At 37.0% G+C, this 576,716-nt stretch overlaps 1 protein-coding gene and 1 pseudogene across 1 annotated transcript; both read right to left on the bottom strand.

Moving 5' to 3' along the window:
* Window positions 1-119,723: 119,723 nt before the first annotated feature.
* On the bottom strand, window positions 119,724-533,120 carry CF2H8orf34 (chromosome F2 C8orf34 homolog). Its single transcript, XM_043601164.1, is given in 15 exon segments — window positions 119,724-120,393; window positions 145,920-146,013; window positions 157,978-158,025; window positions 204,299-204,375; window positions 211,340-211,425; window positions 253,064-253,199; window positions 358,083-358,249; window positions 375,189-375,361; window positions 407,345-407,373; window positions 430,072-430,200; window positions 432,924-433,055; window positions 446,850-446,997; window positions 532,606-532,680; window positions 532,682-532,798; window positions 532,800-533,120. Coding segments are annotated over 15 exon segments (1,629 nt in total). The 5' UTR covers window positions 532,935-533,120; the 3' UTR covers window positions 119,724-120,310.
* A 19,668-nt stretch (window positions 533,121-552,788) lies between these two features.
* LOC122495968 lies at window positions 552,789-554,217 on the bottom strand (annotated as a pseudogene).
* Window positions 554,218-576,716: the final 22,499 nt, after the last annotated feature.

Genomic DNA, 576,716 nt, shown 5'->3' with positions numbered 1-576,716 from the left:
ATTTTGCCTCACTTTAAGGACGCTTAGCATAAATGGTACATGTCACTCTTTCTTCCATTCCACTGTCCAGCACTGAGGCAAACGGTCATGATGAGCTACAAGGGAAGCTTGGGGATTTAGCCTTCAGTGTGGGCAGGTATGTGCCTCCTAAAAATGGGGGGCAGGGGTTCTATTACTAAAGGAAAGGGGAAAATGGGTAATTAGAAGACAAGTAGTATGTGGCAGGCCAACGTAGGAATCATATAATAAATTGCATAAGGCATGGAGAGCCGCTGGGTAGGATTTAGGTAGGAGAAACACGATCAGATATGCTCTTTCAAAATGCCAAGGTGCAAAGGATAGATTAGAGAACCAAGTGGAACAAACAAACTGGTTGAGAGGCCACTGTGATAACCCAGATAAGAAATGATACAACGGCGGAGTGTATAGAAGATGGGTTTCCAAAATAATCAGAGGACAGAGAGAGCTAAAAGGACCTGATGACTGATTGTCAGAAGGTGAGGAAGAGAGAGGGAGATGACAATTTTTAGAGAATATGGTAGTATCCAATAAGACGGGAAATAATTCAGAAGTAGACTCTAAGAGTATGTATAATGCATCTTGAATGTTCAGAAGTAGTCTTTACACAGAGATCATGGTTGCTTGCTCTTGTGTGTTGATATGAATTTAGATGCTTTTTCAGGGGGACTGTAAATTTGCTCAACTCAGTAGACCAAATCTGTAATTTTGTCTATGTTTGCAAACTGGCATAAATTTAATTGACCAGACCTTTCCAAATATAGGAAAACAGAAAACACTAACAAAGCTGTCAGTAAAGCTTTCCTGTGTGCCATTTAATTCATACATATTTTGTGTTAAATTCTCTTACTCAATTTTCCCAACTTGAATGAGGTAAAACCAACTAGAAAGAGAGAGCTAGGATTTGAACCTGGATTTGTCCAGTGCTTTAGAACACTCCATCCCTGAGCTTACATAATGCTTCTGGGATCACTGTATTTCTGAAATGGAGAGAAAATAAAGAATACACTAATAATCTTTGAAAATGTGAAAAAAAAAGTATTACATCCTGGAAGGAAAACAGGAAAGGAAAATGAGACGTTAATAATATATTCCTCTCTGTTATTCCTCTATTGAAGAAATGATGTTTAATGTTTTACAATTTAGTGTATTGTTTTCATATGCTAAATGACATCATCGTAGAAAGACAATTGGAAAACTGGAAACCAAAGACGAGAAGTGGAAAAGTCAATCCTCCTGACACCAGCACACAGCACCCTAGTGGCCAGTGATGTCTCCATCCTTCAACGCTCACTTTTTGTGAGTCCATCATGACATTATTGCTGTGGACCGAATGTGGCCCCCACCCAGCACTACCAAAATTCACATGCTGAAGCACTAATAATTCCCAATATGACAATGTTTGGAAGTGGAACCTTTGAGTTTGTATGGTCATGGGAGTGGAGGTCCCTGATGGGACTGGTGGTCTTATAAGGGGAAGGAGCGTTCAGATCCCCCTCTCTCTTCCTCTGTGCTGTGTGTGGAAATAATGTGAAGACTGGTCATCTACAAACCAAGAGGCTCCTCATCAAAACCCAGATATTCAAGCACCTTGATCTTGTACTTCTCAGCCCCCAGAATTGTGAGAAAGCAATGTCACTTAAGCCACCCGATATATGGGAACTTGTTATAGCAGCCAAGCTGAATAACACAATAATACAAGTGAAAGTCCTTAGATGTGTTCTTAATAATTGAAAAGACATGTTCACAAAGAAAATTAAGTACATGGAAGGAATCCCAATGATGTAAATTTTCTTTATGTTTACCCTGAACCCACCCTTCAAGCCATATCCTGTCTATCTCAGGTTGGTAGCAGTAAGTCCTTCCCCACTAGTGTACTGCCATATTTTGTTTTTCTTCTCCTCTAAAGTCCTGCCTGTCTTTCTACCACTTTACTTTGCCTAAGAGTCCTGTTTGCTTCTCCTTTCTTTCACTTCTTCCTCAGGCTATCAGTTAACTGATTCCAACCAGCTTTTGCTTGAGGGAACTGGTAGGGGAGTAGAAGTTACGAGGGGGAGGAGAAAGAGGGGGGTTGTGGCTTCAGTTCATAGGAAGATGGAATGAAGAAATGCTGACCTTCCAGTTCCCTCCTCAGAATGAACCACAGCAAATCTGTCTCTGGCTGACATTGATCGTCTGGGCTGCATCTGTCTCTTTTCACCCTTTAGCTAGAGATGAATTCTCTTATCCTGGGTTAGTGACCCAGAATGGTTAGGTGGTGGTGGGAGAGACATCTCCAAACTCCCACACTAACTGGTGTAGAAATATCAGTCAGTAAATGTGCTCCAAAGAGAAAATGTTCTTTCCCTGTTTTGTGAGAGAAACCAGCCAGGAAATATGATTTTAGCAGAGGTGTTTCCTTCCAGAAGGAACACTTGAGCGGTTAATATATATATATATATATATATATATATATATATATATATATATATATGAGTGTCTGTCCAGTTAGCACTGGGATGAAGTGGCACCAACTAATTTTCCTTATAATCTGAAAGAATGCTGATTATGGCCTCCACAACTGTGGAGAAATTATCATCAGAGGCATATTTTCTAATTATTGATGTGCTATAGTCAATTCCATCCTATACTCAAAATACTCTTACATTCAAAATCTTTTCTGAGCCTTCTTGCCTATACTGCAGTGTTCTCAATCTTGTCCTGAGCTCTCTGAACACTATGCAATTCTAGAACTTATATCAACAAACTAGATTACTTGAGCTAAATGATAGAACCATTTCTAACCACCATTTTTGAGATTAAAAAAATATTTTCCTTTAGGGTCACCTGGGTGGTTCAGTCAGTTGAGAGTCCAGCTCTTGATTTCGGCTCAGGCCATGATCTCAAGGTTCCTGATACTGAGCCCTACCTCAGGCTTTGCACTGGCAGCACAGAGCCCACTTGGGATTCTCTTTCTCCACTCTCTCTGCCCCTCCCCGCTGCTCTCTTTCTCTCTCTCTCTCAAAATAAATAAATAAATAAATAAATATTAAATTTTTTTTCCTTTAAGTGGATTTTTCTGTTTAGTTTTCAATACTGCACTCGTATCTGGAAATATCTAGCTGGTATCTACAAATCAATAATAATAAAACAACTAACTTTTATGGAATACTTACTCTCAGTACTTCTCAGGCATTATGCTAATCAATTGATAAATAGATTCTCATTTAGCTTCACAATAACCCTAAGAGTTGAGTAATATTTTCCCAATTTTACAGCTAAATAAATTGAGCCTTAAAAAGTTTAAGATACATATTTGAGATAATATAGCTGTTGACCATCTGGCCCAGAGTCTAGCTCTAAGTACTGTATCTTACTATTTCCTTGTTGTCTAATTAAGTGAGTGCCAAGTTATGTGATACTGACCCTATGAACTGGTACATCACTTGCATATTATACACAGCATTTAAATTAGCAAATGCTTCTTTAAGTTCTGAAATACTTAGAAATGCAGTCATATTCCTATGGTTATTCCTTGGTCTTTTAAAATGTCTATTTTTTTTCAACCAAGAAGCAGAAAGGCTCATCATATACTCCCCACACAAAGGATCTTGCAACATGCTGTCTAAGAAATACTTAAAATTATGACCATGAGTTACAAAGAGTAGCTCTGAGATAGATCAATGTGCTTTTGACAAGAGAATTTGAGTCTTTGAATAACTAAATGATGGCAAGATCAGCACCAGAAGTTGATCAGAGGAAGAGAGGTTCTACTGTGGTTTTGGAGACCATCCAAACATATCAGATGTAAGTCATATTTCTATTTAGAGTCCCTTTAATGTGTTTTTGTTCTTTTCTTCTAAACATGGAAAAAGGGTACCATCATAAAATTCCTCTGTGACTCTGAAATAGGATGATAAGTCATTATCAGTTGTTCATTATGGGTATACATGAATGAACTTACTCCTGGATATTTTTTTATTTTTAAAGAAGAATGAACCCTCAGCTACAGAAATATCATCTCTATGGACATTAAAAAGTAAAGGTTGAGTAGATTTTCCATAAAATATGCTAATGTGTGGTGGTGCAAAATTACTTTCAGACATATACTTCTCTAAGTCTCTTTGGCAAGCATAGGAAGACTAAAGATACAAAAATAGGACATCAAAGTGTATCAGAACCCTGAAAAAACCTTTTCTTATAAAGATGGTGAAATACTTTGAGACCCAAACTTTGTGACAGTACTCCTCTTTATCCTATCTCATGAAGTTTTTCATAAAACAGACCTTGCCACTCTCTTGTATGTGGGTTTTCCTAGAGCCTTCATAGAAACACACATGTGGGAGAATTTAGCACTAACTGATCCTATTGTGGTCATATGGATCATTAAACTGACCAACACTGATAGGATTTACAGGAAGAGTTGTTTCTTTTACACAAAGTAATGAAATTTACCAAGAACCATTGCTTGAACCAAGGGACCATCCCTCAGCTTTCTTTATTGTATATACAGATATGTGCCCATTCACAGGTTTTTATTTATTTTTATTTTATTTTATCTTATTTTATTTTTGAGAGAGAGAGAGAGAGAGAGAGAGAGCACACAAGTGAGTGAGGGGCAGAGAGAGAGAGAGAGAGAGAGAAGTGGAGCTCACCCAAAGTAGGGCTCGAGCTCACCTGCTGTGGGACTAGAACTCATGAACACAGAGATCATGACTTGAGCTGAAGTCAGATGCTTAACGACTGAGCCACTCAGGCGCCCTCACAGCTTTTCAATACGTAACATTAAATATCAAAGTTCACAAAATTCCGCCATACGTTATAGAGTTTAAAGAAAAAAAATAATATGCATTTTGGAATAGAAGTGCATTTTTTTAAATATGAAATTTATTGTCAAACTGGTTTCCATACAACACCCAGTGCTCATCCCAACAGGTGCCCTCCTCAATACCCATCACCCACCCTCCCCTCTCTCCCACCCCCCCATCAACCCTCAGTTTGTTATCAGTTTTTAAGAGTCTCTTATGGTTTGCCTCCCTCCCTCTCTAATTTTTTTTCCTTCCCTCCCCCATGGTCTTCTGTTAAGTTTCTCAGGGTTCACATAAGATTGAAAAGAAGTGCATTTTGTGAACTTACTAGGATAATACAGAATGAAAAAAGTCTCTCACTGACACCGCGTAGAGAACAAAAAACGATGTAAACATTCATTATTTTGATAAACAGTTTTTCACCAGAGATTTATTGCTGATCATGTGATATGGGGAAAACTCAGAATTGGAAACCAGGGGTTTCGGTTTTAAAACCAAGTCTGACACACAATTCACTTCTGAGTGCCTCAGTTTCTTCATCTATAAAATAAGAATCACATTTTATAATCTCTAAGTACCTCCTTGGGCTCTATAATTCTGTAGTATACCAAGACATCAACACTTGCTTAGCTCCTTTCTCTAGGATATAACTACTAACTGTGTTATATTCCTCAGATATACTTTATGTATAGCAACAATCTATCTGCCAATATTACTTACTAATTCCTGATTTCTCTTATTTTTTTCTAAAATTATATATATATATATATATATATATATATTTTTTTTTTTTTTTTTTTTTAATTTTAGACAGGGGTGCCTGGGTGGCTCAGTCAGTTGGGCGTCCGACTTGAGCTCCAATCATGATCTCACAGTCTGTGAGTTCAAGCCCCACATCGGGCTCTGAGTTGACAGCTTAGAGCCTGGAGCCTGCTTCAGATTCTGTGTCTCCCTCTCTCTCTGACCCTCCCCTGCTCATGCTTTGTCTCTCTCTGTCTCAAAAATAAATAAAAACATTAAAAAAATTAAAAATAAATAAAAATTAAAAAAATTTTGGACAAAATATTAAATATGTAAGCAACCTTTGGGGGAAAATTTAAACACACTAATTAGTAAAAATAGTCTACATAAATTAAGATATAGCAAATTTCATAGCAAATCTGCCATTAACAGCAAAGACACATTATTCTAATGTTAAACATTCAAGAACAAGAAAATCCCCAATGTTATTTCTTAGCAATTTTGTATATATATATATATATATATATATATATATATATATATATATGGATTTTATATATATATATATATATATGGATTTTCATATATATATATATGGTAAAGAGTTTCAAAGGGACCTGGATACCTTCATCAGCTGTTTCTTATCTTATGCTCTTCAGCATCTATGGGCTCAAATTCTCAGCTACATTATTAGATAATATTTTTAATTTATTGCTCAGTAAACGTGTCCTTCGGCTATATCATGGGTCTCAGTGGTATGCAAGGATCGTGTAAACTTGATGGCAAGGAGGAGATAGATATCTACATACACAGTTGAGAGTCAATAAATGTTTACTGACCTTAAATAAATTTTGGCTGGCTTAAGCTTTCCTCTCTTGAAAATATATTTAAAGTGCAGGAATTAAATGATGCCAATCCCATTTGCTACTAGAATTTAGCCCTATAAAGCCCTACTGGTGCCTGAGATTATTTTGAAGGCTGAAAGCAAAATCATACATTGGAAAAAATTTTTTTTGAAAACATAAGGCTTAAAAAAAGCTGGTTAAATATTTAACAGGTAAAACTCACATGGAAGCTCATAGAAAAATAGAAAATAGAGGTGTAAAGAGAGGAATAAAGAATAGGGGTATAAACAATTAACTAGAAAACTCTTTTTTCACAGAGGACAATTTAAATTTTTAACGGAATAAAATTTTTCTTAAGCTACATGGAAAGATACAATATACACACATTTATACACATACACATACAATACATACACATACACACACATACAAACATGCATAAGTGGTGGGGGATGAGTGTAAGTTCTTAAGTATTTTTCCTGGTTGATCAATGTTAGTGATTTAAACAAATGAACTTGTATTAGGGGGGGTTGAAGGGTTGTGTGTGTGTGTGTGTGACTTTTTTTACACATCCTTTTAAAAAATATATTACATTTTTAACCCAGTTATTTCATCTGTTTACTGTGAATTTTCTAAATTCTTAACTGTTAATATTTTAATGTATGTTTCAGAACATTTCAAACTAAAATAGTAATTTACTGGTAGTTTAAATCTATTTTGCTCATGAGTTGGATCACTAGAATCTCTTAATGGCATTTTAAGTCTGAAGTGTTGTGTTACATCATTATCCTACTAGATTTACAATAGCCCATGAAGTCATTATTATAGCATCTCATAATTTTCTTCTTTCTCTCTTGTCTTATATACAATTAGCTCTACTTTCCAATTATGAATCTACTTATAAGTATATAACCGTTATATTGAATTGCAGTATTTAAGTCACATAACTCATATAATCACAAATCATAAATCACAAAATCACAGTGTCAGTTTAATTACAAAACCAAGATACATAATTTGTAATTATAGGTGAGTACTATAAAATATATACCATAGTCTTAAAGGACAACATCAGAGTTCTCTTTTTTTGGTATTCCTAAAATAATTATAATTGCTTTTGATTAATAAGAAGCAATTCCATATTTCTTTTTTTACATTTTTTAATTTTTGAGAGACAGAGTGTGAGTGGGGGAGGGGCAGAGAGAGAGGGAGACACAGAATCCGAAGCAGCCTCCAGGCTCTGAGCTGCCAGCACAGAGCCTAAAGCGAGGCTTGAACCCACGAACCGTGAGATCATGACCTGAGCTGAAGTCGGACGCTTAACCGACTGAGCCACCCAGGCGTCCCAGAGGGTCTCCATATTTCTTATTTTAAATATTCAAGTGGAATAAAACTATGCAGTTGGAAAAGGCATATAAAAATATTTTTGTCCTATCATGAAATTAAAAAAAAAAACTAGAGAAATGAATGAATGATTTCAGATGATCCATTAATATTTGAGTATAAATAAATCACCCCCAAATTCAAAGGTCGAGAGGTGACCTAAAATCAACAGTATCCTGAATAACTTAGAATCTTTAATTAAAATAAAACATTATTAACTTTATTGACAGGCCATGATGGGCATTAAGAAGACTACCTGAATTTGAAATATAGAACCTGAATACACCATCGAGTTGGGAAATCTGTTAGTTAATCCAGAAAAAAGGCACTGTAGAAGGCCCATAGGATGTAGAAGGAGAGGGAATGTGATTCCAAGACATAGCTTGGCCTCTTACTGATACTTATGTTGAGTATGTTTCATTTCAGAGCTAACCAAGTAATGAACTCTTTCCCTTTGAAACAGTTTCTGCATGTGGATTCTGGAGCACTATATGCTTCTACCACATTGGCCAATCCTCTTCTCAAAAGCTTAATTTGAAATGTCCCAAGCCTTTTCTCTGAGCCTCCATTTATATTTTCCCTGGCTGATATCATGTGATCAAAGGGCTTTGACATCACCCATCAGCAGATGAATCTCAGATTTGTATCTCCAGTTCTAACCTCTCTTTTTAATCCAGAATCATATAGTCAACTGTTGTCTTGGAATGGCCACACGAATATATAATTGGCATCTTTAATACCACTGTTGAAATAAAAGTCTTGACTTTCCACCCCAACCTGATCCATTGATGTATATAGCACAATCGACCCAGGTGTGTAAACCACAAGCCTATAGCTCATCCTTCATTCCTTCCTTTCCCTCATTTTTTTACAAGTTACTTTGTCAGCAAGTTCTATCAGTTCAATGTCAAACTCTGTCTTAAATCCACTTACCCATGCTGTTTCTGATCTCACCTCCTTGTCAAAACCACCATCATCCCCTTTTAGGAGTGCTATGATAGCCTTCTCACTGGACTGCCGATTCCTGAACTTGACCTTGTGTAAATCATTCACTGCACACCAGCACTCTGCTGGTTATGTTAATAACTTCCTGCTATGTTTGTAATAAAAAAGCAAGTTCATTGATATGGCTTATTGGCCCTACATAAATTGCCCCCACCTACTTTTCCAACCTCATCTCTTCCCACTCTTTTTCTGCATTTTACTTTGTCACACTGACCTGTTTGTTTCAAGCCCATGCCATCCTTGGAGGCTTGCCCTGACTCTTCCCATGGCTGGTTAATTCTTAGTCTCTGGATCTCTGCTCCAATGTCACCACTGTGGAAAACTTTCATGAATACTCTATCTGAAGTATTTATCTGGATTTATCTAGTTTTCTCTAGTCTATTGTATCATCTTCCTGTTTCCTTCATAAAATTTGTTATAATCTGTAAGGATCTTATACTTTGATTTTTTATCTGTTCATTGTATTTCTCCTCTCCAGAATGTAAGTTCTTTGAGGGCAGTAACCTGATTTATATGGCCAACTTTTGCACCCTACCAAGAATTTCCTGGAATCTACTAATGTATAAATATTTACATAGCCATTACAACCTTAATTTATTCATCGACTAAGAGGAAGGACTGCCTACCTCCTGGTGTTCTTAGGAAAGTTAAATAAGATAATGTAGGTATTATCATAGGATCTGAAATATGACAGATACTCCAGGAACATTATTTTTAGAATGAATAAAAACTCCAACAAAAAGTAGCCATTATCCACACCAACCAAAAATCAAATCTATAGATCCAAGTGTTGTTCCATAATGGTATAGATCACAATTTGGCAAATTATAGGTAAGAAAGATTTTACATTTTTAAATGGTTGGAAAAAATAATTTTTCATTCCACATTAAAATTATATGAAATTTAAGTTTTAATGCTCATAAGTTTTTTGTGGAACATAGACATGTTTACATAGATGTGTTTTATTTACACATTGTCTATGCTGCTTTCTTGCTATAACAGGAGAGCTGAGGAGTTGTGACAGAGACCTCATGGTCAAGGTGAGGTTGTCATGTGAGAATGGATTATATCAGCATGTACCTATTTCTCTATAATGTACATTACTTTATCTTCATTTTGTTAATATAGAAATTGAACTTAACAAATCAAATCTGAGTTTTACTCTGATTCTAGTGCCCACTCTGTCTCTCTCTGTCATTTAATTCGATTTTTACAATAACCATATGATATAACATTATTAAAAGGTCACACAGCTCATAAAACACAGAGCCAGAATTCAACTTCTGATCTCTCTGACTCTAAAGGCCCTTCTCCTTTATTATACTATTACTGACTTTTCCATGATTGCCTATAATATATGTGCTATCCAATTTATTTTTCCAATTCATAGACACGGATACAGGTTTCCTACAAGCTGATTGTTAACACTTCTGACATTCTTGGCTATTTAACTCCATACACTATGAAAATTATTAAAGATCTTGAGATTGTATAGAGAAGCCAATAATTGTGGGTTATGCATCTGATAAATACATGGAAAACCCGAAAAATCTTCCTTAGAGCACAACCCAGTGAACCCATGACTCAGGATGCCCAGCCTGCATGAAGAAGCTTGATCATGTACATTTTTCACGGGTTCAAAAGGTAAGTGCCACCTGTGTCTACTACTTGGACAGCATGACTCCTCCCAAAGGGGTATGGAAAAAAAGTAGCAAAGAATGGCTTTTAAAATATCTGTTTATGTATTGGAAGCTAAGGAATGTGAATACTTAACCGTTGCTCTCCCTCTTCTTGCCCATTTTAAATCCTCCCAGAGAAGCTTTTCTGGCCTCCCCTCCCCACTTGCCCATATAGGGCTGGTGCCTCATATGTTTCTAAGGCACATGCACATGCATATGGCCTACCATAGCATATTGTGTAGATGAGGTTTTTGTACATCTATTTCCCCTCCTCAGTTCCTTGAAGGCTAATCTATCATGCATCTCTAATTTGTACATATAGAACAATGCCTGATATTTAATGCTTCCTAAATGTATTTTTGTTCCTTCGGTGTAAACTACCTCAGTAGTGACCCAAAGTAATGTTTTGTTCAACATTAAAATATGTCTTGCAACTTTATCAGGCTACAGATGAACACTCAGAGCAAACTGAAACAGACTGACTGCAAGTGGAAATGAGCTGAACAATGCTGTAGGGGCACGCACTGAAAGCCAACTTCGAATGGTGCTAGATAGAAGTTATGGGCTAAATTGTGTCCTCTCCGAAAAGATATGTTGAAGTCCTGCCTGCCCTGGGACTTCAGAATGTGACCTCATTTGGAAATCAGGTCATTGTAGATGTAATTAGTTAAAATGAGGTTGTAATGGAGTAGGGTGGGCCCCTAATGCAATGTGACCTGTGCCCTTATCAGAAGACAGCCACATGAAGATGGAGACACAGGTGCAGAATGGCCTGTGACAACAGGGGCGGAGACGGGAGTTCCATAGCTGAAAGCAAAAATCACAGAAAGCTAGGAAGAGGCGAGATTCTCCCACGTGTTTCAGAGAGAGAATGTATCAGTTGACACTTTGATTTCTGGGCTCTGTAACCATGAGACAATAAATTTCTGTTGTCTTAAGCCACCCAGCTTGTCGTACTTTGTTATGGCAGCCCTAAGAAATGAACACAGTAGGAATGGGTAACCAGGAAAACAAAAGAAAGTTGGAAAACAAAATCAGTCTGTCGTGCAGCTTATGTTGAAAAATAATATCGCTAGTAAAATGATTGTCATTGTCGGAGAACTTCCTATGATCAGACGGTTTACACAGATTATACCATTCAATTCTCACAGCAGTTCCGTAAGACTGATCGTACCACCCGTGTGCAGGTAAATTTTCACCCCTGACTCTAGGGATGTGGGGTGGGGAGGCATCCCTGATTTGAGCATTGCTGATTTCTATGATGTAACTGTTCCCACCACAGTCCGTTGAGAGCTGCCATAGTGACATCACCCAACTCACAAAATTCCTGAAAATGTAACCCTCACCCTCAAGATTCAGTGTGAACTGGCTCCATCACATCCCTGGATGTTGTGAACCCTATTTAATTGACGAATGTACTAAGTTTGGCATGATCAAACCGTTTGCCCAAGAGTGTCAGGGCGTTCAAGGTGTTAGCCCCCTGTGCCACTAGACATAGCTGACAGCACAGATAGGCTCTGTTAAATCACAGACTCAGCCCAAGACTGTGACACTCAGAACATGTGCTGGGGCCTTGCATGGTTTCATTCTCAGCAGCATTATTTTCATCACAACTACAGTCATAGGATCATGGGTACACTCAGTAAAGTATGCTTTGCTTTTCCATATAACAGGGCCAAAAAACTCCAAATAACTCATTTAGAAAAGAAATAGAGATCTATTGCTGAAAAAGAGCAACATACTACACTTGACAGGTCTGGCAAAGTCTGAGAAAATCAGTTTCAGTGCTTCTGGCAAGACTTCAGCTCTGTCCCAATTTTTTGATTTTGTCTTCACAAGCTTTCTAGGGCTGGCAGCACTTTTCCTCACATAACCCCAGCACTACTCCATACTCCATACCCCATACTCCAAACCCCATACTCCATATTCCATACCCCATACTCCATATTCCATACCCCATACTCCATACTCAGACATCACCTGAGAGCACCAGTCTTACAGGGGTGTGATTACATCCTCTGCAACCTCTCATCTCTGGTTTCTGCCACACACCTGGCCTTGGACAGTTGCAGTTTTGTGGAATGATTTGGGCTGGATGGTGAATTTAGTTAGCATAATCTCCATTATCTATGATCTATATTTATTAATCTACTACTATTAATCTCCATTATCCATAATGTCCATTATCTACCCTGAACAAATATTTACTTGAAAATGGTAATCCATCTTTAATCCATCTTTAAGAAAAGTCCCAAGATCCCCTGCCATCCAGTTGCAGTCCCTAAAGAACTGCTTTCAACTTGCATAGAATCTGTGGAACAATCATCGGTCCTTGATTTGGCATTAAGCCTGTATCTTAGGGAATAAAACATTCCGGTATGTGATAAAATTGGACCCTCTACTGGATACTGATACTGGCTAGTTTAAAACTTTTATTACTACAGCATCAAATCAATCAACTTATTCTAATTTAATGAGGGGTGTTTGGAAAAAAAAAACAAACCAGAAAAGTATTTTTTCAGAGACCACTATTTATTTTCTTAGTAGAAAGTCCAGTGCACGGATTTGATGTGTATTTCTTACATCTATTAGAATCTATGAACCATCTATTACTACAGTTCATTTCTAAATTTAATGAGAAAGAGAATATAAGCATCTACAGGACCAGCGTATATGTTGTTACACGTGGTTAGTTTTCCAGTCCAGGCATGATTATCAGAAAACCTAAAGGAAATCCTCTAGGAAATATTGGGAGAATAATGGATTCACAACCTCTACATTTTAATGGACAGCCAAATATACCCTTGGCCTCAAAATACAAATTTCCAACTTCTTCTGATAGAGAATAAGATTTCTGAGATGTCAATGACAATTAGAGGGGGAAAGGAACCTTAACTCTATGACTATCAGAAGAAGGTTAAGCAGGGTTCACAGGTTGATTCTAGTTTGTACAGAAAGATCAAATGACAAAGTCCCTAACCACATTAAGTAAGAAGGAAAACACAATAATGCGATTTGTCCTTTGTTGTAATCACTCTCTTACGCATCAAGCACATGCACGGGGACCCTTGCAGATCATTGGTGCCAGGTTACACCAGCTGAACCTGCAGAGGATGCCCTTTGCTCCAAGAAGGTATTGTGTCTCTCACAGAAGTACTAGATTGCTCACCTCAGCCAATTTGTGTCTTTCCGAGCATTCTGTAATTAAACACACACTTTTGTTAGTTTTCCCCTCTAATCTCTTCCTTGAATTGTGTCTGTTTCATTCATTTTTGCAGAACTACTCTCTACAGAGCTATACATGTTTAAAATTTTTAAAATGTTTATTTATTTTTGAGAGAGATAGAGAGACAGAGTGTGAGTGGGGTAGGGTAGAGAGAGAGGGAGACACAGAATCTGACGCAGGCTCCAGGCTCTGAGCTGTCAGCACAGAGCCCGATGCGGGGCTCAAACTCATGGGCCCCAAGATCATGACCTGAGCCAAAGTCCGACGCTTAACTGACTGAGCCCCCCAGGCGTCCCTATACATCTATAAATAAATGAAGAATCGAAGCTTTCCAATATCAACAATCTAGATGAGAATGTTACTTTTACCCATTGTGAGGATAATTGTCATATTTCTTCCAAAATGCTGGTAGCTACTCTTTATTAAGCCAATAATTATGCTTCATCTTGTTTTATTCTCACAACTAACTTATACGACAGACGTACTCTTTCCCCTTGTTTTAAGACTAAGCTAAAGTTTATATTTGTAGAAATCTCTGCATGAGTTATTTCACAATTAACAACCAGCTTTGGGCATCATTTATATGAGTCAACTCTGGATTCAAGTCAGGGCTCTGTCCCTCCCTGACATCTGACCCTGGACAAGTTAACTCTCTCGCATACCTCATCTCTTTCACCTCTAGTGTATGGAAAGTAAATACCAATCTCCTCAGTATTTTAGTCACTGAAAGAAATGTATTCAAACACAAGATTGCGCCTGGCACTGGCCAAAAAATAGAGTCAATGCATGGAATTATTCTCTATTTAATATGTGCATTTTTTTCACTTAAAATCAATTTCCCATTTTTCCTTAGTTTTACCTCTGATTACTTAGCAGGGAGGTGATTTTTTACACATCAATGCTTTGTGTGCTGCTGGAGGAACTGAACACTGTATCTGTGAAAAGCCATGAAAAATTCAACTCAACACCCTGAAAAGGAGAATCAGGGAGGCATGTTCACTTTGAGTGCCTTAGAGAGGAATTCACCCAATTTTTCCTCATTCTTGAAGTTGGGGTGGGGCATCTGAGACAATTCAACTCTCTTCATCTTCAGAACTAAGCAGTTTCAGTGTATATAGTTAGAGAACTAAAACAGATAGCTATCAGAGAGTATCGCCATATCAAATAGCAAGATGCCCATGATCATAAAGAAAGAACAATCAACCTTTGTCCAAGAGGCACAGGTTGCCACCACGGATTATGCTGGCTCGAAAGGTTCATGGTTTCAGAGAGATTAGTTCATTATGTAGGTCCTTGTTCCTGTAAAAGCACCTGGTAAAGTATAGCATTTTTAAAAATGTTATGAAATACTTGAGGATTGGCTTCTTTGTGTATTAATGAGTAGTCTGATTTGCCCGGAAAAAGTATCTCTTTGCTCTGAGGAAGTACGTCCTGGGTCAGGCTTGACTTTTGGCTTAAACCCAACCACTCTGAAAAAAAAAAAAACCCAGCAAATTTTATTCTTGCACAAAACCAGATGTCTCTGGGCGAAAGAGTGTTGTGAGAAGACAGAAGAGGAAGGGCAGTTTGGGAAAGAGGTGGCATCTTACTTGGCTGCTCTAAGCACAACAGATGGCCAGGGTTCCACGGCCTGCATTCTTTTGAGATCTCCTTCCCAGACATCCCATGACCTACATTTTTTCTTCTTATGTTGATGTCATCTTAACCAGAAGCCAGATCTCGATTTGCTCTATAAAATGTATCCGGCTTGAGCTCTCCTTGCCAGGAACCACAGTTTCCATTTCGTTTTGAATTCGGTGGATCTCTTATTGTATTTTCTTTTCCAGGATTATCTCAATTTGACAAATCATGGATTCTCATTTGAAGTTTTGACCAAAAAGAGAGCATTTGAACAGTACAGTTCAGCTGTCTACAAAGTTATGATCAATCCACTTTAAAGCCAGCCAGCAATTTACATGCTTTTAAAATCATGTTTAGCCTGGGACCATATGGAAAGAGCTATGTGTGTGTATGGGAATATTCTATCTTCTGCCTTTGTTTAAGGTACTTTCAATGCTTACTGCAAACTCATATTTGGGAAAATAAACAGTATTGATGCTGTCTTTGACACGGTACTTCCTCTCACATTAAAAATGTCTTTTAAAGGATACTATTAGGGGTGCCAGGGTGGCTCAGGCAGTTAAGCATCCGACTTCAGCTCAGGTCATAATCTGATGGTTCCTGGGATCGAGTCCTGCACAGGCTGTGTGCTGACAGCTCAGAGCCTGGAGCCTGCTTCAGATTCTGTGTCTCCCTCTCTCTCTGTCCTTCTTCTGCTTGCACTCTGTCTGTCTCTCAAAAATAAAATAAACAGTAAAAAAAATTTTAAAGGACACTATTAAATGAAACTAGGTTTATGGTCATTTGGCATTTCCAGAAAGGTTATGATAGCTTGTGAGGTTCCCTTGGCATTCCTAATCAACTACTCTTAATTACCTTTATCAGTTAAGGAGATCATTTATAAGAATATCTGGTGTAGATGAGCCATAGCTCATCCAATGTTCATTTTTAGTAGTCAAATAAACATCTATATAGACATTGCCCCTTGATCAGATATGTTGTTTCTGTGACTTTCAGCCATCAAACTAATGACTTTTCTTTTGTAGCTTTACAGAAGGAAAAATGGAGGCAGGGTCATCTCTTGGTAATTGACAGAACTTTGGTGTTTGTAGCACCAGCCATAAGTTGTTTTGGAGTGCCCTCACTGAAGTCAGGTCTTGTAATTTTTTGAAACTTTATCAACAGGGGATGGAGGGGTGAAAGTTGGAAGAGGGGTTAAAATTTGCTTTCCCTAAAAAAGACTGTTCATTTGTTTTGAGAAAGTTATTCAACCCAGCAGGTTAAATATTCAAATAAAGATTTTTTTAAAGCATCTTTTTAAAAAAAAATTAATGTTTTTTTGAGAGAGAGAGCAAGTGTGAGCAAGTGGGGTAATGGGGGAAGAGGAGAGGAGAGAGAGAATCCCAAGCAGGTGCTGTGCCATCAGCCTAGAGCCTGATGGGAGGTTTGATCTCCTGAACCTCGAGATCATGACCTGAGCCGAAACCAAGAGTTGGACACTTAAGTGATTGAGCCACTCTAATGCCCCTTAAAGCACTTTTATTATGGAGGACAGAGGATCACCATTGACCTGAATGCAGATGTTTTAAAATGAGATGTTTACTGTTCTCTTTGGTAATGAAAATTATTCAAAACCACACTCAGATATCACCTCACGCCAGTCAGAGTGGCCAAAATGAACAAATCAAGAGACTATAGATGCTGGCGAGGATGTGGAGAAACAGGAACCCTCTTGCACTGTTGGTGAGAATGCAAATTGGTGCAGCCACTCTGGAAAACAGTGTGGAGGTTCCTCAGAAAATTAAAAATAGACCTACCCTATGACCCAGCAATAGCACCGCTAGGAATTTACCCAAGGGATACAGGAGTGCTGATGCATAGGGGCACTTGTACCCCAATGTTCACAGCAGCACTCTCAACAATAGCCAAATTATGGAAAGAGCCTAAATGTCCATCAACTGATGAATGGATAAAGAAATTGTGGTTTATATACACAATGGAGTACTACGTGGCAATGAGAAAGAATGAAATATGGCCCTTTGTAGCAACATGGATGGAACTGGAGGAGTGTTAGGCTAAGTGAAATAAGCCATACAGAGAAAGACAGATACCATATGGTTTCACTCTTATGTGGATCCTGAGAAACTTAACAGAAACCCATGGAGGAGGGGAAGGAAAAAAAAAAGAGGTTAGAGTGGGAGAGAGCCAAAGCATAAGAGACTCTTAAAAACTGAGAACAAACTGAGGGTTGATGGGGGGTGGGAGGGAGGGGAGGGTGGGTGATGAGTATTGAGGAGGGCACCTTTTGGGATGAGCAATGGGTGTTGTATGGAAACCAATTTGACAATAAATTTCATATATTGAAAAAAAAAGAAAATCATTGTATGTAGCTGTAGAGGGAAACATTTCCCTGAGGTAAGATTTTGCATTGTAGCATGCAGGGGTAGAGAGGAGAGGGTGGAAATAAGAAAAGTCTCCTGAGTATAAATTTATGGATCACAAATAAGATGGCAATCTATGGATTTATACCACCTGGGAGCTTATAAAACACCTCCACACCTGGGTCCTACCTATGGAGGTTGTGAATTTTTGGGTCTGAATGAGCATGTGCATCTAAAAGTCTAGATGCTAAAGGACCAGGGAAATGAGAGCCTAAGAAAGCACAGTTGGAACAAAAGAACTGTAGTCAAGAGCTTCCTACATGAATTGCCAATGCATCTACGAGAATGGCCCATCGAGTGAGAGCCAGCACCCTAAATTTAAACTAACCCCTCCCTCACACATCCCCACAAACCCCAAAACAACAGCAGCCACATGGAATAGAGAGCATGGAGCCAGGAAGAATGAGGATGCCAACCACTGACCGTCCACTCCCCTCACTCATTGCAACTTTTCAAGCATACAGTGACCATGAACTGGGGAAGGAAGCTAACTCACCATCAGATAAAACCTGAAATGCAATCTTAGGAGGAGACTTTAATCACTGACATGAGACTGTTCTTGCAACTGAAAAGAACCAGGAAAGCCAAGGAACTGCCTGAAATTTTATCTATGGAAAAGTGTGATCACTAGGAAGTAGACCTTATACCAGAATTACTTACTCATTCCTTTTTCCTTTGAATACAGAGGGAGGATGTTTGTCCTCAGTTTGGTATGCAACAAGACTTCCTTAAGAACTAACTAGACATCAGTGGAATGATGTTATTGTCTCACCAAAGCAAGTAAAACATAACCATATCAAGGCCTGTTGTATGGCTGCATCAAAATCAGTGTATTATTGGATAAAACGTTAAGGAAATTCCCTTGTGAGAAAATAGAGACACCAGAAGTACTGGGAAAGTATTGATGGAAGCCATGATAAAAAACAGATACCAAAGGTCAGGGGAAAAAATAGGTAACCAGCTAAATAAACCAATGTGATGGTTTTGTCAAAGACAAAATTCTAGGGCACTTGACTGCCTCAGTTGAAAAAGTATGTGACTCTTGATCTTGGGTTGTGAGCTCGAGCCCCGTATTGGGTGTACAGATTACTAAAAATGAATGAATGAATGAATGAATGAATGAACGAACAAACAAACAAACAAATGGGGCACCCGGATGGCTAAGTCAGTTAAGCGTCTGACTCTTGATTTTGGCTCAGGTCATGATCTCACAGTTTGTGGAACTGAGCCCTACATTGGGCTCTGTGCTGACACCACAGAGCCTGCTTGGGATTCTCTCTCTCCCTCTCTCTCTCTTTCTCTCTCTGCTCCTTCGCCAACTCATGCTTATGATTGCTCTCTAAATAAACATTTAAAAAAACTAAAAGTAAATAAATAAATATATAAACTTTAAAAAAAGACAAAATGCTCTGTTCTTTCTTTCTTGTTCAGGGGATTCTGGCTGGGTGTGTGTGTGTTGGGGACAGGGGTAGGAGGGAGGTCAGGATTATTTTCCCATACACGTATGTATTTAGTTTAGAGCTATCATTTTATTTTAAAAAAATATTTGACTACTATATTTTATAATTTTCAAATACAGAGAAGTTCATTTCCAGTTTTTGTTTTTAAGACAAATTTATTGCATTTTATTTGAAGCATGGAAAATCTAATATAATTTTTCCCTTCTAGCATTTTCAATTTAGGGTAGTTTATTTTTATTTTCATTTCAGTACCCGATGTGGCTACTCAGAAGGTCTTTGGAATGTCTACAATGAGGGAAAAAAAGAACCTTTGTAAAGTGAGGGGGAATCAATAGTAATGACATAGACAATTTCAAATGCTGGGTTAATTTTTTTAAGGTTGATTTACAATCAAAGGCTGAAATCTGGAAAAGCACAGGAAATTATAGTCATCACATCACTCAAACATTTTCCATGCCATGAGGCCTAGATGACACGGGTGCAGAAATGGCAGATATAATAGTTCCAGAAAATAGAGCAGAGTGTTTTTCTTGTCCAAGACTGTACACCTCTCCCAGTCCTTTGTAATGACACAGTGAACCTTAATTTCAGGGGTTCAAGGAGTGCAGGGAAGCACCTGAAGGATGCAGTGATAGCCTTGGAACAAGGAAATTAAATGGCAGAAGACAGTTTGGTTAAACATCACCCCCTCCCACCCCTCACCCTAAAGACAAATATATGTTTCAAAAACCTTTTTGTGTTGTGGAATTTCAAGTATTTCCTCCTAATCCCCAAGGCATCCACATTATTATTACTGTATTAACATTATTTACATTCACAATTATTTTGGGGGGGGCCTCCTTGAAGCTCCAGGTGATTTTGTAACTTTAAATTGGCCAAAGCTAGTAATCCCAAATGCCAACATAAAGACATGATAGCTTGCTGTTCCCAGTTCCTGAGGGAATATGTATGCATAGACCATTTAAATTTTCATTACTCTTGAAGTTTGGAAGGACTATGGAAAATTGCAAGGATCTTTCTATCCTTTATCATTCTGGTTCTAGCAATATTTATAGGCCACGTGTTGCAGTTCTGATCAACGTTGAGATTATGTATAGAAACCTACTTTCACTTTCATAGTCTCAGGGAACTGCCAGAGTCCCGGAGCCAATAATTCTCTACTTTGTGGTGAGACAAGGTAGTGTTCTTACCTCTTCCCACCAGCTGGCTGACAGAGATGCTTGAGGGGGTGGGAAGGGCAGCAGGCAGCAGTCAGGGAATCTGGGGGTCAGGTCCTTTCCAAGTGGGGACTGTCAGACCCCCTCACAGGCTCCAACTCTCCCACTGTTATTTTTATGAGGAGTAAAAATGACCAGATTGGTAAATATCCATTCTATTTTGCAGTGATTCTGATGGCAGTCAGGACAACCCAGATATTCCTAGGATGTGCGATCTCCTCCACTCCCCCAGCCTCATGTTCAACCTCATCTCATAAAATTTCTTGTGATTAGGCAACTCTAATTTTCCTTACCTGCTGTGCCTACTCAGGGCTGTCAAGGATAACATTTTACCGACATTTTAATCTACTCAGGGAAGTGCTCGCAAAGGAAGTAATGACAAGCGTGGTGGAGACTTGGGAACAAATATGTTCTCTACATCGGCCTGGTCAAATTTCTAATCACAGGATTAAATAAATAGTCCTGTGACTATTTCTAGAACCATTCAGAGGTGTTTGGGAATAAGAAGTACGATGAATCAACAATCCCCAAAACCAAAAATGACAACAGAATGTTTTTGCTGGCCTTCTTTCCTGTAGGTCTGCTCCTTTCCCTTGTCAAGGCTGGACCCATATCCCTGGGTAGTCATTTTACGAATACGTGACATGAATCCAAAGGGGAGCTGGGTTGAAATGCCAATGACGCAACACAGCAAATTTACTGTCCTCACTCCCAGCACAGCACCAACGGATGGATATCTCCTTTCTGATAATTTAGCTCTAATGTCTCCATATATATATATATATATATATAGGATAAGCTTATTACAGATACACAGAAGTCTAAGACATACTCAGAGAATTAGAAGCTATATTGGAATCTATTATTATTATCTACTAAGTTCTCAAATCTTGATTTTTAAAAAATTAAATGAAGAAACTCATTTGACTAAGACACTAGGCTAATATAACATTTATTGCTTGCATGTCCTAAGATTTCTCTGGGAACATAGAGTCAAAACTTATTTTGAAAAGCTAGTTTGCATTGCTAACTGGCAGGGTTTTTTTCTTTGTTATATGTTTTTTTCAAATGCTACCAGCAATAAAAATGCATCATGAATGATCTAAAAGAACACTCAAGAAAATTTCAGATTTCTAGAAAGAAACAGGTTTCCAAAACCAAATCAAATGTATGCTTAAGATCTTTTTTGTATTAGGGTTCTAAAATTTGCTGTACATATTGTTCCCAAATATCTTTGATGATTTCCAATCGGCAGTTACATTTTTGTTTCTTCTGTTTTCTATTTGTGAAAAATGTGGCAAGAAGAGATAAAACCAAGAGGAAGAAATTTCAAATGCAGCAGACAATCTGTATGGGAGATCTTTGGGATAGAACTTAGCTTTAAACTGTTAATAAGTGCTGTGCCACCCAGATCAAACGATGTTTAACAGTATAGGCATCTCTGTTATTCGGAAATTTTTGCTCTTGGAAACCTAAGAAAAAAAGCTTTTTATTCGTGGCACTGAGCATTTCAACAGGAAACGGGAGTTCAGCCACTAGAAAAGCGCTTTTTTTTCCCCTGACACAAGTTTTGCCATTGTGCCTTGATTGACAGCCATCCCACTGTCTATAAACAATCTACCGGTTGCCCCAAATCACCATTCGGCTCCCCGTCCAACATTTAAACATTGAGTGGTTTTGCGCTCAATAAAATTCCTTTTCATTTCGCCCTAGGTTGCCATGTCTCTTCAAACAGAGACGGAAAACCATGGCCTGTGTCAGACAGATTTTAATTTTCAATCCTCATCCATTCGGGGAAACTAGACACGGCAAACAGACTCTACCCCAAAACCTAGCAACCTGGAGTTTAACCAGCCAATGCATCTGAGTCCCGGGGATGGGGGCCTGGACCTGTTCACACATGAATAAAGAAGATTAAGATTTTCTTTCAAAGACATGAGGCCTTTTTGACAGCCAGTGTCAACAGCGCTGTCTGCCTTCAATGTGAGCCAGTCTTCCAGCACAGATTCCCACAGGGAGGTCCTGGTGATTAGCATGCACCACGCCGCTGCTCCATGTCAGTATTTAATTGAAGAATAAGGGTGTAAAGTTTTGCAAACTCTTACTTATCCGCAAAGAAAGGGTAACTTACAGGAATTGTTGAAAGAAAATACCAGTGAACATGAACACCCACGGGGAGCATTTAGAAAGTGAAGAACAGAGCAGGGAAATGAAGAACAGCAGTGATTTCTATTATCTAATGGCAGAGACGTTAACAAAAGCTCTGTAGTCAAAATCCATGTTTTGAAGTCACAAAAATCAGCTCTACTACAGAAAAAGAAGGCACAACTCCTCTTTCAGATAGGGTTATAAATCCGTACTAAATAACAGACAGTTCTGAAAACATTTGACAGATACTCTGCCCCTTAATAAACAGCTCAGGGGGAAAATCCTTATCAAATGATATTACTGCAATTTTATTTATGTATTATTAATATGAAATTTATTGTCAGATTGGTTTCCATACAACACCCAGTGCTCATCCCAACAGGTGCACTGCCATTTTAAATAGGACTTCTTTGCACATCGCACTTGGTAATGTTAAAGGAAGTACACTATGGCTTTATTAAACAGTGAATTTCATATCACGTCACATATCCTTCATCAGAGCTAAAACGGTAAAGAAAGTCATGTCTACAAGTGTCAATGTCACCAATTTAATTATCCTACTTCAATGACAAGTTCAAATACTTGAACATGTTAAAATATAGCCCACTCCTGCTTTGAAATTATATACTCCTATCAATTTACCTGTCTGAATTATCTGGGGATGAGTTAGAATAGCTGAGTTATACCTGTTTACAAGAACATCACTGTTTTTGAATATGTGACAAATGTTTATGCAATTTGACATCAACTGTTTATTCTCCAAGGCTGGATAAGAACATAAAGCCAAAAATGTACCACCCACATATACAGATGTTGTGTTTCCTCACCACTGGTACGTGCAGGTTGACTTGCTTTTCCAGTGGTGGTGAAGAAAGGTCCACACTGACCTATCACTTTCTTTCATTTATTAAATATTTATTTATTAAGCACTTGCTGTTTACTAGGCATCCAGGTAGGAACTGAGAAGAGAGGCTGTGGTGTCCTCGAGCCAGCTCCTATAGATGTGTGAGATCCAGTTGTGCACGTCTCTTCCCAATTCGTCACGCTGGTCACTTGAAATTAGCCTGAGTGAGTGTATTGACACCACCACAATCAGCAACACTATAAATCAGGGCTTGTTTGTTTAGAGTCAGTTGTTAAACATTTGCTAGCATATCACTGGCTGGAGGGGTAAGTAAAATTGACAGGATTTCTGCCTTCCTAGATCCTCCAGCCAAGGGTCCGCTAGTTACCCTTGCAAACCGTGTGCCCAGCAATATTGGTGCACTTGTGGTAATAGAGCAGGGGGATACTACAAAGGGATTGAGACTGAAGTTTTATTTACCGGGATTTCAGCAGAGCTGGTACAAAATAAGAATGTCTGCAAGCTAGGATCAGGATTAGACAAGATGGCAGGAACTGGGGGCGCAAATCAAGGCTTGGCCTCTTCGGGGCCATGGGGAGGCCTAAGCTATAATAAATTCTCAATTTATGAGACAACCATGGAGAGAATGAAAATACACCAGGTCTGAACCATCAAAGATACGGCGGCTTTCAAACTATAGTCTATACCTGCATTAGGTCAATGCTGTCTCATCGTCTCCAGCGCATACTCGGCTGCCAATGAACTGCCTCCTAGCCATTTCCCGATGGCAAGGGGTGCTCTAGTGCAGTATCAAACTCTGATGTCTACTAGAATCACCTGGAGACCTTGTTAAACTGCAGACGGCGGGCTCTCAGCCCCAGAGGCCCCTGATTCAGTAGGTCTGGGATGGGGCCAGGAAATAATTTGTGTTCCTAACATGCTGTTAGGTGATGATAATGCCACCGGTGAGGGGATGGCATTCTGAGGACTACTGCCTCACTGCTTTAGAATTGAATCAAACATCTCATTGCCACCTGTTTCAGAAGAGCAGTGACCCATGCTCTACTTTGTGGGCATGAACTGCCTGTCAGTATTGCAAGGGGCTCATTAATGGATGTAAAAATCTTCCTCAGTGACACGGCAGCAAAAGAAACAGTTAATTGTCACACATTACTATCTTCTATCTTCCACACCATTTGGTCTTCATGGGGAGATGCTATTTGAAGGATATCTGCAGAATTCTTTGAACTTGACATCTCAGAAATTTCCTAGAACAAATAAACATGTGCTATATAAAATATATAAATTCATACAAAAAAAACTTTATTACAGAAGTAGTGACCACAAAAGCAATCTTGTGCAAGTACATCAGTGATTATTGTCTGGAGGAAGGAGACCACATATGAATTCAACCAATCAGACCTCACCAATGCTCCCTGTCCAGTCAGCCTTCCAGACCTTTATTTTAACATCAACCATGAGAGCACAGTCATTGCAACATAGGTCATTTTAAAAGTATGTTGAAGACTAATGAAAAATATTCTAAATATTTATTTCACGTCCAGGAAAGAGCAATTTCAAAAGATTATGTGAAAGGACACACAGGCCAACCTCTGTTAATGTGCTTTTATAGCCTTCCCCTATGTCACTCCTCACTGTATTGTAGCCAATTCAGCTCAGTGGTCCCAGAACTGGATTTTAGTCAAGTATGACCCCATTTATAGGAAGAGCAAGTGACTATCATGTTGTTTCATTCGAGTGGTCATCACTATGGCTCCGTTAGCAAATTAGAAGCCTAATCAATACACCAATACTGCCTATCAGTCCACCATTATAGCTGATTCTCTTGGACCTTTAGGATCTGTTCACCGTCAGAAGTAGTCTCCACCTTCAGATGTGAATGCCCTTGAAGAGGCCCTTGGAACGCTAACATAATCTGCCTCACAAAACTAGCACTATCGATTTGTGCCAAAGAGGCAGCCATCATTAACCCAATTTTCTTCCAGAAGTAAGTATACTTTTACTAAAATCACTAAAAATCACATATGATATTTGAATGAACTGACTTTTATTTGGTGATATTAAGAAAATCTCTGACTATAGCATGGATGTTATGGAAAATTCAGCAACTAGGCTGAAGGCAAAAGAGGAAAGAGAACACTGTGAACTAGAAATAAACAAAGGCAGAGAAAGATAAATGGGATTACATGGATCAACAGTGACAGCATCAAAGAACTTCCTCTTAAATTATACTGTGCACAGTATTGATGCAGAATCTTTATAAATATCTGGGTAACAGATGCTGCCTGAAAAATATTTAGAGTTCTGTTCATTTTAGTGCATCTAGTATCGGCATAAAATACATGATAAAATATTTTATAGCTTCAGTTTTACTGTGATTCATTTTAATTTAGGTTAGCTTGAGAAAATTAAAACAAGCAGTTATTTATGTCATGAACGTGTATAGGATTTCATGAATGAAATTTTAATTGATAACATGTTTTTCGTCTAATTCATATCATTTCATATGTTTCACAAATAAAAGTCAACTTATATTCTAATTTACTGAAATAAATGTGTCTAGACACTGAAAGATTATAGGGAAACACACAGAGATAAGTATAACACATACACAAACACTCAAATTGATTCTGTTCTCAGATTTCAGCTATTTATAGGAATTCATTTTCAGACTGAAGAGCAGGATCCAGCAGCAGTCAGGGATTTGTCATTTTAAAACATAATTTCTACCACAAATAAAAGTACTTTTTACTCATCTCCATAATTTGTTCAAGTGAATTCAAACCAACTTAGAGCCCTATATGTATTATTTCCACAATTCACATAATTTTGTAAAGCGTTTTTCCTTGAATGTGGTTCATATGATCAGCGTCTTGCTTATGGTTGGTGGAGAAGTCATGGCAATCAGAAGCAATGAAGGTATTTTGGTCTCCCTTGAAAGTGAGGCTTATGTGACTGAACAAACAAGTTCCCACTTTGGCGATTTTCCTTTCTCCAGACGGATCTTGGTTCTTTCCATGCAGTCTCAGAGTTTGAACCTGTCTCATCTACACCAGGGGGAGGTAAAAGTAGGGACGTACTGAAGCGGGTGCTTACTGGCTTCAGAGAGCTGGTGCCTCAGCCCTCAGGAATTTTGCAAGCTAGTTCTTAAGCACAGCCATGACAAAGATGAAATATAAAAGCTTATAACTATTGAAAATTTGCTGAGGATAGTTCAGTGTTCTTACCACACAGAATAAAATAACAATAAGAAACAGTTAAAAAGTAAGAAGGAGGGAGGAAATTTTGGGAGGAGATGGATGGGTTTATGGTATAGATTTTGGTGATAGTTTCGTGGATGTATATTTATCTCCAAATGCATCAACTTGTTGTCCACTAATTATGTACATCTTTTTGCATATCAAAAAATCCTTATAAGTAAGTATATTCTATACCAAAAACAAAGGTATTAGACATACAAAATTCATCACTTTCTAATTATTTTCAAACATCTTCTGGGTGCCTGGGTGACTCAGTCAGTTAAGCATCAGCTCAGGTCACGATCTCACGGGTGTGGAGTCCAGCCCCACATCAGGCTCTGCACTGAATGTGGAGCCTACTTGAGTTTCTCTCTCTCTCTCTCTCTCTCTCTCTCTCTCTGTGCCCCTCTCCTGCTCATTTCCTCTCTCTCTTTCTCTCTCTCTCAAAATAAATAAACTTTAAAAATTGTATCCCTTCTTAAAAAAAAAACTCCTATTTCCTATTTGTTAGGTTCTAGAGTATCATGTCAGCTCTTGAAGCTGCAATAAGACTATTTTTATCCAAGTTCAATGATCACAGTGATTTCTTTTCCATTCAGCATTTATTCCTTTTCCATCTGAGTTTGTAAGGGGTACCATCCCTTATCCTTCATCACATAATACATATTTAAGAATATTTTTCTTAGCTTTAAATGAGTTAGTTGGAGGAACAAGAAGAAAGCCAGGGATTCCATTTGCAAGAATGGAAGCGGACCCTTTCCTTCTATTCCAAGTCCCAACAGGAGAGTCTGCATTTGGGTTTTTGAGAACTTGAAATGGGTCATGTGTAGGCAGTCAGGACACTCGGTCCACCTTGTCTTATAGCCCTAAAGGGTTAATTTCATCACTATAGGGAGGTGGAAAACTCAGAGCTATAACTTTCAGGAATTCTCAAAACCTGAGCATTGCAGACCAAGTGCCCCTTTGTTTCATCATCCATCTGTTGAAGTATATTTTCATTCCATCTGCACACTCACATACACAACACTGCAAGTTGTGTTCATCTTCATTTGCAATTAGCTTAATGCATTTTGTGTCCTATATTTACACTGGGTAAGGAATGGTATCAGTCTCTCAAAACTGAAGCTCATTGCAAAAAATTATATCATTCTGGAAAAATGTGATAATTCTTCAAACACTTTTAGATGTAATTCTACAATCAGATCTAATAGGCAAACTTGTAGATTCAACTTTAGATTGCATCTCTTCCCAACCAAGTCTCAACTTCAAAAAGCCAAGCAGATTGCCTTGTACACTTGTGCATTTGTTATCACCACCCTGCCAACCTCACATTTACTTCCTGAGCCCCAACAAGACCCCTCAGAGAAGCATTATATATTTGTAAATATCCTGGAGCTTTGAAACTCCCAAGTGCTTCTACCATTTGACCCGAAACTTCCTCTCTTCTCGGATTCCTGTCTCTCAACACAACACAAACAAACCTTTGCTTAAATTAGCCCATGTGTGAATGTTTAGGGTCATTTGTCTCAGATCCACAAAGGCTCCAAATCTCTTGGCTAAATTTTGATGTATCTTACCCAAATGCCAGTAGCCTGAACTCTTAACTGTAGCAGTCCCTGGGCTCAGTATCAAAGGCCCTATAGGTTCTGTGTTTAGGTGTTTGCATTCCATTCGTTTCTGTTTTTGGAACATAGCAGAAGTATAGGAGTAACACTTTAGTTGGATGTGGGCCCTAAAATAGCTGTTACTTTGCGGCACTTATAAGAATCTGAAGCTGTTCATCATCCAGTCAACATTTACAGAGTTGATCATATTGTTTGATCATATTGCATTTACCTGGCATTACTCCTTGGTATTCAGATTCATTTTGACCAGATAAACCTTGATATCATTTACTATTAAGTCATAGATAGTAAAAAAAAATTAAAACTATTGTTATTGAGGATTTTGAATTGAAAAAAAAGACAGCATGTCATATTAGATGCAGTCATTCCTCAATTTCTCAGTTTTTATTGCCTTTGGAAAAAAACAACACTTAGATAAAAATACAATATTTTGAAATTTTTGTCATTTTCATTGGCATTGAGGAAGACATTGTCATTCTCACAACTGATTCAGTGATTTGTCAGAAATGAGGAAGCCTTAATTACATTCTTTACAACTTCACCTGCCTACACATAGCATAGAATTCATTGCATTTAAAAATTAAAAGCTCTAACTTTTGCCTCCTTTCACATTTCAGCAATGTGTTCATTGCATTATTCAGATAAATAACCAACATTACATTCATTCAACAAATACAACCAGGACCAACATGTGACAGATGTTGGGAAATATATCAAGTAGAATCAGAAGCGACACATAAAATATATATTCATTGCACCTATTTAAATATTTCAAAGAGATCTCTCTAATCTATATGGTGTCATTAGAAAACTACACAGGGGCGCCTGGGTGGCTCAGTCGGTTAAGCAGCCGACTTCGGCTCAGGTCATGATCTCACGGTCCGTGAGTTCGAGCCCCACGTCGGGCTCTGTGCTGACAGCTTAGAGCCTGGAGCCTGTTTCAGATTCTGTGTCTCCCTCTCTCTGACCCTCCCCCGTTCATGCTCTGTCTCTCTCTGTCTCAAAAATAAATAAATGTTAAAAAAAAATTTAGAAAACTACACAAATGGTATTCTGAAACTTTGGTGAACTTGAAGTATAAGTTAAAATCTTGACAATGTTGACAAATAATTTTCTTCATGTTTCTTAGGAAAATGACATTTGAAATGGACTTAAAATGGTCTAAAGGTAGAAATCTAAGGAAGAGGGAGGCAGTTGAGAGATTCAAAATAAGGAAACATAGTGCTATGTAATGTCTAGAGACAACTATTGAGTTGGAGATTTTGACTATCCAGCAGTCATCATGGCCCCTCAGGTCACTCTATAGGGGCCTGAAAGTCTCGACTCTACTGGCTTTGTTACAGGGCCTCTTTAGGAACTCAGAGAATCATACTGGCTCCTTAAAGATCATGAGCTTTACCCACCTACCTGAACCTTACCAACCTCTAATGGTAGAAGTCATTAAAAAATCTTCCACTACCCACACTCACTCACTTCCAGAGCTGGCCTGGTCTGTGAGAATCTTCTAAGAATCTTCATGCTCAGTTCCTTCTTAAACTAACACAAGAGAAAATATCCTGGGCATCCAGAGTAGATACCCCAGAGTGTAATTAAAAATTAGTATCATCAAATCATATGAATAAGCAGTTTTAAAGTATTATATGTCAAGCCCATATCTTGTAAATGCCAGATATTGATATAGTAATTACAAATGAATTATATCTATTTCATAGGGCCAGGATAAACTAAAATTTTTGTTGAAGAATCTCCAATCTATACACTGAAAACTATAGAAACCTTATGAAAGAAATTGAAGAAGACACAAAAAAATGGAAAAAGATTCAATGCTCCTGGATAGGAAGAACAAATATTGTTAAAATGTCTAAACTACCCAAAGCAATCTACATATTCAATGCAATCCCTATCAAAATAACACCAGCATTCTTCACAGAGCTAGAATAAATAATCCTAAAATTTGTATGAAACCAGAAAAGACCCCAAAGAGCCAAAGCAATCTTGAAAAAGAAAACCAAAGCAGGAGGCATCACAATCCCAGACTTCAAGCTATACTACAAAGCTGTAATCATCAAGACAGTATGGTACTGGCACAAGAACAGACACTCAGATCAATGGAAAAGAATAGCGAACCCAGAAATGGACCCAGAAACTTATGGCCAACTAATCTTTGACATAGCAGGAAAGAATACCCAATGGAATAAAGACAGTCTCTTCAGCAAGTGGTGCTGGGAAAACTGGACAGCGACATGCAGAAGAATGAACCTGGACCACTTTCTTACACCATACACAAAAATAAACTCAAAATGGATGGAAGACCTCAATGTAAGACAGGAAGCCATCGAAATCCTCGAGGAGAAAGCAGGAAAAAACCTCTTTGATCTTGCCCGCAACAACTTCTTACTCAACACATCTCCAGAGGCAAGGGAAACAAAAGCAAAAATGAACTACTGGGACCTCATCAAAATAAAAAGCTTCTGCACAGCAAAGGAAATAATCAGCAAAACTAAGAGGCAACCTACAGAATGAGAGAAGATATTTGCAAATGACATATCAGATAAAGGGTTAGTATCCAGAATCTATAAAGAACTGATCAAACTCAACATCAAAAAACAAATAACCCAGTGAAGAAATGGGCAAAAAACATGAATAGACACTTCTCCAAAGAAGCCATCCAGATGGCCAACTGACACATGAAAAAATGCTCAACATCACTCATCATCTGGGAAATACAAATCAAAACCACAATGAGATACCACTTTGCACCTGTCGGAATGGCTAACATTAACGACTCAGGCAACAACAGATGTTGGTGAGGATGCAGAGAAGAGGATGCATTGCTGGTGGGAATTCAAGCTGGTGCAGCCACTCTGGAAAACAGTATGGAGGTTCCTCAAAAAACTAAAAATAGAACTACCCTATGACCCAGCAATTGCACTACTACGCATTTATGCAAGGGATACAGGTGTGTTGTTTCGAAGAGACACATGCACCCCCATGTTTATAGCAGCACTATCAACAATAGCCAAAGTATGGGAAGAGCCCAAATGTCCATCGATGGATGAGTGGATAAACAAAATGTGGTGTGTATACACACACACACACACACACACACACACACACATACACACACACAATGGAGTATTACTCGGCAATCAAACAGAATGAAATCTTGACACTTGCAACTATGTGGATGGAACTGAAGGGTATTATGCTAAGTGAAATTAGTCAGAGAAAGACAAAAATCATATGACTTCATTCATATAAGGACTTTAAGAGACCAAACAGATGAACATAAGGGAACGGAAACAAAAATAATATAAAAACAGGGGGGGGGACAAAACAGAAGAGACTCATGGAGAACAAACTGAGGGTTACTGGAGGGGTTGTGGGAGGGGGAATGGGCTAAATGGGTAAGGGGCACTAAGGAATCTACTCCTGAAATCATTGTTGCACTATATGCTAACTGATTTGGATGTAAATTTTAAAAAATTAAAAATAAAATTAAAATAAAATAAAAGAGAAGAAAAGAAGACAAACATTTAAATACAAATACCCATGAATAATAATAATAATAATAATAATAATAATAATAGAACCTTTTATAGACAAGTGCATAAACATTAGGGAGAAAAATGAGAGTACTTCAGCAACACAAAAAATCCAATGCCAATGACATACTTCTGAAATTATTCAATATTTTTCAATTCAAAATAGCCTATTTTACAATAGCAAATATATGGAAACAACCTATCTCTCCACTGACAGATGAGAGGACAAAGAAGATATGAGTGGACAAATGGAATATTATTATTCAGCCACAAGAAAGAGAGAAATCTTCCACTGAGGCAACATGAGTGAACCTGGAGGGCATTAAGTTAGGCAAAATAAGTGAGACAGAAAAAGATAAATACTGTATGATCTCACTTGTATATGGAATCTTAAAGTGTTTTCAAAAGTCACACTCATAGAAACAGGATAGAATGGTGGTGACTAGGGGCTGGGAGGTGGGGGAAATGGAGAGATGTTGGTCAAAAGGCGCAAACCTTCAGTTATAAGATGAGTAAATTCTACAGATCTAATGAACAGCATGGTGACTATAGTTAATAATACTGTATTGTATAATTGAAATTTGCTGAGAGATTAGATCTTAAGCATTCTCACCACACAAAAAAAGAAAAGAAAAGAAAAGAAAAGATAAAAAAGGTAATTATGTGAGGTGATAGATGTGTTAATTAACCTGATTGTGGTAATCATTTCACAATGTTTCAGACCATCATGTTGTATGCTTTAAATATATGCAATTTTATTTGTCATTTATACTTCATAAAGCTGGGGAGAAAAAAAGGAAAAAAAAGAAAAACATTGCCATGTGTAGTTTTTACGAAAGATGACTTATGATGTATAATCAAAAATAGCCTAGTCTGTTTCAGACAATTGGGACAATTTTCAATTCCCATCTTCTAAGGCACTAAAATTATGAGCATTATATTCCAGTTGTAAAAATGTTAATGTGTTGTTAATTCTTTATTAGTAACGCAAATCCACTATTAACCTTGAAACTTCTTTTGCAATTTGTAAAAAGGACATCATTAATACAAGGACTCAAACATTTCATGATTTAAGCTGTAAGTATTCTTATGTTTCTGGTAAAACAAAATACTCAAAGTCACTCTCTGTTAGTTGATGTATATCTGTGACTGCTTCACACCTCATTTGACAGAAATATTATGAGGTCTGAGTTGGTATTTGTGGACAACTCTGTATATTTTTCTCATGGCAAAGAGCCAAGAATAATTTTACATGTCTACCACTTTTTATGTAGAGCTGTCTTTGAAATACACTTGCCAAAATTACCTCGATGGAGGTCTAATCTTAAATGACTGCCAGTGAACAGATACTTAGACAAAATGTAAGGGAGGTGGAGAGACCAAGAAAAACAGGAAAACAAAAGTAATTGCACTTTAACAAAATGTTAGGTCCCAAACCAGTAAATGGTATATTAATCAAATATGAAAGTACAAGACAAAGCCAGCAGGAAAATAGACAGGTCAACTTTGATAAGAAAGGATTTGCAAATAAGGCATTTCACGGGTTCACCAGAAAGATTTCATGGGTTTTTTTTCAACTGTTTATTAAAATAAAATACAGATACAGAAAACCTTCATGGGATTTCTAAAAAGACGGTATCCAGATATCAGTCTCAACAAGAATGACTTTCCCTCCCTTCAAGTGGAGTCTTGCCTAGAGCTCCTGATATAGGCAGACCTTGGTAAGTCATCTTCATGAAACTCCTTAGATTCTTTGATCTAGTAATTGAGCTTGACCAACTGACCTGAAACATCTCTGATCCTCTTCCCTCTATTTTCATTTGCTTAGTGCTTCTAACTTGAGTGAGCCTCTCATGATTAGCCTGTTCTGAATATCAAGCTAAGAGAATGGTCGTTACTCTCTGGTATTTAAGTACACAGTAAATAATAGGATAGAATTTTACTAACAACAATGAAGGAGAATAATTCATGTTTTAATTAAGACTCATGAAGTGATTGCTTCACTCTCAGTTTGACTCAGGAACTCAAGTTTTCTCAAGTGAGATTTGGTTGTTTGGATTCTAGCTGAATCTTCTAAATGTGCTTCTTTTATAGCTAATCTAACATAACCAGATCACATGTTCTCCCAAGATCCCAAATAGAATGATTTCTTCTTTTTCATTTTCAAAGGGTGAACCACATCATAAATTTTTTTTCCAGAAGGTTTTCCCTCATAAATGAAAGATTACTTATTTAGATATTCTCGCTTTGTATAAAATATACATTACTTATTAATCCTGGCAATTTTTCCTCCTACTTCTCTACCTCCCTAGTTCCTTATCCTCAGGTTATTTTTCTGCCTGCCCTTTAGATGTTGTTGTTTTAAAGGAATGTATTCTTTGCTTCTCAGTTGGCCTCTCTGTAGGTGATCTTAGCCTTGCACATAGCTTTAAATAACACCTACTTACTTATGACTTTCTAATGTTTACATCGAGCCAAGATTTCTAACCACAGTGTAAGGGCCATATATCCAACTGCCTACTGGCTATCTCCACATAGATGTCTTGCTGTATCTCAAAATTGATATGTGCTAAGATAAATTTACTATCTCCTCCAGACCTGTTTCTATATACCTATCTCAAAGAATGTGTTTTTTCAAGCCATTATAATCTCACATCCGGGTATTGTAATAGTCACTATTGCATACCATGCCTCTGATCTCATGCTTCTTTATCTGTAATCCATATTCCACGTGGCTCCTATTTATTCATTCAAGAAATACTAAGAGATTATGAACTATCTGTTGGGTATCATTTTAGGCATTGAGGACCTCAGTGAACAGTGACAACAAAATGCTCCTGCTCTAATGGAATGTATATTTTAAGATAAGACAATAAGGGGTGAGTGGGTGGCTTAGTTAGGAGTCCAACTTAGGTTCAGGTCCTGATCTCACAGTTCATGAGTTTGAGCCCCATGTCAGGCTCTGTGCTCACTGCTTGGAGCCTGGAGCCTGCTTTGGATTCTGTGTCTCCTTTTCTCTGCCCCTCCCCCACTCATGCTCTGTCTCTCTCTGTCCCTCAAAAACGAATAAACATTTAATTTTTTTTAAAAGATAAGACAATAAAAGAAATCTATAATATGTCAAGTTGTGATAAATGATGTGAAAAAATAAAGAGGGATACTTAAGCATTTCTTCTGCTTATCAAAATCCTTCAATGACTCTCCATTGCCTTCCAAATAAAATCAAAATTCTTTTCCTTGGCACACAATGCTAGCAGACCTAGTTGGCTTTTTCTCTGGGTGGATAGATTCAGCCTTACAAATAAATTCTGTCATTATTCTGGTTTCAGTGCCTGGGAACTTTTCCTGCTTGTAACTTTCTAAAAGATATATTTCCATATTCCACGTCTTTTCTTTGCCTTCCCTTCCTTAAGAAGCCTTCCTTGTGAAACTTTTTCAACCCAAGCAGAATTAGGTATTCAATGGTCCAAAGCTCCTTTTATACTTAAAAATTTATATTACATCTATCTCTTCACTAGACATTCATTTATCTGAGGGTAGAAACAATTTTCTTTCCATTTATAGCATCTAGCACAGAACATTGCACATAATATGCTTTCACTGAAGAACTAAGGGATTTTTTAATAAAGCATCGATCATAAGTTAAAAAAATCAAGCATCTTAGTTTTGTTGTTTCAAAGAGTTTTTACTCTACTTGCAAGCTAACAAGGTAGTCCTGCCAGTTCCAGGATGCTGGAAAAAGGCATGAGAGTCCTGAGACAAATACAAAAGACAGTTTATGGCTCACAGTAATTGCACTATCCAGAGTATCAACAATTTGTATTGTTTCCTTGAGTCCCAATTCCACAGAATGATGCTAAAAGGACCAGGTGATGCCTGTGCATGTAAAGGGTCATATTACAGGAAGGGAGCCCTGAGCTTAGGGAAACCAAATCTTTTATAATGGACAGTAAGCTTGTCGGAACTTTGCCCTTAAGGAAGACTTTTATTTATTAAACAGTAGACAAACTTGCCCTTTGCTCAGTCTTCCAAGGTTCTTTGCTGTATAAACTTCCTTGAAAATATAGCTGAGAACAAAGGCAGTTGTGTGCTGTTCATCAGAGTGGTTGTAAGAAGTATAGAAATGTGAAAGACTCATGGAGAATTGTCTCCTAATAATAGTAAATAACTTCTCTTGTTGATATGGTTGTTGTTTATTTAAATGTTGCTATTTAATGTAGGTTGACAAGGATACTGATGTATATAAAAGGGCATCAGAAGAGAATTTCCTACATCATCCTTATTTGTCTTCTTTTTAAATTAGAACAAATTCTGCCCTATTCAAAGCAAAGAATCTCATTAGAGCAATACAAAATCTTTTAGGATTATTTTCTGAAGCACCTATTCCCACTCTTGCTAAGTGATTTAAGTTACCAAACATAAGAGAACACTAATACAGATAATAAATCACTATACATGTATTGGCCAATAATCAGGACCTCTCAACAGTATGTAGGGCAGACATGTTGATAAATATTTTAAGTCTTAAGCTACAACAATCATATAATTTTATTAAGCATTATAAAGTTGTAATAGAAATTCCAATTCATGTTTCAGAATTGATTCTATCTGTTAAAATTACATAGCAATCTGTGTCTCAAATTTATATACAATGTCCTCCTGGTTTTCAATGCTCATTTACACATCATGCTTCCAATATATTTATAGAAATATTATTCTTATTAAATTAAAATTGTCACCTAATTTTTACTGCATTATTTAATAAATTCAAAACAACCTTTTTGAATAAGAACATATTGGCTTTTATGTTTCACTATACAAAGATGAGTTACATTTTAAGAAGCATTTTAGAAATCAGGTCATAAAAAAGAAATTGCTTTTTATAAGCTCTTAAACTAAGCATTTAGTTTCAGAGGTAAGAGTAGGATATGCATAGTTAGTAATGTCAAATTGGGACTAAGTCTCAGAAAGGTACTAGAAGTTATAAAGTTATTAGAATTATTAAATGTTGAATAAGATGACAAAGAAGGCATATTTTTAATCAGCAGATTCAATGAGTTCAATACATTGCAAGATCTATCATTAAAATAATAAAGCAGGAGGTGCCTGGGTAGCTCATTTGTTTATATGTTCAATTCTTGATTTTGGCTCAGGTCATTAGCTCATGGTTCATGAGATCAGGCCCCATGTGGGGTTCTGCACTGATAGCACAGAGCCAATGACCTTGAAATAAACTAATCTCTCAATTTCTGAATGTAAAGTGGTTAAGTATTTGGGGAAAAATCACAACCACCTGAAATCTGATCTAAACAATAAAATTAATGGTAGAAGATACATGTAAAAGTAAGAGGTATCATACACATCACAGTCACCGCGATTAAGATTAGGTGAACTTGAGATAATTTAAAATGTTCCAGAATCCGTTTACAATAAAATATGGATTTTGGCAAAGCCTAACTCTATAGGTAATTTTTTTTAATTTTTTTTAACGTTTATTTATTTTTGAGACAGAGAGAGACAGAGCATGAACGGGGGAGGGTCAGAGAGAGGGAGACACAGAATCGGAAACAGGCTCCAGGCTCTGAGCTGTCAGTACACAGCCCGACACGGGGCTCGAACTCACGGACTGTGAGATCATGACCTGAGCCGAAGTTGGCCGCTTAACCGACTGAGCCACCCAGGTGCCCCTATAGGTAATTTTTAAAAATAACTTTCAATCTTTTCCAAGTTTGATCATGAAATCCATTTGAATGTATAAAGAGTTATCTCTATTCTGCAACAAAGTTTCAGTTTGAGTTTTTTCATTTTGTTTTTGCAAATTACTGGAAAAGAAAACTTCATGGAAAATATAGAAAATAATTATACCATGTAAATTAACTAAGTCTCTCCAATATAAACCTTAGGTGATAAACAGTGAAGTACATATCATCTGGGTTTACACGTTGGACACTAAAATATAAAGTTTATGTTTTCTCCAGTAGCATCTGGACATGAGTCAGTTTTCTTCATTGGGTTTACAACCAAACAGAAATCTTATAGTGTGACAGTAAATAGCCTTGACTGTCTGTCATTAGGGTAATTCACCTAATCAACATTCATTCCCAGGTCATGTGGTACTTGAAAGTGCTCATTGAAATTTGAATTAGGACACGTATTAGGATCCCAGAGAATCAGTGGCATGATGTTAGAATGCATTACCTCAGTAATATCGCAATGCATCAAAAATATCACATACAGACTTTCTGAAAACGACTCCATAGAGAAGCAGTATGTTCTGAGTTCTCCAGCTGATTGTTAATCAACAGAGATTCTGTGTTAACCATCTTTTGTCTTTCTGTTTTCTTCCTATTGATCCCATGATTCTTGTAATTAATACATTTTCTTTTAGCTAAGATATTTTGATTCTTATACTTAAGACATTTAAAAAGTATTCGCAATATTTAAAACACTTACTCCAGCTTTATTTGGAATAATATGAAATTAGAAACCACAAAAATGTCCATCAGTAGGAGAATGACTGAGTAAATCAGGGAAAAATAGTACAATGATATACTAAATAGTTATCTCAATAGGTAACTTGAGATGTATGGACTAAAAGTGTACATGATATGCTCTATTAAAAAAACTTAAAAATCAATGTGTTTAATATGCCCTTTCCTCTTTTTAAAAGTTACACAGCTATGAGTCATGTGTATGCATAAACACAGAGAAAAAAATACTAGTTTGAAGAAGACAAAGGGACTTTTACTTCAGAGTCTACATAAATTTAAAAAAAAATTTTGTAATGTTTATTTATTTTTGAGAGAGACAGAGACAGAATGCAAGTGGGTTAGAGGCAGAGAGAGAGGAAGACACAGAATCCAAAGCAAGCTCCAGGCTCCGAGCCGTCAGCATAGAGCTCGATGCAGGGCTCGAACCCACAAGCTGGGAGATCATGACCTGAGCTGAAGTCAAATGCTCAACTGACTGAGCCACCCAGGCACCTCAGAGTCTACATAAATTTTTAAGTCTATGAGTGATTTATACTTTCTATTATGTTTATTTTTCTCTATTTTTCAAATGAAACATACTACTATTAATTCAGGGGGCATATGCAAATAACTTTGCCAACTACTGTAAAACCAAAAATCTGTTGGGGAGTTTAAAATCTCAGCCTTAGGACTCCTTTGACTCCCAAATCAAAAGAAATTTGTGTTTCCTATTCAGTTTCTAGTCCAATATAGGGGGCCTTGTGATTTTAAAAATTCTACTATAAAAACAGTGAATTACCCTGCCATCCTATATCACTAAATGATGTCCTGTTTATTCCTGACTAGAGCTCTGGTTTTTCTTTTTCTGTTTGTTTATTGATGTATTGATTTATTGATTTATTAGAAAGGAAAAAGGAGAGAGAATGTGAGGAGGAGTGTGTGAGCAGGGCAAAAGGGAGGGGCCAAGGGAGAGATAAAGAGAGAGAGAAATCTTAAGCAGGCTCCATGCTTAATGTGGAGTCCCATGCAGGGCTCCATCCCATGACCCTGGGATCATGACCTGAGTCAAAATCAAGAGGCAGCCACTCAACCGACTGAGCCATATAGGTGCCCCTAGATGTCTGATTTTTTTCTTTTAATTATTTGAGGGTATGTTCTTTCTCTTCAATGTCTGAAGGATTTTCGTTTTTTTTTTTTTTTTTAAGTACTTCCTACATTAAAGCAACTGAGGTAAATTAGTCCATCCTATCTTGATGCTAGGGAACTATTGTGAAAAGGTATGGAAGAAATGACTTCAGATTTCTTTTTAATACTGACCCATTAACAAAATAAAATATGTTCTTTACATTTTACTTTGCTAGCAATGCTGACAGATGGATGTTGCAACATGTATTTGTCATGTACTTTGGAGATAATCACATACTTTCAAGTACAGCTTTCTCCAGTAAAGAAAATGTTTCAGAAAATTAAGCCTTCTTATATTTATTTTCATATCTCTATTGAGGAACTACTGTGTTCTTAACATCCAAATTCTGTTTTATAGACTACTTTCTATGCATAAAAGTGGCACCAAAAAAAGTATTCTAACAATTGGGGTGAAAAATATGGTAGCTTTAGTTAGTGTCAAAATATCCATACCTCAAAACCTTGCCTCTAGTAACCATGTTTTACAGCATGGTGCAAGTATGTGGCTGTGAAGCAATAATTTCCTATAGGTTGTGTTCAATGATCCATAATAGGGATATGATATGTGATATTTAATAAACAGATACAACTGATAAGAGTATAATTGTTATGTTAATTATAATTTTGTTTAGTTTCAAGGATCAAGACCTGGCTGCAGGTCACCACTCCTAACATAATGAGAATAATTTATATTCTATAAGGGTTATCTGTGCAGAGCAAAATGTTCTAGAGCCTTCTCATGCCTACTGAAATATGTGCCTTGTACTTATTTCAGAAAATTTTATGAAAATATTATTTAGAGCAAGACCAATATCTTTGAAAATCACTTTCTTTTCTTCAAATAGAAATCAAAATAGTTCTTGATGACAAGAAGACCACACAGAAATGGTATATACCAGAGGGGACTTCTCAAATCATAACAGTGTTTGTTTTACCAATAAATAGATTAGTTGAAGAAACTGAAGTAAGTCACTGCGGGTAAAACTGATTGTCTAAGTTGTGATCAATTCAGTCTCCAACAAATCATTCCCTGAATATTATTTATAATACTGTTTAAGTCCTCTGTGCTGTTCATTATATATTTCTGGCTCTCTGTTTTGGGGCATGTGATAAAACTGTGCTTCTCGATCTTCTTTGAAGTTAGACTTGGCCAAGTAACTTGCTTTGGCCAATGAAATCTAAGCAGATGTTTTAAAGGCCAGGCTGAGATTTGCCTCAAACCTTTTTTACTGTCAAGTGGAATTGCTTCAGGATGAAGCTTTTGTCATCCTATGTCTAAGTAACCACAATGGGTCCAACTCCCTGCTAGTCCATATTAGATGGGTAATGTGCATGAGAAAGAAACTTCTGACATGATAAAATTTGAGGTGGTGTTTTTAATCACCAAAGCATAATCTAGACTGTCCTGACTGGATGGACCAAATAAAACACCTTCCTTTCAATTCTAACACCCATCTCTCTATTTCTAATTTCTTTTCATGAACAACATCTGCCTAGGTCACATCCAAGAAGACAGTATCCTTTGTGAATCTGTGTGTTTAAAACAACACTGGGATACAGCCAACTCTAATTTTATTCTTAAGTAGGATGAGGATGATAGATGGCAAAACATATATAAAAATTGCTCACTAGATGACATATTGTATCCCGAAGAAAACAGACACCACATACTTTCATTTTATACTCTCCTAAAATACAAACACGTGCTATCATCCCATCTCTTTCTATTTACGTTCATGAATACATTCCTGGCAAAATTACAAAATACAACTTTCATATTTCTTAAAAAATCTACCTCTGGGAAAAACACATAAAAACCAGAAAGAACAAAATCTAGATTTTGAAAATGCCATTTCCATCTTTAATATTTGCAAAGCAGTTACCAGCTTCTCTTAGACTTAAGACCGTTAGAGTCTAATGTTGAATCAACTGCTGAAGCATTTTGCTGTCAGCTTCAAGAAGGTAATAAAGCATTGAGGAAGAACACCCAGCTCAGCCGCAGTCAGCTCTGTGTTGGTTAATGTTTTTGAGACCAAAGAGAAAGTTTATATGGAGCCAGAAAACCTTTATGATAGCCTGCATTACCTTACCATTTCCCTTTTACTGAATGATTTCCCAACTGCTGTGGAGTAAAATTCAGTTTTGGACCTTTCAGATCCTTTCTGTGTTTCATGTAAGAAAATGTTTATTGTCCATAAGCCAGTTTTCAAAATGTAATTAATCTCAATACAAAATATACACTTTGATCCTAATTATTGCATCTTCACTTAATGAGTCACAAAATCCTCTACAATGCACAGTAGATGCTTTTGAAAATAAAAGGAACAGTATTTTCTCAAAACGGTGTTTATGCTTCCATGAGTCTTCCTTGTTTTTCTTCAGACATCATGAACCCTGATCAGTCACATAGGGTCTAGAAGGCACATTTCGATCTACTAATGAATGTTTGGGAACAGTTCTGGCATGGAATGAAAATGTTTTCTTAACTGTATTTAAAATTGTTCCTGTACAACGTGGGCTAGCCTACCTGTAGTTTGTAACTTTGGATTTGTTAATGTGCAAGTTAATAAGGAATATGTTCTTTTGCAGGCTGATTTATAAGAACTAGGTAGAAGAATGCAATAGAAAAATCTAAAACAGATTAAAGAGTTTAAATTATGAATACCAGACAAAGCTTCTCTCAAGTTTTATGTTTAATATAATTCCTCATATGGGGGTGCCTGGGTGGCTCAGTCAGTTAAGTGTCCGACTTTGGCTCAGGTCGTGATCTTGAAGTTCGCTTGTTGGAGCCCCACTTCGGGCTCTGTGCTGACAGCCTGCTTTAGATTCTGTGTCTCCTTCTCTCTCTGCCCCTCCCTCACTTGTGCTCTGTCTCTGTCTCTCAAAAATAAATAAATGTAAAAAAAGAATAAAAAAATATAATTCCTCATATGTTAGGAGAGTAAAAGCCAATTAATTTGATTTAGTAAAAAAATGAGGAGAGGTATAGAGATGTCTTTGACAACTTGGAAACTCTTTTGTCCATACCCTGCTCTTTAACTACATGGGATACTAGGATGTAGGAAACTCATTTTAGGAATCTAAAAAGCAATATGGAATTTAAATAGTGAAGTCATTATTAACAGTTAATAGATTTAATTACTTAATAAGTTTATATCAGACATACATTTCTAACCACATGATAATAATGTAATTGTGATGACAGCTTCAACAGTAAGTTCATATTCCACCATAAATTTTCATTGAAAATATAATCAAAAGGAAAATGACTTAGATCAAGGCAATCATCACTTCCCCAATAGTCTCTAGAGAAATAAAGAATAACTTTACAAACAAAATCTTGTGTCAATTTTAAAAACAATTATAGGAATACTAAGGCTGGTCATATTTAAAAAAAACCCACAGGATTGTACTTCTAAGCTTTCACCCCCCAGTTATGTACATTTCTACGGAGGCAATATCCTAGTTTCTTCCAGTCTAGGGATTGAACCTGTGACAAAGTCCATATTTTCCAAAGCCTCCAAATACCGCTGCTAATTTAGGACATAGCCTTCAAATGTGAACATTCCCTACTCTGAAACTTTAGCCATAGACTCTATAAATGATACTCCCTTACTTTTTCTATTATTCCTATAACTCCCATCAGGTTATATGTCAAAACTGAAACACTGTCATAAAAAGTTCTCTTTCTCTTTCCTTTCTCTTTCTCTTTCTTCTTTCTTTCTTTCTTTCTTTCTTTTCTTTCTTCTTTCTTTCTTTCTTTCTTTTCTTTCTTTCTTCTTTCTTTCTTTTCTTTCTTTCTTTCTTTCTTTCTTTCTTTCTTTCTTTCTTTCTTTCTTTCTTTCATTCTTTCTTTCGTCTTCCTTTTTTAGTGGATTCCAGGCTGGCAAATTTCTTCGTACTAATACAGTTTTTTTCTTAACTGGAGCAGGATCTACATTAAACATAGAATAACACACCCTGCCTTCTCTCCCATAAACACTGTCTTGCAATCTCCACTAACACAGAGTTGAACTGAATTTCAATGGACCTTGGCTAGTTAAAACCAAATAAAAGATAGTGAAAGGATCATTTGATGATGGGTATGACAAAACAATAGCCTGATATTTGAAAATGGATATAGTTTGTTTTACTGAATTAAGACAACTAAGTAAAGCAACATGTCAAGGAATCAGTAATGGATATTAAAATAAGTTGCATTCTTTATTGTTGAACATTATCCAAAGTATAGCCCCCATCTCTCATTTCCTTCCCTTCTTCACATCTTCCTTGATAGCTCCTCTGTCATAATGAGTCAAAAAAAATGTAAATCCGAGGAGGAAAAAAAATTCTTTCTCTGCTTAAGCTTTATTAAGACTTTATTTATAATCCTTGGTCTTCTCTAGTCTTTATTCAAGATTCTTCAGCAATTGATGTGCAGGTAATTTGCATGTAGCACTTCAGTAACATTGACAGATGACAAGTAGTCCTTGGTACCCAATAAGAAGGGAAAAACCTCATTCATCTTATTAAGTTCCTGGATTTACGGTGTGTATTTACAGAAAACCCAGGGTAAGGACAATGTTCCTTGGACTTAGTTTCTGTGAAAACAGTCTACTGAGAAAACAATGACAACCTTAAACTTTGAAATAACTTTTACAGGTAGAAGTAAATCACTCACTTTTTCTTTATAACATTATATTCCTTGTAGGGTCAATGGTTTGCTTATTCTTAACAGTATGAAAAAATAGGTATGTTAGTGGAGATTTGCCTTTCACATACCTTTAAAAATTGTAGTATCTTTATTAAGGTATAATTTATGCAACATAAAATTCACCAATTGTAAGTATAAAAGTTGAAGATTCTTATTAAACTTATATAAATGTGCAGCCACCCCCATAATACAATTTTAGAACATTTCCACCACCCAAAAGTTTCTTTCACTCCCATTTGCTATCAATCTTGCTCCTATTACCAGCTTCAGGCAACTGCTGACCTCCTTTACGTCTCCATGAATCTACCTTTTCTAGAAATTTCATATAAACAAAAACATACACTGTGTTTTCCTTTGTGTCTGGCTTCTTTCACTTAGTATGTTTTTGAGGTTCATCCATGTTGCTGTGTGTAAAAGGAATCCATTCCTCTTTACTAGTAAATAAAATTCCATTGCATGAATATATCACACTTTATATATTCATTCACTAGTTGATAAACATCAAGATTGGTTTCAGATTGGGGTTACTGCAAATAATGCTGCTAGGAAAATCCATATACATAACTCAGGTAGATAACTAGAACAGGAATTGCTGAGTCATATGGTACGTACATGTTTAACTATTCAGAAATTGCCAAAGTGTTTTCCAAAGTAGTTATACCATTTTGTATTCCCACTAGAAGGAATGTATTCTAGATTCTATGTTCCTAGATGCTCCTAGATTCTTTACATTATCACCAACAGTTGGTATTTTCAATGTTAAGGATTATAGCCACTCTACTTGGTGTAAAAAGTGGCACCTTAGTTTTAATTTGCATTTCCCTAGTGACTAATGATATTAAGCATTTTCTCAGATGGTTATTATTAGTCTTTCCTATATATTCTTTGGACTAAGAATATACGAATAGACATTAACATATTTTGATCGATTTTTAATTATCTTCTTATTGAATTGTAAAAGTTCCTCTGCATATAGTCCTTTATCAGACATATGACTTATAAATATCTTAGCCAAGTGTATGTCTTATCTTTTCATTTTCCTAATTATGTCTTTTGAAAGATGAAGTTTTTCATTTAGATGCAATCTAATTTATCCATTTTTTTGTTTTATGAAATTTGCTTTGGGGGACATAACTGAGACATCTTTGGCAAATCTAAGGTTACCATATTTTCTCATTTTTAGTTTTATATTTTAGCTCTTATATTTAGATTTATAATACATTTGGAATTAATATTTGTATATAGTGTGAGGTATGCATCTAAATGATTTTTTCTTTCCTTTTTTTTGCATATGAGTATTCAATTGTCTTAGCACTATTTCTTGAAAAAAACTATTCTTTTGCCATTGGATTGTCTTTGCACCCTTGCCAAAAAAAATCAATAAATTTAAGGGCTTATTTCTGGCTTCTCTATTGCTACATACTTTTAATTAGAATTTTTCCAAAGCATTTGTAATAGATAGAACAGACACAGAAACATAGTGAATTGATATTCAGTGCCTACTTATAGACAGTTCTCAAATTACCATTTTATCACTGTTCATACCATTTTTTTTTCTCTTAGGATGCCACTTTTTTTCTTTCTTATCTACCAACTTTATTTAATCCCATTTCTCCATCTTTGGAAAACATGACAATGTATTAAGAAGTAGTGAACCGGAAAATAAGTTTTGGAAAAGGTAAAGATACAAGCCAGAAAAGTCAAGAAACTTTAGACATCAAGAGCCCAGGTAGTCTGCCCCCCATGACAGAGGTCATTGCCACAGAGTCCTTGCCCTTATTAGCAAGTTCTCATAGCAAGGATCATTTTCATATGATCCATTTGCATATTCTTAAATGACAAATAATATCAACATGGGACCTGTGGCTTTTCTATCAGCAGGAACACAAATAAGATTTTGGTTCTCAATTTATTACTTTTATACCCATATTCTTCATTGTTTCCTTACAGTATTGTTTCAAAGAGGTATTACCTTCATTGTGTTTCACCTGTGGCCATAGCAAAACACAGTATCCCATAAAATCCCAAGAAGATTTATTTTTTTAAAAAACTGAGCCCTGTAGGGCCGCCTGGGTGGGTCAGTCAGTTAAGCGTCTGACTTCAGCTCAGGTCATGATCTTGCAGTTTGTGAGTTCAAGCCCAGCGTCAGGCTCTGCACTGACAGCTCGGACCCTGGAGCCTGCATCGAATTCTCTCTCTCTCTCTCTCTCTCTCTCTCTCTCTTTGCCCCTCCCTGCTCATGTTCTGTCTCTCTTGCTCTCAAAAATAAATAAAACATAAAAAAAACCCAAAAACAAAAACAAAAACAAGATTGACCCCTGGAATAAACAGCATTAGTCTTTCCTTGCTAAAACACCAGGGTTGCCTTTAAAATAAGTCAGTTTGCTCTTGTAACTTATGAACTAATATGCCTTATAAATATGCCTTGTTAACTGATTAATGAAATACTTATAATTTCCAATTGTAAATTAAACTGAGGTAGAGAAATAGATAAACTAATCTATTTGAAATGTACTTCTTATTGCATTAAAAAAGGCCTTGATCTGGGCTTGGATATTAATAAAATTTCAGGGAATTTGGGGAGATTTTCTTCCCTAAGCACTGATTCATACTCTCAATTAGCCTTTATGACTTGTTCTCCCCCCTACCCTCAACATATTCACTCAAAACTGATTTTTTTTTTACTCTTTTTTTTTTTACAATGATGTAATCAGCAGGTGATCACTTCAGGAAGAAAACCAATGTCTTTATTCAGGTTCTTTTCGTTTTTCTCAGGCTGTTAACAATGGCTAATTGTGATCATATATGGCTTATCAAATCACTATGGATGTTAGTTGGATTTCATCAATGCTGCTCCTTGTTACACCTATTTTCTTTCTTTTTTTTTTCTTGTTCACATTTTAAAAACAATTTTCATTAAGAATTTTAGTACCTATCCATCTTTATTAATTTTAAGATCGAGTTTAAGTTTTTGCTTCTGGTAATTTAAAATTACTACATAAAAATACTTACCTTAGTCTGTGTTGTTGTTGCTTACGTTTTTATATTTACAACCTCATTTTGGAAGATTTAAAAATGTATCTTTGGAAATTATTTACTCCTGTGATTTTGTATGTTTTATGTAGGCTAAGCTGAACATTTACTTATATTAAAGTAGTGTCAGGAAATTGGCAGTGTTTGGTCAAATTATGGGTGCTCATAGTAAAGCAGCAGTTACAGAGAGCAAAGGAAGGCTGGAGAATACAAATGAACTCACTTAACCAAATCTTGACACTTTTCAAACAGATAAAATGCCCACAGCATTTACAGTATTTCCAGTTGCAAAAAAAAAAAAGATCTTAATGAATTCCTGATGTCTTTTTTTTTCTTATTTTTAGTCCACAAACCAGATGGAGCAGTTGAATTGAGGGTCATAAATAATTTTCCAGAGAATGAAGATGCATGAAGCTTGATATCAGGATATTCTGAAGTCAATAGGTTAGAGCCAAATAACAAGCACAAAGGAGACATTGGCCAGAGCTAGAGTGTCTGAAAAATTGGTTCTATGAACCCTTACTTGAAAGCATGCTAAACTGGTCATGCCCTGCCCTTGGTACTGGAGCTAGGATGATGCAACTTACAAACAGAATCTTACAGAGGTCTTATTTTGCCACAATAGCTTCCAGAACATTCTATAGTACAGCACAAATGTTCCCGGATTCTCTGCGAAGCTTTATTTCCCCTTCAAAATTTACAACACCAAACAACATCTGGATTATATTTCAGTCTGAGCAATGGGCAGAGGGGAACCCAGACCCCATTGAGAGTAAGGATAACTGTTTCTGGCTGGCCTGGGAAATCAAAGGGAGACTCTCGATTTTAAGTAGAACTCTTCAGGGTCCTTTGGAAAAGCAACATGAAGGACATTATCATATTTGTTTTATCCAGCATTGTATGTCCTGTGTCTAGCCTAGAGCCTATCCTATAGAATGTATGTAAGACATGTTTTTGAACAAAAGATTGAGCAGACTGACTAGATTCCTTCTCCATTCAAAGCAACCTTCCTCCTTTGTGCAACACATAGTATACTGAGTGCATAAAAATGGAAAACTTTGTGATGTGTTGGTGATAACGAGAAGAGGGTGGCATTCCTGTCATTACAGGGTTACCAAGGTGGGTGGAAGTTTGAGCTATGTTACCATTCAAGTGATATCCAAATTCTCAAAATGAACTTAGAATCCTTCAAAACAATCTTACAGGTTCGACAGATCCCTCTGAAGCAGGGACAAATCCTAAATATAGCTGTATGGACGTACAAGATAATTGGGTCCCTCCTTCTTATTAGGAACAGTCTGACTGGAAGTTAAGGACTGTCCAGCCAAAAAAAAAAAAAAGTTTTGATACAGATGCAGTCTCACAGACATCCTGAGATTTACCCTAGATAGCTGGGAACCAGACAAGCATTCTCAATTTTCCTATGATTACTACACATTTTTCTTTGGCAAATCTTAGAATAATGTCACAATTGAGCAAAAGCAGCACAGTGAGAATGCTGGTTTATGTTTCCAACACTTCAGACCTAATACTCACAAAGAACAAAGTCTGTATTCCACAAAGAAAAAGTGACTGTTCTATTAAACTACATTGATATATAATATAGAGTAACTAGAAACAGAAACATTTAACGAGATTTTTATATTCCAAATCTACTTGGGACTGCAGATAATCCTCTTCAAGTTAGCTGTCAAATTAACTTTTTATATTTTATATAAGAAAGATCGTTAAGAGATAATTGGGATCTTGCCTAGAATCCATGGCTGATAAAAGTAGACTTGGACATGATATCTGGTGAAAATGGAAAATATTTAGAAATGCCAAGACTAAAAGGATGACTACATAATCAATTATTTTATTATAATGTGCAATAGCCTAATAGAAGGAAGTATTAATAACTATTAACAAAGTTCTGTGTTAAATAAATATCACACTTTTTATTTCTAATATATTAATTCAGGTATTGTTTGTAGTTTGACAAATCACTATAATAAAATGGGATACAGATTATTATGTGACATTTTATTACAACTCAATAAAGACTATGGGGTTTAATTTCATTGCTGAGTTGACTTTGGGTGCCATTTTGATCACTCGTGACTATGGGGTTTGGAGTACATGAACAACTAAGGGGTCTATAAGTCACCTACTGGGATTCCAAATGAAGCAACAGATGCAGAATAATTTAGGCACTAATGCTGTCCTGCCCACTTAAGTCCCCCATAGGTGATGTAGGCTGAAATTTAGGAAGCTCACATAAGATTAAGATATTTAAATATCAAGAAAGAAATGTAGCAGAATATATTACTTGATCAGAGAGTAGATACCAAAGAATAAGAACTAGGCAAGACCACGTTGGATGTTGGTATTCCATCTAGCCCAAAAGTAGTTATAGAAGAAGGCTTTCTGAGAAGAGGTGTTCCATACACCTCGTCTATGACATCACAAAAATACCTGCCCTAGCTTCAAAGAGGGTGTGTTTTTAGCCTGCTCAGTAGAATGGAGTGTCTAGAGAGACTCTATTGTGTATGAGGTTGCCTATGTTCTTCCTTACTTGCCTATCTGCTCCATTGGCTTGGGGGCAACATTCTAAGGCACTATTTCCCTGGTTACAGCATCTCTTCTCATCCAGCAGGTATAGCGCACATGAACCACCATTAGTTTTTGTTGTTGTCGTTGTTGTTTTCCCATAACAAAATCAGAAAAGTTGAGGAAGTTAGAGTCAGGTAGTCAGCTTATAAATTCAAACCAAATGCATTAACAAGTAGGAAAACTGTATTAATGTCAGGCAAATTTGCAATGCAGGTCAAGTAGTCAGTGTGAAAGTGTTGCATTATTTTCCAGGCACTTCATTGAAAGTATGGTGAGACAGTAAAGCATAGTGGGAAGGACATGAAACTTAGGATCAGACAGACTTGGATTCAAATTCTAGATCCACTGGTTACGTGACCTTGAATAAGTTACCTGGTCATTCTGAGCTTCCAGTTTTTTTTATTTAGAAAAAAAAATCAGAATACAAAATAAAAATTAAAATATAGTAAGATTTCATAGCATTTTTGTGAAGGTTGAATCAATAAGTATATGTACGTGGAATATCATAAGCCCTTATTTTTAAAGTGCAACTATTATTATATTTAATTTTTGTGGAAATTATCATTTTTCCAAGTTTATAGTTAGCCTTACATATTTTTGAAGTATGCCTTATTTTAAATGACAAAACGTCAGATAGTATTATGAAAAATACACATATATACATATATTTTTATACATTATATATATGCAAAAATGAATGATACTTTATTATAGAAATATATGCTATTTTTGAAATGACATCAGAATAAGTGAAGCATTCTAGTGACACCATGAAAAAAAAACTATTCCAAGCATGTTATTTGCAAAAACAACCAGTCATTTAAATTATCTATGATCTCTGATACTTTTGAAAGTTTTCAGTGGTAAATTGTAAGATCATTCTGAGTAGATACATGTAGTATCTGAAAGTGGAAACTCCATCCCAACAAGGTGTGTGCTTCTTGGAATAATATCCTTTGAAATTGTTTCATAGAATGAACTTTTAAAATTATTTTGAAAAAAAAAAAAAGGAAGGAAGCCTATTTAATTTATGGACATATTTTCATATATATTAAGCTTTTCTACCTACAGTGTACTTAAACAGTGAGTCCATAGTGGCATTTACAGAGACATTAATTAAACTCATTCTTACTTTTTTGATGCAATGAACTTCATGCAACATTGTGAATTTTCTGTTTTGTTTTAGCTTGCAAAAAGTTTACAATTAAATTTTATACGTAGTGCGATAGTTTTCTTTAGGTAATTTTTTCTATTAGTGGAAAGAAGATAAAATTAATTAAGCATTGTTCTTTATATATGAATTAAAGCTTATTATATTTCCAAGTTTAATATAAAGTGCTTCAAGTAATTTTTGAATAGCAAAGTGTGTGTATCAATAAATATGTGCATGCTATATCAGGCTATGTAAGTGAAGCAAAAGTTATTCACTGACCTATCAGTGGATACATACTGCATTTGTTTCTTCTAGTAGTGGTGATACTATCCAGCTGGAACATCTAAAATATTTAGCCCTCTTTCCTGACATAGTTGCCAAATAATTTGCCTGAGTTATAGGACAATTTGAGACCACACCACAAAAAGTAGGAATCATAAGGTCTATGAGTGATCAAACTTTGAACACAGAATCTGCTATTGACTGAGCTCAACAAATCAATGGAATGGGGCTCTGTGAAGTGTTTGACAACAATAAGGAGAGTATTTGTATTTTGTGCTAGTGAATATAGGATTTGGATAAATCATTTTCTCCAAATAAAACAAAACTGGCCTGGATAACATAGTTCATAGACATTTACAAAGTTCTTATAAAATGTCTCAGCCTGGAGTTTGAAGAACTAGAAGAATTTTCACAGATTTTTTTTTAAGTTACAGAGCAGTTAAAACCTGATACTTCTAAGTCCTTAAGAAATCATATGAAAGAAGAATTATGAGTAAAATCATTCAGTAGGCCATCTTATCCTTTGATGATTTATATTTATTTTAGACATGAGAACATGATTGTCTATTAAATATATTATGGAGAATGCCATTGTCCTTCAAGAAAAACTGGAGCCTGAATTACTGCATTTATCCTTGATGCCCAGAGAACTACTATTCAGAACAGGATCCAAAAAGAGAAAATTAGAAGAGCTGAATAGCTTTGTGGAAAAAACTAAGAGGCATAGTTATGTGCACAATAAAAGTGGGAGAAATTGCTATCAAGAACTCCAAATGAGGGTATATTTCTATGAAAGAACAACATCTCCTTGTATACAGCCAGGTTTCATCAGCAGCTGCCATTAGCTAACTTTACCTAGACATTTATATAATAGACACCCACATCCAAGTGCTCATCTTTTCTCAGTTATTGGAAGGTAAAATCAAATGAGCAAACTACCGAATGTGCTAAGTTTCCACAGGAATAAAGCTTACATCACACAAGCTTGTTGAAAGAGAAAAGAACTCCCCAAGTTATGTCATTAGGAATTTAATTTATACACTGTAACATTCATCACTGGAAGCTCTTTTTCTAGTTTCATTTATGTTTTTCCACTCTGCCAAACTCAACCCAAAAATTTTTGCACACACTATGTTTTCAAAGAAAAACAAATAGTGTAAGTAAACCAGACATACACTGCTGCCACTAACAGTTAAAATTTATAGTATTTGTAGACAGATCACAAACTGAAATCTTACGATATTTCCCCTCTTTGTATTCTAGGAAACATTTTTTTTTAATTTTTTTCAACGTTTTTATTTATTTTTGGGACAGAGAGAGACAGAGCATGAATGGGAGAGGAGCAGAGAGAGAGGGAGACACAGAATTGGAAACAGGCTCCAGGCTCTGAGCCATCAGCCCAGAGCCTGACGCGGGGCTCGAACTCACGGACCACAAGATCGTGACCTGGCTGAAGTCAGACGCTTAACCGACTGCGCCACCTAGGCGCCCCTCTAGGAAACATTTTTTAACACTATTTACAGAAATTACAATAATTTGAAACGCTACACATAGATCTTCATTTGTACTCATAGTCCATACGTATCTTTTTCTTTGTAATGCTTCACACACTTTCAGAAAGCAAGGCAAGCCATTCAATACCGCTAAATCTAGTCTAATGCTCAAAATTGTATTGCAAGCCAAATTATGGAAAGAGCCTAAATGTCCATCAACTGATGAATGGATAAAGAAGACATGGTTCATACATACAATGGAATACTACTTGGCAATGAGAAAGAATGAAATCATGCTATTTGCAGCAATGTGGATGGAACTGGAAGGTATTATGCTGAGTGAAATAAGTCAGGCAGAGAAGGACAAATATCATATGTTTTCACTCATATGTGGATCTTGAGAAACTTAACAGAAGACCATGGGGGAAGGGAAGGGGAAAAATAGTTACAAACAGAGAGGGAGGGGGGCAAACCATAAAAGACTCTTAAATACAGAGAACAAACTGAGGGTTGATGACGGGGAGGGGAAAATGGGTGATGGGCATTGAGGAGGGCACTTTTGGGGATGAGCACTGGGTGTTGTAGGTAAGCGATGAACCACAGGAATCTACCCCCAACACCAAGAGCACACTGTATACACTGTGTGTTAGCCAATTTGACAATAAACTATATTTTTAAGAAATTTATTGTGGAACATGAGAAAATCCTAGAGACTAGAACTGAGGGGTCATGTGCAATGCTGCTCTGAATCCTTCAGAATGATCCACAGCAAATGCCTCTAACACTACAGTAGAAGATATTTATGTGTTGTGTACAAGTCACCTTGCTCTCTACCTTGGAGGCTTTCTAATGAAAACACATTAACCCTAAAGACAATCAGTAAAGTAAGCTGTTTGAATTTTTAAGTTGTGAATTCACATCAGGCTAGCTAGGCTAAATGATGCCTTCCTTCACAGAGGCTATTAGTAAGCATAGAACTCTTATTAAATTCTAAAACTATTACTTTGAGAAAAGAATGACAACCTACACTACATCTACAAATTTGTTTTTTTTTTTCCTATTGTTGAACATGTCATTTGACTGGTAACTAATGTAGGTAACGTTTTATAAAAGAAATATTACTCCACTGCTTTCTCTCTTATTTGCACTGATTTTTTCTTGATATGGTTTATGCTAGTAAAAGTAAGGTTTCTCTAATTTTCTTGATTTGTTAAGAAAATAGGCAAGAGAAATGGCTACAACTCTGGCTATTTTTTCTATTAGGGTTTATAAGAAAAAAGTTCTTTTTTATTTTATTTTACACATTTAATTTTATTTTTTTTGTTTAAATCCAAGTTAGTCAACATACAGTATAATAATGATTTCAGGAATAGAATTAATTATTCATCACTTACATATAACACCCAGTGCTCATCCCAACTGAAAAAAGTTATTTAATAAGTGAATAGAGGCAGGTATGATATGATAAGTAATGGACAACTTTCTTTTATTGACTGATTGATTTTATTTTTGACCAAAGACAAGTATTACACAGGAAATATTTTGGATTTGAAGACTGGGGAATGGTTTTGGATACCTTGTTACCAAAAGGGAAATGGCTGTTTATAAGTGATCCCATTTTATTCCCATTCAAGCAGTATCTTTAATGCAGAAATTAAATGTGTTTATGCTCTCTGTCTTTGAGGCACTTACGAATGACGGCAGCGTGGGTATCTCCTTTCAGAAGATAAAATATCAGAAGCACTTTCATGTAGCAGATCATTTTGGAACCAGGCAATTGTAAGTCACCTTCAGATTTCAATGGAAATAAATATCTGACTTTGAAACAGTCTTCTTTTTTCCTTGAGATAGAAGTAAATATAGAAGTACTTTACCTGTTGCCAATCAGCTGAAAGTATCTTAACGTGGGTTTACTTCAAAAATCTTTTCATGAGCTAAAAGATTAGCTAAAAGGTTCTCTGGATAGTCTCCAGCTATTTGAAATAGCATAACCAGTTTTTAACACAACTTTGAAATAGTCCTTTTAAGACAAATTCTATACGCAAGCACATGCTTTTCCAGCTTGATTCTTGGATGTTGAAAACACAACTATCATTAGAGATCTTTAAAAATTCCTGTGATTATGATGGTAGAAAGTTTTGTAGTCTACCGGACATCTCACTTCTTCCCACTCCTATTCTTCTCAAGCTCTTGAATAATGAGATGGCTGGATTGCATCAAATGATGTCAGATTTTATTCTTTTTCTTATAAGGCTATTTGTTCACTACTTTTCATCTTAATTTGCCTTATTGATAAGTTTATTATTAGGTTTCTGACATTCAATGAACATTTGTCAAGCTGTAATTAAGCTCCCAGTAGTGTGGTCATCATCCAGAACACAGAGCGTATTAGCTCCAAATGAGTATTTTCTGAGCATAAGATGTATTTGAGCTACTAACGTTTTTGTCTTCCAGTTCTGATCTCTGAATTCCTTATGGAACGTGTCAGCAGCAGCTAGCTAGCCCCTTTCACCATTCCCTTACCATATGTTTTCTGTTTGGGGGAAAAATGTAGATTAAGTTCTCAAATTGATCCATTGGACACAGCACCATATGATTGTTGGCTGGCTGATTTTGCAGACCTGTGCTGCTTCTCTCTCAATTTCTACATTTTGGTCATTTCGATCTGCTACAGATTCAAAGGGTCAAATTTAGCCCCAGTTACTGCAGTGGCACTTAACCCAGGTGCTCAGCATTTGTAACTTGGGGACACTGGAAGTCCATGTAGAGGATCAGGAAGTTTTATGAACTCAAATTCATGGAGGCAACAAACCATCATACTGTTAGCAATGGTCTGTTGTTGTTGTTGTTGTTATTATTATTATTGCCATCATTGTTGTTATTAATACACTGTTGCAGATCTTTTGAAATACACTTAAGAATTATTTGACCTCACATTACCTCTTGTTACTTAATATGTTAATAAAAAGCCCATAGATTACCATATCGCAAATGTGCTTTTTATGGTTCTGATAATTGCATTTCAGTGTAATTTGTTTTATTCTGTAGTCCTAGGTATTTTATATGGGGAATTTAGCAACTTTTTCTGAGAAGACACTTGTGGGTTTCACCAGCTGGCCAAAGCGTTCCACGGCATAGAAGGGTAAAACCACCTGAGTTAGAAGGTCATTTAACAGAAAATATTGGAGACAGATTCATGAGGATTTCTCTTTGCTGTCAAGAAAAATAGTGTTGACAAATGTACATCAAAAGCCTACCAGCCCGATATTTTCTTCATGTACAGAAGACTGAAATTACAAAGTTATACCCACAAAATTCCAAACTTAAATGAAACATAAGTGACCAAAAGCCTGAAAACCAAGGAGATTGGAGTATAGTACCTCCCTTTATCTGTGGGGGATCCATTCTAAGACCTCTAGTGGACATCTGAAACCACAGGTAGTACTAAACCCTACACACACACACACACACACACACACACACACACACTATATACACTATATATATACACTATATACATATATATATACACACACACACTATATACACTATATATATATACTATAGTGTAGTGTGTATATATATATATATATAGTATATGTATATAGTGTATATAGTGTGTGTATATATACATATACACTATGTTTTTGCTATACATACATACCTCTGAGAAAATTTAACATAAATAATGCACAGTAAGAAGAGATTAAAACAATAGCTAATAATAAAATAGAACAATTATAACAATACATTATAATAAAAGTGACATGAATTTGGTCTCTGTCTCTCCCAAAATATCTTACTGTACTATCTTCGCTGTTCCTGTGATGATGTGAGGTGACAACATGCCTACGTGAAGAGGTGAAGTGAGGTGAATGACACAGGCATTATGATGCAGCGTTAGGCTGCTACTGACATGACAAAGTGTTGGAAAGAGGCTCATCTGCTTTCAGACCATGGTTGACCACAGGTACCAGAAACCACAGATAAGGGGGGAATGCTGTATTGAAGAAAGTTTGCTGAAATGATGAACTATGAGTTCTTTCCTGGAGAAAGACAGAAGTGGAGAAACGAGAAGGCTAAAGGATTTGGAAGAAATGAGGACTTTGCATTTATTGTTGAAAAAATGTTTATTTTGGGTGGTGCCTGGGAGGCTCAGTTGGTTGAGCATCCGACTTCTGCTCAGGTTATGCTCTCACGGTTCGTGAGTTCAAGCTCTGTGTGGGGCTCTGTGCTGACAGTTCAGAGCCTGGAAATTGTTTCAGATTCTGTGTCTCCCTCTCTCTCTGACCCTCCCTCTCTTTCTCTCTCTCAAATAAATAAATACTTTTTTAAATGTTTATTTATTTGAGAGAGAGAGAGAAAGAGCATGTGTGCATGAGTGGGGAAGGGGCAGAGAGAGAGAGGGGTACAGAGGATCCCAAGCAGGCTCTGTACTGACGGCACAGAGCCCAACGTGGGGCTCAAACTCACAAACCATGAGATCATGACCGGAGCCCAAGTGAGATCATTATCTGAGCCAAAGCCAGATGCTTGGCCGACTGAACCACCCAAGCACCCCATCAGATGAAGATCTCGATATCCTCATAGAAATAGTCACAGGGTAGGTAAGCCAAGAAGCTCTACGGAAGGTTTTGCTGTGGAGGAGTTACAGATCCAGATGTGACTGGGACTGTTCGGCTAAAGTGGTGAAGTGAAGGGGACAAAGATCTAGGGTCATGCATGAGTCATCCATGTGGAGAATGAGTCACACAAGGTGACCAAAGTGTTGGAGTGGAGGTAAATGTCCTCAGACATGGGAAAAGGGGAGAGGGAGTATAGCCCAATGGCATGGACTTCAAAGGGATAGTTTTTAAAAGACAATAGGGTAATAAAAATTTTATTTTCCAGGAAACATTCTGATATGAAAATTCACTGCACATCGGGAAGGATCAAAGAGGCATAGAGAAGCATAGTGGGTGGTTTTTAAAGGCCCTGGAAAGGTCAGCTGAGGGGATCCTTTCTTTTAAGTATGGCTACCTGGGCTCAGAAAGGGAGGAAAAGAGAGAAAACAGTGTGAGCTCCACCTTCCAGAGAATCCTTACATAAAAGGCCACGAGTGATCCTGTGGTTTCTGAAGAAAAAAATACGTCTCACATTTTCAAAATCTAGATTTTCTGAGATACAACAGGGGATAACAGAATGGCAAGAATATTGAAGAGAATATTATCATAAATGTCCTGAAACTTTCAAATGTCATGTGTCATGAGTCAAAATTATTTACAAATGTCATGAACAGTTCTAACAAATCCACAAATTTCCCATTAAGTATTTTCTTTCATAAGAGATCAGCTTCACACTATGTCTATTTGTGCAAAGTATTCTATAATTTACTTTCTTTAGTTGGAGGCGCAATCAGTTTTGGCAGCACTTTTTATAACTAACCAGGGAACACTTACAACTTGGAGACAAATATGTTATAGGTCTGGGAGACCTGTTTTGCCTAAAGGAAAGAGGGCGAAAAAAATACCTTCTAGTGGCCCCCAAGCCTCTAGTAGAGTTTGGTCCCTGTCTTCCTAGCCTAGGAAGAAGAGCTAAATGTTGGCAACTTTCACTCAGCTCTCAGAAACATTTTAACAGTCTTAATACTCACTGGGCACCTACGAATGCCCTTATATTTATGTTTATAGTTTAAATGCTTGTATTTCTTGCATATCATTGCAATCATAAGATCATTAACAGAACCATATCTTATAATTTTTTTGTAATCTGCATCAACCTCTTACCGAGTGCTAAAAACATAGAACTCATTAAACCACCGACTGATTAAAACTTACAAAGTTGCAGGTTAGAAAAGCAAGGCTCATGCTTGCTTTGTATGGCCAGGACCTGCACCTCTTGGCTTACATTGGAGCTCCTGTTCTCTGGTAAGGGGCTGCCTATCAAAGCTATCCAAATGCACATAGGCACCCCATTATTCCCAGCAAGGTTTTCCATTGCCTAATTAATTCAAGCCTACTCTTTCAAGATCGCCCAGTGAGTAGCCCTATTGAATCTGAATGACTCAAGAAGCTGGCTCTCTCAGCAAGTAGTTTTATGAACTGAGTGTGAACTAGAAGCAGTGATAAAATATTACCTGTCCTTATTGCTCTATTTATACAAAAGCCGTTATTTTGAAATGGGCGGTTCCTGTCTAAATACCATTCACATAGACCAGGTTTTAAATCAGGCAGATTTGTCCAAGAGGCCAGACATGTTAGATGGGAGAAGGGCAGTGAAATGATGAGACAGAAACTGGTACTAAAATACGCACAGACTCCCCCCTGTCCCATCCCCACACTGAGGGTTAAGGGTTGATTCTTTTCAAAATGTTCAATTGTTGTGATGCTTGGTATGAATTGAAATCTTTTTTTTTTTAATGTTTATCTATTTTTTGAGAGAGAGAGAGAGACAGAGACAGAGCACAAGCAGGGGAAGGGTAGAGAGAGAGGGAGACACAGAATCTGAAGCAGGCTCCAGGCTCTGAGCTGCCAGCACAGAGCCTGACGTGGGGCTCAAACCCGCAAACTGCAAGATCATGACCTGAGCTGAAGTCTAGCACTTAACCGACTGAGCCACCCAAGCACCCTGAATTGAATTCTTGAAAGGCAAATTGATGTTTCCTCATATGACGACGATGCCAACAAGGCTTCTGTTAGCTCACGATCTATATCTGGATCATCTCCAGATTCAGAGCCAAACACCCTGCCGGGTGAATGCTATATACTTATTGATCCAATCCTCCAGATAAGTTTCAAAAGACTTCTTCTCTGAGATGATATTAATATCTTTTTTCTCTTACTCTCCCCTTTATGATATATTGGCAATTTGTCTTCTTGTCTCAAACAGAAAAATCATAAGTACTTGGAAAATTACCTGTCTTTCCTGGTGGCTTTATTATGTCTCTCACTGTTAATCAGATATAGTAAACCCGAGACTACAACCATTTACAGATCTTGAACAGTCTGAAGCCCCTCAGGAGTAGGCTCTCATGTAGAAAGTAAATCAGTTAAAAAAAAAAGGTAGAATAAGTAACCCAGACCTATAGAATTTAGCTTCATATAAAGACATTTGAGAAGTAAGGAAAAACCTGTCTTAAATCTGGAAGTTGAGAAGCACTTTTGAAAACTCAAAACCAAATCCATTTCAATCTTACTGCCTGTTGAACAAGGCCTTTTTCATCTGAAATCCCACTCAGTCACCGACCTTGCATGTTATGATTGTTTTCCCCTCTTGTCCTACTTTTAGATCATTAAAAAAAATGTAATGTTTATTTATATTTTAGAGACAGAGAGAGAGAGAGAGAGAGAGAGAGAGAGAGAGAGTGTGTGTGTGTGTGTGTGTGTGTGTGTGCAGGAGAGGGGCAGAGAGAGGAGGAGACGTGGAATCTGAAACAAGCTCCAGGCTCTGAGCTGTCAGCACAGCGCCTGGCTCAGGGCTCAAACCCGTGAGCCATGAGGTCATGACCTGAGCTGAAGTTGGATGCTTAACCAACTGAGCCATGCAGGCACCCCCTAGGTCATTTTTAAATAAACTTCATTGAAGTATAATTTACATGCAATAAATGACATCCAATTAAAATGTATAATTCGGGGGGCGCCTGACTGGCTCAGTTGGTTAACCATCCAACTCTTGATTGCAGCTCAAGTCATGATCCTAGGGTCATAGGATTGAGCCCCACATCGGGGTTCCAATGTAAGCTCCATGCTGAATGTGGAGCCTGCTTAAGATTCTCTTTTTTCCTTGGGGCGCCTGGGTGGCTCACTTGGTTAAGCGTCCGACTTTGGCTCACATCATGATCTTGCGGTTCGTAAGTTTGAGCCCCCCATCAGGCTCTGTGCTGGCAGCTCAGAGCCTGGAGCCTGCTTCAGATTCTGTGTCTCCCTCTCTCTCTCTCTACCCCTCCCCTGCTCATGCTCTGTCTCTCTCTCTCAAAAATGAATAAACTTAAAAAAACATTAAAGAAAAAAGATTCTCTTTCTCCTCCCTCTGGCTCTCCCCAGCTCATGCTCTCTCTCTCTCTAAAATAAAATTTAAAAATAATAAATAAAAGCCAACTTTAAAAATTTTTAATAAAATGTATAATTCAAAGAGCTTTGGCACATACATATACTGCAATAAAAATACAAAATATTTATATCCATTATCCAAAAAGTTTTCTCATGTCCCTTGACCAGCCATCCCTTTTGCAGCCTCTGGATGTGGGCAACCACTGATTTGTTTTTTGTCACTTTGGTTTATATTTTCAGTTTTTCATGTTAATGGAACTGTGCAATGTGTACATTTCTGTGCCTGTCTTCTTTCATTCAACTTAAAGTTTTAGGTTCACCTAATTTTGTATCTGTCCATACTTTTTTTCTTTTCTTTTTTTTTTTTATGGCTGAGTAGTATTCTATTGTGTGGATATAGTGCTTTTGTTTATTCATTCACTTGCTGATGAACTTATGAGTCATGTCTAGGTTTTGACTTTTGGAAATAAAGATTTGTGTTGACATGTTTATTTTTCTTGGTTAACTACCTGTAAGTGAGATTGCTGGTTCATGGGGTGAATAGATGTTTTTCTTTTGAAAATCTGCCAAAGATTCCCAAAGTGGCCATATAATGTTATATTCCCACTATCAATGTGTGATTTCATCTGCTCCCAATCTTCATTATCACTTGGTGTATTCTTAGTCTTTTTCATTTTGGACATTCCAATGAGTGTGAAGTGACATTTCATGTGGGTATTATATGTGTTTCCCCAATGACTACATATTGAGCATTTTCATGTGCTTATATTAATGTATCTATTTTTGAGAAGTATTAAAATCTTTTGCTGATCTTTTTATTGGGTTGTTAGTCTCATTATGACTAGGTTGTAAGAGTTCTTTCTATATTCTGCTATCAGTCCTTTTTCAGAATGTATATTGTGAATATTATCTCCCATTCTGTAGCTTGCTTTTTTACTTATGAGTAATGTATTTCAAAGATCAATTTTTTTATTTTAATATTCTAATTTATCTATTTTGTGTTGGTTTTTATGATTCATGCTTCTTACATACTCCTTCTTTAAGCATTCATGCTGTCTCAGCATTTTTGGCTCTCTCAAAGGGCACAAGGATTTTCTCCTATGTGTATGTAATTTTTTCCAGGTCTTGTTAGAAGTAACCCCTTCTCTAGAGTGATCTTGTTTTGGCCATCTAATATCTCATTTATCCAATTCATGGATTTTTGTATTTGGTTATTCCAGGGAAGCCTCAATTTCCAAGGGTAATAAATGATCCATAGGGGAATACTACACAGAAAAATTAGATCTTTGGTGTAAAGCTTCCTTCTTTCCTTCCTCCCTGCCTCCCTCTTTCTTTCTTCCTTTCTTCCTTTCTTCCTTTTTTCTTCCTTCCTTCCTTCCTTCCTTCCTTCCTTCCTTCCTTTCTTTCTGTCTTCTTTTTTTGAGGAGGTTGGGGGCAGTAACTCTAGAAGCAGTTAAGATTCATCCACAGAATTTAAACTCAGAAGAGCCTTAGAGATCTTCTAATCCAATTGCTCCCTTTTGTAACATAGGAGAACTGAAGCTTCTAAAATGTTAAGTAATTTTTCCACTAACACATGATTAATTCTTTGTTCTCTCTACACATTTTATCTTCCTTCTCTGAGGCATAATCTGAACTCTTGGAATTCTAAAGTAACAGTCTTGTTTCAACTAATCTTGATAAAAATCACTGAGAATCTGCCATAGTTTAAATTCCAATTTCAAATATACCTCAGGAGAGCTATCTGAAATTTCCTATATGAATGAAGAATTTGGCTACCTGCCCCCATCCAGGTAGTTTCTTTCTAAATGATAGGATGTCAGAAAAACTCCACTTATCAAAATATTCCCTAAGCACTCAACTGGATTAGTTATCTATTGTTGCATAACAAATTACTCTGAAATTTAGCAGCAACATGTATCTATTATCTCACAATGTGTTAGGTCAGGAATCCAGGCATGGCTTAGCCGAGTCCTTTGCTCTAAGGTCCCTCACAAGGCTGCAGCCTGGGCGTTAGACAGGTCTGTAGTTGATCTCAAGGGTGGATGGGGGAAAGATCAGCTTCCAAGTTCACTCATGAGGTGTTGGTTGGATTCAGTTCTTTGTAGGATGTTTAACTGAGGGTTTCAGTTCTTCACTGACTGTTGCTAAGTGGTCCTTTCCATCAGGATAAGCACCCAAGCTTAGTCAGAGAGAAAAAGCCACAATCTTTTATAAATTAACTCAGTAGGTCCAACCCATACTCAAGGGCAGATTACACGATGGTGAGAATACCAGAGGCAGGGATCACTGGGTGCTATTTTAGAAGTCTGCCTACTATACCTACATATAACAATACCTATATTTCCCACATCAGAGATTCATTTTCTTAGGTAAGTCCTAACTTTCAAAAATTGGCACTTCAAAATTGGCATTATCCAAAATGATTCAACTGTGGGAATGATAACATCTTACATGGATTTGTTATGTAATTAGTAATTTGGGAAGTAGATCCTGGTACATAGGGCAATATAGATCTTGGATTACCAAGAAGGGAATAGAAAGTTAAGTATTAACCAGCAGGAAAATTCAAAGATCCAAGCAACCCCGTAGACTCAAGAAAAGAGAAGCACAAAATGGGGTGGTGGGATAGCCATTATCTGGGAACCCTTATCTAGATACAGCATCAGCCTTAAGAGATTTTCTTTCACTTAAACACACACACACACACACACACACACACACAAATGTATTGAATTTCTTCCATTAAGTACAATCTGTAGAATGACCACATCATTGACTGAAATTGGCAGCTACCATACCTGCCCTCAAAATTTCCACTCAGGAGAGACGTTTTAATAGAATTCTAACCAGGGCTTATTCTAGTCTATGTGGAGCCCCTTTTTTTTTTTTTTTTTAATTTTTTTTTCAACGTTTATTTATTTTTGGGACAGAGAGAGACAGAGCATGAACGCGGGAGGGGCAGAGAGAGAGGGAGACACAGAATCAGAAACAGGCTCCAGGCTCTGAGCCATCAGCCCAGAGCCCGACGCGGGGCTCGAACTCACGGACCGCGAGATCGTGACCTGGCTGAAGTCGGACGCTTAACCGACTGCGCCACCCAGGCGCCCCTATGTGGAGCCCCTTTGATGAGAAATAAATACAACTCTTTTGGGAAAACGATGATTCTGAGCACATGGCTGGGAGATCAGAGGGCACATTTGGAGAAGAAATAGTTACCTTTTTCTCTGATAGATGCAGTCTTCTGTGCCAATATAAGGTGCGAGGTGTAGACAGGAGAGGATGGAGTACAATTTCAGCTGGACTTGGCTCCTCAATTGAGAACCTTTGTGCAGTGCACATACTCTACAATCAGCTTCAGCAGCCTGAATTTCTAATAAGAGTAAATTCACATTTTCTTTTTCCTTTGTAGTTAAAAGCTGAATATGGATTTAGAAGACTTGAGTTTAGTTTCAGTTTTGCTACATACTTATATAGTCTGCTAAGGCACATATCTCCTGAGGTTTCAGTCTTCTATTTTCAGATGAAAGTCAATGTGACATATGAGAGTCTGCATGACATAATCTTTGTGGTAATTAAATGAAATTGTATTTAGACATTCTGTCAGCTGTGAGTCTTATGTGGCAAAGTCATTTTGATTATCTCTTGAATAGGACAGTGGGATCTGGGTCTAGTGCCATGTTTTCCCTATTCACTCCAGAAGCAAGGGGCTGCAGTCCAGTTGGCCCACAGACTAAAACTGTGGGCTAGGAGGTCTTCAAACCTGTGTGTGTCCGTCATTCCTGGCCACAGTCCACACAGATGCTCATTATCATAAACTCACTGGTAGGCATAAGTGTCCATTTCTTCCATGTATCAGAAAAGCTCATGTTTTAGAAAAAGAACTAACAAAGAAACAAAAGGATTGCAAATGTAAGTTATAGCATTTTGAAAATCACAGATATTTGATCTCTGTATAAAAATCTACAAATCCTCAAAAACAACTACAAAAATAAAATTGCTTTTTAAAATATCTTAAGCCCCCCCTCCTCCAGAGCTGAGGGGCTTTGAGAGTATTAAGTGACAAGACTCCTTCCTGGTTTAGTTTTCCCACACAAATAAGTCCACACCCTCAGTTATCTTAGTTATTTCCTTTTAAACACCCCCAATCTTATCAATATCTTTATGGTTAAAAAAAAAAAGAGGGTGCGGAGGCAAGTTATCACAATAATTCAACACATGAAAAGGAAACCAGACAGAAAGAAAGACTAAAAAAGAAAAAATAGAGTTTAGATAAAGATTAGATTAAATACTTAAGTACTGACAAAGTTGGCCTTGTCTCTGAGCCTCAAAAATTTATATGCTGGATCTTAGTGGGAGAGGGAAGAGGGCACAAGGATTGCACTTGTTGCCAGAACATCAGCCATGAGGAGGCAAGCTGAGGCAGGACAGCCTCTAGGCTGCCCCCCCCCCCATTCCCACAGGCCTGGATTGGACCCAGCACAGGACCTTCTTGAGAGTTTCTGTAAATAGGCCAGCCAGTCCCTGGGGACACTGATCTCCCTTCCTACCCCCCAAAAAAGATGGTGAGAAAATCCATTTCAACCTACTGCAGCACCAACAAGATTGGAATTAAAAAAAAAAATTCTCAGGGAACATAAAATAAGAAGCCCATAAAAGCTTGTCGATATTTCTGTCCTGTCCCTGAGTGTATCTAAGGACAGTTCTTCTGGGGCGCCTGGGTGGCGCAGTCGGTTAAGCGTCCGACTTCAGCCAGGTCATGATCTCGCGGTCCGTGAGTTCGAGCCCCGCGTCGGGCTCTGGGCTGATGGCTCGGAGCCTGGAGCCTGTTTCCCATTCTGTGTCTCCCTCTCTCTCTGCCCCTCCCCCGTTCATGCTCTGTCTCTCTCTGTCCCAAAAATAAATAAATGTTGAAAAAAAAAAATTAAGGACAGTTCTTTTACTCTCAAGGTTTCTCAGACTCCAGCTACAGAAACACTGACTTAAGGAAGAATGGATTCCATGAAAACGGCTTTCAATTGTGAATTATCATAGTCAGTATTTGCAACTTATATGTTCTTGGATTTTCAGAATACATCTGCAGACTCCCAAGCTTGAATATTAACACTGAATATTAAAATGGAAAAAGTGCAGTTCAGTTATGGCTGGCGTTGTATCTCAAAACAAATACTTATTGGATCTATGATATTTATCAAGTTATTTAAATATTCTGAACTTAGTGGGGTTAATATAGGGATTGGCACTTTAATACAGGGATTGGCTAAATATGTTTTTCCATTTTGTTAAGTGAATTTTTATATTCACAAATGATTTCATATTCTATCTTGCTCTATAATCTAGGCAAGTCATTGGCTGTTTTCAGTTTATAAGATATTTATTCCTTTGTTCCTTTCTCTTAAGTTGTCTTCCTGCTTTTTGTTTTGTGATTAAAAATTAGATTTCAGGAAAACATACTCATATTTCTCTTTTAAGAAAGACTAGGTGTTATCAACTTCTAGATCTTAAAAAATCTTTATCTCAGTGATTGATTTCCAGATACTGTCATAGGTAGAAATCACCTAGGTGGCACCTCTTCCGGACAAACAAAACTGTTAGATAAAATATAACACAAAAATAATTTTCAATATACAGTCAAGATCGAAAGAAGGAGGGGCACCTGAGTGGCTCAGAAGGTTAAGCATCAGACTTAATTTCACCTCAGATGATGATCTCATGGTTAGTAAATTTGAGCACTGTGTCAGGCTCTGCGCTGACAGCACGGAGCCTGCTTGGGATTCTCTTTCTCTTTCTCTCTGTTCCTCCCCTGTTCCCTCTCTCTCTCTCTCTCTCTCTCTCTCTCTCGAAATAAATACACTTTAAGAAAAAAAGAAGGAAAGAAAAATCTCTTTATTACAGAAATGAAGAGTGAATGCAAACCAAAAGCTACAGTTGCAGAGAAAGTAGATCTGGGTTAAGGCCTTTGAGGCTAGAGTTTTAGGATCTGATTGAAATTTTAAGGGAAACCACTAAAAGGACAGAAGTAGAATGGATATTCTACAAACTCATGGGGTGGGTGAAGTAATAAAGAAAATCAGCTTAACCTAATAGAGAAAGGGAAAAGAGGAAAAACAAAAAAGAAAAGCAGCAGCAAAGGAAATAAATGTGAAAAGAAGATGCACACACACACAAACAAAATTTGTGGCACTAAGTGCAAATATACCAATAGTCATAATTTCTTTTACTGTAAAATATTCTATTGGATATATTTTTGTAATTTATTTAACTAGTCTTATACTCATGGACTTCTTGAATGACTCTAACGTTTTTAAACACAGGTAATATCTTTGTATAGGGGTGTGTGTGTGTGTGTGTGTGTGTGTGTGTATAATTACCTACATATATTTATGTGTAATTATGTATAATTTCAGGCATTTTCTTCTAAACCTATAGGCTAGATTCATAGACGCAGAATTATGTTGTATTTTTTTGTATAGTTTCTGTCAAATCAATTTACCTTGCACTAGAAAAAAAAAATGTCTGTTTCTTTACACAAACCATGGTCATTTACCATAAAAAAAAAACCTGTTTGCCAATCTAATGAATGACAATGGTTTATTAACTATTAAGTTTATATGTCTCCAAATTTGCGTTTTAGAGTCATTTGTGTTTTCTGCTCCTGCATTTCCCTCACTACAGTCAATTTGAAACCTCACTGCCAGAGCCAACCGAGGTAAACCTAAGTCCACGTGACACTGGGCTTCAGCAAACCTCCCACTGAGTATCTCCTTCACTGAGCGGAAAGCCACCTCCCTGAGGTGACTCCCAGAGCCCTCCTCCATTCTGCGCGTGCGCACTTCCGCTTCCGGCCTCAGCGCGCTGGCTGCTCCTTCCCTTGCCTTCCCCCTCCCCCCCCCCCCCAGTCCCCCCACCCGCTCTAGCCTTGTCTTCGAAGCTTGCCAGGAGAGCTTTAATAAGTTTGTTTTGGCTGTCCTGCTTCTCCCAGCTATCTCCCTGGCTAATTCTCACCCGCTGCACATGTTGACTCAAATTTTACTTCTTCAATGAAAGTCACCCTAAATAACCTGTAATACTGAAGTTCTCCCTCCGGCATTAATGCCTCGCAATCCCCACTCCCTACCCAGCTGTTTTGTTTTGTTTTGTTTTTCCTTGTATTCATTGTACGGTAAATTATATAATATTCACAATATCCTGCCATTTAGTAAGTGTATATAATTTGTTACTTACTATGCAGCAAAGTTTGCATCCTCATCTCATTACCTTCTCTTGCTCTTTGTCATTTTTCTCCACTCAGTTGTTAGTTTTTAAAGGAACATTTTTATAAACAAAAAGAGGTCATTTTGGGGACACTTGGGTGGCTCGGTCAGTTAAGCGTCTGACTAGATTTGGGCTAGGGTCATGGTCTCACCGTTGGGGAGACTGAGCCCCACGTTGGGCTTTGTGCTGACAGCGTGAAGCCTGCTTGGTGTTCTCTCTCCTCTGCCCTTCCCCTGCTCATGCGCATGCTCTCTTACTCTCTTCTCTCTCAAAATAAATAAACATTTTTTTTTTTAAAGCAGTCATTTTAGTTTTATGTGTAGCAGATATTTTTCCTGACTTGGTCATTTGTATTCTGATTTTTCATGTTAGGACAAAATTTATTGATCTTATGCCTCTGTTTTTTGAGTCATAAGGGAAGAGGTCTTCCCACTCTGTATAAAATATATAAATATATATATACACATATATACATATATATTTATACAAACTCAAATATATACAAAGAACTGCAAAGTCACTTTGTAGGATTTAAAATACAAATATACATACACGATGCCTTTCATCTCATTGATATGGCATTACTTTTACAGATCAATTTAGAAAAAAACTTTGCTTCCTAGTAATTTTGGTTCTTCTTGTTTGCAAACAGGGCACTGTATATCCCTTTCTATATTTAATCTTCTTTGTATAAATTGAATGCATTTAAAAGGTTTGGGGAAGCTTAAATTTATTTCAATATTCCTTATTTGTTTTCAAGCTTACTCCCAGGCACTTTATACATTGACTTGCTATTAAGGATAAGATTTATCTTGCATTATCTTTTCTACTATACATTATTTATAAATAAGAAAGCTACTGATTTATATGTTAATTTCATACTCAAACTTTATTGAATTCTCTGATTTGAATAATGTTTCAGATATGTAGTTTTGAAGATATCATGCTGCATTATTTGCAAACAATGGTAGTTCTTGTCTCCTCCTTTCCAGTTTTTCCTCTTTTCTTTCTCATGAACTATATCAGATACTATTTCCAAAATAATGTTACACCGTAGTGGTGATAGTGAAATTCTTTTTTTTTTTTAACGTTTTTATTTATTTTTGAGACAGGGAGAGACAGAGCATGAACGGGGGAGAGTCAGAGAGAGGGAGACACAGAATCTGAAACAGGCTCCAGGCTCTGAGCTGTCAGCACAGAGCCGACGCGGGGCTCGAACTCACGGACCGCGAGATTGTGACCTGAGCCGAAGTCGGCCGCTTAACCGACTGAGCCACAAAGGCGCCCCGCAATTCTTGTCTATTCTTCATTACCATGGAAAGACTTCCAGTATCTTTGGGTTGAGACAAAGTGTACATTTTATTAAAGTACTTTGTCTCTATTCCTGTTTTTCTTTGAGGTTTTTTTAATGTTTATTTATTTATTGTGAGAGAAAGAGAGTGAACAGAGGAGGAGGAGAGGGAGAGGGAGAGGGAGAGAATCTCAAGCAGCTTCCATGCACCAGCACAGAGCCTGACTCAGGGCTCCATCCTGCAGCTGTGAGATCATGACCTGAGCTGAAACCAAGAGTTGGACGCTTAGCTGACTAAGCCAACCAAGTTCCCCAAGATGTTTTTTCCAAATAAAGTATAAATACAAAAATGGGAAAAAATGCCTTTTCAACATCTTTGGAGATGATCATATTAATAGATTTCCTAATATTGAGCTATGGTAAAAATGTTTATATAAACCTCTCTTGGACAGGCGCTATTATTCTTGCTAATATTTCAGATTATTAAGTTAATATCCATAAATGTTTTCCATGTAGTACCTTTTTGAGTTTTATGGTTAACATTATACTGGTTTCATAAAAAGGACTGAGAACTGTCCTTGTCCATCTTCTGCCTCAGTTTAAATAACTGTTTCTCTTTTATTATTTAAAGGTTTTACATAGTCCTCTTAGCAAACTATGATGCTGATGCCTTAGAGATGAGTAAGACTTTTTTGCAAACATTATTTCCTCTGGAAAACTTGTCTTGTGTCAGTTTTAATTTGTTACATTTTCTTAGAAAAATATGTTTTATCATGGTTTTCAAGTTTATTTTCCTAGAGTTAGGCAAAGATTTCATCCATAATTCTGTAAATTCTTCTGTATCTATGGCTGTTTTCTATTCTTACATTTATTTTTATACTTGTTCCCTTTTTTCTTGATTAAACTGGCTAATAACCTTGCCATTATATGGATACTTATTTTGCAAAGAATTGACCCTTCATTGTATTAGTCCTACCATTTTTCTGTTTTCTTATTCTTTAATGTCTTCTTTATACTCACTGGTTGTTATTTTTCATGTTTCAAACCACTTTAATTAAATGCTTGATCTATTAGTTTTTAATTTTTTTTTATTTATTAATGTGATTATGTAAGACTTTTCCCTACAGAGCACACATAGTTCGACTTGCTTTCATAATGGCTTTTTTTCTATATATTTGAAATTTCAATTTTGTTTATATTTTTGATATGAGCTATTTAATTGACAGGGTTTTGTTTTTCTACATTTTAATTAATATGAGACCATCAGCCAATTGAAGTATAATCAGAGAATGTTATCTATGTCATAAGTTGTTCCAATTTCCTCAGATCTCTTGTGACCTAATATTTGGTCAATGTGTATTAATAGTTGATGAAAATAAGGTACATTCTCGATTTTAGATTATAGAATTATACATATGCATATAAAATTTATTGTGTTACTTAGGTCTTCTCTATTACCTTCATTTGGCTTATAAAACAAGAAGCAAAATTATTCTGCCCTTAATATCTTAATGTGGTCAGTCTAAATCTTGACAGATTATGTCCATTAGTATCATAAGATGTGCTTTTATTTGTCCTGTCTGATATTTTCACTCTGAATTCTACTAGCCTAGTATTGAAATTGTGGCCACTGCTGTTTTTTTTCTTCATTTCCTAAAATGTTTTTTTCATCTTTTTTACTTTCCACTCTTTTATGTTGCTTTGTTTTAGATGTGTCCTTTATTTATGCTTTTGTGAGTTTGTATGATGACCCTATAATTTGGGAGAGTTGTTTTCTGTTTTTAGAACACTTAGCACTTTCTTCTGTAACTGTAACTGAATATAATATATTTAATATTTTATTTATTTGGATAGTATCAACTGACTCTCCACTAAGAGGTCACAAGAAATTAACATATCCTACCTACTTCCTCTCAGTTCTTTTTTTTCTTTTTTCTCACTGCTACCAATACAATAGTTGATGCTATTTTCTTGGTTCTTTTAGTATTTAGCTTTACAACATTAAGAAGACACACTTTAGTTACCTGATTTGCCAGCTTTTAAATTAATGGATTGATTCCTGGGTATAAAGTGAGGAATCAACTTTATTTATACCACCCCCAACCCTCCACAAACTTCTTTAATTTTGTCTATGTTGTGTGTATGTGTGTTTCCATTCTCTTGGTTTTAGGAGTAGTCTTTAAGAGATATTCAAATGGTAGAACTGTCTATATATCACATCCTCAAAGGTAGAAATCCAAAAAGAATTTTATATCTCTCTAAAAGCAAATACATTTTAGAAGGTGAGGATATATTCCCATAGTCATTTAAGAGTTAACCAAGGATTTTAAGAAGGAATTTAAACAGAATGATGCCTGTACAACACATAAGAGAATTAAGTTGAATGGTATAAGAGTAGTATAAGATAATTCAATTCTTATCGAATATTTTCAGTGCGTAAATTTAAATTGTGTCATGAAAGTAGTTATCATGTATATAATAATGTTGCATGAAAATATTGCAAGCCAAAGATAATATTTGTGAAGTGGAATAAGAATGGTTTGTTTTAGCTTCACCTGCGTAGTGCCTTATGTAAACACATTTCTGTTTGCTCACTAGAAAGAATTAGTTGAATACACATTCTCTGGACAGTTTGACATACAGTCAAGAGGTACAGTCTGTACTACTTGTCTAACTATGCAAACTTTTCAATTTGAGTTAAGTAGAAGAGGCAGTTTCTAATGGGTTTGTCTTTTGCATGAGAACCTCTTTATGTCTCATATAACCCCAGGAGAAAATACCACTGGGGTTACTTGGATTGGAATTAGGACCACCAGAATTGGATGTGAGTTGTATTTGCTGTGTCAGGGAAAACGAAATGTCTACTAGGTGACTGTGGCTATCACAGAAGGAGTTCAGAGTCAGTTGCTTATGAGGTCCCATATGGCCAGTCCCCAGAAGAGCTTTAAATGCACTTAATCAGTTCAGCCTACTTCTTGGATCCCCCCGGATTACCTAAGGTTCATAGGCAAGGGTTATTGTCCACTGTCTAAGTGTTCTCATCACAAGGGTATCTTAACTTAATTGGTCTATTATTCATTCATACATGTATAACCATAAATAATATTTCCAACTGACTTTATCATGTAGTAGGCATGCCATATCCCACTGGCTCTCTAACACTGCCCCAAAAGAATCCTAGATGTTTCATTGTGTAGCTCAACATGTTCATAACCAGAGAGATAGACATAGTTGTGATAATCTGCTCAGCAAGTCGTGAGCTTCAACTACCTTGCTTGAAATGTTATAAATACCAATAACAATCAACAAATCACCATCCTAAGAAAACCAGTCTCCTTCCAGCATGCTGTCGCTGGACTCGGTGCTTTCAATGCAGAGATGGTTTTCAATCAATATATCCATTGTGTTAGAGTTCCTGCAGGCTGGCTCTCAGCCAAGGCTAAGCCCGAGACATTAGTCTTATGTCCCCTCAGTGAATTCAGCCTTTCTTATGGGATGCAGGTATTTCATCACTTCCTGTCCACACAATACCACTGTGAGCCCTGGGAAGCATTACCGCATTTCTGTTTTTATTTGTCACTCACTCCCCTGACTGGTTTGTTTTTAGAGGTTTAACTGGGCCTTTAGCCTAAAGGCTGTTTCCTTTACATGTGTTATACAAAAGCATGTAGGAATTTTGCCAAGAGGCATTATAATGAATGTTGAAAATGGGAAGGGTTTTAGGGTCAGATGGACATGCTGTATGTGGGATCTGGCTCTACCACTCACTTACTGAACAACCTAGGAAAGTTTACTTAACTCCTCAAAATCTTATTTTTACATCTGTAAGTGTACATACCATACTCCAAATTAAATAATTATTTTGAAAATTAGAAACAAAGCCATCCATCTAGTAGGTTTTTTTAAAAAAAATAAATAGCTCTTTTGTTTATGAGTATACATGCATTTAAAGCAAAAGAGTCACCAAAAATAGTTGTGACTTGTTGTCTGTACTATTAAGGAAAAAAAAAAAAAGAAAAGGAAAGGAAAAATAGTGATTATGAGAAGGGAATAAGATATTCCTGGAATTTTTAGTTGTAACATTTAAGTTAATATATTTCATATGAAAAAATTTTCACAAATTTTGGATTACAGATGACTCAACCCAACCATGACCTTCAAGTGTGAAGACTGCACTGAGTGTCATGAGAAATTCAAGATGTACTGGAAGGATCCTGCCCTCAACGACCATATGTTCCAATGTTGTGAGAGGACAGCATAAGGACATTATACAATGAAGACATTATAAACACAACATCATGAAAACTACCTGAGAGGAATTGAGAGTGCTTTACAGTTTTTATTTTTTATTTTTATTTTTTAAATTTAAATGTTTTTATTTATTTTTGAGAAAGAGAGACACACAGAATCTGGAGCAGGCTCCAGGCTCTGAGCTGTCAACACAGAGCCCCATGTGGGGTTTGAACACACAGAGTGCAAGATCATGACCTGAGCCACAATCAGATACTTAACCAACTGAGCCACCCAGGCACCCCAATAGTGCTTTGCAATTTAATCCATATCTGGTTGGAGGAAAAAATTAAGAACATCAGAAAGGAGGAGATTTTTGAATTGGATCTAGCAAGATGGGTAGCAAACCTCCATTCAGGGATAAAGAAAAAGAATTCTATGAGCATTTTATTCTATTTAAATAAAAATAAAATGTTGACATTATACTATGTGCCAGACATTCTAATAAATAGTTTTAATCATTTAATCCTTAAAGTGTTCCTGTGGAGTAAACATTATATCCGTTTAATAAAATAGAGAACCAAGGCCTAGAGAAGGTAAGTTACTTAAAGTCAGACAACTAGTAAATAAATTTAGTCTTTCTTGTTGAATCATGGTCTGTCTGATTTTAAAGTCACTCTAGTAACATCGCACTAGGTGGACTGCAAGTAGGTACGGTGCGTCTGTAGAAATGAGGTAGTAGTTCATTTTCAAGTTAAGGCTGGAACTGTGTGGTAAAGTCAGGGATAAGAAAGCTTTGATTGAAAAAACTAGGATTGGGGCGCCTGGGTGGCGCAGTCGGTTAAGCGTCCGACTTCAGCCAGGTCACGATCTTGCGGTCTGTGAGTTCGAGCCCCGCATCGGGCTCTGGGCTGATGGCTCGGAGCCTGGAGCCTGTTTCCCATTCTGTGTCTCCCTCTCTCTCTGCCCCTCCCCCGTTCATGCTCTGTCTCTCTCTGTCCCAAAAATAAATTAAAAAACGTTGAAAAAAAAATTAAAAAAAAAAAAGAAAAAACTAGGATTTATCTTTAAAATGAAGAAAACCCTTAGAAATATAGTAAAACAGTTGCAAATTTGCCTTGAATATTAATCTGTGGTGTTTGGATTAGGGACAGTGATATAATTAAAGATAATTATTTTGGAAGCTATTATAGTAGTCTAAGCAAGGAATAATAGAGGAAGTAACTTGAAAATAATACACATTATCTAAGAATTACTGGATTATTTTTAAAAAACTATCAGGTAATTCGGAAACTAATTGAGTATTGTTTCACAAAATGAGGATAACGTCAAAGGTTGCTGTTGTATAATAAAGAATTTGATTGGCATTTATTCCTTTTCCTGGAAAGGAAACTCTAAATCCTTAGAATTTTCCAAGTAATAGGAGTATCTTTGTGATTTGTGAGCTTCTGGGATCACACTTGAATTTATGCCAAGAGATGAGATGATTCAGCATTTGAGCTAGTCACCAGAAAGATCAACCACATAAACAGAGTTGAGACTGGAGAGTGAGTTCAGTCACAGCCAATGATTCAATCAATCATGCCTACATAATGAAATCCCAATAAAAACCCTGGATGCTGAAGATCAGTGGAGCTTCCTGGCTGGTGAACACATTGCAGGAAAGTGTCACGAACTGATTCCACAAGACAGCACAGAGACCGCATTCAGAACCCTCCTAGACCTTGCCCTTTGAGTCTTCATTTGGCTGGTCCTGATTTATATAATTTATAATAAAAGTGTAAGCATAGTGCTTTCCTGAGTTTTCTGAATCTTTCTAGCAAATTATTGAACCTGGGGGGGGGGGGTTGCAGTTGGAAAGAAGTGTATGAAACCTGGGGACCTTTAAAATGTAGCTGGTGTTTGAAGTGAGGATACTCTTATTGGATATCATGCCATTTAGCCTGTAGAGTCTGACATAGGTTATATCAGGTAGGTAGTATTAGAATTGTACTTCAGTATACCAGTTGGTGACAGAGTGTTGCTCAGAAATCTTACGTCTAATCGGGAAGAAGACAATGATAAAGACAATACCGAAAATATGGAAATCATCTGGAATTACACTCTAAGATATTGAAGATATTTAAAAGATTTCTAGAAACAGAAAGCTAAAACTTATTATTAGTATTGGTTTTCTAGGAATTGCTTCAAAAAAAAATAACATAGACTGGGCGGCTTAAACAACAGGAATTTATTTTCTCATAGTCCTGGAGAAAAGAAGTGTTAAGATCAGGGTATCAGCGCTCTCTTAGTCTGTTCAGGCTGCTATAACTAAATACCATAGACTAGGTGACTTATAAATGATAGAAATTTGTTTCTCACAGTTCTGGTGAATTGAAGTCCAAGAACTTGGTGTCAGCATAGTTGGGTTCTGAGAAACATTCTATTCTGGGTTGCAGAATGTTGACTTTTTGCTTTGTCCTCACATGGTGGAAGGAGCAAACAAGTTCTCTGGGATCTCTCTAAGTTTATTTATTTATTTTGAGAGAGAGAGAGCACACAAGTTGGGGATGGGGAGAGAGAGAGAGAATCCCAGGCAGGCTTCCACACTGTCAGTGCAGAGCCCAATGTGGGGCTCAAACTCACAAATCATGAGATCGTGACCTGAGCCAAAGTTGGATGCCCAACCTACTGAGCCACTCAGGTGCCCTTGGAGTCTATTTTAAGGGCAATAATCAAATTCATGAGAACTTTGTTTTCATGACCAAATTTCCTCCCCAAAGCCCTACCTCCTAATATCACTGCCTTGGGGTTGGGATTTTAATTTATGCATTTGGAAGCTGGGTTGGGGGCACATTCAGAGCATAGCATTGGCTTCTTCTGAGGGGTGTTTTTCCTTGTCTTGCACATGGCCACCTCCTTATTGCATCCTTACATGACTTTTTTTCTGTACCATGCATCCTGGTGTTTTTTCCTAGATTTACAAAAACTAGTCCGATTGGATTAGAGACCTAACCTAACAGGGTCATTTTAACTTAACCACCCTTTTAAAGATCTTATCTCTAAATATGATTATACTCTCAGGTTCTGGGAGTCAGGACTTCAACGTTGGAGTGAGGGGAAAATAAGACACAATTCAGTCCATAACACTGAGGTTTTAGGAATCACCGAAATATAAGGTATCAGTTGAAAACATAAAATTGGAAGAAATTGCTAAGAGAATAAATATAAAAGAACATAGGTAAAGGCTAATACTTGGGAATCCCATGTAATAAATTACACAAACCCAGAAATTAGAAATCTAAGAATACTTGAAGATCAAAGGGGCAAGAATGATGATAAAATGCTGTACTATTAGAATGCCACAAATTGCGTGGTTGGTTGGTTACTAAACTAATAAGAACATATTACTGTGCCTACCACAACAATTAAGTATTGAGGAGAGATGCTAACTTAGAAGACGGCCTCCCGAAAAGTAGTTAAGAATGGATATAAGGAATAATGTATACAGAAGAACAGAGAATGAAGGATCATAAGAATATATGTTTCATGAGGCCTTTTATTAAAAATGGCCTCTGATCCAAACTTGGAGTGTGAGCTAATTGCCTGAGTATCTCTGGTATCCTATGCATCTGAAATAAATAAACAAACAAACAAACAAACAAACACCTTCTTCACCTTCCTCCAAAGAGGGGGAAAAAATCTCTCATTGATTTTGCTTGAACTCATCAGCATTTGGGAGAGAAGGGGAAATAGAAATAAAATTTCCAATTGGCTGATCATTTATGCATATAAATAAAAGTACTACTGACTCTTATATTTCAGTTATAAAAGTTTAGTAAATAATATAGAAAGGAAAGATCTTTTCATTGGCTCCTTAGGTATTAAAGGGCACTGAGGAGTGAATAGTCTCTATCTAATTCTGTATTCTATCACTGAATGTATTCCCTGACATGAGCATAGCAATTCAAATCAGAACTCAATAAGTGATATGACAGATTCAAACTCAATTAAGAAAAATGCATGATTTAATAAGCTCTAAAGCTATAGATCTTGCTAAAAGAATATAGTATGCTTTATATATTTTTAATATAATCTATTGTCAAATTGGCTTACATATAACACCCAGTGTTCATCCCAACAAGTGCCGTCCTCAATGCCCATCACCCATTTTCCCCTCTCCCCCACCACCCCTCATCCACCCTCAGTTTGTTCTCTGTATTTAAGAGTCTCTTGTGGCTTGCCTCCCTCCCTCCATCTTTGTAACTATTTTTTCCCCTTTCCCTTCCCCCATGGTCTTTTGTTAAGTTTCTCAAGATTCACATATGAGTGAAAACATATGATATCTGTCCTTCTCTGACTGACTTATTTCACTCAGCACAATACCTTCCAGTTCCATCCACATTGCTGCAAATGGCATGATTTCATTCTTTCTCATTGCCAAGTAGTATTCCACTGTATATATAAACCATATCTTCTTTATCCATTCATCAGTTTATGAACATTTAGGCTATTTCCATAATTTGGCTATTGTTGAAAGCACTGCTATAAACAATAGAGTACATGTGCCCCTATGCATTAGCACTCCTGTATCCCATCAAATGCTCTAAAATGGTGTTTCTTTTGTGGACATTTTCTCCAAGCAAAACTACTGCATTTATCTTACCCTTGAACTGTTTCTAGTCAGCTCCACAGATACCATCAAGGTTAATTCAGAAAGGGAAAATGATGCCACAGTGCCACGCTCAGGATGATGTTTAGTATATACATGTTTGTTCTATTTTAATCAAAGGAAATAAAAAGTAACCCCATATTATAAAGTTAACAGTATAGAATTATTTTCCAACAAAAAGGAATGAATCTTGTCGATTCCACTATACCAAAAGACCTAGCATTTCTTTTTGAAAATCAGGAGAACAATGAACTAAACCTTGTGGTTACTATGGAGTTGTGTTGGTTTAGACTATTCCTGGCATGTCGCACATTCACCTTTCTACACAAGAATACCATGTGGAGGCACTAATAGTGAACAGAGCCTGTATTCTAAGTTCCCTGGGAGACTAGGCTCTTGTTTTCTTCTTTGACAGATAATATAATTTCTACAACAGTGTCCATAGGACCCCTAATATGTTTCTTACAAAACTGAGACATCTTTAGAAGGCAAATGTCCCTTCTCACTGAGGCATTTGATTCCTTTCCAAAAGCTGTCACTGTATCTTTTTATGACATTCATATTCTGCATATATCATGTTTATCCATGTACTTGAATCCTATCTAGTCATTTGGTCTTAAGCAATTGTGGAGGAATTGAGTGAGGACAGGACTGTTGAAAAATATCTCTGCTCTAAAGAACATTGTTGTCATGACTATTGTAGCGCAATGTTTTTAAAGTTAGACAGAAGCTACTGTTTTGTTTTTGTTGAACTGTTTTTCTTAGATGAAGAGAGAAAACTGAGGATGAGGGGTTCAAAATATGGCTCATTTTACAAAACTGGCAAAACACAATGTTTAAAGCAGTTTTTAAAAGAATGGGTGTGAAAATACCATTAAGCCACTAAAATCACATGTGCTGTATTGTATTTGTCTATACATATGCGTATTTTTCTGGTAAAGTTCCACACTTAGAACAGATTCTCAAAAGAAATCTGTACTTTCAAAAATGTGGCAAAAAGCCGAGTTGCTGACTTTTCTTGTTTCAAGGCACATTGCAAAGCACAAAAACAGTGTATTTATGCTTTGTATTTATCTAACATTTATTGAGTACTTACCATGACACCCCTCTCATCAGGAAACTGCAATTTAGTGCAACAGTTTGTAATTATAATACTAAGGTTATATGCACCTTAAAGGATAATGTATTTTAAGAGATAAAAAATGCATGGTTGTCAAAAAACGTTAAATGAACACATTTTATTAAATTCATTAATGGGGGAATCAGTAAGATGTTACAATCAGTTCAGAGCAGAATTTTCAAAAATACACAAATACAGGCAACAAAGAATGCTAAAACCTATAAATCAGTGCAAACTGGTTTATCCATAGGACAATAGTCAACTGCATTCCACTAGGACCCAATTTCTTTGCATTTCCCAAAAGAATCATTTACAGGGGCGCCTGGGTGGCTCAGTTTGTTAGGTGGCCGACTCTTGATTTCAGCTCAGGTCATGATCTCATGGTTTGTGAGTTCGAGTCCCACATCAGGCTCCACACTGATGGTGCAGAGCCTGTTTGGGATTCTTTCTCTCTCTCTTTCTCTCTCTCTTCTACCCCTCCCACACACTCTCTCTCTAAAAATAAATAAACTTAAAAAAAATTTAAAAAAGAATCATTTACATTATGATCAGTCTTAAATAGTTCAGAGACAGTGCAAAGCACAGCTAACCTAGAAAGGTACACTCTAAGGGATACCAGTGATCATCCCCCTCCCCCATTTCAGGTCTGTCTTGGTTTTTCCTGACATGAATTTGCAGAAAAAATCATGATGAAGTTTTTTTTTTTTCCTGTAAGATAAAAAGTAAGCAAGATTTGATTCAGGGAATTATAAAAAGTTCCCATGGAAGTGATACATGAAATGAATGTTGAAGAACGAAAGTGAGTCAGCTAGGAAGAGGTAGGTGAAGGACATGTAAAGCACGTTTCCCAACATCTAGGGCGCTAACGCTGTGCAAGGGTTTGTTTGACATCTGCACAGCAGTGTAGAGCTGTGGGATGGCAATGACAATGTAATTTAGAGTCTTGTCTGGAACAACTCTGAGGTCCTGGTGAAGGGATTGGAGTTTTTATGATTTTCTGAAGTATTTCTCATAGTAGAGGAAGTACATTCAATGCTTCAGGGAGTCTCAGTGTGTATCCTGTGTTTTTCAATGAAAAAATTGAGTTAATCTAGACTCATGTGTTTTATCTTAAAATTTTATGTTATCTTTTTTTAATTTGAAAACTTGAGATGACATTTACTATGTCTGAGGCACAAGAGGTAGACAATATCCTGATTCTGCATTTTGGCTGAACTGACATTCCAGGAAGGCCTCTCAGGCTTTAAGTCACAGACTCTCTGGCTTTTGTTTCTGGAGAACCAAAAGCTTTTCCTTTTGAGATGAGCAACAGGCATTGGCAACAGGTTGCTGAGTGTTTCTTAGGAAGTAACATGGCTAGTTTGTTTTATTTTTTGTTCTGTTCTGTTTCTTTTTTTGCTTGAAGGAAGTTACTGGCAATTCCATGAAAGAGAACTTGGAACAGCACTGAGAGGAAGCAGGCTGTGCAGCCCAGAAGATGGGTGGGAGGGCAAGGACTCAGGGGGTGGCAGTTCAAGTGAAGAGGGAAAAGCTCTTTTTTTTTTTGGTAAGAGAGAATGGGCAGATATAGATAGATAGATAGATAGATAGATAGATAGATAGATAAAGATAGATATTTTGCTAGTGTAACCAGAGGTGGCTATTGAACAACAAGAGCTGGTGAATGGTTCATAGACATACTCATCTGAGAACCAAATCCTAGGTTTCTTGGATTATCATAGATCTTTCCTTCTGACCTACTTAGGCAGATCTGTAAAACATCAGGCCAGCTTTAGAATTTGGGTTTTTTTTCAGTGTTTATTTTTGAGAGAGAGTGCGAGTGGGAGAGGGGCAGAGAGAGAGGAGAGCAGAGGATCTAAAGCATGCTGGGCTCTGCATTAACAGCAGCAAGCCCGATGTGGAGCTCAAACCCACGAACATGAGATCATGACCTGAGCTGAAGTCAGATGCTCAACCAACTGAGCCACCCAGATGGCCCAGAATTTGTTTTCTTTTTACTTGAGATTCACATCAGCTTTGCCCTTGAACCGGTAGCAGATTGGTCGCCTTTCTAAGACATTAAGGGATGTAAGATGAACATCTTTGCATGATCGAAAGGCATAATCTGATCCCTGTGCATCTGTGAATAAATCTTCCATGATTAAGTTCTAGTAAGAAAACAACATTTCCATTTTCCTACTGGGATAAAAGAAAGTTCATTGTAATATTAATATTATTGTTGAAGGGGTTAATGGGAGTGTGCAAAGCCAAGCAATATTTAAATCTACCTGACTGAAAAAGAAGTCTCTAATCTGGCATTATAGCAAATAGATCTCATAAAAAATTTCTTTTAATTCCCTACATAACTGACCTTTTAGAAATGCAACATAGGACCTTTCAGAGATAAGCTATATATAATTACAAACAAAGCTGTGTGTGTGTATATATATAATATATATATATTATATATATACACATGTACATATTAAATATATATATATATATATATATATATATATATATATATATTTCATTGGATGACAGCAGGTAGAACCCAAGAGAAGAGATTCTTTGATGAATTAATTGTCCTAAGTACCAGAAACACACACACACACACACACACACACACACACACACACCCTATGTTTCTAGAACGAGAGGTACAGATCTGGCTTTAGGAGCGCTAGGACACAAATCCCATTCTTCGTGTATTCCAGGAGGCTGGTCTGGTTTAAAGGGTATCTGAGGGAAATTACCATAATTTCTTTAATACCATCTGGTCCTGAACTTTCCCACAAGTCTGGTCATGGAGGCATTTCCCAAGGAGTTCTGCTTTGGGTATTTATATCCATCTGACTTCTAGGAAAAAGCCAAGAAATTGACAGAGAAACAAAGAATACCCTAAAGACACTTAGAGATGAACCAGATTGTAATGTTGCACATTTCTTATGACAACGTAATATATTAGAACAGAGTGGGTTTGCTTGGATAAGAATCAGAAATTTGGAAAAACAATGGCTCTGTTAGCATATGCAGGCTTCACCCTTCCATGGAGCCTGTTTTTCTTAGCACACAGTGGATTTAAAGTTATGGCCTGAGTGGATATTCCCAGCTCGGTTGATTTCTCATGAGCACATATATTCACATGCCCCAGACAAGATCATTTCCAGTTTTCAGCACTTGTAGTTCTGGGAAGGGAGAGCTAAATTATGTGAGAGCACTCCCAGTGGGGGGTGAACATAGAGATAGTTGTTCTAGAAGCAATAAAGCAAGGGCAATAAAGGGAATTGAAGGTTAGGCAAGTCTGAGGCCTCAGACATTGTGTTCAATTAATTATAACAGAAGGGCCTTAGCACTGAATCTAGCTGAAATCTTCAGTATATAGTGGCTGCATTAGGCTCATCAGAGAAAACAAGTTTCTGGGGCTACCTATGAAGATAAACTCTATAAGAAGCTCTTATTTTTGTATAAAATATGAACACTTCAAGAAAACATCAGTAAGTGTATTCTGGACACTGGAAATAGGAAACTGAGGACAGATATCCTTCTCTCCCAAGGCTCTCAGTCTTTTCACAGATACTCATGGATTGACAACAGAAACAAAACTAGAGAATATCTATACCTGTAACTACTAAGGCTCTTCAGGGAGAAGAAAGGCAAAAGAATATCCAGGAGCGATAAGATATTTCAAATAAAAGCTTATGCGACTCTGTTTCAAGCTGCTAATGTTTTCTCTACCAAGTTTTATCAGGTTTTTCAAATTGCCACTTACCCTTACTAAGAAACTCTTATTTTGACTATTTGGTTTCCATGATTTATGCATACTGATTTATAACATTAAGGTGGCTGTAAAAGCAGAGGCTACTGGATTCCCTTTACTAGTTCAACTTCCAAACCAATGCAGGAACCATTTCTAACTTCCTAGTATCAGTCTCCCCACCTGCAAAATGGGTTTAATAGTACATTCACCTAAATCGATATATTTTTAAAAGAATAAGTATCAAAAAGGTAAACATATATTAGCCACAAAGAAGAGTAGTTACTGATAAGCTGTCAGTAAATGTCAACAATTATTATTGCTGTCCAGGCTATCTTGGTTTCCTAAACACTCTGGGATCTTTCCCCGATTCTTTACTCCTGTCTATGGTGTGAAGCACTGTTACCAAGGAAGTGAGTAACAGCCATTGCCTATGCTTCTCATATGGGAAGGCCGAAGTAGCAATAATTCCCAGCATGGCCATTGAGGCTCTTTTCTCCTTCTTCCTCATCAGGTCTGGTGGGAGGCAAATTGCTGAGTAATGGGCATGCTCTGTGTATTGGAACTTTTACTTGGGTGGGAAGTTCCAGGTCTGTACGGGGGGGGGGGGGGGGGGGGGCTGGGTGTGAACACGTGCATTTCTGTACTCAGTAGGCTGGGTCTCTTGTAAAGTTGACTTTGAGGCTCCAGCTGTTCATGCTCTTGTCAGATCTCTCAAATCACACAGAACCTGGGAGCAGGAAGCAATCAGAGGAAGAACCATTCAAAGAACGGTTTAAGAACCATTCAGCCCCTTCAAAAATCTCAGTGTTGTCAATAGCGTGTGTAGCACCACTAATAGTATAAGTGAGTGAGGAATAAAAGCTCTCTTATTTGCCATTACTTATTATATGTGAGCCAAACCAGTTTTTGGTCCCATTAAGAAGCTTCCACTAGCTACCCTGTGCCCTAGTTCAGGCTAGGCATGGCTGTCTGACTTGAAGACAAGTGGACATTGCTCAAGGTCCAGCAGAAGCCACGACACGTGTGTGCGCATGTGCACATGTGTCAGGAAGAGTAGGAAGAAAATATTAGAAATCGATTTCAGGAGAATGGAAGCAAGCTTTAGCTTAGATCAGAATTACTAGAGGGCTTGTTAAAACAAAATCACTGGGTTCCAACCTCAGAACTCCTGACGCTATTGGTCTAGGGTGGGAACTCAGTGTGAATGTCTGACAAGTTTTCTGTCTCTGTTGGTCTGGGATCACACTTTGAGAGTCACTATGTCAGAACTATTTACAATAATTTGTGAATGTGCAGTAAAAATATGTGTGATCTTCTGTCTATAATTGTATGGTTAATCAAATGGAAAGTTTAGAATTGGAAAATACAATAACCAAAATTAAAAATTCAGTGAATGGGCTGGAAAGCAGGATAGACACAGCAAAGGAAAGAATCTGTGAACTGGAAAATGGAAATTAGCCAATCTGAACAACCAGAGAAAAATAGAAAGAAAAATTATTGAACAGTGCCTCCAGGACCTACAGTACTATAACAAAAGATTTAATAGTCATGTCATTTGTGTCCCAGAAAGACAGAAGAAAGTGGGCAGGGCTGAAAAAATGGTCAAAAAATATTGGTTGAAAACTCACTTTTTTTGTTGTTTGATACATTTTGAGCTGTTATTAAGTCCATCAGCACTTAGCATTATGTCCTCTTGATGAATTGACCGCTTTGTCATTACGAAATGTCCCTCTTTATCACTAGTCATTTTATTCTCTTTAGAAGCAACTTTGTTTGATATTAATATAACCACACCAGCATTTTTGAAATTAATGTCATAGATATATCTTTTTCCAACTTTTGCCTTTAACCTATTTACATTTTAAATGCTCCCTTTATAAGGAGCATATAGTTGGAACATGATTTTTGTCCAATTGGCTGTCTAGTACTTTTAAGTTAATTCTTTATTTGTTCCATTTTCTCCTTTTTGTTTATTTTCTTCTACTGACTTTTTTAAGAAACTGATTCCATTTTCTCTCCTTTGTTGGTTTATTAGTTGTATGTCCTTATGTGATTTTAGTGGATCCTTTTGGGTGTGTAGGATACATCTTTAGCTTACTACAGTGTATATTCAAGTGGTATTTTTATCAAGTGGCCTTAGATGTGTAATATAAGAACCTTACAACTCTCTACGTTCTTCCTCTTCTCATGTAATTTGTGCTATCAATTGCTTTTACTTTCATTTTATTGAATTTTTTTACATTTTTAAATGTTTATTTATCAGTGAGAGAGAACAAGAGACAGAGTGCAAGTGGGGGAGGAGCAGAGAGAGAGGGAGACACAGAATCCAAAGCAGTCTCCAGGCTCTGAGTTGTCAGCACAGAGCCCAATGCGGGGCTCAAACTCACGAACCACGAGATCATGACCTGAGCCAAAGTCAGATGCTCAACTGACTGAGCCACCCAGGTACCCCTACTTTTAAATAGACCTTATTTTTTTTTTAGAACCGTTTTAGATTTATAGAAAAATTCGGAGTCCGGACAGTGCCCATATAGTCACATACAATCTCCCCTATTATTAACATCTTACATTGTTATTATACATGTGTTCTAATTAAATGTACCAATATTGATTGATACATTATTATTAACTAAGTCCATAGTTTATTTGTATTTCCTTAGTTTTTAACTAATCAACTTTTTTTTGTTCCGAGATCCTAGCCAGGATTCCATATTACATTTAGTTGTCTTGTCTCTTGGCTTCTCTTGGCTGTGGGCCATTTCTCAGGTTTTCCTTGTTTTTAGTGACTTTCATGGCTTCAAGGAGTACTGATCAGGTGTTTTGTAGGATGCCCCACGTTGTGATTTGTCTAATGTTTTCCTGATAAGACTGGGATCAGAGGTTACTGGGTGGAAGACCACAGAGGTAAAGTGGCATTTTCATTGCATCATATCAAGTGTTCATCCTACCAACATGATTTATGTCTATGGTGTTGGCCTTTATCACCTGGCTGAGGTAGTAGTTGCCAGGTTTATTTACTATAAAGTTACTCTATTTCCCTCCTTTTCCATACTATAAACATTGGGTGGAAGTCACTATGTGCAGCCCAAACCTGAGTGGGGAACCAAATCCTGAGGCTAGAGTAGCTACATAAATTATTTGGAATTCTTTTCATAGGAGGTTTGTCTCTTCTCTCTGATTTATCATTTTATTCAGTTATTTATTTGCATTCGTATGGACTCATGGATATTTATTTTCTACTTTGGGTTACAATCCAACATAGAAATGGTCTGGGATTCTCTGGAATTTTCTCTTTCCAATTTCTGTCCATCTTCTTCTCTGTGAATTCAAGCTTCCTCAAACTTCCTAGACTCCCAGCTCTGTCTCCTCAGCTCAGAGAAATGAACACATTCTGCCTTCATTCTCTCTCCCTCATTGTGTCACTGTCTGGACACTGGAAACATTCTCCAGGTAGTAAACTGGAACAACTGTTTGTTTGTTTCCTGACTCTAACTGAGCATTATCTTTTATTGCCTGATGTCTAACACATTAAGCCCTATTATGTCCTATACTTTGTCCACTGTTTTATTTTTTTTAGTTTGGAGGGTTAATCTGGTCCCTGTTATCCCACACTGGCTAGAAGTGGAAGTCCTATTACTCATTTTTGAATGAGAAAGTTCTATTTCTACTATTTGTATAATAGGAATAATTTACAGAGTAGCAGAAGTAATCTGGGATTGTTGTCAGTTTAAATGAGATGCGTTATCTCAAACATAATCCTATGTCTTGGGAGCTCATTTGTCCTGAAGTGAACAGATCATCTAGGCAGGTTGATATAGCTCAAAATTAAACATCCTGTTTATCTTTTGTTAGCTTATTGAATTTATTTTACTGATGCTCTATTGACTCTGATCAGAAGCTAGTATTTTCTATTTATTTCTAACTTTACTGCATACCCAGACTCCTCCCATATAGGAGCCCAGATTTTAAGGAAACCTGCATCTCACAGAGATGTTTATTACTTCAGTCCACCCATACTCCCTTAGGATTCTCACTTATTTTTAGAGAATTTTATACCTCATTCAAAATGTGAAGATATTCATTTATTTTGGCTTTCAGCAACCTTCCTCAATTCATCTGAATTTCAGAATGTTTGGCAGATATTCTGCATAGAATGTGGTTTAGGGAAATAGACTTTTTCCATCCTCACTGCAAACAGAATTTTCTTTTTCTTTCTTTTCTCTCTTTTCTCTCCTTCCTTCCTCCCTTCCTCCCTCCCTCCTTCCCTCCCTCCCTTCCTTTCTTCCTTCCTTCCTTCCTTCCTTCCTTCCTTCCTTCCTTCCTTCCTTCCTTCCTTCCTTCCTTCTGTTCTTTTGGGTTGGTTTCAACAAGGGTCATAGATTTCACAAGTACATTACCATCATTCCCTGAGAGCCCTACCTTTATTAATGAAGCTGTAAGTCTTTCTTTCACCTAAGTCTAAAAGCTCAGCCACCTTTCTAACTATGGGGAGCAAAAGCAAAGGCTGAGTTAGTCATTTAGCTGTCAATTAGTTTTCAACAATCTCCCTTACATTGATCTCTTTTCACCACCACTAAAACACTCGTCTAGGCTTTTATCATTGCAGGCTTGACTACTGAAATTTTCCTTTTATGTATTATTTTAAACTCTCCATCTTTGAAAGGAAGGTTCTTATTGATTTGCAATATGAGATACAGGCACAAGGTTTTGCTTAGATGTCACCCTTTTAGGAAGACCTGCCCTGACCACCAAATTGCCATTTACTTTCCCCTGACACTACCCAATATCCCTTATCTTGCTCTTACTTTTCTCTCCCTTTTTTCTTTTTCCCCCTGAGAATTTATGAGACAGCACTCTAATATATATTAGAAGCATATAACAAAATTAGGTACTATAAACTCTGTACTATATAACCTCTGATATGTGACATTGCTTCCTTTTTTGTTACAATCATTGTCTGTCCCTCTCTCTTTGTTAGAAGGTAAGCTCATAGGAGCAGGAAATCTTTGTTTTGTATTGCTGTTTTGTTCACCTAGAACAGAGTGTGACATTTAGTAGGTTTTATTACATGTTTGTTGAATTAAGAAGAAAAACTACTAAAACACAGGTAAGCAGTGTGTTGGAGTAAGAGAAACAAATAAGCTGGAAAAAAGAATTGCTGTGTTTGCTGAGTTTCTTGGCAGAACTGCAGGAATGTGATGAGTTAGAAAGGTCACTTTTGAAGTAGATTAAAAATGGTTTTTGTCTAGCACCAAACTTTAAAGGAATGATTACAACAATCTTATATCTTGTCTCTCTGCTCTATAAAATTCATCTTTCTCATTCCTATAGGATCATACTTATTGAAATGTTACTTTATTACCATGGTCTCCTGTCCAAAAACTTAAGATGCATTCACATTTGCTACAGGATAAAGTGTTAACTTCTTAGTGGCATTCGAAGTCATTTTAAACCTGACTCCGAGTTATTCTCTGTCCTTTTCACCCTATAACTTTCTAAATATTAAACTCTAATATTATCTATTTACTGGTCAAAATGTCAATTACAAAACTTTGTAAGAGTATTCTACATCCCTTCTCCCTCTCTTTTATTTACATAGTTCCTGTTGTCTTTGTCAACTCAGGGATTGGGTTCCTTAAACAACAGACATCTATTTTCTCACAGTTCTGGAGGCTGGAAAGTTCAAGGTTAAGGCTCTGACAGGGTTCAGTTTCTGGTAAAAACTCTCTGACTTGCAGGCAGCTGCCTTCTCATTATGTCGGGGAGAGAGAGAGAGAGACAGAGAGAGAGAAAGAGAGAGAAGGAGAGAGATAGTATCTTTTCCTCTTTTATAAGAGGAACAGTTCTAATGGATTAGGGCCCCACGCTAGGGCTTTTACATATGAATTATGGAAGAACATAGTTCAGTCCCATAGCACCTGTGTATCCATTCTGGGTTGTCTTTGACTTATCAATGTCTTTCTCTTTCTATAGGCTGCCAAATTATTCCCCAAAACAGTTTACATATAAGTCATTGATTTTTTTTTGGTCTTCCTTTGAGCTCCTATGACAACTGTCAGGGGCATTTATTTGTAAATTAATCACGCCTACTGCCTGACATTGCTAGTGTTTTGATATTATTTATCTCCTTAACCTTTTAAATGTTTATATCATTCCTTTGTAACTAAATTGTAAGGTCCTTGATTTCAGGGACTGTGGCATAGATCTTCATATTTTATAAGCACCTAGCATGCATTTAGCACACATATACCAATTTCATTTGTTTCATAGCTATTAATAATTTTTAAAGCACTTGGATGTATAATAACTAATTTGAATCTCATTATATTGTAGGTAATTTGATTGACATTTGATTGATAGCCTCATTAGTTGATAGGTCATAATCCTATTTTAAAGATGAAATGAAAACTCAGAGAACCCATGTAACTTATCCAAAATAACACAGGTTAGCAAAAGCACTAGGGCTGAGCTCTAGTTTGATTCTTTATTCAGATCTTTTTACAACCATGGTTACTAAACTATGTTCAGTAGCACAAGTTTCTTTAGCTGTTGCTCAAATAATCTAACCACAAAAATAAGGACATCGACCCACCCAAGGTAGACTGATCTTTTTTTTTTTTTACTCTTTATTTATTTATTTATTTATTTTTTAATTTTTTTTAACGTTTATTTATTTTTGAGACAGAGAGAGACAGAGCATGAATGGGGGAGTGTCAGAGAGAGAGAGGGAGACACAGAATCTGAAACAGGCTCCAGGTTCTGAGCTGTCAGCACAGAGCCCGACGCGGGGCTCGAACTCACAGACCGTGAGATCATGACCTGAGCCGAAGTCAGACGCTTAACTGACCGAGCCACCCAGGCGCCCCTTTATTTATTTTTTTTGACCGAGAGCATGTGAGCAGGGAAGGAGCAGAGTGAGAGAGACACAGAACGTGAAGCAGGCTACAGGCTCTGAGCTGTCAGCACAGAGCCTGACGTGGGGCTTGAACTCACAAACCGTGGGTCGAGCTCACAAACCGTTAGATCATGACCTGAGCTGAAGTCAGACGCCCAACCGACGGAGGCCCACCCAGGTGCCCCTAGACTGATCTTTAATAAAGAGTAGTTGAACCATGGTGTGGCAGAAGCCATGCTCGCGTGCCTTTATATAATACCACTGAGTTATCACTTAATACAATGCTAGTATTTGAAAGGCTCGTGTAGACTCAGAGCCACTCTAAGAGCTCAGGTGCTTACCCCAGAGCTGAGAACTCAAGGCCTCCTCTCTCCTCAGATAAATGATCATTCATCATCTCAGAGGTCTGCATAACTATACTTCTCAGACACAGAACCTGACCCTGAATTGATTGTGCAGTATCCTTCTCATGTCATTGACTGTGACAACGGGCATCAGGCCAGGAAGAAGCAGGAGCAAGAGCCTCCTGCCAGACTTCCCAGGGGAGAGAGGCTGTGAGTGCTCAGAACATCATCAGGCCAGAACTGCTCAATGAGCAGCACCCACTGACTCTGAACTGCCTCGAATTCGTCTCCTCCAGTGTCGATCATTTGGAAAAAGGATGCCAGACTCATGGCAAAAATTGTCATCTTTATTCTTGGCCCAGTATTTGGCTTAAAAGAGCACTTTATACAAATAAATATACACAAGAGACAACACCTTCTTAGAAAGAGACAGAAAGACTTTGACTTCAGAGAAAACTGGCTCTGAATCCCAGCTCTGGTCTGTCCATGTAAACCTTGGGGACTTAATTTCTCTGGGTTCAGTTTCATTTCTAAAATGCAGATAATCTTTGCCTTACACGGTTGAAAGAGGGTTAGAGATAACGTACATTAAGAGACTGGAATATTGCCTAGTAGCATGGTTACTTGAAGATAAACAGGCTGTGAAATTCTTTCTCCCACTGTGAGTGGCCTCAGAGAGTAATGAGAAAGGTTGTAGTCTCATGGCTAATAAAACTGAAATATTAGGTTAGTTACCATCCCCCCTGTCCTCAGGACCAGGGAGCACATCAGAAGTCAGACCCAGTTTAACTTCAAGTGGTCAACTTTCATTTCCCCAAATTGGAAACCTTTCCTTAGCTTTTTAATAGTCACACACACACACACACACACACACACACACACACACAAAAACAGAGACTCAAATCTTGATTCTCCTTCAAGTTTCCATAAGCTACATGTATTAACCCAGAAAACACAGTGTGGGTATATATGACATCATAGACAATGAATATATAGGTTGCATGAAGTCATCATGCCTCCCCCCTCCTAGCCCTAGGTCTTTCCCCAATCTGCCCACAAGAAGGCCAAGGAACCTAACATCTCCAAGCATCTGCTATCGAGACCAAGCCAGGCCTGATGTGTGATTGGTGTTTTGGGAGCCAGTTCATAGCACTTGGTAAGGGTCTATTATTAACGTCTCTTCCCTACTGCACGGTCAGTGATGACACAGTAAAGCTAGGAATCAGGTGTAGGTAGGGTACACGGTGTGGAGGACATACACTACAAACCTGGGCCCTTTGTTATGGGAGATCAGGTTGGGAAATGTTTCCTAATACACCACCGAGTACGACCTTAGCACCTCTTCATCCCCTGCACTTACACCAGCCTAAGGGTCTTTAACAAACGCAGGATCACACATGCAGACCGGTTACGAATGAACTCTGATATCTGCCAGAGTGGAAAGAATTAACAGAATACTTCACAACTTATAAAGCTCTCTCTTTTGGACTACTGGAAGTGTATTTACTTAATGGCTCTGAGAAAAAGAAAAGTTAACTCAAAAAAGTCAATGTCGCTGACAGATGAGTGAAATAATAAACACAAACCTTGCAGTGGTTTATACTGAGGAGGCCCACACATCACTCCAAACCTCTTTGGTCTGGCTATCAGGCTGGAAATCTCACAAACTCAAACTGGCAATGGATATTTCCAGTGTTTCTTGGGTTTGGCTCAGGGAGAGACACCACAAGCTTGGTTCACTTTCTTCTGCGGTATTGCCTAACTTCCGATTCCATAAGAACCATGAAGTCAAAGGATCAGACAAACAAAACAAAGTGCATGAAAAAGAAAACAGGAAGGGAATTTGATGAATGACTTTAACCCTCAGCAAGGATCTGGTTTGATTTTCATGGCAAGTGTTCTCATGTAGTTTAGGCCAACTTAAGTTCCCTCCGTTCATTTTCATCCCCTCACATTCTACTTGGCAAGATTTCAGTGCAGAGATACAGAGTTGATGCCATAAATATGTTGCCTTGGCTTCTGTCAGCTCAGATGAGGAACACTGGCAGGCAATAGTGAACCTGCTTTTGGAACCAATCAACTTGGCAGATGAAGACCTTCAACTTGTAGTGAAAGCAAGTTTGGTGTGTTTCCCATACATCTGTGATCAGAACATACAAGACATTTTTTTCTCCCTGAAGATTATCTGCTCTGTTGAAAATGCAACTTAAAAAATAATCAAAGGGCAAATCTATTAGCTCATCCTGCTTTTGCCATAGATGTTCATCTCATAGCAGGTTACGTACAACAGAACAGAATAGCAGGAGTAACTCAGAGAGTCACTCCGTCTTCCCAGTTAAAAGTTCTTTCTAATGTACCATTAACTTCCACCTGGAAACAAAAACTCCTAAGCATTTTACCACAATTTTCAAGAAAAAAAAATGAGGTGTGACTGGATGGAGGCAGCCAGAAATGTCAGGGAATGAGGTACCAAGTTGGGAGATGGGCCAGGATTGACCATAATCTCTTTCTTTGGAAGCATCAAAGTTCAAAGATGCCTGGCTGTGGCTCCACATGGGAAATCCTTTGCTTTCATTGCACGCAGAGTTGGGCCTCCTGGCCTCCAGAGTGGTACCTACCATACCTTTCAGCCACAGCCTGCCTTTGAATACCTGTACAACTTCGGCCTGCCTTGAATTGTACACGTATTCAAAGTCTGACAGAAACTCTGAAATAAAAAGATGGAGAGGACCAAGAATTCTCTCTTTAAAGACCAGAGAACAATCACCAATCTTTACTTTGAATTCCATGCTATTCAGCCTCATCAAAGGGAAAAATCATGTATAGGGTCTTCCAGGAGGGGACGGGAAAACCGAGGTCACATCTCGGTGCGTCGTACAGCTGAACACTTGCTCTTTGTAGCCAAGGCAATGTACTCACACACTACTGAAGAGAAAGCAGAGTGTAATGGTCACATCCTTGGCTACGCACATCAGACGACTGGGGTTCAGATCGGGGCTCCACCACGTCTTGGCATGGGCGTTAAGCCTTTGAGCGTTAAGTCTCAGTCTCCTCATCCATCAAATGAGGAAGATAATAACTGACTGATTTGCCCTGAGGAAATAAGTGAGTTGGTGCATGTGAAGGACTCCGTACGATGTTTGTCTCACAGTAAGTAATAAATGTGGGTAGCTATTCTTTTTCCTAAACATATCAAATGAAGCTGCTCCTAATATATTTTTGAAACAAAATGCCTCCAGGCCACAATGTTTCCAATCAGTGGAGGCCCAGGTTTCAGGATGCCAGGCTAGATTCAACTGTTTACGGACATTGCAGCAGCTTACTCACAATCCCAACCTGTTTCTTTTCTTGGTGCTCCCAAGAAAAGCTGGCTCATCCCGTCAACAAACAGCAGTAGCCCTTGTAGCTCTGGCTCTTTGGTTTAATTCTATTTGTTTTTAATTAACACCCGGACTATTAATATTACTATTAATACCCTTTTATTTGTTCTTGTCATTAGCCCTTCCAACATGAGAAAACCTATTGCCTGAAACCTAGCTGCTAGATTTTTAAGGTGATAAAATGTGGTACCCACTCTTCTGGGGGAGTGGGTAGAAACTCCTGATTGCTCCCTCAAGAAACAGCCAACCTTAGGAAATGAGTTAGACACCGTCATTAGTGAAGTTTCTTAAAACCATGGCTGATACCTCCTGCTCATCTCTACGTAACTCCAGGCGAAGCACAACGTGCTGTACCCTGTATATACAACAGGAACGTATCCCGTATAAATAGCAGTATGACATAACTCTGAGGCTGTTTTCCAGAATTGTCAAGTCAACAGTCTCTCCGTTACTCAGCTTCGTGAAATTATAATAAGCTCTGGAAAGCTTCCGCCCTCATCCCGGTGGCGCACAGCGCAAAGTCTTGGCTTTTGGAGACTTGAGGTTTATAGGCCCACCCCAAACCTACAGCGTCATCCCAGATAAGTTAACTCGGATCTCCCTTCATCTCGCTTGTCTCATCTATAAAATAGGGATAATCATAGTACTACATCTCAGGGCTGCTGCGAAGATTAGATAATACTCAGACTGCTTAGGGAAGACGGTGATATGTGAGAAGCCCCCAGTACATATTACTAACAAAAAATAATATTTTTATAAGTTTATTTCTATTTTTTCAAGTTTATTTTTATTTATTTTGAGAGAGAGACAGAGAGCAAGTTGGGGAGGGGCAGAGAGAGGGAGACAGAATCCGAAACAGGCTTCGCGCTGCCGGCACGGAGCCCATTGGAGAATGGGAGATCATGGCCTGAGCCAAAGTCAAGAGTCAGATGCTTAACTGACTGAGCCACCCAGGCGCCCCTATAAAAGATTATTTTTAAATGTGTAACTACAAATCTGTTTCACGAAGATAGTATAGGTACGCTTAATTTTTGCTTAAATAACAATGGAGACTTCAACTCTCTAAAAAGCAACATCATTATTAACAGTACTTCGGGTTGTGGTGTTTCTCAGCCTTGGCTGCATGTTAAGAATCATCTGAGGAGAGCTGCAAACGCTCATGTTTGGGCTTCACCCCTAGATATTCTGATTAATTGTTCTGGGATTGGATCGGGCCCCAAGTATTTAAAAAGCTCTCTGCATGCAATCAGTAGGCACAGTTCATTTTGAGAACAATTTGGGTTAGAAGCACGAAAAGTACAAGTTGGTCCATACCGAGTTAAGTGGGACCTACATGCTCCAGTCCGACGTTGTTTTGTTGTCCAGCTGCTATGGGTGACAAAGGGAGCCACAGTCAACTAGGTTATGCTGAAAGGCATGGCACTAAAACTGAATTCCAGTTTTGTTTTGTTTGTTTTAAATGTTTATTTATTTTTGAGACAGAGAGAGACAGAGCATGAACAGGGGAGGAGCAGAGAGAGAGAGGGAGACACAGAATCCGAAGTAGGCTCCAGGCTCTGAGCTGTCAGCACAGAGTCCGACGCGGGGCTCGAACTCACAGACGGTGAGATCGTGACCTCAGCCGAAGTCAGACGCTTGACTGAGCAACCCAGGCGCCCCTGAATTCCAGTTTTTTGACATAAGATGTGTTAAATCGATCACATCTATTTGCTAGACTCTCAGAGATTGCTGAAGACTCAGGTTCCCATAGCTGACACCTACATTTCTCCAGTCATTTCTTGAAGATAAATATCAGTAATAGCACTACTATTAAAAAAGAGTAGAGGGAAGAGCCAAGATGGCGGAACAGCATGGAAGTTTTTTGTGTCTCGTGTGCATGAAATACAGCCAGACCGACACTAAACCATCCTACACACTTAGAAAACTGATTGGAAGATTAACACAACAATCTGCACAACCTGAACCACAAAATTCAGCAAATACGTGGCGCAGAGAGGTGAAATTGGGGAGAGAGAAGCCAGAGGCGGGCAGGGAGCCACTTTTGCAGGCAGAGAGAGGACAGACACTGGGAGAATACGGGAAAAGCACCCCTCCCAAAAAGCAGCTGGAGACAAAGTGGAAAATTGGAAACAGCCGCAGGGACTAAACTAAAAAGGGAGAAAGGAGAAAGGAGAGGGCTTAAATTCCATTAAGACTGTAAACAAGAGAGCGCAAAGGCTGCAACATACCTGGCGGTGCTCTGGTGCGAAGGGCGAATCCCCAGGAACAGAGTGGGGTCGGGAGATTCTCAGGCCACACGGGTTCTACTGCTGGAAGGACATTTGGTGGAGACTGTTGAACCCACCTGGTCCCAGCAGACCCCAGAGAACTCCCACATTCGCTGGTGCTGGAACAAGGTCGTCGAGGGTGAAGCCTGGTGCCAGATGTGTGTTGTGATTTTCCATAATCCCTGAGATGCTGCTGCTACACTATCTCGCGAACTTTTTCTGGGGCGGGCTGGCACCTGGCCACAGTCTCAGGGCACCAGCAGCAGCAGGGTTCAGCCAGCGTTCCTGGGTGCAGCCGACATTCGGCCGTTGCTCATTCAGCCAGTGCTCGGTGAGACCCTCCCGCAGAGGGGCGGAAGGGGTCAAAGCCACAGTCCTTCAGAAGTAAGGGGCCGGGGAAAACAGCCGGTCTGAGACAGAACTCGGGAGAGAGGCACTGCCTGGGGCCTGCTCACACACAGTGAAGACGCGGGGAGTGGACAAAAGCTGAAGACACAGGACCAGTGCGCGATTGCTGATCAGGGAGAACAGACAGGTAGCTGGGTGGTGCCATTTTACCGCTCCCGCGCATGCGCTTACGCACCTACCAGCGCCGGAACAATGCACCCCAGTAGGCTAGTAGCGCCATCTAGTGGAGAGCGGAGCTGTTACACTGAGCCCTGCCCACCTGGGCCAACTTTGCTCTCAAGAACACAAGTCTCACCGCCGGCCTAGTTTATGGACTATAAAGTGCTACATAGAGCTTCTAGGGGAAAACAAAGTAATTTCAGTCCTACTTCAATGTGTTAGCAGGTTCATCTATTCAATTTTCTTTCTTTTTTTTCTTTTTCTCTTTTACGCTTTTCTTTTTCTTGAATATAGAAAGAAAAAATTCATTTTTATTTTCAATTTTTATTAAAAATATTTTTCCCTAATTTTTTTACTATATTTTTTATTTTTGTGTAAATTTTTTCAAATGTTATCTTACGTCCATCATTTTATTTTAGTCTACTTCAGTGTATTCACCTTTTCAAATTTTCAAATGATTTCCTTTTTTTTCTTTTTCTTCTTTCTCTTTTTCATTTCTTTTCTTTTTCTTGAATGCAGAAAGAGAAAAACTTCATTTTTACTTTCAATTTCTATGAAAAATATTTTTCTTTAACTTTTTTTACTATTTTTTTGCTTTTATGTAAATTCTTTCAAATTCCATTTCACTTCCATCATTTATTTTAGTCTACTACAGCGTATTCACTTTTTCAAATTTTCAAATGATTTCTTTTATTTTCTTTTTTCTTTTTCATTTGTTTCTTTTTCTTGAATACAGAAAGACAAAATTTTGTTTTTATTTTTAATTTTTATTAAAAATATTTTTCTTTAATTTTTTTCTACTATATTCTTTACTTTTGTGTAATTTTTTTCAAATCCTACTTTACTCCCATCATCCCATTTTAGTCTACTTCAGTGTATCATTTTTTCAAATTCGCTAATGAATTCCTTTTTTCCCCCTTTTTTTTCTCTAATCTGTCAAACCACTTTCAACACCCAGACCAAAACACACCTAGGATCCAGCATCATGTATATTTTGTGTGTGTGTGGTTTTAATTTTTTGATTTTAATATTTTTTAATTTTAATTTTTTAATTTTAATTTTTCTACCTCATTAATTCCTTTTCTCCCTTCAAAATAACAAAACGAAGGAATTCACCCCAAAAGGAAGAGCATGAAGAAACGACAGGCAGGGACTTAACTGACACAGATAAAAGCAAGATGTCTGAACCAGAATTTAGAATCACGTTAATAAGAATACTAGCTGGAGTCAAAAAAAAGATTAGAATCCCTTTCTGCAGATATAAAAGAAAAAGATAGAATGAAATTAAAAATGTTGTAACTGAGCTGCAATCACCTATAGATGCAGCGACAGCAAAGATGGATGAGGCAGAACAGAGAATCAGCGATATAGAAGACAAACTTATAGAGAATAATAAAGCAGAAAAAAAGAGGGAAATTAAGGCAAAAGAGCACAATTTAGAATTAGAGAAATCAGTGACTCATTAAAAAGGAACAGCATCAGAATCACAGGGGTCCCAGAAGAGGAAGAGAGAGAAATAGGGGTAGAAGGGTTACGTGAGCAAATCATAGCGAAAAACTTTCCTAACCTGGGGAAAGACACTGACATCAAAATCCAGGAAGCACAGAGGACTCCCGTTAGATTCAACAAAAACTGACCATCAACAAGGCATATCATAGTCAAATTCACAAAATACTCAGGCAAGGAGAGAATTGGGGAAGCAGCAAAGGAAAAAAAGTCCCTAACCTACAAGGGAAGATAGATCACGTTTGCAGCAGACCTATCTACAGAAATTTGGCAGCCCATAAAGGAGTGGCAGGATATATTCAATGTGCTGAATCAGAAAAATATGCAGACAAGAATTCTTTATCCAGCAAGGCTTTCATTCAAAATAGAAGGAGAGATAAAAAGTCTCCCAGACAAACAAAAATTAAAGGAGTTTGTGACCACTATACCAGCCCTGCAAGAAATTTTAAGGGGAACTTTGTGAGGGGAGAAAAGATGAAAAAAAAAATATATATATATCAAAAGCAACAAAAGATTAGAAAGGACCACAGAACACCACCAGAAACTCCAACTCTACAAGCATCATAATGGCAATAAATTCATATCTTTCAGTACTCAGTCTAAACGTCAATGGACTCAATGCTCCAATCAAAAGACCTAGGGTAAAAGAATGGATAAGAAAACAAGATCCATCTATATTGTGTTTACAAGAGACCCACTTTAGACCTAAAGACACCTTCAGATTGAAAATAAGGCGATAGAGAACCATCTATCATGGTAATGGTCAACAAAAGAAAGCCAGAGTAGCTATACTTATATCAGACAATTTAGACTTTATTTTTTTTAACATTGTTTATTTACTATATTTATTTTTATTTTTTTTATATATATATGAAATTTATTGACAAATTGGTTTCCTTACAACACCCAGTGCTCATCCCAAAAGGTGCCCTCCTCAATACCCATCACCCACCCTCTCCTCCCTCCCACCCCCCATCAACCCTCAGTTTGTTCTCAGTTTTTAACAGTCTCTTATGCTTTGGCTCTCTCCTATTCTAACCTCTTTTTTTTTTTTCCTTCCCCTCCCCCATGGGTTCCTGTTAAGTTTCTCAGGATCCACATAAGAGTGAAACCATATGGTATCTGTCTTTCTCTGTATGGCTTATTTCACTTAGCATCACACTTTCCAGTTCCATCCACGTTCCTACAAAAAGCCATATTTCATTTTTTCTCATTGCCACGTAATATTCCATTGTGTATATAAACCACAATTTCTTTATCCATTCATCAGTTGATGGACATTTAGGCTCTTTCCATAATTTGGCTATTGTTGAGAGTGCTGCTATGAACACTGGGGTACAAGTGGCCCTATGCATCAGTACTCCTGTATCCCTTGGATAAATTCCTAGCAGTGCTACTGCTGGGTCATAGGGTAGGTCTATTTTTAATTTTCTGAGGAACCTCCACACTGCTTTCCAGAGCGGCTGCACCAATTTGCATTCCCACCAACAGTGCAAGAGGGTTCCCGTTTCTCCACATCCTCTCCAGCATCTAGAGTCTCCTGATTTGTTCATTTTGGCCACTCTGACTGGCGTGAGGTGATACCTGAGTGTGGTTTTGATTTGTATTTCCCTGATAAGAAGCGACGCTGAACATCTTTTCATGTGCCTGTTGGCCATCCGGATGTCTTCTTTAGAGAAGTGTCTATTCATGTTTTCTGCCCATTTCTTCACTGGGTTATTTGTTTTTCGGGTGTGGAGTTTGGTGAGCTCTTTATAGATTTTGGATACTAGCCCTTTGTCCGATATGTCATTTGCAAATATCTTTTCCCATTCCGTTGGTTGCCTTTTAGTTTTGTTGGTTGTTTCCTTTGCTATGCAGAAGCTTTTTATCTTCATAAGGTCCCAGTAATTCACTTTTGCTTTTAATTCCCTTGCCTTTGGGGATGTGTCGAGTAAGAGATTGCTACGGCTGAGGTCAGAGAGGTCTTTTCCTGCTTTCTCCTCTAAGGTTTTGATGGTTTCCTGTCTCACATTTAAGTCTTTTATCCATTTTGAGTTTATTTTTGTGAATGGTGTGAGAAAGTGGTCTAGTTTCAACCTTCTGCATGTTGCTGTCCAGTTCTCCCAGCACCATTTGTTAAAGAGGCTGTCTTTTTTCCATTGGATGTTCTTTCCTGCTTTGTCAAAGATGAGTTGGCCATACGTATGTGGGTCTAGTTCTGGGGTTTCTATTCTATTCCATTGGTCTGTGTGTCTGTTTTTGTGCCAATACCATGCTGTCTTGATGATGACAGCTTTGTAGTAGAGGCTAAAGTCTGGGATTGTGATGCCTCCTGCTTTGGTCTTCTTCTTCAAAATTCCTTTGGCTATTCGGGGCCTTTTGTGGTTCCATATGAATTTTAGGATTGCTTGTTCTAGTTTCGAGAAGAATGCTGGTGCAATTTTGATTGGGATTGCATTGAATGTGTAGATAGCTTTGGGTAGTATTGACATTTTGACAATATTTATTTTTCCAATCCATGAGCAGGGAATGTCTTTCCATTTCTTTAAATCTTCTTCAATTTCCTTCATAAGCTTTCTATAGTTTTCAGCATACAGATCCTTTACATCTTTGGTTAGATTTATTCCTAGGTATTTCATGCTTCTTGGTGCAATTGTGAATGGGATCAGTTTCTTTATTTGTCTTTCTGTTGCTTCATTGTTAGTGTATAAGAATGCAACTGATTTCTGTACATTGATTTTGTATCCTGCAACTTTGCTGAATTCATGTATCAGTTCTAGCAGACTTTTGGTGGAGTCTATCAGATTTTCCATGTATAATATCATGTCATCTGCAAAAAGCGAAAACTTGACTTCATCTTTGCCAATTTTGATGCCTTTGGTTTCCTTTTGTTGTCTGATTGCTGATGCTAGAACTTCCAGCACTATGTTAAACAACAGCGGAGAGAGTGGGCATCCCTGTCGTGTTCCTGATCTCAGGGAAAAAGCTCTCAGTTTTTCCCCGTTGAGGATGATGTTAGCTGTGGGCTTTTCATAAATGGCTTTTATGATCTTTAAGTATGTTCCTTCTATCCCAACTTTCTCAAGGGTTTTTATTAAGAAAGGGTGCTGGATTTTGTCGAAGGCCTTTTCTGCATCGATTGACAGGATCATATGGTTCTTCTCTTTTTTTTGTTAATGTGATGTATCATGTTGATTGATTTGTGAATGTTGAACCAGCCCTGCATCCCAGGAATGAATCCCACTTGATCATGGTGAATAATTCTTTTTATATGCTGTTGAATTCGATTTGCTAGTATCTTATTGAGAATTTTTGCATCCATATTCATCAGGGATATTGGCCTGTAGTTCTCTTTTTTTACTGGGTCTCTGTCTGGTTTAGGAATCAAAGTAATACTGGCTTCATAGAATGAGTCTGGAAGTTTTCCTTCCCTTTGTATTTCTTGGAATAGCTTGAGAAGGATAGGTATTATCTCTGCTTTAAACGTCTGGTAGAACTCCCCTGGGAAGCCATCTGGTCCTGGACTCTTATTTGTTGGGAGATTTTTGATAACCGATTCAATTTCTTCGCTGGTTATGGGTCTGTTCAAGCTTTCTATTTCCTCCTGATTGAGTTTTGGAAGAGTGTGGGTATTCAGGAATTTGTCCATTTCTTCCAGTTGTCCAATTTGTTGGCATATAACTTTTCATAGTATTCCCTGATAATTGTTTGTATCTCTGAGGGATTGGTTGTAATAATTCCATTTTCATTCATGATTTTATCTATTTAGGTCATCTCCCTTTTCTTTTTGAGAAGCCTGGCTAGAGGTTTGTCAATTTTGTTTATTTTTTCAAAAAACCAACTCTTGGTTTCGTTGATCTGCTCTACAGTTTTTTTAGATTCTATATTGTTTATTTCTGCTCTGATCTTTATTATCTCTCTTCTTCTGCTGGGTTTAGGCTGCCTTTGCTGTTCTGCTTCTATTGCCTTTAGGTGTGCTGTTAGATTTTGTATTTGGGATTTTTCTTGTTTCTTGAGATAGGCCTGGATTGCAATGTATTTTCCTCTCAGGACTGCCTTCGCTGCATCCCAAAGTGTTTGGATTGTTGTATTTTCATTTTCATTTGTTTCCATATATTTTTTAATTTCTTCTCTAATTGCCTGGTTGACCCACTCATTCGTTAGTAGGGTGTTCTTTAACCTCCATGCTTTTGGAGGTTTTCCAGACTTTTTTCTGTGGTTGATTTCAAGCTTCATAGCATTGTGGTCTGAAAGTATGCATGGTATAATTTCAATTCTGGTAAACTTATGAAGGGCTGTTTTGTGACCCAGTATATGATCTATCTTGGAGAATGTTCCATGTGCACTCGAGAAGAAAGTATATTCTGTTGCTTTGGGATGCAGAGTTCTAAATATATCTGTCAAGTCCATCTGATCCAATGTCTCATTCAGGGCCCTTGTTTCTTTATTGACCGTGTGTCTAGATGATCTATCTATTTCTGTAAGTGGGGTGTTAAAGTCCCCTGCAATTACTACATTCTTTTTTTTTTTTTTTTTTTTTAATTTTTTTTTCAATGTTTATTTATTTTTGGGACAGAGAGAGACAGAGCATGAACGGGGGAGGGGCAGAGAGAGAGGGAGACACAGAATCGGAAACAGGCTCCAGGCTCTGAGCCATCAGCCCAGAGCCCGACGCGGGGCTCGAACTCACGGACCGCGAGATCGTGACCTGGCTGCAGTCGGACGCTTAACCGACTGCGCCACCCAGGCGCCCCAACCACATTCTTATCAATAAGGTTGCTTATGTTTATGAGTAATTGTTTTATATATTTGGGGGCTCCGGTGTTCGGCGCATAGACATTTATAATTGTTAGCTCTTCCTGATGGATAGACCCTGTAACTATTATATAATGTCCTTCTTCATCTCTTGTTACAGCCTTTAAAGTCTAGTTTGTCTGATATAAGTATGGCTACTCCAGCTTTCTTTTGACTTCCAGTAGCATGATAAATAGTTCTCCATCCCCTCACTTTCAATCTGAAGGTGTCCTCAGGTCTAAAATGAGTCTCTTGTACACAGCAAATAGATGGGTCTTGTTTTTTTTATCCATTCTGATACCCTATGTCTTTTGGTTGGCGCATTTAGTCCATTTACGTTCAGGGTTATTATAGAAAGATACAGGTTTAGAGTCATTGTGATGTCTGTAGATTTCATGCTTGTAGCGATGTCTCTGGTACTTTGTCTCACAGGATCCCACTTAGGATCTCTTGTAGTGCTGGTTTAGTGGTGACGAATTCCTTCAGTTTTTGTTTGTTTGGGAAGACCTTTATCTCTCCTTCTATTCTAAATGACAGACTTGCTGGATAAAGGATTCTCAGCTGCATATTTTTTCTGTCTAGCACCCTGAAAATCCCGTGCCAATTCTTTCTGGCCTGCCAAGTTTCAAAAGAGAGATCAGTCACGAGTCTTATAGGTCTCCCTTTATATGTGAGGGCACGTTTACCCCTTGCTGCTTTCAGAATTTTCTCTTTATCCTTGTATTTTGCCAGTTTCACTATGATATGTCGTGCAGAAGATCGATTCAAGTTACGTCTGAAGGGAGTTCTCTGTGCCTCTTGGATTTCAATGCTTTTTTCCTTCCCCAGTTCAGCTATTATTTCTTCAAGTACCCCTTCAGCACCTTTCCCTCTCTCTTCCTCCTCTGGGATACCAATTATGCGTATATTATTTCTTTTTAGTGTATCACTTAGTTCTCTAATTTTCCCCTCATACTCCTGGATTTTTTTATCTCTCTTTTTCTCAGCTTCCTCTTTTTCCATAACTTTATCTTCTAGTTCACCTATTCTCTCCTCTGCCTCTTCCATCCGAGCCGTGGTGGTTTCCATTTTGTTTTGCATTTCATTTAAAGCGTTTTTCAGCTCCTCGTGACTGTTCCTTAGTCCCTTGATCTCTGTAGCAAGAGATTCTCTGCTGTCCTGTATACTGTTTTCAAGCCCAGTGATTAATTTTATGACTATTATTCTAAATTCACTTTCTGTTATATTATTTAAATCCTTTTTGATCAGCTCATTAGCTGTTGTTATTTCCTGGAGATTCTTCTGAGGGGAATTCTTCCGCTTGGTCATTTTGGATAGTCCCTGGCATGGTGAGGACCTGCAGGGCACTTCCCCTGTGCTGTGGTGTATAACTGGAGTTGGTGGGCGGGGCCGCAGTCAGACCTGATGTCTGCCCCCAGCCCACCGCTGGGGCCACAGTCAGACTGGTGTGTGCCTTCTCTTCCCCTCTCCTAGGGGCGGGATTCACTGTGGGGTGGCGTGGCCCGTCTGGGCTACTTGCACCCTGCCAGGCTTGTGATGCTGGGGATCTGGCGTATTAGCTGGGGTGGGTAGGCAAGGTGCACGGCGGCAGGGGGGGCAGGCTTAGCTCGCTTCTCCTTAGGTGATCCACTTCAGGAGGGGCCCTGTGGCAGTGGGAGGGAGTCAGATCCGCTGCCGGAGGTTTGGATCCGCAGAAGCACAGAGTTGGGTGTTTGCGCGGAGCGAGCCGTTTCCCTGGCAGGAACCGGTTCCCTTTGGGATTTTGGCTGGGGGATGGGCGGGGGAGATGGCGCTCATGAGCGCCTTTGTTCCCCACCAAACTGAGCTCTGTCGTCCGGGGGCTCAGCAGCTCTCCCTCCCTTTGTCTTCCAGCCTTCCCGCTTTCCGAGCAGAGCTGTTCACTTATGACCTCCCAGACGCTAAGTCGCGCTTGCTGTCGGAACACAGTCCGTCAGGCCCCTCCGCTTTTGCAAGCCAGACTCAGGGACTCTGCTTGGCCGGCGAGCCGCCCCTCCGCCCCGGCTCCCTCCCGCCAGTCCGTGGAGCGCGCACCGCCTCGCTGCCCTTCCTACCCTCTTCTGTGGTCCTCTCGTCTGCGCTTGGGTCTGGCGACTCTGTTCTGCTAATCCTCTGGCGGTTTTCTGGGTTATTTAGGCAGGTGTAGGTGGAATCTAAGTGATCAGCAGGACGCGCGGTGAGCCCAGCGTCCTCCTACACCGCCATCTTCCCTCGAGCCCGACAATTTAGACTTTAAAATAAAAACTGGGGGCGCCTGGGTGGCGCAGTCGGTTAAGTGTCCGACTTCAGCCAGGTCACGATCTCGCTGTTCGGGAGTTTGAGCCCCGCGTCAGGCTCTGGGCTGATGGCTCATAGCCTGGAGCCTGTTTCCGATTCTGTGTCTCCCTCTCTCTCTGCTCCTCCCCCGTTCATGCTCTGTCTCTCTCTGTCCCAAAAATAAATAAAGGTTGAAAAAAAAATAAACAAAAATAAACTGTATCAAGAGATGCAGATGGGCATTATATCATAATCAAGAGGTCTATAGACCAAGAAGACCTAACAATTGTAAACATTTATGCACCATGTGGAAATACCCAAATATATAAATCCATTAATCACAAACATAAAGAAACTCATCAATAGTAATACCATAATAGTAGGAAACTTCAACACCCCACTCACAGCAATGGAGAGATCATCTAATCAAAAAATCAACAAGGAAACGATGGCTTTGAATGACACACTGGACCAGATAGACTTAAAAGATATATTAAGAACATTTTATCCTGAAGCAGCAGAATATACCTTCTTATTCAGTGCACATGGAACGTTCTCCAGAATAGACCATATACTGGGACACAAATCAGTTCTAAGTAAGTACAAAAAATATTGAGATCATACCATGCATATTTTTAGACCACAACATTATGAAACTTGAAATCAACCACAAGAAAAAATTTGGAAAGGTGGCAAATACTTGGAGACTGAAGAACATCCTACTAAGGAGTGAATGGGCTAACCAAGCAGTTAAAGAGGAAATTAAAAAGTATATGGAAGTCAATGAAAATGATGACACCACAACCAAAAACCTCTGGGATGCAGAAAAGCTGGTTATAAGAGGAAAGTATATAGCAATCCAGGCTTTCCCAAAGAAGGAAGAAAGATCTCAGATACACAACCTAACCTTATGCCTTAAGGAGCTGGAAAAAGAACAGCAAATAAAACCCAAAACCAGCAGAAGAGAGGAAATAATAAAGATTAGAGCAGAAATTAATGCTATTGAAATCAAAAAAACAGTAGAACAGATCAATGAAACCAGAAGCTGGTTCTTTGAAAGAATTAACAAAATTGATAAACCAGTTTGATCAAAAAGAAAAAGGGAAGGACCCAAATAAATAAAATCAAGAATGGAAGAAGAGAGATCACAACCAACATAGGAGAAATAAAAACAATTATAAGAGAATATTATGAGTAATTATATGCCGATAAAATTGGCAATCTGAAAGAAATGGACAAATTCCTAGAAACATATACACTAACTACCAAAACTGAAACAGGAAGAAATAGAAAATTTGAACAGACCCATAACCAGTAAGGAAATCGAATTAGTAATCAAAATTCTCCCAAAAAACAAGAGTCCAGGGCCAGATGGCTTTCCAGGGGAATTCTACCAAACACTTAAGGAAGAGTTAACACCTATTTTCTTGAAGGTGTTCCAAAAAATAGAAATGGAAGGAAAACTTCCAAACTCTTTCTATTAAGCCAGCATTACCTTGATTCCAAAACCAGACAGAGACCCCACTGAAAGGAGAACTATAGACCAATTTCCCTGATGAACATGCATGCAAAAATCCTCAACAAGATATTAGCCAACCCAATCCAACAATACATTAAAAAAATTATTCACCACAACCAAGTGGGATTTACACCTGGGATGCAGGGCTGCTTCAATATCCACAAAACAATCAATGTGATTCATCACATCAATAAAAGAAAGGACAAGAACCATATGATCCTCTCAACAGATTCAGAGAAAGCATTTGACAAAATACAGCATCCTTCCTTGATAAAAACACTCAAGAAAGTAGGGATAGAAGGAGCATACCTCCAGATCATAAAAGCCATATATGAATGACCCAACGCTAATATCATCCTCAATGGGGAAAAACCGAGAGGTCAGGAACAGGACAGGGATGTCCACTCTCACTATTTAACATGGTATTGGAAGTCTTAGCCTCTGCAGTCAACACGAAGAAATAAAAGGCATCCAAATCAGCCAGGAGGAGCTCAAACTTCCACTCTTCGCAGATGACGTGATACTCTATATGGAAAACCCAAAAGATTCCACCAAAAAACTTCTAGAATTGATTCATGAGTTCAACAAAGTTGCAGCATATAAAATTAACGCACAGAAATCAGTTGCATTCCTATACACCAACAATGATGCAACAGAAAGAGAAATCAAGGAATCGATCCCATTTACAGTTGCACAAAAACCATAAAATACCTAGGAATAACTCTAACCAAAGAGGTTAAAAATCTATACACTGAAAACTATAGAAACCTTATGAAATAGATTGAAGAAGACACAAAAAATGGAAAAAGAGTCCATGCTCCTGGATAGGAAGAACAAATATTGTTAAAATGTCGATACTACCCAAAGCATTCTACATATTCAATGCAATTCCTATCAAAATAACACCAGCATTCTTCACAGAGCTAGAATAAATAATACTAAAATTTGTATGAAACAAGAAAAGACCCCAAAGAGCCAAAGCAATCTTGAAAAAGAAAACCAAAGCAGGAGGCATCACAATCCCAGACTTCAAGCTATACTACAAAGCTGTAATCATCAAGACAGTATGGTACTGGCACAAGAACAGACACTCAGATCAATGGAAAAGAATAGCGAACCCAGAAATAGACCCTGAAACTTATGGCCAACTAATCTTTGACATAGCAGGAAAGAATACCCAATGTAATAAAGGCAATCTCTTCAGCAAGTGGTGCTGGGAAAACTGGACAGCAACATGCAGAAGAATGAACCTGGACCACTTTCTTACACCATACACAAAAATAAACTCAAAATGGATGGAAGACCTCAATGCAAGACAGGAAGCCATCGAAATCCTCGAGGAGAAAGCAGGAAAAAACCTCTTTGATCTTGGCCCCAGCAATTTCTTAACACATCTCGGGAGGCAAGGGAAGCAAAAGCAAAAATGAACTATTGGGACCTCATCAAAATAAAAAGCTTCTGCACAGTGAAGGAAACAATCAGCAAAACTAAAAGGCAACCTACAGAATGGGAGAAGATATTTGCAAACAACATATCAGATAAAGGGTTAGTATCCAAAGTCTATAAAGAACTGATCAAGCTCAAAACCCAAAAAACAAATAATCCAGTGAAGAAATGGGCAAAAAACATGAATAGACACTTCTCCAAAGAAGCCATCCAGATGGCCAACCGACACATAAAAAAATGCTCAACATCACTCATCCTCAGGGAAATACAAATCAAAACCACAATGAGATACCACCTTACACCTGTCAGAATGGCTAACATTAACAACTCAGGCAACAACAGATGTTGGAAAGGATGCAGAGAAAGAGGATCTCTTTTGCATTGTTGGTGGGAATGCAAGCTGGTGCAGCCCCTCTGGAAAACAGTATGGTGGTTCCTCAAAAAACTAAAAATAGAACTACCCTACGACCCAGCAATTGCACTACCAGGCATTTATCCACACGATCCAGGTGTGCTGTTTTGAAGGGACACATGCACCTCCATGTTTATAGCAGCACTATGAACAATAGCCAAAGTATGGAAAGAGCCCAAATGTCCATCAATGGATGAGTGGATAAAGGAAATGTGGTATATATATATATATATATATATATATATATATATATAATGGAATATTACTTGGCAATCAAAAAGAATGAAATCTTGCCATTTGCAACTACATGGATGGAACTGGAGGGTATTATGCTAAGTGAAATTAGTCAGAGAAAGACAAAAATCATATGACTTCACTCATAGGAGGACTTTGAGAGACAAGACAGACGAACATCAGGGAAGGGAAACAAAAATAATATAAAAGCAGGGAGAGGGACAAAACAGAAGAGACTCATAAATATGGAGAACAAACTGAGGGTTGCTGGAGGGGGTGAAGGAGGAGGGATGGGCTAAATGGGTAAGGGGCACTAAGAAATCTACTCCTGAAATCATTGTTGCACTATATGCCAAATAATTTGGATGTAAATTAAAAAAAAATTAAAAATAAAACAAGTTATAAAAAAAACAGTAATTACAATCACTATTTACTACTTTATCTGTTAAGGACTGAAAATTTGTGTCCCCCAGCCCTGAAATTCATATGCTGAAGCTTTATCCTCTGTCGTGATAGTATTTGGAGGTGCGGCATCTGAGAGGCAATTAGGTTTTCATGAGGTCATGAGGGTTGGGCCCACATGATGGGCTTAGTGCCTTGACAAAATGAGGAAGAGACACCAGAAGTCTTTCCCTCTTCTGCAGGACTTAGTAAAAATGTGGTCTTCTGCACACCAGGCAAAAACTCTCCCCAGGGCCAGATCATGCTGGCACCCCAATCTTGAATTCACAGTCTCATCTAAGTGTGGCTATTACTATTTTGTAGATAAATAACCCTCCTGGCAAAGTGACGAATAGCACTGGACGAAGGCACACCAGGGCTGCGCTTCTGTGTCCACACTGCTGGCAAGAGAAGAGGTGTGAGCCTCAACTCCTGTAAGCCTCTTTGAACTGTGGCGAGGACTGAATGAGAAAATGCATACCGGGTATAGCAGAAGGCCCTGTGAGGTATCGCAACCATAACGGCAACATTATTATTGTGCTGACCCTCAGAGAGGTTAGTTATGTTACCCAATTTACACAGCTTCTGAGGAATGTAGGGGGATTTTCAGATACATCCTTAACAACAAACCACATGGTCTTATTACTATAATACACTATCCTTGCCTTCCTCCTTCAACAGATGTCTGTTTGGCACATAACAGTTCTTTTAATATGAAGGCTATGTCTAAATCTGGCTATCATTGGCAAAGATCCCTGCTGTAAACTTAATTCTCCAAGGACTTTTATTACTGTCAGGAACAAAAGATTTTTGCAAGGCATCTGATTCTGTTTTGGGAACAAAATAAACCAAAGATAAAAAGTAGGGTGTTAAAAACGTATCAGTAATACACATGAAATTATACAATCAGTTCCACAAAACCTGGTCTATGGCTTGGATCTGCCTATGGAAATGTAATATCCCCTTGACTGTACTTGATAAACTTTATAGCTTTAGGAAGCCAACTCCCTTATTTGACATCTGAAACATGATTCTATCTCGAAGTTCTAGAGTCATTTAAATCTAAAATCCCAGAAAGATTTATGAAATATAATCCTAAATGAAATTATATGACTGTCTTGCATATATGTTTATGTATACGTGAGGCAAATCCTGTAATACCATAAACAAAAAAGAAAAAGTCAAGGTAAGACTTATTTTAGATGGACATTTTAATTTATTTTATGAATGCACCTAGTTGCAATCTCCTTTTCTCAAAGTATAACTGGTAGTTTCTTTAAAAGGATAATGATAATGATTAGTTATACTTACTCTAAGCTCAGGAATTCCTACAAAGCCTAAGTGAACATGACCTTGTACTGCAAATTTTGGAGCCATCATCCTCTGCAAGTAGAGAATTGATCTAATATTACCAAAATGAGCCTTACGATTCTGTAGTAGTAACAAATGAACTCCTAACCTCAGGAGCTTATTTTTAGACACTGCCACCTCAATCCACCTCAGTTTATAACATGCAAGGTCACTGCAGCAAAAGAAAAGAGAGTGTGGAGAAGTCACACCTCTGCTAACTGCTCCAGACCAGAAGCTACAATCACTTACACTGATGGCCCATTGGTCAGAATTGATCACGTAACCCTCCCTAGCTATAGGGGGCTGGGAAATCTTCCCAGATGTCCAGGAAGATAAGGAGAACTACAGAGGTTGAGCAATACAGACCTCAGGAAAGATATTTCACAGGAAATTCAAACAATAAGTGTATAAAAGATGCTAAAACCTTGGTTCATAAGACATAAACATATTTGTTTTCCACAATGAAATATAAATGTCCACAGTTCAATTTGAGCCACTGACAATATGAGGTTGATTATGCTCTAAGGAATATTTCCTTATATTCTCATATATCATGTATCTTTATTCTTATATATCACGTATCTTTGTCTAAAAAGTTTTGCAAAATACAGTAATAAAACTTCTACAAACACAACAGTTTCCCCTTTTACTCAGAATCCAGGTGGTAAACCCTGGGCTGGTCACTCAGGCCAATGCTTGTTGCAAGTTTACAAAGGGGCCTTCAGTCACAGCTATAATGCACGCTGCTGGAAAATGCAAGTGTATCAGATTAGTTGCAAGTTCTTTCAAAGCCTCCATTTTTAAGCTATAGGTTGGCCATTTCCCCTGAGAAGACATGTACACTGTATAACCACAAAGCCATTCACTCCCCTTGCTATAAGCTGGGCAGTTTCTGAGAGAAAATTGCTGTGTGACTACTGTATTTTTTCAGATAGTGGATCATTTTACCACTGGTCTTATGCATGTAGCACTTGGGGATTTTCAGGCAAATTTTAGATGCTTATAATGCTGAAGGGAGTTGCCAAATCATGGCTTCTGCTCACATCCAACGTCACTTACGTTGGCTTCACAGAGATGGGTTCTATAAACATCAAAGACTTGAAAGAGACAAGAAATTACCATGGACATTTTTTTAAAAATCCAAAAAAATAGAAAAAACAGTGGTAAGAGAGCCAAATGCAAGTCGAAAAACCAACAAATATTTATAGTATGGGCAAGCCACAATTTGCAGCAGGGGAGTGCTCTGTCCCTAGGACTCAGGAAAGATGTTCCCTCAAAGGAGTGATGTTTAAGACTCTGAGTTCAGCAGTTGGCGGTGGTTATTATGTGTGATTAGTTTGAAGGAAAAAAAGGGAAGGTAAAAATGTTGCAGCTGGACTAATTCTTAAGCTTTTCCTAAAGACTTTAGCTGTCTCTTGATCCCTATTGACCAAGAAAATAAATTTTCAAAGTAGGTGCCTCTATACACTGACTGAAGAGACCTCAAATTGGTAATGCCTTAATTTTTCTTCCTAAATAGGGGAAACTCTATGTTCCTTACATACACACATGCGCACACACACACACACACACACACAGAGCTGTTTTTCCATCTATCCACCCACAGGAAGTTTCTACAGCCTCATTAAACTAGACTACTAAAGGTTGTTCAACAAATGAGCCCAGGCTTGTCTCACTCCTGAAATCCAGCTGTGCTTACAGGAACCAGGGACCTTGAAGTGCATTGATTTTGACCTTTTACTTCCTAGAAACATTGTGTGGGCCACCCACTCTGTCCAGTGTACATAAAATCTTTGCTTTTGAAATCAGTTTTCCAGTCCATTAAGTGCTGGTGTGTTCCTGGGGCTCCGTTCTCTTTTGACTGCACCCATTCTCATTGCGGGATGCCATCTACTGCCTTGATTTCTGTTGTGTGCTGTTGAATCATTTTTATGTTGATGGTGCTCAACGTCTCAGATGTGTCCCAGTCTTTTTAAATTCTACATGCCCCCAGATGAACTCAACATCTTCTCCTCATTCCAAACATAGTTCATTACCAGGTGTTTAGGCCAGAAACCTGACCGTTGTCTGAAACACTTCCCACTCATCTTTAATTATTACCCATCTAGGTTCCTCTTCTATCCATGCACTTCCTTCCTGTCTCATGTTGACCACTGCCAACAGTGTCCTAACCATTCTCCTGGCCGCCAGCCTTGTTCCTTTATGATCCATTTTCCACAGTGAAGTGAAACACCACCTTTCTCAAATGCAAATCTTAGTATTTACCTGCTCAAAACTCTTCCATGTGTCTCACTGCCCTCTGAATGTAAGATATCTTATAATACTCTTTATAGTTTGACTACATGTGGTATGGCTGTTGCTTACTTCTCATCTGCATTACAGACAATACTGTGCATCCCCTCTATTCCAGCCATGCTCAATTGTTCATTTCACTGGATACACCTTGTTATTCCTTGTCTCTGGATCTTTACACATGCTGTTGTCTCAAAATAGTCTTCAACCCCTTTCTCCATTGCTATCCCTAATTCCTTTCCACCTTCCCCAATTTCACCTGAATGACCCCCCCTATTCCTTTAGATTGCAGGTTAACCAAAGCTCAAGAATGCAAGGACACTGTCCCACTACTGCTGAGTCCTCAGAGTCTAATCTGGTATTACAGAGTGGGTGTTTGACAATTAAGCATTGTTGAGTAAGTGTTAGATGAATCTGGGTGGAAGGTTTGACATTCTCAAAAGCCTGTGGAAATGTCCCCTTTTCCTAAAGGAGGTAGAAAAATTACCAGTTCATGTGGTATATCTCTTCTCTTATCATACTCTGCCTCTTATCATACTCTGTACTGACATCACATGAGGATGTACTGCCTGTCTCATCCCTGGAGGCTCCACTCAAGGCAAACATTTTCCTGGCCTTCCAAAAGTTAAAGGAAGAATAACTCATTGCTTAAGGAAGTATATCTTAGGGAATGTATAGTGCATCTGAGGTCAGACGAAAGATTTAAATCTAAGTGGGGAAAGCTACCATGAAAACAGCATGAAAATCATGGTTATCCATTCTCTTGTAATTGGCAACCCCTTGCTTTGGTTTTATCCCTTATCTTTCTCAACAGTTCTTTCTTGTCTCCTTCCTGCAGTCTCTTTGGCCTTGCCCCTTAACTTAGGTGTTCTTAGGTGCTTCTTTAGAGGCATCCATAGGTTCTCCTCAGGCAATGTGACCCATTTTTATAGTTTTTGTAAACCCATATATTCACATGAATGACAAGTTTGTATCTTTAGCCCTGTACTTGGCCTCATTGTGTTCTGGGCATTTGAGATCAAATAGGCAAGTACACTTCAACATATCTACACTGTAGTTATCATCTTCAAGAGCTGATTTCCCCTGTTCTTCCTTTCATTGTTTTATAGCCGCCCCTAGACCCAAGCCATGAGCCTGGGGGGCATTCTTGGCAATACTTTATTGTCCTCATCTATGTGCAATAATTCCATAAGAGCTGACAATTCTAGCCCTCAAATAAGTTTTGATTCTATCTGTTCCCTCGATTCCAGAGTATACCAACTATAGTTAGATTGTGAATCTTTTTTGCCTTAATAAATCTAAATAAGACTTTATTTTTATTTTTAACTCCTACAACAACTTCCTAACTGGTTTCCCCATTTCTAGGTTTTCTCATTTCCTGTGGCTACTATTTCTGCAGTTTTACTGGCTGCCAGAGCAAGCTATCCTAACATCAATGTGATAGTGTCATTCTACTCTCTACCGCTGAAAATTTTTAGTAGCTCTCTTTAGCAATGGCTCTCATCCTTGGATATTCCTCAGAATCAAATAAAAAGCTTTTCAGTAAGTACTGGGGTCTACCTCAAACCAACTGAATCTTAATCCCAGAGAGTAGGGTTTAAGTATCTGTATCTGTGATTCTGATGAGCCACCAGACTTGAAGACCACTGGATAGAACATGTGATTTTTCCTAGCCCCATATATACCCACTTCTCTGCCCCATCAACTGCCACATCATCTCATATTCTACATGTTCTAATAATAAATACATTTGTTATCCCCATGCACACTCTGCCCACTCAGAGTTCTATACTAGGTTTATTCTGTTGCTCCCACTAAAACCCTCTTATTTGTTTTTGTTTCTCAGTTGACTTGATCTCATCTTTAAGGAACCAGCTGAGGCATTACCTCTTCCATGGAATCTTCTTTGACTTTCTGCTCACCCCACCACTGATCCTCATCCAAGACCAGATCTCAGATGGGTTCCCAACTGTTCTTTGGTGCTCCCATAGTATCCTAGCTTGTAAATGTCTTCATCATTGTGCATTACCACATTTTATTTAAATTAACTGTTCATATGCATATTTCCCCCACTAGATTATGATATCTTTGAGAATAAGGGTCTGGCTTCCATGTCCAGAGGGCAGAGATTATCAATCAGGGACACCTGGAGGTGGTGGCATGAGTTAGGGCTGAAAGCTATCTGTCTATAGTAGTGACGTTAAAGTGGGGGTTGTGACGAGCATTTCTAGAAGCGCTTTTTGTATGGGGTTTTCAAGCCCTAAAAATTGCAATAACTCTGGAGCTGTGTTAAGAAACACAAATAAAGCAAAAGAGAAAGAAAGAAAGAAAGAAAGAAAAACACAAATAAAGTAAAATGAATAAGGGGAATCAAAGTGAGTGCCAAGAGATTCAGAGTTCATGTGTGAAATTTAAAACAGGAGATAGAAAAGCAACCTGGAGAAATCTCCTGATATGGGCTCTAGCTGTTTACTGGCCTTGGCCTCTGTCCTTGTCCTCCAAAAGTGGTTATAGGAGTTGACAAAGCAAACTCTAGCCTGGCTCCTCTGAGCTCTTTTCTTGACCAGACCTCAACGTTGGCCTATAAATACTGCAGACTCTGAGTACAAATGATTTCCTCCACTCCAACCCACTCCCACATTAGAAGACATGAACAAACTTAGTTTCTAACAGTCAAGGCAGCATCTCCATGATGATGGCCCCAGCCCCGTCAAGTTCCTTCCTGGGAAAGTACAAGACTGCCAAAAGCAGCCAACTTTTTTTTCCAGCCAACACTTGAAGATAGAGCCCCTGTCTCCCAGTCTCAGTGGAAGGACAAAAGTCAAACTTCAATAAGCACAGTTAGCAAACCCAAATGAGTTTCGCATGGGTTAACTCCCCTGTCTGCTTTTTATAAATTTCCATTTCCCCGACTCTTCTCAAGCTCTGGCAATTCGCAGCCTTACTTTCCCTCTCTTCCTTTGAACATGCAGTCACCTCTGCACAAATCAAAGATGAGTTCAGTTCAGAGTTCTTATCTGCTGCAATAGTTTACCATGGATTAAAATCTATCCGCTTACTACTTTAGTTAGTGCCCAGGTTTGTAGGTCTTTGGTAGCATTTTTAGCAATATACATTCCGATATCCTGGCTGATCTGATTCCTGAGGCTGATGTGGCACTTAGGAGAGTGACTGTCTCCAGGAAAATGTTAGGGGACAAGAGGCGGACAAAAGCTGAGCAAGTGAAGGCTGGAGGCAAATTGGCTCGGATGAGGGCATCAGGGATGACATATATTAAAGAAAGACTATCCCTAATAGAGAAAATATTTCGATCCTCAGTTAAATATTTTTGAAGATATTCTTTATCACAAGGATTTTTAAATAGAGGAATGTTCTGTTCTCATAAACTTACTCTCTTGCCTACTTTCTTTTCTGCGCAAAAATGTACTGTGTTTTAAGCCTTTAATTTGTTTCTACCTATAAAAACCGGTAACGTTTGTGAAAATTAGTCTTGAGTCTCTATGCACATGAAAATGTTAATGTAAGAAAACTTATTATATTAGTTGATTTAGGAATGTAACTCCATTCATACAATCAGAACTTCTTTGTTTATTCTTTAGCCATGTTCTTGCCTTTAACATTGTTTCTTTCACAGTAATACAGGCAATTTTATAATTTAACCATATGCCTTTAAAGGTTCAGAAACATAAGATAAGGTATTTGTTCAGACAAATAAGATAAAACAGACAATAGAGATACTCAATAGATTTACTTAGATCCATTCACTTAGCTTCAGTGCAGAATATATTCCAGAAGCGAGCATACATCAAATGCAAAATGGATAACCTTAATTGGGTTCAATAATTGGATAAATGGTCCAACAATTTTCATTGCATATGATCTGGGGCATGCATTTCATTCCTTATTGATCTGCTTTATTAAATTAACATATCAGTTATTTGTTTGATAGGAACAGGGAAGATAATCATAGGAAGGAGCAGTGGTAGAGGATATGCTTCTTGCTGCTGCACAAAACACACATGGCAGGTGATGATACCAAACAGCTAACTCCCAGAGAGACCTAAATGGCACATCTTGGCACATGTGGATAAGTATAATGTTTATTAATCTAAAAAATGAGAAAATATTATAAAAATATAAGAAGTAGAAAACCCTACACAAGTTAAAATACAGAAAAATTTTAAGCAAAGTTATTTGAATCAGGCAATATTTAATGTATCAAATAGTAATCTTAATAACTGGGTATAAAGTAATCTAAACCCAGGACACTAACCATGTCAAAAGGCAGCAGACATCCTGACCACCCCAGAATCCTTTGCCAGGGTTAGTGTTCTCTGATTACACCTTTAGGCACCCCCTGGTTACAAGAGTACTTGTTTATTATTGATATTATAAAAATAACCATTCTCTAAGTGATTACACATAGTAAATAAAATTAGAACTATACATAAGGATTTGAATAATTGCAATTTCTTTAAGGACCACCTGGAACTTCTGCCTGCTTCACAGACCTGTAGGGGAGAAACAAAACAAAGGATAATGTGCTTAATATTACTTCTACAGTGCAGCATAAAAAGAAAGTTAGGGACTTTAATGCTTTCCTATACCCTGTGTGAACTTTTACCATGGCACTGACCTTAGGTCCTACCTTTATCAACTGGATTTTGCTGCCAGGATGTCAATTTCTGGAATCTGTATAAACCTTTTTTGTATATATAATTAGAAGTAGATATTCTACAGATATCTTGGACGGTTAAAATAGAATGGTTGCTCTCTAAATATGGCCAATGAGAAATACTTGTGAGGTGTGTACACATTTACTATCTTGAAAGGAATTATGAAAGCTGAATTTAGAAGGCTAGAGAGGCATAAGATAGATTAGGCTGCACAAGTCCTTTCTTCAGCACTGGAACTATGTGCCCATATTTCTTTACTGAAAATAATTCCTTTATTTTTTTCCCCCAGGAGACTATGATAGGAGGGCAAGGGAAATATCCATGCTCCTAGAATACTTGATAATACCTGTTTCTTCTGCTTCATACCTGAGCTATATTTAATATTTCTGATTCACTCACCAGACCATAAATACTTTGAAAGAAAAATATGAATCTCCAACTTACTTACAGGACTTGAAAGTATACTTTGCACATGGTGTTTGCTCAGTAAGTATTTGTTTGATGGTAAAGAGGGAGAGGAGAAAGGAAGAAAGAGAGGAAAGAAGGGAGTCCAGTTATTTTTGCACATACTTTTCCCTTTCTGGAATGCCTTACTTATTCCAACCAACCCCAGCTAACTCCTTTATCTAACTAACTCCTACTCCTTTAGGACTTAGCCTTAAAAACCACTTTTCTCAGTCCCCTTCAACCACTAGTCAAGGTAGAATTCTCCTGCTGCGTGCACTGATCTCACCCTAATGCCTATATAACGATAATCAGGAGTCTTTTATGTAAACAATGTTCAGTGTGTGATTTCGTCACATGATAGTGACATGTCATTCTCTGGCGTAGTTCCTGTTTCATTGGAGCTCTTTATTAAATATGAATCGGATGAATGATTTACTTATTCAGATCTCTTGGGTAGAAGGGCCGTATACCTGCAAGTCATACAAAGAACACGTAAAGGACTAACGAAGAGAACAACATGGTTTTTGTGTTCCTACAATGGTAGAATTATTATGTGGAAGAGAGATAAAATTTTTTTTAATTTTTTTTTTAACATTTATTTATTTTTGAGACAGAGAGAGACAGAGCATGAAGCGGGGAGACACAGAATCTGAGACAGGCTCCAGGCTCCGAGCTGTCAGCACAGAGCCCGATGTGGGGCTTGAACTCACGGACTGCGAGATCATGACCTGAGCCGAAGTCGGACGCTTAACCGACTGAGCCACCCAGGCGCCCCGAGAGATAAAATTTTTGTCTGTTTTACAGAAAGAACCAGAAATAAGGCAACTACAAGGATCCAGATTTGGGAGCAACAGAAAGTAATTTCATTTAAAGTAGGTTTTGAACATTTTGTACAACTTAAGCATTACTGTTTGCCTACCTGTCTGCTTTTGTCACCATACTGTATGTGACATCCCCATGACTTATTTACTTCATGATCGGAAGTTTGTGCTCTTTGACCACCTTCACCTATTTGCCCAATCCCTGACTCTGGCAACCACCAATCTGTTTTCTGTACCTATGAGCTTAGTGTTTGTTGTTGCAGTTGTTTAGATTCCGCATATAAGTGAGATAATATGGTATTTGTTTTTCTCTGTCTGACTTATTCCAATTAGTAAAACACCCTCAAGTTCCATCTATGTTGTTGCAATTAGCAAAATTTCATTCTTTATGGCTGAATAATATTCCATTGTATATGTGTACCACATTTTCTTTATCCATTCATCTGTCGACGGACACTTAGGTTTTTTCCATATCTTGTCTGTTGTAAATAATACCACTGAACATGGGGATACAGATATCTTTTCAAGACATTTTTGTTTGTAACCATCCAGACAGTATTCTGCAGATGTAAATATATGATCGTGTATGCGTCTATCCATTGTATATAACAAAAAGTGAATTATATTTAATATACTGTTTTGTAACTCATTTTTCATGTAACAGTATTATAAAATGTTTCCACAACAGAATATATATAGATATAGATAGATGGATCCAGTTACTATCAGTATAAATATATGTATTTATCCAATGAATATATATCTCAACCTTCATAAGATGTACAGTATTCCATTATATAGATTGCTATACTTTTTAAATAAATCATCTTTTATTGGTCGTTGGGCTGTCCACATTTTTCTACATGTTTTCCATGTTTTAATATAAAACATTTTTTGTTTTATTATAAAACATGCGCAATGAACATAATATTTTGCTAACTACACAGCGATGCATTGCAGAAATTATCTCTTTAGATGATTTCTCAATATTAGGTTGATGAGCAATTAGACCAGAATAAAATTGAATGAACAGCCACAGGAGGTAGAATATTTCCTATTATTCAAGATGTTCAAGTGAAGATTGCATGGTCATTTCACAGGGGCCTTCTGGAGAAGAGATCAGCATTAAATTGGGAGAGAAGCAGATGGTTCTTTCTAAATTTGATATTCTGTGATTCTGTTATTGCTAAGGACAAACTCAACCTTTCGCTTCTCTCTGTGACATACATGGGAGATGAAACTGCAAATTCTTCATCTTACATATCCAGTTCATACAGTAACCTCATGCCCATGGATGTAAAATTGTTCTGAGATTCTGTATCTCCAAGATATATTTAATGGTGTCACAAAGTTCATGATCTTCACAGCGGGGGAACATGTTTTCATCTCAAATATATCTGAAGTGGATTTTCCTGCCAAGGAGGAAGGATTCAATTCACTTCAGCATAGGAGAATACAGACTTCATGAGAAGCCTGAGATCCATAGAATATCACAAAAAGAAAAAGGAAACATTATGCAGAGTAGGAGGGAAGCCTCTTTCTCATGATAGGCCATGAGAACTGTACATTAAACAAATCCAAACTTTGAGCAGTTGAAGATAGCACCGATAATTACCTGACATTGGTATTAAGTGCCCTGAGCAAACATACCAGAGTAGACCAGTGTAGGACAAGAGGAGCATGGGACACAAAGGAGAAGATCAGCAGAACCTGCACAGTGAAAGAAAAAGAGAGAATATGCTGGACCAGGAAAAAAAATCTATTAAACACAATCTCCTAGCAGTTTAAACAATTTCTAGTGCAGGGTAATCAAAATTAATATCAAAAAAACTACACTTACAGTATATAGTGAGCTGCAATTACATATAAGTTAACTTGCTTCATGGTATGTATATTCTTATTCCATACACTGGTCATTTTCAATTTAAACTTCTGCTGATTTTGAAATAAATTCTAGGGCAAGATGCCCTCCAGCCTCCAGATAGTGTTGTGAATATACATGTGGACTTCAAGAAGATCTCACATAAATCACATTCATTTCTTAAGGCCAGCATGGGTTAGGCAGGAAAGCATTGCTATTCCGGTTGCTATCCTCACACAACTTAGTCAGGATTGGGTATATATACATCACAGAGTTGTTACGCGATCACATTTGCAATTTAACATCATCGTCATCACAAAATTATTATGAAATGTATAAAAGTAGTGCATATAAATACATATGCACTCTATTCATAATGCCTGGCACATAACATCACATGCTGAATGTAATTCCTCTGAATGCATCCCTGAGGGAAAAGAGCAGTGGCTTGTGGAACAAAGGCAAAGAGTATTCTAGTTTAAAAGAGTGGGGAAATAGAATGGAGGATAAAAGCAGATGAAATAAAGGGATTAAGGGACATGAGCAATTCACATTTCCTGAAGAGAAAGGAAATAGATTAAGTCCAAGTTTTCTAAAGCAGATCTTGGAATGCTCGCCCTGCGTGGTGTTGTTATGAATGATCCACAAAAAATGGTTCTTTGGTTAAGGAATTTGGGACAGAAACATACCATATCTGCTTTTTGGAGGATCGAAATTTGTACACCAGCATATCAAAGGCTCTTAGAAGTCCTACATAACTTGATATTTATCAGTTGATAATAGATTTTCATATAATTCATTTTTTAAGACATCTGTAGAGATCCATTGGTAACTTCTGTTCCAACTGGAGTGAAAGACTCATATCAGTACAGTTGCTGTTTCACATAATTCAGCAGCAAAATTGAAAAAGCATGGGTTTTGTACTCAGACACACCTGAGTTCCAATTCTGGTTTCACCCTTATGTATATACATGACTTTGAGCAAGTTAGCTCAGGATCCCCCATGGAGGATGGTTATAAGGGAAACACCTTTGCAAGAGTCATTAAGCAGTAGGCATTTCGTAGTTTTGCGGTATTCAAATTCAGATAAGTAGGAACTACAGAAAAATTTGGATCCAAAGTGGTGATTATATGTGGAAAATGGATGCTGAATAAAGCTGGAGAACTTGATAAACTTTTAGAAATCTTACACATGGAAGGGTTTTGAATAAAATAATGATGCATTTAATGATCTCTCTTAGTGGTTCTCAAATTTTAAGTGTATCAGAATCATCTGAAGGACTTTTTAAAACACAGGTTGCTGGGCTTTGCTATCAGTTTCTGACTTAGTTGTTGTGGGTTGCATTTCTTGTAATTTCCAAAGAGACGCGGATGCTAACATTGATGCTGCTGGTTTGTAGACCGCACTTTGTGTATCACTGTTCTGTATGGCATGGACTTTTGGGTGAAGGATGAAGCCAGATGTAGTTGCATATAGTTGAAGAGAAGGAGTAGCAAAGTGTCTAAGTACGAAAATAAAATTGAAGTGTAGGTTTAGTAGGAAATAGATAATCTTAAGGGTAGAAGGTTTGGGACAGAGAATACATTACAGTAGTCTAAGATTTTAGAGTTGGATGCTATTTCACATTAGACAAGAAAAAAAATACATTGCCTTAGAAGATCGCTACATTTGAGAGGGCCAAAGAATTATAATAGTAAGACAGTGGATAAGTCTCCCAAGTAGGAGTTAAGTTTTCTTAATGATAAGATTGGGGCAGAGAGAAAAGCAATGACTCAAATGTAAGCACCCCACATGAAAGAACAGGTGTGATTGGTAGGATTACAGTGACAAGGAAAGAAACAGGACAGCTAGACAAATAGCATGTGCCTATAAAGGAGGGGAAATTCAGGTAGAATGGTAATGCTACCTCATGGTGCTTAACACAGGGCAACTGAAAGAAAGAGAGTTTCCCCTGGGAAAGGCTATAAGGGAAGCTGTGTCTTCCAGGAAACATTTTGAATAAGGCCAATAAATAAATAAATATAAATAAGGAGGGGCATGAAGAGTGTTCTTTGGATAGCACTGCCAGACAATCAGTTTGCAAATAAAATTCCAGTTCCATAGGGCACAGTGGAAAAATCTGGGAAATACATCCACAGTGCTTAAGAAAACAAATACATGAGGAGATTTTATTTTGATAAGGGGCAGGGGGGCAAGGCAAAGTGGCCAAGGATAACAGAAATGAAAGACAGAATTAACTGATCTCAAGTTTCTGAACTGAACTTTTTGCATGACCCTTACTCTTATATGGCAACTGACTTAGGTATCCAGCCTTACACTGCTTCCCTCTGTGAAACAGCACAGCTTATCCAGAGGATGGCCCATTACTCCCCATACCTACGGGGAGGTAAGAAATGAAGCTCCTTTGGTGGGGGCAGAAAAAGCAAGCAAAAGAGTAGCCATAAAGTCGAGAAATAAAGATAATATTTTGTTTACAGCATAGAACCTGCCTATTTTCTTCTTAAATGCCACAGGCACAGGTTAATTCGGTGAAAAACAGCCACACAAATCACCTCAGGCAGTGATCCCACATGACACATAGGGACTGATGTAAATATTGCATTAATGCTCTGTGTTCATTGCAACTCTGATTGAATTATCATTACTGCTGAGGAACAACACTCTGAACATATGGAATGTCATCGAACACATCATGTGTTGTTGTGTAGACTGATAAACCACTTATTATTTGTCTATGTTGCTAGACATTGTGGTCTCCCTGAATAATCAGAAGATAGAGATTTAGGCTTAGTTACTCCTCAAGGGATCTTCAAGGATCACTTAACCAAGATGAACTAAATTTCTTCATTCCTTCATTCCTCCAATTCATTCAGTAACTATTTCTTAAGTAAATCAACAGTGAATATACAAATATTTTTTTAAATAAATACGTGCTGAATAATTACAATATAAAATAGGAACATTAAGAAGAAATTTTCCCTAATAGGTTAGTTTTGGAGATTAAATACGTGGAAGCAATTTATAAATTATAAAGCCTGGCATAACTAGTAGAAACTTGCTGAATTTTTTTTAAATGTTAACAAATGGATAATTCCTTGTGTCCTAATACGAAGGAGAAAGTCACATATAACATATGTTTAAGAATATAAAGAAAAGCTATGTTTTTGGTCTGAAGAATGTTTAATTATACTGCAGTTGATATATAGTTTTGGGATATTTAGTCAACATTTCAAAACAACTCATTCTGAAGAAATTTGGCAGCATGCTTTGAACAGTTGTTCTATTTTTAATATCGAACTATGAGATTTAAACACGCTTAATGTAGTTACTAAACGTTATTTATTTTATTCTGTCAAAATTTTAATTTTTATGTTTATCACGTATGCCTCCCTTAATTTTCTGGATGACTTTGCCTGTGGATAACAATTTGGAACACAGCGTAAATTTAACTAAATCAAGGTTGAAGTTTATATTAAAAGCAGATTTTCTGGCCAAATGTATTACTGCTTGTTTCTTTATATGTCACTTTTTCTTATTTTCAAGCTTTATAGCACTTTATGATACAAACTCTTTCTGTGTTCGGTGAAATAATTCCTCTCTTGATACTCTCTATGCACACATTCCCCCTCCCTCCTTTTTTTAGCTTATAGAGATGGAATGACGTTTTGGAGTAGAACATATGGCCTTGGATTGAGCTAGACTGTAAATTGCACTTATTAATTATGTATCCTTGGGACAGGATACACTTAACAGATCTGAGTTTGTAAAAGCAGAGGAATATCACCTACATATTAAGTTGTCACAAGGATTAAAGGAGATGCTACGTAGCCCCTACCAGCAAAAATGTCATAAGTGTCAGTCCTCTTTCATTTTCTCTTCTTTTGAAGATGCATGTGTTTCTATATAAGCCTAAAATGTCAATTACTCATAATAGGCTTTAAGGAGAAATGGAATAATAGAATTCTAATGACTCAAATAGACTTTGTAGTTCTATTTTATGTTAGCCTAATGTGACAATTTTCCTAATTCATTATTAAATTATATATCTATTAGAATATATGTTAACTTTCTCAGTGAAAAGATTTATTTTGCCACATTCTTGAAGTTCCATGCGTAGAACTCCACTTTTTTTCATATACCATCTTTATTATGCCTACACAAGTAGTTTCTTCACCCACAATGCCTATCTTCAGGCTACAATTTCCTGTCAGATCCTTATAACAAATATTCCACTACCTTTTAGGAGACTATGCTGGTCAACTTTTAGTCTAGCTCACACAGTGGAAATATAGCATCTTCTGGAGGAGATAGTTTGTTCCTTGATTTTTTTCCCCTTCAGTTTGAGGTAAATAAGCACTTAAGTTTGAAGTAGGAGGAAAAAGGAGAGGGAAATAATAAGGTAGGCTGGGATCAATGATGCAGGTGCCCCAATTAGTAGATATGAAATGAACTCTTCCAGCCTGGGAGAATACATAAGAAAGCACATTGCATAAGATGATCATACCACCCATGAACCCACCTAAGGGAGAGGTCACGCTTTTGGCCCCAAAATGGGAATATAAGATCCTTCTCTCCTCTGCTAGTTCCAAGGCATACTAGAGGCAGCAAGCTAAATGCAAAAACCATAGAATAATCAAGAAAAATAAGACAAATGAACTGTGGCTTCCTAAGTGAAAAGATAAATTATTTTTGGTTAGTAAGAAAAAGGCAAAGATTGTTTGGCAGAGAAACTTGAGGGAAAGCATTCTGTACTATTCCCATGTAGTTAATATACCTCTGATAGTTAAAGTCTGAGAACTGGGCAACTGTAGATGCATCTGAGTGTGAGCCCTTTTCTGCAGTATACTAGCCTGGGAACCACAGGGAAGAAGGAGGACCTTAGAGTTTTCTGACTCCTAGGTTTTTTTTTTTCCTCATTCCATCATAATGTCTAGAAAAAAAATTAGCCTCCCACTGAGAAAATTAAATGACACATGCATATGCTCACAATAGTCAGTCATAGTGAGAACCTAGCAAGTGTCTGGGAACAAATTCCACACAGGAGTAAAAACACAATGTCATTAATAATAACATAAGCAAAGGTAAATAGAAACCTAATAAGAAGCAAGAAGAAATCCTGGTGGGATAGAAGATAAATCATCATTTTTTGCATAAATAGAAACCATTTTATATGATGTATGCTTAGCCTAAAAGTAAAACCTTAGAACTTACTAATATTTAGCAAGCATATACTATGTATCTGGCACTATGTTTGGCACAAATTAAAGTAATGAAAAAGAAATGTTTTCTTAGTCTTATGGAAACTAAAGGAAATTATCTGAAAATGTGCTGATTTTGCCCACATTTACTGAAATATATCAGAGTAAGAAATTTAATATCCAGGATTGGTTGTGTAAAATTTTCAGATAAAGCAGCTACTAGAAACATTTATAACAGCTGGGTGAAATATTTTTAAAGCCTCTGCGAAGGCATCAGGGAGCTAGCAAAATAATATGGTATTAAACGGTCAATATCCAGAAGAATAAGGAAATAAATAGAAATGAGCATGGAATTTGGGGACACAATTCCTCTAAAGGTAGCTACCAGTTGCAGAAGAAATTCCTGAGAGGCTGGCAACTTGCAAAAGGTTCATAGGCAGACAGGACAAAAATTGGAGCCCGAGGCTTACTGAGGAAGGCGACTCAGTTTAATTCCCTAGGTTTGGGGTTGCTACTCTGAAGGGTCACACTATAAGAGTAAGGGCAAATAGAAATAAACCAGCCATCTCAATGAAGAAAACCCACTTAAAATCTTCTCGATTTTGTAATATATGTGTTAAATAGCAGATTTGATAGCATTAATGACAGAGATAATAAACTTGAGCATAGATCAGAATACAATATCCCTGGTGATACACAGAAACAAATGGATGGAAAACAGAGGTGGGGCACATTTTACATACAGTTAGAGTATCTAACACATGTTAACAGGTGGGCGTGGCAATTTTAAAACATACACCCCGCCCAAATTCTTTCGTATTTTTCCCAACTTGCTAGAACCATGTCCACTAACCTTGAATCTATAATCTGTGACTGCAGGGGCACCTAGGTGACTCAGTCAGTTAAGTGTCTGACTCTTGATTGCAGCTCAGGTCATGATCTCACGGTTCGTGAGATGGAGCCCCACATCAAGCTCTACTGACAGTATGGAGCCTGCTTGGATTCTCTGCTTCCTTCTCTCTCTTCCCTGCCTACTCATGCTCTCTCTCTCTCGCTCTCTCTCTCTCTCTCAAAAATAAAATAAACATTAAAAAAAATCTCTGACTGTATATGCAACAAAATGGCAGAAGTAGTGCTGTGAGTTCCCAGGCTCAGGCCTTAAGGAATGGAAAAATTCCACTTCCTGTCTTATGGGATACTCACTCTTCTAAGGCAGCTACAATAATGTGAGAAAGCCTAAACATGCCATGGAGAGATGCATGATGAAAGTTTTATATGCAGAGAAATCAAGGTCCTTGACCTTCAGTCCTGAATGACTTCTCGGGCAACAGTGACCATAAACATCTAAGCATGTGAGTTACCCATCTTGTAAATGTATCCTCCACCCCTGCTTAAATCACTCCAGCTGATGCTGCATGGAAAAGATATAAGCCTTTCTTACTAAACCCTGACCAAATTGCCCATGAATGAATTAAATAAATGATTGTTATTTTAAGATACTAATGTTTTGGGTGATTATTTTATGCAGCAACAGCTGACTAGAAAAGAAGCCAAAGACTTGACAGAAAAAGAATATGGAAAATCCAAAGATGCCAAAGGTATGAAAGCTACAGATTTAGAAGCATTCTTATCACTCATGTTTAACACAAAGAACCCAAGGTATATCAGAGAATAGTCACATCTAGGTTACTCAAGGTAAAGCTGCAAAAATAATAGACAAAATGAAAATTTTAAAAACACTTGAAGAAGTAACAATAAGCAATAAACTGATGGAAGGATATTTTCAAAGTGCTGAAATAAAAAAAAGCTGCCTTGATTTTTACACCCAGTGAAAATACCCATCAAAAATAAAGAAGAAATAAAGAAATTTAAGACAAAGATAATTCATCCCAAGAATCACAAATCAAAATTAATATTAATTGGTACTCTTTAGGTCAAAGAAATGTGACTCAAGATTCAACCAACAGGGACTTCCAGGAAAGATGGCAGCGTATGAGGATCCTAGGTTCACCTCTACCAGGGATACACCTGGATAACACCCACATCATGTGAATAACCCAGAAAATGCCCCAAAGACTGGTAGAACAGACTGTCCACCACTAAGTATAGAGAATAGGCCATATTGAAGAAGGTAGAAAGGGCAGCGATATAGTCGGGGGCCAAACAGACCCTTGGGACTCTTTGGGGGTGGGAGGGGCACAGTGGGTGCAGATTGGAAAGAGGAACAGACTCCATACCAGGCATCCCAGGCACAGGGGACCCACACTGGGAAGACAAATCCCCACAACATGTGGCTTTGAAAACCAAAGGGGCTTGCTCTCTCAAGTTATTACAATCAGTGAGGCTTAACAGCTGAAATTTAAAAATCAGTAGGCATGGGTCTGGGAGAGACAGAGAACAATTGGAAACTTAGCCCCCACCCTTAGAAAGACAGCATAACAAACAGCCCCACTGAGAATAGGCATAGAAACAGCAGTTTAAAAAACACCTGAGGTATACAGGAAGATTTTTGTTCTTGTTGTTGTTGTTGTTGTTTACTAATCTCAGAGCCTGTGCTAAAAGGGTGGGGATCTTTGAAAGATTTCTCCTATAACAACAGAGCTGACAGGTGTCACTTCCCTCCCCTAATCCCCAGCCTAGAAATACAGACACTTGTCAGAACCAGCACAATACAAATATTCTCCACGTAACTGGCTAACAGCTCACCCTGCCCACACCCTCTCCTTTGGACCATGTCTGCCAACACCACACAGAACTGACTCCTACCCCAGGAAGAGGAAAAGTAAACCACACATACCAGTTCAGCTGCAACCCCAGAGGTGGGCTGGGGTCTGACTGCAGGCCCCACCCACCAGCAAAAGCTTATCAAGGGCCAACATAGGGAGAGCATCCTGCAGTTTGGTGATACCACAGCTCTGGCAACATTGGGTCTGACCCAACTCAAGCCCAAGGCGGCCCAGACTGGTTCACTAACCCCACAGGACCAACCACTGACCACAGCAGGCAAAGCAAACCACTGCAGATGACTGGATTGAAGGAAAAAGCGGCCAGGCAAAACAACAGAAGAGTTCCCTGAAGCACCAGGTCCTGGTGAACAGGGGCCACTGCACTGCAGGGCACTACAGGACCTCTTCTTCAATAGGCCACTACTTTTAAGAGCAGGAGACATAGCTGCCTTTCCTAACATACAGAGAATTTCCTAACTTTCTTAGCAGATACAGAGAATTAGACAAAATGCGGATAGAGGCTATGTCCCAAATAAAAGAACAGGACAAAATCACAGCAAGAGAGTAAAGGAAACAGAGATCATTAATATGCCTGATACAGAATTTAAAGTAATAGTCATAAAATACTTACTGGACTTGGGAAAGGAGTGGGGAAAAGAGTGGAGCACCTCAGTGAGACGCTTAAAAAGAGAGAAAACATAAAAAAGTACGAATGAGAGAAAAGAGTTCAATAACTGAAATTAAAAATACACTAGAGGGAATAAATAATAGACTAGAGGAAGCATAAGAACGAATTAAATGGCTAAAAAAGCAAGATTCATCTATACGCTGCCTACAAGAGACTCATTTCAGACCTAAAGACACATGCAGATTGAGAGAAAGGAATGAAAAAACATTTATCGTGCAAATGGAAGCGAAAAGAAAGCTGGGGTAGCAATACTTATGTCAGACAAAATAGAGTTTAAAACAAAGACTGTAACAGGAGACAAAGAAGGATACTACAGAATCATAAAGGGGACAATGTAACAAGAAGATGTTGCTATTGTAAATATTTAGGTACCTCAACACGAAAGCACCCTAATATGTAAAGCAGGTAATAACAAACATAAAGGAAGACATTGAGAGTAATACAATAATAGTAAGAGATTTTAACATCACACTTACATCAATGGAGAGATAACCCAAACAGAAAGTCAACAAGGAAACAATGGCTTAAATGACACATTCAGCCAGATGGATCTAACAGATATATTCAGAACATCCCATCCTAAAACAATGGAATACACATTCTTTTCAAATGCACATGAAACATACCCCAGAATAGATCACATGCTAGGCCACAAAACAAGTTTCAAGAAGTTCAAAGTGATTACAATCAAACCATGCATCTTTTCTGATCACAACTCTATAAAACTAAAAGTCAACCACAAGAAAAAATCTGGAAAGAACACAAATATATGGAGGTTAATTAACATACTACTAAACAATGAATGAGCGAACCAGGAAATCAAAGATGAAATTGAGAAATATGTGGAGACAAATGAAAATACAACAGTTAAAAATCTTCGGGATGCAGCAAAAACCATTCCAAGAAAGTTTATAGCAATACAGGCCTACATCAAGAAACAAGAAAAATCTTAAATAAACAACCTAACCGTACACCTAAAGGAGCCGGAAAAAAAGAAGAAGAAGAAGCAGCACGAACAAAACCCAAAAGCAGTAAAAGGAAGGAAATAACAAAGATTAGAGCAGAAATTTTTTGAAAAGTGGAAAGTAAGAAAACAAAAGATTAGAGCAATGAAATCAGAAGCTGGCTCTTTGAAAAGATCAATATTGATAAACCTTTAGTCACACGCATGAAAAAAGAGAGGGGGAGAGAGAGAAAGAGAGAGAGACAGAGACAGAGACAGAGAGAGGAATTAAAATCAAGTGAAAAAGGAGAAAAAACCATTGACATCACAGAAATACAAATGATTATAAGAGAACATTATGAAAAATTATATGCCAATAAATTGGACAACCTAAAAGATATAAATTCCTAGAAACATATAACCTCCCAAGACTAAATCAGGAAGAAAAAGAAAATTTCAACAGATCTATTACCAGCAAGGAAATTGAATCAGCAATCAAAAAATTCCTGCATCCCAGGAACAAATCCCACTTGATCATGGTGAATATTTCTTTTAATGTATTGTTGGATTCAACTTGCTAGTATCTTATTGAGAATTTTTTCACCCATGTTCATCAGGGAAAATGGTCCGTAATTCTCCTTTTTAGTGGAGTCTTTGGTTTTGGAATCAAGGTAATGCTGACCTCATATTATGAGTTAGGAAGTTTTCCTTCCATTTCTAGTTTTTGAACAGCTTCAAAAGAATAAGTATTAACTCTTCTTTAAATGTTTGGTAGAATAACCCTGGGAAGCCCTCTGGCCTGGACTCTTGTTTAATTCTAATCGGAAGAACTAATATTGCTAAAATGTCTATACAAAATGATACACAGATTCAAAGCAATCTCTGTAAAAATTCCAATGGCATTTTCCACAGAAATAGAAAACAATTCTAAAATTCTTTTTTTTTTTTTTAAATTTTTTTTTCAACATTTTTATTTATTTTTGGGACAGAGAGAGACAGAGCATGAACGGGGGAGGGGCAGAGAGAGAGGGAGACACAGAATCGGAAACAGGCTCCAGGCTCCGAGCCATCAGCCCAGAGCCTGACGCGGGGCTCGAACTCACGGACCGTGAGATCGTGACCTGGCTGAAGTCGGACACTTAACCGACTGCGCCACCCAGGCGCCCCAACAATTCTAAAATTCTTATGGAACCACAAAAGATTCTTAATAGCCAAGGCAATCTTGAGAAAGAATAGAGTTGGAGGCATCACACTTCCTGATTTTAAATTATATTACAAAGTTATAGTAATCAATTATATGGTACTGGCATAAAAATAGACACATGGACCAGTAGAATAGAATAGGGAGTCCAAAGATAAACCCAAGCATATACGGTCAACTAATCTTTAACAAGAGTGCTAACAACACACAACGGGAAAAGTATAGTCTCTTCAATAAATGGTTTTGGGAAAACTGTATCCACATACAAAAGAATGGAATTGAATCCTTAACTTACAATGTACATAAAAATCAATTCAAATGTTTTAAAGACTTAAATATGAGACTGGTAGCTGTAGAAAACTTAGAAGAAAACAGAGAGAAACTCCTTGACATTGGTCTTAGCAATAATTTTTTAAATATGACAAAAGCCCAGGCAACAGAAGCAAAAATAAGTAAGTGGAACTGCATCCAACTAGGAAGCTTCTGCAGAGCAAAGGAAACAACAAAATAAAAAGATAACCTACAGATTGGGGACAACATTTGCAAAACATATTGTTGATAAGGAGTTTAATACAAAAAATACATAAATAATGCATGTTTTGAGACTTCAGGTAAGAGTTCACTCTAAAAGTAATTATGTTTTACATAGCCAGCAAAGAAATTGGATCAGTAATCAAAAACCTCACAACAAAAAAGAGTCGAGGGCCAGACTGTTTCCCAGGGGTATTCTACCAAACATTTAAAGAAGAGTTAATACTTATTCTTTTGAAGCTGTTCAAAAACTAGAAATGGAAGGAAAACTTCCAAACTTATTCTATGAGGCCAGCATTACCTTGATTCCAAAACCAGACAAAGATGCCACTAAAAAAGGAGAATTACAGACCATTTTCCCTAAGGAACATGGGTGCAAAAATTCTCAATAAGATACCAGCAAGTTGAATCCAACAATTCATTAAAAGTATTATTCACCATTATCAAGTGGGATTTATTCCTGGATGCAGGGCTGGTTCAATATCCACAAATCAATCAATGTGACATATCATGTTAAGAAAAGAAAATATAAGAATCACATGATCCTCTCAATAGATGCTGAAATAACATTTGAAAAATACAGCATCCTTCCTTGATAAAAACTCTCAAAAAAATAGGGATACTTTCTTGGAACTTACCTCAACATCATAAAGGCCACATATAAAAGACCAATAGCTAACATCATCCTCAATGGGGAAAAACTGAGAGCTTTCTCCCTAAGGTCAGGAACATGACAAAGATGTCCACTCACTCCGCTGTTGTTCAATATAGTACGGGAAGTGCTAGCCTCAGGAATCAGACAACAAAAAGCAATAAAAGGCATGCAAATTGACAAGGAGGAAGTCGAGCTTGTACTCTTCACAGATGAGATGATACTTTACATGGAAAACCGGAAAGACTCCATCCAAAAACTGTTAGAACTTATATGTGAATTCAGCAAAGTCATAAGATGTAAAATCAATGTACAGAAATCAGTTGTATTTCACCAATAGTGAAGCAGCAGAACAAGAAATCAAAGAATTGATCCCATTTATAACTGTACCAAAAGCCATACGATACCTAGGAACAAACAAAAGAGATGAAACATCTGTATACTGAAAACTATAGAAAGCTTATGAAAGAAATTGAAGAAGACACAAAGAAATGGAGAAACACTTCATGCGTGTGGATTGGAAGAACAAATATTGTGAAAATGTCTACACTACCCAAAGCAATCTACACATTCAATGCAATCTCTATCAAAGTAACACCAGCATTCTTCACAGAGCTAGAACAAATAATCCTAAAGTTTGTATGGAACCAGAAAAGACCCCAAATAGCCAAAGCAATCCTTAAAAAGAACATTAAAGCTGGAAGCATCACTATTCTGGACTTCAAGCTCTATTACAAAGCTGTAATCATCAAGACAGTATGGTACTGACACAAAAACAGACACATAGATCAATGGAACAGAATGGAGAATTCAGAAAAGGACCCTCAAACGTATGGCCAACTAATCTTCAACAAAGCAGGAAATATTATCCAATGGATAGCCAATGGATATCAGGAAATGTTGTTGGGAAAAGTGGACAGCAACATGCAGAAGAATGAAGCTGGACCACTTTCTTACACAACACACAAAAATAAATTTGAGATGGTTGAAAGACCTAAATGTAAGACAGGAAACCACCAAAATCCTAGAGGAGAAAACAGGCAGCAACCTCTTTGACCTCAGCCACGGCAACTTCTTATTAGACATGTGTCTGGAGGTGAGGGAAACAAAAATAAAAATGAACTACTGGAACCTCATCAAGATAAAAATTCTTGACGGCAAAGAAAACAATCAACAGAACTAAAAGGCAACCAATGGAATGGGAGAAGATATCTGCAAATAACATATTGAATAAAGGGTTAGTATCCAAAATCTATAAAGAACTTGTCAAACTCAACACCCAAAAAACAAATAATAGAGTGAAGAAATGGGCAAAAGGCATGAACAGATACTTTTTGAAAGAAGACATCTAGATGGCTAACAGATACATGAAAAGATGTTCAACATCACTCGTCATCAGGGAAATACAAATCAAAACCACAGTGAGATACCACCTCACACCTGTCAAAATGGCTAAAATAATAACTCAGGCAACAGCAGATGTTGGTGAGAATGCAGAGAAAAGGAACATTTTTGCACTGCTGGTGGGAATGCAAACTTATGCAGCCACTCTGGAAAACATTGTGGAGATTTTTCAAAAAATTAAAAATAGACCTACCCTCCAATCAGCAATCACACTACTAGGTATTCATCCAAAGGATACAAAAATGCTGAATAAAAGGGGCACATGCATCCCAATGTTTACAACAGTACTATCGGCAATACCCAAATTATGGAAAGAGCCCACATATCTATCCACTGATGAGTGGATAAAGATGTGGTATATGTATATATATATATATATATATATATATATATACACACACACACATATATGTATATATACACACACATATACATATATATGTATATCACATATATACATATATGTATATATACACACACATATATGTAATATATATATATGATGGAATATTACTCAGTGATCAAAAAGAATGAAATCTTGCAATCCGCAACAATGTGGATAGAACTAGAGTATATTATGCTAAGCAAGATAAGTCAGAGAAAGACAAATATCATATAATTTCATTCATATGTGGAATGTAAAAAACAAAACGGAGTGAACATAGGGGAAGGGAAGAAAAAATAAAATAAGATAAAAACTGAGGAGCACCTGAATGGCTCAATCAGTTAGGCATCTGACTTCAGCTCAGGTCATGCTGTCACAGCTCGTGAGTTAGAGCCCTGCATCAGGCTCTGGGCTGACAGCTCAGAGCCTGGAGCCTGCTTCAGAATCTGTGTCTCCCTCTCTCTCTGCCCCTCCACTGCTCATGGTCTGTCTCTTTCTCTCAAAATAAAATAAATATTTTTTTAAAAAATTTAAAGAGATAAAAACAGAGAGAGGAGAACAATTAAGAGACTCTTAAATACAGAGAACAAACTGAGGGTTGCTGGAAGGGAAGTGGGTGGAGGGATGGGCTAAATGGGTGATGGGCATTAAGGAGGGCATTTGTGATGAGACCTGGGTGTAGTATGTAAAATTAAAAAATAACGTTTGTTTTAAAGAATTAAAATTATAAACTTGGGCTATGTATATTTACTGATATTTAATTGATAGATTAACAACACTCAAAACAAAGTTTTAAAATGCACTTCAACAATGATTTCTTTTTCCTTCAATAAGTTGTGCTGTAGTGTATTTCCTGTTTACCATCTCTGCCTAGTAAAGAAGATAACTTTTTTAAAAGCTATTATTTATTTATTTATTTATTTATTTATTTATTCTGCCTACTAGAGACTTATTTTATTTTATTTTATTTTATTTTTATTTTAGGTTTTTATTTAAATTCCAGTTAGTTAACATACAGTGTCATATTAGTTTCAACAGAATTTTGTGATTCATAATTTATATATCATACCCAGTGCTCATCACAAGTGCCCTCCTTATTACCCATCACCCATTTAATCCATCTCTCCCCACCCCCCAGCAATCCTCAGTTTGCTCTCCATAGTTAAGAGTCTGTTTTATAGTTTGCCTCTCTCTTTTTTCCCATATATTCATCTATTTTGTTTCTTAAATTCTATTCACATATGAATGAAATCATATGGCATGTCTTTTTCTGACTGATTTATTTCACTTAGCCTAATACACTCTAGCTCCATCCATGTCATTGAAATGTCAAGATTTCATTCTTTTAGAGGGCTGAGTAATACTCCATTTTGTGTGTGTGTGTGTGTGTGTGTGTGTGTACCACAACTTTATCAGTTTTTTTAAAATGGCATGTCTTGGGGAGATGATGATCTCTAGTTAAAATAGCACTAGTGCACAGACAGTTTAAAAACCACTTTTCTTGGGGCACCTGGGTGTCTCAATTGGCTAAGCATCTGATTCCTGATACCAATGTGGGGTGTGATCTCATGAAGCATGAGATCATGACCTGAGCCGATATCAAGGGTCTGATGGTTAACCAACTGAGCCACCCAGGTGCCCCAAGAAAACTAGTCTGTGATGTCAGTGCAGAACCTTCTTGGGATTCTCTCTATCCCTCTCTCTCTCCCTCTCCCCTGCTTGCACACACATGCAGTCTCTTTCTCAAAAAGTAAATAAACATTATAAAATTTTAAAAGAAAAAAATCTCATTTTCTTCTCAAGTTAAGAAATATGTAAAGGGTTAAACACTTGGGCCTCCTTTGTGTTAGTGTTATCCAAAGTTAGGAATATGAATGTTTTTATCAGGGCTCCCTCCTATGTAAAGATTTCTCTGCTGTTTATTTTACCAATTCACATTTCTTATGCTTATAATTTGCACCCACTATGTTATTTTCATGACTTAACTTTTCTAGATTTATTTCTCCCTGATCCCCTGTGTCTAGTGTCTTCCCCTAAAAGTATGAATTGACAGTTCACCAAACATAACCAATGCTCTTCCTATCTTTGTGTCCTCACCCATGCTGTTCTTCTTGCTCATATGACATTCTTGTCCATCTTGTACTTCAAAATCTTACGTATCTCTTAGTTCAAACACTGTTTCTTCATGTTCCTACTGCTAACTCCATGCGATATACCCCTCCTTCGGCTTCCTTAACATTCTACTTATCTCTTAAATAGTATACCTTATGCTATTATGCACTTCTGTTTAACTTACTAGAGAAAAGAGATCATAACCTTTTTCTTGTTTTTTTTTTTTGTATCTCCCATGCAATAGAACCCAACACAGCAGTTTCTCATTATATGTGTGCGTTTTAAGATATGTAAATATGATTCTAAGGACATTCTAAGGAGGTAAGCTGGTCTATGGAGCATATGTAACATTGGAGAATCTTAACTATAAAAATCCTGGTTTGGGACAAAAATGCCAAGGTCCGTTTAATTTGTGAAGGTGAGGCAGGTCAATGTTGCAAAACAAGCCAGGAGAAATTACGGAACAGTTTGCCTGATATAAACATGCTGAAGTTCTTGCAGTTACTGAAAATGTACAGAACAAAATTCATTAAGAACAAATAGGTTTTACTTGCAACAAGCCAATACATTCTTCTCATTTGTGAAAGATACATCCCATCTAATGGAAGACTACCTATAAGCTAAATCCATCAAGGTTAAAGAATGAACTAGATTCCCCTTCATTTCGTTTTCTTTATTATATTTTGTAGTTTCAGGCTATATCTAGAGCAACTATAAGAATATTCCAAGACAAACAAAAAGTATTTAGTAAGAGGATTAAAAACATATGCTACTCATTTATAACTTTGATTTTTTTAAATAACCTAAAATTGGACCATGTATCTCCTACTTTCAGTTTTAAAGAATTCAACTTCATATAATACTCTAATCCAAAGAATTTTGTATCACAAAAGATCAGTTCTGTTGTTTAAATACAGTCTTCTCTGATACTTGTTATGGAATGTTCTGACTACTATTATTGCATATGACAAGGAAATTTCAATAAATAAAGCAGGTAAGCTTTGTATCTATTCTGAAGCATGTAACCTTATATGTTGTAGAACACATTTTTCCATTACACTTAATAATAGTTTACTCGGTGAGATTAAATTTTATGTTATTAACTATTACCCATTACATTTTTTTCTAGGAGCTTAGAAATCAATTGAAACGTTCATAATATCAGGGTTTTACCACAGACATGGGAAACATTTGAAAGTAAGAATGGCACATGAATAATTCAGGGACACGTGTCCTCTAGAAATTGCAAAAACTTATTTATAATCAAACTAATTCTCTAACAGTATTATAATGGAAAATTACAATTTGACATTAGACTATTTTGCATGTAACAGATAATTCACAGTAATTATTAACTTACTATTATATTTGTTGGTTAAAGATCAATCCTTAAATATTTATAATAACAGGTACCAAACATGCAAATGCCTAATTTATAGAATTTATTGCCTCGTATGAGTTCGGATGCCCTGACTTTTTTAAGAAAAGCTTTAGAATTTTCTGAACACTCATAGAAGATTGAATGTGAAAAGTGAGATTAAAAGTCATCAAGATTTCTTTTGGTCTTCAAAAAGAACCTAATACAGTTTGTCAGATGTTTTTGTCTGTTTTACTTTAAGAGCTCATCTTTCTAGTTATTCTTGAGCTATTTTTATGTATTACTGTTACTATTACTATCTTTTATTCTTGGTTGTTTCCAAAGCATGTGGGTCTTTTCTCTACAAAGACATGTGTTGTGTAGGATAGCCTAGTTGACCTTTAAATAAGAACAAAATACTGAAGTCCTGTCTTGTTTATCTCCTGAGGTATATATTCCTAGTCCTTATTTCTATGTCATAACCCTAATATTTAAAATTTGAGTTCCAAGGGTCATGAAGTCCTAACACCCATCTGACTTAATTGGCTTTTAACTCATTTTGGTCTTTGTGTTATCTATATACCACTGCCCCCTAACACACCCCTTTCTACTCTTTCAGTTGAGAGGATGTTAGTACCTTCTCTTGGGCCTGGTGAGATAATCAGCTGTGGTACAATAACACCACTGACTCAAGCATTGCTCAAATATAAATCTTAGGAGGCTACCTGGAAAGAAATAACCTGAGGTTAGATTAAGGAGAATAAAGGCCACACCACATCCTCAGTGGACAATAGAATCCTGTAGCTCCACTTACTTCCCCAAGCACTTTGGCTCTCAAGAGTCCCAGCAGAAACTGTGTCACCCCCTGGTAAGGGGGATTAAGGGAAGTCATGAGTAAAGGATGAAGCAATAAGAGTAAACATCACTGGGTCCAAACAAGAACATTTGATTATACTCCTGGCCTCTGCTACTGACATGACACGAACAAGCCTACGATCTCTGAGAGAACCAACTTCCTCACTAAATTAAGAGAACTGAGATTGAGAGGATTAGATTAGATTAGATTAGCACTTGCTAAAATCCCAGAACATCTGGTCTTCCAGCAGTTAATAGGCATTCTGGAAATTATAAGCATTCTGAAAATAGGAATTAATATACATTTGGCAAGGGCACCTGGGTAGTTCAGTTGGTTGAGAGTCAGACTCTTGGTTTTAGCTCAGGTCTTGACCTCATGGTACCTGGATTCAAGCCCCCTGTGGGGCTCTCTGCTGATGGCTTGGGGCCTGCTTGGGATCTCTCACCCTGTCTCTCTGCTTCTCCCCCCTCCACACATTCTCTATAAACAAACAAACAAACAAACAAACAGACTTTAAGAAGAAAAGGCATTCTGCAAAAAGAGCTCAAGTAAATATGCAAAAAACTTTGGACTGTACACAAACAGATCTTGCTGCAAGACCACGCAGCGACATTTAAAAAAAAACAAAACTGCATAGCATTTCTTCAAGTCAACAATGGACAATACTTTCTCTCATTTTAAGCCAGGATGCTGATTATATTTGATCTGTTCATTTAAAAGTGAAGAGCTGTTTTGTTCCTCTTGAAAAGTTTTTCTGTCAGCGGTAGAACAGGTTCTTACACCTGAGAGTTTCTGAAATATAATGATACGTATAAATTCCCAAAACTTATTTTACTACAAAACTGTTTTTAATAGCTTATCATGATATTGGAACTTAAAGAAGCAGACATCTTGTACCATAGTTCATTATGAAAATGCACCATTCTTCGAACAAAGAGAAAACTATGTTGATGAAATTGGAAAAACGGGAGAGGAGAAGCACTTCTGGAATGTGGTGTAGGGATCTCCAAAAATCTCCCCTTCTAAAAAGCAATGAGAACACTAGCAAAAATCACCAAAATCAACTTTTCACAACTCTAGAAAGTAACCAAAGGCTTGCAATAATCCATAGAACATTAAAAAAATTTTTTTTAATGTTTATTTATTTTTGAAGGAGAGAGAGACAGAGTGTGGGGGGGGGGGGCAGAGAGAGAGAGAGAGAGAGAGAGAGAGAATCTGAAGCAGGCTCCAGGCTCCGAGCTGTGAGCACAGAACTCACAAACTAACTGCAAGATCATGACCTGAGCTGAAGTCAGACGCTCAACTGACTGAGCCACCCAGGTGTCCCTCCATAGAACATTTTTAAAAGAAAAGCAGCTGAATCTCAATAAGAACAGAGAGCTGTGCATAAGAACAGTGATGGGAGTTATGAAAAAAGAAGGCTATGATCTACTAGAGGGGGCAGAACGGGTTTGGAGCTCCTCCCAAATGTCCCATATCTAGAGAATTGCCATTATTTGACCTATATAGAAGCTGTCTGCAAAATCCTCATTTGAGTGTTTTTCTTTATTTGCCCTGGATTAGAGTTCACGCAGTGAGAAAGGCAGTCCCTATGACATTTGTCACGAACAATTAAGGGCAATAGTTTTACACAGCAGCTGCCTGAGGCAGTGATACCAGTTGGGGCAACCAAGGAGTTTACAAAATAAAAATAAAATAATAATAATAATAATAATAAATCTAGTGGATGAGACGCCCGTAACAAGCTTTCAAAAGCTCTGACATATTCCTGAGGATCTAGAAGACAACATGCATGTGTAGTACCATGCACCTGTCCAGGAAAAAAAAAAACCTGATAAAGCTCTGTCTCTCACCTCTGCTTAACCTAGAAGCTCTACGTAAGCAAAGTTGTGAAGTGCTACAGTGTCCATAGCCTGCCTCAGTACCCTGTATTAGCTGACTACTAAGCTGAGTAGAAACTTAAGTAATTGTATACAAAAAAATATATAGACTCTGTAAGATTAGTTCAGAAAAGCCACTAAATAAAAAGTAATAAGGACAATAACAACAAGGAAAAACAGCAGTAACAAACCCTGTCGGGGGAGGGTCTAACTTCCAGAGTAAGAACTTCCACATTATATTATATTAAGTATCCAGTTTGCAACAAACCAAAAAATTAGTGAGATGCTTTATAAATCATCATATCATACATGCCAATAAACATGAAACTGTGGCCCCTAAATAGGAAATAAAAGCAGTCCTGAGAAACTCCCTGCAGAAGCCCAGATGATGGACTTACTCAGGAAAGACTTAACTACTATACATATATTTGAAGGACTAAAATAAATCATGTTAAATAAAGGAAATTATGAGAATAAATTCTCACCAACTAAAGACTATTAATATAAAGGAAACAAATAGAAATTCTGGATTTAAAATGAAAACAAAAATCACTCCAGGGGCTCAGCAGTTGATTTGAGCTTGCATAAGAAAGAATCAAAGAACTTATGATAGGTCAATTGAGATCCAGTCTGAGGAACAGAAAAAAAAAAAAAAAAGAAGAAAAATGAACAGTTCCATCAAGTGTACCAAAATACATATAATCAGAGTCCCCAAAGGAGCAATGAGAAAAAACAGTCCCAAAAAATATTTGAAGAAATAATGGTTGAAACCTTCCCACATCTGATGAAAATACTAATCTACATATCCAAGAAACTCCAGTAAGATAAAGTCAAAGATATCCACACTAACATATCACTCTATCAAAAGAGAAAGGCCACGGAAGAATCTTGAAAGCAGAGAGAAACAACACAGCATATACAAAGGATCGTCAATTTTGCTGGAGAGCTCATCTTAAGCAGGAGTCCATGTTTAAAACTTTGAGAGTTGTAAATGCCCCAGTTCTTGCATTTATACATGAGAAGATATGAATTTTAATAATGCTGCCCATTTTTTATTATATCTTTGGGTTCCTAACACTATACATAATTTAAATTTGGACCGAACCACCGACGTACAGACCTGAGATCTTGATTTCTGATGAACACATTTACATTTTTCATCCAAAGCCTAGAACAGATAGACAACTTTTTCCTGTTTTGCACAGTTGGAGAGTACAGGTATTTTGTTTCTGTTTCATACCTGTGGCAGTTCCCCCAGGTGTCAGGCTTTATTTATACAGGCCCCTCATACCAGCTTCCCTGCCTTAGGCAGACCCAGTGCCAAATCACCAGTTGTTACAGCTATTAAGACCTCAGACTCCAGGGTCTAAAACCTGAATCCATATCTTAGGTCTCAACAAGTCACACTTGCATTAGCACCTCTAACTCTGACTCTCATTTCTTTATTTTGGACATCTCTACTATTTCATTTGTTTGTTTGTTTCTTTTTCTTAGCTTGTGTGTTTGTTTTACCTTAGTTTTTCAGGTTTTAAAAGTTCACAGCATAATTAGAAGGTACTGGCTGTGTTGGCGATAGCTATTTTATGACTTTATGTCCATGTAGATAATGAATCTACCGACTGGATGGCCTGTACCTCAATTTCACTCCACATTTGTTCCATCAAATTTCAGCCTTCTTTCTCCATTCTCACATTTTACATCCAAACTTAACTTACAGATGGGAAAAGTAGCCTAGAGACACAAGGTCTAAAATCTAACAACACTATGGAAACAATTCACAACCCTCTGATTCATTGGACTTTTCATCCAGTAGTTCCCAATCTTTAGAATAATCAAGGTCTGCCTGAGGGGTTTATTAAAAATGCAGAATTCAGGGGCGCCTGGGTGGCGCAGTCGGTTAAGCGTCCGACTTCAGCCAGGTCACGATCTCGCGGTCCGTGAGTTCGAGCCCCGCGTCAGGCTCTGGGCTGATGGCTCAGAGCCTGGAGCCTGTTTCCGATTCTGTGTCTCCCTCTCTCTCTGCCCCTCCCCCGTTCATGCTCTGTCTCTCTCTGTCCCAAAAATAAATAAACGTTGAAAAAAAAATGTTTAAAAAAAATTCAGAATTCAGGGTCCCATGCAGAGATTCTGATTCAGTATGTCTGAAGTGAAGCCCAGTAATATGAACACCAAACAGTATCCCAGTAGATTCAAATATCTGTGACATGAGTTATTAAATTTTTTTTAATGTTTATTTTTGAGAGAGAGAGAGAGAAAGAGAGAGAGAGAGAGAGAAAGCACGAGCCAGGGAGGGGCAGGGAGAGAGAGGGAGACACAGAATCTGAAGCAGGCTCCAGGCTCCGAGCTGTCAGCACAGAGCCTGACGCGGGGCTTCAACTCATGAACCACAAGATCATGACCTGAGCCAAAGTCAGACGCTCAACCGACTGAGCCACCCAGGAGCCCCTGTGACATGAGTTATTTAGTGACTTCACCCTATAATCTGAGAGATTAAAAACAAACAGACTTCTAACATGAGGTTTTTTAAATTGTGATTTATACCTTAAAAAAAAAAGCAGAATAAAAAAATCTAATTAAGGTTTCTGTTTATCTTATTTACAATAGAAGTTTTTAAAGCTTCCCATTTAATTATTCAAGACATCTTTTCCTAAAAGGTGTTCTTTTATAAAACTTATTTGAGCTGTCTTATTTTTAAATGATGCAATAGGAAATATGCACTGCTACAAAGATCCTGACATTATTTGGAAACTTTCTGCCATGATAATTTTGTCTCAGGAGAAATGAGAAAATGCTATAAAATTACCTAGGTATAATTTATAGAAAGCTGAGTCAAGAAACAGGTGTTACTTTTGGAATGATGAATCTTGTCCTTTTCCTCACTCATAAATTTCTAATATACGAGCCTCTAGACTCTAAATCAGATATTGGGTTCATATGTATTTATGTCATTAATTCTCTTTCACTGAGGAAATCAAGAGGTAGATACATTACCTTGCCAGCTCTTTCACAAACCAAACGCGTTGAGTACAAGTACCAGTGGAGATGCTAGTGCCTCAGTGGCTTCATCTCACACTTGTCGCTTCATTTCACACTTGTCCCCGCACCTGAATGTTGGATGCTGCTCTTGAAAAGTATTTGCATCTCTGTGCTCGGAGCTTGGCTACAATGCTAGCTAGCATTCCACTTCCAGATGGCTCTTATTACTACCTAATTACTTTTAAACCCTGATTTTATTTCAAACAATTTACCATTGTCAAGGGTCACCTCCAAGTACAACATTGCTGAAATCAAATATTTTTGGTGCTAGGTCTATGGTTAGGAGAGTTCAGGAATGGCTTTTTTAAGAGTGATTGATAGACCATATGGCAAAAGCCATGGCTAAACTATAAATCCAATATTAAAATTTAAAAAGCTATAAATAATGTTTATTGCAAGTATTCAGTCACAATTATTATTTATTTTATTTGTTAAAATTTCCAACTGTCTTGATAAATGAATTAGAAAGTATCAAAGAAATATATTCACTCATTCATTCATCCTTCTGATAGTTATTGAGTTCTTATTATGTACCTCAATGTGGTAAAGAAAATAGATTCCTTCTCTCAAAGACTTCGCATCCAAGTGGAAGAGGAAATTATTGCAACTTACCAAAATCATGTGAAACTATATGCAGAAAGTCAATATGATTAGATGACAAGAGTTAAAGACAATTTGGGGGATTTTTATCTCCTTTGCATTATTAAGCTATTTTTTAGACTTAATATTGATTGGAGATACATGGATTTAAGGACAAAAAATAAGTCTAAATTTGCACATGGATTAAATAGACTCTTTTGATCAGCTGTGTTCTTTTAGGTTTCAGCTCATTGTAAGCTATCGCCCGCTCATAAAATTAACACACTGTGATCCTGCAAGGATGTTGTTCACCTTGACTTCCTCACTTCAGGCACCTGTGTATTGACTCTAACAACAGTCAGAGCAAAATTATATATACTGTCTTTATACAACACACATTACCATGAAGGCCTTTTTTTTAAGCACAAAACTTATTAAGGCCTCAAGAAGATAATGGTGAAAATGATCACCAAAGTGATCCAAAGTGTAGAATGAGAGTCTATGTACATTTGAGTGAGTGGAGAGTAGACAGGGAGTATAACTGGGTTTGCATTTGTTTGCATAAAAGTTTGGGGCCACTGTTAATGCTTTCCTACATGGGTGTATTCTCCTCTTTGCATCTCATGCTGCTTTTATCCTAGATCATTTCACTTAGGATCCGTTGCATTGACGATCTTTAAAATAGTCTCTTTATTTTTATATTAGGTTCAAGTACAGCCCACTTTCTGAGTCTCATCAGTTGTTTGTCTGAAGTAGGTGTACAGATTCCAATAGAATCTGTAAAATGTCACTGTGTTATTCACTGTGTTTCTGAACGTGCCAGCTGAGTGACACTTCTGTATGCCTGTTCTCACCTGAGCACTCTGCTCTTAATCCCTCTCCTGGATGTGTTTCCTCTGGCCACATAAGCTTACAGCTACAGAAGTGGGATAAGAATTTTTTTTAAGGCCTTTTAACCCAGAAGAGTAATTTGCTAGATCCCCCTGGGTACAAGATTGTAATGTTAGCCATGTAACATATTGGTCTTTCTGGTAGCTATGGCATAGGGGAATTGTTAATGAATCACTTCATACCAATTATCATGAGAGCTACGTTATCAATTACAATTTTTATTCCACCCTGCAGGCTATCGTTGATTTAAAAAAGTAACTTTGGATATGTTATTATTTTTTAAGTGATGTTATTTCCATATAGTCCAGACTCCAACCTCTCATCTGGATTGCTGAGCCCATATATCTGACAATGTCAGTAAACCCCTGGAAAGCACACACTGAGTCATGCCAAAGTGTAGTAATCCATTTTTTGTTATGATTATAACCTAGTGATTTAAATCAAGAGTTATATATTCTATATGCTTTAAATATTGTGATACTATTATTTGTTTTGCAAACTTAGCAATGGTTTCTCTGTCCATGCACTTATTCATTTAACCAATAACGATAATCTCACATATAATAATGATGAGATGATCCCAACACACTTCAAAATTGTTTGATAATCACAAGTTATCACTGCTATAATTCCACAATATTCATAGAAGATTGACATTGCAAAACAGACATTCTGTGTTGGTCTTCAGGAAAAACAGTTCACTTCCTTTGAGGTGTTACATACTCTTCCTTGCAGGGTCAGCTTGTAGGACTCTGCACCACAATGAAAACATCACAGAATCAACATTTAACCTGAAGTAGAGCTCATCTTTACATGGTCTCCCTAAACAAGCCTGCATTTTTTGCAGACGTGTAATGTTATGAACAGGAAATGCCTGCCTTGTGGATTTCCTTTAGCTGAAGACAATTTGTCAGTAAACAGCCACGTCTACTCACGTTTATCTTGTTCTGCTTCTACTCCTTCACTTTCTGTGTCACTTGGCAAGATCCACGGCTGATGAACTACTTGCAATTGCTTTAAAGATTCGTCCTGCCAAAGACAAATTTCATTCTGGATTAAACTCTAGATGCATATCATGAATACCAACATGGGTGAACATTTTAGTCTTATGAATTATATGTCCAAAAAAAGAAAAAGAGAGAGAGAGAGAGAAAGAGAGAGAGAGAGAGAAGAATTTCCTCACAACAGAGAAGAGTCCTAAGTTTAAATTCATTTTCATGTCAAAGACATGCCATTAACTCTGAACTAATTTTTTTTATATTCCCCTTTTAATAAGATTTAATGTCTTAATAAGAAGAAATATCTAGACTCTGTTCCTTCCTGAATTAATATTTTTATGGAGATCTTGGCAATCATGCCTAGGAATATAACAATGAAATATTCAATATAAAATTGCACAAAATGTGCCTGTTTGCCATCAAAGTTTCAAACTCCTTTTAATGAGAATAAAGATTAGTAGGATTTAGAGAACATTCTCAACTTTACCTTTCAGTGCTACTTATTTCACTGTCTTCTTCCTCTTCTTACTTCCTTATTTTTGTCACTATATTTCCCATAATTCCTTCTTGCTCTATGCTTTCTTTCATTGCCCTCAACAAGACCCTCATCATCTCCCATCCTGACTGCAGTAATCACCATCTATGAGTTTTCTAGGGTCAAGTTTCATACTCTTCCTAATTCTCCCTACCAGTTTCCTGCCAGAGTGGGCTTTTTAAGATGTCATATGAGGTACTCGTTACCTTTCCGTAGTCCTACAGTGGTTTCCCAATTCCCAGGATAAAATCTAAACTCAAAAGCTCCTCGTGATCCATCCTGGTCCACCCTGATGTACCACCACTTTCATCTCCAGCTCACCTCAGTTAACCCTTGCACTTCAGATAGACTTAACAGGTAGCTCCTCAATTTTGTCACTGTCTGATATGCCAAGAGGTTTCACTTCCTGCCTAGAATACACTACATTTATTTATCTGTTTCAGACATTGACACTTCTCCCAGGGCTCAGATGTCCTCTCTACTGAAAGTCTTCCTCAGGGAAGACAGAACTACTCCTGTATTTTGCCGTGTGGCTATTGTGCCAACATAATAATTACTGTATAGTAATTGTCCTTTCATATCCCCCTCCCTCAAAAATAATCTGGAAGGTCCCTAAGGACATGGATAACTTTGGTCACCTTTCAGTTTCAAATTTATTGAGCCATGAATTAAGAAAATCTTTTCAAACATATTTTGAAATTTTAAGACAAAATCAATATGACCTGTCGATTTACTCTCTTGATGACTCAAATTCATCCATCATCTCTCCCCTCTTTTAGTAATGTTTTTCTGTAACTTGAGGTATTTTGTTTATTTTGTTCAGACAAATACTATTAAGATAAAAATAAGGGCCCACAACTCCTGAAAGTGGATATTGCTATATATTAAATTTCCACCTTGCTTACAACAACTCCTGTGTGAAAGAAACATCATATCTGCCCTCCCTTGATTATGGCAGTTAACTCTAGAGATGTTGAGTCCCAATCTAGAGTTTCAAAAAGTCACAATTTTTCTAGAGTTTGGGAGGGGGGCAGGGGTTTGAATAGGTGAATCAGAGGAGATATTTTAAAGAAGTGAAACTATTCTGATATTATAATGATAAATACAAGACACTAGCATTTGTCAAAACCTATAGAACTTCACACAATAGAGTAAAACTTAGGGTATACAAATGAAAAAAAAATATTGTGGAGTTATTTCTACAGAGTGTATTGCAAGCCCTGGGAGAGGGAATGGGGTAATTGTTGAAACATCAGCAATGTTCTGGTCTCAAGGCTGTCGAATGCAATAGCACTATGAGAACAGAGCCCCATGATCTCCCAGGAGCCAATCAGAGACCAGACCATTGTAACTGCCTAGCCGTCATTGAAACTGCACATCTTCCCTACATGCTTTCCCATAAACACCAGATGTGTACTTGGTCTATGTCTGGAGGCTCTTTGTGTTTTCCTCCCATGCATTGACACTCTTGATGTTTATACCTGGCGAACATGAAATAAAGACTATGTACAGTTTGCTGCTGCTGTTATTTCGCTGACAGAGGCACCTTGCACGCCCGCTTAGTCTGTCTGAGAACTTTCTTCAGTGCACGGCTACAAAAAATCAATTAGGAGGTTGGAAGATCTCAAGATGGAAAGAAAAACACTAATAAAGCATCTAGATGCATTACAGATGTATGAAATGTAACTGAAGGGGGTGATGGAATAAGGTGCTAACCTAAATAACTTTGAAAATGAATGGAGTCTGTAAAACCAAAACCAAAAAGAACTGTTCACAAATACTGTATACTAACTGATAAAGTTGTTTTCCATGTACATATAGGTTAACAAATCTGAAGCTACATATATTCTGGAATTGGACAATGAAGCAAATGGATAACAGATGCAGGGAGCCAAATTTCTCACTGTTGAAGTGGGAGTTTATAGAAAGCAAGGCTAGACTGATCCATGTATAATGTATTATTAGAGTTGGAGACGTCAGCATAAACTCATGTTGAGCTCACTACATATACAGAAGGCCAAATATCGAAATATTTATGAATATTGATATATACATGGGTTACTACAGACACATATATCTCCCTACTCTGGCAGCTGAGAGGGCTTAGAAGCGATGACATCCCAATAGCAAAGAACACAGCTACCACCCATATCTTGGTTCCTAATACCATTCTCTAATGAAAGAACCAGAATTCTTGAAGAAATGACTGATTCTAGGACTGAGGCAGGAAAGATACAAGATAAGCCTGAAGCATCTTGTGGTGCCAGAAAGCAAGAAAGTGTTCACACATGTACGCACGCACACACACACACACACACACACACACACAATAATGGGAATATATCAAAGGGATAAAGGAGCCAAGTGAAAAATCTATTAATGGCAGAAGCTAGGACAACTTATACCACAAAATAAATAAGATAGCATTGGGTTATTATGCAATATAAAATAAATATCTGTGAATCCATTCTGACAAAAATAAATGTTTGACTAAATAAATTAATAGGTAAGAATAGATAAATATGCCATGCAAGAGGATTTCAAATAATCTATATGGATACTCTGCTCTTAAGGAGGTGGAGAATAACTTCCTAATCTGTAAGCGCATGCTATGGGTAGTGACTTTCTACCAGAGCGCAATATGGGAAGGAGGGCCAAAAGACTAACTTTACAGTGGAGAAACCTGACCAACACTATCTAAAGACAAGTGATTAAGGTGAATATCAATAGCAATAATTCATAGTATGTATATAACCTTGATAGGAGGTGATGAAATGGAATTTGACCTCTATGGTTTTCCTTCTCAAACACATCATCTCAGTGTAACCATGAGAAAAATATCACACAAATCTCAACTGAGAAACAATCAACAAAATATATGACCAGTACTCTTTAAAACTCTTACCATCATCAAACACAAGGAAAGTCTGAGAAATTGTCACAACCAAGAAAAGCCTAAAGATACCACTACTAAATGTAATATGATATCTTAGATGGGATCTTGGAATAGAAAAAAGACATTTGACAAAAACTGAGGGTATTTGAGTAAAGTATGGATTTAGTTACTAATAATGTATCAGTATTGGTTTTAATTGTGACAAATACATTAATATAAGGTATTAATGACAATTAAAACTGGGTGAGAGGTACATAGGAACCCTCTGAACTACCTTGTCAACAATTCTGTGAACCTAAAACTGCTCTAAAATAAAAAGGTTTATTTAAAAATTAAAATAAGCAAAATAACATTTTTAAGTGATTTTCAATCTTAAAATAAAAGCACCTTTTTTTTTTTTTAGTACCAACAACTTGAAAATAGTCTGTTAATCAGATTAAAACTTAAATTCCAGACAGTAGGTCCTAAGAGTTGTCATCAGAAGGAGAATATTTTTTTTCTTTTTATTGCATCTATATGAGATGCTGGATGTTAACTCAACCTATTGCGGTCATCATTTCATAATATATATAAATCAAGCCATCATGTGGTATGCCTTAAACTTAAACAGGATGTATGTCAATTACTTCTCAATAAAATTGGAAAAAATAAAAACAAAACTTATATTGTTATAATATAAGAGATGGGCTTTGCACTGAAAAGTCCTTGCCTCAGGGTTGAGAGTCACAGTCTTTTACCATAGTCAATTTAGAACATGTCACTTCTCTTCTTTGGATGGAATGGAGTAGATGAAAATACTAGATAAGATGACCTCTATTATTTCACAAGTGGTAAATTGCTGGGTCTAGATTCTTTAGACAGCCAGCAGATTGTGAGAGGCACTAGATGAACTACTGTAAGGAAAGCTGGCAAAGAAAAAAATAAAGATAGTTAATCCTGAAATATACACTTTAGGTGTAAATTAGTGTTTATTTTTGGAATTTAACTTATTTTTTGTTCAATTTTCTCAATTATTGGATCTGGTTTTGCAGGGCCATACCTTAAGAAACAGCATAAATGCAAAAAAAAAAAAAAAAAGTCTTGGATTTAAAACTCCATAACAGTATACAGGACAGCAGAAATATAATTTCAGAAATTTTTGTGTAATAGAGAGGGAACTCACATCCCTGCAAATTACCAAAAATAGAACACACAATCTCTGATGTTTAAGAAAGAACTATGAAAAGTACCCTTTTGGCTTCGTAAGGTAAAATCAAAATGGCTAAATCTTACTCATTTAAAACATAAAATTTTAAAGTGACCATGAAAAAATATTTTTAGTTAAAAAAGCATTTTGGTTATTTACCTTTTGGTCCCAAATACTAAAACCTGCTTTCATAAGAAAAGACATAGCTAATAAGTCAATTGTGTTACTTTTTCCCATAATAGTTCAGAATATTAAGCAATCCTACTGATTGGTTTCCAGATTTAATGGCTTTACTCCTGCAAAGATAATAAACATTCAGTTATCCTTTGTTTATTGCAAATTATATAAAGTAAAAATGGAACATTAGCTCAGTAAAACATGTAGTTTGGGAAGAACTCTAAAATGGTAAGTTTTTGGAATCGTAGAGATAGTACAAACATTACTATTAATAGATCATTTAAATGTTTTACTTTGGTTTTCCCTAAAATAGGGTTTAATAATATTAATGCACCTGTTTGCTTTATCCATGTCAACAGGAAATACTATGTATGTTCAAACTAAAACCCATCAGACTTTTTGAGGGGGACAAGAAGCTGAAATCTTGAACATTTCTAAAAACAGGAGCTGATATGTTCTGTGCCAACTTGTTCAACAATTTTTCTAGAGGAATATTAAACTATGTCTCAACCATAGTACAAACTGTTTCATACACCCAAGAGCAAGTTCTGGGGTTGCTTTGAGAAGAAATGCCATTCATCCTTTTTCTAAAACACTTTCACCGTAAGTATGTAAACACCCAGGGACTAGGAGTGCTGAGGAATGGTGATATGCATCACATGGAAACCGGCTGCCAGCCGTATGTCAGCATATCATTGTATCTGCCAACAGAGGAAGTGCTTTATAAACTTCAGCAGTAGTATTATTCCACATGGATAGCCTATTTTTGGATTCTCTAAATGCAATCAATCAGTGATTTATGTCATCTGTGGCCATGGAAGTTCAGTATGTTTAGAGAAAAAAAAAATGCTCTTTTGCTTAAACTTTCCCCATTGGATACTCCAATCCTGAGACAACTGAATATCCCTCTTCCTTTGGATAAATATGAAAACAATGCACAAAACATCAGCTTCTATCTTCCAAAAAGGATTAATCGCTTTCATTTTTACTTCTATAACCATAGGATCCACATAAAATAAAAATCCCGGAAGCATGTTGCATGTAAAGTGAAACAAAATTACCCTCCTCTTCAGGTACATTTAATAGACTGCTCTCTCTGACGCAGAATTAATTCTACACTTCCATTGAAACAAATTTCTCCATTTATAACTTACATACGTCAATTAATACAAGCATACCTCATTTTATTGTGCTTCCCAGATACTGTGTTTTTCACAAATGGAAGGTTTGTGGTAAGCCTGTGTGCAACAAGTCTATCAGTGCCGTTTCCCCAACAGCATTTGCTCACTTTATGTCTGTCACATTTTGCTAATTCTCTCAATATTTCAAACTTTTTCATTAATATTTTATTTGTTATGGAGATCTGTGATCAGTGACTATGACTTGCTGAAAGCTCAAGTAATGGTTAGCATTTTTGAGCAATAAAATGTTTTTAAATTAAAGTGTATACTTTTAAAAGATATAATCATATTGCACATTTTATAGACAATACAGCGTAAACAAAATTTTTATATGCACTGTGGAAGCAAAAAATTCATTGACCAGCTTTATTGCAATATTTGCTTTACTGTAGTGGTCTGGACCTGAACGCACAATATCACCAAGGTATGGCAGTAAAGTTTGAAAGTACCTTTCTTTTCGTATTTGTTAATGAAATGTCTTGTATTCTCAGACTGAGATCCATGATTTTTTAGTAAATTATATTTTTACAGCCCATTTCTTTTGGGAATTGTAAAAGGTCAATTAAAACCTAAAAAGAGGGAAGTAATAAGTTTAGGAAGCTATAAGTTTGAACTCATAGAATTTGGGAAAAGAAAACAGAAAAAAGCAATGATGAAGTTAGAAAAATACGGTGTATTGTGGAAAACATTACAAAATAGATGCAAGGTGCTAAAATAAATTTATGTGACAAACTTGCTATACTACACTGTGCACTGGGACCGCGCTCCATTTTATGTCCTAATTCATGCCATTTGGTGACATTTCTCTGCAAGGAAATTATGGGATAAAATTGTAAGGTTTTGAAATGGAGGAGAGATTACTGAGTACAGACAATGGAAAATAAATCATTTTTTCCTAGCATGTCCTTCTAGTTCCTGATTCTGTGGAGGTTCTGAGTCTTTCATGGACTTTTCATAGACATTGTTTATAGAAATTGCCAGTACTGCAAATGATTCTAGCCCATACATTGTACCCATTTGAACGTGATTGGTTGGTACCCTACAGATATTGGTCAGTTTTCCCAGTTTTTCCATCTCTTTATAACTTCAGCATTTCCTATTTGACTGTATATCTAAGGGTTTAACTATCCTTTGAACTGGTTATAACACTTTACTGGTCCCCTTACTAATTAATGAGTTGAGTAAGTCTTTGATATGTGTTCATTTTATACCTGTATGAAAACCAGGATTAAGACTTTAAAAAAAAAAACAAAAAACATTGTAGCAACGTGGATGGCACTGGAGAGTGTGATGCTAAGTGAAATAAGCCATACAGAGAAAGACAGATACCATATGTTTTCACTCTTATGTGGATCCTGAGAAACTTGACAGAAACCCATGGAGGAGGGGGAAGGAAAAAAAAAAGAGGCTAGAGAGGGAGGGAGCCAAAGTATAAGAGACTCTTAAAAACTGAGAACAAACTGAGGGTTGAAGGGGGGTGGGAGGGAGGGGAGGGTGGGCGATGGGTATTGAGGAGGGCACCTTTTGGGATGAGCACTGGGTGTTGTATGGAAACCAATTTGGCAATAAATTTCATATATTGAAAAAAAATTAAAAAAATAAAAAACAAAAACAAGTTATCCTTTAACAAAATGTATCAGTTCTAAATGAATGTCAAAGACAAAATAGGGTTTCCTTGAAAAAAATTGTTTCCTCCTTTCTTAAGTGAATGAAACTATGTCACAAGCAATAATACTGGTTTTTGAAAAGTGAATCCCTGTGCATGATAAAAAATAAATTGTATCTTATCTATGACAGGATAATGGCATGCACTTTCCATAGAAGTGTAGTTGGAACTTCATGACAGTCACCATCACGCAATAGTACAACTCAGAGAACAAGACGGGCCAAAATAGGCATGAGAAGTGATTTTAAGATACTGTGTTGCATAGAATCGGCCTCCTTTCCGGTTCAGATCGTAGAGCTGGCAAAACCAACCTCCACAGATTTGGAAAAGGGCCTGCCTGCTCTACATGCTTTTTTTCCTGTCTGACACCCTTAGCAATTGCCAATCTGCCATTTGACACCTTGAGTTAGTTCACACTCCTGTGTGTGTTGCCTCCGGCCTTCACCAGCTAGCTTCCTGCAGACGTGAGGAGCTGTTCTAAATTGCTCTTTACAAAGTTTCAAAAAATCATTAACTTCAGTCTTTAGTTCTTTATAGCTTCTCACCCATTTAGGTTGACAATACTTTTCTGAAGCATATACATTTAAATTAATAAATCTCTCATGATTAGGGGATTTGTAAGGAGTGCACTATGCTACTTTCCAATTATTCATATGGGAAATGTGATGTTTTATTTTTATTTATTTGTTTGTTTGTTTGTTTATTTATTTAAATATATGAAATTTATTGCCAAATTGGTTTCCATACAACACCCAGTGCTCATCCCAAAAGGTGCCCTCCTCAATACCCATCGCCCACCCTCCCCTCCTTCCCACCCCCCATCAACCCTCAGTTTGTTCTCAGTTTTTAAGAGTCTCTTATGCTTTGGCTCTCTCCCACTCTAACCTCTTTTTTTTTTTTTTTTCCTTCCCCTCCCCCATGGGATTCTGTTAAGTTTCTCAGGATCCACATAAGAGTGAACACATAGGGGGAATGTGATGTTTTAAACACATTAGCTTTTCTGTAAAAAGTGTGACAATCAAGCTTTGGAAGCAGTTGATTTTGATAAGTTGTTTCAAATTCTATACATTTTTTGAATAACTGTTAGTATTATTTCAAAACTGAAATTTCTGTGACTTGAAATTCTTATTCCTACCTGAGTTACCAAGTGTTTTACAAGTGAAGAACACATAATTTCTTTAAAAATTTTGACCATAAGAATGATTTTGAAGATTAGGAAAAGTAGACTATTTAAAAATATCTCATTTTATATTTGCTCAAAAATACAAATCCTATTCTGGAAAAATAATATATTAAACAACAAAAAATGTTGAATGGAAATTCCATTTTAATTTTGCTTGTAGAAGAGACCGTATTGTCTCTTTAGTTCGATTTAGGTCTAAACAATATTGACTTAGTGTCATGTGGTTATAATTTTGTCTAATTATAAGACTAAATTGAAAAAAAGCAGACTTTGATCTGCAAAAAGTTGTCCAAACTTTAAAAAGAAATGTTAGATATATTTAAAAATGTAAACACTGTGGTTTATTCAAGTTTTAGTGTATATACTACATAAAAGCAAATGTTTGCTAGCCCAGTTTTAAGTTCAATGCTTCTAACATTTATAAAAATTGTTCCTTATCGTTTGTGACTCTACTAAGAAGCAGAAAGAGAACAAACGTGAAAAAAGAGTAGACGTGAGAGAAAAAAATTATCATTTTATGGCTCACATTCTCAACATACTCTCCATGGAGAAGAATTTGAGTATATATTTCCTAGAGACCAAATGAATTAATATCTGCAAAAAGAAACAAACTAGTAATAAGTTAAGAGCTCGCTAATTAAGATCATACTTAGATGGGGCACCTGGGTGGCTCAGTTGGTTGAGCGTCCGACTTTGGCTCAGGTCACGATCTCACGGTTCGTGAGTTCCAGCCCCGCTCTGTGCTGACAGTTCGGGGCCTAGAGCCTGCTTCAGATTCTGTGTCTCCCTCTCTCTCTGCTCCTCCCCTGCTCACACTCTGTCTCTCTCTCAAAAATAAATGAAAGATTAAAAAAAATTTTTTTTAAAGATCACACTTAGAGTTTTATTGTAAAGAATGATCACATGTTGGTTTAAAAAAGAGCTTAAATCTAAATATAAAACAATATTAGATGAAACCACTATGTCAGAGCACCTGGTGACAAGTTGGTTGAATGTCCAACTCTTGATTTCAGCTCAGGTGATGATCCCAGGGTCTTAGGATTGAACCCCACATTGGATTCTGCGCTGAGCATGTAGCCTGCTTGGGATTCTCTCTCTCTTCCTCTGTCCCTCTCCTCTGCTTGCACTCTTTCTCTCTCCCTCTCTCTCTCCCTCTCTAAAAATAAAAACAAACAAAAAAACAAAACAAAAACAAAACACAAAAAAGCTATGTGATACTGAGCTCCTAAAAAATGCTTATGGGCATACACATACTTATAAATTCAAACTGAGAATCGGTAATGAATCTCATAAGCTGGGGAGATTTTATAGCCCTAGTCAACCAAAAATATTGTTCTTGAGAGTAAATGAATAAACAAAACTCATAAATGTATTAATAAAATTTTCCTCTTTACCCGTATTATACAAAATTGAAGGGTTTGCATGATGTATGTAGTTACTCTCTAGAAATAACATGGAAAGAACACTTTAGGGCAGTGTTTCTCAAACTCTAGGGTGCTTCAAATCACATGAGGATCTTGTTAGAATACATATTTTGATTCTTTGGATCTGGTGTGATTTTGCATATCTTACAAGCCCCCAGGTGTTGTCTGTGTTGCTAGTCAGAGGACCACACCGAGAAGCAATGCCCTGCCAGAACCTCCAACAAAATGGCACAAATCCTCAACCCTGTTATCACATTAAGCATTTATAATCGTGTAGAACATGTATGCTTAGATTGCACATAAGGATCTTTTTCTCGGATGAGAACTGCACAAATTAAAGTTCCATCATCTTGTATGAGGCCCATTTCCTGTACTGGCACCTCAATTTTCTTCTTCCTCCAACAGCGCTAGACTGGTGCAGGACACATTACAAAGGGTATCAGGCACCCCTCTTGTAGAGGTGGCCCACCATCCCAGGCCCACCAAGTAGGCCACCACCAAGTAGGGAATGCTGAGCCAAGAGCTTTAGCAACCACAGAATCCTAAAGAGAAATTCTACTTGGGTACACACCGAAAACAGTGTCTGCCTCTCTTCGGCAATATTAATGGTTTTAATGTATTCTAGTCAATCTCTGCATCAAATTCATTAAACTGAAATTTAAAGTTGGTACTCTAACTCTCCGATTTTTTGCAGCATATATTTTGATTTTTCTAACCTGAACCCAGACAACCAACCTGGTCTTCTCCTTTCGTTATCTCTTCTCCAGGTGCCTTTGGCAAAACTTCAATCAGCTCCAAGCTTGTAAACCAGAGATGTTAGGGACTTAAAGGGGTGCTATATACTCTCATTTTCCTCTCCGAGTGGTATTTGGAAGCAAGTGTGAGTTTAAGTATGGGTACACTGTTCTGAGGAAGTTTTGAGTGGCACATTCAGTAGGCCACTCAAACTGGATCTTAAATGGATGCATGCGCGCAAGAATAAAATATTTAGAGATAAAGATATTCTATCTTTCTGAGGAGCAATATTCAAACCAAATATTTGGTACTTCTTTGACATCATCACCAGATTATTTCCCAGTCCCCTTCACCTACAACAGATTCAGATATCTAATTTAGTGACCACTGTGGTTTGGCTTCAGATCAAGTCTTGTGGATTCTATCCACGGGTTTATCAGCAAGTTCCCAAATACCATTTGTAGACAGTCCAAAGACATGTCCTGTGACACAGAGCATGCTTGGATATCTCCAAACTAAATCCAGACATCTAAATGGTTTTCCAACAAAAATCTACCATATATCTTATCTGTCAAGACAGCACTTTGCTTAATGGCTTGTACAAGTAATGTCCTTGATGAACATTTATCACAGGAATGAACACCAATTTGGTACAGATTATTCTTTTCATAAGAGCAATGATCATGTCTTATTATTTTGTGCACGTGTTTCTCATTTTTTAGGATATCAACAAATGTTTGTGAGTGAAAATATATGATAGCCCTAGGCCTGTGCAGTTGTACACATCATTTTCAGGATGACTAAATTATTATAAGGTATCCCTCTATCAACAAGGAAAAAAACAACATTTTGATGAAATATTATTTATCATCCTGTTTTGTTGGGCATGACCAGTGTGACTGGGTATACCCCAGAGTGGAAACTGTAGAGCAGATCGAGAAAACCCAAGCGAAATTCGTCCTATATGATAGACTGATTTCAGACTATGTTACAAGGCTAACTTAAAACTCACTTCTTCCAGGTAGTTTTTCAGTGACTGTCCTCCACTGGAGGCTTCTCCCTAGAGGCAAAGAGGAATAGAAGTTGAAAAAGTCAGGGGAAGGAGAAAGAAAGAACGATAGAAGATGAATCATGAAGAATATTGAAACCTGGGAATAACACCAAATCCTTACTATGCTCCCACCATGCTGATTGGGGTTGTCAGTCTGGTGACTTTCTCCTTGGAAGGAGATCATTTTTTCAAGGCAACAATATTTCTTTTAAGTGGATTTTAAGTCACATAAATGAATAACCACCTGGAATAGCTAACTAAAACTTAGGACAGAATGCTAAATGAGATCCGTAAAATTTTGTTATTAATTTTATAAATATGTTAGTTTAAGAAAAAGGTCACCAATTCTGTATTCTATAAATCTGTATGAAGATCTAACACATGGACTTCAAAATATTTTATGGAGAGAGTATAGCTCATTAACCTGTCTTTTCCCAGTGTTTATATGCAGCCTTTCTTTCTCACCTTGCTTGTACATTATTAGTAAATTTTCCATTATTTGTGCTTTTCACGAGACCTTTATCAGGCACTCGTAATCACTGAGATTTAAATCATAGAAATTTAACATCAAATTAAACATACATCCCAAATCCATCTAAACATTGGTGGTCAAAATTGTCAAACAACTCATTAGTTTGGATAAGTTATATTTTTTATACTACATGGCCAGAGACATTTGGAAATAAATCCTGAGACATCATGAAATGATAAATTCTAGGAGAACATGTGTGTTTAAAGGATAACTAAATACGTGTGAATAAAGCCTACATTTGTTCCTAACTTTTGGAGGACATTCTTTTTAACACTTCAAAGATTCTCCATATATTATCTCATTTAATTGGTTTTCCACTACAACCGGAGGGCAAGACATCCTCCGCGAATCTGATGAATAAAGAAACTAAAGCCTGAGGGGCTCAAGGAAATGCTTAAGTTCAAGTGGCTAGGTATGGGCAAAGCCCTGCTGGGACCAGATTCAACTCTGACATTCCTTTCCCTCACTGAAATGAAAAGTTTAAAACATAAAACATTAAATGTACCTTATTTTTTAAAACTTGTGATGTATACTCCAAAGCACTTTGACCGAGTTAAAAAAAAAAAAAAAGAATGCTCATTTCAAAACAAAAATTAAGCTAGAGCGAGTTAAAAAAAATGCTCATTTCAAAACAAAAGTTAAGCTAGAAATAAAGTATTGGTTTCCTTAAGCGCTTAGAAATCACAGATGTATAATATTTTCCCCCCCAAATCATGGTTTCCACTAGTGAAAAATTAGTATGCTGTAGTTTAACTGTTTCCAAATGCTTCCAAGCTTGTGGGATTTTCAACGGATATGACAGCCAAAGAGATAGGACAGTTATATTTACTTAAGCTAAAATATAAACTATTAGGAAAAATCAAATCCATATAAAACCCCCAAACTGTGAGGAATTTAACTCAAAGCATATGGAGGAGGCTGGAAATTTTCTTCAGATAAGCTGCTTTTTCTAGTTGGATTTGCTATACTATCTCCCTTTATTTGGATAATTCGTGGAGAGGGAATACAGCGGGATCTTCCAATTTGGCTCTTCCTTGTGACAGAACTAGTCCTTTGTGTACTAGTAATCCCTTCCCCGTCACCTGGGTTGCCCGGGGTAAGAAGATAGCGAGGCAAACTGCAGTTGGTAAAGATCTGCTTTCTGGAGGGGCCAGCGTTGGAGACCTGCCTGGCCGGCCTCTGAACATCTGAGGGCTAACAGTGAGGCGCTCCAGGGCCGCCCCCGGGCACTCGCTGAAGAGGCTATTTGTTTCCTTGGAGCTAGACTGCAATGGTTTTCCCAATTCATCTGGACACTTGCAGTCTTATGCTAAGACCTGCTAATGACTGAGGGTTTTCTTGATGGTCAGATGTAACCAAAGCACTGTGTAGGCTACAGGGCTTTCTTGAACAGGCTTGCTTCTTCCCACAGTGTCAGGTCCTTTTCAATACCTATACCATAGAAGAGGAGAAACCCACACAACATCATTCGTTTCAAAGGCCACACAGACTGGAGTTTGGCTGTAGCTACCGTTCATAAATCACTGACATTGGTGGCACTGATGAATGAGGAGCATGAAGTAAAAAGACCACCGGAGGAAAATACAGAGGAAACAAACACTGCATAGAGCATTACAAATTTGGCATAGGGCCGAATGCACAAAACAAAGAACAAAATGTCAGGATCTCTGATCTTAGGGTCAGAATAGATGGCACCAATCAAGAGGCTTGATTCAATATGTCAGTCTCGGGTTCCCCATTTCTAACCTGGGACTGTTGAAATGCTGACCTTTCCTCCTTCCCCCCGCTGGGGGCGCTAATGAAATAAAATCCCTTTTAAAAGCAGAAAGCTGTCAATTTCCGTCATCCTTTTCTAAATTTAAAAGAACTGGCATTTTAAATATCAAGTCTCTCTAACAATATAATATTTTGATAATCACCCGGAAGTAAATAAAAATTACCCAAATGCAAAATCGCTTGAAAGAGAAGAAAAGGGATACAAGGCACACAGCGGGGTGTGGAGGAGGGAAAGAGCAGAATACGTGGAAACTATGCCAGACGGAAAGAAAAGAAAAGAAAAGAAAAGAAAAGAAAAGAAAAGAAAAGAGAAGAAAAGAGAAGAGAAGGGAAGGGAAGGGAAGGGAAGGGAAGAAAGAAAATGTATTTCCTGAAATGTAGTTTCACTTATCATGAATCTTTTTTTTTTTTTAATTTTTTTTTTCAACGTTTATTTATTTTTGGGACAGAGAGAGACAGAGCATGAACGGGGGAAGGGCAGAGAGAGAAGGAGACACAGAATCGGAAACAGGCTCCAGGCTCTGAGCCATCAGCCCAGAGCCCGACGCGGGGCTCGAACTCACGGACCGCAAGATCGTGACCTGGTTGAAGTCGGACGCTTAACCGACTGCGCCACCCAGGCGCCCCTATCATGAATCTTAATATAACCACACTTGAGATGAAAAATGTTTTAAATGTGAATTATAAAATATGTTATAAACTCAGAGAAAGAGAAAATAAAGACTGACATGATTACAGTTTACCATTTGGCATGGGATTATGACTATTAGAGATGAAGGCTCTTGTTGCTCCTTTAGTTGTTTTCCAGCTAAGGAAATATTCTCAGTGAGAGGGAATATACTAGAGACAGAGCTAGGACTAGGCCCACACTCTCCTGAATTCAATACCATCTCTCACTATACCAGGCTTCTCTTATTTAAGTGTTTATTTATTTTGAGAGAGAGAGAGAGAGCGTGCATGCAAACGGTTGGGGGTGGGGGGGGGTGGGGAGGAGGAGCTGTCAGCACAGAGCCCGATGTGGGGCTTGAACTCACAAAATGTGAGACCATGACCTGACCCAAAATCAAGAGTCAGACAGTCATCCGACTGAGCCACCCAGGCACTCCATGCTTGTCTTATTTAAATCAGTATTTGCTATTCATCTCTTACAAATCCTTATGTAAAATGCATATAGACTTGTATTTTTCCATAGAATATACTTATTCACAAATCTTTTACGTCTAAGGCCTCTGGTATGAATTTCTTCCAAAGAAAGTTTCATGAGACCCCTACTTCCACCAGAATGCTCTTTCTTCCCACCTTCCAACTGAAATTAAACAATAATCCTAACATAGACAGCACCCTCTTAAGAAGAACGCATAGAAGAATGCGAGCTTGATAGGAATGGCCAAGGCATATCTGCACCTAAGGGACTAATAAAACTTCACCCATTATTTATTCCACAAGTATTTATTAAGCCCTTATCGCATGCCACATACTGTGCTAGGTGTGGGGACAAAGAGGTGAACAGTCCCTAACATAAAAGAACTACTGTAGTAAGAAAAAATCCTACTATAAAAAGTTTACCTTGAGAAAACAGTTATGAGAATATAAAACAAATGTTACTCGACATCGGCAAGCCCACGGTGCTACAGTAAAAAAAAATACGGGGAAAGGGCTCCTAGTGTTCCATTTATTCAACAAGCATGTATTGACAACTCTCATGTGCTAGAAGCTGTTAGAGCCACTGTACACATGTGATCGAAAAGACAAAGTAGAGGAATTAAAACTTGAGGAAATTATTTTTAATCTTAGTCTTAAAGACTTAATTAGCCAGATGAAGGGGCTGAATAACGAGAAGAGCTCATACGAAGCAGAAGGAAAATTTTGTGCAAGACCCCAGACACAATATAGCAAATATATGAAACCACAAATATTTCAATGAAGAGCACCAATTATACTATGCACATAAATGTGTACTGTATTTTTAGATATAGAGACATTAACATCATGCATCATTTCCTAATTCTATACTATAATTTCCTGTAATATAGCTGTTGACATGATGGTTATATGTTGTGTTTTCTAACTGCATTATTATACAGCATTGCCAACTTTGTGGCAGATGTTATAGAAATTGAAGTTCAGCTTTCCAAACTCTAGCAAACTCTATAGGCAGCAATTACCACTGATGTCCAAGAGGATAGGCAGTGATCTATTTTCAATTAGTAAAAAGCTGGGTGCAGTAGTTTGTAACTCAGAACTTTTGGAAAGCTCAAAAGTCTTTCAAATCATCGATGTTGTCAATAAATGGTTACACTTGTTTGCAGACCATGCATATTAACAAGTGCTGTTTCTAATTGGCCTCAATGTCTTTTCATATTAAGTTAAAATTTTTCTGAAAACTTATCCACGATCTTGGGAATAAATGTTGCAATAATGCAGAAGTACAGACACCTCTCTTTTCTGAAAATAGCACATTTATCCTTACTGCCTTAGCATTTCTAAGAGCTAAAAAACAGTGACATTTTGAAATAAGATGTTATGATTCACTCTGCCTTCAAGTTCCCCTGAAGCAGCTTATGTTTGTACTAGGAACCAGCAATCTAAGGCATGATCAGAAGCCAAATTTGTACCCTCACAAAGGACAAATAACATTCAATCCCTAAGCACATAACTGACGGTTAAATTAAAATGAAAACGATTTACATGTTTCTTCCAATTTTTTCATGTTAAGCTAAATAAGTCCTTTATGGTAATGCCCTTGCCTTAGAGCCTCACCTTAAAAGAATGAAAAAGGGCAGCAGCAATTATGGGATTAATAATTGTCACTAATAGTGTTAAATTTCAAATTACTTAAGGCATTTTAGCGTTCCTTCTTATTTTCTGAAAAGTAACTTTTGCTGTTGCAAAAAAAAAATGTTTTTTTTCCTTTAATCCCACGTAAAACAAAAAAGGAGGGCAGTGTAAAGCTAATAATGAGAGGCTTCCTGTTTGGGAGAGTGCTAACTTTTATCCGTGGATATTGGAGAAGAGACAGAATGAAAGGGTGGGGCTATATGGATGCTAGTGTTAATGATATTTAATTACGTTGACTTATAGAATAGATAGAGACACATGTTATTGGTCAATTGATTTTTAGAAAACTCCATTTGACCTTGAACTATTCATTGTACTATTTATGTGTGTCTTTTCTGATGTGTTGACTGATTTCCCATATCAATAATTAATAGTTTCACTATGATCATTGCAGAAAGTAGTAGTCATTTATTCCTCTAAAATGGTTTAATGTGCCAAAACAGCAAACTATCAGCCCTAAGATCCTGGAGAGTCAACTTTTCTTCTGAAGCAGAGTTTCTTCATACATAAAGTATGGACAACAGAACCACATGGTTGTGTTTCATATGAGATGGTGAATGTGTAAGAGTATGGAAAATTTCCACTGTAAAGTGCAATATTATTATTTTGTAAATGCCTGTATCACCGCTGATCCCACACCTATTGGTTTTCCTGCTTCCTACCCTGGCCCCACTACTCAAATTTCTATGTGCTCCTTTGACACTATGATATCTTTATCAAAACACCTGTCACATTCTACTATAATCCTGGTTACTTGCTCAATCTTTCCTCTTTAACTCTAAGTTGCTGGATGGCAAAATTTATTTTTATTAATTTTTGCCTCCCATGTCCTGGTAAAAGTCCTGGCAAAATGTTTAGAGAATGAATGAATAACCAGACAAACAATCAATTTGCAGATTTTACATAGCTCTGGATCCTATACAAGTCAAAATTTATAAATAGTGGGATAAAAGAACTCAGTCACTTTTATTTATTCAAAAAAATTTTTTTAATGTTTACATATTTTTGAGAGAGAGAGACAAAGGGAGTGCAAGCCAGGGAGGGGAAGAGAAAGAGAGAGACAGAGGATCTGAAGTGGACTCTGTACTGACAGCAGAGAGCCCGATATGGGGCTCGAACTCAGGGACTGTGAGATAATGACCTGAGCTGAATTTGGACACTTAACCGACTGAGCCACGCAGGAGCCTGGCCCTTAAGTCACTTTTAAAATCAGTGAATTATTGAATTTTTAAAATCAGTGAATTATTATTCAATGCTTGTGCAACAAACCCACTGAAGAAGTTGCTGATCATAGGATTTGTTAGTAGTTACTGAATAAAATTTCCACCTTGAAATATGAAAAATATGTATTAGTAAGTATATTTTAATCATTTCTTGGCAATCTACTGCTATGAACAATTATTTTCATAATAATGAAAAATGGAAATGTTCCAAATTGGCCTTTTATTTCTATTTATTATTTATTTTTTTAATTAATTTTATTTTGTTTATTTATTTTTGAGAGAGACCAAGACAGCATGAGCAGGGGAGGGACAGACAGAGAGAGGGAGACAGAGAACCCCAAGCAGGCCCCATGGTGTCAGCACAGAGCCCGACTCAGGGCTCAAACTCACAAAACTGTGAGATCATGACCTGAGACGTAACCAAGAGTTGGACGCTTAACAGGCTGAGCCACCTACGTGCCCCCAAAATTGGCCTTTTAAAAAATATGAAGAGATACAGAATTAAAGAAAGAGAAGTTTTTTAAAAACTTTGAGAGGTAAAGACTAAAATAGAAGGGGCACAAGATGAAGCAAGCACAAAAGGCAACACCTTAAGAGAACCGGAAGGTTAAAAAAAAAAAAAAGAGGCAAAAACAATTTTCAAGGGAAATTTTTTTAATCAAAAAGAAATTAATAAAGGAATTTTTTTAAGTATTTTAGGGAAAGTGATATATGTTGAAGATAAGTAGAAGGGGAAACAAAGTTGACCCTTGAACACTGCAGGGGTTAACGGTTATAACCCAGTTTCATGCCAGTTGAAAATCCATGTATAACTTTTGACTCACCCGTAACTTAACTACTAAGAGCCTACTGTTGACCAGAACCCTTGCCAGGAACATAAATAGTCAATTAACACACATTTTACATATGATATGTATTATATGCTGTATTCTTACAATAAAGTAAGCTAGAGAAAAGAAAACGTTATTAAGAAAGTGGAAAGGAAGAGGGGCACCTGGGTGGCGCAGTCGGTTAAGCGTCCGACTTCAGCCAGGTCACGATCTCGCGGTCCGTGAGTTCGAGCCCCGCGTCGGGCTCTGGGCTGATGGCTCAGAGCCTGGAGCCTGTTTCCGATTCTGTGTCTCCCTCTCTCTCTGCCCCTCCCCCGTTCATGCTCTGTCTCTCTCTGTCCCAAAAATAAATAAACGTTGAAAAAAAAAAAAAAGAAAGTGGAAAGGAAGAGAAAAACATTTACAGTACTGTACTGTGCTTATGGGAAAAAAAAAAGCCCTATATAACTGGCCCTACACAGTTCAAACCTATGTTGTGCAAAGGTCAACAGTATATGGATAATAGAAGACTGTAAAGAAGAAAACAAAAGCAAGGGAAGAGAATAGATACAAAAAATTATAATTCCAGGAAACCTCCCTGAAATAATAATAATACATTCCATATTGCACTGTATGCCTGACAATAATTAGCCAGAAAGACTGACGACCACAAGACCAATTCTAGCAAATTTATTGTATTTTAAAGAAAAAGAAAAAAAAATACTTTGGGCATTTAGAAAAACAGCTCACATGACTTATAAGGGGAAAATACTTAGATTATCATTAGATTTTAACAGCAGCAATTTATGCCAGTAGAAAATGAATTAATATATTTAAGATACTGAAAGAAAGAAAACGTGAGCCCAGTTAACTAGTGGAGAATGACCTTCAAAAACCCAAAGTGCTTACATGTAAGAACAGATGGTGGGTATTGACTACAGAGTCACCTGTCCTGAGGCCACACGGCAGTTTGAAAGGGGAGTATATACATAGGGTACATACTCTGACAATGTGGATTTTGTGCAACTATTAAAAAATTGGGAGAGAATAGAGAAAGCAAATGCAATTTTTTTTTTTAGTTTTCAGTATTTATATTGGTAGATGCATTGGCATTTTTATCTTGAGACTCTGCGTATAATGTTTTAAAACTAATAAGTGATTATGGAATATTTTAATTCTAATATTGCTTTTCTCAATGAAGATCAAAATTGTGGGTATAGGAAAAAGCAGACAAAGATATAACCATAAAAAATTAAACTAAAGACTTGGTATTCAATACGGGCACCTGGGTGGCTCAGTTGGTTGAGTGACTGATTCTTGATTTTGGCTCAGGTTGTAATCCCAGGGCCATGGGACCCAGACCATGCTGAGTGTGGAGCCTGCTTAGGATTCTCTCTCTCTCCCTTTGCCCCTCTCCCCTGCTCTCACTCTCTCTCTCTATCTGACATTAAAAAAAAAATTTGAAAATGAGTCTTGGTATTTTCTAATCTGAATTGAATGTGTCAGTATGAACTGTCCACTCAAAGGGGCTAGAAAAAATGACCAACCCAGTAGCAATGATTATCTCTAGTGTCCAGACTGTGGTCTTGAAATACCATTTCTCACTAAAAGGAACTAGGGCCTTTTAAAAAAACACTGGCCTATTCCATATTTGGGGCAGGCTGTGTAAAACACAAGTTTGGAATATCTTGTGCTACCCAATAGCAAGGAAGCTACCAGAGACTACCAGGGGCATAACAAAGTGACTCAAAAATAAAATTGAAGCTCTCACAGCCCAAAGATGGGACAATGTGAGATCTAGCAGTGAAAATAACTTCCATAGGTTGAAACATATCAAATAAGTTTAAAGAAAGAATTGGTTCTCTTCTGAAGATAGTAGGGAAAGTATTCATTATCTTGAAAACTAGTAAAGAAGGAAGAGAAATCAAGCAGGCATCCTGCCTTTCTTATGGGAACTGTATTACTGGCTAATCAAATGGTAAGTGAAGGAAAGGGTCTCTTAACAAAAGTACTCTAACAAACAAACACAAAATAATTCATAAAATCAAAATATCACCACTTTGCAACTATCAATGAATCAACAGAGTTTGGCATTAAGCCTCAATGGCTGCTAAGATGGTAACATGAGAAACAACCAAATATTACATGTCCCCTCTAGTTTTGCCAAAGAGGAGCTTTACCCAGTTTCTGGATAATTTGCAGGAACTGAAGGACTGAAGGACTGAAGAAGACTGAAGAATATGTTGAATTATACCAGGAATATGAAGTTAACAAAATTCAGAATGCAGAAAACTACACATCAAATGGCAGGGTTCTTCAACAGATAAACTGTAAGAAAATGCAAGAAATGGCAGAGGAACCTGTAGATTAAAAGAGACTGATTTTTTAAAAGTTGGCAAAGTTGACAACATGTCGACAGAGGCATATTTGAACGATAACTCTACTTTCAAAATGGAAGGATGATTATAAGTTAGAAGAGCTGTTACTTGTGGGGAGGGGCAGAGGTTGTGACTGGGACAGGGCACACTGGAGGGACTTCTCGGTTATCTAGCAAAATTCTATTTCTTGACCTGGGTAGTGTTGTCACCATAAATAAGTCATTAAGCCATATATTTGACTTGGGTGATTTTCTTTTTTTTTTTTTTAATGTTTATTTTTATATTTATTTTCAAAGAGAGACAGAGTGTGTGTGCATGCACAAGCAGGGGAGGAGCAGAGAAAGAATCCCAAGCAGGATTCATGCTGTCATTGTGATGCCCGATTGGGGGGCTCGATCTCACAAACCAGGAGATCATGACCTGAGCTGAAATCAAAAGACCCAGGTGCTTAGCTTACTGAGCCACCCAGGCACCCCTGATTTGGGTGATTTTCTGTATTTGTATTCTATTTTGTAACAAAAAAATATATTTCAAAGTAAACAAATAGCCATTTCTAATATTAAACTATATAGTTACAGGCATAATTGTAAGGTACAAAGGCAGCTCTTAAAAATGAGTGTGAAGTATTACAAGGCTCTATTTACTATTGGCTACATCTCCATGGTCACATATCTAATCTCTCATTGATCCAAATCTTTTGGTGTATGTAACAAAGTAATTATTGGTTATATATCTAGAAAAGTAGTTAAAGAACACTCTTATTGTTCTGATTCGATCTTAAACTAATCTAATTATAGCACTGACCTCATAAAAATCAGTTGGCAATTTTGATTTTTACCATTTGAAATAATTAAACCTTTACATTTTCTTCCATTAAGCTTTTAAAAAAATCAATAGATGTCACTTTGGAATCTGTAAAGTACTTGTATAAATTCTCTAAGGTCAGTGAAATATGAATGTCAGTCTCATAATTTAAACCAAACATACAATGTATTCTTTTAAAATTAAATTAACTCGTGTCTTTGCAAAATGGCTAAATGGCTAAGGTGACCAACTTCCTGAACTGTGACTCAGATGGGAGCATGCAGGAAAGCTGATACCCAATGGTCATGAAATACCAAGACTTTTATGTCTCTTCTGTTCTCAGCCCATGTTTCCTTAATTTAAAAAAATGATTGATTTTTTAGATAAGTAACAATACTAGACATGTCTCTACATTGAATGAAACATATTTCTCTAACAGATCATGGACACAAATAATTTAGTGCTTCTTTTAACATATATCTCTGATTTTTAACTTCAACAACAAAAAAGACCAGTTTCACATTTCAGACACCCTTGCATTATTTAATAGACATTAAAGGGCTATAGACTAGTTTAAACTTAATAAGAAAAATTGTTTTTCATTGACTTGTAAATGTAAATAAATATAGGCAGTCCAGGGCAGAAGTCCTGCATTAAAAGTGTATTTTTAAGCTTTAAAATATTTACTTAAAAAAAATATTTACTTAAAGGGGGTTGATCTTTTATTTATTTTTAAAAATTTTTTAATGTTTTTCATTTTTTTTTGAGAGATAGAGAGACAGAGCATGGGCGGAGGAGCAAAGAGCAAGGGAGACACAGAATCCTAAGCAGGCTTCAGGCTCTGAGCTGTCAGCACAGGGCCTGATGCGGGACTCGAACTCATGAACCGTGAGATCATAACCTGAGCTGAAGTCAGATGCTTAACCGTCTGAGCCACACAGGTGCCCTTGATCTTTTGTTTAATTGGTTCCTTAAGTGGTCCAAAAAGAATGCTAGCTGTAGAATTAAGTTTCAAGCGAAATAAACAAAATGTATGAAGTAGCATTATCTAGCCTGTCACAAACTTGGCAGCTGATATCATAAACAGTGCCACTAGGAGAGTTCGGACTTGGCTGAGGGAAATATTTTGAAGCATAATCAATTTTCCAAGAAGAAGAGGTGACCTCCAAATAAATAAGAAAAGTGACTTGGGAAGATAAATATGGTGTTTATCCAAGTATCATAATTACTAACTCTGAAGTTTTGAAAAGACAATTGTCCATTACTATGTCTGAACTCACCACCTGTGTTTATGTACAGTTATTTCTTCTGCTTAATATGACTTGGTCACTGGACTAAGACTTGGCTTTGATTCGATGTATTGTCAGAAAGTGGGAAACATGATGTCCTAGAGAGGCAAGAGTACAGGCTTTAGAGTCCAGCAGCTATGGGCTCATACCCCAGTTCTGTCACATATGCACATGTGCGTTGGGCAAATTATATGACTTCCCTGGGTCTTGGTTTCTCCTTCAGTCAATGGTGATAACACCATGAGCACCTCATGGGCCATTATAATGATTACATGAAACAATGTCCGCAAAGCAGAGAAGACAAGTATGAAAGCCTGGCTGTCATCATTATTTATCAGGATAATAAGTACTAGTACTAGTATTAGGAGGCTTTCAGGGGATGAAAGACAGAGAAAGCCAGCTTCACACTATGTAAGGTAGGAGAATTAGAGATATGCTTAATTCTTTAAGAATGTAGCTGGAAGGGGGACCTGATGCAGGGAAATTAGATGCTCCTTTTTCATTTATCCAGTCTTATTTGGGTGTCACTTTCATTACAAGGATCTTGCACCTTCAGTGACAGGTAGTTATTGAATGGCTTCCCACACAAATCAGATTTCAGCAGTGCATTCAACGTGGACGGATGGCAAGGGAAAGGGGACTTTTAAGAGGCTGGACATAAGAACTAGAAAGAAGCAAATGACGCAAGTCAAGAGAAATTATTGAGAAAGGGAAGTAAGAATGCATCCTTAACAGGACTTTATTCCTGACCATCTCTCCTTCTTCAATTCAAGACCCTCCCCAACACTCAAGTCATACTGAGTAACCTCCAGTTCCTCCTACAGTCAGTGTCTCTGTCTCTTTGTCTCCCTGTCCCTCTGTCTGTCCCTCCTTCCCTCCTCAGGCCATTCCTTTGTGCATTCCATGCCCTCTTCCTGATTTCACCTAGTAAGATTCTACTCTTAAGTCTAAGTTCAGTGCCCCCTTGTTCCAAGAGGACTTCCCAACATTTGTGTTGCCCTCCTCATGTGTTCCCATGACTCTCTATACAATTAGAGAATTTGCTACACCAGTTGCTTTGGCCTGACATAGTCTCCACTACATTGTCAGCTCCCTAAACACCTCTTACTCTTTTTAAGTTTATTTATTTATTTGGGGGGGGGGCAGAAAGAAAGGGGGAGAGAGAGAGAATCTCAAACAGACATTGTCAATAGGAGCCCGATATGGGGCTCGATCCCACAAACCGTGAGATCATGATCAAGAGTCAGATGCTTAACCAACTGAGCCACCCAGGCATACCTCCCTGGACACATCTTTAACATTTGCAGGACCTGAGGTGAGCGGTCAGAGGTCCACATTGTCAACAAGCTATTATATAAAATAAACTCTGACTTTCAAACAGACCTGGCAGGTCAGCTTCAAATTCAGAATTCTAATATTCTTTCAAGTTCTGCACCGTAATTTGGCAGAAAGGGAGAGGAGGAAGGCAGTGCTGACCCCAGAGCCATACTCTTGCCTCTCTTTTTGCCCCACCCATGTTGTACCCCAAGGGGTTTTGTGAGCATATGTGTGGATATCCCTGCCTACATCTTGAGGCTCATTTCATCCTCCCAAAGGGCGATTGCTTGCCCACACCTCAGGTCTGGAACTGAGCTCTTGGGAAGGGATGGACAAAAGAAGAAGGCCATGAAAGTTCAGGAAGCAGGCTTCAAATCATTTGGGAAGGAGATTTTAAGATGCTGTACCTCGTACATGGTCAGGCTCCAGGTAGGTATATCCCCTTGACTGAGGCATTCTTCATCCCATGCAGAGGGGCACAGCCTGGGGCTGGACTAAGAATACCAATGAAGCTCTCTGCCAGTAGACATTTCTGTCCCTTACTAGCTACAGCACTTAATGCAGGGCTTGGCATCTAAGAGTCAATCCAAAATATTTATTGAATGAACGAGGATTATTATAAAAGGCACAATTTTTTAACTTAAGGTGACAAACAATCAAAAGATAGTTAGAAGGTGTGGTTAGAAATCTAGGAAGACACAGACTTTATCTCTGAATATTTCAGAAATAACAGAATCACGGAGATTCTAGTACCAAGAGGTAGGGAGACAGGTCATGTTTTAGATCTATGTAGGATCCACAGAAAATATAGTTCAAATAGGAACTAGAGAAAGATATTTTAAAAATTGACTATTTTTCTGAATTGGAAAATGGCCTTAAAACATAGATGAACAAAAATAACCCAAAGATAGAATATAAAAATAACAATGAGTGAGATCCAATGAAAGTACCTACCAAAAAGAGACCTTCAGTCTTACCAGCTCAAATGGTCTATCTGCGTAAAGATCAAAGGCACAGTTCTCTCTAGGAGAGGCAGAGTGCTTTGCACTGTGATTATCAGGAAGGTGGATAAAACTTAAAATGGAAACAAAGTGAAAAAGGATGTGGAAGGACCTGTTTACAGAACGTATCTTTGCAATCAGATTCTGCTAACTACAGGGTGTACCACACCTCTTCAGCCTAGTCTCACATTTCTATAAACTACGAAGTGATACCAGAGTTTATGTGGATCACCCAACACCCAACAATGCCGCAAACCACAATTTAAATGCTTGATTAAATCTAAGACAGGGCACAGAATGTGGAGCTCATGATGATGCTCCAAGTCTCTTTGATGCAGTACTGTTTTTCCTTTGTGGTCTAAAACCCTTGCCCCTTTGGGGAGTAGAGCTCCAAGATGTTCTATAAGAAGAAATTTCTATGTTAATTCTTAGCCTAAAAAGTAAATTTAATGTGCCTTACAGAACAAAGCTTACTTTGGGGCCCTGAAAAGGGCCAAACCACATCATAGAGAGTAAGAAGATATCTTCCATTCTCATGAAGGTATGCCCATCTTTAGAACCAAGTTCAAAGCAAACATCTTTTGAAGTCTTACTGAACATGACTGAACATTGAGGTTTATTACAATGTTTTTGCATGTGTTTGCATTTTGTGAAAACAGCTAGGATCAGAAGCAGAGAAGCCAAAAAGATTTCCTGCCAGGTCTGGGAATCTAAAAGCCAGAAATTTCGAGAGAAAAAATAATTCTTATAATATGTGTAGCCTAATTTTACATACGCTCCACATTAATTGAGATGAACACCTGAAATCCTGGATACTTTTTGACAGTGAACTTCAGAGCCAAACTATTTAGCCCTGTCTCAAACCCATGGCAATACTGCAGGTTAGAAGTTAAATGTAACTCATCTTATGGTCACTACCACTTAGTTAAACATATCAATTTAATAAAGCCAAGTCAAGAGAAGGCTGCCTCAGTATTTTTAAAGATCACAAGTCTCTTGGGAAACAGTTCTCTTTACTCCTGCAGAATGCCCTTTGAAGCCCAGAGACACAACAAATCAAGCTAATCAAAGTACTTGCCACACAGAGTTTTGCATTAGCATGTTGGGAGACTTTAATCGCTCACTTGGCTGACCACCTCAGGGCTGACCACCACACACAATTGTGCAGCATAATGCCCCAGCCAAGGAGGCGATGGAGACACAGGTTGGCCACTTTTGTGGAGGAGAAAAGTTTCAATGGCAAGTGAGATAAAACGATACACAACACAAATTTTCAAATTTCTCAAGAAGCTTAAACTAACCTGATGAAACTAATTGTAAAGTATTCTATGTTATTTAAAAAATCACATATAGAATTATAAAAACAGAGCCAGGTAGCAGTTCATATTAAAAAAAAACAAAAGAGGGAGCTTTCAAGTAACGACAACATCGGTGTGTATAGCAGTGCAGTGGAAACTACCGAAAAGCTATTTCAATACCAGGCATGGTTAGTAAAAGCACAATAAATTCCATCAGATTGTTAATAGTTGAACTTTACATTCCTGACCAGCTTAGAGTATTGTGCTCACGTGTAGTGAGATGACTCAAGGGGAGAAAAGTCCGAGAAGAGTGTTACATAAGGGATGACTGAAGAAGTTGTTCACTTTCATCATAAGGACAGAAGAAAGAGTGATGAGATGTTTAAAGATGAAGATTTAAAAGATGGAGAGGAAATCAGAGTTCTTTATTGTTTCAGAGAGCAAAATTAGGGCATATAGATGAAAGTTTCATGGGGACAGATTTTTCTCTCAAAGTGATGAGGTGTTACTGTAGAGCAGTAATAAAATATGGGTGGGAGCAGGAAGCTTCAGGAAAGACTGTTCCCTGAAATCTTGGGAGCAAGATCAGGCAGTGACCTATAGTAGAGGTTCTTTGTTGAGGAAGAAGTTGCCTTATATTCTTACATTGAGTTTGCATTATACTTCCTTCTCTTAAGAAACTTGATCTCTTCCTAAAGTTCCCAAGTTGGGTATCTCAACTGAGGCATAGGGATAGTAAGGGGATAGAATCAGACTGGCTTTCTTCCCCACAATTATAACCCTGTTGCATTTAACTCAGGACAATGAGCTGGAAAAACCTTCAATAGTTAGCCTTGCTTTTGACTGTGTTATCTGAATAAAGGTAAGGAAAATGGCCTTTATCTAGTAGCTACTATAGACCAAGCACATTTAGCTCTGTGCTCAATCCTTACAATATTCCTGTGAAATAATTACCTCTATTTGACAAATAATGAAACTGAGACTAAGAAAATTCCAAAGTAGAGCTGGGTTTTGAATCTTATGTTTTTGAAGTCTTGATCTTTCTAGAAGAGAATGAAATCAACCATTTCATTTGTCAAACTGAATGCTTAAACTGTGAGGTTGATTTAAGCCCCTACCTGGACTCCTAATCCAGTTCTCTATCAATTATGTTATCCTATGGTTTTCTACTTGTTGGTTTTGATATTCTAGAGTCAACCCAACAAATTATTTACACTAAACCTGAACATAAATTATTATTGTGGATAACAAACTCATTCAAGTATATGTAAAGTAACTTAAAGAAGAAAACTTAATGTGAATCATCAAAGCTTATGTTAGGTCCTGATAAGAACTTAATAAATAATGCTGCAAAAACTCCAGGTCCAGATAAATTATTTCGTTTCTGCCAGGAGAAAGAAGTATGGGTAAGTGTATCCTCAAGGCATTCAGGATATAAATGCATTATTCAATACTCCTGGGAAGCCAAGCCTCCAAATCAATAGAAAGAATCGTAGCTTTAGAGACAAGATTGGGTCTGAATCTTTTTGTGTATGTGTATCATTCATTAGGCATGTGGCCTTTGGGTCAAATCACTTAGAGTCCCTAAGTCTCTCTTTAGTTGTGAAGAGAGAATAGAAAGAGTAAGAATGCTTTCAGTTGAAAGATTAGGGGTAATATCCATAACATATGGTGCTAGGCACTCAATAAATCCTTCCCACTTTGATTATGACCCAGCACTCCAACATCATGGCCTTCACTCTACCCACCTTCCTTTCCCCCATCTAATTCTCCAGCTGTGCTGAACTGCATGTGGGCTTTAGATAGATTTTTCTCTCCCTCTGTGGTAGTGAAGCTCCCCAGTAACTCAGCTCACCAACCCAAAGTCCGCCTTCTCTTGGAAGCTGTCTTTGATCACTCTTCACCCTGCAGTCTCCATTAAATGCCGCCCCCTCCCATGTATGCTCTGTGTATATATGTCAGAGTATTTCTCTGCTCTCACAAAGTCTGTTCATTCAACTGCCCTTCCCATCACACTGTAAGTTCTTTAATGCCAAGAAGTGTATCTTTCATTTCTAGATTCCCAGTACTTCAGAGAATGCTTTACAATAGAAGATGGTCCATAAATGTTTCCTGAAAGAATGGATGCAGTAAGCCCAGAAGGTCAGGATAGCATTTTATTTCAGGGCTAGACTAAATCATTTTCTAAGAATAGCTTTATTGGTCAATCTTCTTAAAATCTTATTTAAGAATTCAGACGACTTAGAACAAATGTGCATTTACATACATTTTTATTCATTTGGGCTGCTATAACAAAATACCATAAACTGGGTAGCTTATAAACAACAACTATTTATTTCTCATAGTTCTGGAGGCTGGAAGTCCAAGATCAGGGTGCCAGCATGGCCAGGTGAGGCCCTTCTTTTGGGTTGCAGACTTCTAATTATATCTTTGCATGGTGGAATGAGCAAGGGAGCTCTCTTGGGGTCTTTTATAAGAGTATTAAACCACTCCTGGGTTTAAACCCAGTCATCTCCCAAAAGTACCACCTCCTGAAGTCCTCACCTCTCCTAATGTTATCACTTTGGGTTTTAGGATTTTAATACATGAATTTTAGAAGGACACAAACACTCACACCATAGCAACAAGGTAACTTGAAAGGCATTCAGAAAAATCAAAGATACATTTCTCTACATTTTCCACGATAGTCAAATAAAAATACCACTTACTTCTACATGTATATGTAAAGGGTGAAGTATTCTCTTATAAATTTAGTAGATGTTAACTTTAGGCTGATAATTAAATGTTTTTTCCTCCCCAGGCAAAACTGATGTGTAATGGATAAAATGGGTAAAAAATGTGAGTTTGGTTATACATATGCAAAAACTTGGTTAGAATGGTTTAAAGAAATATACACTGTGCACACGTGCACATGTGTGTACATATGTACATCTAGATAGAAATTTTTAAATATTTATTTCTTCAAAAGCTCTGGCCCTCTTCTTGGAAATGCAAATAGTTAAAGCTAAAATAATTAAATTTTATTTTTATCATTATTGTCATAGCTGTGCCAAGGTCATAGCTGTGCCAATGTTGCTAAGAATAGTTACAGGAAAAGTAAATCTAAGCTTGATAGCCTTTACTGCTGAGTTTAGAGCAACTTCCAACCTTTGAGGAAAGTTATGACCATTTGGCAAGGAAGCCTATCTATTAAATACAATCCACCATTTAATTGGGTGAGCCTATAAGAACAGTACAAGAAAATAAGTCTAAGGATAATTTGCATCCTCTACATTATCTTTGCTGGGGTTGAAAAGAAGTGTAGCTCTGAAAGGCCCCCGGTTCCCACGCAGACAGCAAGCCGCCAAACCCCTTATAACTCTTCCTGCCTGAATTTGGAATAAAGTTAACAGACCTGCAAAGTTCAATTAAACATAGATAGTTCTTAATAATGATGCTATACTCCCTGATTTCTCAGAACTAACGTAAATATGTTCATATATCACTAGTTTTAGGAGAGGATATTCCAGCCTGACAATCCCAGCCAAGTCAACTGCTGGCCCTCTAAGAAGTGTGGCTTGAATTCAGCTTCATAAAGGAGTCATCCTGTGTTATTGTCTTGACTCTAATTTAGCTTGAGAATCTGCTGTTGTGATACAAAGGGTAGGCCTACCCAAAACCACTGAGCTAACAGAAAAACAAATACATCCACATGGGGGAGGGGGGGAAGCAAGCCAGTTTTATTGTTTGTATAAAAAAGAGAGAATTTTGGGGTGCCTGGGTGGCTCAGTCAATTAAGCATCCAACTTTGGCTCAGGTCATGAGCTCATGGTTTGTGAGTTCCAGCCCCGTGTTGGGCTCTGTGCTGAAAGCTCAGAGCCTGGAGCCTGTTTTGGATTCTGTGTCTCCCCTCTCTCTGTCCCTCCCCTGCTCATGCTCCGTCTCTCAATAATAAATAGATGTTAAAAAATATATAAAGAAAAAGAGAGAGAGAATTTAGGGGTGCGTGGGTGACTCAGTGAGTTAAGTGTCCAATTCTTGTTTTCGGCTCAGGTCATGACCTCATGGTTTGTGAGATCGAGGCCCGCATCAGGCTCTTTGCAGTCAGAGTGGAGCCTGCTTGGGATTCTCTCTCTCTTTCTCTCTGCTCCTTCTCTGTTCTCTCTCTCCCAAAAATAAATAAACTTTAAAAAAAAAAAAGAGAGAGAGAGAGAGGGAATTTAAAAAGAAAAACAAAAATCAAAACAAGTCACCTTATCTCTGTGACTCTCCCTCCTGCCATCACAGCACACATCCCAGGTTGGCCAAAATGCACAGCATTTCATAATCCCTGCAAAGGGGAGCCCCTTCCAGGAAGCCCCTGGAAGACAAAGGCTGGGCCTCAGCACCATTGTGTTCTCTGGGCCATCAGAATGGTTGGCACCCAGTAGACATACTGTGCATATCTGCTGACCAATCAAATGGTACCCTGTTGGACTATTTCAACCCAAGAACCCACAATAATGTGAAGCAACTATGAACAAGTTCAAAAGCTACCATTTTTAGCACTTTACATATAAATGATCTCAGTTCACCCTTCCTGCAATTGTATAAAGTTGCTTTTATGAGTGAAAATACTGAGTTCAGAGAGACCACATTGCTTGTTCTGTATCTTAGAGCTAAAAACTACTAACACCAGATTTGACCTTGGGTTTATAGAACTCCTGAGTCCATGTTCCATCCAATGTGCATTGTCTTTACTTCTCAGAACATATATAAGATTTAGCATGGCCTAGGTTTAAATTTTGGAAAAACTCTACATAGACTCAGCATAATGTTCAATGCAGGTGATATTTTTATTTTCAATCTTGCAAACTTCTTAAAGTGAGCTGGGTAATAAGCATCTGAGTCTCACTGCCTCCAGAGGCTAATAGTAGATAATGTGCAGGGACACAGACATTACAAACTTTCCTATGAACAGTATAGGGTTTAACTTTCACTTTAGAAGATGGGTTAAAGGATCTCAGTTGTAATAAAAATGCAAATGATAATAATAATAATAATAATAATAATAATAATGTTTTGTCTTCAATCAATTGCACAGCAATACTTTAAAATAAAATCAAGTTCATTTCTACTCTGACAATCACATTTTGACTATAAATGCAAGTGTGCCGATGAGATGCCTTTTTTGTTATGGAGGAGGAATTATTTCAGTTCACGAATAGTATACTTGGTACGCATCTGATCACCCTGTGTGTAAATCATTTATTAAGCCTCCTGTCAACTGTTTTAAACTAAATAAGAGTTCTCTTTCATCTATAGGAAGAAATATCCATATGTGAAAACTCCAGATTTTCACAGAGAAATGAACTAGTCCTATTCAGAATCATATCAATCAACACCATTTAAGTTATCCAAGATTTTGATCAGGATATTTATTTACATAGACTTTTGGGAGTGTGGTGTAGATTCACTTCCATGCTAGTCCTGCTTAGATTAACATTCCTTACTATCCTTCCAATTAACACGTTACTCAACATAAAAAATGAACAAAACCCCAAAAGTATAGGATCCTTGACTAAAATGTCATTTAAATTTTCCTACTTTTTAAAAGTTCTTTTCCATTAAGCATAGATAACTTCTCTTTATCCTTAAGGACTCACTTTAGAACCAAAATAGTCCTCCCACCCATACCCAACGCCTCAGCACTACACACTTCTACTTGGCATAATGCCCGGGATTCTTGCTTAGCAAATATTTAGGTACTTTGATATGAATATTGATATGAAAAATCAATTTTATATGGATGATAATGAATGAATGAGTTAGGGTCCATTATAATTTCTTGAGAAAAAAACTAACTGCATTTTCTACATTTATCATGAATAATAAGCCAGAAATTTACTAGAATTACACTTTTTCTTAAGTTTACTTATTTTGAGAGAGAGAGAGAGAGAACAAGTGGGGGAGGGGCAGAGAGAGAGAGGGAGAGAGAGAATCTCAAGCAGGCTATGTGCTGTCAGCAGAAATCAAAGGCCTGACATGAAACCAAGTGAGCCACCCAGGCGCCCCTAGAATTACACTTTTCAAGATAGAATAAATTGGCTCCTAATTGAATTAATTCTGTCAAGTGGTCTACAGCATCCAAGTATTTCTATCTCTCGTAGGCCATGAAGGTAGGGAGAATAAAGTCCCTCAGCCTGCCTCATTCCTTCAAGCGAGCACACACTCTGTGTCAGGGTATTGTACTTGATGCAGGGGACTTTGGAGGGTTTAATGGAAAGGGCAAGGCTGCCGATTGATCTCACATGCACTGTCTACACTGGGGGCACTCTTAGTTTTAAGCCACAAATGCACTTAATGCATGCAGTTACTTCTAACAAAGTTAGGTACATACTTCCTTGTGGGTACCCAGCTGGCTTGGGCAATAGTGGGTGGTTGGACACCTAGAGGGAGGCAGCTGTCTATCTACCAGAAGTAAGTGTACCAGCTATGGAACCATGCAGACCCGTGTCAAAGCCTGCTCTGCTATTCCCCAGTTTTGTAATCTTGAGAGATTATTGAGCCTCTTGACAGCAATTTCTACAGCTGTGAAACTGGTATAACAATGCTTATTGAATATGAAGATTTTTATAAGATAGTACCCGTGAAAATATAGCAGTCACTAGCAAATAACACATTTTCAATATAAAGGTAACTCTTAATCTGATGCCAAATTATTATTCTATTACTGTTATTACTGACACTGCCATTATGCCTGTTTCTTTGGTCAGAGTTCATAGGGAGTTACAGAAGATTCAATAGTTTTAGTGTCAGAAAAACTCTCAACAGGAGACCTCACGAATCTGGGATACAACTTCTCCTTGACAGTGAAATTATGGCAGTGTTTCCAGAGTTGGACTTGGGCTCAATTTTGAAGCTAGTGACCCTGAATGATCCTGTTATCTTCTAGAAATATCTCTTTTGCCTGCCTGGTAAGAAATCTTTGCTGCAAGTTGGGAGGAAGACATTCAAAATGATGTGAATATTTATAATGACATAACTAACACACATTATTTCATCAGAATAAGCAACCCCAACACGCATTCCACTTGTGCTGTAGAATTTTTAGTTTTTGTAGGTTCAGGAGTTTCCTGAAGGGTAAGTATTTCCAAAAAGTTTCTGAATACAGAAAAATATGTTAATGTACTATTTTTACTAGGTAAAGGTTAAGTAACCATTAAAAACAAGTTTTGATGTGCCTATCCTCTGACTAGCCGAATTACATAGACATATGTAGTGTAGTCGCTCTGAGAAATCTGCCTTACCTTGGCTTTTAACAGTAGACATTTTATGTAAACATTTCTAAGTGTACTTTTTACTATGATTGCTAGACTATGACGTTCATATCCCCTTAAAAGTTTCAAAGGTAGAGCCTATTAGAGTTGTCTTTGCATTTCTGTTTTCTTAAAAATCCCAGAAGTTCTCTATGCAAATAGTACAGCTTTGGTTAACTCAGACATTAATTCACTGTGACCAGAAAGAGCCTTAGGTATTCTTTTCCAGGCTCTAGAGTTATTCAAGTTCCAGGGTAAATTGGATAGGTTAAGTTTACTTAATGTCTTCTTTGGCCTCAAGGTTCCAACCTTCACCTGCTGTTTAACATTCCTTTCCAGATTCTTAAAAGCCCTGTTTACATCGAAAGGGAATTTCACGCCCTAACACAAAGTAATCATGAAAGAACATACTTGTCAGCTTAACTCCCAGTAGCAGGTTTTGGCTTCTTTTCCCCACTTTGAACTAAGGTAGCAATTTAACAGAGCTTTAGAAAAAATTTAAAAGTAACACTTTCAGGATATACCTTCTGGATATACTTTTCCATTTCTAAGGTCAACAGTAAGCATTATTAGTTTATAGTATGATTTATTAGTTTGGTTTTTCCCATAGTATGTAACACTATATCTTTTAATCCATTTGGTTAATGAAATCACTCTTGGCATTTTTTAAGTGATTTTTTTTTTTTAGTTAATATACACACAGAATTGTTTGAAAGAACACGGTAACCAAATGCTAGATAGCCACAGAAATGGGAACTTGCACAGAATGAGGGAGGCTCATTCTCAGAGCCTCCTGCTCCTGACTAGAGCATGACCTGACCCCTCCAGCAGCCACAGAAAGAGTTTGGTATCACTGACTATGGCTCTGTTCCTTGCTAGGAAAAGAACATACACCAGGAAATGTCATGTAGAGGCCACGTGTGACATATCAAAGTTATTAGTTAATTTCAATAATATGAGGTGTGTTATTCACACATCAGAATCCTATTTGCCATATTACAAAGCATATTCCTAAAAAAATATTTTTGAAAGTATAACTTGTAGGACAAGGCCTCTTGAGTCATATATAAACTACACCCTCAAATTACAAAAGGAGGGTCATATAAAATGTCCTTGAGGATCCTGGTTTTCTATCTTCTTTATGTCTTTACTTTGCAGAGACAGAAAGAGATACTGTGTCAACTAGTAGAACAAATGCTCAAAAATGATTTTTGTGGTACAAAGATCAAGTTCAAATCTCCCTTAAAATCTTATCTAACTCTTCCAACCAAGAGAAAGTTCTCTTGTTTCTAAACTGACATTGTGTATACAGTCTGTATCATATAATTTACTTAATGGTTTTCATCTTGGTGCATTTAGAAAATTTTCCTAAGAGAACCAGACTATCTAGTCTAAACTATTAGACTAGGTCTAAGACGATTTCACTTTCCACTTTTCTTCTACAAGGCTTTATGCAATGAGTATGGTGGAAGGGGTCATATTAAAAACTTAGTAAATAAATCCCAGTTGATTAACAAAGCAGGATACATGCTCTAATAGTGCATTAAATTTTATATTTAGTGTTCACAAACACATCTATATGATCCAAGGGCACTCATTTCTTTTTACAAAACAGTAATAATTTGGTCTGAGAGAACATGTTTTCAATATTCCAGTGCTATAACCATAAAATATGCTATTTGTCATTTTCTTTTAAGTATTGCTTCAAGAACAAAATAATGTGCAGCAGTACAGAACTTCACAAGATACTATCATTTTAAAACATCAAGATTCTCTGGTGGATTGGTAGGAAATTGGATCCATACTATTCTCAAAAAGAACTACCTACAAATTTATGGGGACTTTCCTGATATTCAAAAAAACAAAACCACTATGATTTAAGAGCTAACTAAAGAGAAATGCTGGTCTAAACATACCACATAATGTTAAAATTAAGAAATATTTTCTAACTCAACCACTCTGCCTTTGATCCATAGAGTATGGCATCGCACTGCTATCTTATGTAAGAATGGGAGAAAATTTCCCCACTTTTGAATTTGGAAATCCTAATCACCACTGTATACACAACTCTGTGGAAGTCTCTATAAGGGTATAAGTTCCTGGGAGGCATGCTCTGGAGCCCCTACTGTGTAGTCACAATAAAGTTTGCCAGTGATACCCAAAAGAAGTGACCTGTCAGTTTTTAGGGCATCCTTCTGTACATTTCTCACCTGGATTCTCTTCGTGTGTGTGTGGGGGGGGGGGGTGTGTGTGTGTGTGTTCTCAAGCTTGCTTTACTTATTTATTTACTTACTTACTTACCTATGTATATTTATACAAGTAGAATTAACATACAGTGTTATATTACATTCAGATGTTTAAATTAGTGATTCAACAATTCTATACATTACTCATTGTCCATCCGGTAACTGTACTCTTAATCTCCTTTATCTGTTTCACCCATCCTCCCACCCACTTCCCTGACACACACCCCCAACCATGTTTGTTCTCTACATTCAAGAGGCTGTTTTTTATTTGTCTCTTTTTTAAATTGTTCATTTGTTTTGTTTCTTAAATTCCATATTATGAGTAAAATCACATGATATATGTCTTTTTCTGACTGACTTATTTCACTCATCTGTATTTTGGTGGCTCAGTCGGTTGAGCGTCCAACTTTGGCTCAGGTCATGATCTCGCAGTTTGGGAGTTGGAGCCCCGCGATGGGCTCTGTGCTGACAGCTCTGAGCCTGGAGCCTGCTTCAGATTCTGCATCTCCCTCTCTCTCTGCCCCTTTCTGCTCATGCTCTGTCTCTCTCTGTCTCTCAAAAATGAATAAACGTTAAAAAAAATGAACAACTAGTTTTCTAGGGGAAAAATTAAGGCTCTTGTTATGCAGCACTTCCTGGTTTCTGTGATGTAAATACTCCCTCAGCACTGAGGTCAGGTTACCAATGAGATGTCATTGAACAGAGTCTGGAAAGGACAGCACTACCAGCTCCAGGAAGCCACTGCGAGCCAGCTCCGGCATGCTGCTCAAAGTGCAGCAGCTTCTAACAACCTGGTCAAAGGAAGAGTACATCCTAGGTGATGAGGAATGAACTTAGAGTTATAAGCCTTGCCAGAGAAATCCTTAGAAAGGTTTCAAGGAGGGATCCTTTCATAGAATTCAAAGGGAGGGAAATTGAGTTTAAGGGGACATCAACACAAACCATCTGTGGGAGGTCCGAAGGATCAATTTTTGATCACTCTAAATAATAAAGAGTTCTCCAACAGGTTTAACAGAGAGATATGTTTTTCATCCTGAGTTTAGTTTCCTTTAACCTGGAAAAGTTGAGGTAAGATTGGAACATCTTGTTTGATGTCCGCAACATCAATGTTTGAGAATAGAATTGCTGTTAGGATCCTCTATACGCACTGAGCCTATGAAGCTGGGACTGCAATTAAACTAAAACGTACACATTAGGAAGCTTAGCCTCTTCACCTTGTGATTTGAAGGAAGTTCATGGCATTGTGGGCATATATCTAAATTTATACAAGAGATTTTGACAAAATTTATAATTATATTTATAATACAATTTATTTTTTAATTCAAAGATATTAAATATTTTTAAGATTTCAATCCAATATAGGTTTTACTAATAATTTCAGGAAGCAATATCATAATAAAATAACTCATATAACTCTTCTAATTGTTATATTTTATCTATTTAAGCTATAGTGTAACCAAATATTTCTCAAAATAATTTCATATTTTTCTAGTAACTATTGGTTAAATCTTTATGTCAAATAAATCCTAACTCACTGTCTAGGAGGCTGATTGTGATTCAAGCCTCTAACCCCTCAGTACAATGTGGAGTGTGAGACTTTTAACTTTCCATTGAGATCCTGTACACAACTTCACATAACTTACTTTTTCTACTAAGGCCAAGTATTAAGCCTGTTAGCCTTTGTGATGTTTTCAAGCACAAGGGTAAGCTGGTCCACTTGGTCCTCAAAGTGATCTAAAAATAATTATTCTTTCCTGAACTGTGTTGCTGTCCCGGCAGTCAACTCTAATCCCTCAGTCCAATATTAGGACGTGGTTCTGCTTGAAATGCCATGTAATTGAAGTTATAAGCTCTGTGTTCTTCTTGGAAGTAAGCCAGAATATTTGAAATCAGCTCATAGTAAGAATATATTGAGTTAGGAACTGTCATGTTACAATGTGGGATAAATTATGGTCATTGTTCCAGTTTGCCCAGGAGTCCACTAGCATAAAATACAATGTGAATTTCCTAAAACACTGAGGTTTCCAATTTAGAGTCCCTTTTCAGGTCTTCTGCCTTCTTCAATAACAACGCTTTGTTTTACTATTCTTTTGTGCATGATGCCTTCCAGCTAGTACATGCTCAAACAATTTTGAAAGAACAAAATATAGTATAAAATACAAAGTCGTTAGAGTAAAAGAGAATGTCTCTTTCACACATCCAGCATTTACTAACTCGGTAACTATGGATATGTTAACCCCTTGGAACTTCTATTTCCTAAACTTGAAAATTAGGAATAATTCCTGCTTATTTGGAATATTATGATAATTAGAGATAATGTCTGTAAAGCCCTGAGACCAATGTACGGATATAGTAAACACTGAATAAGCGAGTGATGATGACAATGACAATGATTAATTGATCGTAAGAAAGAACAATCTTTCTTTGAAAGTTAGCTTTCTGACTCTCCAGAGCAATGTACCAAAGCAAATCAATTTATTCATGTGCATTTAAAAATTTTCAGTCTGTGGGGCATACAAAGATTTAATCCTTTTTACTGTGGTAAAATATGCATAATATATATTATTTTACCGATTTTAAAGTGTATGAATCAGTGAAATTAAGCACATTCACAGTGCTATCCAACCATCCCCACTATGTAATTACAGAATTACAAAAAGTTACAAAAGTAAACCCCAAACCCATTAAGCAATGATTCCCCTTTCTCCTCTCCTCTCAGTCCCTGAGAACCCCTTATCTGCTTTCTATCTCTATGAATTTGTCTATCCTGGATATTTCATACAAATGGAACAATATGTAAACTTTTGTGTCCATCTTCTTTCACTTAGTGTAATATTTGCAATGTTCTCCCACATTGTAGCATATATCAGAACTTCACTTTTTATGGATTAATTATATTCTCTTGTGTAGATGTATGATATTTTGTTTATCTATTCATTAGTTGATAGAGATGGGGTTGTTTTTTTTTTTTTCTATTTATTTTATCTATACTTTTTTGCTATTGTGAAACTGTCATAAGGGTTTTTCTCTGAACACCTGTTTTCAGTTTTGGGGGTCTATGCCTATGAGTGGAATTGCTAGGCCATATCGTAATTCTATGCTTCACACCTTTCATTTTGTGCCCTTAAAAAGTTGCAAAGGCAAAATTTTAGAAGTTAAATATAAACTTACCACACAAAGGAGCAATTCTACTCGTGTGAATCTCCCACAAGAAGTGTAAACATATTCACAAAAAGATTTGCATGTGACTTTTCATAGCAGCATATTAATAATAGTCCAATATTGGAAACTCACTTCAAATGTCCATCAACTCATGAAAGGATAATCAAAATATGGTGTATCTAGCAATGGAATACTACGATTCATCAGTGAAAAAGAATGAATTTACTGATCATATTACAACATAGATGAATCTCAAAAACATTATGTTAACTGAAGGAGGCCAGACCACATACTGTATATTTCCATTTATATGAAATGTCCATTTATATGAAATGTCCAGAATTCCATTTATATGAAATGTCCAGAAATGTATATTTCCATTTATATGAAATGTCCAAATCATCTCTGGAGACAGAAAGTTGATTGATTACTGGTTGCTGGGACTGGGAGTGGATATGGAGAGTAAGTGTAAATGGAGCATGAGTTATCTCACTGGGATGATGATAATGTCTTAAAACCAAATTATGATGATGATTATACAACTCATGATATTTAATAAAAAATTATTGACTTGTATCTTTGAAATGGTTGAATTTTTATGATACATAAATTATATCTCCTAAAGTAAAAACAGTGCATACAGGAAAGTGCAAGGTAAAAAACATGCTATTCCTTCTTGCTATTCATTGCTATTCTGGGTTTACAAATTCATCATCATACTGAAAGATTACAAAGATGCCAATTGGTGCCCTTGTCATTTCTATAATGTTCTCCATTCTAATTTAACCAAATCAAGTAGCCATCAGGGCTACTTTCCAAAATAAATAAAAATATTCCAAAATAAATAAAACAAGCTCAGGGGTATCCAGAGATCTCTACTGCCCTCAACCTAGTATTCAGGACCCACAATCCACCAATATTTTTACTACTCAAAATAACAATAATAATAATCTGCTACAACATTACAGGCTTCTGTGGCCCTTTGAAAAAGACTGCCTATTCTAAACTTCAAGATTTCTTCATGTCTTTCTCATCTACTGGGTTTTACCCCTTCTCACAATGCATAGGAACCTTCCCAACTTTTAAGACTTCCCTCAAGTTTTATTCCATTCAAGAGTTCCGTATTATGCTTTTAAGCCTACTTTAGTGTTCTGTAGTAATAATTGTCTTACTCCTTAATTTGTACCCTTAAACAGAGATGTTATTGGACTATAGAAAGCTCGGGAACCAGATCACCTGGTTTGAATTATCATGGGACAATTTATACGTTGTGTCCTTGAGCAAGTCTAATTAATCTTTAATTAATTTACTCATTAATGAAACGGAGATAATTTGTAACTAACGTGTGACAAAAATTGTATGTTGTGTGTGAGAACACTGAGCATAGCAACTGGAACATTGAAAGAAATCAATAAAAGTCCGTTCTTACTGCAATTTTTATTATTTTCTACATAAAATTTTAGCCTGATTTCTAGTGAATGAATGCCTTAATGCATATGACTAGCTGATACATTTAAGAATATAAATTATATCCAACATGTCTGTGTGTTCTCTATCGCACTAGGCACAATGAGTAGGCAACTATTTATTGTTTGAATTACTGATTGACCGACTAATTGGTTTAAAAACCCGAAGGACAGCATTTCTGTATTTATGCTGGGCATTATGGAACTTTTGGGGTTTTGTTTTTTTTCTAGCTCTACCTGAATGACTATCCTCTTGAGTTTTTCTGCACTCAGATACAACAGTCAGAGAACAACTGCAACACAAAGCTACACATTGCATCACATCATTAGTAAACAGAATAATAACCAATTTTTATTCTCTGAGGGCCAAAGTGGAATCATTCACTCATTCATTCATTCCTCTGTCTGCATAATTATACCTTTGGATAAAGAGAAATAAGACCACTTTCTAACCTCAGAAGGTTAGAATATAATAGACTGAGATAAATAGGTTAATAAAACTCCTTAAAGAATTAGAGCACATGAGATTGAGATGGACACAGGAAAGCAGTGGCAAATGGCACTCCAGAAATAAACAAGGGGAGTCAAGAAACAATTTCAGAAGGCTTAACACTAATAGAAGATAGGGGTTTCTTGGTGATTCAAGAAGTGAAAAAGAGGCGGGGTGCCTGCGTGGCTCAGTCGGTTAGGTGCCCGACTTCAGCTTAGGTCATAATCTCACAGCTCCTGGGTTTAAACCCCTTGCCAGTTCTGTGCTGACAGCTCAGAGCCTGGAGCTGATTAGGATTCTGTGTCTCCCTCTCTCTGCTCCTCCCCCGCTTGTGCGTGTATGTGCTCGCTCTCTCTCTCTCACTCTCTCTCAAAAATAAATAAACATTAAATTTTTTTTTTAAATAAAAGAAGTGAGAAACAGGCTTTCCATGAAGCGAAAATACAGAATATATTGAAACCTGAAGCTAACATCTATGTTTCCAAGGATAGGACACAAGGTGGACAGACAGCTGGGCCAGGTTATTGAGAATCATGTATACCAAACCAACAACTAGTTTGAATGTTACCCTACCAGAAACAGTACCATGATCAGATTTTTATTTCAGAAAAAGCTCCCTGATTTTCAGTAGATAGATTGATGGAGTAAAAGACTGAAGACATAAAGATAATTTTTCAAAAGAGCCCGGCAGAGAGATAGTGAGGATTCTGGATTAAGGCCAAACAAGTTTGTTTTAAGGATTTCAGCTTTCATGTTTTAAGATTGAAATTTCAATTGGCCCTCAGGTGAATAGGTTCCATGTTGTTGTTTTTCTTCTTTTTGTGATAGTGGTGGTGTTTGGCTTGGTTTGGTTTGATTTGGTATATATGACTCTGAATCGTAGGGACAGATCCAGAAGACAGAACTAGATTTAGAGCCAACAGAAGTCATGGGTGCGAATGACATTACTTGGAGAGAATATGCAAGATGAGAGACAAGAGACAAGAAGGTGTACTGGTAAACACCAAACTTTTGGGGGCAGACGGAGGAATGAACCTAGCAAAGAGGACTGAGATAGATAGTCAGAAGAGAATAGTATCTCGGCAAACAAAAGGAATAGGAACTTTAAGAACAAAAAAGTTGTAGTCAACTCTACCAATTGCCATAAAGAGACCAAATAAAATGAAGATTAATCTATTGAGAAATTAGCTGGAAGCTATTGAAGACCAGAATGTAAAAAAATCTTGAGGATAGCATGTTGGATAGATTGGTTATGATAAATATCAAAGTCCTTAATGAGGAATATGAGCAGCAAACTGACATTGTATCAGACATTACAAACCTCAGAGGCAGAATTGTTATTTAGAGTTGAAAATGAATGGTTTTAGTAACTTGTAATGAAAAACCAGGATAAACATAATAGTGCCTCTTATAACTAACTGGTATAACAAAATAATGGGTATTTGCATAAAAGCATGAATAATGAAGAAATGCCTGGGAAAGTATAGATTTTCCTTGACTTACAATGGCGTTATATCCCAATAAATCTATTGTAACTTGAAAATATCCTAAATTGAAAATGCATCTAATACATCTAACCTACCAAACATCATAGCTTAGCTTAGCCTACCTTAAATGTGCTCAGAACACTTATTTTAGCCTACAATTGGGCAAAATAATCTAACACAAATCTTATTTTACAGTAAAGCATTGAATATCTCATGAAATTTATTGAATTTTGTGTTGAAGGTGAAAAACAGAATGGTTGTACAGGTACAGAATGGTTTCAAGTGCACCGGTGGCTTACCCTCGTGATTCCATGGCTGACTGGGAGCCACCGCTGCTATACCATACCGTATCGTGTCATACACTGCTAGTCCAGGAAAAGATCAAAAATCAAAATATGAAGTACAGTTTCTACTGAATGCATAATACTCTTGCACCACGGTAAGGTCAAAAACAAAACAACAAAAAGACGTTAGTTGAACCATCGTGAGTAGGGGATCGTCTATATCATGTTTCCACTAAGGACAGAAAGTGGAAGCGCCAATAGGTAAAGAGGTTGAAGACATTGGGCATTTATTTTTCTACAAGATAAGAGCTCAAAAATAAGACAGTTTTATTTTTAAAAAAAAATTTTTTTTAACGTTTATTTATTTTTGAGACAGAGAGAGACAGAGCATGAACAGGGGAGGGGCAGAGAGAGAGGGAGACACAGAACCCAAAGCAGGTTCCAGGCTCTGAGCCATCAGTTCAGAGCCCAACGCGGGGCTCAAACTCACAGACCGCGAGATCGTGACCTGAGCTGAAGTCGGACGCTTAACCGACTGAGCCACCCAGGCGCCCCCCTCCCAAAAAATAAGACAATTTTAAGGGCATTCTGCTTAGGGAGCACTTTCCAAGCCTGTTTTAGAAGAAAGGACATGTCTTGAAGGTACTGGGGCCTCCTGGTCTCTAATGCCACCCTGAGCACAACTCCATTACTTAAAGTTATGCTGACATAATAACCATGATGATAGTAATGATATCCCATCACATTCAAACATCTGATTAGGACGCACTGTTACCTACTTAGACAAAAGGAGAAATTTCAAAAGAGAGCAAAGGCCACGAAATGGAAATTATTCAGACCCACATCATCCTACAACCCTCAGCCTAAGCAACATGCTCTGGCAAATTAGAGGGTACGCAAGACAGAAAACCTGCAGCTTCACATGCGTTTAAAGGAGTTATGCTGTTATGTCCTAGCACACTATTATATTCTATTTAGGACATCAGATCTTTGGAAAAAGTGGCTAATAAATAAAAGAACACCCAAATATTCACAGAGTGGTTTTCCTTCCCTTAATTCAATCCAACAACCATTAATTAAGCATCTCCTCCTCTCGGCACTGTGCTAGGTGCTGAATATTTTTAGATAAATATGAATCATTATAATAGAAATTTTACTTTCTACTTATTATATTCTTGGTAAAAATATCATAATGTTGATAATCTCAGAATCCATACCATGAAAATCTCTGAACTAATTTGGTGGGTGATTTTGCAAGCTACACTGCCATCTATTTGCTCAAATTCTAAAAGGCATTCAGGATAAGCCAAACAAAATTCTAGTTTTATGGGATTTGGGGCAATTATTCTGTCTGAGCTTCTTTTCACATCTTTAAAATGGGGATAACAACACTGCGTACTTCCAAGATTGCTGGAATAATATAAAAGCATTTTATAAACATATAAATGTTAGTTACTGATTTTTGAAATCCAGCTACAGAGATGTGTAAAGACAAAGTTTGCCTTGTTGCAGTCTGTTTTACGGCTGTGTGAAAACACATCAAAAGTCAACTATTTATTTGACATTTGCACATCATGGCTGAGCAAAGACTAAAAAACCACAGATAAAATGAATATGTTATGCTTGACTCTCCAATATATAAAAGAGGATTTAGTAAGTTTCTTTGCTTTCCTTTTATGTCAACAGCTGTATGGAAAAGTCACTAGTCTAAGAAATGGAGAACATCAGTATTCTGTTGTCCAGCAGGAAACCCATCAACAGTGGAATAAGGAGGTTTTCCTAAATGCTACAGAGCTGTTCTTGACTCTAAGGTCACGAACTAACCACTCTGAAGAAAAAGCCCCCATGGACAAAATTTGAATAAATAAGCAGTATCACAAAAAGAAGGTAAAGTGGAAATTTGGTGCTTTAAAAATTTGGATCAGGAGTAAGATAGTTAAAATTTAATGTCATTAAAAACAAAACTGATAAGATTGATGAGGGTCAGTCTCTAAGTATAAAACACTTCCTCATGAATTTCTGACCATTTTCATTTGTTCATGACTTACTGCATTTATGTGGTCTTATTTCTTTTCCTTCCCTCAAATTGAGGATTAATTCAAAGATGCAGTCAAATAATTAACTCTATGAGGACTGAATTCATCAGGCATACTTGTAAATAATGCAAAGAATAAGAAATCATAACTGCCCATGTCCCATTTTATCAGTCTTAAAAAAGTTTATGATCCTTCTGCTTAATGTAATTCAATGTGTTTCATTGTTACTTGACCAAACCTAACATGATTTTTCCAGGACTTTAAAAGCATTCAAAATCTCTAATATGAATTTCCTTGTGAGGAAAAAGCTTTTATAATTCTCTCAACCCTTGAGCCCTCAAAAGTGTTTAACAAAAAAGACAAAACATTCACGTGATGTAAAAGGAAAGCTCGATGTTAATGTTAGTGCTCTACAAGAAAATAAATACTCAAGTTTCCGAATAATCTAAACAGTAATTTTCAAAGTTTGTTTATAGCAGGACAAGTCACATTTTCAAAACAAATGTTACACCAAAGTTTTATGTATAAAACAGATAATCCTGGAACTGCTCTCACTAGAGAGGAGACCGGACCAGAATGGTCCTCTCCTAAGCACTAATGCCTGCTCCTTGGCCTCCAAAAACAAGTGGAAAGAAATGACTTGAATTCCAGCAGTGCCACAGTCACCCACTTTTGGGTCCTGTCTCAGTCCGTTTGACCTACCTTAATAAAATATCATAGATTAGGTGGCTTATAAACAGAAATTTACTTCTCATAGTTCTGGAGACTGGTAAGTCCAAGATCAAGGTACCTGCAGATTCTGTGTGTTGTTTGGTGAGAGACCATGTCCTGGCTCCCAGATGGCTGTCTTCTTGTTGTGTCCTCATAGGTCAGAATGGGCAAGAGAACGCTCTGGGGTCTTTTCCACAAGGGCACTAATCCCATTCATGAAGTCTCCACTCTTATGACCTAATACCTCCCAAAGGCTCCACCTCCAATTATCATCACACTGGGGATTAGAGGAATAGGTTTCCACATATAAATTTTGAGAGGATACTAACATTTAGTCTATAGGAGGTTCCAATCGTACTTCCATCGTTAGTGGTAATTATTTACCTTCAATAAGACAGTGTCTCCATCTAAAAATGGAGATAAACTTACCTCCCAGAGTGGTTATACAATTCTAACACTTTTTTTTTTTTTTTTTTGAGAAAGAAGAGAGAAAGCAGGGGAGGGGCAGAGGTAGATGGAGAGATTCTTAAGCAGGCTCCACACCCAGCATGGAGCTTTCTTTACACAGGGCTCAATCTCACAACAGTGAAATCATGACTTGAGCCTAAATCAAGAGTTGGACACTTAACCCGTTGAGTCATCCAGGCACCCCTATACAATTTTAAGTAAGCTAATGTAAATAAAGCTGAAGCATTTCACATGGATATTGCCAGAGTCCCTGCTCTCAAGGGAAATACAGTCTAAGAGAGTTGCTAGCCTTTTTCAACCAGTTTCCCTTCTACATAACAGTCAATATCTATAGCAGCGAGTCTCAAGTGGAAAGACCTGGCCTCCTCGAGGGTTTGTAGTCCACTGCCTGCCAGAGGAGAATTCTTGGGATGGACTTTCATGTGGACAAATACATTCACACCGAGTAGTGCAGAGATGTTAAGATGGTGAGTGTGACTTCCCTGACCCAGGATCGATGCAGACAGCGGAATCTAGAATGGTTGCCAGCTTCCTAGATTAGACTGGGAGAAACAGTGGTGGCAATCTGTAGCAAGAAATCTCTACCAAGGACAAGGGTGGTTGGTCAAAAGAAAGAAATGAAAAGAGAAGAGATTTGGAGGTAGAAGATATGTGGAGCATGGAAAAGACTGCAAGCAAAATTGGAGTCAGGAAGAGTTCATGCATCCTATGATCCACCAGAAATGCAATCTAGTGAGGCAGATCCACCAAAGCATTATGGATTTCCCCCAAGTTGATCTCAAGTGGTGGAACCACAGGAAAGAGACAAATGGAAAGGAATGGGGTCCCTGGCAGAGATAAATGACTTGTATGTCTAAGATCTGAAGTACTGTCCACTCTCATTTTATTGTCCTTGGCCTGCAGTTCCTCCAGACTGGGATATTTTGTCCCTTCTTGAAGAGTAGACTCTACATGGATATTTCTCAACTTTTGTGGTTTCCAAGTAAAGATGCCTGCTAATTCTTGATTATGTTTTCTTGACGTCATTTAAAGTTTGTCTCCTTAGGCAATAAACCCTTTATATTTCTTCTTTGATTAAGCAATCTTTCTAGAAATTTCCTGTTATGACATGTGTGCTGTATTACTATTGAAATGCAAATACTTTCTTGATAAATATTAAAAGCCATAAAGCTTAAAAAGAAAATGACAATTTCTAGAAATTCAGATTTAAATAAAATAAATACAGGCATCTGACTCATGATGCTTAAGAAATACAAATACCTTTTTATAGTTGTGACATCACAGAGAGATATTTATTTGCGAATTACTCAGCTTCCCTTTTTCCCAAAAAAACTTGTGTTATTTCCAAATCAAAATGTCCCAATATCCTGAACAAAATAACTGGATGTTAAGATATCAATTTTGTCTCTAATTTATAAGATTTTCATAAACATTATTTAAGCTTTTTTCAGAAACAGCAAAAATCATTGGTGAAATGCTTTTTATATAAGCAAACTAAGTATTCTGCAGAAACCGACTGGTAGGTTCCTATATTCTGGCAAAGGATACACCAAACTTCTCTCAAAAGATCAAAACCCTAAATCTGTACTTTTTAAAAGCACAAAAGGCATGCTTCAGAGCTGTGATAAAGAGTAGCTAGTTATTATATGATGGTTAAATTCTTTGATTTTGGAAAAGAAGAATGAAGGTGAGGGGATTATCTATTTGATATTAAAACATGTAGGGGCACCTGGGTGGCGCAGTCGGTTAAGCATCTGACTTCAACCAGGTCACGATCTCGCGGTCCGTGAGTTCGAGCCCCGCGTCAGGCTCTGGGCTGATGGCTCGGAGCCTGGAGCCTGCTTCGGATTCTGTGTCTCCCTCTCTCTCTGCCCCTCCCCCGTTCATGCTCTGTCTCTCTCTGTCCCAAAAATAAATAAAAATGTTGAAAAAAAAATTTAAAACATGTAAAGCTACAAAAACTAACACAAAAATAGTATGCAAGTCAACGGAGGCGACTCTCCCCGGCCCAGGTGGTAGAATAGTTGTGAGCAGACCCTGATTTGGGGCAAATAAAATCCTGGCTTGCTGGGTTACAAACTGAGAAACCCAAGGCAAATTATCACATCTGAAATTTTAGTCTCCTCATCTGTCAGCTGGGAAATAATTAAGACTTATTGGCAAAGAATGAGGAATAATATTTATAAAGTACCTGGCAAGAATTAAAATTAAATAAATACTAGTTGTGATATTATTATACCTAGTGAATTAAGTGAAAAGAAAAAATTCACACTAATTAGAAAGGGATGGTTCTCAAAAGCAAATGACACTAGCAAATGTTGTCTGAGACTATATTTAGATCCATGCTTCACAGCAACCACCAAAATGAACTCAAAATTGATAAAAAGAATTTCAGGGGAAATGTAAATAACTTTTAGGTAAATATTTATCTAATATTGACATGGTGAGCTATGTCTAAAAAGAATGAAAGAAATAAGAAAAAGTATAGCTTCAGTATAATTTAAAGAACTATCATGAAAACATTAAAAGGCAAAAAAATTTACTGAAAATATTTACCACAAATATAAGGTGGAACAAGTCATTATTTTTAATGTCTAATAAATACTAATAAGTCAACGGGAAAACAAACACCCCAAAAGAAGTATAGTCAATGGCAAAGAAAAATAATTCATAAAAAATAGAAATCACATGTGTCTAACATATACGTAAAAATTATCCATTAGTAATCAAAGAAATTTACTAGTAAACAAAGAAATCTAACTTTAAGGACCAAAGATGTTCCATTTTACATTTATCAGTATGATAAATAGATTTTGTGAATTTTTTGTTTATTCATGAGCATACTTAATTCTATTAAGGGTTTTGGAGATTTCTGGCTAAAATGGCATATGGACTTTTTCTGGTTATGCATCAAGAACCTGAAATAGTTCATACTCTTTTAAGAATCTAGCCTCAGTTAGGGGCGCCTGGGTGGCTCAGTCAGTTAAGCATCTGACTTCAGCTCATGATCTCATGGTTTGTGGGTTCGAACCTCATGTCGGGCTCTGTGCTGACAGCTTGCTCAGAGCCTGGAGTCTCGTTTGGATTCTGTGTCTCCTTCTCTCTCTGCCTCTCCCCTGCTTGCACTCTGTCTTACTCTGTCTCTCAAAAATAAATAAATATTTTTTAAAAAATTTTAAAAGAATCTAGCCTGAAGAAAACCCTGAGACACTGACGATTTTGTGCATGGTTGGTCTCCAAAGCATTATGTCCAAGCCCAAAATCTCAGAAGTGACCCAAAGCAGTGTTTTCAGTCCTTTTCACATCAAACCAAACATAGAAAATAATACTTGTACAACACACAGTGGAGTCTGGAATAGTCTGTTTGCAGCTGAATGGGCCTCAAAACAGTTACCAGGGGGCCTGGAATGCCTAGATCCCTACATATCTATCACTAGTTTGTGAACATCATCAATCTGGGACAAACTAGTTCGGCATAATCAGACTAAAAATCTAACATTAAATCAAATATAACATCTCTGTGTTATGGTCTGACACTAAAATTAAAGTCTTAAACTTTAAAAAGATACAGATATTGATCTAACTGATACCAAAACAGGTAAGAATAGGGGCAACTGGGTAGGTCGGTTGGTTAGACATCCAACTTCAGCTCAAGTCATGATTTCACAGTTTGAGCCCCGCATGGGGGTCTGTGCAGACAGCTCAGAGCCTGGAGCCTGCTTCAGATTCTGTCTCCCTCTCTCTGCCTCCTCCCCTCTCTCTCTCAAAAATAAATAAACATTTAAAAAAAATTTTTAACAGGTAAGCATACAGTAATATACAGGTATTAAAATTAGGTTTACAAAGAATTTTATGTGAGACTATTTTCATTATGTTATGTAAAGAAGAATGTAATGTTGCTTGTTGACTACAGTCCTATTATGATAGGACATGTTTACCCATATACATGCTTAAAAAATCCTGAAAAACTAAAACATAACAATTCATCATTATATGTCATGATTTTGGATTTTAAGTTATATTTTTAGTGGGTTTTCCAGAATTTATACAATAAATAGTATTATATTTTTGTAATAAAAATAAACAAGTTTGAAATAAAGAAAACTGTAACAGAGATGCCAGAAAGTTAAAGCAAATTGTAGCTGAAAAATATTTTGCACATTGAATGCTGAGATTGATGTTCATATTTTATTAACATTTGGAAATCTCTTTAAAAATCTGTGATGCTTGGAAAAGAAGAAAAAGAGTTCACTGTATTAAAAAGGGATGGTCATTCAGTATGACCCAACAGTCAAGATCCTTTCAAACGTAATGCCTAAAATAAATTTTTTTCCTAATGCTCTTTTAATACACATCATGTTAGGTCAACATAATAGCAAAATATATAGTATTTTTTCAGTTTGAATCAGCACATTCCTGACACTCAAACTTTATATGTGACCACTTCTTATAATTTGAAAAAAAAAAAAAAGAAAAGAAAAAAGAAAAAAAATGACCTTGGTAAGATCACTGTGGTTCAGAGGGAAAGGAAGCCCACAGATGTTTAAGCTTTTGTAGGAAGCAGTTTGCATCCAATCATTTTTATGCAGTCTATGTAGTTTTCTTAGCTGAAGAAGAAGATGATATGTAAATGAAAACCTTTTTGGGGGATCTTCCTGTTTTTTTTTTTATCTCCACTAAGTGACTTAATATTAACTTAATATGTTTCACACAAAAATAGGCCATTTCAACACACACCCTGCACATTTCCTAATCAGAGTATATATAGGGTTTTTACCTCACTACACAAACGTAATCCATATTGCTTTTTTTCCTTTTCAGTCTATTTACACCCCAATAAAATGAAATTTTCAGTAGTTGGCAATCATTTTAATAAATAATTAGCACTAGTTATCTAACTTGAGAATAAAAATAATATGCCCTTAATGTCTCTGGATTTTGATTTAAGTATGGTAAATTTCTAAACTGTATCATCTTTTCCCTGTATATATGTTGTCTCAGCATTGTAGAATGTTCTACCCTTTGCCCACTGATTTATAATGTCAGCCGTCTCATTTAGCAAATTCTATATTGCTATGAGCCTTTTGGGCTGTCTGTGTGTTAGTTCCATTGGTCCCCTTGTCTATTCCTGAACCAGTAGTTAATTCTGGTGTTGCAGGTCAACTCTCATCACTCTTTTCTGTCCATACAGTCTTTGGTATTTGGGCCTTGTTTTTCCTCTATGAATTTTAGAATGAATCTATCAAGGTTTATGAAAATTAAGCTGAGATTTTGAAGTTGCATTAAATGTAAAAATCTAAGAAAATTGCTATTTTTTTATAGTATCTTCTCACTCAACATTTTATATATATTTAGGTCATTTTTATATCTTTTAGTGAAGTTTTATCATTTTTTTCTATGTAGATATTATATTTAGAGTTATTTATAGCTACTTTATAAATTACTCTCACCCTAAAAAAAGAATTAGCAATAAAGTCAAAATACTGAAAATGCCAAAATGTATTTTCTCTTTTGCCCATCATATTTATAAGAATTAGTGGACTCATCAAGGGTTGGGACCTCAGAATATTAACAGCATGCCTATGATTTGCTTAGAAATCAATTGTTCTTTCTCTACATCAGTGCATATTAGGTCATTCTTCCTTCCAACTATCTCAAAAACAAAATTAAGCAATTAAAACAATCAATGTTTTAACAATTATTATGTCATACTTTATCATCTTAGGCCATTTTTTCCCCAATGCCAATGTAACATTTAGAAGTTACATTTTAAAAATTCATAGAAGTTTTTTAAAAAAATAATATTTGCATAGGTTTAGGCAAATATTTCCATCTTCAATGTGTTAGAAATCAACAGACCTGAAATGTCAAAAGGAAAAAATCTCACTAGATTCCAAAATGTAGTCAGATAACTTTCCTACTATAGTACTTAATTTTAAGCAGTATTTTTGGTGTCCTAGATCTGTGGATGATACAGACCAAACAAAATTCCCCAGGCTAGAAGAAAAAAGAAATGGTCAAAATCCTACAGAGTTGAGCAAAACGCGTACTAATTGCTGTTACTTAGCAGACAATTCGTTGCTACAATTAGCTGCCAGCAATTTGTCCACAGTATCTTTCAAGAGACGAAATCCACCCTAATTTATTAGTTCTATCTGGAGAGATGATACTGACATCCATTTCTTCTCTTTATTACTTTGCAAGAGTACAGTTGAAATTTGCTTAGTCTTAATTCCATAAATGCTACTTGGTGTCTATTTTTTCTCCACACATAATAAGAGAAAAAATTGCAACATGCTCATTAGCCAGTTCATTCAACATTGTTTCCATTGACCAGCTGTTTAAATCAGTGTACACAGAATTATAAACCTTCCGAAATATGTGTAACAGTATTTATTTATCATGAAATTATACTTGGGTATGAAAAAGAATTTGGAAGATGTTTACTGGAAACATTTAAATAGTCGAGTTGAGAAAAAAATGAAAAGACAAAATTTTCCTGAGGGGCGGGTCACATGCAGGGAAGAATATTAGTCAGAAACAAGATAGAAAGTAGGAGTATCAAAATTCATAAAGAAATTGTCTAGCGGTCCCCTAAATATTCTTACCTGTGGTTTATACTGGAAAGCTACTGGTACAATTCTTGTTAAGTCTACATGATAATCTTATAATTTTATATCTTTTAAATGTCTATGTCTTTTTTTGGCATGCCTTATGAGAGAAGAAATAAAGATCTGGCAAGAAGAAATGGGATAAAAGGAATGAATCTCCATGGGGACACACACTATTTGGCTTGAAAACAGTGTGTTGGTTTCTAGAGCAGAGAAATAAAAGGTGTTTGTGCAACCTATATATTGCAAAAAGTCATAAGATTTTAGCAGATTGCAAAATTTCCTTTCATTCTCAGCAATCAGTGCTCCGTGTAGGTAGTGGAATTCTTCTTTTAACGTAATTCCCAAGGGCACCCAGGATTTATTGAAAGAAGATTCCATGGTACTAATTAACAATCAGACAGGGACTAGAAATGCTGGTAGAACTCTGCCTACCTATGCACTTCATTGGCTGAATAAAGTGTTGTTGACCACAACTAATTCACCTAATTTTTTTTCCAGTAAAAAGAAATTCATTTAGAACAATGTTCTTCTTATCAAAATTCTTTTCCGAATTTGTACATCAGTTGTCTGTGTTACCAGAAGTCTGCATGTGTTTATCTTCATGCCTTCCAATTATAGTTGTTATCAAAAGAGAATCATATTTACATCTAACCCAAACTTACTCTTTTTAAACTTCATATTCACAAGATATAGGGAAAATGTGGTATGTGTTGGGTATTTCAACTTCAGACAATCAAGTCTACACCTTACTACTTGTGAGTGTAAGTAGAAAGAATCAATGAAGAGAAAGAGACAGACACCATCCACTTGTCGCTACATCACTAAACAAAAATTTTTATTTACTAACCAACAAAGCACAATATTAGTCAAGATCAAAAGTAATCAAAGTTTGCCTCTAATCCAGATGATTCCAGAATCACCTGTGTCACTTTTGAATCAAGTTTGTCATAAGAATGTTTTCTGAAACGTGTTATTATTTTGCCTTTCCCTTTCCTTCCAGGTCCCCTGCTAAAATTAAGATCCCGCTTCTTATCATGCTGCAATGGTTTCTCAGACGCCTACGGTAAGTAAGGACCCAAGCAAAACTAGTCTTTTATGTTCTAAACTTACTGATCCTTTCCACTCATAAAAATCTACTTGTCATGGGATCGCCTGGGTGGCTTGGTCGGTTAAGCGACCCACTCTTGATTTCGACTCAGATCATGATCTCACAGTTTCGTGAGTTCGAGCCCCATATCAAAGCTCCATGCTCTCAGCTTGGCATTCTGGTTGTCCCTCTCTCCGCCCCTCTCCTGCTCACACTTTCTCTGTCTCTCTCAAAATAAATAAATAAACTAAAAAATATAAATATCATAAAAAATCTACCTGTCATAATCCGGTACCTCAAACTTCTACTTTTTTTTTTTTAATTTTTTTTTTCAACGTTTATTTATTTTTGGGACAGAGAGAGACAGAGCATGAACGGGGGAGGGGCAGAGAGAGAGGGAGACACAGAATCGGAAACAGGCTCCAGGCTCTGAGCCATCAGCCCAGAGCCTGACGCGGGGCTCGAACTCACGGACCACAAGATCGTGACCTGGCTGAAGTCGGATGCTTAATCGACTGCGCCACCCAGGCGCCCCTCAAACTTCTACTTCTAGATAGTATAAACTATACTTCTAGATAGTATAAACTATCTACTTAATCTAATGAATAATTCTACCTTTGATATTGGTGGCTGATAATGGCCTAATTTTCATCTTTTCTATATTTATATGTGCTATTTAATAGTGACCCTAGAGCCTTAGTAACTGTACGGACGTGACAAGTTCCGTGAGAGTTTGAGGCACTGGGAAATAGGAGTCTCAGTTCTGTCTTCTCTGTGTGACATGGGACAAATCACCAGATCTTTTGGAAGCTCGGTATACTCACCTGAAACTTAGAGTACTACTGATTTCACTGAAGGGTTGTCAATCCTACATACATAAGGACTTGCAAAATTCAGAGACGATTGATATTAAGTATGTAAAAATGCTTAACAAAAAATATTGTAGAAATATGTGGTAGCATTATTATTACTACTATCATTGTAGTTAAACATAACTCATCAATAGATAAAGCACTTCACAAGGAAAATGTACTAAAAATAGAACTTTTAGTACCTCCTGAAAACTTTCCCTACAGGAGTCCTTTCTAAAATTTTTCTTCTACTTTAGGAAATGATGTCTACTTACATAAAATCTTACGGGAATCTGCTCATGATGGGCTAATCGGTATTGACTAATGAATAAGTTAAAGAAGAGATTTACAAAGAAAAAAAAAGTAAGATGTTGAATGTTAAATGCCTTTTTAAATTATCTTTTCATCTTCTCATTAGACTCATATATGTGTTTCATACTTTCAAAACAAAATAGAATTTTTAAGATTGAGAAAGATATAGAAATTGTGAAATTAAAAAATCATTGATATTAAATCTTTATGGATCATTGATCTAAAAAAAATGTCTGTACTCTATTTGTGACCTAAAGGCCATAATCAGAATCTGCAGCTTGGTATTTTCTTCCTAAGAGTCTCTTTTTGCTGGTTCATTTTTAATAAATAGATTTATCTGACACATCTAGCTTTAAACTTCATAACATGTACATATGCTAAGAGACATTTCAGAATGCAGAAGGAGGAGGAGGAAAGGGAAATTTCAAAAAAATGACCTGTTTATTTGGGGGAGGATAAAAATGTAAATCCAAATGTTGCCTTTACCTCATTCAAATATTCACAAAATATTTTAAACACAAGTTAAGCCACTGGGGAAAACAGTTTTCAAGAGTCTTTTACCTACTTATTAATATCCAATGCCCAACATGGAAAGTTAGCAAATAAGACAGCATGTGTTGAAACTACTCTAGATGGATTTCAACATTTGTGGCATGTTTATATTTTTACAGGATGTGACTCAAAATTTGCTTTGAAGTATTTTGCATTTCTTACGGTAATAACGAAAAAAGTTTAGCTTCCTTCCAATTCTCCATTAATATTTAGATAAAGCCACAATTTTCTCTTTGATTTACCAAAAATACAATCTTAAAAAATATTACTTAGGGATTTTGCTTCTAAAGTATCATCTGAATTTTTCTGTAATCCATGTTTTCTTCATAATAAAAGCAGCTGTCAAGTAGAAATTATGTTCAGGGTCCCGATATAAATTTATACATGTATTATTTATATTCGGCATACTTCTCAAAAGAATTAGTTATTTTGACATTAAATAGAATCATAGAATCTTTAAGAATCCAAAGTCTAATAACTGATAAGTGAAAACAAGCTAAATTGGCTTAGAACAAATCTTTGCATTAGGAAAGCACTTTGTGAGCACTGTGAAAAGAAAGCGAAAATCTCTCAGGGTCAGTTTGAAATCACTTGGGTAATAACCCCTTTGGGTTATTAGGCATTAGTAGGCAAGCAAAATACTATGGGACAGGATCTATCTTGATTTTAGAAAGTGATTAGGAAAAGAGTCTAGTGGCATTCTTTTACATATGAGGGAGATACCTGGACTTTGGCAAAATTCACAGATGATTAAAAACTGTTTGCAAACAGTAATGAATGAAACATTGTCACCACCTGAATGGTGACATGCCTTTGTCATCATGAGATTATCCAAATACTCTGAATTTTATAAATGCCAGAAAGTTCCTTTTTAAAAAGTTAATAAAACCCCAGATTATAATCCAAAAATAATATTTGTATCAACTACGTCCCCAGTGATACTTTCTGATGTGGGAACACTATTCGGAACCCTGGGTTTGGTTGTGGCAGAACCAACACTTTACAGTGGAGCTTGGCAAACAGGAATATGCTCAGAGAAAGTATCAGAGGTACTGAAATCTTTGAAAACTACAGTGTAAGAATTTGTTGAAAGAACAGATTGTGTTTTGGCTGAAAAAAAAAGTCTCAGATGAGAGATGCTACCAGCTTTTAATATCTGGAGATCAGTTAAGAGGAAGGAGAGAGGCCTCAGAAGAAACCAATCTTAAGACTCAGATCTCAGACTTTTGCCTCCGGAGCTGTGAGAAAGAAATTTCTGTTGTTTAAGCCTCCCAAGTCTGTGGTGCTTTGTTACAGCTGCCCTAACAGGCTAATAAGGAGAATATTGTAGTGTATAAACCCAGTTTAAATATTAAATTTAAGATGATGCAAGACTTTGATAGCAACTTAAAGTCTTTCCTGAACTTTATATTTGGAATTTACATGCAGATTTTATGTTTTCTGTGTTTATTCTTTTAACACTAAATTTGATTGAAAATCTTAAACCTAATGGTTTTCTCCCAATCTACTCTATTGAAGAGACACAGTGTAGCAAAAACTATCACAAAGACTTCACACCAATAATAGTAAGCTTATGTTATATGTAAACATTCAGGATATGCAGAACATTTGATTTTTATCAAGATGTGTATAGTTAAACATAATGAAGGTTAGCATGGCAGCTCATAATCTTTTAGAATATTCACGTGCACAAACCAGCAGTTAATAAGCAGAACTTAGTTTTTCCTAACTTATTCAAATCTTTTTCCCCAATTGCTGAAAGAGCTAAGTCCAGCCTCACTTGTATACCTGTAATCGAGCTGACCACCTACTGATACAAGCACTCAGCATGACTATGTGGGATATACCAGATGCACATCTGAAGATACTTCTCAATTTAAAGAATATTATTTTCTATTCCTTTTAGATGTTCCTATTGGTAATATACATTAGTTTTAGGAATTTTAAAAAAAGGAAGTAAATGAGTGTACTTACAGGTCCTGTCAATTTAGACGCTTTCTCAAATTCTTCCCCCTCTTCCATTAGTGCTTCTTCAGTCCCTGGTAAAGAATCTATTTTTTACAAAAAGAATGAATATATTATTGTCACATATTGCTTACTAACACTGTGATACATGAACCTATTATGAGAAGGATATTAAAATGACTGAATTGGTTATTGAAAAATTGTAGTGTCTGTGAGCTAGAATAAAGTGTAGAATGTTATTTATTTAGCTTAAAGACAACATACGAAAAATGTTCCGTATTTCTAATTTAGAATGGCACAATGAAATCAAAAATGTATAACAGCTACAGTTATGTTAGAGCGAGCTTTCTTTTGGTGGATGATTCAGCTCATTGTTGGAACTTTTATTTAATGTCCATTTTCTGTCTTATAATTTTATATTTGTTTGTTTTATCTACCAACTATCTTTTCTCCCCTTATTTTTGGCTATATTTAAGCCAAAATATATCGGTGCTATACTTAAGCACAGATTTGCGTTCTCCTTATTAAATGGGATGGCAAATTATGAAAAGTTTGGAGAAAGGCACATACTATTAAATGGTGGTGGGTTTTCCATTTTAAGTATCAAGCGAGAAGTTGTAATTACTTAGCCTGACTCGCCTTGAGGAGTGAGTATTGGCTTTCAAATACACGAATAAAATGATGGCAAGCCTTCCCATATATCTGCTGAGTTAAGTTAATGATAACAAGGAATTCTAAGGGTTATAAATAATTCTGCAATAAGGATAGATATGTGGAGCATTAGAAAGACTTTGTGTTTTAATAACCTTCTATTCAAATTTTAAAAATCAGTTAAGAGGAGGGTATTTTAAATCACTGGAAACTTTTAAAACTGATTTCTTATATTTATTAATATTTGAAAGAGCCATGATTCCCTAAAGACTTTCCTTTAGATTCACATACATATGCAGGCAGATTTTGTCTTCTGCATAAAATGTGCACTCTGGGAAAAAAATCAGAGCATTAAATCCTTCAAACCCTTAACGGTCACCTAAGACCAGGGAGACCATGGAAAGCTTAGCACAAATCCATAATCATAGCTTTTGAACCATGGAGCTCTGTCTCCAATAATTCAGAGTTTTAGGTTCAAGAAGAAAAATTACTAAATCCCAATGCACATAGTTTATCTAGATGTAAACGTAGATTTCATTTTAGAACACATAATTCTTTCCAACATAAAACTAACTTTGGGAGAATGACATATTTTCTCCAGTTGTAGATGAATTTTAAAATGTTATCTACTGCCCTTCCAAACAGAACAATGACATAAAAAGGAAGCAAATTTTTGTTGATAAAATCAACATAGGTGATGAGAATTACACCAAGTTAAAAAATATTAATTCATTTATGATGAGTACTTGAACCTCTATCTACTAAAACCCAGTTGTAAGGGTGACAGTAGGTAGATTATTTAAATTATAATGTATAAATTAGCATAATTTAAGTCCTGCAAAGATGAATTATATTCTACACAAGTGTGAGAGCAAATAATAGTGTAATTTTGGTATTCACTCACTAATTTTTGTTTCACTTTTGTGTTGAAATTATTATGTAAGTAGAATATTGACTTAGTAAATAATATTAAAATGTTCTATTCAATATTACAAAGCAAATTATTTCATATACAGAAAAAGAAAACCAACCCTCTTGAGAATTTGTTGATTTTTAAATTTAGAAGTACCACACTATAAGTGAGTTCTCAAGTTCTTCTCAGTGAGTTAATTTTAAAGAGTATTGTCATTCTGTTTGATTTTTGATGCATGTATGTACTAATCAATTCATTCATCCACTTATTTGTGTATTTGTATATTCATTTAAATTCAATAAATACCTCTGTGCCAGGTATTCAACTTCATGCTTTCAAAACAAGTTGAGCAAGATAATTTTCTATGACTATCTCTCTCAGAATATATTTGAATACCTTTACAGTATTAATTTTTTAAAGAGAAATTAGTATTTATAAAGGGAAGGTAGTGGTAGCTTTCTTTGGTTTTACATTCTGTTCTATTCTTGTTTTGGTTGAATTCTTCCTGGTTATTGGTGCCATATCCAGTGAGATCTACAATATAGAGAGGTCCATTCAACTTAGTGCAGAGGAACAATTATGAAGTGCTACCACAATATTTGCAAATTTATATATCTGACCATATTAAACAGTATTGAGTTGAAAGGACCCTTGTAAATAGTCCAAATCCAGTGCCAAAATATCAGTCTAATATACCAGTAGGGACAATAGACATCATGAAAATAAAATCTTAGCATTTAATGCATGGAGGAGCACACTCTATTTTTTAAGTGTCTGAGCTCACTGCTTATTAGCAATAATTGGTGGGTACATATGTGCAAGCTTTTTTGCTCTGTCTGCTCCAGAACAACTTCTGTATAAAAGTATACTTACTTACTTACTTACTTACTAATAAAGTATAAATGATTTTCAAAATACAAACAATGAACTTTGAGCTTTTTTCAATCACATGGAGGGGAAAATGAGTTTCTCAATATTAGAGAGTTTGTCTTGTCTTTTCATTTTAGAGAAGAAGAAGCCAAAGCATAGGAAGATAAAGTAATTTTTTTCAAAATCTAAGAGTATCTGGCAGCACTCAGAATAGAAGCTTAGCCAGTGTGGTTGACTGGGCATGCAGGCAGGAACCTCGAAATCTGTAGAGTTTATCACAATGTTTAGGTATGTCCAACTTCTTCCTCTCATTATTTTTACTCTTCCTGTTTTATGTCACAACAGGTTTTTTATGCAGAAAGTTATACCTACACATAAAAATATGTATGTTTACTGACCCAAGCTCAATTTGGATGTACAGTTCACATAAAAATCACATCAGCACATTTGGATAATGCCAAAAATATTTAATAACTGAATCTAATGATCTAACTTAATTGGAAAAGAGTGTACTAAATCAGAAACTTATATTTTGTCATTTGCTGATTAGGTCTACGAATATTTGAATGTGAAAAATTCAGGGTGTAAGAAATTCAAGAAAGGAACTTAATGAATATTTTTCCTCCAGTGGATGCAAATAGGTATAATCAACCACATATTAGTGATGATGCATCGTTAAATTTTCCAAAAAAAATTAAATCCCTACAATACTCAGTTATTATGCAAATGTGATTGTGGAAGGATATATATCTCCTTGGTGGATTAGTGGATTTCAGTGGTTTTGATAAAATTAAAAAGCCAGTAATTAAGTAATATCTGTTTTGTGTCTAGTTTTATATCAGGCATAATGGGGAACACAAGAGGACCTCAAGAAGCATATAATCCAATCGAGTGAGAAGAAAACACAGGAAGTAATTAAAAAACTATTAAGGAAAAAGGAAACAAACAAACAAACAAACAACATTGGTGGGGGCTAGTCACCAGGGAGACTTGACATGATCTTAGAACATAGGATCTGAATAGGCAGAGGGAAGGAGAAAGAACTTACTATGAATCAGGAAAGAATGGCTTATGTAAAGGTACACATGCAAGACTACCAGTGAGAAGAAGCCAGACACTCCAAAAGCTACAGTGTCACCAAATGGCCAGCCTGGGTCCTCCATGTTCCTAGTACCACCACATTGTTCAACTTTCACTGTCAGTGTTAAAGGTCTATCATGGTAGTGTGTAATCTCATCAGTACTGCAAGAGATTTAGATATATAGAAACTATTATCATTTCCTGTATTGTGCTACCTTCACATTGGTTTATGTTCCACAATACTTTGTTTTTTGTGTTTTTTTTTAATTTTTTTAATGTTTATTTATTTTTGAGACAGAGAGAGACAGAGCATGAACGGGGGAGGGTCAGAGAGAGAGACACACACAGAATCTGAAACAGGCTCCAGGCTCTGAGCTGTCAGCACAGAGCCTGATGTGGGGCTCAAACCCATGCACCGTGAGATCACGACCTGAGCTGAGGTCAGATGCTCAACCAACTGAGCCACCCAGGTGCCCCTGTTTTTTTTGTTTTTTAATGTTTAATGTTGTTAATATTTGACATGTAAAAAAGTATATACAGTTGACCTTTGAACAACATGAGTTTCAACTGTATGGGTCCCCTTGCACAGGATTTCTTTCAATAAATACAGTGCGGTACCATAAATGTATTTTTCTTATGATTTTCTTAACATTTTCTTTTCTCTAGCTTACTTTACTATAAGAATATAGTATATAATACATACAACGTATAAAATATGTGTTAACTGTTTATATTATCAGTAAGACTTCTGATCAGCAGCAGTCTATTAGCAATTAAGTTTTTAGGGACTCAAAAGTTATATTCAGATTTTTGCCTGTTCAGGGGATCAGCACCCCAAATCCCCACATTGTTCAAGGGCCAATTGTATACAATATATATGTAGATTAAATATATATATATATATATATATATATGTATATATATGTATATATATGTGTGTGTGTATATATATACAGTATATTTAGGTTACAAAGCACAGTGATAAACACCTCAAACCCACCTCCTAACTTAAGAATTAGAACATTTCCAGCAACCTACATATACCTGTGAGCACCTTCCTTATCCTATCTCCTTGTTTCCCTTATCCCTTGAGGACATCCATCATCTTGAGTCTTTAATTCCCTTCTTTAAATATAGTTTTATCACTTATATATATTTTCCTAAAGAAGATATTATTTAGATTTGCTAGTTTTGAGCTTTACAAAAATGGCATTCTATGACTTACTTTTGTTCAATCAATATTATGCTTTTAAGACTTGTTCAATTGTGAGCTGTGACTTCCCCATACTGAATTGGAAGACCCACTGTCATTTTCAGATCAGTTGCTTTAAATTAGATATGGTGAGAGTATTTACATCATCGAAAACATCAATCTCTACAAATCAGGGCTTTCTTTCCAAAGAAAGCTGTGTTAACATTACCAGCACACTTCTGATTTCATTCATCCTATGTGTGTACTTGAAACGCAGTTTCCTATAATGCAATAAGTCCACAGTGTATCCATTTTCCTGTCCATCAGCATATCAACAAAGTTTGTTCACATTTTATGGTACAGGAGACTTGTTTCCCAAGGATATTCACCCAGAAGTAGAGTTTCTGAGCTTTAGAGTATATGAATATTCAAGATTTTAAAATAATGGAAAACTGTTTCCAAAATTGTTTATACCCCACCTATAGTGTATGAGTTTCCTTTGATCTCTGTCTTCACCAGCACTTGCCTTTGCCAGATTTCCTAATTAACATCAAGCCAAAGATTGTAAAACAGCATCCTTCTATGGTCTTAATTTGCCTTTCCTTGATTACTAAAGTAGTCAAGCATTTTTCATGTGCTCATTGGCAATTTGTGTTTCCCCTTCTGTGAAATATCTATTTGTATCTGTTGCTTATTTTTCTATTGGTTTGTTGATCTTTATTAAATTGTACATTGTTTATGTATTCTAAATATTAATCTTTAATCAGTGACAAAATGTTGTAAGTGTATTTTGCTATTTTATGGCTTATCAATTTACTTATTTCTGACATCTCTTGATGAACAGGAGTTCTTAACACTCTGTAGTTGAATTAAAATACTGTTTTTAATGTTAAGGGATTTTTTCCCACCTTATTCTTTTTTTTTTAATATGAAATTTATTGCCAAATTGGTTTCCATACAACACCCAGTGCTCATCCCAACAGGTGCCTTCCTCAGTACCCAGCACCCACCCTCCCATCCCTCCCACTCCCCATCAATCCTCAGTTTGTTCTCAGTTTTTAAGAGTCTCTTATGCTTTGGCTCCTTCCCTCTCTAACCTTTTTTTTTTCCTTCCCCTCCCCCATGGTCTTCTGTTAAGTTTCTCAGGATCCACATAAGAGTGAAAACATATGGTATCTGTCTTTCTCTGTATGACTTATTTCACTTAGCATCACACTCTTCAGTTCCATCCACGTTGCTACAAAGGGCCATATTTCATTCTTTCTCATTGCCATGTAGTACTCCATTGTGTATATAAACCACAACTTCTTTATCCATTCACCAGTTGATGGACATTTAGGCTCTTTCCATAATCTGGCTATTGTTGAAAGTGCTGCTATAAACATTGGGGTACAAGTGCCCCTATGCATCAGCACTCCTGTATCCCGTGTTTTCCCATCTTCTTTAATATGTCCTTCTCTATCCAAATGTAAGGAAAATATTTTTCTATAGTTTCTTTTCTAACTAGCCCAACTGGATTTAACAACTGCATCTAGTTAGAATACTGAATAAGGATGCAGTGATTTATCTTAGACGTCATTGTCGTGGCATTACATCTACTTATTTACTTATTCAGGCAACATTTTGAAGTGCCCTGACATGATCTTAATATCCTGTGTGAAGGAGTTTGAATTTTGTCCCATAGAAAATAGAATGAAATAAGCATCTTCATATTTAGAAAGCTAATGAACTAAAAAGAGATAAGATAGTACACGGAGTGCCTATTTACAGGTTTGTTACCCTTGGCAGAGGAAGAGGACGAAAACACAGACTAGGCAGTGTCAGGGGAAATGAGGAGGAGGCTGGCTTGGAGGGGGAATTCTGAGGTAACACTGACATGATTCGAGGCCAACTTAATATAGGGCTGAGACAGAGGGAGGAAAACCAAGTATGATGTTGACATTCTGGCGGGCAAGGCTGAAGGGTTCAATGATGTGAAAATGAGAATAAGCAATGTACATTACAAAAGCAAGCTGAAATTAGGGACAAAATTTGGCGAGTAGCCAACATATAGTTGACCTGTTTGTACCTAAAACAGGCACAGACATTAAGAGGCTGCTCCTCAGGATCCACACATCCTGCTTCCTTTCTCCTTTGCCCTTAACCTCCTGACGCATACAGCCTGAGGGAATGGTGGACATGTGAATGGCCATTACCATGATTTGGTGTGGGGTGAGATCTTTGGTTTTAGCTTCTTTCTGTCTTTCTTTCTTTCTTTCTTTCTTTCTTTCTTTCTTTCTTTCTTTCTTTCTAATCTTCAAGTGCCACTAAAGTTACAGTAAATATTGTTGGATTTAAAACTTACCCAAAGAATCTGGGACTATTTCATCTGGAGAAAGAAGTACTTGTGACGTCTCTTCTGTCCTTTCTGCCAGGTTATCTCCTTGAAGCCTAAATAATTAAAAATGGTCATTGAAACCTCAAATAGTGTTGAATTGTGAAATGTGAACTATATACTACGAGGACATCGCTTCTAAACTTAAAATCAGACTTGCTTCCTCACAAGGGAATTAAAGTTTTACTAAAGCATTTGTCATATAGTGTTTTTGCTTTTCTAACCTTTAAGGATAAGTCTTTCATCATCTTTTCTCCTATGTTCATGGCAAGATTAGTGTAGGCAGAATCTGCTTTTTTTCTCAGCCTCACTGGAGGAAGGTTTGTAAGCAAATGTTTCCACTGAAACTACAACGGGGAAGTGAGTGGAAGAAGAGCAAGAGTCCCACACAGAGTACTCTCCTGGCTTCTGGGTCCAGGGGCAGAAGAGGGTTTCTACATAGTGGCTTATCAAACACAGTCCTCCACATTAACCAAACTTGAGCTTAAAGGCCTGCACATCAAGGTAAGTCTCAACACTGGCAGTGAAGATTCCTAATATGTATGACTGCCCGGGGTTCTCCAAGACGCTGGGTCTTCAGGAAGGGAAGACCCATGGATACTTTCAGGGCAATATATTTCTGAGCTTCTGTATGCACCTTGCTATAGTGAGACTAGCAATACCTAAGTCAAACAGTCTGGATTTATATTATACTATGAAACCACTCTATCAGAAGAGTGGTTATCCATCATTGTTGGAACTCTGTCCTAAGAATAAGGTCTGCTAATGTTGGAGGACAATATATCAAATAATCCAGAGATTGGAAGTTTCTATCAGTGCCTTACTTTTTTATTGCATTGAGCTACAGGCAAGTGCCCTCACGGGAGACTATTAATAAAGGCATAACAAATAGCATTACTATTTTTAAAAATACAAACTTAAGTACAATTCACACCTGCACCATGCTCAAAAGTTCAACTTTTCAACTATTTTACATCTTTGCTTTTATATACCACAGTGGAATCACAAAATAATTTGCATTTTACTTTTGCAATTTAAAGCATATATGTATGACTCTTTATCTTTTGTGTAATTATAAATATTATAAATTATATTTTCATTTTTATTCAGTATTAAATTTTGTACATTTTTGTATATAGTACACATTAATACTCACATATTACCTTTTATACACAAAACCATATTTACTGTATTACATAAGCTAATTAAAGAATTATCAAGGGTAATTTCCTGAGAGTCATAACACTTTTTGATCAAATATATGTGAATTTATATTTTTTGATTGACTTGACTTTGAATGAAGGTTTTAAATTTTACTTTGAAAGAGCAGCATCACTTTTAAATGAATGATTTAACTACATGTCAATTCTGCCCAATTATTTCTTCTTATTTTGTTTATTTCCAATATTAGAGTAAATACTAATCTACAATATCAAATATTCTTTTCTGCATTTTCTTTATCTAGCACCATTTCATCAAAGTTTCAAAGAGAGAAAGTATGTAGAAACAAGTGACATGAAAGGTATAAGTAAAATTTATCATTCAAAATTGGCAATGAACGTCAACACATCTAGGTATCTCGATTTCGGTATCTCAAAAAACCTAAATGGAAAATAAACATCCAACAAAGGCAGAAAGAAGCAAAACATAAAAACTAAGTTGTAATTTTTTTTTGCTTATTGAAAGCTTCCATAAAAATATTTAGTATTTATTAACATACTCCGTAATAAGCCTAATGTTGTAGAGATGTAAATAAATTACAAATGACCCTGATTTCACAGACTTCAATTTAGCTGAGTCGAAAAGATAAATGGCCATGCAAACAACCCAACAAACTGGGTGGCCTTGGAGCTGGCTCATCTTTGTCCAAACACTGCCCTCCAGATACCTTAAGAGGTGGATTTACCGTGATTTGGCAGCAATTGCATTGTGGAATGCTTCACAGCCCTGCTATCCTTGAGCGCTCTGCCAATGTTTCCCGAGCTGTAATCCACACAGCACTACTTCTGTAAGAGGTTAATAGGCACTATGCAAACAAGGGTTATGTGGGCAAGTCCGGGAAATACAGTCTTAATAAAAGTTCAATCTGTTTTTTCTTTACACTACAAGAGTTTTACTTAGACTCCCAAGTCTTTTCTCTGCTTTCTAAAACCTTTTCCATATGAAACACTCTTCTGCATTCTCAGTCCCTAAACAAAATGCTTCCTGCTCCTTCTTGTCATCATCAAAACCCTTTTGTCTTCTCAGAACATTACATCCCTTTTTTCCTCTAGGACCATGACAGCGCCTCCTCTCCAAAGGAGGCTGCCTAATCCCTTGACCTCAGATAACACAGAATTTGAAATATTAACCTTCCTTCTTTCTCCCTGTAAAGACTTTGCTCAGACTCAAACTTTTCTTCTTCAACTCAAGTTACTATTATCTTGAATGCTTTTCATGTTCTTGTGTGTCTACCCACTAATTTCAAATCCCCTATTTCAAATCTGGAGATCTTTCCTTCTACTTCACCTTCCCTAGCCCAAGGACAGACAACCCCAAAATGGTCCGTATCAGCAATATTTAAATCCAATGTTCTGTTTTCTAACGACAAACTCGCCTCTTTTAGGCTCTTTTACAAACTTGCTATCCTTCACACTTTCTCTTCAATCAAATACAGGTCTCCAGTTTCTATTTTCTCTGAGGTATCTGGCCTCTCCTGACTCCAGTTCTGCGCTACGCAGCTGGGACTTGTGGTCCTCGGTTCCCATGAACCTACATCCTCCTGTCATTACTGACCAACCAGACCCTAATTTTGTATTAATCCATCATTTTCCTACACATGTGCACCTGGGGCAATGCTGGAGAAAATCGGACACTCTAAAATTGGTGAGTTATAAGCCAATGGTCCCCAACTTTCAACTTGGCCTTCCATTCCTTTCAAAATCTTTACAAAACTATAACCTCTTTTTTAAGTCACCTAGAAAAACTGTATGTTAAGGAATAAAGATCTGCTACTCTCCCTCACACAGCACCTACAGAATTACCTTCACCCCAACCAGTATTTACCACTTTGCCAATTCACAAAGGGTGAGGGGCTCTCTCTCTTGTGTAAGGCTTAGACCATCCACTTAGACTGGTGATTTGAATCCCATCAACTCATCTCTCTCTTGGACCTTAATTTATTTTATCCACTACAATTGATTCTGTTCATCTCCACTGTTCATTTCCCACAGCATAGAAGCAAGCTCATTTGTCTTTCAGCCTTAAAAAACAAACAAACACAAAACAAAATCCCTCCCATAGTTATCCCAAACATTTAACAGCTGCTTTTTCTTGGTCATCCTTCTTTGAGCCAACCTCCCTAAATATTCTTCATTCAGCGTCTTTGCTTCCACTGTTTTCATTCATCCCTCAACTTATTTTAATTTGGTTTGTGTCTCTACCATTCTGAAATGAAATGACTCTCTAACCTTCTAATTGTCATATAAAACAGGAGCTTTTCACACCTTGTTTTTATTTAACTTTCAACTGTACTTTGTATGAACACTCTTTTCCCACTCTTTTTTACACCACCTCCCTGAATCAGCTCGTCTACTCATGGTTTTAGCCACAGAGAGATCGCTATTTTTTCAAATCTTTATCTAGAATCCTCAGCTCAAATTTTTGTAAGGACATTTTACTTGGATGCACCATGAGCATCTCAAAGGCAACATATCCAAAAGCAAACTAATTTTCATCATCACCCTGTTTTGCATCCCACGTGGCTAATCAGTTGCAGTGTTGCTAATTACACCTCCTAAGGAGATGTCCTGAATCCATCGCTTCTTTATACATTACTATAATATTGTTGCTTATTTTGATTTCCCTAGATTATTATATCATGTCCTCACAGATAGTCATACTTAGAAACTGGCCCTCCAAAAATACATTTTCCATATGGCTACCAGCATACTCAAAACAAATCCAACCATATTACTCTAATGATTTAAGTATTTTAGTGCAAGAGATCTTAACATTAGTATTTTTAGAGGGTTTGTGGGCAGGTTTTATGAGAATCACAATAATTCACGAGAAATGGAATGAAAAGTTTTTGGCAGATGTTCTCTTTTTGGACGGGGGACAATAACTTCAACCAGATTTTCAAAAGAATCCTTGGCTCAAAAAAGTTTAAGAACTACCATTTTTACTGGATTTTCATCACCTGCAAGATGAGTTATGGCTTCCTTATCAAGTCATTTGAGTTTCTCTATCACACAACTCCTACCTATCTCTGCAAATTCTTCTTTTGTTTTATACTCCATAAACACCACTGCTTTTACTTTTTTGCAGATGTTTTTATTAAGTCTCTGTGTTATTATATAATTATCTCTGATGTGACTTACTGTCCCCCATTTTACTTTTGGCTTAATCCTACTTTTTCATTCTAGATTCTTATCTTTTCAGAAGCTTTTCTTCCAGAAGTCTTAGCACCTATGCACATCTTTACCATGGCTTTTTCTTTACTATATCTTAATTGTCTGTTCAGATGTCTGTTTGTCAATAAATTCCAAGTCTTACAGGCAGGAATTTTATTTCCCTGTCCCTAAAACCTAGCTTAGGTTGAACTTGATACATTGTAAGCTCTAAAAGATATTTCTTAACTAGTGATTAGTTCACCTTGGAGATAATGACAGGAAGATAGAGCTCACCCTATATATATGAGGAATTTTCTACAGAATATGATAATAGAGTTATATTTTCTTGAAAAGAGGTAAAAATATCCTGTGTATATTTAGGGTTAAGCAGCTCCTAGCCTAGTTAACCCTAATGCAGAGCATGAGACAGAGGCTTATGTGCAAGTGTTTGTATGATCTGGGCGGCAGGACTGAAGGACATGGGAGTAAAACACAAAAGGAGAGAAAGCCAATATAAGGATGGGTTATTGAGCCAGCCCCTGTATAGGCAGCTTCTGCATAATCCCACAAGAATTCTGAGGATTCTTATGAAATGTGTCCATTTGAAGTATGAAAGGGTAAAGAATTTATCCATAGGTTCCTGGTCAAGGGTGGTCTATGAGCTTTGATAACCCTGAACTTTTAAACTGCACATAACTTGGTTGTGAGTGATCCTCACTGGCCATCCCAAGGCAGGAAATAAGACATAAAAGATACTAGCGAAAATGAGATGCTGAGGGTTACACCTGCACAAAGCTGGCTGCCACAATTAGAAACATGTGCAGATACAGTTGCTAATAAGAGGTATTTGAAATGGCATACAAGTGGGGCAGATAACGACAGTAAATGTGTTTGGGTTTAAGATAAATCAACCAGATTTAATTTTATATTGACCACTGAGACCTGACTGAAGGAAAGGCTATTATAAATATAAGTAAACTCTTTCTCCAAGTTTGTGAGTCAACAATCAGCTTCCATTGAGTCAGTCTTAGCAGTGAACTAAGCCATGAAAAAGCGTCCTCAGAGACTGTTGTAATGCCTATCACAGAGCCTATCATGGTACCACATGTATATGATCAATAGATATTTGTTAAGTATATGTTATCAAAAAGTTCCTGGGTCTTGGGGCGCCTGGGTGGCGCAGTCGGTTAAGCTCCGACTTCAGCCAGGTCACGATCTCGCGGTCCAGGAGTTCGAGCCCCGCGTCAGGCTCTGGACTGATGGCTCAGAGCCTGGAGCCTGCTTCCGATTCTGTGTCTCCCTCTCTCTCTGCCCCTCCCCCGTTCATGCTGTGTCTCTCTGTCTCAAAAATAAATAAACGTTAAAAAAAAATTTTTTTTTAAAAAGTTCCTGGGTCTTATAAGGTAGGCTTAAGAACAATGTACCAGTCAATAGAAAGAAGATTGAAGCTCATTCAGGAGATTGGTAGGTACAGTACTGGTTCAAATTTTGCCTGTTTGGGGATGTTTTGAGATTTGGCTGATCCCAATGTCTAATTCTATAAGAAGAAGCGAGGAAACCAAAAATGGGGCCAAGTAGCAGTCCAGTCCCAGTCCAAAATGGTCAGTAGAAACACACTCCTCCCAGCCATTTCCATTCAGATGAGGAAGTTTTGAACAGTGTAAGCAGTGGGAGAAGAGAGATGATTAGTGCCACTTCTTTTTTATACTTAAAAAAATCCAAAACACTCAAAAAGGAGACATATTTTCCTCTCCTTTAAATCTCTGGTATTGTCAATCCGATTGAACTATGTGATGTGAGGAGAGAAGATTCAAATAAGTGAATTCTTACTTTTTCATTTTTTTTTAAAAAAAATTTTTTTTTCAACGTTTATTTATTTTTGGGACAGAGAGAGACAGAGCATGAACGGGGGAGGGACAGAGAGAGAGGGAGACACAGAATTGGAAGCAGGCTCCAGGCTCTGAGCCATCAGCCCAGAGCCTGACGCGGGGCTCGAACTCACGGACCGCAAGATCGTGACCTGGCTGAAGTCGGACGCTTAACCGACTGCGCCACCCAGGCGCCCCTCTTACTTTTTCATTTTGGCCTTGAAGACATTCAAATTCATGAGCACTCATCCTTCTGTTTTTATTTTATCATGCAACATATTATGCATTTTAATCTTTCCTGAATACTTTCTGGGAGAAAGCAGTATCTAACTAGAATGGACACTTATTAAATGTTTCTTTGAACCAAATTGAATACACTATGGTATGCATGATATTAAGTGCCAAGCTAACAGTTCTGGCCTGTATATATAGTTCAGAGGAAATGATAAAAAAAAAAATCAGGATTAACTGAAGAAACATTAACGGAATAGGTGGTACTTGAACTGAGCTTTGAAAAAGCAAAAGTTTGATTAGGTAAAGAGAGAGGGAGAGAGAGAGAGAGAGAGAGAGAGAGAGAGAGAAATGTTCCAGATAAAGAGCAGCGAGATAATAGACTATATTTACTTTGGAAAAAGAAGGGCCTTTCAGGGATGGGAAGGAAGGTAATAAAGTAAATAATGACAGAGAGAGAACACCAAGTATAAAAACAACTGACTGATTGCTTCAGTGAGAGAAGTATTTTGAGAGCAACAAACAGCACATCTAGGTTATAAAATGGATTCATATGAGATCTTGCACACCAAACAGGAGAAATTAGACAACATAGTAGGAAACCTTTGAAAGTTTTGATTATATGCCTAATATGACCAAAGCTGCACTGACAAAATAATATTCATCTTTGGACTGGTGAAATCTAAAAGACCATTTGGGAAATGTTTGCAATAATCCCAAAGCAGAAGATCAACAGCATGAAGTAAGGAGGGTCTATGAGAGTGCCAGGTACTGGGGTGGGGGGGCGGTGAAGCAGCAAACATGGCCAACCAAATTCCCATCCTCAGGAAGCTTTCATTCTACTGACTAAAGATGATGGATAAACAAGTGAAATACACAGAATCAAATGTTGGTAAGAAATCTGGTTCAAAATGGGGGATGTAAAAGTAAAGCCAGAAAAGAAAAAAAAAAAAAAGTAAAGCCAGGAAGGCATGTAGAGAAGGTCTGGAGAAAGAGTACTATACAATTTTATATTGTGTGTCAAGGAAAGGAAAGGCCTCACTTGTGAGTAATATTTGACCCAAAATTTGAAGAGGTCAGGGAGTAAGCAAATAGATGTCTGGGAAAGAGCATCACAGGGAGAGGAAATAGTACACACAAATGTCCTGAGGCCAAGGACTGAAGCAGAGTGAAGGAGGAGGGGATTAGGAGGATATGTTGACAGAGGGGAATAGCTGGAGCTGGATGGAGTAGGACTTTCTACTGTGTCATCTAGAACGTTGATGCTGAAATATCTAGTCCTCTTCCATGATGAAAATGAAAGCCAGTGGGAATCAGAGTGATGTGATCAGACGTACACTTTGAGAAGGATGTGCTCGGTTGAGCATAGACTGTAGGGGAGAAGCATGAAAGCAGAGAAATTCTTGAGGAGCCTATTCCACCAATTTTGTTGAGAGTTGAGCTTCCCCAAGGGCGGCAATAGTGGAGATGGTAAGAAGTGGACTGATTGTGGATAAATTCTATAGCTGGAGCCAATGGAGTACATGATAAATTAGAGGGGTGTGTGTGTGTGTGTGTGTGTGTGTGTGTGTGTGTGTCAGAGAGAGAAAGCAAGAGAGAAAGAGTGAGGGAAAGAGAGAGAAGTATAAACAATGTCATTTTTCTGTCCTCAGCAACTGAAATCATCATGTCACCATTTGCTGAGTTAAGGAAAACTGAGGGGAAAGCAAACTTGGTGGGGATTAAGTGGAATTTCATCGGGGACATGGTAAGTTTAAAATGCATTTTAGACACGGAGATAGAGGTGTAGAGAGGTGGCTGGATATCCATGTGGAGATGCTGAAAAGACTGGATGGAGCTGTGGAGTGAGGCTTGCCCTTTCTGGATTCTAAAACCTCTACAGAGAACTTCAGACTATGATATACTGCTAGTTAGGGCAGCTGTTTTGAAGAATAAGATATTCAGTTTCACTAGAAAATAAATAACATATCATAATAAATGTCAATTGGAGCAAGTGAACCACAATAAACAGTTTTAGTTTTAAAAACTTTTGAACCATTTTCTTTAAACGGCTAGAAATTAACTTATCTTCCCCTTCCAAAGTCTGCTTTTAATTCACAAAGCCTCTTTCATAATATCAGTCATTGAGTTATTTCTAAGTCTCCTTGTGAGTGTTAATACTCCGTTTTAGGATACCAGTATGTTTCTCCAGGATTATTTTTTGAGAAAAATTCTAACAACTTATTGTCACTCACTCAATTTTGAAGTCTTAAAAAAGCCAAAATTGTCATCAACACCAAAAATTTATTGGAGAGCTTCAAAGACAAAGCTCTCCACTGAGCCCTGAGCCCGCAATCTGGCATAAGACCTGCATGGTATTTGCATGATCTAAATCCTTTGCAAGCAAGCTTTCCTGAAGTCAGAGATCAGGCCTGAGACTGCTGACACTATGGGGACACTATGGCGTATCCATTTATATTTGTGCCCCTTCGAAATAGCTATGTAATTTAAATGGCATTTATCTGAATTCACTAAACACTTATTTTAATTCTTTTCCTATCCTAGAGTGGCTGCTCTATGGAACTTTCCTGCCCTCACTCAGCCCCAGTTCTGGGAATAATTCAGGAAATTATCTGGACGTTCTTCCTCCCACACTCCTTTCCAAACCCACTGACACCACCTCGGCCTCTCCCTCCCCTGGCCATTCTCGTTTGACCCTCTGGTGAATGTCTGCTCACTTTGACTCTGGCCCTTTCATGTCATCTCTCAGATTCCTTAGCAGCATTCTCTGTACCCTCAACACAGATCCACCTTCCAGAGCCTCCAGCAAATCCTACTTCCAGCACCGCGATTTCCCTTCTTATTTTAGCATATTCATTTTAAAAATCTTCCTTCCAGCATTCATCTATTGCTGTTGAGGTCACCTGAAGATAAGTAACAATGCATCAAGATGAAGCAACTTTGTCCTAAGAGCAGAATGGAATAGAATAACCTCCTCCTTCACCAGAGGGCTTTCCTTGAATATTGGTTTTTAAATTCTCTCCCTCTTTCGCAAGTGTGTCTGATCATGAACCTCTGAAATATAGTGATTGATGGTAACACAGAGATAAAAAGCCACTCTCTTTCCTGCTAAATTTTCCTTTTAACTTCCTATCTCCTGAGAGTGAGATATGGGCCTACAAACTCTCTAATGAAAATCATCTTTCTCTCCTGCAGGGCCCCTTGCAGACATATAGCTGCCATAGGTGGCCTCTTATCTGGGCTGCTAATTACTCTCCTGGCAGAGGCTTAAGAATTTTAAAGCTAAATCTAAGGAAAGCACACACGGAAAAAGATGTTTTGTTTTCAATCTCTTCTGCTTTATCTCAGCTCAAAGGTAAAACTGTCAACACAAAGTAAGGTAGAGAAGATCAGGCATGGAGCAGGACTGATTCTTAGCACGCTTTAGGACCAAGGCAGATATGACCAGAACGTGGGCCACTGACTCACATACCTTGGCCAGATGATTACGTGCACAAAGGACGACACTTGGGGCATTCCAACCTTCCTGAATCTGAGGTGGCCATGAGAAAGGATTAAGATCAAATTGCCAGACTGCGTGGAGCTAAAGAAACTTCAAGAGAAAGCAGCCAAACACAGAATGCCTGAGCTAGAGGCAGCCCTGGGCATTGAAATCCTCAAGCTTCCTCCAGCAAAGCATCATGTACATTTTTAACCTGATTTCATGTCGATAATCTGGCAAAATGGAGGTATCCTTTCAGCGTCTGCCATCATTCTTAGAGAGGACCCTTTTAAAAATCTATCTAAATAGAAATAGGTGCTTACTTGACATTGTAGACCAGTGGTTCTCAATTTTTAGTATACATTAGAATCCCTTAGAGGACATAAAACACTGATTGCTGGGATCCACCCATAGAGTTTCTGCTTCAGAAGGTCTGGCATATAGCCCAAGGATTTGCATTTCTACTAAATTCCCAGGTAATGCTGATACTCATGGCCAGGGAAGTGCCTCTGTAGTGCCTCCTTTTTTCACAGCTGTGCAAGGAGATGGATTTTTCCCATCCATTCTCATGGCAGTCATAGAATGTTGCCATGACTAGAACACCAAAAATAGAGAGAGATCTTCCAGAGGATGTTAGTATTTTCTTTCTGTAAATTGCTAAGTATTGACTTTTTTAGCTGACCTCTAAATTTTATTCCCAAGTATGTATGATTCCATCTCAATGGGTTAAAAATCTGAGTCAGATTCCTCTTGAGCTCAGGATGCTGTGTACTTAGCCTAACTCAAGAGAATTGCCAGGTCAGCAGGCATCTGGCTCAGGAGCAGCTGTAAGAGGTCTTTTTAAAGTGCTGATTTCTAACAGGTTGAAAAATGGGATTGTGTGGGGAGCCAAAACACCCTTTTGGAAAACTGCCAAAACTTTTGTTCCTTCCTTAGCCATTCCTTCCTTTAATCAGGGACCCCTTACGGTACTAAAACAGAAGCCTGCCTCACATATGTACCTGATAGAAGACCACCCTTCTTTCCCAGATCCCCTGGAAGCATCTGTGAGATTGCTGAGTCCTTCTCTATGTAGCCATTCTCTCTCCCATTCTCTGGTAGTTAAAAACAAACTCAACACTGTCAGACTTTTTCATGCTATAGCACTGGGAGAGATAATGTGTCTTGCTGCCTTAGTCAGATGGCTTATGTTCCTTTCTTTGCTTTTCCCGTTACACAAAATTTGGAATAATTGGAATTCAGTTGCAGTAACGAGCAGAATTATGAGGTATACTGAAATTCCCAAATCATGAGTGGTATTACTTTATATCAGAGAGAGGTCATGTTTTAGTAGGGCTCTCTCTGCTGATGGCAACTGAGAAAACATTGCCAGTGATGTGCACTATCACAACGTGAGAAATTGCTAGTAGTCATGGAACCAGCATTAAGGAATCAACCACGGGCTGCCTCATAGCAATCCTTCTTGATAATGTTGTACATTTTGGGGAGGAGTAAATAAAGGAAGTCCTAGCAAACCCTACCAAGTTCCATCTACTTAGGAGGGTTGGTGGAAAGAGGACAGGGAAAATCTGAGAAGATTCACTTGGAAATCTGAAACCACTGTGTGTTGAGGTTATAGCCTAAGAAAGGTGAGCTTAGAGAACTTCTACATCAAACAGAAAGGCTGTACCAACTGGGGATTTTATGATCTGACTTCCCCATAAAGGTAACTCTCCATGTTCCAATAAAGGACAGGAGAATACAAGACATTTAAACATACAAACACGGTTCCCCTTTCCTCCATGCTTTAGTGTAGCACTGATGTACCCACAACAGGCAATAAACAATCGCTAATTGAGTCAGTCTTACTTCACCACTGTCTCCAAGTTTGAGATCTTTTCTATGTTTTAAGCCTGTTGTGGGACAGAAAGCTTGGCTTAAGTTTGTTTTTAGCATAACCCTGTGAAATAAATATAACCTTCGATAATAAATGTTTTTCAAATGACTCAATATTAAGCTGCCATATTTATTAGTATTTGGGCAGCATAATAAAATTTTCTGACAAGCAAGTTGGTGATCTGGCAAACAAGATCCATTTAGAAAATGTTAAGTATGTGGCGTCCTTGAAGAGATTAGAACAGAAAAGATAAAGGCATTCTTTTATTAACAATCTTTTTAAAATTCTTAGGAAGGAACAACACTGAATACAAATGTCTGCATAATTGGAAAAGCCAATAAGGCATAAATATACTAGGAAAATTCATCTTCTGGCATAATACTCTACAAGAAGAAATACATTCAGTGACTTACTAGGGAATATAAATACTGTTTTGCAAAATATAACTATCTTAGTCTAGAATTTATTTTTTCCAATGTGCATATCGATTGATCTCTTGCAATGATCACTGAATTTGTTTATAGTGCATTGATATCAAAATTATTGGCTTTTCTTTTGGAGAATTTCATGCTCTGGTTTGAGCACCAATGTTTGTAATTGAAAATAAATACATACTCTAAAAATTTTGATTTTTATTCTGAAATGTCATCAGAAAATTCAGAATTTAATGACAGTATTCTTTGTTTTAACAGTAATAATATCTCTAGTCTGATTTGATTCTAAAATATTTATTTTATATTAGTAAGGCTAATTAACTGTTCAGTGATTATGGAACTAATTAATAAAATACACTAATAGAGATAAAATTAATATAATTATACATTTGATATGACTTATGCAGGCCATTCAGGAATTGTGACCCAATTATAAAGATAATTAGCATAACAAATAATTGAAAGTAATTGCAATTTCAATTTTACTACAAAGTGTCTAGAGAGGTCCAGAATGTCAAGCAAGTGAATAAATAAGAATCTTTCAGATATAGATAATGATATGAAATATAATTTTTCACTTTTGTTCCTATTTCTTACGTAAGATACCCCATCTTTTGTCAATATGGAAACAAAAATGAGGAAAAAAATAGGAAGAGTCATTTAAATCAATCTTCCCATATTATGACAACAAAATAAAGTCCAACAGTGCTATTGCTATTTGAAAATTATGTCTAATTCCGGGGTGCCTGGGTGGCTCAGTCAGTTAAGCGGCCGACTTCGGCTCAGGTCATGATCTTCGGTCTGTGAGTTTGAGCCCCACGTCGGGCTCTGTGCTGACAGCTCGGAGCCTGGAGCCTGTTTCGGATTCTGTATCTCCCTCTCTCTGACCCTCCCCTGTTCATGCACTGTCTCTCCCTGTCTCAAAAATAAATAAAAACGTTAAAAAAAAAAAGAAAGAAAATTATGTCTAATTCCAAAATAGGACCAACAACTTTGCTTTAAAACTAGGAGGCAGCACTATATACTAGCAAGAATTGGGTCTTTCAAGTGTGAGCAGGATTAAAATCATTAAAAAGTGTATTTAAGCAAGACTATATGTTAGAATGCCTTCAAAATTTACCATTTTCACATTATGCTTGGTATTCGTGGTTGTATATATATGCATTACATATAAAAACTAAGGAATTACATAAATAAAGCTGAGGAACTCATGGTTTTCTATCACAGCAATTTCTATAATCATTTCATCCAGAGAGGCAGCATTTAGACAAGAATCCTTTCTCAACCAATCATCATGTATCAAATCACTGGAATAACATGTTTTTATCATGTGTCATTCTGTCAAACACCTTGTTTTAATGTTCCGAAAGGAAAAAATGTCCAATGCACTTATGACCTATTCTTATTTTCCTAAGATTTTTTTAAGGCATCTGCTTTTCTTACATAATTAATTTGGTGATGAAACAGTTGCTATCCTATGTCCAAAAGTATAGCCCTTAGGAAATACCCAGTAAAATAAAACAAACAAACAAAACTTTAGTTAGGGGCACTTAAAAAAACAGGCTTATAAAAATTGGAATTTCAGGGCCATCTACTTAGGAAATGAGTAGATGTTTGGGGATATTGCTTGTATTGAGGGAGATTATTCATTTCAACAACAAAATAGCATCTTGTACATCGCAACATTCCTCCACTCTTGTGGTTGCCTCTTCCCAATTTGTACCTCCTTCCTAAATGAATGTTAAAAGTCATCGACAGCAGCGTGGGAGCTGTAACACGTCCAGTATGCAAGTCGCTGGGAATTAACTTGCTCAATGACGCTCAGCAAGTAAGTAGCAAAACTGGGACACTGGTAGACTCTGAGGTTCAAGACCTTAACTACACACTGTTCTTGTTTTCACAGGCTCAACTAATAAGATGAAACATTATTTCATTGAATCAATTATCAAATCATAGCAACTCAATCTGAAAATAAGGGTTCATGAGCTCATCACCACCTCCTAATACCATCACCTGGAGGGGTAGGATTCAACATATGAATTTTGAGGAGACACAAACATTCAACTAGAGCATCTAAATATTCTTTTGACAAGCTAATATTTATGCGAAGAAACTTAAATAGAATTTGAACTTTAAATAAACTCACTAACAGCTGGAAAGAAGGCCCCTGATATGAAGCACTGTTATAACTAGAATCAAGATACCCATAAAATTCATGATGCTTGTAGGGTCTTCATTCTACAAGAGCAACTAAATAATTTTATCTTAAAACATAGCTAGAAAACAGATGTCTAAATAACTGACATCTCAGTTTGAAGTTATTACCACATTGGTTCTACATTTCTAATATAACATCTAAGTCACAAAGCTCATAACCTACAAAAACAGGGTAAGTATTTCATCTGAATAACATGGGCAAAAATTTATGTCTGCTCTATTTGTACTTTTGTAACCTGACAAGCAGGTTTTCAATTTCTTATAAAGAACATTCCTGAATCCACCCCCTTAGCCTTTTATCCCCAAAATGGACCTAGGTAGTACAATAAATTATTTGAAAAATATGCCTAATTCCAAAATTGGACCAACAGTTTGATTGCTTTAAAACTAGGAGGCAGCACTATATAGTAGCAAGAATTGGGGCTTTCAAGTCTCAGCAAGGTTAAAATTCCACCTGTCCTACTTACTAGCCTTTTGACCTCAAGCAGTTGACTGAGTCCCTTTGAACTTCTGCAAAACAAGGCTAAAAAGCATGCACTTGGAGGAGGTGTTTGTGGGGATCAGAAATCTTTCCGAATGCCTCAAGTGGCGGATGGTACACAGCTGGTACTTCGTATCAACCATAGCTTCAAAATGCTATTGGAGCAAGGGATACCTTGCTGTGGAAGCAATTTCCAAATCCATGCTTCAATGTACATATTTGTTTTAATATTACATATGAGGCCATTGAATTGATCAATTTGGCTGAATTCATTCACAGGGAACTTAGACTGCATTGATCATCTGTTCTAGCACTTTACAGACAAAGGAGGTTTGAGTCTTAGCTATTTGGTAAATGTCAATTCTGATTCTGAACTGCTACATCCTTTATGTGTCCCTCCCCACCTTTTTTCCTGACCATTGCGCTTGGAGAATTTAACAGGCTATTGAATTTAATCTGAACTCTTTATGCCTCTGAACTCTTCATGTTAACTGCAATGAAAGTGATAGTGAGGAGCTCTGGCTGTGGAAAATAAAATAAAGGATAGAGTGGAAAGTTTGGGATAACAATAGAGTCACACATTAAATATATGTGTATTCATTCATGGACTCTCTCACCACTTCCATTATTAGAGATCATTTTCATCCAGAAAAGTGTTTACTATATCACTTATATAGTACCTTAGTTTCAAAAGGCTATAATAATAAAACGACTGGTACAAATTACTGAATTTTTGAGATTTACTAAAATAAGATATTTGATAAGTATACAATTATTTACATAAATGATCATATTCTCATTTTAACTGTTGTATTTCAATAGCATACACAGTTAATGCGATATAGTAAATAATAATACATAACAAGAGTAATTACTCTAAATTGTTATCACTTATTTTGCTGAATTCAACATTAACACTGTTTTCCTTTTATCATATGAATTTTTAATATTCTTTTTTTTTTTAAAAACAGGCTATAATGCTTCCTTTTTTTCTAAAATTCTTCCAGAAAGGTAAACAAAATTGGATAAGCATTTTAAAGAAATAAACTTGATTTGCACATTTAGTGTTTCTTATTACTATTGGTTATACATTAAAGGCTAACTATTCCGCTAATTTAAAAATCATTCTCAGAAATCACATATAATGCCACAGACTAAAGTTGGCCAATCAGACAGAATCAGTTCCACCTGTTCAAGTCTAAACTTAGACAACAGTAGAAAGATGTAATGACGATTCATGACTTTGGAGAAAGGAGAATGGCAAGGTATCTAAATGGTTATCTCTTACTTAGAACAATATGCTCCTCTATAGAGCATATGAATATTTTTTACAACTTGAATTTTTTTGCAATGCCAATACCTACCCAAACTGGCCCCTAAATCCTAGTTATGTCTATCAAAAATTGTCTTTCTGCGATGTGGAGTCATTTTACAGAGAACGTATTTAGGCCCTCTCCAATTTTCTTCCTCTTCTTGACTGGTAATCTTGTGTTTTATTTTTGCCATGAAGCAGACATATCCCAGGCCAACAGTGACACACATTGATTCTCAGAAGAAAACCCCATCACGCTCTATTTTTATGAGCTCATTGAACATTTCAAAATAAACAAATATTTGGTTGGTCCCACGGAACTTCATTCAGATGGTGAAAGAAACAGGAAGTAGAAACAAATGAAATAAAGCAGATGAAAGAAACAGAGAAATAAACAAACTCCCCCTCCTTTGGATGTTACACATGATGCTTACTGTTTTTATGGGGATTTTTTTAGTTTGCTTTAAAAAGTCAATTTAGGGGCACCTGGGTGGCTCTGTCGGTTAGGCGTCCGACTTCGGCTCAGGTCATGATCTCACGGTCTGTGAGTTCGAGCCCCGCGTCAGGCTCTGTGCTGACATCTTGGAGCCTGGAGCCTGTTTCAGATTCTGTGTCTCCCTCTTTCTCTGACCCTCCCCTGTTCATGCTCTGTCTCTCCCTGTCTCAAAAATAAATAAACGTCAAAAAATTTTAAAAAATTAAAAATAAATAAAATAAATAAATAAAAAGTCAATTTAAAGACATTAGCCAACCTTTATTTTTTATTTTTTTCTCAATATATGAAATTTATTGTCAAATTGGTTTCCATACAACACCCAGTGCTCATCCCAAAAGGTGCCCTCCTCAATACCCATCACCCACCCTCCCCTCCCTCCCACCCCCCATCAACCCTCAGTTTGTTCTCAGTTTTTAAGAGTCTCTTATGCTTTGGCTCTCTCCCACTCTAACCTCTTTTTTTTTTTTCCTTCCCCTCCCCCATGGGATTCTGTTAAGTTTCTCAAGATCCACATAAGAGTGAAACCATATGGTATCTGTCTTTCTCTGTATGATTAGCCAACCTTTAAAACAGTCCTGAAGGTAAGCAGAGTGGCACTCCATGTCTGCCCCTGCTATCTGCAAGTAACACGGACTATGGCTACACTCAGCCACTTGCAGGCTTGTACAAATGTCTCTGTGCACTTCTAATGCTTATTGATTAGTTTCATAATTTGAATGTGAAAAGTTTCCCCAAAGCTGGGTATGGAAAAATAATATCCATAACATCTTTTTTTATGGTTGTAGAACGACCATCTATTTTTTTCTTGTAATAGTTCAAAAAACTATGTATAGATTCTGATTTTGCACTACAATAAAAACTTAAAAGCTGTTGGGAGATACATTTTCTTTCTGAAGCTGAAACCTCTTTCCAGATTGATCAAATATGTCATTTTGATCTCTACCCATGTTTTAAATTTGTATATGTCACAGTGTTTTGCTTCTTTGTTTCTCTTTCTGTTTAGTATCAAGAGGAGCAAAGCAAAACAGCCTTAGAGCCCCTTAGAGCACTGGAGTCCTAGTGCTAAGTCTACCTAACATAACTGGGCCACTGAACCTAGTCAGGAGATTATGAAAGACAAGACAGAAGAGACGCCTGCTGACTAGGGAGAACAGCAGTGTACTGTCTATACAGAAGCTTCACCGTCATGAATGGTGCCAAGGCAGTCAGATCATACCGTCTATCTGGGAGGCATGATTGCTCAGTGAATGGAGGTAGGCAGGCTATCAAGCTCATGTTACTTGTCCTCAACAATGAAAAGCATCTTTCTCAATTCTTTGGGGAGGCAGAAACCCATCCCAGTGTTGGGAAAAGGGGACCTAAATGGACAACGTCCTGAGATGATAATTCACCTTGAAGTAAAGCTCCATCACTCCAACTAGTGGTTTGCGTCTCTTCCTGGGAACTCTAAAAGACCTTGCGGATCCACGAAGGCTCCCACCTGGTCGGACTGGAGGAACTGGCTCGGCAAGCGATAGATGTACGAGTTCAAGCTCGTTCAGAGCTCTAATCAGAGCTGAGGAAGATGTCTACAGTACTGCCTCAGTCCATTCAGGCTGTTATAATAAACTACCACCAACTCATGGCTTACAAACAACAGAAACGTACTTCTCACAGTTCTGAAGGCTCTGCCTACCAGGTCATCCTATTGCCCGCAGACCTTCCACTAGAGAGTTATTTAGCATCTGTTTCTATTTCAAGCAATCAAGCACTCACACTTGCTGGGAGTCAGACCTTCTCATTTTTCTACCGCTCCAGTTGTTCCAACTGTCCTTAAGTTGAAGCAAAGCCTGTGTGTCCTTTAGTTTATTGCCAGTACTGCTTTTTTGGAGGGACAAAAATAAGTATATTTTTTCTTCCATGGGACTGCCCTTCAAATATGCATAGCTCCATTTACTCTTTTCCAATATAAACTCCCTAAATCCACCTATTTTCTTGAACCATTGAACCGAGGAAAATTTTACATTTCTCCTGTGTTGGATAACTTGGTATTTAGATCTAAAGGCAGTTTTTAGTGGAGGTTTAAAATTTTTTTTTAAAATAAAATCATGCATTTTTGAGACTAAATATAGTAGTTTTGTACTGACGTGGAAAAAATGGGTGTCTTTTATATAAATTTATACTATAAAATAAAGGTATATAAGGGCCTTCTTTGATTATCTAATATCAAGATTATTATTTTCTAGAATTTCTGAACTTTCCATTATTTCTAAATTATTAGGTAGCTCCTACCTAAAATTTCTGCTTTGCATTGTTAAATGTTTCATAAGGGCATTTCGTTTTCTCTTCTGGTTTTATTTTGCTGAATTAAAGCTGTTAGAAAGGGATTTGATTTCGTGTCTTTATGAAGCCTCTTTCAAAGTGTGCTTGTTGATCAGTTGTGATAGAGTAATTCAGGTTCCTTTATCCTAAGCGGAAACATTTACCCTGGACAGCGTTCTTTTCAGTCACCTATTTATCCCCTAGTAATTAGAATATTGGCTTATTTTTAAGCACCTATTCACATATTAGGATAATTGGCTAAAATATTAGTATAAATGTTTTTCATTAATAATAAAAATAGATTAGGGATGCCTGGTGGCCCAGTCAGTTAAGCGACTGACTCTTGGTTTTGGCCCAGGTTTGTGAGTTCAAGCCCTGCATCAGGCTCCGTGCTGGTGGTGCAAAGCCTGTTTAAGATTTTCTCTCCTCATCTCCCCCACTCATGCTCTCTCTCTCTCTCTCTCTCTCAAAATAAATAAATAAACTTAAAAAAAAAACTTTAAAAAAAGGAAAACAACTTATTTAAAATAATTAAAATTAAAAAATGACTTAAAGTGGGTCCAGAACAATGAACAGTATTAGGCCAGTTTTGAATCATAGTCATTGAAGTATTTATCACATTTGGCTCATGAGACCGCATCCTAGATGAAGTCTTATTTTTTTCTTTAGTTAGTACTATGGTTCCTTGAACAAGGTAGGCATTCAAAAAATGTTGATTAAGTTTAGCCAAGTTGCTACAAAAACAGCTGCTCCCGGACCTGACTCAGCAGGAAAACCTGGTACAGAAGAGAAAACAATTCTATAACCACTGAGATAATAACTTAACTGTTGACATTAATCGTCTGTTTAATGAGTCTTTCCTAAAATTAAGGATTTGAAAATTAAGGCAGGGGATATCTAATTTGGGCAACTTTGGTTCTTACCTAATTTGATTCATTTTATTTTATTTTATTTTATTTATTTATTTTTATTTTTTTATGTTTTATTTTTGAGAGAGAGAGAGAAGGAGGAAAAACGAGAGGGAGGGGAGGAGCAGAGAGGGAAACACAGAATCTGAAGCAGGCTCTAGGTTCTGAGCTCTCAGCCCAACACAGGGCTCAAACTCACAAACTGTGAGATCATGACCTGCGCCAAAGTCACATGCCTAACCAGACTGAGCCACCCAGGCACCCCTCATTTGATTCATTTTAAAAAGAGAAAGTAAAAAATATTTCCACAAAGTTTTTTTTTTTTTTAATTTTACTTTTAAGGCATAAAATCATTTGGTAAACATTAAGAAATACACATATTTTGATGGAACAAAGAGATTATAAGATTTTTAGTTTGTTATTTTATTATATACATGCTACTTAATAAGCTAATAAAACAAATAAGGAAGACAAAATTCACTTGATTTATTTGCAAGGAAAATTAATCATATTTTGGCTCTAAGAGGCTTCTTAGATCTTGTGATAACTATCACTATGAGTTTTGTGAGATCTGTCCTTTCACAGTAAAAATTATTCTTTTTTACATGCAAAAATAAATCTTTAAACAAATGATCAGCAAATTAACATAAATGATAGTGGTATAGCAACCCCTACCACAAATAATAGATGTATTTTATTTTATTTTCTTCATTAAAATTTTATTAAAGCTTAGTGGGTTCTTGTTTTTGTTGTTGTTGTTGTTGTTGTTGTTGTTGTTTTAACAGGTAAAAGTTCACAGCTCAATTTAGGGGAAGGTAGAGATATTTCTCATAAACTCTTGTCCCCACAAGTGTGCAGCCTCCCCGTGATCAACATCCCCCACAAAAGTGATACATTTACTAAAACTGATGAGCCAACACTGACACATCATACTCACCCAGAGTCCATAGTTTACAATAGGGTTCACTCTTGGTGTTGCCCATGAGTATGGGCAATATATGTATAATGACATGTATCCATTATTATGGTATCATACAAAAACTTTGCACTGAGTTAATATCCTCTGTGGTTTGCCTATTCATTCCTTCCAATCCACCTCGCCCATGGCAACCACTGATCTTTTCATTGTCTCCATAGTTTTGTCTTTTCCATAATGTCATACAGTTGGAATCATACAGCGTTTAGTCTTTCAGAATGTCTCCTTTCACTTTGCAATAGGCATTTAAGTTTTGTCCATGCTTTTGACAGCATGATAGCTCATTTCTTTTTTAACACTAAATCATATTCCATTGTCTAGTTGTACCACAGTTTATCTATCCATTCACCTACTAAAGAACATCTTGGTTGCTTCCAAATTTTGGCAATTATGAAAAAAGCTCTTATAAACATCCATTCACAAGTTTATGTGTGAACATAAATTTTCAACTCATCTGGGGAAATACTAAGGCACACAATTGCTGGATTATATGGTAAGACTGTTTACTTATGTAAGAAGTCACCAAACTATCTTCCAAAGTCGCCACACGATGCTGCATTCCCACCATCAATGAATGAGAGTTCCTGTTGCTCCAAATCCTTGTCAGCATTTGGTGTTCAGTGTTCCAGATTTTGGCCCTTTTTAATAGGTAGGTAATTGTATATTGCTGTTTTAATTTGCATTTCCCTAATAACATCTGCTCTGGAGTATTTTTCTTTCTTTTTTTTTAAGTTTATTTATTTTGAGAGAGAGAGAGAGCACACGCAAGTGTGAGTGGAGGAGGAGCAGAGAGAGGGAGAGAGAATTCCAAATAGCACAGAACCTAATGCAGGACTTGTTCTCACGACTGTGAGATCATGACCTGAGCTGAAATCAAGAGTTGGATGCTTAAAAAAAAAAAAAAAAAAAAAAAGAGTTGGATGTTTAACCGACTGAGCCACCCAGGCACCCCTGGAGCATTTTTCATATGCTTATTTGCCACCGGTGTGTCTTCTTTAGTGAAATGTCTGTTAAAGTCTTTGGCCCATTTTTAATACAGTTATTTGTGTTCTTATTGTTGAGATTTAATAGTTCTTTGTGTATTTTGGATAGTAGTTCTTTATTGGATATGCCTTAGCAAGTATTTGCTCTGGCTTGTCTTCTCTGTGGCTTGCCTTTTCTGTCTCTTGGCATTGTCTTCCATGGAGCAGAAGTTTTTAATTTGAATGAAGTCCCGTTTATCAGTTATTTCTTTCATGGACGGTATTTTTGTGTTGTACCTAAAAAGGCATCATTTTACCCAAGGTCATCTAGGTTTTCTTCCTTGTTATCTTCTAGGAGTTTTATGGTTTTGCACCTTACATTCAGCTCTATGATTCATTTTGAGTTAATTTTTGTGATGGGTTTAAGGTCTGTGTCTAAACTTGTTTTCTGCAGGTTGATGTCCAGTTGTTCCAATACCATTTGTGGAAAATCATTTTGCTCCATTTTATCACCTTTACTCCTTTGTCAAAGATCAGTTAACTATAGTCATATGGGTCTACTTTTGGGTTCTCCATTCTGCTCCATTGATCTCTTTGTGCTTTCACCAATGCCACACTATCGTGATTAATTTAGACTTATGGTTAAGCCTTGAGGTAGATTACTGTCAGTCCTCCAACTTTATATTTCTTTCTCAATATTGTGTTGGCCACTCTGTATCTTTTGCCTCTCCATGTAAACTTTAGAATCAGTTTGTAGAAATCCACAAAGAACCTGCTGGGATTTTGACTGAGACTACAATTGAATCTACAGATTAAGTTGGGAAGAACTGACATCTTGATAATATTGAGCCTCCCCATTCATGAACATGGAATACCTCTCCATTTAGTTAGTTCTTTAATTTCATTCATCAGAGTTTTGCAGTTCTCCTGATATAGATCTTATACATATTTTGTTAGATTTATACCTAAGTATTTCATTTTGGGGGGTGAAGATGTAAATAATATTATGTATTTAATTTCCATTTTCACTTGTTTATCACTATTATTTAGGAAAGCAATTGACATTCGTATACCAATCTGTATCCTGCAACCTTGCTATAATTGCTTATTTGTTCCAGGAGATTTTCTCAGTTGTTTCATATATTTTACATAGATGATCATGTCACTATGAACAGACAGTCTTATTTCTTCCTTCCCAATTGGTATACCTTTTATTTCCTTTCCTTATTACATTAGCTAGAACTTGAAGCACAGTGTTAAAAAGGACTGATGATAGAGAACATGTTTGCCTTGTACCCAATCTTGGTGGAAAAGCTTTGAGTTTCTCAGATTAAGTGTGACTTTAGCTGTAAGTTTTGTTTTTGTAGATATTCTTTCTCAAGTTGAGGAATTTCACCTCTATTTCTAGTTTACTGAGAGTTTTTATCATGAATGGGTGTTGGATTTTATCAAATGCTTTTCTTCATCCCTTGATTTGGTCATGAGATTTTTCATTTTTAGTCTGTTGATGTGATTAATTGTGTTGATTGATTTTTGAAGGTTGAACCCAGCTTTACACATCCAGGACAGATCTTACCTGGTCATGGTTTATAATTTTTTTGATACATTGTTGTATTCAACTTGTTAATATGTTTTGAGGACTTTTGCATATATATTCATGAGAAATATTGGTCTGTAGTTCTCTTTTTTAATAATATTTTTTGCCTGATTTTGTTATTAGGGTAAGTCAGACCTCATAGAATGAGATCTCTGTTTCTATCCTCTGAAAGAAATTGGTGGAGAAATTGATTAGAGAATTGGTGGCATTTCTTCCTTAAATATTTGGTAGAATTCACCAGTGATACTATCTCAGTCTGGTGCTGTTTTGGAGGCTTATTAATTATTGATTCCATTTCTTTAATAAATAAAGGCCTTTTCATATTATCTATTTCTTCTATCTTGAGTTTTGGTAAATTTCATCTTTCAAGGAATTGGTCCATTTTATCTAGGTTACCAAATTTATGGTCATAGAGTTGTCATAGTATTCTTTTATTATCTTTTTAATGTCTACAGATCTGTAATTATTCCCTTCTTTTATTTCTGAGTTAGTAATAATTTGTGTCCTCTCTCCTTTTTCTTAGTTAGCCTGGATAGAGGTTTATTTTATTTTTATCATGGAAAGATGATAAATAATAAAGATAAAAAGTGGCATTTTCTTATTCCAAATTAAAAAAAAAAATAACGTTTATTTATTATTGAGAGACAGAGCATGGGCATGGGAGGGGGAGAGAAAGGAGGAGACACAGAATCTGAAGCAGGCTCCAGGCTCTGAGATGTTAGCACAGAGCCCGATGTGGGGCTCAATACTCACAAACCACAAGATCATGATCCGAGCTGAAGTTGGACGTTTAACCAAAATGAGCCACCCAGGGCCCGCTTCTTATTCCAAATTTAAGCCACTTCACTTTATTTGTTTGTTTTTTAATTAATTTATTTATTTTGAGAGAGAGAGAACATGAGCAGGGGAGGGGCAGAGAGAGAGAGAGGGAGAGAGAATCTCAAGCAGGCTCTGTGCTGTCAGCACAAACAGTGAGATCATGACCTAAGCTGAAATCAAGAGTTATATTCTCAACCAACTGACCACCTAAGTGCCCCTAAGCTATTTTAAAAAGCAAAAATCATGTTAAAGCCAAGAAAAACAGTAATCAGCTTATTTTTTCTAAATTTGTTTCTATTTGTAGGCAAGTGAAAATATAATTTGGGATAAACCTTCTCAAGGAGAACAAATTTTTTATTTCAAAACTGTATGAGTCAAATGCAATCTGTGTCTATTTGTGATGATTTTCTGGTCACCTCATGAGAGGCAGATTCAGGGTCTTTTGAATCCTGCTACCACCACAAAGTCTAACATAGTGAATCTGAAGTCCAAATTTTCTTTTTCATGTACACATCCCTGACTAAATAATTACAGTGAAGTTACTTGGTTGGAAGCATTTCAAACTTATTGATTACTCTTAGTATGCCTTCATTCTAGCTTAAACGTCAGTGTGTGTTTAGATTGTACACGCCAAGGGGACTAGGACCACAGCAGCGAAGTAACACTGATCAACTCACTCTTACTGAATATTTATCATGCTAAGGAGAAAGTGACAGAATAACTTCATATAGAAAATTTGGTTCACCGCAATAGGCACAGGCCACACAGCCACATCTTTCCCTCCCTTCCCAGCCTCCCCCTACACCTACCTACCTCTCCCCATTGTTGGCAGCAAAGGAAGAAAGAGTCCTTACTCTGGAGCAAGACTTCTTGCTGCAACTTACATGCTGTGTATCATTGGGTAAATTACCTAACCTTTCTGATATTGTCAGGATTGAGTGAGTTAAAGCATATAGTGTTTAGAAAAAAAATACCTCATAAGGAACCTGACTGATAAAAATGAACAGTTATTCTTAATTTTAATAAGTAATATAGCTTATGCACTATTTTATTCAACCATTCAATAATTATATGTATTCTGAGCACTATTCTTGGTGCTGGAACTAGAGCAGTGAACAAAACAGCCAAGATTCCTGGCCTCATGCAGCTGGTCTTCTAGCAGGGGAAAACAGAGGAAGCATGCAGTGAAAGAAATAAGTGTGAAACTTGGAGGAAAAAAATCAGGTAAGGAGAGTGAGAGTGATGGATTTGGGATCAGGAAAGGCCACTCTCATTTGGAAATGAAGGAGTAGACCATGCAAGGTCTGAGGAAACCCACATCTATCAGGGGAAATAGCAAGTGTCCCAGAGCAAGACTGAAATGCACTTCACCTGTTAGAGGAAAAGCCAGAAGGCCAGTGTGATTGCTGGTCAGGAGCAAGGGAAAAATGGCATAAATGATCTAAGAGAGAAAGGTGGAAAAGGCTGGCACTGTATTCACAGGTAAGAAGGATTCAATGCTTCTGGCAAATGTAGGAAGGAAGCCTTAGCTGCAACACATATCAGCCAGCTGCCTCTCTGCAACACTAAAGGAGAGCTGCGGCTGGATGGAGGTGAGGCAGCTGTGCAGAAAAGAATGTGGCTCTCTTTCCTACCCACTTCTCCAAGAGCCAGAGAATTCTGAGTAGAGAGTCAGGTAATTATCTCATGAATTCCTTTCAGGGAAGGTAATAAAATGGGGTGATTGGACCCAAAGGACAATCCTCCCACTCGCCATAATAGGTACTTTACTAAAATATCCAGATAATTGGACATACTCACTGCTGCACATTGCCTGCCTCCACAATTGGAAGTTGCCTTTCTTATTTCCATCTGTATTTTAAATCAAAATGGACTTACTAAGACATACCATAAATACCTCTATATTAACTCACTTGAAGGAGTGGACTGTTCCACACAAATGTGAATTTCATCTCGGCAATGATTTTTCTTCCAACCCTATGACATTACTAAATTGAACCCACATTTTCCTGGCTGAAGCTATGGTAGAGAATTAGCTTTTACAGCATAGCCTGTTCCTTGAGTATCATATTAGATTATGTTTTTATAAATCTAAATTCTAGGTATTCTCTCCATTATAAACATATTAAGATAGTCTAGGATCTCCATGAGAAAGATTCTTACTTTGCATGGTTTAAAATGTGAATTGTAGCCCATCATGTAACACTTTTATGGTTAATGGGCATTGTGAATTATATTAAAATAGGAATCTCCCAGTGCAGCAGCTACTCTGCCATCAGCACATCCTCCTGTGAATGCAACAGGACATGACACGCTATGTTTTCCATGGTGCTTTCTCTGAGTATGGACTGGGGCACACTAATGCATGCAAGCTACAGGAGGAAGGAAGGGGCATCTGGTTAATCTTGTTACAAACGAATGACAAATTATTAAAAAACGGTAATGCAATACTTTTCATTTTCTTGCACAAAAAGTCTAAGTCACTAAATTTAGAAGTCTGGGCAAGGTGCTCATAAGGCTACCGAAACCTATATACCCTCATTTTGTACAAAATGGCTCTAGATCCCTTGATTCCAGAAGATTATACTAGGGATCACTAAAGTTGAGGCACTGGTGTCAAAATGGTATAGAATAAGAACTCTGCTCTTCAAGGGTAGACACAATACCAAATGGTGCTTGGTGGTAATCCATCAGATTCCCTCTCTAGGAATCTGTAGGTAAGATTTAGTGAAAGGCATGATCCTAAAGGTTTCTTATCTCAGGCTGCTATAACAAAATACCATAGGCTGGGTGCCAGGTAAGGGTGGCATTAGATTTGGTTCTTGGTAAGGGCTCCCCTCCTGGTTTGCAGCTGACCACCATTTCATTGAGTTCTCAAATGACTTCTTCTTTGTGTGCATTTGGAGACAGAGCTCTCCTGTTCCTTCTTCTTCCTATAAAGGCATTAATCCCATCATGAGGGTACCACTTCATGACCTCATTTAAACCTAATTACCTCTTAAACATCGTTGGAGGTTTAAAACTTCAACACATGCATTTTACAGGAGTAACAAATATTTATTCTATAACAGTAGAAATAGAGAGGCACAAGGAGACCATAAGCAGATGCCAGGAGGCATTAAAATCCAGGAGGAAGCAGACTGCAAAAGTTGAAATCAATTACTTATTAACAGAGTACCTTGACATAGAAGCAGATTTGGAGAAGTCCAGAGAGAATGGTGTCCTGTTTGGGCTGTTGTTGGGCTACTAGTGAAGCTGATGTATCCAAAATAGTCATGAGCAATATTCCAAATGTCAGTGAGACCAAACTATTCTGTTATTTCTTCCCAAACATCCTTATCTTAAACATCCTTATCTTAAACCCTCATTAGCTAAAGTAAATCCCACGAAAGTTTCTGATTCTTATAACATGAAGGTCTATGACTAGCACAATTAAAAAATATTTTTAATTACATACGTGGTCATATTAAAGATGCTCTGATTTGCTTCCCTCCTATCCCTATAAGTATTTTCTCCACGAAAATCTTAGTTTTAATTCTCAGCATATTTGTCCAATGACCCCATTCACCTACTTCCGTGAATGTTTGTGTGTATGGATAGGGAAGTATTTAATCGATGAGATAACTTCAAGTGAAGATGATAGAGTAAATTTACATAAAAATCTGCTGTCTGCACACACACACACACATACACTGGTAAGAGATAAAATACGCTTTAAAACATTTTAAAAGATAGAAACATGCTCAGTACAAGATAAAGCACTATCATGGACTTAAATGGAAACACATTAAGTTGGCAAACAGGAGGCATTTAAATTCACCACTTGCCCAGTACCAGCAAGAAGCAGAAGAGGCTGGACACGTATGCAAAATATCCTGTTCTTGAAGGCTTACTGCAGGAGATAAGGCTGAATGAGATGCCCTATCGGTAAACCACTGTACATCTGTAGACCTAGAGATGACTCAAGGAAGCAGAAACAGCCACCAGCAAGAAACCCAACCAAGCCATCTGCTGGCTTGGAGCCCTGAGCCTCCAATGCAAGGTCTTATATTACACTATAGTAGTATTACACTGGTCACTCCAGAGAGGGGTGGATGAAGGAGACTGAAAAGCCAGCAAAACAGACAGGGGTAAGGAAGAGGAAGCGAGGGGCCTCCCTTTCTTGATGAATTTACAAAAACTTTAAAGTTTATGCATAAAATGCGTGCCATGAAAAATCACCAACCAACTAAAAATACGATGTTAAGAATATATCCAGCCTAAAAACAACACAGAACAAAAAACCCAAGACTTTAAATATGTATATTTAAGGATCTCAAAGAAAGAAAGAAAAAAGATTGTAAACCATATATGGTAAGGGAGGGAAAGAGTAAATTCTAAGAACATAGAGATATTTAATCTAAATTGGACATAAAGAGACAATTTGGTTACTTGAAAGTAAGAAAAAGAAATTAAAAGAGAATTAAGCTAAGAAAAATGAGATCTAAAAATATCTAAGAGGCATAAGAAGATGTAAAGAATAGATTGAGAAGCTCTAGATGGATGCCTGAAGGAGAGAAAAGAAGGAATAGGGGAGAGTAAATATTCATGGAAAGAGTTGGCTGAGCACCTTACCAAAATAGGAGAGCCATGAGTCTCAGGTGGAAAACATGAATTTTGATGGTCTTACATTAAATGGGAGTTGAATATCAAGCAAGAAAAGAATTTGAGAGTTTCCGGAGATAAAGATTACCTATGAAGGAATAATAATTATATAGAGAAACAATACAGAAACACCCACAAGTGGAATGAAACACTAATCATTAGATAAACCATTATTCAAAGGGAAGGAAGTATTTAAGACATTTCAGACACAAAAACTAAAATTTATTACTCATGGCGTCTCTGAAGAAACCATTAAATGGTTTATTACAGTAAGAAGAAAAGTAAATCATAAGAAAAGTGTGAGTTTTACGAAGTGATGTTTTTTTAAATGGTAAAATCTCCTAACTTACTAAGATTCAAAGAAAAGTATTTTGATACTGTTATTATGGAAAAAAAATGTATGTGGGCTGGAGAAGGTGGACATAATGCATACTTCCTCTTAAAGAAAAAAAATGCTGGAAGCAGGTGAATAAAAACAACAAATTAAAAAAAATTTGAGAAGACAGCAAAGACAATTTCAAACCATCAGATTAGAAATTTATACTCACTAGACTGCCCAGTATGGAAAACTGTCGACAACTTTCAGACTTCACTATAAAATTTTTATTTATTTCTGCTCTTAACCATGGACCCAACCCTCTCCCCTTTATTAAGCATGTAGGCAATGTGACAGGAATGATAGTCATTCCAAACATATCCCCTGTAAACTGCTGGAACTCCAAATTGGATATAAGATGAATTAATGTATATGTTGCCACAACTTCTTCTCTAAGAGAGGAGAATAAAGTAGATAACGGTTAGTGAGAAAGTGACCAAGAGCAGAAGTGAAGATAAATGTAAGCAGGAGTGGGGTGCTTGGGTGGCTCAGTCAGTTAGCTGACCATCTGACTCTGGATTTTGGCTCAGGTCATGATCTCACGGTTTGTGGGTTTGAGCCCCACCTTGGGCTCTGTGCTGACAGTGTGGAGCCTCCTTGGGATTTTCTGCCCATCCCCACTTGGGTGCTCTCTGTCTCTTTTAAATAAACTTAAAAAACAATTAAGCAGGAGGACAACAAAGGTAATTGTTTTCGATTTAAAAGTACTGAGTGAACTTTAAAAGGAAGGAAGCAAATATGAGCTGTGCTGGAAGAAGAGTATTTGGCTATGTTTGTGGGTTGTGAGTAAGGGAGAAGTCTTCCATGCAGAGTGTGGTGACCTTATTTTGGAAGAAAGAATATGGGGTACACACACAGAACATTTATGGGAAAAGAGAGAAGCCCAGTTTAGCTGGGGTTTAGGGCAGAAGATAAAAATAAAAAATAAGGAGATAAATTTACTATTTCTTCAAGCTGTTGTCCCATACCTACTTTTTACTCTTATTACTAAACTCCAAAAGAAGATTCCACTTTTCAGGACTTAACTGCTAAACTTTTGTCATGCTGACTTGGTACAGAAAGAATCTAGAGTCACATTACATGAATTTTCACATTTGAAGGGGAGAAGACTACTTGGGAATAGAGATTGGATCCAGGAAGGGAGAAGAATCCAGGGCCTCCAGGGACTGGGTCAAGGTAAAGACACTGGGCACTGAGACAGGAAGAAGGAAAGCATTACCAAGGTAGCTATGGATAGCAACTCAAGTGTGTTGGATGCAAAAGGAACTTTAAAGAAGGTCCCAGGTGATACAATGTTAGTGGCAAGAAAATCACAAAGGGCTATTGTTAATCCCAAGGTAGAAAATGGAAGATTAGGAATGATACTGAGTTTCAGAGTGTTTTACAGAAGCAGTGTACTATAGCTGAAAGAATATTGAATATTGATTCAAAAGCCCTGGGTTCATGCCCACCAAAGACATTTATTAGCTGTGTGAGAAGTTACTCAAATTCTCTTGATCAAGTTTCATCACTTGACAGTTGATATAAAAATTATGAGGATTGTCTTTAAATGAATTCATGCTTTTCAAAATACTTTCTATAATTTAAAGCTCTCTATAAATAGAACATTTTATTGATTTTATTTTAATATGATGGTCATGCTATTATTTTGTGCTAAATCTCTTTCTTTTGGTAAATGCTTCTCCACGACTTCTCATGACACTGTTGAAATTTTCAAATAAGTGATGTCTCTTCCCCTAACATTCAGGTGAGCCCATGACCAGAAGTTAATTATAGATCTCATTACCCCAATTCAATGACTAATCTCTGGTAAGCACATTACTTGGGGAGAAGTTACCAATGTCTTTTTAAAGACTATAATATGAACTCTGAGAGAGAAAGATCATAAGCTCTAAGGATATTTTAAACATGGGGCATCCAGGTACCAGGACCATCTACATTGGTCTGCCCAACAGATGGTAGAATCTGGGGGGTAAACACAGAGATGTTGCTAGGGAGAAAGAAAGATGAATCTAGAGATAGAGATGGAAATACAAATGGAAAGAGACACAGAGAGAAAGAAATAGAGAGAGATTCAGTTGGTATTCCTCTAATCTTCTGTTCATCCATGTATTTATTGACTATCTCATGTGGATCAAGAATTATTTAAGATATTGGGGCTATATCAGTTATCTAAGACAGACTTGGTCCCTACTCTCATAGACTTATTACTCTAATAAGACTGAAAGAATGATAAATGCTTTTAAAAAAAGGAAATGCAGGACACCTGGGTGGCTCAGTCAGTTAAGCATCCAACTCTTGATTTCAGCTCAGATCATGATCTCAAGGTTCATGAGATGGAGCTCCTAGTCAGGCTCTGCACTGACAATGTGGAGCCTGCTTGGGATTCTCTCTCTCTCTCTCTCTCTCTCTGCCCCTCCCCTGCTTATGCATGTGCTCTCTCTCTCTCTCTCTCTCTCTCTCTCTCTCTCTCAAAGTAAATAAATAAACTTAAAAAAAAAAAAAGGATATGCAAGTCAAGCAGATTATGGTAGGTCCTGAACCAGCCATGCTGGGATAGGTGAAGAGTTGTGAGACATGAGGTGACTTCTGATAAAGGCAGCTGATTAATCCCAATGCCAGTGACAATCCATCACAAAGCCTGTACTGGAAAGACATGCAAACTCTTTCATTTCTTTCATACTGCTGAAAGAGAATATAACCTTTCACTCATTAACTGTCCATTCTGTTGCCGAGAGAGACTTTAACCGCATATGTACAATAAGAACCTCGAACTTAACATGTGCGAAAACTCCTAATTCCTCACCATCCTCAACAAGCTCCTCCTATCTTCTCTATCTCACCAATGGTACACCATATTCCAGTAATGGGCAAATACGTGGTCATCAGTGATTCTTCCCTTTATCCCTTTACACATCATTTAAGTCTAACGGCAAATTCTGTCAGCTCTATTTTCAAAGGATTTCTAATTCTGAAAATTTCTCACCATCTCTACTGCTACCCCCCTAAGACTAGGAAATGTAGACATATGTCTCATTTGCTCAAGATCTTCACACCGGAAACTGGGTGAGAACATTCTCTCAGTTACTCCTGCCTGCAGATCTTGATGAAATGACATAAGCCATATTTCAAGATACTGATACTGAGTTCATAGCCATATATATATATATATGACATATATATATATATAAGAAATTGTCATGCTCCAGGTGGGATTTGAGCAATGCACACACTAGGAAGAGAACAGGCAGCCAACGGGACATGGACAAGTTCTTATTTTCATATTTTCTTCCTTATTTTCTTCCATTTTCAGGAAGGTTTGGCTATAATTCGTACGAGGGAAGTTTTCCGATCAAAAAGACTTTGTTGTTGTTTCAGGCATAAATCATAAACTGAACCTGTGTGCCTCTTTGACTTTCTATTACCTGCGTTATTCCTCTCACGAGGGGAAAAAAAAAGCAAACAAGCAAACAGAAACAGAAATGTACTATTCTTGTCCCTAGGCTACTGAGGTTTCTAGATGTATTCCTCAATTCTAGGGTCAGGAGAGTATCCAAGGCCTTTTCTTTCTTTTCCTTTATTTGTCTTTATTTGACCTCCTTGGTTTAACCCAGGACAAGGATGTCCTGAAATATCCACATCCTATCTCAGAAAGATGGAATCATGGTATCTGTAAAGCTGTAAGAAGAAAAACAAAGCTCTTTAAGAATCATCCTCAGGCGCCTGAGTGCCTCAGTCGGTTGAGCATCTGACTTTGGCTCAGGTCATGGTCTCGCAGTTAGCGAGTTCAAGCCGTGTGTGGGGCTCTGCGCTGACAGCTCAGAGCCTGGAGCCTGCTTCAGATTCTGTGTCTCCCTCTCTCTGCCCCTCGCCTAGTAATTTTCTGTCTCTCTGTCTCAAAAATAAGTAATCATTTAAAAAAATTTAAGAATCATCCTCACCAATACCCAGTAGAAGTTGCAGAAACTCATTAAAGACTTCAAGAGGGAAGAAACAGAAAACTTGGAGAAGAATCCTCAGAAAACTCTAAAATGCTCATAAGAGTAAAAGACCACATCCACATCCTCATACGGTATCAAGGGACTGATTCCTGTGTTACAAATTAATTATAATGCTATCTTATTGAAAACAATTACAGAGATCTGAGTGTGTCAAGGATTATCTGTTTGGAAAGGTGCCTTTACAAGAAACAATTAAAATATAAAAGGTGATAACCATGAAATCTGGTAAGTGAATTAAAACAGTGTGTTTGAATATAGCATCTTGACTTTTTGAGCCACAGGGTGAGTACCTGAATATCTGTAAATAAAAATGATGCTAATTTTTCCATAAGTTTTTAGTGCTTAAATTCAAAATATAATAACCAATTACAGTCTTTTGTAATACAGACCTATTAATGAGAATCAATTGTTGGAGGGGGGAGAAGATAAAATTTCCCCAAATTGAGCTCCCCCTTCATCAAAATCTATAGCAAATTTTCACCTGTTAATGCTGATTCTGTAATGAGATCTTATGTATTTCACCTTTCAAAATGTCTTTTTACACAGATAGATACTACCAAATGTTAATATTAATTCACGAGCCTATAAAACACAAGCATATAAAACAGTTTGATGTGATTTAATTTAAACTACATTAGTTGTCATCAAAATGACTTTACAAAATATAAGGTTTCCATATAAGCACTGCTTTGCCTTGTAACGTTCGGTTGAATTCTTGAGGAAACGTTAAGTCTGAAGCAAAAGCTAATTTCCAAAACTATTCAGTGTACGATAAGAGTGGTTGAAGGTGATTCTTCTCATTCAGAAAACCTTTAATCTTAGCCTTTAGCTCAAAAAAATTGCAAGAAAACTTTACCACTAAACAGGTCATCAAACCAATGTGTGGTAGAGCAAATCGGAATATTCAGCTTCTGTTTTGACAAAAATTCAGGGAACTGATGATGGTTAAGCCCACAACAGGAAGTGAAAATTCATCACTGACACTACTAGTTCAATAACATATGAGAGATTCAAATATTTTCCACAAAGTACCTGTAGCTGTTCCAAGCAGGCGATTCATTGAGGCTAATTCTTCAGTCCCTTTAAACCTCACAATTACTCCATGAATAAACAACTGAACACCAACAGTGGCATCTGTAAACTCATTAAGTGCTGGGGAAACTGGGTGAAATAATTTGAATTCTTATATAACGGACTATCGGTGTGGCTTCCAATGTCCTCAATGTTTTGAGGAATTGTTCTTGCCAAAAGGCTAACAGTTTTAGATTTAGTTTTTCTGGACACACTTGTTCAGAGAGGATGCTACGGGATTTTAAGTCACTCGAATCCTTTCCATCTTCTCCTCTCATCAGCTCTTGATACTGGGGTCAAATTGTACACACTTCAGGCATCAGGATGTTAAGAGTGGAAAGAAGTAGGTCCACAAGAGTGTTTTGCTTGTGTGCACTTACCTTGGGTGCTATTTCCAGAGAAAGAGCTTCCTTATAGAATGTGCCCAACATGAATTCCTCTAACTTGCTCTCACTGTTGTCCAACTGCCCCCAGCAATAAGTCACAGCCTTTGTGAGTTTATAGAAATGAACAGTCATAGCGGATGCATGGGGATTTAGCACTGCTAAACATAGCTGGAGTTCTACAGTTTCTCAGGCTGGCTTTGCAACGCCTAAGTAGCAATGCCTGAGGGGTCTCAGGAAGCTGGGAGACACTGGACACAGGACCCTTTGACATGACCCCATCTGAGTTAAATTTTTCAAACCTATAACTCTATTTTCCCCTTAGCAGTTTTAAGCTACAAAAGAACAATTTAACTTTAGGTTAATAAGAAAAAAGTCACAGGCAAAGAATTATAACCTGCCCTGGGTCTAACTAAAGTTTAAGGGTCTAACCTGCCAAAGCCCAAATTCTAGAAAATACGAGTAGAATGAATATCTTTCTCCTTCATAGCAGATTAACAATGAGTTTTAAATCTTATTGCTATCGTTGTAGAGTTTTCTTTTTTTCCTCCCTCTATATAGTTAAAATCAAGGAATTTAAATGCCTTTTAATTTGCAATAGGAAAAGATTATTTGATAATGAAATTGAGTGATTTGTTGGTTTACTTTCATTTTAAGAAAGCTATTACGTGTTTCACTTTGTCGTAACTGGTATAGTTATGGCTGAATGTAATACTGGGGATTTGGGGAATGTCATTTGATTCCATGTGAGTTTAGATTTCTGCATTAAATTTAATGTAAAGCTAAAGCTGTATATAAATATGATGTATAATTTCATATTTTTATGAAATTATAATTTTTATGAAAAATTTTTAACTTTAACCAAGTGATAGCATTTTTCTTTATGGCCCTTACCCATTTTTCTTTATGTCGGTTCTGCTCACCTTTCCTTCCAATGGAAACGATGGATTTAAGCCTTCTAAAAATAGTTGGGAAAAAAAGAAAAAATGCCTAGGCAAGTGAAACAGAATATAATGTATGATTAATTATGTGGGTTTCCTCAAGTCAGCCAGTAAATCCTAATAGAGACAGTTGGATATTCGTTCACACTTAACAAGCTTTCCCCTTCATCTTTACTGCAGTGTGCCATCACCAAGGACGATCTCCTTCTGCCTTATCAAGTCAACACACAACCAAACAGCATTTTAATGTCATGATGTGTAGGAAAAATGATGAACAAGTTTTGGTGCAGTGACATGAAGCAGATCAGTTAAAAATCAGCAGGCTATTTGGAAACAAATTTCCCCCAGCATTCTCATGCTGTGGTTTCTGAGCCGGTGTCACTGTATGTTCTCTTGAATCCAATTTCTTTTGAAATGGCTTTCAATTCTTTTTGTGTGTGCACTATTGATGTTAAGCATGAATGAATGCAAACACTTGCACCATCAAAAACAAATAGCATTTTACCACCCGGAATGCCCTGGCAGGAGTCCAAGAAAACAAGATTTAACTCCTCAGAATGGCAGTGGGTAGACAGAATTAATGGGTGGTCTTTCCAGGAAAATGTCTTATAAACTTCACTGAAATAGTCATCTGGTGCTTTGGTATCCACATTTGTCTACTTGCTGTCGGTATCTTAACTGTTATCTTACAACAGAAATTCATGACATTGAATTTAAAAATTTAATTTGAAACTCAAAATCTGGCAAACCACTGTTTTTTAAAACTGCAGAAGTGTTGCTGATTATTTGCATTATTGACCTACTGACACTTTGCTTTTTAGTTGATACTACTTAGTGTGATTCCCAGACAACAAATGAAACTTGTTTTGCCCATACCATTCAAGGATTTGTAGTTATATTGGTAGAATCTTCCAAAAGTCAAACCAAGACAATGAATACATTAAAAATCTATTTTGTAAGGAGTAAAATCAGCAGTTATAAGGACACTACAACATCCTACACAGAAAATTCTTTACTTAAAATTGTTGCTTTTATAATGGCTTCTTTACTTTATGATCTGAGGGGGAAAATGAGATGTTCTGGGTTAGAATCTTAATATATCTTGGTGGTCAGATATCTACTAGCCAACATTTTCCCACTTGCTGGATGATGTCATCTCTTTGTTTAAATCACACAATTGCAGCAATGCCCACATCAGACTAAGGCCATTCAGACCTACAGGAATAATACTACTCCAGAATAATTTTCCAGCTTGGAAACACAGCTTTGTTTTATCTGCACTTTCCCAACCGTGAGTGAAAAATTTATGAAAAAAAGAAATTCTATAATCTTATTTCTTGTAAATAGGCTAAATCAATAAACTTTTGAAATTATTGATATTTTAGTCACTTTGTCGCACATAAAACTTTACAGAGCAATTTACTGTGAATTCCTCTTCTCCTGATGTCTTGGAAAGTGGAAGTCCCTCCAGTGGTCACCTGTATTTTATACCCCTCAATCATTCCAGTAGAATGTATGTCTCTTTCCAGATGATGTCTTCCAATCAGTTTCTGAATGAGAGTGCTCTGTGGCCATTGGCTGAATGCCCTCAACTTGATAAGGGCAATAACGTTCTGGACATATCATATGCAAACTCACTCCTAGATACTGTAACCCCCTAAGTAGCTCACAAGTGGTGTCATATCTGAAAAAAAGACTGAGAAAAATGGCAATCTAAAGAGTAGACTCAACCTCTTACCACCAACTTGCTCATTGATGGGCTCTTTGCAGAAACTCTGAACATCACTGAGTCTCACTGATGCTGTCCTGAGCTTATTGACAGTATCTTGCAGCTATGGTGTTACTTCGAGATAACAACAAAACCATTAAGTTCACCTATTGCATTATACCTCTCCAGTTCTATGGAAAAAAAGTGATTTCTTGATCTTGAAACTTGAAGAAACAACAAACTAATAACCAACAAAAATATTGCCACCTTACACTCTTATTAAATACAGAAATCCTGGAAGATGGATGTACTTTTTTCCCTAGCTAGCTAGAAGCCTAAGGCAGGAGAAAATTCCTGAACGTCAGAAAAATGAAGCTCTTTTTTCTTCAATACCTGAGCACTTTAATCCAACCCTCTCAAGAAGATGGGAAAAAACTCAAAGTATTTTGAACTGTTTAAGTATTTACATGGTAATTATCCCAGTGAGTGAGAGAAAGAGAAGAGGAAACCCTCTGTTCCTTGAGATCCTTGTACTGTGAACAATTTGCTAGCTGCCTTTGCATACATTATCCTGTCCAGACCTCTTAATTGTCATTAGAGGTTATCTCCAGGATTTCGAGAACTCCATTTCACAGAGGAGACCAGATTTACTGAATATTTGCATAATTTTTCCCAAGATGGCACACTAGGTAACTTAGGGTACGTATTTAGATCCCTTTGCCAGACTTTGAAGGATGTTGTCTATTTTATCTTTGCTGTAAAGCCTTGAAAAGTATTGGTAATTATGTGCTACAACTGAACATTAATTATCCAAAACTTTATTATCTATTATCACTAGACTGTCTCCAATCCAGTGAGATTTGGAATTAAATCCTGATCCTAAAAGGCCCAAAATCTAATGTCCAGGCGTCCTCCATAAAGCCCCCATTATCCCTTATTATCTTCGAGGCTGGGTACCAGTGCCCACTCAAGAAGAACAATGAGAATGGGCACAGTTGTCTAAATGAAGCAATCATTTTCTCCATGTTGGTCTAGTCTACACCACTGGATTTCTTACTGACTCACTCTGAGTTCTGAGGGATCACCTGGTGACTCCAAAACTACTACCTGCCTACCATAAACTCCTGTGCATAGCCTTGTAGTATCAGCTGTCTCTTCTGAGAGCCAGAATCTTCTCCTGTGGCCAGGCTAGGAACCTCAGTCAGCATTCTTCCAGTCCTGATTCATTGTTTATCATTTCTGCAAATACGTTTCTACAAATGAGAGGTTACAAAGGCCTGCAGACTTAGGCAGGTAGTGTAGATGAGTGAAGCTGGACAGACAATCCAAGGTGAAATGGAGCACCACTGTGGAGTCTAAGCTTCTGGCTGGGGAAGCCGCTACTAGGTAATCATCTGAGAATGTGGGCCTGGTATTATCACCTGTACAGATTTTTACAAGAAGACAGAAATCCCAATATTTTATGTAATATTGGCAACTAATCCAATTGTGTTTCTAAATATTACGGAGATACACAATACAAATGAACACTGCCCACAGTCCTCTAGTTAATGACTTCTGCCTCAGGTAATTGCTCAGCCCTGGCTTAAAAAGCATAATTCTCACAGTCTTAAAAGTCTTACTTGCAACAAGGAGAGGTGAGCCAACAATATAAATTTATGTTTGAAAAATAATTATGGAGGAATTTGATTACCATATCAATGCATTACAAAAGTAATCCACTCTAAGTAGTACCGGGAGATAATTCTCCATGAGTCTCTCAAGTTACTACCTATCTTGTGAGCAGAGACACTGACAACCTTTGTTTCAGACAATCTGTTCAGGAATGTTTATACTACAAACAGCCTTGGAAGAGAAATATGGAGTCTCCCTGTAGAGCTATGGTAACTTCCCATTACAAAACACTCAGGGTTCCTCTCGAGTACTATAACTTTCTATCCTATTTGTGTCATTCTGTGAAATTTGTGGCTTTGGGGACCAGTGAAAATGCTAACACCCAGAGTCCTCTGTCTCTGACAACTGTCTTCTTCCAGCATTGATAAAAACAATTGCAAATAAGGTAAAGTCTCGGGTTTTTAAAGGTTCTTGATAACCGATATTAAGTTTTTCATCCACTCTGAATTTTGACCATGGTATCTACTCTAAAATCAACAGCCTTATGTCTCTTTCCATACTCTTTACCACATTTCCCTGAATCAATATATCCTTATCTTGCTTTTGAAAGTACAACATTGCCTCTTCTCCATCAAAAGAGTCATGAGCTCCCATCATTTTTAACACCCAAATCCCTTCCTATCTCATTGTTTTTAACTATTTGAGGCTTGCGTCTTTGCCCTCAGACAATAGCTTGGTGCTTCGCAATAACATAACCTAACATTACAATAGTAATTAATTCCCAGTGTTAATTGAGAATTAAATAAATTTATATATTTAATGTGCTTAAAATAGTACATATGTATGTAGTACATAGTGAGAAAGCAATAATATAACTGATTATTTATTCAATCGAATCTCTTTAATAAATTAGTTAAGGGCTCAACTTTAAATTCAGGTTGTGACTTATAGCCTAACTCTATTATTGACAAGCTGAATGGTGGGTAATTTAGGGTTAGGTATGTGCTTGGTCTTTTCTCAATTCAAATTCTCAATAGTTTAGAAAGGTATCATTTTCATAAGCTTTTGAAAAAAACAATCTTCTACAAATGATATGAAGGACCAAATACTAATCCCTCTCAAGTCAAAGTATAAATGAACAAATATACTGTTAAAAAGAAACCACAGGGCCATAATGGAGCCATTTAAATTAAGCCCCCAAGTCAGTAAACCAAGACTTAATACTTAACCTAACTGCAGTTTCAACTCTCCAGGAGTGTGTAACCTTTAACCAGTCAACATGGGGATTTCCTGGTCAGCACGAGGAAGTTTACTGATAGACCCCTTCCTTTCCACCTAGGAGGGCCAGGCCACATCGCCTAAAACAATGGATTCTTTGCTAACAATTCCCCCTCATTCCTCTGCCTTTTTACCTTTAAAAACCTTTTCTTTCCTGTTGCTCAGTGGAACTCTTTTCAGTTCGGATGCTGCTTCATTCAGGAATTGTTTGATAAAGCCAATTCCATCTTCAAAATTTACCCAGCTGAATTTTTGTTATTTAATAATACTATAAAGGCTTTTTTTAGAAAAATACAAAACTTTCCCATAGGTGACCTGTACACTCAAGATGCCTACATACCATCACATAAATATTAGAAGTTTTCTTCACAGCCTTAATCAAAGTCAGTTCACCCAAATATTACTTCCATTGATGTTTCCACTGTGCTATGGCATTTTTTCCTAATGGTCTCAAATAACATCCCTGCCTTTCTATTTTTCTAAGCCTGTGACAATTAAAATAAAAATTTCAAAAGGGTAAAAGGAAAGAGGAAAAACTACAAAAATCTGATTTGATTTTCCTACACTCCCCGCCCCCCATTTCCCAGCGGCTAATCCCCTCTCAAACAGTACAATAGAACAGCTAGACATAAAGAAAAGGAGATAAGACTGGCCAGCCAGTGCATTGTTCTTGCTAATCTGCACCATTTACATAAGGGTTAGAAGGCTTGTTTTATCATTTAAACAGGCTTAAAAGCCTCTTTGCAAATGAGATTTAGTTCCTACAAAAGAATGAATTCTAGCTATTTGGTGAGTTTCTGCTAGACCAGCACTGGGAGCTGACTTGGCAGTAACTTAAGCCACTTCTTTGGCCACATACAGTCTATGCAAAGATTGCTTCCAGCTGCCAAAACTGAAAAGTGTCAAGCTGATTAAATTCTTTCCAGGAGGTGAACAAGATGAGGAGCAGGTTAAGAGGCCAATAGTATCAGATCTTAAAGGATACCTGGGCAAACTCGTTTTTACGCAGGTGCTTTAAAAGTGGCTTTGAACCCTTAAAGCCCTCAGAGTCACCCTTTGAAAGGGAACAGAAGGGAAGGCAGCAAATGAAATTCAGAGACAGAAAGAGTTAAAATTTCTCAAACTGTGAAGTGAGGGCAAGCTAAACTCTTTGATTCATTGTTGGTCTGAGTGGCATTGAACACAAGGATACACTGCACGACTAACTCCCTTGCCAATGTTAGCACAAAAGGTAATTTGAAGTAAATGATTTTCTTAACATAGAGGAGTACACCCTTTGCATCAAAATCTTAGATTTTAAAAATTAAGATCATATTTTTACATACCATACCTATTATTTGTTTTACCTGGCACACCTTGAACAGATGTTCAACGTGACCTTCGCCTGAGGTTCGGCAGGGTGAGTAGCACGACCTTGGTTAAATTTGCTCCCAGAAGGTACAAGGGTAGTTACTCCCTCCATTCTTAAATCATCGAGATCCTCTGTAACAACATAAACAATTGCAGAGAAAAAATTAGCCCTAATGGAATTAATAAGAAAAGTCCATATTTTCAGGTATCTGCCAATAGTTAAGCAAAACATTATATTTCCACTTTACAAAAATATTACCTCATGCTTCAATTATTTTTCAAATCATTTCTAGATGTAGTTGGAGACAAATTACATGAGAAGATTTACAGAAGAAAAATGGTAAGAGACTGAGTCTGTTTTGGACAGTGGGCAGACCATCTATGCCTACAGAACATGGGTCTATCACCGTTTTGTAACTGGTCAAAGAAACCAACCTAAAATCTCTATAGCAATTAGCCTCACATGGTCAAGACTCAGTCAATGACTGCCAGTTTCTCAATTTTTGCCTTTGCTTCCAACTCAGAGCCAACCAAAGACAAGACTATATGTCTTCCAAATTAATTATATAAGATCATTTGCTTCTAATTAACTTGCCTTCACAACTTTCCTATCCAACAGCTTCCAATAAGAGCATGTCTGAAGGCTTCTCTGTTTTCACTCTTAACCTTTCCTTTTTGTTTTCACATGGGGAGGACAATATACCTGAATAGTCATGCCCAAGGTTCACCAAAGCCCGTGCCTACTTTTCCCAGGTTCTCAATCAAGACTAAAAGATTTAAGTTTCCCTGGTAATTCAGTCCTGATGGAATATGTACATGATCCCCTGCTTTATTCATAGCACAAGGACTCCTGTAAAAAGGATTCTATTTATTTGTTCTCAGTCTTAGCAAAAGACGGACATAAAGTTTCAAAAGATAAATTATAATTTTGCCAAAACATAATCCATCATTTGAGGTTATAACCTATATAAGTAGGCAAATCACTCTCTCCTGATAAGGCTATAGGACTATCTGAACATCTGACACCCCTCCCAAAACAATCAAGAGTATTTTGGGTTTAAATGGGTATTGTAAACAAGTGTCAAATTTTCCTGAGATTGTGACAACTTTCAGTTTAAGTCATAAACAGGCTTTCCATTATCTGAAGAAGGCTTGTCACAGGAGTCTATTTGTCTCCTACCTCAGGCAATCCCAACTAACATTTTTTTGTCTACTTGCACATGAGCAATTTGGCAAGCCCACAGAGTTTTAACTCAATTTCATGTGAGTCATAAAAACTCATCACTTTGACTTGGTTGAAAAGGCGCATTCCCCTTGTTTTAGAGCAATAACCACCACTTCAAAATTTGGTGCTTTTGCTGAAATAGTTATATAGACTTCTCTCTTGATCTTATGGTTCCTCATACAACACAGACATTACTACTGTCTGAAAACACAGCACCTTTCAGCTATAGCTAATTAGCCTCCATGAGATTTTGTTCATGTCTCTTCCTCACAGTACTGTTCACCACTGAGACATGACTGATCTGCCCTCTCCTGCCCCTACCAGAAGAAGAGAACTTCACAATTTTCTTAGCTCGGGGAACTTACTATATTCCATTCAGTCTTTTTGAGGGCTCCCATTGAAAAGTCTGGCCTAATATTATTTGTTGATAGATCATACCTCAAAACTTCAAACTGGAGTAGAAAATGTCTTACCAATTTAAGCTTGCCTTTGGAATACAATCCTCTACTTGAAGTAAAATCAGCCCAGATGGCAGAATTATTGCACTTACTTGAGCTTGTCAACTAGACAAAGACCACAGAGTATATATATACATGTATATACGAATTTGGGATGCTTTGGAAACAAAGGGGTCAACTCTGTTGGAACTCCCATCAAAAATGGACAAGATGTTTACATGCATTCCTTCTTCAAAAAGAGGTAACAATTATAAAAGTTGGGGTTCATGAAAACAGAAATAATATGGGAGCTAAAGGAAATAATCTCTAGCAGATCATTTTGCCAAACAAGTGGCCTTAACAAAGATTTTGACACTATTAAACTCAAAGGATAAATCCTTAAAGGAATTCAAAGAGACCATTGTAAAACGTCAACATTTAGCCCCTCGTTTTGAAAAAAATAAAAGGGAAAAAATGTGGTTCTAGCTTCACTAGATAATCTCTGGTGTCCTCAAGACAGCTGCTTGGTGGCACTAGGTGGTTTCAAATGTATATTAGCTAAATTTCTCCATGAAACTACTCATCATGGGACAGATAAATTGGTTATTATCTTAAATTAACATGGCTGGGTTAACTTTAAAAAGATAGCTGGGGGCGCCTGGGTGGCACAGTCGGTTAAGCGTCCGACTTCAGCCAGGTCACGATCTCGCGGTCCGGGAGTTCGAGCCCCACATCAGGCTCTGGGCTGATGGCTCAGAGCCTGGAGCCTGTTTCCGATTCTGTGTCTCCCTCTCTCTCTGCCCCTCCCCCGTTCATGCTCTGTCTCTCTCTGTCCCAAAAATAAAATAAAACGTTGAAAAAAAAAATTAAAAAAAAAAAAAAAAGATAGCTGAAGTAATATTTAAGTCATGTGGACTTATCACCAGCATAATTCTAGAAAAGCTGTAAATGTGAGTCATGGCCAGAAACTAAAGCTTCAAGGGCTTCTGATGGATTTTAAATAGCTTTCACTTTCCATGAGATTTCAATATGATTTAGCTGTTGTATGCCTGTATAATTTCAGGATGGGTCGAAACATTGTTTTGTCAAAAAGCTATGATCTTTACAGTTGCTAAAAATGTGCTCAACTTTGTGTTTCCAGCCTTGGGAATATAAATTTTTATCAAGTGACCCAGGCACACTTTTCACAAGAAATACGACAAAAGAACTCTGTAAGGTATTACCCCTTACTCAGAAACCATGTCGCTCTTAGCATCTATATACTTCTGAAAAGGTAGAAAGAATAATGATACCCTTGAAATAAAACTAACAAAACTTTCAGAAACCCTTGACCTCTTTTGGTCAAGGGTACTCCTACCCACCCTCGATGCAGTACAGTCTGCTCCATCAGGGACATATTGTTTGCTTCCTTATGAACTGGTAACTGGAAGGCCCATGTGTTTAAAGATTTTACGTATGATACTATCCTCATGCACACAGACATCACAAAATATTACAGGTTAAGGGTGCATTCAAACAGTCTTCTTAAATAGCCTCTTCATGATTTTCAACTATGAGGCTTTATCTATCAGAAGATGTATCAGGGAAAAACTGCTCTTCAACCTATTGGAAGGGATTCTATCAGATACTGTTAACAACAGATACAGAAGTAAAACTCTCTGGAGTAAATACTTGGGCTCACATTTCACAACTAAAGAAGTAATCCAGAATCAACAAAAGTGGAAGCCTGACCTACTAGGGGACCTCAACTGAAGATTCTCAGAGATTCTCTAGAAGCAGTTGATCTTCATAGCAGAAGACCCAAATTTTAGAATAATCCAGATAGTGGACAGTTTCTGTACAAGATTCTGGATAAAAACCTCTGCCTAATTCCTATTTTGTTTTTTATCTGCTTACTTATAATCATTTCTCATTTTCTAGAGACCCTGGATGTTGCCTATCCATAATGACCTTTTTTCTTTTATTCTCCTTTTACTAAACTTAGATCAAAGTATAATTATTGTAACACCAATCTTTGATTATCCCAAACAATAGCCTTCAAGCTCACTGGTTGCTAGATACACTATTTCTCACTAGACCCTAATGATGAAAATCTAGGGCAAATTCCAATCTAGGGGAAATGAGATCAAAGGGAATTATAACCAATGGTGTCTTCACTTGCACCTACGGGGACAGATGACCTTAAATAGATCCATTTGTGACTCTGCTAGTATCCTTTTCTCACAGAAAAAGAGAGGGACCCTCCTAAGATGATGGGCCAATTATTCACCACCTGGACCAATAGAAATGCAAATATGTAATCCAGCTAATAGAAGGTCTGGATTCCAACCTCAAGTCATGAACAGTTTCTTTTTTCCTGGATATCCATGTGTTCCTAACAGATACTACTTCCTTTGCAGCCAGGATAGCTAGCCTTGCTTGCCTTATACTACTATCTTACACACTTTAAGAATAGTATTACAAACTTTATCTGCACATAGACACTCTAATTCTATAAATCATCAAATCTGAAAATTACAATTGAGATATAAGCTCCAAAATGAGGCTACCCTTGATTATTCAGACACATTACCTGGAGGTGTTACCAATTCAGTACTCCTACAAATAAGCAAAGCAGTGTTTCCAATAGTAAAAACCATACAAACAAAAGACTGTAAGACCTGTCATTTTAACTCTGGCATAAGTTATAAAATTATACCACTCATAACCTAGATGGATTATAGATCGGTCTCAATTCCTTGGCAAGGGTAATAATGGACAATTTAGATTTCTTGTTCACTAGTCATGACAGTATCTCTGCCATTCATTGCTAACATTTCATGCTGTACTTGGCTCAATGGAACAGATAAGTTAGAAAAAGCTACCTATCATTTTAAGGAAAAAAAGCTTTTTGGTTCTCTAAGATTGATCTTTATGACCTACAGAATTATTCTCTTGGCCTTGTTCAGACATTTAGGCTGTTGTTTTTGAAGTATCTCAAATGAACTTTTAATTATTCTTGTTTATGTCACAGGGGTCATGATACCAGCCCATTTAATTATACCATCTTAATACTTAATGCAAGTTTTAAATGCCTCTACACAGCCACTTTCTTATCAGATGGCCACCATGAGGATACAACATCAAAAAGATTAAGAAGCCCTTGGGATGCAACCAATTATGGAGACAAGTGAACAATCATCAAGCAGTGAAGATCTGGATCTCTAGTCATCTTCTGGCCAACTTTTTGCATGGACAGTATGACTAAAGGAGGGGACTTAGAGATTGAACATACAAACAGAGGGAGGAAAGATCATCGAGGACATTAGAACACTTCCCACACCTCTGCTGGAACACCCTGTGAAGCCTTAGCAGAAATTAGCCCCAAACATTCAGGACTTGGTTAATAAAGGCCGGCTTCCCTCCTTTTGTGCCCATTTCCGACTCAGAACCATCCAGAGAAAGTCAAATGTGCTACCCAAACCAAGTGCAAAGGCCGTCTGCTTCTAGTTAGCTTGCTTGCAGGTTCCTCATGCCAACAGCTTCCAATCACAGCATAGCTCAAGCCTTCTCTCCACCTCATCCCCCTCCCCCGACAAACAGTAGAATCTCCATGCCAGAATTCTCTTTCTACTTGCAAATTCAAGAAATGTATTTCACAAGGTGTTTTGAAGTTAGCCTAGGCACCCCATCCCCATCTGAGTATGATCTTTTTTTTTTCTTTCTAGCTCAGAATAACTATCACACAGAGGCAGAAAAAGAGAACCCTAGAGTGAGAAGCCTGCTGGAATTCACTTGCTAGTTCGTTGGAGCCTTCAGGGTGCTGCAAGCTAAGACCACCTCAGCCAGCTGCATTGGCTGTGGACTGTCCAATGCAGCTGTGATGATGTAGTGCAGTTGGCTCTTAAAGTCTTGGGAGAAGGCTTACTCTGAGAAATACTGATCCTTTTATTCCTTACCAATATTAGTTCTGCCAAAGACGATCAATAAGCTCCTAAAAACTATAGAGTACTTACCAAAGCTCTAAAGGGTGATGCAACTATAAAGAATCCTGCATCCTGTTTAGTCATGGAAGGCTACTAATAATCTATGTTTAGTTTGCAAAGGAAAAAAAAATACAAATCTAGGTATCCATAATTCCATTTCCTTAACAGCCTTATTACAGGGAGCAGGTGTCTAGGATTAAATCATCAAAGAAAAAAACAGAAATGCCTAAACTTTGAAAATTTGGAAAGTTTACACAAATTGAAAGAGAAGGAGAAAAACAAATTAAAGAATTTGAGTAAGATCCTGTCCAAGGCATTTTCAGTATTGGATAAGTCAAGGCAAGAAATGCTGAGAACTTCTAAAGATAGAAAACTTAGGTTCTGTGAACATCGATGGTATCAGTGTTTCCTTTTCTTCCTTCCCTCCTTCCTCTCTCCCTCCCTCACTACTCCTTTCCTCCCTCCTTCTCTTTTTTTCCTTCCTTCCTTCCTTCCTTCCTTCCTTCCTTCCTTCCTTCCTTCCTCTCTTCCCTTTTTTGGGCTTTTTTTTCTAAATAAAATGTTCTCCAAGATATTCCTCCACAGTATGCAGCCAAGTGCTGTAACTATGGTAGATAGGTAGATATACCATATACCATCTTTGGTAGTAAGTAGATACAAATTCAGTCTATTAAGGAAAGACTCTAGCCAACTAAAATTTTCTGTAAAGCAATCTGAAATACATTTTCACCAGAGAATCTCATAATTCTTAAGATTATAGTGGTAGAGTAAGATTATGTACAAATAATCTGGTGGGAATTTTTAAAAATATTCTTGCTCTTTTTTGATACTATGAAGTCTAACTGTCTAGTGGATATTAATGTCTACTTAAGAAGGTAGGTAACTATAATACGATATAATTAGTTTTATCCCAGAGACAAAACAGATATAAATGTTTTAAATGTTATGGAAAACAAATAAGAAAGCAACAAACCGAGGCTTTTTAAAAACAACAACAACAACAACAACAACAACAAAACCTGCCAGATATTATCTATAAATGCTTGGCACTATTCTATTTTAATGAGGTAGAATATTTTCAGTTTCTAACTGAAATCTAAGTGATAAAGTAATTATTAGAATGATGAATACACTGGGGTGCCTGGGTGGCCTAGTGTGTTTAAGCATCCAACTTTGGCTCAAGTCATGATCTCAGGGTTCATGGGTTAGAGCCTCGTGTCAAGCCTCACATCAGGCACTGTGCTGATGGCTCAGAGCCTGGAGCCTGCTTCAGACTCTGTGTCTCGCTCTCTCTTTGTCCCTCTCTGCTCATGCTCTGTCTCTCTCCCTCAAAAATAAACATTAAAAAAAATTATAAAATTTAGGAAAGCTGAATACATTAAGTAAGAAGTGAGTAAAAGTATATAAGCCAGACCAGGTAGGAAATGACTTTTCGGAGGGATGGAAGAACATGAAAATGCACATAGACTTGAAAGTATATAGTATTTGGGGGGATTTTATGAAGCTATTCGACTATAACCTGAGATGTATAGGGATATCAGGATGTAATACTGGAAAAGAGCCTGGTCTCAGATAATGAAGAGAGATAAAATTATCAAATCTATGTCTTAAAAAGATAACTGTAAGTGTATTTACTAAAAAAACCAATTTTCTAGAGTTATATACAATGTTTAGAAATTTTCTTTTTGAACATAGACAATGCTATGATCTCTATAATATAGAGATATTATCTCAATAAAATATTCTTCATTGAAATGAATATATTCAATTACATTTAGTAAATGAGCTCATAAATACATTACTCATCACTATAAATGCATTTCTCATTAATAAGTTCTTATATAAGAACATACAATTGTACATTCAACTAAATATCAAGAATATATTTGATATAGTTAATATGATCAATTTATTATAGAACTATACCATCTAATTTAATAGTGACTAGCCACATGTTGCTACAGAACATTCAGAATGGCTAGTTTGAATTGTGATATGCCGTTATGAGTAAAGTAAACACAGAATTTAGAAGACTTAGAAGAACATAATACAAAATATCTAATTTATAACATTTTTAGTGACTATGTGTTGAAATAATAATAGTTTGGATATGCTGCATTAAATGAACTTTATTATTATTTTCTTTTTAAGTAGGCTCCATGCCTAGCATGGAGCCCAATGTGGGGCTTGAACTCACAACCCTGAGATCAAGACCTGAGCTGAGATCAAGAGTCGGACACTTAACAGACTGAGCCACCTAGGCGCCCCTAAATAAACTTTATTATTACAATTAATTTTACCTATTTCTTTTTCCTTTTTTAATGTAATTACTGGAAACTTTAAAATTACATAAGTTGCTCCAATTTGTGTGGCTCATATTGTATTTCTATTGGACAGTGCTGTTCTAGAACATGTATTTCATGAATATATTAATTAAAATTATATTTTAAATAAACTAAACTATGCTATATCCTATAGCTTTAGACTAACTTAATATGCCTTGAATTGATGCAAATAAGAATATAGTCATGAAATATATGTGAGAATATTCCTGAGAACAATATAATCATTTTCATTGACTCTATTCAAAAGATTATTTACTTTTTCTTTTTTAATTTTTTTAACGTTTATTTACTACTGAGAGAGAGAGAGAGAGAGAGAGCAGGAGAGGGGTAGAGAGAGGAGGAGACACAGAAGCCGAAGCAGGCTCCAGGCTCTGAGCCATCAGCACAGAGCCCGATGCGGGGCTCGAACTCACAAACCGCAAGATCATGACCAGAGCCAAAGTCGGTCACCCAACCGACTGAGCCACCCAGGTGCCCCAGATTATTTACTTTCATTACTTGCTATCCTGCTCTCTGGCTTTATTTTTTTCCCCTTAGCCCTTATCACTCACTACCTGAATATATATATATATATATATATATATATACCTGAATACACACACACACACACACACACATATACACAAACAGACAACATACATTTGTGTTCCACATGCCTACAGCCATTTGGAAAAGTAAAAACTGGAAGCTAGGAGATGAGGGAGAAAGGAGTCTATATCAGTAGTGCATATATAAGCTTCTGGCAGCCTGGAGTAAGGAAGGCACAATAAAAAGAGAGAGAAATGTGTTAGGAGGTAATTTCCGAGGAAGACTCCGTAGGTTTAGTGAACGATTGAATGTGAAATCCCGGCAGGTTTCTCCACATTACATTTTTGGGGAATATAGGAAGAGATAATGTCTTTGGTTTGGCACGTGCTGAGATGGATCTGTCTTCAGGATATCCATAGGGATGTTTGATAGACAGAGGGACAAGTCTAGGGCTGGAAGTGGGGGTGGAGTGAAGTTACAGACCATATGGCTGAGAAAAACTGATAAAATTATCAGCCCCGCAGTTAAAACTAAGCAGTGACACTTCTTATGTTAATTTTCTCTATAAGTGAAATGATACATTATATTCATATTATATTTAAAAGAAGAGAGTAAAAAAAAAATTTTTTTTCCCACAGGAGGAAGCATGAAGCAGTAACATATTTTTAAAGGTAGCCTATAAAATAGTGATGCATCCTTTGACTCACAGGGACACTATTGAGGAAAACGAACTAATTTATGACTAAAGACTTTGAGCACTTTATCTTTATACAATCTAAATAACCAAGAATTAATCAAGCAAAGAATTGTTTTGATTTAATTTAAGGAAATAACAGCTGCCTAGATGAAATAATCTCAGGACTTTCATTTCGTTCGAGTGTAATCCATGAAATAATTTACAGCTGCTTGAACTAGACAATGTGGGATCTGAGCGAATTTTCACATCTGTTTCTAGGAACTTTATAACAAAAATTAAAAGCTTTCCAAACATAAGTCCCTTCACAGTGATTCAGCGAAGGGTTACCCAAGAATTATATGGCATTGCAATTGGTTTGTTGATTTACGTTGATAGTGCTGATTTGGTCAAATATTTTAAGCAGATGTTATATATTCTGAGTGAATTATTAAAAATAAAACAAATGTTAAGAAAATATATAAGAAATTAGACAAGTTTAAGTAAAATATTTATGAAAACTTTTTTCTTATGCAAGACAGCTATATTTCCTTATAAGGGGGAAAGAAACAATGGAGAGCAAAACAATTCACTTTGCTGGGATAAATTCTGGTTAAAAGGTGGAGGGAAAATGTTAAGGCCATGATTCTATTGATTCTCTGTTTCTATGATAGGAAAAAAAAATAAAAAAAGGATAAAATAGGCAGAGAGGGAAAGGATTAGGACCTGACATCCTTGGTGGGGAAAGACATATTTTGGAACAATGCTGGGGGTATCTGACCACAGCAAACCCCCTCAGGCAACTCTCCCTCAAGTTTCCTTCAGCAATTTGATGAAAGACCTGACCAAAAATAAGTAGACCATAAAACCTATGACCCACGAGGAACTGGTATGGCCATAGACCACCCCTCATACAATGGAAATGAGTCAATCAGGAGCGGACAACAGAGCACCTAGAGTTATCCAGCCAATCAGGATAAAACCTGAGAAGGAACTGGGGAGAAGGGAAGGGGTGGGGCAACCAGAACCTTAAAAAACAAGCACCTTTGCCTATTGTTGACAAGCATTCACTTTTGAATGTCTCCTCTCTGTAAAGAGAGCTTTCCTACTATTCTTCCTTCCTAATCTTATATTCTAATAAACTTTTGCCTGCTGCTCACTTTGTGTCCACCTCTTCATTCTTCTAAGTGGCGAGACAACGAATCTCAGGTATTGTAAAAAATCCTCCCACATTTCAGTCATGCCTGAAATAGGAGTTCAGCATTCTTTCTCCATATATCAGAAGAGCACAACTTAACCAAATTTGTAAATGGTTAAGAACAAAGTGATTGATATCAGAAATTATAGGCTATAATTTTTTGAATGACTTTAGTTTAAAAAAAATTTAAGTTAGGGGTGCCTGGGTGGCTCAGTTGGTTAAGGATCTGACTTCAGCTCAGGTCATGATCTCAAGGTTCAGGAGTTCGAGCCCCACCTTGGGCTCTTTGCTGTCAGCACAGAGTCCACTTCAGATCCTATGTCCTCCTCTCTCTTTGGCCCTCCTCACTAGCTCTCTCAAAAATAATCATTAAAATTTTTTTTTTTTTAATTTTAAGTTAGAATTGCATCGGGGAAAAAATGTCTTGTGGAATTTAAATGCTGTGCTGGTTTCCCTCTTTAGTAACATGAGAGCAGGTTACAGAGTATTTACTTTCCTTGACCACATGAGATCAATAAACAAAGAAAGTGATTAGACCAGTAAGTTAGGGAAACTGTTTACAGAAAGTTAAGTTTACATGTATTCTGTATCATCTACTATTAACTGAAAGGAGCGAGAAACTTCCTGAGATATCTTTGTTAGCTACCAGTTCCTGTTTAATTTCTTTGACCTTCAAGAGCCAAACACATCATGACCACAAACATTTGTAAAAATTTATAGGCTAGAATTTGTTCACTTAGATTGCAAATGAATCACAAGTCTTGTGCTAATTGAACCAATCATGATGTAAATTGTGAAGGCTTTACTGTTAGTCAGAAAAATTAAGACATCTGGGAATGGTTTTCTCTTTCCAGTCTGCAAGAAAATACTACTGCTTCTAGCAAATTCAAATCCAGACACTACTCGCAAAGACTGGTTTCTGCATCAGAGCGTATCTATTTTTCTTAATTTTCACCCACCACATATTTAAGAGATTATATTGTATAAACAAAAAAATTTTTTTTTGACTTTTTCCTGAAACTTTTGTCACCTTCTGAATTGCTGTGATGACACATTGTGGATAACACAGAACGAGAGACCATATCTGAAGGGTAGCATCAGGGACTGGATTTGAGGGATAGTAGGGGGAAGCTCGAGAAGGGAGATCAAAAAATAGCTTAGAAGGAGGGGAATAAAACTGGAAAACATTAAGTGAGGCAAACCGGGCAAAGTGTTTAGAGTGTAGACTCGAGCATGGCCAATAATGGTATCCAGGTAGTCACAGAGAAAGATTGATTAATCTAAAAGACTGGAATTTAGTAAATGATTAATTTTCATAAGGTGATGAGTAAAAAGGTGTAGGTTTTTCAAATATAAAAATCACTGCAAAATCTTGCCTTTTCATTTCTCATCCCAATGGTTTAGTTACAGAATGATGAGCCACCATTACGTTACGGCAAGAATTGTTTCACCCTCTACGGGTGATACAACATATATACATCTATTCTTTTTGTTTTTAAACTGTTAACCCTATTTAAAATAATTTTTACATTCCTACAGGCTCTATGTTAAATAAATAAGGTATTAATTTGTTGATTGCTAGTGAACATTGACCATCAACCTAACATATATAGCCTGCACCATATTTGTTGATATTTTTATTTTTGCCAGACCACAAGTATTAGTTGGGATCACTTTGAAGAGTGTTTCTGCATGGAGATTACATAATTTGTTAACTCAAAATAAGCCTTTTGGAGAGAATATGATAAATTTATACACTAATTGCTACAGTCCCAAGACCAGCAGTTAAATTTTCTGTATCTATTCTCTAAACTTATCTTTAGTAGAATTGACTCTACCTGAAGTCAGTTTATTTTATATACATGATGCAAATACAGGAAGGTAAATTAATGTGATATTTGTGATTAAACTCAGGATTTATTGTCAGTTTACTTTTCTCTTGGGTTTCAAGTGTAATATGTCTTTGGTGGTTGACATCTTCCATCACTACCCTTCTTTCCTCTTTCTTTTCTTGTATTCCATCCTTATTTTTGCTTAAGTCTTCAGCTTTGATAGTATTCTTCTTACTAGATACTAGACATTGTAGACTTCTTTTGCTCCAATAGTCCTCCATTTTAATTCCTTTGTACTTTGCTTTACTCCTTCTCTCGACTTTGTGCTATTGATATTGAGATTTTCATCTCATCATGTGATATTCTCAGTTAGGCAAATTTTAACCCACTACATGCACATTTAAAAAGTTTTTTAAAAGTTAGACAAAAACGTATTTCATTATGCTTGTCACATTTGTTGGAATTCTAAATCCAATATGGCTAATTCAAAAATAGCATTAAGTATCATAGCTACCCCTCTTCCTATTCCCTCCAAACTCCCTTTATTTCTGTTTTCTGCTCAGCCCTTTGGAATACATTTTAAAAGAATCAAATTTTTGGAAAATAAAAAAAGAAGACCATGGCTGGCCATATACTAAAATTGTTACTGATGTATTTTGGCTGTGGTTGCCAACTCATTCTCCCTTGTGGTGTGCCACAGGCAAGAAGCAAGCACAGGACATACCTTTCCCATCACTGAGATGGGAGCCACATGCCACAAGACGTTGCCATCCTGTCTGACACACTGTAAGTTCTCTTTCCATTCCATGTTGCTTTCTTGGAATTCACATGCTGTTCTCATCCTTTACACTTCAAGCCACAAAACACTGCAACCCCAAATGAAATTTTACAAGACCATTTTCAACTCTGTTCCGTTTTCTTGGATAGTGGCCTCTATGGAACTATTCTTTAATAACATGTCATACAGCATGATATCACCTAAGAACCCATCTCACACCCTAATTATAGAAACATTTTGAGTTTACTAAACATGGATATTTAAAGATAAGAAAAAAATATAAAAATAAAAAAATGTACAAAATGGCTACACAATATACTCCTTCTACAGCATCCTTAGCCTCTTTCTGTGCCTCGAACAATCCAATAATGCCAATGTTTTCAGGTCTCTGTACTTACTGTGCTCCCTACCTATGGTGCCCTTTCCCCAGATATGACCATACAGGGCTTCTCTCCCTTCATTCAAATCTCTGCTCAAATATTCACCTCCAAGAGGGGATTTCCTTTACTATTCTATCTAAGAGAGCATCATTTATCATATTTATCCTTTTTATCTTTCTTTATCTCCAGAACATTTGTGACATTCTGTAATTACTTTTTATGCTTATCGGTTCCTCATTTGATTCTCCACTAATAAATTTCCAGGAGGGTAGAGAGTGTCTTACATTTCCTATACAGTCCCTGGAACATAATTGATGTTCTATGCATATATTTTGAGTGAATGAGTGGATGAATCATCCCAACACCATGATATACATGCCATCGTTATTCCATTTCATTGACAAGGTATATTGTAGATAAGGTCCCTCAGAAAATGTGAAGCATTTCCCCAAGGCATATAGTATTAATTGGAAGAGACAGCAATTGAAGATTGATTGGTTTGACTTCAGAGGTGAGGATCAGCTTTTATATATACACATAAACACCTGCAACAAATGATTTCTCAAATTAGTGCTCATATAAGTTATTAACAGTATTATTTGCCTTCCATGTTTCAGTATACTTGTATCACATTAACTCCAAATATAATACCACTCTCCAATGTCAAACATTTAGAGGAAAACTATCATTTGCTCAGTGTCTGTTATGTTTTAATCACTCTTTTAGGTGCTTTCAGATGTTACACCTTATTTTGCCCCACATAACAACCCTCCAACATAATGGTCTCAACCATGGGTAATTTATTCTTCCCCCTCCACCACAAGGAAACATAAGACAATATCTGGAGACATTTTGTTGTTGTTGTTGTCATAGGTGAGGGAAGGGGGTGGTGGATATTACTGGGATCTAGTGGGTAGAGGCCAGCCTCTTACAACAAAGAATGCTAATAACATCCAAAATGTCTATAGTGCTGAGGTTGAGAACCCCTGCTCTAAGGTTTGTTTTATTCCCCATTTACCTGCATTACAGGCAGGGACCTTACATGAATAAAATGGATAGGTATAAAAAAACAGACTATTGGCAGGAGATTAAGCAGTTTGGGGAGTTTAAAGTATAGGCCAAACAATAGTGTTTGGCCAAATAAGTTTAATCTATGGATTCTGACATTTGAGTTAGACTCTAGTTTGATCAGGTCACACGATTAATATGTTGTGCAGCCTGGATTTGAACAGAACACTAAGGTGATGTTTTCCCAACCATAGCACAATACTCTATTCATACCACATTACTGATTAACTCCGTTACACAAAGATGGCTTAGTCTGCTGGTGCTACTCTGCTTTTACCTTAACGCCAATGAAACCAACAACATATTCACCATACACCCTCACTCCAAATGATATCTATCTAATGGATATTTTCCCTGAAAATTTCATAGGACTATGGAAGAGATAGTCTCTTGACTATTTATTTTGACTAAATTGAACTTTGAACAGCAAAACTTCCCCTAAACTGTCTTTAAACATCTTGGGGCTTTTACCAATTTTTGTTCCCAAAAGCTCTTTCATATTTTGCATCCCATCTTTTTTTATTTTCCCTCCTTTCTTAACTACAGCCTCATCCACAGTCCTTCTGGTGTACAACTGAACTCACTCTCAGTTTGCATCCCCACTCAACACCATGATGAATAAAACAAAGATTTCACCTTGAGATTTGTTCTTATAAAACAAGTTTCTGCCATGACCATTTACTACAAGGTCTTTTAGTATAATGAAAGCCCCAAGCTTATAGCTGCACCATTCATCACCCTACAAGTCTGCTATATGAATAATGCAAAAAGCACATATGTTCTGGCCCCTTCTCGACTCACAACACTGATTTCTTTGCCCTTCAACAGCACTATACATGAGAAAGAAAACAAGAGGAGTTACATAAAGATTAATATGCCGAACACATCTGTGTCACAATGACTCTAAGATGATCCATAATCCCTGCTTTCCAGTATTTATGCCCTTGTATTATCCTCTCCCATGAAAGTGTGGTTGAGCATAGCAACTTATCTTCTAAATAGCAGAATGAAGCCAATTTGCTTGTGTGATTAGGTTTTTTAAAAATGTGACTTTAATCTTGCTAGCACATGTTTTCCATTGTTTTGTTTGTTTGTTTTTGGCTTGCACACTTTGACAAAACAAGTTGCCATGTCTTGGAGGCCCACATGACAAGGAACACAGGGTGGCTTCTGCCAACATCCAGGTAGGAACTGAGGACCTCAGTCCGATAACCCTTAAGGAACTGAATTCTCCCAACAATGCTTTGAGCTTGAAGGGAGATCGTTCCCCAACTGAGCATCAGAAGACACTCCAGGAGTCCTGATTGACATCTTGATTGCAACCTTGTAAGAAATCCTAAAGTGGAAGACATAACTGAGCTGTGCCTACATACCTGACCCAAAGAAATTGTGAGATAATAAATGTGTATTTTTTTTAAGACGTTTAAGTATATGGTAATCTGTTGCAAAGCCGTAGATAACAAATACTACATTCAAGCTATTTTTCTTTTCTCCAAATTATTTAGAATAAAATTCTTAATGAAGTCTGAAAGAATTACTTTAGTGGGTAGTTTTACATTAAATAGCCTGACTTGAAGATTAGTTGAACTTATCAAAGTATATAAAAGACAAAACAGTTAAAATTTCAAACCACCTTATTTTAAGAGACCTAGTCATTCAAATAATTCCTTAAAGTGTTTTCCCAGTTTCAAAATGGCAAACAAAATTATGAATTAAAGATGAATAGTTATCATAATTTAACATTTGGCCAAATTTATCATACACAGAGCTAGGTTGTATATAAAGTATCTTTATATACAGTTTATAGTATATTGGCGTTCCACCCATAATTATTTAATATAATACTTTCACCCATAGTTAATAAAATAACATGATGTAATTTTGTTATTTTAAATTATAAAGTTTTATAGTAACTGAATTTTCCCTTTGTAGTTGCAGTGTTGATTATAGCTATGATTTGATACTGTATCTTAAATTTAAACCAAAATTATAACATCATTTGGGTAGGAAAAATATGATCTACTTTATGAGTCTCAGATCCAATATGTGGTTTTTATGAATACATTCTGGCAAAAAAAATGGAGTCAGCCTGTAGCAGCTTTTCATAGAAGGTGCACACATACACACACAGATAGACAGACATACACACATATACATGCATACAGACACACATATATACTCATACTCATACAGACATACACACCCATACTCACATATACACACACAGACACACACACACACACACACACCCATATACACAAGCATACTCCTATGTGTGCACATACATACACAGACACACACACACACACACACACACACACTGCTGGAGGACTCAAGCACCACATGACCCATTATATTTCACACTGTCCTAGCTCAGAATCTCCAAATGGATGATTGCCATGGCTTAGATAAAGCCAGAGCCATAGGAAAAGTCATCCAATATTTCTTCTGTGTTTCATATTTCAGAACTTTTGAAATGAAAGCACTTTTTCATATAAAACACATTGAACATATTTCTAGATCTAACTTCAGTGTATTGGTGTTCCCACATTCAGGCAAATATTTATATATTTCTCAGTCTATGGATCACTATTTCCCAACACAACACTCCATTCCAGGAGGTTTGGTTTATTCACAGCCTCCAAAACACATGCAGACCGTTCCAGAACTAATTACAACTAAGATGGGTAAAAAAATGTAGTATTCTTTATTTTTTATATGTTATCTGTAAGTGATCCATCCTTTTGCATAAGAGGGCAAATAAAACAAAATTAAACAAATAATAATAATAATAATAAGCCCTTACATTTGCCTTTTAAAGGTATCTTAATCTCCTCTGGCTTAAGCTTTCTTTTTCAATAAGTGTAGTCTCTCTTTAATTTAGATAGAGTCAAATTAAGTTCAAACTCCCAAAAAGGACTTTTTTTTCCTTCTTCCAAGTTTCACTTTTCTCCCTTGCCAGGTAAGGTTGGGATCTGGTTACAAAGGGAAGAGTGTATGTCCTCAGGACAATGGCTAGCAAGCAGCTACTCTGTGCAGACCCATATGCCCACCTCTGTGTTCCTTGCTGGACTCTGAGAAGATTGTGCTTACGCAGTCTGGTGTTTGGGCGTGGCTTGTTCTCAGTATGGTCAGGAGCCTGGGCATCATCCCTCCACACCACTGATTCAGCTCCACTTCCATTCTGGGATCCTCTGAGTCCCACCTCCAGCTTCTTCCTTCACTCAGCCTAGGCTGGGACATCACATCTCTGCTGCGGGGTCCCTTCGCCCCTCATCACCCGCAATTCTCAGCTTTCCTCCAGGTCCCTCACAGGGCAGGTAGGAGCTGCTGGGCCTCCTTTAACACAGAGGAGCTGGGAGGACCGGAAGTGTCCTCCTACTCCTATCTTGCAAGTCCCCTTCCCTCCACTCTTTTCTGTTCTACACTTCTGGCTACATAAACACGGAATGGGAACCAACAGTCCAAGAGCTCTCAGAGTTTACATCAACCAGTCTATGGTTTTTGAGTAAAGATTCTGTCACCTTCCTCCCCATTCTTAATCCTTCTGGATCTTTCTACACCCTACACAACTGGGATTTCTGTCCTGAGAGGTGAACCAGGACATTTGTTTCTGACTTCCTAAGTTGGACTTTTTATGTCTTTTCCTACTATCCAGGATAGTACGAACTTTCCTCTTTCACTTTGTCAGCTTGGCACTTTCTCATGTTCACTATGAATATATGATCCATGATTAAACCTCTGAGGAGCTTTGCTTTAAGATGCAAAGGGAGACCTTTTAGACTTTAGAAAATGCCTTTCTCTCTTCCCAGGTCTTCCTTTAAGATGTCTGATTCTGTTTGCCCTCAAAGCAGTTAGCTTTGAAAGATAATCAAGAAAAAAACCTTTCATTTAGGCGGTACCTCTTTTTCCATGAGGTGATAGCTTTATGGTGGTCAAAGGCAGCAGGGAAACATAATTTAAAATTAAAAAATAAGGGGTGCCTGGGTGGCTCAGTCGGTTAAGCAGCTGACTTCGGCTCAGGTCATGATCTCGCAGTCTGTGAGTTCGAGCCCTGCGTTGGGCTCTGTGCTGACAGCTCAGAGCCTGGAGCCTGTTTCAGATTCTGTGTCTCCCTCTCTCTGACCCTCCCCTGTTCATGCTCTGTCTCTCCCTGTCTCAAAAAATAAATAAAACATTAAAAAAAATTAAAATTAAAAATTTTTAAAAATTGGTTAAATGGAAAAATATTATCCCTACTGCTCATGAAAACCTTGTTTCCCACGTGCCCTTTTTATTGTAGGCTACATGTCCTCACTCAAATTTTCGTCTCATCTGCAAAGTCCTCTCATGCTTTCTCTAGCAATAAAAATCCAACCTCTCCTTCCAGTTCAGCTCCAAGGTTACTTCCTCCATGTAGTCTTTCTCATCACCCTAGTTCACAGTAATGATTTATTTCCATTGAACTTCAGTAACATATTACCCATGGTGTTTGAAACTTAATATATTGCTTTGAAACCTTATCTAATTTTTAAAATTTGTCTCTTCATTCACTGACTTATACATCTGTTATTGGGAACTGACACATTTGCCTATTCCCCACCATATCCATTCAACTCCCACCACCTTGATAGAAAGCCTCCAAGCTGCAAACTTAATTTTATATTTCTTATTTCATCCATATAATTTTGACCTTTTAAATGAAGTAACAGATGTTCAACCTTTGGCAGAGGTAAAGAACTATATCCAGATAAAGAAATGGAAAAGAGATTTTAAAAAGTCTAACAAACACTTGAACTGCATCCTTATAGTGGAATTAAGGGCCTTTTTAAAATATTAAATATAATTTATTGTCAAATTGGTTTCCATACAACACCCAGTGCTCATCCCAACAGGTGCCCTCCTCAATGTCCATCACCCACTTTCCTCTCTCCCCCACCCCTCATCAGCCCTCAGTTTGTTCTCAGTATTAAACAGTCTCTTATGGTTTGCCTCCTTCCCTATCTGTAACTTTTTCCCCCCTTCCCCTCTCCCATGGACTTCTGTTAAGTTTCTCAGGATCCACATAAGAGTGAAAACATATGGTATCTGTCTTTCTCTGCCTGATTTATTTCACTTAGCATAGTACTCTCCATTTCCATCCACATTGCTACAAATGGCCAGATTTCATTCTTTCTCATTAGCAAGTAGTATTCCATTGTATATATAAACCATATCTTCTTTATCCATTTCATCAGTTGATGACATTTGGGCTCTTTCCATAATTTGGCTATTGTTGAAAGTGCTGCTATAAACATTGGGGTACAAGTGCCCCTATGCATCAGCACTCCTGTATCCCTTGGGTAAATTCCTAGTAGTTCTATTGCTGGGTCATAGGGTAGATCTATTTAATTTTTTGAGGAACCTCCACACTGTCTTCCAGAGTGGCTGCACCAGTTTGCATTCCCACCAACAGTGTAAGAGGGTTCGGTTTCTTCACATCCTGTCCAGCATCTATAGTCTCCTGATTTGTTCATTTTAGCCACTCTGACAGGCGTGAGGTGGTATCTCAGTGTGGTTTTGATTTGTATTTCCCGGATGAGGAGTGACGTTGAGCATCTGTTTATGTGCCTGTTGGCCATCTGGACGTCTTCTTTAGAAAAGTGTCTATTTATGTCTTCTGCCCATTTCTTCACTGGATTATTTGTTTCTTGGGTGTGGAGTTTGGTGAATTCTTTATAGATTTTGGATACTAGCCCTTTGTCCAATATGTCATTTGCAAATATCTTTTCCCTGGAATTAAGGGCCTTAGATATTTACTTCATGAATGTAATTTTGATCATCACTCCTGATATTTTATTAAAAAAAAAATAAAGAGAACATGAGTTTAAATATCCTTCCCAGTTATTTCAATAAAATCAATACCAGTTTGAGACATTACAGTAGGCTTTGAAGATTGATTTTTAGATTGGTAAATAGGAAGGGGTAGGGGGGTCTAAGTAAGAAAATAGCATTTAAACAGGCATAAAAATGGAAACAATCATAAAAATCTTTCTTTTAATAAGAAAAGTTTGGGCCATAGGGCAAGAATTCCTACAGCGTTCTCCTCATCGTACTTTGAAATTTAATTCCAAAAACATCCACCATTCTTACTTTCCTTCAGTCTCACTGAAATCCACTGGTTCAAAGCCAATTATCCAACCAATGATTTTTGTCCCATTTATAATAGGTTATGCCTGCAGGTACAACTTTCTGGAAGATATAATAAATATTTAAAATTGTTCCAATATGAGAGCATAGCCATACTTTGCATATTGCAAAACCACTGATACATATTCAACTGGATGAAGCATTAAATAGTGCTAGAAATAAAGTCAGCCAATTGTGGGCTAGCCAACATCTTATGAGGTAGCCAGAAATTTGACATTTTCTAAACATGAGCCTTTTTTTTCTAGATATTGACTTAATTCAAACAGATCTATAAGACTCACAGGAAGAAGCATGTTAGCAAAAGTCCAGACCCACACAGAAAGAACTTAGCAGAAGTAATGAGATATAATCATTGATTTATCTGTAGGTGCTCCTAATTTTTAAGTTCCTGAAAATCAGAAACCATAGATATTCACCTTTGTTTCTCTAGAGCCATGCATAGTTCTTTGCATATATTTAATCAAAGTTTGTTGAATGTATACATAAATAAGAGGTCCTTATGTGAAATACAATTGGATGAGTAAAGTGATATTTAATTATGAAAGATCTTGAATGGCAATATTGGTTAAAAGGATCAGACAGGCAAAAGAGGTTTGCTGAGCTAGGATATGATATAATTTCTACAGGATTTCAGAACACTGGAAAGGTGAAATGGTTTAGTGGTTCGGTATCAGCTCTGGAGCCAGACTTACCAATATTTAAATTCTGATTACACCTCCTACTAGCTGCTAGCTGTGTGATCTGGGGCAAATTATACAAATGATTAAACATCTCAGAGCATCATCTCCTCCATAAGTAAAATGAAGAAAAGCAGTGGCTAACTCAGAACTGCTTTGTGTTCTCAACACATGAGAAGTGCAAACAGTGTCTTGCACATAGATAGCAGTCAATAAAGGGTTCTTACATTGTTATTGGTTTGAAAAGTGATAAAAATCGATTTGAAGTGGGGACACTGCAGAGAATGGTACCAGCTGATGATCCTACTTCCCTAAAGCTATGGAGAAGAACATTCCATCATCCTTCATATTCATTTCAAAAGTAAAAGTGACCAGCATATTTCATTTTCAAAGCCGCCCTTGACAAGTTTTGAAATTAATGTGAAAAACAAAGCTTTTCTCTTCTGAATCACTGAAGTACAAGATTTCATTGTTGGTGTTTTTACTCTTGGGCCTTCTGCTTACTGTTTGTTATTTGTAACTACATGGACAATTGAAGTCAGAGACTAAACTAACATGCATTTTCATGTTCAATCTATAATCAAAAATTGTTAGCAGACTCAAAATCTATAAACAGTGGGTACCGAGCAACATAGCAATCTAAAGTGAAGATATCAATAAATTCGTTGATACTGACTTAAATTCATGTCACTACAAAATGAAAATTTGTAAAACTGGAGGAAAAGAGTATATTTCAATTTAATTTTAAAGACTAAGATATTTAATTAGCAGCTTTTCTTCCAATCTAAATTAAAATGCTGTATATTGATTTCTATGAGTACTTTATGTTTAAACTATAATTGGCTCTAAAGGTTTCAAGATATTTATTTATATTCTCGTTTTATCTTTCTTGTAAAAAGCTCACCAGTTTCCTCATTTCTACCTAAACATTGCTATTTGTTTCCATTTCCACATCTTAGCTTATGCTATTTCCCTGTCTCTCTGTATTAATCACTCCCTTGAAGACATGCCTAAAGATTTACTATAACCATAAAACTTTGATCCAAAGTTTTTCAAATCAATTTCTTATTTATTCATCATTGGAACACATAAATAATATGTACATCACAGTAATATGCCCTCACTGGGTACTTTTAAGTTAATGTTTAACTTTTTTTCTTATAGTTTTCAAGTGTCCTCAAATGAAGTTAATAACTCAAACTAAGTTAAACTAACTCAATTAAGTTAATAATTGAGAAAGGGGCAATAATATTTTCTACCTCCTCCTATTACTCTGGATTAATGGCTACTTATCTTCCAAAGCTTAGTAGATACCTAAGAGGACTTGCTGAGTATGCGAATCAAGGCAAGAATATATGAAACTTTGCCTAGTTATTTTTAATGACCTAAGTCCAAATATGATTACATTAGACCTTAATATCACATATATTTCTTAGATCTTAATATAGATTTATAACACTAACATACATTTGATTATTCCCTAGGAATAAATCAGAGAACTTCTAGGCAGTGTCTCATTAGAGAGAATCACTACATAAATAACATGACCACTGTTTACATACAAGCATAAACACCCAATTCTTGGTACATTTAGTGCCACAAAGAGTAACATCCTTCAAAGCAATGCCTCATGTAATTAGTTTAATGAATTACTATCTTCCTGCCCACCTCCCTCTCTTATGTATTCACTCTTCTAGAACTCTTAGAAATATCTGAATTTTGTATTAACGATTCCTGCAAAAATTTATGTTAAGAGGCCTATTTTTGTTAATTAAAAACTCCCATAGTGCATATATATGAAGCATTACATAACTATATTTGAATGCAGACATTGGAAATTCATGCTTGAAATTGGTCTTCAATTCTATGTTCTTGTACTTTTTCTGGAGTTAATGTATAGATCACAGTGCACTTGTTTCCATGCTCAACCTTTCAGCCCTTCTTTATCCCTAATTGCATTTGGAAGAAGCTGGGAAATGGCATATATTCCTAGTAGAGTATGGTAACTGTTGATCAGTTCTTTCGTTCACCTTCTTTACATCTTCATTACCTCCATCAAGCTCCAGTTCCGTAGTTGTGTTGTATGATCTTTTCACTTTCCACCTTCCAGGAAACTAGTGATTGGCCCATAACTGGTACTTATCCAGCCTGCCTCTCCCTTGAGGTCCACAGGCCTCCAAAACTGAAGGGGGAGATTAATGGTATAAAGAGAACTTAAAACTTTCCCTGAAAGAGTCATTCAGACCATACAGGAGAGTTTTCTCTATTTACTTACTCACCATTCATTTTTCTGTTTACTGCAATCTGGATGCTGCCATCACCACACTACTACTATCCTCAGTAGAGCCAATGATTTCCCAGATGTCCAATCCAATGAGCCTACCCAGTCTCCATCTTAGTTAGACACCAGTGGTCACCAGATTTTTCTTCAAACTCTTCACACTCTTGGCTTCTGTGACCATGCCATTTTCTGGTTTCCTTTGTAGCTCTGTTAATTCCTCCCTTTGTGGACTTCATTTTGAGATTCCTCAAGTTACATGTTTAGTTTTCTCTTCTTTTTGCTCTGTTCTCTTCTAGAAGAGCACTTTAATTCCCATGGCTTGCAATTATCACAGACATGCTAAAAACCCCTAAGCATATTTCCAGTTTGCTGAGCCCCATATAGTCAATGGGCACCTGAATTCATAATTCAGACATTAGGAATCCATCTTGACTCCTATTCCACCCTCAACTCCCCTCTCCATCTTCTAACTTACCATCAAGGTCTGCTGGTTTTACTTCCCAAGTATGTCTTACACTCACTTGTTTCACTCTATCCTCACTATGGATGCACTAAGGGTTAAAGCACTTGGACTGCTGCAAAAGCCTTCAACTCTTTTCCTTACTTCTTGCCTTGTCCCCTCAGATGATCTTCCACACACACATCTTCCACATGATCTAAATAATATGCACATCTGCTCACGTCATGCCCAGACCTTCCCTGACTACAAAACATATCTCAACTTTACTCAGTGTCACAGGAGACCCTGCGTGATGTAATACCCTGCTCTCTTCTCCATTTATATTCCTGCTTCTATCATCTAGCTTCTCCGAATAGCTGCTTCTGGTTTGCTTTCATATACAATGCTGTTTCTTAGCACTGTGCCTTTGCTCATGTAATTCCCTGAGGTCTGCAGTCCTCTCCAGCTTCTCATCATTTCATCCTCTTTACCAAAAGAATTCTATCCATAATTTAAGGCAGTTCAACCCTGTCCTCAGCTCCAGGGTGGTCTGGCTTACTTTTCTCTATATTCCTATTATACTCCTGTCTTTACCACATAGTATTATAATTTTTGGTTGGTGTGTCTTTCTCTCTGACAGTGAAAAATTTGAGTAGGGAAGCCATGTTTTATTGTTCTTTCTGCATTCAGTGTCTACTTCACTGCCTAACACATAATAGATTAAGCTTGTTGAATAAATGAGAGAATGAATAAATTAATAAAAAGGCACTCTATTGCTTGCTACCATCTGTCCATATTCTTGACCAGAAAGTCCTGTTTACTTCCCCATTAAGAAGTTGATTGACCATTCTGACCATACAGACTTCCAAAGTTGCTTTATAACTCATATTCATTGGAATCTTGCTAAACATCTCAACCATATCCTTTTAAACATATTTTAGCCTTAAAGTTTGTCAAGTCTTGATCATGATATGTGCTACCCTCTAAATGACATTACTCATTGGCTCTCTTTGATGCCCAAAACTTGAAGTGAGAAGTAATAGAACAGAGATTCTGGTATTTTGCAGATTCTGCAGATTTTGGTATTTAACAAACTTGGTGGTTAATTTACATTGCATCAGGAATGATTCCTAACTTTCCAATAAATCTGGATTTTCAGGCCTCAGTGTAAATAAGTAGATCTCAGGGACTAAATTGTGCAACTTCCCACTCCAAATTCTTATCTTGAAGTCCTAACTTCCAGTAGCTCACATCATGATTATTTTTGGAAATACAGTCTTTTTAGAGGTAATTAAGAGGAACTGAGATCTATAGGGAAGGCTTTAATCCAATATGACTGCTCTCCTTACAAGAAGAGGAAATATCACATAGACATGGGCAGAAGAAAGATGCTATAAAGAAGAGAAAGATAGTCAACTATAAACCAAGGTGAGAGGGGGCGCCTGGGTGGCGCAGTCGGTTAAGCGTCCGACTTCAGCCAGGTCACAATCTCGCGGTCTGTGAGTTCGAGCCCGGCGTCAGGCTCTGGGCTGATGGCTCAGAGCATGGAGCCTGTTTCCGATTCTGTGTCTCCCTCTCTCTCTGCCCCTCCCCTGTTCATGCTCTGTCTCTCTCTGTCCCCAAAATAAATAAACGTTGAAAAAAAAAATAAAATAAAATAAACCAAGGTGAGAGGACTCAGAAGAAACCAACTCTATAGCATCTTGATGTGGAAGTTCCAGCCTCCATAACTGTTGTTTAAGCCACCCAGTCTGTATTTTGTTATGGCATTCCTAGTAAACTAATACAGTAGACAACAATATTAATCTTGAATATTTTATTAAAATAAATAAATTTATTACAGGAAACATAAATCTTGCTACCCATACAGCAGGGAAGAAAAAAAGTAATCTTTCTTTTTTGCTTTTTTTTGATCACGAAAGCCTTAGGAATACCTTCAGCTGTTGGTGATACACTGATTGAAAGTAAGAAAGCACAGATGGTAGTTTTCATTTCTTCAAATACTTACAAATGGTAAACATCTGGAGATGTGTACTCTGTGTGTGAATGTTTCCTGAGAGATGGTACTATGCAAAATTTTACTCCTTTGGCCAGAGTGCTTTGAGGGTAGACACATGGAGATCTTAAATTAGCTCCACTAGTTTACTTTCCTTTCAAGATACACACGAAACAAGTAAAACTCAACCAAAAAATCTACCTTAATACCAGGAATTAATTAAACATGGCGGTACAAAAGCATTTTTAGTTTCGATGTTATGCATGGTTCTCAACTATATCATCCTTTACCCAATCTCTGCACCACCCCCCTCTTCTCTGTCCTACAAAAAATCCATGACCATTGCTTTTCCATTACAACATTTCCCCCCAAAATTGTAAAGATTAGGAGGGAGGATATCAGGTTGCCTGCTCTGACTTAGCTACAGATGTACTACATCACATTAATCTCACTAGATTCAAATTAAATACCAACAAATACAATTTAGTTTCTTTCAAAAGTTTGCAACCTGAGGTAATAATTGATATCAACGTTCTTAAAATACAGCCAACTTCTGATTATTAAAGAGTTACTTAGTGGATGATATAATCCTTTATCCTGTTACCTTTCCCAAAAAGGCCCACCTTTTATCTACAATTATTTTGTTTATTTATGATTTTGTTAATAGCTGGTCAGGATATATTAGAGACTATTTTCTCCACCAAAATATATTTGTTGGATACATTATTTCAGGAAGTGGAATATGAAATAGAGTAAAACACAATTCCTGCACTCAGTTACTAAAGTTATGTTTCTTCATAATACTAATATAGGACAACTTACCAAATACAAGTCACTTTGCCAAATACTTAGTAATCATAATAATCTGTTTTCTGGATTTTTCTCAACAGATAATAGATTTGAATCTAAATAATCGTGATTTTGTTTTTCTCTATCAGTTATGCTCTTCACATAGCACTGGTTGACAGTTACAGAAAAATATAATACCTTTATCTTATTCCTGACTTTATGAGGATTCCAAAACACATGAAAATTGTTGTCATAAAAATATTTACTTTTATTGTCATAAATTTACATTTATTGTCATCATTGATGTCTTCTTAATCTAGAACTTGTTTGTAACTTATTTTTACTTATATTTTTTTCTAACAGAACGATTTGTTTTCATTTGCTAACAAATGTGCATTCTTTATCTTTATCAAATACAATCCTTTATTACTGAAATGTAAAAAGTGCTATTAAATTTGTCCATATGCTGACCTTTTAAACACTCAATGTTGCATGGTACATAGGGAGCCCATTAGGGCTGCAAATTATTTTACTATTCTTGGATCTTTTATTCTTACTTTGCCTCCATTTATTTCTGGCATCTTCTTCATCTTATATATTCTTTATTTCTTCTTCATATATGACATTTCTTTCATCATAATCAGTTTTTTTCTCTTTGCTCTGCATTTTGTGAAATGCTTCTAAACAGTGACTTTCATGTAATCATTTGAATTTCCATAGTCCTTTTCTGACTACTTCCAATGCAAATTTCAATTTTTAAGGTCTACTTTTTAGTTTTCCTAAATTCTTTCTTAGTCTTATTTCATTTTCTGCCTTACAATTTCTTAGTCAGGAGGGTGCAGAGATCATTTCCCCCCCATATTTTAGAACATTATTATCTTGTTTTTTTCTTTTTAATTGAGGTAAAACTTATATTCAGTGAAATGCACAGATCTTTCATGTAATTGAAAAGTTGGCAATTTAGTCTGTAGCCAACACTTCAATCAAAGCACAAAAAATTTTTACCACCCAAAAAAGTTTCCTTTTGCCCCTCCAGCCAGCAACCATTATCTTCACTCCCATTCTGATTTTCTATCCCCATAAATTAGCTTTGTCTCTTATTCAAATTTGTGTAAATAGAATCATACAAGTTTCTTTTTTTATCTGATTTATTTCATATAACAGAATTTTGAGATTCACTCATATTATTGAGTATTCCAGTAATTGGATTTTTAATTGCTAAGTAATATTCCATTATATGAATACACCATTCTTTCAACGTTTATTTATTTTTGGGACAGAGAGAGACAGAGCATGAACGGGGGAGGGGCAGAGAGAGAGGGAGACACAGAATCAGAAACAGGCTCCAGGCTCTGAGCCATCAGCCCAGAGCCCGACGCGGGGCTCGAACTCACGGACCGCAAGATCGTGACCTGGCTGAAGTCGGACGCTTAACCGACTGCGCCACCCAGGCGCCCCTGAATACACCATTCTTGTAACGGACATCAGGGTTGTTTCCAGTTTGGAACTATTATGGAAAGAAAGAAAGAAGAAAGAAAGAAAGAAAGAAAGAAAGAAAGAAAGAAAGAAAGAAAGAAAGAAAGAGGAAGGAAGGAAGGAAGGAAGGAAGGAAGGAAGGAAGGAAGGAAGGAAGGAAGAGAAAGAAAGATATAATTTATTTCTTTGGGGCCTATACCTAGAAAAGGAATAGTTATGGTAAGTGTTTAATTGTTAAGGTCATAGGGTAAGTGTGTTTAACTTTAAGGGGAAACTGTTAAGCCTTTTTCCAAAGTGGTTTTACCATTTTATGCTTTCAACAGTAATAATGAGACTTCTGGTTCCAGCCGAGATGAGGTAGCTGCATTCCTTCTAGGTCCTTCCACTTAAAACTAAAAATCCCTGGATGTACATTAAACAGACTCCAACACCAAGATGTATTAGATCCTGGAATTATCTGACAAGGATTTTAAAGCAATCATCATAAAGATGTTTCAACAGCAATTATATATTCCTTTGAATCAAGTGAAAAAATATAAAATTTCAGCCAAGAAATAGTAAAGGAGATTGAGCAAAAATGATAAAAGTGAAAAATATAGTAACTGAAATAAAAAACTTGCTAGATGAGTTCAATAATAGAGTGGAGACTACAGAGTATAGAATCAGTAAACGTGAGGACTGGGACACCTGGGTGGCTCAGTTAAGCGTCTGACTCTTGATCTCAGCTCAGGTAATGATCTTACAGTTCCTTACCATGCTGACAGTAAGGAACCTGCTTGAGATCTTCACTCTCTCTCTGTCTCTCTCTCTTCCCCTCCCCTCCCCTGCTCTCTCTCTCTCTCTCTCTCTCTCTCTCTCAAAATAAGTAAATAAACAACAACTAAAATAAACAAACATGAAGAAAGATCAATAGAATTTATCTAATCTCAATACCAGAGAGAAAAAATAGACTGGGGCAGGGGGGAGGGAATGAACAGAGTTCAGGACGATTCTGTGGAACAATAACAAAAAGGTGATATGTGTACCATTGCAGACCATTTAGAAAACCATTTGTACCATTTAGGAAACAAAAGACCAGGACAAAAATCTTGAAAGCAGCTAGAGAGAGATGCTGCATCATTTATAGGAGAACACCAATTTACATCTTCTCTGAAACCACAGATTATCAGAAGAAAGTGACAGCATTTTTCAAGTGATGAGAGTAAAGAATTGTCAACTGCAATCTACATCAGTCAAAATACACTTTAGGGATAAGGGTGAAATAGACATTCTTAAGTGAATGAAATTAAGAGAATGTGTTGGTAGCAAACCTACCATTAAAGAATAGTTCAAGGAAGTTCTCTAAACAGAAAGAAAATAATAACAGAAGAAGAATTAAAACTTCAAAAAGGAAAGATGAACATTGGAATAGGCAAACTAATAGACTATCTTTATCAAAAGTTTTTAAAATTATGTTTGTTAAACCAAAAATTTTAGCATCACCCAATGATATTGACTATATTTTCATGTCCTAATGGTCAGTCTATCTTTTGAAAAATGTCTAAGTTTTCCCCCATTTTGGGGTTATGTTTTTATTATTAAGATGTTAAAGTTATTTAGATATTCTTTTGACATATATCTTTATGTGGATATAGATAACACTTTTGGTTTTTAATTTTCCTCAAGGTAACATTTTTTAAGTTAAATCCAAGTTATTTAACATATAGTGTAATAATGATTTCAGGAATAGAATTTAGTGATTCATCATTTACATATAACATGCAGTGCTCACCCCCAACAAGTGCCCATCTTAATACCCCTTGCCCATTTAGCCCACTGCCCACCCAACACCCTTCCACCAACCCTCAGTTTGTTCTCTGTATTTAAGAGTCTCTTATGGTTTCTTACCCTCTCAGTTTTTATATTATTTTTGTTTCCCTTCCCTTATGTTCATCTGTTTTGTACCTTAAATTCCCCATTTGATGAAGTCATATGATACTTGTCTTTCTCTGACTGACTTATTTTGCCTAGTATAATACACTCTAGTCCCATCCACGTTGTTGCAAATGTAAGATTTTATTCTTTTTGATTGCAGGGTAATATTCCATTCTGTGTGTGTGTGTGTGTGTGTGTGTGTGTGTACACACACACACACACATACATACATATACCATATCTTCTTTATCCATTCATCAGTCGATGGGCCTTCAATACTTTGGCTATAGTCAATAGAGATGCTATAAACATTGGGGTGCCTATGCTCCTTTGAATCAGCATTTTTGTATCCTTTGGATAAATACCTAGTAGTGCAATTGTTGGGTCACAGAGTAGGTCTATTTTTAGTTTTTTATAGAACCTCCATACTGTTTTCCAGAGTGCATTCCCACCAGCAATGCAAAAGGTTCCTCTTTCTCCACATCCTCACCAATATATGTTGGTTTTTTGGTTGCTAATTTTAGCCATTCTGACAGGTTTGAGGTAGTATCTCATTGTGGTTTAGATTTGTATTTCCCTGATGATGAGTAACAACGAGCATTTTCTCATGTGTCTGTTGGTCATCTGGAGGTTTTGAAAGTGTCAATTCATGTCTTTTGCCCATTTCTTCACTGGATTATTTGATTTTTGAGTGTTGATTTTGATATTTTATAGATTTGGGGTACCAACCCTTTATCCGATATATCATTTGTCAATATCTTCTCCCATTCCATTGGTTGCCTTTTAGTTTTGCTGATTGCTTGCTTCACTGTGCAGAAGGTTTTTCTCTTGATGAGAACCCACTAGTTCATTTTTGCTTTTGTTTCTCTTGCCTCCAGAGAAATGTCAAGGAAGAACTTGCTGCAGCTGAGGTCAAAGAGGTTGTTGCCTGTTATCTCCTCGAGGATCTTGATGGCTTCCTGTCTTATGTTTAGTTTCTTCATTCGTTTTGAGTTTATTTTTGTGTATGGTGTAAGAAAGTGGTCTGGGTTTAATCTTCTGCATGTCACTGTCTATTTTCCCAGCACCATTTGCTAAAGAGACTATTTCCCATTGGATAGTCTTTCCTGCTTTATCAGAGATTAGTTGGCCATATGTTTGTGAGTCAATTTCTGGGATCTCTATTCTGATCCATTGATCTATGTGTCTGTTCTTGTGCCAGGACCATACTGTCCTGATGATTACAGTTTTGTAATACAGTTTGAAGTCTGGAATTGTGATGCCTCCAGTTTTGGTTTTCTTCTTCAGGATTGCTTTGGCTATTTGGGTCTTTTCTGGTTCCATTCAAATTTTAGGATTGCTTGTTCTAGCTCTGTGAAGAATGGTGTTATTTTGATAGGGATTGCATTGAATATGTAGATTGCTTTGGGTAGTATCAACATTTTAACAATATTTGTTCTCTGAATTCATGAGCCTGGAATGTTTTTCCATTTGTGTGTGTGTGTGTGTGTGTGTGTGTGTGTGTGTGTGTTTCAGTTTCTTTCATAAGCTTTCTATAGTCTCCAGTGTAAAATTTTTCAGCTCTTTGGTTTGGTTTATTCCTAGGTATTTTACGGTTTTTGTTGCAATTGTAAATGAGATCAATTCCTTGATTTTTCTTTCTGCTGCTTCATTATTGGTGTATAGAAATGCAGTTGATTTCTGTATATTGATTTTATTTCCTACAGCATTGCTGTATTCATGACTCAGTTCTAGCAGTTTTTGGGTGAGTCTCGGGTTTTCCACAAGGAGTATCATGTCATTTGTGAAGAATGAAAGTTTGACTTCCTCCTTGCCAATTTGGATGCTTTTATTTCTTTGTGTTATCTGATTGCTGAGGCAAGGACTGCCAACATTATGTTGAATGACAGTGGTGAGAGTGGACATCCTTGTCTTGTTCCTGACCTTAAGGAGAAAGCTGTCAGTTTTTTCCCCATTGAGAATGATATTAGTGGTGGGTCTTCTGTATACAGCTTTTATGATCTTGAGGTTTGATCCTTTTATCCCTACTTTCTTGAGGGTTTTTATCAAGAAAGGATGCTGTATTTTGTCAAATGTTTTTTTCAGCATCTATTGAGAGGATGTGATTCTTATCCTTTATTTTATTAATGTGATTTATCACATTGATTTCCAGATGTTGAATCAGCCCTGCATCCCATGAATAAATCCCACTTGATTGTGGTAAATAATTCTTTTAATGTATTGCTGAGTCTGTTTTGCTAGTATCTTGCTGAGAATTTTTACATCCATGTTCATCAGGGAAATTGGTCTGTAATTCTCCTTTTTAGTGGGGTTTCTGTCTGGTTTTGGAATCAAGGTAATTCCGGCTTCATAGAAAGAGTTTGGAAGTTTTCCTTCCATTTCTATTTTTTGGAACACCTTCAAGAAAATAGGTGTTAACTCTTCCTTAAGTGTTTGGTAGAATTCCCCTAGAAAGCCATCTGGCCCTGGACTCTTGTTTTTTTGGGAGATTTTTGATTACTAGTTTGATTTCCTTACTGGTTATGCATATGTTCAAATTTTCTATTTCTTCCTGTTTAAATTTTGGTAGTGTATATGTTTCTAGGAATTTGTCCATTTCTTTCAGATTGCCCATTTTATTGGTATGCAATTACTCATAATATTCTCTTATTACTGTTTTTATTTCTCCTGTGTTGGTTGTGATCTCTCCTCTTTCATTCTTGATTTTATTTATTTGAGCCCTTTCCTTTTTTCTTTTTGATCAGTCTGGCTAGGGTTTAGCAATTTTGTTAGTTTTTTCAAAGAACCAGCTCCTGGTTTCATTGTTCTGTTCTGTTTTTGTTTTTGTTTTTGTTTAATTTCAATATCATTGATTTCTGCTCTAATCTTTATCACTTCCCTTCTTCTTCTTTTTGGGTTTCAATTCTTGTTCCTTTCCCAACTCTTTTAGGTGTAAGGTTAGGATGAACCTTTCTTCCTTCTTTAGGAAGGCCTGGATTGCTATATACTTCCCTCTTATGATCACCTTTGCTGCATTCCAGAGGTTTTGAGCTGTTGTGTTTTCATTTTCATTGCCTTCCATGTACTTTTTAATATCCTCTTTAATTTCTTGGTTAATCCATTCATTCCTTCATAAGATATTCTTTAATCTCCAAATATTCATGGTCTTTCCAAATTTTTTTTGTGGTTGATTTCAAGTTTCATAGTGTTGTGGTCTGAAAATATGCAGACCTTTTTTGAACTTGTTGAGAGCTTATTTGTGCCCAGTATGTGATCCATTCTGGAGTATGTTCCATGTGCACTCAAGAAGAATGTGTATTCCACTGCTTTAGGATGAAACATGTTGAATATATCTGTTAAGTCCATCCAGTCCAGTGTGTAATTCAAAGCCAATGTTTCCTTGTTGATTTTCTGTTTAGATGATCTGCCCATTGCTGTAAGTGTGCAGCACTTGTTAAGTGTGTATTGAAGTCCTCAATATTATATTGGTATCAATGAGTTTATGTTTGTGATTAATTGATTTATATATCTGTGTGCTTTCACATTTGAGGCATAAATATTTACAATTGTATTTTCTTGGATAGACCCCTTAATTATGAGATATATCTTCTTGGTGGATAGACCCCTTAATTATGAGATAATGCCCTTCACCATCTATTATAGTCTTTATTTTAAAATCTAGTTTGTCTGATATAAGTATGGCTATTCCAGCTTTCTTTTGATGACCATTAGCATGATAGCTGGTTCTCCATCCCCTCACATTCAATCTGCAGGTGACTTTAGGTGTAAAATCAGTCTCTTGTAAGCAGCATATGGATAGGTCTTGTTTTTTTTATCCATTCTGATACCCTATGTCTTTTGATTGGAGTGTTTATTCCATTGACTAATGGAGTGAGTACTAAAAGATATGAATTTAGTGCTGTTGTGGTGCCTGTAGAATTGGTGTTTCTGATAATGTTCTTTGGTCCTTTCTAGTCTTTGTTGATTTTGGCCTTTTTTGTTTTGCTTTGTTTCATCTTTTCTCTACTCAAAGCATCCCTCTTCAAATTTCTTACAGGGCTGGTTTAGTGGTCCCAAACTCCTTAATTTATGTTTGTCTGGGAAACTCATTATCTCTCCTTCTAATTTGACTGACAGCTTTCCTAGATAAAGAATTTTCAGCTGCATATTTTTCTGACTCAGCACACTCCTGCCACTCCTTTCTGGCCTGCCACGTTTCTGTGGATAGGTCTGCTGCAAACCTGATCTGTCTTCCTTTATAGGATAAGGACTTTTTTCCCTTGCTGTTTTCATAATCCTTTCCTTGTATGTGTATTTTGTGAATTTGACTATGATATGCCTTGGTGATGGGTTTTTGTTGAATCTAATAGGAGTTCTCTCTGCTTCTTGCATTTTGATGTCTGTGTCCTTCCCCAGATTAGGAAAGTTTTCTGCTATGATTTTCTCACATAAACTTTCTGCCCCTTTTTCTCTCTCTTCATCTCCTGGGACTCCTATGATTCAGATGTTATTCCTTTTTAATAAGTCACTGACTTCTCTAAGCCTTTTATTGTGGTCTTTTGCCTTTGTTTCCCTCTTTTTTTCTGCTTCATTATTCTCCATAATTTTGTCTTCTATATTGCAGATTCGCTGCTCTGCTTCATCCATCATTGTGGCATCCATTTATGATTGCATCTCAGTTGTAGCATTTTTAATATCGTCCTGACTAGATTTTACTTCTTTTGCCTCCACAGAAAGGGATTCTATGCTTTTTTTCAACCCCAGCTAGTATTCTTATTATCATGGTTCTAAATTCTAGTTCAGACATCTTGCTTATATCTGTGTTGATTAAGCCCCTGGCTGTCATTTCTTCCTGTTCTTTCCTTTGGGGTGAATTCCTTTGTTTTTTTCATTTTGGAAGAAGAAAAAAATTAATAAAATACAAATTAAAAATTAAATAAATTAAAAACTGGACAAAAAATCAAATAAATGAAGCTAGATCCTAGGTGTGTTTTGGTCTGCTTATCAAGAGAAGCTTCATAGAATAGAAAAGGGAACAGAAAGCAAGAAAAGATTAAAAAGTTAAGAAAAAATTTAAAAATATATAATAAAATGAAATAAAATGAAATAGAATAAGAAAGTAAAAAATAATAAAAACATAAAAATAAATTAAAAAAAGAGAACAATAATAAAATTTTCTCTTTCTGTATCCAAGAAAAAGGAAAGAAAAAAAATAATTTAAACAAAAACAGAAGCAAAAAAACCCAAACTAATAAATGAATCAGCAAACAGAATGAAACCCAAATTAAGTTACATACAGCTTCCCCTAGAACTGGAACTATGAAGCACTTGGTCCGTACACTGAGCAGATGTAGTGGCTTGTGCTGGTCTTCTAGGTTATGTGCTTGGAGGGCATAGTTGGGCTTGGTGTAATGGCTCTGTGCTCCACTAGGTTGCACTGCTTAGCTTACTGGGGTGGATCAGTGTAGTGCATGTACTGGGGTGGATCAGTGTAGTGCACATGACCTTGTGTAGAAATGGCTTTACCCACCTCCCTAGTCTCTGGCACAGGAACTCTGCACTGTCACTAACTTGCGATCAAGCACCTCTCCTTTGTCTCAGGCCTCCATCCACTCTCCACCTCTATGCTGTCCATGTGCAAGCTGTCTGCCTGCCAGGTGTCACCTCCTTCTAGAGTTTTATCTCAGATGGGGCACTTCAAGGACCCCTGCAGCTTGGACCTGTGTCAACTCCCTGGGGGAGGCTATCGCTGAGCAATGGCCGGTACCAGTTTGCCCCAGGAAACGTTCAGGTGATCACGCAGCAGCCAAGGTTCAGATATTAGGGCAAAACACAACACACAGCCAGCACCAGGTTTCACTGCACTCTGGCATCTTTGTCCCAATACCAGCACACATGGCTGCTCTCAGAGGTCCACTGGGACCTTTGCCTGTGGGGAGGCCATTGTAGACTTTACCAAATGCTCTCCAAGCAGGGGAACTGCTTCTCTCCGTGTGGCCCATGGACCCCTTTCCCACTGCCTGCCTCTGGGGATTCGCCCTGCTTCCTCACCAGAGCACCACCAGGCACTGAGCTCTGGAACTTCAGACTCGGCATTCCACTGTTTATAGAATCCTGGTGGTATTGAAACCCTCTCTTTTCTTCCCATTAGTGGTTTGGGAACATATTTCTTATTCAGTCCCCTGTGAGTGTTTTCACTCTTTCCCTCTCTTTCTCTCCAACTACTTTCAGGGGAGTGTTTTTCCTGCACTCTCCAGATGTGCTGCACTCTCCACCTCTTTCCTCTCTCTGCAAAAACAGCTCTCTACCCTCCACAGCTTTTCTCTCCCCAACTTTACCTCTCTGCACTGTGTATACCTGCCGAGTTCTGTGGCTCAAGTTATGCAGATTGTTGTGTTAATCCTCAGATCAATTTCCTAGGTGTGCAAAATGTTTTGGTGCTGATCTAGCTGTGTTTCAGGAACGAGACTAGCTGAGGGTGTCCATGTGGCTCTGCCATTTTCCTCCAACCTCCAAAGGTGACTTTTGATAAACAGAAGTATAATGATACTTAATTTATCACTTTTTAAAATGATTGGTGTGTTCCATGTCCTGTCCAAAATATCTTTGTTTACCTCAAGTTCATGAATATATTATCCTATGTTTTCATTTAGAAGTTTTATAGTTTTAGCTTTTGCATTTATTTTTAAATTCATTTTTATATATTACAGAGAGGGGTGCGACTTCATTTTTATCAGGCATAATTCATTTAAAAACTTTCCTTTCAGACTGTATTCACAAAGGTCCATTTATAAACTCTCTGTTTTGTTTTCCATTGATCCATTTTTCTAGTCTTATCCTAGTACCACACTGTATTTATTACTGTAGCTTGTAAATATTAAACTTAGGTAGTATGAATCTTCCACTTTTTTCTTATTTTACCATATTGTTTTCTGGCTATATAGGACAATTGTGCTTCCATACAAATTTTAGAAATAGTTTGTTAATTTCTATAAACAGGCTGTTGGAATTTTCACTGGGATTGCATTAAAACTATACTGACATCTTAATAAGATTGACTCACCCAGTCCATGATCATAATGTATCTTTCCATTTATTTGAGTTCTCTTTATTATCTCTCAGAAATGTACATTTCTAAGTACTTTATGCCTTTAATGCTACCTTAAGTGGGTTTTTGGTTGTTTTTTATTCTATTTTTTTGCTACTAGTATATAGAGCTAAGATTGTTCTCTGTATATTGACCTCATCTTGTTTTACTTCCATTTTAATGTTCCTTTCTCTTCTCAACTACCAGTTAAATTTCACCATGTTATCTTTTTATAGTTTTGTTTTTATCTTTTGTTTCATAAACACCATATTTTCTGAATGTTGAGATTACAAAGCAAATATCTGAATTTTACCTATCTCTTATATAGAAAATATTGTCAATTCATTAATAGAAAATCCTCATCCTCTATATATCAAACTCTCTTATTTATGATCTGGAATATTTTCATTTTTCTTGAAGTTAATGTTTTATAGATTTTCTATTCAGATCTGACATTTTCTCTGGAAGAGAATTTGTGAGTTTTCATTATATTCCTTCATTCTCTACTTAGTTATTATAAGAATCCTCTTTTCACATCTGAAAAGGAACATCTTACAAAAGAAAATTTCTAGAACATATTCAGTGAACCAACAATCTTGGAATTTGTAAGCAGGCTGGAGTCACAGGAAGTCTAAGAGAAGAATCTCTTCATCAGGTTTCTACCTTTGTTTTGTTTGTTAATACCCTAAAGCCATGATCCAGATTTCTTTATCCGTGTCAGCAAAGTTAGCTGTGCCAGGGATTCTTCCCATTGGTGCTTTTTGCTGTGTCAGTAATTAACCTTATACCACACTAGGGTTAATTCCTGTATCTTATAAACCTTGACCCATTATCCACTAACAAAAATAATCCCAAATGGTATGCTGCTAGAATATCATACATCTTGTGCTCCCTTTAAACACTTTGGGCATATTTTTTTAATGTTATTTATTTATTCTGAGAGAGAGAGTGAGGGAGGGGCAGAGGGATGGAGAGAGAGAATCCCAAGTATGCCCCAGGCTGTCATCACAGAGCCCGACATGGGGCTTGATCCCATGAATTGTGAGATCATGACCTGAGCTGATACCAAGAGTCAGACACTCAACTGACTAAGCCATCCAGGTGCCCCAAACATTTTGGGCATATTAACAGAAGAGTGTAATACTGCCCAGGGAGAAGAGTTGAAGCTGATCTGCAGAGTCTCTAGTCTGATCTCTGCTGCATTATTTCTAGCTTCAAGCTTCTAGCTTCAAAAATTATGGAATTGATGGCCATCTTCCTTAGTTGTCAGTTACAATGCAGTTTATTTTTATTAGTATGTGAGGGTTTAAGGAAAAAGAAAGTTGCTTAAATATGTTAAAATAGTAATCTTAGCCTAACAGTATGTTTCAATTTTCAAAAAGAATTATTAACATTAATTTGAATTTGTGGATTATCTTATCAGAGATCTGTCAAAATATTAATTTTCTTGAATGTAGTAAAAAAAAAGGGACAGTCATAATTCCAAGTGGTTAAATCTAACTAATTATGGGGAAGAAACTTTCTGGTTTTAAAATATTCACCACCTTCATTTTTTTTTATCAGTATAAACAAAGTTAAAACTAAGACATATGTGCTACTGGCTGTCAGACTGTGACAAGAAACAGGAATAAAGTTACTCTTTCCTAGTAGTTATATTACTTTAAGGCTTAAAGTGGGTTTAAAGGTATTATCTGAAACATGAGAAAAATCGCTCTTACAGTATCAATTTTCTAGCAAAGAGACTCCCTTTGGGGTTCTTCCTTGGATGCCAAAATAATGAGGGAAAGAATCCATTTAAATTTCCCTTATCAGTGCACACGCACACACATATGCACACTGATTTGGCATATGTATTATCTGAACTGCAGGATGAATTTATTTAAGTTCCTGTGATTTCCCAGGATTTGCACTTAGAAAAACAGACAGATGAGTTTTCAATGTAAAGTTCATGCCCTTATAATTCAACCACTTTTCCAAAGCACACGGATGAGATCCTTTGTTTAAAGGATAAAGATATTCCTAATAAATCATTTAAAAATAAACATCTTGTTATTTCATACATGTAAAAAAAAAAAACTTCAGCCATTAGAATACAGTCAGAAAGCCAATATGCAGGCCATATGAGAGCGTGCACGTGACCCACTCTCTCATTTGAGACACCAGATGCCTGCCACTCCACTGAGACTGACAATACTTCTCTTTGTCTGACCCTCACTCCTTCTTCCATGGGGAGTATTCTGACCTCAGGAGCATACTCATGAGAGTAGATTCACCTAAAATCCTGTCGAGGGATATCTTCTGACATCTCTGATGTTTTGACATCAGGATTCTAATTTGAGAGCTTCCCTTTGAGCTTCCTTTGTGTTTTCTTGCACTTTTTGAAAAGCAAAATTATCTTTGAAATGATTCAGATTTCATTCATCTTTGGCTTTTTAGGCAATGACTAAGTTTTTCAAAGTTTTACTCTATAGGCACATAGTATTCTTTGAGGAAGATGGTAGTCTAGTTAAGAATTCCTAGCAAAGCCATAAACTTCCACCTCCATATAAATTGTGGCATTGAAAGTGTGCATGTTTCATGGAGCAAGATGACAGCAAAATATTATTAAGTTAATTAAAAACAAAGAAATCAAATTTCAACTCTCAACTACAAAGTAGAAAATATTTTAAATTTTTTTTTTTTAGCGTTTATTTATTATTGAGAGACAGAGAGAGAGAGCATGAGCAGGGGAGGGGCAGAGAGAGAGGGAGACACAGAATCTGAAGCAGGCTCCAGGCTCTGAGCTGTCAGCACAGAGCCCAATGCGGGGCTCGAACTCACAACCAGTGAGATCATTACCTGAGACAAAGTCGGACAATTAACCGACTGAGCCACTCAGGCGCCCCCTAGTAGAAAATATTTCAAAGGCTTAAATGATTCATAGCAACTATATGTACATTGAGGATCCGTATCTATCCATATTTTGGGAAATTCTTTGAATTGATTATTAAGATAGTTTACTCACCCATGTTCAGAAACAGTTGTGTCTTTTACCAGCATCCATGAAACTGTCGCAGACTATCTTATTGGCTTGAAAGCAGGGCAAAGATCACTGACCCTTCATAGTTTTTGACATCTATGTTTTCATTTTAACAACACATATACGAATGAGTAAAAGTAAATGCGTTCAGAGCAAGGCCATCATATTTAAAGGTTAGATGAAAGAGGCTTTAGAAAATGAAGTATCCAAGGAATAGGATTATCTAATCAGGGTGGTAGTTGAGCTCATATTATAATACCAAGGTTCTTTATCCTACCTCTGTCCTCAACAACCTAAAACTTACTTGGACATGGGGACTGGGTTTTTGCCATTTTGTCTTAGGTCTCAGTCAAGTTAGTCAAAGGGAATATATACTCAGAGAAATTGCTCTTATGGCATCCAAGGGGCATAAGTGCAATAGAGAGAAAGACACAAACTAGGTAATCTATACCAAAGTAAGTGGAATTAAAAGATCAAAAAAGAACAATATTCATAAAGAGCATAAAGGAGGGCCACAGAGAAATAAAGGGAGATCTTGAAAACACGTAGAAAAAACAAATAGTTATAAGAAAAAAGAACACCATTTGAAAATATTGGATATAAAAACAAAGCACACAGAATTTGGAATAAACAACTGATAATCAGTGTTCTGGAAATAATTTTTAGGATCCTTGCGAAAATGTTTCAGGAAAGGATAAAGAAATGGAAAGAATAAGGAAAAATTAAGAGACATGGAGAATATAAACAAAAGCATCAATTTATATAAAATGGTATTCTCACTTGAAGAGAAAACAATATAGAAAGGAGCCAATATTTTAAGAAATATTGCCTGAAATTTTCTTTGAACATGCAAATCCTCAGAATCAAATGAATTATAAGGGAGTATCTAAAAAGAAATAGGTAAAGGGGCGCCTGGGTGGCGCAGTCGGTTAAGCGTCCGACTTCAGCCAGGTCAGATCTCGTGGTCCATGAGTTCGAGCCCCGCGTCAGGCTCTGGGCTGATGGCTCAGAGCCTGGAGCCTGTTTCCAATTCTGTGTCTCCCTCTCTCTCTGCCCCTTCCCCGTTCATGCTCTGTCTCTCTCTGTCCCAAAAATAAATAAACGTTGAAAAAAAAAAAATTAAAAAAAAAAAAAAAGAAATAGGTAAAGGGAAAGAAATCCCCCACACATAGAAACATTACAGAGAAATGTAAAAACCCCAAGGAGAAAGAAAACTCTAAAAGCTTTGACAGACAAAAATGGATTATCTGCAAGAAATAATTAAAGTAGCCCACACTTCTCAACAGCAACAATAGTCCCATATTTTTGAAGAAAACATTCAAACTAAAATTTTATATCCATCACTAATTTAATGTAAGAGCAGAAAAAAATTTTAAATAATATTTTCAGATATACAAGTCCTCACAATTTATCAACCAGAGATCTTCTTTGAAAGAACTGTTATAGAAAATACCCTATAAAGTGAGACATGGATCAAAGAGGATGCTAAAAGTGTTTGGGATGTGAGTATAAGTTAATTACTTAGAAGAGTTTGTTCTTGTAAATGAACAAACAGAAAGTACAACTGTAAAAATCAAGAATTAAAAAGAACTGTAGACAAAACCAGCCAATGAGGAGAGCCGGGAGCTCAAAGGGAACTGAAAGTAAGCAAACATAATTGTGTTAGCTCAAAAATCATTGGGGAAAGATAAAAATATGCATTATTCTTAACAAATTCAGGAAAATGCCAGAGGTTAAAAATAGAATGCATAAATTTTAAACAAGTAAGAGTAAAATTGATCCTACTGAAGTTATGAAAGAAGAAAACAATAAACAGAAAATTTAAAGCAAGGTAAGTAAAAATATTCCCTAATCAAAGAGTAATTACCAGGAAGGTACACGGGCAGCTTAAAAAGAACATTTTGGGAAATTTAACTTGTAGTTAAAAGTAATCAAGGGGCACCTGGATGGCTCAGTCGATTAAGTGCCTGACTCTTGGTTTTGGCTCAGGTCGTGAACTCGCAGTTTGTGAGTTTGAGCCCCACATTGGGCTCTGTGCTGACAGTGTGGAGCCTGCTTGGAATTCTCTCTCCCTCTTGTTCTCTGCCCCTTTCCTGAGTACCCCCTCTGTCTCTCTCAGAATAAACAAATAAACTTAAAAAAATTTTTTAAGTAAATAAAAATAAAGGCATTATATGTCAAAATTTGCGTGACACAATTAATTCAATTAATTTAAGGAATTTCAGAACTGAACACATTTACTAGAAAACGAGAAAAAACTTGTTTATTATTAAGATAATAAATCTGAGGATACTGGAAATGATAAAGGTTAGGTCAGAAATCAGCAAAACAGAAAACAGACAACAAAAAGAGATGATTAATAAAATCAAAAGATACTTCTTTGAAAAACCTAATAAGATAGATAAATCTTTGACAAGATGAAAGAAGAAAAAATGAGAGAAAAGTTTCAAACGGATAAAATAAAAAATATAAACAGGAAAATATAGAGAGATCAGAATTTTTATTAGCAAATATATACCATCAGTGAAAACATTTTTATTTTACTTTTTAAAAAATTTTTTAACGTTTATTCATTTTTGAGAAAGAGAGAGAGAGAGAGAGAGAGAGAGTGCGTGGGGGAGGGGTAGAGAAAGGAAGACACAGAATCTGAAGCAGGCTCCAGTCTCTGAGCTGTCAGCACAAAGCCCCATGCGGGACTCAAACTTGGGAACCCCGAGATCATGACCTGAGCCAAGGTCGGACACTTAATCGGCTGAGCCACCCAGGCACTCCATCAGTGAAAATATTTTAAAAAATAAAATTGTTAGGGGGTGCCTCACTGGTCAGTCGGAAGAGAAAGCAGCTCTTGATCTCAGGGTTGTGGGTTTGAGCCCCACACTCTTTAGGTTAATTTAAATGAAAGGGAATAAGAAAGTGTTCTTTTTTAATAAGATTGTTGCTGAGAAATTAAAAAGTCATGCTCTGTACTTTAAAGGATTTTGCTTCTTCCCTCCCTTCTACCTTTCTTTCTTCCTCCCTTTCCTTCCCTTCCTTTCACTTTCCTTCTCTCCTTGTCTCCTTTTTCTTCTCTCCTTCCTCCCTTCCTTTTCTTTCCTTTTTCCTTCTTTTCTCCCTCCCTCCTCCACCCTTCCTTTCATTTTCTTCCTACCTCCCTTCCTTTCCTTCTTTTTACTGTATTCCCACTCTATCAATCTTAACCTCCCTCATACAAATAGATATTTCTGTCAAATAGGAAAGAGGTAACATATAATGAAATACGAAAGAGAGGAGTGCATTTATAGATCGACATGGAACAGAGTGGGTACTGTTGCTACTATCCTCGATTTTGAAGAAAACTTAGTCATGTTCTCTAATTCATCCTCAAAAATCTGTGTTCAGTGTGATTGAAAGATAGGCTACTTGTTTGTGTTTACAGCACACAGTCTTATAAATCAGCTTAGTGCTAGGCTTGGCAAACTGGCCTATAGGCCAAGTTTAACCTGTTGCCTTGATTGCAAATAAAGTACTATTGGAACACAACCATAGGCATTTATTTACATATTGTCTATGGCTGCTCTACACTACAACAGCATGGTTAAAGAGTTTGTGACAGATCGCATGGCCTGCAAAGTGTAAACTATTTATTATCTGGTCCTTTACACAAAAAAGTCGCTGACGTCTGGCCTATTGTGTTAGAGAGCCCTCTTAGTTCTTCTTAGTGCCGACCTGAAATCAGTCATGAGCAACTTTCTGTCATTAGTCCTAATTCTATCCTTGAGGGCCATGTAAAATGATATTGTCCATTTTTTCACATGACAGTCCTTCAAATTCATGAAGACTCACTTATGACCACCCATAAACCTCTGTTGCATTGACTAACGTCTACAAGTCATTTTTTTCCCCATTCAACTGTGTTTCTAGACCTTTCAATGTCTTGCTCTTATTTTCCAATAAATTCCTAGGGCAGCTTTCCACAACATTTGTAGAATACTTGTCTACCACTATATCTCTTAACCTTAAACAGTAACTAGTGGAAGCTCAATAAATATGTAGTGATTAAATAAATATTAGAAAATTTGGGGAAAATTGTTAATATTTTAGCACATCCTCCTTCATTGTTTTTATTTTGCATTAGATTTTTTTGTATATCACAATTATACTGCATGCTTTCTATACTGATTTTTACTGCAATATTGTATCATGGTCTTTATTATTATCAACCCACATGAAATTCAGTGTCTTTGTATGTAAAAAAATAATAGTGACTATCTCATACACACACACACACACACACACACACACAGGTTCAAAGCTAGAAGCTGGCTACATTTCCATCTAAAACACAGTTTTTTAATGGAGAAGGGCAGTCAACATATATAAAGCCTCTATCACAATTATTAACCTATAGGGGGTAGAGATAATCTGTGTAAATATAATTTAATAATCCATGTAAATATAATTTAAATTTTCCTATTGGGGATCAATGTTCCTTTTAAAATATGGCATCTAGGGGTGTCTGGCTGGCTCAGTCGGTAGAGCATGCTACTCTTGATCTTAGAGTTGTGAGTTCAAGCCCCACACTGGGTATGGAGCCTACTTAAAAACAGGAAAAGAAAAAATATTATAAATAAATAAATAAAATATGGCATCTAAAACAGAACACAAAGACTTACTTAAATATGACTGGTCTAATTTGCATCTTTTGATTTGTATATTGTATGCTTTCAATAGAGCCTGAGATTGCATCTTCTCTCTCTCCCTCATAATCTTTCTCACACTCCTCTCTCTCTCCTTTTAAAAACAGCAATTTCTTAGTTTTATTATAGGTCCTTCTGAATCCATATTTTTTTACACAATGCTTATCTGTCTTTCCTATCTTTGGGTCACTTAAATATGATAAGTATGTCATCTGTCACCATTCCAAGTTTTGGCAAAATGTCAAAAAACCCTAGAAGCAATCCCTCAGAATTCCACTTGAGGTCTTGATTAAAATCAATTAACCAACAGATTCTATAAAATAATAACATAACATAATGAAGACGCCAGTTAAACGCTTATACTCAAAGGTATTTGCATTGCATTTCTCATTTCATTTATTTCTATGACTTATAAGTCATCTGTTTAATAATGTGTCCTAAAGTTTTACCATCATTCAAAACCTACATACTGGATTGTATTAGGCACTTTGCACACTTAACATTTCATCCTCAAAAAAAAAAAAATCCTATGAGAGGTTATAGAACTGTGACTCCAAGAAATTAAGCAATTGGTCCAAGGTCATAAGACCAGAGAGGGCAGAGCTGATTTAAACCAAAGTCTGTGTCTTTAATCACTAGACTCCTCTGTCTTCAAATTTACCTGACACTCCTTTACTCTGCACACTCAAAGTACTCAGAACAGGGGCTGGTAAACTTTTTTTGTAAAGAGCTGTATAGCAAATATTTTCAGCTTTGCAGGCTGTAGAGTCTCTTTTACAACTGTGCAAGCTCTGCCATTGTAGCATGAAAGTAGCCATAGAAAAAGTGTAAACAAATGTCTATGGCTGAATTACAATAAAACTTTATTTACAAAAACAGGCAAAGAGTCAGATTTAGTCCTTGGCCCATATTTCTTTACTCATTCTCCAAAATAAAATCAGTTTTCAGAAACTCTTTAGCCATGTAATAGGTTAAATATAGAAGAAAATATTAAATATGCTATATTGTTTTGTTTTTTCAGAAATATAAGACATTAATCTTTATTTTATTTACAAATTAATGTTAGTGCCCTTTGTCTCTGTCTTATGATCACACTTCAGAGAAAGAACGTGAGGTGTCCTGAGGGTCAGTAGGATTCTTCTGACCAGAGCAGTCAACATTTTGTCTTTCTTCATGCACTCTCAGTGAGTTAAAAGGTTTACAGTGTATCTGGACTGATTAAGTAGATTAATAGATTTTATTATCCAGTTTTAACGAAGTAGTCCTGACAAAAGAGATATATAACTTAAAAGGTTTCTGAATACAAGCTACAGATTAAAGATAACACGAATAGTGAAAAGTAAGGAAATAACAAGAAAATGGCATTCTGGCCCTTCTTCATATAATACAATATCTGTGTCAGTCAGAAGTAAAAAAAAAAACCATCTAGTCACATCTGATAAAAAGTATAAATTTTTTACATAAGTACATATTTTTCATTGAAATATTACTAATGATAGAGAACATGTAGATAATTTGAAAATAATTACATATACATGCATTGATGTCTTTGCCCCCCTCTTATGTAGAGAGAAACACAATGAAAAACAGCTGGAGGCCACTGTCCTACTAGAATTTAATGGTCCTTCAGGGCAGGGGCCACAGTTACACATCCAATGCCTTGCACTGTGCCTAGAACAGAGTATGCATTTCAAAATATATAATGAATGTTGAAATTAATGCAATAATACAACCTTAGTCTAATTATTTATATACTTTTTTTTTTGAGAGAGAGAGACTGATTGAGCTCAAGCAGAGGAGAGGAGCAGAGGGAGAGAGAAAATCTTAAGTAGGCTCCACACTTAGCACAAAGCCAAATGTGGGGCTCAATCCCACAACCCTGGGATCATGACCTGAGCTGAAACCAACAGTTGGTCGCTCAATTGACTGAGCCTCCCAAGCACCCCTCTATTCTCTAACTCTTAAGTTAAAGACAAGGAGGTAAGTAATACAGGATTACTTATACAGAAAGAAATTATTCCTGGGAATATCAAGTCAGCTATGCAAAATCATGGGGGTCTGCTGACTTCAAGGTGAATAGGGGCATTTTGTATTTGTTGTTCATATGGAAACTTAAACAACATTGTATTTAAGCCTGTAAGTCATCATTACAACTTATGGCAATAGGGGTGCCTGGGTGGCTCAGTCGGTTAAGTGTCTGACTCTTGATTTTGGCCCAGGTCATGAACACAGTTCATGCATTTGAGCCCCTCTTTGGGCTCCATGCACTGACATCATGAAGCCTGCTTGGAATTCTCTCTGCCCCTCCCCATTCATGCTGCTCTCTCTCTCAAAATAAATAAATAAACTTAAAAAAAACTTTTGTAAATAAAAAGATACAAGATTTTTAGGAGAATAGATGTGCTATAACAACCTAGATTCCATAAACAAATGTTAATGTCATATAGTGGAAAGATACTTTAAGTCTTCTCAGTTTAGAAAGATTTCTGTAGTATTTCAGAAATATTTTATAGCTCTCAGCATTTAAAGCACTTAATTTTTAGATCTATACCTAAACTGGTCAGCTATAGAGTACGTCTAAAAATGTATCATTTCAGTGATATTTCATTTAAGATTCCTTCTTTAACTATAGATTAGCTTGATTTGGTAATATTTTGCATTCTTCTCAATAGTAAAATGCACACAAAGAGACATATTAAATATCTAGCTCTGTAATATCCTTCTTCTTCTTTTAATATGTATACTTAGAAGCAAACTCACATCCATTTTCAGTTCTTAGTATTGTATTTTTAGTATTTGTGGTAGCCAGCCTCCAAGCTGTTCCCTGTTGATCCTGTCCCCTGGTATTCACACTCTGTTCTTCCCCACATTGTGTCCGGATGGAACTAGGTGACATAAAGGATATGCCAGGAGTGATGGTGCATTACTTCTGAGGCTAGCTTATAAAAGACATGTGGCTCATGCTTCTGTCTGTCTGCCTCTCTCACTCTTTCTTCCTCTTGCTTCCTGGATTGCTCACTCTGAGTCTAGTTAGCAGCTATGTCATGGGGACACTTCAGCAGCTTTATGGAGCAGTTTATATGACAAGGAACTGAGGCCTCCTGCCAACAGTCAGGTGAGTGAGCCTCTTTGGAAGCGCATTCCCCAGTCCTCCACCCCTCATTGGGGAATGTGACCAAAAAAGACCTGACCAACCGACTGACAGTGAGCTGGATCCAGGCCCTCAGAGGCTTCTCACCGCTCGAAATGTGGGTTTCACTTGCCTTTCCTGCTCCCAGAGGCTGCTCCAAGGATATCGCCTTGAGATGGTGATGTGATCTTGAAAACACCTGCACGCTACATGTGACTGAGCCCTGTTGAGGCCTCTTTATAAACTTTTAAGATTTGGAGGTCAGGTGCAGGGATCTGTTTGTCTTGCTGCTGCCCAATGCAAGTCTTGCATCTAAGTTCTTTTTGTTATAATTAAAATTGTCACCTATCACTATGGAGTTGCCGGCCTCGTTTTTCAGCCTTTTCCTGCCCTCATTCGCACAGGAGACCAACTTCAGATTCGTATTATACCAGGAAAGCTCCTGAGAGGGTTGTGAATCTACACCACCACCCACCCACGTCAAACCTGGCTGACAGTCTGACTATAACCTCCTAAGAGACCCTGAGTCAAAACCACTCAGCTAATCTCATCCCAAATTCCTGACCCATCAAGATGTGAGATAATAAATGTTTGTTGTTTTAAACCACTAGGTTTTAGGATAATTTGTTAGGCTGTGATAGATAACTAATGTAGTATTTGTAACTTAAGGTAAAACAAAATCCAAACTACTGCCTGTCTCCTCAATATTTTGCCTAATATACATTTTTTATCCAATATGAGAATCCAATTTTTTTGTTTAACCATATACCAAAAATGTCATCCCATTCTTGACCAAACTGAATTCACAGATTATCCCCATAAAATTCCTCCCTACCTTTCAAAGCTTTTATCATGGTTCTATCACTTCCAAGAAGCTACATTAAACATTATAGTTTTCTTTCTCTCTCTCTTCTACAGATGTACTCACCACACTATTTTCTCCACATTTTGCTCTAAGGAGAATTATAAGCATCCTAAGGGCAATCTAAATTCACGTCTCAGCCTTTTAAGTTTTCTGCCTACAAGCCAACAGTGAGCATCAAGCTCACAGACAGGACTGTAGTTAATGTAGTTAATTAAAAAGGATCTTAGTTCACAAGTCATAATAGTTGAGGTCTAGAGATAGTAAGGAACTTTCCCAAACCTACATAATGACAGGTCTGCATTAGATTGTAGGAATTCTACTTCTCCATCTAGTTCTGTTTGGACAAGACCACGTTAAAACAAAAAGTGATGTTGGTATGACAGTTAATAAACTGCAGAGGCAGAGGAAAAAGGGTTATATCTAACTCTGTGTTCTTTATGGGATCCTTTAAGCCCCATCACAACCCAATTCATGGTTATTATTTTTATCATGCCAAATATTCAATTTTTAAGCAATAAGAACCAGGTTTAAAAAAAAAAAAAGAAAAGAAAACCAAGACCAAAGGAAGTTACAGGCATGATTTATTTTAAGATCTATGTTTTAAACAAAGTTTCTCTTTCCAGATTTCTGGACTACTTTGTCAGAGAGAACACTCCACCTGCAGGGTTTTTACCTTGATCCTGGCTATGCTTATGACTAATGATTCCCAGCTGTTCTCTTTGTGCTGCATTTGCTCTTTCCCTGCATTTGGTGCCTAAGAGATTAGACGTTGAAGATACAGACATATATATTTATATGCATATAAGTAGGATTTCCACAGAAAGATATATACATCTCAGTTGGTGGGACAAAATAGCTCCCCAACTGAGGAAAACAGACAGCCATATGAATACTCTGTTTTGCTCATCCCTCCTTGTTTTCATTCACTCTTTGATCAGGTTCCACAGACTTCTTTCTCTCCTAGAGAATTCTCCCAGGGTAGACGGCTTTTGGCAACACTCTCAAGTGACTTTTGGGGGCAAAATGGAGCAGATCTGATTTGTCTGAAGGTATCATTTAAGAATCAGGGGTAGATTTTGTAATTTTACCTATGTAATGCATTACAAGCAGCAGGCATATGATAAATATTTGTTGAAATGGAAAAGGAATTAATGCATTGACTGCCCATGAATCCACAGCTAAAGAAAAGTTGTCTTCAATATCTCACATGAGCAATTCCTCACCATTTTTAATCTCATGTCAGTAATACCCAACAAACAGGATTCAGCAATGTGGATTTTTTCCATAGTTACCCTCACATGACACATCACATTCACATAGATGGCATATTCCTATTGGTATATCCATAAATTTTTGAAAATTCCTATACTTAATTTTTTTTTACTTAATTGTAAGTAACAGGCTTTAGAATTCATAACCATCAGTAAACTTATAACCATCAGTAAACTCATAATGAGCACGGGATTGGTTAAATAATGTATAGCATTTCCAGGATGCCCATTTCATGTCAACCTCTCCAGAATGCAAATTGGAATGGAAGTGAGATAATGACCTTGTTTTACAAAAACTCTGAATTTGTTCTAATGTGAAAAAGGCCATCATTTGTAATCTTGGGTTCTTTAAGTATTTTCAGATACAAATTATAAAATTCTTCTCAGCTATCGACAGCCTAAGAGTATAGATTTATACTTTTGTTGAGAACCATTTATATATGTGACCTATTGACCCAAAAGAAAATGACACTTGGGCATCTGGGAGGCTCAGTCAGTAAAGTGTCCAGAGACCAACTTTCGATCTTGGCTCAGGTCATGATCTCATGGTTTGTGGGATCAAGCCCCACGTCGGGCTCTGCAATGAGAGCACAGAGCCTGCTTGGAATTCTCTCTCTCCTAGTCTCTTTCTCGCTACCCCTCCCTTGCTACCTCTCTCAAAAATAAATAAATAGTTTAAAAAATGAAATTGGATTAACACATTGAAAAATACCACTGTGGGGATTTGGAAATGCATAGTAATTTAAATATACCTGGGTCATTATTTATCTGAAAAATTCATTGACATTAGCACCATATGATGAATAAGTAATGATTTTTTTACTCAAAGAAAAATGATTTCAAATGTTAAACATATGCTGTATTATTTACTAGTTATGTGAACTTGGACAAGCTACTTAAATTCTTGAAGCTTCAGTATAAATAGCAATAACTTAAGTTATTTGAAATATTATGGTAATAATTTAAAAACTGTTTGAAATATTAAGTACCTTAAAAGTAAAGCCCTTTATAGCATCTCATGCATAGTAGGCATCTAATATATGTTCTCTTTTCCTTCCTGCTAACTAATCCTTCTCTCCATATGTTTCCCCCACTGTCTATTTCTGCTCAGCAACCCTTCCTATCCTTTTATGTGCTTTTCCGAGTTCCAAAGGAGTTGGAAAACTGAGGATTACTTCCCTGAGATTCTCTTGCAGCTAGGATTCTGGATGCAATTTGGTTCTGTCATGAGATGCACTCGCAAGAAATTGGAAGATGAGGATGATAGAGGACATTTTCCCTCTGGCAGTAGTAATGCCAGACAAACATGCTTCAGTAATGTGAATTTTTTTTCAATGGTAGGCTTCCACTGCTGGCCTCCTCAGCTAGTTACTAGCTTTGGCATTGCAGGACAGGTCTGACTCGGCAGCAGTTTCCTAAAGCTTCCTGAGTAGCAACCACTCCAGAAACTTTGGATCAGCAATAGAAGCAAAGGTTTCAAAACCTGAAACTCTGACGTTTGCTCCTTCATCCTGTCAATAATTTTGTTAGTACCTAATCCCTGTATTAAATCACTCTTCACTTGAAATACCTAAATGGCTTTTTGCACTGAACCTTGACTAGGTTCTAAACACGTTCTAGACACTGGGAAAGTTTAGAGTAAAAAAAGATTTTATTCCTGTTATCAACAATGTGAAAGTCTACGGAGTAAGCAACTCCATCATCAGAAATATCAGTTATCTTTTCATTACTCACATTAAAAGTAATCCCTGGAAAACATTATATTGTATATTAATTACTTTTATATAAATCCTTTAACTTCTCATTTTCTCAGAAGTAATTAAGCCTATCTTCTTATGATTTATTAGTATTAGGTACTGATTATGCTGGTAGACATAAGCTAGTAACTCAAGTTTTTAACCACTTAACATTTTCATGACCTCTGTTCTCCTTTGCAATCTAAATGTTAAAGCCAGAACCAACTTATTTGAATTAACCTGATCAGGGGCAAGAGTATATTGTCACAAGTGTATTGATAGCATTTATTATAAAATCACCTAGATCTTTTTCTTTTTTACTTTTTTTAACTGAAGAAGTAAAAAATCCCAATTCTAGTGATTATACATTAATGTAATAGTAATATAATATTAATGAACGTAACTATTAACCAGTCAAATATGCACTTTAGATCCCCTTCCTTCCTCCTTTCCTTTCTTCTTCTTTCTCTTCCTTCCCCTTTTTCTTTTTATAAATTTAAAAGGCAGATCTTGGGTTATTTCTCATATCCTTTAATGCTCTGACATTGTTTCTCTGTTTAAGAAAAAATTAGTTCTTGGTCTATAGGGACTTTGTCCAAGATATTCTTTACAGTTCTGGGAATGAATAATCCTTTCTCACTTCCTATATACTTGTCAACTCTTATCACTCATTCATTATATATTTGTTCTAGTTTCTGCACTTCCTATGAATTTATATTGTAATACTCTTTTACACAGCCATTATGCAATCATTTCTCTGTCTTAGTCTTCTCTAGCGGTGAACAAAGTTGATAATCTTTGTCCAGAGGGCTTAGATAAGTTATAATGAATAGACTTAATGTGAATCTATGTTAAGGGCTACTTGGAGTGCTGGTTTGAGAATTTGTCTCAGGCAAAGTCTGGGATCAAGGGAAAAGACTGACATGTTCGTTTAGTGATGACTGTTATTACCACTGGCTGGAACAGAGGAAAGTAGTAGCACATGTGCCCTATATTTGCCATCCTTAATCTAAAATTCATTTATTCAGTCATCGTTGCCCTTAGAATAAGCACTCAGCTAGGCAGAGCCTTCAGACCACAAATGGTAATGGGATGCAGGTGTGCATTTCTAACAAGCTTCCAGGTGATGCTCCCGCCGCTGCTGCTCTACAGAACACACTCGGAAAAGCAAGGTAGAGAGAGCTTCATGAAATTAAAAAATAAAAACAAACAAACAAACAAACAGAAGTTTACTTTACAACTTTTCTTTAAGGGGTAAGATAAACCTTCAGACTAGTTCTTGAAGGCAATAAAGGAAAAGAAAGTAATCAAAGTTTATCTGTCTGAGAGAATGGGATTATTTGAGAAGGGACAAAGCCAAGAAGAATGAATCTGAAGAACTACCAGGTCCTTTGGAACTAATGTGTCTTTATATTATGATAAGAAAAACTAAATCAGGTCTAAGTATACCTGGTTCAGTCTTCCCAATTGCATTTTAAAGAATGGAGATGCTTTGGAAAAATGAAAATTTTTTACATTCTGCTCTCATCAAGTATTTCCATTTTGTGTTCACATAAAATCTGAGAAAAATTATTTAGGAATTCTCTCACTAGTGTTAAGAACCAAGGCAAACAAGTTTCTGCACCTCAGAGCAGCAAGAACAGTGTCTGCACAGTTATGATCATTAAATGTAAAATCCCAGAACTTTAAGGGGACAAGAATTCAGAGGGGCAGAGTCTAGAACACCAGCCACCGAAATAGGTGTTATTCCTTAATTCTCATTTGGACATTAAATATATATATATATATATATATATATATATATATATATATATATGCACATATATATTCTGCACAATTTTGGAGGACCTATGCTGTCTTCCTTTAAGGAGGTCAGCTTGTGCTTTATGAACATCTAAAAACCTCTACCCCTCAACAAAGAAACAGATTTAATTACTTTACATGTTAACTTACTGAGGGCTGATACTGCCAAATATTCCAAATAACAAAGTAAAAGTAGCATGTTTAGGAATTGTGATCGGTTGTTTGCTTTTAATTTTTAAACAATAGGGCATTTCTTCTAAGCAAGGACTTCTGCCAAAAGTAAAAAAGCAATAGATCAAAATTTTATTAGCAATGCAACTGTATGAAATTCAAAAAATTAGTTTATTCAAGTTTATGTTTCAAGTTTATTTTATATACTAGTCACAAAATGATGGCAAACCAAATAAAACTTGCTAATAACTAACTTCTTCTTCAGACTGTAGATAAGTATGGAGAATAGATACATATTTACATATTTTATCTACAGTGAAACTGCATATCTTTCACTAAAAATTTTGCTATAGTTTTTTTTTCTCCCTTGGGGCTAAATTACTTATTATCGCATTAATGAAGACTCTTAAGAAACCTACTTCCAATGGCCACCAAATTTGTTCTAGATTTAATAAGGCATCAAAGTTACTCTCCTGATTTATTAAAAAAAATTTTTTTCAACGTTTATTTATTTTTGGGACAGAGAGAGACAGAGCATGAACAGCGGAGGGGCAGAGAGAGAGGGAGACAAGAATCGGAAACAGGCTCCAGGCTCTGAGCCATCAGCCCAGAGCCCGACGCGGGGATCGAACTCACGGACCACGAGATCGTGACCTGGCTGAAGTCGGATGCTTAACCGACTGCACCACCCAGGCGCCCCAGTTACTCTCCTGATTTAAAGAGAATCAGTATATCCTGCTAGAGGAATACACTTGTACTAGTTTAGGTGTATTCTCACTCAGTAAGACATTTCTATTGAAAGACTATCTAATGTGCTGATGTAAGCAGGAAATCAAATTCAAGTCATGTTACTTTCCTGTAGCCTCGGTATGTACTACATGAAGACAAGAAAGTTCAGGGGGTATCTTAGTGTTGTAATATTATTTAATCCTATTCACAAGACTTCAAATTCTTTGCTTCTTGTGTCCTAAATATGTTTAAATCATTTGTAAGTTTCAAGCACAATTTAAGTATTAGCCCCAAAATATCTTGGCAAATGACTGCTAATCTTTTCTTCCTTCCTCCATAACTTCCTTCATTTCTTTCTTCCTTCTTAATTTTTTTTTCCAGTTATAAATATATCTCCCATGACCATGGTAGAAGATGAAATGAAAAATACACAAAAACATGTGAAGAGAATGAGAGTCTCCTGTAATTTTAGTCTCATGAAGTAGCCACTGTTCATATTTCAGCATATTTTCTTCATTGTTTTTATGCTAACATTTTCTTTAAACTTTATATACTGTATAAAGTTCAAAAAAGAATAGAAATATGAAGTAAGTTGTCTAAATTATTCTTTGTACATAAAATAAACTTGTAAAACAAATTTAATTTACAACCCAGGTTTCCATTTTTAATAACTTAACACCATTTTGCCCTGTGTCGAGTTTACTTATAGGTAACACATTCTTTTTGAAAACTTAACTTCATCTAGATGTAAATTTTCAAAATTGCAAATCAAAAGCATTAGCACCCCCTTGTGGTATAACAAATTTTAAGCACAAATGAATGCTTTCCTTAAACTTGTCTCAAGTTTTCTTTCCCTGTTTTTAATAATGCATAAAATAATTTTAAAAATCTCAAAACATGTAATTCTAAATATATTATAATCATTTTAAAGTGCAAATGCACAATATAAATCAGTTCAAAAAATGTTAAAAGCAATATTACTGATTTAAAGAAAAATGTAATGTTTTGTTACATATTTGTTGATACCTTATGTGATTTTTTTCTATGACCCTATGATAATAACAGCATTTTTAAGACCACTTATATGTATTTTTTAAAAGTAGGCAAAACTTGTCAAATGTGTGTATGAATCAGCTGGGCTTTTGTTAAAATGCAAATTCTGATTCAATAGGTTTGGATAGAGCTTGACATTTTCTAATCTCCCTGAAGATATTGATGTAGTTGGTCCAAATAGCACACTTTGAGAAGTAATTAAGTGGAGAAAATATTTAAGTTTTTTGTTTAAGGAATTTAAAAATCTTTATAAATACTTTATACAACCAACTAAGCAAGAAATATAAAGATATGATCCTTTGGAATATGATGGCACTTTAAAAAGAGTAACACTTCTATAAACTAATTGATTTGTGTGCATTTTAATTATACTTTACATTAAGTTTTGTTATATTTATTATATTATTTTTATATTACATTTATTATATTACATTTAATATAGCTGACATTAATAAGTTCACAGAAAACTCCCAAACTGTATTTGTGGATTTCTTTTATGCCTTTTTGATTTGCAAATGTGTAAAGTAAACACTATATTGATATATATTTTACTTTAACTGTTACTTTCAGATTTTCAAGAAATCTTTGCTTGAATTAAAAATCAATTAGAAGAACGGATTTTAATCATAGAACTTTTATCAGCACCAAATGTCAAAGATCAATGCATTTCACACTGTGTTTAACGTTAAATCTAATGAGAACATTGTAAATTTTAGCTACTATTATACGATACCATCAAATACAATATTCAAAGCTTCTGATTATAATACATTTATTAATGTTTTTGTAGACAATTATACTGACAGGACTGTGGCTAAGCAAAAGTAACTAGGTAGTGATGCTTCCTCCTGTTAAGGGATGCATAACCTGTTACCTATGACATTTAACAGCTATTTCATAGGTTCTTGTTTTCAATAATCTTCCATCCCTAATTTAGTACCATACTTAGAAGGAGGAAAAAAACGACTTGAATGTTAGCTGAATTCATTTTTCTATTTGTCTTTTATACTTTATCACAGAGTACTGAAAGGTTTAAATCCTCAGGAAAAGGTTATTATTTCTTCTAAAATATTTCCATATACTTATAATATTATTCTAATAATTTTTATTTCCATAAAAGCAGAGAGATAACATACAGAATGATGGGTGTGCATGCGTGTGTGTGTGTGTGTGTGTGTGAACATTAAATTGGAGATACATAAATGCCCTAATGCTTTGAATCTTGGGATAAGAGTAAAAGCAGGATTATTGTGCAGGTCCTAGGAAACAATGGGAATGACAGTCATTTTTGATGTCTAAATAACACAATTTTATTTAAAAAATAAATAGGGGACAAATCCTCGTAGCATATATGTCCATCATATAAAAAAGTAGTAAGCATGTATTATTGTCCAACTTACCCAAATTAGAAAATCAAAGTTAAAAAGAGGTAAGTAACTTACCTTGTCACTTGGAACCAAGGATAACACTTAAGTCCCAATAAAAACACTATGCTCCTGAAGACCAGGAACTACCGCTCCTTAATGTATGTAGACTCTTTAGGACACACAGCATGGAAGACTCATCATATTGTCTCATCATATTGTGTCCCTTTTAACACAGAACCCCATCAAAAGCCCATCCATTATTGGGTAGTCAGTGATCATGGTAGGGGCTGAGCACTTTGTAGATTTGAGACAGATATAGGATGTCATCATTGTGTGACAGTTCTACATATTGCATAGCTCTGTAATGACAAAATATCTTTTTTTCCTATTTCAATTATTTCATAAGATGAACAAAGAGTATCCCTCTCCCATGCTAACTGCAAACTCTTTCCAACATACCACTGTAGTCTTTAACACGTATGGGATTAAGCATATGAGTAGGTAATTATATAATATATTTTAGGAAGTGACAATATGAGGGATTAGAAAACTATACTGTGGACAGTGCCAAAAGTAGCAATATAAACTAAAGAATAACAGCTTGATGGAAAGAGTGATAAAGAAGCAGCTGTAATACATTATTTTTAGCTTTAGTTATTTAGTTTATACTGACTTAGGTATATAACTATTTTATCGGCATCTTAATACAATTTGCCAAAATATGAATGTATACATTAGCTAAACACAAGTCATATTTATAAGTGAAAAATTATAAACTTATGACACTCCTTTGCCTCTCTCCCAATGACTTTTCCAACTTTTAATGGTTTATATTTGTATTTCCTTCTTTGCAGACATAATATAATTAACATGGAGATGTCATTTAGAGTTTAGATTTTTCATAAACTTATGATTTTACTTAGAATACTTTCCAGCTGTGGAGTTAATATTTATTCAAATTTCTAGATATATGAAAGTAAGGAATTCAGATCTCCCTATCCCCCCCCCCCACCTTTGGAAAAAGAAATATTTCATTGAGGAAGCCTGAGCAAGCACAGAAAATGTTCCAATATGGACTAATTTGGTCTATTTCTACTTGTGAAGAAATCACCACTCTGTCACACTTTTGACAAATAAAATCATAAAATCTAGTAGAATTTCAAGTGAGACCTTCCATCAGGTAGAATAGTAGCTCCTTATGCGTATGTTTTCAGTTTACATGAAATGGAAAACAAATGCATGTCCTACATTATTACACAGAGGACAAAAATATAACTAGGGTTCTCTTACTCTGGTATCCTCAACGGGTTATAAACTACGTAATTCATTCTATGCGATCTATAAGAAGTATTGTCTACTCTGCAATTCCAAAATTTTAAAGCACAATGAAGTACAACAGAGATGACCTTTGCTATACACTCGATTTTTTAAAATTAGAGAAATATCCTGATTTTAAGACACTAGATAGTACCTTTATTCCAATTTTGTGAACAAGGTGAATAGTGTAAGATGGATGACATGTCAGGTCGATGAATAATTTCTATTGAACAATGATAATCAGGGAATATCACATAATCATAAGCTAAGATCTCTAGCAGCTTACCATAATACTCACTTGTTGACATTTTTCTCAGTATCTTAGATGAAGATAAATACTTACAAAACTTACATTTTTATACCGATGTTGAAATAGCAGCTAATATTATTTGAAATTCAAATCAAATTAAATAGATCCAATAGAATAAGTTAGCAATTCATAAATTATATTAAGCAGAACACACCAGCTTTATGATATGTCACTAGCATTACTTGAAAATAATTCGGTAATCAAATTTGAGAAAATGTGAGTAGAGTTTAAATTGGTTTCTAAACTGCAGAACTTCTCATAAGTTTTGATTATCTAATGGTCATTGAAAATCTTCAAGACAGGAAGACAGTATGAATAATATTATAAATTTATTTGACCACAGAAATTTCTTTCTCAAGGGAACATTCTATAGGATCAGTATGTGATAAAAGGCACTTTTTCCCCCTCTGTTCCCTTTATTTAGATTCCCCCAACATCTTCCAAGAAAGTAAGACAATATCACAATCAGAATTTGAGTTTGATACAGTCAACAATGTCCATACTACTCAAAGAATTATACAGATTCAATGCAATCCCTGTCAAAATTCCAGTGGTATTTTTTAGAGAAATAGAAAAAATAATCCTAAAATTTGTGTGGAACCAACCAACCAAACAAACAAACAAACAAAAGAAACCAAAGCAATCTTCAGGAGAAAAAAGAACAAAACTGGAGGCATCACACTCCCTGATTTCAAACTATAATATAATGCTACAGTAATTAAATGTATGATACTGGTATAAAAACAAAACACTTAGATCTATAGAACAGAATAGAGATCATGATATGAACTTTTGATGGCTCAATATAGATGGCCAAATGACTAAACTGAAATTTAATAGGGATCAAAGTAAAATTACATGTTTATAGTCAAAAGGTCAACCAAACGAGTAAAAAGCAAGGAAATCTACCATAGCTGTCCTATATGAGCCAAGAATATGTTTGAAATATGAAATGGAAAAAGCCAAACGCAATACTAAACAACATACAAGATACATCCTCATTAACACACATTTAACTACAGTAGATCAAGAAGAGATGCCAGGGTAGAAAAAGCCCTAAAAACCAGCATAGTATTTAGCAGTTGAGGAAAATGAGGATGTTTACCAAACAAAAAGAAGATTTGGCACATCGATGATAATTTTACTCAACTAAGGGTTGAGTATGAAAGAGAGCCCAGAATTATTCAGGGTTGCTCCAGGAGACTAAAATAATAGAAAGGCAAATTCTAGCCCTATGTAAAAAAAAAAAGGTCATGCATTACCATTACCCATGTTGTTTTGAAACACATAAAATCTGTCAGATTCAAAGCAATGATCATCACAGTGCTATCTCGCTAGGCTTAGCACTTTCTGGAACCAGACAGCAGCCATAAAACCCAAACATACTGTTTATGGTGCACTAAAGTGTAGTAATCAAATCTGGACAAATACAGTAAAATGGATATCAGAGTACCCCTAAGAATAGTCGAAAGTAGTGCAATATTTCTGCAACCTGATAAGAAACAAAGTCATCATACACACTGATCGAAGATGTAAATAAATGAAATGGAATTTTTTCTGGATCATCACAGAAATACATGCACACACATATATATGAAGCTATATATATGTATACATATATACATACTAGAAATCATATCAAATATATATTCTGGAAACACACACGCACATACATATCTGGAAATAGTAATTATGGTAACATCACAACACTGTTCAAAAATATTTTATGTATTTTAGTGTGAAAGTGTCAGATGGACAGTGCAAGATAGATACAGAGCTAATATACAGTTTTAATGATGTCTTCAGTTAGAAAACATTAAAGCAGACAAATGATCTTATTGGAGAAAACCAGTGATCAAATTCACTGAAAGTACTGTTTAACAATTTGCTTGAAATACTACATATATACATAATTTTCCATTTATAACTATTGTTAGTATTACAAACACACATGCTTGTTTCTCAAAGCAGTTAGAAGGCTGTCAATATGTTCATATACTGAAATCGATGTAAGCAATATAAGTGCACACCTAGCTATCTTTGGCATTAAAATATAGAAAGAAGACTAGTTTGCAATTTCTCTATGCTTCTTCCTACTTTGATATTAGTGCTATTTATTTATCAGTCATAATAAATAAGCTTGCACACAAAAGGTATTTTTCCTTATCTTTCACAATCTCCACAGGCACACAGGCTTCTGCCTACATTAAGCTCAACCACCGGCACAATAAACACAGTAAGATTAAGAGTAACTTTTAAAGCATTTTACAGATTGTGGGTGCACGACACTAACTTTTAGATGAAAGGAATGATGGATAGTTCCTGATGGACTTGACATTGCATCCACTGCTATAGTTATCTTTGACTTCAGGGTTAGAAGACTGATTACAAAGATCCCAAGGGGTAATTTCCTTCTGGGGATATACTTATGAACAAATTAAGCAAAGTTAAAAATAAAAATAAAAAAAGATTTACAAGCCTCATTATGTGGGAAGCAGATATACCAACAACAAAAAAAATGTGGCCCTGTTACTAAGTGAATCTAGGTCTAGCCAAACACCCAGGGCACGCCATTTACAGAGAGGAAGGATCTCACTGGAATGGCTTTCTTGAGATTGCTGAGGTCCACCGCATACATGGTCTCAATGCTTAATTCCCAAAGGTGCACAAGTTTCTGCAGGCCCCTGCTCTTCTCTGAGGGAGGGTGCCATTTCTCAATGACTCCCTTGAAGAGTCCAAACTTCCTCCATCAGCCTTCAGGATCAGTCAGAGAGCAACAAAATCACCATTGCCTTCTCTTTAATAGAGGAAACTCCTTTTGCCCCAGGCGTCTGTGCCAGACAGTCAGCACGTACCATCTCATTTAATCCTTTTGACCATTCGTGCACTATGATTTCCAACTTAATGAGAAGACTCCAAGAATTAAGCTGACTCTTTTCATACCTTAATGTGCAAATATATGAAAAGAGATTTTGTTAAAATGTACATTATGATTCAGCAGCTTTGTGTTTGGGGCTAAGATTCCACATTGTTTGCAAGCTCAGAGGTGATGCCTATCCTGCTTGTTCACAGGTACCCTTTGAGTAGCAAGGGGTTAATGACTGAATCCACAGGGCTTATACTTAGCAGAGGAAAAGTCTGTGCCATTGACAGTGGTCGAAGGTATATTTCAAAATGTGTGTAAGTTAGCTAGGGGAACTGCAACTAATTTGGGTGCTTCACAAACATTCACAGTAATTTCCTTCTGGGTTGGTTTATATTTTTTTAATGTTTACTTATTTATTTTTGAGAGAGAGAAAGAGAGAGCAAGCACACAAGCAGGGAAGGGGCAGAGAGAGAGAAGGAGACACAGAATCTGAAGCAGGTTCCAGGCTTTGAGCTGTCAGCCCAGAGCCTGACATGGGGCTGGAACTCAGCAACTGTGAGATTATGACCTGAGCTGAAGATGGATGCTTAACCGACTGAACCACCCAGGTGTCCCTCTATTTTTTTTTAATTATTATTGTTACTAGCATGAGGATTGCCTCCCTCACCACAAGGAGAGCTCTGAGGCTTATGTTGAATACTGATATCACTGCCTTGTTTTATCTAGGTGGGGCATGAATCTCCTATGGTTCCCATGGTTGAGTATGTTGGGCATTAATTAGTTTCATGATACAGTTAGGAAATGTGTTTGATGGGAGGCTTTCTAAGAATGAGCAGGAGGGAGTAAATGTAGGAAATACAATAAAGAAGATCTTCTCAAAATTTGTTTAAATGTTCTGAAGCCAGATTCAGTTTCAAAACTGTGTCTGCTGGCTAGTGACTCTATGTTCAAGTAATGTTCAAGTTTACTCTCTGGTAGTGGTTCTGATAGTTTGAAGAGAGAAAATTGTCTTTGACACAGAAATATTTGGGCTTCCAGACAATTATTTTGATGATAATAAAAAATATGAGAGAATGGGACAGGAGAGAATGAGCAATGAGAAAAGACTTGGTCTCAGGAAAGCTGAAATCAAATTGCAAACTGAACAGAGGCTTTGGTGTTAATAACTTAGTTGATGACCTCACCTCATCTTTTCTTGAAGTTATTCAATTATTCATATAGATAAGATGTAAGTATGGGTAAGTATGGAGGGAACACAGGTGTTCTACAGAGGCAACTCAAGTACTAAAGTGGCAATATTTATCCTCAATCCTATTTTAAAAGCCAAGGTAAGGGAAGCATATTTAAACATTAATGACACCGACTGGCAATGTCCTCTAAATTCCTTGGTAAAAGACACTGGAATTCAGCGAGAGGGTTTGTAGTACTGCTCAGTAATGGTTAAGAACTATGTAGGAGATTTGCAATGAGGAAGTGAAGCAGTGGCCCTGTTGAGTTAGGAAAGGAGGGGCAGGGGTAGGGGCAGGTGCCCTTGTGTTGGGTGCAGCAGAAGGGCCCGCACCCACTTCCGCTCCTGCCTGATGTCTGCCTCGGGGATCTGTGACCCCCCCCCCCCACCAGGAGCATATGCATCTCCTTGGAGAAGAAGCTTCTGGGAGTCATTTATATTGCTGAAGTTGGAGGGTGATGTAGGGAGGGGCTGATGTGGGTTCCAGTCAGTCCTAGTGGGTTTAGTTTATCTTTGCTCTTTCCTACCCCATGCCCATCTTTCCTCCTTCACTTGCTGCTCAACTGACATCAGCCCAACAGCAGACATAGAAGCAACAGCAACAGCTTTACACAGATTATTTAACCAGCTCCCTTCATGTGTGTGGTCAATCCTACAAACCCCTTATTCTGTATCACTCTTAGAACTTTTGTTTCTCTGAGCAAACCCTAAGTCATGCGGGGTTAATTCCAAATTATCTTTTCTTAGTAAGGGTCAGTATGTAAGGATTGAAGATCTTGGCATAGAAACATGCACCTTATTTCTGAGAGCCAATAACCCAGGTATTTTTTGTTTTTGTTTCTGTGTTGTTGTGTTTTTTTTTGAAAGATAAGTTAGTGAAAGGAAAAGAAAATGGTTCACAACACAGGTTGACAAATAAAAGCCCATAGCCTAAATCTGATCTACTGCCTGTTTTTGTAAAGTTTTATTGAGACACAGCCATGCCCATTTGTTCACTTATTACTTATAACTGGTTTCATGATGTAACAGCAGAGTTGTGTAATGAGAGATGGTATGGCCTACAAAACCTAGAATATTTACTATCTGACTTTTTGCAGAAAAAAGTTTAATGACCCCTGTTCTTAACCTTAAAGATGGAATTATACCAGGTTTAATATTAAAATACTATCAGTTTCTATTTTTAAAAGCTTTCTGTCATTAGCATTTCTTATATAAAGACCTTTCAACAAAGGATTTGGGGCCTTTATAAAAACTACTGATCTAGTTATAATGTAAATTACCATATATTAATCATCTACTTTGTGCTAGGCATTGTTGAATATAAAAACGTTGCTACAAATGCTCCAACTTTACAAACTAATAATCAAGTTTGAAGAGCCTATTAAATTTCCTAGGAGCACACAACTAGAGTGACAGAGTTGAAACCCAAATTCTATTCTAATTTTTAACACTAAAGTCTCCTCTGGGAATATTAATGTTAAATATTTAGTGGAGTCTTACTACTGCCTACAGCTCAGTAAACTAATACTTCACAAAAATAAAAATAAGTAGGATTTGACAGAATTACAAGTTAAAAAACACAACTTTACATATAACTATCATAAATAAGAAGTTGTGTCTTTGAAATGCTCACAGATAAAATAAAAATATAATTCAAATGCATATAAAAACAATGCTGTAATATTTAATAACAGCACCTTGGGTAAGACTCTTATTTGCTGACTTCTTACCTGTTCATGTATAATTTGTAGCTTCTTCCAACTGTTCCAGTTTCTTACAATGACTGTCCATTTTGAGTACATTATCTAATTATAAAAACATCTTTGATATATAGCTATATTTCATTTTTTAAAAAACTGTCTCATAACAAACTAAGTCGTATTTTCAACATTCTGTTTAAAGGTTAAGATAAAATCTGAGTAAGTCTTAGTCCATGCTGCCAAATAACATACCAGCTTAAGACATTTTATGATATGTCTTGATTGAGATTAGAAAACTCTCGTCTTTGGGGTACAGATGATGGGCCCATTCTGCTATCAGCACTATTTAGCTCTTGAAATGTACCCTGTGTTTCTATTTTTCCCTTTAAATGCTCATTCCCTGTTTTTCTTCCTTTCCCTCACCGTGCTCTTTTTCCTTTCCTTTCTCCCCTGCAAACAGAGTTGAAGAAATTCTTGTTTTGCAAGGTATGTTCAGAGGCTATTCAGGGAATGATGGCACTGAATCATTCTGGCTTTGCCCTGACTTCTAACCATTGGCCTAGCAGCTTTATCTGTCAGAAATTGATTTGCCTCCTAAAATGTAGGGTATATAAGGTAATCGAGTTGAATCTGAGAGGGACCTATCTTGTACAAAGGCCCGTTCTTTTAAAGAGCAGAGATCCAGTTCTGAAAACATTGTGACAACAGTGCTAGAAATAACCCCAAAGCACAGAAACACTGAGGCCAACGTGAACAGACAAGGACAAAAACGAAAGGGATTGGATGCAATGAAAGCAGAGAAAAAGATACCTGCAAGTGCAACGAGAAGAAATTAAGGAACGGAAAATGAAGGAATAATCCACTGTGGTTCCTACTTGCCCCCAGTGGGCCAAATGGAAGACAAAAGATACTTGAGATGCTGTTTTTGGGACAAGCGTGGTTCCGCGACTAGAAATGGCCAGGGACTCACTCCAAGAGCATGTGAAGAACAGTCAGCTACCTCCTCCAGGGGTAGGCAGAGAAACCACACTCTTCAGTTCCTTTGCATGTTTGCTTTTCAATGTACTTACTAAAATCTAGAAGTCTCAATTTCTCTATAGGTCTCTCTTTTTCTCTAAGTCTCGCTCCTTCCCTCCCCACCCCCTATTCTACCTCCCCTTTCTTCTCTGTCTCACTTGTGTGTACTCTCTCCCTCCAGAACAACAACCTATCCCTGTAGAGTCTATGACATCCAAACACTCAGCTTATATTTTATAACTTCTATGGGATTTATTTCCACTGACAAACCTCTTTGTTTTCTTCTGCTTTGCCTTGATCCAATATTGACTCTGTCACCTTCTCTGTCTTTTGTCCTGGTGGCTGAAGATCAGAGACCAGCTGGTGATCAATGAGAAAAACAGGCTTCAGGAGGAAAGGCAAGGGAGGTGGTTGGAAGGTGCTGCCACCTGGACCTGTGCCTTGTTTTGATTAAAGAAAAGAAAAAAAAAAAAAAGTAATCCAATCCCAAAACCTGCAGCCTGATCCAGGATTAAGACTCCTGTAGCTAGCCACACAAGAACTAGGGTCAAAGAAGGCCATATGAAAAGGATGCATTATCTAACTCTTCATTGTATCAGTTCACACATTTCAGCACAGAAGAAAGTCTGTAAGTAATTCAAGAAATACTTGCCAATTAAGTGGCTACATATACAAATCAACCCCCACTTGAAAATCCCTGTCATCCTTCTTCCCTTGTTCTTTTTAAAAATATTATGTACATATAAAACTTTCATTTTTTAGTTTATTTATTTTGAGAGAGAGAGAGTACACAGTGGGGGAGGGGCAGAAAGAGAGGGAGAGAGAGAGAGAATCCCAAGTAGGCTCCATGCTGTCAGCTAAGAACAGGGCTCAACATGGGGATCAAACCCACAAACCGTGAGATCATGACCTGAGCTGAAACCAAGAGTCAGATGCTTAACCAACTGAGCCACTGAGGTGCCCTATATTTTTTAAAGTAGGCTCCATATCCAATGTGGGGCTTGAACTCACCACCCCAAGATCAAGAGTCACATGCTCTACTGACTGAGCCAGCCATGGCACCTCATTTCTCATCTTTTCAATCACAGTCAGTCTTGCTGGAACCTGGCAATGCAGTGAAAAATTGCAAATTGAAAATCCTGAAAGAAATATAGTATACTGAGAAGTGCTGGGAGTGGACTAGAGGGTACCTGGAGTCTTGTGCTCAGCCACTGAGAAATGAGGGTGGGGCAGAGTTGGACCAGTTAAACAATGGAAAAGGAAAACACAGATAGGAAAGGTGAGATCGTAGGGACTTCAGAAGAGGAGTAATTGAAAATCAAAACACTGAAAGAGAACCTTAGAAAAAGTACTGAAGCCTCCCAATAATCTGGCAAAACCGGCCATTTCTATGAAAGTGCTTAAAAATTAAATGTCAATGAAGGATACAGTGACCATGCCAAAAAAGTCCATATAACTCAGTCATTATTTTAAGAATGAATACACAGTGGGCCAGCAACCTAAATTTTATAAGCAAAATAGAACATAATTTTAAAGATAATTGTTAATCTTTTAGGAAATATTCTAGTCAAACTTTTCTCCAGTATTAACTCTGAATTTGTTCACACCATCTTAAGTGAATTCATTTTAAGCGATCTTTTCCTGGTACCATTTTCTCTCAGATAACAATATCCTCTTCTGTTAGGAAAGGACCCTAAGGATGCTGGTCCCGGGATGAGACAACTTGCCTAAGGCCATGGGACCCATGGCAAGGGCAGGACTGTCAATTAGCCCACTAGCTCCCAGCTTCCATTTCTAGGCTAGGCCCACTTCCACACTTAGGCCTAATATACAAAACACATAAAACCAGAAGGTTTACTATCATGTAAACATGACACTTTCCAGGGTGCATCTTGAGGGAGTATGTTCCTTTTTGCCTTCTGGGATCTTTTCTAACTTCAAAGGTAGAAGTCCAGAGAGAGAAGATGACAAAATATGTAATCAAGATATCATTTTTTTCAGTTGACTGAGTTTATAACTAGATCAACTATATTTTGTTTTATTTTCATTCTTTTAAAATAGCATAGTCCCTATTTCAAAGAGAAGGATATTGTCTGCAAATGCCATTTTGCAAAGTTTGTGAAAACTGGAGTTTTTGTTCATTTTTTAAAAAAAACTTCAGAAATAAAAAAATATACACATGGCATTTCTATCACACTAACAAAATGTATGGCATAGAGATGTTTTCTTACTAAGAAACTGTTAACAGAAAACTTATCTAGTTAAGGATATGCAGTCTCCGTAGTTACATAACATAGCAATTTTACTTTGAAATTTAAATAAACAAATTACAGGTACTTCTTTTTCAGATATGCTTTTGTCTTAGCCAGTCCATACTAAATAATGTATAGAAAGTTCCTAGCAGATTTTCTGAAGCTAAATTGTGTTTAGTAATTCTCCTTTTCTCTGTATATCTGCTTCATTTTCTTTTAGACAATGTTATTCACTCCCTTCTCAATTCCCCCTAGATATTTGCACATGCTTCTGTTATATCACTCACCACGTAATAGAATTATTCAATTACATACCCATTTCCTCACTAATCCGCAGAAGCTTTAAGGATAGAAACTTTGTTTTATTGTTTAAGTATCAATGTACAATAATATAACATCAGGCACATACTGAGTGTTGATGGAGCTAATATGTCTTTTTTATTATTATTTTTTTTAATTTTAGCTCTCTCAAGTGGATAATCTCAAACCTGAAACATGAGCCTTCCAAAATCTCCCACCTGGCTTCCAGTTGAGCTCTCCTTCTCCCTTTGTGGCACTGCGATCTGCAGGCCACCCCATTGAAGAAAAAGAAAACATTTGTAAAAAGTTCTTTAAACCTTGTGTTTTTAAACTTCCACAGGTTTTTGTTAAGGTCATGGATATGACCGTTTCTTATTATGGCTCCAATAAACATAGCATTTCTTTACTGTTTTGATTTTCCTGACTCGATTTCAATCCTTTCTGTAAATACAGCTGGGAATATTTAGAGATGCCACAAGAGTAAAATCTGAAAGACCAGCTTTTCAAAATATAGGGAGCTAGGGCCCTAGAGCTCATTTCATATGTGATGATATATTTCTTTCTTTGAATAAGCAATCAATAGTATTTTAATTAAGTTTCTTGTTTATAAGCATTTCCCTGACTATCTAACCGGGCTAGATTAGTTCTCTGAAACCTGGTTTATTAATGGCAGTATGGAGGATGTGGCAGTGGCAGTGGTAGTAGAGGATTAAAATGGTACAAGAATGGGTCAAACAGTCTTCGTAGATGAGACGGATACCGGCCATTGTGTGTAGGCTAAACAGTGCCCCACAACAACAGTCTCACACAGCTTTGAAAGGCATCACTTTGCTAATACTGTAGAAACCAAAATGGACTGTGCTATTCAGGAAATGTATCTTTTAAAAAGTTACAGTGATTTGCCCCAAAATGCAGTTTTGGATACAGGTCCAGCAATTACGCATAACTATCAAGTTAAGGGTATGAATAGAAATTTAAATTCCTTAAGAAAATGTTAATGTGCCAACATTTGACAGGTATTTAAGAATACCAATGGCGTTTCAGATGCCATGCTAAATTACTGGATAGAAAAACAACAAAGATCAAGTCTTTACTCTGAAGGAGCTCTCAATCTGATTGGACACAGGCACTTAAAACCATGAACAAATAACTTACACAATATAGTAATGCATCAAGGTACTTTGCTCCAAATGCTGTCCCCCCCCTTTCCTCCATCTCTATGCAATAAAGCCTTTTACAAGAAATGGCACACAATGTATCCCCGGTATCTTTAAGGTTAATCAGGTTATTTTTCCTCATAGTCTCCTCTGTTTTCCCCACCACTGTTCCCATATGTGTTTGAACTTTATACATTTTCCTTCCAACTTCCAAAGATCAGGGGCACAGAGGTTTGACAAATGGTGCCTAGCACAATATATGCCATAGGGCGAGACTGCAGAAATGATTTATTGAATGTGGAATAAAAATAAATCCTTTTAGTGACTTAAAAGAGCAGCTAAAACATGATAAAAAGTCACAAAAGAGAATATGTTTCCCAAGTACCAGATTCATTTTTGTATCATGCTCTTACCCTACCAAATAGTTAAATGAAGATAAGTCTGTTATCGCTAATTTAGGTCCCAGTGTCAGGGCAAAGTAGGAAATAGCATAGGATAGTGGAAGGCAAATATTTAGAATTAAAGTATTCAGAAAGTAGGACTATAAAACTTAATGCATTTTTTCTGATATGAAACTAAATGAACATAAGGTCAGAAATGAAAGTTCATGTTCCTTTCCCCTAGTGTGTATGTGTGAAGTGTTTCTCTCTATAGACGTATGCGTATGTGTGTATTTTTCCTCATCTCTGGTCATAATGCTTTTCCAACAAATTACTAAAGTTTCATGAAAAAAAAATATATGTACCTTCCATAATTTTCCAATAAGTGCAGGAGAAAATCCACACCGTTTGATGTGAAACACAAAGCCCTTCATTATCTGATCTCAGCCAACTTGTCTGCTTCATCACTTTCAGTGATCTGTCTCCTGTCTTGTGAACAACCCAGCGTGAATACTTCCCTGTTCTCTGTTGTCCTCATTTAAAATTTAATTTTCTCTCTGCAACTATTTGATTTTCAGAGACTCTGTTCCATCATCAGCTCCATGAATCCTCCTCTTTGCACTCCACCTTCTTCCGTTCATGTGGAGCTTACCCAGATGTTCCCATAGCATCACATTCTTGCTAGATGATAGCATATATCACTAAGCATGTTTTAACTGTTCACCTAAAACTACTACTTTCTTAACTCTTCAAAGTTCCTGGCTATGTGTTTAATTTCCTACCTAAATCACATTGGGGCTTAATTCTTTAAGCTGAGATGTTTGTAGACATGTAAGAATAAAAATAAATCCAGATGATCTTTTCATGTACATGATTCTTCTGCATTAAGACAGGTCACTTGTGACAACTAAGGAAAAATGAGTATTTAGCCATAAGACTAATGTTGCCATTTCTCAAGTTTGCATTAGTATCTCTCCTATTTTTACTTTAAAGCTCTCTCTAAGCAATTTTAATTTGCAAAACTAAATTTCCTATCCTATTTCTTCATAGACCCCACCGTCAACTTACAGACTTACCCATATGCCTTTTAATTTACAGATAATGTAAAAAAAAACACTTTAAAACTTGTTTTAACATGAAATTATTTCTCATTCAAAAACTAAAAATTAGTTACTTTCCCTATATTCCTTTTCTAGGTTGGTGACACCAACATTCATGGAGGCCAGATATATGGAAATTGTTCCAGACTCTTCTACCTTCCTCACCTTTTGAGTATAATCATCATCTCTCATCTGGATTCTTGCAATGTTACCTCTGGTTTCCAAAAGCAGTAATTCCTTTTAATCGATTAATTCCCATAACCATCAGAATAACTTCAAACATGCCAATGTAATCTTACTTTGTTTTACACACCACTGCTTTTAATTCAGCACTTAGTGTTTGCTCTTAGTGGTGTAACCTCCGCCACTCAATCTTCTTACAAGAAACCCCAGGTTTATCAGTCAAAACCCTGTCCATCTATCACTTCTTCTGTGAAGCCTTCCCTGATTCTCCCACTAAAAGAGTCAATCGTCCCCTCCACGAATCACATCTTATCTTGTACATGCTTCTGATATTGTATATAACGCATGGGTTTGCTATATATTAAAAAAAAAATTTTGTCTTTATCTCCACGGTTACATTTAAGTAGGAGCTGCACTTTATTTGGCTCTGTATTTTCAGTACCTAACACAGGGCATGATATAGTCAATGGCCTAAATAGGTAACTGGAAATACAATCATAAACCTTGACTGGCACTGTTATCCAAACACAATCACAAAGAGAATTAGTTTATTTTTACGTTTAACAGTTTCTTTTTGCTAGAAGACAAAATTTTCCTGTGCTGGTGTGATCTATCTCTCTCTCCCTCCCTTCTCCCTCTTCTCTCTCATTCTTCCCTTACCACCATATTCCTAACAATTATGAAAATTTTTCAAATAATTAAATTTTACACATTGTTACATTCTATGAGAAGGACAAAAGAGAAACCACATGGTTAGAAATTTTCTTTTCAGCTTGGTGAAAATGACTTATTGTAAAACAGGTGCATTTTATTAATTTTTAAAAAATGAATAGCTTTATATTTTTTAAACTAATTAGTTTAAAAACTAATATGCTTTCTAAAATTTAAACAACGGAAATTTTTTTGATTTTTACATTTCAGGTTAGTCATCAAAATTAGACTCAAAGCCCAAATAAAGTGAAGAATAATTAGTTTCTAACTTCACTCTTAAATTAGTTGTCTACACAAACTTATGCTTGCTGGGGGCACTTAGGTGGCTCGGTCAGTTCAGCATCCGACTTCAGCTCAGTTCATGATCTCATGGCTTATGTGTGTCAGCACAGAGCCCACTTCAGAGCCTCAATCTCCCTTTCCCTCTGACCCTCCCCCACTTGTGCTCTTTCCCTTTCTCAAAAATAAATAAACATTTAAACAATTTTGAAAACAACCTATGTTTGCTGAATAATGAACAACTTCATTTTGTTCTGTGTCGACTCAGAATAAAAATACTGAGGGCTAATGTATAATTCTCAGCTACTCTTCTATAATTTTCATTTATAAAAATTTCACAACTCAGAAATGTGGACCAGTAGATGAGAACCAGATTCCTAAAGAAGCACCTTCTGAACCACAGGCATTTTAGCATCTGTTCATATTTTCAGTGGAAAATTTCCACTTCTTTTTTCTCTAGTTATAAGGGCATTTTATTCAAGTGGCCAAAAACCAAGGTAGAGAACACTCTAAAACATTTCATTACTAACCCGCATCTGTTGTTAATTCTTAGCCTCTTATCTCTGACTGCCAACAACCCTGCCATCCATATTCTTATGTTTATGCTATGAGCACCTGGTCTGGAAAGGCACCATCACTCATATCCATTAGAATAAAACAGCATATAGGAAAATATCCCTGTTTCTAGATTAAATACTAAGTAGAAACCATGATGAAAAGTCACAATATTCCCTGAATAACAATGCCTCTCAATCACACCTTGGGAAGTGTATTTATTCCTTATTGGTGTAGAAAGCTGATATCATAAAGTCACACTTTTTGTTATGGGGGCTGTTCTATGGCAAGGTCATTTATAAGGACATCAAAGCACCTCTGACAGTCCACATGCAAGGTTGGGGTTTTCTACTCCTACAAGATCTAGGTGGGGTGGGCATATAGCAAATACGTACCAACTAGATAACTAAATATGTTGTTTTGTTTTGATGGGTCACTTAATTCCAGGATAAATAACCTCATTGTTAGTCTAATAGTAATTTGAATATGGTATCTTCACAAAGTAATCTTAAGTAGCTTATTTTAAAAGTAGAAATATTTTGGTTAACCTTCTGGGGATCAAGTTCAGAATCAGTTTCCAAAGGATCAGCTAATTAGGCAATTTAATTTGCAAGAAAATGATTCCCCCACAGAGAAGGTTAATGGATTTTTCAGTGTAAAATTATTTGCCTAGAACTAAGTGCTGAGGCAAATGCCAAATATAAATGGGTAATGAGTTAATTACAAAACAGAGAAGCTAGCAAACTTTACTTTACCCTCAGGGAAATAATGTAGTCTAAAGTACTGTTCAATTAGTAGGTAAAGAAAGCAAGAAGAATTTTTTCTTCTGGTTCTATCAATCAATGCACTGAAATTCAATAAAACACACATTTTGTGTGTTGATGTGAATAACGTAGGTTGTATGTGTGGCAGAAATGATCTATAAATAGAGTCAAAGTAATAAATTTAGGTTTAGGAAAGTTTATTGTGAGCATTCTTATGCCTTATTTTATGATAAGTCAAATATGGCTTGTGGAAGATCGAATAAGAATGAAAACTTTACAAAGAGAGTATGTGGCTACCAAATTTGAACAGAGTGTGCTGTGAGAGGGAAATTCAATTGACCTTTAAATGCCATTTGTGGACGGTATCTATCATACCTACAACCTGCATTATTATAAATGTTTTAAAATTCATAAGAACTTTGTAGCCCTCTATAAAAAGCTCAAAATGCCATAAGGTTGACATAACAGAGAGGACACAGGCTGATACTGACTTCCTCCGTGGGTGGTCACACTCAGTCTGATTCATGTGCTCCTTGTCTCCAGCAGGCATCCAAGACCCGGTCTCCTCCTAGTCCACCACCTGCTCCTGCACCCAGATCCTGGGGTCAGTTTTGACGCTGCCTGCACTTCCAGACTTCCCCATTACACAGCAGTCAGTGAAACAAGTTCACAATCTGTCTTTTAGGCTTACAGGGTTTTTCACTGTTAGTAACTATCAAAATACTAATCAGGAAAATTACAGAACACTTCATCTTATAATTACTAGTAGTTTTAGCATCTTTTGCTCGTTTAAACACCTATGTACAAAATCACACAATAAGGAATTATATAAAGTAGAAAAATGAAAACTTCCCTCCCTCCTTAATTCTGCCCCCCTAAATTAACCATAGATAGTGGTTTGGTTTAAGGCATGGAAGTAGAGATAGATACCTGTATGTTAATTTATATATTTATAGCTCATATACATTTATACAATTTTTTAACAATTTGTTTTTCAAAAATTAAATGACAAATATAATGCTCGCTACTTTTTTTTTTTCAACGTTTATTTATTTTTTGGGGGACAGAGAGAGACAGAGCATGAACGGGGGAGGGTCAGAGAGAGAGGGAGACACAGAATCGGAAACAGGCTCCAGGCTCTGAGCCATCAGCCCAGAGCCCGAGGCGGGGCTCGAACTCACAGACCGCGAGATCGTGACCTGGCTGAAGTCGGACGCTTAACCGACTGCGCCACCCAGGCGCCCCAAATGCTCGCTACTTTTTTGATAAAAACTAATAATATTTATGTATTTCTCTATGTATTTTTGTTGCATTTAAAAACTAGTATTTGGATTTCATTCAAATCAGACAATGTGAGTTTCCACCAATTTGGCTAATTGAATATTACAAAAGGCTTTCTGTCATCCCAAATACAGAAATGCTAAGTAAAGTATAAAAAATAAAATTACTTCATATATATTCTAAAAGAAATGAAGTCTTCATGTAGCAGAAATAAAGAAGAACAAGTCTAACAAAAAAATCTAGTCTAAAGACATAGCCTACAGAGTTCTAGGACTGGATAGGGAGGCCATTAGGCCAGTGGTAGGAATTTATGAAAAAAAGGCATGAAGCCTTCAGCTCATGTAAATTTTGGAGCTAGAATGGAGTCTTCTGAATAAAGTTAAGAACTCCAAAGAGCTGTAAGTTACATTAAACTGTGACCGGAAACAGGGACAAAAAAATTCTCCTACTTAGCCATAAAAGTGGCAAGGAAACTTGTCATCCACTGATTCTTCTTGGAATCAGCCAAAGAGAAGTCATTAGAAATGGAAACACAGGGATGCCTGGGTGGCTCAGTCAGTTAAGCATCAACTCAGTTAAGCATTTTGGCTCAGGTCATGATCTCCCGTTTGTGGGACAGAGCTGCATGTCGGGCTCTGCACTGACAGCATGGAGTCTGCTTAGGATTCTCTCTCTCCTCATCTTTCTCTGTCCCTCCACTTGCTTGCACACATGTGCTTGCATACTCTCTAAAAATAAACAAATAAACTTAAAAAAAAATGGAAACACAAACATATACTACATGGTGGTGTAAAGTCCTAGTTTACATGTCCAAAGGACGAGGAAAGCCTAAGTTGAAAAATTAATATGAAAATTCAACAGAGAAATCCTCCTACAGTCCTATAAGAGAAATGAAATAGCACTGAGTATGAGTGCTTCCACAGCCGATGCTAAATGGATTGCATTCCCTACCAAATTAGGTCACAATTAAAAACTATAAAACTGTTAAAAATTACCATGAGGGAGCACAAACAAGCAAAAACAAAGGGAGAATTAATACCCTAAAAACTGGAGATGATGGATTAACTTCAAAGACTAAATAGAAGTTTCTTTTAAATGTGAAAGAAAGAAAAAGAACATTCAGGAACTATAAGAAAAGAGTGGCAAATACAGGGGAAAATGACAAAAACAAATATATTTGAATTAAAAGAAAATAAAATTACTAGGTATGAAAAATATAATAATTGAAAGTAAGTATGCCAAAGGACAAGATAATTACAATCAGACAGACAGCATGGGACAACATATCTAAAGAAATCATCCACAACACAAAAGAGATAATAAGGAAATAGAAAATATGATAATTCAACTTCATTAATTATCAGAAAAATGAAAATTTTTGAAGTAGTGAGTTATTTCATAATCAAACTAACAAAACTTTTTAGGTAGTACATCATTTTTTAAGGCTTACCGCATGACGATTTAATGTATGTGTACATTGTGAAATGATTAGCACAATTAAGTTAATTAACAAATCTATCACCTACCTCATATAGTCAAAAAACATTTTTTTTTTTTGAAATTGACAACATCATATATAGTCAAAAGTGGTAGAAAACTAGAAACACTTATTAATTACTATTAAGACAATAAATAGGTACAATCACTTTGGAGTTCAATAAGGCAATCTGAGCCAAATTGAAGATGTTTATACCATATTGTATAAACAGCAATATCACTCTTAGGTGCATACCCTAGAGTAATGACATAAGTCTTAATAAGGGCACCACTGCAATTTAAGTAGGAAAATTATTTAGTACCCAGGACAATCTTGTACAGTACAGGATATTTCACATTCCTGGTCCTGCACACTAAATGCCAGTAGTGCCCCTAGATGTTATGACAAGTAAAATGCCTTTGCACATTCAGAAATGGACCTAAATGGTGCACCACTCTCCCAGACTCCAGAGAAATTAACATCAAATTAAGTAAAATACAAACCATTGCGTATACACGAACACCCATGACCCAGAAGTGCCAGTCTTAGATGTGTATCACAAAGAAACTCCAGAGAGAGTGCCCAAGGAGACAGGATATGGATATTCATAGCAACACTGAGGGTAATAGCATAAATCCAGAAGCCAATGAATACAGAAATGGGTAAATAAATTTTGGAATACTTATACAATAGAATGCAGGAGCTAAACTGAATGAAACTATATCTACGTGTATCAACATGGATACATTTTCAAAACATAAAATTAATTGAAAAAAAAAGAAACTATCAGAATTGTATTTACAATATAACACCACAGACATAAATGTTTAAAATTGCACATTATTACTGGTACATCTTTTACAATATAAAGCCATGGAATGAAAGAATACAGACCAACTTTATCAATGTAGTTACCTCTGGAGAAGAAGGGGGAAGAAATGAAACAATGGGGATGGGATAAAGACTTGGCTGTGTATATGCAATTTTTGTTTCTTAAAAACTATTTAGAGTGAATACAACAAAATGATGAAATTTGTTAAATCTATTGATGAATACATTATGTATGTGTGATTACTTTCCATAATTTCGTATGCTTGAAGTATTTCATGATTACATTTTATTTTAAAAACTATTTGACAGAGATTAAGATATGTGGAAGATAGAATGTGACTAAGAGAAAAATCTCAAGAGTCACTGAAAGACATTACCATGCATACAGAAAAGACAAACTGACGTCTTCAGAGTAATGTCTTCAAAATCCTGATAAGAAATGATCACTATCCTAGAAGTCTACACCTAACTGAACTATCATTTAAGAGTGAGTGTGCATCTATAAGAACCTTAAGGAAAACAACCATTAAAGAATCTTGTTCAGAAAGAAAGAAATTGAATCCAGAAGGAAGAAACAAAGCTGAGCAAAGATAATGGAAAATATGTTGGCAAATCTAAAGAAGCACTGACTATGAAAGCAAATACTGACAAGCTCTGGGGAATTTAAACACAGGGTAGAGCTAAAATCCTAGAAAACAATAAAGTGGAATATGGAGGTGGAAAATTAATAGCAAATGTTCTAAAATTTTAGTTTTGCTAAGCAGAAGGCTACAGATGCTGATTATACTTGGACTTTGTTATGCCAAAAATGTATGTTAAAAATTCTAAAGAACATAAAGAGAATGCATCAATCTCACCAGAATAAAGGATAAAAGAAAAAAAAAAGGAGAGGTGGATAATAGCAAACACTCACATAAGGCTTACTATTACTATGGACTAAGAACTACTTTACATATTTACTCTTTTTTTTTCTTTTTTTTTTCAATGTTTATTTATTTTTGGGACAGAGAGAGACAGAGCATGAATGGGGGAGGGGCAGAGAGAGAGGGAGACACAGAATCGGAAACAGGCTCCAGGCTCCGAGCCATCAGCCCAGAGCCTGACGCGGGGCTCGAACTCCCGGACCGCGAGATCGTGACCTGGCTGAAGTCGGACGCTTAACCCGACTGCGCCACCCAGGCGCCCCTACATATTTACTCTTTTAACCCTCACAACAATTCTCTGTCATCTTCGATTTGCAAATGAGAAAACTGCAAAAAAGAGAGGCTGAAATAACTGGGTCAAGGTTGTACAATTACTAAGTAGTGAATTTGGGAGTCTTAAATCTTGGCATTCTAACTCCACAGGCCATTCTCTTTACCATGCAACCTCTTTTAAATTGTTTAATAAAAACTGACAATCCAGTAAAAACTTATGGAGGGGAAGTAAAGTAGTGAAACAAACAAAAACTAAAAAAAAGGAAAGAAAGAAAGAAAGAAAAAGAAAAAGTAGCAAAGCAAATATAAAACACAAAACAACATGGCAAAATAAATCCAAATATTTTCAGATCTAATAAATGTAAATAGAGTAAGTCCAATTAGAAAAAAAAAGCCTCTGAACTTAAATTTTAAAAACAAGGGACAAAACTAAAAAAAAATATTGGCACAGAAATACTGAACTAAAGTGATAAAAAAAATTATGCGTGTGTGTGTGTGTGTGTGTGTGTGTGTGTGTGTGTGTGGTCTTTGTGTGTGTATGGCACCACTGCCCCCAGAATTGGATAGACAGACAGGCAGGTACACAGAATCACAATTTTTCTGGAGCAGAAACCCTTAAGTAGAAGCCTCTATGGGAAACAATGCCTACACAGGAATACCTAACCTGTGTACTTGATGAGTAATTGATGAACTTCTGAGGCTCTGGCTGGACAAGTCTGAAAATTAAAAACTCCAGGGGGACCCTGTCAAGAGGGAGCACCAACACTTTTGTGAGTTTTATTTCCAGGAGCTCTACCAGTTTCTCACAGCTAATACCATGGGAAAAATCCCCTCAGGCTTCTGGCAGGGGGAGGGGAAAAGTAACCATCTTGAAATATGCCAGAGTATTCTGTTCTTAACAAGGCTTGCCTTTGGAAGAAATATTTTGCCAGAACCTAAACTATTAAGTTTTTTAAGAGTCTAATTGTCCTGGAGGGAAGAGAAATCCCAACTCTAGCACACTCTAGCCTTCTAAATGGAGAACGGAAAATACTAAACTCCAGTGTCCTGTAGCCATTCTGTCCCCATCTAATGGATTGGGGCAGCAAGGGGAAAGAAAAGCACTTGTAAATTTCATAGTCCAGAGGCACAGTCTTGCTAAAAAACTGAGATCTAATCAGAGAACTATAGAATATTTCTCCTGCCCCCAAAAGTTACCACCACATTATTAAAGGCTTATTTACCACAGTTCCTTTTACTAAATGCATCATGGAGAAAACTACAAGACATACTAAAAAGGAAAAAAAACCCACAATCCCAAGAGATAGAAAAAGCATCAGATCTAGACTAAACACAATACAAAGGAGGACTGACAATACCCAACTTTAAGGCCTACCATAAATCTCAGATATGAAAGAATGCTGGAAATATCAGACCAGGAATTTAAAACAAGTATGACTAAGAAGCAAAGGGCTTTAATGGATAAAGAAAATGGCATGCAAGAACAGAGGGGCAATTTAAGCAAAGATGAATCTATATGAAAGAATGAAAAAGAAATGATAGAGATTGAAAACTGTAACAGAAAAGAAGAGTGCATTTGATGGGCTCCTTAATAAACTAGACATAGCTGAGGAAAGAATCTATAAGCTTGAGGATATGTCAATTAGGAGCTTCCAAAACAGAAAACTAAAGGAAAAAAAAGACTGAAAAAAATCCCCAGAATATCAAAGAACTATAGGATAACCACAAAAAGTGTAACATATGCATAACAAGAATACCAGAAGAAAGAGAAAAAAAAAACAGAAGAATTATCTGAAGCACTAATGGCTGAAAATTTCCTTAAAACTGATTTCAGCCACAAACCACAAATCCAAGGAGTTTAAGAGAATATCAAGCAGGATAAATGTCCAAAACACAAAGCATAACAAACCAAAAACCAAAACTCTACACTTAGGCATATCATATTTAAACTGTAGAAAATCAAAGATAAGGAAAAAAACCTTGAATGTATGCAGATGGAAAACTAAAACACATTACCTAGAGAAGAGCAAAGACATGAATTACTTCCCACTTCTCAAAAACCACATAAGCAAGAAAAAAAATGAAGTGAAATAAAATGTTGAGAGAAAAAACTCACCAACCTAGAGCAAGCTCTAGAACAAGAAAAGTTATCAGGGATGAAGAGGTGTATTACATCATGATAAAAGGGCCAATTCTCCCAGAAGACATAATAGTCCCTAATATGTATATGCCTAACAATGGAGTATCAAAATAGATGAGGTAAAAATAGAAAAAAATGGCAAGGAGAAATAATTGGATTCATTGTTATAGTTGGAGACTTCACCATACTATCAGAAATTGACAAATCCAGCAGGCAGGTATCAGTGAGGACATAGTTGAACTCAACAGTGTCATCAATCAATTGTATATAATTGACATCTATTAACTATTTCATCCAACAATGTCTTAAGCTCACATGAAAAGTTTCCAAGACAGATGACATACTTAGCCATAAAACATAACAGATTTAAAATATAAAAAAATGAAATGTCCACTTTCAGATCACAATGGGATTAAATTAGAAATGAGTAACTGAAAAACAATGGAATATCACAAAATAATTGGAGGTTAAACAACACAATTCTAAATAACACATAGGTCAAAGAAGAAATCTCCCCAAATTAAAAAATAAGTTGAACTAAATGAAAATGAAAACAAACTTAGCAAAATTTGTGGATGCAACAAAAGCAGTGCTTTGAGGAAAATTTATAGTATTTAGTACATATGTTAGAAAAGAAGAAAGCTCTAAAATCAATAATTTAGCTTCTACCTTAAGAAACTAGAAAAAGACGAGCAAATTAAATACAAAGTGAGGAAAAGAAAAAATATTAACAAAAATTGGAGCAGAAACCAGTAAAATTCATACAGGAAATAAATTGAAAAAAAATTAACAAAAGCAAGAGCTGGTTGTTGAAAAACTGAATAAAACTGATAAGCTTCTAACCAAGCTAACAAAGTAAACAACAAAGAAGACACAAATTACTAAAATCATAAATGAAAGAGGGGACATCAGTACAGGAACTATAAACATGAAAATAATAATAAAGCAATAGTATGAATAACTCTATGAATACAAATTTGGTAACCTAGATTAAATGGACTGATTACTTAAAAGACATAAATTGCCAAAACGTACAAAACAGAAATAAACAGACAGTATGAGTAGACCTGTATCTATTAAACAATTGAATCAATAATCAACAATCTTCCAAAACAGATTCAGATGACTTAACTTATGAATTCTATAAAACATTTAAGATAGAAATTACACCAATTCCTACAATCTCTTCCAGAGGATAGGAGCAGAGGGAATTCATAATTCATTGTTTGAGGATGGTATTACCCCAATTCCAAAAACGGATGAATATATTACAAGAAAACTACAGACTAATACTTCTCATAGACACAGATGCAAAAATCCTCAACAAAGTGTTAGCAAATTGAATCGAACAATGTATCAAGAGAATTATTAACCATGACCAGGGAGGTCTATCCTGGGTATGCAAGGCTGGTTCAACCTTCAAAAATCAATCAACATAATTCATCACATCAACAGACTAAAAAAGAAAAAGTCTATGATCAAATCAAGGGATGCAGAAAAGTATTTGACAAAATCCAACACCTATTCATGATAAAAATTCTCAATAAACTAGGATTAGAGGGGAAACTGCCCCAACTTGAGAAAGGATATCTACAAAAATGTATAGCCTAAGGCATACTTAATGGTGAGAAACTCAAAGCTTTTCCACTACCATTAGGTACAAGTCAAGGATGTTCTCTACTATCAATCCTTAACACTGTACTTAGAATTCTAGCTACTAAAATAAGAAAAGGAAAGTAAAGGTATATAGATTGGGAAGGAAGAAACAAAACTGTCTTTGTTCACAGACATTATCATATATGTAAAATATGTGAAACAACTAACAAAATGTGGAACTACTAAGCAATTATAGCAAGGCTGCAAAATACTAGTTAGTACACAAATGTTAACTGCTTTCCTAAGTAACAATAAACAAGTGAAATTTGAAATTAAAAACAATACCATTTACATTTGCCCCTGCAAAATGAAATGCTTAGGTATAAGTCTTAAAAAGTATGTACAAGATTTACATGAGAAAAACTGCAAAATTCTGATGAACGAAATCAAAGAACTAAATAGAGAGGTATTTTATATTCATAAATGGTAAGATTCAATATTATCAAAATGTCAGTTCTTTCCAACTTGATCTACACATTCAATTGCAGTCCAGATCAAAATCCCAGCAGGTTATTTTGTGGATTTCTACAAACTGACTCACAAGTTTGTATTGAAAGGGAAAAGTGGCCAACACAATGATGAAGCAGAAGAACAAAACTGGAGGACTGACAGTACTCAACTTCAAGACTCACCATAAACCTAAAACAATCAATACATTGTGGCATTGATGAAAGAGCAGACAAAAAGACCAGTGAAACAAAATAGCTTAGAAATAGACCCACCTGACTGTAGTTAACTCATTTTGACAAAGGAGCAAAGGCAGCAAAATGGAGAAATATAGTGTTTTCAACAAATAGTACTGAAATAACCAGACATCCACCTCCAGAAAAATGAATTTAGACATAGACCTTTCACCCTTCACAAAAATTAACTCAAAATAGATCACAGACCTAAATGCAAAATTCAAAACTATAAAACTCCTAAAGGATAACACAAAAAAACCTTAATTGAGTTGGAGCTTATGCCTTCTTAAATACACCACCAAGGTATGATCCATGAATCAAGAAAATAAAGAATTAGGAAGCTGAACTTGATTAAACTAAAAATTTCTACTCTGCAAAAGACAATGCCAAGAGAATGAAAGACTAGGAGAAAATATTTGCAAAAGATACATCTGATAAAGGCCTGTTACCAATATACAAAGAGCTCTCAAAACACAACAAAAAGAAAACAAATATGCAATTAAAAAATAGGTCAAAGATCTGAACAGACAGATATATGGATGGCAAATAAGCATATTAAAGGTGCTCAACACCATATATTATTAGAGAATTGCAAATTAAAACAATGAGATAACACTGCACACCTATTAGAATGGCTAAAATCCAAAAAAAACTTACAACACTAAATGGTGGTGAAGATGTGCAGCATAAGGAACTCTCATTCCTTGTTGGTGGGGATAAAAAATGGTTCAGCTACCTTGGGAGATAGTTCAGCAGTTTCTTACAAAACTAAACATACTCTTAATCAGACAATCTAGCAATCGTGCTTCCTGGTATTTACTCAAATTAGTTGAAAAATCCATGTCCACACAAAAACTTGCACAAAGATATTTTCAGGAGCATTATTCACAACTGCCAAAACTTGGAAGCAACCAAGATGTCTTTCAAGTATGCGAATGGATAAATAAACTGTACTATATCCAGACAGTGCAGTATTATTCAGTGTCAAAAAGAAATAAGCTATCAAGACATAAAAAGACCTGGAGGAATATTAAATTTATATTACTAAGTGAAAGCAGTCAATCTCAAAACTCTATAAACATATTGTACTGTATTCCAACTGTGTTACATTCTGGCAAAAAGACAAAACTATGGGGAAAGTAAAAGAATTATTGGTTGCTGGTGCTTATAGAGGAGTAGGCACAAATATGGCATATGGCAAAATGGCATGGATTTGAAGTGTGGTTACACTACTCTGTATGGTTATAATGGTGGATACATGTATTATCATTTTCATAACCAATAGAATGTACAGTAACACCAAAAATGAACCCAGGTATAAAGTATAGACTTTGGGTGATAGTAATGTGTCGATGTAGGTTCATTTATTATAATAAATGTATCAATCTGGTACACGGTGTTGACAGTAGGGGAGGCTGTGCATGTATGGGTTAATATATGGGAAATATGTACCTTAAGTTCAATTTTCTATGAATGTAAAACTGCTCTAGAACCTAAAATCTATTTTTTAAAGGAATAAGTACTAATAAATGCTACAACATTGATAAACCTTGTACACTTTATAGTAAATAAAAGAAGGCCTCCCCAAAAGACCACATAGTATATGATTCCACTTATACATAATGTTGACAGTAGGTACTGAAAATAGATGAATGCTTGACTAGAGGTGAGGGAGTGAGTAGTATGAGAGACAAGGAGTGAACTGCTAACTGGGTTTCTTTTGGGGTAAGAAAATGTTCTTGGATTGTGGGATGGTTGCAAAACTCTGAATATTGTAAAACACCACTGAAATGTACACTTTAAATGAGTGGATTTTATGTCATGTTGTGTATCTTGATAAAGATGTTTTAAAAAGGATATAATCACATTCACATTATAGTACGACACATTTTCAGATGACAATGAGTACATTTTCAGGCCAAATTTCCCTATCTTTCATTCTTTATGTCACAGGCACACTGGTGGGAAAGGGAATTTCAGTATATCAAAAAAATGACAGTGTGACCACATTGGAAGAGTACATATTTTCAAAACTAGAAAATTTATCATCAAAGATCAAATTCTGCCTTTTGAAATGCTACTATGAAATTAAAATGACAATTTCTGTTTTTGCTCAGGATTATTTAAACATCATGCTTGCAACAGCCACACATTTTTGCAAATCACCAGGTCATGGTTATAAGACATTTCCGTAGCAAGTGCCCATATGATTGTTTTGAATTACTTTTCATACCTCATATGCTTTTACATGAAATTCAACCATCATTTCATTTCAGAAACAATAACAAATGTCAAGTTTAATTTTGACTCCTGGAGTATTCTCATGATGTAACATTGTGCAGCCACTATTTTTATATGTGAAAATCGCTGTGTTATCTTTTAATCCAAATTTTAGTTAAATGCACAGATATTAACTGCACAATGCAATCAGTTTTGAGAAATGTATACACCCATGTAATGAACAACCCACTCAAGATATAAAATATTTCTATCACCTCAGGAGGTTTCTTCATGCTAATCCCTCACCAGGCCCATCAATGTTCTGATTTCTATCATCATAGCTTAGTTTTCCCTGTTTTTGAATTTCTTATGATTAAATTAGTTGTAAGTGATCATTTGTGTCTGATTTCTTTAATTCAACATAATGTTTATGCGTATCTTAGTTGGCTTAGGCTGCCATACAAAAATATCTTAGACTGGGTGTCTTAAACAACAGAAATTTATTTTCTCACAGTCATGGAGGCTCGAAAGTCCAAGATCAAAGTGCCAGCATGGTCAATAACTGGAAAGAGCTCTTTCCTTGGGCTGCAGATAGCCAACTTCTCACTACGTCCTACATGGCCATTCCACAGTACCCACAATGAGTGACAGAGAGGAAGGGAGAGGGAGGGGAGGGGAGAGAGAGGGGGAGAGAGAGAGACAGAGAAAGAGAGGAGAGGAGAGGAGAGGAGAGGAGAGGAGAGGAGAGGAGAGGAGAGGAGAGGAGAGGAGAGGAGAGGAGAGGAGAGGAGAGGAGAGAGAACACTTTTGCTCTTCTTAGGCCACCAGTCCTACTGGATTAGGTAGGATTTTTTTTTTTCGCTTATGACCAAATGTAACCTTAGTTACCTCCCCCTAACATTATCTCCAAATACGATTACATTAGGAATTATGGCTTTAACATATGAATTTTGCAAGGGAAACAATTTAGTCCATCATAATGACATTTATCCATTTTGCTACATGTATCAGTACTTAATTCATTTTTATTGTTGAAGAGTACTCCATTGTGTGAATATGCCACCATTTGTTTACAAATTCTCCTGATTGTAAATCTGATTGTTTTATTTTGGATTATTTTGAATAGAGTTGTTTTATATACAGATACTTGTGGATCCATATTTTACCTCCCTTTGGAAAATACCTAACAATTGCTAGTAGATACAGCAAGTACATATGGAACTTTATAAGAGATTGCCAGACATTTTCTCCAAAGTGTAAAAATTTTCATGACCAATATTTAAGGATTCCAGCTGTTTCACATCTTTGGCAACATTTGCTGTTGAGTCTTTTCTTTTTAATTTTTAAAATTTATTTATTTTTGAGAAGGACAGACAGCGTGAGCAGAGGAGGGACACAGAGAGACAGAGAGAATCCCAAGCAGGCTCCATGTTGCCAGCACAGAGCCCAATGCGGAGCTCAAACCCACAGAACTGTGAGATCATGACCGGAACTGAAACCAAGAGTCCAATGCTCAACCAACTGAACCACCCATGCGCCCCTGGTGTTGAGTCTTTAATGTTATCCATTCTAGCTGGTTGTGAAGTGATATCTCAATGGTTTTTGTTGTTGTTGTTTTGTTTTGTTTTGTTTGCCCTTTCCCTATTTTTAACTTATTTCAGTGTTGTTTTCATTTGCATTTCCCTGATGGCTAATGATGTTGAATACTTTATCATGTGCTTATTTATCACTTGCTTAGGTTCTTCTGTGAATCATCTATTGAAATCTTCTTCCTATTTTTATTAGGTTATTTACCCTTTAAAAAAATTGATTTGTAGGAGATCTGTATACATTCTGGATGCAAGTCTTTTGTCAGACATATTACATATATTTTCTCCCAATCAGTGGTATGCCTTTACATTTTATTTTCTTACTTTCTTTTTATTTTCTGAGTTTGAAACTTTAATAAGGCCCACTTTATAACATTTTATTTTATCCTTATTAATTTTTGTTATCTCCAATAAATCTTTGCCCACTCCAGGATTCCTAATATATTCTGCATTTTTTTATTCTAGATGTTTTATGACTTTTGTGCTTATATTTGTGCTTATAATCATTTCAAAATAGTTTTTGTTATGGTATGAAGTACAAAGTCAAAATTCTTTCTTTTTCTTTAAATTTATCCAAATGTCTCAACATCAAAAGTTGAAAATATTATCCACTCTCTATAGAACTGTTTTGGTGCCTTTGTTGAAAACTAATTGAACACATACATTTCTGGACTTTAATCCACTCCATTGATTTGTTTGCCTATCTAATGTCAATACCACATTGTTATGATTATTGTAGCCTTATAATAATGATCCTTAAAATCAGATACTGTAATTCCACTGATACTGTTCTTTTCCCAGATTACTTTGACCATTCAAGGTTATTATTTCCAAATAAATTTTAGAATTAGCTCCTCAATTTTTTTTAAAAGGCCATTAGGAATCTGATTAACAATGTGTTAATCATAGAAATTTAATAATATTTTTTTAGAATATATGTATCGATGTTTATAAGGGGCATTCATCTGTAATTTTCTTTTCTTTTAATGTCTTTGTCAGGTTTTGACATTATAGCTACATTGTTCTCAAAACAATCTGAGAAGTGTTCCCTCTTCTGTACTTACTAAAAGAGATTGTTACATTTGACATTATTTCTTCTCTAAATATTTATTTGATAGAATTTACCAATAAACCCAACTGCATCATAAGTTTTCCTTTTAGGAAGGATTTTGCTTACAAATTCAATTTCTTTAATAAATATTAGACTATTCAGGGTTACAATTTCCTGTTTTATCCCTGGTATGATATTTTGCCAGAATTTATTTTCATTATACCTAATTTGACTAATATGTTGGCATAAAGTTGTTCATAATATTCTTTTGTTACCCACTGCATCTATAAGATCTGTAGTGAAGTCTAGTCTGTCTTTCATTTCTAATATTGGTAATTTTTGTTACTTTTTTTCTGTATTATTAGAAATTTATCAGCTTTGGCATTGCTAATATTCTTTAGGGTTATAGTCTGTTTTCATTGATTTCTTTATCTGTATTATTTCCTCCTTTCTTATGTGGATGCAATTTGCATTAAAAAATTTTTTTAAGGTAGAAGCTTGTATCAATTATTTAATAACCTTTGTTTAAAGCTCTGAGCTTCTCTTTAAGCATTTATTTGTATGTTGTGTATGTTGCATTTTCATTATCATTTGGTTTAAATTATTTTCTAAGTTCCCTTTTGATTCTTCTTTAGCCCATGTATTACAAAAACTGTTTAATTTCCAAATTTTGGTATTTTCCTAAATGTTATATTATAATTGATTTTTCTATTTAAATTATTTTTGGGGGGGCGCCTGGGTGGCTTGGTCAGTTAATCATCCGACTTCGGCTCAGGTCATGATCTCACGGTCCATGAGTTTGAGTCCCGTGTCAGGCTCTGTGCTGACAGCTCAGAGCCTGGAGCCTGTTTCAGATTCTGTGTCTCCCTCTCTCTCTGCTCCTCCCCTGTTCATGCTCTGTCTCTCTCTGTCTCAAAAATAAATAAATGTTAAAAAAAATTTAAATTATTTTTTGGAGAGGGAGTATGCAAGCAGGGGAGAGGGACAAAGAGACAGAAAGAAAGGGTGGGGGGAGAGAGATTGAGAGAGAATGAATCTTAAGCAGGTTCCACGCTCAGCACAGAGCCTAATTCAGGGCACAATACCACAACCCTGGGATCAGGACCTCAGCCAAAAAAAATGTTGGACACTCAACCAACTGAGCCACCCAGACACCCCTATTGTTATTGATTTCTAATTTAATCCTGTTGTGACCCAAGTATAGAAAGTTGGCCCAGCATATAGTGTTTCTCAATAAACATTTCTTCTGCATTTGAAAACAATCTATTTTCTGCATTGTTGAGTGTACTATAAATGTCAATTTGCAATAAATATTGATAATGTTGTTAAAATCTTCTCTATATATGTGATTTTTCTACTTTTTCTATAAATTACTGAGAGAAATGTATTAAAATATCCAACTATGAATACCTATTTGTTTAATTTTAGTTTTGTCAGTTTATATTTTTAAAATCAAATGCATAAACATTTATAATTGTTATGCCTTCCTGATGAATGTGCTTTTGATCATTGTGCTATACTTTCTATGACTACTTTTTGAATGTAATATATTTTCTATCCTTTTACCTTTACTTTTACTTTAAGACTTACCAGTTCTTAAACTGTGAATATTCTATTCAGCATATATAAATCTTGCTTGTTTATCTAGGCTTACAATCTCTGCCCTTTAACTGGTGTGTGTGGTCCATTTATATTTAATGTAATTATTAATATGTTTGGGTTTAAAGTTTATCATTATGTTATTGGTTTTGTATTTGCCCCAACTGCTTTTGATTCATTTCTCCTTAATCAAATCTTTTTAATTTAACTTCTTTGATTTTCAATTTAAAAAATGTTTTTCTAAGTGATTGCTCTTGGGATTAAATCAATGCATCCCTGACTTATTACAGTGTACCTGCAATACAGTCTACTTATTAATACTGCATCATTTAGTGTAAAAATGTAGAAACTACAACACTGTAATTCCATTTACTCTCATCTGCTTGGGCTATTTTTCATATGATTTTACTTCTTTGCATGTTGTAAACTCTACACTGTACTGTTTGCATTTTTGTTTTAAGCAATCAGTTGTTTTCCCCAAAATTAATAAAAGGAATATAGTCTGCAATATTTATTCACATATTTATCATATCCAGTGTCTTTATTCCTTTCCATAAATCTTATTTTCCATCTAATTTTCTTCAGCCTGAAAGAGCCTAACAATTTTATAGTGAATGTGTAACTAGTAACATATTCAGTGGGCTTTTCTTTACCTTTAATTGCTTTACTTTGTCAGCCTAATATTTTCTAAATTTGCATTGTAGGCTCATATTTTTATCAAATTTGGGGGGGAAGGGCAATATTACTTAAAATATTTTTTTTCTTTCTCATTCTTTACTCTTTCTGGAATTCTAATTAAATCTTTTATCATTTTATATTGCCCCACCAGTCGCTGAAACTCTTTTCATTTTGTTTTACTTTTTAAATCTCTGATCTTCAGTTTGGATAATTTCTGTCAACCCATCTTCAAGTTCACTGAACCTTCTATATTGTTCAATCAGCTGTTAATCCTATTAACTTTTTTTTTTTCTGAAATTTATTGACAAATTGGTTTCCATACAACACCCAGTGCTCATCCCAAAAGGTGCCCTCCTCAATACCCATCACCCACCCTCTCCTCCCTCCCACCCCCCATCAACCCTCAGTTTGTTCTCAGTTTTTAACAGTCTCTTATGCTTTGGCTCTCTCCCATTCTAACCTCTTTTTTTTTTTTTTTTTTCCTTCCCCTCCCCCATGGGTTCCTGTTAAGTTTCTCAGGATCCACATAAGAGTGAGACCATATGGTGTCTGTCTTTCTCTGTATGGCTTATTTCACTTAGCATCACACTCTCCAAAAGCATGGAGGTTAAAGAACACCCTACTAACGAATGAGTGGGTCAACCAGGCAATTAGAGAAGAAATTAAAAAATATATGGAAACAAACAAAAATGAAAATACAACAATCCAAACGCTTTGGGACGCAGCAAAGGCAGTCCTGAGAGGAAAATACATTGCAATCCAGGCCTATCTCAAGAAACAAGAAAAATCCCAAATACAAAATCTAACACCACACCTAAAGGAACTAGAAGCAGAACAGCAAAGGCAGCCTAAGCCCAGCAGAAGAAGAGAAATAATAAAGATCAGAGCAGAAATAAACAATATAGAAACTAAAAAAACTGTAGAGCAGATCAACGAAACCAAGAGTTGGTTTTTTGAAAAAATAAACAAAATTGACAAACCTCTAGCCAGGCTTCTCAAAAAGAAAAGGGAGATGACCCAAATAGATAAAATCATGAAGGAAAATGGAATGATTACAACCAATCCCTCAGAGATACAAACAATTATCAGGGAATACTATGAAAACTTATATGCCAACAAATTGGACAACCTGGAAGAAATGGACGAATTCCTGAACACCCACACGCTTCCAAAACTCAATCAGGAGGAAATAGAAAGCTTGAACAGACCCATAACCAGCGAAGAAATTGAATCGGTTATCAAAAATCTCCCAACAAATAAGAGTCCAGGACCAGATGGCTTCCCAGGGGAGTTCTACCAGACGTTTAAAGCAGAGATAATACCTATCCTTCTCAAGCTATTCCAAGAAATAGAAAGGGAAGGAAAACTTCCAGACTCATTCTATGAAGCCAGTATTACTTTGATTCCTAAACCAGACAGAGACCCAGTAAAAAAAGAGAACTACAGGCCAATATCCCTGATGAATATGGATGCAAAAATTCTCAATAAGATACTAGCAAATCGAATTCAACGGCATATAAAAAGAATTATTCACCATGATCAAGTGGGATTCATTCCTGGGATGCAGGGCTGGTTCAACATTCGCAAATCAATCAACGTGATACATCACATTAACAAAAAAAGAGAGAAGAACCATATGATCCTGTCAATCGATGCAGAAAAGGCCTTCGACAAAATCCAGCACCCTTTCTTAATAAAAACCCTTGAGAAAGTCGGGATAGAAGGAACATACTTAAAGATCATAAAAGCCATTTATGAAAAGCCCACAGCTAACATCATCCTCAACGGGGAAAAACTGAAAGCTTTTTCCCTGAGATCAGGAACACGACAAGGATGCCCACTCTCACCGCTGCTGTTTAACATAGTGCTGGAAGTTCTAGCATCAGCAATCAGACAACAAAAGGAAATCAAAGGCATCAAAATTGGCAAAGATGAAGTCAAGCTTTCGCTTTTTGCAGATGACACGATATTATACATGGAAAATCCGATAGAATCCTATTAACTTTTAAAATCTCAGATATTCTAGATTTTCCTTTACATTCTAGACATTCCTTTTGGTTCTTCTTCTCATTTCAATTTTTCTACTGAATTTCTTGTTTACTCCTTGAGTTCTCTTAAGTCCATAAAATATGCATAATAATTGCTTTTAAAAAGTCTCTGTCAGCTAATTCCAGCATTTGAGTAAAATGGGGTCTGCTTCTATTGATTTGTCCTGATTTTGGGTCACATTTTCTTACTGTGTTGCATTATTTATAATTTTTATTATATGGTAGACATTATGGTTGATTCTTTTTAAGAAGTCTGGCTTACACTGTCTTCTCTAAATGATACTGAGTTTACTGCCAGGAATTAAATTATCGGCAGACCTACTTCACCTTTGTAGGCATGGTTTTATGCTTTGTTAAGCTGGGGCTATTTCAATTTTTCCTTCATTCTTATGAGTGACTCTCAATTCAGTGTGTGATCATTACTCCTAATGGTTGACTCTTCTAAGGTCTCTTCTGAATGATAAATGAACTTAGGAACATTTACCCTCTCTGGTTGGGATGGAACTCTGACGTATTCCAGCTCTGTCTGACCTCTCTTCTTCTATTCAGTTCTCAGACTCAATTTGCTTCATGCAAGAACAGCACAGTCTCAGTTAAGGATTTAAGGGAACATACCTGTTGATTTATGTCCACACCCTTTGCTCAGTTTCCTTCTGTTGGCATACTGTCCCATAAATCCCAGCTGCTTCAACAGCCACAAACTCCAATCTCTTCCTTCTCAAATCAGTGAGACTGCCACTTTTCACTCTCCACTTGAGCTCCTCATCCACACAAGATGGGCAGGGAAGTGTCACCATGAAAAAAGCCAGTGTAAAACATAGGGTTCACCTTACTTGTTTCTCTTCTCATAAGACTCAAAGTCCTGTACTGCTTTTTGTCCAGTGCCTGAAAAGTTGACCTCATATACTTTGTCTAGTTTTATAATTGTTAAATGTGAAGAGATAAGGCCAATACCAGTTATTCCAGCATAACTGGAAGCAGAAGCCCCTGATGTTAAATTTTAAACTTCGGTTATTGTGTGAAAACTGCATGTATGTAGCAAGTAACTATATACATGTTAATATAAATGTGCATTTTAATGTGCATTGTTGCACAGTTAGTGTTTGATCCAGAGGCTTAAGGATATGATTCTTGAGTATCAACTATGTAATCTAGGTAACTTTTGCTTTGCAAGGATTTGGGTCCTTTTCTATGTTGTGAGTATAGTAATATTGCCTGCTCCATGGTATTGTGTGGTTATTAAGTAATGTACAGAAAGCACTAAGGACAGTTCATTTCATATTATAAATCTACATAATAATACTATTCTTCCTACATTATATATGAAAGTATCTAAAATGTGACCAAAATATTCTAACAGTAATTATTTCTGGGTAACATTTATTTGACTTCTGTAATTTCACACTCTTTACATTGAATATATATCTTTTTTTCATGTGGGGGGAGAGTTCATTTATTTTGAGACACAGAGAAAGAGAGAGAGCATGTGTAAGGGTGAGCAGGGTAGGGACAGAGACAGAGAGAGAGACAGAGAGAGAGTCCCAAGCAGACTTCACGCTGTCAGCACACAGCCCAACACAGGGTTCGATTTTATAAAACATGAGATCATGACCTGAGCTGAAATCAAGAGTCGGACACTTAACTGACTGAACCACCAGGTGCCCTGAATATGTATCTTTTCATAATCAAAAATAAATATTATTTTATTTTAAAGTTTATTTATTTATTTTGAGAGAAAGAGAGAGAGAGGCAGAGAGAGAATCCCAAGCAGGCTCCACACCAATGCGGAGCTCCATGCAGAGCTTGAACTCATGAAACCGTGAGGTCATGACCAGAGTCAAAACTAAGAGTTGGATGCTTAATCGACTGAGCCACCCAGGTGCCTTCAAAAATAAATTATTATTTTAAAGGACAACTGACTTCCAGAAGATCTGATATTAAAAGCTCCTAAATTAGCTTATACTGCTAAAGGCTGCCAACATTTTTCCAGAGAAAAATTAATCTTTGTTCCAATTTTTTTTTTCTTATCGGGAGGGCAATAAACAATGAAATAAGTTGACAGTATACACATTTGAACATTCAGGGGAAGAGAGAACTAAGAATGCAAAATCGTGAAGCCATTAGAAGACCAGTAATGAGCACATAGGCATTTTCATGCCTTTCCCCCCCTTCCCACAAACTGAGAATTATTTAACACCTGATTATGAGAAACAATGATACAATTTAGAAAATAAACTTATAAATGTGTATATTATGATGGCATTTCTCTTTATGGTTGGAAAGTTTATATTAAACAAAGATAGCATTTCCAAAGGAACAACCATGTTTGTTTCTAGGTGGAATAATGAGCAAATAATCTGAACTTTATCACACACACACAAAAAAGTTGCTTCTGGGGTGCCGGGGTGGCTCAGTTGGTTAAGCAGCAACTTCAGCTCAGGTCATGATCTTGCAGCCCGTGGGCTGGAGCCCCGCGTCAGGCTCTGTGCTGATAACTCAGAGCCTGGAGCCTGCTTCGGATTCTGTGTCTCCCTCTCTCTCTCTGCCCCTCCCCTACTCCTGCTTGCTCTCTCTCTCTCTCTCTCAAAAATAAACATTAAAATTAAAAAAAGTTTTTTTAGTTGATTCTTTAAGTTTTCTTTAAAAATTGTTTTATTAAAATTTTTAAATCTTTATTTATTTTTGACAGAGAGAGAGAGAGAGAGAGAGAAACAGAGAGAGTGGGAGACCACAGAATCTGAAGCAGACTCCAGGCTCTGAGCTGTCAGCACAGAGCCTGACACAGAGCTCGAACTCATCAACTGGGAGATCATGACCTGAACTGAAGTTGGATGCTTAAACGACTGGGCCACCCAGGCGCACCCCACCTTTAATTTTTTTTTATCTTTATTTTTGACTGGAGGGGGGGCTTCTTTGATTTTTTTAAAATAGGTTTTTGAATTTTCTTTCAGTTAAAAGCTTTTATATTGGAGAGTAACCGCTCACATTCTTAATTTTCTTTATCAAAATAGAGTGGCTAGGAGTTTATTTGGTCCTTGGTCCTTTTATGTTTAGACTATATATGAGCAGAGACACCTTTCTTATCTTAACTACTACTTTCAGTAAAAGACGTCCTTAGCCACGGAGATGTAGGGATCAGATGGTATCAAAATCTTAACAATTCTGCTTGAAAAAGTTTCAGACTATCAACATCAAAAGTCCATAAAAAAAAGATAAGAACACCATATTGTAGCCTGAAAAAAAATTTCTCCCCTTCCTCTCTTGATATTTTTGCTTGTTATTGGATATGGATTCTCTGAATTGTGAGAAGATAAAAGAATGCCTTAAAAAAAGAACTCATTATAATATGAAAATGCGTATAGCTTACACAAGCTTTGGAAAATATTTACTTCTTTGAGCTAGTCTTGGAATGCTACATATCTTACTCCCATGATAAGTCGGCATTCATGAGGCCAATAAAATCTTCACGTTTCTACAAACCAGGTATCACCTTCGTTATACCACAGGACTTATGGATGTCAATGACTGTAAGTCAGGGAGGCAGTAACATGGCAACAAAAACAAATACATATAAAAAAATCAGAAGTTCCTAGATTTTGATACTTTTTTAAAAAGTTTTGATACTTAAAAAAAAGTTTTAATATTTCAAATTGCTGAAAATAGTTTCTTCAAAGTATTAGAAAAATTTGAATGTTACAGTGTTCTTTTCTAATGAGGGTACTGTCTTTAAATGCAAGATTCTTTTTAACACATTGGGGGTGATTTAGTCTCATGTGGCATTTTCTTTTGAGAAAGTTGTTTGTGATTTTTTATTAAAAAAAAAACTTTTAATGTTTATTAATGAGAGAGAGAGAGAGAGAGCACAAGCAGGGGAGGGGCAGAGAGAGAGGGAGACACAGAATCTGAAGCAGGCTCCAGGCTCTAAGCTCTCAGAAGAGCCTGACATGGGGCTCAAACTCATGAACTGTGAGATCATGACCAGAGCTGAAGTCAGATGCTCAACCAACTGAGCCACCCAGGTGTCCCCTGTTTGTGTTTTTTTAAAGGAAAGGGAAAAAATTAGAAGTAGGACTTAAATATCAAGTGGAAAGTATTTTTTGAAATAATTTCCATGTATGTAGAACATACCTAGATGAGACATTTATGACAAAACACTAAACACTTTAAACCCCCAAGGCCAAATTCCCACGATCTTACTTTCTTTTTCACATGTACTAAATCTCATGGGCTAGATGGAGACAGGAAGGGAATTGGTATAAAAGTGGTATGAATTATAGTAACAAATCCTTTTTCTATCTCTAATCCTTTATGAGATACACTGAGCACTTCACAGGGGTTATTTTACCTAATCTTCACCAAACTCTTGACCTAATCTTCACAAAACCCTGTAAGTGTTGCCAAATTCCCATTTTTCTGATGGTGGGTCCAACATTAGAAAGTAACAAGTTATTTTCTCAAATCGTAGAATTAGTAAGAGGCAATGGTGAAACTTGCATCTAGGATTACCTGCATAGAAAGCTCATGTATGCTGTTTTTATTTCTAATATTATATATATTCTCTTCCATACAATTAATTTCATTAGATTAATTTAAATTTTGTTTTACCATATATATAATACTCTACATTAAATTCCTGAAGTAGACTATATCCAAACAAATGTAGGTAATTAAAAAAATAAATATGACAGCATTTAAAACATGAAAAACAGCTGGCCTAAAAACACCCTTCTGACAATTCCTTAAAAAGTAAATTTTAAAGAAATTAAAAATTTACATGGAATTTTATGTTTATAGTCTCATATAAGTAAATTCATTCCATATTAATTTCAGTCATTGAATCATCTGTTGCAGAAATAAACCAAAATGTTAAAAAGTAAAATAAAATCTCTTAATTTAATTTACCACCTTTAAAACACTGTCATATTTTTTTCTTATTGTGTTCTTTAGTGCATGTATAAAAGCATTAGAGCAATTTGAAAAATATTTTTTCATTATTGTTAAGAATATTTTCTGAAATTATAAAACGTGACTATCAAAAAAAGAAAATCATAATATTTTCATTCTAAAAGAAATTCATATATATAGAACCAGTTTAAACATTTCAGATTTTGAAAAATGTATTTCTAAAAAACCTTAAAAAATCTTGAATGAAGCTTTACTTTGCAAAAATTGTTTTCTGATATTGAAACTAATTGACAAGTCTGTGATCACTATTATTACCGTGTATTCAGTATTCAACTTCAACAATTTTAGCTTTCTATTTAAGATGGTTAAATAAGATGTCAATGATATTGTAACATATAGAAATCTAAACAGATTACTGTGAGTTATACAAGAAGTTTTAAACAATTCAGAAGAACAGTTTTAATACCTCTTTAATGTCTTTTGGTTTTGATGTTAAAATGTAAATAACTGCTGAGTTAATAACATTCTGTTGCATATTTTCAACCACAAAAAAAATACAATAGAATATTGACTTTGTACCACTTTCAAATGGCTCTTACAAAGAGTACACAATTAATTCAAATTCAGTCAAATTCTATTAAAATCATTACCACAGCTAAACAAATCATCCTGAAGTATATAACACCACCATTTTATTAAGTATTTGAAAGAGGAAAGTTTATTTCAAAAACAATAAAACCCTAATAATAATACTGATTTTCAATTTGGTTGTGATTTGTTTATACAATGACTTAATGTAAAACCATCAAAATTGTGCTGTTTCAATATTTTCATAGTTATCAATATAGTTGAAGAGTTTTTAAAGCCTATAAATTTTTCAACACTTTTAAGATTTTATTTACACAGACGCATGTAAACATACAATACAAATTTATAGTTCTTATATATCTCATTTTTGATTTTCCCTCCTATTCCTGCTCTCAGCTCAGCTTTTGCTAGTGAACATTCATGTGTATGCACAAAATATTTTTCTTTTCATCCTAGAAGTTATATATTTATATGGAAGAAAAGACAGTGGAGTAATTTGTTCTATATTCTTAACGAAATCGTATCGATGTCTGCCCTTGCTTAAATATCCATGTTAAAAATAAAAATATAATGCTTTGTATTGGCTTGCAAATACCCTTGTAACTTTACTTCCTTCCTCTTCAAGTCTTTGATTGTATTATCTTGTGGGAAACGTCAATATTTACTCTAGTAGGTATTTCCAAAGCTAAAGAAAGCTAGGTTTTTTTTTTTCTGTGCTTATAACTAGACAAAATGTATGTGGGGTTGGAGGATTTAAATTTATTTGGAAGGAAAGGTTCATCTATAAATTCTAGTGTCCTTTCTCAAATATTCCTGCTGTTAGGCACGACAAATAAAAATAAAAGCATTTTCAGAGAATATCCCATTTTTTTCCTACAACATCCCCATGTAATAGGAAGGCTGATATTGTTACCAGCGTTTATAATTAAGTACTGGTAGCTCAAGTGACAAAAGGCAACATGCAACATGAGGGCTGGAGCTGGTCTTAGAGTTTTTTAGCTCAGTGCCTTGGCCAGAGACCACATAATCACATCATAAATGTGGCTGACACCTTTGCAAGATACTCAGTGAAAAGCTATGGCCTAAATATGAAAAAGCACATTAACTTATATTACTGTTATATGTCAAAGAACTTGTAACTTATTTCAAAGTGAGAAATATGTATGAAACAACTTACCTACAAGTATACTGAAAACAGCTATCTCTCAAATAAAGGAATTTTCACACAGTTATACCACTGAGATGAAGGACAACTGTCAATAATTTCCTTGTGGGTTTAGATTTTATTTTCAAACTATTGACTTTAGTCTGCTATGTTGATCTACTTCTACCACTGGAAAAATTTTTTTTAAGAAAAAATAACATTTCTTATTAAATGCCATAAATCATGTAGGGTGATGTATGTTTTTGGTGGCATACAAGCTTATATTTATTTAAAAGGCAACCTCTACATGTAAACACTGGCTATCATTTGTAAATATTTCAATATGTTGTTGGAAATGAACACAAATGAAGAATAAAGAAAATGAATCACAAATGTAATTCCAAGCATGAAACAAGTACTTGTAGAAGACAGTGAAGGGGGCTATAAATCACATCTAACAAAAGCAAAGTAAGAATCCTAAATAAAAGTTTAATAGAATAATATGATAAAGCAGAATCTCAACAAAGCCATGTCCTCAGGACTATGCTAGAATCATTTCATAACACGTAATTTTTCTACTCTAGCAGTTCGCTTTTCAAGTGCTCCTAAAAAATATGATATCAGGAAGAAAGACAGCAATAATTAGTCATACAAACTACAGTAACCAAAGCTTCTTAGCAAGACTTTTCCTTATTTTCAAGAGACATTTCAAAAGAGCTAGGTTAACTCAGAAGCCTCTATTCCATGTTATTTTTATTATAAAAATCATACTTTCTGCAATTTTATTTCTCTTGCTTCAGGATATCTTAGATCAAACGACAAAAAAGTTCATTGACCATACCTTCCAGATTAGAGTTTCTCATTGTATGTTGTACAGATCACCTGCAACAGAATTTGTTGAAAGACTGAAGGAAGAGCATTCCTGTTGGAAAATGGTGATTCATGGGCTGTATTCAAATCTAACAAACCAAAAATTGAGGACAGAGGGAACTGGAGATTGTACTTAAAATAAGCTACTCAGATGATTCTTAAGCAAACCAAATCTTGAGAATCATCCCTGAATAGTTAATACTTCATGAAACATGCCCAGATTTATGCAAACTTTAACTCCCAGGGATGTGCAGAGTCATGTAATAAGTGGAGAAATTCATAAACCTATGAATGAATTGATCAATAGACTAACTGAGAGCTGAAGGAAAAACCTACAAATTGTTTGGTTCTATGTAGATGCCAGTGTGCACTAGATTCACCATTCTCTCAAAGTCCAAAGAGGTCAAGTAATTAGAAAAATATAAGACACAAATAATCCTAGAGCTGTACATTAATACAAACTAGCACTGTTCACATAGCAGGTGCATGATATTTGCTGAATAAAAAAAAATGTGTCTGAGTGGATTTTCTCAAATGTTGTCACTGTAATCCAGAGAGACAAACAGTGCTATTCAACTCCACTTAGACAACACTTCAACCTGATCCCACTTGGCATTTGTGCAAACAATGATGGCTCTAAAGCAAGGTGACGTTAGAATTCAGCAATATAGGACAAAACTCTATAGCAGAGGCATTTCATAGAATCTCTGTTACAATACATCAAATGGTTCAACAGGAGTTAATACGTATTATTTGGCATGTGAAAGATATTTTCATACATCTGTGTGAAGTTCTAGTTTTTCAATTATATTAATTCATTTAGTGAACATTTAAGAATATATGTGTAGATTTTCTATAATGTTTAGGTAATTGTGGTCATCAATTGCAGCGTAATTACTGGAATTTCTGAGAATATTCTGTATTTAAAAATGAGAGCTACTGAGATTGAGGTGATGTGGGTGTTATTTTATTCAGTATGTTCTAGATTTAGGGCACTGACTTCACTGGTGCTCAAAATCGTTATACCCTAACACCCCACAGATTTGGAATATTTTAATCTCTAATATGTACTAATGCCATATTAAGTTATTTTAGTACTATGCTGAATGAATTTCTATGCAGCATTTAAAGCAACCTTACATATAATATAAATTTTGGAAAGTCTTTGACTTTTTAAAAGAATCTTTTCTACAAAGAATCTTCATTTTAAAGTGACAACTCTTCCGTTGTCCTGGTATTCCCAAATACCAATATCCAAAGGAAACAAAGTTTATGGTGTATGCTTTAGACTATTTCACATACTTAATAACATTAAAATATAGGTATATAGATAGGTAGGTAGATAGATTTTTTTTTAACATTTAAGGCCCTCTCCCCTTTTTTTATCCAACATCATTGAATGACAGCATCCATTTTTCATTAAGTGAAATGCCTGTTTCTATTAATTAAGTGAAATGGATGCTTTCTGCTAAGAAGCCTCCAACTGAAAAAAAAAAAAAAACGGAACAGAATATGAATGTTTACTTTATAAATATTGGTCACATGCAAATTGCATTAATGCAATGAGTCTCTCTTGAAAATTAAGTTTATATGTTACATAGTTTGATAAGATATTGGGGCTTTAGAAATTCATAATTTACTGTATTCTGCAGAGAATACCAGTACAATTATACTTGTTCTTAATTACTAAGTTTAAAGCAAATAAAGTATACTTACAATCACCTTGCTTATTTTTGGTAATACAATGTTAGTTTTAATTTTTATATGATATGAGCTAAGATCAGAAAGTATAAATCATGACTAATGCTGTTTTCCTTTTGTAGCATCTCGGAAATTTGATTTTTATATATTTGCCTCATCATCAATTCTGAGAAAGCCAAAAACAATTTTTTTTCTGTAATATCCTATACCAAAATATGTAAGAATAACACTTGTGCCTTTCAAATAATTCTGATATTTTCAAATAAGTATAAATTATATTCATGGTAATCAAGCACATAACTGCGATTAGCTTTTCATCAGAAATAAAATGAAAAATGCATATAGTGAAAATGAACTTACATTTACAAGTTGAAATATCTTTGAAATTAGTGAAGTTCCTCAAATTTTCTGTGAAAGTTAGTGGAGTAAAAGATAATATATGCATTTTTTATAAATCTCTTGCTGTACCATTGCAAATTCTCTCTCCATTTTTGAAAAATAATTAATTTTAATAACTTTCAAAAATATGCAAATTTAATAATCGTGATCATTAATTTCCAGCAGTTACTAAAATATTTCAGAATATCTTATATTTGAAGCTGAGAACTACATATTTAAGGTGAGTTGGCAGATATTTTATTCTATGTCTTCTGCAATGAGAGCACCAATTTCACTGGTGCTTAAATTTGTTAGTTCTTAAAATTCCAGAAATTTGGATATTTTGTTCTCTGGTATATATTAATTCCATATGAAGCTACTTTTGTGCTATGAATTTACAAATAGGATTTAAAGCAATCTTACAGTAAATATTTAATCTACTTAAAAACTTATAGATGCCGTATGTACTATATTTTCACATGTCAATATACTGGGAGTAGAAATCTAACAACATACAATTAAACAACTGTGGAGAGTTAAATATTAATCAGTATGTATTAATAATGCTAGATTCCTTTACAAATGAATTAAGGTAAGAAGTTTTACTGACCTCTACCTCTTCAACTAAAAGGCTCTTTTCCCCCTTCCCCTTCAACCAATTTTACTTAACAACAATCCTTTGTTCCCTTAACATTAACTAATAATTATACTTCTCATTTAATTATCACTTCACAAAGAATACATACTACTTTTCATGCATATAGATTTTTCAGCCAGTTAATCCCTGATATAGAAAACAAGTTAAGACAATGAAACCACATAAGCTATAGCAAACTCATTTCTATACAATGTTGCAGATGTGCAAAAGATATTGTAAATAGTCTCTTGCCTTTTACAATGACTCTATGTACTAAAATTTGATTTCAAATAAATTTTCAGGAACTCAGCATTTGTATTTTCCTCAAATATATACATATAATATGCTTTTCTAGGATCAGGGTTTCAAAAAATATTGTCTTAAAATTCTTCAATAATAAACAAAATTATGAAAATCTAATATTAAAAGGACTTGAAAAGTAAGTATTATAGTTTCTAAATTGATTTATCAGTATCACATCAATTAATTAGTGTAGGACTTGAAATCTAACAGAATATTAAGAGAGACATACATGGCTATTGAAGACGTCAAGTCTTAAAACTGAATAACTAAATTATCAATTTATTTTATACCCATATTCATCCATATTAATAGTTCATCCATTACTACATCATGACTGCAAAAAATTTGTAACTTACATCAACTGAAATTTTTCATGTACACCTGGTTTGATTTCATATAAGAGATGAACCATCAACTTAGATACAGGCACATGTAACATTGTAACTCATGAATTTATGCACACTACTTTTGAAGAAAATTGAGTCTCTATTTTAAATATATATATTTTCTAAATGATTGAATGGATAAGTGTATTTGCGTCTTAAAGACAAATATTTCATATCTAAATAACGTTTTACGTAATTAATGAACTTCTGGGTACACAATCGTTCAGGTACAATTTTCTGCTACATGACCTTTGTTCACTGAGACAATGGGCCAACAGGATTGCATATGGCATTATTTCGGAGGACAGCCTGGCACACTTGCAACATTCCATGTTATTGCAGACAAATCTCATAATCTAGAGACCAGCATTAGTACACTACCAGTTGCCTATGCTAAGATATATGGAGTTCCATGGAGAAAGCCCAAACTGTCAACTAGTTTTCATTCTTCACTTCGCTCAGACCACAGGCTACAACGTCTAAATGAAAAAAAACCACGAGGACCAGCTATTAATGGCTCACATTAGATAGTCTCAAAAACCCAACCCTCTGGTCTTCAGCTTGGGAGACTAGAAACTTTAAGGAGCTGAGATCTAGGATGTACCAGCACTGACACCTGAGTTTCCTTAAAGAACCCCTCAATCGTCACTGAAGTTTATGATTTCCTCCACTCTAACATGATACTCCCGATGCTATCAGGAAATCCAAAGTGATTCTGAGCATGCCTAGATTTCTTCAAAAGATTATCTTTGCAAGGTAAGTATAATTTCCTTCCTGTGGATATCAACTGATCAAGAGCCATCAGTCACGCAATGGATGGAAGAGAGAGAGAACAATACCTGTACAATTCAATGTCAATGTACCAAAAAGCCAACGTTGATGTTATATGAACAACGTCTTGGCCCTGCCAGTGACAGTCACTGTTCAGGCCTTGCCCCCTTCACTGTTAACGACCAAAGCAAAGGAACAATTTACAAGCTCAGTCATGGAGCACAACTGCAAAAGAGTCCATTCGTACAAGAGCAAACCTACAAGGCTAATGACTACACTCTGCCTGCTGAATTTCCATCCACTTGTCCTCTAGGACTCAACTCACTGCTAGAATCAGCTTCTCTATGAAACATTCCCTGATCATCATCCTCTACCTCTGCATTGTTATCCCTATTTAAACTGTGTGCTTAATCACATTAGCACCTGTAGCAAGAACTACATGAATGTAGTTACATTTTTTATCTCAAACACTAAGAAATGCAAAGTTCCTGCAAACAGAATCCATGACTGTTTTATTATGATCCTAGGACAGAGCTCAGTGCCTAGCATGAGGTCAAGTGCTTCAGGCAAATGTTTCAGAAAAAAACATTTCCTGAATTGAAGTTGGGGAAGGTACCACAACATCTGGCATATCTGCCACATCAATGATTTGGAGGTGGGGAGATGAGATTCCTTGAAAAAAAAATACTCAGACTTAATTGTTCTTAAAAAAAAAAAAAGATGAACAGCATAAAGTGAAAATGCCATGACAGTCTCCTCAATGCTGGAATGAATTCAGTATTATCAGACAACAGTGATGAACCTGCCATCATTGAGTAAGTAACACCTCTGTAGGTATATGCAAGGAGACATATCTTTTTTTTAAATCATAGTATTTTGCTGCCATAAACACTTAAAACCCAGGAAGCTCATTTAGAAAAAAAAAATTTTAAATGTCTGTATGTTTCTGAGACTCCTTATTCTATGTTAAATTTATTTGCAGTTTTTGAATGATTACATTATTTATTCACTTTAGTATATGGTTACAAAGTATTCAAAAGTTATTCTAATTATTTAGGATAAAAGGAAAGTTCAGTTAAAAAAAACTACTATCCAGAGATTTATGGTGAAATAAAAACATACATTTACTTCATTTAAGATATAAAGGGTTCCCTACATATACAACACTAATAAGGTTTTCATGAAAGTAACGAGCCTATAAAAACACTGAAATCTTGCAATCTTTCCTGTCATTTATGGAAGACACAAAACACTAATTTACTATCTGTCCCTTTAAATTTTACTCTATTTTTCTAAAACATCCTTGAAACAATAGGGGACACTTTGGAATGAGGGCTGAAATATGTATTTTGGATATATTTTATAGACAGAAGATGTGATCAAGGCAATCATAATCAGAGAATAAAGCAGACAGACTTGAATTTTTATCACAATTGCACACAGAATAAAGCTTGATTAAAGAGTCAGAAGGTAAAGTGCTGCATATACAAAGACAAAATACAGTCTAATAAATACTTCACATGCTTAGGTCATTTCAACTTCATTCTTACATGCAACTTCATGAAAGTCTAATGTAAATAAAATATGTGTTAAATGGTGTCTTTCCCCTAGGACAAAACTATTCAAAAACCTTAAAATCTCTAAATCACTACACATTTTTACAATGCCAGAGAAGAAGAGAAAGAGAAATTATTAATTTTTAAAATTACCCAGCAATTCCATTGCATCATCTTCATTATCAATATCTTCTTCTGTTACAGATGGGGTAGGGCTATGGAGAGACTCAAAAGAATCTTGAGAGAGCATTGCTGCCAGAAGTTTCTTATGTTGCTGTTGCTGCTGTTTTAATCCTTTAGTCTTGGGCTCCACCTTTAAGCTGAAGAAATATTTAAATGTTAGTTTTCAATGATGACAACACTATCAATTAGCTGTGGTAAATAAAGAAAATCGGCAACCAAACTTTCATTCAATTTTTTGCTATGCAAAATTATAGTCATATTAGTAAAATTTTTCCCAAGGATGAGGGAAATATAGACTATCTTCTTTCCTAGACATCCTTTGGTACCTCATAAACAATCTTCCAAGTAGGTATTGGTGAGAAACATGGCAAACTGTAACTCCTGCCCCATTTAAGGGAGGAGGTGCTAATCAGCCATGTCACTATTAAAGCCCACTGTTGATGCATTTTTTTCTGATTTTTTTAAAAAGAGGAGGCAGAAAGTCCAGATTATTATGTAAAAATCCCTGATCTACAAACAAATGCATGTCAAGCAAAACACATGTAACGGGATAACTATTACACTATCACAAGACTATTTTAAAATGAAAACGCTAGTTTCTATAACTGAAATAACTTTCCTCACTATTCCTATCGGGCTGCCTAGATGTGGGGTTAGGATGAGGTAGAAGAAAAGATGAAACCAAAATTGTCAATTAAATGTTTCTCAGTTTCTTTGAGTTTAAAGAGTCTTTGTAAATTTGGAGGAGTTTCTTTGTCATAAAGCCACGCTCCTTTGGGTAAATTCTGTCTTTCATGGTTCCCTCTTCCCCAACTTCTCAAGACAGTATCTGACTGGACAACTTACAAGTCCAAACAACAATCACATATAGTTAAAAAATTGTTCCAAAGTTCATCTTTTCTCTATAATCCAATTTCTTTTCATATTATTGCCCAAAGGAAGGAAAAGGCAAATGTCTCTTCATGAAAGAAAAACACATGATGTAGAGGAAATCTCTCCCAGGCAAGATGAAAAGATAACCTTTCTAAAGGTATTCAGAAGGACAGCCCATAAGGCAAGTGGGTTACATGCCTGGTCCCCACTGCCACCAGGCCAAAATGTAGAAGGAGTATGGTAAAAAAACAAAAATTAAGAACCAACCAGATAAAATTCATGGCACAGATCAGAACATTTCAAGTTGTCTTAACAGCCGTACTAGGTTCGACATTGTCTAAGAAGAGGATGGGAACAGCAAAATGACTTTGTATGTCATCAGTGGGCAAAGATCAATCAGTCCCACCCCATTGGTTCACCTGAAAGTTAGGGTGGATATGAAAGAGAAGGTCAGGGGAAAGAGGGGCAGAGAAAAACCTTTTGTTTGTCCTGGTTAATGCTAGTTAATAAATGTAGAAGGAATGGTAGAATCAGAAAATCACCATTTCGCAACCACCAACATAGTAACTGTTCAGGCAAGGCCCATCAGTGGATACTAATGCCCTTTGCTGAAAGATAGTTGGGGGGAGATGGACTGTCAAAAATCTCAAGGTGTTTTTAACAGATTACCAACATTTTTAATTGATTTGTTTTGCTTTGAAATAATTACAGATTTACATGAAGTTCTAAGCAATGATACATTGAGATCCTGTGCACCCTCCCTTTCCACAGTTTCCTTCAACAGTATCATATTCTAAAACTACTGTACAATAGTTTTCTGACAACGGTACAATTCTCTAGTCTTACTCAGATTTCCCATTTTAATTGTACTCATTTGTGTGTGTATGCCTCTGCGTGTGTATTTAGTTCCCGATATTTTTAGTATTTGTGTAGATTTGTGTATCATGTATCCACCACCAGAATCAAGAAACAGAACATTTCAAACACCACAAGGTGCCCTCATCCTGCCCTTTTCTGCCACTCCCACCAGACTCCATACCCCCTTTTCCCCATCCCTAACCTCTGGCAACTACGAGTCTGTTCTCCATTCCTACAAGTTTCTCATTTCAAGAATATTATACAAAGGGTATCTATGTAACCTTTTAGTATTTTTTTCAGGCAGTCTAATTACCTAAGGATTCATTCATGCTGTTCCATGTATCAAGAGTGCATTCCCTTTCTTTGCTACGGCATGCATGTACTTCAATCTGTCTAACCATTCACATATTGAAGGACATAGGGGTTAAGTTTTTTGGCTATGAACATTCATATACTTGCTTTTGTGTGAAGATAAGTTTTCGTTTACCTGAGACAAGCTTGGTATTTACATGTTTAGTTTTATATATAAAACTCCCAAACTGTTTTCCAGAGTGACCAGAACCTTTACGTTCCTGGAAGTGTCATCAGTTGAACAGAAGGACTGGGGAGGAAGGATAGAGGTTTGAGGAGACAAGACAAGGCATGCAATCGTCATTGAGGAGTGTGGACACGTGAACAGACTGGATGAACCCAGAGTATCTTTGGGCAGGACCAGTGACCTCCTAGAGTTTGGTGGTCATGGATTCATAGTGATACCAGCTGGTGTGGCCATGTGTTCTTCTCCCTGTGCCAGTTCAGCCATGGAATAGTCAGAGTTAGATTTAAATAGGGTAGAGTTTTACCACATAAGTAAAACAAAGGAAAAGAGAGGTAAGGGAAATAGGGTTATACCCAATAAATAGATAAGAATAATGGGCCCAAACCAGAAGCTGTATGAGGAGAAAAATGAGGAAAACAAGGTGGATGAGGGGCAAGAAAAACTGAGTGGAACCAGTATATCTAGGTCCCAGTTAAAGTTGGGTACTAGTGGGAACAAACTAGAAAGATAGGAGGTATAGTCAGAGAGTGAAATACCTGAAATTGACACTATGGGTTAGCACTTAATAATAATGAGGCTTAGATATGACAGAGAAGATAAGTGACTAAAGTAGGGTGGAATTCAAGATCAGTGGTGAAGAGCAGACTAAGGAAGGAGAGGCTAGGTTTGGGAAAGAATCACTAATGTGGATACTAACTTCACCAAGATAGGGAGGGGGCTGGGGAATGTGACAATGAGCCAGATGCATGCATTATTTAGGAAAAGAGGAATGACCTGGGATTTGGTAAATGATTGCTATGAGAGGTGGTGTAAGATTAGCATGTTTGGAAACAAGAAATACAGAACTGGAGGGTTTTTTAGGGGGAAAGAAGACAGCAAGATCTGCAAGCAGGAAAGGGGAGCAAGGATGACACCTTCCTCTTTTCCAACTCCATAACCTATAGACTACAGAAGTGAAAACTGCACCATTAGAGAGAAAAGAGTACCCTGCTACTGGGAAGCAGAGCTCGTAATGCAGACAAGTGGTGACTGAGATGGGGAAAGGTGGGATTAGGGTCCTTCTGACAGCATGTAGGGTCCTGGGCCCCCTCTACTCTGGACTTCGAACCTAAACCTGAATGATAAGGGGATTCTTAGAAGTCCTTCCTGAAGGGAGGTTGCATACAGCACTGAAGTGCATGGAATTTGGAGGAAGACAGACTGGCTCAGCTACTTAATAGTTGTACAATCTTGGGACAGTGACGTAACTACTCTGGGATTTAGTTTCCTCCTTCCTAAATTACAGATAATAATGTTTTCATGAGGATGGAATGAATTAAGAGATATAAAGCACCTGGAGCAGTCACTAAATAGTAATTAATACCATTATGTGTTCAGAGAATACAACAGGCAGCATCCTGGATATCTGCATGCTTCCTTCAGCAGTATCATCCCACAGAGAAGGAAACGGAACCACAAAGAGGCTTTATGAAAAAGAACAACAGTTGATACTTCAATGAGGTGTTAATATACTCCAAAACTCCATTTTACTTTGGTTTAAAAAGATAAATTCTAAACCAGATCAATGGGAAAAGGATGGCTTAAAGTGGCCACCTGCCTCCCTCAGCCTCTCTCTCCAGGTGGAACCTTCCTTCCCGTCCTGATGGCCTGTATTCTGAATTACCATTTGTTCTCTTCCTCCTGACCCCACCCTTCCCTGGGTGCCTGACCCTGCTGCATTGCATTTTATATGCTTGTTTCTGGACACAGATTGGTATTAGTTTTATCTGACCCCATGTGCTTGCTCTCTTTGGTGGAAAAATGGATTATTCCTGGGGGGAGGAGCCAAGATGCTGGAATAGCATGGAAGTTTTTTGTGTGTCTCATGTCCATGAAATACCACCAGACCAACAGTAAACTATCCTACACACCTAGAAAACTGACTGGAGGATTAACACAACAATCTGCACGACCTGAACCACAGAATTCAGCAGGTACGCAGCGCAGAGAAGTGAACTTGGGGAGCAGAGTGAGGAGGTGCAGGAAGGGAGGTGCTTTTTTGAGCTGAGAGAGCTCAGTTCGGGCGGGGGGAGGGGCGGAATACGGGAAAAGCACCCCTCCCCAAAAAGCAGCTGGAGAGAAAGTGGAAAATTGGAAACAGTCACAGGGACCAAACTAAAAAGGGAGAAAGGAGAAAGGAGAGGGTTTAAATTCCATTAAGACTGTAAACAAGGGGAGCGCAAAGGCTGCAACTCCGCAGCTCGATACCTGGTGGTGCTCTGGTGGGAGGGGAGAATCCCCAGGAACAGAGTAGGGTCCGGGAGGTTCTCGGGACACACGGGGAGAAGCGGAAGGACATTTGGTAGAGACTGTTGAAGCCACCTGGTCCCAGCAGACCTCAGAAAACAGCCACATTCGCTGGTGCTGGAACAAGGTCCTTAAGGCTGAAGCCTGGTGTCAGATGTGTGTTGTGATTTTCCATCATCCCTGAAATGCGGCTGCTACAGTATCTCGCGAACTCTTCCTGGGGCGGGCTGGCACCTGGCCGTAGTCTCGGGGCACCGGCAGCAGCAGGGTCTAGCAAGCGTTCCTGGGTGCAGCTGATATTTGGCCAATGCTCAGTGAGACCCTCCCACAGACGGACGGAACGGGTCAAAGCCGCAGTCCTTCAGAAGTAAGGGGCCGGGGAAAACAGCCACATCTGAGACAAAACTCGGGAGAAAGGTACTGCCTGGGGCCTGGTCACAAAGGGTGAAAAAGCAGGAGTAGACGAAAGCTGAAGACAGGACGGGTGCGTGATTGCTGACCCAGGAGGACAGGGTAGCTGGGTGGTGCCATTTTGACGGCTCCCGCACATGCACACACGCACCTACCAGCGCCGCAACAATCCAGCCCAGCAGGATAGCAGCGCCATCTATTGGAAAGCGGAGCCATTACACTGAGCCCCACCCGACTGGGCCAGCTTCCCTCCTCAAGAACACAAGTCTCACCACCAGCTTAGTTTATGGACTATGAAGCGCTACATAGACTGACTTCTAGGGGAAAATGAAGTAATTTCAGTCCTACTTCAATCTGTTAGCAGGTCCACCTATTCAATGTTCTTTTTTTTTTCTCTTTACACTCTTCTTTTTCTTGAATACAGAAAAAGAAAAAACTCATTTTTATTTTCAATTTTTATTAAAAATATTTTTCTTTAATTTTTATTAGTATATTTTTTACTTTTGTGTAAATTTTTTCAAATTCTATTTTACTTCCATCCTTTTATTTTAGTCTACCGAGGTGTATTCACTTTTTCAAATTCTCAAACGATTTCCTTTTTTTTTTCTTTTTTTTTTGTTTCTTTTCTTTTTCTTGAATACAGAAAAAGAAAAGATTCAAATTTATATTTAATTTTCATTGATTTTCTTTAATTATTTTCTACATCATTCTTTACTTTTGTGTATATTTTCTCAAATTCTATTTTACTCCCATCATCTCATTTTAGTCTACTTCAGTGTATTCATTTTTTCAAATTCTCAAACTATTTCCCTTTTTTTCTCCCCCCCTTTATTTTTTCTCTAATCTGTCAAACCACTTTCAACACCCAGATCAAAACACACCTAGAATCTAGCATCATTTATTCGATTTGTGTGTGTGTGTGCGTGTGTGTGTGTTTAATTTCTTAATTTTCATATTTTTCTAATTTTTACTTTAGTAATTTTAATTTTTCTACCTCATTAATTCCTTTTCGTCCTTCAAAATGACAAAAAAAGGAATTCACCCCAAAAGAAAGAGCACGAAGAAACAACAGCCAGGGACTTAACCAACACAGATACAAGCAAAATGTCTGAACCAGAATTTAGAATCACGATAACAAGAATACTAGCTGGAGTCGAAAATAGATTAGAATCCCTTTCTAAGAGATAAAAGAAGTAAAAAATAGCCAGAATAAAATTAAAAATGTAACTGAGCTGCAATCATGGATGGATGCAGTGGCAGCAAGCATGGATGAGGCAGAACAGAGAATCAGTGATATAGAGGACAAACTTATGGAGAATAATGAAGTGGAAAAAAAGAAGGAGATTAAGGCAAAAGAGCACAATTTAAGAATTAGAGAAATCAGTGACTCATTAAAAAGGAACAGCATCAGAATCACAGGGGTCCCAGAAAAGGAAGAGAGAGAAATAGGGGTAGAAGGGTTATGTGAGCAAATCATAGCGAAAAACTTTCCTAACCTGGGGAAAGACACTGACATCAAAATCCAGAAAGCACAGAGGACCACCATTAGATTCAACAAAACCAGACCATCAACAAAGCATATCATAGTCAAATTCACAAAATAGGCAAGGAGAGAATCAGGAAAGCAGCAAAGGAAAAAAAGTCCCTAACCTACAAGGGAAGACCTATCCACAGAACTTGGCAGGCCAGAAAGGAATGGCAGGATATATTCAGTATGCTGAATCAGAAAAATATGCAACCAAGAATTCTTTATCCAGCAAGGCTGTCATTCAAAATAGGAGAGATACAAAGTTTCCCAGACAAACAAAAATTAAAGGAGTTTGTGACCACTAATCCAGCCCTGCAAGAAATTTTAAGGGGGACTTTCTGAGGGGAGAAAAGAGGAAAATATATATATATATATAAATAAATAAATACCAAATGCAACAAAAGATTAGAAAGGACCAGAGAACACCACCAGAAACTCCAATTCTACAAGCATCATAATGGCAATAAATTCATATCTTTCAGTACTCACTCTAAACGTCAATGGAATCAATGCTCCAATCAAAAGACATAGGGTAACAGAATGGATGAGAAAACAAGATCCATCTATATTGTGTTTACAAGAGACCCACTTTAGACCTAAAGACACCTTCAGATTGAAAATAAGGGGATGGAGAACCATCTATCATGCTAATGGTCAACAAAAGAAAGCCAGAGTAGCCATACTTATATCAGACAATCTAGGCTTTAAAATAGACAGTATCAAGAGATGCAGAAGGGCATTATATCATAATCAAAGGGTCTATCCACCAAGAAGACCTAACAATTATAAACATTTATGCACCAAATGTGAGAACACCTAAATATATAAATCAATTAATCACAAACATAAACTCATCGATACTAATACCATAATAGTAGGAGACTTCAACACCCCACTCACAGCAATGGACAGATCATGTAATCAAAAAATCAACAAGGAAACGATGGCTTTGAATGACACATTGGACCAGATGGACTTAACAGATATACTCAGAACATTTCATCCTAAAGCAGCAGAATATATATTCTTCTCCAGTGCACATGGAACGTTCTCCAGAATAGACCGTATACTGGGACACAAATCAGGCCGAAGTAAGTACAAAAAGATTGAGATCATACCGTCCATATTTTCAGACCACAAGGCTATGCAACTCGAAATCAACCACAAGAAAAAATTTGGAAAGGTAACAAATACTTAGAGACTGAAGAACATCCTACTAAAGAATGAATGGGCTAACCAAGCAGTTAAAGAGGAAACTAAAAAGTATGTGGAAGTCAATGAAAATGATAACACCACAAACCAAAACCTTTGGGATGCAGCAAAGGTGGTCCTAAGAGGAAAGTATATAGCAATCCAGGCCTTCCTAAAGAAGGAAGAAAGATCTCAGATACACAACCTAACCTTACACCTTAAAGAGCTGGAAAAAGAACAGCAAATAAAACGCAAAACCAGCAGAAGACAGGAAAGCATAAAGATTACAGCAGAAATTAATGCTATCGAAACCAAAAAAAAAAAAAAAAACCAGTAGAACAGATCAATGAAAGCAGAAGCTAGTTCTCTGAAAGAATTAACAAAATTGATAAACCACTAGCCAGTTTGATCAAAAAGAAAAAGGAAACGACACAAATAAATAAAATCAAGAATGAAAGAAGAGATCACAACCAACACAGCAGAAATAATAAGAGAATATTATGAGCAATTACATGCCAATAAAATGGGCAATCTGGAAGAAATGGACAAATTCCTAGAAACATATACACTACCAAAACTGAAACAGGAAGAAATAGAAAATTTGAACAGACCCATAACCAGTAAGGAAATCGAATTAGTAATCAAAATTCTCCCAAAAAACAAGAGTCCAGGGCCAGATGGCTTTCCAGGGGAATTCTACCAAACATTTAAGGAAGAGTTAATACACCTATTCTCTTGAAGCTGTTCCAAAAAATAGAAATGGAAGGAAAACTTCCAAAATCTTTCTATGAAGCCAGCATTACCTTGATTCCAAAACCAGGCAGAGACCCCACTAAAAAGGAGAACCTAGACCAATTTCCCTCACGAACACGGATGCAAAAATCCTCAACAAGATATTAGCCAACCTGATCCAACAATACATTTAAAAAAATTGTTCACCACAACCAAGCAGGATTTATACCTGGGATACAGGGCTGGTTCAATATCCACAAAACAATTAACGTGATTCATCACATCAATAAAAGAAAGGACAAGAACCATATGATCCTTTCAACAGATGCAGAGAAAGCATCTGACAAAATACAGCATCCTTCCTTAATAAAAATCCAAAAGAAAGTAGGGACAGAAGGAGCATAGCTCGAGATCATAAAAGCCATATATGAACGACCCAATGCTAATATCATCCTCAATGGGGAAAAACTGAGCTTTCCCCCTAAGGTCAGGAACAAGACAGGGATGTCCACTCTTGCCACTGTTATTCAACACAGTATTGGAAGTCTTAGCCTCTGCAATCAGACAGACAACACAAAGAAATTAAAGGGATCCAAATCGGCCAGGAGTAGATCAAACTTCACTCATCACAGATGACATGACACTCTATATGGAAAACCCAAAAGATTCCACCAAAAAACTTCTAGAATTGATTCATGAATTCAGCAAAGTTGCAGGATATAAAATCAGTGCACAGAAATCGGTTGCATTCCTCTACACCAACAATGAAATGACAGAAAGAGAAATCAAGGAAACGATCCCATTTACAGTTGCACAAAAAACATAAAATACCTGGGAATAAATCTAACCAAAGAGATGAGAAATCTATACATTGAAAACTATAGAAAGCTTATGAAAGAAATTGAAGAAGACACAAATAAATGGAAAAAGATTCCACGCTCCTGGATAGCAAGAACAAATATTGTTAAAATGTCGACACTACCCAAAGCAATCGACATATTCAATGCAATCCCTATCAAAAAAATACCAGCCTTCTTCACAGAGCTAGAACAAATAATCTTAAAATTTGTATGGAACCAGAAAAGATCCTGAATAGCCAAAGCGATCTTGAAAAAGAAAACCAAAGAAGGAGGCATCACAATTCCAGACTTCAAGCTACACTACAAAGTTGTAATCATCAAGACAGTATGGTACTGGCACAAGAACAGACTCTCAGATCAATGAAACAGAATAGAGAACTGAGAAATGGACCCACAAAGCTATGGCCAACTAATTTGACAAAGCAGCAAAGAATATCCAATGGAATAAAGACAGTCTCATCAGCAACTGGTGCTGGGAAAACTGGACAGCAACATGCAGAAGAATGAACCTGGACCACTTTCTTACACCATACACAAAAATAAACTCAAAATGGATGAAAGACCTCAATGTAAGACAAGAAGCCATCAAAATCCCTAAGGAAAAAGCAGGCAAAACCTCTTTGATCTTGCCCTCAACAACTTCTTACTCAACACATCTCCAGAGGCAAGGGAAACAAGCAAAAATGAACTACTGGGACCTCATCAAAATAAAAAGCTTCTGCACAGCAAAGGAAATAATTAGCAAAACTAAAAGGCAACCGACAGAATGGGAGAAGATATTTGCAAATGACATATCAGATAAAGGGTTAGTATCCAAAATCTACAAAGAACTTATCAAACTCAACACCCAAAAAACAAATAGTCCAGTGAAGAAATGGGAAAAAGATATGAATAGACACTTCTCCAAAGAAGATATCCAGATGGCCAACCGACACATAAAAAAATGCTCCACATCACTCATCATCCGGGAAATGCAAATCAAAACCACAATGAGATACCACTTTGCACCTGTCAGAATGGCTAACATTAACAACTCAGGCAACAACAGATGTTGGCGAGGATGTGGAGAAAGAGGATCTCTTTTGCACTGTTGGTGGCAATGCAAGCTGGTGCAGCCACTCTGGAAAACAGTATGGCGGTTCCTCAAAAAACTAAAAATAGAACTACCCTAAGACCCAGCAATTGCACTACCAGGCACTTATCCAAGGGATACAGGTTGTGCTGTTTCAAAGGGACACATGCACCCCCATGTTTATAGCAGCACTATCAACAATAGCCAAAATGTGGAGAGAGCCCAAATGTCCATCGATGGATGAATGGATAAAGAAAATGTGGTATATATATATATATACACACAATGGAGTATAACTCGGCAATCAAAAAGAATGAAATCTTGCCATTTGCAACTACGTGGATGGAACTGGAGGGTATTATGCTAAGTGAAATTAGTCAGTCAGAGAAAGACAAAAATCATATGACTTCACTCATAGGAGGACTTTGAGAGACAAAACAGATGAACATAAGGGAAGGGAAACAAAAATAATATAAAAACAGGGAGGGGGACTAAACAGAAGATGGGGAACAAACTGAGGGTTAAATATGGAGAACAACCTGAGGGTTATGGGAGGGATTGTGGGAAGGGGGATGGGCTAAATGGGTAAGGGGCCCTAAGGAATCTACTCCTGAAATCATTGTTGCACTATATGCTAACTAATTTGGATGTAAATTTTAAAAAATTAAAAATAAAATTAAAAAAAAAAAGATTATTCCTCTCTTAACCTACCTTCTATGCTTCTTTAGTTCACCACTATAGCCTCGCAGGCAGAATCTGTGCCCTTTCTCTTGTCTCTAGGCAGAAATTAAAGGACTCTCTTTGTATTAACGTCCAGGTTGTTGAAGAGATCATAAAAAGTTTCACACTTCATTGTCGCATTTTGGCTTACGCATAAGAGTTCTGTTTTTTTTTTAATGTTTAGATGTGATGCTTTTAATTTTTTAACGTTTATTTATTTTCGAGAGAGAGACAGAGCATGAGCAGGGGAGGGGCAGAGAAAGAGGGAGATGCAGAATCCGAAGCAGCTTCCAGGCTCGAGCTGCCAGCACAGAGCCCAACATGGAGCTCAAACTCACAAACCATGAGATCATGACCTGAGTCGAAGTCAGATGCTTAACCAACTGAGCCACCCAGGCGCCCCTATGTGAAGTTTTCATAATTACTTTAGCAGACACTAAGTGTTTTATATATATATATATACATATACAGGCACTGTGGGTGCTGAGCTGCAGAAATAAAACACATTTCCTTGTCATTCTACTCATCTGAAAGTAAATACCTGTACTTTGAATCTAAGATGTTCTTTTTCATATTGGTCTCACGCAGTATCTAGCACATTACCTTGTGTTAATGCTCAATAAATAATAAATCCGTTTTTCTTTTAGACTCAATTTTTAAACACACTAAATAAAGTAAGAATTAATTTAAGCAGATCTATAGGAGTCTTCCAACTTGAGAGATACAAAAATCCAGGAAATATATTGGTAGTGAAACAGGATAAGGAAAAATATGTAGATTGGGCTGTCAAAGATGAGGAACAAAGGGCAGATTATAAATGTGTAATTCCTATTCAACAGCCAACAATGACCAAGATCATTTTCATAAAGGTTGAAGGAAGTGTTTCCTTTAGTCTTATTAAAATACATGGTTTGGTCATGAAGACAGTGCTAGGCTATGAATCCCAGACACTGATTACGTGTTGACTGCCTAGGAAGAGTCCACCTATGAGTCTATGATTCCACAGGTGACTAGTAATGAGTTTCATAAAAGAATAACTTGAGTTAGGATATGTATTTCCTAAAGAAATAAATGAATGAATTCCTAAATAAATGAGAAATAACAAATTTTTAACTTATCAAAATGCCCTATCAACATTCTGTAATAAATGTGTGATTTAGTTATATGCCATTTTGGCTTTCAAAAAGAAATGAGTGAGTCATAAGATACATTTGTTTTAGATATTTTTAAGGCTTCTGTTTTTGATTCCTTTGAAAGATTAATTTTCCATTAATCAACATTCTTTCTGCTTAAAATTTACATTAGAATATCCCTAAATTACTAAGCTTGACTTAGTCTCTAACATATATATTGCATAGTTTCTATCATGTCTACAACAGCTAAAATCTGACAATATTAAGGTTATTTCTTTGTTCTTGGACTTCTCATGAAAAAGAGTGTCCTTTGTCCATTTTCTTCCTTCCTATTCTGGTTTATTTTCCATCTTGTCACTTATCACTGCTTGAACGTATGGTACATATTTTTATATTTATTTACTTGTTTATTATTTGTCTCTTGCTGCCAATTGAGGAAGCTCGAAGAGGAAGGGAACACTTTCAGGCTTCATTAACAGATATCCCACAAGCAATTATGAGCTTTAATGAAAAGAAACATTTCTTAATGGAAAGTGAATTTAGCTTTTTAAAAAATATTTAATATATATTTCTAAGTTGTAAGATTTTCTATTCATTTTATGGCATATTTACCGTCTGATAGCAATGTTCACTTAACAAAGTCAATTTACCAGATCTTATAATATGTATTGATATTCTTGTTTTAATAAAGTGATTCAGCTCAGAGGAGTTTCATTAAGCTTTCAAGGCTTGATAAGCCTATTTACAAATGCATATTACGATTTAGCTAGTAATTTTAGGAAATCCATTACCCAGCTATTGCAACGTTTAATTAAAATTATATGTTTATTACATTCAATTTTTATTTACATTTGTATTATCAATGTGTGATTATTTTTTAATAACTCTAAATGTGCAATCAACACATAGGCTTTCCCATTAAATGGTTAGACAAGCCATAACAATTGATGCCAACTGGTAATATCTAACAATCTCAGAAAGCCTTCAATCATTTCCCAATGCCTTCACCTCTCTCTTTTATAAATCCCTGTTCCTTTTCTTGTTCAGATGTTTTAATTTCTTTCTTAACCTTCCTTAATAGGACCTTTAGAGAATCTAAGAAAGAAAATGCCCATCTGCACATACACAGAACACTTTCCACATAATTTATTTTTTTTTAATATTTATTTATTTATTTTGAGAGAGAGAGCACGCATGCAAGCAGGGAAGGGGCAGAAAGAGAGAGGGAGAGAGAGAATCCCAAGCAGGCTTCACGCTGTCAGTGCAGAGCTGGATGCAGGGTTCCATCTCACAAACCATTAGACCATGACCTCAGCCGAAATCAAGAGTCAGACGCTTAGGGGCGCCTAGGTGGCTCAGTCGGTTGGGCGTCCGACTTCAGCCCAGGTCATGATCTTGCAGTCTGTGAGTTCAAGCCCCACATCAGGCTCTGTGCTGACAGCTCGGAGCCTGGAGCCTGCTTCAGATTCTGTGTCTCCCTCTCTCTCTGCCCCTCCCCTGCTCATGCTCTGTCTCTCTCTCTCTCTCTCTCTGTCAAAAATAAGTAAACATTATAAAAAAAAAATTTAAAAAAAAAGAGACGCTTAACCGACTGAGCCACCCAGGTGCCCCCATTTTCCACATAATTTCATTTAAAGAGATTCACAGGGGTACCTGGGTGGCTCAGTCGGCTATGTGTCTGACTTCAGCTCAGGTCATGATCTCACAGTCTGTGGATTTGAGCCTCACGTCAGGCTCTGTACTGACAGCTCAGAGCCTGGAGCCTGCTTCGGAGTCTGTGTCTCCCTGTCTCTCTTCCCCTCCCATGCTCACGATCTGTCTCTGTCTCTTAACAATAAATAAACATTAAATTTTTTCAAAAATAAAGAGATTCACAGATCTCTTGGGTCCATCAGAGACCATGTAGGGGTCATGAACTCCAGGTCAGTAGCTCTTGTCTTATCCTATTAGTTTCTCCATATTGCCCTTATAACTGCCTTCATATTTTCACCAACTTAACCATTCAGGTGACAAATGTGTATGCTAAAGTTGCTAACCCCCTTCATACAATGGTCTATATGCAGGACCTTAGGAAAAAAATTGGCTATGTACTAAAGATAGAGTGTTATAATAACAGACACTCAAATAAGAGTTGAGCAATTAACAACAGGAAAAACTGTGATAGGAAGGGGCAAAAAGTTAAGATAGACTATAAACAATCCTTCTTATAAATAAGCTTTATTTAGCAGATATCTACTAACAGCCTTCTATGTGCCTCCTTCACTCACATAACAGATGTCTACTGGCAATGACAATGATCCAGGCCCAGTAGGGGAGAGAAAAATGGAAGAAGTCATCTTTGAAAATTAAATCTCCTACCGAAGTCTATAATATAATTTAGTCTGTTAATGTTTAAGACTGGTAAGTTATACTACAAGTTCATTACTAAAAACAAAAGCTAACACTCTAGTTATAGCCTCTAGAGTCATTAAAAAATTTCCCCCAATCCATTTTTATTCCTCCAAATAAAATCTAATGCTATGTAAATTCCTGGTATAAATTCAAAATCCTGTTTTGTACTAGAAGATAGGAGAGACATAGTTTCCCACCCATAGTTTGTCACTATTTTTTAAGCCAAGTTCAGACACACATGCATTCTTTCTGCTCTGCTGGGGCATCGGGGCAGGATTTCACCTTTCTTCATTTCACAGGTAATACTTCAACTCATAATTTAAAGACAGAGAATAATAAAACTAAACATGACGTTTCATAACAAATATTTGAAAGAGAGCTTCATGGATTGAGTTTTCTGGCTAAGGAATTTGACTAGTATTGAAGGAAAGATTCCCCTTTATTGGGTATTCAAGAGGGAATCAGAGCTCACTGAAGCTGGGAAGAAAATAGAAGCACTAACATTTGCAATAAATAGCTCCGATTATTATTATGACTAAATGAAAGCAAAATGAAAGTTGACATTTCTCTATTTTACATTAAAGATCTGGCAATGAATAAAGATAAAGGTCTAGTGGGTTTCATAAGTCTGGTATTAAAAATAAAATTACCCTCATTGACAGATGAAATTGATCTGGCATTTCACAAAAGAAGGTAAATGGATTTTTAAAAATGGTTTCCTTCTCCTTATATAGGACTATTTAAATAATTTAAAAGTTATTTCTCATGGAAATAGAATCAATTTTCTATATGCCTTGAAGCACATTAATGAGAATTCTGAATTTCCTTCCTTCTAGTCAAGTGATAAGTCAAAATAAAAAACCCTTGAAAGCTATTACATTGTAGAAAATACAATTTTCTCCTTGAGAAAGAATAGTTATTGGTTGCTGCTAAATTTAATGTAGGAAATACAAAGTTACTGTGGCCATGCTATCAATAGGAAAATCTCTTCTGTGGTGGTCGGCTAGTAGCGCCCAAAGAAAGTTTTAGCTCTGTCACATTTTAACTCAGGAGTATTTAAATCTGTTTTCTCAGTCTCGTGTAAGTCTTGCCTCCATAATGCTTTTTCACTCCAACTTCCTAGTGGAAGTTTTCATTTTGGGTTTTATTCACTGCAATTGCTATTAAAAAAAAAAAGTTGTTAGGGGCGCCTGGGTGGCGCAGTCGGTTGAGCGTCCGACTTCAGCCAGGTCACGATCTCGCGGTCTGTGGGTTCGAGCCCCGCATCGGGCTCTGGGCTGATGGCTCGGAGCCTGGAGCCTGTTTCCGATTCTGTGTCTCCCTCTCTCTCTCTGCCCCTCCCCCGTTCATGCTCTGTCTCTCTCTGTCCCCAAAAAAATAAATAAACGTTGAAAAAAAATTTAAAAAAAAAAAAAAAAAAAAAAAAAGTTGTTCTGAATGCACTTTTTCTAATAGATATAATCTGGACTACCCAGGTGTCAAAACTACCCTACTTCTACTAGCATATGGAAAGTTAAGGCAAATCTCCCACCACCATTTTGAGTCATCATAGGACTGAGTAAGTGAAATACAGACTTACAAATTTACAAATGATAAATACTTCAAAAATTAAACACAGCAAATGAAAAGAATTGTGTTCAATCAGGGGCACCTGGATGGCTCAGTCAGTTGAGATTCCAACTCTTGGTTTTGGCTCAGGTCATGATCTCAGGGTTTGTGGGTTTGAGCCCCACATTGGGCTCTGCACTGACAGTGCAAAGCCTGCTTGGGATTTTCTCCTTCTCCCTCTCTCTCTGCCCCTCCCCAGCTTGCTCTCTCTCTCTCTCTCTCTCTCTCTCTCTCTCTCTCTCTCTCTGTCTCTCTCTCTCAAAAAAGAAATAAACATAAAAAAATTTTTTTAAAGAATTATGTTCAAACATAGTTACCAGCTCCAAACCTAAGTGGCTCTAAACTAAGGTTTTTCTCTTGTATTCTCTTGTATTCCTCTTGTATTGTATTGTAAATTTCTTGTATTTAATATCTCTTGTATTCTCTTGTATTTTCTCTTGTATTTTCTCTTCTGCTTTGTGCAGTCTATTGTACATTTAATAATTTTATTTCCCCTAATAACCAACTACATCTCTCTGGTAAATGAGAAGCCCTCCATCTCCAGTTCTTAACAATCAGTCACTCCCTGCCCAGCATTATAGTGGGTCTCGGCTGACAGCCTATGTATTTCAAATTATTTCTCTATTTGGTCTTAGTAGCAAAGAGATGGTGACATTCTTAGATATAAAGAAAAAATCAAAACCAAAATCTAAAAGCAAATCTAGTAAAACTTTAATTTTATAACAGAGAAATTAACTTTTATCTTATGTGGAACCCAACATAATTTTCTATACAAAATTGCTAAGTTATCGTCAAAATCATGCACCTGGATTTATTTTCCCTTTAGCTTCCAACGACTAACCAAATTCAGAATCCTGGAAAGCATCTCATCTCACCTTCCTGCAGGGCTGGAGCTAGTGTCTTCATTTTCCCATTGTTCATTTTTACTTCTTGGAACTGGGGGCTGTAGCATTTCAGCTGCTAGTGGGTCAGCATCATTCTCTTCTCGACCAATCCATTCTCCAATCACACGGGGTCTCAGAAGAGAAGAATTAAATGCCACTGTTTCCTAAAGAGGAGAAAAGAATATACTGACTCAGATCACTTATTCTTATTAATAGGACAGCAGGGAAATAATTTTGTCTACAGTTTCAACTACTTCCGTAAATCAAAATGTTCTTTTTCTTTCTGAATTGACTAAAAATTTCCATTTTTATTAGATGACTTATTCTTTGTAATTTGTGCTGACTCCTTTAGGTCACCGTGACAAAGGATCCAGGAATGAAATCTTTTATTTGGAATCAGAAGGCTGCATGTGTGTTCTCAGGAAGGACGAGCTGAGACTAGCATTTGTGACAGAAAGAAAAGTGTGCAGTAAGGCGCACACAGTGAAAGAGCTTAGTGTTACTGGGAAATGATAAAAATTTCTTAGGAGGAAACTGGGGTGAGGTAAGGGAATAAAGTCAAGAGACGGCAGTGGAAGGATGGATTGTCTCCAACTGTGAAACATTTTGGACTTGGAGCCATCCAGTGTAGGTTAGAAGCAGGGCAATATCAATAACAGGTATGCTAGCTAATCAAAACACGTTAAAGTGATCTTTTTTCATAGACTTGGGTATGATGTGGCTCTTTAAATGATACTTTAACCATTTAAATCATTTAATATTTTGAAAGGTTCTACTATCAAAATAAATAAATAAATTTTAAAAAAGCAATGCCTGGATAGCTCAGTTAAGATTCCAGATCTTGACTTCAGCTCAGGTCATGCTCTTACAGTTTCTGGGTTGGAGCTCTGTGCAGTCTGTTGTACATATTGTACACTGGCAATGCAGAGCCTGCTTAGGATTCTTTCTCTCTCCCTCTCTGCCCTACTCATGTGCGCTCACTCTCTCTCTCACTCTCTCTTTCTCTCTAAAAATAAATTAATAACCTTTGAAAGGTACTCAAATACTAGATGTGAGTGATTGCTAGAGATATCTCAGTGAGTGAGAAAAAGGCCAGTTAAAAGCAGTGCCTACTCTATGATTTTAGTTTTAAAAATTCATATGGGTGTATATCAATGTTTTGTGCTGATCTCAGCCTATCAATAACCAATGTTGTGGTTCTTATTATGATTGCAAGATGCCCTTCATCAATAACCATCAGGAAGCTCAGAAAAATTAAAAGTTTATTGTTTATAAGGCCTGCAAATTACGCAGCACACCTGGGGCCACACTGTGAGGTCACAGGTTGACAAGAGAGAGAGAGCTAGCAAGCAGTATGTTGGGGTTCTGTTTTTATTGGGGTTGAGGGTGGAAGCCTAGGGTTTTGTGGGCTCATTCTATATTGGTGAAGTTAAAACAGAAGAATGGGAATTTAAAGCACAAGGAGAGAAAAAAACAAGAGGCCCAAAAGGTCAGTACTTGAAATCAACCAAGATCTCTAACACCAAAGAGCTTCAGTCAGGGGAGGTGGCCTGGCTCTGTATCTAGTCTACTGTGACTGACAATGTGTTTACTGGAGACAGCCATCTTTGAAGTGGACACTTTGACAATCAAGGTTTAAGTACAGCATTTGCATTAAAAAAAGGAAAAATAAAACCAATTGTCAGAGTTTATACTATAATTCATCATTCATACACTAATCCTACTCATTTATTCATTTTTTTATATTTATTAAGACCTACCATGTGCCTGAAACAGCTTGATTTGTTGGAGAAACAATGGTAAGACCAAAATTTTGTGGATTTATCTAAAAAGAGGAACTTCAGGTAATTTTAGTTTCTTCTTTGGGTGCTTCCTTCTATGTCTTTGCAATATTATGATTAATAGGAAGTCATTGCCAAAAGAATGAGTATTAAAAATATCCTGACCTGAGAAACAGGCTTGCATTAAATTATGTTTGCTATAGTTTTTAGTATGACAAAAGTTTTGAATAATTTCTTAAAGATGCAGACCTGGCCTTCTGAGTTTTTATAATTCTCCAAAATATTATACAAATATAATACAATAAAAATATGGCATAATAATATACAATGTAATATTAATTAATCTGCAAATATAATACCAAAGGCAACATGTGAAATATGATTAGGACATATTTCATGAATATCCAAGTGATATAAAGGGACAGAAAGTAGTTATATATCTTAATATTGATTCTCTAGCTCACATAAAAATATACCAGATAAATTTTAGTAATTTAACAAATAATCAGAATTCCTTCTGTATTTATGTTCCCACAGTCAGGAAATCAAGGAACTATTATGGAACTATTTCAACTGTGAAATCATGTAATCAAATTACTGTTTTGAAACTACAAGAAAGGCACATTCAGGTATAACAATTTAATACGATTTGAAGCAAAAGAATTAAAATTAACAGCAATATTGTTAAATTTTAAAACTGTATTTGTTTTTAAAAGCAAGCTGAGGCAAAGTTCTGTTTTAGAATTTTAAAAAATTATAAATACATTCACAGCCTCAGAACCAGTTTTGATCTATGCGTCTGAAATGTTATTTATTTTGTGAATTTCACTTTCTCCAAATGTAAAACAGTGCAGATGCGTATTACAAAACCCACTGTATCAAATGAATTAGTAGGCAGCACAGTTAAACCACAGTTTTCTGTACATATGCTAGATGCGATTATTTAAGGATGTGGACTATGTTAAAACCACTTCTATTTTTGTGATATAAATGTGAAACAAAAGGTGAAAAGAACAGCAAGAATGAGCAAGTTGGGGAAGAGTGGATGCTTGGTTGTGAAAATGCGCAGAGTAACAGAACAGAGAATTGATGGGGCAAATTTTGATCCTATGAAGTTTTATTTTATAGATAGAATATTAAAAAGGTTGGATAATTAGTTCAGTGTTATTAACTGCATTTATGTAATGAAGCAGAATTGGGCTTGGAGATTTATCTTATAGACTCAACAGAGAAGAATGGGGGCAAGAGAAAGGAGTGGGTTTGGGCACTATCGATGAGAAATGTGAAATAGAATTTAGAGTTGAATGTGATCAAAAGTTGAGAGCTGCAGAGAATTTTCTAGAAATAACTTCCTGGTCGCTTACTGGGAAATTAAATAAAATGATAGATGTCACTGCTGTGGACAGTAGAGCACTGAGAGAAGGATAAATTGTTTTAACAGTAGCTGAAAGCAGAAATTCGGTGGGAAATAGCTGATGGGCAAAGAAATACAAAGAGCCGCAAAGAAGGTCAGAGGAGTTAGGAAGTTAGCATTTTACAAGTGAAAAAACCGGAACTCTACTTTTCTTATTTATTAGAATGATCAAAGCTCTTTTTATGTCTATGCCTTCTTAAAATGTTACATTTATAAAAATTCTTGAATGTAACCTATCTACTTGTAATAGATTAAAATAGCAAATTTTCCTTGGATGTATCACTTATATTTGATTAAGCATAATAAACATAAATTTTTATGAAAGGATTTCAGTGAAGAAAGCAGTTCTTAACATTACATACAATGTACCACAAATATCACTACATAGCAAAAGACATTTTAAAATGCACATTAAAAGCAGTACATTCTTGAAAATATTTTAAGTACATGGTAAATAATTTAAATGTCAATTCTAAACAATGTAAATACTAATTATTCCTCAAAAATGTATAAGTACTGGGGCACCTGGGTGGCTCAGTCGGTTAAGCATCCGACTTCGGCTCAGGTCATGATCTCACGGTTTGTGAGTTCAAGCCCCACATCGGGCTCTGTGCTGACAGCTCAGAGCCTGGAGCCTGTTTTGGATTCTCTGTCTCCCTCTCTCTCTGCCCTTCCCCTGCTCCTGCTCCGTCTGTGTCTTTCAAAAATAAATGAATGTTAAAAAAATTTTTTCTAAATGTATAAGTACATATTCCTTTGCCCTCCCTAAGATCAGAAGTCTCTAGAGTTGAGATTCTTAAGCAAGTCTGTTTAAATTTAATAAGAAAAGCATTTATGGCCAAAAATTCACCCAAGATCACAAATTTGCTTAGTATTTCCAATCAGCAGAAAGCTAACCTATCCAAGAAGAAGTTACAGTAAACCAGGCCTACTCTGTCCAAGTAGCCTGCTCCCACTGGCTAATCCACAATGAATCCAACTGCTCTCACCACTGGTTATCAGTACGTGTGATCATATTCCACATTATTTGTTTTCTCTCCTTTTTTTAACTTTCTATTTATTTTTTTAATTCCACTGTAATTAACATACAGGGTTATATTCATTTCAGGTGTATAATACAATACAGATTCAAAATTCTATACATTACTCAGTGTTCATTATGATAAGTGTACTCTTAATCCCTTCAGCTATTTTGTCCATTCCCCCTCCAACATCCCTTTGGTGACCACTAATTTGTTCTCTATATTTAAGAGTCTTGTTTTTTCTGTCTTTTTTTTTTTGTTTGGTTTGTTTCTTAAATTCCACATGAGTGAAAACATATGGTACTTGTGTTTCTGATTCACTTATTTCACTTAGCATTATACCCATAGATCCATCCATGTTGCTGCAAATGGCAAGATTTCATTATTTTTTATGGCTGAGTAATATTACACTATATGCCTATCTATCTATATATACCACACCTTATTGATGGACACTTGGGTTGCTTCCATATTTGGCTACCGTAAATAATGCTGCAGTAAACACAGGGGTGCATGTATCTTTTCGAATTAGTGTTTTCATGTTCTTTAGGTAAATATCCAGCAGTGGAATTACTGGGTCATATGGTGATTCTATTTTGAATATTGAAAAACCTCCATGCTATTTTCCAAAATGGCTGCACCAGTTTGCATTTTCACCAGCAGTGCACAAGCATTCCTTTTCTCCACATCCTCCTTGCCAACACTTGTTTCTTGTTTCTGGTTTTAGCCATTCTGACAGGTGTGAGGTGGTATCACTGTAGTTTTGATTTACATTTCCATGACGATGAGTGATGTTGAGCATCTTTTCATGCTTCAATCTTCGGCTCATTTTTAATTGGATTATTGGTTTTTTGAACTGTATAACTGTTTTTATATTTTGGATATTAACTCCTCATCAGATATGTCATTTGAAAATAGCTTGTCTTCTAGTTTTGATGATTGTCTCCTTTGCTGTACGGAAGCTTTTTATTTCCAAGTAGTCCTGATAGTTTATTTTTGCTTTTATTTCCCTTCCCTCAGGAGACATATCTAGAAAAATGTTATTACACATGATGTCAAAGACATTACTGCCTGAGCTGTCTCCTAGGATCTTTATGGTTTAAAAACTCACATTTAGGTCTTTAATCCATTTTGAGTTTATATTGTGTGTGGTGTAAGAAAGTGGCCCAGTTTCATTCTTTTGCAAGTTGCTGTCCAGCTTTCCCAACATCATTTCTTGACTTTTTCCCATTTAATATTCTTGCCTCTTTTGTCAAAGATTAATTGACCGTAGAATCACAGGTTTATTTCTGGTTTCTTTATGCTGTTCTATTGAACTACGTGCCTATTTTGTGCCTTTACTATACTGTTTTGATTACTACAGAATTGTAGTATATCTTGACATTGGGGATTGTGATTACTCCAGTTTTGTTCAAGAATGTTTTGGCTATTTTGTGGTCCCATGAAAATTTTAGGATTATTTGTTATAGCTCTGTGAAAATGTTGTTTGTATTTTGATAGGGATTGCATTAAATCTGTAGATTACTTTGGGTAGTATGAACATTTTAACAATATTTGTTCTTCTAATCCATGAGCAAGAAATATTTCCCATCTTTCTGTGTCCAGTTACTTTCATCAATGTTTTATAGTTTACAAAGTACAGGTCTCCTCACCTCCTTGCTTACATTTATTCCTAGGTCTTTTGTTATTTTTGGTACAATTGTAAATGAGATTGTTTTCCTAATTTTTCTTTCTGCCACTTTGTTATTAGTGTAGTGTTATTAGTCCATAGTGTATAGGAATGCAATGGATTTCTCTATATTGATGTATTCTGCGACCTTACAGAATTCATTTATCAGTTTTAGTAGTTCTTTTGCAGAGGTTTTAGGGTTTTATATATACAGTATCATGTTATCTACAAATAGGGAAAGTTTTACTTCTTCCTTACAAATGTGGATGAGTTATTTATTTACGTATGTATGTATGTATGTATGTATGTATGTATGTATGTATTCATTTTTCATGTCTGATTGCTGTGGGTAGGACTCCCAATACCATGTTGGATAAAAGTGGTGAGAGTGGACATCCTTGTCTTGTTTCTGATTTTAAGGGAAAGCTGTCAGTTGTTCAGAACTGAGTATGAGGTTAGATGTGGGTTTTTCACATATGGCCTTGATTATGTTTAAGTATGCTCCCTCCTAACCTACTTTGTTGAGAATTTTTATCATGAATGGATATTGTGCCTTCTCAAATATTTTTCTGCATCTATTGAAATTATCACATGATTTTTACCCTTTCTCTTGATATATCACATTGATTGATTTGAAAATATTGAACCACCCTTCTATTCCAGGAACAGATCCCACTTGATCATGGTGAATGATTTTTTTTAACATATTGTTGGATTCAGTTGCTAATATTTTGTTGAGGATTTTTGAATCTATGTGCATCAAGGTTACTGGCCTGTAGTTCTCTTTTTTGTAGTGTCTTTATGTGGTTTTGGTATCAGAATAAAGCTGGCCTCAGAATGAATTAGGAAGCTTTCCTTCCTCTTCTCTTTTAGAGTAATTTGAGAATAACAGATATTAACTCTTCTTTAAATGTTTGGTATAATTCACCTGTGAAACCATTTGGACCCAGACTTTTGTCTGTTGGGAGCTTTTTGATTACTGATACGATTTCATTGCTGGTAATCAGTTTGTTCAAATTTTCTTTCTCTTCCAGATTCAGTTTTGGGAGGTTATATGTTTCTAGTAATTTATCCATTTCTTTTTGGTTGTCCAATTTGTTGGCATATAATTTTTCATAACATTCACTTATAATCTATGCTGTCAGTTATTGCTTGTCTTGAATTTATGATTTTATTTAGTTGTCTTATTTTTTTATGGGTCTAGCTAAAGGTTTATCAATTTTATTGATCTTTTCAAAAAACCAGTTCCTGGTTTCATTGATCTGTTCTACTGTTTTTTGTTCTTTTTTTAGTTTCTTTATTTTATGTCTGCTCTACTCTTTATTATTTCCTTCCTTCTACTGGTTTAGGGTTTTGTTTGTTCTTCTTTTTCCAGCTCTCTTAGGTATAAGGTAATGTTGAGATTTTTCTTGCTTCTTAAACTTCCTTCTTAGAACAGCTCTTGCTGCAGCCCAAAGATTTTGGATCATTGTGTTTTCATTTTCATTTGTCTCCATACATTCTTTATTTCTTGGTTGACCCATTCATTGTTTAGTAGCATTTTATTTAGCCTCCACATACTTGTGGTCTTTCCAGATTTTTTGTGGTTGATTTCTAGTTTCATAGCATTGTGATCAGATGTGATGCATGATGTGATTTCAATCTTTTTGAATTTGTTGAGACTTGTTTTGTGACCTAACATGTAATCTATTCTGTAAAATGTTCCATATGAACTTGAAAAGCATGTGTACTCTTCTGTTTTAGGATGTAATGTTCTGAATATATTTATTAGATGCATCTTGTCCAATGTGTCATTCAAAGCCACTGTTTCCTTGCTGATTTTGTTTGGATGTCTATCCACTGATATAGGCAGGATGTTAAAGTCCCCAACTACTATTGTATTACTATCAGTTACTTCCTTTATGTTTGTTATTAACTGCTTTATATATTTGGGTGCTTTCATATTGGGTGCATAAATATTTATAATTGTTATATCTTCTTGTTGCGTTGTTCCCTTTATGATTATATAGTGTCCTTGTCTCTGATTACAGTCTGTTTTAAAGTCTATTTTGTCCGATATAACTACTGTTACCCAGGCTTTCTTTTCACTTCCATTTGCATGATAAATGCTTCTCCATTCCTTCACTTTCAATCTGCATGTGTCTTACCTCCAAAATTAGTCTCTTGGAGGCAGCATATAGATTGGTCTTGCTTTTTTGTCCTGATCTTTCATTTGAGACACATCCCTCTGTCTCCTCATTTTGTCTATCTCTCTGTGCCTGTTTTCATGTGTCTGAAGAGTCAGTTACATCTTCTGCTCTTCAAAATAGTGGCCTTATGAAGGAGAGGTCCTGCAGTGCCCTGTAGTACAATGTCTCCTATTTACCAGACCCTGGTGCTTCAGGGATGTCTCCTATGTGTGCTACATGTGCCTTAATATTGTGGCTGACAGGGTGCCTGGATGGCTCAGTCAGTTAAGCATCCAACTTTGGCTCAGGTCATGATCTTAGAGTTTGTAAGTTTGAGCCCCACATCAGGCTGTCTGCTGTCAGCACAGAGCCTGCTTCAGATCCTCTGTCTCCCTCTCCCTCTGCTGCTCCCCTGCTTGTGTGCACACTCTCTCTCTCAAAAAATAAACTTAAAAAATTTTTTTAAATTCTATTGTGGCTGAGCCATTTTTGCCTTCAGTCCTGTCATGTGCAATGGCTCTCTTTGCCCTTTGTGAGCAGGGTTTGGTGAGCAGCCCTGTGTTGGTAATGGGCAGTGTGGGGTCACCTTGGGCTTGTGTTTGCCAGAACTGTGGTCACACAGAACTGCAGAGTACTCTCCCTGTGTTATCTCCTGAGAAACTTTTGTTAGTGGGTGGGGCTTGTAGTCAGACCAGAGGTCTACCCCCAGCCCACTGCTGGGGCTGCAGTCAAACTAGTATTTGTGGTTACCTTACCCTCTCCCAGGAGCTGGAGTCATGTTGGAGAGGTGATGGCTCTCGTCAAGGCTATTTGCACACTAACAGGCTTGTGGCACTACTTTGCACGGACTTCTGCCGAGGGTGAATTGGAGAAATGTGTCCACAGGAGAATGTGAGGGCAGGGCATAGTGTTATTAGCAAGCTAGGTGGAGAGTGTTCTTGCTGGCTCCCATGTATCTAGGCCAGAGAGGGGACAGGGGAAGAGGGAATGGTTCCTACCAGCAACTTTGTTCCTGGAGAAGTCTCCTAAAGATCCCTGCCTCTCCAGCACATGTTCTGAGACTAGCAAATAAATCTCAGGCATTTTCCAAACTGCTGCTTTTATGCTGTACCTCAACAGGGCTGTTAGTTATTCTGTCTCTTTTGGGGTGGGACTCAGTTTCCTATCATCTGTTGTCTCTCCCAGAGCCAAGCCCAGTGATTTTTTAAAGTTCCAGGTGTTTAGCGCTACTGATTGTAAGAACTCTCAAAGTCAAGCCCCTCTGATTTCCAAAGCCAAATGTTATGGCTATTCATCTTCCCAGGGTGGGTCCCCCATGCCTGGGGTGCCTGATACAGGATCTGCTCCTTTCCCCTCTCGTGTCTATGGTCTCTCCTCGCCATGGACAATTCTAGGAGTTAGCTTGGTCCTGACCAAGTCTCTACCCTTCCTACCACTTTTGATGTGGCCTCTTCTCTAAGTCCCGTTGTGAAGAGTCTGTTCTTCCAGTTCTCAGGTTGTTCCCTGGGTTACTTACAGTGATGTGGGTATTATCTAGATGTATCTGTGGGATGAGGTGAGCCTAAGATCCTCCTACTCTGCCATCTTCTCCAGAAGTCTGTTTTCCCTTCTTAATAAATCAAGATGCTCATGAAAGGCTGGGATCACATCTTAAATTCCTTTGTTTTCCCCATAATAACTAGCATAATTAGTTCATAAAATGAGTATAGAATTTGTATTAAGTGAATTTTAAAAATTCATAGAAGGAAAACCAACACAAATGTTGGTAGTATTATGAAGTATCATTATGTCATATCACAAATTATGAAGTATCATTATGTCTAACTAAAAGTCGTATAAATGATTCATGGACAACACTGATTAATATATTTTTAAGCCTATTCAGCATAAAGTCTACAAGATGTGACTGATTTAAAATAATTAAATATTCTGTACAAATTCTCAAGCTTTTGAGTAAATTATTTTAATCCTACCAATTCACAAAAGGAAAATTATGAAACACATAATTACATATTAAATGTTTAATCTAATAGCCATTGTTAAACTAATCCACACATTGAACTTGAATTAGAGTTTAAAGGAAGTAATGTAAGTAGATACTTAAAAGCTTTTTTCCTACTGTCTCTTTTTTAATTTTTTTCCAGCTTTGAGATACAATTGATATATTTTATGTAGGTTTACATTGCATACTGTCAAGATTTGACATACATATATAATGCAAAATGATTACCATAATAAGGTTAACATACTCATCACTTCACGTAATTAACATTGTGTGTGTGTGTGTGTGCACGTGTGTGTACATGTGTGGTAAGAACTTTCTTAGCAACTTCCAAGTATACAATATAGTGTTGTAAACCTTAGTCACCATTCTGTGCGTTAGATCCCCAGATCTTCCTCATCTTATAACTGGAAGTCTGTAACCTCTGATCACTTGCAACCATTTCCCCCACCCCCCTCACCTCTGGCAACCACCACTCTATTCTCTCTTTCTTTTTTTTTTTTTTTCAACGTTTATTTATTTTTGGGACAGAGAGAGACAGAGCATGAACGGGGGAGGGGCAGAGAGAGAGGGAGACACAGAATCGGAAACAGGCTCCAGGCTCTGAGCCATCAGCCCAGAGCCCGACGCGGGGCTCGAACTCACGGGCCGCGAGATCGTGACCTGGCTGAAGTCGGACGCTTAACCGACTGCGCCACCCAGGCGCCCCTCTATTCTCTCTTTCTATAGGTTAGATTTCATTCTTTTTAACGGCTGAAAAATATTTCATTATATATAAAATCATTTTTCTTTATTCATCTACCAACAGGCACTTAGGCTGTTTTCATGTTTCAGCTGTTGTAAATAATACTGCAGTGAACATGGAAGTTCAGATTTCCCTTTGACATAGGGACTTCATTTCCTTCAGATATATACTCAGAAGTGGGATTGCTGAATCAGCTTCATGTTTAATTTTTTGAGACACCCCCATGCTGCTTTCTATAGTACCCCTATGAATTTACATTCCCACCAACAGTACACAAGGGTTCCCTCTTCTCCAAATTCCTGCCAACACCTGATACCTCCTGTCTTTTTGACGAGAGACATTCTATCAGGTGTCAGGTGATATCTTATTATAGTTTTGAGTTGCATTTCCCTGATGATTAGTAATGTTGAGCATCTTTTCACATACTTGGCCATTTATCTATCTTCTTTGGAAAAATGTCTGTTCAGGCCCTCTGCCCAATTTTGAAAAATCAGATTATTTGTTTTTTTTTTCTACTACTGAGCTGTGTTTCTTATATATTTTAGATATTAACCCCTTATCAGACATACGACTTACAAATACTTTGTGCCATTCTACAGGTCACCTTTTCAGTCTGATTTTTTCTTTTTCTGTACAGAAGCTTTTTAGTTTGATGTAGTCCCACTTGCTGCTTGCACTTTTTAGGGGCACCTGGGTGGTTCAGTAGGTTAAGTGTCTGGCTTTGGCTCAGGTCATGATCTCACAGCTTATGAGTTCGAGCCCCGCATGGGGCTCTGTGCTGACAGCTCAGAGCCTGGAGCCTGCTTCAGATTCTGTGTCTCCCTCTCTCTCTGCCCCTTCCCTGCTTGCACTCTGTCTCCCTTTCTCTCAAAATCTTTTTTAAATGTTTATTTTTGAGAGAAAGAGAAAGCAAGCAGAGGAGGAGCAGAATGAGAGGGAGACAGAGAATCCCCAGCAGGTTCCACACTGTCAGTGCAGAGCCTGACATGGGGCTCTCGAACTTATGAACTGTGAGATCATGACTTAAGCTGAAATCAAGAGACAAACGCTTAACTAACCGAGCCACCCAGGAAACCTCCCCCCCAACCCAAAAATTTTTTAAAGCACTGCCAATACCAATGTAAATGAGATTTTTCTTCTAGGAGTTTTACAGTTTGAGTAAGGCATTTTGAGTTGATTTTTGTACTTGGTGTGAAATAAGTGTCCAATTTCATTCTTTTATGATTCTATTTATAATTTTTAATATTATAAACGCTTGTATTAAGAAAATTCTTCAAATAAACATTACATAACAAGTAGCCTGAAAAAGAAGAAATTTATCTGAAATTTAGTAGAGAAAAGAAGTAACAAAGAAAGATCAGAAATAAATAAAATAGAGGGGCGCCTGGGTGGCGCAGTTGGTTGAGCGTCCGACTTCAGCCAGGTCACGATCTTGCGGTCCGTGAGTTCGAGCCCCGTGTCGGGCTCTGGGCTGATGGCTCAGAGCCTGGAGCCAGCTTCCGATTCTGTGTCTCCCTCTCTCTCTGCCCCTCCCCCGTTCATGCTCTGTCTCTCTCTGTCCCCAAAATAAATAAACATTGAAAAAAAAATTTTTTTTAAAAAAGAAATAAATAAAATAGAGACCAAAATAAACAATAACATAACATTGAAAGTAATGACCAGGTTTTCCAAAAAAAATACACAAAATTGGCAATGATTTAACTACGTTAAAAAAAGAGAGAAGATTCAAAACCAAAATGAGAAATGGAAGAGAAAACAATGCAACAGATACCACAGAAATACAATTTCATTCTTTTGCAAGTGAATACCTAATTTTCTCAGCACCTCTTATTAAAGACTATACTTTACCATCAAGCATTCTAGGATCCCTTTTTAAATATTAAATGTCCAAGTATGCATGGTTTATTTCTGGGTTCTTAATTCTGTTCCATTGGTCTATGTTTTATACCAGCAACATAGTATTTTAATTTTAATTTTAATTTTAATTTTAATTACTCTAGCTTTTTAATACAGTTTGAAATCAGGAATATGATGCCTCCAGTTTTGTTTTTCTTTCTCAAGATTGCTTTGGCTATTTGTGATTCTATACAAATTTTAGGAATGTTTTTTCTATTTATTTCTTGGGGAAATGCCATTGGAATTTTGATAAGGATTGCACTGAACCTATAGATGGTTTTGAGTAGTAGGGAAATTTTAACAATATTCATCCTTCCAATTCATGAACATGGGATATCTTTCCACCTATTTCTGTCTTCTTCAATTTCTTTCATCAAAAAAAGTATACAGGTATTTTACCTGGTGGGTTAAATGTATTCCTATCTATTTTATTGTATTCGATGCTACTGTAAATGGAACTGTTTTATTAATGTTTAGAATAATTCACTGTTAGTATATAGAAATGCAACAGATTTTTGTATGTTGATTTTGTATCCTGTAACTTTACTAAAGTCATTAATTAGGTCTAACAGCTTATTGCTTGAGTCTTAAAGGTTATCTATGCATAAGAATACGTCATCTGCAAACAGAGACAAGTTTACTTCTTCTTGTCCAATCTGGATGCCTTTCATTTCTTATTCTTGCCTAATCGCTCTGGCTAGGACTTCTGGTACTTTGTTGAATAGGAGTGGTGACAGTGGGCCCTTTAGTCTTCTTCTAGATTTTAGAGAAAAATCTTTCAACCTTTCACTGTTGAGTATGTTAGCTGAGGGTTTTCATATATGTCTTTTATTATCTTGAGTTATATTGCTTCTATATCCAATTTGTTGAAAGTTTTTGTTTTTTACCATGAAAGTATGTAACACTTTGTTAAATGTATTTTTCTGCATTTTTTGAGATGATCATGTGATTTTTATCTTTCATTCTATTAATGTGATATATCATATTTATTGATTTGTAAATACTGAACCACCCTTGTATCCCAGAGATAAATCTCACATGATTGTCATCCTGGTATCTGCTACTTTTAATGTGCCATTGAATTCAGTTTGTTAGTACTTTGTTGAGAATTTTTGCATCTATATTCATCAGAGATATTTGTCTGTAGTTTTCTTTTCTTACAGTGTCCCTATCTGGCTTTGGTATCAAGGTAATGCTGGCCTCAGAAAATGAATTTGAAAGTCTTACCTCCTCTTCAGATCTTTGGAAGAGTTTGAGAAAGATAGTGTTAATTCATCAATGAAATCACCTCTTCTCGACTTTTCTGTGTTGGAAGGTTTTTGATGCCTGCTCTAATCTTGTTATTGGTCTGTTCAAATTTCCTGTTTCTTCATGATTCAGTCTTGGTGAGTTATATATTTCTAGGAATTTATCCAGTTGTTTCCTATGTTACCAGTTTGTTGGCACTAATTGTTCATAGTAGTCTCATGATCCTTTGTACTACTGTAGTATTAGTTTATATCGCCTCTTTCATTTATAATTTTATTTATTTGATTCCTCTTTTATCTTGGTTAGTCAAGCTAAAGGTGTCTCAGTTTTGTTTATTTTTTCAACGAACCAACTCTTAGTTTTGTTAATCTTTTCTATCATTGTCCTGTTTTCTATTTCACTTATTTCTGCTCTAGTCTTTATTATTTCCTTTCTTCTGCTAACTTTGTAGCCCTGACTCTTCTTTAGTAATCAGTATAAACTGCTGAAAGCCAGTACATCAGCAACTAGAAGGAGTATTCAAAAAATTTTGTTTTAGCCTTTAATATATTAGCAAACATTTTTCTCAAAAACTATGTAAAACTGAAGTATGTCCGAGTATTTTGACAGATCCCCAATAGCCTGCAGCTCTTGGCTTAGTGATCATGCCTTTACTGTATGGTAGGATGGCATTGATGACCCTTAATCATTAAATGTTTAACCTCATTGTGTCCATGCCCCTTATCATGTGAGTTTAAAGTTTCTTTCTTTTTTTTAATTTTAATTTTAATTTTATTTATTTATTTATCATTTGAGAGAGAGAGCATGTGAGTGTGACAGAGGGGCAGAGGGAGAGAGAGAGAAGCTCAAGCAGGCTCCACGCTCAGCACCGAGTCTGACATGGGGCTCAATCCCATAATCCTGGAATCAGGACCTGAGCTAAAATTAAGAGTTGGACACTTAACCAACTGAGCCACCCAGGCACCCCTATAGTTTAAAAGTGGGACATATGGGGCCCCTTGGGTGGCTCAGTGGGTTAAGTGTCTGACTCTTGATCTTGGTTCAGGTCATGATCTCACAGTTTGTGAGATCAAGCCCACACTGGGCTCTGGGCTGACAGCATCCCTGCTTGGGATTCTCTCTCTTCCTCTCTCTCTCTCTTCCCCTTCTCCACATGTAAGCACTCTCTTTCTCAAAATAAATAAACGTAAAAAGAATAAAAATAAAAGTGGGACATATTGACCTCTAAATGTGACCTGCTTCAGCCAATGAAACAGACACAAGTTATTGTATGCCTGTTATAAGCCAAGGCCTTAGGAAACCTTACATGTTTCTACTATTTCTGCCATCCCCGTGAAAAAGATATGCCTATGCTAGTCCACTAACCCAAAATAAAGATAAGAAACATTTCTAACAGATCTGAATGACACCAAACAAGTCCACCTTATATCAGCTGACAACAGCCAACCTCTAGACCACATGAGAAACTCCAGTTGAGATCTGTTGAGCCCATCTAGCCAAGATCCAGTGTAGGTCAGCTGAATTCCAGAAAATCAGGAAAAATATTTATTGTTTCAAGCCTCTGAGTTTTGTGGTAAAAGGTTACACAGCTATAGCTAACTGAAACAAACTGATCCTAGAAGTAAAGTACTGCTAAATAAAAACTTAAAACATATGTCATTGGTCTTGGGATATAGTGACAGGTATTGACTATAAAAATGGTGAGGAGATTATTATAAGAGGCCAGAAACACTGGAGGCCAGTGTTATGTGGTGTTAGTCATTTAGTAAAACTATCATCTCTGATAACTTGGTAAGGTAGAAAGTGATGGTAAGGTAGAAAGTTTGAAAATTGGGCAAGAAGCTCTCTAGGAAAAATCATGTAAATATTACCTACTTGCTTCTAGCTGTATACTAAGTTTCTTCAAGAAATAGATGAGTAGAAAAAATAACAATTTGCAAGCAAAATTTAGAAAAAAATATTAAGAGTCTGGCTGGGTTTTTTATATCCAGCATTTATTGATACCTCAAGATTTTTAAATTAAGATAATCCTTATACTAATATTAAACCCATGGCCTTGTCAGAAAGACAGAGCTTCAGGTTAAAAAAGAAATCAAAGATGTGGCTACAAGGCCCTTCATTAAGACTTCTAAAAAATTAAGATGGTGCCTATTAAGGATGTTTCACAACACCTGAAATACCACTAATTAAATCTAGAGAGAGGCATGTCCTGAAAGAAAACTGTGGATGTGGTTTTTGGCACAAGAAAGAGAGAGTGATCAGATACAAAGGAAATCCAAAAATTATTTAAGACAGTTGAATTGGCAAAAAGCATCTGAAGTAAAAGGGACTGAGATTACAAGATGTAAATACTCCTTTGGGCCACAATTTTTCTACAGGAAAAGAAGCTGAAAAACAAGTTGCACAAAGGTATCTCTTCCAATACCCTCTTCAGAAGTGGCCAAAGACATTAACGAAAAAGAAAGAAACTCCCACAGGATGAAGCCATGAGCTGTGGCAAATAAAAGATGGAGACTCCCAGGGAACCCAGTTCCCACTCCCACAAAACAGAAGTGGGGCCCAATTAAGGAACACTTCCCAACCCCTTGGATAGGAAGACCTAATGATATGTGCCCATAAGAATCAGTAATTTATAAGGGTTCCTGAGTGGCTCAGTTGGTTGAGCATCTGACTCCTGATTTTGGCTCAGGTCATGATCTCACGGTGGGTGGGTTCAAGCCCCATGTCAGGCTCTGCGATGATAGCACGGAGCTTGCTTGGGATTTTTTTCTCTCCCTTTCTCTCTGCCTCTCTCTCTCTCTCTCTCTCCCTCTCTCTCTCTCTCTCTCTCTCAAAATAAATTTTCAAAAATTTTAAAAAAGAATCAGTAATTTCTATAAACTTCTCATTATTTCCCTTTCTAATGGGAATACTTAATGTGGCTACCCCATATCATCTATCACTTAATGGAAAGGAAGAAACAAACTATCATCAGTCACATATGTTTCCCCATACAGAAAAATCAGGAGGATTCAGAGGCAATTTATAATATATGGGTTTGGTACATTTATGGAATTTAAGATAAAATTAGAAAAATAATTTCCATTTCTATATTCCAGCAAGTCTTAAAATGTAATTTATAAAACAGAGACCATTTATAATAATAGCTAAAAGTACAAGGTATCTAGGAATCAATATAACAAAACTTACATGGCTTTACTGGATATAACTATATGACTTTATCACAAAACATTATAACATTTAATTAAATGGAAATATGTCATGTTCACAATAGGATGACAGAGAAATGTTAACGATGTCAATCCTCTCAAATCAATTTAAAATACAACTCCAAACCAAATGGAATAACAGAAATAAGCAAATAGGCCAACAGAAGAAGAAAGAGGGCCCAGAAACAGGACAAGTGACAGAAACATGCATACTGATGGACAAATGATGAATTTTTCAATATACAGTTATAGGAAATATATCATCCATGTGGAGGAAAATACATTCCAACTTCTTACCATATTAAAAAAGTAATTTCAAGTGGATGAAAGACCTGAATGTGAAAAACAGAACTTCTGGGAGAAAATAAAAAACAATTATTTTCATGATGTCAACTAGGAAAGGATTTCTTAAAACAGTATTACAAGTTAATGTTAAAAATGTCTGTTAATAGAAAGCATTATTTAAAAAGTGATGACAAGCTTCAGACTTAGCGAATATATTTGAGACAATATATAACCAGTAAGAGTTGACGTCCAGAATATATAATAAACCCATAAATCTAAAGAAAAAAATAATGACAATAAAAATGGGCAAAAGAGACAGGCAGGCATTCAATATTATTAAAAATTATAAAATCACTAATTGAATGTATTAGAAACCATTTTTTTAATTAAAATGTTTGATGACAGCCAGTGTGAGCAAGGATCAGGAACAAAAAATACTACAAAATGTTGGCGGGAGTGTAAATGATATAACCTTTAGAGAGAAATTCTGCGTTATCTATGAAATGTGAAAAATTCACATGCCACATTGATAGATTCATTCAAGTTCATTTGGTTATTTTTTTCTTCTTTCAGTTCAGATACATTTTCATTCCTCAGTTAACTTCAACATTTCCTATCTCTCTCCTGATTCTTAGCGGATTATGTTGCTTCTTATTTCAATGGGAAAATGAAAGCAATCAGAAGAGAATTTGTTTATCTTTTCATCAAAACCCCACCAGCTACTAGCATTCTTGTCTACAGTTACAAAGAATGAACTGTCATTTCTTTTTTTCTGGCATACAGAAGGTACTCTATATGCACAGTGAATAAAAGAATGACAAAATTAGGTAACATATGATTCAGTGGCTCATAATACATTATCAAACATTACTAGTCATTAGAATATGCAAGACCACAGTAAGATACTACTTCATACCCATGAGGCTGACTAGAAGCTAAAAGACGAGCAAGGACTACCAAGGATATGGAGAAATTGGAACCCTCACACTTGCTGATTGGAATGTAAAATGGTGCTGTCACCGTGAAAAATAGTTTGGCAGTTTCTCAAAGAGTTAGAGGAACATATAATCCAGTGTTCCCATTCCCTACATATATGCCCAAGAGAAATGAAAACACAGGTCCACACAAAAACTTACACATGAATATTCATAGAAACATTACTCATAATAGCTGAAAAGTGGAAACAACTCAAATGTCTACAAATTGATGAGTGAATAAACAAAATCAGACCTATCCACACAATAGAATATTATTCAGCAACGAAAAGGAATGAAGTACTGATACAAGCTACAACATCACTGAACCTTGAAAACATTACGCTCGGTGACAGGAGACAGTCACAAAAGACAACTGTTTGATTGCATTCCCATGACATTTCCAGAATATGCAAATCTATAGAGACAGAAGGTAAATTAATGGTTCTTTGGGGCAGAGGGGCTGGGGGGGGGGATGCGGAATGGGTACAAGGTTTCTTTTGGGATGATGAAAACGTTCTAAACTTAGGTTGTGGTAATATACTTTGAATATCCTAAAAATCCCTAAACTGTACCCCCTTTAAAGGGGAAGATTTTATTATAGGAATTATTATGCCAATAAAGTTGTCAAAATAATACATTAAACCTATTTTAGCTTGTCTTCTTTCATGGTGGAGTACAATATATAGTAGTAAGGGAAAAGCATGAATTTGGAATCAGATGAACAATCAGATGAGCCAGAAGGAAGTATTTATTCTAGCTCCAAGTACTAATTCTGAGACCTTCAACAAAGCACTTAATCATTCTACCTTCAGTTTCCTTATCTTTAAAACAGGAAAAATACAACCATTCATTGAACTGGTCCAAAAACTAAATTAAATAATATCAAAAAGGCCTTAGCATGCCTGCCAGCCCTAATAAAGGCCAACGTTATCCCTCCTCCTTTCCTCCACTATCTTCTGCACCCTACTATCAGTGACCTAAAACATTTTATTCATTATGGATATTTTCTACAAAAGTAGAAAGAAGAGTAAAATAAACCCATCTGCAGTCTCACACATTTTCATCAATTATCAGCTTATGGGTAAACTCACTTCATCCTTACCTCCATCCACATCCCTTCCACATCACCTCTTTCCTACCCAGATGATTTCCTTTTTTTTTATTAAAAAAATTTTTTTAACGTTTATTTATTATTGAGAGACAGAGAGACAGAGCATGAGCAGGGGAGGGGCAGAGAGAGGAGACACAGAATCCGAAGCAGGCTCCATGCTCTGAGCTGTCAGCACAGAGCCCGACGCGGAGCTCGAACTCACGAATAGTGAGATCATGACCTGAGCAGAAGTCGGACACTCAACCAACTGAGCCACCCAGGCGCCCCCCTACCCAGATGATTTCAAAGCAAATCCCATTCACTGTATCATATCATTTGTAAATGGTCAAGTACGTATCTCTAAAAAGTAAGAGCACTTTTGTAAACAAATACCATTATTACTTTTAACAATAAAGTAACAATATCCTTTAATATCAACAAAGTTCATTAGTTTTCAAATTTCCTTGACTGTCTCAGGGAAGCTATCCGTTTGTACAAGTCAGACTCTACACAACACTTAACATGTTGTGACGGACTTTTGTCTCTTTTAATCTCTAGATTTTCCTCCTCTGTCTCATTTTTTCTCCTGTAATTTTGTTGTTGGCTGCTGCTGTTCAGAAAACCTCAACTGTTCTTCCTGGGAGTTTTCCACAGTCTGGTTTTCCCCTTTACATCCCTGTGATGTGGCTTGAAATGTCTCTCTGCCCTTTGTAATTTCTGTAAATTAGTAGTTAGTTTTGGATAAAGTTTTTGTTGCTGTTGTTGTTGTTGCTGCCAACACTGCTTCTGAGAGAATGGTTACACTGTAGTCCCCCACCCCTTATCTGTGGGTTAGCTTTCTGTGGCTTCAGTTACCCGCACTCAACTATAGTCCAAAAGCAGTTGATCCTTCGGACACACTGTCAGAAAGCCAATAGTAGACTCACGGTACATCACAACGCCTACATTATTCACCTCACTGTATCTCATCACACAGGCATTTTAACATCTCAAAACCTCACAAGAAGAAGGGTGAGTACAGGTACAATAAGATATTTTGAGAGAGAGAGACCGCATTCATATAACTTTTCTATTTTATTATTATATATTACTGTTAATCTCTTACTGTGCATAATTTATAAATTAAACTTTATCATAGGTATGTATGTATAGGAAAAACATAATATATATAGGGTTTAGTACTATCCATGGTTTCTGGTATCCACTGGGGTTTGGAAGGTACTCCCCATGGACAGGAAGGGAACCTGCAGTTCCATCTGGAGGTACATAACGTCCTGTTGATGACGACTCTTTACTGATGTCGGCAGCGTTCATGATTATCGCTTAGATCCATTAATTCACTAAAGATTGCCAGATGGTGATTGTCTCATTTTATAATTCATTTGTTGGAATTCTGTTATTTGCTGTAAAACTTCTGTAAAGAGAAACTTTCTCAAATATTTGGTTACCCTGAAGTACAATTTATATAGAAAAGGCGAATTAAATGTTTGATTCTTTCCCCTTTACAGATTTTTGAAAATAATAACTTTGGCCTCCTAACATACTCTTAAGATGATTAATTTTTGGATTAACATAAAAATGTTTAAATGTTATATATAAATCACTGTAGTTATTATTCTTATTCTTCAAATTTTCTCAACTCTTTCCAGAGGGAAACTATTTAAAGTTGGTTCGTGATCAATTGTGACACAGCCAAGTGGTCTTTCCCATGTTCTTCTTGCTCTCTGGCATGACAAGATATTTTAGACTCATTTTGCTTCCAACCCAGAATCAGCCATTATTCCAATTCATTTTAGTGGGAAATATATTTTAAGACTATATTCTGGACACTGGGTATACTCATTATTTTTGAGCCAGTAAGAGTGGACAGATCTAAGAAATATGTATGTCTTAAATATTTTATTTTGACATAATTCAGGCTTGTAAAAGTTGAGAAAAGAAAAAAAATAATTTCTGTATACTTTTCATCTAGATTACCCAATGTTGTTAATGTAATAATGTCAACATTGGTGGTTGATATTTTGCTTTATCATTTTCTCTCTCTTTCACATTGATATATAAAATTTCCCCAGAACCACTTGAAGGTAAGTTGCAAATATGATGCCCTTTATCCCTAAACACTGCAGAGTGTATTTTCTATAAAGAAGGACATTTTCTTATGCAGCCACAGAATAATTATCAAATGTCAAAGGACATTTTCTTATGCAGCTACAGAATAACATTAATACAATACCAATAACCGACTTTGTTTAAATTTCCTCAATTATTTTAATCAAGTTGCTAATGGCAATAAAGAATCCTGGGTCACATATGGGATTCAATTCTCATGTTCTTGTTGTTGCCTAATCTCCTTTAATGTAGAACAGTTTTCAGTATTTGACATTTATGAGCTTCAAGTTTTTTACTTTTTTTAAATTTTTTAATGTTTATTTACTTTTGAGAGAGACAGAGGATGAGCGGGGGAGGGGCAGAGAGAGGGGGAGACACAGAATCTGAAGCAGGCTCCAGGCTCTGAGCTGTCAGCACAGAGCCCAATGTGGGGCTCAAACTCACGAACTGTGAGATCATGACCTGTGCCAAAGTCGGAGGCTTAGTTGAGTGAGCCACCCAGGCGCCCCTGACCTTCATGTGTTTTAAAAATATGGGCCAGTTATTTTTTAGGAGGTCCCTCCATTTATGTTTTTCCAATGTTTCCTATGATTATAGTCAAGTCACTCATTTGAGGCAAGAATAACACAGAAGTGATGTATTCCTTTCTTATCAAAAGGCACATGATACTGACTTGTCTTATTGCTAGTGATGTTAACCGTGGCCACTTGGTTAAGGTGGTATCTTTCACGATTCTCCACTGTAAACCTGCTACTTCTCTCTGGTTAATAATTAAATATCTTCTGGGGAGTAACTCTGAAAATATGCAGATAACCTGTAATTCATCAAAATTTCACGTACTAATTTTAACATCCTTTGCAGGCCCTTACCTGAATCAATTACTATGATGGTTGCCAACTTGTGATTTTATAATTTCACCATTCCTTCTAAATTTATTTGTTGGTACTCTACTGTGAGAAAGAGCTTCTCCTTCACCTCCATATGTGTATGTATGCATGTAAGTAGGTATATCAGTATGGATTATGAATTATTATTTCATTCAATGAACTATATTACTATCATGATGTTTAGGCTTTAACATTCCTAGAAGGAGCTCCCACAAGTAGGTTCCCATGTCCTTTCGAAATGTTCCATCATTCTTTGATTGCATCTTACTTCCTGACACTAAAAGATATTCCAGACCCAATGCATACTTTCTCCGCTGCAGCCCTAGATTCAGCCATTTCTCTAAAGAGCCTTGGTTCCTTTTAATAGAGAATGATATTTAGAAGAAAATACCTGGGCTCTAGGTGTGCTCAGTGCCGGCACAGAGTGAATTTTATTTTTCAAAATAAAAAAAAAATATGAATTCTTAACGATACTTCCTCTTCAAAACAGGATTATAAGATTTTTACTTAAATTTATCAGTCCCACATCTGTATTTCCTTTCCTCTATGCCAAAAATTCTGGTTCTTAAGGATATCAACATAATTGCTTCTTTGCTATATCACACAAAGCATAGACAATAATCTCTTTATAATACTCCCAACACTATCCATCAATGACACGACTACCAAAAACAATTTAAAGTGTATTGCTGTTCCCTCTGTCCTTAGAGTATACCCCAGTAAAGAACAATCAAATCACTGTGCTAATAATGACTTGTAATAAATTCATCTCAGTGTGTTTATGCCATCAATGTGAAGTACAGTTGTCCCGATTTGTTTCACTTTACTTATGATTATTAGGAACTACTGTTTTAAGATTTTATTGTATTTAAATGGTTCCAAGTGCACATATTCAAAGTTCTAAGAAATCAGCCCACTATCCCTATCCTCTCCTCTCTATACCTTTCCTTACTCCTAACTTTCTGTATCTTCCCCTCTCCTAAGGGTAACTTTTAACAATTGTGTGTGTGTGAGTGTGTGTGTGTGTGTGTGTGTGTGTGTGTGTGTGTGTCACAGTACGACAGATTTTGCTCTTGTAGTTTTGGCTTTAGTATAATCACATATGTATCTATACTTTCATTTACCAAGATAAATGGTAGCATACTATAAACACATTTCCTCTCCTTGCCTTTTTCATTTAACAATATATCCTGGGAACTACTCTGAAGTCTCTATGGAGACATTCTTTCATTTTTACAGCTACATAATATTCTGTTGTGTGGATATACTATAATGTATCCAGTATTTTTATTTTAATGGACATTTAATTGTTTTAAATTTTTGCTATTAAAATAGTACAGCAAGGTATAATCACAATGCATAAGTCTTTTCATATTTCTGCCAGTGTGTCTTTGGAATAGATTCATAGAACTAGGATCATTTGATCAAAAAATATTGCACATAAAGTTTTTTAAATATTGAAAAATTTCCCTCCACAGTGTTTGCACATTCCCACCAGTACATTCCCACCTATTTCCTCACAGCCTCACCAACAGAATATTTTTATAAACTTGGGGATTTCTGTAAATTTGATAGGTAAGCAGTGGTGCTTCATTTGCATTTCTTACTTTAAATGAAGCCCAGCATCTTTTCATATCATTAAGAGGCAGTTTCATTTATTTTCTGTGAACAATCCATTCATATGGCTCATTTTTAGTGGAATTTAGGCCTTTTGTTCTCTATTTTTAGAAGCACCCTACAATTAGAGTTATTAAACTTTGCCTGTAACGTAAACTGCAAATATTTTCCTTTGATTGTCATCTTCCACATTTCATTTTTGAGAGATAGGTTTTTAAGATAAAACATGAACAATCATACTGGCATATTAGGATCATTGCTTGTTATAAATCAAACATATAACCAACATAACCCTTTACTGCCAAAAATATGTGATACACATGTAGGTCAGATGTGGGTGGGCAAGAAATTCTGGAACACAGAAGCAACACAAAAGGATCATAACAATATAAGTATGCCCTAAATCCCAAAACCATTCTCCAAATAATCACACAGACATGCATACACACATACACAAAGAGTGAAATCCAGATTTGTTTGGAGAGAAATGAATAGAAATGAAAAGTCAATAGCAAAACAAGTCTATCTAGCGAAAAAACACCTTATTTTTAGAGGAGTTAACTTTCCAGTCCTTCCACTGGTATACTTAATGGAGGCAATCATCAAGTGGCTAGAAGGCCCATGGCATATTATGTCTGTACCAGATTTCAATATTACTTATATTCATACAGTCAGTCTGAAATAATAAAAACAAAAACAACAGTCTCTCTTTAAGCTTCCTAACTTCTTAGTGAAGCAACATAACATAGTATTTAAGAAAATGGGTTTTAAAGTTAAATTTGAACTCAGATCTGAATTCCACAACATATTATCTATATCTGTAAATTTGTACAAGTTACAAACTCTGTGGGCTATGTGTAAATTGTCCTATGTGTAAAATGGACAGAAGAGCTTTCTCATAGGGCTCCTGTGAATATGTGTAAGAAAGTGTACTTAAAGTACCTGACACAGTACCTGGCAAACTATATGCTTGATAAAATACAATCTGTTAGTACCTGCCGAGTTAGTCTTTTGCATGGTCTCATATATATTTAACTTCCATGCTGAAACATTATTTGTGAGCATGAACACTATAACTGGCTACCCTTCTTTCTATATTTCTACCATATTAGAACTAGAGCTCTTGATATAATGAAATAACTCAAAGAAAGGTCCTGATAGTAAGAAATATGGTAAAAGGCTACAAAAAATGAAACTGGATTAGAGATTAGTTATGGCTATTACACAATTATTTCCCAAAGGCTTAGTGCAGGCTTAGCAGATACTGTGAACAAAGAGTTTCTAATAAAAATCGCAATTATTAATTGAGTGATTATTCTGTACCAGGCGCCTGTAATAAGGACTTTACTGGCATAACCTACTGGAGAGACTAAGAGTATAGACTCTGGAGTATAAACAGGCTGAGTTTGAGATCCAGTTCTTCCATTTACCGTGGGACCAAGGGGGAACATATGAAACTCTAAGAGCTCCTATTTTTTTCATTTATTAGACTGGTAAATAATAGTAACTATATCATGAATATGACATCATTGTTAAGAGCATGGGCTCTGAGGTTAATGGTCTGAACTTGTGCCCCACTTCTATTTTGAATTAGTGTAACCTCTGGTAAGTTTAATAACCTCTCTGCATTCCAAATTTGTCATTTGTCAAATGGGAATAATAGTCCCTAATTTCACAGGGTATTAGTAAATACTAAATATGATACTGTAGGTAAATAATCTGGAACACTGCCTGGTATGCAGTAAGTTCTCCAAAAATGTTAGAGATTTTTCATTAGGATAAAATGGTGTAATCTATAAGAAATGCTTAGCCCAAGGTCTAGAATAGAGTATGCACTAAATAGTCCATTTTTATTATATCGCTTATTAATAAATCTATTTAAAGATTCAAGGACTAGAAACTCAAGCTATCATTCAATAGGTAACAAAACTTAAAGAGAATATACTGATAAGTTGTCCAAAAGATATGCAAACTGTCTACCACCCTAAATAAAATGTATCTTTTACTTAAGCCAGAACACCAGGAAGCCCTGTCCTATACCTCACTATTGAGACTTCCTGTGGAATTGTTGCAACTAAACTTTGCTTTTGCATTATGATATTTGCCTAGATCAGCAGACTTTATTCAGACAACCCCTGTGAAACTAATGATCTTATTTACTGTAAGAATATGTTTTTTAAATTGTGGTAAAACAAATGGTAACATAAAATTTACCATCTTACACCACTTTTAATATGCAATTCAGTAAAGTGTGTTCATGAGGCTGTGCAAACCAATGTGGAGTAGACCTCTTTCATCTTGTGAAACTGACACTTCATACCCAGTGAACAAATCCCATCTTCCACTCCCCCCAGCCCCTGGCAACTATCACTGTACTTTCTGCCTCTATGAATTTGGTTATTTTAGATACCTCATATAAGTGGAATCACACAGTATTAGGTCTTTCTGTGACTTTTTTTCACTTAGCATAATCTCCTCAAGGTTCATCTGTGTTGTGGCATGTGACAAAATTTCCTTACTTTTTACGTATGAATAATATTCCACTGCATGTGTGTGTGTGTGTGTGTGTGTGTTTTATCTATTCATCCATCAAAAGGCACGTGGTTCCTTCCATCTTTTGGCTACTGTGAATAATGCTATGATGAATATGGGTGTGTAAATCTCTTTGAGATCCTGCTTTCGATTCTGTTGAATATATACCTAGAAGAAGGATTGTTGGATCATCTGGTAATTTTATCTTTAATGTTTTAAGAATTGTCATACTGTTTTCCATAGTAACTGCACCCTTTTACATTCCCACCAACAGTATGCAAAAATTCCAATTTCTATACAGCCTCACGAACACTTATTATTTTCTGGGGTTTTTCTGATAGTAGCCATACTGAGGGTCTGAGGTGGTATCTCGTGGTTTTGATTTATGTCTAATGATTAGTGATATGGGGGTCTTTTCATATGCTTGGTCATTTGTATATCATCTCTGGAGAAACGTCTATTCAAGTTCGTTGTCCATTTAAAATCAGATTATTTGTTTTGTTGTTGAGTTGTAGGAGTTATTTATATATTCTGGATATCAACCTCTTTATCATATACATATGATTTGCAAATATTCCTCATAATCTGGAAGCTATTTTTTGTACCCTGTTGATTATATCCTTTGGTGCACAGATGTATAAAAATGTTTTGAGGATATTATTGATACATTATATGTATGTACTTCATGACAATAAATGGGGGTTATTTTTATTGAGATTCAGTAGTAGGAATGGTTAGTTTTCCTGTGAACTACTGTTTTTCTCTAATCCTATGGTGATAAGGATACCAAATGACAAAAAGCTCAATTGCGGCTCAACTATGGTGAGGATACTGAGCCTCAAGACTGCATGTTGTGCAGGGGACTCACATTTTTCCTATACTCTGTTCCCTTTGAAATGATTTCTCCAAATATTCCTTTTAAATGTTTTATATTTTATATATTTTAGCAATCTACCTAAAATTATTTTTGAGTGGGAGAGTAAATGATGTTATTTTCAATAGTTACTAAAACCATCACATTTCACAGGAAGGAAACTAAAGCTCAGCATCTATAAATAACTCTCTGAAGTTCACATAATTAGTAAATGGCAGGAGGAAAGGTTCAATACAAGGTTTACTCTGTGGATTTTTCCAAAATATCAGGCTATTTCGTCAAGCAGTGAAGAAAAATTTCCATAATATGAGACAAGAAGTATCATTTGTGATGTGGTTGCTATATCCTCTAAGTACTCAGAGGAGGTGAGATCACTTTCTGCAAGAGTGATCAGGAAAGGCTGGAGCTTGAAAAATAGAAAAGTTGGAGAGAGGGGAAGGAATGACAATGAGCAAAAATGTGGAAATAAACAAGAATGTGACTTGGAGGTACCATAGTCTAGCTGTCTTACAGTATTCCTTGTTGAGGACAACACAGACTCTGAATAGAGAAAAAGAGGGAAACAAAGCATAAAATATAGATTTGAGTGACAAAATGGAGACTGTTAATTCTGGTGTTAGAAATATGGACTTAATTTGGTAGGTAGCAGGAAGTCATGGAGAATTTTTAGCGGGATTCCCTAAGTAAGTTTCCCTAGAACCAAAGGCTTAAAAAGTGATATATTCATATGTTCTCTGAAGCAAACCTGTAAGACAGTAAAGGAAGCAGAAGACAGGGAAAAAGCTAGGCAAATATATAGGTTTGGGTAAAGTCTACTCACAACCTGATCTCCTAAGGAGCTCTCGAATGTAAATGACAAGTCAGGGTCTTATTTCAGTCCATCACTGGCTGAGAACCCAGGCATCTCTGGGCAAGATGGCTCCTAATGGATTGAAGCAATCCTCAGGAAGAGTGAGCCAATAAGGACCCAACCCTCAGAGTACTCAAAGGACTGGTCACACTGCCCCAGGGAATGGTAACTGAGCAGGCACCATCCATGTCTACTATATGGCATTTTGAAGGATGAATTGGAATGGTAGCAGACTGAAGAATTAGATACAGATTGGAAAGGTAATATCATCTGAACTTGAATAGTGGCTGTGAGGCAAAATGATAGCTTCCTCAGAACATCCATATCCTAACCCCCAAACCTTTGAATATCTTACATTACATGGCAAGAGGGACTTAGCATGATTAAAGTTAAAAATGTTAAGATTCAATTACTCAGATTAGCTAGGTGGCCCCAACCTAATCACATGATCCCCCAGAAGCAGGAAGCTTTTTCTGGCTACAGTCAAAGATAGACGAGATGTTGCTGGTTTTGAAGAGGCAGGAAAAGGGCCATGCACCAAGAAATAGAGCAGCCTACAGAAGCTGGAAAATGTAAGGAAACCTATTTTCTTCAGAAACTCAGGAAGGAATGCAGCCCTACAACACCTTGATTTTAGCCTAGGGAGACTTGTGTTGAACTTCTAAACTATAGAACCATTAGATAATAAATATGCATTATTTTAATTTGTTACAGCAGCAATAGAAAACCAATACATTGGCTAAGGAAAGGACAAAACTGATGAATAAGAAGTTGTTAGAATTCCCACAACTAAAAATAAAAGCCTTAAAAATAACATCAGCCTCTGTTATGTGTTTCCATTTAAAGTAAAATTAATCATTCAAAACTAACTTTAGAAATTGAAAAAAAAAATCATTTCAATGAAATTATGTTTGAATATAATTGGAATATGAAAGTAAAGGAATGGTACTTTATAAAGGTTAAGAAAAAGAGATCTTTAGCAAGCCCCCAAAGTTATTAATGAAGATTAAAAGGAAAAAGCTGAATTGATTTTTATTATTACATTTAAGACACAGGTGTCAGGTCAACACAAATTGTAAATAATTCTATTTGGGTTTTTTTATACCTGCCTGAGATTCACATTTTCTTATTGAGAAAAATACAGGACTGTGAGCTTCATGGTCAGCAGAGAACGCTATGGGGCCAACTCTCTCCTCAACCAAGGCTGCTTTCCAGGCAGGCAAAGGATGGTGTCTGTGGCTCTGGCAGCCTGTGTTTGCCTTTTATTACCTGGTACTCTTAAGAAAAAATGGGTATGAGAGTGGTAACAATTTCTTTGTACTGACATCAATATTTTTTAAGTAAAAGCTTATTTATGGCAATTGTTGACATCTTCTTGATAAAAATTAAAAATAATAAATGTGCAATAAATTTCAGCAATTTCTATGAAGTCTTCGAAAACAGGAATGTATGGTAAGTAAATAAAAATTATCAGTCTATACAATTTAGTTAAACAGAAACTCTCCTAAGAGAGAGGGTTTGACAGAAACTCTCTCTCCTAAGAGAGAGGGTTTGGGGTGAAGCTATATCCAGAGCATGATACTAACCAAGTGTCATGGCATCCACTGAGGGCGAGGGTGAAATCTGTTTTCAGTTCAAAGAACAATTAGTACATTCTTTAGCTCACCAAAAAAGGTGTAGACACAGCCCCACTGCTAGTCAGAACCCGGAAGAAAGGAAGGATGAGGGCCACGCAGAACCACACAAAGCTAATTTATGACTCAGGCAGCCAGGGCTTTGCAGAATATATTGGAAGGAACAAATGAACCTAGAAATAGAGATGATGGCTTTGTACTTAAAGTGAACGAATAAAGGAGCACAGATTATGTAATTTCTGCAAGTTGTAAGGAAGGTCATGGTGTAAGAGGGAGACCAGCATGGGCCAAAGACAATGATGGACACACAGAGGAAGAAGACTAGAAAAGCAGGACAAAGCGAGAAGATCACATCTGCCACTTTTTCTACTTGCTATTATTTAGAGTCAAGATCTAGTTTTGCATAGAGTTTGTATAGATATAAATTAATTTTTTTTATAAATTTATTTATTTTGAGAGAGAGAGAGAGAAGCGGGCGTGAGCAGGGGAGGGGCACAGAGAAAGAGAGAATCCCAAACAGGCTTCGCACTCTCAGTGCACAGCCTGATGTGGGGCTTGATCTCACAAACCAGGAGATCGTGACCTGAATCGAAATCAAGAGTCAGACGCTCAACCAACTGAGTCACCCAGGCACCTCAATATAAACTAATTTTTAAATATTGCAATAGTCTATTAACTTAATACTTAAAAGTATATTAATAAATTTTACCTAATATTTAATCAAACAGAAATGTATTCTTACGATACAAAATTCAAAAGGTCTAATTTTATTTGGAATAGAAGAGTACTAACTTTATTGCTTTTGTAAAAAAATTATAATTATTACATTATAGTTCATTATTTCAAAAGGTAATGATTTATAGGACCCCATTTTTTGTATAATACTTTCTATCATTTTCTATCTATAACCATCAAATCAACTGCATTCTGTTTAAAGAGATATCTGGACCAACACTCACCAAATATTAATGGCTATTTCTAGGTGCATTCCCCTTTTCCAACTACATATCTGTTGTCAGACTTTTTTTTTCAGCCAAGATAATTTATCATAACACAAAAGTACAGAAACAGATATGAAAATCCAGAAGTTTCCAATTAAGAGATTTTCAAAAAAGTAACAAATGTAATGTTCTCACAAATATCTTGTTTTGGAAAATGAAGTATTTTTCATAAAAAATGTTATTGTTAATCTAATGGTGTTATCACTATTTTTTAAATGAAGAACATACACTGAGTTTTTAATCTCTTACATGGTAAGTATTGATAGTTATCATCTACACAAACCAAAGCTTTCTGGGGTCCTCCTCTGTCATTTGTAAGAGTGTAAAGACTCCCGAGTCCAAAACAATGAGAACTTTTATCCCAATGACTTCTAAATGTATAACTAAATCAAGTCTCTGATGGGTAACAGCTCACATAAATATGTTTAATAGACAACTCAAAATAAACAGCCCAAAGAGAACTCCTAATGCTACTGCAATCTGCTTGATTTGCCATTTCCCCAGTCTTTCCAATTTTGGCAAATGGCACTACAGTTGACCTAGTTGCTCATCTTCCAAACCTAGGATTCATCATTGACTGATTTCTTCTATAACTCCTCACATCTGACACATTTACAAGTTCCACTGACAGTACTGTTAAAATATATTCCTAACTATATCACTTCTCACCACCTTCATTCACAGTTATCACCCCAGCTGGGGCACCATATTCTCTTGGCATCTTGGAATTTTAAAACAAAACAAAACAAAAATTTACTGAGTAGGGTGTAGGTACAAAGGGTAGTTCCAGAAAAGTACAAGTGTTTTCTATATAATAATCATCATCATATATAGAAAAAAAATTTACATAATATTATGTTTTCTTTTTTTTTTTAGTATAGTGATTTAGTGATTACAGTGATTCAGTTTTCTCTAACCAAATTCTAAAACTCTTGACTCCAAAGAATAGGTGATATATAATATATATATATACATACATGTTGTGCAATAATTTTCATAAAAGAATCAAAGCATGTCACTGAAAGTTTTAAAAATGTTAGCACCAAATAAATTATATTTGAACACTTTATGTTTCAGAAAGTTTTTCATTTAGACAGTGGGTTAAAATGTAAATTCTACATTTTATTTTCAACTTACCTTATCGAGTTCATCTGAAATTGCAATACCTGGGATTCAAAAGAGATTTATAAAAAAGTTTTAGAAGCAGTTTTAATAACCCAATGTTAGAAACAAAAATAAAAGTTCTATTTGTAAAACTAGCACATTTTCCATTCTATTTTTTCTTGTTATTAGTGCTTCAGAATATTGAGGTACATCCTTCTCTACTAACAAAAACAAATTAGGAATTTAAGTCAACTATAACAGCATGAACTGCCCAGACAATGCAAATGTGCAACGAAGACAAAACAAGTACCATACTGCTCGCAGATCGTTAAACACAGAGCAAACATGCAAAGACAGGTGTGGAGATGTTGTTGTTATAATGACCATCAAGTACAGCTTAGCTTGTTACAATTTTGTTCCTTCTTAAGAATTGACTTAGACTCCTAGAGTGATTCAATATCAAGGCAGAATAGTGGTTGGAGATCATTTATTTTAATTTCCTTATTTTACAGATGAAAACACAGACTATAGAGCGTAAGGAATTTGCCCTCTATTCCCTCAGATGGACAGTTTCTTGAGTCAATGGATAAATGATTCCTCCTCACCAGTTCTCCTTCAAATAATCCACATATTTCTCATTGTATATCTCTAATTTCTATTTACCATTCCTCTAAAATTGGTCTAACTCAGAAATGTAAAAAGTTTTAGTCCTTAATTTATTTGTGATAATAGACTCTGTTAACCCCACTCTCCTTCTTGAAATGCCTCTCTTTTCTATTCTCTTTGTCTTCTTCACAAGAATCCTCTTTTTTGGGGAGGGGGGAGTCCTTCCCTGAAATGCCTAGGGTTCTTTGCTGAGGTGTCTTTTCACTTAATACACTTCCCGTGGTAATCTAACGTATACAACTGACATTTTTATTTCTCTCTATGGTGATGACTAGTGAATCTTTATCACCAGCATAGATCTTCTTCCTGAGCTACTTGCTGAATCCTTGTGGGCATTTCAATTTCAATATGTCAGGCTAAGGACATCCTCCCCCCATTGCCTCACTTCTCCTTTTTTTGAACAATGGTGTGCCTATGGCTGAACATGGGTACTCTGGCCACGTACTATAGCAGGAGTATCTAGCCCTCAGGTTTGGGGCCTAGGGTAAAGGGAAGCTGGTGTCCAATCCCAGTGTGGAATGAGCCAAGAGACAAGGAAAGTTCTCAGGTTTGAAGTCAAAGGAAACACAGAGAAAATAAAAACAGGTTGAAGCCAAAGTTCAGCGACTATAAAGCCCAAGAAAGAATGAGTTGGGTTGGAAAAGAGAACCTGAAAACAGTAATAAGAAAATGTCTGAGTATAAATCTCCTCACCCAATCAGGTATAGAATGTCTGTACAGGGTACTTTGTTGGTTTGCTATATATCATCTCTCTCTCTGTGGACCTAATAAATCAATTATACACAAAATAGAAAAAGATGCCCTACTTCATCTGAGTAAATGGTACGACTCTTCCCCCTGTAGATAAAATGAGAATCACAGGTATATTTGAGACACATTCTCCGTAGCAATACTCTATGAAATTCTTTTTTCATAAGGTTATTGGTAACAGGTCCCAGAATAAAACTCAAACTGGCTAAATAGGAAACTTCATTTGGGAAAGGAATTATGCCTCTAACTGTTCCAAGTGTGTGGTCTCACATATTTTGTTAAAATATCTATTATTATATTTTCCTAACATTTACATATTTTGATGACTTTGCCTAAGAAATTATCTAGACAAACCTCTATTATACATGTAATTCTTTCTGCTATTACTCATATCAAATTGCGTTAGGGTATTTTTCACTTTACATTATTTTATTTTTAATCAAAGCTTAAACTGATTAAAAGCAGTTGGAAGAATGTTAAAGAAATGTTCCTTTTCAGAAGCATGAAGTCCTAATGAGAACAGTATCTATTGAGGATCCAGGATTTTCCTCCTAGTTCCTAGAAGAGCATTCACACCTATTCCCTGACAGGAGACTAACCACTTTGTGGTACATCCTTATCTACTAACAAAAACAAATTAGGAATTTAAGTCAACTACAGCATGAACTGCCTGGACAATGCAAATGTGCAACAAAAACAAAACAAGTAAACATACTGCTTGTAGATCGCTAAATGCAGAGCAAACATGCAAAGACAGGTGTAGAGACGTTGTCTTTATGTTATAATGACAATCAAGTACAGCTTAGCCATTTCATTACCTCTTAAAATCCATTATATTTTAAGTTATATTTTATAAGTTCACAGAAACTGAGAAGCAGGGGGCACAGAAAATATACAAGAAGAACTATAGTGCGTTGCTACAATCTGTTGCAAGGAAAGAAGGCTCAGGGTTTGACTATGGGTGGGTAGTGGCTGGGATACACTGTCTTCCTAAAACTCAAACTGAAACCTTAAAGGAAACGTTGTCCTATCAGAGTAGCCAAAGAGGCTTGGCTTAGGGTAGCAATGGTGTGCAACTTATAGACGTGGGCTGCCTGTAAGAAACTGGGGAGAATGAGTTCCTGCAGAACTAAGCTTCTCTTCCGGATAAAGAGACAGGCAAGGGCTCCCACAGCCATGTCAGAGGTGGTTTCCTGATTCTGCTGTAGTGCAAACCTATCTGGATGGAGTCCCTTTGTGTCCTTCAACTTATGGGCATTTCCACGTATTCAAATCTCCAAAGAGGTCTCAGTGGTATCAGAAATTTATGTTAAAACACAGTTCTCACATTACCAAATTTGAGTTCTGCTCTCTCGAGGAAACGACAGCTATCTGCTTCACCAAGATGTTCATCTTCCCAGGTATCAGCTTAGCCCTACGCTTCAAATTCAGTTGTAGTTACAAGAAATGGAAGTAGCAACTTTTCAGAAGTCATTACAGCTTAGTCAGTGTATTTCATTTCCTAACAGTAGGTCAGAAAATTCTCATGGTATAAAATGGAACTAGGTACTTCTCCAAAATTTTTTCCCTATGGAAAAAAAAATCCCAAACTGGCCCAAAATGGCTTGTGAGAACCAATTCTGCACAATTCTTCCTAACTCTTCATTCAGTAATGTCACACTGATAGCCTGAAATTAGCCATGGTGGGAGTATTTACACCCTGGAGATTGGCAAATGCTACAAATAGGCATTATTCTTAGAGTCAGCATCCCAGCACACCACTGAGTATAATGGTGGTTATTGTGTTAAACATATGGTAAATGTTAAATATGGTCAATAGTGTTAAAGCAAATATCTGTGTAAGTATCACACATATCAACAAACAGAACATTACTGATACTCCAGACCTACCCCTGACCATCTGTCAATTAAAACACTCTTTAAGTAGGGGTGCTTGGGTGGCTCAGTCAGTCAAGCGCCTGACTTCGGCTCAGGTAATGATCTCAAGGTTCGTGAGTTCGGGCCCCACGTCGGGCTCTGTGCTGGCAGCTCAGCGCCTGGAGCCTGCTTCTGATTCTGTGTCTCCCTCCCCTCAGCTACTCCCCTGCTCACACTCTGTCTTCTCTCAAAAATAAATAAAGATTAAAAACATTTTTTAAACACTCTTTAGATAGGCTGCTGACTGCTTTTAGAGCAAAGGGAATTCCTGCTACCAACTGAGGGATTCTATCTTCAGTTTGGTTACTAAAGAACCAAGTTGGAAAACTTTTCTGTAAGGAGCTACATCGTAAATATTGCAGGATTTTCAAGTTTCATGTGGTCTATGTAATATCCTTCTTCTTTTAAACAATGTTTAAAAATGTAAGAAACATGCTTAGCTTATGGGCCACAAAAACAGACCACAGGCTAGATCTGGATCCTTGGTCAGAGTTTGAGGGAGTCTTGCTCTAGAGGCACATGCCAATTTTTATCCTTCATTATTGGCTCCATCAGTCTTCAAAGGACATTTCTAAACCTTAAGAGTTTTCATCAGGCCCCTACCCATCTCCTCACAGTAAAGGACTTTCTCACTATAAAGGACTTCAACTTCTAATATCCTGAAAAATTTGAAACTATCAGATTTAAACTCCTTAGCATCCTCCCCAAGCCATTTACATTGTTCTCTCTAATCGCAGAGGACAATATGTTCTCTCTCCTAAGAAGCCCAATTTCCACACCTGTTTCTTGACTCTGTCCTCATCTACCCTCTCTGGGATTTGCTTCATCTATTATCTTCCTTCTCTGTCCTGAATCAGCAAGTTCTTTCTTTTGGTTTCCTCTGATCACCCTAAAACCCATTACATAAAACCCATTACACCCACACACATATTCTGTTATCTCCCCTCTTCCCTGTCTGTCTCTATCTTTCTTTCTCTCTCTCTCTCATAGACACATGCACACATGTGCATGAAACTAAAGGAAACCAAACCAAAATAACTCAAAATCCTAACATCCTTGACTTTCCTCCACTATAATGTTCTCTTTCACACCTTTTCTTTTCTCATCAAAACTTTTCAAAGTGTTTATACTCCTTGTATCTCTTCCTTACTGTCCATTAACCCTTCCTTCCCCTACATACTAGCCTCTCCTTCCACTATTCTCTTGAAACGTCTGTATACACATCCTGATCGTGTAAACATATGGAACACTTTCTACTACAAAAAGATATCCTATTTTATTTCACTTTATGAAGCCAGTACATCTTAATCACAGAAAAATATAGACGACATAATACGGGGAAAAAGGAAAACAAGACTCCATTCACAGACAACTAATGATAACAGCTGGTTATGAATTCTTTCAAATAATTTTGTACACATGTACAGGCATACATATAAATACTGTATATCTATATAGGCATATATATGATAAAATTAAAACAAAACATACACACTTTTGTTACCTGCTTTTTATTTAAAGCATATCTAACTATATTTTATATTGCTATTTTCTACATCATTTTTAATGGCTATACAGTGTACCATTGTGTGAATGCACCATGATTTCTTTATCCATTTCTCTAATAATAAAAAATATTTAATTTCCAATTTTTCACTATTATGAGTCTCACAGCAGTGAACGATGGAAGTAGAGCTTGAAGACAGCAGCACACAATTTGGAATACATTTCCATCTTTTTCTTATAAACTTGTCTGCCACTTCAGACACCTCGGTTTCCTGAAATACTTTCCCCCCTTTGATTTTTATGAAAACATTCTAGCTTGGTTTTCATTCCACCCTTTCCATTCTTCTCAGCTAAATCACTTGTCTACTTATATCTCAAATGCTGATGGTGTATGTTGGTGGTTGTCTTTGCCTATGCACTGAAGATCCCCTCATCCTTATCCCTAATCAAGTACCTCCAAATAGGCAGCTTTTATATGTATGTGCTTGTCTGCTGGGACCAGAGAAGAGCTATCCACAACACCTGGATGCGCCTTCTGTATCTGAAACCGGGGTGTGAAACAATACTCCTCCTTCACACCCAAACCTTATTTGAGGTAGAGACAGCACCCAGTCGCCTTGATTATAAACAAAACCAAAACAGAAAACAAATTCTTATTTGAGCTAGACACAGCACCAGGCACCTTGATTATAGACAAAACCAAAAACTAAAACAAACACTTTCTTCTCTCTTTATGTGCACCCTTCCTTCATAAGAACCAAAAACTGTTAGTCATATAAGAATCCACATTTTCTTAAGTCCATTCTCTCTTTTCTATCCCGTGGCTTTTTTGATCTCATCTTTGCCTTGAGGCATGAACCATAATCACTGTCCCAGAGAGATTATTCAAAAGCATGGGATGGCGGTTGCTTACAAGATCCCTGTAGCATAGAAGCCGCCACCCCCTGACTCCCCTGCCACCTAGACTTCCTTCTTCATTGCCTTTTTTACTTGCTTTATCCTTTGTGCATCAACAGTATAAATAACTTTCCTCTTACACACATGCCTCCCTCCCCATGATATATCTTCACTCTCCTTTCACCCTAGCTTTACCATTTCATCCTTCTAGACTCCATTCAGATACAGTTTCCATCAGGTTGGCCCTAAACCCCCTTGTTGGAGGCTCTTTGATGCTCCCATAAGCTCCCGTAAGGTGCCTTTTACAAGGCTTTGAAATCCTGCTTCTCACACCTATCTCTCTTACTAACCAGTGAACTTGAAGTCTGGGTGCACATGTGAGCCACCTTGTACCCCCACAGGCATGTATGAGGACCAGATGAATCCGTGTGGCAATGAATGGATAAACAACTGCTGCGCTATCTGCTTCCTTCTCACTCCCAGGCTGTCATTCTCCAACTCCTCAGGCTGTTTGTCAGGCAAGACTTTCTGGGTATGTTCATGATTAACAAACTAAAAAAGTCATTTGTTATTTTTTTCTTGGCTGAGTCCAGACTGCTATTATCAGTCACGGAACATAAATATCTGTCTTCCGTCCTCTCAGCAGCTGGGTTCTTTTCCGTGGCAAAGTTCCAGCCAGTGTTTCTCATGAACTGCAATCTATAGACTGATGTCTGGATGGACTAAAGATACTCATCCTATTGCTGCTTCACTTCAGGGAAAAATGCTAAGAGCAGCAAAAGCCTTAGGCTCAGAAAATGCTGGAAGCCCTGCTACCCTGGAAACAGAACTTTACTAAGGAAAAAATTCTACTGACCAATATCATACAATAGGGAGCTTTTAGTTTGTTATTTACCTACTTACTTACCTATTTATTTTTAAGTGTAACTCCTTCAATAGATAGGCATAAATAGCAAGTAAGTGTGTTCAGAGAAAAATATAGAAGCACAAAAAGGGGGCACCAAATCCAGTCCAGGAAGGACAGCAACAGTAATTCATTTTGGAAGAAATGATATTTAAGCTGAGCCTAGAGAGAGGAATAGGATTTAGCTTGGCTGAAATGGAATCTATAGAGAGAAGTGACGGTGACATTTCAGGGTACAGGGACAACATAAGCAAAAATGTAAAATAGAGGACCTTCAATAAGTGTGAAAAACTCCTGTGTCGCTGGTGCGTAAATGGCTAGACGATAAGCCTTGAAAGATGATACAGGAGACCGGGTCAGATCAAGTGACACATTCTATGAGGTTTTAAGGAAACACTGAATATCTGCAAGAACTTGGAGTCAGGTTTTCACTTTAGATCCATCACACTGATCACAGCAAGGGACTGGAGGAACTGAGAAACAAGAGTGTGGGCAAGACTGGTTGTTCATTCCTCAAGCCATTTCCGTATTTCTCCTGCGCCCACAAGCTAGACTACATTTCCCAGCCTCACAGCTAGTTGTGCAATGTGGTCAGAGGGAATGCACTACACTTTTGCCTCTAGGCTTCAGATCTACTTCTCCCTTCTGCAGGACTGTTGGAGGCCATGTACTGAAGATTGCAGAGTAACAGGAGGGAAGTAGTCTGCATCCCTACCACACCACACTGAACTACTTTTTGAGGGGAAAATACTTACGTTGTATTCAGCCACAGAGATTCTGGCCATGAGATTCCCCTAACACAGGTTATGCAATCCAGCCAGCCACTAGCTCAGTAAGGGCAGGGACTGCATCTGTTTTTCTCCATCACGGGGCAGGAATGAAATGAAACAAAACAGAACATGTTAAATGGATAAACCAATGATTTGGTCAGTGATGTTGAGAGTATGAACTAGGGGTAGAGAAGAGAATCAAACCCAAGATAGAGGGAAGATGAGCAAGATTTAGTAATTAATTACTCACGAACAGTTAGGAAGAGAAAGGAATCTGTAAGGTTCCAGTCTGTGAGAACTGGAAAGTGATGGATGGTGCTGTCACCTAAGAAGAAGCATGAGGAAGAAAAGCCATGTTTGAAGAGAGGTGTATGATCTACTTAGACACACTGAGTTTTGCACGGCAGTGGAATATCCGAATGGAGATAGGCTTCAAACATTTTCCACGAAGTGTAAACAGTCTGGATGGGAAATATACTCAATTGAGTTAGCTGTGTGGGGCTGACCATTGTAACTGTGAGGGAGGATGACAATGGAAACAGAACATTTGAGAGAACAAAGGATGACTTGTGGGAACAGCATTCAAAGTGGCCAGGAAGACAGAGGAGCACCGGAGTGAAACCTGTAAGAAATGGTGTGAAGGGCATCCGAGAAGATCAAATGAGGGCCTGGGCCCAGAAAGCAGATCTGAGAGTCTGAAGACAGACAGAATAATCAATGGTGTTAAAACTACCAGAGCAATTCTGTAAGATGAGGACTGGAAAAGTGTTCATTCAGTTTGACCATCTGGGTTCAACTGGTGACCGCAGTGAGAAAGGTTTCAATAGAATGATAGGTGCAATCACAGAGCCACACTGAGGGGAGAAAGGAGGAGAAACAAGCAGAGATAATGAGTGTTCATCACTTCTTCTGAAAATTTGTATCAAAGAGGAAGAAGAAATTCTGACGTCTTGAGGTAACTCAAACTCAAGAGAAGATTTTTCATGGGTGTTTGTTTTTAACATTAATTACAGCTGTGGTATCCAATGGTAGCCACTCATCATGTGGCTGCTGAATATTCGAAATGTGGCTAGTTCAAACTGAGATGTGATGTGAACTAAAATTCACAACTAATTTTGAAGACCTGGTATGAAAAAAATATCCCAATAATAATTTTAATATGGAATACAAGTTTAATGGATAACTTAGATACACTGGGCTAAATAAAATATTTTATTAAAATTAACTTTACAGGTTTCTTTTTGCTTTATTGTAATGTGCCTGTTTGAAAATATAAAATGTAATGTGGCTCACATTACATTTCTGTTGGGCCATGCTCAGCTGGAGCATGTTACAGGATATTAGGGATAAGCAGTAATACACTTATAATATATGTGGTAGGCAGAATTCTAAGATGGTCCCCAAGGTACACAATTGTGTACTCCTTTCTCTTTGAGTCTGCATGGTGGGACTATAAATATGAATATGAAAGGATATCATTCTCATGATTTGGTTACTAACTGGTTCAGTGAGTAAATCAGAAGAGACGTTATCTTGGATGGCCCTGACCTAGTCAAATGAGCCTTTTAAAAGAAGGCCAAGCTTCAGAGAGATGATCCTCAGTGCATTCAAAGAAGTAGTTGTGAACTACCATTACCAGAAGATCACAAAGCAAGAACCTGAGAATGGCCTCTGTTTCTAAGAGCAATCCCCGGCCAATAGCCAATGAGAAAACAGAGATCTTAGTACTACAACAGAAAGGACTAAATTTGGCCAATGACCTGAATGAGCGTAGAAAGAGACCCCGAAGCCTCAGGTGAGATCGCAGCACCAACCAGCACCTTAATTTCAGCTTGCCTAGACGCAGAGTAGAGGACTCAACTAACCTACGCCTGTACTCCCGAGCCACAGAAACTATAAGGTAGTAAATTGGTATTTTTTTAAAGCCACTAAGTTTGTGGTCATCTGTGACACGGTAATAGAAATATAATATCTAATATTTAATTAGCAATTATTATGTATCATAATTAATCATAATTAATGATACATATTGCAATTTTACAGAAAAGGTAATTGAGACACAGAGAAGTTAAGAAATTTTCCCAGAATCATAAAACCAGCATCAGTGGGACTGGAATTAGAAAGAGTTCCACATACAGAAAAGACAAAATGATTAATGGGAATCAGATCTCAGAGGACTGGGAAGGAAATGGGATCAAGATCATGGGTGGAAAGCTTAGCCTTAAACAAGAGGAACAACTCCTCCATTGAGAAGGGCAGGATAGATGTGGATGTATTTTCGTATGCAGATGGGTAGAGGGGAACACATTTTACACATTTTACAATTAAGTTTTTCTATGAAGCTGGAGGCAAGCTAATTGCTAAAACAGTGAGGCAGGGAATAAATATGGGTGTGAAGATTATTGTGTGGGTTTTTCATAGTTGCAGAACAGTGGAGAAAGGGAGGGACTGACCAAGATAAGTAACTGTGCTGAAAATCAAGAATCTAGATGTAGGGTTCAGCTGGACCCTGCCATTTTTCCTTGGAGCTCTCAGCCTTACTGGTGAAGAACCGAAGACTGCAGCACTTACGCCAAGATGGGAATTTCACACAGAGACACAGCAGGAGAATGGAAACAACAGGGAACAAGAATATTGGTGACACAAGCTCATAGTTCAGTATGGGCAGGGGAAGCAAGAAAAAAAGATGAAAAAGAATGAAGTGCAAATATACTGCAGACACTCCAATGTACTGAAGGTCACAATTCAGGAAGAACAAGAGTGAGGATAACAAAGAGCTAGAAAGAATGCAAGCAGGAGGAACCACAATCTGTAAGCCGTGAGTACATTTAACTTTGGAATATAAATTATAGGTCATTAAAACAAAGACTTGTGAAAACTGGAGAGGTCTTGATGGTAATCCGGGATAAATTACTTCATTTTACAAAAGAGGAAATTTGAGGAAGCAGGTCAAATGATATACTCAAACCTGGGAGGTGCCTGGGTGATTCAGTCAGTTAAGTGCCCAACTCTTGATTTTGGCTCGGGTCATGACCTCGCGATCTGTGAGATGGATCCCTGCACCAGGCTCTGTGCTGACAGCGCAATGCCCACTTGGGATTCCCAAGAAAAATCAGTATGAATTAACTTTGGGATATGTATTTTATTTTCTTTATATCAATACCTATAGAAAAATGCTTATATCTATACTCACATTCATATCCATATCTACACATATACCCACATTAATATCCATATGCATATATAAATATTTATTAAACAGAAATATGAGCAGTCACAAGCAAAGATAAGTAGGCCCCTGTTACATTGGGGGTGGTTTTAAGTCCATTTTCCCTTCTCTCCATTAAAGAAGAATTACAATGAATAAAGGGATGATAGAACCCGTCTTTTAGAAAACCACAGTAATAATTGTTCTAAGCAAGAGTCACCAACAGATGCTGAAATTACTGGGTGAAAGTGTGAAAAAGAAACATGATATTTTCGAAGGCTTCATGTATCTTTCCTAAGATATTTATTAACTACAAAAAGGAACAGTATTAACTTTATAATGGTGAAAGCTGGTAGACACCACTTAACCAACTGACTGAGGTTAGTATCACCAGTAGTATGATGATGGGCCCTAATATAATGCACTGAGAAGGATGCTGCCCTAAGGCCCTTCAATCACAGCCACTAAAAGAGATACATTATTTGGGAATGTGAAGGTCTTGTATCTTTGCAACTTCCCTATTCAAAAACAATTTTTCTCACTACTTGAAAGTCAGATGGAAACCAACACTTGAAGGAAAAGGCATGAGTCCAGGCTCTTGGATTGTGAAAGTCAGGTTTGAAGAACATTTGGAAATGCAGCAAAAGGAGGGATCCAGGAACCAAAAATCCACTATGCCTATCATATCATGACTATGCAGCATTACAAGACACTGCAAGTTTTTCTAACACATCTACCTTTTAAGGGAATCATAACATAAAGAGAGTCACAGTTATTGACTGACTTTAAGATAAAGCATTACATTGAAAGGTTTGCAAAAAGCCAGGAAAAAAAAGCATGGTACAGTTGTTACTGAAACAAAATTCCCACTTGCGAACTGAAGAGAATACCTAGTCTTTCCCGTTATTATTTAAATCCTGTCAGGAGAGAGAGAGAGAGAGAGAGAGAGAGAGAGAGAGAGAGAGAGAGAGAGAGAGAGAGAGAGAGAGAGAGAGAGAGAGAGAGAGACTGAGGAAGAGAAAGAGACAGAGAGAGAATTGAAGCCTGGATAAGCTGACAGCTGCAGAGGTGAGATAATTCTATCATTTTGAGAGATATAAATGATTTTTTGCTGTCAGTCTGAGGTAAACAACAAACACTTCCAAAATATGTCACATCTTTTGGAAAGTACAACTGAGATAAAGCAAACCTTGCCAGAGAGAATTCTACCAGAAACTACAAAAATTAAGAGATCACTAAAAATTTTCAAACTTTCCTATCAACAGCTATGGCACTGGAGAGAGAAAGGTCCACAATAACATGACACTGAATAATCACTTTGACCATGCCTGGAAGAAAAAGTCCATTTCCTATGTGTTAGTAAATAAAACAATGCAAAACAATCATTAGAGATGGGAGATTAGGTTAGAGAAAGAGTTACCAACCTGAAGCTATTATAAAATCAAATAAGAATTAATGACATTCTGCTTCAGGAAGATAAAGAACTAAGCTGGTGATTACATAGTTAAATAATGGGCATACAGACTGCTAAATAAACACCAGTAAACGGTAAAGCTGCATTTCTACTAATTTACACTGGTCATCTCGGGCAAACTAATAACTTAGTAGTTAGTCACATGTTGGGCCGAAGACAGAAAGTTTGTATTAAACCTCAGATATTGAAAATCACAAAAAGTCAGGTCATTCCAAGAAAGCAGCATTTTGTTCCAAAAGAGACTCAAAAACACTTAAAGGGAGAGAAGAGCAATCCCTCCATATGTGAAGACCTGCTCTCTAACCCCACCCCCCCCACCGCTACTGCCACAAAAATTAAAGCCCTCTTAAAATCATCAAGAGAAGACAAAAGCAATTCTCCATCATATACATTGAAGCTGAACATTACACCTTATTTCTGGCTGAGCTACTGACTCACCTGATTGCTTCCTTGGCCCTGACTTTGTCCCAAGAATAATGTGCCATATCTGCACCTCTTCTACTCTCCCACCAAGGACTGCCTTCTAGCCATTTTTGTTTCTCCAGATGTCCTTTAAGAATTAAATGAGTCCTGGGGCACCTGGGGCACCTGGGTTGCTCAGGTGGTTAAGCAAACGACTTCGGCTCAGGTCATGATTTCACAGTTTGTGAGTTCGAGTCGTGCATTGGGCTCTGTACTGACAGCTCAGAGCCTGGAGCCTGCTTCGGATTCTGTGTCTCCCTCTCTCTCTACCCATCTCTGGCTCATGCTCTCTCTGTCTCTCTCAAAAACGAACATTAAAAAAAATTTGTTTTTAAAAAGAATTAAATGAGTCCCCTGTTATAGCCCTCCAATAGCCTCTGATCACAGGACTCAGAAAAGGCCACACCCAAGTTTTCTTGAGACAGACCATAGCTTGAACCTTGATATTTTTGTCACTCAACTGGGCAAACATGTAACTGAAAGGCACTCAAAGTCCTTTATTAAAACGTTTTTGGGGTGCCTAGGTGGCTCAGTCAGTTAAGCGTCTGACTCTTGATTTTGCTCAGATAATGATCTCATGGTTCACGAGATGGAGTCTCGCATCAGGCTGTGCACTGAGAGTGGAGCCTGCTTAGGTTTCTCTCTCTCCCTCTCTCTGCCCCTCTCCAGCGTGCACTCTCCCTCTTTCCCTCAAAATAAAGAAACATTTTTAAAAAAAGGTTTTAGAGGCGCCTGGGTGGTTCAGTTGGTTGAGTGTCCAACTCAATTTTGGCTCAAATCATGATCGCAAGGTCATGGAATCGAGCCCCACATCAGGCTCTGCGCTGAGCATGAAGCCACTTTAAGATTCTCTCTCTCTCCTCCTCTGCCCCTTTCCTCTGCTTGTGCTCTCTCTCTCTAAAAACATAAAAATAACATCAAATAAAAAAGCTTTAGGGACAGGCCAAATGTTTTCCTACAAATTAACAATGATATAACAAATGTCTATAAGGCAATTAATCATATTTTAAAGAACAAAAATACTATATCTGTGCCATAATTGGGCACATTCTTCAATCATCTTTCTTTTAATTCATGTTTTTAGATAAATTGAGACTATAAAGAGCCACAGACTCTGTCCAAAGGGGTAAGATTTATACATATTAATATAAACATTTGACATATTAATAGAATAAGACTTACTTCATGAACATAATATAGTAATAAGCCAAATTCACTTTATCATTATTTCTTCCAAAGCCAAAGGTAAGGTCTTCTTAAATCACAAGCAGAGAATTTCTACTAATAGCAAATTATAAGATCCTATGCAATGGGAAAAAGACGGTCTCTTCAACAAATGGTGTTGGGAAAACTGGACAGCAACATGCAAAAGAATGAAAGTGGCCCACTTTCTTACCCCATACACAAATATAAATTCAAAATGGATTAAAGACCTAAATGTGAGCCCCCAAACCATAAAAACCCTAGAAGACAGTACAGGCAGTAACTTCTCTGACATCGGCCTTAGCAAAGTTTTTCTAGATAGGTCCCCTGAGGCAAGAGAAACAAAAGCAAAAATAAGAACTAGGCGGCAAGATGGCGGCTTAGGAGGACGCTGGGCTCACCGCACGTCCTGCTGATCACTTAGATTCCATCTACACCTGCCTAAATAACCCAGAAAACCGCCAGAGGATTAGCAGAACAGAGTCGCCGGAGCCAAACGCAGACGAGAGGCCCACGGAAGAGGGTAGGAAGGGCGGCGAGGCGGTGCGCGCTCCACGGACTGGCGGGAGGGAGCCGGGGCGGAGGGGCGGCTCGCCGGCCAAGCAGAGCCCCCGAGTCGGGCTTGCAAAAGCGGAGGGGCCGGGCGGACTGTGTTCCGACAGCAAGCGCGACTTAGAGTCTGGGAGTTCAGAAATTAACAGCTCTGCTCGGAAAGCGGGAAGGCTGGAGGACAAAGGGAGGGAGAGCTGCTGAGCCCCCTGACAACAGAGCTCAGTTTGGTGGGGAACAAAGGCGCTCCCCAGCGCCATTTCCCCCGCCCATCCCCCAGCCGAAATCCCAAAGGGAACCGGTTCCTGCCAGGGAACTTGCTCGCTCCGCGCAAACACCCAACTCTGCGCTTCGGCGGAGCCAAACCTCCGGCAGCGGATCTGACTCCCTCCCGCTGCCACAGGGCCCCTCCTGAAGTGGATCACCTAAGGAGAAGCGATCTAAGCCTGCCCCTCCTGCCCCCGAGCACCTTGCCTACCCACCCCAGCTAATACGCCAGATCCCCAGCATCACAAGCCTGGCAGGGTGCAAGTAGCCCAGACGAGCCACACCACCCCACAGTGAATCCCGCCCCTAGGAGAGGGGAAGAGAAGGCACACACCAGTCTGACTGTGGCCCCAGCGGTGGGCTGGGGGCAGACATCAGGTCTGACTGCGGCCCCGCCCACCAACTCCAGGTATACACCACAGCACAGGGGAAGTGCCCTGCAGGTCCTCACCACGCCAGGGACTATCCAAAATGACCAAGCGGAAGAACTCCCCTCAGAAGAATCTCCAGGAAATAACAACAGCTAATGAGCTGATCAAAAAGGATTTAAATAATATAACAGAAAGTGAATTTAGAATAATAGTCATAAAATTAATCGCTGGGCTTGAAAACAGTATACAGGACAGCAGAGAATCTCTTGCTACAGAGATCAAGGGACTAAGGAACAGTCACGAGGAGCTGAAAAACGCTTTAAACGAAATGCATAACAAAATGGAAACCACCACAGCTCGGCTTGAAGAGGCAGAGGAGAGAATAGGTGAACTAGAAGATAAAGTTATGGAAAAAGAGGAAGCTGAGAAAAAGAGAGATAAAAAAATCCAGGAGTATGAGGGGAAAATTAGAGAATTAAGTGATACACTAAAAAGAAATAATATACGCATAATTGGTATCCCAGAGGAGGAAGAGAGAGGGAAAGGTGCTGAAGGGGTACTTGAAGAAATCATAGCTGAGAACTTCCCTGAACTGGGGAAGGAAAAAGGCATTGAAATCCAAGAGGCACAGAGAACTCCCTTCAGACGTAACTTGAATCGATCTTCTGCACGACATATCATAGTGAAACTGGCAAAATACAAGGATAAAGAGAAAATTCTGAAAGCAGCAAGGGGTAAACGTGCCCTCACATATAAAGGGAGACCTATAAGACTCGTGACTGATCTCTCTTTTGAAACTTGGCAGGCCAGAAAGAATTGGCAAGAGATTTTCAGGGTGCTAGACAGAAAAAATATGCAGCCAAGAATCCTTTATCCAGCAAGTCTGTCATTTAGAATAGAAGGAGAGATAAAGGTCTTCCCAAACAAACAAAAACTGAAGGAATTTGTCACCACTAAACCAGCCCTACAAGAGATCCTAAGGGGGACCCTGTGAGACAAAGTCCCAGAGACATCACTATAAGCATAAAACATACAGACATCACAATGACTCTAAACCCGTATCTTTCTATAATAACACTGAATGTAAATGGATTAAATGCGCCAACCAAAAGACATAGGGTATCAGAATGGATAAAAAAACAAGACCCATCTATTTGCTGTCTACAAGAGACTCATTTTAGACCTGAGGACACCTTTAGATTGAGAGTGAGGGGATGGAGAACTATTTATCATGCGACTGGAAGCCAAAAGAAAGCTGGAGTAGCCATACTTATATCAGACAAACTAGACTTTAAATTAAAGGCTGTAACAAGAGATGAAGAAGGACATTATATAATAGTTACAGGGTCTATCCATCAGGAAGAGCTAACAATTATCAATGTCTATGCACCGAATACCGGAGCCCCCAAATATATAAAACAATTACTCATAAACATAAGCAACCTTATTGATAAGAATGTGGTAATTGCAGGGGACTTTAATACACCACTTACAGAAATGGATAGATCATCTAGACACACGGTCAATAAAGAAACAAGGGCCCTGAATGAGACATTGGATGAGATGGACTTGACAGATATATTTAGAACTCTGCATCCCAAAGCAACAGAATATACTTTCTTCTCGAGTGCACATGGAACATTCTCCAAGATAGATCATATACTGGGTCACAAAACAGCCCTTCATAAGTTTACAAGAATTGAAATTATACCATGCTTACTTTCAGACCACAATGCCATGAAGCTTGAAATCAACCACAGGAAAAAGTCTGGAAAACCTCCAAAAGCATGGAGGTTAAAGAACACCCTACTAACGAATGAGTGGGTCAACCAGGCAATTAGAGAAGAAATTAAAAAATATATGGAAACAAACGAAAATGAAAATACAACAATCCAAACGCTTTGGGACGCAGCAAAGGCAGTCCTGAGAGGAAAATACATTGCAATCCAGGCCTATCTCAAGAAAGAAGAAAAATCCCAAATACAAAATCTAACAGCACACCTAAAGGAACTAGAAGCAGAACAGCAAAGGCAGCCTAAGCCCAGCAGAAGAAGAGAAATAATAAAGATCAGAGCAGAAATAAACAATATAGAAACTAAAAAAACTGTAGAGCAGATCAACGAAACCAAGAGTTGGTTTTTTGAAAAAATAAACAAAATTGACAAACCTCTAGCCAGGCTTCTCAAAAAGAAAAGGGAGATGACCCAAATAGATAAAATCATGAATGAAAATGGAATGATTACAACCAATCCCTCAGAGATACAAACAATTATCAGGGAATACTATGAAAACTTATATGCCAACAAATTGGACAACCTGGAAGAAATGGACAAATTCCTGAACACCCACACGCTTCCAAAACTCAATCAGGAGGAAATAGAAAGCTTGAACAGACCCATAACCAGCGAAGAAATTGAATCGGTTATCAAAAATCTCCCAACAAATAAGAGTCCAGGACCAGATGGCTTCCCAGGGGAGTTCTACCAGACGTTTAAAGCAGAGATAATACCTATCCTTCTCAAGCTATTCCAAGAAATAGAAAGGGAAGGAAAACTTCCAGACTCATTCTATGAAGCCAGTATTACTTTGATTCCTAAACCAGACAGAGACCCAGTAAAAAAAGAGAACTACAGGCCAATATCCCTGATGAATATGGATGCAAAAATTCTCAATAAGATACTAGCAAATCGAATTCAACGGCATATAAAAAGAATTATTCACCATGATCAAGTGGGATTCATTCCTGGGATGCAGGGCTGGTTCAACATTCGCAAATCAATCAACGTGATACATCACATTAACAAAAAAAGAGAGAAGAACCATATGATCCTGTCAATCGATGCAGAAAAGGCCTTCGACAAAATCCAGCACCCTTTCTTAATAAAAACCCTTGAGAAAGTCGGGATAGAAGGAACATACTTAAAGATCATAAAAGCCATTTATGAAAAGCCCACAGCTAACATCATCCTCAACGGGGAAAAACTGAAAGCTTTTTCCCTGAGATCAGGAACACGACAAGGATGCCCACTCTCACCGCTGCTGTTTAACATAGTGCTGGAAGTTCTAGCATCAGCAATCAGACAACAAAAGGAAATCAAAGGCATCAAAATTGGCAAAGATGAAGTCAAGCTTTCGCTTTTTGCAGATGACATGATATTATACATGGAAAATCCGATAGACTCCACCAAAAGTCTGCTAGAACTGATACAGGAATTCAGCAAAGTTGCAGGATACAAAATCAATGTACAGAAATCAGTTGCATTCTTATACACTAACAATGAAGCAACAGAAAGACAAATAAAGAAACTGATCCCATTCACAATTGCACCAAGAAGCATAAAATACCTAGGAATAAATCTAACCAAAGATGTAAAGGATCTGTATGCTGAAAACTATAGAAAGCTTCTGAAGGAAATTGAAGAAGATTTAAAGAAATGGAAAGACATTCCCTGCTCATGGATTGGAAAAATAAATATTGTCAAAATGTCAATACTACCCAAAGCTATCTACACATTCAATGCAATCCCAATCAAAATTGCACCAGCATTCTTCTCGAAACTAGAACAAGCAATCCTAAAATTCATATGGAACCACAAAAGGCCCCGAATAGCCAAAGGAATTTTGAAGAAGAAGACCAAAGCAGGAGGCATCACAATCCCAGACTTTAGCCTCTACTACAAAGCTGTCATCATCAAGACAGCATGGTATTGGCACCAAAACAGACACATAGACCAATGGAATAGAATAGAAACCCCAGAACTAGACCCACAAACGTATGGCCAACTCATCTTTGACAAAGCAGGAAAGAACATCCAATGGAAAAAAGACAGCCTCTTTAACAAATGGTGCTGGGAGAACTGGACAGCAACATGCAGAAGGTTGAAACTAGACCACTTTCTCACACCATTCACAAAAATAAACTCAAAATGGATAAAGGACCTAAATGTGAGACAGGAAACCATCAAAACCTTAGAGGAGAAAGCAGGAAAAGACCTCTCTGACCTCAGCCGTAGCAATCTCTTACTCGACACATCCCCAAAGGCAAGGGAATTAAAAGCAAAAGTGAATTACTGGGACCTTATGAAGATAAAAAGCTTCTGCACAGCAAAGGAAACAACCAACAAAACTAAAAGGCAACCAACGGAATGGGAAAAGATATTCGCAAATGACATATCGGACAAAGGGCTAGTATCCAAAATCTATAAAGAGCTCACCAAACTCCACACCCGAAAAACAAATAACCCAGTGAAGAAATGGGCAGAAAACATGAATAGACACTTCTCTAAAGAAGACATCCGGATGGCCAACAGGCACATGAAAAGATGTTCAGCGTCGCTCCTTATCAGGGAAATACAAATCAAAACCACACTCAGGTATCACCTCACGCCAGTCAGAGTGGCCAAAATGAACAAATCAGGAGACTATAGATGCTGGAGAGGATGTGGAGAAACGGGAACCCTCTTGCACTGTTGGTGGGAATGCAAATTGGTGCAGCCGCTCTGGAAAGCAGTGTGGAGGTTCCTCAGAAAATTAAAAATAGACCTACCCTATGACCCAGCAATAGCACTGCTAGGAATTTATCCAAGGGATACAGGAGCACTGATGCATAGGGCCACTTGTACCCCAATGTTCATAGCAGCACTCTCAACAATAGCCAAATTATGGAAAGAGCCTAAATGTCCATCAGCTGATGAATGGATAAAGAAATTGTGGTTTATATACACAATGGAATATTACATGGCAATGAGAAAAAATGAAATATGGCCTTTTGTAGCAACGTGGATGGAACTGGAGAGTGTGATGCTAAGTGAAATAAGCCATACAGAGAAAGACAGATACCATATGGTCTCACTCTTATGTGGATCCTGAGAAACTTAACAGGAACCCATGGGGGAGGGGAAGGAAAAAAAAAAAAAAGAGGTTAGAATGGGAGAGAGCCAAAGCATAAGAGACTGTTAAAAACTGAGAACAAACTGAGGGTTGATGGGGGGTGGGAGGGAGGAGAGGGTGGGTGATGGGTATTGAGGAGGGCACCTTTTGGGATGAGCACTGGGTGTTGTATGGAAACCAATTTGTCAATAAATTTCAGAAAAAAAAAAAAAAAAAAGAAGACAAAAACTTAAAAAAAAAAAAAAAAAAAAAAAAAAAAAAAAAAAAAAAGCAAAAATAAACTGTTGGTAATACATCAAAATAAAAAGCCTCTGCACAGCAAAGGAAATAATCAACAAAACTAAAAGGCAACCTACAGAATGGGAGAAAATATGTGCAAATGACATACCAAAATATATAAAAAAACTTATACAACTAAACCCACTAAAAACAAATAATTGAAAATGGGCAGAAGACAGGAAGAGACATTCCTCCAAAGACATCCGGATGGCCAACAAACATGAAAAGGTGCTCAACATCACTCATCATCAGGGAAATGCAAATCAAAACTACAAGGGGATATCACTTCACACCTGTCAGAATGGCTAAAATAAAAAGTGTAAGAAGCAACAAGTGTCGTTGAGGATGTGGAGAAAAAGGAACCCTTGTGTACTGTTGGTGGGAATGCAAACTCGTGTAGCCACTGTGGAAAACAGTATGCAGGTTCCGCCAAAACTAAAAATAGAATTCTGATATGATCCAGTAATCCCACTATTGAGTATTTACCCAAAGAGCATGAAAACACGAATTCAAAAGATATATGAATCCCTATGTTTATTGCTGCATTATTTACTATAGCCAAATTATAGATGTAGCCCAAGTGTCTATCAACAGATGAGTGGATAAAGAAGATGTGGTGTGTGTGTGTGTGTGTATACACACATATATATATATATATACACAATGAAATATTATTCAGTTATAAAAAAGAATGAAATCTTGCCATTTGCAACAACATGGATGGATCTAGAGAATATAATGCTGAGATAAATCAGTCAGAGAAAGACAAATACCATATGATTTCACTCATATGTGTAATTTAAGAAACAAATGAACAAAGGAAAAAAGAGAGAAACAAACCAAGATATAGATTCTTCTTAATTATAGAGAACAAGCTGATGGTTACCAAGGGGAGGTAGGAGGGGGGCTAAATTAGGTGATGGGGATTGAAAAGTACACATATCATGATGAACACCGAGTAACAGTACTGTTCAATCACTACACTATACACCTGAAACTAATACAACACTGTATGTTAATTATACTGAAATTAAAATTTTAAAAATTAATTCAAAATTTATAAGACCCTGTGATAAGGCAAATTAACTTGTGATGTGGGTTCACTGCACAAAAAATCCAAAAAAGGCTCTAGTGAGCTATGAATTAAGAGGTATGAAAAAAACTCAATCTCTATATGTAAAATTGTAATACAATAAAATATAATGTGTAAATATATATAATTATATACAATATACAAATGCATATATATTCTATACACATATTATTTCTCCCCAAACATACCAAGGGACAATTTTAATTTTTTTAACTCCCTATGCTGTGCGTTTTATTCCCATGACTTATTCATTCCATAAATGAAAGCCTGTATTTCCCACTCCTCTTCACCCAATTTGCTCATCCCCCCAGGCAATTTTAACTTTGATACAAATCATGAAGCTAGTACAACTGTGCTATGTAAAGAAACATACAGATTCTAAAATAGAATCCACTAGAATGTGCCAGTATATTATCTTCTATTTAAGAATTTTTAATACTCCATATGGCAGAAGAAAATTTTAGTAAGATCATAGCATTAGTGGGCTTCTAAAGGCACCTAATTTTAAAATTGAGAGATATTAGGGGTGCCTGGGTGGCGCAGTCGGTTAAGCGTCCGACTTCAGCCAGGTCACGATCTCGCGGTCCGTGAGTTCGAGCCCCGCGTCAGGCTCTGGGCTGATGGCTCAGAGCCTGGAGCCTGTTTCCGATTCTGTGTCTCCCTCTCTCTCTGCCCCTCCCCCGTTCATGCTCTGTCTCTCTCTGTCCCCCCAAAAATAAATAAAAAACGTTGACAAAAAATTTAAAAAAAAAATAAAATTGAGAGATATTTAAGAACCCGAGGAAGGCAGGAATACTTTGAACCCACTACTACTAAAACCATAAGGTATAAATGTATATCTACATATATAGAAAGCATTTATCAGATCAAAATATTTGATTGCCTATTCTCATGACAGTAATATTTTAAAGTTTTTTACTTGAAATAAGTAATTTTAAACTTTCACACCTATCAAAAGGAGACAGACCATGTCTTCCTACTCTGGAGACAAGAGAACCAAGGCTCACTGGAGGTTTAATGATTTACCTGGGGTTATTCATAAGTGGCAGAGCAAAACCTCTAACCTAGGCCTTGGATTACAGAATCATTTTTTTTTTTAATATGTTACTAGGTTCTGAAAGGATTCTAAGAAGAATCTGCCCCCGTTGCTACCCTGAGAGGTTTAGAGACATCAAAAACTCCTGAAATCAAATGGTATGTTTACTAATTAGGATGACATAAAACAATGAGGTTCAAAAGAGAAGAATGAGTAAGACCATTACATGTGCAGCTGACTTGGGTAACAGAGACCTTGTAGAGACTGGAGTCAAACAGCAAGGGCAAGAGACAGGGTGGGGTGGAGTGTCTACAGCTCCTCCTACTCTATATGCCAGTCTTCCCAGGAATGTGTGTAAATTGCAAGATCAATCCTCATTTCCAATTTCACACACACTATCACAAGCTCTCATGTAATTATAATGAGGATGTTGGAAATGGGTTACTGGAAATTGGAATAAATATTTCTACTTTAATACTGGTTAGGAATTTCAATTATAATCAAGTAAATGAACTTACTTCGAGAAAGATTCTCAAGGGCTTTTCCCAGCTTCTTGCTCTCTTGAAGGATGTGGTTCAATTCATCAAAATCACGACTTTCTGGTTTAATTCGCCAGTTCCACTTAGGATGATCTACTGACCTTGGCACTATGTTTTAAAAAAAATGATTACTCCATAAGCATGCTACATAATGATAAAAACTTACTATTCATCATCATGTGAGAGATTGTGTCAAGATCAATGTACAGAATAAAAATGTTTGTTTTGGATATGGTTTTCTTATGGGCAAACAGAGGGAAGTTACAAAGCTGGGTTTTAAGAAATGTTTTCACTGAACTAGTAAAGGAAAGTGTGACAATATTTAAGAAAAAAAAGAAAATTCGGGTACTAATTTAAAACCAATAATTTCTATAATTTAGGGAAAATATACAAGCAAAGTATGTTTTATATAATGTTTTAGCAGCTTAAAAAATAATTACTAACTTCCTCATTAGCAATTAGTAAATATTTTTAAGAAATTTTACTATCTTCTGATAAAACAGAAGACTGAACACATCTAGCTTCACTTCCCCCAAATTCTTACTAAAACTAGATTAAAGATTTTTTTGTCAAATAATTAGTTGAACAAGAAGAGAAGACATTATTAGACAAGAGATAGCAAATCTTTTTTGGAAGATGCAAAGCAAACTGAGGAGTGGTAACTGGATTCAGCAAAGTAGAGAATACTGAAATCTAATGCCAAGGAGAGATGCCCAAAAAGGTGAACATTTCATAACAGTTAACACTAAAGCATCAATCAAGGAAGACAAATGCCAAGGTAATAGGATATAAAAACTTGTTTTTCAGATTGGAAGGATCCATTAAATGTCCAGAACAATTCAAGACATCAATTCAATTCAATTCAAGGCAAAATTTTATAACAGGGGCAATAAAGAAAGATCTGAAAAGCTTTCGGAGACAGAAATAGCAAATCAAACTCTCATCAGACTTCTCAATAGCCACTCTTGCCCTAGAAGACACAGGAGAAATTCCTTCATATTTCCAACTGAAAATTACTTCTTAGAGTTTGTGAGGATTCAAACCATTTATCTTCCAGTCATTTTTTCAGAAAGTTCATAGTAGAGATTCTCTAACAAAATGGATAAATAAACCCCAAAGTGGAAAGACTTAGGATTCAGGAAATAGGTGACCCTCCCTAAGAGAAAGGAAAAGAGAATCTTCAGGATAGCAGAGAAGGATGGTCTCAGAAGACAGTTGAGAAAAAGGCTCAAAACCAAGAAGCCAAAATTTGAGCAAGAGGACACAGGGCTGTAAAAGAGAGGTCTCTACTTTTTTTTTATGGAATAAAATATAAAATATAAAATAAAATAAGATCAAAGTTAGGATTACTTGATGAATTTGATCATACTGAGTATTCAGTACTTTAAGGCAAGGCTTGAGGAAGGATTAGTGAGGAATACACAGAAAACAAAGCAAATACAAAAATAAAACAATTACTAGTTCTAGAAAGAAATTAATAGTTGGACATCTATGTCTCTGTTGGAATAAAGACCAATTAATATAGCCATAATAATATCGATGTGGAGTATATATTCAACATTTGAAATATCTGCATGTTTGTATTCGGGGGATGAGGTGGGCCTGAGGTCTGAAGTCACAAAATCTTACAAGGAGGTCAAAAGCTGATGCCTCAAATTTAAAAAGTAAAAGGGAACTGTGCAAGTAACTTGTATGTTTTGATATGTAAACTTGTGTAGCTCTGAAACATCTGAAAGAATTCAAAGTGGCTCCATGTTAGAAGCCTGTAATACTACTTTTCAAGCCATGTATATTTTCGTTTTGATTAAAATAAAATGAAATAATTTTTAAAATATTTATATGGTAATGCTACAGCAAAGGTAATCTCAGACTTCTGAAATACTTTTCCTACTACCTTTTAAAAAAGTAATCTGAAATATTTACTATACTAAAAATATACTGACCTCTGACCCAGTGATCTTATTATGTCTGGTAAATTATCATGAAGAAATGAGAACACCTATACTTATATATGTATGTACAAGGTTGTTTACTTTATCAGAAATTGCAAGATATTCATTTATTTCAGTGAAGAGTTTGTGGTGGCACAGCGCTGTAAACAATCTAACTGTCCTTCCACAGGGGAATAAATAAATTATGGCACATTCACAGCATGCTACGGCATGTATTCATTAAAAAGCATAACTTAGATCTAAGTTTAACATGAAAATACATCCACAGTATATTCTAAAATAATAAAAACAAATTGCTCAAGAATGCGTATAGTCTAAAACCAGTTTTATAAAGCAAATCAACTCACACATATTTTATACGCTAGTCTGTACAAAGAAAAGGATATAAAAGATGCAAACTATTTCAAAGGGTATGAAAATATATAAATTATTTTTGAGGAAGTAGAATCTGAGGGGACTAACAGAAGAAAGAAGGATTAACATTTAAAATTTTACTAAGTTTTTTTAATATAAAACTCCTTTATTTCCCTCTACTCTAAAAGATTTAATTTGTTTTTATAGACTATTAAAGATAGGGTTACTGTTGCTTTGAATGTGATATAATGCTGTAACAGGCAAGGAAGCTGCTCCAAGCAGCTAACATTTTTAAAAGAATATTATACTCAAAAAGCTCTAAACCAATTAAACATGCTTGAGAATATGAGTGAGTAGATATATATAAATAAAGCTCAATGTTACTGCTAAAATGAACATGACATTCATTAGGATTAATAGCCAGAATTATCAGATAAAAAGTTAGGCTTCAACTCTTACCTTTTCTTCATTTTGTTAGTAACACATACTTACATTAAGTAACATTTGAATGACAAAATTCCTTACATGATTTGGATTCTGCTGACGGTGGGGAAATATTAGACACAGCGAGGTCACTTTTTGACTTTTTAGGCTTCTTTGCATTTAATTGCCAAGGCTTATCATAGCTTCTGAAATCCCTTCTTGTTCCTTTATGTTCTGTTAAAACAAACAAAATATATATTCGTGTCTGTATACATACACTCAATAATAAGTGTTTCCAAGTTTGATCAAAAACTAAACCATGAAGTAATTAGATATACCTCGCAAAACTTATAGGTCATCTCACATCAAAACTAATGCAAATATTCAAAAATATTTCTTGTTTAAATTTTAGTTTTGAATTTGATATGATTCAATTTGTATATTGATATGATTAAGATCATGCTAAACTTTGAAAGGCTTCTGGAAACACTCTTTGAGGCATAGACTACCAATACTTAAAATAACATTCTTTAAATGGGTATTATGGAATAAAGCACCGTATTCTAAAGTAAATAAAAACAACTAAACATTTAAGTAAGTTTTACTCATCTGATTTTACCCTATCCATTATTCACTAAGATACATTAAACCACCAACAGTCACCCACATTTCTTCTCTAGCATCAGTCATTTTTTCCACTTCTCTATTCAAGAAAGTAATTCAGCCAATTTTGTTGAAAGTCACAGCTCCCCTTCAAAGGTGGTCCAAGTCATACCAATTCCCAAATTAAATGATATTTCCAAGAGTTCACCCTTCTTGACATCTTTGCAAAGCATTTCATATTTTTAGACATACCTATCTTTATGGAATATTTTTTTTTCTTATTCTCAGGGCACAACATTCTTCTCATCTCCATATCCCCTATGTCACTACTCCTACTCTGTCTCATTCACTGCTTCTCTATCTTCTTTCATCTATGTGATCTTCCTTAGAGTTTAGAGTTTCCTTCTACTCTCTTGTTTAAATATATAACTTGTCAAATCATCTTAGCTTTATGAATGACTCATCAATATTTCTCTAGCCACCCACTTGTAAATACCAACTAGACATCATGAAACATTATATGGATTCCTCAAATTTATATTTTAAGGTTTTACTAAACTAGTTGTTACCTAATTTTTCCACCTCCGATATGCCATTGAATACCAAAAGAAGCCAAGCCATTTTAAAACTCTAGGAACAGAAATACTGGTCTGTGGTCTGTCAGAACACAGATGTATTTCCACAGATATGAATAAGACAAAAGAAAATCAGAAGGAAATTGGAAGATTTCTAGGCGTCCATGATACTTCCCCTTACATCTATTTCTGTCATTCAATGAGAATTTGTCTTTCTGTGTACCTCCTAGGACCATATCTTCTTTTTTTAAAATATTTATTTAGAGAGCATGAGATGGGGAGGAGCAGAGAGGGAGGGAGAGAGAAAATCCCAAGCAGCCTCCATGCTGAGAAGGAGCTGAAGCTGGGCTCAATCTCACAAATGGTGAGATCATGACCTGAGCCGAAATCAAGAGTCAGACACTTAACCGACTGAGCCACTGAGGCACTGTGGAATGTAATATCTTCTAATGCAATATGGCTAAAGGAAAAAGGATCCTGGTCATAAAATACATAATTTTATGATACAAAGAAAAAGGTTAAAAAGAACAAAGGAGGAATGGCACATTAGATTTTGTGGCTTTTTTACTTTTCCACTACAGACAAGGAGAAAAATCCACATTAACATAAATAATCTAGTAATGATACTATTCTTATTTCGTCAGTTGAAAAACAAGATGAAACATAAAGTTACTCATGAGTGTAGCAGAGACCCATAGAATTCAACTGATAATGGAAATTTTAGTAGCAGTCATGATTTGTTCTGTCGCTCTAAAATTTTTGAAAAGAAGTAGGGGGACCCGAAGTTCCCTCGTCCCTCAAACAACAGCAGTATTGAAGCCAGAAGACTTGGAATTCTAGGAATCCATGCTACAGAGTGACAGAAACATCTCCAGAGACTCATGAGGACAACTTGGCAGGCCACAGGTGTGTGATTGTCAATTGGGAGAGATAAAATGGGCAGAGTAGGCATGGAGCGGAGGGATCCCCTTCTGTGGGGAGACAAAAGGAAGAGAAAGAGAGGCTTGGAAGTATAGGAATTTGGACAAAAGAAAAACCATGAACTGAGGAATAGACAAAATGGAGAAAGAACCAATTTCTAACTCATCCCAGGGTTGCGGGGCTTTCTCCAGACTGGGGCCTGCTGCCCTGTACACCCACCTGGGAAGGAGGGGAGCCAGCCCGGAGCTTGGTAGTGAGCTCAGAGGCACACTGGGAGAGAGCAGCCCCCTACCCTGAGTGCTGTGAGAAGAAGGTATAGAGACATTCCAAGGACAAAAGACCCTGCAGGCACCAGCCAGTCAGAGGTTCTTTGTTGGCTGGCTGGTGGAGTGGCACTACCCCAGAACCAGGGTGGTCAGAACAGGACCCTTTAAGACATCAGGGTTTGAATCCCAGCCAAGCACCTGGGCGGCACGGGAGACTGTGGAGTGGGACAAACTGGCCCGCTCACACCCGCGCGGCACTGTGAGGGCAGCCTGAACAGAGTGGTTTGGGACACCCGGTCTGGGGAGAAGAGACTCGGATGTCTCCATTTTTCTACCCATCCCCAACAAGGTGGGGCTTCAGGGAATGGAAAACGGGCCCACAGTAGATGTGGCACCCACTGATACCAAACCACATCCCTCAGTGCCTGGTAACTGCATGTCTAACAGAGCAAGATTGACACTGACCGAACCGGAAGGCCCCTCCTCCAGACCAGGGCAGCCACCAGTTCCAAGACACCATCAGATATTGGTCCAGTGGTTTTGCATTTTCTTAATTGATTCTTGGTCAATTCTTATTTTATATATATATTTTTTTCTTCCTTTTCTTCCTCTTATTTCTTCCCTTCTCTATTCTGGTTGTTGCTTGTTTAAGTAGACATTTTTAATCTATTCTTTTTGCATCTCTTCTGTGTTTCCCTCTTTATTTTCCTCTCTCTCTCTCTCTCTCTCTCTCTCTCTCTGGATTAAGCTGTATAGTTTCTCTGATTCTCTGCCTGATCATTTATCCTTTTTTTTCCTGCCCCTGTCATTTCTTTCTTTCTATGGGATAAGGCTTCTTCCACCACCATCCCCCTTTTCAAAATTTTTTCCAGAGTTACTTCAATGAACAAATCAAATCACACCTGGTAGAAGGTCCAAACCACCACTATGACTGGGGAGATAAAGCAACCAGAGTCACAACAACAGACAGCATACAACACACTCCAAAAACACCTCCTGAAGGGCCAGGCCCTGGAGAGGGTATGACCCCTTTTTAATGCTCACAGTAGTACTCACAGGTGCAGGACACATAACAAGCTATTAAAACATATAAGAGACAGAAAACTCACCAAAATGACAAAATGGAAGAATTCTCCTCAAAAGAAATTCCACTAAGAAATAACAGCTAGAGAATTGTTCAAAACAGATATAAATAATATATCTGATCAAGAATTTAGAATAATAGCCATAAGATTAATAGCTGGGCTTGAAAAAAGCATAGAAGATAGCAGAGAATCTATTGCTGCAGAGATTAAGGAACTATAAAATAGTCACAACAAATTAAGAAATGTTGTAAATGAGGTGCAAAATAAATGATGCAGTGGCAGCAAGGATGGAGGAAGCAGAAGGGAGAATAAGTGAAATAGAAGATAAAATTATGGAAAATGATGAAGCCAAGAAAAAGATAAGAAAATACTAGACCACGAAGGGAGAATTAGAGAACTAAGTGATTCAATGAAATGTAATAATATCTGTATCATAGGAGTTCCAGAAGAAGAAGAAGAAGAAGAAGAGAGAGAAAGGGCAGAAGGTTTGAAATGAACTAATTGAACAAATTACAGCTGAAAACTTCCCCAATCTGGAAAAGGAACCAGACATCCAAACCCAGGAGGCACAGAGAACTCCCTTCAGATTTAACAAGAATAGGTCTTCACCATGGCATATCATAGTGAACCTGGAAAAATACAAAGATAAAGAGAGAATTCTGAAAGCTGCTAGGGGCAAACAGGACTTAACCTACAAGGGTAGACACATAAGGGTAGTAGAAGACCTGTCCAATGAAACTTGTCAGGCCAAAAGGGAATGGCAGGAAATACTCAATGTACTGAATAGGAAAAATATGCACCAAAAATCCTTTATCCAGCAAGGCTCTCACTCAGAATAGAAGGAGAGATAAAGGCCTTCCCAGACAAACAAAAACTGAAGGAGTTCATGACCACTAAACCAGCCCTGCAAGAGATCCTAAGGGGGACTCTGTGAGTGGATTCTGAAAAGACTACAAAGGGCCAGAGACATCACCACAAGCATAAAACCTACAGATAACACAATGACACTAAATCCGTATTTATCAATAACTCTGAATGCAAATGGGCTAAATGCCCCAATCAAAAGACACAGGGTATCAGAAAGGATAAAAACAAAACAAAACAAAACAAGATCCATCTATATGCTGTCTACAAGAGACTCATTTTAGACCTGAGGACACCTTCAGACTGAAAGTGAGGGGATGGAAAACCATCTATCATGCTACTAGGAGTCAAAAGAAAGCTGGAGTAGCCATACTTTTTTCAGACAAACTAGATTTTAAACTAAAGGTTGTAATGAGAGATGAAGAAGGGTATTATATCATAATTATGGGGTCTATCAATCAAAAAGAGCTAACAATTGTAAATGTTTATGCCCCCAACTTGAACAAACCCAAATCAATTAATTACAAATATAAGCAGTCCTACTGATAAGAATACAGTAATTGCAGGGGACTTTAATACTCCACTTACAACATTGGACAGATCATCTAGGCATAAAATCAATAAATAAACAAGGGCCCTGAATGATACACTGGACCAGATGGACTTGACAGATATATTCAGAACTTCTCATCCAAAAGCAGCAGAATACACATTCTTCTCGAGTGCAGATGGAACATTCTCCAAGAAATCACTTACTGGGTCACAAAACAGCCTTCAATAAATACAAAAGAATTGAGATCATTCCATGCATATTTTCAAATCACAATGCTATGAAATGTGACATCAACCACAAGAAAAATTTTGGAAAACCTCCAAATGCATGGAAGTTAAAGGACATCTTACTAAAAAGAATGAATGGGTCAACCAGGAAATTAAAGAAGAAATTAAAAATATATATGGAAACAAATGAAAATGAAAACATGACAGTCCAAGCCCTTTGAGATGCAGCAAAGGCAGTCCTAAGAGGAAAATACATTATTATCCAGGCCTATCTTAAGAAACAAGAAAAATCCCAAATACAAAATTTAACCACATACCTAAAGGAACTAGAAGCAGAACAGCAAAGAAACCCCAAAGCCAACAGAAGATAAATAATAAAGATTAGAGCAGAAATAAACAGTATAGAATTCAAAAACAAAACAAAACAAAACAGATCAATGAATCTAAGAGTTCGTTTTTTGAAAAAATAAACGAGGGTGCTAAACCCCTTGCCAGCCTTCTCAAAGAGAAAAGAAAGAGAACCCAAATAGATAAAATCACCAATGGAAAGAGGAGACATCACAATCAATACCACAGAAATACAATTATTAGAGAATACTATGAAAAATTATATGTCAACAAACTGGACAACCTGGAAGAAACGGACAAATTCCTAGACACCCACACAATACGAAAACTCAAGCGGGAAGAAATAGAAAATTTGAATAGACCCATAACCAGAGAAGCAACTGAATCAGTTATCAAAAATCTCCCAACAAATAAGAGTCCAGGGCCAGATGGCTTACCAGGGAGTTCTACCAGACATTTAAAGCAGAGTTAATAGGGGCGCCTGGGTGGCTTGGTCGGTTGGGCGTCCGACTTCAGCTCAGGTCATGATCTCACGGTCCATGAGTTCAAGCCCCGCGTCGGGCTCTGTGCTGACCGCTCAGAGCCTGGAGCCTGTTTCAGATTCTGTGTCTCCCTCTCTCTCTGCCCCTCTCCTGTTCATGCTCTGTCTCTCTCTGTCTCAAAAATAAATAAGCGTTAAAAAAAATTAAAAAAAAATAAAGCAGAGTTAATACCTATCCTTCTCAAGCTGTTCCAACAAGATAGAAATGGAAGGAAAGCTTCCAAACTCATTCTTTTTTTTATGTTTATTTATTTTTGATAGAGAGACAGAGAGAGAGCAGGGAAGAGGCAGAAAGAGAAGGAGACACAGAATCAGAAGCAGGCTCCAGGCTCTGAGCTATTAGCACAGAGCCCAAAGCAGAGCTTGACCTCAGACCATGAGATCATGACCTGAGTTGAAGTCAGGTGCTTAACCAACTGAGCCACCCAGGCACCCCCAGACTCACTCTATGAAGCCAGCATTCCCTTGATTCCCAAACCAGAGACCTCACTAAAAAGGAGAATACAGACCAATATCCCTGATGAACATGGATGCAAAAATTCTCAACAAGATACTAGCAAATTGAATTCAACAGTATATTAAAAGAATTATTCACCATGATCAAATGGGATTCATTCCCGGGCTGCAGGGCTGGTTCAACATTCACAAATCAATCAATTGGATACACAACATTAATAGAAGAATAAGAACCATATGATCCTGTCAATAGATAAAAACAAAGCATTTGACAAAATACAGCATCCTTCTTTAATAAAAACCCTCAAGAAAGTTGGGATAGAAGGAACATACCTCAACATCATAAAAGCCATATATGAAAAGCCCACAGCTAATATCATCCTCAATGGGGAAAAACTGAGAGCTTGCCCCCTGAGATCAGGAACACGACAGGGATGTCCACTCTCACCACTGTTGTGTAACATAGTGTTGGAAATCCTAGCATCAGCAATCAGACAACAAAATGAAATGAAAGGCATCCAAATAGGCAAAGAAAAAGTTAAACTTTCACTTTTTCACAGACAACATGATACTCTACATGGAAAACCTGAAAGACTCCATGAAAAAGCTGCTAGAACTGATACATGAATTCAGCAAAGTCTCAGGATACAAAATTAATGTACAGAAATCAGTTGCATCTCTACACACCAATAATGAAGCAACAGAAAGAGAAATCAAGAAATTGATCCCATTTACAACTACACTAAGAACCATAAAATGCCTAGGAATAAACTTAACCAAAGATGTAAAAGATATGTATGCTGAGAACTATAAAAAACTTATGAAAGAAATTAAAGAAGACACAAAGAAATGGAAAAATATTCCATGCTCACGGATTTAAAGAACAAATATTGTTAAAATGTCAATACTACCCAAAGCAATTTACACTTTCAATGCAATCCCAATCCAAATGGCACTGGCATTCTTCTCAAAGCCAGAACAAACAATCCTAAAATCTGTATGGAACCACAAAAGACCCTGAATAATCAAACTAATGTTGAAAAAAGAGAACCAAAGCAGGAGGCATAATAATCTCAGACTTTAGCCCCTACTACAAAGCTGTAATCATCAAGACAGTATGGTATTGGCACAGAAAGACACATAGACCAATGGAATAAGATAGAGAACCTAGAATTGGACCCACAAATGTATGGCCAACTAATCTTTGACAAAGCAGGAAAGAGTACTCAATGGAACAATAACAGTCTCTTTAGCAAATGGTGCTGGGAGAACTGGACAGCAACATGAAAAAGAATGAAACTGGACCACTTTCTTACACTATACACAAAAATAAATTCAAAATGGATGAAAGAGCTAAATGTGAGATGGGAAACTGTCAAAACCCTAGAGGAGAACACAGGCAACAACCTCTTTGACCTCAGCCACAGCAACTTCTTACTCGACACATCTCCAAAGGCAAGGGAAATAAAAGCAAAAATAAACTATTGGGACCTCACCAAGATAAAAAGTGTCTGCACAGCGAAGGAAACAATCAGCAAAACTAAAAGGCAACTGACAGAATGGGAGAAGATATTTGCAAATGACATATCAGATAAAGGGTTAGTATCCAAAATCTATAGAGATCTTACCAAACTCCACACCTGAAAAACAAAGAATCCAGTGAAGACATGGGCAGAAGACATAAATAGACACTTTTCCAAAGAAGACATCCAGATGAACAACAGACACATGAAAAGATGCTCAACATCACTCATCATCAGGGAAATACAAATCAAAACCACACTGAGATACCACCTCACACTGGTCAAGAGTGGCTAAAATTGACAACTCAGGAAACCACATATGTTGGCAAGGATGTGGAGCAAAGAAACCCTCTTGCACTGTTGGTAGGAATACAAACTGGTGCAGCTGCTCTGGAAAACAGTGTGGAGGTTCCTCAAAAAATTAAAAATACAATTACCCTATGACCCAGCAATAGCATTACTAGGAATTTATCCAAAGGGTACAGGAGTACCTCTTCATAGGGGCACACGTACCCCAATGTTTATAGCAGTGCTTTCAACAATAGCCAAATTATGGAAAGAGCCTAAATGTCCATCAACTAATGAAAGGATAAAAGAGATATCGTTTATATATACAATGGAATACTACTTGTCAATGAGAAAGAATGAAACCCTGCCATTTGCAACAATGTGGATGGAACTAGAGGGAATTATGCTAATTGAAGTAAGTCAGTCAGAGAAACACAGATCTCATATATTTTCATTCATATGTGGAACTTGAGAAACTTAACAGAAGATGATGGGGGAAGGGGAAAAAACAGTTTCAAACAGAGAGGGAGGCAAGCCATAAGAAACTCTTAAATACAGAGAACAAACTTTGAGGGGGGCAGGGAGTGGGGGAGAGGGGAAAATGGGTGATGGGCACTGAGGTGGGCACTTGCTAGGATGAGCACTGGGTGTTTATGTAAACAATGAATCACGGGAATCTACTCCTGAAGGCAAGAGCACAGTGTATACACTGTATATTAGCTAACTTGATAATAAATTATACTTTAAAAAAATAAATAAAATCCAGAATTGTGATACCTCCAAAAAATAAATCTTAGAAAAGATTTACTATGAAAAACCTTAAAATTTTAGAATGTGATTAATTTGCCTTCTCAATAAAAATAAAAGAAAATGGATTGTATGAAACAAAAAGAAACGTGAGAGGCGATAGGTTAACCAACCAACCTACAATAAAATATACTTCAGACAGAAATGGATAAAGAAGATAAGGAAATTCTGACAATAAACCAAAATGCAATACCACCATTTAAATTTGTTTTCAAAGCCAGAAAGAGAAAACTGATACTGCAGAAAATGGAGTCAGTGACACAGAGAGCACACTTTGACAAATTTCCCTAGAAGTCGGTCAATAAAAAAAGGCAAATATAATGTGAAATGAAATGGGAGGAATGAAGAACAGTAAAGCAAACTCAATTTACACATAGTTGATTTTCCTGAAGAAAAAATAAAAAAACAAATATAGCAGAAGCAATATCTAAGTACACAAGAGGAAAATAGTTTTAGGCTGAAGACCTAGATTTGCTGATTGAAAAGATTCACTGAATATAAGATAAAAATTTTTTTTTTCAATTTTTTTTTCAACGTTTATTTATTTTTGGGACAGAAAGAGACAGAGCATGAACGGGGGAGGGGCAGAGAGAGAGGAAGACACAGAATCGGAAACAGGCTCCAGGCTCTGAGCCATCAGCCCAGAGCCCGACGCGGGGCTCGAACTCACGGACCGCGAGATCGTGACCTGGCTGAAGTCGGACGCTTAACCGACTGCGCCACCCAGGCGCCCCTAAGATAAAAATTTTTAACAAGATAATCATCTAGATATAGACCCAGGAAAACTTGTCAATATCACAAATAAAGAAAAAAAACCATAAGTATTTAAGAAAAATAAGTAGAATATCGAAAAAGAAATAAAAATAAGGCAGGTTTCAAGTTTCTCCTCAACAATGCTAAATGACAGACTTTTAGATGATGCTGTGTCCCACAATGCTAGATATATTTAAAGGCAATAAAAGGACAACTTCAGATATTTTCAAAAGGTATTATACCACTATACCTTGAATATTAACAAATTTTCTTGCTAATTAGAAGATGCACCAGAAGAAAACAATTCAAAACTGTAGTCAAGATGTAAACTGGCATTACTTATTGCCACCTAAATTATAACGTCACCACTTATATTCATATCCAAGAATTATCCTATGCTTTACTTCTCCCTCCTGTCATACTCTTTCTCTCTAAAATTTTTCCTTTTCACCTTCTGGGGCATACATTCCATGGTAAACAAACATTTCTCTATCCTCATGTCTGAAGAGACACCTCACTCTTTCCACAAGAGCGCTCCCTCCTCTGCAGCTTCCTGGAATGGAAGGCTCATTGTCCCATGTGGTACCCACCAAAGATTGGGTTCTCCTGGCCCAACAATGTTAAGTGGGAAGTCCCTTCTCTTTTGCAGTATATGCTGCCTGCTTACGCTATCCAGCACTCTTCATTGTTACCATCTTTCTGCTCCTGATTACTCCACAGCCCGACTTAAGACCTTGGCACAGTCTCCCTTAACTTTTCAACAACTTGAATGAAACTCTGGCTTCATCTTCTTAATCCTCAGATAAATCATGCATGAAGTCTCATACTTCCTTGTCCTCCCTAACTCTAAAAAGCTTCACTTCCCTAATAATTAAGACACCCCAAAACTAAAGCTACCAACAGGACATTCTCATCATCGGGACTCATCCCACCTGTTTTTTTATCTCAACTATCACAATCCCCTGTCCTACATCTCTCATATTTTCACTGCACCAGCCTTCCAAAAGGTCTTTAGCTCTCTGATCTGCTTTTTTTTGTCTAATTGTTTTCCTATCTTTGCTCACTACCTTCTCATACTAGACCTTGTGCTTCGATCACTTGCATAAATTGCTCCCAAACGTCCTCAATTGCTGTGCTAAACTGTTATTTTGCCCTCCGCCCTTGCCGTGCCACAACCACAATTCTCAATCAGTCCCTCCAACTGTCTGCCCTGTTTGCTTCCCACTACTTCTGGCACTGTTGGAGAAATAGCACAACCGTGCTAATGGTTTCTATGTTTAACTCATGTCTTCAACTTCAGAGAGGCCCCAGAACTGCCTCATAGTCTTTTTTTTTTCCTTTTGTCAATTCTTGTTTTCTTCTCCTTGGTGACTTTTCACAATTGGCATCACTCACTCTAATCTCCCCTATCCAATACCCAATCCTGTTGTCCTCAGCAAACAATCTCACTTCTTTTTTTTTAGTTTTTTAAATTATTATATATTTTTTTAAATTTACATCCAAGTTAGTTAGCATATAGTGCAACAATGATTTTAGAAGTAGATTCCTTAATGCCCCTTACCCATTTAGCGCATCCCCCCTCCCAAAACCCCTCCAGTAACCCTCTGTTTGTTCTCCATATTTAAGAGTCTTGTATGTTTTGTCCTCCTCCCTGTTCTTATATTATTTTTGCTTCCCTTCCCTTATGTTCATCTGTTTTGTATCTTAAAGTCCTCATATGAGTGAAGTCATATGATATTTGTCTTTCCCTGACTAATTTCGCTTACCATAATACCCTCTAGTTCCATCCATGTAGTTGCAAATGGCAAGATTTCATTCTTTTTGATTGCTAATACTCCCATCAAACAATCTCACTTCTTAATAAAAAGACAAAATTTTAGGCATCAGACGTAATCCCACACTTGCTTCCCCCAGTCCATCTCCTACTTTACCTACAAATTTGACCACAATTTCTTCCATTGGTTATCATAGCTTGCATCATACTGAATGCCACTCTGTGAGTCCTGCCTTGACCTGTCCCCAGAGTTTTAGACTCATATCTAACTGCTTGCTGGAAATACCTACTAAAATGCCCCATGGGAAACTCAAAGTGATCAACAGGAAGTGGACTTATTATTGTCCTTCATAAATTTACTCCTGTGTTCCCATCTTGCTTTGTGAAATATGCACGTATGATATTACCCAAGTCAGTAAATTGGGGGTTATAAAAATCTCCTCCCCTCCTTCACCCTCTCCAAGCAGTACTTGTGCTGGTCGGAGTTCTAAGATGACTCCCATTATTTTTGCCCCTGACATTATGCCCTATATAATTCCCTCCCCTTAAGTGTAGTAGATAGGACCTCTGACTTGCTTCAAACCAACAGAATATGGTAAAGATGATAGGATGTCAATGCTATGATTATGCTATATTATATATGCTCAGTAGACTTGAATAATAGAAAGTCCCTTGCTGATTTTAAGGAAGTCAGCTTCCATGATGTGAAAGCCACATGGCAAAGAACTGTGAATTGCATCTAGGAGTTGAGAGCAACCCGGGCTAAAATCCAGCAAGAAAACGGAAACCTCAGTCATACAGCCACAAGTAAATTAATGCTGCCAACAGTCTGAATGAATTTGGAAGCCAGATCTTTCTTATTCCAACCTCCAGATGAGAATGCAACCAGGCCAATATCTTAATTTCCAGCCTTGTGAGGTTAGACAGAGGATCTAGTTGCTCCAGGTATGGACTTCTGATCCACGGAAAGTATGAGATCCTAAATGTGTGATGATTAAAACCGCAGAGTTTAACATACTACTATCTCTCCAGATACTACAATTTATAAATGTGGGCTCATACGACCTCACTGGGCTCGTAAGTTTCATATAGTCTGCCTTTACATGATGAGTGCCAACTTTGCACCTACAAACCAAAGTTCATGCCTATATACCCATGCTACTTAAAATCTAAACCCAAGAAAGTGAGGCCAGGAAAAAGCAAGGATTCTCTTTTATATGCCAAAAGTTCAGATCCTAGTTTCCTATATAATGCAGATACTTCTGTATGGATAACTGATACCAGAGAGCTCTACATTTTTCAGAGGATACCCTATTCCCTACCCACTTGAGTGTGGCTTTGAAACATGGTCTCAAGAAGGTACCAGTATGAGAATATAGCCAAAGAAGACCAAAATCCTTTCATGGGATCTCATAGAGCATGAAAGGGATGAGAGAAGTGAAGAAGATGTCATTCCAGGAAAACATGTGGAGTCATATCAAACAGATTTCCATGGGAATTAGGCAAGGAGTTGCCTACTGATGCAACAGGCATAGGGGATTTGGTTTCATAAGTAAATGGCAAACCAACAAGCCAGTACGTAGAAGAAAAAAAACTGTCGGACACATTCTATAAGCAAAGATCAAAGTCAAATCTACCCAGTTCTCTCAGTCAGTGCTTATTGGGGAGATGAGGCTATTGCAGACTTGGTAAGGTTGGTTCCCCAACGACCAGAGTAAATGAATCCACGTAAGGGTGAACTTACTACATAAGATAACAATGGGCGCCACGGGAAATAGAGAATAATCATTAGTTTGGACAAAGTGAAAGGTAACTTCGTAAAAATCTTTGTTTACCTTTCTACAGATAAGCTATAAGCCCTGAATTCAAATTCTTTATGAAAAGAAAGAAAAGTTAGTTTGAATTAATATGGAATGAAACCTTTTTGTGCAAATCTGAATCTTCTATTAAAATGGAATATACAGATTCTCATATCTTGAAGCATGATACATAGCATAATATATAACAATACGTTCAAATTCAAGAGTATCTTATGGAAAATTAAATTTTTTTCTTTTTTATTTAAGTATTATTAACATACAGGGTTGTAGTAGTTTCAGGTGTACAATATAATGATTCAACAATTCTATACATTACTTAGTGGTCATCAAGATAAATGTACTCTTGATCCTTTTTATCTTTTTCACCCCTCCCCCCCACCTTCCCTCTGGCAACCACTAGTGTGTTCTCTGCATTTAAGACTCTTTTTTGTCTTTTTTCATTTGTTCGTTAATTTTGTCTCTTAAATTCCATACATGAGTGAAACTTTAGCATATGGGTTAAGTTACAAATGAATACATGAAACCCTTAGTAACCATTTACATTTATCTTATAATCAGAAAGATTATTGTACATTTTTAATTAAATGTAACAAAATCAACTGTAAAATATATTTTTTTACTTACCTGCTATTTCACTTTCTGCCCAGAGAGCTGCAGATCCAGATAAAGTTCTTTGAAGCTGTCCGCGGTTTCCTTGTTTAGACTGAAGATGGTCAATGAGAAATGGGATTGGCTGGTCAGGTGTCTCAGTTATTAATTTGGTCATTAATTCCTGAAAGCAAAATACAGCATATATGTGTATCTAATAATAATTGTGAACACTTACATAGTACTTACTATTGCCAGCACTGCTCTACCTACTTTATATACACCAAATGATTTAATCCTAATGATAATCTTTTCAGGCGGGTACAAGCTATTGTCCTCCTTGTGAGGAAAGTGAAGTACAGAAGAGTAAACTATGTTACACAGCTAACACACACAAGGCCAAGAAATATTTACTTACATTTATTTTTCTTATTCTACTTGGCCAAAGAAATACTACAACTGTGATCTAAATTCTTTTAAAACTTATAGCCCAAGGGGCTCCTGGGTGGCTCAGTTGGTTGAGCGTCCGACTTTGGCTCAGGTCACGATCTCCTGGTTTGTTACTTCGAGCCCCGCATCGGGCTGTCTGCTGACAGCTCAGAGCCTGGAGTCTGCTTCTGATTCTGTGTCCCCCTCTCTCTCTCCCCTTCCCCTGCTCGCATTCTGCCTCTCAAAAATAAAGAAACATAATAAAAAACCAATTTTTTAAATTATAGCCCAAGAATTTTAAACTTCAGATTACTATTTTGAGAAATACATTACAAACTAAACTTTTGGTAGAATTCACCATATACCTTACATGCAAACGTTATTTTTTCCTTCTTAACCATATCCCAAAATGAAAAAAAAAAAAATTCGTTGGAATGAACATTAGAAGCAAGTTAACAAGCCACCGACTCACAGAAACCAAAAAATGTCTTAAACTAGTCTCCAAACAATATTTACTTTTTCCCAAAGCCCTGATGGGTAATCATTCTTCTTTTTTTTAGTGAGTTAAGCAATGGAGATTTCTCTACTTGCTGAAGCAGGCTGTTCCATTTTGGGGTAGCTATAATGATGCCTTAAATTGGGCAGAAAGCTGCCGAAGGGTGATATCTATACATTGTTTTTTTTCTAGTCAGGAACAGCAAAGAGCAAGCTCCAATTTGTGGTCAATTAAACTGTTCTCATAAGAACAGCTGCCAAGCCACGTGGATATCTTTTGTGCTGTGTAACTAGGTTTGTGAATTTGTATGCACCATTGTACATTCACATCAGTCACGTTTCACCTTGCTAGTTTTAGCCCAGAATTCTAGTCGGTCAATTGTTATTTTCAGTTTAGATTCTGTGAGAAACAGTGGTCTTATGAGTGGGCCAGAAAATCATATATTAGGAGTACTAACAGAAGGGATACTGGAAATTCCCCATCCCGTTGTCTTTTTTTGTTGGTGGCCTATTTCTTCTGCCTTGAATGCTCTTCTCTCAGGTGTTCAGGTGCCTGGCTTGTCATCATTTGTCTCTAATGATATCTTCTTAAGAGAAGCTTACCCTAACCCATCTTCATAAGTCTTTATCACTTCATTATCTTATTTTCTTCCTATCATTTAGCACTCTCCAGAATCATCTCATTTAATATTTGTTCATCTTTTTGTGCCTGCCTCTGCTCATCCTCTACCGCAGAACTGAAAGCATGAGAGTAGAGAGATCTCTACTCTCTCCCTAGAGCCTAGAACTCTACAGAGCTCATAGCTGGTACTGAATGAATGAATGAATAAATGAAAAAATGAATTCTTAGTTTACTGACCCCAGGTACATAATAGTAATTAAAGTCTCTTTTTGTTCTAATTAACAACAATTAAAGCATGCATAGATTTCTTAGCTCAGCAGAAAACACTCTTCAAATTTCCTATACAAGAAACTGCTGTCATGATATCTCTGGGATATTTGTTCACATTGCCAACAATGTAGGAACACACTGATTTACCCAAGTAGAGGCTAAATGGACCTTGTAGATGACAAGATTCCAAGGTGATCTCAGAGACATGGATAAAATAATTCACGGTATCTCAAAAACGTGCAGATTGCACATAGAGTTGGAGCTAAAAAGAGCAAAGGATTTCTACCACAAAAATACTATGTAGCAAAATATTTAACAGACAACTGTGATTTTTTTTTTTATATGCTGAAAAAGTAAGCAAGCAACCAGTTGGCACAGGTCTTCTTTATTTCTTTTATTTAAGATCTCTATTATTAATTATAACTAAAGAGGTCATTCCTATACTGTGGTTAAAGCAATGCAGGGTTCATTTAAACCCCAATTATACATCAGTGGAATGTAATTCAAAATATTTTGAATTCTGCTTCTATAGATGTATCATATTCTATTTAAATACATCATACATTACAAATAATGAAAAAGAAATAGAAGAACCAACTGGATTACTCTTGTCACAGAAGGCCTGGGCACTCAGATAAAGCAAAATCAGGTCAGATAATAAAGCTTTAAAGCCACAGTAATTTCTAATCTGAAACCTCTGAAGATCTCATGCACCCCTTTTTACCTTTCAACTTAGATGGAAAGTTTCTGTGTCTATTTTCCTACTTTTAAAATAAAATAAAGTGTTCCTATATTGTCTTTAGAAGATGGGTCATACAGTCTTAATAAGCCAAGTAATTATTGTTAAATTTTAAAAATATCACTAGTCTCGTAACTAATTTTGGATATCCTTGTATTCCATTAATGAATATATAGTAAAGACACAGGATAAATTTAGTCATAAACAAAATGAAAATAGTTAATGTTTGCAATAGGGTATATTGAGTACCTTGGCTGGACAATAGTCTGGCTTTAGATTCTTGTATTTATAAAAGGAATTATCCTCCCACTCAATCCATGTATCCACCAACAAAGAACAAGAATAATTTTGAGCACTTGAACTGGATAGAAACCTCTCTTCTCAGACCTGAAAATTTAAATCCTTGTATTTGCAAAGATGCTCTGGCAACAAAAAGGTTGATCACCACCATGATCCCCTCCACCCAAGATTTATATATAAAGAGAACAGAGGGGCACACAGATTGAAGAAAAGAGAAAGGAGTCGTGCACCTGATGTCAGGCTGGAGATAGAAACCCGACTGCAGAAAAGTTTCACAAGGATTATTCACACAAGGAAGAAGCAATTCCAGAACAGCAATCGGTGTCAGGTAAGGAGGCTGAACACGAGGAGGAAATGTTCTGTGCTTCCAGCGGGGGGAAGGGGGGATGGGGGCTTAGCTACAATTCTTACCATCAGTACAAGAGCTGTGACATGAAATTCCCTGGGTGCTAGAACCTGACCGAGATGGAGATGCTGCGCCTGGCTGTCCGCACTACAGTGGCCACCCGTGAGCCGTGCTGGGTGGCGGCCAAGAGAGCCTGCAGCGCGAGCTCCTACAAGGCAGGCAGGCACACTGCGCTCCCTCGAAGCTTCGCGCTCTACCTCTATGGAGGCCTGGCGCAGGCGCAGATCCAGACACACCCCAGCGCGCACCTTCCAAAGAGCTGGCGTCGAGGGCGTACCCACCCGCCGACCCGGGAGCCCTAACCGCGTGCGAGCTCCTAGGGGGCAGAGTCCTTGGGTAACTGGATGCCTTTACTGCCTGGGGATGCAATCATCTTCGCAACTGCCCCAAGGAGAGCCACTGACACCGCTTTTTGGGGGGAGGCACCCCAAACTTGTCCTGGGATGCAAGCTTCCTGGAAGGCCGGAAATCAGGGCACACCCTGAAGACGCCTCACCACCACCATCCCGTCCTGTAGCCCCAGAGCTGGCTGCAGGGTGTCAGGATATCCCTGTGTCTCCGGAGCCTCGCCCCTTGCCAGAAACCTACCCCCCCTGCCCCGCCCAACAAACATACCGCGAGCCTCCACCCTCAGAGCCTATGGGGATGCTGGAACCACACCGTGGAGTTGCTCCCCAGCTCTGAGGACAATGCACCGGGCCCCGACTTCCAGCTCAATGACAAAAGCCCTCCTTAGAGCTCAGGCCGACAGCTCAATGGCTGCCCTGAACTTGGAAAAGATTTGGAGAGGGCATGCCTTCGCCTCTTCTACTAATGGCCTTGCCTGCCCCTTTTTCACCCAGGAATCCGGCCTATAGTGTGGGGCGTCCTCCTAATTTGCTGCTTCAGAGATTTTCAAGTCTTCCTTTAGCCAAGGATCCCTGGGAAATGTTGGTTGTGGGCACATGAAAATTGAAATAACAACAGAAGTGGTAATAGCACTCCTGCCCTGGAACAAAAACATTTGTGGAAATTTTAGTCTAAGGACCTGGGGATTAATAAAATATAGGTATTAATTTTGATGTGATCTATTTGCACTCACAGGCTTAAATTTGAGGCATTCAAGTTACAAACAGAATGTATTAACTGTCACCAATGGAGGATTTCATTCATACTTAACTAATATCAATAATATTACTAATGTAAACGAAATGCAAAAGACACAGGATAAGGTAATGATTACACACCAAAGCTTTGAAATCAGATGGACACTTTAAGTCATCTTCTACTTATTAGCTGTTTGACTTTGGGTAAGACCATCACTTTAACATTCAATACTTCATCTACTAATTGTAAATGATAATACATACTACCTAGATCATAGAGTTGCCAAGAGGATTAAATAAAATGATTGCAAAGCATTCATAAAATGCTTGGGATATATGTAGCCTACACTGATAGGCTGGAAACTGTCTCCCAGAATCTCGTTTATATGATCTGGGTTAAAGTTTCCTAGTGTGAGGAATTCATAGGAGACTTGGGGAATAGGAGAGAGAAGCAGAAGAAATTATTCTCCAGAGTTAAATGCAAGCATATGTGGGGCAGATGAGAGATTCACAGAAGTTTCCCAGCAAGTTTGTAGAAACCACTGCAGACTGGGATCACTCTGGAAGCTCCCAAAGATACTGGAGAACTGCAGCAGCTTCCAGGCGAGCATTTGAGAGCCACGTGCTTCTGTGTTCCAGGCAGAGATCTTCAGGGTCACCGCCTCCTGCCTTTGGTGAAAGCCGCACAACCTTCAGCAGCATTTCCCTGGCCTCTGTGCCCCCCCTTCTAACTCACCATCACACAAACCCTGTAAGACCCAGATACATAGAGTGGCTTCTGTTTTCCTGACTGAACCCTTAATGATCCACCCAAAAGATGTGTTAGCTAATATTTTCACATTTATGATTACTTTGATCTATTTGCATCATAATATTTTATATGTTTATATGTTATTACTACTACTATCATTACCATTTCTATCACATTTTTATAGCATACATTTTTGATGCTATATATGCATATTGCATCTTTTTATTGGCTTTATTTTTCTGGTTATGAAACTAATAGATGTCCTCTTAATATAGTTTATTATCAACTACAGTCTTTAACTTCATGAATATACTATATATTGAAACAGTCCCCTGCATTAATAGCTGTTTCCTTGTTAATTACAATTTCGTTACTGGTACCAATTCAAATACACTAATTTTAAAAATATACATAGGAAGATAACGTTCTTTTAAAAAATTTTTAAAAACTACAGAACATAGATCATTAAGCAATTACTGGATGCAAACAAGTAAAGACAAATGGAATCCAGGGCTATTATAACTAATAATAAGACAACTGTGTACTATATATAACATTATCAAAATTAACGAGCTGGAAAATGAATACTAACGATGACTGTCTCAAAACACTATTTATTTTAATGTCCAAGCAAAATCATGAGTGAGGAGGTAGCTCATCACAGAGTCATTATTAAAACTGGAATAGTAATCAGCTAATAGTAGAAATTATTTTAATAAAAGATCATTTCATTTAATGAAAGCTGTGGGATCCCTTGGTCAAAAAACAAACAGAAAAGCACATATGTACACACAAACACCAAATTTAACATAACATTACATACTATTTTGTTTATCCATCCATGGGTTTCACTGACTCCAAATTAAGAATCCTTGCTCTGGGTCCCAGAGTATACAGACAGTATGGCATTCTGCCCCAAAATTACTTTACTTAATTACTTCCTTGGGATTAAGTTACATTTTATTTCATTACCCTAACAGGTAAGTACTACTTTTGTTCCTCTTAACCTCAGGAGAAAGTTATAGAGAAACAAATCCATTTCTAAAATCTAGCTTTCTCATTATATAGTCCTTTTGTTAAATCAGTAAATATGCAGGACATTATACTCCATCATGGAGGTGGTGTCAATCAGATATATTTTTTACTCAACACCCATAAATATTTTAAATATTAATTCTATGTGGAACATTATTATATGTAGAATGTTATTTTAGTTCGAAACTTTTTAGGATCTGATGGTTGAATTAAGTCTAAATCTGCACGTTTCAATTTTTTTCTTTTTAATTAGATCTCATTAAAATTTGCATTTGAAATCTCAACCTTTTGAACACCGACTCCACCCCCCTACCCAACTAATGTCATATATAGGCAGGTAATGGACACTGGGCTACCAAAAAATTCATGAGAGAATGTCCACTTAAAATTCAGTTGTCCCAGAAACACTTTTCTGAAACATTTTAAATTGATGTCACCATTCCTAGTTGATCAAATCCCATTTGGTTTCCACCCACACCAGAACCCATGCTTTCCTTTCTCTCCTTCATTTTATCTGAACGGAAGTAGAATAGAACAAGGAGGGTTTTGTTTTGTTTTGTTTTGTTTTGTTTTGTTTTTTTTCCCTGCCTCGTTACACCTTTAATGCAATGTTATGAGTTTTGCCTTTGGCCAGGAAGAAGTTCCAATGCAGCATCTAGGGATCCATGCACCAGTGAGAAGGGGACAAGCAACTGTTTCATGTTTTTCTGTCAAACCCTTCTATTCATAGAACTCGAATTATCTGCTGGTCATTCAACCTTCTTCTACCTCAGAACCATGCCCACACCTGCCCTAAACTCACTTCCCTCATTCCCAATCAAAACCAAGATTTCATTGGAACAATGATCTCAAGAGAAAAGGAAAAAAGTGAATAGCAGTGATTAAACTATCATGTATTGAATCCAATATGTACAAGTGTCAGGTATTTTACGTAATCATTCACTATAAATTAAAGGCTTGTATACAAGATGCACAACGCAACTAGTGTACGTTCACTTTTACAAAGGTGTTTGTTAAATCCTTGCGTATTTCTGGTTACCTGCCCCTCATCAACAACCCACCAATGCAAACCAACACACACACACACACACACACACACACACACACACAACAATACAGGACTAGGAAAAAGAAAATCTGTATTCCTATTTTAAAAGGCTCTTGTCCCTTTTTAAATATAAGTTAATATACAATTAGGTTTATAATACTCATTTATAATAAGTAATAAAAGGCATCTAATTAGCCTTGTTGTGTATTATGGAATATAATCTAGATAATCTAGGGAAAGTAAAAAGTAAGTTGTTTTATAATCCTTTTCATAATATAGGCAAATAAGTAAATCTAACCAGTGGAACTATCGAATGATGACAAGTGATGAAATATTTTGTCTAATGTCTACTAATCTTTCCTCTAATACACAAGTTTCCTTTCAGATTAAATTATTGAGTATTTAGTATCTACTTTGAGAAAATCTTCATATAAAAGTACAAGCTTATAATTAAATTTCCAGGAAAATATCAAGGTTCCAAGTGAAAAATATTAACATACCACATGGAAATATTTTCAGTTAGGGTATTATATTGTTCAACATAAACATCTATCAAAGCAACTTATTTGGTGTTAGGTAGGAATTTCTAGAGTCTCACTTGAAAATACCGCTGTAGGAGTAAAATATAGGGATACTCAGCAGAAATAATAAAGCACTTCCAAACTCAAAGAAATTAATTAAATCAACCCATGATGGAAGTAGCAGATGTATGTATGTACGTACGTACGTACGTATGTATGTATGTATGTATGTATATACATATGATAAGAAGAAGGATGTCTCTCAGTTGAGTATGAATTTATTTGTTTTAGCCTTTCATCATTTGTAAAGAATATGTAACGAAAACAGAGTCTTCAGCATGACAGAATAATGAGGAAATTTAATAGTACGTGTCTATTACTTCCTCTTACAACTAATCATCTAAGGAAAGGATGTACACATTTCTGTCTCTATGGCAAGCATAACTTTAAATTGTTGATGGATAGATTGGACTATCATAGGTGAACACTGCTACGTAGTTAAGTCCTAACTCTATTCTAGCACCCTAAGAGTCATAAATTAAGTGGCCTATTTCTAGAACTTACATTTTTCTTTCATTAATCTATTTGCCAAACTTCACCATCATTACAATATCTTAATAGCTATACAATAAATTCTGATAGCTTGAGGAAAAATTCATCCGATCTTGTATCACTCACTTTTCTATTTATTTTGTCAAGATTGTTCATTTTTCTCCTTTGGATTAACAAAAATTCATTCAACTTTTCCTCATGCTAATCTGAAAGTCTTACACACCTTTAATATTCTTTTTGTGACTTTCCAGAGATGATAAATTAATACTGAATTAGCCGCATTAAGTCATTGGTCCTTTCCCCTCATCTCAGATTTTGCAAGGAACTTAGAATACTTTGATTCCATTTATCACCCCTGGCATTAGCATACATTTGTATGTATCCACATATTTACTATTTTTATTGCTATATTTCTTCCTTCATCTCCAACCATCCATCTGGGATCATTCTCAGCAACATAAGGAATACCTTTTATTTTAGTAGTGCCAAATTCTGTGGAGTTTTTTTGTACCAGCCATCTTTTTTTTAGACCTAAAGATATTTTCACTGAATCTAACTATACATTGGGATTACTTTCTTTCCATTTTCTCTTGTTTCCATTATTATTTTTGAGAATTCAGCCACATTTCTTTAAAGAAAATGTGAATTTTCTAAGGATGCTTTTAATATTTCCTCTTTTCATTACTTATTTGCAGTTTTTAGGAGTATATTTTGAAATTACTATAAATTCATAGGAAGTTGCAAAGATATGTACAAAAAGGTTCATGCACCCTTCATCCAGCTTGCCGCAATGTTAACATCATGCTAAACTATAGTATAATATCAAAACTAGGAAATTGACATTGGTACAATCTGTAGAACTTATTTACATTCTCCAGTTTACATGCATGTGTGTGTGTGTATGTGTGTAGCTCTACACAATCTTACCACATGTGGAGATGGTTAACTGCACCATCATCACAAGACTCCTTCTTGCTATCACTTTATACTCATACCCTCCCACTCCCATGATCCATACCTAAGCCCTGGCGACCACATTCTATTCTCCATTTCTACAATTCTGTTGTTTCACAATGTTATATAAAAGGGATCATGAAGTATATATCCTTTTGAAATTGACTTTTACACTCAACACAATTTCCTTGAGACTCATTCAAGTTATATTGATAAGCACAAGAATAAACAATAGTTTATTCTTTTTTATTGTTGAGTGTTATTTCCAAGATGTGGATTACTATAGTGTGTTTAACCATTCAGTAATAACTATCAATAATCATTGAAGGACATTTGGTTAGTTCCACATTTTAAGTATTATGAATAATGTTACCATGAACATGCATATATAGGCTTTTGTGTGGACATACATTTTCATTTCTCTGGGACAAATGCTTAAGAATACAATTGTTGAGTTGTAATGCTAAGGTCATTCTTACTTTTAAAAGGAACTTATAAGCCTTTTTTGGAGTATTTTACATTCACGCTAGCAATAAATGAATAATTCTAAACATTCTTATAGGTTTATAATGATACCTCATTGTTGTTTTAATTGCACGGTGGCTGTACCAGTTTACTTCCCACCAACAGTGTAAAAGGGCTCCCTTTTCTTCACATGCTCACTAATACTTAATATCTATCTTGTCTTTTGACAATAGCCATTCTAGCAGGTGTGAGGTAATATCTCATTATGGGTTTCGTTTGCATTTCCCTGATGGTTAATAACACTGAACATCTTTTTATGTATCCTTTGTCCATTTGTATGTTGTTGGGTTTTTTTTGTAAAAATGTCTCTTCAGGTCATCTATTTTTTTTTTAATTTTTTAACGTTTTATTTATTTTTGAGACAGGGAGAGACAGAGCATGAACGGGGGAGGGTCAGAGAGAGGGAGACACAGAATCTGAAACAGGCTCCAGGCTCCGAGCTGTCAGCACAGAGCCTGACGCGGGGCTCGAACTCACGGACCGCGAGATCATGACCTGAGCCGAAGTCGGACGCCCAACCGACTGAGCCACCCAGGCGCCCCCAGGTCATCTATTTTTTATCATATTATTATTATTATTTTGCTATTGAGTTGTATGAGTTTCTTATATTGTGGATATTAATTCTTTATCAGCTATCTAGTTTGCAAACATTTTTTCCCATTCCATAGGTTGCCTTTTCATTTTGTTGATTATTTCTTTTGCTGTGCAGAGCTTTTTAGTTTGAAGTAGACCCATTTTTTTATTTTTGCTTTAACTGCTTGTGCTTTTGGTTTTATATACAAAAATTGTTGCCAAGACTGATGTCAAGGAGCTTTTCCTTTGTTTTTCTTCTAGGACTCTTACAACTTCAAACCTTACGATTAAATTTTTAATTCATTTAAGTTAAAGTTTATGAGTGGTGAAAGACAAGGGTCCAATTGTACTCCTTTTCCGTATGAATAACCAGTTTTCCTAACACTATTTATTGAAAAGACTATCATTTCTCCATTGAGTATTCTTGGCTCCCTTATCAAATATTAGTTAACCATATATGCATGGATTTATTTCTGGGCTCTCTATTGTATTCCATTGATTTAGTGTCTGTTTTCATGCCAATACTACATTGTTTTGATTTCTATAGCTTTGTAGTCTAATTTGAAATCAGGAATTGTAATACCTACAGCTGTGCTCTTCTTACTCAAGATTGCTTTATCCATTTCAGGTTTCTTGTGGTTTCATGCAAATTGTAGCATTTTTTTTTCTATTTCTGTGAAAAATGACATTGGAATTTTGATAGGGATTGTACTGAATCTATTGAGGTTTTGAATAGTGCAGACATTTTAACAATATTAATTCTTATAATCCATGAACATGGGATATGTTTCCATTTATTTGTGTTTTCTTCAGTTTCTTTCATCCAAGTCTTATAGTTTTCAGTGTACAGATCTTTCACTTGGTTAAGTTACTGCTATATATTTTACTTTAGAGTTATTGTAACGGAGATTATTTTATTTCTTTTCCCAATAGTTCATTGTTGGTGTATAGAAATGCAACTGATTTTTATATTGATTTGTATCCTGAAATTGTACTGAGTTCATTTATTAACTCCAACAGGTTTTTGGTGCAGTTTTTAGGATTTTTTATACATAATATTATGTCATCTGCAAATAGAGACAATTTTACTTCTTTCTTTCTGATTTGGAAGTCTTTTATTTCTTTTTCTTGACTAACTGTTCTAGCTAGGACTTTCAGTACTGTATTCAACAGGAGTGATGAGTGTGGTCACCCTTATCTTGTTCCTGATTTTAGAGAAAAATCAGGAACTGATTTCACCACTGAGTATAATGTTAGCTGTGGAATTGTCATACATAGTCCTTAGTTTATTGTATGTTCCTTCTATACCCCATTTGTTGGAAGTTTTTTACCATGAAAGTTGAATTTCATCAAATGTTTTTCCTGCCTCTATTGGGAGTATCATGTGATTTTCCCCCCTTCATCTGTTAATGGGGTATATCATGTTTATTGGTCTGCATATGTTAAACCAACCTTGCAACTCAGGGATAAATCCCACTTGATCATGGTTTATAATCTTTCCAATGTGTTGTCAAAATTCAGTTTTCTAGTAATCTGTTGATAATTTTTGCATCTATATTTATCAAGTATATTGGCTTGCGGTTTTCTTATAGGGTCCTTATCTGGGTTTGGTATTAGGGTAATGCTGGCCTCGTAAAATGAGTTTGGGAGTGTTCCCTCCCCTTCAATTTTTGAAAGAGTTTGAGAAGAATTGTCATTAATTCTTTAAAAAAATTTTTTAATGTTTATTTTTGAGAGAGAGAGAGAGACAGAGGGACAGAGAGTGAACGGGGGAGGGGTAGAGAGAGAGTGAGACACAGAATCCGAAACAGGCTCCAGGCTCCGAGCTGTCAGCACAGAGCCCAACACGGGCTGGACTCACAAACAGCGAGACTATGACCTGAGACCATGACCTGAGCCGAAGTCGGAGCTTAACTGACTAAGCCACCCAGGCGCCCCAGCATTAATTCTTTAAATGTTTGCTAAAAATCACCAGCATCTTCGGGTGCCTGGTGGCTCATTCGGTTGAGCATCCGACTCGCTTTCAGTTCCGGTCATGATCTCGTGTTTCGTGGGTTCCAGCCCCACATCAGGCTCTAAGCTGACAGCAGGGAGCCTGCTTGGGTTTCTCTGTCCCTCTCTCTCTGTCCCTCCCCTGCTTGTGCTGTCTCTGTCTCTCTCAAAATAAGTAAATAAACTTTAAAAAAATTTTTAAACCACCAGCATCTCTTTCATTTGTAATTCTTATTATTGAGTCCTCTCTCTTTTCTTCCCTTGGTTAATCTAGCTAAAGGTTTGTCAATTGTGTTTATCTTTTCAAAAAACCAGCTCTTCATTTCATTGATCTTTTTCTATTGTCTTTCTAATCTCTATTTATTTCTCCTCCAATCTTTATTTCTTCTGCTAACTTTGGGTTTAGTTTGCTCTTTTTTTTCCTAACTTTTGTAGTGTAGGTTGTTTGACATTTTTCTTTTCTCTTAACATAGTCATTTATCATCCCTTCACTTTCAGCCTATGTGTGTTCTTAAAACTAAAGTGATTCTTCCATAAGCACCATATTGTTAGATCTTGTTTTTAATCCATTCAGGCACTCTGTCTTTTGACTGGAGAATTTAGTCCATTTAAATTTGAAGTAATTATAGGTAAGTAAGGATTTATTATTACCATTTCATTAATTGTTTTCTGACTTTTTCTTGTTCCTTCCTTCCTTCCTTCTCTCTTGTTTTTCTTTGTGATTTATTTTGCATAGCAATATAAATTCCTTTCTCTATAGATATCTTATAGACATTACAGTCTACTTTAAGCTGATAACAAGCAACCTTCAATGCATTAAAAAACTCTATGCTTTTTTAAATAATTTTTTTTTAATTTATTTTTGAAGGAGACAGAGAGACAGAGCATGAGCAGGGGAGGAACAGAGAGAGAGGGAGACACAGAATCCGAATCAGGCTCCAGGCTCCAAGCTGTCAGTACAGAGCCCGATGCAGGGCTCGAACCCATGAACTGTGAGATCATGACCTGAGCCAAAGTCGGACGCTTAACTGGCTGAACCACCCAGGTGCCCCAAAAAACTCTATGCCTTTAAAAAAAAAGTCTACACTTTTACTTCACCTCACCCACATTCTATCTTAATGGATGTCACACTTTACACCTTTTTTTCTTTTACTAGAGATAAAGGGTATTTTTCAAATCACCATTATAGTTTTAGGGTATTCTGGATTTGACTATATATTTACTTTTACAAATGAGTTTTACACTTGTATTTGTATTCATATTGTTACGTAGCATCCTTTCATTTCAGCTTGAGGAACTCCCTTTAGCAATTCTTGTAACAATGGTCTAGTGGTGATGAACTCCCTCAGTTTTTGTCTGGATATGTCTTTACCTCTCCATGTCTAAAGGATAGTTTTGTCAGGTATAGTATTCTTCATTGGAAGGCTTTTTTTTTCCTTTCAGCACTGTGAATACATCATCCTTTCTCTCTTGGCCTGAAAAATTTCTATAGAGAAAGCTGCTGATAGCCTTGTAAGTGTTCACTTGTCTGCAATGAGTTATCTCTTGAGGTTTCAAAGTTCTTTTGTATTTGACACTTAACATTTTGATTATAATGTGTCTCAGAGTAATCTGCTTTGGTATGATCTTGCTTGGGATCCTTTGAGCTTCCTATACCTGAGTGTTCATATCTGTCCCAAGATTTGGAAAGTTTTCAACTATTATTTCTTATAACAAGCTTTCTTCCCTTGTCTCCATGATGTGACTATTTGTTCACTCTTTGGCCCTATAATTCATGTAGGCTTTCTTAACTCCTTTTCATTCTTTCTTCTTTTTGTTTCCAGTTCTGTCATTATATTTTTCATCTTCAGGATGTCTGTTTTTTTTATGTCCCTTTTTATTAAACTTCTCATATTGTTCATGCACTATTTTCCCATTTTTTTAAGTTGTCTATTTGTGTTCTCTTGCATTTGATTGAGTTTAATTGAAATATTATTTTGAATTTTTTAGTCAAATAACAGATCTCCATTTCACTGGGATAAGCTATTGGAGCTTTATTGGTTTTCTTCAATTGTGTCACATCTGCCCAATTCTTCATGATTCAAGTAGCCTTGCATTGGTGTCTGTTTATCTGAAGGAGCAAACACCTCTTCCAATCTTTAAAGACTGGTTTTGCACTTTCTTACACCATTCACAAAAATAAACTCAAAATGTCTGAAAGACCTGAATGTGAGACAGGAAACCATCAAAACCCTAGAGGAGAAGGCAAGAAAAAAACCTCTCTGACCTCAGCCACACCATTTCTTACTTGACACATCTCCAAAGGCAAGGGAATTAAAAGCAAAAATGAACTACTGGGACCTCATCAAGATAAGAAGCTTCTGCACTGCAAAGGAAACAATCAACAAAACTAAAAGGCAACCAACAGAATGGGAAAAGATATTTGCAAATGACATATCGGACAAAGGGCTAGTATCCAAAATCTATAAAGAACTCACCAAACTCCACACCCAAGAAACAAATAATCCAGTGAAGAAATGGGCAGAAGACATGAATAGACACTTTTCAAAGAAGACATCCAGATGGCCAACAGGCACGTGAAAAGATGCTCAACGTTGCTTCTTATCAGGGAAATACAAATCAAAACCACACTGAGATATCACTTTATGCTAGTCAGAGTGGCTAAAATGAACAAATCAGGAGACTACAGATGCTGGAGAGGATGTGGAGAAATGGGAACCCTCTTGCACTGTTGGTGGGAATGCAAACTGGTGCAGCCACTGGAAAACAGTGTGGAGGTTCCTCAAAAAATTAAAAATAGATTTACCCTATGACCCAGCAATAGTACTGCTAGGAATTTACCCGAGGGATACAGGAGTGCTGATGCATAGGGGCACTTGTACCCCAATGTTTATAGCAGCACTTTCAACATTAGCCAAATTATGGAAAGAGCTTAAATGTCCATCAGCTGATGAACGGATAAAAAAGTTGTGGTTTATATATACAGTGGAATACTTGGCAATGAGAAAGAATGAAATATGGCCTTTTGTAGCAGCATGGATGGAACTCCAGTGTTATGCTAAGTGAAATAAGTCATAGAAAAAGACAGATACCATATGTTTTCACTCTTATGTGGATCCTGAGAAACTTAACAGAAGACCATGGGGGAGGGGAAGGGGCAAAAAAAAAAAAAGAGAGAGGGAAGGAGGCAAACCATAAGAGACTCTTAAAAACTGAGAATAAACTGAAGGTTGATGGGGTGTGGTAGGGAGGGGAAAGTGGGTGATTGGCATTGAGGAGGGCACCTGTTGGGATGAGCACTGGGTGTTGTATGGAAACCAATGTGACAATAAATTTCATATAAAAAATTAAAATAAATAAATAAATAAAGACTGGTTTTGGCAGGTAAAGACCTTCTCCTGTCAATTTCCCAGGCTGATAAGTTTACTTTCAGAATTTCAGGGTTATCGCTGGTTTAAAGCTGTCACTGGGATTGTACTGGGGTCATGTTGGCAGGTTTGTTCTCCGGGGCTTAGGCAGAAATGGGTCTTGTCTGGTCCCTGGGTAAATGGGATCTTTTTCTGGTCCCTGGATAAATGGGACTGCCTCCTATACCTTTCTTGGTAGGATGGTACTGTAGAAAAGGTCTAGATCAGGGTCCTCAGGTCTGTCTTCAGACAGTGGTTCTATTACTAAGTGTATGGATGGGTGTGTCCTACCAGATTCATAGCAGAGCTCCTGCCAGGTCACTAGATGGGTCCCTAGGTAGGAGGATGAGCCATATATCACGGCTGTGAGGGACCAGAACCAAGCCCCTGTACTGCTTCAGATCCCACGGCCAAGACTAAGGTCTATATACTTAATTCTGAAGATGCAGATAGGTGTGTCTCCTGGAGGTCTCAGGGTATGCTTGATCACTCCCTAACCACAACTGGAAGGACTGGAGTTGAGTAGAGAGCCATTTCAGGATCTTCTGAAGCACAGACATTAGTGATTCATGCCTGATCCCTGTACCAACTGCCAACTGGACTGCTGGCAGATTTTGGTTATGAGGGGGAGGAAGCCAAATATAGGGCCCTTTCAGGATCTTGGAGGGCACAGATGGGAGTAGCTGCTGCTGGGTCCCTATGCCAGAAGACTTTTCACAGCCTGCAGCTGAAATGGATGGGAACCCAGTTACAGGGTCTTCCAAAATCTATAGTCTGATCAAATTTAATAGGCTTATCTCAAGGAGTTCCCAGATCACAACAGAGAGAAGATGAAGCTTGCTCATGGCACACTTCAGCATCTACAGCCAAGACTGAAGTCTGTATGCCTATTACCCAATGCATGGGTAGTGAGTAGGCATGACTCTTCTTGGGTTCCTTGGTGTAAGGTACTGGTGACAGGATTAGAGCCAAATAGGGCTATTGTGAATACTCAGAGAGTACCTAGCTATTTGTAGGTCTGTAGCTGGGACCAGGGTTGGTGAGTCAGCTGCCTGGGTGTGAGCCTGCCTTCACAAAATGGTTCTCTTTGGTCTTGGACCACATCAAAGTTTCACAACCTCCTACCAGGATCCCAAAGCTCCCCCAAGGCATTTTTGTCTATGGATGAATGTCAAATTATTGTTGTTGAGAAGATTGTGAATGGAGGACATCTTATTTATCTGTCTTGCTAACATTACTCCTGTAATGATCCTGTTAGATCATTTTTATGACAGCTGCTTTAAAATGCTTGTCTCTTGACAAGGGAGCTAAGAATACTCAATGGGGGAAAAAGTCTTTTCAGTAAATGGTGCTAGGAAGTAGGATATTCACATGAAAAAATGAAACTGAAGCCATAACTTATACCACTCACAAAAAATAACTCATATGGATTAAAGACTTCTATGTAAGACCTAAGACCATAAAACTCCTAGAATAAAACTAGGAATAAAGCCCCTTCATATCGGTCTTGGAAACATTTTTTTTTATATGACACCTAAAGCATAAGTAACAAACAAAACAGATGAACAAAGGGGAAGGGAAGGAAAAATAAGATAAAAACAGAGAGGGAGGCAAACCATAAGAGACTCTTAAATACAGGGAACAAACTGAGAATTGGTGTGGGGGGGTGTTGAGTTGGGGGATGGGCTAAATGGGTTATAATGGGTTATGGGCCTTAAGGCGGGCACTTGTTGGGATGAGCACTTGGTGTTATATAGAAGTGATGACTCAGTAAATTCTACTCTTGAAATCATTATTATACTATATGTTAACTAATTTGGATTTAAAGAAAATTTTTAAAAATGATAAAACAAAAAATAATTACAGTTTGTAAGAATCTTCAAAGGTGAATTATTTTGTTTCTCCACTTCTTAAAGATTTGCAACTGATTTTGAACAAAATGTAACCAAAATTTAGATAACTCATCCACAAAAGGTTCAATGTAATTGTAGAACACTTATGTTGACTTATAAAATGATTCTTCAAAGACTTAAACATTTTGAGAATCCTATGGGGCGGGAGCAAAAAATATCAAGCGTTCACACCCATCCTAAATTGTGTATGGAAAAAAAATTTTTTAATGTAAATACATCAAACTAAAAAGCTTCTGCACAGCAACAGAAACCATTAACAGAGAGTTAAAAGTAAAAAGAAAACCTATGGAATGGAAACAAATATTTGCAAATCATATACTTGATGAGGGGTTAATATCCAAAATATATAAAGAACTCATATAACTCAATAGCAAAAAACCAAATACTTCAATTTAAAAATGGGCAAAAGACTTGAATAGACATTTCTCCAAAGAAGATGCAAAAAAAAAAGAAAAAAGAAAAAGAAAAAAGTCCAATAAGTACACAAAAAGATGCTCAACAACACCAGTCATTAGGGAAATGCAAATTAAAATCACAATGAGATATCACCTCATGCCTGTTAGAATGGCCATCATCCAAAAGACAAGAGATAACAAATTCTGGCATGGATGTGGAGAAAAGCAAACCCTTGTGCACTGTTGGTAGGATGTAAATTGGTACAGCTGCTATAGGAAACAGTATAGAGGATCTTCAAAAAATTAAAAATGGAATTACCATGTGATCCAACAATTCCACTTCTAAAATATATCCAAAGGAAATGAAAACACTAACTTGAAAAGATATCTACACTCCCATGTTCATAGCAGCATTATTTACAATAGCCAAGACAATGGAAACAATCTAAGTGATCATCAATAGATAAATGGATAAAGAAGTTATGGTATGTGTGTGATATGTATACACACACATACCATAACATACATACATATATATATATATATATATATATATATATATATATATATATGGAATAGAATAGCATTCAGTCATAAAGCACATAGAAATCCTATAATTTGCAACAACATGGATGGCCCATGAAGACATCATGCTAAGTGAAATAAGTCAAAGAAACACAAATACTATAAGATCTCACTTATATATGAATCTTACCAAAAAAAAAAAAAACTTACAGAAAAGGAGATCAGAATTGTGGTTATTAGAGGTGGAGGGTGGGGGAAAGGTAAATTGTAGGAAGGTGGTCAAAAGGTACAAACATCCAGTTATAAGATAAATACTAGGGAGGTAATGTACAACACGATTATAGCAAATACCGCTTTATGATATATAGAAAAATTGCCAAGAGAATAAATCCTATGAGTTCTCATCATAAGAAGAATGGTTTCTTTCTCTTTCTTTTTACTGAATCTATAGTAGAAAACGGATGTTAGCTGAATCTATTGTGGTAACCATTTCACAAAATACGTAAATGAAACCATCAAGCTATATGCCTTAAACTTACACAGTGAAGTATGTCAGTTACTTCTCAATAAATCTGGAAAAAAAAACCAAAACAATCCTTGTCTGGTACTTCCAACATCCAATTCTTCTTGATACTAGCTTCAGTTGATTAATCTTTCCCTCATTCAAATTGTGGCTTTCTTGGTACTTGGTTTGGCAAGTGATTTTGCATACACATATGTATATTTATATATAAAATATGTATATTATGTATGTGTGTAGATATGTATGTGTGTAGATATGTACATATCATATATATTATATTATAATTATTATATTTTATATTATTATAATATATATTATATATACCCTGGATATTCTGTTTAATATGTTAGGAGACTCTTGATTCTACTTACTGATATTCTATCATTTAACAGGTAGTCATCCTGTTTAGGTTTAGTGTGTGCGTTCTGCCCCATTTTTGTGGGCTTTCATTTAAAAGACAACTTAATGTTTGGAGCCCTTGTAATATTTACTCTAGTCTGTTTTGTTCTTCTAATGCTGTTGGCACTCCTGCTCAATCCCTGGTGTTGCAATCAGTAGAAACTAAAATTCTTTCTTAAGCTGATTGGTATCAATGGGTGATCATGGTCAGGGGTTAGGCAAGAAGCTTCTGGCCCTTGTTCTTATTATGCCACTTGGTAGAAAGCACGTGAATAAGAGTGTGGGGGAATGGAACTGCCTACTGGTGTGCCAACTTGTAGAGCCAGGACTGGGTCAGCTTACAGCTTTGCCACTGTGGGAACATCAGATGATTCACTAGCTCTCTGTGCGCAAGGGACTAAAATGGCCTAGAGCTTCGGTGATGCCACTTCTGGCAGATCAAACTGCACACAGGTGCCTCAGCTGTATGGTGGTTTCTGTTGGGGTTTTCTGGTCAACCTCTTAGTGGCCTCTTAGAAAGGATCAAGGCTCTCAGGGTGAAAGTAGCCCCAAACACATGGCTTACCGCCCTGAATGTTCATCTTCTCCTTGATTTTGGCCCAGTCATCGTTCACTAATTTGTTAGCTTTTTGAGGCTCTCAAACAGATGTTTTCTATATTCTGACCAATTATTCCAGGTTTCCTTAGTGGAATGCGTGGTCCAAATTATCTAGTACACCATTACTAAACTCTTTAAGTATTATTTATAAAAATGTGTTCAAGAACAACATATGTTCTTATTCCTTCCTCTTTAAAAAAATTTAATTTGGAAAAAAGTATATGGGAACTCTCTTTACTTACTATTAAAATTTTCTAAAAACCTGTAAGTGCTCTATGAAATCAGGCATTTTTTTTGTCTATTAATAAAATAAAGTTTATTACTTTAAAATAATAAAGTCTATTAATTTTTAAAGCTTTAATTAGAAATATTTTAATTAAAAGAATGGCAGTTGGGATCTCCAGAAAGATCTCAGGAATTACTATGTATACTAAATCTTTATATGAACAGTAGCTTTAATAGCAGTTGCTAAAAACTATGAGCCATTTTTATCAAGAGTGGAACTGCTCCCATATGGTACCTAAATCTTTCCTCCATCCTTCCCTTCTCCCATGTCTTAAGATGTTGGCTCTGGGGAAAGCAATAATGTAATACTTAAGGAACACAAAAGATGAAAGTTTATGAATAACTGTTTTCAAAACTGATGTTAACAAATACAGCAAATAATAGACAAAATGTTACTCTAAAATACTCATTCATTCATTTATTCAATAAATATTTACTGATCCACCTGATATGTGCCAGTCTCTCTCTGAGATACTTGGAATACAGACATGAACAAAACAGACAAAAATCTCTCTTCTCAGGGAGTTTACATTCTAGTGGTAGGGAGAAGACAATTAATAAATATACAAATTATATAATATATTGATAGGTAATGAGTACTGTGGTGAAAAAAAAAGCAGAGAAAGGGGTCAGGTGCACCAGGAATGGGAATGTTTTAACAATTTTACCCAGAAAATGTCATAAGTTAATTTGTTTTTAACCAGCTAGGGGAGTTGTTTAAAGATTATTTGCAACCTTAACATTATCGTTCCTACTAGGAACCTAAAGTTTAAAATACCACCTGATATGGCTCAGTCAGTCGAGCGTGTGACTCTTGATTTCAGCTCAGGTCATGAACCCAGGGTCGTGGGATCAAGCACCATGTTGGGCTCCACACCAAGTGTGGAGCCTGCTTGAGATTCTCTCTCACTTTCCCTCTGCCCCTCTTCCCTGCTCTCTCTCTAAAATTTAATTTAACTTAATTTAATTTAATTTTAAAAAAATACCACCCTACAATCACACAGCCTAGTTAAGAATGAAGAAAGAAAATAATCCATCCAATCTACAAGACACATTCCTAGGTGTTTTAGACATGATTTCTTTTCATGTTCATAACAGTAACCCATGAAGTGGGTATTCTTTTGCTTGTGTTAGAATTAGGAAATTGTGATAGAGAAAATTCAAATGATTTTCCCAATACATATAAAATAATTGCTAAGTCCATTCCTTAAGAATTTTTTTTTTAAAAAAGGAAGCATTTTTGAATGTAATCCAGGCTCCATATGTATATAACAGAACAAATAGAGAAGCCATTTCGAGCAGAGTTGGCAGCTGTGGATACCATTTGCTGTAGCATATGCTAAAGAACAACTCTCCTTAATATCACTGCTAAGAGGATAGATGAAGCCGTGTATTTGATGATCAATCTGTGTAAAGTATAAAGTAGATAGATGGAGAATTTCCCGTAGGCAATATTTTAAATGTATGTTCTGGTAACCACACATCTGATCTCTGTCTGTGAGGGTTTTTTAATTATTAAATTCCACACATTAAGTGAGGTCATACAGTATTTGCCTTTCTCTGTCTGAATTATTTCATGTAGTATGATTACCAGAGGCCAAGGGTGGGGAATTGGGGGAAGGTGGTCCAAAGGTATCAATTTCCAGTTATAAGATAAATAAGTCCAGGGGATATAACGTACAACATGCTGGCTACAGTTAACACTACTGTACAGCACATTTTAAAGCTGCTAAAAGAATAGATCCTGAAAGTTCTCATTACCAAGAAAAAGAAATTTTTGTAACTATGTGAGGTGTTGGACGTTCGCAAAATTTATTGTGTTAATCATTTCACAATATATATGTTATGTCATTATGCTTAAACTTATACAGTTCTGTATGTCAGTTATATCTCAATAAAACTCTAAAAAATCATAGTTATTGCCCTCAGTCAAAAGTCTCTAGCTTGGGCAAAAAATATGGATTCATTTTATTAGCTTACAGATTCCAGAACAAGTTGAAAAACCAATCTACAGGAAGTGGAGCGATGAATGCTGGCTTTCAGGAACAACTAGAGGCAGACTCTTGAAGCTCAACACGTGTCTCTCTCCATTTACTTTATCTTTCTTTGTAGCTGGCTTTCTCCACATGTTGGGTAACAATTCCTTCAGCTTCTGAACCCACTGTCCTCTGGGGCTGCAGTGTGTCACATGGCCATATATAGCTAACATAACTTAGCTCCTACACATCAGGTCAACAGACATAAGTGAACTTTGACTCTCTGGGTCTCAAATATATAAAATTTCCAGAGAAGATATGGATATGTTGATCAGGTTCTCATGAAGAACATCATAGCCTTTTTACTAACCATGTGGATGGTGGAAATGGCAGTTTATTAGGAGAGGAAGTGGTGGAAAAGTGATATTTCAGATGTCTACTAAATATAGCTTCAGAGAAGTGACTATCATAATAAGAACCACATGGAATTTAAAAACAAAAGAAAACATAGCCCAGCTCTGATCAGCCCAAAGCAGAGTTAGTTAGGCATAGAAAATGTATGAAGAACATTATGAACACAATTCTAGACAACACACATCCCACTGTATTAAATCATGTGTTTACCAGTGCAACTCTCTGCAGAGTTCAAGAAACGTGTCTTAGGCATCTTTGTTTCCCAAGATCAAAGAACAGTTCTTGGCATATTTACTACAAGAAGGAATGAATAAATGAATACATTATGTCATATAAAAACCATTCCCAGCAACAGTTTCACCTCTTACAATAATATGCTCTAGATTCTACAGACAGCAAAAGTTCCCTCAATACATCTTTCACTTTCATATCACATATTTATGGTAGTCTCTGGGTCTCAAAATAAATTATACTGATTTGTCCTAGGGCTTTAGGGAACTTACATTCTTTGGAAGAGTAAGATAATAAACAATCATATAAATAAATAAAATAAATATGAATTCTGAAAAGCTCTATGAAAAAAAAAGGCAGAGTAATATATTAGAAAAAAATGGGGGTGGGATATATTACATAGGGTGGTCAAGAAAACCTCTCTGAGGAGGTGATATTTGATCTAAGATTTTAAGGTAAAATTAGAACCAGACATTCCAGGCAGAGAGAACACTAAATGCAAAGTCTCCTGGGCATTGAAAAGCTTGATACATTTTGAAGAGCTGTCAGAATGCCAATAGGGATTGAGTAGCATGTGAGTTGAAGAGGTAGGCAGATGCCAGACCTTTGCAGAGCCTTGTCAGCTAAGGCATAGATTAGTTTAAATGGAGTGCAAAGCCAATGAATGCTGTTAAGGAAGGAAGGAACATTGATTTACCCTTCTAAAAAGCATTTTCTGGCCACTACGTAAAGATCAAGAGGAGAAGCCAGAAGAATTGTTCACGGACAACTAGACTACTATAGCGGAGGCATAACTGAGGGTGCAAAGCAGTGGCCTGACTTTACACAAATTCCAAAAGTAGAGCTGATCGGGAGAGGGAGTGGGTAAAAGCAGCCCGAGGAATGAATCTCCCAGGTATTGAGCTTCAATGACTCAGCTGTGGTCAGTACCACTCACCACGATATGGAAAAACGAGCCAGGGATGGTTTAGGGGCAGAAGACCAAGAGTGCCAGTTTGATAAAAGGAGCTGTGAAGTAGCGAGACAGATAAGATAGACGGTACTCATAGCAATTTTTAAGTTAATATTTTAATCCTTCCTTTAGAATATCAATGGTATTTATATGTTCAGCAGGTATTTAATAAGCACCCACTATATTTGATTTTTGTTTGTTTGGTTTTATATTTTTAATAGGGATTTGACCTAAACCAATTTATTTTTTTAATATTTATTTTTGAGAGTGTACAAGTGAGAGAGGGGCAGAGAGAGGGAGAGAGAGGAATGGAAGTGGGCTCTGTGCTGACAGCAGAGTGGGGCTCGAATTCACGAACTGTGAGATCATGACCTGAGCTGAAGTTGGACACTCAACCGACTGAGTCTCCCAGGTGCCCAGTAAGCACCCACTATAAACCGGGCACTGTGTGTTGCAGATTGTCAGTGAACAAAAGAGAAAGGTATCCCTGCTCTATAGTTGCTGGTGTTGGTCTGTAGATTTTCTCTTCAGATCAGATTGCTTCAATTATCCTAGGAAGGTAGGAAACAAGGTCAACAGCAGAAACAGAGCAGGGGAGATGAGGACTGGGAGTTTTGGAAAAAGAGAAACCTGTAAAGTAGGGACCCAGGAGTATATAGGAATGATTGGACTATGACTGTGAGGGCTACCTGGCCACTTGGTATTTGTGGTCACAAACTTAAAACAAAACAAGTTAATGTTTCCCTCCCACCCATGTTTAGCTGCATAGGTATAGACATGAAAGAGGTAAATGTTGCAGTATTTGGGCAGCTCAGTTGGTTAAGTGTTCAACTCTTGATCTTGGCTCAGGTCATGATCTCACAGTTCATGAGATTGAGCCCTGAACTGGGCTCTGTGCTGACAGTGTGGAGCCTTCTTTCCTTCTCTCTCTCTGGACCTCCCTTGCTCATGCTCCCTCTCTCTCTCAAAATAAATAAATAAACTTTAAAAAAAGAAAGAGGTAAATGTTTAATTAAGAAAGGGCTATGGTTTTGCTAATTAAGTAGGATGAACTGAGAGAGGGGCAAGGCACTTGAGGGTATGTGCAACGGAGCAATTATAATGACAGGTCCCATTCACAGATTCCAGAATTTAAGCTGAGTAGGAAGCAGACTGAGGACATCAAGTAGGTAAGGGAAAATGAAAACATGGTAGGATCAATGGACTGGATGTCCAGGTGGGGTTAAAGAAAAGTTGGGATTGGAATACTAGAGGCAGTGAATTAGAAGGCTAGAAGGAGATGGTCGGAGAGAAGGATGCTTGAAAGTGAGACTATGGAGAGTCTGAGGTTACTGGTAATGGCAATACGGGTGGTAGAGGCAGGAAGTCAGGTAAAAATAATTGGTTAAAAGTTTAATAAAAACACTAGGATAAGGGAAAGGTCACCTACATGTATGTGAAAACTGTGAAGAATGAATACATGTGTAGTATTAGAAAGAGTGTTAAGGATTAGGAGTTAACACTATTAAGGAATATGGAGAACCACCCGAGGGTCTACAGATAAAAGTAACAATGAGGGGTGGTGGGCAATATATTCTGATAACATGGAGCTGAAAGATAGGACTATATTTTAAATATCTCTTAAATCTAGCAAGTCTGAAACAGTTAAGTACTAATCTTTCCTCTTTATTAGAAATATTTTCTCAGCTGAAAAAAACTATACTAGTACTATTAAAATCCAAAACTTTAAAACAATACATTAATATTCAAATTTATGTACTCATTTTAGAAGAAATATTATACCTAATACACGGAACACCAAGTTGACGTAGAAAGAAGCTAATTGATAAGGCATTTACTATTAAATACTAAATCTACATTAAAGCAAAAGTCATGGCATTAGGCATAGACAGACATTCTTATATAAATTAATTTAGCAGCATGCTGACAATCATATATTCCCTATGGTTTATGAAAAGTAAAAAAGTATATTGATGTCATCAACAATTGCTGATAACACATTTTTAATTTACAGATACCTAATATCCCCATTCACAATGTATGTACTTAACTCTATTTATATTACTTTATATAAGGTTTTGTTTAGTTACATATGTTGTGATAAAAACAGACATCATGTGCTTTAGACTAAAATTCCTTAATGAACAATAAACAGCAATCAATGTCAACAAACACTCAGAGTCCAAGTGAGCTCAATGCAGCTGGTAAACCACAAGGTGATTTAGAAGGATTCACAATCATTCAGTAAAATCCATTTTCTGCTAAGGCAATGAATAATCTTGCCAGCTGTTTTCGAGACTGCTTTACATATGAAATATGCTGTGTATGCTTGTATAGTTTTATTTGACCAAAAACATATCCCTTCAACACCAAATCCAGACCACAAATACTATTTGGAAGCCATGTGGGTTGACATTTATGCAACAAGTTAAAAACCTGTTGGTTTCTTACATAACATAGTGGAATGATCTTATACATCTTTACATGGACTAGCCCTTCCCTCATGCCCCAAAGTCCTATTAAAGTTACAGAAAAGATATTATTTAAAGAGTGAAAACACATTCTCAAGAGAAAGCAAAAAAGGGTGCCATCAATGGACTAGAAAGTTTGAGAAACTCTGTTAACATGAAGAATGAAGCAAGTAGGGGAAGACTAGTGGTTTCAGCAGAGCAGGAGAGACACTACAGCCCAAGACAGTTCTATTCTTTCCAAGAAGGCTGGAGAGAACATTCAAGCTAACACACAAAACCAAAGGCCAAGGGAAAGCCTTTGCTGTGATTCATAAAAGAATGGCATTCTGAGCAACTGGGCTAGTTGGGATTCCATCTCCCTCTTCTAAGAGGTGCTGTTGGCAGCTGGGACTTTTTCCCACATAATGAGGTCAGAGAACTCTTCCCATGCCACCTGTCTGAGAGAGTCTACAGGAATGGTGTTGGACTCCACGAAGCAGCAGAGTAGAACATGAGGTAACACTGGACTCCACATCTCATGAAAAGTGAGGGCAGATGCCTGTGAGTGAGAGACAAGAAAGCATTATACCCCAAACCACGGCCCTCCTTGTTTAGGCAGTTGGCTGTTCCACCTGGCATTATACAAGGAAGCCTGATTGCTGGACCCTCAGACAATCCCCTCTCCTGCCTTCCCAGTCAAGGAAGAGGTCAGATAGGGGAATCTAGTCAAGTCTAGAGAAAGGTATCTATAATAAGAAACCTCATTTTCATTCATACATATGAATCAACAACCAGAAATCACCAGAAATTTTAGGAAAAATTGTACAAGTGTATAAACAAAGACCTCAACTGAGCCAAGAAGAAATAGAGCTATTTCAGGAAATTCAACTGGAAAGAATGTAGCATTTATAAAATAGGAACTCGCTACCATGAAAAGTTAAAAATCTGAGAAAAATTCAGAGTTCATGGGGTTTAAAATACTGTGGCTAAAATCAAAATATAAGTGGAAGGACTCAATAAATTAAAGGCAATTTTAGTGACCTAAAGAAAGATTAAGAAATATAATGATGAGTGGAATAAAAATACAAAAAAGGGGGGGGGGATATATATGAAGAGGTATGGAAGTGAGATATGGAAGTCCCAACAGCCTTTTAAGAAGCACTTCAGAAGGATACAGTGATAATGCAAATAAGAAGATAAAGAATAAGATACAATAAAATTTCCCCAAGCTGAAGAGATACTCAAAGCATCAGACTGAAAGAGCTCAGAATTAATGAAAAGACCCATGGCTAAAAATATTGTGATGAAATGTAAAAAGCTCATAAATAAAAATAAAATAATAAAAGATGTCAGTGGGGGAAAATGCTATCCATAAAGTAAAGAAATTCTGACTATTACAAACTTCCCATCAGTAGAACTCAATGTTAAAAAAAATAAAAGGGCAGTACCTTTAAGATCCTTGATTTGGATGAGAGGGGAAAATGACTTTAGATTCTATGAATGTGTTGGGTTATCATCAACTGTAGGGTCAGAGAGGGGGAAGGATACTTTCAGACATGAAATTCTCAGGAGTTTATCTCCCTCACACCCTACATAAAAGAAAGTATTAAGAGATATTCTACAAAGATAAAAGGAAAAGAAAAAATATGCATGAATATAAAAATCAGAGGCAGCCAGGTATGCAGAAGTGTGGTAAAATGCTAGAAAGAAAAGTTGCATTTAAATATGAATTTGATCTTTTGTAAAGTCTTAAGGGGATAATATTTTAATAAGAGGTTATTTCTTTTTTAATTTTTATGGACACAGTCACTCTACAAGGCTCTGTAGTCATAAGCAGAGGCAGGGCCTCCACACCCCACTCTCTACCCTCCTCAACACCCTACTTCTGGAACAGCCCTGGCCTCCTGCTCCAGGTTGGCCTTCCTCTCCTTGAGCCACCCAGACCATAACTCCACCAGAAGGAAGATGTCTTAGAAGCCCTTGTGCAGTAGTCCACCCATGAAGCAGTCCTCTGACAACCATCACCCCCAGGAGCTGTGGGGAGAACAGTGTTGTCCCAAGAAGCTGCTGATGCCATGTCAGTGGTTGACTTTCCTTCACCCATAAGGCTCTCAGGTGGACCTGACATGCCTCTCATTTCTCTCAACTGGGCCATTGGCAGAGACACACATCTCTCAGTTCACCACCCAGAATGTCATGCCTATGGTCTTCTGTGGAGTCACAAATCTAATACATCTCAACTCCTATGATTCTGGATCCTTCTACCGTTCTATGATAATATGCTACAAGAAGGTTGGAAACCACGTTTCAATTTACTAAGACCAAAGTCACCAGAGGAGTGCCTGGGTGGCTCAGTCGGTTAAGTGTCCGACTTCAGCTCAGGTCATGATCTCATGGTTCAGGAGTTCAAGCCCTGCATCGGGCTCTCTGTTGTCAGTGCAGAGCCACTTTGGATCCTCTGTCCCTGCCCTCCTCAAAAAGAAATATCTAAAAGACAATCTAGAGTCAAAACACAAACTGACTCAGTTATGTGTAGTAACTCTGAGGCTTCCAAAAGATAAGGTAAGAAAGCACAAAGGGCTAAACAGAACAGCGGCCAGCGGTAAGAAGAATCCGCTATTCAACAGGAGGTGCAACATGACTTGACAGCTATAGGAGTCGCTATTGGTCTTCAGGTACTCCTACCTCCCAATGGCCTCCCCCGGGGGAGGAATGTACACCACAGAGCTCCTTACTGATATTTGTTGCAGGGCAAATCGGGGTCTTCAAGAAGTAACCTGGCCCTTAGAAGCACTGAACTGCATGGATTTGAAACTCTTGTAATAGTAGAAAACCTCATCGAGGAGGCTCTAATGCCTGATGCTTCTCTGTGACTGGGGAGAACAGAAAAAGAAAATGTGGGACCCCTTGTTAAAAATGATTAAGAACTTTAAGTAAACAATAGCAGAGCATTAAACCAAGAGTGGAGACCTCTGAGCATGGGGGCCTGTGTGATGGCACAGGTCATAGGCCCACAGAGCCAGCCCTTTCTAAAGCAAAGTTAAGAGATGCTGAGTCAGATACTGCTGTGCTGTAAACTGCTTTTTCAGTAAATTTCCCCAATGCTAAAACTGCATATTTAGCAAAACAATTCAAATATAGAATGAATATCTCAAGAGTACTTGAAACTTTCTCAAACTGCTTTGAAATCATTTCTTTCATAGGGATGTTGGATTATGTAAGTGAATTCCTCTGTGCCAGAATAACTCTATTTGGTGATAATACTAAGATTTTCAAAATATTTTTTCAGTATACTATGTTTTGCTTCTGATGATTGTTTGCTTACATATTCTCTCAGGCTTACGTTAATCAACCTCTGACTACACATTTAATATAAATGGGATAGTCTTCACAAATGTTAATCACTGGTTCAACTGTAAGGGAATTTTCATGAGCTTTGTTTAGGCATAACTTTTAGACTTTTAAATTAATTAAGAGGCTCTACAGACCTCTAATAGTTAAAGTGGCTACAGAAAAATCACAGGCTGTAATCTAGTATCTTTGTGTTTCCGAAATCTGTGTTTCAGGTTTTAAAATTGCATTATTTGTGGTATGTATATTTTGTTTTTTCTTAGAAAAAATGTCATAAATAAAAGAAAAAAATGGACTAAGAGAAACCAGTAAAAAATATAAAATAATAATTCACAGGACAAAAGGAATGGCTTTAAACAGTACAGTACCATGCAGCAAGGCATTTCAAAAGCAAAAATGTGCATCCCAATCTAGCCAATTTAAAAAGTACAAATAAACAAGGACATTTATTTAAAGCACTATTTAAAATAACAAAGACTGTAAACAATCTAAAAGTCTATTGATAAGATTTTGGCTAAAGAAATTACTATTTTAATTTTTGTTTGTTTGACATGGTAAGGCAAACAGAAGTATAAAACACAACATATTACTGACATCAAGGAGCTCATCATTAGTATTTGACCAGTGATACTCAATAGAAATAGGAGGCCCCATTACAGATGTTCAGAATCTTGAATTATTGGTTGGAGAGTGTGTGTGTGTGTGTGTGTGTGTGTCTGTGTCTGTGTGTCTGTGTGTGTCTGTGTGTGTCTGTGTGTGTAGCTGGACTCAGAGAGGGCTGGAAACAAACAGTATATTTTGTTATTTTCGCTCAGTAAAGTTATATTTCCAGGAAAATGCCCATGTTCTGCTCTTCGTTTGTGTCCCTCAGAGTATGACAACATTAATCTTTGGGCACACAAAAACTGTCTACTAGGTATTTACACACTGATAGTTACAAAAACCCCTTTGTATGTTTTCCACATACTTGCCATTGAGGGACATTCTGTTACCTGACATGATATGAAAGAATGTGAACTATTGCTAAAATTTTGGTAAATTTTCCCCAAAAGTGCTAAAGTAAGTTGTTTCAAGTTCTGCTCTAGAAAAACTGTAGAATTTATGCTATGAAATTTAACAGAATCTTCACATCATTAACACCCTACATAATAGGATTTATTCAGTTGTAGGATTCCTACTGAATTTTCAAAGAAACTGATTCTCCAATAGCTAATATTTACTGTAGTGCATAGCCTTCTCTCTAAGAGCAATATAATTCAAGAAATGAAATCCTGAGCACAAAATTAAATGAAAGGTACCATAACTAATAATGGCCACTAGATGGCAATGGCAGGAATGTCATTATTTTTAGTACTAAGTTATGCACTGAGATAACTGCCTTCACTTAAGATGAGAAATTATGTGCTTACTGTAAAGCACGAGTCCAAAACAAGATAGAATTCATCATTAAATTGGTAGTAAATATCATACATTTAGGAACAAAATTACTTTGCACAATACTTGGCACTTAAAAATAAGGCAATAACTGCCAGGGATGTGTGTTTCTTCCCCCAGAAATAGCATGCCTACCCACTCAATTTCACTACCTATCCCATTATTCTCGAAGAGTCCTCACCCTTACTCCCACAGACAGTCAAATACTAAGCCTGACTGTTGACACACTGATGATTGATGACTAGATTTTGAAGAGTAAGAGTATATTTTACTTTCATCTATTTTTTTCACTAACCTGTTCAAAGTTATTCAACGGTTTGCTATCACCTTCAGAATCAAGCCCAAGCTCCTAATGATGGTTATACTGGCAAGCATGAAGTGATTCCTGCTGAATTCTCTAATTTCATCTCTTTCCACATCTCTCTTCTCAAACACTACACTGAAATAGTTTGCTTCCTTTGCTAAACCTTCTAAAGGTTCCTCTTTCTCTACTTTTTCCATGGTCTACATTTTCTTTCCCCATGCCAATCTTATGTGATTAGCCTGATTTGGGGGCTATGATACAGCTTCTAATTTGTCACTGCCACCTAGTACTGTTCCATTAAGGTGGGAAAGAAGGTTCAATGCAAACTCCTCCATCCTTCACTGACCTGCTAACATTCTCATGACTTGTGCTACCAAAAATTTTGTGAGATATTCATGAATTTTATTTTGCTTCAAGCTCTATTTCCTGTGACAATAAAGAACTCTGCTGAGAAAAAATGTGTCAATTCTCTACACTTCTTTATTTCATCAAATCAAATCATATAACATAGACAAAATTCCTTGTAATATATGGAATGAGGCTGAGATTATCCCTCATTTTTTGACTGGGCTAGGCTTGATCAACCACCACGAATACCTGAATTCAACTCATGTTACTCACAAATGGCTATTCAGTTGTAGAAAATTTACTACATGCATAGACATACATGTACCTCAGTCTTCAGCATTTCCTTCTCTCACCAGCCCCAAATAATTAGTTTAAAGCATGAGTGAGAACTACAGCACTGTTTTACAAGTGAAATGAAATTTTGGCTAATGGATCAAACAAAATTAAGAAAGTAATGTGTTTCTCTAATATATTCCCTTACAAAACATTTCCAAGGTCAACATTCAATCCTTGGGCTTTTTCCAAAGCTTAGTCTTTATTCCCTGAAGCCAAGAACATGATGTTATCACTTTTCAAAATCATAATAACCTATAAAAGAAAATAGGACTGCAGTTCCTAACACAGGCCTATTCTTCAAACTGAGAACAGATTGAGGATGAACTAGGGTCAATCTCCTTTAAAGTGGATTCTGAACAGCTATTAGTTTTTATATATTAAATTGGAATATTCCCACATTAAGTATTTTTTTAAAGTAAAGCATAATTGAGGATAGAAAGTATCTGATAAACAAAGCTATTTTCTAATGAAATTTTATCTAATCTTCAAAAACTTTATAAAAAATAATAGTTTTGGCAGAACATTACCTCTTTATAGTTGGGAAAACATACAAAAAGTTACAAAGACTACTCCAGCAACATTCTTATACTCACTCAAAGGTAACATACATTATTTTTGTTGCAGTTTTGTATGATTGTTTTTACTATAAAAAAATAGAACATTGCAAAGGAAAATCAAAATCTCCAATGCACCCAAGGAAATATGAGAAATTAATATATTTCAGAGATGATCCTTTATATCTGAGAAGAAAAATGGACTATTTTATTAATGGTATTGGGACAGTGTCCTTTCTATACATAAATAAAATAAAACTAGATTCCATAAAAATAAACTCCAGATCTATTAAATGCTTAAATGAAAAAAGAAAAAAAAAACTATTTTAAGAAAATATAATAGAAGATCTTCATGATCTCATGAAAGAAAAGTATTTTGTAGATAAGAAACAAAAATCATGGCAAAAAAATGAAAAAATTGATAATTTTGAAATTAGAATTTATATTCTCTTCAGATAATTACCTTCCACCAACAAAATTATCCAATGTGTTTTGCATGAGTTTAAAGTTACGCAAACCATTCAGTATTTATTAGAGATGTTCATCAATTTTCTTGGTTTTGCCCTTCTGGATGTGATAGGATTACACTTTCCCAGTTCCTTGCATTGCTTGGGACAAGGAAATATGAGTAGAAGTGACTTATGTCACTCTGGGCCTATAAGAACCAGTGCACAATCTATCGTCTTCCATCCTTCTGCTGTGGTGGCCAGCCATATTTCAGAAAGCGGAAGTTCTTTTTTTTTTTATTTTTTAAAAATGTGCACTTATTTTTGAGGGGGGGGGGGAGACAGAGTATGAGCAGGGGAGGGGCCAGAGAGAGAGAGGATGACACAGAATCCGAAGCAGGCTCCAGGCTCTGAGCTGTCAGCATAGAGCCCAATGTAGGGCTCGAACTCATGAACGGTGAGATCATGACCTGAGCCAAAGTTGGACACTTAACTGACTGAGCCACCCAGGTGCCCCAGAAAGTGGAAGCTCTTAAATGAAGATGACAGAGACCAGAATTTCCCACTGACCCAAATGGGCATAGAATGTGAACAAGAAATAAAACTTGTGGCTCAAACTACTGCGATTCGATGGTTGTTTGTTAACTGTCACTTTGATAGTAATGTGGCAGTATCATATTGGACTCTGATAGCAAGTGCCAAACACCCAACTCAAAGTTACTTGAGCAAAGAAAAACAACAATTACTTAACAAGGTCAAACTGTAGAAGAGAAGAGACCTCTTGTAACATTCACAGTTACCTTTCTCTAATGTTCATCACTGCTTTTCTGGGCACGTTTGCCTAATACTTTTCAACTAGCCTGTTACATGGCCTGGGGAACATGGCCCCAGCATGTCAGGAACAGCCTGAGTGACGAGATGGTAAAGAAAAGCATTCTCTTTTCCAATATGAATTTGAAAACTTTTGTGACAGGACGCTAGTTGAACCAGATACGGTTCCCATGCTTTTGCAAATTTCAGTGGGACAATGGCAAGTTTTATCCTTTCTAAGAGAATAAAATCTCCTCTTATGATGTTTATCAGAACTAGGTGAAGTAATGCATGTGAACATTTAGCTCGGAGTAAGGATATTTTAGCTAATATGACAACTGTGTGATAACTAGTTTTATAAGTCAATGTGGCTAGGCCACCATACTCAGTCATACAGTCTAACACTAATCTAGGTGTTGCTGTAAAAATACTTCACAGATATGGTTTGTATGTACAATCAACTGACTTTAAGTAAAAAGGATTACCCTTGATAATGTGGGCAGGCCCCATCCAATCAATTGAAAGCCTTGAGAGCAAAACTGAAGTTTCTGAGAAACAAATTCTGTCTCCAGCTTACAACACCAACTCCTGTCTGAGTTTCCAGCCTGCTGGGTTGCCCTACAGATTTTAGACTTGCCAGCCTCTACAACTGCATGAGTCAATTCCTTAAAATAAATTCCTATTGGATCTGTTTCTCTGGAGTACCCTGAGTGATACATACTACAAATATACATACTCACAGGTTCAAAACCTTCATCTCCATTCTACAGATTAAAAAACGGAGCTATTAAGTGGTAAAATTTAATTCTACCAGATCTTCTGGTTCCAAAGCCCACGGCCTGGAGGAGATAAACAGGCTGAACATTCAAAACTTGATAAACTTCCTATAGCGAAAGAAAAACAAAAGAAAAATATGACAGGAATGAAAAGATAGCCTCTTCTAGTTTTAAAGAATCTATGAGATACAGCCTCTATTCAAAATCCCCTCTGATTTGTATTAACTTCCACCAGCAGAGAATTTGTATTATCTTAATGCTAGTTATTTCTTCTTGACCCATTTATGGCTTACGTAGAAAGCAAGCAGCTATCACCTTTTAGTTCAAAAAATTTCATAAATTTCATTAGTTAAATTCAGCTAGCCCTCAAACTTTTCTTTTCCAAGGAGAATAAACTCAGTTTATGGTCCTCAATTTATGAACATGGAGCCCAATGTGCTAAAATTTTCGGAGATTGGTCCAGGGGACAGACTGGCAGACTCAGAAACAGAACTCCCAATCTTTATCCCTGACCAACTGCATGTCCATTGTATTCTGATTCTTTCTAGTCCCTTCTATAGTAAAAGATGCCACACCAAAAGGGGAAAAAAGATATAACAACAGTGAGAGAAAAGGCAAAACAAACTCAAATTTGAAATAGGATACATAAACCCAGGGTAACGAAGGAGTCACCTCTTCACTAATAGTAATGGTCATGGTGATCACTTCAAAACTAACTGTAGCTCACCAAAATGCTTACTCATATGCCTTAATACATAAGCACCTTAGAAAACAGGTTAAAAGAAAAGTGGTCATCACTGGGATTATGTAAGCCTAAAAATAATTTCTATCTTGTCCTTGAAACAAGATTTCACTTCTTACGTGAAAAGTAAATATATATCTCTCCACACAAATTCACCAAGGCTTTGAGAAAATAAATAGAAAAGAAATTGTCAAATCATCTCTTCTATATATCAAAAGATAACTTTATTTCTTTTATTCAGTATCACCTTCAGATTTTTAATATATAACCCCTTGAATGAATAAGCCTCCGAGTGCTTGATAATTCTGAGTCCCTAAGCTACAATCAAAAAGAGACTATCACCCATGCCCTATCTAATACAATACTTACAAAATAAATTCTTACCTTTAAAGAGGCTCATGTGCTTGTACAACAACATGGGTAACAAGTATACTTAGGTACTGAACATGTTCGAAATGTTCCTGTAAGTCATCACTGTAATGCATTACAAGAATCTTTTTCTTTCCATCGCTCTTGGTCTCTCCTATATATATGTTCTTTGTTTTTAGTTTGCACCTCACATCTAAGGAGCCTTGATAGTATACAAGTCACTTATGATACCTCATTTAACTCATGGCAACTATGTGAGTTTTAGCATTATCACTACTTCACAGATGTCGAAACTGAGGAGCATGCCCAAGATCATAGATCATGCTTGATCAGTGAATGAAAATTATGCCTCAAATTTTATAATTGCCTCCTTATTATTCTTCTTCCTCAATATGAGCATAATAGTTCACTAACTAATCTACCATGAGGACAACAGTTCACTAATCTACCTCCATTTCCTACAAGGGGGGTGGGATTTAATAACTCTCTATAGAATAAATGCATACTGAAATGTGGATGTCAAATCTGATTAGCAACAATAAAGTTTCAATTCACTGAATACCTGCTGGGTACCACATCTTGTAATTGGTATTTTACATGCATCCTTTATCAACTGACAATACAAAAAGGTTGCAGTACAGTTCTCAGTTAAAAAAAAAAAAAAAAAAAAACAAATGTAAAACTTATAACACTCATCTAAAGCCAATTCAGAGCAGTGGTTCTCAAAGTGGGATCCCTTGACCAGCTGCTGCTGCATGCTTAGGAGCTGGAAGGGCAGATTTTTGGGTCTCATTTCATATCTACTGAATCAAAAGTTCTTGACAGTGGGACCTACCACACAGTGTGCTGTAACAAACTCTCCAGATTATTTTCATACATGCTAACATTCTGAGAAAGACTAGACCAGACTAGTGAAATAGCATCCATAGAAGATGGTTTGAAGGATATGAGGACTTTCTACTTCTTTGAATAGTCTATGGCACAACCATGGCCCTCTGTAGCACTGCTTTGCTGCACTGCATTTTGGTATCAAGCTACTGACCTGTGTCAAGAAAGAATAAGCTAAAAAAAACCCACCTTAATAAATACCCATTTGTTCATTGCTCAGTAGATTCAGTATCATAACACCATAATACTTTAGCCTGGTAAAGTACCTGTGGTCAAGAGAGATGGGAGGGGAAGGAATGTAGGTCCCTATTCGCAAGGAGGTGTAAATTTTATTTACATAAAAATGCATACTATAATGACATGAATGATAAATGGTTTCAGGTAACCCATGAGATTACCTGAGAGGAGGGGTGGTTCCAGCTAGCTGAATAGTTGAGGTGATCAGATAAGACTTTTTATGCTCTCTGGAGAGGAAAAAAGCTACCTTAAGACTCCACTGGGCCTCTGGAATGAAAAACAATAAGGCTAGCAAGGTTAATGAAAGAAGTTGCTAAATACAAAATATAAGCAATTGCATTTAATCTTCAAATCCTTTATGCAAGCTTTGTAAAGATTTCTCTCCATGGGATAATGAGTAAGAGAGAAAAAATAAAACAGTAAATTGAACGTCTGTTTATTTAAAAAAAACAAAATTGGTCTTGGGGACAAAAGTCAGAAGCAGTCTTCATCGAATTCACTATTAGAAAAGATCAGTGGAAAATAACCATCAACAATAGAAAGCAACCAAGTATTCCCTGTGACAAACTACTGGGAAATATCCAATTGGTACTAATAAAGAAGTAGCTCCCTACTGGTGGATGCCATTACCCTCCATCAGGCCTCAGCAGAAACACACAGACACCTGGGGGACCCAGCACTGCCTCAATACTGATGACCTAACTTGCTAACAGAGCACCCCAACATACATATTCTGCGGGCACACCCTCTCCAGCCAGGCTTTAGCTCCAGGTTTCTTCCAAGAGTTAACTGAACAACCTGTGCCAACACCACACCTCCCACCACCGGATACCTCCATGGATCCACCCCCTACAACTCTGGCCACCTCAGTCCCAGTAACTGATGTGGACCTTGGTGGTGCCATGTGGCATGTCCCTGCATTATTCTATAGTTTGTGCTACTGCATCTCTAGTAAACACCTAGTCTGACTCAACTTAATCCCCAGGCAGCCCCAGACAGGCCCACTAACAGCACAGGGAACAAACTCTGCCTGCAATAGGCAAAGAAAGCCATTGCAAATAACCACACTGAGGGCAAACACGGCTCAGCCACAATCACAGAGTGTAGGCAACACACACAGGAGACACTTTTGAAGCATGAGGTTCTGGTAAACAGGAGACATTCCACAGCAGAGTACTACAGGACCTCTTCATCATAAGGTCACTACTTTCTTTTTTATTATTATTATTAAAACAACTTTTTAATGTTTCAAGCTTTATTTAAATTCTAGTTAGTTAACATATAATGTAATATTAGTTTCAGAAGTAGATTTTAGTGATTCATCACTTACATATAACACCCAATGCTCATCTTAATATCCAAGTGCCCTTCTTAATATCCATCACCCATTTAGTCCATCCCCCTGCCCACCTTCCCTCCATCAACCCTCATTTTGTTCTCTATAGTAAGAGTCTCTTTTATGGTTTGCCTCCCTCTCTTTTTTTTCTTTCCCCTATGTTCATCTGCTTTGTTTCTTAAATTCCACATATGACCGAAATCATATGGCATTTGTCAGCCAGAAAAAGACAAAGGCCACTACTTTCAACAGCAGATGTAGCTGAGTTTACTAACACCTAGAAACAGACACAAAGAGTTAGACAAAATTAGGAGACAGAGGAATATGTCCCAAATGAAAGAATGGGACCAAATCACAGCAAAAGATCTAAATGAAATAGAGATAAATAATATGTCTGATAGAGAATTTAAAATAATGGTTAAAAAGATACTCGCTGACTAAAGAGTGAAGGATCTCAGTGAGAACTTTAACAAAGAAATATAAAAACATAAAAAAGAACCAGAGATTTATTTTATTTATTTGAAGAACTCAATAAATAAAATTGAAAATACACTAAGTGGAATAAATAGTAAACTGGAAGAAACACAAAATGGATCAACAACCTAAAAGAGTAATGGAAAGCACTCAAACTAAACAAGACAGAGAGAAAAAATAAAAATAGACTTAGGGAATTCAGCATTACCATCAAGTGTAGTAAGATTTGAATTCTAGGGATCCCAGAAAAAGAGAGAAAAAAAGGGGGCAGAAAACTTATCTGAAGAAATAATAGCCGAAAACCTCCTGACTCTGAGGAAAGAAACAGACATCCAGATCTGGGAGGCACAGACAGCCCCCAAGGTAGTCTACACCAAGGCACGCTGTAATTAAAAAGGCAAAATGTAGTGATTTAAGAAAGAATTTTAAAAGCAGCAGAGAAAAAATAAAAACGGTTTTATACAGAAACCCCATTAGGCTTTCAGCTGATTTTTCAGCAGAAACTTTGCAGGTCAGAGGGAGTGGCATGATATATTCAAAGCACTTAATGGAAAAAACAAAACAAAAAACAAAAAAACAAAAAACCTGTAGCCAAGCATTCTATCCAGAAGAGATAGCACTCTATTCAGAAGAGAAGGAGAGATAAATAGTTTCCCAGACAAACAAGAGTTAAAGGAATTCATCACCACAAAGCCAGCTTTACAAAAAAATGTTAGAAGAGACTCTTTGAGTGGAAAGGAAAGACAATAACCCAAAGTAAGAAAAGTAGCACAAAAGCAGTAAAATTAAGTTATCTATAAAAACCAGTCAAGAGCTTCACAAAATAAAAGAATGTACAGTATGACACCATATACCTAAAACATAGGGGGTGGGTAAATATTTAGTGATTTTAGAATGGGTTTAAACTTAAGCGACCATCAACTTAATATAGACTGCTATATGTACATGTTATATATAAACCTAATGGTAATGACAAATCAGAAACAGTAATAGATACGCAAAAAGAGAGAGAGAGAGAGAGGGAGAGAGAGAGAAAGGAATCCAAGTATTTCACTAAAGAAAGCCAGCAAACTGTGAGGGAGCAAGAGAAGAAAAGAACAGAGAACTACAAAGATATTACACAAAACAAGTAACAGAATGGCAGTAAGTACATACCTATCAATAATTACTTTAAATATAAAAAGAATAAACACTCTAATCAAAAGATATAGGTTGAAAGAATGAATAAAAACACAAGACCAATCCTATATGCTGCCTACAAGAGATTCATTTCAGACCTAAAGACATATGCAGATTGAAAGAGAAGGGATGGAAAAGAATTTACCATGCAAATGGAAGTGGAAAGAAAGCTGGAGTAGCAATACTTATATAGGACAAAATAGGCTTTACAATATAGACAGTAACAAGAGAAAGAGAAGGACACTACATAATCATAAAGGGTACAATGCAACAAGATGGTCTCACAAATGTAAATATTTATGCACTTCAACATGGGAGAACCCAAATACATAAAACAGAAAATAACAAACATAAATGAAGAAATTGATAGTAATACAACAATAGTAGGGGATTTTAACACCCCATTATATCAATGGAGAGATCGTCCAAACAGCAAAGCAACAAGGAAACAGTGGCTTTGAATTACACATTGGACCAGAGGGATCTAACACATATATTCAGAATATTCCATCCTAAAACAGCAGAATACACGTTCTTCTCAAGTGCACATGGAATGTTCTCCAGACCAGATGACATATTAGGCAACAAGTCTCAACAAATTCGAAAGATCGAAGTCACACTATATATAACTTTTCTGACCACGATGCTATGAAGCTTGAAATCAAAGAAAGAATCTGGAAAGAACACAAATACATGGAAGTTAAATAAAATGCTACTGAGCAATGAATGGGTCAACCAAGAAATCAAAGAGAAATAAAAAAATGGAGACAAGTGAAAATGAAAACACAATGATCCAAAATCTTTGGAAAAGCTGTTTTAAGAAGAAAGTTTAAAGCAATACAAGCCTATCTCAACAAGCAAGAAAAATCTCAAATAAACAACCCAACCTTATACCTAAAGGAGCTAGAAAAAGAACAAGCAGAACCTAAAAACAGAAAGAAGGAAATGAAATAAAGAGTAGAGCAGAAATAAATGAAACAGAAACAAAACAAACAAAAACAAAAAATAATAGATCAATGAAACCAGGAGCTAGTTCTTTGAAAACATCACCCAAACTGATAAACCTTTAGCCAGACTCATGAAGAAAAGAGAGAGAGAGAGAGAGAGAGAGAGAACTCAAATAAACAAAATCAGAAATAAAAGATTAAAAGCAACAACCAACACAACAGAAAAACAAAATATTATAAGAGAATATTACGAAAAGTTTTATGCCAAAAATTGGACAACTGAGAAGGAATGGGTAAATTCCTGGAAACATATAACCTCCCAAAATTGAAACAAGGAGAAATACAAAATTTGAACAGACCAATTATCAGCAATTAAGTTGTATCAGTAATCAAAAAATCCCTAAACAAAAGTCCAGGACCAGACAACATCACAGGTGAATTCTACCAAACATTTTAGTAAAAGTTATCTATTCTTCTCAAAACTCTTCTAAAAATAGAAGGGAAGGAAAGCTTCCAAGTTCATTCTGAAAGGCCAGCATTATCCTGATACCAAAACTAGATAAAGACACTACAAAAAAGATAACTACACACCAATATCTCTGATGGACATAGATGCAAAAGTCCTCAACAAAATATTAGTAAACCAAATCCAACAATATGTTAAAAAATATTCACCATGACCAAGTGAAATGTGTTCCTGGGATGCAAGTATGATTCAATATTTGCAAATCAATGAACATGATACATCATAAAAGAAAGGATAACCATATAATCAATTCAATAGATGCAGAAAAAGCATTTGATAAAATACAGCATCCATCATGATAAAAAAAAAAAACCCTCAACAAGGTACATATAGAGACCTCAACATAATAAAAGCCATATCAGAAAACCCCACAGCTAACATCATACTCAATGGGGAAAATATGAGAGCTTTTCCCCTAAGGTCAGAAACAAGACGAGCATGTCCACCCTCACCACTTTTATTCAACATAGTACTGGAAGTCCGAACCACAGCAATCATAGAAAAGAAAGAAAGAAAGAAAGAAAGAAAGAAAGAAAGAAAGAAAGAAAGAAAGAAAGAAAGAAAGAAAGAAAGAAAGAAAGAAAAGAAAAGAAAAGAAAAGAAAAGAAAGAGAGGAAAGACGGAAGGAAGGAAGGAAGAAGGAAGGAAGGAAGGAAAAAAAATGCATCCACATTGGTAAGGAAGAAGTAAAACTTTCACTATTTGTAGATGACATGATACTATATATAAAAAACCCTAAAGCCTTTATCAAAGAACTACTAAAACTGATAAATAAGTTTAGTAAGATCGCAGGATACAAAATCAATACACAGAAATCCATTGCATTTCTATACACTAATAATAAAGTAGCAGAAGGAGAAATTAAGACAGTAATGCCATTTGCAATTGCCCCCAAAAGAATAAACAAGCTACGAATAAACTTAACAAAGGAGCTGAAAGACCTGTACTCTGAAAACTATAAAACATTGATAAAAGAAATTAAATATGACACAAACAAATGGAAAGTCAGTCCATGCTCATTTAGAACTAATCTTGTTAAAATGTCCATAATACCCAAAAGCAGTCTACAAGTTTAATGCAATTCCTATCAAAACACCAACAGCATTTTTCAAAGAAACCAAATTTAGAACAAATAACCCTAAATTTTGCAGGGGACCACAAAAGACCCCAAATAGCCCAAGCAATCTTGAATAAGAAGAAAAAAACTGTAGATATCACTATCTCAGATTGCAAGATATCCTACACAGCTGTAGCAATCAAAACAGTATGATACTGAAAGAAAAACAGATACTAGAGCAACAGAACAGAACAAAGAGCCCCAAAATAAACCCACAGTTATATGGTTTAACAATCTTTGACAAAGGAAGCAAGAATATTCAATAGGAAAAAGAGTCTTTTCAACAAATGGTGCTGGGAAAACTGGATAGGTACATGCAAAACAATAAAACTGGACAACTGTCTTACATTATACACAAAAATAAACTCAAAATGGATTAAGGACCTAAATGTGAGACCTGAAACCATAAAACTTCTAGAAGAGAACAGAGGCACTAATTTATTTGACATCAGCTTTAGCAACATTTTTCTAGCTACATCTCCTCAGGCAAGAGAAACAAAAGCAAAAATTAACTATTGGTACTACATCAAGATAAAAAGCTTTTGCACAGAAGAAGAAAACCATCAACAAAATGAAAGAAAAGATGACCTACTGAATGGGAGAAGATATTCACAAATGATGTATCTGATAATATCCAAAGTATATAAAGAACTTTCACAACTCAATACACATAAAAGTTTAAATAACGCAATTTAAAAAATGGGCAGAGGACATGAATAGAATTTTTTTTCCAAAGGAGACAAACAGATGGCCAACAGACATATGAAAAGATGCTCAATATCACTATTTATCACTATTTATCAGGAAAATGCAAATCAAAACCACCTGTCAGAATGGCTAGAATCAAAAAAAGAAGTAACAAGTGTTGGCAAGGATGTGGAGGAAACGAAACCCTTGTACACTATTGGTGAGACTGTAAGTTGATAGAGCCACTGTAGAAAACAGTATGGAGATTTCCCCAAAATTAAAAATAAAACTACCACATGATCTAATAATTCCACTGTTGGATATTTACCCAAATTAAAAACAACAACAGCAACAACAACTCAGAGAAATGCACCCTAATGTTTGTTGCATTATTATTTGCAATAAACAAGATATGGAAACAACCCAAGTGTTCATAGATAGATAAATGAATAAGGATGATGTGGTGTATGTGTTTGTTTGTGTGTGTGTGTGTGTGTGTGTGTGTGTGTGTGTAATGTATATATAATGGAGTATTGCTGAACCAAAAAAAAAAAAAAAATGAGATCTTGCCATTTGCAACAATATGGATAGACCTAGAGAGCATTATGTATGCTAAGTGAAATAACTCAGAGAAAGACAAATACCATATGGTTTCACTTATATGTGGGATTTAAAAAACAAAATATGTGTGGAATCTTAAAAAAAAGAAACAAAAAAGCAGAAACAGATCCACAAATACAGAGAACTGATGGTTGCCAAGGGGCGGGGGGGTAGTGGATGGACAAAAATGGTTAAAGAGAAGTGGGAGAAATAGGCTTCCAGTTATGGAATGAGGAAGTCATGGGGATGAAAGGTACAACATACGGAATATAGTCAATGTTATTGTAATAGCATCTTATGGTGACAGATGAGCATAGCATAACATATAGACTTTTTGAATCACTATGCTGTACACCTGAAACTAATGTAACATGATGTCAACTATATTTTAATAATTCTTTAAAAGACATTATTCTGCCAAAAAAAATTCTATAATTTGACTCTAGACCAATTAATCTTGTCTTCTGGTGATTCCAGAATATATCTAGTCTTGGGGCGCCTGGGTGGTGCAGTCGGTTAAGCGTCCGACTTCAGCCAGGTCACGATCTCGCGGTCCGGGAGTTCGAGCCCCGCGTCAGGCTCTGGGCTGATGGCTCAGAGCCTGGAGCCTGTTTCCGATTCTGTGTCTCCCTCTCTCTCTCCCCCTCCCCCGTTCATGCTCTGTCTCTCTCTGTCCCAAAAATAAATAAACGTTGAAAAAAAAATTTATAAAAAAAAAAAAAGAATATATCTAGTCTACTATTTTGGAAATTAAAAATCTCTCTCCTATCTTCAGTCTTTTGGCATTTCTGTGTTTCAGCTTGACAAGGAAGGTACGGGGATTAGCTCCATGGATACTGATATCAAAGTACCTGGGTTGAAATCTTAGTCCCTCCACTTGATTCATGTGTGACCTTAGACAAGTTAACTTCTCTATGCCTCAATACCTTATCACTAAAAAGGAACTAACAAAATTACCACATAGGGTTATTGTGAGAATCAAATAAGATAATATTCTAGTGCTTAAAACAGTGACTGGCACATAGTAATTGTAGTTAGATGTCAGTTTAGTAATTAAAGAAGGTACACTGTAGTTCTATGACCTCAATTGTTTAAATTCACAAAGATATAACTACTCTGAGCCAAAAGATTTTCAGCTCATTAAAAGCATATTGCATTATTTTTTTCTCATTTCTTGGTCTTCAGCTTCTTCTTAATCAAGAACATCTTGTTTTAAGTGTTTAAAGATAATCCTCTTTGATAGAAAATATATTAGCAAAATAAAATTTGAATTATTCTACTTTCTCCATGTCATATGTTAAAATTTCACCATCTGCTCCCACCATGAGCTTTGTGCCATCGTATTATTAGAACCTACATTTCCAATCTTTCAAACTATATGCAGATAGAGAACAATGCCTTTGGCTGAGGGGAAATAACAGTTATGTCTACACATAATGGCCGAATCAATTTCCTTGTCAAAGTATTTTTATGTATTTAAACAACCAATTTTAGCCTACTAATCTGATAGTAATCAACAACAGCAGAGGCTAAATTTTGCCTTTATGCAGTAAATTCATACTGGCTTCCACCAAGCATCTTTTTTGATGCAAACAGCAATATATTTGTATTTTGAACACTAAACTGGCAAAAGTCCTTGAATCTGTGTTCTTTTGATCCATTGTTTTTGCTGTGGGTATCTTTTCCCTCTATAATTAAGGACCTATTAAAACTTCAAAGAAGAGGGTTAGGAACTCTAAATTGACATTGACTTCAGATGTAAACAAAATTTTTTAAAAGTAGTTTCAGAAAATATATTTGGAACAAGCCAAATTTCCATCTCTAAAGCATTTAGCTTTAGTTCAAGTTATTTTAAAAAGGTGAAACTTTCCCTCTCATAACTGCTGAGAAAGGACAGTGTTATTAAGTATCTTCTTCTAAACACAACACATATGTGAATGGCAGACTACTTAAAATACACCCATAGCTATCCCAATGTCTTGTGTATTTCTTTTAGTGGAAGAGAAATACTCTTTCCACCCAATTGGAGAGGATGCACAGGTTCATTTAGACTGCTTAATGATACAAACCTGGATTTTTTCATTCAACAAATATTCTCTTGGTACCTCATAACTCTAAGGTACCTCATACCAAGATAATCTCCCAGGCACATGGATGAAAAGTATTTATGGAGATAGCCAATGGCCATAGAAAAGAAATGAGCAATTCTTACCACAAGTTAAAGAATCAGGATGGGCTGTAGTGTTGGGTGAAGAAGTTTTTTCCCTTATTTTTTTTTTCTGAAAGGTGTGCTTTTGTACACTCTACGGCTTGAAGTATAAATCTGGATATGATAACTGAGAAGCTTATTGATCATTTTCACATTGCAAGTGTAGATGTATATATTGGGCTTGAAACCTTAAAGGAACATTTGAAACCCAAATATATTTCCTCCCAGTATACAGTTTGAAGAGGATCTGTATTTTTAGCAGCATAAGTACTACAAATTTCAATGTTAATACTTAAAGGGAAATCTTATGATGGGGAAATGTCTAAACCACACAAGGAAGACACAGATCCTTGAAGCAGCTTGTGAATGATCACGGTCACCATCCCATGGGTCTCAAGTAGAAGATGAAGGGATGGAGGGACAGAGGACACGAATTTATGGTTAACAATCTTCCCCAAATTTAGGCAAAATGTTCTCTCCTTTAATATGTTCTGTATAGAACAGTTGAAGTCAGTTCAGAATTTTCAACAAAATTTTGCTAAGACTAGGAAGTAAGAAAACAGATATGAACAAAGTCATGATGATGGCCTTGGATAACTGTTTCAAGTGTGTACGGGACCTAGGATGACAGCTACTTCTTCCCTGTCTTGTGCATTTTCAAATGTTTGGCCTGATGCCATCATTCAACTTTGCTACACTTAAGAGCACATAGGAATTCAGTATCTGGTCCACGCTTCTTCTGCTCACTAGAGCCGTGCTGTCATTTCCTAGTCCTTGTCTAAGGAGCCTCTTCCTTTCCGGGAGGATGGAGCTGTCAACAAATCTAAGCAGCAAGGATATACAGTAGACATATCAGAAGACATGATATGAAGTGAAAGTATAAAACTCAGAATTGTCAGCAGACAGAAAGCATTTGACTCCATAGAGGTGGATGAGCTCTAGGACTGAGCCCTGAGAATATAAAACATTTAAAGAGTTGGTAGAGGTAGAAGACTGAGAAGAAATAGCCTAAAAAAAAACAGGAGGAAAACTGCTGTCTCACGAGCCCAGGGAAGATGGCATCTCACTGTATTAAATAGTGGGAAGCCAGAAAGGAGAAGAAACAGAAATACTTCTGAATCTAAGGCAACAATGCCCAATAAACTATTCTGCAACAAGGGCAATAACCTATGTCCATTGTGTTTAATACAGTAGCCACATGTTACTGCTGAATTCTTGAAATGCAGCTAGTGAGACCTGAGGACTGAATTTTTAATTTAATTTAAATTACATTTAATTTAATTTAATTTAATTTAATTGCCACATGTGGGTGGTGGATGCTAATAAGCAGTGTAAAGAATCTAAGGAGACAGAGGGCAAACTATCCTAGTAGTTAAAAGTATGAGCTTTGATCATCAAAAAAAAAACCAAGAGATAATAAGTGTTGGTGAGAATGTGGAGAAAAAGAAACCTTTGTGCATTGTTGGTGAAGATACAAACTGATACAGCCATTATGGAAAACAATATGGAGGTTCATTTAAAAATTAAAATTTAAAGCTAGAAATGAAACTATCAGATGATCTAGCAATCCCACTTCCAGGTACATATCCAAAAGAAATGAAAACAGGATCTCAAAGAAACATCTGCATGGCCATGTTCCTTGCAGCATTACTCACAATGGCCAAGATATGGAAACAACCTAAGTGTCCAGCAACAGATGAATGAATAAAGAAAATGTAGTGTGTATACACACAATGGAATATCATTTAGCCATGAGAAAAACAACATTTACAATAACATGGATTAAACTTGAGGCATTGTAGTCAAATAAGTCAGACAAAAAGGGACAAATATTGTATCATCTCACTTATATGCAGAATCTAAAAAGGCCCAACTGATAGATATAGAGAGTAGAATGGTGGCCACTGGAATAGAGGAGTAAAGAAATGAGGAGATGCTGGTCGAAGAGTATAAACTTCCATTTATAAGAGAAGTAAGTTCTAACATACAGCTTGTGGTTACAGTTAACATACTGTACTATATGCCTGAAACTTGCTAACAGAGTAGATCTTAAATGTTCTCACCATAAAAGAAAAAAGGTACTTATGCGACCTTTTGTAGTTAGAGTATTAGTTAGAGGTGTTAACTAATACTATAGTGGTGATTATGTTGCAATATGTAAGTATACAAAATCAACACTTTGTACATCTTAAATGTCTAAAGTCAGTCATATCTCAATAAAGCTGAAAAAGTCTAACAATGAAAAAAAAATTTTAAGTACAGGCTTTGGCTTCAGACATATCCCAGGTTGATATCATCTCCTCTAATTGTACTCTGTATATTTTGGGAAAGTTATGTCAACTCTATAAAGCTAAGATCCTTCACATGCAAACTGGACATGATAAAAACAATAGCATCATTAAAAGCATTAAACAACTCGTGGTTTAAGTGTTGCAGGTTATAGATTTGGTACTCCTTAAAAACTTATGAGATAAATAAATGAAATAATAAGGAAAAATCTGTAATAACAACACATAAGAGGTGAAAGCATAGATATAAAAAGTCATCTAAAAAGAGGCTTCCTGGGGCGCCTGGGTGGCTCAGTCGGTTGGGCGTCCGACTTCGGCTCAGGTCTTGATCTCACGGTCCGTGAGTTCGAGCCCCACATCGGGCTCTGTGCTGACAGCTCAGAGCCTGGAGCCTGTTTCAGACTCTGTGTCTTCCTCTCTCTCTGACCCTCCCCCATTCATGCTCTGTCTCTCTCTGTCTCAAAAATAAATAAATGTAAAAAATAAATAAAAGAAAAAAAGAAAAAGAGGCTTCCTTCCGGGGCGCCTGGGTGGCTCAGTCGGTTGAGCATCCGACTTCAGCTCAGGTCATGATCTCATAGCTCCTAAGTTTGAGCTCCACATCGGGCTCTGTGCTGACAGCTCAGAGCCTGGAGCCTGCTTCTGCTTCTGTGTCTCCCTCTTTCTCTGCCCCTAACCCACTCGCATTCTGTCTCTGTCTCTCTCAAAAATAAATAAACATTTTTTAAAAAAAATTTTTAATTAAAAAAAAAAAGAGGCTTCCTTCCTATATGGCTGCACTTGACAAAGCTAAAAAGAAACAAGTTTGTCCACTGGAAGGGATGATGGCCAGTTATGGAAGTATAAAAAGTAGAGTCAAGAGGCAAACACTGGCAGTGCTCATCTAAGCCCCATGGGGTGGGGGGAGGATCTTAATAACTAGTCTGTAAGTATTTATCTTGTTGCAAAAACTAAACCTTCCTTTTGTAAGATTAACGTATGGAACATCTTAGCTTGATGCCAACACATCCAGTTCCTGCTGTTCCAATCAATGTCCCTAAAGAATCTCCTGAGTCTCCATTCATATGGAGAGAAAATTCTGGAAAGTACAATTTGCCTATTCTCAATCCCAGTAATGAAGATCTCTTACGGAAAAAAAATTGATGAAATATATTAGAATAATAACTTTGTTTTCATAAAGCTTGGCTTCCAGACAAACTCTTGGTCACGCCCACAAGTATTGTGGTCCAGGATACATTTCTCAATCTCTTTTTGTAACGTAAATGTGGCAGTCTGCTGTCCTCCCCCGGCCGGTATGTATTTTAGTAAGAGTGAGAAGTTTTGGGGATTTTTTTGTGGTTTTTTTTTGGGGGGGTGTTTGTTTGTTTGGTTTTGGTTTGGTTTTCTTCAGGGCTTGATCACCAATGCTGGTTATCGAGAGCTAGTCTCTGGACTTTCCAAGCTAAGGCTCAGATCTCAATGGCTTCTAAGATGACGTTATGTGATGGTTGTCATCTAATGGCAGCAGTTCCCTGCCAGAGATTCCATTATAAATTGTCTTAATAAGAAAAAAATTTAAGTTATTTTGGAAATTATGTGAAACTAGAGGACCACATGGACTGATGGAAGATAATCTTCTCTAAATGGGCAGATAGATAGAAATACCCTTTGGAGTCATGTGGGGGTTAACTCACACAATGGCAAAGGGAATGGCCTCTTGCAGAAGAAAAAGCTCAGTCTATAAATCAAGCATTTTGTATTTAGAGCACATAAAGAGATGCACTGATGGCTCCCCCTCGTTTAGATTACATAATCCCTTGGGTTTTCCTGGGCCTTACACAAAGCAGGCTGGGAAATCCAGCAGGGAGATATGTCATTTGTAACTAGTAAGGCATGTGGAGCTTTAAGGATTAAGTACATAAGAAATGCAACTGCATAGCTGACTTATTGAGTGGGTCACAATATCACCTTTTCAGACCATTGTATTTGTACTGAAGGTAAAGTGAGTGGCTCGGTATCTAGCACATAAGAACTTGGTGACAGGGAGAGAGAGAGAGAGAGACAGTCAGCAACCACAGAGGCTGACGGAAACACGGGAAGACAGAGAACTGCAGGGTGTTGGAGAAAACTCCCTTGAGACCTTGAAACTTCAAGCTTCTAATTCTTTATAGAAACCATTTTCATACGTCATTACAATGTGTCTTCCCAACAAGCCTAGAAAGTGGGAACGGACTGTATTGTTATCATTATTCCTATTTTACAAATAAGGAAATAGAGGCTAAAATATAAAGAAAAGTGTAGCCTACAACACTGCTGAAACTGTAACCTGTAAATCTGGAAAACAGTTTGGCAATATATGTAAAATTCCCTAAACTGAGCACAACTTTTTATATAGCAAATATATTAACAAGAATTTACCCTAGGAAGAAAGGAGAGAGAGAGAGAGAGAGAGAGAGAGAGAGAGAGAGAGAGAGAGATTGAGAGAGCGCACGCAAGCAGGGGAGGGGCAGAAAGGGAGGGAGACACAGAATCCAAAGCAGGCTCCAGGCTCTGACTTGTCCACACAAAGCCCAATGCAGGCCTTGAACCCATGAACCACGAGCTCATGACCTGAGCCAAAGTCAGACATTTAACTGACTGAGCCAACCAGATGCCCTACAAGATATATTTCTAATTGAAATTTTCAAGTTGCCAGTTTGTATAATATAAATCACTTTTGTTAAATAACATATATACACAAGAAAGAATGGAAAATATGTTAAAATTTTAATGACAGTTACTTCTGATAATGAGGTTATAAAACTTAATTTTGATTATTTTTCAATTCTATTTTTAATCAATGGTATTTAAAAATTTTTTTAAATGGAACACACACATATCATGCTTAAGATACATAATTTGTAACTGCCTATTTTAATTGCCTATTACAGCTTATAAATGCGTGTTTTTTTTAATTTTTTTGAATTGTTTTTTACATTTATTTATTTTTGAGAGACAGAGAGAGACAAAGCACGAGTGGGAGAGGGGCAGAGATAGGAGACACAGAAACCAAAGCAGACTCCAGACTGAGCTGTCAGCACAGAGGCCAATGCAGGGCTCAAACCCACAAACTGTGAGACCATGACCTGACTGAAGCAGACGCTCAACTGACTGAGTCACCCAGGCGCCCCAGATGCTTTGGTGTTTTAAGCATAGGATATAAATGGTGGAGGTCTTCCAATGATGATGGAATATTCAAAAAGCAACATTTGCAAATTGGAAACTATGGTACTGACTGTACATGAAATTCAGGGATTAAGTGGACTAATTAAGAGTCTGGTTAGTTAACCTATAAATCTTCCCTTTGGAAGATTTAAGCTGAGAGCAGGGTTTTTGAATACAAATTCATGAAGTTTATCATTTCCCCTTCTTATTAAAGAATCGTAAGCCACTCTTCCTCCTTCAGATAATGTGACAAACTAGCCAATCCCATAGAGTCAAATTTCTTATTGTACTTCTTAAAATAGTCAAAAAAATATTTAAGTATTCTTTTATTAATCTGTTCTTCTACTAAATAACTGAAACCCTTCATGCTTTAGTTCATAATTATTGTAGAATTCTTCATTGTAATTCCTTCACCTCAAAGCCTTCTTTTCCCTAAGACAACTTATCTTACTAGCTTTCATCTTTCTGCTTACATTTTATTATCTAATTTATTAATACGGACTCTCAGTTGAAATGTAGCTTGAAGGCATAATTCAACACATAAAAGAAGTTAATGTTTTCCCAAAAGAATTTTCTGAAGTGCATGTGTTATAAATCTTGATTGCCTTGGATTAAGTAATACATATATTTTTCCAAGCTCGGGTTCAACCTGAGTTTCTTTCCAAATTGTCTGCACAAATAAAACATTTGCTGACCTCATCACTGTCCTGTGTGTATCTATTTACCAAGTGGTACAATTGAATTAAGTAGTGTCACATGAACTGGGCTTTTTATGTCAATAAAATATTGACACATTCAGTAAGCCCCAATTAGAGCCAAGAAATCTGGGGCTTGCATTCATCCAATCTGAAAAACCTATCAACAATTTTGCTGGCTTGACAGCCATGGAGTCAAATACTGATAAAAACACACTATGTTGGAAGTAGGGAATTATCCTAATCAAAATGTCACTTCTAAAAATATTTTAAAAATGACAATACTGTAAACAGAAATTTCCACAGTGACAATTAAACATAATTAAATGCTGGATTTCTCTTCAAGTTTCTTTCATTCTCTACAACTTATTTTTCTGGGCTGAACTCAATTTCTCTTTCAAGTACATCTTGTTCCTGTCAGAGAAAATGCAGCTACTTATTTTTTTTTAATTTAGCAAGTGAATTTAAAGGCAGATTGAGCCATATTACAAATCTTAATGACCCTGAAGATATTTTCTCTAACCATAAGAGGAGCCTCAGGGGAACATTCAACAAGACAAAGGGTGGATGGTAATACGTATGTGCTCAGGAAGAACAGAAGGGTGTCCTGGATCATTTGTATCCAAAATAATCATGTGAAATTTTTTATTTTATAAAAAGTGGCCTACACTGCTCAAGTTTATCTTATTTGATTTTTTTTAATGTTTTTACTTATTTATTTATTTTGGGAAAGAGAGAGCAAGCAGGAGAAGGGCAGAAAGGGAGGGGGACAGAGGATCCGAAGTGGGCTCTGTGCTGACAGAACCCAATGAGGGGCTAGAACTCACAAAACGGGAGATCACGACCTACGTCAAAGTGAGGTGTTTAACCGACTGAGTCACCCAGGGGTCCCAATTTTATTTGAAAATTGTAAGGTTCTTTGTTTTGTTTTGTTTTGTTGAGAGACAGAGAGAACGGCAGAGGGGCAGAGAAAGGGCGAGAAAGACCCAAGCAGACTCCATGCTGTCAGCAAGAAGCCTGATGGCAGGGCTTGAATTCATGAACCTTGAGATCATGATGAGCCGAAATCAAGAGTCGAATGCCTAACCAACTGAGCCATCCAGGTGCTCCATTTTATTTGACTTTTTGTATGTGTTTCTTTGTTTGAACATCAACAGCTTATGGAAGGAATCAGATAATATTGCTAAGAGAAATGAAGGAAAGATCTAAGCAATGGAAGAAAAGAGAACAGATGAAGGTGCAACTTTGGGACCAAAGTCAGAAAAAAAAAAGCAAAGTAGCAACAATGATTAAAATGACAGCCCAACAGGGGCGCCTGGGTGGCTCAATCTGTCAAGTGACTGCAGATCAGGTCATGACCTCGTGTTTCGTGGGTTCAAGCCCCACGTCGGGCTCTGTGTTGACAGCTCAGAACCTGGAGCCTGCTTCGGGTTCTGTGTTTCCCTCTCTCTCTCTGCCCCTCTCCAGCTCATGCTCTGTATCTCTCTCTCAAAAATAAACATTAAAACAATTTTTTTAATGATAGCCCAATAGATTCTATCCAAGTCAATGCTATCAGGGAGCAGGGGAGGTAGAGGTAGAGGCTGGTAAAGTTCCTGCTTGGTTAGTTTCCCTGTTATGATGTGAAAACGACATTAGACATTTTTCCTTTGTGGTAAAGGGAACAGATGCTTTCTGGAGTTTTGTTCTTAAGAGTGATTTTTGTCACCAGGTACAGGCACAGGATGGACAACTGAAGCAACCCCGGAATGTCCCAGAGATGCAAAGTCTAATTCTCAACTAGCCATGAACAGCTAAAGCCTTCCGTCATCTTGTTCTCTCTTCAAACAATGATTAGCTATAGGCTCTTGTTTACAAATTAGTACTAATGTTAAATTTAATTAACTTACATAAACACATGTGTTTTATTAATATAAATAAGTGCATGTAAAGTGTGCTTACTTTGTTCACGCATCAAGTCTTCTTTCTTTGAAAACCCTAAAGAACTTTAAGACTCATTTAATAATAGGAAATCATATAAGTGTTCAGTACCTCATTGTCCCTTTTCATTTCAAAGATAATGCTTTGCTTTTTGAAATTTATAGTGTCAGGTTTCTATTTTTAGTTGGATATTCTTAGTATCATTCTTTACGTATTGATCCAGAGTTCAAACTTTAAAAATAAATGTTCCTCACAACACAGACACCCCAACCTTTCTATTATTTCGCCCTCAACTTACCTATCATATATATCTAATTGTTTAAGATGTTTGGGGTTGCAAGTAATAGAAAACCCAATTCTAACTACTTTAAGTAATAAGTAGGATTGGCTTATGTAGCTATAAAGTCCTCAGCTTGATAGACTTCAAGTTGGTTGACTGATTGAAGGGCTCATTAATCTCACGACGGGTCCAGGAAGAACCTGATCATTCTGCTTCTCTGCTTTGCTGTCTCTACTGCGGGCTTCATCCTAAAATAGGCTCTCTCCACTACTTAGAAGAATCTTAACCCTCCCCAAAAAACCAAGACATGGAGAAACTTAGAGGACAAGGAATTTATTCTGAACTCTATTATCATTCAAGCATAGAACCTGGACATAGAATTTACTGACATAGAATCATCAATAAATATTTGTTGAAAAACAAGTAAATGAATTAACTAGGAAACAAATAGTGTGATTTCAAATCAATGTTATCAGTTCTCTGTCTTAGCACATTCATACATACGGGTTTAAGAAAAACAAAACAAAGCAAAAATTGGCTCACCAGGACATAGAAAAAAAAAACACTAATCACTAAATTACTTTTAAAAATAAGGGGGGGGGGGGAGAGGGGGGTCAGGTAAATCTTTCCTGAGGATTCACAATTCATACAGCACAGCGTCCAATGAGACTCATGACATTTGATACAATTGTGAGTAGCAGAATCTTAGAAGATTCTTACTGAGATTGTAACTAAAAACCTCTACTTCTTCCACATGCTTTTACTCCTAAGGATAGGCTTACCAACTCCTTACTCTTGCTTCTTGCTTCTGCCTTTCTCATAAGTGGACCTCTATGAGCGTTGCTCGGCTCAGCTTTTAAACTTTTAAACTTTCAAATAAGAAAAAAAAAAAGGCGAAAGAAAACAGTACATTCCTGTCTTAGTCTCTTTGGACTTTTTTTTTTTTTTAAATGTAAGCAGGGGAGGGGCAGAGAGAGAGAGGGAGAAAGAGAATCTGAAGCAGGCTCTCGGCTCTCAGCTGTAAGCACAGAGCCCAACATAGGGCTTGGACTCACGGACTGTGAGATCATGACTTGAGTTGGACGCTTAACTGACTGAGCCACCCACGTGCTCCCCATCTTTTCCTTTCCTTCCTTCCCTTCCTTCTCCCTCCCTCCTTCCGTCCTTCCTTCCTTCCCACAACAAATATATGCATTGTTCTAGGCCTTGGGGATACAAATGTGAAGAGAAAAAGGACAGGGATCTTGACATTGCCTCATGAAATATTATGTGTCCTCTACAGCTCAGCACCTAGTACACTTAATGGTATGTTGCAAGCACTGCATAAAGTGTTAAGAGTAGGGTAGATGATGGCTTGATTGATGGAGGGAGATTAGGAGTGTAAGTTCCAGAACCTGATTAAAAACTAGATATGCCTAACTCTAAAGCCCAACCTCTTAACTACTTGGCTATCTTGCTGAATGCATCTACATATTATTTATAATATGTAGTGTCATCAAGTCTAATCATACTTCTGGCACATGCTAATTCCTAGATTACAACAGGCCAAGACATGTGAGTATTTTAGGTAGTCTGTACTTTTTTTTCTAAACAAAATAATACTCTCAGGGACCCACTGTATAACATACACTTCATGAATCAATCTTTCATGATTGAAAGACTACCTTGTCTTAGGTCATCCTATTTGTTTTCTGGGTTTGAAAGACACCAGAATACCAACAGAAGCAGAAAGGAACATAGGAACATCCGATATAATGAGTTTCTATTCTAAAAATGCTTGTGCATGCCCACTATATGGTTGGAGCCATGGTTTCTCCACGGAATGTACATGACTGTCTGTTAGGGAATGGGAAGAAAATATTAGAACTTCTACTTATATTTATTTTTATTTCATCTTTTGAAAAGGTCTTTGTTCACATGTGTCTTATTATGTATAATTTTTTAAACAGTTGTATATGCCTATAATTCATCCATACACATAAGTGTGGATACATAAAGAAACAACTGTTATGAATAGGTTTGCACAAACAAGTCATGTGGAAACTACTGAGTTAGAACATGATATAGGCAAAGTTCATGTCAAAAATTCAATTTCCTGTGTCACCTTACTGCACAAAAATAAAAGCTCTCTCTTAAAGGTATAAAATTAAGTCCAATTAAGATGTGGATGAGTCATCACAGAACTATCTCTGATAGAGTTAGAAAGCATCTCAAAGAATCTTATTGATGTTGATTCTATAACATCTTTTCCTATATGAAGAGAGAAGAGAAAATGACTTTTTATTGACTTGTTTTACACTAGTCACTAAATCAAAGCATATAGCCTTATTTAATCTTCACAGTAAGCCACTAAGGTAGGAAATATTTACCCTACTTTATGGTTGATTAAAAGAAAGTTAAGGGAGTTAAGTAATTTCCTGTCACACTTTTAGTAAAAGGGGAAATTGGTATTTGAACAATTTTTAATTGCAAAGACCAAGCATTTTCCCCCAAGGCAAATCCTAGTTTTAGCACTTAGACATGATCTAGGGCGAATTATTTAAACTCTGTTAGCCTTGATCATTTATTTTTTAAAAGATAACGATAAAGATAACTACCTTTAGTTGATTAGTATGTTTCACATATGGATTCTTTGTAGCACTGGGAGAAATATGGCTAATATTTTAGGAGCTACGTGGTGTCCTCAAGGCTTCACTCTGACTCTCAAAGCTCAAGTTGAATAATTACAAAGAAGTTCAAATATTTTTATCTATGTTTGGTGGAGAGCTGGGCCCTCAAACAATGTCCATGTCTGGTCAGTTTTGAACTACAACAAATCCTATCCACTACGAATAATAAAATAGGTTCACATTTGTTGTGCTATAGTCAGAAATGGGAGAAAACTTTCATTTTAAGTTGGATGTCATGAAGAGAGAAGCTGAGCATCAAAGATTAAGAGTTTGCATCTTGTATTTGCTATAGGTTTATTTAACACACCAGAAGACATATAAATATGTTTCTAATATAATCTTCAAATAAAAAATTCTTAAGTATAACTGTACTTTAAGAAAGAGTTATATCATTTTGCTTTTGTTATTAATGTCTGTGGCTGTATTTATTTTAATTCTCTGATATACCAAGACTACTAACTAAAAAATAAACTCCAAAATACATATTTATTTCAAAATGAATGTAGAAAAAAACATATTTTAATTTTTTGGCCATATGCTGCTATAAATGAAATATATTGTGACTTAAGAAAAGGAAATAAATTCTACTAGTAAATTAACCAGTGAAGTAGAACATGGAATGAGACAGTTCCAGCTCTCTCAGAAATTTTGGCTAAAGCACTAAAGCGGAGAACAGTGGATCAAAAGTAAACCACATTGAATACTGTGATGACTAGTTTTATGTGTCAAATTGACTGGGCTAAGAGATGTCCACATAGCTGAAAAGACTATTTCTGAGTGTGTCCATGAGGGTGTCTCCAGGAGAGATCACCATTTGAATCAGTAGGTTCAATAAAGAAGACTGTCCTGACCAAGGTGGATGGCCATCATCCAATCCATTGAGCGAATGAATAGAACAAAAAGCTAGAGAAAGGGGGAATTTGCTCTCTCCCCTGCAGCTGGAATATCCACCTTCTTCCAACCTTGGACAGTGGTGCTCCCCTGGTTCTATGTTTCTTCCCTTTGGTCCCAGGACTCTCCATATAGCTGCTTCCTGAAATTACTGAATTTGAGTTACCCCAGCTTTTCCCTATTTGTTTTTTCAGTCCTCCAACCCCTATCCTGCCAATTCCCCATAATATATTATCTCTGTTGAAATATGAAATGTGGCTTCTGTTTTCCAACTTGCTCCTGATCAGTACTGAGGATCAAGATCCTTGGAGATGGAACTTTTATGATTTGTTTGGTCATATGCTTGAACCCAGTGAGAATTATAATACTAAAAATATGTGACATGTAGACACATCACACTTTAAAATATTAACATGCATGTTTGTGATAAATTGCCTGGAGAAGCCTTTGTCTTGGGCAACTGAATGGCTGCTACACTTGACCACTATTGTAATAATAATGGTGAGCATAAGGAATACAAGTAATAACTTTAAGGGGGAATCTGCCTAAACTGACAGCTTACAAAAATAATGGCAAGCTCAGAGCTCTACTTTCAGCTCAACTCACAGAGAACCACAAAGCTTCGCCAGCAGCCATAAAACAATCTCTTATTTCTTAAAGCTCTAGGTGATTTTATGGAAATCATGTCCTTCTTGTTAAGGAGATAGTCTTTCTTTCTTTGGTGCTCTGAGTAACCTCACCAGGGAAGTTGCCTTGCAATGGGATACGTTTCTCATTAAGACTCACCCAATCACCCCTTTGTTTTCCCTTTAGACTGATAACCAGAATCAGCTATCAGCTTCTTCCTGGGAGACAGGTAAAAAGGTTGACCCTGTAGGAGATAGCTTACACCCTGTAAGATTTCCCTAATTTATTTTGGCAAAAATATGTATAGAAATGAATTCTAAGGATGTTAGATCAGAGCAAATGGAATAAAACACTGGGTTGTGCTGGGTTGATACAGGAGAATCTATACATTACTTATGTAAAGTGTTAGTTTTCATGTTCTAACAGTTTGCTAGGTTGGTTGACTGACACGGGGCCTCAAGAGTCCTGAATTCGGCGAGGTTGAGACGCTACAGTATAGAATGATTCAAAGGAAAGAGTACAAAGACTTAGAAAGATAAGAATAGTGCAGTAAATTTATCACGTGAAAACTGCACATCCACTCACCCCTGACTCTACACTGGGATGAGGACATTCTCTTCACTAAAGAATTAGGAAATACAGGGGCACCTGGGTGGCTCAGTTGGTTAAGCGTCTGACTTCAGCTCAGGTCATGATCTCATGGCTTGGGGGTTTGAGCCCTGCATCAGGCTCTGTGCTGACATCTCAGAGCCTGGAGCCTGCTTCAGATTTTGTGTCTCCTTCACTCTCTGCCCCTCCCCTACTCATGCGCTCGCTCTCTCGCTCTCTCTCTCTCTCCCCACCCCCCCGCCCTCAAAAATAAATAAACATTTAAAAAATTTTTTAAAAAGAATTAGGAGATACATCAGGGAGAAGACCAAGAGAATATCCTTGAAAAACTCTGTGTTGGCTGTCTTCTAAAGACCAGGGAAGACAGAGAAAATCCTGCCACTAAGACAGACTCTGCTTTCAACTGGGATGATGGCTTTCTCTGGAAGCCACTCAGGTGGCACTGCTTAACTTCCACAGACAGGACAGACATATTTATGATAATGAGCAACAGAAACCAAATGATAAGCAAAATGTTCTGACCAGCAGTAGTCTTTCATATTGCCTAAAAATTAATCATGGTGTCCCTAGAAGTAGAACAGACAGGCAGCCTACAAAATACAACTCAATCTATACAAAAAGAGAAAGAAACTGGATGTGGAAGGCTGAAACATGACTTGAGTTACCACAATGGAGAGTCTGGCCTCATGAAAATTTAGGGATTTCCCAAGTAGGTGAAGTCTCTGAGGGCCCATTAATCCTTCAAGATTATCCTCTCCAAAGCTGCTGTACCCACACCACCTAGCACTACATAGGAGCATGCCTTTGATATACTGAACATACTGAATACCTGAATACACTGAACAACCCCTTAGGCTGCTGGGATTTGTTAAAACTGACTTATTTATTTTGAGAGAGAGAGAGAGACAGTACAAGTGGGGAAGAGGAAGAGAGAGAGAATCTCAAGTAGGCTCTGCACTGTCAGTGCAAAGTCTGATGCAGGGCTTGAACTCACGAACCATGAGGTCATGACCTGGACAGAAATCAAGAGTTGGACACTTAACCAACTGAGCCACCGAGCACCCTTGGGCTGCTGTTATCGAGTGGGGTCCAGAGCAACATCAGGCCCTTCTGCAGATCCAGCTGTAGTACATGCTGTTTTGGCGCTAAATCCTTATGTCCCAGGAGATCCAGTAATAGTCCAAGTGCTTGGGCCAAGTGGGATGCTGCACTGAGTGGCCAGCAAGCCTGCACAGGAGAAGATGCACAGGTCTCACGAGAATTTTAGTAAAGTCCTATGTGCTTCTCCAGATAGCAGAAGTCTTCTTGGTTTATTACTGGGCCCTAGAAGAACACCTGATTATTGGACAATTGGCCAGGAGATCTGAGCTGTCCGTTATGAACTGGGCGTTCTCTGACTACCACACCATAAGATTGGACATTTACAGCAGAAATCCAGAGCACAGTAAGTTACATATGCAGGTAGCTCAGATTCCTTAAATATGTGCTTCTGCTACATTGCCTCTCCCTCAACCTATATGTACATCCTCATGGGGAGTTCATTAGTGATGCATGACTAAGGAGAAAAAAAGGAACAAAACAAAACAAAAAAACACTTGATACTGGTTTAGACCTGGTCCAGTATGACATACTGGCATAGAATCAAGTGGACTATTAAGGCATTATATGTCCACCAAGAAGTCTTCTAGAATGAAAGAGAGAAAGGCTCTAAAGCTTTAAGAATATTTACTTACCCTTGTAACTGATCTATTGCCAGAAATAGGGATTCACTGATTTATGGGCAGTGGATAATAGTGTGGCTAGAAGATTTGAAAATAACAGAATTGGAAGATTGGTTTCAAGGATGTCTAGGGAGAAGTATGTGAAAGAACATCTTAAAATGTGAATAAAAGATTAAGGTACTTGCTACCTGCCTATTTTGTGGGTTGGAATTTAAAAAAATGAATTGAAATAATGAACAACAGCATATATGCTGGCAAAAGTAGTGGCAAGAGGGAAAGCACTCTAAAGCTACTGCATTATTCATGAGGAAGGTAAACATATTACTCATCATGCATTCTATTATTTCTGGGAAAACCGCACACACAATTAAGTCTGAAACTTCCAAAAGTAGAAGAGGAAAGTCATATATATATATATGAATATATATATATATGAATATATATATGAATATATATATATATATATATATGAAATTTATTGTCAAATTGGTTTCCATACAACACCCAGTGCTCATCCCAACAGGTGCCCTCCTCCATGCCCATCACCAACTTTCCCCTCCCTCCCACCCCCCATCAACCCTCAGTTTACTCTCAGTTTTTAAGAGTCTCTTATGGTTGGGCTCCCTCCCTCTCTTTTTTCTTTCTTCCCTTCCCCTCCCCCACAGTCTTCTGTTAAGTTTCTCAGGATCCGCATAAGAGTGAAAACATATGGTATCTCTCTTTCTCTGTATGACTCATTTCACTTAGCATAACACTCTCCAGTTCTATCCACGTTGCTACAAAAGGCCATATTTCATTCTTTCTCATTACCAACTAGTATTCCATTGTATATATAAATCACAGTTTCTTTATCCGTTCATCAGTTGATGGACATTCAGGCTTTTTCCATAATTTTGCTATTATTGAAAGCACTGCTATAAACATTGGGGTACAAGTGCCCCTATGCATCAGCACTCCTGTATCCCTTGGATAAATTCCTAGCACTGCTATTGCTGGGTCGTAGGGTAGATCTATTTTTAATTTTTTGAGGAACCTCCACACTTTTCCAGAGTGGCTGCACCAGTTTGCATTCCTACCAACAGTGCAAGAGGGTTCCCGTTTCTCCACATCCTCTCCAACATCTATAGTCTCCTGATGTGTTCATTTTGGCCACTCTGACTGTTGTGAAGTGATATCTCAGTGTGGTTTTGATTTGTATTTCCCTGATGAGGCGTGACGTTGAGCATCTTTTCATGAGCCTGTTGGCCATCTGGATGTCTTCTTTAGAGAAGTGCCTATTCATGTCTTCTGCCAATTATTTCACTGGATTATTTGTTTTTCGGGTGTGGAGTTTGGTGAGTTCTTTATAGATTTTGGATAGCCCTTTGTCCGATATGTCATTTGTAAATATATTTTCCCATTCTGTAGGTTGCCTTTTAGTTTTGTTGATTGCTTCCTCTGCAGTGCAGAAGCTTTTTATCTTCATGAGGTCCCAATAGTTCATTTTTGCTTTTAATTCCCTTGCCTTTGGAGATGCATCAAGTAAGAAATTTCTGCGGCTGAGGTCAGAGAGGTTTTTTCAAGAGGAAAGTCTTAAATAACATATTAGCAATCCAAACCCAGCAACTGATCAGAATCAATTTCTCCCAGAAATTCAAAACTGGTTTAACATTTTAAAATTCCAATAATGTACTTCTTCCAATTAACAGAATAAAGGAGAAAAGCCATATGATAATATCAATATATGAATAAGACCTTTGAATATTAAGCGAAGTCAATATTTTTAAAGTATTCTCTGTGCCCAATGTGGGGCTTGAACTCACAACCCTGAAATCAAGAGTCACATGCTCTTCCAAGTGAGCCAGCCAGGCACTCCAAGTGAACTCAGGTTTTAATTTTAAAAGTTCTAGCAAACTATTAAGAGAAGGGAATTTTTTTAACTTTATAAGTTATCCATTTATTTAAACTCTACTAATGTTGCAATGATCATTCCTCTTAAAATCAGAACCCACTCAAAAAAGTACAAAGTATTACCATTTCTTTTCAACACTGTATTAGAATTCTTAGCCAAAGGAGTAAAGTCCCTCCTCTCCTCAAAAAAGACATAAAGGCTATTGACACTGAAAAGAAACAAAACTGTCATTTTTACTACTTTTCACTAATAATAGCCATCATACCATCATATGATTTTTAAAAAAAGGAAATAAAAGCTATAATAGCTGGAAAGAAAGAAACAACACTGTGCTTTTCACAAACAATATAGCTCTTTACATGGAAAAATTCAAAATAATTTAGGGCTAGGTAAAAATAAACTAAGATAATTTAGCATGGTTCTCAACACACATTTAAAATCAAAATGATAAATTTCCTTTAATCATAATTAAATCTACTTTCTGGTCCAATCTCAGAATAATCTGGGGTAAAACGTCCTCATTTTCATAGAGTAAGGTGGCATTTGAAACCTTTTGGGAGTAGGACTTCATTGAGCTAGATGACCCTCCAAAAATCACATTTTAAGTATATTAAAATACAGTAGAAAGTAAACTAATACGTATAGACTCTATTGCATCTTAACTGGTCCAGAGAAGATTAAAATGACCAATTTTTCTATCTTAATTTTTCACAAATGAAAACTCTGCTGCATACTTAATAAGATCTTGGTATTAACAAAAAAAACTTCAAAATCAGACTTAATTTCTACAAACTATACGCTTTTTATGAAAAACCTTGATTATTTGGTCAAAATAAGCCATCAAGAAAAAAACCATCCATCTAAGAATCCCAGATGTATACCCCATGTGAGAGAGAAGGCAATCAATTAAACACACAAAAAAGGATGCCATTTATTTTAGCTGCATCTTTCTTAGGCTCGCACAGATTGAATGGAGTCACATAATTACGTTTTTACTTTCCACAAATCACAATATTTTTTAAGTTTATTTATTTTGAGAGAGAGGGAGGGAGGGAGAGAGGGAGAGAGAATCCTAAGCAGGCTCCACACTGTCAGCACACAGCCCGATGTGGGGCTCAAACCCATGAACCATGAGTCATGACCTGAGATGAAGTTGAATGCTTAACCAACTGAGCCACCCAGGCACCCTACAAATCACAATATTTTTAACCACATGGATAACTTAAAGACTCTTTTCTGACAAACAACAGACAATCCAAATTGGTCCATGTTACACACACACACACACACACACACACACACACAAAAGCGGATCCACTGACTCCTGTAATAGACTATAGAGATATTAATTCTTTTTACTTTGTGGATCATCTTTTAATCTTCTGCATATTTTTCATTTATGAAGCTTAGAAGTAGTGGAAAGGTTTAGCCTATTTTGTGATAAAGCAAAGATTATCTTGTGTTTCTGCAAGCCATGCTGTTATTATGCATTTACTCATTCAACAAGTATTTAATTAAATTCTTATGATGCATATACTACAAATTAAATACTTAGGAGGAACATTAAGAAAAAAAAAATAAGCCAACAGTATAGTTAGAAAAGCAAACCATAACAAAGAAAGTAGTTAAGTAACGTTGTGGTTAACCACAAAAGTGAGTGGCACAGCCCCTAAGTGCAATAGTTCACAGAAACAGAAAATCTAGGGTAGCTAGAGAAGTCAAAAATATTTAATTAAAGAAACAAAACATGAACTATCCCTTAATGAGTGGTTGATACTCAAACAGGAAAATGTAGATTCTGGGGTATGTGCCCAGATCCTTTCTTCAGAAACAAAAGCTCATTCTGCCAGCTGCCAGGAGTGTTGGCTGTTAGAGGCTCTCACCTAAGGTCTTGTCCAGATTCGTCCTTCCAGGAAGGCAGCTGCCTCATCCAAGGTCACATTCTTTGGAGGAAGCTTGCTTCTAATCACTAAAGTGCAAAGGAACAGCCTTTAAGGATCTCTGCACTTGCAGGGCTCTCCCTGTGATCGTCTGAGAGTTCTATTATAACTACTTCACAGTTCACTTTGTTCCTCCACTCAAACCCACTTCCTTCACTCCCTTCACATCCCTATGGGCTGCTCCCATAAGCACGCCACAGTTAGCCCTCTGCATGCAAATCTCCACCTCAGAGTCTGTCTCCCAAGGAACCCCATCTAAGACATTATAGCAAACAGAGAAAATATTCCATGTAGAAAGAATATCAAGCAAAGACTTGATATTATATGTACTGGGATAATTGGACAAAGTACCTTGCTTACACTGAAGGCAGTGTGTGGGGAAAATGAGAAGTATGGTTAAGTAGATTTTGGAGGACCCTGAATGCCACCCCAGTTTGGAATTCATCTCATAATTCAATGTTCCAAAACTCTTGCATCTTTAATGACCCTGGACTGTGAATTCATCATCCTGGATGGATGAACACAGAGCTAAAAGTGACAAAGTACAAGCATGAACATTCTCTAAAGTTTGATTATCTTTAAAATGTACATGAACCTTGAATATCATCCACAGTTACTAGCATTTGTCATAATGAATACATACTCTTGTTTAAGAAGCATGGCCACAATGAGTAGAGAAACAGTGTGTGTGTGTGTGTGTGTGTGTGTGTGTGTGTGTGTGTATGCACACGCACGCACATGTGTGTTGTGTGTCCACACTTCTCAATGTTTTTCAACTCTTTAAAAAGGGTTTAAAAAAATAAAGGGGTGGGTAAAACATGATAGTCGGGTTATATTTCAAAATGTTGACTTATGCCTTTCCACTTGCCCACCTGGCACCATTTCTAATCACCTGGTGCTCATTTGCATGACACCTGCTTCTAGCTTGTCATAACCATCATTTTTTATTTGTCTCCTGAATGAGGGGTTTTCCTTCAACCTCTGCCAATAGGCCCCATTAGAGTTTTAGTTTACAAGAAATCCAGTACTAATATGCAAATATAGTACACATATGGGAGTTAGTAGGGGCCTCAAGGAGATGAAATGATCTAAAACAAATGACTTAATACTAAAAACAATAGCACAGTAATACAGAGAGCTTGGAAAATCAGAATGGTTGTGGGAGCAAAAACAGCCCCTCCACTGAGCACTTCATATAAAAGTTATAGACCATTCTTATCCATTCTCATCTTTTTGCATATGTTACATAGTTACATACACATAAAATCTTGAATTCATATTTTCTACATTTTTAATGGTTCCATATAATATCCTATCTAGAGCAAAGCTTATTTAACCTTTGTAAGGAATATTTGGTAAGAAGAATGAGAATGAATACCTGATTGCAGGAAATGGGCTTACTGTGCATTATGAAGACATGGCAGAGAACAAGGTTGGCAAATTAGATACTTTCCTTGTGGAGCTTAATTTAAGAGAGTGAACCAATCTCTAAATAAATAAATGAGAAAAGGCCACACCTGATGAGCGCTGTGTGGAAATAAAACAACGTGGTGTGATAGGGGCTGATGGGAAGCTGCTGAGATTGAGTGGTCTGTGAGGGCCTCTCTGACAGTATGTTTAAACCTGAGATCTGAACAGTAGGAGGAGCTGGCCATGTGAGGCATGTGAAGGAAAACCTTTAAGCAGAGAAAACATTGTGTAAAAGCCCTGAATCTCAAAGCTTGTCTTTTAAGGCAGCTTCATCTCTGCTACTCAAAAGGCTAACCCTGGGAGGCTAATCCTGCAAACATATTCTCACTAAACATCCAGAATGAGCCAAATAAATATTTCTAGAAAGAAAGCCAGCTATAACATGTAACAACAGGAAACAGATGATTCAATACATCCTATGATATGCCCAAATTATCTGGACCAAGATTAGGTCATTCTATGATTTATATAACATATTTATATTCATCCTTATTTCAGAAGGAAGTTAAAGTATTTTCCAAAGAAGTATAGATTATGATCAAATAGCATAAATAAAAAGTAGAGGGAAACATAAAGTAAAACAAGTGAAGACAATGTGGGGAAAAGAAGGGAGATACAAATGCTCACGAGAAAGGAATCTTCATGTGCTACTGGAAACACTATGGAGGTTTCTCAAAAAATTACAAATAGAATTACCTATGACCCAGTAATTCCACTACTGGGTATTTACCCAAAGAAACCAAAAACACTAATCCAAAAAGATATATGCACCCCAATATTTACTGCAGCATTATTTACAATAGCCATGATTATGGAAGCAACCCAAGTATCTCTCCATAGATGAATGGATAAGGAAAATGTGGTATATATACAATGGAACATTGCTCAGCCATTAAAAAAAAGGATGAAATCTTGCCACTTGCAACAATGTAAATGGATCTAAAGGTTGTAAGGCTACCCAAAATAACTCAGTCAGAGAAAGACAAATACCATATGACTTCACTCATGTGTGGAATTTTAGAAACAAAACAAATAAATAAAGTAAAAAGAGACAAAAAAACAGATTCTTAAATACAGAGGACAAACTAGTAGTTGCCAGAGAGGAAGTGGATAGGGGGAGGAGTGAAAGAGATAAAATATATTAAGAGTACACTTATCTTCATGAGCACTGAGACATGCATAGAATTGTTGAATCATATTGCATACCTGAAACTACTATAACTCTGTATGTTAATTATATTTCAATAAAAAAAATGTTCATGATAATGACCTACATTCTGGCTACCACGAGTTTTCCAGAAGCCTATACAAAGAAAAAAAGGAAAGGAATGCTATGAATTACACAATTCAAAATATTCATATACGACTGTTTTTCTTTATTTTTTATTTTATCTTTTATTTAATTCCAGTATAGTTAACATCCAGTGTTACATTAGTTTCAGGTGTATGATATAGTGATTCAACAATTGTATATGTTACTCAGTGCTTATCATGATAAGTGTACTCTTAACCCTCTTCACCTATTTCACATATCCCCTCACCCATCTCCCCTCTGGTAACCATTTGTTTGTTCTCAATAGTTGAGTCTACCTTTTGGTTTGTCTCTTTTTTGCTTGTTTGCCTTGCTTCCTAAGTTCCGCATATGAATGACATCATCTGGTATTTGTCTTTCTCTGACTGGCTTATTTCACTTAGTATAATACTCTCTAGATTCATCCATGTTGTTCCGAATGGCGAGCTTTCATTCTTTTTATGGCTAAGTAATATTCCATTATATGTACATATATACCACTTTTTTTAATCCATTCATCTTGGGAAGATTCCTTAATTTGACTACTGTAAAGAATTCTGCAACAAACATAGTGGTATCTATATCCTTTCAAATTAGTATTTTCATATTCTTTGGGTAAATACCCAGTCGTGGAACTATTGGATCATATGGTAATTCTATTTTTAATTTTTTGAGGAACCTCCATACTGTTTCCCACATGGCTGAGCTAGTCTGCATTCCCACCAACAGTGCACGAGGGTTCCTTTTTCTTGGCATCCTTGACAACACTTGTTTCTTGTGTTTTTATTTTAGCCATTCTGAAGGTGTGAGGTTCATAACCTATTTTTGACATTATAAAAGAGAACAGTAGTTCTCATAAGAGGATGCTGTCTAATGCAATGAATATGCCCCTCCACAACATCCTTTAATAGATGACAAAACTGTATTTTCATGCTCTGATTCTTATAATGACTCTCAATAAAGGCTTCTTAAATCACTCACTGCACAGCTCAGTGAAAGTAATTCTTTAGTGGGTCACCCTAAAGCTGACTGGGCACTCAAGTCACTGTTCAACTAATTTTATCCAAAAATATACTTGTTAATAACTTAAGAACTTGATGTACATGACCTGCATGTATTCTTCCTATGATTTCTCAAGATTGAACTATTGATAAAGTAGTGACAATGCCCTCTGTCTTGGATTCCCTATCCATCCATAGACTATGGCAGTGACGCGTTGCTAATTGTACACAGACCTCAATGTCTTACCTGAATATAAAGAAAGGGTTAGATTTTTAAAATTCTGGAAAACTAAGACTTTAAGGTTCCACATAGCAGAGTATTTGTCATCTGTATATTTTAAGAGTGTTTTTCATATCATTGTTATATCACTAAGAGGAAAGATAATAAGAAATATTTCAATAAATATTTTTAGTCAGAATAGAATAATATTCTGTGCATAATAAACTGTAGCTGGTTTTAATCACCATTTTATATAATGCTAAAATAATTGTATATCATAAATAAAAAACATAACAAGAAAAAATGAAATCAACAAAACAATACCAGATCCTCTGGAGAGAATCCTAGGAGTAAAATAGCATTAAAATAAAAATAATATCTCAGAAATATACAGCTCCAATAAATCTTAATACAATATAGTTCACTTCACACAAATAGATATGTTATTTCAATGTGCAGACAAATCAAGTGTATTCTCAATTCAATATAGCTTGTCACTTTTTGATTTCAGATCAATATGTTCAAAAAGCGAAGAAAGAGCAGGAGTTATATACCCCTTTACACTCCAGGCTATACTTCAAAAAGAAAGTTCTCACTTTTATGTTAAAGGAACAACTTACAACTGAAAACTGTCAGTGTGTTTCATGTAGAACATTACTCAACAATCAGATCATTTAGGTATTTTTAATAATTCATGTTTAGATGTCTTACTGGTGCTAAGAACTCCCAGGAGCAAAAACAACAGAAACTAACAAATCTACCCTTTACCTTATTCAATTTACATACTTGATTCTATGGCAAATTTATTGGAAACCAAACTCTAAATCTGAACTTCAAATATTAATTTCTTACTTCTATTAGTCTATTAATGGAATGTATTGCTATGTATGAAAGCGTACCAAACATATAAACACAAAACCAAGGTAGGCTTCTGTAAAATTTACCAGAATATAATATTTGAGAGTGCCCCAAGTATTATCAGTCTTTTCTAAATATGCAGGAGTTTTTGAGGACAGGAAATATTTTATTTCAATTTATATTTCTTAATACATAATACAGCACCCAATAAATATGTACCAAATGAATGTAAATGACATTCCAAACATCATGTGCCAAAGAACTTAATAGCTGTTGAAAAGATAACAAAGTCATAATGAATTTTAAAGAAAGTGAAATCTCTCATAAACTGCTGAGATATCCCCAGACTCCTAGTGGCAAATGATTATTCATACCCAAACCACACTTTTCAAATTTGATAGGCTGATCCTGATTTTTTTCATTCAGAAATGTACTTGACAACTATTTAGTAGAACACCATTTACATACCAGACATTTTCTAGGCAGGAAGATACAGTTAAAAAGACTGCCAAAATATCTTCCTATAAGAAATTTATACTCTAGTGGAATAAACAGAATATAAACTGAAATCAAAGGAATAAGTCCAACAAAACAGTATCAAATACAATAAGGGAGAGAGGCGGCAAGATGGCGGCTTAGGAGGACGATGGGCTCACCGCACGTCCTGCTGATCACTTAGATTCCATCTACACCTGCCTAAATAACCCAGAAAACCACCAGAGGATTAGCAGAACGAGGTCGCCGGAGCCAAACGCAGAGGAGAGGCCCACGGAAGAGGGTAGGAAGGGCGGCGAGGCGGTGCGCGCTCCACGGACTGGCGGGAGGGAGCCGGGGCGAGGGGCGGCTCCCGGCCAAGCAGAGCCCCCGAGTCGGGCTTGCAAAAGCAGAGGGGCCTGACGGACTGTGTTCCCACAACAAGCGCGACTTAGCGCCTGGGAGGTCATAAGTTAACAGCTCTGCTCGGAAAGCGGGAAGGCTGGAGGACAAAGGGAGGGAGAGCTGCTGAGCCCCCTGACAACAGAGCTCAGTTTGGTGGGGAACAAAGGCGCTCGCCAGCGCCATCTCCCCCGACCATCCCCCAGCCGAAATCCCAAAGAGAACCAGTTCCTGCCAGGGAACTTGCTCGCTCCGCGCAAACACCCAACTCTGCGCTTCGGCGGAGCCAAACCTCCGCCAGCGGATCTGACTCCCTCCCGCTGCCACAGGGCCCCTCCTGAAGTGGATCACCTAAGGAGAAGCGATCTAAGCCTGCCCCTCCTGCCCCCGTGCACCTTGCCTACCCACCCCAGCTAATACGCCAGATCCCCAGCATCACAAGCCTGGCAGGGTGCAAGTAGCCCAGACGAGCCACACCACCCCACAGTGAATCCCGCCCCTAGGAGAGGGGAAGAGAAGGCACACACCAGTCTGACTGTGGCCCCAGCGGTGGGCTGGGGGCAGACATCAGGTCTGACTGCGGCCCCGCCCACCAACTCCAGGTATACACCACAGCACAGGGGAAGTGCCCTGCAGGTCCTCACCACGCCAGGGACTATCCAAAATGACCAAGCGGAAGAATTCCCCTCAGAAGAATCTCCAGGAAATAACAACAGCTAATGAGCTCATCAAAAAGGACTTAAATAACATAACAGAAAGTGAATTTAGAATAATAGTCATAAAATTAATAGCTGGGCTTGAAAACAGTATACAGGACAGCAGAGAATCTCTTGCTACAGAGATCAAGGGACTAAGGAACAGTCATGGGGAGCTGAAAAACGCTTTAAACGAAATGCATAACAAAATGGAAACCACCACAGCTCGGCTTGAAGAGGCAGAGGAGAGAATAGGTGAACTAGAAGATAAAGGTATGGAAAAAGAGGAAGCTGAGAAAAAGAGAGATAAAAAAATCCAGGAGTATGAGGGGAAAATTAGAGAACTAAGTGATACACTAAAAAGAAATAATATACGCATAATTGGTATCCCAGAGGAGGAAGAGAGAGGGAAAGGGGCTGAAGGGGTACTTGAAGAAATTATAGCTGAGAACTTCCCTGAACTGGGGAAGGAAAAAGGCATTGAAATCCAAGAGGCACAGAGAACTCCCTTCAGACGTAACTTGAATCGATCTTCTGCACGACATATCATAGTGAAACTGGCAAAATACAAGGATGAAGAGAAAATTCTGAAAGCAGCAAGGGGTAAACGTGCCCTCACATATAAAGGGAGACCTATAAGACTCGTGACTGATCTCTTTTTGAAACTTGGCAGGCCAGAAAGAATTGGCACGAGATTTTCAGGGTGCTAGACAGAAAAAATATGCAGCCAAGAATCCTTTATCCAGCAAGTCTGTCATTTAGAATAGAAGGAGAGATAAAGGTCTTCCCAAACAAACAAAAACTGAAGGAATTTGTCACCACTAAACCAGCCCTACAAGAGATCCTAAGGGGGACCCTGTGAGACAAAGTCCCAGAGACATCACTACAAGCATAAAACGTACAGACATCACAATGACTCTAAACCCGTATCTTTCTATAATAACACTGAATGTAAATGGATTAAATGCGCCAACCAAAAGACATAGGGTATCAGAATGGATAAAAAAACAAGACCCATTGATTTGCTGTCTACAAGAGACTCATTTTAGACCTGAGGACACCTTTAGATTGAGAGTGAGGGGATGGAGAACTATTTATCATGCTACTGGAAGCCAAAAGAAAGCTGGAGTAGCCATACTTATATCAGACAAACTAGACTTTAAATTAAAGGCTGTAACAAGAGATGAAGAAGGACATTATATAATAGTTACAGGGTCTATCCATCAGGAAGAGCTAACAATTATAAATGTCTATGCGCCGAATACCGGAGCCCCCAAATATATAAAACAATTACTCATAAACATAAGCAACCTTATTGATAAGAATGTGGTAATTGCAGGGGACTTTAACACCCCACTTACAGAAATGGATAGATCATCTAGACACACGGTCAATAAAGAAACAAGGGCCCTGAATTTGACATTGGATCAGATGGACTTGACAGATATATTTAGAACTCTGCATCCCAAAGCAACAGAATATACTTTCTTCTCGAGTGCACATGGAACATTCTCCAAGATAGATCATATACTGGGTCACAAAACAGCCCTTCATAAGTTTACCAGAATTGAAATTATACCATGCATACTTTCAGACCACAATGCTATGAAGCTTGAAATCAACCACAGAAAAAAGTCTGGAAAACCTCCAAAAGCATGGAGGTTAAAGAACACCCTACTAACGAATGAGTGGGTCAACCAGGCAATTAGAGAGGAAATTAAAAAATATATGGAAACAAACGAAAATGAAAATACAACAATCCAAACGCTTTGGGACGCAGCAAAGGCAGTCCTGAGAGGAAAATACATTGCAATCCAGGCCTATCTCAAGAAACAAGAAAAATCCCAAATACAAAATCTAACACCACACCTAAAGGAACTAGAAGCAGAACAGCAAAGGCAGCCTAAGCCCAGCAGAAGAAGAGAAATAATAAAGATCAGAGCAGAAATAAATAATATAGAATCTAAAAAAACTGTAGAGCAGATCAACGAAACCAAGAGTTGGTTTTTTGAAAAAATAAACAAAATTGACAAACCTCTAGCCAGGCTTCTCAAAAAGAAAAGGGAGATGACCCAAATAGATAAAATCATGAATGAAAATGGAATTATTACAACCAATCCCTCAGAGATACAAACAATTATCAGGGAATACTATGAAAAATTATATGCCAACAAATTGGACAACCTGGAAGAAATGGACAAATTCCTGAACACCCACACTCTTCCAAAACTCAATCAGGAGGAAATAGAAAGCTTGAACAGACCCATAACCAGCGAAGAAATTGAATCGGTTATCAAAAATCTCCCAACAAATAAGAGTCCAGGACCAGATGGCTTCCCAGGGGAGTTCTACCAGACGTTTAAAGCAGAGATAATACCTATCCTTCTCAAGCTATTCCAAGAAATAGAAAGGGAAGGAAAACTTCCAGACTCATTCTATGAAGCCAGTATTACTTTGATTCCTAAACCAGACAGAGACCCAGTCAAAAAAGAGAACTACAGGCCAATATCCCTGATGAATATGGATGCAAAAATTCTCAATAAGATACTAGCAAATCGAATTCAACGGCATATAAAAAGAATTATTCACCATGATCAAGTGGGATTCATTCCTGGGATGCAGGGCTGGTTCAACATTCACAAATCAATCAACGTGATACATCACATTAACAAAAAAAAAAGAGAAGAACCATATGATCCTGTCAATCGATGCAGAAAAGGCCTTCGACAAAATCCAGCACCCTTTCTTAATAAAAACCCTTGAGAAAGTTGGGATAGAAGGAACATACTTAAAGATCATAAAAGCCATTTATGAAAAGCCCACAGCTAACATCATCCTCAACGGGGAAAAACTGAGAGCTTTTTCCCTGAGATCAGGAACACGACAAGGATGCCCACTCTCACCGCTGCTGTTTAACATAGTGCTGGAAGTTCTAGCATCAGCAATCAGACAACAAAAGGAAATCAAAGGCATCAAAATTGGCAAAGATGAAGTCAAGCTTTCACTTTTTGCAGATGACATGATATTATACATGGAAAATCCGATAGACTCCACCAAAAGTCTGCTAGAACTGATAGATGAATTCAGCAAAGTTGCAGGATACAAAATCAATGTACAGAAATCAGTTGCATTCTTATACACTAACAATGAAGCAACAGAAAGACAAATAAAGAAACTGATCCCATTCACAATTGCACCAAGAAGCATAAAATACCTAGGAATAAATCTAACCAAAGATGTAAAGGATCTGTATGCTGAAAACTATAGAAAGCTTATGAAGGAAATTGAAGAAGATTTAAAGAAATGGAAAGACATTCCCTGCTCATGGATTGGAAAAATAAATATTGTCAAAATGTCAATACTACCCAAAGCTATCTACACATTCAATGCAATCCCAATCAAAATTGCACCAGCATTCTTCTCGAAACTAGAACAAGCAATCCTAAAATTCATATGGAACCACAAAAGGCCCCGAATAGCCAAAGGAATTTTGAAGAAGAAGACCAAAGCAGGAGGCATCACAATCCCAGACTTTAGCCTCTACTACAAAGCTGTCATCATCAAGACAGCATGGTATTGGCACCAAAACAGACACATAGACCAATGGAATAGAATAGAAACCCCAGAACTAGACCCACAAACGTATGGCCAACTCATCTTTGACAAAGCAGGAAAGAACATCCAATGGAAAAAAGACAGCCTCTTTAACAAATGGTGCTGGGAGAACTGGACAGCAACATGCAGAAGGCTGAAACTAGACCACTTTCTCACACCATTCACAAAAATAAACTCAAAATGGATAAAGGACCTAAATGTGAGACAGGAAACCATCAAAACCTTAGAGGAGAAAGCAGGAAAAGACCTCTCTGACCTCAGCCGTAGCAATCTCTTACTCGACACGTCCCCAAAGGCAAGGGAATTAAAAGCAAAAGTGAATTACTGGGACCTTATGAAGATCAAAAGCTTCTGCACAGCAAAGGAAACAACCAACAAAACTAAAAGGCAACCAACGGAATGGGAAAAGATATTCGCAAATGACATATCGGACAAAGGGCTAGTATCCAAAATCTATAAAGAGCTCACCAAACTCCACACCCGAAAAACAAATAACCCAGTGAAGAAATGGGCAGAAAACATGAATAGACACTTCTCTAAAGAAGACATCCGGATGGCCAACAGGCACATGAAAAGATGTTCAGCATCGCTCCTTATCAGGGAAATACAAATCAAAACCACACTCAGGTATCACCTCACGCCAGTCAGAGTGGCCAAAATGAACAAATCAGGAGACTATAGATGCTGGAGAGGATGTGGAGAAACGGGAACCCTCTTGCACTGTTGGTGGGAATGCAAATTGGTGCAGCCGCTCTGGAAAGCAGTGTGGAGGTTCCTCAGAAAATTAAAAATAGACCTACCCTATGACCCAGCAATAGCACTGCTAGGAATTTATCCAAGGGATACAGGAGCACTGATGCATAGGGCCACTTGTACCCCAATGTTCATAGCAGCACTCTCAACAATAGCCAAATTATGGAAAGAGCCTAAATGTCCATCAACTGATGAATGGATAAAGAAATTGTGGTTTATATACACAATGGAATATTACGTGGCAATGAGAAAAAATGAAATATGGCCTTTTGTAGCAACGTGGATGGAACTGGAGAGTGTGATGCTAAGTGAAATAAGCCATACAGAGAAAGACAGATACCATATGGTTTCACTCTTATGTGGATCCTGAGAAACTTAACAGGAACCCATGGGGGAGGGGAAGGAAAAAAAATAAAGAGGTTAGAATGGGAGAGAGCCAAAGCATAAGAGACTGTTAAAAACTGAGAACAAACTGAGGGTTGATGGGGGGTGGGAGGGAGGAGAGGGTGGGTGATGGGTATTGAGGAGGGCACCTTTTGGGATGAGCACTGGGTGTTGTATGGAAACCAATTTGTCAATAAATTTCATTAAAAAAAATAAAAGACAAATATGTAGATTAAAAAAAATACAATAAGGGATATAAAAAAAATCATGCTACAGAGAGTGACAGGGACATTGGATCTGTGTGTGCTATTTTAGTCGGGAGTGATCCAGGTTGCCTCTCTGAGACAATAAGATATATTCTGGATTGTTTTCTAATTATGTATAATGTCTCCAAATTTAGCCAAAGTATACTTTTGTGATACAGCAACAAGCAAGACCTCCCTTTCTCCCACCGCTAAACAAAGAACACACACACACACACACACACACACACACACACACACACACACACTGGCCTACTCTCCTTTCTAACTGTGCCACAGTGCTTTTTCAGAGATATCAGAGCTACAACCTTAAAAAGCAGATGTTTACTTTGTTGTTTTTTCCACACTTTGAATTAGTTCTAATTTCAGGATACTAGAAGGCCATCCTTCAAAAGCATCTCTCCACAGGGTCTGTCACTGAGTTATTACTATTAATTGAAAAGAGAAGTAGTAGCATCTAATGAGATGGCAGTCAAAATACTGGGTGTCCACCAAGTGCCAGGCACTGGATTGGGTTCTTTAGACTTCGTTTCATCTCATATCGTCCTCATAAAATCCCTCTTAGGTATTGTCTTGCAGATAAGGACATTAATGTTCACAGAGATCATCAAGTGCCCAGGGTCAAGCAGAGAATAAATGGTTGCTAAGCTCGTATTATTTCCCAAGATCACCTGCTTCATCCCATATAACTGTGTCATGCAACTTTCTCCCTTGAAATGCAAATGTGCTGGGGGGCGGGTTATACATTAAGCCTTATACAGTGGTGTGGATTAATTTATCAGGCCCTCTCGTGAAAGCAGATATTAAAAAGGAAAAAATATAGCTGAAAGTGAATTAGATAGTTAAGTACATAATTAAAAGTTATTCACTGTACATAAAGGCTAATTAATGTGATGGGGAATATTTTGCTCTAGGTCTTAAAGGAATAAATATTAAGACGCTATTTGCTAGCTGGTTGTGACTTAAATGTATTTTTTTCCATAGGAGGAAAAAAATACACAAGTCTTGTTTGTGTATTGTTTAATTCAACAGATATCAACTCCTTTATTGTCTGTGCTCCACTAGACACTATAGTGAATGTACAATAAAGAATGAGGCAAGATATTTGTTTCCCACCTTTAAGAACGGAAGATCTACTGGGGCGCCTGGGTGGCGCAGTCGGTTAAGCGTCCGACTTCAGCCAGGTCATGATCTCGCAGTTCGTGAGTTCGAGCCCCGCGTCAGGCTCTGGGCTGATGGCTCGGAGCCTGGAGCCTGTTTCAGATTCTGTGTCTCCCTCTCTCTCTGCCCCTCCCCGGTTCATGCTCTGTCTCTCTCTGTCCCAAAAATACATAAACGTTGAAAAAAAAATTTTTTTTAAAGAACTGAAGATCTACTTTGGATACAAAACATGACAAACACCCATTGTCAGCGGATTACTGATACTCACACACCCTTCACTGTAGAAGAGCCCTCTCTCTAGCTGGACAGATTGTCCTCTATGACTGGAAGGGCACAGAGGAATGACATAAAAAGCATGGGCCCTATTCTAACCAATCACATCAGTCCACTTTTTTAATGTATGCATGTTACCCTATAAAATTCTCTCTCAGCACTGCTTGAGCTGTGTTCCACAAATTGTGATATATCTTCCTTTCCATTGTTTGATGGATTTTTATTTCCCTGAGATTTCTTCTTTGACCAGTAGATTATTTAGAAGTATTCTGTATATTTTCACAGCGTTTTAGAAATTTTCCTGTTTTCTTTCTGTTACCGGTTTCTAGTTTTATTCCATTGTAATGGAGAAAACCTGTTGTATGATTTCAGCTGAGGTTTGTTCTGTGGCTCAGGGAATGGTCTGCCTTTGTATACATTCTGTGTCACTTGAAAAAAAATATGTATTCTGCAGTTGTTGCATTGAGTGGTCTACAAATGTCGACTATATCCTTTGATGTGCATTTGTTCCTCTATAGCATTCCTGATTTTCTGTATAGTTTTCCTTCCAATTGTCAAGAGAAGGGTTTTGAATTTCCTAACTATAGTTGTAGATTTCTCTACTTCTCTGCTTAAGTCTGTCAGTTTCCACTTCAAACACTTTGCAGCTCTGCTGTTGACTGCTATTTTTCTCGGTAGGTTTACCCTTATATTACTGCATAATGGCAGTTCCTGTCTCTAGTAATTTTCTATCCTCTGAAGTCTACTTTATCTGACATTAAAAGATCCACTCCTCCTTTTTTTGGATGTTTGAATCATTTTTTTTTCTATTCTTTACTTCTAGCCTGCTTGTTTCTTTGTATTTGAAGTGAGTTTCTTAGATACTGCCTACTGGTTGGGTCATATTTTTTTTATCTACTCTGACAATCTCTGTCTTTTAACTGGTATATTTAGACCATTTGCATTTAATTTAATTATTGACATATTATGACTAAAGTTTGCCATGTTATTTTTTTTGTTTTCTATTTGTTCTTTGCTTTGTTTTTCTTTTTCCTACTCCTGTGAGTTATATGAACATTTTTTAGAACTCCATTTTATTTATTTTTTAAGTTTATTTATTTATTTTGAGAGGGTGTGGAGGCCGATGTGGGACTCAAACTCATGAACTGTGAGATTATGACCTGAGCCAAAATCAAGAGTCAGATAGACACTCAACTGACTAAGCCAGCCTGGTGCTCCGAGAACTCCATTTTAAACTACCAGAGTTTTTTGAGGGCATCTTTTTGTATAGCTTTTTTAGTGGTTGCTCTAGGTATGACATTAAAAATGCACAACTTATCAATAGGTGTTGTTGTTTTACCAGTTTAAGTGAACTATAGAAACCTTACCTCCTTTTCTCCCCTTTACTCTTTCCTGCTTATAATACAACTCTCAAATATTTTCTCTACATACATTTAGAACCACATCTGACACTGCCATAATTTTTGCTTCAACCATCAAACATAATTTAGGAAACTCAAAAGGAGAAGGAAAATGTATTATATTTAGTCATATTTTTTTCTCTTTCCATGTTCTTTCTTCTTTCCTAATGTTCTAAAGTTTTTTTTTCTTTTATCAATTCCTCTCTGTTTAGAGAACTTCCTTTAGCCAAACTTTTAGAGTAGACCCATTGGTAACAAATTCTCTTGGTTTCCCCTTCATTTCTAAAGGATATTTTCTCTGACTATAAAACTCTAGATTCTTTCTTTCAGCATTTGAAAAATATTGTGCCACTTCTTTCTGACATTCATAGGTTTGATGAGAATCTGCTGCTATTCAAATTGTTTTCCCTGTATAGGTATGGTATTTCATTTCTCTTGCTCCTTTCAAGATATATCTTGACTTTTTTTTCCCCAGAAGTTTAACTATAATGTATCTTGGCATGGATTTCATGGCAGGAATGGCCTCATTACCACTCAGCAATGTTGAAAGTCCTGACTCTTTTTCTAGGCCTCCCCTGACATGACCCAGGTGGGGAGGGAAAGAAATGCCTCATTACTGCCAGGGGTGAGAGAAGCCATGCTTCCCACATGATCTCCACTGACACTGGTCTCAGAATATAGGGGTAAGAGTGGGGCCATAATGTAAATATAAATTAAAACTAAATGAGATATCACACAAACCTATTAGAATGGCTATTATTACAAAGACAGACAACACCAAGTTTTGGCGAGAACGTGGAACAATTGGAATCCTCATACAATGTTGGTTGGAATGTAAAATTGTACATACACTTTTCAAAACTAGTGGCTAATGTCTTAAAAAGTTAAACATACACCTACCATATGATCCAGCCAATTTATTCCAGGTATTTACCCAAGAGAAACAAATGCGTACATCCGTATAGAATACTATTCAGAAACTAAAAGAAATAAATTACTGATACATGACACAAGATGGATGAATTGTAAAATAGTTATATTGAGTGAAAGAAGATATACAGAAAAAAATCATGCATAGCATAGGATTCCATTTATACAAAACCCTAGAAAAGGAAAACTATTCTACGGTAACAGAAAGGAAACAAGTAGTTGCCTGGGGAAGTGGAGAGAATAAAGAAGGGTACAAAGGAAGAATGAACAAAGAGGCATTCTAGACAACAATAAGGAAGGAAGGCATATGAGGAACACGTCCAAACTGAATCCAACTATTTTAAGGCACCTTCCAGGGAATTCCAAATAACATTTCCACTACTTATAATTGACTCTATGTCACTTGACCATAGATAGGTGCAAAGGATATACCACCATTCATAATAAAGAAATTCTGTTCATATGGGAGAAACAGTCTCTCTGCCTCAGCACCTTTCCTTGTGTTCCAGCACTCTTATGTATTTATTTTTTAACATTTTTGTTGATATTTCAATAAAAGTTTGGAGGGAGAAGAGGAAAATGCATATGCTTAGTTGACCATGACTGTAAGTATAGCTTTACTCAAAACTATAGCTTAATACTTACTGATTTCAATTGTATCTGTAAGTCACAGATACAATTCTTAACTAAGTTCACATAATTTAATGTTTAAAAAAATATCCAATGGGTGAACTACTTGTAAATACTTATTTCCTAGATGGTCTTTTTTATTTTTAATATTTTTTAATTTTAAAAGAACTTTAAACTTACAGAAAAAGTATATGAAGAGCAGAAATAACTCCATATATACTTTACCTAGAGACCCCATTCAAGTTTTCCAAAACTTTCCTAATAATGTCCTTCCTAGTGAACATATCAGTTCTAGGACCATATTTTGCTCTTAGTTGTATTGTCCCATCAGTTTGAGACTTTCCTTGACTGTCATGACTTTATACATTATTGAACACATCAGAAAATCAGAATTTCCCTATCAAAATTATCAGATATTTTCTCATTATTCAGCTCAGGTCATGTGTAATTGGCATAAATATTAAAAAATTAAAGTTGTTTTAGCTGCATACTATCAGGAGCACACAATATTGATTTGTCCCATCACTTGAGTAAAGTTCAGTCTGCCTGGTTTCTTCACTATAAAGTTACTTTTCCCTTTGTAATTAACAACTACTTTGTGGAAAGATACTAGACATTAGGTAAACATCTCATTCCTCCTCCAACTTTCACCCATTAGTTTTTAGCAACAATTAATGTTTATTGCCTCAATTATTGTTCAGTGGTTGCCAAGTAGTAATTCTCTAATTCCATCACCACTTCTACTCTTATTAATTGGCTTTCTACTATAAAGTAAAGCTTTATCTTCTCCCCATAAATTAGATACATTCATGTATCCCAATATATTGTAGTGGAATACAATACTCCTATTTTATAGTATGATAATCTATTACTATCATACTTTGAATCTCAAATTGCCCCAGACTTAGTTAACAGGAGTCTCTTCAAGCTTTTGACATGTTCCTATAATTCTTTGACTACTTCCTTATTCCCTGGCATAAGATGGTCCAGGTTTATCTTGTGCTTTCCCAGACTCAAGCCTAGGATCAACCATTTCTCCAAGGATATCTGGTTCCACTTGATGGAGAATGGTATTTAGAACTCAAAATCTGTCACTTGGTGTTCTCATTGCTACTGAGATGTTGCTATTTTTCAGGCCATCACAGTAGACAGAGTAAGGAAATAAATGTAGGCATATATACTTATGTATATGTTACTACATACAAACCCATATTTAATTCTATTACATTTATATCTATTTCTATTCTTGAAGTTATGAGATACACCAGTACCTCCAATTTCAATCCAACACTGCAGGGTGCATTCTACATTTTCTCCTTTTTGTATTTGTGAATCCTGTCTCTATCAGCAAGAAAACTGGACTGCATTATTTTCAATATATTTACTTATTCTCTCAACAGTCCTCTACCTTATATATAACAAATCTCCTGATCCTACCAGGCCACTGCCTGAGAATCTCCAGGCCAACTTGAGTTCAAGGTTGCAGACATGGCTGGAATATGTAGGGCAGGGGTATTAGAAAAAAACAAGTTGCGCAGTAGTAACTGTATGAATGATGCAAGCTGATGGTTGACCACACATTTGATATGAGTCCACTTCATAACATATATGTCAAGTCAGTTAACACAAATTTAGCCCATGTGAGTAGAGGTACTTTGAACTAAACAGAGAAGGTGATAAAGTGGTTCCATTCTACTTGGAGTGGGTCAGACCACATTTGAAAAAAAATGTAGTGAATTTGTAGTGAATACACAGAGATTTAAATATTCTATGAAGATTTAATAGGGACCCCATTATCCTGAGTTTTAATAGTTTAGGATTTCACTCTCTTGTAAGCATAATCAGTCCTAAACCAAGATATATGACTGCCCTGAGGACCCTTCCAACCAATAATATTCAAATAATTATTCTGTTAATTTCATGGAAATGGGAGAAACTGAAAAGTATAAACTTCTCTCTGTTGAAAATAAAGAATTTACTGTGATGTTCCACATACACAATTTCTTGGGAATGAAGTTTAACTACTTACAACATAGACAAAGTAGATCACTTGATCCCAAAAAGCAGATATATGCCAGTTGATTATTCAATTTCAAAAGTTTTAACTGTCAAGCTCTTCAACTATTAAGCAGTTGGTTGAAGTAAGTCTTGTGTTTGTGCCATGAATCTTGCCTATGTGTGCTACAAAATACCATACTTTGGGGAAAGCCAAACCATTTCATATCTTGCCAGTTAAGTAAGGAGTTACATGTGGAAATCTTTATTAATAGGATTCTAGTTCTAATTTATTGAAGCGATGTCAAGCATTCCTCATAGATTGATGCCTAGGCTATCAGGATACTAGCCTATCCTGAATAAACCAATGAGAATACTAAAAGTATTAAAAATTTCAAGAGTTTGTGGGATATGTCATTATTACCATATTCACTTTACCTCTTTATATTATTTAATTAAAATATCATTACCCAGCTCTAATGCAATGATTTCTAGACATGGTTTTGTAATGCCTCTAAGCATGTTAAATCATATTTAAAGACAATATAAATTTATACCCTTCAATCACGTGGAAACAAGATTAATTTTCATCTAACATAGTTTCACAATATCATATTGTATATAGCTTTATAAACTTCTCAAATGATAAAATTTAGAAATAAGCAAATAAACTAAGTTAAGAAATAAACTAAGTAAATTAGGTAATTAAGCTGTATAGTTAAAAAAATAACAAGATACAAATATTCTCAACCAGTATATGTTATCTTTGCTTTTTTTTTTAAACAATATTCCCGTGCTCTCTTTAAAGTGCTTTACTCCAGTAAGTTTTCTTAAAACATTCCTAACTTAGAAAATCTGTAAAGGGAACACATTTTCAGGTCTTGTATATTTTCAAAACTAAAATAAGCCTATGTCCACCAACTCCAGGGCACAAAAAAATCACAACATAGCACAGATATTAAAACTTAAGAGTCACAAGAGTTTAACTTATGACACCGTTTCTTACAATGTGGTCCAGAAATTCAATATGTAACAATCATTTGTGCCACTTCTTACTAAGTCCAGGTTCCTGGGCTCCTCCTTGATCTCCTGAAGCAGTTCTCATGAGAAGCATTGACCAAAGCCCTGGGGGCTTTGAGAATGCCAGATGAACACTACACATTTTATATTCTCTCTAGCATGAGACAGACGCTACAGGCTAGTGAGATTTTCTAATTTTGTGAAGTATATATAATTCTATTCAAAACTAAGCTCTGTTATGATCAAAATTGTTGCATACAAACCTGCTTTTAGAAGCAGAAACTTAGCTGTTTTCTCCCTTCAATTGTTTAAAGTACATATCAACCCTTAAAAATTACTCACCACTGCAATCCAAGCTAATAGGGATATAGGTAATATGTCACCCAAAAAAATCAATAAAATACATAGCATATAATTTTGTCTTTTTTTTTTTTTTGGTGAGGAAGTCTTAAGATTTTATGAGACAATTTCGTCTTCACTTAAAATTCATTAATGCAGAACCATCTAGAGGGCTAGTTTTTTTTTAATAAGCACTTGATAAAAATCAAGTTGGATTTATTTCCTAATTATGTAGAAAGTTTACATATATTCCAAACTCTATCATTATCATTTGGAGAGAGTCTCAGCAATTTTAAAATACATTAACAAATCTATTAAAACAAACAACTCACTTAATCTCCCTGGTAAATTATACTTTATATTCTAGGGGCGTAGAAACACTGTGAAAGTATTTCATGTTTCTTTTAACACAATTAATACACTGTCACAAAGTGTTATTATGCTTCCGCTTTTTAGACAGACAGATATCGAACTAGGCATGGTCTCTAATCATTAGAATAAAATAAAACAACCTAGTTGCACCAGCAATTCTACATGGACTTCCTCTGCTAACACTTGGGCAGAAACAAGAATCAAGACATGCATTATAGGACTTCATGACTCTATACAACGAGTTTCAGTTGAAACAGTAGCCATAGCTCCCAAGACACTACAACGTTAACTTAAAGTTGGGCAGAAAAACTTGAGATCTTGCAAATCTTGGTTATCTGAAACCCATCCTCCCCAGAGAAAAGACCTATCTGATCACATCCCTGTCCACCTCTCCCTTTTTGTGCTAGGGCATTATTTCGCTCCCCCCACCCCTCTCTGCAGTTATTCTCTTCTCCTCAGTACTAGGGAACAACCCCATTCTCTATCTTTTCCCCCTGCCGCGTTACAGCCTTACTCCCACGCCGCGGACACGTAAACCGCCAATAGTGACCACAGCTGCTTTTGGTGGGGGAGGGAGGATCTCGAGCCTCCCACGTCCGTCCGATCGTCTCCCACCCGTGCCCAGCTGGATGGTGGGACCGGGCTGGGAACGGACCCTGGGCATTCCTCCCCGCGGGAACTAGCATCTGCCCAGCGCGCTGGCTACCGCCGGGACGCTTTGCCAGTGCCCGGTTCAGTCTCTGGTTCTTTTTCTCTTGTCCTCCCGCTCTTCCTTTCTCCTCCTGTATTTCTGTCATCGGTTCTTTGATGGCGAGAGAAAGCAGCTCAGAGCTACACGTCTCCTCTCATAAATACGTGTATGCTTTTCCTGAATCTTTCTCCGCCCCTTTCTCACCCTAACACATGTAGGGTCTGCAATGCACAGGACTCTCCCTTCATCCAGAGATCAATGTCAGCGTCTCAGTTTGACAATTTCACTCAAGGCGCCTTCATCTGCCGAAGCCTACTCCTTACCAGTTCAGTTTTCTCCCAGTTAACCACAGTCTCCCCCATTGCTAAGCGCCTCTTCCACCTTTCTGGGTTCTACTACTGCCAACATTAAAAAAAAAAAAAAAAATCCAACATGCAATACGGTGTAAATTCCAGGAAGAAAGTGTGAGCGTGTAAGACAGTCTAAGTGTGTGCATCTGTGGGTCTCAGCCTGTCCGGGTCCTGTGCATAAGGCTGAGAGATGCAGGACAGTCAGACCGCTCAAACTTCCCCTGCCAGACTGACGCTGGGCCCTCTCCAGCTCACCTGTCCGAGCCCAGGTAACCGGCAAGGTGCCCGCCCGGCCGCGTTCCCGGACCCCCTGGCCCGGGCAGAGCGAATGCCAGCGAACTGGGGCCGCACGGCCACCCCTCCCGCGCATTTGTTCGCGGTCCCTCCTTCCCTCCGGGTGTTCTGAACCCCTTCCCCCAGATACAAACGGGACCGCCCTCCTCCACAGCGCCTTACCTCAAACAGGGGACCGATCTTGTTCTTCTCCAGGTAAGCCTGGATCCGGGATTGTTGATGAGACGCCATGGAGAGACAGAAGGGGCCGCGGAGAGTGCGGGAGAGCGCGCGGCCGTGCGCCTGGGCCAGGGGACAACCTTCCTTTTTCCCCCGGACTGGAGCCGGGACAGGAGCTCCAGAGCCTCGGCTCCCCCGGCGTGGCGGGCACAGCCCCGGCCGCGGGCGTGGGCTGCAGCCCCGGGAGCCGCGAGCGCGTGGGGCGCCGAGAGCCGGAAGCCCGGGCGCGGCGCCGCCAACTCAGTCAACTCCGAGGCGAGGGGAGAACTCATTCATCGCGTTCTCCTCCTGGCGCCCACCCCCGCCGCTCTCCGCAGCGCGCGGCGCCGGGGGAAATTCGAGGCAGAGGTTCCAGGTTCCTCTCTCCTCTGGGCGGCAGCAGCAGCAGCAGCAGCAGGAGCCAGGAGGCGGATGCTTCTCCGCCTGGCGCGGCGCCGGGGGCGCCCTCGGGCGGTGGGGGGCTGCGGGGCTCGAACTCGCGGCAAGCGTGCGTGTGCGTGCGTGTGTGTCCGCGCGCCCGACTGTGTGCGTCCCCTTTCCCCGTTGCAGGAACAAACAGCCCGGGCTTCTCCCCAGGCTGTGCTCGCCCTGCCCGCCGCTCCCTAGCGACAGCGCCGCTCAAAAAGCCAATGGTGAAGGTGCTTCTTTCAAAGTGCACATAAATCTGGTGCTTGTTGGCTACTCTTGGCAGCTACAAACGCTGTTCGAAAAGGATGGTCCCCACCGCCCCTTCGGAGCCTGTCCTCGGCACCTCGTGCTCTGCCTACACTAGCTCAGAATCGGAGAAAGGCAGAGTCATGGGAAGATGCGTGGGACTGAGGGTTTGCCGCTAAAATGAAGTTGTCTTCCTTTAGAATGTCTGGCTTGGCGCCCATCTATAGGCTGGGAACCCAGATGAAAACTCCCTAAGTGCAGACACCCAAAGGTTGGGAGCCACCCTTTAGCTTTTGGTAGGAATAAGAGATAAAAGCAAGCCAGCCCTCCTTTGCAAATCGGAATTCCTGATTCACGTATAATTATGTGAATTACAATCTACATGTTCTTAATATGTCTGTAGCTACACGCCAGATACTACTCTATTCCACCTAAAGATGCTTCCTCTAGACCCTTCATGAGATCCTCAGATTTAGACAATACTTTTCTTACTATCCAGGGATTTCCCAAGTTGAAGATCTACAGACAGTTCTCCTGAAAAACACATTGATGGGCACCTGGGTGGCTCAGTCGTTAAGTGTCCTATTCTTGATGTTAGCGCAGGTCATGATTTCACCGTTGTGAAATCAAGCCCCGCATCAGGCTCTGCGCTAACAGCATGGGGCCTGCTGGGGATTCCCTGTCTCCCTTTCTATCTCTGCCCTTCTCCTGGTCATGTTCTCTCTCTCTCTCTCTCTCTCTCTCTCTCTCTCTCTCTCTCTCTCCAAAATAAACAAACATTGGAAGAAGAAGAAGAGGAGAAGGAGAAAAGAAAAACGCACTGAGGCCTCCAAAGACGATCTCTGTGGCTCCTAAACCATGACGTGCTGCCAAAATAAAGATTTGTGTTGGTAAATATGAAGGTTTGTAATGAAGGGAATAGTTGTACTTAAAGCAGACTGCAACAGTCTAGACTTAGTTTTCTTTCCGTGTTCTGGATTTCTGTAATTCATAATTTGTTTATTGATATCGATGTTTTTTTCTTCTGTGTGACTACTTAAGCAGAACTGCATATGTGGAAACATGCAATAGTTAAGAGTGGAAGATTCCAGAAGCTACTGTTAATTCCATTTAATAATTCATGTAAGAAATCTGCCAGAACTCCTAAAAGCTTCACCACCACCAATAACTTGAAACAGACAGGATTTGCAATGAAAAGATCCCCCGGTTATTGCTTTCACAATCAGACTTGGGTGATCTGCCCGGACGAAGTACGTGGAATAGCAGTGACGTGCCTTGGGATCTCATGTGTTTTCCATTATGGATCAAAGGTATACTTATATATTTCCAAGTATGTTCAGGAGAAATTAAATATACATAGTGAACATCAGCATTTCTATTTGCTAGAAGGTATGGTGTAGAGCCATCTATGATCCAGCTAAAAAGTCCAGTACTTCTGATACCACATACATACATGCTCAGAGCAACTGCAGTTGGGCCTTGAATTGAAAGAAAGAAAGAAAGACAGAAAGAAAGACAGAAAGAAAGAAAGAAAGAAAGAAAGAAAGAAAGAAAGAAAGAAAGAAAGAAAGAAGATGAAAGAAAGAAAGAAAGAAAGAAAGAAAGAAAGAAAGAGAGAAGGAAGACACCCAAAGAAAAGAAAAGAGAAGAAAGCTTTGCTGGCAAAACACTTACATATTAAAGGGAGAATCATGAAGATATATACCTTATGTGTGTTGAAACACTAAACATCTCAAAATTACTTTTTTATTTTTTATTTTATTTTTAATTTTTTTTTAACATTTATTTATTTTTGAGACAGAGAGAGACAGAGCATGAGCAGGGGAGGGTCAGAGAGAGAGGGAGACACAGAATCTGAAACAGGCTCCAGGCTCTGAGCTGTCAGCCCAGAGCCTGATGCGGGGCTCGAACTCACGGACTGTGAGATCACGACCTGAGCCGAAGTCGGACGCCCAGCCGACTGAGCCACCCAGGCGCCCCTCAAAATTACTTTTTTTTTAATTAAGGAAATATTTCAGAAGTTTTTCAAGGCCAACCTCACATACTATCTTCTCCTAAAAGCATTTATTGGTTCTTTCCACTGATCCCCAAACCTGACTTCATTATTACAATAAATATTTATTGCACAGACTCTCCATGGCAGACATTACGTGAGAGCTGAGGATTCAAAGATGAAAACCCTTGTCTTTGCTCTCAGGTGTTTAATCTTGTTGAGGCAATCGGTATATACACAAATAAGACATTTGAATTCATTGTACTAATACAGATATATAAAACATGCTGTACACAAACTGATGATTTAAAAATTACCTGTACTGAGATCCTCAAGGAATTCTCCACAAAAGAGATGGTGTTTGAGCAAAATCTTAAAGGAAGACTAAAATTTTTAAGTTTTCAATTTTTAAGTTTTCTAGATGGGATTGGTAGAGTGGGGATGGGGGTAATATTTCAGGCTTTGGTGTTAAAAAAAATAGCATATGCAAAAGCACAGAGCACACAACAGGCTGGTGGTTAGAGAAACATAGGGTCTATATGGAAGAATATTGGCATGTGAGGTTAAAAATGTGAGCAGAATTTAGCTCATTGAAAGTCTTAAATGCCTTGGGGCTCCTGGGTGACTCACTCAGTTAAATGTCTGACTTGATTTCAGCTCAGGTCATGATCTTGCAGTTGTGGGATTGAGCCCCACATCAGGCTCTGAGCTGAGCGGGGAGCCTGCTTGGGATTCTCTCTCCCTCTCTCTCTCTCTCTCTCTCTCTCTCTCTGCCCCTCCCCTGCTCTCTCTCTCTCAAAAAATAGACATCAAAAAAAGTCTTAAATGCTTTGTTAAGAAGTGTAGATTTGCATCTTCTGGGCAATGAGAAGTGACTAAAGAATTTTGAGCAGAGAAGTGTATGGTGAGGTAAAAGTTTTGGAAAGATTGCTGTGGTTACATGATGCATGATTGATTTAAAAAGAATAAAAGGGAGATGGAAAGCCAATTTGGTTTACAGAATCCATTAGCAATCATGAGAGCCAGGCTTAGGGACTGCAGATGCAGGGACAGAGAGAATAGGATGTATTCAAGAAATGTTTAAAGACTAATTTGTTAATGAACTATATGGAAGGATGAGGTTGAAAGAGAGAATCAAAGATGACCCTATGATCTCTGCAATGAAATTAAAAGATTATAAATTACTTGCCCAAGTCACCTTATGACTAGTGGATAGGGTTTGACTCAGTTTTTTCTAACTCCAAAGCCAAGGCTATTTCCATTCTCTACCCTGTATCCTGAAAATTAGTCAAGAGTCTAATTTGCATGTATCAGTATCCCTTAGTGAGAAGGGCTGTATCTCTTGACCTGGCACCTAGTAAGCACTCAATCAATAGCAGTTGAATGAGTGAATTAAATCTTAGTAGATCTATTCAATCCAGCTATATTCTTTCAGGCTAAACTTTGCCTCAAACACATGATATTTATGTTCTGTTTTATTCCATTTAACTGTATGTATATCTTGGTCCCTCTTTTAAATTGCAAACCCTTTAAAATCATGAACTATATCTTAATAATTCTCTTACACTTTGTAGCATGTAACATAGTATTTATTTCATACAGTATGTTCTTCATAAATACATATTTAATTAATATCCTATTGCTGTCCACTTAAGATTACCTGAAAAGCACCCATTGTCTTTGACTGAATTTAACAACTTTCTTCTGCACACATAATATGGTACTTTTATGATCCTTTCCTTTTTTTTTTTTTTTTTTTTTTTTTTTTGGCTTGTGTACAGCATGAAAAGGCCATTTTTGGTGAGACTGATTTGGCCTCATTGTGTTATAGGAGTGCCTGTCAGCATAATTTACAAATATACAGAATCCAGTTTATGGGATGTACTTAAAGCTCTCTTCAAACTCTGTTTGTAAGATACCTTGCACAGCTCCTCAAACAAATGATTTTTTTTAAGTTTATTCATGTATTATTTCAGAGAGAAAGAGAGAAAGAGAGCACAAGCAGGGGAAGGGCAGAAAGAGGGAGACACAATCCAAAGCAGGCTCCAGGCTCTGAGCTGTCAGCACAGAGCCCAAAGTGGAACTCGAACCCACGAACAACAAGATCATGACCTGAGCCGAAGTAGCCACCCAGGTGCCCCATTAACGAAATGATTTTTGATGAGACAAGAGAACAATAGTGAAAGCCTGTTGACCTAATTAGGAATTATTAGCAATATAATCCCTTAAAATTAATTAAATATTAAAATCAGAGAGCAATGTATACAGGTTCCTTGAATTTAGACTACTAACCCTGAAATATATGTGCCCCTTTCCTGTATCGCTTTCACTTTCCACTTTACAACAAACAGGGACAAGTATCTTCACAGAGAATTCAGTGAACCATCCAGGATTTTTATGTTTGAGCTATTGGGTGGAGAGGCTGTGTCAGAGACTGAAATAAAGGGGATTCTGGAAGAGATAAAGCAGAAAAGTGAGAACATAGAATAGTCCCAAGTGACAGACCTCCCTCCCTAACATATTTAGATTTTCAAGTCTGAATTGTCAAAAATGAATGATAATTATGGTTTAAACCACCTTTGACAATAGCATAGTGGGCTATTCTATATATGGAAACTTTCAATATATATCTTTCAGGAAACAATTCAGAAGATGCCTGTATATATTTTGAGGCTAATGCAAAAGTATTTATTATCATTTCATATAGTATACTTTGTTACAAAGATAATAATTTCAACATAGTGTTAGATTTGTGATTACCACCAGGCCTCATATCTGTGTATGGGTGAAGGGTCATTTAGGTGTCCCTTAACTCTGATTATTTTTTCAGTAGCTCCTCAGGAAAATTTAGAACGTGTTTTCTTGTTTACTTGGGTGGTAGTTCAAGTTCAGTGGAAAGGGAGGGACATGTTTGGGGATCCATTATACATGAATTATTGAGAATACTGACCTTGGAGTTCTAGCATGGGATAGAATCTAGGCTTTGCACTTACTGGGTATGTAATCTTCGCAAGCTACTTAACCTCTCTATCCTCGATATCCTCATTTGTAAACTGAAGATAAATGGTACTGACTTCATCAGTTTATCATGAAGATTACATGAGATAATGCAGGCAGAAATCAGTACGGGTCCAGGCACAGTAAAAGATTCAATAAAGGGTAGTGTTAATATTGTTATTACTGTCATCATGTCATTATCGTTATCATCATCATCATTGTCAATACCTTCAGACTTAGACTTGAGAAATTCGCATCAACTGTGTTAAACCAATTACCTGAAGATGTCCTTGGTAGAGAGAGTATCTTGCTAATCAAAGCAGTAAGACAGAGTTAATAGTCCCCTAATTGAAAGGAGGTTTTCTAGATACAAAAAGAGAGCTGTAAGATAAGTATAGAGTATAACATAAAATGATCTAGTCAATGGTATTACTCTGCATAAAGAAATTACATAATAAGGGAAGAAAGTTTTGTACATGAAGTCTGGAAAATGGAAGACAATAGAAATTTTTGGTGATTATCCAAGCCTGTCTCCTAAGACAGAAAGCTATAGGACCCAGCACATATGAGTAATCTGGTCCTTAGTGGAATGAGGGTGGTCACAGAGAGTTAGTTTTCTTCATTTCTGCCTGAAATGACTCTCACAACCAATGCAAATGATGAGCACATATAGAGCATCTACAATATACCAGGTATGTTTCAAGCACTTTATCCACTGCCCTAACTCATTTAATTCTCAAAACATTGTCATGAAGTAGGTACTACTATTAGGTCCACTTTTTCTGGTAAGGAAACTGAGGCACACAGAGGTAAGTTAACTTGTACAAGGTAACAGCTAATAAGTAGCAGAGTCCATACTGGAGCCAAGGTAGCTTCTTAAACATCATTTTGCCTCCCAAAGCCTTGACTACCAATGTCCCAGGCTTACCACTTCCTTTTGCTTTGAATTCATTTCAACCAAGAGGTATTTTGACCATGAATTTTACTTCCCTAGTGTGTTTATATGGGAAAGGTGGTAGGTTGGTGGGGGAGATACCATGGTAAATTTCTGGCCTCACACTAAATTAATACACTGACAAACTGGCTTGTATGTATATGTCTTTCTTGTGAGTTTGAACAGTGAGAATCAATCACACTGGGACTGACTCTGACTGCACTAATGACTTACTGGACCATCAGAATTCAAATATTTCTGCCAGCTTGTGAAGTCTCACCATCCAGCTTTCTCAAGTGACATTCCTCTGTCTTCAATTTCCACATTTAAATATTGGGTTTTAATATTTAATTTTTAGAGTGTGGCATATTTATAAGCAATTATCATCTAAAGTACTGTTTGTCAATATCTTTTTATCACTTGTTTATATGAATTATATTATGAATCACTCGAAGAAATCTACACAGATCAAACTGTGTAGATAACTTTCATATTAATCATCAATAAACTGTTAACTCTGACATGCTTTTTGCTTATCATTTCCAAAATGATGCTGTCTTGATTTTTTAATCCCAATTACTGAATGTCTTTGTTAGGAATAAAAAACTAAAACGTCAACGATGAGAAATGTTACAGAATACTGTAGCATGATACTGAATGCATTGAAAAAAAGGAGAAAATATGAGCATCCAAGCAAACAAAAGACGACCTGGTAAGGAGAAACAATTCTGCTTAGGCACTCTGGGGAACCAGGCACTCTGCCTAGGGCGGGATGTGCTACGACTCCAGCCTAGCTATCAAGGAGTAAGTAACATGGGACCTATTTCTCAAACATGCATCTCTGTAAATGCCAGCCAATGCTCAGTCATGCAGCATATCTCAACAACCCCAGCACTAAAGGTTAAAAGTACATTTTAGCAGAATTAGTGGAACTGACCTGGCTTTTACTGCCTACCTGTTTATACTCTCCAACCGTTGTCCCTCATTTTGCCTTCAGGTTTTCTTTCCAGCGTATCTCTTAACTTAGGCAAATGAAAACCCAAATCAGCCTTCAACTCATAATGACTGCCCTGACAAGATCTCCGGCCAGCCCAGACTACCCAGACCCGTTTGAATGTAACCCCTGACTTGTACCTGCTCAGATGGACCATGAAGTGACCTCTAGAATGACCAACAACAACCTTTGCCTCATTATAATACTAAAATATCTGCCCAAAGGGGAGCACAGTGTCACTTACATAACATAAAATGCATGTATAGGCATGTTTCCTTAAGACATATGCATGGCCTATGTCTGCCTCTACATAGGATGATAAGGCCCCCTTCCTCAATATTCACCCTAATCTTAAATAAAAAGAATTGAATCCCCCTTGCCCAAGGAGTCAGGCTGTGGAAGTTATCCCCTGAGATCTCTTCATTGGCTGCAAATAAAGTTTACTTTGTGGGACAACACCTACTGTATCTGTGACTCACCAAGGAACAAACTCACATTGGTTCAGTTACAGAATCACCATTACCTAGAGTGAATTTAAATTAAAAAAAAAGGTGGGATGGCAGTTTTCTACAAAAACACTGTGGATACTATAATGCCCAACAGTAGTCATCAAGTTCTCTCCTTCCAAAGCAAATGTTGGTCCATTTCCTCTGGACAACACCCACCCTCCAATCTTTGGATAGTTTTGGTCCTCAGACAGAATTTTGTGATGTCTAAGGATATGCTAAGCTTCCACAAAGAATCACACTGACTTACTAGATATCTAACACTAAGATTTATGATGAGTTCATGGGGAACAACAGCTAAACTTACTAATTTTGCTTGGAAGTATTAGGAAACCAAAAATTAAATGAATGAATGAATGAATGAATAGATGAATAATTGAAAGAAAAAAATGAATTTTAAAAAGAAAGAATAAAATGCTGGTAATTCACTAGGTAACCATGAAGCATATCTAATAACCAGGTTGTCGGCCATCTATAATCAAATCCCCTTTCTACATACATAATAATGTCTAATGGATTTTGTTCAACAGAATATTCTTCTAAGTGTTTATAAGGTACTTAAATATAGTGTTTCAATAAGATAGCAGCAATGATTTGCCTTTACATATTTCTTGAGCCTCTCCTCTTGAATTTGCCACTTTCTTTCTTTTGTCTTTTATTATTATTATTTTTTAATCTTAAAGCATGTTGTTCATCTTGCAGCCTAGGTCTGAAACAATTGTCAGTGGTCGGTGAAAACCAATTGACTAGATTTGATAACAAATGTTTTCTGCTACACCTGTTTTTAAAATATATTTTAAGAACCTTTTGTCTGTAAATGCTTGCCATTGACAGTCATATCCCTAGACACATTTTATTATCAAATCATTGCCACTGAACCCAAGATTTCATATGTCTTGGGACACTTATTTCTTACTCTCATCATACACTGAGAGTACTCGCGTACTGTTTTGCTCCAAAAATATTCTCAAAAGAAAACCATTTTCTCTTTTTCATGTCATTATCTTTAATAAAATGGCATCATAGCAAAAACTTGTAGTCTTAATGAAGCAATGACAGAATATTACAGAATTCAAACAGGCAACGAAGATATATGTCCAAGCTTGTACATTTCACTGATGTTAAATGTTAATCTCCCTCCAATAAAAAGTTACAATTAGGTAGTAATGGACTGGGACCTTATGAAATGAAATTTGCAAGACTAAATTTTTCTAATGTGTCCTATCTTCTCCCCAGGATAAATGGTCTCTTTGTTCAGTATTTGAGGTATTATCTACAAGTTTAAGTGTCCTTTGACATTTTTGTTTCCCTCAGAGTGTGCATTTCTCAAAGGTAAACTGTCTTGGTGTCAAACCTGAAGTTAAACTATGGGTCAACTACTTACTGACAACTGTGTGACCATGATCGCCTGTCATTATCACTCTGTATTTTACAGACGAGGAAACCAAGGCCAATAACTGTTGGATAACATATATTAGTTGATGGAAAAGCCAAAATACAAATCTAAGTCTATCTTATTCCAAAGCATGTGTTCTTGCATTTTATTTCTGGGGACCAGTTTCAACTGCAGTTGAATGTTTTGAATACCTGTGAACGCCTCAATTATCTCTATTATTTTTGTAATGTTTTTACTTTCAAAGCTTTCTATTTACTTTCTACCTGGAAAATATTCATTAATGTCTTTTAATGTACTTGTAATGCAACTGATCAACTCATATTTTTCAACAACTGGGAGAGGTATGTGATTGAGCATGGTAATACAGTTTTTTGCAGGAACTGTTTTTAGAATAAAAGAGGCAGTATTGGAGAATGTTTAAAAATATGGACTTGGAGTTAGACTTTGCATTATGCATTTTTATTTTCTTTATATTATGGCATTTTGTCATTTTAAAAACCATTCAGGCTGGGGGCGCCTGGGTGGCTCTGTCGGTTGAGCGCCTGACTTCAGCTCAGGTCATGATCTCATGGTTTGTGGGTTTGAGCCCTGAGTCTGGCTCTGTGCTGACAGCTAGGAGCCTGAAGTCTGCTTCTGATTCTGTGTCTCCCTCTCTCTCTGCCCCTCCCCTGCTTGTGCTCTGTCTCTGTCTCTCAAAAATGAATAAATGTAAAAAAAAAATTCTCTTTACTGTCCCAAATTTTAAAATATGTCCAAATGTAAAAACAATAAAATAAAATGAATTAAAAAAAAAAAAAAAAACATTCAGCCTGGGGAGACTGCTCCTCTCAGGGCTAGCCCATTCATTTCTAGATAAAAAAGAGCTCAGCCAGGAGCATGCCTTTGATATGCAAACTAACCAATCCAGAGCCTGACCTTCTCAATCTGGCACAGACCTTCCCAAGAGGCAATATTCCTCTGCCTTAACCATCCAAAGGCCAGCTACCAGGCAACTAAGGGCCACCCCTGTAATTTCCCCAAGGAAATTATTGAAACTAGCCAGTCCTAAACTGTTTACCCTGTCCCGTCTTGACTTTTCCTTGGAACTCTCAATAAGTGTTCTAGCCTCAGCTTTCCCTTTGCTCCTCCTATCTGCCTTCTCACCACCCTGTGGCACCCCCACAGGGCCCTGTGTGGTATGCCACACCTCCAGGTTTGAGGACTTGCGAGTATAATGAACTTTGTTTTCCTGAGCCTCTATGTGTCTGCTCCTGTGGCCGCATCTGACTGACAATCTCATAAAAGAACATAGAACAGACTTCCAAGAATTTGAATCATGGTTTTAGTACATACTTTGTAGATTTTAGGCATCGTCTGCCTCAGACATACCATCAACAATACTAATAAACCTGTACTATAGGGTTGTTGTGAGGCTCCACGAGAATATGTCAAGCACTTAGCACAGCACCTGTCAAGAATAAGTACTGAATAAATATTAACTATATTGTTATTGCTGATTATACTAGAAGATATTTCAGAAACAATCCCTATTTCCTCCTCTTCATTTCCCCCATTTTATTTATTTATTTAAAAAAATTTTAATGTTTATTTATTTTTTAAGAGACAGAGAGACAGAGTGTGAGTGGGGAAGGGGGAGAGAGAGAGAAGGAGGTACAGAATCTGAAACAGGCTCCGGGCTCTGAGCTGTCAGCACAGAGCCTGATGTGAGGCTCGAACCCACCAGCAGTCAGATCATGACCTGAGCCAAGGCGGATGCTTAACTGACTGAGCCACCCAGGTGCCCCTCATTTTCCCCATTTTAAAGGTAAGCAATGACTAGCCAAAAAAACTAAATTGACTTTCTCATTAACCTTACCTTTTAGTCTAAAATAGCTCCCCTTTCACCATTCTGCTACTTATGAAAAATTAGGGATTTAAATGATCTATTTTTATTAGTCAGAATTTAATATTTAAATAGATTTCAAATATCAATATTAAAAACAGAAAGGGAAGGAATGCAGAAGAAAAAAACAAGCCCTAACTTGAAAGTTGTTGTTGACAGTGTAATATATTAAATGACATATTTATTAAATTTTTATTAAATGACATATATTCATTACCAAACTCAAAGAAAAATTCACATCACATAAGCTGCCTGGGCCTAGTTTAAGACAATATATCCTATTCCCTTGTCATAGGTAAGAAGTATGTAGGTCATTTTATACCCGATATCGATGGATTTGGTTTTTGTTGTACATGAAGTATACAAAAACAACTGACAGAAGTTTAGGGTTTTTCTTAAATGAAGTTTTTCCTCCAGCCAAAATTTTAAGATCCAATTATTTTAAAGCACTCTTGATTCTGTGATAATCCTACATATGTTGATACATATTCTGAAAAGAATAAGCTTTGGGATGCCTGGGTGGCCTAGTTGATTAAGTGTCAGATTTTGGCTCAGGTCATGATCTCCCAGGTACGTGAGCTCGAGCTCCGCATCACGCTGTCTGCTGTTAGCACAGAGACTGCTTATGTTCCTCTGTCCCCCTATCTCTCTGCCCCTACCCCCCCACCGTGGACACTTTCTCTCTCTCAAAAATAAATAAACATTAAAAAAATAAATCAACAAAAATAAAAAGAATAATGTGTATACTTTGATAAGAAACCTCCACAAGCTTTCATCTGTTAATACCCAAGACCATGTTTCAGGCCCAGACCAGTCTTCCATACTCTTTTTGGTTCCTGTAAGAGGCATGAGAGCCCATTGCTCTCTTCCTTTCATATTGTTAATGGTCACCCCTGCTTTATCTCCCTTTTAGTTGTTCTCAGTCAATAGCTATAGGACAGTGTTTGATTTCCTCCAACTCACTCCTTCCTTACTGCTTGTAAGAAAAAGACACAAGCTCTTTGATTTTAGTACTTTACCACTAATCATAAGAAAAAAAAATCAGAGAGAAACACAGCCTTAAAAAAAAAAAAAACAAAACCATCTTACCACTTCTGTTCAGCATTGTATTGGAAGTTCTAGTCAGCGCAATTAGGCAAGAAATTGAAATAAAAGTTATCCTAATTAGAAAAGGAGTAAAACTATATTTGTAGATGACAGATCTTAGACATATAGAATCCTAAGGAATCCACTTAAAAAAAAAAAACTATTGAAACTAAGAAATGAATTTATTAGCTAGGTTGTAAGACTGAAACTCAAAATACAAAAACCAATTCTATTTCAATAAATTTTCAATGAACAACTCAAAAAGGGAATGAACACAACAATTGTATTTATTAGCATAAAAAAAGAATAAAGCACATAAATATATTTAATAAAAGCATAAAACTAATATTCTGAAAACTATAAAACATTGTTTAGAGAAATTAAGAAGAGCACATGCAAAAGAATGAAGTTGGACTCCTACCACACCACACACAAAAATTAACTCAAAATGGATCAAACACTTAAATGTAAGATCTAAAACCATAAAAATAACTATTACTAGAAATTAGGGAGACAACCCACAGAAAGGGAGAAAATATTTTCAAGTCATATAGCTGATGAAGGACGTGTATCAAGAACTCTTACAACTCAGTAATAAAAAATGACAAATAGCCCAGTTAAAAAAAAATGATTAAAGGAGCTGGACAGACATTTCTCCAAAGAAGATATACAAATAGCAAATAAACAATGAAGAGGTGACTAACATCATTATCTATTTAGGAATTACAGATCAAAACCACAAGGAGGTATCACTTACACCCATGAGCATGGCTATACTAAAATCACAAAAATAGATAATAGCAAGTGTTGGCCAAGATGTCGAAAAATTGGAATCCTCGTACACTGCTCGTGTGCATGGAAAAGGGTGCTGCCAATTTACAAAAGTCTGGCAGTTAGTTCCTTAAAGGGTTAAATATTGAATTACACTACCCAGCAATTTCACTTTTAGATGTATACTCATGAGAAATGAAAACACATGACCACGCAAAAACTTACACAAGAATGTTCATAGCAGCAATACTCATAATAGCCAAAAAGCTGAAATTATCCAAATGCTCAACTATTCATTACCTGATAAAAGACTAAATAAAAAGTGATATGCCCATACACTATAATATGATTTGGTGATAAAAGTGAATGTAATACTGATATGTGCTACTGCATGGATGAACTTTGAAAACATTTGCCCTAAGTGAAAGAAATCAGTCACAAAACACCACATATTGTATGCTTCTACTGATATGAAGTATCCAAAATAGGCAAATCCATACAAACAAAAAGTAGATTCGTGGTTTCTTAGGGCTTAGAGAAAACAGGAGGCAGTGAGGGAGGGGCAGGGGGGAGGGAGGGTTGAGGAGGGGAAAGTAGACGGCAGAAAGAGAGTGGATGTGGGCTTTATCATAGGGGGATGAAAATGTTCTAAAACTTATTGTGCTGATGGTTGTACAATGCTGTGATTATACTAAAAACCATTCAACTGTACACTTTAGACAGGTGAATTGTTTGCTGCATGAATTATATCTCAATAAAGATGTTATTTTAAGGAATAACAATAATTGTTAAATTTTGTTGGTTCTAAGGTCCTCTTGAACTCCTGTTGTGTTTTTGTTTTCTTAATTGTTTGTGACAGAGAAAAATATTGCTATAAAACAGACACACAGTTGTAAACAGGTTCTAAAAAGGTTGCCTTTATTTGGTGAATAGCATGATGGGCTAAAGATGCAAGTTAAAAAAAATGTTTTATGTTTGTTTATTTTTGACAGAGAGAGAGACAGAGCATGAGCGGGGGAGGGGCAGAGAGAGAGGGAGACACAGAATCTGAAACAGGCTCCAGGCTCTGAGCTGTCAGCACAGAGCCCGACGTGGGGCTCGAACTCATAAACCGCAAGATCATGACCCGATCCGAAGTCAGACGCTCAACCGACTGAGCCACCCAAGTGCCCCTAAAAATGCAAGTTTAAAAGCAGAAGGAAATTACATGACTTTGCCCACATTTGAGACCATGTGCATCTCTGTGTGGATTCAGGAAATGAGAGACACTTGGTGAGGCCAGAAAGAGGCAAAGATGTGATGTGGAGAGAAAGCAGAGTTACAGATATATTGAGTTGATTTGAGTTTTGGTGAAATAAATGAGAATATGAAAATATTTCCTATTTGGTAAAGCCACCACTTTATCTTTCTTGTCATGCTGTAGGCCCTGTTTGGAAGGTCTGGTCTGCAAGGTAGATACTGGGCCAAATGGAAGCCAATGACATCTGCAATGCTGGCGTGACTTTCATTTTTAAGAGAAGTCCTTTTTGGTCTCCGACTTGAGGTTAAAAATGACAATTTATTTTTTATCTTTTCTCACTCTCTGCATTTCAGCTCTTAGGTTTAAAGCCACAAATATTCTGCAATTTGTCTTTCTTTTTTACAAAAGTGAAGCTTTTGAGAATTATCCCTGATGATACATGTCTACAGTACATTGATTTTCACTGCTCTGTGCATTCCATTAAACGAATATAGCACAATTCATTTATCCACTCTCCTGTTCCAAGTTTTTACTAATGCAAACAACATTGCAATAAAATTCTCATCCATGTCTGATTTTTCCCATGGTCTAGAGTTTCTCCAGCATATAAACCTAGCAAAGGAATTGCCTTGGTCATAAAGATGCACATATTCAAATACATGGGACATTGTCACATTGCTCTCTAAAGTGGTTGTATAAATTTATAATTCTTCCCACAACTTTTGAGAGTTCCCTTTGCCTGAATCCTCACACATACTGAAGGAGTAGCACCATAAAGATGGGGCTCTCAGCCCCAACTCTCTCTCCTTGTACTGGTATTAAATTCAAGCCCCTATATGATCAAATGTGATAAATACCCCATGGCAGACACAATGTTAACTCTGCAGTTCACTGTCCTGATTTTCAGTTCCTTCTTCATTTCTGGCCCAAGGCAATTTCCCTGCCTTCCTTAGCAGTTCAGCCATGCATTTATAAGGATGTTAGTTATAATTTATTGAGCAATTCCTGATGTTTGTAGCTGGAGGGTTTTCAGGTTATCTGTACTGCCAGACCCTTATATGCCTGACAACATTTTGAGCACCTGAGCAATCTTTAAACTTCAAACTTCCCAGATGTTGGACATCATAAATAAAATAAGTGAAATCAAGTTAGCAACTATTATGAGCAATTCAACTCTCTTTACACGTATTCAGTAGTCACCACACTGCAGCACAGAATAACAATGAACAGTAGGGACTCTACAGATTACCTGGGTTTGATTCCCAACTCTGTTGCTCACTAGCTTTGTGACCTTGGGAAATTTATTTCATCTTTCTGGGCCTCGGTTTCTTCATCTGTAAAGTGAACCTACTCTGTAGAGTTGGTATAATGATCCAATGAGTTAATATTTATAAAAATGCTTAGAACTGTATCTGACACACAGCATGTATCAAGTAATCATGTGACAAATAAAAAATGGGGTAATAAATATTAGAAATTCTTTTTGTATTACCCATGAATATTTAAATAATGATTTTTTTCTTTCAGTCCCCAGCAGGACCATCTGATGATGCCAACATCATAGCTCTTCTTTTAAGTTTAAAAATGATTCTAGTACTAAATGGGTTTTACCTAAAAGACTCGCTATGCCCCAGAGCTGACAGTGGGGAGCTTGCTTGGGATTCTCTCTCTCTCCTTCTCTCTCTCTGCTCCTCCCCCACTCATACATTCTCTCTTCCTCTCTCTCTCAAAATAAATAAATAATCATTAAAAAAAAAAAGAATCTCTGTGCCCCAGAATACAAGCAAAATTGTCATTGTCCATTGTGCCCCAGGCACAGGAAAAAAATTACCTGCCTAACCAAGCATTTACATGGGCTGTGAGCAAGGATGTTAAGAGCTGACAAGATGGAGAAGAAAATAAACATGAAGAAGGAGAAAAGAAATGCAGATACATTCTTCTTCCTAACCTGGAACAAGGCCAGAGTGCTGGCGGGTTGGGGGAGAAGGGGGAGGGGGAGGATGACTTTCCCTCTCCCATGACTCCTCAAGCCCTCCCTGCTTCAGCCACACAACTTCCTGCCTGCTCAGCTCACAGGCCCCTCAGCTTGATTAGGTTCAAAGAGGCAATCTGAGCAAAATACTGCAAAAAGCTGTCTCTTAGTCTAGACAATTTGCATGTCTGAGGGTGTTCCAGCTCTGAGAAACTGTGCCTCAGGGATCTGACCCCACACTAGAATGAAACCTTAAGAAAAAATCTATGTGACACTATCTATTCCACTATTATGTCGGGTGTTGTCATACGTTCTTTCATGCCATACACACATCATAATATTTTGTACTAAGCAAATACAAAATACACGTCATATTAAATTGACATAAACTGATTAAGCCTCACCATATAGCCCATACAACAAACCTGGAAGAACATCCCACAATAACATGGATTTGAATATAACATGACAACCAGTTAGCTTCTGTTCTCTGCAGTGTCCATTCTCCACAAGGCAGGCCCAAATTCACTTCTCTTCTGGAGGGCAGTGATGGGAGGTGATTACCTTATGACCACTATGGGCTTTATCATGCCCAGAAAGCTGTGTATTCTGCTAGTAATAATACATAGTTAATAAAAGACATTGTTTCCTTTTTTCACACCATAACTCAAAGACTGACTGGAAAAGTTTGTTTGCGATATTGTTTGCAATCCCACATTTTACTTGACTAAGCTTTTATTTATTTATTTTAAATGTTTATTTATTTATTTTTGAGAGAGAGGGAGAGCATACACATAAGCAGGGGGAAGGGGCAGAGAGACAGGGAGACACAGAATCTGAAGCAGGCTCTAGGCTCTGAGCTGTCAGTGCAGGGCCTGATGTGGAGCTTGAACCCAGGAACCATGAGATCATGATCCGAGCGGAAGTCAGATGCTTAACAGACTGAGCCTCCCAGGTGCTCCTACTTGACTAAACTTTTAAACCTCACTTATAGTTTTACAGGGGAGTGGAGGAGTATTACTTTATTTCAAGCATGAAGAGGAAAAAAAATCTCTTACCAAAACAGGTTTAATCTATATGATGGACACATCAATTACTAATTCAATGGTTTTCCTACTACGTATCATTCATGATTCAGAAAGAGATGTAAGGTTAACAGACAGTTGATTTCTAAGGTAAAATAATTTTAATTATTTTTAATTGTTAAGATAAAATAATGTTCTGGTTAATTAAATGGATGGGAGAAATCCTTTCAAATGTATGCATATATCAATCATCCCAATGTACACTTTAAATATAATTCTATCTGCCAACTCAATAAAGGTGGGGGGGAAGGGCCTTGAAATACAGTAGTCCTGTACGTATATATTTTGACCTAGAGGAATACATTTTTTCAAAAAACAGAGTCATCTGAATGATATAATTCCATATCACTGCATAATAAATTTTATTTTATTATTTATTTACTAAAATGTCAAGTCACTTTAGAGTTTATGGAAAAAAGACTTTAGAGTTTAATGGAAAAAAGTTGTCTTCTGCTCCCTTTTTCACCCCTGATGTGTGCTTTCCAGAGGAAAGATATGAAATTCATTTTCTTCTGGCATTTACCATTATATTCCTAATTTATGCCACATATACTAATGTGTGACTCTTTCAATACTAATATCTATTGACTTCATACTATGAAAGATGAGGATTTAGTTTCCTAATACACCCTTTCTCTCTTTATCTAATGTGGTTCTGTACCATGTTAGGTTCATATTGAATTTGACATTAATATTGTCATATAATAATCACAGCTGGACCATGTACTCATTAATGAAGGAAGCATTGCCTTGTGTAACTTTATTTCCCTGACTTCAATCAATGTCTCCTCTTTGCTTAATTCATTTCTTATGTAGCTTCCACTGATTCATGCCTAAACTCCCTCCCATTAGTGTGAATAAAGCTCCCCAGAATATGTTCATAAACAATAGGTAAATGTGGCTCTTTTGTTTCTTAGAACAATCTTTCCAGAATCCCGGGATGTTATTTTTCTAACTGGGCAAGTGTGCTCTCTGGTCCTGCTTCCCTGCCGCGGTTCTAGGATTTCCCTGTACCATCATGTTAGGAATTTACTTCACCTGGCTCTCTAGTTAGGTTTTTCTGTTTCCCAAACTCCATATCTTTTCTTTCTTGGTCTACAAATTCAATTTACTTGAACACCCAGTAGGTTCCTGAGAAAGGGTGCACGAAGGTCAATATGTTGCATCTTTTAAAATATTTTATTCTAATCTCACCACTTGACTATTGACCATAAAATCCTAGATTGGAAATAATTCTCTCAGAATTTGGAAGGCACAATTCCATCATTTCCTGACAACAGCATTGCAGTTGAGAGTCAAATTCCATTGTGGTCCCCAGGCTTGTGACAACTTCTTCTGATCCCCTCCTCATCCCATCCCATACCCCAGCCCTTCCCCTGAACTATGCTTAGACGTTTTCCAAATCATATCTTTATTCCTAATATTCTGAAATTTCTTGGTAGTGGTAACTTATTTTTCTCTTAGTAACTGTGCTAGGCACTTAGTCTTTCGGTTGAGGAAAGCACATTCTTTTCAACCCGTTATTGGAAATTTTCTTCTGTCATCTTCTCCTCCCTCACCTTCTCCTCCCACGTTTCCTCTTCCTCCTCCTTTGATAATTTCCTTTGTCACATGTTTTCAATTCTCACTGCCTGAAATACCACTGAGTTAATGTTGCCTAATTCTATAATTTTCTTATCTTTGTTCTAGTTTTCCAACTTTGGGGTAGATTTTGGGGGAGTCTTTGGGGGAGATCGCTTCCCATCCTTCCCATCCTCCTGTTAATTTTGTCTGTATTTAGGAGATAGGATCTACTATTTAAGAGATTTTTGCTATCTGAATACTCATTGTTTATAGCATCTTGTCTTTAATTTTTTAATTCTGTTTTCTCTCTCTTCTTTTACTGAAAGAAAATAAATTTTCTTTTAATCTGGCTTATTGGTCCCATACTTCATCTATCAGTACATTTGCTATTATTTAAAAATGGAAATGTCCTATACTGACAGTAAAGTGTGCAATTTCTTTGATGAATCCAGTCCTCTATTTTAGTTCTCTGTATTAATCTGAATAACAGATGCCTATTTTAATTTACAAGGCAGATGGCAAACTTTCCCATAGATCTTGTGAGATTTCACCTTGTCATGGACTTTGTGTTTTAAGGTTGAGGTAATGAAAACTTGAGCAACAAAATAGTCAAGCTACACAAGCAATGAGCTATGGCCTCAGATGCTCTCATTATATTCTCTCCCTTTCCTTTAGGCCAGGGTAGCTTTCTACCTGGCCAATGGAAAACAGCAACTGCTGTAAAACCTGAAAATAAATTGTTCTAAACCCAAATCCCAGAGCATTTTAGTAGGCTTTTCTATGGGCATTTTTGAAGCATTTTAAGGAAAGTACTAAACACCCAGCTCCCTCTTCAGAACAGATCCAAAGAAAAGCTCTGCTCCTTCATATGCTTTTGTTCAATTCCATCACATTCCATTCACATCTTCTGCTAACTAGGGTGAAGAGCCTTAGGCTGGTTTAAATAGCACAAACTGCACTTTTGTTAATACTATTTTTCTCTCAGTGTAAGTTCTCGATGCTGACATTTCCAGTGTTGGGAAGTACAAATACTGTTAAACATCCTCCTTCTTTTCATTGCCAGACAATTCCTCTTTCTCTATCTTCTCCTGAAGGATAATCAACAGCTTGAGATAGATGTTTCAGAACATAAACTACTGCATGAAGACCCTCTATGCTCACCCAGACAGTATGTGCCTTCTGCCACACATGTCACTTCAGAGATAATGCCCTGGTAGAGAGCATTTCTTGTCCTGAGTAAGTAGTATAGCCCTGCCTGTCTCAGGTCTACAGATACAGCTTATCTCTGGAGGCAAGCTGGATAAAGATCAGTTTCTCTTCTTGGAGGCTATCCTTTTTCCAAATGGCATATCTGTTACAATAATATCCACAGAGCCAGTTCTCAGGGAGGAATTCCAGATATCCCATTGAACAGCTCTTGGTCAATAAAGAAGAGATATTATTGGCAGCCCTATTCACAGCCAATGTATTGTTATCACCGGCAATATAACCATTAAACCATTCTGTAGCCCCCTCTATTGGTATTGACTCTGTTCCAGACATCCCTTCAACTATTAAATGAGTATGTTGAGGACACAGAGACTGAGCATCCCATAGGTGAGAGTAGATCTGAATTGTAGCTCCAAAATGTGAGCTGTTTCTTTGGTGGACACTCTCTTCTGTCAATGCAATGCCTACAAAGATTTGGTTATCATGGATATTCAAGAATCTCCACCTCAAAGTTGGTCATGTCAGCTTTCTACTTCAATTAATCCTGAACAGCACACCTAGAATTTCTTGCAGCCTGATTTGAGGTACAGCAGTGTTTCTCTCCTGCCCTATTGCATATGACTCTAAACTTTAACACTTGAGGATCAGTTTCTCCTTCTGAGCTTTCATCAGTCTTATCTTTGCAAGATGCCAAGCCATTACCTACTAATGTTGGTATCTTTTTGATAGCTGAATTTTCATAATAGTCTAAGGTATGTGAATCTAAGCTAGTGTTCTCGAATTCTTTTAACATCTTTGTCATCTGTTTTGTCTCCTCATCCATTATCAATCTTACCTTTACTTGAATTCTGATTTATCTTTTTATGTATTTTTTTCCTGGAAACTGGTGTTAATTTTCCATATTTTTAAAGGGTCTGAGCATGGGAGCTTCCAGCCAATTCTTCAAAATCCTTTAACACTTCTTCTTTTGTTTCTTTGAACTGGTAATCTTCAAACTCATGAACAACCACAAGTAAGTGATCAACTGATCTCAGACAATAAGCCTGAGCCAGACTTTCACTGAAATGTCAGAATATACCTCACTTCATTTCTGCAGAGTTTGTACGATGAGCTCAGTTTCTCTCTCATTTCATCTGCTGCCATTTGTTCAAAACCAGTAGGTTCAGTGGCTCCACTAGTGACTTGGAGATGCTTAGACTCACTTCTGAGGCCAGTTTCTTTCATGAAGGTTCACATCCAAGAAGCGGTTAATGGTTTCTTGAACTTCGGACATGTTGGCAGTTCTTCTAAGATCTATCTATAACATCGTCTTGACCGCCAGAACAGACCCTTCCAGCTCCAGCACCCCACAGGCATACCCCAATGCTATGTTTTCTCTTCTCTCTCAAGATTTTGGGTATAGGACTTTTTTCAAGAAATTTATTAGCAAAATGTTGAAACACATACAAAAATTGAAAGAATTTTAGAGTGAATGCCAATATACCCATCATCCAGATTCTAGTGGCAACATTTTACTATACCTGCTTTTTTGCATATTTATTCCTACATTGATACATTGCATGCTTTTATGCATTTTAAGATAACTTGTAGATAAGTGTATGTCCCCCTAAGTACTTCAGCATTTCTGTCATTAACTAGAGTTCAATATTATTTTTCTTTTCACGTAAAAGTTACGTACAATGTAATGCACAGATTTTTCCGAGTTCTAAAAGTGCAAATCCTTGTATAACCCAAAGCCCATCAGTATAGAACATCACTATCCCTCCAGAAAGATCATTCGAGTCCCTTCCAATTACCAATACAAATTCCACTCCAAGAAAAACACTGTTCAAATTTTCTTCCATCATTGATTGATTGGGCTGTTTTAAAACTTCATACAAATAAAATAATATAGTGTGTACAATTTGTGTCTGGCTTCTTTTGATAAACATGATGTTTTTGAGATTTAGTCATACTGTTGCCTGACAATAGTTGATTCATTTCATTGCTGAGTAGTATTCCACGCATTCTCCTATTTTAGGATCTCTGGGATATTTTCCACTTTGGACCATTATGAATAAAGCTAATTTGAATATTTTTATATAAGCCTCTTTATGTGCATTTATGTTTTTATTTCTCCTAAGTAAATGAATACCTAGAGATGGAATTGCTGGATCATAGGTTCATGTATATTTAGTTTTACAAGAAAATACTAGATCTTTTGCCACAATAGCTGTCATATTTGACATTCCCAACAAAAATGTATTAGATTTCCAGTTGCTACACATCCTTACTAAAATTTGGTTCTGATAATCTTTCTAATATTAATCATTTCATTCTGATGTGTGTGTAGTGGTATGTCTATGTAGTCTTAATTTGCATTACCCACATGACCAATAATGTTGACCACAGTTTCACATGCCTGTTTCATATGCTTGTTAATGTGTCTATTCAATTCAAGCTATTTTTTTTATTATTGAATTGTAGGAGCTCTTTATATATTTGTATCCCAGTCCCTTATCAGATACATGTTTCACAATATATATTTTCTTCAGATCTGTGTCAGGCCTCTTCAGTTTATTAATGCCTTTTGTTAAGTAGTTTTTAATTCTGGTAAGTCAAACTTTTCAATTTTTTTCTATTATGGTGATTGCTCTACATTTCAGAACTTTGCTTTTCAAAAATCACAAAGATATTACCCTATGTTTCCCCTTAAAAGCTTTCTGGCTTAGGGCCACCTGGGTGGCTCCGTCGGTCGAGCACCGGACTTTGGCTCAGGTCATGATCTCACAGTTCGTGGGTTTGAGCCCGGTGACAGGCTCTGTGCTGACAGCTCGGAGCCTGGAACCTGCTTCTGATTCTGTGTCTCCCTCTCTCTGCCCCTCCCCTGCTCACGTTCTGTCTCTCTCTGTCTCTTAAAAATAAATAAATGTAAAAAAAAATTTTTTAAGCTTTCTGGCTTTATGCTTCATTTTTATCTAATTCAGAATTTTTTTACATTTTCTTTGGTGACTTCTTCACTAAAGAAATAAGAGGGGCTTCATTTTTATCCAATTCAGAATTTTTTACATTTTCTTTGGTGATTTCTTCACTAAAGAAATAAGAGGGGTTTTCTATAACTTCAGTGGTTTTCCGAGAAGTCATGTTATTGATTTCCAATTTAATTCTGTTATACTCAAAAAACATATCCTGTGTGCTTTCAGTCCTTTTAAATGTACTTAAGACTTGTTGGAAGGGACAGCATATGATCTAGCTCAGTGAACGTATCAGGTGCCCTTGAATATATATTATGAAACTAGTTGTTGAGCCCAGTGTTCTAAATGTAAATGATACCTAAATATCATATAGGTCAAGATGGTTGATAGTTTGTTCAACTCCATCTATGTCTTTATTGATTTTCTTTGTTCTATCAATTGCTAAAAAATAGTGTTAAAAAAGTTCGACAATGATTATAGAATTGTTTATTTTTCCCCTTGATTCTGTCATTATTATCTCATGAATTTTGAAGGTGTTATGAGAGAAAAAAAACATTTATGAATATTATGTCTTTCTGAAGAACTGACTCTTTTGGCATTGTGAAAAGTCTCTCTTTATTTCCAGTGCTCTTTATTGCTTCCTGAAGATTGAATTTCAGTGTGGTGTCATTTCCCTTGAGCCTGAAGAATTTCCATTAGCATCCCTCAAAGGGCATGTCTGCTGGTGATAAATTCTCTTTTCCTTACTTACAATTGCCTTTATTTAGGCTTCTTCATTTTTGCTGGATATAGAATTTTGAGTTGTCAGATTTTTTTTCTGTTCTTTCAGAACTCTAAATATGTGTTTTGCTATCTTGTTCGTATATAAAGAATGTGTTGTTTTCTCTGGATGCTTTCAAGATTTTCTCTCTGTATCTGATATTCAGTATTTTATTATGATGAGTCAAAGGTCAGTTTTATTTTGAATTTTCCCGTTTTTCAAAAGCAGCCTACTGAGGTATAATTGACATACAGTAAATCGGGGCATACTCTAGAGTACATTTGGGGATACATTTTGACATACATGCATACTCCAGAAACCATCACACAATCAAAACAATGAACATGTCTGTTACCCAAGAAAGTTTCCTTCTGCCTGTGTAATTTATCCCACCTTCATCCCATTCATGGAGCCACTGATCTCCCTCCTGACACTCTACATTGCTTCGTATTTCCTAGAATTTTTTTATACTCTTTTGTCTAGCTCTTTCAGTAGCATAACTATGTTGAGATTCATATGCTATGGTGTGTATCAAGAGTTCAGTGCTTGCATTGCTGAGTAGTAATCTACTATAATGATATGCTTTATATTTATCCATTCACCTATTAATAGGCATTCACATTCTTTCAATTTGGGGGCCATTACAAATAAAGTTGTCATGAACATTCATGCACAATCTTTTCATCTGCCTTGGGTAAATACCTAGGACTAGGATGGCTAGGTCACACAGAGGTGTGTTTAGCTTTTTTTTTTAATGTTTACTTATTTTTGAGAGAGTGCAACAGAAGAGGAGCAGAGAGAAAGGGGAACAGAGGATCCAAAGTGGGCTCTGTGTTGACAGCAGACAGCCCAATGTAGGGTTCGAACTCACAACAATGAGATCATGACCTGAGCCGAAGTCAGATGCTCAACCGACTGAGCCACCCAGGCACCCTTTTTAAAAAATTACTAAACTATTGGTATTTTCCAAACAGGTTTTATATCTCACATTCTGACCAGAAGTCATTGAGAAGTCCATTTGCTCCATATCCTTATCAACATTTGATTTGGTAGGTCTTTTCTTATTTAATAATAATAAAAGAACCTAATGCTATAGTACTAAAAAAAGAACCTAATGGTATAAAACACTTGTTTTAAAAAATGGATTCCAGTTCACACATTGTTTCCTAAGCCACTTTCTTCCCTTAATACTGAATCATGAGTTTTTGAAGTCATTAAAAACTCTCCTACAATGTCTTAACTTCAGTGGCTATAAAGGTTTTCATCATATGGCAATGCCATACTTCATTTCATGTCTGCTATCTATTGTTGGACTGTTAGATTCTTTCTAGGTTTCCACTTTTTAAAAAATCTGGTGAGGTAAAATACATATAGCATGAAATGTACCATTTTAATCATTTTTATCTGCACGATTTAGTGTTAAGTACATTCACATTGTTGTATACTCAATGTCCAGAACTTTTTCATCTTGCAAAACTAAAACCCTATGCCCATTAATTAACAACTCCATTTCCTCCTCCCCTCAGCCCCTGGCAACCACCATACCATTTGCTGATTTGTTGTTGTTGTTGTTGTTGTTGTTGTTATGAATCATGCTTTTGGGATTATATCTAAAAGATATTTACCTAACTCAAGATTACAAAGATTTTCTCATAAGTTTTTTTCCTTGAATTTTGTAGTGTTTGATTTTACATTTAGGTCTATGATCTATTTTGAGTTAATTTTTCAATATGGCAGAAGGATATGGATAAAAAGCCATTTTTATGTGTGGATATCCACCTGTTCCATCAGCATGTTAAAAGATGATCTTTTCTCCACTGAATTGCTTTTGCATCTTTCTAGAAGTAAGTTGTTCAATTATGTATGGATATATTTCTGGACTCTTCAATCTATTCCTTTGATCTCTTTGCCAGTACCATACTGTCTTGATTACTGTAGCTTTATAATAAGCATTAAATCAGGAAGCATTAATCCTCCAATTTTCCTCTTTTTCAAATTTATTTTTGCTATTTTAGGTACTCACATTCCTTATGGATTTTGGAGTCAATCTGTCAATTTATGCAAAATAATCTGCTGGGGTTTTGATTGGGATTGCACTGAATCTGCAAGCAAATTCAGGAAGAATTGACATCTTAATAATATGGAGTCTTCTGAGTCTTCTGGCCATGAATACAGCATATCTCTCCATGTGTTTTGGTCTTCCTTAATTTCTCACAGCAACATCTTTTTCCTTTTCAGAGTATAACTCAGAGGTAAGGTCAGACACTATTCATGGTTCTGTGTGAGTATCGGACACTGTTCCCTCTAAACCCTTTCTGATCATTTCTTTGGCCTCACATAGTTTCGTCACCACATACATGCACCTATCAGTTCTCTGCTCACCCTAAAGAGGACCCTGTGCAATCTCCAGGAATCTCTCTCTGTAACGCTTTCCTCTTTAATATTCTGTCCTACAAACTCAAAGTCTTTTGTTCTCACACTCTGAGCTCTGTCTCATCAATTCAGAGAGATTGGGCCTGACTGGGTTCCGTTTCCCTCAGTGTAGCCCAGAAACTCTCTTAAGGCAGTAAGCTGGAGCAAACATAGTACTAACCTCATTTCCTATCACTAGGCATCATTGTCCTTCATTGTCTGATGTCCAGTGTCTTGAAAAGTGTTGCATGTGTCTTGTTTAATTTTTTTTGTTATTGCTTTTCATAGGAGAGTAAATCTGGTCTGTATTATTCCATATTGGCCAGAAGTGGAAGTCACAGCCATTATTTTTCCTCTACGCTTTTATCTCCTATACTCTGTTTCCTTCTGGAACTCAATTACACATGTATATTAGACATTTTCCTATTGTCTCACAGTTTCCTGAGGTGCTCATCCTATGTTCTCCTCTCTGTTTCTCCTACTTTTTCAGATTAGACAAATTCTATTGATTTATCTGCAAGGTTACTTGCCTTTTCTTCTGCCACGTCCATTTTGCTAAATCCAGTCACTGAATTTTAGCTTCAAATATTAAATTTCAAAATCCAGAATTTTCATTTAAATTTATATCTCTGCTGATAATTTCTATTTTTTCACTTGTGATGAGTACATTTTCCTTTACCTTATTCAGCATAGCTGTAAAATCCATTTTAAAATCCTGTCTGCTATTTCCAACAGCTGGGACATTTGGGGTTCAGTCTTTAGAGAATGGGTAATATTTTCCTGTTCTTCTTTGCTGAGTAATTCTGTATTGTAGCCTCACATCATGAATTCTATAATTTAGGAACTCTGGTTTCTGCTTTATTCCTTCAAAATGGTTGAATTTTGTTTTGATTAACTTGGCTGGTCTCCTACTGAACTCAATGCTGTTTGGAGTCTGTTACCCATTTACATGGATAAGGTTCAGCCAGGAATTTTCTGCAAAACTTAAACACAAAATTAGAGGATCCCCCTCCCTTTCTCTCACCTTTTCAGGATTGCCTCCAAGACTCTCCTTTGTCTCAGGTAGCTCTGAACTTTGTTCTCATTTATTCAGGACAGAAAAAGTACATGTTTTCTCTCAGGATCTTAGCCACTCAATGTGGTGCCAACTTCAGGCTGTTCTTAGGCTAAAAGCCATTTTAAAACAGAGGGGTCCCTTCTTCCAAATGCCCACTTCCTTCCAGAATCTTTTTGCTTTCATTCACTCATTAGTTAGTGATACAGTTGTTTCTCATATTTTGTCAGTGGAAAGGAAATGGTGCCCCCAGTAATTTATTTTTGAAGTTTCCTACTGTTCTCTAACTTCCCTCTTTTCTTCTAAGAATTCTTCCATTATTCGTTTGGGTCCCTTTCTTTCACATTAAAACTGTTCTTCGTCTCTTGTTTTAATGTTTACTTATTTATTTTGAGAGAGTGAGAGAGCAGGGGAGGGGCAGAGACAGAGACAGAGAATCCCAACCAGTCTCTGCACTGTCAGTGTGGAGCCCCCTGCAGGGCTTGATCCCCATGAGATCATAACCTGAGCTGAAACCAAGAATTGGACACTTAACCAATTGAGCCACCCACATGCCCCAACATTAAAACTGTACTTAACTAACCATTGGTTGCACTTTCTTTTTAAACAGTGACATGCTAAAAGGCAGATTAAAATTTTTTTAATGTTTACTTTTGAGAGAGACAGAGCTCCAGTGGGGGAGGGGCAGGAAGAGAAGGAGACCCAGAATCCAAAGCAGGCTCCGGGCTGTGAGCTGTCAGCACAGAGCCCGACATGGAGCTTGAATTCACGGACCATGAGATCATGACCTGAGCTGAAGTCAGACGCTTAACTGACTGAGCCACCCAGTTCCCCACTAAAAGGCAGATTAGAAGATCCACACTGGTGGCTGGCTGTACTTCCCTAAAGGTAACTTTGTCAAGATTTTTTCATTATTTTGATGATGGACCAACAAATGTGCACATCTACGTGTCTTGCCTTTGGGGCTGGTCAGTGATATAGTCAAATATCTTAGAAATCATTTTCATTCTGAAAATACATTAATCAGGTGGTAGTCAATCATATAGACATAGATCTTTAAAAATTCTTTCTTCAAATATAATATACTTTATAATATAATATACTTGTACTCTCTTGTGCTTTTTTCAGTGAACACTTGCCTAATGCTGAATTAAATATTTCAGTTTACATAGGAAAAAAAAAACCAGGCAAGCAGAACTCCCTCAAATCTTAAAAGTTTGGCTTAAGTGCTGGATGATGGCATCATATTCCAATCACCCCTTATTTTCATTAGGAATTTTATTTCATCTCCAGCAGGAGAGGCTTTGTCACAAGCATTCTATGTTACAACCAACCGAAAGTATTTATATTCTTTCAAACAGAATTTACTCTCTCACGCTTTCATGACTTTCATGACAGAGAGTACACTCTCTTCCTCAAATGTTCCTTTTTTCTCTCTGTTTGGTTGCAGAACTGGTACTTTCCGTCAATATCCAGTATAGTGATCTCTTCTGTGAGACCTCTGACTTTTCCAGAATGTACATTCTGACTTCTTCATCCCTTTTATACCTAACTGAAACAGCGCATCTGCCTCTACTAAAATACTTATTAATTTCTGTTTTAATAACTTTGTTTATATGCCTCCCCTACTAGTTTATAACTCCATGTGGTCAACAACTCACATGATTTAATGAAATCATCTTACCAACTAACAGCATCTCCACTAATGACCAAAGAGGTCCGCAATACTGAATCACATTTAATATTGTCCTGTGGCAAGAATCAATTTACCCCAAATGAGAACTTATTCTTTTATTATGGAATAGCATTTAGTTAAAAAATACATGCACACATACACACACACACATGTGGCCATGCGTGTATGTATATGTGTGTCATTATCAGTATTTTAGAAAAGTATTACCTAGAGCTATTTTATATTCGAGTATTTTAAATTCTAACCCATGAAAACTTAGAGCCTTATTCTGCAAACTCAAATGTATGCATTACAGGTAGCACAGAGTCTGTTGCCCTTTTATCTACTATGATTTCTATGGTGAAATTTAATATAAGAGAGATGATTGTTTCTGTAGTGAATTTGCAATATGTTTCCATTTTGAAATATTGAATATTGTGTATTCATGTGTGCAGGTGTCAGCTGGATAAATTTATAGGACAGCTTTTTTAAGTATTTTAGATTTTACACAATAGACATGGAATCACTGCTTATAAAATAATCTGCGGAAGCTTATGTTTCAATTGTAAGTGACAAACCCCAGACCTGGTATATAGAGTGGGCCCTGAGCAGCACTTTTTCCAGATTTTCATGTTACTAAACTGTTTTCAGGAGGGCCCAGCAGCTGTTCTGTGAATCTACTGAAGAATTAGGAAAAAATATTCTCCAAGTAAATTTAGCTTAAAATTCTGTAGCTTTTGAGGATCGTGAATAGATGCAATACCTCATATCATATCAAGACATGTGACATGATAAAGAAAACAATGCTCTTACAGATGTAATAAGATTACATTAAGCAGCAACTTTAGACATGCTGGAAATAAACAAAAGTGAAATGATAAAGGAATCTGTCTTCACTTTAAATGTATTTAGTACATTTCATAACACTCGAATGAAATACTTCTCTGAAAATAAGTGTGCCACTAATTTTTTGAGAATTCTTACAAATTTCTTCACCCCATGTGAAGAAAATGAACATTTAAAACCACAAGAGGGGTGCCTGGGTGGCGCAGTCGGTTAAGTGTCCAACTTCAGCCAGGTCACGATCTCGCGGTCCGGGATTTCGAGCCCCGCGTCAGGCTCTGGGCTGATGGCTCAGAGCCTGGAGCCTGTTTCCGATTCTGTGTCTCCCCCTCTCTCTGCCCCTCCCCCGTTCATGCTCTGTCTCTCTCTGTCCCAAAAATAAATAAACGTTGAAAAAAAATTTTTTTTTTAAACCACAAGAATGTTTACCTAACCAGATGGAATCCGGAGAATCAAAGAAACAGGAAAAAATGATTAAAACATGATCAAAACAACTATAACATGCTAAAGTTTTGTATTGGTGAACATATGCAGATATAATAAGTGGGTAGCTATCAGGAGGCAGGATTGGGGGCAGGGCGTTGACCGAGTCCTTGATTGCAACCCCCTTAAGACGGAATGCGCTGGCTGTGCACCAGAGTCTAGTGTGGGGAGGGCAGTTTTCTCCCATAAAGTGTCTCAGGTAAGGGCTTTGCAGCCACCTATGGTGGGACCTGGAAGATCACATATAAAACTTTGGCCTGAAGCTAGATTCCCCAAATGCCAATCTAAATAACTGGTACTAAGTTAAAATGTTCTCTTCTAAGGAATAGATCAGTCTGACCTTCTCTTTGAAAAAAAAAAATTCAAGGTAGGTTGAGTGATTCAATAAGTTATACAGATCAGTTTATAGCCTTGTAGTCAATATTGAACTAAGTAGATCATTACCGTATTTTGAGATATTTAATTTTAAATTTTAATTCACGTCTATTTATTTGAATATTAAAATAATAATAACCCCACACAGAAATAGTCAACTGATCTCTGACAAAGATGCAAAAGTAATTCAATGGAAAAAGAATAGTCTTTTCAATAATTGGTGCTGGTACAATTCCACATCCATAAAAAAAATTAAAAAAAAAAAAACCCTAGACAAAGATCTTATACCTGTCATGGAAATTGGCTCAAAATGGATTATAGACCTAAATACCAAATTTACAAATATAAAACTTCTAGAAGAAAACATAGGAGAAAAACCAACAGAACCTAGTGTATTAGTTTGCTAGGGCTGCCGAAGCAAAATACCACAGATCAGGTGGCTTAAATGACAGAAATTTATTTATTTACTTATTTGCTTATTTTCTGATAGTTCTGGAAGCTGAAAGTCCAGGAACAGGTGTTGGTAGGTTTGGACTCGCCTGAAGCCTCTCCTTTTGGGGAGCAGATGGCTGTGGTCTTCTCTTTGTGTGCATGTATCCCTAGTGTCTCTTCCTCTTCTTATGAAGACAGCAGTCATAGCAGAGTAAGGCTCCAGCCTAATATCCAAAAAAAGCCTGACAATACCAATTGCTGATGAGGATGCAGAGCAATAGGAGCTCTTATTAATTCCTGCTGAGAATGCAAAATGATACAGCCACTTTGAAGACCATTTGGCAGCTTCTTTCCAAGCTAAACACAGTCTTTCCGTATGATCCAGCAATTGTACTCCTAGGTATTTACCCAACTGATTTGAAAACTTACGTCCACACAAAAATCTTCATCCAAATGTTTATAGAATCTTTATTCACATTTGCCAAAAACTAGAAATAATTAAACTGTTCTTCAATCAATTCAACGGAATACTATTTAATGATTAAAAGCGATGTGCTATGAAGCACAAAAAGACTTGGATGAATCTTAAATACATATTGCGCAGTTTAAAAAGCCAGTACAAAAAGGTTATATGCTTTATGATCTCAATTATATGATATTCTGGAAAAGTCAAAACTATAGAGACAGTAAACACATCAGTGGTTGGGTTTGGATGGGGGCTGTGGAGGGTTGAAGAGGTGAAGCACAGATTTATGTAAGGCAGTGAAACTATTCTTTATGATATATAATGGTGGGCATATCATGCTGTATGTTTGTCAAAACCTATTAGAACTTTACAGCCCAAAGAACACACCTTACTATATGCAGTTTAGAAAATGATTTAGGCAGTTCAGAGATCTCACAATGAAATGTAGATGATGACAAAATAATCTAACTGAAATGTTAAATTAATTAAACAAGGAGGCCACTAAACCGAGGTGGCTTTAACGTCTTAGGAGCCCATGTAAGCAAGCCCAAATCTAAGCCTGAAATGCCTCAAGGTTCAGGAATCAAAACCTAAGGACAACCAATCGCAAACAGCCACTGGGCTTTCCCAAATAAGGCAACTGTTTAAGCTACAGGCAATCAAATCATTTCCTTGCTTTGCTTCCACCTCATCTCTCTTTTTATTTTTTAAAGTTTATTTATTTATTTTGAGGGAGGGAGAGAGAGAGAGAGAGAGAGAGAGAGAGCATGTGTGAGGGAGCAGGGGAGGGGCAGAGAGCGAAGGAGAGAGAGAGAATCCCCAAGCAGGCTCTGCACTGCCAGCACAGACCTGGATGCAGGGTTCAAATACATGAATCCTGAGATCATGACCTGAGCTGAAACCGAGAGGCGGACCCTTAACCAACTGAGACACCCAGGCGCCCCTGCTTCCACCTCATCTCTATACAAGCGTTTCCCTGGCTCCTGTTGGAGGAGCACTTTCAACCACTTCCAACCATTTCTAGTTTGGCAGTACCCAATTCAAATGGATTTTGCTCAAATAAACTCTTAAGATGTTTAATATGCCTCAGTCTAACAGTTCTACAATGTATGAAACAAACTCACTGGGGATTGAAATGTATGAAACAAGTCAGATAACCTGAGTAAGTTTGAAAATCAATAGTCTGAAAGATCAAAGGCAAAGGGACCTTCACAAAAGCACTGTACTCTAGTTAACAAAGTTATTTCCTACAGGGATGCAAATTATCAATTGTGAAACCTGAGTAGACTCTCCAACAGACACTTCACCAAGGAGGATATGTGGGAGGCAGTTCAACCCATAGTGATGTTTATCATCACTAGCCATAAGGGAAATGCACCACACCACACACATTAGAATTGCCCAAATTAAAGTTACTCACCAAACCAAAGGCTGGTGAGAATGTTCCAGTTCCAAAGCAACTGGAACACGCCTATGTTGTTGGTGGGAATGCAAAATAATACAACCATCCTGGAAAACTATTTTCTATGAGGTTAAACATAGACTTACCCATATACCAGCATTCTCTCTTGGATATTTACCCTAGAAGAATCAAACGTTATGCCCACACACAAACCTATATTTAAGTATTTGTAGTAGCTCTATTACAATTGCCAAAATCTGGAAACAGCCTGAATATCTTTATTGGACAAATCAATAAACAAACTGTAGCCCATTGGTACACTGGGATACTGGTCTGCAATAAAAAGAATGGAATTTTTATTTGATTTAATTTTCATTAGTGTAAATTGAACCTTAAAAACTGACATTTGATTCAGTTATTGAAAAATTTTAAGCTATCTTTGGAACAACCTAGGTAGGTGACTATTCTTTTTCAACTGTGAATGTTATAAAATTGAAATACAGGGGCACCTGGGTGGCTCAGTCAGTTAAGCGTCCACTCTTCGTTTCAGCTCAAGTGATGATCTCACAGCTTTGCGGGTTCAAGCCCCACATCGGGCTCTGTGCTGGCAACATGGGCCCTGCTTTGGATTTTCTCTCTCTCTCTGCTCCTCCTCCACTTACGCTGTCTCTGCCTCTCCCAAAATAAATAAACTTAAAAAATTAAAAAATAAAATTGAAATACAGATGAAATACATCTGATAAAATTTAACTTTCAAATCAAGATGTGTTGTACATGTAAAATTATAACTGGATTTTGAACACTCAGTCCAAATCAAGAATATAAAATACATTACTCATTTTTATGTGGATTACATTTTAACATGATTAAGATTTGGGATTTGTTTAGTTAAATACAAATATGATTAAATTTAAAAAGTAACAACGACATGAAGAGCCGCGTAAGTTTTCAGGTAGTGCATATAAGGACGCAGGAAAGGATGAACCAAAAGTGGAAAATCACAGAATGCTGAAGAGCTTTGGGAAGATACAGGAGATAAGAGAAGGATTTAAAAGGGAAGACGATTGCAATTAGCCCACCACAATGACATCGGTGCTGAACTGATTAATTTAGACTCTGAGGTTCCACTCACCCAGTGTTAAACTAATTTTTCTTTTAACAAATTGGCCTATGGAGATCATTGAGATTAGCATCTTTTAAAGTTAATGAAGGGGAGGCTTCTAAATGTTTCGGTGTGCTCCTTCAATAAATTGCAATGTTCCTTCAGAGGGAGAAGTTGAATTAGTTAGGAGGTGATGAATTAACATTTTAAAGGTGTAAAACCAATTCTCAAGGTCAATGCTTTGTGTTATGTTAGTGGGTCAAATTTTGCCAATGTAAGAGAAGGGAATTTAGGTTGCTGTAAGACTTCATATCATATATGCATTTTCATCATTGGCAGGCATCCCTTTATCTTTTTATTTTCCTAGAAGGAAGGCTTTTCGCAATTGGGTGGAGTAAACACAATAGTGTGGTCTGGTCTTAGAATCTCTTCCCGTCTGTGGCTTAAGCCAGAATGGCATTCTGATACCTCATCTATTGTTACATGCATTCTTTGTCAGTAGACACATCGTGTAAGATGAGATTCGAGGCTCCGATCAAATTTTAAAATGTGTGTTTTTGTCTGTTTCTCCATAATAATAATAATATTTCCTTTAGATACATGTTTTTTAATCAGCAATTAAATCTCCCTCACTTTTCCAGATTCTGATAGAAGACAGTCTGGGTCCCAGTAAATAATGCTGAGAAAACATAAGGAGAGAAGAGAGGCAAGTAGTGGATCTAGTACTTATTAGCCTTTTCTTTTGTATAACTAAATAATGGCTCTGACTCCCTGTTTTCATCAATGCTTCCCAGATCAGGACAGGGTGGAGGAAGGCTGTAGGACACATGAAGGAATCTTAATATGATTTATTTATGCACATGTAAGGTGACCCTCTCGCTCTTCTGATTACTCATGCCATATAAAAAATTTACTAGTTGTTTTTATTTCCTCCTATAGAAAAGATTTAACCAAACACACAGGCTCCAAGAAAAATACGGTCAAGATATACCTTGTTTTTCTTTCCATTTTTTTAATATCAATCAGTGATAGGTTTCATTTGATTTTATGAGAATATTTAAACATTGCTATAATGCATGAAGTTATTTCTACATTTTGTTGTCATTATTACATTTTAATGCTATGTATTAAAAGTTAATGGTTCATTTAGTTTTAACTAAACTAAAAATTATGTGGAACTAGTTAACCGAATAATAATGAAAGGGAAGGTGACACAAAAATATACTCAGATATTTTTGTTTTATTGTTATTATTTTTTGAAGCAAAAAAGAGCCCTGTATATTTAGACATGAGTTTTAAAAAATGAACCATTAGACTCTTTGATATCCAGACTCGAAACTACTTTTTTTAAAATCAATTAATTTATTTTTGAGAGAGAGAGAAAGAGAGTGTGTGGGAGGGGCAGAGAGAGGGAGGCAGAGAATCCCAAGCAGGCTGTGTCAGCAGCCCAGAGCCCAATATGGGGCTCAAGTTCCAGAACTGTGATGTCATGACCTGAGCCGGAATCAAGAGCCAGTCACTTACTTAACTGACTGAGCCATCCAGATGCCCCTGGACTTCAAACTACTTTTAAAAACTCCTTGTCCTGGGCGCCTGGGTGGCTCAGTCAGTTAAGTGTTCCATTCTTGACCTCAGCTCAGTTCATGTCTGATTGTTCTTGAGTTTGAGCCCTCCATCGGGCCCTGTGCTGGCAACACAGAGCCTGCTTGGGATTCTCTCTCTCTTTTTCTCTGCCCCTCCCCTGCTCATGTGAGCTTGCTCTCTCTCTCAGTCTCTCTAAATAAATAAATAAATAAGTAAGTTTAAATATTCCTTGCCCTATTCTTCCAATAAGCCAGATGGTTCTGCTTCTTATTCTCTAGAACTCACCCCTTGGCACTATTACTCAAATAATTTCCCCCACTTAAATATTCTCTCCCCTCCCCACCTCCTTGAAATCTACAAATCTTTGAAGCACTGATCCGCTCCAGTGGCACCTCTCCCAGCCACCCAACAATCTCTCCCTCTCCTAGATCTGCATCCATGGGTCATACTCAGCACACAATGGTGCCACACACCAGCCAGCATCCATTCTGATTGATCATAGCTATATTTTTTTATTCACTGGAAATTATGCCGTATCAATTTTTAACTTTTAACATTTTATTTCTGCTGCCCATTATTAATTCAATGAATATTCATTGACCCTCTGCTCTAGACACTGAGGATAAATAGTGCATAAAAATCAACTCAGTGTTTCCTCTCATGGAGCTTATATTCTAGCAGGCTTTCATTCACATATTTGACCACATTTTGATTCTTTTTTTTTTTTACTGCTTTTATTATCTTTATTTTTTAAATTTTTTAAGATTTTATTTATTTTATTTTTATTTTTTTTAATTTTAATATGAAATTTATTGTCAAATTGGTTTCCATACAACACCCAGTGCTCATCCCAACAGGTGCCCTCCTCAATGCTCATCACCCACTTTCCCCTCCCTCCCACTCCCCATCAGCCCTCAGTTTGCTCTCAGTTTTTAAGAGTCTCTATGGATTGGCTCCCTCCCTCTCTTTTTTTTCCTTCTCCTCCCCCATGGTCTTCTGTTAAGTTTCTCAGGATGCACATAAGAGTGGAAACATATGGTATCTGTCTTTCTCTGTGTGACTTATTTCACTTAGCATAACACTCTCCAGTTCCATCCACATTGCTACAAAGGGCCATATTTCATTCTTTCTCATTGCCAAGTAGTATTCCATTGTGTATATAAACCACAATTTCTTTATCCATTCATCAGTTGATGGACATTTAGGCTCTTTCCATAATTTGGCTATTGTTGAGAGTGCTGCTATAAACACTGGGATACAAGTGCCCCTATGCGTCAGTACTCCTGTATCCCTTGGGTAAATTCCTAGCAGTGCTATTGCTGGGTCATAGGGTAAATCTATCATATTTTGATTCTAATAATATGTCTTGGTAGTTATATTTTTACAGGTATAGATCTTACGTCTGTAACTATATTTCAAACACTTCTAGGATTATCTCAATCATTGTGTCCAATGTAACGCCCAGAATAGAGCTTACAAGAGTCAAAGAAAACTGGAAGAATCTTTGGAGATCCATTAAAAAAAAAAAGTTTAATTACAGAATAGAAAATTAACAAGGAGAGAAAGTGCCAAGCCTAAACTCACATGATGAAACATTCTAAGCAAGTACTTATTTATTTAATAAACGTGAAGAAATCTCTAGTTTAAACTCTCACTCTCATGAGAGTCTTTGCCTCATTTGCTGGTTTACATTTTTCATGTCCTCAGTAGTTTATTGGGTAACAGGTTTTCAGAGACATATTTTCAATGAATCTCTCTATTTTTACAGATGGGAAAATGAGCCAGAAGACAATTTAAAAATTTGATTTGTTCAAGAACATATCAGCTGAATATAGACAAGCAACAGCAATAGCAGCAAAAATATATCTAAACTGTAACTCGGTGTTTTACAAGGCAGTGAGCAGAGGCATAACTTGCACTGATGAAGAACAGAAGCAAACTTGATTAATCAGAACACAGAGCGATGAAACAAAATAGGGTGCAAAAACAGACACACTCACAGAAAGCCACCTAATTTGGAAACATAACACTCTTAAATTTTAAAATTCATGCTGTTAGTCAGTTTAGAACTTCTAGCCCAGATAAAATGGCATAGATTTCATTTTTCTCTGCTCCTCCTGACTTAGTACAATTATAAACCCCAGAAAGAATACAATAGGCAGCCAAAGGGGAACTCTGAAAGGTGGCAAGAGGAAGGAGAACTGGTTTGGGACCCCCATGACTGGAGGAATAACACAATGGCCTCATCCCATAATTAACAGAAGAAAGTCACCTAAGACTGGTGTTTCCTGATACCCAGTCTAGCAACAGAAGGAACAGCTCAGGTAAGTTCATTGATCCTCCTGAATCTAAGAGGTGTTCCACCAACATCACTAGACAAAAACAAAAATTGAGAGCCTGGACAATTTAAGTGGCCAGGGAAAGGGTTTAAATCACAAATGTACCAGCTGTAGGAAATCAACCAAAAACCTTAGTGACATGGCGACTTTTTTTTTTTTTTGACCTCACATGGTCATGATTCTTCTCACTGTATAACAGAAATACGTTATTTTATTGGAGGTTATACAGATGAGTATTCCACTTGTTTCCATATTTTGAGGTCTTTTTCACCCTTTTTTTTTTAATTTGGGGATCTCTCTCTACAATATGTCACAGTATTTGAAAGCTAATGACTGAAATGACCAATGACTGCTTAGCAGTGAAGTTTATCCCCACTCTCACAGGGTACTTCTATGTGGAAACCTGCCAACATGACCAGCGAATATTGGATTGTGCTTGTGTTGACTATTGTGTTTCCAACATAATTATTTTTTGGAATTGATTTGTAGCACCACTAGGAAATGCTGGCATAGAACTCCAAATTTGTTGTTGAGCCTACATTAAACTTTAATGAATATAATAGAGGGAAATTGGCCCTGTGGTTTAAGAGAATAGCAGGAATCAAAATTTGTGACTTTGTGCTCTTCCAGTGAATATATGAAACTAAAAGTTTCAAAATTTTGTTGCTGCATGTAAATTTCTCTTAATTTTAAAATACTTGTCCCTATATAACATTTTTCTGTAATAACACAAATTGTATGCTTCTGTTTTACCTAAGTAATCCTAGAATTGGGAATTCATGGAAGCTTTTGTTCCCATGGATTGTTTCTATGCTTAGAGCCAAAAGGAAGAAATAAATGAAGGAAAAAAAGAGCTAGATCCTAGTGGAGAACACTTATGCACATGAATGTAGTTAAGTGATTTACCTTTGAGTCTTCTATTCATTAAGTTTCCTCTGAAAGCCATACCTGATATTTTCCCATTTAGTTAGGTTACCATCAAGTCATAATGTAATATTATCCTTCATTATCCATATGGCTAACCCTTTTAGTCAAAACTATCAAGATGATATGAACAAAATTCCTTTAGTTAAAACAGTATCATGTCAGGCAAAAGCCATTTTCCCCAAAGATCAGATTTGAGAAAATAGAGCAGAGGTGAGGCAATTTGGTGTTATTAAATATTTTAGGTGCTAGATTCCAGATCCAAATTATCAGTCTTACTTTCTGCATTACACATATTCTAAAGGTAAGGGTGAAAATAATTCAGCTTATCAGTTCTGGTGAGACAGAAGATAAAAGGGTTAAGAATAATTAAAACAGAAACAATAATAGTAATGAAAATTAAAGTTTACTGACAACTTATGAGACCTTGCCTTTCATTAAACATTTTACATGTTTAAGTAATTATGAACCTTGTAATGTAAGTGATATGTTAATTCTCAGTTTACAGAGATGTTGAAACTAAACTTTAAAGAACATACTCAAGAACACACAGCTGTTAAGTGGCAATGTTGGGTCTTGACCTCAGAACCATCTAGCCTTGGAGGACATAGTGATATTCAATATGTTATTCTGCCTTCCCAGTAATGAAGCTGTAACTTGATAGCTTTATCTACATTATTCATTCAACACTTCCTATTTGTCAGTCAGTAAGCATTATGTTTATCTAAATCTAGAGAAGGTACAATTTCAAGAATCTTCTGTTGAACAGAGCAAATAGTAGCTATGTAAATATAATAAGAATTAGAAACATATCAACAAGGGGTGCCTGGGTGACTCAGTTGGTTAAGCCTCTGACTTTGGCTCAGGTCATGTGATCTCGCTGTTTGTGAGCTTGAGCCCGGCATCAGGCTCTCTGCTGTCCGCGCAGAGCCTGCATCAGATCCTCTGTCTCCCCACCTCTCTGCCCTTCCCTCTCTTTCTCTCTGTCTCTCTCTCTTTCTCAAGAATAGACAAACATTTAAATTTAAAAAATAAACACATCAACAAAAGAAAATGATAATTTAAATTAAAAGAAGACATATGAACTTGAATTACAATTCCAGTATCAGTTGTGATTTATTTCTGGTTTTCTGGTAAATTTATTTATTTATTTATTTATTTATTTATTTATTTATTTTTAAGCATTTTATCAATGTTTATTTATTTTTGGGACAGAGAGAGACAGAGCATGAACGGGGGAGGGACAGAGAGAGAGAGGGAGACACAGAATCAGAAACAGGCTCCAGGCTCTGAGCCATCAGCCCAGAGCCTGACGCGGGGCTCAAAGTCACGGACCGCGAGATCGTGACCTGGCTGAAGTGGACGCTTAACCGACTGCGCCACGCAGGCACCCCAAGGTTTTCTGGTAAATTTAAAAGGTCTAGGTCTCCCCTAAAATTTTGACAAAGCCTTTTAGGATTAGTTGCTTGGCTTTGGTACTATCTTGGGATTATCAAATGTGGGGAGCTGACTTATGCTAACTAGACCCTCAAGGACTAGAAGTCTATTTTCACCACTCTGACTGGCATGAGGTGATATCTCAGTGTGGTTTTGATTTGTATTTCCCTGATGAGGAGTGATGTTGAGCACCTTTTCATGTGCCTGTTGGCCATCTGGATGTCTTCTTTACAGAAGCTCAAGGACTAGAAGTCGAAATCACAACTGTAGCTTTTAACTTATATAGAAAATTTTAATTGCCAAAAAATAAGAATTTTCATTCCTGATTGTCATTTTTTCTCTCTGATGAAACATTATATTTGAGGCCAAATGTTGTAAGTTTAATCCTGGAGCCCAGGCAGAGAGAGTCACTGCTCTGATTTGAGTCTTTGGTTGTATTGTACTCCACCAGATGCACCCTATATGCCACAGAAGAAAGCCAGACTTTGCATGAGCTTGTCAAAATATTCCACTCACCCTGCTGACACACAGAAAAAAAGTGCCATTTGTTTCACCTCAAAGTTGGCTAACTAACTTCTGATTGAGATAGTCTTTCTAATACTATGCTAATACTCTTCATAAGGTAGTTGAGTACTGGTTAGGTAGCCTTCAACCTCATCAGATGTGATGCTACTATTTTATAATAATTAGTTGTAATACTCCCTTTATAATCATAAAACACATAGAAAAATAAAGCCAAACTCTGTCCATACTTTAAAATAAATACATGCTTTAATATATAGTACATTAATAGAAAATTAAGGTACAGTAAGACCAACAGATCAGGAGACAATTGTGACTGAAGAGTTTGTTACTCATAGTTTACAAGAGGAGGGGGCATACAATGTCATGGAGGGCCACACAGGGAGCACCAGTGTTGATCAGGAGGCAGAGCAAAGTGGAGGGTGGGGAACTATGGGAAAGAGCCTTTACTGTTATTTCCACAGGAAAGAAAAGGTGAGGCAGGGTAAGCAGACTTAGGACTGGCTAGTTTGAATAATTTCAGCAGACTCCTGAGCACAGGGGCTCCCCTAGTTGTCTGGTACCTGGTCCTGGGGTGATTAGAGCAGATGGATAGTGACCTGAAGTGGGAGAGCCTATAAAGGAGATGGTTGGGGTGTAGGCTCTGGATTGGCTGGTTTGTATTTGAAAAGCATGCCTTCAGGCAAAGTGTTTACTATCTCTAGCGATTGGCTAAGCCAGAGAGGGGCAATCCCAGTAGGGTCAGCAAGACCCTCTGTCTTAGAATATAGAAAATGGAAAGACAAAGTTGGTACAACATTGTTCCCTAAATATTAAAAGAAATTGATTTATAATATGTATTTCAATATACAGATGCTCAGGCATGACTACACTAGAAGATGTAATGAAGTGATCAGATCTTTGCATGAATACATAGAATCACTATGAGAATGGCATAAGAGCAGACTGATGCTGGTGGGGGTTTTCATTTATTACTTCTTTGTATAGGTTTATTTATTTATTTTTTTGAGATTAGAATATCCTAATTAGCATTGTAACCAGGGGACTACCTTCCCCAAAATTCTCAGAAAAAAAATTTTGCATGGTAATGACCTTTCCTGAGATTTCAGTATATATTCAATAATAAAGCGTTCAAAAACATTTTGAGTCTCTGTGTAAAACCGAATTGGATTCTAGGCTTAGCTAATTATAGCTTGTCTTCTATGTTTATGCCAACAAAGACATGGAAAGTAATGTCCAACATAAGAAAATTCTTGGTTTTTCTCACGCATGGCACTGCCTAGCATTCCTAGCACCAGCCCATTAGACACAGTGGTAGAGTCAGTTCTGGATTGTGACATACTCCTAAAAACACCTGTCCTGCAATTAAAAAACCACAGGGCTTATGGCAGGGGAAAATGGAGTTAGAGGCAAAACACTCAAAAATTTTGTCAGCAATGTGTTAAAAAAAGACATATTGAAACCTAATAAAAATGGCAGCAAAATTTTAAATGTGTTCAATGTTAGTAAGTATATACATTCTAGGGTAAATACGGCACTTAGCCTTGCAAAAGACCTGGAGTTTGCTTGGGGAAGTGAGGGTGGGAAGGGCTTTAGCCCTCAAGTTATTATGAAGTGATCAAAGGAAGGTTTTCTGAAAATGGGGTGGGGGAGGGTTTATAATATCAAATGTGGATGAGTATGACTCATTGTCCTCCTGTTGGTGATCTCTCTCAGCCTTACTTCCCCGGGGCATGTCCTTTTCCTTTGAAATGTAGATCTTTTGGAGCATGTGTTTATATTAGATACCTACTTCATCCAAATTGAAATTTTGATTCAATAGTGTAACCTTAGTCTTCAATTAACGTCCGCATCACTGCTGGACATTTTTTTTCAGCTTTCCCATCTGCATTGGGAGCTTCACCTGGTGGCTGAAGATGTTGGAAATAGTAGTGATGTTGGAAACCACTAAACCTTGTGGAGGCCACTTTCAGGAAAACAGGCTTGAGCAACGGAATGTAGAAAGGGCCCACAGTGCCCACCTGGCTAAATACAGACAGGCCCATCGGGTGACCCGCCTCAAAATATCCACAGGCCCTGACTGACCAATGGGCTACTTACAACCAGGCACGGTTACCAAAAAAGGGAAAATTCCATATGTTGCTATTACCTCCTCACCTTCCCTCCTTAGAAGCAGCCCCCTCCCACTAGCTCCTGGCAGACAGCCTCTCTTCCGCTGTCCTGCCTGCCACTCCCTTGCGGCATATTCAATAAACTCCCATCTCCTTTGTTCTGGCTTAAGTGAATTCCTTTACCTCCCACACCTCCGGCTCCTACCTCATCATCGCCCCACATCTGGGGCCTCCATCCAACCAAGATATACCCCATTTAGACACCACAAACCTGATACTACTAGCACCAAAAAGATCCTTAGAAGGGTTGGATGATTTCCATTAGGATCCTCCAGTGCTTTCTCTTTTCTAAGCACTACTTGGTGTTTTGAACCAGAATTCTTAAATAGATTTGGGATGTGGCATAAGTGCTTTGTTTTGTTTCAGATATAAAATTTCACAAATACAAAAGAATAATAAAACATAACTTTGTAGGATAACACACACCAAGGGCTGAGATAGCTTGAAGAGAGAAAGACAGAGAGTGTTGTGGGGTGGAAATCGTTTCCCTTCTAGGTTCTTTGGCTAGTCTAATAAATAAATTGACATAAGCCAGATCAACAGGAGAAAAACAAATTTCATAAGTACAAGAGCCCCATAAAGATACGAGACTCCGAGGCACCTGGGTGGCTCAGTCGGTTGAGCATCCAACCTCAGCTCAGGTCATGATGTCGTGGTTTGGGAGTTCGAGCCCCACATTGGGCTGGCTGCTGTCAGTGCAGAGCCCACTACGGATCCTCTGTCCGCCCACCCCCCCCCCCCCGCCGTCCCTTCTCCACTTGTGCTCTCTCAAAAATAAACAAAACATTTTAAAAAATATGAGACTCCCCAGCAGTCAGGTATTGAGGTTTATATACC

Source organism: Prionailurus bengalensis, chromosome F2 (assembly GCF_016509475.1).
Source record: "Prionailurus bengalensis isolate Pbe53 chromosome F2, Fcat_Pben_1.1_paternal_pri, whole genome shotgun sequence".
Classification (NCBI taxonomy): Eukaryota; Metazoa; Chordata; class Mammalia; order Carnivora; family Felidae; genus Prionailurus; species Prionailurus bengalensis.
Note: the sequence above shows the minus strand (reverse complement) of the source record. Positions and strands in the feature narration are given on the sequence as shown.